Source organism: Saimiri boliviensis, chromosome 4 (genome assembly GCF_048565385.1).
Source record: "Saimiri boliviensis isolate mSaiBol1 chromosome 4, mSaiBol1.pri, whole genome shotgun sequence".
Lineage (NCBI taxonomy): Eukaryota > Metazoa > Chordata > Mammalia > Primates > Cebidae > Saimiri > Saimiri boliviensis.
This window is the reverse complement of record NC_133452.1, coordinates 128,703,679-129,191,265: the sequence shown is the minus strand read 5'-3', so window position 1 is coordinate 129,191,265 and position 487,587 is coordinate 128,703,679. Positions and strand designations below refer to the sequence as shown.

The 487,587-nt window shown below is 36.1% G+C and overlaps 2 protein-coding genes across 14 annotated transcripts; both read left to right on the top strand.

Annotated features, from left to right (window-relative positions):
- The first annotated feature begins 4,979 nt into the window (after positions 1–4,979).
- Positions 4,980–272,092, top strand: MLIP (muscular LMNA interacting protein). 12 transcript variants are annotated; one of them, XM_010337147.3, is made up of 15 exons: positions 13,188–13,470; positions 72,073–72,193; positions 129,075–129,230; positions 131,799–132,191; positions 144,823–146,397; positions 157,522–157,593; positions 172,445–172,510; positions 172,594–172,677; positions 172,819–172,878; positions 180,966–181,010; positions 200,402–200,446; positions 212,250–212,378; positions 238,496–238,699; positions 262,937–262,990; positions 271,757–272,092. In XM_010337147.3, exons 2-15 carry the CDS (start codon positions 72,146–72,148, stop codon positions 271,760–271,762), a joined length of 2,937 nt encoding a protein of 978 aa, XP_010335449.2. In that variant the 5' UTR covers positions 13,188–13,470; positions 72,073–72,145; the 3' UTR covers positions 271,763–272,092. The 12 variants fall into 12 exon arrangements, with proteins under 12 accessions (XP_074254285.1, XP_074254283.1, XP_010335449.2 ...); XM_074398184.1 differs by lacking the exons at positions 13,188–13,470; positions 72,073–72,193 and adding an exon at positions 4,980–5,034; XM_074398182.1 differs by lacking the exon at positions 72,073–72,193 and having other exon boundaries at positions 13,187–13,470.
- A 31,115-nt stretch (positions 272,093–303,207) lies between these two features.
- Positions 303,208–408,922, top strand: TINAG (tubulointerstitial nephritis antigen). 2 transcript variants are annotated; one of them, XM_003926380.4, is made up of 11 exons: positions 303,211–304,114; positions 315,323–315,386; positions 316,035–316,124; positions 327,654–327,768; positions 339,381–339,504; positions 343,442–343,592; positions 347,462–347,642; positions 349,066–349,111; positions 352,222–352,345; positions 376,463–376,508; positions 385,194–408,922. In XM_003926380.4, the coding sequence occupies exons 1-11, from the start codon at positions 303,760–303,762 to the stop codon at positions 385,326–385,328; spliced, it is 1,431 nt and encodes a 476-aa protein (XP_003926429.3). In that variant the 5' UTR covers positions 303,211–303,759; the 3' UTR covers positions 385,329–408,922. The 2 variants fall into 2 exon arrangements, with proteins under 2 accessions (XP_010335448.3, XP_003926429.3); XM_010337146.3 differs by lacking the exons at positions 315,323–315,386; positions 316,035–316,124 and having other exon boundaries at positions 303,208–304,114; positions 327,650–327,768.
- Positions 408,923–487,587: the final 78,665 nt, after the last annotated feature.

The following is a 487,587-nucleotide window of genomic DNA, read 5'->3' as shown; positions in this document are numbered from 1 at the left end:
GAAACCATGTTTATACTCATGTGGCTTTTAGAATGCCATCGAAGGCTGGCACCGTGGCTCCTGCCTGTAATCCTAGCACTTTGGGAGGCCAAGGCAGGCAGATCACTTGAGGTCAGAAGTTTGAGACCAGCCTAGCCAACATGGTGAAACCCTATCTTTACTAAAAGGACAAAAATTAGTTAGTTGTGGTGGCATACATGTGTAATCCCAGCTGAGGCATGAGAATTGCTTGAACCCAGGAGGCAAAGGTTGCAGTGAGCCAAGATTGTACCATTGCACTCCAGCCTGGGTGACAGAGTGAGATTGTCTTAAAAAAATAAAAGCCAGTAAATGTTACTTCTATCTTAAATTTCCAGTATAGGAATTTTAAAAAATGATCTTTAATTTTTATGGATACATAATAGTTGCCATATTTATTATTTATGGGGTACATGTGTTATTTTTATACAAGCATACAATGTGTAATGATCAAATCAGGGTAACTGCAGTATCCAACACTTTAAATATTTGTTATTTCTTTCTGTTAGAAACATTCCAATTCTCCTCTTTCAGTTATTTCAACAATGAATGATTGTTAACTATGACAAATTTTTAAATACAATAATATTTTATACTGCTGAGGATATGTGAAAGACACATTCATGCAGTCCTTTTGGAAAGAAATTTAGCAATATATATGGAGAACTTGGACAATTTTTGTTTTCTTTAATCTGGTAAAATTCAGCATTTGGAAATCAGTTTTAATGAAATAATTCAAAATAAAAAATTAGCTTTCTGCACACAAAGATGGTCATCTGAGATTTATATGAAACCATGGGAAATAGTCTGAGTTTTCAATGAAGTGGGAATGGTTAGTGAAATATTGCACATCGACTAATTAGAGCTTCGCTGGTTTAAAATATTTTCAAGACTTTCATATGAAAAATTCTTAGATTAAGGTGTAAAGTTTATACATCATTATCACAACTAAAATATACTATATATAGAAATGCCTAGAAGGAAATATTCTTAGATGTAAGAAGAGAAAAGAGATTGGGAGAAACTCCAGGAAAATGTTAACATTTTTCAGTTGTATCTTCGGTTTGTTTTCCCAATTTTTAGTAGATCCTTTTAATGATGCCTCCTCAACTCCCTTGTACTGAGACTATGTGACTCTGCCTGGTCTCCCCCTTCCTTCCTCCCCCACCAGCCCCCACCTCCCACTACCCATTACAGATTAAACCATGATGGACACCTGACTCATGCCAGGCAAATTGGATTTTTTCTTCTGGGAATTTAGAATTGGAAATTCAGAGAAAGCAAATCAGTTTGTATGCATGCCTTGGATTGAGAGACATGAACACTTTGGACTGGAGGTGCAGGCATCTTCTCCCACTTGCACAAATAAAGCGTATTTTCAGGAAAATAAGACAAAAGCAGATATACAAAGAAAGAAAAAGACAAGAGATCATGGGATCTGACAGAGGAACTGGTTAATCACGAGTTTCAAGTTTCTAATTTCTGGTTGTAGCCCTCATGAAACCTGGCTGAGTACTGTGAAATACTCTTGTACCTTATAATATACATTATTATTATTTATTCTCATCAGTTTTTGTTACCTGTAATCAAGTATTACTATATAAGATGGCTTTACCTTTGGGTATTTTTATAAATGTCTCTAGTGAGCATATATTACTACTAGAATATTATTATAGTATACATATGATTGATGTATTTTTTTAAGAGATATTTTGTCAAGAGCTTTTGTTGACACACTGTTTATAGCCAGTAAGAAGCATAGATTATTCATGGACATAGTATTACAGTGCTTCACTGATTTTGTTTTCTTATTTTTGGAAAATTTGATAATTTTATTTGCCTATAACATGCAGTTATTTGTTATTGTAAACAAACAATATGACCAATGTCAATTATAAAATGATAAAGGTAAGAAACTATCATTAAAGTGGGTTATGTCCAGCCTGTTCTCTGCACCTGTGCCATTATCTAGCTTCTGTCCTCTGACTCTTGGATAGACTAGAGAAAAATTATGTTTGTCACCATCCAACCATTAGGAATACTCATGGATAAAAGCATTAATGACTAAGGAAATTGTTCATAATGTATTGTTTAATAAAAAAGTCGCAAACAGGATGCACAGTACAACACTAATTATATAAAATATTAAAATATATTAAAAAGCCTGAAAGAAAATATATCTTAATGTTAACTGTGGTATATTTCAGTTGTGCTTTTACAGATAATTTAAATTTTTCTGTTTGTACCTTGTGTTTTCCAAATTTTCCATGGGGCATATAAATTTAGTTGGTAATAAAAAGTTTTTAAAAAATGTTATGGGTGTGGGTTTAGGAGTGGAAAGTTTAATAGACAAGAAAAGAAGAGAGTGAGAGAAAGCTTCCTCATGCTGAGAAAGTGGGTCGCCCAAGAGAGGGTCTCCCAAACGTTGTATTTTTAATGAAACAGTAATTACCTTAGTCACCAAAAAAAAAAGTCTTGTCAGTTTTTCCTTCTTATTCCATCAGGTGTAGGAGTTTAAGAAAGAGAGCAGGATGGAAGGAGAAGTAGGGTGTGTGCTTCCTGGGATACGCTACCTGTGGGGTTCAGGCCCTCATGTTCTTCTTTAGAGGAGTGTTGATGAGGACTGGGATTTGTTCCTGGTGGAGAAAATTCAAGGCTTAGAGTAGGTAGTGGCTGAGAGGTCTAGTTTGGAAGGAAATACTAGTTTTGAATTCTAGCTCTACTCTTTTATCTCTATGTAGACTTGGAGAATTACTTAGCCCTTGTTAGTGCTGGCTTTCTCATCTGTGAAACGATGCAGCTACCGCCTGGGGTTGTTGAGAGCAGGAAATGAGATAGCATAATCAATCATTTAGCAGACTCACTGGCTCATAGTACGTAGTTGTGGTGTTTTTTTTTTTTTTTTTTTACCATTTACATAAATCCTTTGTAGGTACTCTATTAATCCTCTATTTCTACCTGCTATAACACCTCAAACATGTGGTGCATATTCTGGGTTTCATTATTTTTGTATATACCTGGCATGCCCTTTTTTCTGTATCTCCAGCAATTCTAAAAGTAGTTAAATCAGTGCTTCTGAAACTTGAATGCCCACATGAATCTTCCGTAGATCTTATTAAAGTGCAGATTCTGTCTCTGTATGTCTGGGGTGGCATTCAAGTTTTTAATTTTTAATAAACTCTCACATGACGTAAATGTTGATGCCCAAAGATCACTTTTAGCAGCAAGGATTAGGATGGCCCAGCTCAAATCTAACATCTGTGTGAAATCATGAACAGTGTCCCCAGACAGAATTGTCTTTTCTTTCTTTGGCTCTTGAAGCACATCATTTATACTCCTAACTTAGCACTTAGCGCCCTCAGCCTGCTGTGGTGTATGGTTGTATGCGACTCTGCTCATTCCTAACTGAAGTCTTGATAGTAGAGTGTGTGTTCAGTTCCTGAAAGCTGTCAGTGTCCACACAGGGATGTCGACGTATTTGACCCATGATTACCAAGTTACTGAAGCAGATGGAAAATAATCAAATGATGTCCTAAAATAACATTGTTTTCTACATGAGCATTCACTTAGAAAACACCAACATCAATCAACTGAACTAGTGGAAATCATGAAAGAGAGTAGTGATGTGACCCACGCAATGGATGGTTTCAGCCACTTGCCAGGTGTTGACCCAATGACCACAACCAAGGAGGATTTAACAAGGGGATTTTTATTATTTGCAATGAGTAAGGAAAACTCTCGGATAGTCCCCAAAGCAGTGTGTCTCCCCGAAGGAAGGTGAGAGTGGGGCTGTCATTATGCTGGTCGACTGAGTCATTGTGTGAAAGGTAGGGCAGGCACAGTCCTGATCATGCTTCTTCACATACTGCAGGTATAGAAAATGGTGAATAAGCTCCTCCCTAGGAGGGTTTTTAGTATGGTGATAAGTAGCATTCACCAAACTTAATCTCCAACCCAGGAACCTCTGGTTTTACCTGTTTTTTGTTTTGCTGTAACTGGGCTTCTTTCTAAAACCTTTTGAAATAGCAGAAACTCAGGGTGCTGCAGTTACAAGTTACTAGGGACCCTGAGTTCCAATGTGAATGATCCCAAAAAGCAAATAAATAATTGTGATATCTTCCTTCTTTTAAAAATACACTATAAAGGCAGGATGGGATGATTTACTGAGTGGGATGACAAAGCTAATCTGGGATGATATATTTTCCACAGATAATCAAATAAATGAGCAAAGGATTGTTTTTCAAATTCTGAGTCTTTTTCCCGGCCATACTTTAAATGGGGTTTCCACGTGGGCCGGAGCCCAAAGTCAGATCCTTTTGCACAGAGGGTAGACATGGAAGTAGTGGGCTTTGGGGTAACATGGACTCACTCCTGTTGACAGTAATTAGTGAGAAAACTTTGTGGGATCTGAGGAAGGTTCATCAGAAGTCTGCCCTCTCTGGACATTTCTTGATGGCTGGGAAGCAGGGCAACTGTCCTACCTGAGTGTGAAGTTTGTTCGGCCTTATCATGAACATCTATTGCATAATTCTGACTCTCTTCTCTGGCGTAATTGACCTTTCATTTCAGAAGGACTTTTAATTCTGTTTAAAAAATCCGGTCAATATAAATAGAAGAGAAATTCAATTTTCAGTAACATTTTCCTCCGCTACCACTTATGTCCTTGGGGAAGCTTAAAGAATTTTCATCAGTACAATAAAAATTAGTTGGATATGTTGCAAAACTTTTCAACACACTTGACTCAAAATTACTACTATTGCTAAGACATTCTTATAAAGAAATCTTTTTGGGGAACTTAGCAACTACTGTTTTTGTGAAGTGGTCCCAGTGGGAATGAGGTTTATGCCTAACCCTTTTTTTAAAATTTGGTTTCTGCCTCTTGTGCCTGGTATCCAGTATTAGTTACAGAGTAAACAGTATTTTCCGAAGACTGACAGGGTCAGCTGTTCTGGAATGTGGCCGTTGACCTCCCTGATGGATTACTGTCCTGCAGGCTGCTTCCAAGTCAGTAGAAAGGTAAGCATTCTTTCTGTATAAGTGCAGATTGCTTTGGAACATGTTACAATTTCAGCTGATAAAACTGAAAGTATATTCTGGGCACAGTGTCTCAAAGGGCACAGAGCTGTTACTTCGGGGGTAAAGTGATTTGTCGTGTCCACACAACCATGGTAGTTAAGCTGCTGGGTTTAGGGGAGGGGTGAGCTAGGTGTTGAATCTGATTGTGTTGATTAAGTCATAAAGACCAATGAAAATGTAAATCCAGAACGCCTTTCCAAAGTTAGAAACACACGTTATAATTCTGTTTCTGAGTCTTTTTTCCTAAAATCTTGTCAGTTTATCTTGGCTTGTTGTCTTTACTCCTGAAATAGCAATTGTGTGTGTGTGTGTGTGTGTGTGTGTGTGTGTGTGTGTGTGAGTGAGAGAGAGAGAGAGAGAGAGAGAGAGAGAGAGAGAGAGAGACAGACAGACAGACAGAAAGTGGCTACTAGGAACTACTAGGAAGTATATCCACTGCTGAAAGGGCCTAGAAATATGTTGATTGTGAATGCAAGAGCAAAACGTGTTCAACCAAGTACCTCTGCGGATGTAACCATGAACAAAAGAAAATATATTGAAAGCCCCTTGAAAATTATACTTGCTATAATACAGTAGTTGAGAAAATGGAACATGCTGGACTTGCTTCTTAACTGATCTTAGCCAGTTTGTGTTATAAACTCTGAAGGTATGAATTTAGTTTTATATCACAATTACTGTTGTTATGTAGAAATTATCGTCATTGTTAATAGTAGTGTTTTTTTTTTTAAACCTCACATTTTACTTTGAGTAAGTTTTCAATAAAGGAATTGCATGTTTTCAGATGCAAAAATTAAAACCACTTTTCAACGTTTTTACAGTTCTCACTTGGTTAAAATATTTTCTAATGCTTCAAAAAACACTCAATCTCAGAAATAATTTTAGAAAGAACATGTTTTCTCCCCTAAATGGACTAAAATGCCTTTTTTAGTCATTCAAAAAGTGTGGTCCAGAACCAAAATAAGGGGAAAAGTAGTATCAGAAGAAGTTTAAAAAGTCACATTCTAGTAGAAATAGTTTATGTTTCATTGAAGAACAGTAATTACAAAGGTACATTTGTTAAGCTGTCATTACCATAATTATCATCTACTGATATTTTGGGGTTGGCTTTTTTATCTTCTTGGCAGCTTCAACAAACAATATTTGTTAAATAGTGACAAATTCAACTTTAAGACATCTCTCTATAGACATTATCCTTTTACAAGCTGTGAGTACCCACCACAACTCTTAGAACTCACTACCGCTTGCCTACAGGAGCCATAAGGGATGCCTTAAAATGGTTGATGATGGGAGGTTAAAAGTCTTCCAGTAGAGGAGTTGATAGTTGCTCCTCGAGAGTTTGAAGCTGCCAAAGCTGATAAATAGATTCAGGTAGGGATGCTGAGACAACCAGAAAGAGCTGGGAACCATTCTCTCGCTTGCCTACTCCCCTCTGCCTTCCCAATGCTGTGACCACCAATTGGAACACAGCTTTCCAGAGACAAAGGCATGAAGTCGGAACTAAGAGCAACACCAACAGATCAGAAATTAGATGTTTGAGATCAGTGCTCAGTGCTGGGTCTGAGCTACAATTGCATTAACCTCCTGGGTACCTGAAGCATGTGCTGAGTTTAGTATCCTGGTCCATCACTAAATGACTGTGTAAGTTACACGGGCTTCTGAATTGACCATGGCAGGAATAACTGATTCATATTCTGGATGTGTTATGTGGAATGATAAGAAACCCATTTAAAAAGCACCAATTGTCCCAGAAAAGGATCTCTGTCTTAGTAAAAAGATTTTTATCCTTGGAGCATATAATGGGGAAGATCCGGGGTTGTCTACACCATGTTTAACAGATTGTCATTCTTTCAAAAGAAAACAGCATTTGTTTTTATTCATGAATTGTCTACCTGTGGTTTCAGCAGTAGAGCATCTGTGTGTGTGTGTGTGTGTGTGTGTGTGTGTGTGTGTGTGTGTAGAAGGAAGTTTCTTAAATGGCAGGTGAGGGGAAATCACCACTATTAAAGTTAATTTACGTTTGGCTCTCTGATCCAGTAGATGAACAAGCAATTTTAATTGCTGCAAGTTCCACTTTGTCCCAGTTTTTGAATGCAGGCACAGAATCATCAGGCACTTATTCAGGAAACATGTGTATTGAATGCAAAGAAATGAAGTGAGGTGGCAATATCTTGAACCAAATATTATCTATCGGTGGTCATTTGTTTCAATTTTGAATGGAATTCTTGCTCGGCTACTGCAGTTTAAATTTTAATTTACTGTTTGGAGTGCCTTATGTGTTATATTCCTGAGAAAAGTAAATTTCCATCTTAAAAAGGAATTACAAATCTTCCTCTGTTGATTTTTTTTTAAATAGCCTTCTTAACATATAATTTATATACTATAAAATTTATCCTTTTACATTGTAAGTACACTTTAGTGATTTTTAGTGTATTTTCAAAGTTGTGCAAAATCATCGTTAATATCTAATTTCATAACATTTTCATCATCCAAAAGAGTAACTCTATTCTTGTTAGCAGTCACATCCTGTTCTGCCTTCCCTCCAACTACTGGGAACCACAAATGATCTTTCTGATTCCATGAATTTGCCTATTCTGGACGTTTGATGCAAATGAATCTTATAATATGTGGCCTTTTGTGACTGGCTTCTTTCACTTACTGTACTTTCAAGGTTCATCTATGTTCTTGCATGTATTAATACTTAACTCCCTTTTATTGCTGAATCATTTTCCCCGTATGGATATGCCATGTCTGTTTTACTATTCATATACTGATAGATACTTGTGTTTTCCCCACTTTTTGGCAATTAAAAATAATGCTGTCACGAACATTTAGGTAGAAGTTTTGTGTGGACCTATGTTGTCACTTCTCTTGTGTACATACGTAGCAGTGGAATTTCTGGGTAATACTGTAATTAGATGCATAGCATTTTGAGGAATTGCCACACTGTTGTCTAAAGTGGCTGTGCCACTTTATAATTTTGGGAGTGACATAAGAGGGTTTCAAGCATCTCACATCCTTGCCAATGCTTGTTGTTGTTTGTGTTTTATTTTAGCCATGTTAATAGGTGTGAAGTGTTACCTCCTGGTTCTGCTTTGTACTCCCTAATCCCTACGATGTTGAACATCTTTTCATGTGCTTGTTGGCCATTTGTTTTCTTTGGAGAAATGTCTATTCAAATCCTTTGTCCATTTTTTTTAACATTGGGTTATTTGTCTCTTTATTGTTGAGTTGCAAGAACTCTTTACAATTTGTATCCTGGATACAAATCTTTTATCAGATAAATACCTTGCAAATATTTTCCCTTAGTCTCTGTTTTAGTGGTCCCCAACCTTTTTGGTTTCCCGGAAGACAGTTTTTCCACAGATGGGGCCAGGGTTGAGGGTGGTTTCTGGATGAAACTGTGCCACTTCAGATCATCAGGCATTGGTTAGATTCTCCTAAGGAGCATAAACTTGGATTCCTCACATGCGCAGTTCATAATAAGGTTCACGTTCCTATGAGAATCTAATGCTGCCGCTGATCTGACAGGCTGGGGAGCTCCGGTGGTTCTGCTGGATCAGCTGCCACACCTCCTGCTGTACGGCCTGTGTCCTAAGAGGCCACAGACCAGTACTGGTCCATGGCCCAGGGGTTGGGGAACCCTGCTTTAATGGTTTTTGTCATACTTATCAGAGTTTGGATAGCATCTTTGAAGTCACATTTTTCCTACATAAATGTCATGTAGATGAGGGAAATAATGTCACACGCTTTTACTGAGAAACTGCTTAATGCCAGACATTCTGTTAAGTTCCTTACACACAAAATTTACCACACTTAATTCTTGTAATAACACACAAGGTTGGCATTATTCCTCTATTTAGGGGCCAGGGAACTGAGACTCTGATAGGTCAGTAGTTTGCTCAAAATGAGCCAACTAGAGAGTAGCAGAATCTGCAAACAAATTCAGTTGTCTCTGCTTCCTAAATCAATTTCTTTCTCCTTTAATAGTTATGTAAGATCTGTGTCTTGAACAATCAATACAGTATTCATTGTAGTAGGATTTGTGTTGGATTAATATGTATTTTATTCCTCTGTTTCCTGCCAAAAGTCTTATAAATAATTATTTATTAAATGTCTCAAAGTCTCATTCACTGGATCAATTTTCTTCCTTGCTCTCCCTCTCATGCTTCTTCCCTTCTTTGCTTTTTTCTTTCCTTCCTTTTCCTCTTGCCTTCCTTTTTCACAGGTATTTATTTAGCCCATACTACATTGTATGTGCCTGAATAATATGATAAAGCAGTTTCATGCTTATCCTCTAGCAGGGGAAGTAAACTACATAGAAGTCCATACAGATAAACTTAAAATATAATGTGACATAATTTAATACCAAAGATGAGAAAAGCTATGAAGAAGAAAACAGCAAGTGAGTGAGCAGAGTCATGGGCTTGCTATTTGTGACGGGGAAGGCCTGGATGAAGTGCGAAGGGAGGTATGTGACTATCTGAGGGGAAGGTACTCCAGGAAGACGCCTAAGGGAGGAACACGGTTGTTGGAAAGGAGACCAGAGTGGCTTGATCGCTTTTCTGTTTGACCAGCAAGTAGATGAGAGCTAGCTTTTGCCTGGCATAATTTCCTCCAAAGAAAGCTTCTGACAGGGCGCAGTGGCTCACGCCTATAATCTCAGCACTTTGGGAGGCCGAGGTGGGCGGATCACCTGAGGTGGGGAGTTTGAGACCAGGCTGACCAACATGGTGAAACCCTGTCTCTACTAAAAATACAAAAAAAAAAAAAAAAATTTTGCATGGCATGGTGGCTCATGCCTGTAATCCCAGCTACTCAGGAGGCTGAGGTAGGAGAATTGCTTGAACCTGGGAGGTGGAGGTTGTGGTGAGCTGAGATCATGCCATTGCACTCCAGTCTGGGCAACAAGAGTGAAACTCTGTCTCAAAAAAAAAAAAAAAAAAGAAAGCTTTTACACCTCAAGCATTTCTAAAATATATTCAAATATTCAAACGTATCTCTGAAAATGCATGGAAGAGAAAGCATTCACCACACAGTGCTGGCGCTATTTATCTAGTCTCCTGTTACACCTGTGATGAAGTGATTTGTTCGGAGGAGAAGCTGAAGGGCACAGGGGCTGGAGAGAAGCTTAGGCTAGGAGACTCGATTGCTGCTTATGAGCTGCGTAACTGTGTCTTGCTTTTTCAACTCTGAAACGGGTAGATTCGTTTGATTTGGCTGCCTTACCAAATATCACAGACTGGATGGTTTAAACAACAGAGGTTTGTTTGTTTCCTCAAAGTTCTGGAGGATCGATGACTGAAATCAAAGTGTCAGCACAGTTGGCTTCTCCCTTTTAAAAATATTTGTAAATTTATTTTTTATTAAAATTTTTTTTTTGCCACCTCTAACTTCTTTTTGAAGAATAGTTAGTATAGCAAATGTCATAATGCAGATGTGGACAGTTTGAAAAAATTAACTGGGGCCAACATTAACTGACAAAGAACAACTTTCACCTAAATCATCATAAAACATGTTTAAGTTAAAAAAAAGTAAAAAAGAAAAAGAAGTTAAAAAGAGAGAGAGAGAAGTAAAAAAAAAAAAAGAGAAAGGGGGACAGCAGGTGCTTCAAGTTGAACAGGTTTATCAACCAGTTATTACCCTCACATGTGTCTAATACATGCCATTCTGGCTAGAGTGTAACAAAGTGGAAACAGGAACACTGTAATCCCAAACTTCCACTGAAGCTCATTCTTTGTACACACCTGTGAAGCCCACCCTCATTCCCCTAGTGCTCCCAACTCAATTGGGCCTGGTGACCCAGGTGTGTGTAGATCTTCTCTTTAATTCTGTCTTTGTTTTAAGACTGGCATGTCTGGGTATCAGCTCGCTAAACCAGGCAGCTGAGTTCTGCCAGATTATCAATAAAATCAAACAACTGATGAAATCAATGTGACAGAGGGGCTGTTGGGATCATTCTGTTCAGATAGTCTTCACTTATTTTACAAACACCGTCCATGCATTAATTCACAGATTCGTAGTCAGCATACGTTCTGTCTTCTGGCTTTTTGGTAGGCTCTGCCAGCAAGGTGGTGTGAGATCTCCTACCAAACTCTCCTCACGGCAGCTGCTGCTCACCCTGTGGCACCAGGGTAGGTTTCTTCTAAGGCTGCTCCCTTTGACTGGTAGATGGCCATCTTCTCAGTGAGTCTTCCCAGGGTCTTCCCACTGGGAGTGTGTGTGTTCTAATTTCTTCTTAGAAGAAATCTCTCACAATGGATTAGGGCCGATCCTAATGACTCCGTTTAACTTTAATTACCTCTTTAAAGAACTATTCTTTACATACAGTCACATTCTAGGGTATTGGGGGATGAGGACTTCAACATATGAATTTTGGGGGCACAAAGTTCAGCCCATAACAATGGGGAAGATAATAATATCTACCCTCTAGAGTGATTTTGAAAGTTAATTGAAATAACACTTGGAAAGCCTGAAAGCAGTACCTAGCACATGGTGAGTGCGCTAAGGAACTGTGCGATATGAGGGTTATTCTATTACTGTCCAGTCACACCTTGGTTGTGAGTTTGTTGAGGTTCCAAATCCAGGGATTGTATCTTTTAATTATATTATTATTTTCAATTATTTTATTTAAAAATTTATCTGCCCCTAGGATAATCTTTATCTACTATAGGCACTCAGCTCATATTTGTAGAACTAAAACTTTTCATGCCTTTCGCATCTCTTCCAAATCACTATCATCTTCTCATCTGCCAACCAACTCTGCATCACGCAGAGTTTCCTCCTAACTGGATCCTGGATTTAGTCTTCAGGCATTAAACTCACACGCTGAGCACGTATTGAGTTTCCTTTTGCTGCCACGGCATAATTCTTCTTTTTTTCCTTGGGAGATTAGGAAGTTCCATTCACTTAAGATTTTAACAATTGCCTTGCTTTGGGCACATACCAATCTTGCATGTTAATCAATCCTTAAGATTTTTGTTTTCCAACTTGTTAGGACAATAACCAGCACAAATAATTCCCTTTCTGGAATTTAGATTTGATTCAAAAGAGGAAGCCGCTTTTGCCCATGAATCTAATATAGTGTTTCTGAATTTATCACCCTGAAGGATAGGTTTATTTCTGACTCTGTGTTTATTTCTTACTCAATGTTTCACTTCTCAAGTTTTCAACCCTTCCATCATGATGCAGAATAAATTCTGGAGCAACTCTGCCTGACAACAGAGGATTGACTGCAATTGCTTGAAAGGATAGAGCTTCACAACACACTTTCTAAAATGTTTTCTTATGAAGGAAAAGCTGATACAGAATTTGAGTTAAAGTAAACAAACAAATGTCACCAAAAAACAGGTGTTTAAAGGATGTTTTAAACAGGCTGAGGGATTAAATCACCATAGAGATTAGTCTTAGTTTACTATGAAATCCGTTTATATTCTTCTATGACCACCCATATATTTTGTCTTGCTGCAAAATATAGGGATAATTATTTACCATTAAGTTGCCCAATTAATTTTCTTTAAGGCATGTAACAATTTCTAAAGAATTCTGAAAAAATTTCATTGAAAAAAAATGAGTTTTATCTTCTATATCATAACTTTATTCCCTGTGAAAAAGCCAGAATAATGAAGAACAAAATCTGTTTTCGTGAAGGAAAACACTTCTACTTCATGGTATTCTTAAACATCATTTTGTCAACTCTCCATGGAATAAAGTTGATAACACCCTTTGAATGTATGTTTACATGCCATTATAGTTTTAATTAGTTATAATTTTGCTCTTTCTCTTTCAGCAACATTTAAAAAATCTGCAAAGTAATACATAAATATCTACACTACTAGGATACAAATTGGAATTTGGAAGTGGTAGACCTGCTGATTTTTTTGCAATTTGACTATTACATTTGTTCTTTTTAACTGATTTATTGGGTGTTTATTCTAGAGTTATTTTATTCTGCTGCAACAGCTATTACTGAATTCTTTGATTGTGACTTTTTGTCACGTGCATCTTTATTGGTTCAGGGAGCTTAACCTGTTGGAAGATTATCCTGAAGAGTTTGCTTTTATATCTAGGGACATTTATCATTATCTAAGGCCAGCTGCCTGACTTCTCTTCAGTGCTCTGTTTATAGGGTTTGAACATCTATAAATGGAAACACTAGCTAACCAGAAACTATCGCTAGGGCTCTCTGATAGTGTCCTAGGCTCTCACAACTTGGAATGTCCTGCAATATCTAAGATATAAGCAGGTCAAATCATTTTCTAGACAGAATCCAAACCTCTGTGTCTCTCAGTCTTTCTCTCCACGTTCTCTTTCAATATGGAACTTGAAAAGCATGAAAAAAGAAGCTTATTAAACAAGAATTTAGAGGAGAAACTGAAGGTAAGACATGAGATTTAGCACACACAGATTTATAATGAAATTTACAGGGTGGTAGAGAAACTGTCACAGATAGGAAAAGTTGCACTAGTCAGTCTCTGTTTCCATGTTTTTCTGGTCAATAACTTTAACATTAATGAGTTTCATGGGCTTTCCTGAAAACAATGTAATAAAGTTATACATAAAATGTCAGTACACAAATACTGGCAAATTTGATTTAGTTACATGATGTGGTTTACCTTCATTTTAAAAACTGGAATCCATTTATTCTGATTTCTCCTCGTGATTGCCTGGAAGATTGTTTTATTTGTGTATGTGAAGCTTAGCAAGTGTTCAAAGTCTAATTTTTCTCAGAGATACCAGGAATATGTGTTATGAAAAATAAGCATTATAGAATATTTTAATGTTTTATTAAGTTTAATGAACTTCTGGTAGGTATAAGGATAAAGTTTTTTTTTGCCATGGAATTATAAAAGTAATTTTGCCTTGATACTAAGCAATTACATGTCAATGATTAATAGTGGTCACTTATATTTGCTCAGATATAAAATATACTGTAACTTTGAGTTGAATGTGCTGTCCATGGTTCATCTGATGAGCATAGGTAGCTAATTATGTTTGTAAATTTACTGTGGCTACAGAGTTAACATTAGAACAGGCCATAACTAATTTTAATGTCAGCATAAATAACAGAAAGTAAGATTATATAGACAATAATAAGACCAAATTCGTGGGAATACATTGTTCTAGGTGTATGAAGTTGAGGTTTATGGACTATTCAAGATATTAAAAGAAGAAAAATGGAAAAAAAGAACCATACTGGGTTGAACACACCCAAAGTGTATTAGAATCTCAAGGTCTTAAAGTAATATATTGGATAAAATATAACCTTTTCTTAAAAGAATCAGGTCATCATTTTCAGTACCCCCTGTGGAGCTCTGCTCTAGTTGATTGTCCAAACATGTAGTGGCCACAGAGTATTTTGCTTTTTGACTGATTGGAAAGGCCATGTGTCCTTCTAGAGCTAATCAGGGATTTTGAATCAGAAGAGGCATGGTGCAAATTCCTGCCCACAACTACCAAACATAAGACTATGGGTTTTGTGTCATTTTTCCAAGTCTCAGTTAATTCACGTGTAAGATAGGGAACAATAATAGCTAATCTGAAGGCTTTGTGAAGAATAAAAACTGTAATGTATATGAGATCCCTAGCCAAAGCCTATTTTTAAACTGTTTTTGGCCTGACTCACTTAAAAAGCACATGGCCAAAATTTTTAATGTGTAAAGAGAAAAGTTAAAAGGCATTTAAAAGTAAAAGGAAAACCCAGATATGGTAAGCATTATGGGTTAGTGGTCATAAAACCTTTATGGAACCAGATAGGGAGTAAGTAAATACTTGAATAAACAGTTGCTATGAATTAGTGTGAAATTTGACCCTGAGCTTCCTGGCAGGCTTTTGCAGGAAGTTTTGCAATTTAGCATAGCGGACACAGGGCAAGTGCACAAAGTGAAGATGGAGGATACTTCTTATTTGAAGTGATTCAATGTATTAGCATTTCACTTTCTGGAAAGTCAGACGTTGTGCATGCCTGACTTTACCTTGCATACAGCTATAAATCTAGAAGTGAGCAAAAACCTTTCCTTAGAGGAAGTAGCTTTCTTCATGAACATTACTCTGTAGCAGAGGCCTAGGGCTAGCCTCAGATTGACTTCCAAAAATTGGGGGAAAATATGGTGGCATATCAGAGGCATAAGAACATTCACCTGCACTGAGAAGAGAGGCTGTTCTGGGGATGGGGAAACACATGAAAGCCCAGTATCTGGGGTAATTAAGTGTACAAGCAAATGGAGCTAAGGAACCTGGCACCTTTCAGATACAGGAGTTCTGATGACAGTGTTATCAAGAAAAGCTTCGCTTATGCTCAGTATTTTCTATTTAAGAGTTGGAAAATCTGTATCTTTGAGAGTTTTCAGAAAAAGTTATTTTAGTTGAACTTTTTGTTTGTTTATGTGAATAAATATCCAAAACTTCAATTCATCTAGCATTGTTTCATGTTAATACCAATGTAACACAGTATGACTGGGTAGGTTGCTGAAGACAGTTGAAAAATATGTTTTTGTGAAGTTCACTGTTTTCTGAAAATTATTCAATTTATTATAAATAGTAAAGTTTATAAAAGCCTGGTTTTTAAAAGAAGAAAATATTTTTCCAATAAAATATTTAAATATGGATACATTATAATATTATGCATTTGTTTAAAATTAAAGCTGTATTTCTCATAAGGATCTTTATTATGAACAGTGTTACTGTATGTGTCACACACTTAACATGCATTATTGGTTTTATTTGAAAAAATTTCTAAGGTAAGATCTATAGTAAATAAGTAAGAAAATCAACAGTCTGCAGCATTTTAGAATTCATCAGTTTATTCCACACAAAGATAAAAGTAGACAAAATAAGAAACAGACAAGACAAAAGTGAAACAAGATTATTTGCTATATATCTAATATAAATCTTGTCTTATCCTGGGTGAGTGAATTGCTGCTTTTAAGTATTGATTTTTGCCCTCATTTTGTTGCTGTTTACTGATTAAAATATTGGTAGGTACTTACCATTTGAAGGTGCCTCTTTTACATCTATTAATCAATACATAATCAGAAGTAAAGGAACAATATTAAAATCCTTCAAAATTTCTTAAATCTACAAATGCCAAGTGAAATTTCTCATAATTTGGTTGATATTATTCCCATATTTCAAACATGAGAAGAAAAATCAATTAACATAGGCTTAGAAGGACATTTCCACCCCTCTGAAAACCATCTATTAAGCCATGTGGAATATCTTAGTCATTGTTTCTGTGAAATCAGATTAAACTAAAGCTATTCTTGTGGGAAAAAGTAGGGAGGTGTAAAAAGGGAGGAAACTGTTTTGTAACAATATGTTTCAATTTGGTTAGTTCCACCATAATTGCTGTTGAGGCTGAATGGATACTTTGTTTTCTTGGCACATATTTTCCAAACCCTCTTCCTGGGAACTCTGATTTTCCAAGCTCTTCATAAAAAGTGGTTCTGCTTTGTGCTCAAGAATATTCAGAAAACACTGAGCAGGGAATGCATTATACAGTAAATTTCCCCTTTGAGACTCATATTTGTATTTTAACATACTAAAGACTGTGAGGCACTCTGGAGGTTAATCCAATGTTTTCTAAACTCACCTACCAATGTAATACATTTTAATGTGCGTGCAATAACAGTGAATATTCTGAAGAACTAGCAGTGTTCTCTGCAACATACTTTAGGAAATGTTGTGTTAGCATATTAATTTGTAGTCTGATTTTATTTATGAATTGCATTTTTGGAATAATGATAGACAAAGCAATACATTCAAACTGGGTGTGTTTATATTTATAACAGGAACTTACTTCTGGAATAGTTTAAGAAATAGGTACTAGTTTCTATGTACTATGTTTAATAAATAAAACTAAGACAACAAATCTTGACTATTTTCTAAACTTCTTTTAGACTATAAATGCATCAACAAAGAATTTTACTTATATTTACTTTCAACTGAAATTTCATAATGAAAAGGAAAAAAAATCATATATTAATATAGTAAAAATGATCATGTACCTCCAGGCATTCTGATATAGTAATGGTTTCTTTCTCTAAGAGATTATAAGAACAAACAGATCTCATGCATAAATTTAATAATTTATATTGCATTAACGTAATATGTCTCAAGAGAATTTTATCTTCTCAAATAATGAATGTTCAATAATATTACAAAAATAATAAGAAGAGTATATGATTCAACTTATTTTATTTTGAAACTTGGTACAATCAAGTCAACACAGTAGTCAATATCTGAATGTCATAAATATTGCTTCCTTGAGTAAAAAAGCAACTCTTTGAGAAAAAAAATAGGTCAACTGACAATTAGATTTTTTTTTTTAAACAGGATGTATCTAATATAAGGAGCTGAAAACTTGCATTTTAAATAATTTTGCTTTTTATATTTAAAATTTGATTTATTTTGAATTTGACAGTAAAAGACTTACCAAATGATATGTAAATTTACTTATAATCTCATAATAAAACATTCTTCTTGATTTCAGAAAAAAGAATTCCTACCACTTACTTATTTTTTATTTTATTTATTTATTTTCTTTTGAGACTGAGTTTTGCTCTTGTTGCTCAGGCTGGAGTGCAATGGCAAGATCTCGGCTCACTGCAACCTCCACCTCCTGGGTTCAAGTGATTGTCCTGCCTCAGCCTCCCGACTAGCTGGGCCTGCAGGCGTGCACCATCACGCCAGCTAACTTTTGTATTTTCAGTAGAGATGGGGTTTCGCCATGTTAGCCAGGCTCCTCTTGAGTTCCTGACCTCAGGTGATCCGCCTGCCTCGGCCTCACAGGTGTGAGCTGCCGTGCCCGGCCCATACCACGTATTTTTAAATACAGCAAAAAAGAAAAGAAATGAAACAAACTGTTGTTACAATGTAAAACTACAAAGAACTATACATTTCAGAAATCTGTGATAATTCAGTGGAGGATAGCTCTTTAAATAAGGCTACTTGATTGATTGATTGATGATTGATTGAGTCAGAGTTTCGCTCTTGTTACCCAGGCTGGAGTGCAATGGCACGATCTCTGCTCACCACAACCTCCACCTCCTGGGTTCAAGCGATTCTGCTGCCTCAGCTTCCAGAGTAGCGGGGATTACAGGCATGCGCCACCATGCCCAGCTAATTTTGTATTTTTAGTAGAGGTGGGGTTTCACCATGTTGGTCAGGCTGATTTCAAACCCCTTACTTCAGGCAATCTGCCCACCTCAGCATCTCAAATTGCTGGGATGCCAGGCGTGAGCCAACATGCCCAGCCAAAATAATTTATTAATTTATAACTTCATTAATACAAATAAAATTAGTTACTTTCTAAGAAGAAATCTATTAACAAACAAAAAACACGAGACCAGTGCTTGGTTGTAACTCCTGATATCATTACCTGATGACAAGTTTGCGTGGTGTTGGTGAGCATCTGCAGAGATGCAACCTAGTGCCTATTAGGTGGCAATGTACCCAGAAAAAACAAAGAAGACTTTTAAATCAGTATACATTCCTGGACACTTGTTTTGAGTAAGACAGAGTACTAAGGGCTGCAGTGGGAACATACATGATAAAGAACATCCTAACCCTCGAGGCAATTATTATACTTTGATTAAAGTATATTATGATGTAATGACCATAGGTTTCAGTAGCTCAGAAATATTCTGTGTACAAACCATTGACACACCAATTTCTCACATAGCCCTGTGGTAGCAAGTCTATAATTATTCCTCAGAATGTCCTAACAATGGGAATGATTTGAAAGCATTTTATGCTGTAACACTTTTTGTTTGTTTGTTTTGAACTAGGATACTCCGAGTTTCTGAAACCGGTGTCACTCCTGAATTTTTAGAAAAATTAATTAATTTTTTCCTTTCTTAGGGAGGTAAGACATTTCTGAGATGTCAATAAGGGTATTATAGGATTGGTCTCTCTGCACCAGATATCAGAGATTTGATAATTAAGATAATGTTCTCCAAAAAACTGAGACAACCCTCAAGTATTATAAGTAATTAAAAAATTCTGATCTTACCCCAGGTGAAGTATAGTTGTAAATAGTAACCACAAATTCTGATTATTTGGCAGACCAAAGAGAAAAACTAAACAGTTGAAAAACTTAAATCTCTTTTGCATAAGAAATAATTCCGTCTTAACTTCTTTCTCGCCTCTTCTCCTTTGAGCCAATAACAAATAAAAATTTAAAAATTCCAGAAGAATCTATAGTATAGCATTTAAAGAACAGGAGAGGAGAGGAAATATGCTAACGGTGGTGGGTGATGAGGCTCACCAGGAAATTGCCAAGCAGTGAGAATGTGCGTAATGGCAGAATGAGGAGAGGTGGAAGAATGCAAAAGTGGGTATGTACAGGTGTTTAATTGACATACCTATGAAACTCTAAATGAAGAATCTGTGTCTTCTCTCTCTCTCTCTCTCTCTCTCTCTCTCTCTCTCTGTGTGTGTGTGTGTGTGTGTGTGTGTGTGTGTGTGTTGATGGCGACAAGGGTTCTTATTCCAAAGAGGTTTCCTATCTCTCCCTGAGTGTCAACTAGTATGGTGAGGAGCATGTTTGATCTGATTCCAAGAGACTGGTATTACAGTTAAAGTTGTGCTCGTGTGGCCTTTGACATATCACTTAATCTTTGGCTTCTTTATCTACAAAGTGAAAGGTTCGATTGGATTTGAAAAGATTGCTGTGCTCGTCAGCATTTTATATGCCTGTCAAAAGTGCTGCCTGGCTATGGATTTACTAAATTCTTTCCATATCAAATGATGCTTATTTATTCAAACATTAGGAATCTTAAAATAGTTTCTATTTTTATATGATCAAATGTAAAATGGAAGTTCTTGTTACTAGACGAAACCTTCCTCTTAGAATAGAAAGTTCACAGTTCAGTATTCAAGAATTAAATTACATATTTATCTATGTTTTCACTGAGAAATAACAAAGATTCAGGAATTGGATCATGGGTAAATACTGTGGAATAGATGAAAAAAGTAGCATGTAACTGCCTTAATGTTTGTATTGAAACATCCAAAATAAAACATTTTATTTTCTTACACTTAACCTAAAATGAAGTGGATGCTGTGTTTCCATTGGGAATAAAAATTAATATACACACAGAGATATATAAAAGCTATGTGTTAAATATTATTTTGAAAATGGTTTCTTTAGCTCTTATTCACTCTCTTTTTGCCATTCTTACCATTCCCTGCAACGTACCTGACACAGATATCTTATTCCCTTTGCAACCTTAATTTTAGCCCCTCGGCATCACTGGTGGTTAAGGAAAAAGTGGACTCACAAGTATTGCCAAAGTCTAGCCACCATTTTCATTTTCTTTCTTACGTTAAGAAAAACGAGGGCTGTATCTATTGGAACCCGGGGAGGGGAGCTGAGAGTTGAGAAGTGAAACTGATAAGGATCCAGATTTCTACTTTATGGTTCAAATCAAGTTCTTGAAGCCATCCAGTCCTTTGAAATCCACTGCTAAATTAAAGCAGTGTCTGCTGATAATGTAAGTCGGAGACTCACTGTTTGAATGGATCTTTTGATATAGCTTTGTGTGATGGTGAATAACAGAAGGGAGATAGATGGACTGCAGGCTTTAACTGAGCTGTGCTTTCACAGTGACATTTATAGCATACTGTACGTGCGGCGAAATATTTTCTAGGTTCTCATTGTGAGAATTACAATTATATATCTAGTTGTTCTGTCCCAAGTGCAGCTCCCCTAAGGGAATGACAAATAGACTGTGATATTAGTGATGGAATTACATTAGAGAATCATCTGCTTTATTTTGCTACATGACCTTCATGAAAATAAGGAGATGGTTTTAAAAAAATGGTTAGAAGATGTTTGTAGTTCAGTTGCTGGTCTTTTGTAATTATTTATAACCTAAAATTTCCCAGGGATCCTTTTCTTAATTTTCTTCTCTGTTAATGGGTATTTTCTTGCATGGGTAGCTTCTGGGAAGACATGCACCCCAGCTTGTTCTTCAAAATAGGCCTAGCATCCTTATAGCTGTCACAGCATAGCAATTCAGAGACCACCTCGTGATTTTAAATACTAACTTGATGACATTCGTCTCAGGAGCAGAAGAGAAAGCCCACAGGATCGCTTTCCTGAACCTGTTATAGTTTCTCTGGGGATGTCATGTCTTAATGGGAGACTGAAGGAAGAAAATGATAGCATGAATTAATACGATTATCTCAGAGAGTGGGGCATTAATTTAGAATGTGAAGGAAATATATAGGAAATAGAACCTTTTTTTCATCCCTATTTTGTTTTTCCACTTCAACTCAGCTTTCAGTCTTGGAGCTCTGGCGTGTTTTGTTGTGCCAGTTGCTTCTGCTTATTCATTAATTCAGCCCAGGTGTCCTCTGCCTGTAGCGTGCAGACCTCCTGCCCGTCGGTCCTTCTTTGCATGGGGTGAGGAAGGAAAAGGAGGAGCTGGTCTTAGAGACCTTCAAGGAATTCCCTTTTCTTCGGCCCTGCTTTACAGTCGTGCCTTTGTGGAATTTGTCTTCCTTGACTGGCAGTCTCCAGGATTTGCAAAGGCATTTATACTAGGGTCTCTCCTTGGCAGCTCCTCTTCATCTGGCAGTGTACCTCTATCTCCTTTTCATCTTCCAGAAATTTACAATGTGCTTTCTTATACTGATTTTTCTCTATGCCAGATCTCTTATTTTTTGGGGGGTTTATTGTTCAAAATTCCTTCACTTTCATTTTAGGAGTGTTCGGAAAAGAATATGAAATAAACACCTGTGTTCCATTAGTGATCTTGACCCAGACGCCCCTCAATTTATTTTAAAAGCTTGCTCTCAATGCTGTATTTGTGTTGGAAAATATTTTCAGTAAATGATGGGTGCTGTGGAACCTCCTTATTCTTTATTGAGAGATGCTGAGAGCTGGAAGTGTCTTCCAGCATTCAGATGTGGAAACTTAATCATCAACTGATAGTATTAGCAGGTGAGGCTTTTAAGAGGCAATGAAGCCGTGAGGTCGAGTGCTGGTAGATGAGGGTAGTACTCTTATAAAAGGGCTTGCGGAAATGAGTTTGTTCTCTTCCGTTCTTCTGCCATGTGAGGACACAGTGTTCCTACCTTTTTGGCCTTCTGTCCCTTCCACTGTGTGAGGATGTCTAGGAGACACCATTTATGAGAAATGAGCCTTTACCAGACACAGAACCTGCTGATACCCTGATCTTGGACTTTCTGGTATATATTTCTGTTTTTTATAAATTATCCAGTCTCAGATATTTTGTTATAGCAGCAAAAATCAACCAAGACTAAAGGTAATTTAACTATGTGAAATCATTGCGTAAGTTATGTTATTTGGAATGCCAGAAATCGTGATCATATAACCAAAATTATGTCATTTCTTAAAGTTTGAAAATTTCAGTTTGAATGACAGGTTATAATCTTTATTTTTTTTCTTAGCACAGAAAATCATTTGCCATAGTGATTTTGGTGGTTAAATCCTAGGACTCTGGGGTAAGAATCAAATCTGGGCTCTATTTGCTTAACTTAAATGAGCCACCATTTCTCATTTGTAAAATGGGCTATGACTTGCCTCACAGAGCTATCAGATGGACTAAAACTGTGGAAATATTTGAAAAGCCTCGCACATAGTAGAAACTCAGTAAGTGATATGGTAGTCATTAGAGAAACGAGAATCACAGTGGTATACAAGTTACTTCTTGTGTCTGGAGAAACCCTGAATAGTGATTGGGGATTGTTTTCTTCAGGAAAAAAACCACGTATGATTTCCAACAGCTGTCAGACCAGAGACAATGCTTACTTTCCCACTAAGAAGTATACCATGAAAACATTTATTAATTTTTAACTGTATTTTTGTACTGTGAAGTTACAAAATTTCAAAAACAAGAATTTCTTAAAATGTTTTGTAGCAACAGGGGTTTTGTTATATTACCCAGCCTGGTCTTGAACTCCCGGGATCAAGCGAGCCACCTGCCTTGGCCTCCCAAAGTGCTGGGATTATAGGCGTGCACCACTGTGCCTGGCCTCAAAAACAAGAATGTTTAAAATATCGTGCCTATTCTGAAACATGTTATGGCCTAATCTCAGTGGAGTATAATTATATTACATGAATGCAAGTATTACATAGAAAGAAAAATAAACGTTAAATTGTGAAGAACAAATAATTAGGACCATACATAATATGTGCTTCATAAAATTATAATTTAAAAAACCCTAAAGCTGCTAGATTTGTCAAAGTGGGATATTTGTAGGAGATGAAGAATATAGGTAACAAGAAGCAGGGTTAGGGAAGGGATCCTGGTACATGCATGTGTGCACAAAATGTTCAAGGGAAGAACATAAGTACACAGTTGACAGCACAATCTGGTTTACATAAATTTTAAACCCAGCAACTATTTTTTTTTCTGTTAAGGGTATCAGACTACATGCCTCTTACCTTCATCTGATGTTTTTCTTCCTTGCACATAAGATGTTTTCCTAGGAAAGCAACACCTCCAATAGTTAATTAATTTTTTTCTTTAAGAAATTTTCTAAAAAATATGCAGTCTCATCTGTAAATTGGCATCATTTTTCTGGAGTATAATATGTATTGAGGTCTTAATTATTTACATACCTACTGGATAGATAATTTACTCTGGACATTTATATGAAGCTAAGAAATATACAAATATTTAGTTTAATGATGTTTATTGAAATATTGTTTATAGAAATAAAAATAGTGGACACAGTAGGGGAATTAGTTACTAATCTATGATAACATGATACAGGGAAATGTAAAGGCCTTGGTATAGTGGACAGTATCTTCCTTTTTCTACAAAAGTACAGATGTTTTGCAACTTGGGATTTTTTTGATAGATCCTGCATGTTGGCAGAACATTAACATGCAAACCAGTGAATATGTTTGTGTGGCTCTTCTCCATTAGTCAAACCCTAGAATCTTAACAACCCAAATAAAGGCAACAATATGATGGGTTAAATTTTATTTTTCAGTTTTACAACCATTTCAAATAGCTCAGAGTAATTTTTTTGTAAAAACTTGTACTGTAACCTCTCATTTTTGTGGATCTTGCTGACTTGATGAGATTGTGTTAGAGAGGAATGCAAGGCCATCTGATTTTGGTGCTTTATTCCTTATCCAAGAGCAGATTTATGTAAGCCTTGAGTGCTTACATCCTTCTGCCTGTACCATCTTGGCTACGAGCAGGCTGCAAGCTCCTCAAGTTTAGGAACTGTATGTTCCTGGCACCTTGTAAGCCTGATCCATGGAAAGCGGTACTCGAACCTTGTTGGAACTGCTAGGATGGGTGTTACGTGTCTGAGTGGGTGTGTGCGCGTATGATTCGTTACGACAGGGATTCCAAGCTAAGTCTAAATTAAATTTACCTTAAGATTCAGTCACATCTGGAGAGCTGGTAGTTTGGCACTTTCACAGACCATTTTCAAGAGACAATGAAGAACCTTTCAAGAAGGGACTGGTCCTGAGGGAATAGACAGGTGAGATCGTTTTTGTTCATAGAAAATGACAGACCCTGAGTATGGCAGACTGCCTCCATCTTCTATTTGACCTCCAACTCCACCTCATCAGTCATGCTGAGTAAAACTCGAGGCATTTTCCATGAAATCTTTGTATCATATGCACGGTACTAAATGCTGGCATGCTTGTTGCGGGCAGCTTCTCTGCCTATCGTGGGGCCATCAGTAGGAAGCTATGGCTTTGGTGGCAGAATTGCAACTTTTGGCGTTGAAATAGCATCGCCAGAGTGTGACAGGAGGAGAATGGCAGTCTCCTGTCACTAAGCCAGCATGCTAGTTCACAGAGCAATGACAGAATTTTGGAGACTCTGGAACTTTCTGAGAGTAGGTGAAAGTAGAACTGCAGAGTTCTATTTTTTCATACTACATTTGACGATTAATTTGGCCTTATTTTTTGCCTCAAGAATAACCCGGTATTACCCAACAAGAGGTTATATTTACTGTTCCCTTGTGAAAATTAGAGAGATGCTTATGAAATTAATAAAAATTGGGTTATCCTTTGAAGATTTTCATATTTATTTTGGAGGAATTCATATTTTGCTTAAATTTTTATTCTCATTCTACCAAAATCCTGTGCTGAGGGATAGCTTCTCCTCCATTACACTCTGCAATAACAATTGTACAGAATATGGATGAGGTAGAACAGAGCACTTCTGAACTTTTGTGCTTTTGGTTTGGGTTTGTTTTGATAACACTCAAGAAGTAAAAGGGATTTTTTTTTTTTTTTTTTTTTTTTTTTAGACAGTCTCACCTATCACCCAGGCTGGAGTGCAGCAATGCAATTTTGGCTTACTGCAACTCCTGTCTCTCAGGTTTAAGAGATCCTTCTGCCTCAGCCTCCCGAGTCGCTGAGACTGCAGGTGTGCCCCACCCTGCCAGCTAATTTTTGTATTTTTAGTAGAGACAAGGTTTTGTCATGTTGACCAGGCTTGTCTTCAACTTCTGGCCTCAAGTGATCTGCCAGCCTTGGCCTCTCAAAGAGGAATCATTTTTTGGTTTCCCATGTGTTTAAAGTTCTAGGTACAATTTTAGATTGATATCTATCAATAATTGTGAGAAGAATTAAGCTCTCTGTCATTCTGAAAAGAAGCATACTGACATTTTTCTTATTTCTCAGATTGTATTGATGTGTTATCACTAATAATAGGACCACTATTGATGTTTTGATCCAGTAACCTAAATATTTTAGGACATTACTTTTACAAAACATCTTTAATTAAATTTTTTAATGTAACATCAGAATTGAAAAACAAATCCCTGTTGATTGATAGTTTAAGATAAATGGAGCAATTTTGCCTGATGATAGTGATGATATAGATAATAGGCAGAACACGTTCCATGTTCTAAGAAGCAGGTAAAGCACTTCGTTTGCGATCATCACCACAAATCTTGGAGGTAGATGCTATTTTCCCATTTTGCAGTGGAGAAACTAAGTCTTAAGCCAGTGGCCCAGAACAAATAGTGAGCCAGTGAAGAGTTGACCTTGGGACAGCCTGAGTTCAGCTCTGCTCTCCAAACCCTCATCTATATCCTTCTCATGATAGGCCCAGAACCTCAGCTCCCCATCACCCCTTTATGATGATTTCCTATTCCTCTCAAAGGAAACACATACTTTGTATATTACCCCAAATGTGTAATAAATAATCAAAGCTGACATTTACTTCATGAGGCCTTTTTTATTCTTCATTCTTGAAAAATTGGACTAATGTTTAGCCATCATGGAATGAAATAAAATCTTACTACTATAGACCTTAAGTAATAGTACTTTAATATTCTTCTAAATGTACTTAACATCTTGTTAAGTAACTTCACTTAACAACTTGTTAAAACAATTTCTCTTTTAAATAGGGAAATATATTTGGATTACATGTGAAAATGTCACTTGAAATGTAATTGGAGGGGCAATAACTTTTATATCACATATGAAAACTGTCTTGCCAAAATGTTGACTACTTCTGGCAAGGTTTGGGGACCTCCTTTATTGGTCATCTTATTATTGTCTGGTCTTGGATACAAATGAAAAACAAACCAAAAAGAGGATATCTAACATAATTTATCTTCAATTAATGTTAAATAAATCTTTCAGATTTCTACGTTAGTGTGTAAACCCAGAGTACATGAAATCCCTGATAATCACTAATCTGTTCTTCATCTATATTCATCAACAATGTGATCAGCAAGTATAATTATATCATTTCACTAACATTAAAAAAATGAAATTTCGCAGCATAGTCATGTGCTGTATGATGATGTTTTGGTCAATGATGAACCGCGTATATGGTGGTCCTGTAAGATTATAATGTAGCTAAAAAATTCCTGTCACCTAGTGACCTCTTAATGATCCTGCTTCTCCTGTGTAGGCTGAAGCTAATGTATGTGTTTTTCACTTCGTTTATAATAAAAACATTTAAAAAGTCAAAAAAATTAAAAAAAGAAAAAAGCTTACAGATTAAGGATATGAAGAAAATATTTTTTACATAGCTGTACAGTGTATCTGTGTTTTCAGCTAAGTATTATTACAAAAGTTAAACAATTTAAAAAGTTCATAAAGTAAAAAAATTAAAGCTAAGATTTATTATTGAAGAAAGAAAAGTATTTAGCATAGCTTAAGTGCACAGTGTTTTTAAAATCTGCAGTAGTGTAAGTAATGTCCTAGGCCTTCATCTTCATTCTCCATTCATTCACTGACCCACCCAGAGCAACTTCCAGTCTTGTAAGCTCTATTCATGGTAAGTGCCCTATACAGGTATGCCGTTTTTGTCTTTTATACTATATTTTTACTGTACCTTTTCTATGTTTAGAAACACAAATATATACTGTTCTGTTACAATGCCTATAGTATTTAGTAAAGTCACGTGTTGTACAGGTTTGTAGCTTAGGAGCAATAGGCTATACCATATACTCCGGATATGGCCATATGTTATAACCTACTGCAGTTATGGTAGATTATACCATCTAGATTTGTGTTAAGTACCCTCCGTGACGTTTACATAATGACAAAATTTGCTGAGGACTCATTTCTTAGAATGAATCTGTCATTAAGTGATGCATGACTGTATAAAAACTTTTGAGGCTGGCTTTTTTGGACTTGGCATCACTTCCTTGAAGTAAGTCTAAGTTGTGAGGATCCATATTTCTTTTTGTTTCTGAGTATTATTTCATGGTAGAACTATATCACAGTTGTTTAAATAATTTGTTCAATGAGGAACATTTGGGTGGTTCCCCATATTTAGCTACTATAAATAAAATTGCTACAAATATTTGTATATATATTTCTGTGTAAAAATAGGTTTTCATTTCTCTGGGATAAGCGCTAAAAGTGCAACTGCTGAGACATACGGTTAAGTCCATTTTTTAGTTTTAAAGGGAATTACCAAACTATTTTTCAGAGTGGCTGTATGATTTTACATTCCTATCAGCAATGTATGAGTATTACAGTTTCTCTGTGTCCTTACCATCATTTGCTATTATTATTTTTTGTGTTAGCTGATTTAATAGGTGTGTGGTGGTATCTTATCATGGTTTTAATTTATATTTCCTTGATTGTTAAGGGTGTTGGACATCTTTTCATGTACTTATTTGCCATCTGTATATCTATTTTGGTGAAGTGTCTTTTCAGATCTTTTGCCTACTTTTTAATTGGGGTTTTTGTGTTCTTGTTAAGTTTTGAAAGTTTAAAAAAATATTTTAGATTCACGTTGTTTGTTGGATATGTGGTTTGCAAATATTTTCTATCAGGTCATATCTTGTCTTTCATCCTCTTAACAGAATATTTTGCAGAGCAAAGATTTTAATTTTGCTGAGGTCCAATTTACCACATTTTTTTTCTTTTATGGATCATGCTTTTGGTATCAAGCATAAGAACTCTTCCCTTAGTTCCAGGTCTTGAAGATATTCTCCTAATCTTTAAAGCTTTATTGCTTGTCACTGTATGTTTAAGTCTATGATCCAGAATCATCAGCTATGAAATGAAGATAATAATATTACCTATGTCAAAGGGTTATTATGAGAAATAACATATACAAAAGTCTTGACAGTTTATTTTCCTGCAATTCTAGTTAGTCACCAGTGTTTTAATGGGAAAAATATTGGGTTAATGGACTTGTATTTGTAGAGTAGTCTAAATTGCTCTTGTAAGTTTTCCCAAAAATATTGACAATTCAGCAAAAAACTTCTGTTTCACACCATAATTCTGAAATGGCTATTCCCAAAAAGATCAGCAATAATGAGTGTCAGTGAGAATCCAAATAGACCAGCGATAAGTGTTGGAGAGAATGTGGCAGAAGGGAACTCTTGTATACTTCTGGTGGGAATATAAATTGGTACAATCAGTATGAAAACAATATGGAGATTCCACAAGAAATTAAAAATAAAACTATCATATAACCCAGCAATCCCACTTCTGGGTATATATCCAAAGGAAATGAAATCAGTAGGTCAAAGAGATGTCTGTACTCCATATTCATTGTGATATTATTAACCATAACCAATATATGGAAGGTTCCAGGCTAGCTGTGGCATGGAGAATGAGAGAAGTGGGGTGTCTGATATGTTCTACTGAGTAAGTACAAAGTGGAAATTAATACTTCGTTACTGGGGTGTTGGGATTTGGGTAGAAATACATAGACCTTCTTGGGAACTTGTGGACAATGCCAGGACTTAAATATATTCTTGCAGTTTTACCCTTTGAGAGTCACAGAAATACAGTAGATGTTTATAATATTTATTAATCTTGTCCTTAGTCTACACATGGGACTATGACTAGTCAGAGTCTGGGCAGTCAGAAGGGGTCTCTAATCATTTGTATTACTTTTTTCCATGTCATGTGCTGCTTTTGTCTTCTTTGATGGATACTTCTGTGTAAATTTTGTGAAGGATTGTGGACAATGCTCACAGTGTCTCTACAATCCTAAGAAGCCAGGGGTCCATCATACAGCTGTAGCTCTGCATGTATCGATTCATATATCTGGCATCTGAACTCTTGCTAATCTTCCATGGCTTTCCTGAACTAACTCTGTAGTCCAGCACTATTAAGTGGTTCCATATATGGGATTGCTTCTCAAAGGATGTTCACAAAACACCAAAACTGAGTAGGTGCTTGTTTGAGTGTGTGTAGTGTGTGTAGTGTGTGTGTGTGTGTATGTGTGTGTGTGTGAGAGAGAGAGAGAGAGAGAGCGAGCGAGCCTGATGAAAGAGGCTTGATAGATATCTCCAAACAATAACGATGTTCTCCATCATGGTTTTGGGTAAAGGCATTGCTATTGTGAAGTGATGTGTATTAAAAGGGAAGGAGTACTCTTTGGGAGGTGTTTGTAAATTTGCAGAAGTTTATCAGATTTGTTGAGAAAGTAAAGGTCAGCAGCCTAGGGTTACATTTTGATAGGAGAATGATTATTCTAGACAAGAGATATATGAGCCCTCACAGGTGAGGACTGTGAGTGATGGTAAAAACGAAGTCACTAGTACAGAGTGCTTAAAGTATCATAGTCGAATTCAATCAAAGAATTAATCACAGTTCTGATGCCCTCCAGTTGTGGGGTTGTCGTTGGCAATTTTTCCTCAGTGAACCTCAAATCTGTTATTGTATTGTAAACTCAGTATTGTTAATAATATCTACTGACAATATTTTTGTGATTTAATGTGAGATTAAATAACAAAATCACCTAGATCAAAATATATGCAGTTCAGAAAATATTTGTTCACACCTCACCTCACTCCTTAATGCCCTCAGTGTTTTACCAAGGGTCGGATCAGGTCCTAACAAGTGGTATGAGTATCCATGAAAAGATCCTTAGTAAGGGGACATACTATTCAGTATGCCATCTGATAACTAAAACATCAGTAGATATTTGTTCTCTGATATGACTTTGGCCTAAATTAAAATTATTAGTTTCACAGTAAGGTTTCTGCTTATGTTTGATCAGAAGGCCTGAAACTCCTTGAAAAGAGATTTTTAAGACAGGGAAAGCAAATCTCAGAAGCACCTTGTTCATTCCTGAGTTTCTCTAGAAGGCTGATGTCAAAAATGGTTTGGATTAGTGCTTGTTTGTGATGAGGTTTTACTTACTCTGGAGTAAATGAGGAAAATAGGAACAATTGTAATTTCTTTCATAAAATAATTTATGTTTATTCAATTTATTAAAAGCTCTATTCTTGTCGAGATTATATCCTTCATCATTTTTTCTGGTTTAAAAAATTTTTCTTTATATGAAGTTATGATGATTCCTTAAAAAACAATTACTAATCCTTGAAGTCCAAATGTCTGGAAAACCACTCTTTCTGACATTTTGGCCTCTGATTTCAGATCTCCTTAAAAAGTCTCCTGAACTTTTGTCTTTATTACCAGACTAATTTTTTTAGCATGTATTATATCTCATTTTCTTTTGTTTCTTTTAGAAATCTAATTTTCTTACCCAGCAAACAAATCAGTTTTTATTATATAAAATAACTCAAAATTGGTTTCTATTTGATCATTTTATCATATGTGTAAGTAAGCACATTTACTTTTCGTATAAGGAAATTAGATTGAAAATTAGCAAAGATTTTGAGCACATACTCGCCGAAGACATCATATAAATTAATAGATGTCGAATTTACTGTTGAGAAATTTTTCTCTGGTTGGACTGGAAGTCATGTAATACCCACAGAAATCAATATAACCAATTTAAGTAACTTTTTAAGATTGACATATTTTGGATTTTTGAACAATAGAAGTTTCACTAATGAAAGGTGTGAGCCAAACTATGTAAGATCTTTGGAAATTGGAATTTCTAGTAATTTTATGTGATGTTTTATAAAAAGTTTAAGTGATTTAGGTTTGACTTTCATCTTGGTTTCCTGGGTAGTTTGCTAGAGAAAATGGAAATGTGTGATGACATTTTATGAACTTTAAATCATTGTTCTCTGAAAATCCCGCTGGGAGCTGCCATTTAAAAACAAACACAAATAAAATAACTGAAGATGAATAAGTATGTTGGATTAAAATGGGTGAATGTTATTGAAATGTGTTAATAGTCAAGGCTGATCTCAAAGCCAGAACTCTCCTGTCTTTCAAAATGTAAGGCACCATGCACCTTTGGTATAGTTCAAATGTGGGCAGTTGTGACTCTCAGATTTAAAGATGGAATGAAGTGGATATTGGCAAATAAAACACAGATCAGAAATTTTTGATATGGTGCTCATCTGTGAATTTGGTTTCAAATGAGCAAATGGGAGCTAGCTTCATGTGTAAAACTGCATGATGTTGATTTACTCTCTGACCTAAACAAGCAAGATATGAAAACTAAGAGCAGTGAAATTTGAGTTTTCCCTAAGATCACTCAATGTCTTTTTATTTTTTTTAATTCATAAAATGAAGTTGAAAAGAATAGAGGTAATGTAACATACAGAGCAAGCATCAACTATGTTCATTTCTTTGCACATTTTCTGTGTTGTACTGAGGCGTAGGCCGAAATGTTCAGCCATGCTAAAATGTTAACCATTTTTAATCAACACCAAGTAATAACTGCAGAATTCTCTACCTTCAGATAGCTAGAGAATTTAAAAACCAGAAAGTATCTTCTCAGTAGACAGTGACTATGGCTATGCAAACCCAATACATTTGGCCTGAAAGAGGATTTGTGAGCCCAGGTACTTGTTAACAGGTTATATTTTTGTGTTGAATATTGTAGAATTACAGAGGTTGAGATATGGCCTCATCATTTTTAAGCATTTGATGTGCATCACACTATTTACCTTCATTCATTAGTAATTCATTAATCTTTTAAATATCTTTTGAGCATCTACCAAGTATCAGACATTATTTTAGGTACTGAGGATAGAGTAGATCACAATCTTTAGGGGACCAGCATTAAGGTGGTAGATGGTGAGATGACTGATGATAGATAATCTATTCAACAAATCAATAAACATGTTAATTTCAGTTAGCAATAAATAGGAAAAGAAAATAAAACAGAATGAAAGAGTAGAAATTGATTGAGGTAGGAAAGTAAATGATGACTGCTCAAGAATCTTCAGGAAAGTCTCTCTCTTTGAAGCTAATATTTGACAAAAATTAGACAGGAGAGAACATTCCTTGCAGAAAAACAGGTACAAAGGTTTTTCTTTTTGAAAAACATTTCTCATTTTGCAAATGAGGGAGCAGATTGTGCAAAGTTGACTTATCCAAAGTAGCTCATTAATCGACACATTGTTTTCTTCAAGGCATGTTTGATGCAGAATCTATGTTTTTAGCTTTTATGTTATACTGCTTAATGGAGACAGGCTATTGACTAGAGTCCTACTTGACCTGGACAAACAAGCAAACAAACTTCAGTAGTGGTGACCAGAGGCCTGCTTGGGTACCCAAAATATAAAGCCATAGCTCATCACTCAAATTCCAGACCTGAAGTGTTTACATCCAGGCCCTCCAGATTAAATGGGAATCAAGTTTAAAAATATTCACTTTTCTCCATTTTATATATCCAAATCCCAGCAATCAAGAGCAACTGCAAATCAGAGTAAAAACGAGTAAAATAAAACACACACACACACACATACACACACACACACACACACACACACACACACACCATAGAAATGAGCAAAGAATATGAGCCAGATGAAAAAATAGAAAATCCCAATGATTGTATAAAAAATGTTTTGTCTTGTTAATTATCAAAAAGTGCAAATTAAAACAAGGCAACATTTTAAACTCTTATTAGCAAACATGAAAAAAACCAGTAATATCCAGAATTGGTGATGTATCTATCACAGTTTGAATGTAAATATCTTGTTATCTAGTTAAGTCACTTTTAACAAAATCTTATAGACTCTTTTCACATATATTATAAAGTGTAGTGGGTTGAATAGTGCATCCCACCCTAGAAAAGGACCTGTCTAGCCAGAACCTGTGAATGTGATCTTATTTAGAATGAAAGGTCTTTTTGATGTAATTAAGGGTCTCAAGATGAGATTTTCCTGGATTATGGTGGATTCTCAATCCAATGACAAGTGTCCTTCTAAAAGAAGATAAGTAGATAAGACACAGTGTGAGAAGGCCATTTGAACTCGGAGGCAGAGATTGGAGTTATGCTACCATAAGCCAAGGAATACCTGGATCTATCAGAAGCTGAAATAGGCAAGAAAGGATTCTTTCCTATGGACTTTCCTAGGGGAGCATGGCCCTGGAAACATCTGGACTTCAGACTTTTGGCCTCCACAACTGTGATAGAATGTCTTTTTGTTGTTTTAAACCACAAAGTTTGTGATAATTTGTTATGGAAGCCCTAGGAAACTAATACGTAAGTTAAATAAACCTTCCATTCAATAATATTTTGTAATGGAAAAAATCTAAATGCTACTCAGTGTGTGACTGGTTAACTAGATTATAAATCATTTAAAAATTAGGGTTAACCTAACTTCACTGAAAAGTCATCAATGATAGATTGTCAAGTAAAAGATGTAAAAATTATGGATCTTTCATATACCCCACTTTTATTTACAAAAAAAACCAAACATATATTTGCATATGTATTTGACATAAAGTAACCCTTAATGTGAGATGATTCTCCATTTTTCTGATAGGGATACCTTACTTTTTTTTGTATGGCTAACTTTGAATATATAAATCCTTAAGAATATTGACACAACAATCAAAATTCTAATAATAAATTATTAACTTACATACGAATGCATATTCTTGTTTTAAAGTTTTGCTGTGGTATAACTGAGAATAAAAATTGTATCTATTTAAGGTGTACAACATGATATCTTGATATACAGAGTGAAATGATTACCATAATGAAGATAATTAATTTACATACAAATGCATATTCTTGTTTTAAAGTTTTGTTGAGGTATAACAGAATAAAAATTGTACCGATTTAAGGTGTGCAACATGATATCTTGATATACAGAGTGAAATGATTACCATAATGAAGATAATTAACATATTAATCACTTTACATAGTTACCAGTTTTCATATATGTGTATTTGTGTGGTGAGAACATTTAAGATTTACATTCTTTGCAATTTTTAAGTATGTAGTACAGTCATACCATTAGTTATAGGCACTATGCTGTATAGCAGATCTCCTGAATATATTCATCTTGCATAACCGAAACTTTGGACACTTTGAACAAAATCTTTCCATTTCTCCCACCCTGTAGCCCCTGGCATCCACCATTCTACTCCCTTCTCCTACAAGTTTGAATGTTTTAGACTTCACATATAAGTGAGATCATAAAGAAGTTGTCTTTCTGTGTCTGGCTTATTTCACTTTATAAAAATGTCTTCCAGATACATGATTTCATCACAAATGACAAGATTTTCTTTTATAAAGCTGAATAGTATTCCACTGTGTGTATATACACCACATTTTCTTTGTTCATTTGTTTGCCAATGGATACTAATTTGATTCCATATCTTGGCTATTGTGAATAATGTCACAATGAACATGGAGTGCAGGCATCTCTTTGACTTACTGATTTTATTTCTTTTGGATATATACCCAAAAGTGGGATTTCCGGGTGATATGGTAGTTCTATTTTTAATTTTTTGAGGAATCACCATACTGTTTTTAATATTGACTGTACCTAGTCCCACCAACAGTGTACAAGAGTTCTCTTTTGCCACATTCTTCCCAATACTTATTGCTGGTCTTTCTGATTCTCATTAACACTTGTTATTGCTGATCTTGTTGAAAACAGCCATTCTAACGTGTGTGGTGATATCTCCTTGTGGCTTTCATTTGCTTTTCCCTGATGATTAGTAATGTTGAGCACCTTTTCATATACCTGTTGGCCTTTTGTATGTCTTTTCTTGAGAAATGTCTGTTTAGATTCTATGCTAATTGAGTTATTTGTTTTCTTAATATTAAAGTATTTGGATTATTCACATAATTTAGGTATTAACCCCTTACTATATGTATGTTTGGCAAGTATTTTCTCCAGTTCTGTAAGTTGTCTCTTCACTCTGTTGATTCTTTTCCTTTGCTATGCAGAAGCTTTTTAGTTTGATGCCATGCTATTTGCCTATTTTTGCTTTTAGAGTTATATCTAAAAAACTGTGCTTTGGAGTCATATCCAAGAAAACATCCCCCAGTCAACATAGATTCTCTCTTTTGTTTTTTTCTAGTAGTTTTACAGTTTGAGGTCATATGTTTAAGTCTTTAATCTATTTTGAGTTGAATTATATATATGTTTTAGATAGACAGAGTTCAGTTTTGTTTCTCTACATATTGACACTCAGTTTTTCCAACACCATTTGTTGTGGAGACTGTCCTTTCCCCATAGTATGCTTTCGGAATATTTGTTGACTCTAAATGCATGTATTTATTTCTGAACTCTCTATTCTGTTTCATTGGTCTATACGTCTGTTTTTATGCCAGTACTATACTGTTTTAATTACTTTAGCTTTGCAGCATATTTTGGAATATTTCAGATTTTCTACACATAAGCTCATATCATCTGCAAACAGAGCCAATTTAACTTCTTCCTTTCTGATTTGAATATCTTTTATTTCTTTTTCTTTCCTAATTGTTCTTGCTAGGTCTTATAGTACTACATAGAAGAGAAGTGGGAAGAGTTGCCATCCTTGTCTTGCTCCTGATGTTAAAAGAAAATCATTCAGTTTTTCACTATTGAGTATGATGTTAGATGTGGGTTTGTCACATAACCTTTATTATGTTGAGGTCCATTTTTTTTATACCTAATTTGTTGAGAGACTTTGTCATTAAAAGATTGACCTCTTTATTTATGACTTTTGAGAATTTAATTATAATATGTCTCAGTGAAGATCTCTTTATTATTTAATCTATTTGAATTTTTTTTGGGCATCATGGATATGAATGTTCATTTCTCTCTCCAGATTTTGGGAGTTTTCTGTCATTCTTTACATTAGCTCTTCTCTCCTTTCTCTGCCTGTGCTACTTCTGGGACTTCCATAATGCATACATTGTTTTGCTTTCTGGTGTCCCTCAAGTTTCATAGGCCTTCGCTCGTTTTTTTCTTTTTCTTTTTGTTCCTCTGACTGGGTAATTTCAAATGACCCATCTTTTGTATGGGCTCACTGATTCTTTCTCTTCCTTGATTGAATCTGTTGTTGAAGATTTTTGTGGAATTTTTCAGTTCTATCCTTGTGTTCTTCAACTTTAAAATTTCTGTTTGGTTTTTATGGTTTCCATTTTTTATTAAACTTCCCATTTTATTCACATTGTTTTCCTGATTTTGTTTAGTTATCTATCTGTATTATAGCTCATTCAGCTTCTATAGTTAGGATAATTATTTTGAATTCTTAGTCAGTCCATAGATCTCAATTTTTAAGTTTCAGTTACCTTCCTTAGGCTTGGTGCTTTTTTTTGTTCCTTTGGTGGAACAAAATGTATTTTTAATTTTTAAAATAATTCTTGTGGTTTTTCATTGGTGTTTACACATTTGAAGAAGTAGATGTCTCTTCTAGTCCTCACAGACTGGCTTTGTCAGTGCAAGTTTTTTTACCAGTCATATTGTCCAGGGATTTTGGGGTGGAACATCAAACCTGCACACAAATAGGCTTGCTACTGTAGTCTTTGTGTAGGCTGGCTTGATGCCTGGGTCAGCAGGTTAGTGCGTCTGGTGACTGAGTTTACAGAGACTGCCCTGGTACCTGAGTCCATGGGATTAGACCTGAAGCTTTGGTCCACTTGGTAGGCCTGGATTCTGTGTCCACATGAGCCATTCTAACACGAGGGTCCAATTGTATGGGACTGTTGAATGGGTCTACAGGGCTAACCTGAAGCCTGAGTCTACAGGGGCTGACCTGGAGCCTGGGGCTATGAAGGTTAGTCTGGCATCTCAGCCTGGGACTATGGGGTGGCCTAGTATTAGGTTTCACTGGGGCAATCCTGGTACTGGGGTCTGAGACAAAGTCAGCTTTTGACTTTACTGTCATTCCCCCATATAATGGATGTCTCTTTCCATACTGTGTTGCCCAGGCTTAGGGGAAGAGTGATGTAGGACATGTGAACCTGACTTTCCTAACCTCTAAATGTATCTTTTCTTTCTGTACTCTATCCAGATTCTGTAATCTCTCACTTGCATTCTTTTTTTTTTAACACTTATGAAAGTATCTTTGTGCATGGATGGTTGTTTGGATTGATATTTTTGTGAGAGGACTAGTGTGGTAAACTCCTATTTCTGCACCTTGCTAACATCACTCTAAACATGCATATTTGATGTCACATATATAAACAGTATTAACTTTGATTTATTTTTATATTCTGCATTTTATTATTCAAAACCTGATATGTTATGTATTACTTGAGATTATTTCACGCTTATAGTTCTCCCTCAAAACTATTTGATATGGTTTGGATATTTGTTTTCTTCAAATCTCATGTTGAAATGTGATTCTCAGTTTTGAAGGTGAGGCCTGGTGGGAGGTGATTTGATCATAGAGGTGGATCCATCATCAATGGTTTAGCACCAATCCCCTTGGTGATAAATGATTTCTTTGCTCAGCTGGTTTACACAAAATCTGGCTGTTTAAAGTACTATGCTTCCTGTACAGCCTACAGAAACAGCAGTCAATTAAACCTCTTCTTTTTAAAAATTACTCATCTTAAGTATTTTAGTATAGCAACGCAAAAATGGCCTGAAACTCCATTTTTCTAAATAACATAGTGAGTTAGTTTTGGTGGTTGAAAAGTGCCACAAAGCTATATAATCTCAAGATGTTTTCAAGAAGTGGCATAGAGAAATTTGAGACAGCATGGTTATAGATATCATGGCAAACTAAAATCATTTCATGTCTGTGTTCTACTAAGTTCTATCTTGTTAAAAATTGGAAAGATAAAAATCAAGCTTATATTCAAGTTGACAGTAGTTTCTCTGGGGAGTCAGAATAATTATTACTGGGTCCTGTGTATTTCATCATTTAGTTTTTTACTATTCTATTGTTGGACTGTGTTGCATGGGGCAAATGTTCATGTTTAAAAAATTCCTTGTGGAAGGAAATGAATATATCTCTACAAGGAGAACTGCAAACATGGCTGAAAGAAATCATAGTTGACATTAAAAAATAAAAAAATATTCTAAGCTGAGGAATTGGAAGAATCAATATATTAAAATGGCCATACTGTCTAAAGCAATTTACAGATTCAGAGCTATTCCTGTCAAACTACCAACATCATTTTTCACAGAATTGGAAAAAAAAATTCTAACATTTATATGGAGCCCCAAAAGAGCCTGAATAGCCAAGACAATTCTAAGCAAAAAGCATAAAGCCAGAGGAATTTCATTACCTGACTTCAAGCAGTACTATAAGGCTACAGTAACCGAAACAGCATGATACTGTTATAAAACGAGAAATGGAGATAAATGGAACAGAATAGAGAACACAGAAACAAAGCCGCATAGCTACAACCATCTTATCTTTGACAAAGTAGACCAAAATAGGAATGGGGAAAGGGATCCCTGGGACAACTGGCTAGCTATAAGTGGAAGAATGAAACTGGACCCCTACTTTTTGCCATATACAAAAATTAACTCAAGATGAATAAAAGACTTAAGTGTAAGACCTAAAACCATAAATATCCTAGAAGAAAATCTAGGAAATATCATTCTGGACATTGGCCTTGGCAAATAATTTATGACTAAGTCTGCAAAAGGAATTTCAACATAAACAAAAATTGACAAGTGAGATCTAATTAAATTAAATTCTTCTGCACAGCAAAAGAAACTATCAACAGAGTAAACAGACAACCTACAGAATGGGTGAAAATATTTGTAAACAATGCATCCAGCAAAGGTCCAATAATCAGAATCTATCAGGAACTTAAAAAAATTAATGAGCAAAAAGTGAACAACCCTGTTAAAGATGGGCAAAGAACATGAACGGACACTTCTCCAAAGAAGACCTGCAAATGGCCAATGAGCATATGAAAATAGGCTCAACATCACTAATTGTCAGAGAAATGCAAATAAAAACCACAGTAAGAAATCATTTTACACCAGTCAGAATGGCTATTGTTAAAAGTCAAAGATAATATATGTTGACAAGGCTACAGAGAAAAGGGAACACTTATACAGTGTTGATGGGAATGCAAACTATGGAAAGCAGCTTGAAGATTTCTCCAAACTTAAAACAGAACTACCTTTTGACCCAGCAATCCCACTACTGCGTGTATACACAAAGGAAAATAGATTGCTCTGCTAAAAAGACATAGGCACTCATACATTCATCACAGCATTATTTCATAATAACAAACACATAGAATCAACATAGGAGCCCATCAATGGTGTATTAGAGAACAGTTCATACATACACACCATGGAATACTATGTAGCCATAAAATGATAGAAATCATGTTCTTTGGGCAACATAGATGGAGCTGGAAGCCATTATCCTAATAGAATTAATAAAGAAATGGAAAACTAAATACTGCATGTTCTCACTCATAAGTGGGAAAGAGCAGGTTCACATGGACATAAAGACAGGAATAATAAGCACTGGGGACAATGAGAGGTGGGAGAGAAGAAGAAGGTCAAGAGCTGCAAAACTACCTATTGGGTAATAAGCTCACTTCCTGGGTGAGGGGATCAATCACACCCCAAACCTCAGCATCACTCAGTGTACACATGTAGCAAACCTGCACATGTACCACCTGAATCTACGATAAAAGCTGAAATTAAAAACAAAAATTCTGTCATGGAAACAAAATATGAAACGTCAAACTGCCCTTTTTTAGTTATATCTTTCCCTACCCTCAACTCCTGGCAACCACTGATTTGTTTTCCAAAACTATAGTTATATCTTTTCGGAAATGTCATAACAATATTGTTCCATGCCTCAATAGACCAATACTTTGTTTCTTTATTGTTGAGTAGTATTGCATTGTACCAGTTTTCCACAATTTGTTTAAACATTCACCCACTGAAGAACATTTAAATTGTTTCTGATTTTTGGCAGTTAATAAATGAAGCTATTATACATGTTAGTAACTATAGGATTTTGTGTGAATGTAAGCCTTCCATTTCTAGGGTGAATAACTAGGAGAGGGCTTTCTGAGTCATATAAGCATATGATTAACTTTACAGAAAACTGTCAAATTGGTTTTCCAGGGTGGCCAAAACATTTTGTATTTCTACCAGCAAAGAGTGTGAGTTCCAGTTGGTCTACACCCCTACCCAACTTGATATTTTCAGTACTTTTTATTATAGTCATCGTAATAGGCATGTGCTGGCATCTTATCTTGGCTTGAACTTGCATCTCTAGTGGCCAACAATGTTGAGCATCTTTTCATATGCAGACTTCCCATTTGTATATCATTGGTTAAATACCTATTCAAGGATTTTTGTCTTTGGCAAAATATTCTGCTGTTGATTAGTTTAGGCCAGTGTTTTTTTCTTTAGCCCAGTGTTGGCATTTTGGCTGGTACAATTCTGATTATATAGGCTGTTCTATACCTTGTAGCTCATTTAGCTTCCCTGGACCTCAGGTTCCAAATACTCATTATGACAACCAAAAATGTCCTCACACATGTTCACACTCCACTAGGAGGATGGTACCACTTAGTGAGAACCACTGTCTGAGAAGTTAGGAGTTTTCCCTGTTGCTGGGATCAGGTCAGTTTTTCCTAATTCATACAGGGGTTTTGAGGGTAGGGTGGATCCTTAAACAATATCAGGTTCTTCTAATAAGAAGGGAAACAAATCTTAATCCAGCAACCAGCAGTGTTTCCAAGAGTTTAACTCAAATTCTTTCCAAACAGTCTATGCAGTTTTTGGCTTTTACTCATAGCCTTTCTATGACTAAAACTGACAAGACTCTCCCTATATGTTGTCTGCACTAAGTTCTCCTATTACCTGAAGCATCTCTTGGGATTTTCTTTTTTTTTTTTTTCTTTTTTTTTTTTTTATTGCATTTTAGGTTTGGGGGTACATGTGATGAACATGCAAGATTGTTGCATAGGTACACACATGGCAGTGTGGTTTGCTGCCTTCCGTCCCCTCACCTGTATCTGTCATTTCTCCCCATGCTATTTCTTCCCACCTCCCCACCCCCCCGCCCCTCCCCCATTTCCCCCCAACGGACCCCAGTGTGTAGTGCTCCCCTCCCTGTGTCCATGTGTTCTCATTGTTCAAAACCCGCCTATGAGTGAGAATATACGGTGTTTGATTTTCTGCTCTTGTGTCAGTTTGCTGAGAATGATGGTTTCCAGGTTCATCCATGTCCCTACAAAGGACGTGAACTCATCGTTTTTGATGGCTGCGTAATATTCCATGGTGTATATGTACCACATTTTCCCTATCCAGTCTATCATCCTTGGGCATTTGGGTTGGTTCCAGGTCTTTGCTAGTATAAACAGTGCTGCAATGAACATTCTTGTGCACGTGTCCTTGTAGTAGAATGATTTATAATCCTTTGGATATATACCCAGTAATGGGATTGCTGGGTCAAATGGGATTTCTATTTTTAGGTCCTTGAGGAATCGCCACACTGTCTTCCACAATGGTTGAATTAATTTACATTCCCACCAACAGTGTAAAAGTGTTCCTATTTCTCCACATCCTCTCCAGCATGTGTTGTTTCCTGATTTTTTAATAATCGCCATTCTAACTGGCATGAGATGGTATCTCAATGTGGTTTTGATTTGCATTTCTCTGATGACCAGTGATGATGAGCATTTTTTCATATGTTTGTTGGCCTCCTGTATGTCTTCTTTTGTAAAGTATCTGTTCATATCCTTCGCCCATTTTTGAATGGGCTTGTTTGTTTTTTTCTTGTAGATCTGCTTTAGTTCTTTGTAGATTCTGGATATCAGCCCCTTGTCAGATGGGTAGGCTGCAAAAATTTTTTCCCATTCTGTTGGTTGCCGATTCACTCTACTGACTGTTTCTTTTGCCGTGCAGAAGCTGTGGAGTTTGATTAGGTCCCATTTGTCTATTTTGGCTTTTGTTGCCATTGCTTTTGGTGTTTTGGTCATAAAGTCCTTGCCTACACCTATGTCCTGAATGGTTTTGCCTAGATTTTCTTCTAGTGTTTTTATGGTGTTAGGTCTGATGTTTAAGTCTTTAACCCATCTGGAGTTAATTTTGGTGTAAGATGTCAGGAAGGGGTCCTGTTTCTGCTTTCTGCACATGGCTAGCCAGTTTTCCCAACACCATTTATTAAACAGGGAGTCCTTTCCCCATTGCTTGTTTTTGTCAGGTTTGTCGAAGATCAGATGGTTGTGGGTATGTTGTATTTCCTCTGAGGCCTCTGTTCTGTTCCATTGGTCTATATCTCTGTTTTGGTACCAGTACCATGCTGTTTTGATTACTGTAGGCTTGTAGTGTAGTTTGAAGTCCGGTAGTGTGATGCCTCCTGCTTTGTTCTTTTTGCTTAGAATTGACTTGGCTATGCAGGCTCTCTTTTGGTTCCATATGAAGTTTAAGGTGTTTTTTTCCAGTTCTGTGAAGAAGGTCATTGGTAGCTTGATGGGAATAGCGTTGAATCTGTAAATTACTTTGGGCAGTATGGCCATTTTCACTATGTTGATTCTTCCTAACCATGAACATGGAATGTTTCACTAGGACAGGTAGAAGAGGAATGTAACAGTTCTGATCTGCTTTCTTCTTCTCCTGCTCTACATTCTTCCCTTCCTTGTCCTCCTCTTCCTTCTCTCTCCTTCCACCTTTTTCTTCTTTGATTTTAATAGATATATTTACAGATTTATAACTGAATTTTCAGCTTGTTTCCCTAGCAACTGATTTTAGGGTACCAAACATATTTTTTTAAAGTCATGATTCTATGACAACAGAAGGTATATCACCAGAAAGTCACAGTCTAATTAGGATAAAATGTGAAATTACATAAGAACATTTACTGTAAACCAGTATTCTGTGACATGAGATTAGCATTTTGAGGAAACAGAGGACAGAAGAGTTGTAGAAAAAGTCTCAGAGTGAAAGGGCAGCAGATCCGGAGCCATAAGACTATCATCACCAGGGACAATGTACTTAATCTCTCCCTCAATTTGCACATGTGTAAATTAGAAATAAAGTTCCTCCTTAATAAAGGTAACATCAGCTGAATAATGTATATCACAATGTCTTAGAATTTAAAAATGTAGGAATCTATTCCTTACTACCACAACCACCGTCATTATCATTATCATCACTTAGTAATGGAATTTTTGCTGACTTGGGAGGTAGGGAAGGAAGCAGAAGTAGTAAAGAAAACATGAAATATAAAGCAAGATAATGGAACATTTGGGAAGATGTAGACACAGCTATGTCTATTTAGGATAAACTGTAGGCAAAAGTCTCAAGACTCTCAGAGATTTACTCTTCATTCTCTCTGAGATTCCTGCCAGCGCAGCACCTCATGACACTCCTGCAAATATCCTCAAGCCTTCTTTAGACCCAGTGCTGCTCCTTTTTAGCAGTTAAGTCAGAGGAGTGGGAACAAGTTTTCCCAAAGAACTTGGGTACAGCCTGATGCTGTCTTATTCCAATCTGGGAATTCTTAGAGAATGTCTGCCTTTTATACCAACAAATGAATATGAATACTGTGTTTTATTCCATGATATGTTTATAATTGTTTTAAAGTAAAAACGATGTTTTAAGTTAATAAGAGCACTGTTATCTATTCCCCTTGTGGCTAGTTAAGATGTAATGAATTGAAATAATCCATCTTGAAAAGCTGAGCTGAAATGAAGAAGCTAACACAGTATGTCATCTATGTAATTTCTCTTGGTGTTTTGATTTATCCTACATGTTTTCATTTTTGCCACCCTCAACCCTAAGGAAAGCTGCTCCACCCACAGCCTGATGATTTTGATGTTTTGTGCCAAGTATGTTCTCTACCCACTTCTATGTAAAGCTAACTGAACCAGGGTAATCAGCCTGCTCAGAATTAACACTGTGAATTAAATCTGGTACAGAAATGGGCTGGGGCATCTCTTACAATTGGGGAATATCATGCCAATTAGTGACAGGAGTTAGCATGTGAAAGAACTTGGGGGTTACATGGAGGACACAAACTTTGATCCAGTAGTGGAAGCCCACGGTCTTAACTAATTTAAGGGAATGTCAAGAGACATCTTTAGCAAAGAGGCATTACAGAAAATGTGTCATGGTGACAGCGTGTGGAACGGATGAGAATCGGGAGAAAATGCAAGCAGGGAGTGAGACAGAGGCTTTCTCAGCTCAAACATGTGAGGTTAAGGTTGACTGGAGTAGGGTGTTGGCTGTGGAACCAAGGCGAGTCAGACCTATGGGAAACCATGGTTTCCTATTTATCTTAAAGAGTACCAGAAATGATGACTTTAGTGCTTCTTTATTCCTTTGCAAATAGGATACAAGCCAAATTTCTCAGACTTTTTAAAAAGAACACTTATCATTCTGTTGCTGGTATAGACTCAGTGATTCATAGCAAACACAGTAAACGATCTGGTCATCTAAGTATTTAGTCCTTAAATTTGACAAATATGCCAATTACCATGGTCTATGGTTTCTGGTTCAAGAATTAAAAGCCACAATCCATTTTAGAAGCTGCCACAGTTCAAGAGTGAATGGAAACAGAATGTCAAGCAGCTGTCCTCCACTGATTTGCCTTGAGTTGCCATCTCTAAGCGTGATGGATTGGATGTTATTTGTGTGATGTGGCAAGACATTCCTTTTCTATATAAATCTGATTGCTCTGGCCCAAATGGGGCACTCTGTGTCCCAAGATCTCTCAAAAAAAATACGCCTGAGGTCTTTTGTCTTTTTGGTTTTGAAAGAATGCAATGTTTAGGAAATATTTCAAGCAAATAAGCCCTTGTTCATTCTTGTGCAAGCATGTAGGTAGGTCAAACACATGGCTGCTTTTGCCAATTTTTAGATATTTGAAAGCAATCTATTCCAATAGTGGCAGTGGTGGTAGGCTTTTTTCCCCCATCACCACCTTATTTCAAAAGAAGACCTTAAAGTTTACTCTAAAACCATTACTTAATTTACTTCGACTATGCCTTTATGTGGGTGTTAGGTCAATGAAATTAATGCCACATGCATTAGAAAGCAACAGCAAGGGCTGACCCATGCAAAGGACTCAGGGAACTAAGAGCTCTTTTTTGAAAATTTTATTTATAGGTTTTTCTCTAGCACTGGTTGAAGCTTATCAGTTTGCTTTCAATTTGCAGTAGGCAGAACCAGAGTAAAATTTCTGATTATTGAAATATTGACATTTGATATTTGATAGGTAGGGAATTCTATATTTTTATTTTATACATTATATTTATGTTAATCATAGTTATTTTAAACTTGTCTTCAGAGTGTTGTATGATACCTCCTCCCTCAGTAGGCATCATGAGAAATGGGCATGGCATGGTGGCTCATACTTGTAATCCAAAAATGCTGATACTTTCCTCGCACTTTGGGAGGCCAATGTGGGCAGATCACTTGAGGTCAGGAGTTTGAGATCAGCCTGGCCAACATGGCAGAACCCCGTCTCTACTAAAAACTCAAAAAATTAGCCAGGCATGTTTGTGGGCACCTGTAATCCTAATTACTCAGGAGGCTGAGGCAAGAGGATTGCTTGAACCCAGGAGGTGGAAGTTGCAGTGACCCAAGATCTGCTGTTGCACTCCAGCCTGGGTGACAGCGTGAGAGACTGTTTCAAAAAAAAGAAATTCATGAGGAATGGTGATGCACCATGCATGATCAAATTTAGAAAGCTTTACATCTCTCAATGACCATGCTAGTGGCAAAAATGTAAATTTTATTTTCTTGTGAATCATCACTACTTATTTTATAATGCTGGTAGAAATGTCATGAATGTTAAGAAAATAACAGCATATATTCAGCAGAGACCTCGATGTGGTTTGGATTTGTATCTCCTCCCAAATCTCATGTTGAATTTGAGTCCTCAGTGTTGGAAGAGGGGCCTGGTAGGAGGTGACTGGATCATGGGGGCGGATTTTCCCCTTGCTTTTCTTGTGATAGTGAGTTCTCACAAGGTCTAGTTGTTCAAAAGTATGCAGCATCTGCCCCTTCACTCTCTTCCTCCTTCTATGGCCATGTAAAGGTAACTCTTTCCTCTTCACCTTCTGCCATGATTGTAAGTTTCCTGAGGTCGCCCCAGCTATGTTTCCTGTACAGCCTGTGGAATCATGAGCCAGTTAAAACTCTTTTTTCTTTATAAATTAAACAGCCTCAGGTAGTTCTTTGTAGCAGTACAAGAATGAGAACTATGAGCCGATTAAACTTTTTTTCTTTATAAATTATTCCGTTTCGGGTAGCTCTTTATAGCAGTGTGAGAATGAACTAACACAGACCTCTAGTTTTACATTTCTTTAAGGTTAGTTGTTGGTACCATGCTCTATTTAGGTAAGAGCAAATTCAGTGGGGAAGATGATATTTTTATTCTCCCCTTCCTTTGATCAGCCCAGACACTGTTGGATATATTTCCCTGAGTTCCAGTGTCTTCAGAAACATGTATCTCTTTTCCCCAAAGAGTCCATTAAAATACGCTTTCATAAATGTTGAATAACCAACTTACATTAAATTTGACCAACAAAGGCTATCCTTAAAGGGATAGACATTACTTTTTTTTGGACTGTTATTTCTAATGATAAGAAAACTCATTTTTTTTTTTGGTAATTTAATACATATAGAAAATGAAGTTAAACATAAGAAAAATACTCCCACAGTCTCATCTGTCTAAGATTTCTTCTGCTACTCTCAATATACATTCTTCATATAAAGAAATGAAACTATCCTGTGTGCAAGTTTCAAACTGTGTCTTTTCTTAATGTTTGATGGTATTTTATACCTTTAAACATGCTGATAAGCCATATTTAATATCTTCATGGTTTTGTATTGCACAACTGTTCCCTACCTCATTTAAATAATACACTTTTATTTGACATTGAGAGTGTGTTCATTATTTCACTATTATAAATGTTTATTTCTTCAAATACTATCATGATCACAGAAGAATAAACCATGGCTGTGATACCTCATTGCCAATCAGCCAGGGACAAAGAAATTTCTTGTCCCTTGAAATCATATCTAGTCATTCAGACATTTTTCTGCTTGCTGTTGAGGATAGCCTTGTTTGTCAGAACTTACAAATGAACTAAAATTGAGCTAATTTGGCACTCACTGAGGGAGAAAAGTAATAGTAATGGCTGAAAGTTTATAAGTGCTTTATATTAGGTTAAAAGGAAAAAACTAAATTATCTGATCTATATACAATCCAAATAACTCTAATGTTTGGAAACATAATAATAAAACAGAGTTTATAGCACTTAAGATTAATTGCAGAGCCTTTCACAAGAAAGTTATTCATGACCAAGATATTCATAATCCTCGAATGATTTCTTTGAAACTGTAATTCTTGGTCAGTGTCAAAGTTACATGGTAGGTGGATTGGAAACTTCGCTTGAGACAGGTGCTTGGAAATTGAACAAAAGACATATTCAGTGAATGGAAGGGAGATGGGTGTTACAGAAACAAAATTTGTGGCTTTTGACACTTGATTGGCTACTAAGAGAGAGAGGAAGATAGAGGGATCAGAGATACAAACCTGGAATAGAAGGATGATTCTCCCATTTGTTGTGGAGGAGCAGGTTGTATGGGTATGGGACAAATTCTGTTGCAGGCACTTATCCTGAGCTTCTGCCAATTTAATTTAATCCCAGCAGGGAACCGGAAACGCAAAATTGGAGCTAGAGCAGTAAGTGCATGCAATTAATAATTTTAACTAATAGAGGGAATAAGTACCCCTATAGAAAAAGAATGGCTACATTTGAAGGTTGAAGTGAAAAACTATGATGGCAGAGAGTAAGCAGGCAGGGAAGTAGGAGAATGCAGAGTCAGGCAGAACCCAGCAAGAATGGAACTTTGGAGACAGGAGAGGATTAAGATCTGTTGATCCATTGACTTGATGACACTATTAAACTTCAACTAAGCAGCACCAAGTGATTGTGGGTGTAAAAGCCAGATAATGATGATGACTAATATCAATAAGAAGAGGCTAGAATAAGAGTTTACTGTGTGACAGTTACTGTGCTATGCACATGGATTACATTAGGTCATTTAATCCTTACAGCAGTGGCTATGAAGCAGAAGTTTTCATTGATCCCCTTTCCAGCAGTCTACAGAAATGAAATATTTTTTCCAAGATCATAAAATGTACTACATGTAGGGTATAAACTCAGGACTGGGCTCTTAACTTCTTTACTGGTTTAATTAGCTATACACCTTCCAAGGAATTATAGAGTAATTGGTTGATGAGAAAGTGGGAGTGGTGCATGGGACCCGTCTTTGAGGAAACAACTCTGTGTTAAAAAAGACCATGAGAGTGTCCTGAGAAAGGAGGTGGTACTGTGGGAGAGCTATTTCTAGATTGAGGCATTGAGAGAAGAGCTGTTCCCAGTGAGAGTCTGAGGATGGTGATGTGTGTCAGTAGGTGGCTGAAGTACAATGGAAATAAAAGTTATCTTTGCTGAAAAGATCAGGTTCTACTTTGAGGCCAGGGATCTGGAAAGGTTATCAGCACTCATACTAAAGGGATAGAGAAAGGAATGAGTTGAGAAGTAAGATGCCGAAATCATTATGGAAAATGGGTGATGGTCCTGTAGCCAAGCAATGACAGATACAGGGCTGGGAAGATGCAGTGCTTGGTGTGAATGTGCATTTTGAGAGAACAGAGGTTATTCAGAGATGGCAGAGAACAATGATTGTAAAGGGTATTGGGGGTTGGGAGGTGCTTGTATATGCACCGTTTCCAGTGGGCATGAGCTCATGAAAGAACATAATTGCAACTGGCTTCAATCTACTCTAAGAGAAAGAGGTTTATGGAAAAGGAAGCCATTGAGGGAAGGGGCAGCCATCAGTTACTGGTGAGGAACTAAAAGGAATGATCAAGACATAGGTTAAATATATGTTTCCCCTCAAGAGCAGAGTGGTTCCACACGGCACAAATAAAGGCTCTGACCTGAGCCTCTGGTGACATTATTATGTGTGAAGTGTCTGTGGGTAGAAGGTTGGGCATAGACTGGTGGCAGTTGTTAGTTATGGAGAGTATAGAACGGGGAGCAGTCTTGTGTTGGCTGAGTTTTAGATATATCCTCCTTGCTGAAATTCTGAGTAGAGTTGAATTTTTGATGTTTGCAACCTACTCCTCAACAATTAGCACTCAGTCCTGAAGGCTGGTCTTGAGAGGACATCAGAGACAGTGAGAATGGGTGGCACATGCTGATACTTTCCTAGGTCATCTGGCTACTTTTAGACGTTTCTTGAAAGTCTATGTAGTAATATCACAAAATTACAAAATTTGTCTTTAAAAAATGGTAAGACAGTAATGTCTTAAATGTGGATATACATAATCCTAACACCGAATCAGGGCTCTCAACTTTAGCTATGAGCTAGAATCCTCTGAAGATTTTCAGGAAATACCTAAAGCCCACCCAAGATCAGTGGAAAGCTAATATCTGTGGGTGGGGCCCTGTTATCAATATTTAAAGGGTATTCCTCAGGCCTTCCAACACACAGTGAAGGCCGAAAGCATCTGCTTTATATAAAGAGCAGAAAAGCAGAAACATAGCTGAACAATCTTTTTGTAAATGAGAACCCACCTGTGTGCTCACACTTCTGCGGGGTCAGTGGTCTAGTGTCATGAGTAAGTCCTGATGTCCTTTCTGCTGGTTCATTATTAAGCTGCAGAAATACTGACACACATGCTAAATTGGTGCTGCTGGTATTTATTTTATAATCAACAGTACTTACCCTTCATTACTCAGTAAGATAAATGTTAGGTGAAAGGAAGCAAATTGGGAAACACCCTATTTACTTGTAGTAAGAGGGTCAGGCATAATTAAGATACAGCTTTATAATGTAGAGATGCTTTCTTACCCTAACAGCTGGGTTCTGTATGCTCAGCTAAACACCACTATTTACCCCCAACCTTCAACTTTAAGTCTTACCTTTAATGCATTATTCACAATATATAAATTGAGCTCTTCTATAATTTACATCTTGCATATAATTAATAATTGAATGTAAATTATTTGTATTTGCAATGAAGTAATCATTACATAGGTTTGGAATGTCATGGTGAAGTAACATCCAAAGGAAATTAAAGAGTTTAATCCTTTTCTTCAGGTTATCTAAAAATATATTACATAAAATTTTATTATACTAAAGTTCAACATTGTAGGTACTCTGGTTGAAATGTTGATGACAGTTTAATAATTGTCTCAGAATTAAACAACAAATTTAAGGTTGATTACACTGCATAGAGGGTAGAGAGGGTTTTTCACATGGGAGCTCTTGTTACTGAAAAAGGTAACATTCATTCATTGATTTATTACTTTTGTTTTAAAGTAAACATCTGAAGCTCTAGTGTCTACTTTAAATTCACTTTCCCTCCTGTAAAGGATTAAGCCTTGTACATACATAAATATATACATACACATATTATTTTTACTTTGTAAGACTAATACATATTTCTATAGTAAAGGTTTAAAGCACAAGTAATCAATGGAAGGAAAACGAAAACAGATGTAGTAATTTTTACCTTACCATCTGGCAATAACCATGACTAATGCCTTGCTATATCATCTTCTTGCTTTATATAAACACTACATATTCATGTACAGATATACACATTTGCACACAATAAATTGATTCTGCATATAGTATTTAGTAATCTTTTTTGGGTCACAGCATATTTGAACATTATCATTCTCATTAAATATTCTTCACAATATTAATTTGGATAGTATTCTATGGTTTGGATATTATAATTATTTGACAGTCTGCTGCTAGACATTTGGATTGTTTATAATTTGAGTTTTTTTGTTTTTTTATTTCCATTTTTCCTAATATAATCATTGCTTGATTGAGTATCGTTACAGCTAACTTCAACGTTTTTAATGATGAAGCATTAAATAGTGGAAGAGAAAGTTGTTTTGCCCCAGTTGGTTAAAATAAAGAATTGAGTGCATTTTTTTGTATTCTGGCAAGTTGTAGAGGCATCATGGTATTATTACCCTACACTGAGGTTTTGTGAATTCTGAAAGCCTATTAGAGGCAGGAAGTTCTTCTGATATTCTTCACCTAACACTAACTATTTTTATACGTTTATCTTTCACATGAACTCACAGGCCCATTTGTGTTTACAAAACATACTCTGAACTTTCTGTGCTGGTGCTGTTTACTGCATCTGGAATGTCTTTGTCCTACAAACATATCCAATGCAGGCTTCTGAAATCCAACCCACTCATAAAACTAGCTCAAGGCACTTTGTCAAAAGGTCTCCCCAAGTCCTTTGGAAGGAATTTATTTCCATCTCTTTTGTGTTTTCTACTCCACTTTCCCTTCTCCCCACTCACAGCCTCCTTGTTGGACTGCGGGCAGTCTACTAGTATAAATATTTGTACATTATAAATATATGAGTGTTAGTATAAATATAATATTTGAAGAACTATCCTGCAGCAAGTATGTCTTAGTCATCTTCATTTCTTTATAGTACGTTGTAGAGTGCTTTTTGAGTGCTTGAAATCAATGAGTTCTTTGGATTAAATTGTTTAATAATTTTAATTTGAATATGCCACTTTAAATATTATTTTTACCTTTTATTTTTTCCTTGCAGTACAAAGGCAGGGAGTGGGTAGTTGTAACATCAATGGACAACCCAAACTTACTGATTATTACTTTAATCTTGTCTGAAAAATGTACAAAATTCCCAAATGCAAAACACCCAAGCTCAGCCTAAAGGAGACTGTTCATTTTTTCCTCTTTACCTGTGTTTGAGACTTTTGATGTCCCTCACAGGCCTTAATTAATCTTGATAGTGCCTATATTGTAGATAATTTTAGGGGACTATGACATATAAGAAAAAGAAAATCTGGATTCTGATCCCAGATGTGCAAATAAAGAGAAGTTTGATTGTAAGGAACATTTTAGCCTCTCTGGGTCCCATTTTTCTCTAGAAAATGAGGGAACAGGAATGGAAGATCTTTATGGTCTTGTCTAACCATAAAAGTTTATGATTTTTAAAAACACAGTTGTTGGACTATATAGATAGATAGATAGATAAAATTCAGAACACAGTATAAACTAGCATTATGACAAGCGTTTTATATGTTTTCTTTTGTTGTTTGCTGGTAACAAATACAGTTCAAACTGCCTTTTATAAAAGGGAATTTATTGGTTGGTATAACTGGAAGACCAAATGTATATGGACTTCAGGCACAGCTGAATTCAGAGGCTTAAATGATGTAATTAGTGTCTGATTCTCTCCATCTCACTGCTGCTCTGCTTTCTCTCTTCTTCTGTTTTCTCTATGTGGGCCTCACTCTTAGGTAGGCTCAAGGATTATGATAGAAAAGATAATGGTAACAGCACTAAGCTAGAAAATTATAGGCGATAACTCTAACTTGCCTAGTTTAGATCATAGGCATAGCCTTTTGCTCAATTACTGGATCCCAGAGGAGAGATATGATCCTCTTAGGCTCAAATGAACATCTACCTGGTTGGCTGTAGGACAACAAGATAAATTGGACCAGGACCAATGGCATCAGGAAAGCACATTAAATTCTGTCAAAATCATGGCACTCCTAGTGCAGAAGGAAACTTTTAAGTTTGTCTACCCGTTGTTCAGCCATCTACTGAGAAATCCTGGATTGTTTCTGCAACTCTGGTAATGACAGCTTTAGATAACGTTTAATAATACTGATTTTAGAGAATTAGCTTTTTTTTGTTTTGTTTTAGCTAAAGTTTGAAAAGGTAGAGATAGAGGTCTGTTTTTCTTTTACACAAAGTAACTAAAATGGTACATAATTATGCATATAAAAATGGACACACATTGTCACAACTGTTTACATAGTGTGCTAACAATCCTGAGTTGTAATAGTCTTAGCACACATTCAAGAATGCTCCTTTTTCACTGTTTCTTTGGAGAGAAATTATAAGGAAAAAATTATACTACTTATTGAAAAGGGGAGAGTGAAGGTCCAAGATAGAAATATGAGAAAACATTGTGACAAATTATAAATATAAAATTCTACAATGAGAGAATAAATTAGAGCACGGAGCTGAATCTCTATTGGTTTCTAAAGTGAATCTGAGATTTATTTAACAGAATAAAGGAACAGTGGTGAGTGAGGTCTTATATTAATATGCTGGTCTACTTTGAGGCATTGTAAGAGGAAGGTATGTGGATTGGGGGAATTGTTGGCTCAGTTCGAAAGTAAATGAGTAAGAAATATGGTGGTCATTTTGGAGCACTGTTGACTGCTAAGTGCTTTGTGCATCATCTCACGAAAGTGAGCACTTTCATTAACCCCATATTATAATGAAAGGACCTAGGACTAAGAGTGGTGAGAGTGTATCGGGATTACAGAACTAGAAAGTGGCAATAGCAGGACTGGAACCTAGGTCTTTCCGGCTTTGACACCCATTCCTTAAGCACCACTGTGTTATCTAGTGGGTTGAACCATGTGGAATTCCCATTTTGTGGGACAAGACAGTCAAATATAAGCTATTTCATAAGGTAATAGAATATGCACAGAATATAATTTTTGGATGTTAAAGGGATGATATTTATATTTTTTTACCTTTAAACTTTGTATGAGAATGAAAAGCATTTATGGTGTCTTTTCTTTCACAGTTTAGAGCAGGCGTCCCCAAAATTTTTACGCAGGGCGCCAGTTCACTGTCCCTCAGACTGTTGGAGGTTCACCACATACTGTGCTCCTCTCACTGACCACCAATGAAAGAGGTGCCCCTTCCTGACGTGCGGCGGGGGGCAGGATAAATGGCCTCAGGGGGCCGCATGTGGCCTGCGGGGCCGTAGTTTGGGGACGCCTGGTTTAGAGAAATTATCTTTTTTTCCTCCTAATTCTCATTCTGGGAAAATGCAATATAAAGTTTAAATTAATAGTCTTACTTACATAGACAGGGACTTGTGCAAATCTAAAGTTCAAGGGACATGATATTAATTTCTTGATTTCCATAGCAGTTGGTTGTGAAATTAAAATGAAAGAAAGTACTGCCAAATTGCAGAATGCTATCATGATTACTAGCTTTGTGACCATGGGCAAGTAACTGAACTTAATTTAGTCAACATAATCTAATATACCTTGTAGAGTGAGTGTACAAATTAAATTAGAAAATGCATGTAAAGGGCTTAGCACAGTGCCTAGCTGAATAAAATTTCCCTGTTGTGATTTTTATTTCATTTCCAGATTTTTAAGTGTCTACTTGAGAATTGCATCCAGTTGGGAGATTCTGAGATGTCTGACTGATAAAAGTGCACTAGTGCCTAATATAATAAATAATACAGGAATGACTTGAAATGAAGCATGCACAAGTGTTCCCAGGCTGTTTAAACCTTGGCTCTACTGTCTCAGCCTGTGGTGCTGTTTATGAGCAAAGTATAATTCAGAGTTTAGATTTTCTTTAATGGAAACCATCCAACTTTGCTATCTGAGCCACAAGGGAGAAATGTACCTATGTGCCACTCACTGGCGCTCAGGAATGTGGCCTCTCTACAAGTTTGCTTTTTTTTTTTTTCTTTTTCACAAAAACACCAAACTGGTGAAAGTTCTTAGCTATCATAGCAACCCATTAAAAAGGTTCTCTTGCTGAAAGACTCCTTTTTTTTTTATCAGCGCTCTCACAAGAATTTACATCCCACAGTGAGTCATGCAGTAAGTTTAGTGCTTCCCGGCAAGCAGCTCAGAGTCAAGTTCTGCAGCTATTCTTAGCTGCTCCACACCCTGTAATGGATGGAATATACTGGATGAACTTGCAAATGACACATTGTACTGATGACAAACAGGGTGGATTGTGTCAGATTGAGTTTTAGAGTCTCTCCTTTCTTTCATGTATTAAGGACAGTGGAGGAAAAAAGCAAACAAACAACAACAACAAAAAAGGTGGGTCTCCTTGAGATTCAGTCCGGTACTGGACATAGTACTCTGTAATGGAATGTGAACTGAAAGCAGAAATGTACATCGTTGCAATTCATTGAATTTTCATTCTGTTTCCATCCATATTCAGGGCTAGATTAAAGATATCAGAACAATAATAGTCAATATTTCACTTGCAAGATCTTATTGTGATATGAGTAATATAGAAATCATAGGTTTGCTTTTGAATGGTAAGTAGAACATTGCATCACCATGTGCAAGATAACATTTTCCCTGGCAGCTTCCTATTAATGTCAGTGTGATTGTATGAAGCATCTTTTCTCTAAGGAGATAACTGTTCCCACCTTTTCCTACCCATTTCTCAAGGAGCCAGACATCTCCTAAGGCAGAAGTAATTCACATGTTAGTTAAAAGTGATTATCACATTGTATCATCATTGTCTTTTTCATATGTCTGTTTCCTGAGTACATTCTTTCCTTCTGTGTGTCCCAAGTATGTAACATGATCCTGGGCACACAGCAGGAATTATTTATCAATATAAACATGCAAATATGTGTATATATATTGAAAATGAAGTTATATATATGTTTTGACAGTGTGACTTTCAAAAATCTAACAAACTTATGGTAGAAATTTTACATGCTAGTAAATGTAGAAATAGATATGTTCAAAATAGTATATTTTCTGGAAATATCATAATCTATTTACCTAGTCCTCTCTTATTGGACACATAATTAATTATTTGGAAAAAACTATACTGAAGTATGTTTTCATTCAATCCCTGTTCATTCATTAATTTAGTTAACAAATATTAATTGCCTTATTTGTTGTAGGCCTTGTTTAAACTCTAGGGATATCATAGCAAATCAATATTTGAGTGAGAGGAGAGAGACCATAAAATAAAAAAATTTGCATGGAACACATAATAAATGTGATTATTAAAGATTATATATATATATGTATATATATATACTATAGTCAAAGGTGATCAGTAGAGAAAAATTAAATGGGGAATGTTGGAAGGAGATTTATAATGTGATCAGGAACTGCTGAGAAGGAGACATTTCAGTAAAGACCGGAAGGAAGAGTGCCTGCTAAACTCCTTGAGGACAGAGATCATGTCTTGTTTGCTTACCCTTATGTGGCAATTCCTGTTTTCATGAAGCTTAGAATCTAAGGTCTAATGTGATGTGGGTTATCTGCAACTTATTACCATGTAGATGGTTTTTGCACTTTACATATTTATATGTATTTTTAATATTTTAAACTTTTCAACAACAACCATATGCCACTTTTAAATATTAAAAATGACATCTTTAAAATATTTGCTTGTTTTGTTAACGTCATCATACTGTGGACACATTATATTTGCAAGCATCCTACCCATCAGCTGTGTTTATGTGAATTATTTGAACTGAAACTCATCCATCATGCAGCTATGCAGTCCTTTTGTTGACCTAAGTGCATGGCTTTTGCCTTTTCATCTTTAAGTTTTAGCTCTTGACCAAGTTTGAGTAATGTAAGATTTCACGAAAAGCTGAAATAGGACACACTGTACAGCAGCTTGAACGTGAAAGGTCAAGCAGACCTTTGGGAGCAATTCATAAAGGCTTTTGCTAATCTCTTCCAGCTTCCCTTCCTCATTTTTGGGAAGATGTTGCTTTCTCCCTTTGTTGGAGGTCATTCTGTTCCCTGCACCTTTGATAGATTGTTCTGTGAATCGATGCACTAGGGAATACTTGCAGAAGTAAACAGTAGGAGACCCAGGGGTGAGAGACCTCTTCTGCTTCTGAGAGAATGCTTTCATATTTTTGTGTCATGTGTTTTTAGTTCACTCTGTGATACGCACAAAGCCCCAATATTCTATATGCAGAAAAATGCTAAAACCCATCTCTGGAAGCTTGCCAGCAAGAATGCCTTTATTTCTACAGCTATTGTCTGCATTGATGCACAATTCCTAGCTCTTTTTAGTGAAACAGTTCTCTTACAGAGTGAAGAAGAAGGTTTAAGCAGTACTGAAGGAAGGATGAAAGAAAAGAATGTTCATAGTAGTTCATAATACTAGTTTAATTTGCTTCTGTTATTTGCATAGAAGTTAAAATATTCAAAAACATTTTTACATCTCTACTGTGATTTTTACAATGCTCTAAGGTAGTAGGGGTTATTTTTGCTTTATAAATGAGAAAAGTAAGTCACAGAAAAGAAAAGAAAATTGGTTAAAGGCATAAGGTTGACATTTATGGAATGCCTTCACCTTTGTGGAACACATTCTAGGCTCTTTGTATCTATTCACTCATTTACTCCTCACAACTGCCCAGGTGATTTTGGTATTATTTTTATTCCACTTTTTCAGATCAGGAGATAAGGCACTGAGAAATTAAATGGCTTGCCCAAGGACATGCACAGCTAGTTGGAGCCAGAGACGGCATTTATCCACAAAACCCTGGTTCTAACACAGATCACCTAATTCTTCCATATGGCTGCTGCTCCGAGTAGATGGGAGGCTGGGACTGTAATCATGCAATCTGAACTCTGGAAGATTTCTCAGTTCAGTAGTTACAGTGTATGACTACTGCCCCAGGATACAAAAGTAAACTGAACTTGTCTCAGGATTTTCATAATGATTACAGTGATCTCACAACAAACTATATTGCTAGAAATTTTATTACATGTTTTGTCTATAAGGGTTAATAAATTTGTAAAATGCCTGCCAATTTGCATTCAGGGAAAATAGTCGTTGCTTTTTGTTGTAGCAGAAGCTGCATTCTTCGAAATGCTGAGAATATAGACCTTCTCAAACTTTTCTCCTTCTGCAGAAATCTCTTTGCAACATCCATGGCAGATACCAATCCATTTCTGCTAGATCATGTCCAGTCATGGCAAGTCCACTATTTTTTTTAAGGCCGTTTTTTTTGTTTGAGATAACTAGTTGTTGGGACTCCATTTTCTTTTTCTTTTCAAACATTGAATTAATATATTTTTTTTCTGAATGTAGTAAAACGTTTTGCTTTAAGAATTCCAAGATACAGTATGAAATTTCTGCCATTAAATAGAGCTCCTGTCTTATTGAAGAAATGCAAGAGACCTTTACAAACTATTTGAGACAAAGAGGCGAAAATAGAGACTAAAGGTTCAACAAATGTATCAACAGTATTTAACAGGAGAAGAAAATCAGACCTGTAATAATACACCATGTTAACTTGCACATTTTCTTCCACTTTACCCCTGAAACTTTCAATATAAGGCTAAGTTATAGTAGTCGGACTTCCTAGTAGTCGTATTAGGCAAGTAATGTTGGATTACAGGCTTGGAAGAATATAATCTATACTTTGTGTAGAGACATTATATGTATGTGTATGTGTATGTGTATTTGTATGTTTTAGGGGGGAATAGAAAGAGAAAGAGGAACATGTAGGAAAATTAATTGTCCAATTGAATAGAAAGGCTGTGTTTACAATTGGGTCTTTTTTCCATTTCAAGTATTAAAATTCAATTTGATAATTATTAAGCATCTTCCAGGTGTCAGGCTTTGCGTTAGGTACTAGGGATACAGTGGTAAAAACAAAGAGGTGCTTTCTGCCTCTTTGGACAGAGGATATTGTGTGCGGTTGTGTGTGTTTACTGCCAAGGACTTGAGTGGGAACTGAAGTGCAGGCAACATTCCACTTGATAACTGAGCACTATGGCACAGAGTTGTATCTGTCCGAAGAAAGGGTAGTCTTCATCTAAACAGCACTGATATACTCTATGGCCTTATGGCCATCTGCCTACTTTATGAGGCTTACATGCTAACAAGAAAGGCAGTCTTTAAACAAGTAGCTATCTGATTCGTGTTATAAGAGGGAGGTATAAAACACAGGCCATTTAATTCAGGTCAAAATGCTAATAAAATCCTCCTTGAGAAAGTGACATTTAATGGAAGCACCAAATAATGTGACTGCGAATTGAAGCCACATTGTTCTAGATGAAAAGAAACAGCTCTTTCTTCCATATCTCACACAAAAAATTGTTAGTGACATTGGACCCTCAAACCAATATCAGATATCAGATATTGGCTCAAATACAATTGTTGTAGTTCATGATTAGTTGGGGTAGGAACCAAATATCTGGAGGAAGATAGAGAGAGAGAGAGTGGGGAAAATAAGGTAATTCAGAGACAGATATCTAGAAATTGACTTACCTTCTCCTTTCACTGTAGTAAATTCAAGCTTAAAGCTCCAAAGTTGAACCTGGATGGTTTTAACAACGTCAATAACAAAAGAGTAAATTCTACAAGTCTATAAGGCAGATCTGCTATATGATTATTTAGAAACTGATAAGTTGGTTGTGTGTACATTTTCAAGGTAAAGAGATAGAGAGTTAAATCAGTGTATCTGGAGATCTAACGGCCTACTTAGCTTACGTGCGTTCTTTTCTTCTCTTCATTCCCTATATTGCTTTCAACACAAATTTGCTGCTTCTACTTTTTTGAATAAAATAAAAGACTATGCTTAGGCCTCAGATTAATTCAGACTTTTACTCAGCCTTTCACTGGAGAATCTGGTGCTTGGGCAGTTATTAATGACACGTTACTTTGATTTATCTTCGTGTATGTGGATCCCTCAGAACTCCTTGGAATTGAGGTGACTGGCAAGACTCGAGCATGGCTGTATGCCATGCAATAATACTATTACAACACTGCTGTTAATTTTTGTTGATACTTCATCTTTATTCTCCAAATTGAGAGGAGATTAATATATATGGAGGGGAAATATTCGAGTAAATAGGATGTGAATTAAAATTTGATGAAAATTCGTAACATTTTGGACTATTGGGATGAAAAAGAAAGAATCATCTCTCGATTTTTCTCACTTTATCAAAATAATATAGAAATGAAAGTACAAAGTCACATAATTAGTGAGTGATCTACCCTGGATTCACAAATAACTGTTGTTCTTAATTCTCTGCTGACCATAATAAATAACAAGATTAGTATTATTGCTATATCTAAAGGCTAAGATTTTTAAAAACAGCATTTGGTTATTTAGCTAATGGACATTTAAAGAGAAAAAGAGCAATGGAAAATGTCTAACTTTGTTATGTATTTCTTTGGTTTATGAATGAAATAATCACTCTGTTATACTGGCTAAATTAAGTTTTATTTTTACAATGGTTATTTCCTTTCTAGTTCTCAAAATATTTTGAGCCTTGATTGACTGAAAATGAGATCCTTTTCTCTCAGTATAGGCATGTAGTGATTTCTCCTAAAGTTTTATCCACAAAAGTAGACTTTTCATTAAAGATCTTTAAGATAGTAAATTTAATGCTCCTGTATAATACCTTTAAACTCACTTTATAAATATATATATAGAGTAGTAGAAAAGTAGAAATGACAAATTACTATGTGTCTAGAGAAATCTTATGTAGCTTCAAGTATTCTCCCTGGAACGTCTAGATACCTTTAGAGCTGCTGAAAGCTATAGTTATCTACTCTACTTTATAAAGATGACAGCATTATGTGTTAAATATATGGCATTCTTGCCAGAAGTCTAAAGTGTTTTATGCTTTAGACATTCCTGAATCCTAGTTACTTTAGCAACCCTTTCCTCATAACAAGTTCAATTGAGATATAAGAAATCTTAGTAGAGAAGTTATTTACCTGTGTTGTAATTTGGCCTTTCACTATTACAATTAGCATTCCTAAATGTCTCCAAGGGGCCAGAGGCACAGAAAACAGGAAGGAAAGCACAGCTGGGTAAGAATATGTTTCGGCTACATACTTAGTGAATATGTGTTGAGAGTGGTAAGATGTGACTCCCACTGCATATGTTCTGACCAGAACCATACTATCTCATTTACTGTCATTCAGCTAATACACATATTGGTTACATTTGGATATCTTTTGATGAAAATGAAAATCTATGGAATCGGGGTAGGAAACATTTTAAGTCAAGGGTTATATAAATAACAATTGTTATAATTTCTTATTTTTGGAACTAGATAGATATAAAATGGGACTGAGAAAAAATATTTAAATAGGACAATGAATTAGCAGAAAGGGAGTCAGAAAAGATAGAAGGAGGATCCATCACAGAATGAAGATGGAAATCAAATAGAGAAAAAATTATATACATACATTTGATAAAAAAGATACACAAAGATCAATGCACACCCCGTAACAATGCCCTAGGGAGAAATCAGATGGAGGCGAATAGGAAAGAGAGATCTTGGGAATTTGATTAGGGATATGACACAGGTTTCAGATTTTACTAATTTTTTTTGGCGGGGGGATCTAGGAATTTTAAACCTGTTTGTGTTTCACACATCTAAGTCAAAGCTGACTTGGACAATGGTGAAAAGCTTACAAAAGCTCCAAAGAGGTTGAGGTATCTAGAAGTGTCTGGGACTCTAGAAACAGTAACCAACAATTTGTTAATTTCACCCATCTGAGCCATTTCCCTGACTTGCTTTTGCTGTGCAATATCTCATCGTATTAGTAGAAACACAACTGGCTCAAGAAGGAGATGGAAGCAAGGAAATAGAGATGGCTAAGTTAACTGAGTGACTTTTCTTGAGGACAAGGACCAGATCAGCAGTAGACAAAGCTGTATCAAGAGAAAGTTGAGTGCTAGACTGTACTAACCAGCTGTGTAGTCTTGAGTTGGTTACTCAAAATGTGAGCTCGTTTCCTTATCAATAAATGCAAATAAAACCACGGCTTACTGGATCGCTTTGAAGATTAAATGCAGTAGTATATATTCTTCCCTAACTGTGAAGTGGATAAAATAAGCAAATGACCACTGTCTTTATTATTTCATTGTGCTCGAGGCTTCAAGATACCAGGTGCCAGACTCTGATGTTTGAAGAATTTATATAATTCCAGAAGTAAAATATACAAATCGAATTTAAGTGATATCCAATAAATGAGACCATTTGTGTATTAAACACTGTGCTAGTATTGGGATACACAAGTGAATATATTACATCAGGGAGTCTACACTGAAGAACTAGTATAAACCATGAGTGCAACTTGTATAGTAATGACATTAAAAATGCAGATGTAAAAGACTAAAGAAGTGATCTGAGTGTTACAGAGTTTATTAGGAAAATCTTGGCAGGGGTGGGAAGATAAAGCAAGGATTAGTTTAGAAGTCCTAGTTCAGTTATAGCTCCAGGATTGCCTAGGGATTTGTGCCAATCCCATTACTTTCTCAAGTAGGTTGTATTTTTTTTTTTAAACCATTGCCTTTTGAAAGTCTTTGCTTTGAAATGTACTTATTTTCCCTCTACACATTTTAAACGTTTCATTTTAGGAGATTTCTAAAATCATTTCCAGCTGACCTGATTTTACATTAGACACCTTCGTGATCAAAAAGGTAACAGCATACAGAAACATACATTCTACTCCTTCACCATCTGAGCGACAGGGCAAAGAAGGACCCGAACAGAGAATCATTTGTTTTCTGTATTAGCAGTATGCAATTTTTTGTTGTTGTTGTTTGTTTGTTTTTGTAGTGTTTCTTGCTTCCAATCCAAACAGTATCTATTTCGTTATTCCAAAATGACTTATTCTTCCTAACACATTTTCTGTTCATTATGTCCTGATTATCCCACTCTCAATTTTCACTTTTCCCTGTTTTCAAATTCTGACAAAGCTTTCTGTAATACACTGAATTCAATTCATCTACTCTGTTTAATGTTTTGGGATGTTTTAAGGGCTTTCTGCCGAATATCCTCTCCACCTACCATATATAATATAGCCAAGTCAATAGCCCTCAAAGCGCCTTTAAAATAAATTGGGCTATTTCCATATTTTAAAACTCTATACCTGAACCCTTTGCTGTAATCTGATTTACTAGCCTTCCATAAAGTGGGACCCTGTCATTGTCTGTTCCCAGGAGTATGGGAGGATGAAAGGGAAAGAAGAGGCTGGGAGCAGTGGCTCACGCCTGTAATCCCAACACTTTGGGAGGCCAAGGTGGGCGAATCAGGAGGTCAAGAGATCAAGACCATCCTGGCTAACACGGTGAAACCCATCTCTACTAAAAATACAAAAATTAGTTGGGCATGGTGGTGCATGCCTGTAGTCCTAGCTAGTTGGGAGGCTGAGGCAGGAGAATCTTTTGAACCTGGGAGGCAGAGGTTGCAGTGAGCCAAGATTGTGCCGCTGCATTCCAGCACCTGGCAACAGAGTGAGACATCAAAAAAACAAAAAAACAAAAAAACAAAAAAACCCAAAAAAACAAAAAACAAAAAGGGAAAGAAGAGAGGTGAGGAACAGGGAATATTGAGGTGGCACTTACTCATCCCTCAACAGAATTCTGCTCTAATCCTCTGCTAACCTTGGCTTAACTTTAATATCTATTTTTAAATTTTAAGACCATCTTTTCATATATATTTTGGACAGAGATCAGGTTGAGTGACTATCACAAAGTGGGCACTCAATAAATGTTTGTCAAACAAATCAATGAATGCGTAGGGCTAGGATTAATATGGGTCAAGTTGCGCCAGGTGTCGTCGCTCACGCCTGTAATCCCAGCACTTTGGTAGGCCAAGGTGGGTGGTGAAACCCTGTCTCTACTAAAAATACCAAAATAAATAAATAAATAAATAAATAAATAAATAAATAAATAAATAAAAATTAAGCCGGGTGTGGCAGCCTGTAATCCCAGCTACTTGGGAGGCTGAGGCAGGTTAAAAATTGCTTGAACCAGGAATGTGGAGGTTGCATGAACCAAGCTTGTGCCATTGCATTCCAGCCTGGGTGACAAGAACAATACTCTGTCTCATAAAAACCAAAAGGTCAAATTGTAAGGTCTTTTTCTTCTTACTCGTATCTCTCGGATCCCCCCTTTTCCTCTATTACCTTCTTTCTCTTTTAATCTAAGTACTCCTAATACTCTCTGCACCAATGTGTGTGTGTGTGTTGGTAGGGGTGGGGAGGATATGTGTACTTTAAAAATTAATTGGTGAAAAAAGTTCCAGTTTAAGGTTTTTTTTTTTTTTGTAATTTTGCAGGAAACACTTTACATTTGGTTAAGATGTTAGGAATCTGGCATCTTTAACAATGGTGTGTTAATTCTGTACATATGTTCAATTTTCTTGCTTTTCATTTAGGTGTCAATGTACAGCACATAGGCATTAAACAATTCAAACCATTTGGCTTTATCTGGTCAGATATTGTTACGGTAAGTAAATTTGCCCAAGGTGGATTCATTCTAAAAAGTCTAAGCTTCTAAAAAATAGACATGATTAAGTGGACTGGGGTGAGGGTAGGCAGAACTAGATCAGTGGCCTGTGTGTGGAGGCTTTCTTAGTACGTATAGTAATAAAAATCTTGTTCTAAATTTTATTGCTCAAGGCAGATGTTTGTCCTTAGAGAATTCACTGTGTGCTTTTAGAATTTTATGCTGAAATTAATTGGGACAATCTAAGAGTTAGAAAGGACACTTATGGCTTCAAATTAAATAATTTGTTTTATCAAAAACTTACAATTAGTATTTAATTGGAAACAAGTTAAACCTGCTTGAGAAATTATTCTTGTTTGGATTTTTGTTGCTTGGGGTTATAGTATTGATGATCCCTTATTTTCCAACTACTAAAAATTATTGGTTTTAGTTTGGAAAGAAGTCAGATGTGTGGGAATAATGTTGCCTTAAAATTAAGAGACTCAGAAACAATAGATTCCACTTAATTTTTACTTGTATGTTTATTTTGTGTGTTTGGCTTCATTCAATCCCCAGGGTCAAGAGTTAACAATGGGTACACACTTACTTGTCACCCAGGGCATGTGATTAGATTTAGTCAATTTTGGGAAAGGAGCATTAGAAGTGTGAACATTTAGACAACTAGTTGTTGATGGTTAAAGATTTGTCATCTTTCGGCTTGCTCCTCTGCACAATCAATGCCTATGATATGCATATTTAATTTATTGGCACAAATAAGAAGACTGTGTGATAGAAGAATCATGAGAGTCAGTCTCTTTCAAAAGCCCTTCAAACTTTGGTAACTACAAGAATAAACAGATCTCTCCTACCCTCTAAATGCCCCACTGCACCACACACCTGCCGTGAGAATCAAGGTCAGCTTGCAGCCCTGGTATTCTTAAAGGAAATTTATGAGGAAAAATATGAGTCAGGAATACCTAAAACAAAGAAGTTATTTTACAATTACGCTAAGCCAAGTAACTTTATCTTTGGTAATTGGTAACTTTTGAAGCATTAGGGAGTTAAACTGTATAGGTACACTATATTGTTACTTCTGAGTTTAGGTTTGGGAGAATCTAGAGTTAGCAAGCAGATGCCTATTCACTATATATGACTATATATATAACATAGTGAATAGTCATATATAGTGATCCTTTATATATATATATATATATATATATATATATGAAGATGAATATATATATAACATAGTCATATATAGTGAATGAGTATATATATATAATATATATATAATATATATATATAATATATATATAATATATATATATTATATATATATTATATATATATATTATATATATATATAATATATATATATAATTGTTCCTAAGACTAATGACTTTTTACAAATTTTAGTAGTTTACTGAAGTATTGGAATTTCTCAAGGATCTAGAAATAGAAATAGAAATACCAGTTGATCCAGCAATCACGTTACTGGATATATACCCAAAGGATTATAAGTCATTCCAATATATAGACACACACACGTATGTTTATTGTGGCACTGTCCACAGTAGCAAAGACTTGGAACCAACCCAAATGCCCATCAACGACAGATTGGATAAAGAAAAGGTGGCACATATACACCATAGAATACTATACAGCCATAAAAAGATGAGTTCATGTCCTTTGCAGGGACATGAATCAAACTAGAAACTATCATTCTCAGCAAACTGACACAAGAACAGAAAACCGAACACTGCATGTTCTCACTCATAAGTGGGTGTCGAACAACGAGAACACATGGACACAGGGAGAGGAACATTACACACTGGGACCTGGGAGCGTGGCTAGGGGAGGAATAGCAGGTGGTGGGGGGAATTGAAGAGGGATAGTGTTAGGAGAAATACCTAATGTAGATGACAGGGTGGTGGATGCAGCAAAGCACTACCATGGCACGTGTATACCTATGTAACAAACCTGCACAATCTGCACATGTACCCCAGAAGTTAAAGTATAATAAAAAAATAATAAGTGGGAGCTAAACATTGAATACACATGGACATGAAGACGTGAACAATAATAGACACTGGGGACTGCTTGAGGTGGGAGGGTGGGAGAGGGAGTGTGGTTGGAAAAACTACCTATAAGGTACTATGCTCACTACCTAGGTTACAGGGTCATTGGTATACCAAACCTTAGCATCATGCAATTTACCCATGTAACAAGCCTGCATATGTACCCTCTGAACCTAAAATAAATAACAGAAAGTATAGACGTACTATGCAAAATTTGCACAGCCTAAAATTCAGTAAGAACTGGGTTATTTTTAGACCTAATTAAAAAAAAAAACAGAATGTCTCTTTTTAATGCCCTGGTTTAAGAGTAACCTACCAACATACAACAACAACCACAGAAAACACAAACTGATCTCAAGGCAGAATTTTACAGTTCTTCCAGTTTTAAGACTCATAATTTTTAGTGGAGACAATATTAGATGTGGTCGATTGGCTCCTCATTTAGATTATTGGTCTAAATCCTAGGTCTGTTAGAACAAAGTTGTAAAATCTTCGACAAGAAACTTCTTCGTCCCTTGGTTTTCTTATCTGAATAGGAGAAAGAGCTGTACCTTCATCATAGGTAGACTGTGTGGCTAAAATCAATTGATCCATGCCAAACACCCAGAACAGTACCTGATAAATTCTTATGTGTTTCTTATTTTTATTACGACTAAATTATTAAGAATTATTATTTCTGATTATATTGAAGCCACCTCTAAATAAGCAGAATCAAGGAAGGATAGAGTTCTCATTCTTTTAAAAAGGATTTAGATGTGTATTTGAAGATATGACTAAATGTATAAAGGGATTTGTACCAAGGATAAATGTTAACTACATCATTATTTCTTTCCAAGGAAAAGCAATGACAAGAGTCTTAAACCACAGCATAAGGGCATTTGAGAAGATACAAGGAAAAATATACCAATGAGAATTATGAATAATTCTAAATGAGGTTATGAAATCTCTTCTAAGGAAGACCCTTGCCTCTCTGGGGTGCTTCAGGCAGGTCAATCTCAGACAGCATCTGAAGTGGTTGGGTGGATTTTGGTGCCCTTCACTCTCCTGTGTTTCCAGCTATTCTTCCCATGGGCTACCCAATTCCCCTCTGTAATATCACCCTAGCCCACCTCTGACTTTCCCAGTCAATACAAATTGTCATCACCTCTCCTGTCTTTACATCAACTTTCCGTGGATTTGATAGTTTTTACTCACTTAAATTATTTTTTCAATAACAGAAAATGGATTTCTGACTCTGTTAGCTAATATGTAGTCTTTTTTTTTGACAAATTCTTCCAGTTTTCACACATAAGAAATTTGATGCATGAACATTAAGTACATCAATATGACTATATAATTTCATATTTTATTTTTCCCATGATTGTTTTATATGTCCTTTCTACATTTATCTTAGATGTAGAATCATAATCAAATTGCTGCTTAAATCTTGTTGAACAATTTTTCTATTATTGACAATTTGAACTGTTTTTGTATTTTCATTTAAACTGCTGTTATAAATGTATGTTCATTAAAAATATTTTCAAATTATTTTCTTAGACTAAATTCCAAAATTCGAATTATTATGTCAAAGACTTAAACATTTCTATTTATCAGGATATGCATGAGCATGCATGGGCACACACACACACACACACACACACACACACACACACACAGAGCCAGGTGTCCTCAACATAATAAACACATTTTTCTTTCTATTAGCATTAAATGTGTGTTATGTATTTGGCTCATAAAACTCTTATTATCCTAATTCCTGAGGCTTTAGGAAACAAAAAAATTGATTAAACTAACTCAAATTGATGGGTAAATGGCAGATGCACTTTCCCTTTCTCATTTGAGAAAGAATTTCTAAGCAGTATGTGTGTGTATGTGTGTGCACACGTACGCACAACCATCTGAATATTTGGGACAAGTGTACTTCTTCTGTTATTTAGATTGCTCTGTATAGCACAATGCCAAATTTCCTTATTTAGGGAGGTCATCTTAAGCAGAGTGTAGGTTATATTGACTGAGGGAAGGCAATAGGCATTACTCCAAGCATTATATTATAATTTAATGAGAAATAGATTGGTTTCACAGGTGATTTGTTACTTCTGCAAACATTATGTACAAGACACTGAGTCAGGTGCTGTGGGAAGCTACAGGGATATGTAATCCACATGCACAGCCCTCAATGCCATTCCAGTGAAATGCAGAAGATAACACATGACCACAAATTAATGAAATACTAACTAGGAAGTGAGGTCTCATCCAAAAAACATGGAAGTTAAGTAAACAAAGAGATTACTTTTATGAAGTGAGGATTTAGTTTAAACCAAAATATTCAATGTGGGTAATATCCAAAGGAAAAGAAACCTACCTTCATTCCCATTTTGAGGCCATGAGAGTCATTTTCAAACTATATTACCTAAGCTTTTCTGCCTTTATAAGTGGCATTGACACATGAAAATATTTGGGAAACCTTTGAAATTCCAACGTCTGTGTGGAAAACAAATACACCATAATTTACTGAAGGCATTTATTTATCAAGGCATAGTCTCTTTTGGGGAAAAAGGGAAGTTGAGATTAATGGAAGAACTATCGTGAATTTTAAAATTCATGAGTTGGTGTTTGATCTTCAGCATGACACTAAGATTAATTCAGTATATTGTATTTATTTGCAACTGAATTAATCAAATATACTGAAATTAATATAAAGAAGACAGAAATTGACTTTGACATACTGTTTGATAGTTGCTATTAATTAAGTGCCCAACAAGTTCAACAAAATACACAGGAAGAAATAAAACAAAGGGGAAAATCCAAAATTGGTACTTTATTTAATTCTTTCTTTTAGAACTGTCCCTAATTAACCTTCCACAGCTTCTGTAGAATCCTTAATGTAGCAGATTATTTAAAAATAGAAATAAAAGTTTGACTTCTTTAGAATTATCACCTTATTCTAATTCACATTCTAGAATTAAATTTGGTCACTTTCCCCAAGTTAAGGCTAAATCTTACTGTTCTCTTCTAAACAGGCAATCAGCATTTTGAGATTCTCTTAGGTTGAAGGGCTCATAGCCTGAAGTCAATTCTGCATGTTAATATTCACAGCACAAAGGCAGGAAAGTTAAAAGCTTTCTTCTGTGTATACATTGAATACTTGTAGGTGGAGACTGAGGGAATCCAAGATGCCACAAAACTCACTTTGGTAATTAGTTTAGAGTGCAAGTGATGGGAGTCAAACGTTATATACTTAAGGCTAAAGCAGTATTTACCGACCTACGTGTCAAGCCAAGATTGAAAATCCAAGTCTCAGCCAAGCTAGGGATACACAGGCCCTCCGGAACGTCGGAAGCCGGGATTCATAGTGGCCAGGTTCTCCTCTGGGTACCCATCTCTAGTTCTTTCTTCATTCGGCCGCCTGCCCACCCGCCCGCCTGCCTCCCTCTCTCCTGCTCTCCTTCTCTTTCTTTCTCGCTTTTTTGACTGAGTCTGGCTCTATTGCCCAGGCTGGAGGGCAGTGGCACAATCTTGGCTCACTGCAACCTCTGCCTCCTGGGTTCAAGCTATTCTTCTGTGGCAGCTACCTGAGTAGCTGGGATTACAGGCACCCACCACTATGCCTGGCTAACTTTTGTATTTTTAGTAGAGATGGGGTTTCACCATGTTGATTAGACTGGTCTCGAATTCCGGACCTCAAATGATCCACTGGCCTCAGCCTCCCAAAGTGCTGGGATTACAGGTGAGCGACTGCACTGGCCCGCCACCCCAGCTTCTTTCTTTCTGACTGAAAAATGTGGTTGCCATGTAGGTGACAATAGAATACCACTAGTGGCTCTGGGATTTTATGTTTTAACACCTTGACATCCAAGGAGGATGGGTTTCAACAATCCATTTCTCAATTTAGGAAATCCAGAAAAAATGTTGTTGGTTTAGCTTAGGTCAGATGTTAATATTTTAACATTGGCTAAGAATATAATGGAGTAATTTTTGTCAGTTTAAACAGAAGTCTTAAAACACATTGAATGTATTTTTAACCTTGTTTCCCATGATAACTTATGAGATGGGATTTATACAATTTTCATTTGATAGATGATATATTTGAGACATAAAGAGTTAGGTAACTTGCCCCTTCACCAGCTAGCTAGTCAATTTCAGAGCCAGGACTTTGATCCAGGATTTGATTCCCGATCCAGCTTTTTCCAGAACTCTGCTAGCCTCCACTGTCTCTCTCTGTGATCAACCTTGTCTGGGCCATGTGTACTCTAATTCATTGCCAGGTGATGTAGCTACAAAGGACATGTCAACTCTGAGAAGTCAATGGGAAAACATTCTAGAAAAAAGGACGGTTTTACAGACATGCTCCACATTCGTACTGTCACCCACAGCTAGTGCTCATTGACCTGACTAGTACAGGGACACATCCACAGGTCACTTTGTTCATGTTCAATGGTGTTCCATGTGTCTTAAGAATCTATGCTGCATCTTCATGCCTGCAATCCAGGGTTGCAACTTCACTTAAGGTTTACTTAATTTTTATACTAGTTTATTCATTTTGTTTGTCAGATCTAGGAGATGTATTTGTTTCTTGAGATAATTTCGAGATTATTCAGAGTATGGTATTCTTTTCCACCCAATTAAATGGATTAATCTTTCTCATTAGAATGTATACAGGTAACAAACAAATACATTAACATAATACACATTCCGCTCAAGACCTTTACAATTGTTTGATGAAAATTATGCTTCTTATTTCAAAATTAAGGTACATTCTTTCTTCAACATTCAAAGGGGATTGGTTTCAGTACCTCCTGCAGATACCAAAATCTGAGAATGTTCAAGTACCTGATATAAAATGGTGTAGTATTTGTATATAACCTACGCACATCCTCCCATGTGCATTAAATCATCTCTAGATTACTTATAATACCTAATAAAATGTAAGTGTTATGTAAAGAGTTGTTATACTGTGTTGTTTAGGAAGTAATAAGAAAAAAGGCAATATAAACACATTTTTGTGAATTTTTTGATTTGTAGTTTGTGGAATCCAGAGAAGCATAACTCATCTATATGGAGGACCAACTTTACTCAAAAATTTAAGAAAAAATTTTTTCTTTAAAAAAATCAGCTGTAGTTTTAATTTGAGCATAATAGACTGCATAAGACAAGCTTAAACTATTTCCTATTTCTCTTTGGTACTGTAAAGTTTTGTCAACATAAATCTTTGGAAAGTTATAGTGAAACCTGGAAAAATGTGGAATGGTTAACTTCAAAAGCGATTCTTTTTTGGCTCACTGAACAGTCTTTTTGCTAAGGATTTTAAAATTTTTGTCACAGTGTGTCTGTTATACAGTTTCTCACTTTCTTCCATTTTTCTCCCTTCTCTGTTACTTTTAGGGATAAAGCACATCAAATAATTGTTTGCTCTCTGTCGTGTTAAGTGTTAAATGATGGGCCATTCCTGATACCCATGCACGACTGCTTTACTGTTCACTGTGACAGCTGTCCAACTTATCCCGTAAGTCAGTCTCTGTCTCACTTATCATTTTTGTCATTCTCCTTCAATTTTCAAAGAGCCTTAGAATCATGATGGTCTAGCAGTTTGATATAATTTCAGATTTTTTGTATTTTTATTTCCCCATCTGTCCCCATGATTAATATCCCAGATAACGGGTTGGTAAGAATCCACTGCTTTAAGCATGGATTCTCTGCTTACATTTTACCCACAGACACATACTAGTATATCCAGTCAATGATTTCCAAGCTGATAGCTAATGTAATGTGCCTCTAGAACCATGTCTCTGCTTTTGTTTCTGAAAAAGGCAAGGCATGTCAAATTCATTATATGCAAAAGTTGCCTTCCAATCTTGTGGAAACTTTTTCACAGGTATAATGATATCCTGGGATTTTTTTTTATTGCCCTGGTAAAACAGAAAATAAAAAGTCGACTTGTTATATAAGGCAAGGATTCTTTATCTTTATTGAGTCATGCACTCCTTTGGCAGTTTGATGGACCAATAGTCTTCTTCTTAGCATATTTTAAAAAATGTGTTTAGTATAAGTTTCAGAAATAGTTCTAAGAACTATTGTAATTTCAATGTAGTGATGAAAACAAGTGATATTTTGCTATATATACAACACATAAAATATCTATGTTGTTTATAGATATCAATGTCACAGATAGTGCTAATTCTATAGCAGTTGATTGATTGTATTCATAATTGAAGGAAAGTTAGATGATTGTATTCATAATTGAAGGAAAGTTAGAGATTAATAAAAACAAAATGTAATATATTTTCCATCATGGACCCATTGAATGCTATTCAATGACCCCTTAGATAGAATTAAGATGAACACTTTGGATAGACTGGAGAACCACATCTATAAAATGTAGGTGACTTAATGTATTGATTCTCTTCTAAGTATTTGCATTTTTAAAAAGATCTTCAGGAGGAGAGAAATGGTTTACATAAAATAATAAGTCAATAAAGTATCAGGTAATATATAGTCTTCTATTATGAGGATGCTTTGCATGCATCTGCTTTGCTATAACAGTGGTATGTGTTTTAATGAACATGACAAACTTGAATAGGCATGAATGCTGTTTCTATCAAAGGTGTTGTCTTCATAGGCTATAGTCATATTGCATAATATTGCTAATTTCAAAGCTTTCTAGAGAAGAATTCTTTCTCTGTTTCTTACTAGCCAGAATCCTAATCTTTTGAGTCTCTTTTGAGACATATGATAAATCATTGTCTTTCTTTTTTTGTGGATTTGGCAATGGTTTCTTCTTCTTTTTTTTTTTAACTATACTTTAGGTTCTGGGGTACATGTGCAGATTACGCAGGATTGTTGCATAGGTACACACATGGCAATGTGGTTTGCTGCCTCCATCCCCCTGTTACCTACATCTGACATTTCTCCCCATGTTATTCCTCCCACATCTCCCCTCCTCCCTTGGCCCCCCAACAGACCCCAGTATGTGATGCTCCCCTCCCTGTGTCCCTATGTTCTCATTGTTCAACACCCTCCTATGAGTGAGAATATGCTGTGTTTGATTTTCTGTTCTTGTGTCAGTTTGATGGTTTCCAGATTCATCCATGTCCCTACAAAGGACATGAACTCGTCACTTTTTATGGCTGCATAGTATTTCATGGTGTATATGTGACACATTTTCCTTGTCCAATCTATCGTCGACGGGCATTTGGGTTGGATCCAGGTCTTTGCTGTTGTAAACAGTGCCACAATGGACATATGTGTGCATGTGTCTTTATAATAGAATGATTTATAATCCTTTGGGTGTACACCCAGTAATGGATTGCTGGGTCAAATGGAATTTCTATTTCTAGGTCCTTGAGGAAGCTCCACACTGTCTTCCACAATGGTTGAACTAGTTTACACTCCCACCAACAGAGTAAAGTAGTTCCTATTTCTCCACATCCTCTCCAGCATCTGTTGTCTCCAGATTTTTTTAATGATCACCATTTTAACTGGCATGAGGTGGTATCTTAATGTGGTTTTGATTTACATTTCTCTAATAATCAGTGACAATGAGCATTTTTTCATAGGTTTCTTGGCCTCATATATGTCTTCTTTTGTAAAGTGTCTGTTCATATCCTTCACCCACTTTTGGATGGGTTTGTTTGATTTTTTCTTGTAAATCTGTTTTATTTCTTTGTAGATTCTGGATATTAGCCTTTTGTCAGATGGGTAGATTGCAAAAACTTTTTCCCATTCTGTTGGTTGCTGGTTCACTCTAATGATTGCTTCTTTTGTTGTACAGAAGCTCTGGAGTTCAGTTAGGTCCCATTTATCTATTTTGGCTTTCGTTGCCAATGCTTTTGGTGTTTTAGTCATGAAGTCCATGCCTATGCCTATGTCCTGAATGATTTTGCCTAGGTTTTCTTCTAGGGTTTTTATGGTGTTCCGTCTTATGTTTAAGTCTTTAATCCATCTAGAGTTTATTTTGGTGCAAGGTGTCAGGAAGGGGTCCAGTTTCTGCTTTCTGCACATTGCTAGCCAGTTTTTTCAACGTCATTTGTTAAACAAGAAATCCTTTCCCCATTGCTTGTTTTTGTGAGGTTGTCAAAGATCAGATGGTTGTAGATGTGTGGCGTTGCCTCCATGGCCTCTGTTCTGTTCCTTTGGTCTATATTTCTGTTTCGGTACCAGTACCATGCTGTTTTGATTACTGTAGCCTTGTAGTATAGTTTGAAATCAGGTAGTGTGATGCCTCTGCCTTTGTTCTTTTTGCTTAGGATTGTCTTGGCTATGTGAACTCTCTTTTGGTTCCATATGAAGTTTAAGGTGGTTTTTTTCCAGTTCTGTGAAGAAGGTCATTGTTAGCTTGATGGGGATAGCATTGAATCTATAAATTATTTTGGGCAGTATGGCCATTTTGATGATATTGATTGTTCTTAACCATGAGCATGGAATGTTTCTCCATCTGTTTTTGTCCTCCCTTATTTCCTTGAGCAGTGGTTTGTAGTTCTCCTTGAAGAGGTCCTTTACCTCCTTTGTTAGTTGTATTCCTAGGTATTTTATTTTCTTTGTAGCAATTGTTAATGGGAGTTTGCTCATGATTTGGCTCTCTGTTAGTCTATTATTGGTGTATAGAAATGCTTGTTATTTCTGCACATTGATTTTGTATCCTGAGACTTTGTTGAAGTTGCTTACCAGGTTAAGGAGATTTTGGGCTGAGATGATGGGGTCTTCTAAATATACAATCATGTCATCTACAAATAGAGACAATTTGACTTCCTCTTTTCCTAACTGAATATGCTTTATTTTTTTCTTGCATAATTCCTCTGAACTTGTAGAACTTCCAATACTATACTGAATAGGAGTGGTGAAAGAGGGCATCCTTGCCTAGTGCCAGATTTGAAAGGGAATGCTTCCAGTTTTTGCCCATTCAGTATGATATTGGCTGTAGGTTTGTCATAAATAGCTTTTATTATTTTGAGATATGTTCCTTCGATACCTAGTTTATTGAGAGTTTTTAGCATGAAGGGCTGTTGAATTTTGTCAAAGGTCTTCTCTGCATCTATTGAGATAATCATGTGGTTTGTGTGTTTGGTTCTGTTAATGTGATGCATTATGTTTATAGACTTGCAGATGTTGAACCAGCCTTCCATACCTGGGATGAAGCCTACTTGACCATGATGGATAAGCTTTTTGATGTGCTGTTGCAATCGGCTTGCCAGTATTTTATTGAAGATTTTCGCATCTACATTCATCATGGAGATTGGCTTGAAGTTTTGTTTTCTTGTTGAACCTCTGCCGGGTTTTGTTATCAGGATGATGTCGGTCTCATAAATTGATTTGGGAAGGATTCCCTCTTTTTGCATTGTTTGGAATAGTTTCAGAAGGAATGGTACCAGCTCCTCTTTGTACATCTGGTAGAATTCAGCTGTGAACCTGTCTGGACCTGAACTTTTTTTGGTTGGTAGGCTATTAATTGCTGCCTCAATTTCAGCCCTTGTTATTGGTCTGTTCAAGGTTTCAACTTCTTCCTGGTTTAGAATTGGGAGGGTGCAAGCGTTCAGGAATTTATCCATTTCTTCCAGGTTTACTGGTTTATGTGCATAGAGTTGTTTGTAGTAATCTCTGATTGTAGTTTGTATTTAAGTGGAGTCAGTGGTGATATCCAATTTATCATTTTTTATTGCATCTATTTGATTCTTCTCCCTTTTCCTTTTTGTTAATCTGGCTAGTGGTCTATTTTGTTGATCTTTTCAAAAAACAGCTCCTGGATTTATTGATTTTTTGAAGCGTTTTTCTGTGTCTCTATCTCCTTCAGTTCTGCTTTGATTTTAGTTGTTTCTTGTCTTATGCTAGCTTTTGAGTTTTTTTGATCTTCCTTCTCTAGCTCTTTCGATTTTGATGATAGGGTGTCAATTTTAGATCTTTCCTCGCTTCTCATGGGGGCATTTATTGCTACAAATATCCCTCTAGACACTGCTTTAAATGCGCCCCAGAGATTCTGGTATGTTGTGTCTTTGTTCTCATTGATTTCAAAGAACATCTTTATTTCTGCTTTCATTTCATTGTTTATCCAGTTGACATTCAGGAGCCAGTTCAGTTTCCATGAATTTGTGTAGTTCTGAGTTAGTGTCTGAATTCTGAGTTCTAAGTTGATTGCACTGTGGTCTTAGAGACTGTTTGTTATGATTTCTGTTCTTTTGCATTTACTGAGGAGTGATTTACTTCCAATTATGTGGTCAATTTTAGAGTAGGTGCCATGCTGTGCTGAGAAGAATATATGTTCTGTGGATTTGGGTTGGAGATTTCTGTAGATGTCTATTAGGTCTGTTTGGTCTAGATCTGAGCTCAAGTCCTGGATATCCTTGTTAATTTTCTGTCTTGTTTGTCTAATATTGACAGTGGAGTGTTAAAGTCTCCCACTATTATTATGTGGGAGTTGTGTCTCTTTGTAGATCATTAAGAACTTGCAGCTGAGTGCTTCTGTATTAGGTGCGTATACATTTAGTATCGTTAGTTTTTCTTGATGCATCGATCCTTTTACCATTACATAATGCCCTTCTTTGTCTGTTATGATCTTTTTTGGTTTAAAGTCCATTTTATCAGAGACTAGGATTGCAACCCCTGCTTTTTTTTTTTTTTTCCTCTCCATTTGCTTGATAAAAATCCCTTCATCCCTTTATTAGCCTATGTGTGCCCTTGCACGTAAGATGGATTTTCTGAATACAGCACACCAGTGGTTTTTGACTTTTTATCCAATTTGCCTATCTGTGTCTTTTGATTGGGGCATTTAGCCCATTTACATTTAAGGTTAATATTGTTACATGTGAATTTGATCCTGCAATTTTGATGCTAGCTGGTTGTTTTGCCCATTAGTTATGCAGTTTCTTCATTGTGTTGATGCTCTTTACCATTTGGTACATTTTTGGAGTGGCTGTTACTGGTTGTTCCTTTCTATATTTAGTGCTTCTTTCAGGAGCTCTTATAAGGCAGGTCTGTTGGTGATAAAATTTCTCAGCAATTGCTTGTTTATAATGGATTTTATTTCTCCTTCATTTATGAAGCTTAGTTTGGCTGGAAATGAAATTCTCAGTTGAAAGTTCTTTTCTTTAAGGATGTTGAATATTGGCCCCCACTCTCTTCTGGATTGTAGGGTTTCTGCCGAGAGATCCACTGAGAGTCTGATGTGCTTCCCTTTGTGGGTGACCTGTCCTTTCTCTCTGGCTGCCCTTAGCATTTTTTCCTTCATTTTAACCCTGGTGAATCTGATGATTATGTGCCTTGAGGTTGTTCCTCTTGAGGAATATCTTTGTGGTGTTCTCTGTATTTCTTGGACTTGAATATTTTCCTTTCTTGCTAGATTGGGGAAGTTCTCCTGGATAATATCCTGAAGGGTGTTTTCCAGCTTCAATTTATTCTCTCTGTCACATTCAGGCACACCTATCAAACGTAGATTAGGTCTTTTCATATAATCCCATATTTCTTGGAGCTTTGTTCATTTCTTTTCACTACTTTTTCTCTAATCTTGCCCTCTTGTTTTATTTTATTGAGTTGATCTTCAATCTCTGATACCCTGTCTTCTGCTTGGTCAATTCGGCTATTGAAACCTGTGTATGCTTCGCAAAGATCTCGTGCTGTGTTTTTCAGCTCCATCAAGTCATTTATATTCTTCTCTAAGCTATTGATTCTAGTTAGCATCTCATCTAACCTTTTTTCTAGGTTCTTAGTTTCTTTGCATTGGGTTAGCATATGTTCTTTTAGCTCTGAGAAGTTTGTTATTACTCACCTTCTGAAGCCTGTTTCTGTCAGTTCATCAGATTCATTCTCCATCCATCTTTGATCCCTAGCTCATGAGGAGTTGTGATCCCTTGGAGGAGGAGAGGCATTCTGGTTTTTGGTGTTTTCATCTTTTTGTGCTGCTTTCTTCTCACCTTACTGGCTTTATCTACCTGTGGTCTTTGTAGTTGGTGACTTTCAGATGGGGTCTCTGAGTGGATGTCCTTTTTGTTGATGTTGAAGCTATTTCTTTCTGCTTCTTAGTTTTCCTTCTAACAGTCAGGCCCCTCTGCTGCAGGACTGCTGGAGGTCCACTCCAGACCCCACTTGCCTGGGGATCACCTGTGGGGGCTGCAGAACAGCAAGGGTTGCTGCCGGTTTCTTCCTCTGCTGTCCTCCTCCCAGAAGGGTACCTGCCAGATGCTGGCCTGAGCTCTCCTTTATGATGTGTCTCTTTGGGTATACGGGGGTCAGGGAGTTGCTTAAGGAGATAGTCTGTCTCTTATAGGAGCTCAAGTGCTGTGCTGGGAGCCCCATTGTTCTGTGCAGAGCTGCTGGGCAGGTACCTTTAGGTCTGCTGCAGCTGAACTCATAACCTCCTCTTTTCCCAGGTGCTCTGTCTTAGGAAGGTCGGCTTTATTTATAAGTTCCTGTTGTGCTGCTACCTTTTTTTAATAGATACCCTGCCCTGCATGGAGTAGTCTAGTCACAGTCTGCCAGCAGAGGTGTTGCTGAGCTGCTGCAGGCCTGCCTAGCTGTTGTGTGAACTGCCTAGGTAGTGGCGGACTGCCTCAGTAGTGGGGGATGCCCTCACCCACATTGAGCTGGACCATCCTGAGTCCAGCTGCACTTGCTGCAAAACTCTCAATCCAGAGCATTTCAGATTGCTTGTTCTGTGGAGGTGATACCTGCCAAGCCAGATCACCTGGCTTCCTGTCTCAGCTCCTTCTCTTTCAGTTGAATGCGCAGCTCTGTCTCCAGGCATTCCAGGTGCCCGTGGAAACAGCCACCCAGACTTGTGTGAGTTTCTGTGCTCCAACCCAGCACCAGCTGAAACCACTGTGCTGAAAACTTGTGGCACCTTTTGGCCCAGGAATCTCCTGGTCTGTGGGCAGCAAAAACTTGTTTGGAAATGTGATGAGCACTCACCCTTTGCGCTGTTCTCGCAGGGAACTGCTCTCAGAGCTGTTCCTATTTGGCCATCTTGGATCCTCCAAATCATTGTCTTTCAATAGTGAAATTTATTTTTAGAAAGAGCTAAAAGTAATAGCGAGTTAACCTGTTTAGGATTTTTTTTAAAAGGTATAAATTTAAGGCGGAAGAACCAATTTTCTTAAAAATATAAATGAATGTTAAAGTTAATTCAAAGAGAGAAGTTTCAAAAATAATTTGAGCAATAGAAACATTAAGTAAACGTAGACTGTCCCTGATAACATCTTTGTAGGCAATATTCATACGAACATATGTTTGTTTTTTTAAAAAAAAAATCTTTCTTCATGAGCCTTCTAATTTTGAAACTGCCCATATAAACTTCATAAAATTTATCAGGAAAAAAGATAGAGGGAGAGATGAAAATAAACCAAGCTTACTGCACATGCAACATTAGTCATGAAGTCAGCTTGCTCTCTGACCTGCTTCTTCATAGTTCTTTGGTGCCTATTGCCTCACAACATGTACATCCTGTTACAGAATTATAGTTCCCCTTAACTGTTCCACAGATAACAACCTGAGCATTATAAAACATTGTTTTTCCTTTGATCATTTCAGAGAAATATGTCATCCTGATGCTTACCAGAGCAATAGGCTATAGTGGTGAAAAGGTCTTGCATACTGATCAAACTTCTAATGCCAGCTGATCCCAGTGACCCCCACTGATACCAGTTGATCTAAAAGACCTCGCTGACTCAGCTGGTCTGGAGGACCCCGTGAGGCACTGATTCACCAAAAAATGCAGTCTTCACATCATGATGATTTCATCTCCGTTTCCCTGACCAATCAATGACCCCAATTTTCCAGCTTCTCATGCTCAAGAAACCTTTGAAAAACCCACTCTAGAACTTCTCCATCCCCAGAGGAGATAGATTTGAGGATCTCCTCCCATCTCCTCACTTGGTACTTTGCAATCATTAATAACTCTTTTTTGCTGCCTTTCTGCTGTCTCAGTGTAATGAGTCTGTCACTGGGCAGTGGGCATAAATCCTGTCGGTCTTATAAAAATTTGGAGATAAAGGAATCCTCCCACTGACCTTGAAAATCCCAAGATTTGGGCATCTGTCTTCTCTGTTTCTGAATGACACTATTATAGTTGTGGCTCCTGCCATACTCTGAGTGAAATGAGGCACTGTTTATGGTGGTGCTCATTAATGTTAGTAATAGTATTCTGGAGTTTCCCGAGATTCTGCTGCTTGAAGCATACTGTGTGTGATTGACATTGAGTTGTCACTGTGATATCATTAAGCAGAGTAGAAACATCAAGTCTTTTCTGAGTCTTTCATCCAAAATAATCTTGCTGTCCTTCCCTCTGTGAATATTTTGTGTATTAAATAACTGATGAACTAAAGCTCTTAAAATTTCATTCTTCCCTGCTTACAAATGCCTGAGGAAAAAATGGTCTATAGATGCAAAGAGATATGTTTCAAGCATTCCTTTTTTCTTCTTCTGCCTCAGGGACTGCTGTTGATTTTGTCAGCTTCTTGTGGGAAGCAGTAGCTTTGAAATCCCTGCAGACTTTTGCCACCCCCTTCCCTCAACATTGTCCCACATTATCAGAGGTCCAACAGCAGCAGTCCTCACTCACTCTCTTCTGTCTGATGGGACTCATTCCCTGCAGCTCCTTCCTTGAAATATTGCCTGACTTTCAAACTGTCCTTCTCTACCAGTGGAGTTGGCCTGAAAGTGGGAGTAGGAAAGCTAGGGGGTGGAACTTGGAGTTCCTTTTTGCAGTTGCAAGCTGATCCTTCCTAACCTCAACTACCTCTTGTATTGACTTTCAGGTTTTCATACTTAACTTTTCTTAAAGGGCATTCCACTAGGATAATTATTAAATAGTATTTTTAGCATGAGAGCACTAAGTTTATAAGTTGAATTGGCTTTGTGAATTAGACTGAGAATTTTAGTGCATTCATTTAGTATATTATGGAAAAACAACAACAAAATATTTTGCAAATAAACTTTTAGTTTCTGCACGTAGAGAACTGCTGTAATTTACTTTTCTCAGTTAGTTCTAAACATGTTTTTAATCAGTTTTTGTAAACCAGATTACCTGAGTTTATGGATCGTAGAACAGTGGTTTTCAAATTTTAGAATTTTCTAAAATCTTGTTAAAATGTAGTCTCCTGAGCCCCATTTCCAGAGTTTCTGATTTAGCAAGTCTGGGGTAAGGCCTGAGAATTTGCATTTCTAACACATTCTCAGGTGGTGCCACACTGCTGACCCAGAAACAGATTTTGAGAACCACTAGCTTAGAGGACAGGTCACAAATCTCAATTACTATCAATCTTTGCAGTTCTTAATATAACTTAAATCTTAAATTTTCAAGAGAATGTGAAATTTAAATTCCTCTTTCAAAGACACAACGAAATGAAGGTATATCCACATTCAGTTCACTTATTTGTATTTAATTATTTTCAAGGCTTATCAGATCACATATTAAGTCCACAATTTATAATAAAAAATTCTTCCAAGAAGCAATGAATGGGCTAGTATTCATGAATTCACATTTTTAATCTGTGCTAAACCAATGTAAGTTTTACTTTTTTTGAGATTGATTTATCTTACGGCGATTTGTTTTGCTTTTGAGCCATATTTTGTTGGGTAACGCTTTTCAACGGTTTTAAAAGCTAAATATCTACCATGTTTGTTATCTTTTTAGTTTGATATTGATGTGTTTTTTTTTGGAAGCAGTATTGATAAATGCCTTCCAGTATGTGCCTGTGATAGGTAGAAATATGTAATTGCTTTTATAGCAGTTCTGAGTGTTCAGCCCTGGAACCTGCCTATACCTTGCAGATGTGTGAATTGAATTGGAATGGGGGAATTCTGTTGCTAATCACTACAAGCCTCCAGACTTGGTGTGGGAGGTGAGTGAGCATGGGTTTGCTTTTCTTTTCTTGAGAAGAAATTAAATCAACGTGATTATCTTTTTTTCTGTTGGCTCTCATATTCTCCTTTTAAAAAACAAATACCTTTTGATTACAGTGCAAGTATCTTAGTCCCTTTGTCTTCCTGAAAGATCAATCATCTTGATATTTTGCGGTAAGGAGGTCAGTAAATAAGGGAAAATAGCTGGGGGTTGGCTTAATTTATGCAAATTAATGGGAGTGTCTTCTTGTGCCAGTGTTTACACTGGAAACTGCTGTATGCTATAAAGTATTCACGCAGCTGCTGAAGCTGAGTGGCATCAAAAAATGACGCCAACCATGTGGACATCAGTCCTGAGTTCAAAGCCCAACTGTGTCATCTGTTAGTTATACTAACTTGGGCAAATATTCAGTTTTGCTGTCTTTAAAATGGGAGAAAATATGCCTGTGAGGGATTAGAAACACTAGATGTGAAACATCTGGTACACTGAAAACAGCCTGGACGTGATAGGGACAGAAATTCTTAAACTGGCTAATAAATTCCAAATTTTCTAACTTCTTTATTTGCAAAAGAACAGTTGCTACATTTGTTTGAGGAAAAAAAATTCCTGTCCTGGTGCAGTGGCTCATGCCTGTAATCTCAGCACTTTGGGAGGTTGTGGGGGCAGGTCATCTGAGGTTGGGAGTTCAAGACCAGCCTGGCCAACATGGAGAAAACGTGTCTCTACTAAAAATACAAAATTAGCCAGGTGTGGTGGCACATGCCTGTAATTCCAGCTACTTGGGAGGCTGAGGCAGGAGAATCACTTGAACCTGGGAGGTGGGGGTTATGGTGAGCTGAAATTGTGCTTGGGCAACAAGAACAAAACTCTGTCTCAAAAAAAAAAAAAAAAAATTCTAAAACCCTGAATAATAATCAGGGAAATCTCTATGTGCTTCTTACTGAATTTTTATTCAAGGCGACTTATGTTTATTTGTCCTTGCTTTTCTCTACTGTGTCTAGGTGGATTTGTGATTGGTTAGTTGAATTTTAATAACCCCACCAGAACTTTTACCAATGTGATCAAATTCTTCAAGGCAACGTTTAATTATGCAGTAGTTGTAAATAGGGTTGCGAATATCAGTCTGTTAAATACTGAAAATCCCTACCAACGTTGCCTAGCACCTACCACTTATTCAATAGATAATAGTGCTTATTATTAGTAATGGTATTATTTAGAGATTCTGTCATATATGTTTAAAAAAGTCAAAGTGCTGTTTTTCTAACTACCGCTTCTACGAGTCCATATTCAGGATGCAAGTTCAGATACCAGCTCAGAGGTAACTCACAAAGAGCAGTTTCCTCTTTTATTCCATATGGCCTCTTGGTCTCTTGGGTCCCCAAGGCAGTTTTCCCGGTGACTAAGTTCCCAGCCACCAAAGTTCCTACCTCTAAGAAACATCACTGGTCTACCAGGTGACACCCTTAGAGGTTGGTTCTAAACCAACCTAAGACTTCCAGTTGTGACTCAAGTTTTGCTATACTTAATAGAGGGCATTGAATATGTATATTTTATCATTACACAACCATTTTAATATTTTATGTTTGACAAATGGTACAAAAAGCATGCAGGAGTTCAATTGGATTGACACTGTTGTTCAATATTAGGGTGAATTATTTCATTGGCTTTTAACCTACTGAAACCTATTGCTCTGGTAAGCATCAGGATGATATGTTTCTTTGAAATGATCAAATAATATCTCTGAGGAAACAATTGCATATCTCTGCAACTTCCAGTCCTCTCCTTCTCCATGAGCCTGAAATCAGTAGATGTACCAAGGAGTGGATCAGAATGAGGAAACCTAAGGCCCTTTATCATAATCTCTATTCGCTTTCCCAAAGCCATCCCAAAGAAGCATACAGCTAACTCAAAGTCATACTGACTGTGCAAACATTGGCAATGTGATGACAATGTGTAAACCCAATTCAAACCAGACTGGTATCTCTGGGCTCTGTCTACACAGAGTCACATTTCGTATCTTCACTGCTCCCCCTTTCACAAATGTATTGTAGAAAAGTCTGGACCTGTACTTTGGAAAGATTACTGGACCTGTTTCTGAAGGCAAGTGCATGTAGGGCATTGCAAGTGGGGTTTAATTAATGGAAATGTAACATAATGCTCACAGTTTCTAAAATGAGGCATGTCTGTAGCCACCGTTTGCAGGATTTCCTGTTGGAAAGGGAGAGCAGCCTAATCGATTGCTCTGGGGGGCTTTTTCCAGGCTTCAAATAATAAATTTTGCATAGTGTTTTGGAGGCATCACCAAAATCGAAGGCTGAATACAATTTTATCCAAACAGACTTGTATGAAAAATACTCATATCTTGTATTCCCACAGTGAAAGTACATCATCAGCTGATCATGGGGACTGCTTGGTATTTTTTCTAGGCTTGATTTAAGTAAATGTTTTCTATGGGAGAGGGTAAGATTTGCCAGAGGCTAGATTTAAAAAAGAAAAAAAAAGAGAAGAAAATCAAAATGGATTTGGATCATTAATCTGATTCTTACAGCAACTGGGTAACTACTTCCTTTCTCCAGTCCAGGAGGCAAAGGACTGGGGTGAATGATCCACTGAGGACATGTGTTAGAATAAATACTGAGAGAGCCTTTTTCATCAAATTTACTTTGCCTGTTGCTTTGCCAGATGTTTTTACATTTGTGCAGTGTTTTAGACTTTATATCTCTCTGATATACAAAACCTAAACAATCAAGGCTGCCATACTATCTTAAAAATATGCAAACCAGCTCAGGAGAGTAATCGGTCCCCTTGACTGTTGGTAAATATTTATTTAAAGCAAAATTGACAAATCTCTTGTGTAAAGGGTCAGATAGTCAATATTTTGTTGGCTGCAATTACCCAACCCTGCTTTTGTAGCAAAAGACAACATGTAAATGGAAGAATGAGGCTGTGTTCCAATAAAACTTCATTAAAAAAAAAAAAAAAAGGTGGCCAGCCAGCATTGGTCTGTGAACCTTAGTTGCAGACCTCTGATTTAGACCATTACTGGCAAATCTATGAAACACAGACTACATTCAAAGCTTTAATATTCAAAATAATTACACATAGTTATTAATAATTACACCTAATATGTTTTTCAAGATAATTTGCTTGAAAAACGTACCAAACCCACTTTTTTCTTTAAAAAATTAAATAGGGCAAGGGGCTTTTGAAACTGCACCTTCTGCAGAAGTTGTGAACTCCATATCTTATTAACATAAAAAAAGGCAGATGCCATGTGGCCATGTGTCACTGTGTACTGGGACTGATAGCTGCATAAGCTTGAAGCATCGATTGGTCTTGGCATACCATTTATAAAGTTTGCAGGCAAGCAGATCCTTTGAAAAGCAGATGATAAAGCTTAGTCAAGAGCACTTATCTTCAAAATACATGGCTCAAGATGTGTGTTTTCTTGCCAGACATATAGTTAAATTATTTAAACTATTATTGGGGATTATGGAGCATTTTTTCATCGATGAGAAAATAGCTTTACATGCAGGTCAAAATTGAGTTTCTATATCTAGATACTACTTTGCTGTGGTTCAGGTTGTTCTCATTTTCACTCGGCAATTTAAAAGAAAAATGAAATGATGACCTGAATAGGTTGTATGCCCACAAGACCTACTGTCATTTTGGTAGAAATGTTTTAACTGGCCCAATTTACCTCTCCTGACAGGCAGGAGGTTCACCTACTGCTTCTTACTGCATTGATTAGGTTAACGGTGTTTGAAAATAGATTTGTAATTAGTTCATTTTCTCTAATTTCTACCTAAATTTTATGTTTATAAAGCATCACACAGGCATTAACAGCTTAAGCAGTTCTCTAGCACTTGCTAAGAGTTTAGAAACGTGGGTATAGAAAGAGTAATGCCAGCAGTCGGATGCAGTGGCTCACACTTGTAATCCCAGCAGCTTGGCAGGGTGAGGCAGGTAAGGTCACTTGAGGTCAAGAGTTTGAGACTAGCCTGGGCAATGTAGTGAAACCCCATCTGTGCAAAAAATTAGCCGGGCGTGGTTGTGTCCCAGCTACTTGACTGCTTCAGCCCAAGGCTGCTGTGAGCCTGTGAGCCATGATTGTGTCACTGCATTCCAGCCTGGGCAACAGAGAGAGACCCTGTCTCAAAAAAGAAAAAAGCATTGCCAGATTTAGCAAATAGAAATATAGAAAGCCCAACGGACTAAATACGAATTTCAGATATAGAACAAATAATTTTCTAGTGTTAAGTAGGTTGCACAAAATATTTGGGACATGCCTATGCTAAAATATTTATCCTAAATATTTGAAGGAACGTAATTATACTAAAAACTTATTTGGTGTTTTTCTGAAATTAAAATTTAACTAGGCATTCTAATATGCTGAAGCAGGATCTAGGAAATGGAGTTTTCACTAGATACTATATTTTCTATCAGGTATGACTAAAATTTAAAAATACAAATGCCTCTAATTAGACAGTCATCATGGGCGAATCTGTTTAGGTTGAGTGCCTACCCCTATGCCGTGTTGCTAGCTGGGTGAGTAAAGCATACTTGCAACATAGCAGAAGATGGGAAGGAACTGAACCTGGTATCCTGTTCTTAGAATTTCTTCTGGCATCCCCAGCAATAGGGCTCTTTCCCCTGGGCTCTGGCCACCCGCCATGCTTGAATTTGCCAAACCTAACACAGTTTCCCCAGAATCTTTCCACTGGGTTCCTCTTCTCTTCATTCGAGAGTCCTGACAAACTCTTTCCGGGTCACCTTTGCTTCCTTCACCTCCTCTGGATTCTAAACCTGCGAATGTACATTCCTGTATTATTCGGAGCTGTAGATACCTTGTTTAACCCCCTTTCCCTGTGCTGGACTTTCCCAGGAGTCTTAGACTTTCTCAAACAAAAGAATTATATGTTTATGTAAACATATAAACTCCATCTTCCCCCACCCCAATTTTACGACCCCCTAAACCTCCCCATCACAGAAAATGAGGCTGATAAATGATCACACCTCACTAATTTTATACTGTAAAAGCCTTTTGAATGTGCATGGCCTTATTTTTACAATCATTTCACTTTCTATTTAATATTAATGGACTGAGCTTCAAAAAATAATTGTAAATGATTATATTCAATATTATACAGTGATACAGCTTTACATTTACATATAACTATATCCATGTGATAAAAAGACATATACATTTTTTCTTTGAGAAAACATATTTTTATATATAAAATGATCACATGTAAATTTTTCTCTGTATAATACATAAATTTATATATATAATTTATATAAATGTATATTTAATATTTGATCTATAAAAACATAAATATTATATATCTGTGTATGTACATGTATATATGTGTGTGTGTATATATGTATGTATATATATACATACATACATATATATAAAAGCCAACTGCCCAAAGGACCAGAGGAAACTTTTAAAGTATAGTTATTTTTTTTTAACTTGAGCCCGACAAATTCTTGGGCAAGAATTTCTTCATCACCCATCATCTCTGTGGCTGAAAGAATATTTATTCTCCTCTTTCATGTCCTCTTCCCCTCACCATCCTCACCCTGACCCAACAGAATTTTTTTTAATGAACTGTATTTCAGCACTAATATTCATAATTTTATGATTCTGCCTAAGTGCCTTTCAAGACTCAAGCCAAGGGCTGTCTTATGTTTCAGATCAGACTTCTCACCTTTTCATCTGCCCCTAGTACCCTCTGACACTGATACCTCACTCCGCAGCGCTCTTGTTTATTCACTAGTCTCTCTGCGAACTTCTTCCTGCCATCCTGGGGGAGGCGTTACCTGCACAATCCCAAAATACCTGCAGGTCTCCATGACGGCAGTGAAGAGGAGAGTCTTCCATGCTTGTGCAAATTACATAGGATATTTGATACTAGCAACTGTGTTTAGGAGTTTCAGTGCAAGAAAATGAGGGGAAAAGCAGTGGAACCTATCAATCAATGTTGGGGTCTACATATTTTTATCAAAAAATTATAAGGCTCTGACCTCGCCCCAGCAGATTTTTTGATATCCATGATTATTAACCATCATTTTATTCACTTTCATTGTTCTTTATTTTTTAGCATGACCGATCTTTTAACGGTGCTTCTGTCACATTTTTAGCTTATTTGTATTTAAAAATATTTTAGACACATGACCCAGAGAATTAATTTTTAATATTCATTGAAACTTCTTGTGCAACTCTCCCTATCTCATTGTCCCCAGCTTTGCCTAGCATTTACTATGCTAGATTTCATGTTTCTATTTCTCATGAACATTTATACTATACTATATATTTTAGCATCTATAAAATTATATATAGCTGCTTTTGCATTTTTTGAAACATTACTCATATGATAACATTGTAGTTATCCTTTTGCGGTTTGATTATTTTTAGAATAGTAGTTTCTGAGATACAGGTATGCTCATACATATAATTTTAGGTAATTCATTTCTTTGTACTATTTCACTGAATGAATATATTTATCTATTCTCCTGTTGATGGGCATTTAGATTTTTTCTTATTTGCCTACTTCTCATGCAAAGCATCAATAAAATATTCATGTACATGATTTCTTGCGTCAAGTGCAGGAGTTTGGCCAGTGCAGAGGACCTGCCAAACACTTACAAAACTATCAGATCTTGTGAGAACTCACTCACTATCATGAGAACTGCATGGTTGAAACTGCTCCCATGATCCAGTCCCTTCCCACCAGGTCCCTCCACTGACCCGTGGGGATTACAATTCGGATTACAATTCAGAGGTGAGATTTAGGTGGGGACACAGCAAAACCATATCAGATGGTGTATCCATATTCACCTTTTCTGGAATATCGACAAATTACTCTCCAAAGTAGATTTACCAATTTAGTCTCCCTTTATCAATATGGGACATTACCTGTTGCATCACATTATCATCAGCATTTGGTATTGCCAATTTGGTGGGTAGGAAATCATATTTCATTATGATTTTGATTTGCATTTTCCTGATTACTAGGAAGATTGAATATCTATCTCCTTTTTGGCCATTCATATTTCTGTAAATTTCCTTGTTATATAATTTGCTAATTATTTTATTATTTAAAAAATTGAATTACAGAGCACTTACTATACTTTTCACTTGTAAATCCTTTCTTGATTTTTTTAATGGAAATATCTTTTCACCATTTATAAATACTATAGTTTAATTTTTTTAAATATCTCGCTAGGAAAGCGGTTAACTCACGTGTAATGGTATGTATTTGTCTATCTCTTTTTCTCGTAAGGTTATAAGTGAGAACAGAAATAGATTTTTTTCATTTTTATTTCTTCGGTTCCTGGCATATCCACCAAAATTGCTTGAATTAGTTTGAGAGGCCAGTTAATTTAGTGTAGAAGCTACTGTAAGTTTGAGTTTCTTACTTAAGGCTTTCGATTTGAAGGCATTTCTGTCAACCCGAAGTCATGTAATATATACATATTAATATGTACTAATATACATATTAAATGTGATACAGTTTTTGTAGCCAAGTCAGATTAGGCCCTTTTATTAATATTTAAAACAGAACTTCCCACAATTTTCAGGCAAAGACTTTCTCTTACAACACTGCTAAGGTCGAGATAGGTTAATATATTCAGATGGGATTGAAATAACAGATGAATTGCTATTTCCAGTCCAGAGTTTCTGGGGAAGCAGGGAGGAAGGAGGGCATAATTTGTACAGTGCTTTGTCATCTTTGCAGCTCATCAATATCAGCAGCTGACACAGGCGAGTGTTTGTCAATGAGTTCTATTGGCTGACACTGACCTTGTTGTTACAACCACTGCTTTCTTGACATCTGCTAGTTTGACACGTGGCACCGGATTCCATGTGCAGCTGGCACCTTGGATTTGAATGTTCTGTGAGTTCTATGACATTATTAGTACAATTCCTTGATATTATCACCATGTTATACATTTAACATAAAGGATAGCTGTGTACTGTCTTTGTGTTTCTTATTTCATATCGCACTAGTTGTGTTTTAGATGTCATGGCTGTTTATAATAGTATCAGACAGCAGATGTTAAATTAGCTATGGACTAATTAGCATGCTCAACTTTAGAATTGCTTCAGGAAAAGTTGATTTTATCATAACTTTATATAATGGGAAATAATTTAAATTATGGGTAGGAACGAGCATCACGAATTTGAAAATTGCTTTGCATTTAAGCTGCAACTTTTTAAGACTAAATTTCAGATTACATATTTTTTAATTAAAAACAATTTTAAGTAGAAAAAGCTTGGGAATGTAAAAATGTATCGTGATTTTAATGATTTGATCTTGAAATAGGTTTCAGAACGTAATTCTAATTTCTCCACATAGTCTCAGTTATGCTTTGTAACTATGAAACACAGAAGCCACAGTTGTACTTTTTCCCCTTTGTCATTCCTTAAACCTTTCTGTTCCCCCATCACCTCTCCTTTCCCTCTTTCTTAACCCTGCATCCCAGTATTTGTACACTCTTAAGTTAAAGCTTAGGATTCCACACATGAGGGTTCATTACTTATTTTTTCCAATAGTGTCCCTAAAACTAGGAATTATCCACAGTAGTAATTGAAGATAACAATTTTGTTTATGGTGCTGAACATGATCACATTTATGCTGGGTGTGTCAGGCCTATGACGATGGAATAATAAATGGGTACTGAACGTTCCTGCAGCTTTTATTTGCAAGGCATTGCTCTTGCAATCAGGATCACATTACCTAGATGTAAGTGAAATAAGACAAGGAGAGAGCATTTATTTAATCCACTATGAATGCATTCCAGAGTGACTTAATTGCTTTTCTATAGCTCAAGCAGGTGGTTATGTGTACATATGCAATAGTTGGGAACCTTTTTAATTTGGGTTAACAAGGAGAGAAAAGTACTTGCTGCAAATTCAGGAATTATTTTTTTTTCCTTTTGAATTCTTCAAATAGGGAAGATTAGTATATTTTCATTGCATTTTTTTTTAGCTTGTTGCACCAGTGTAGCACAGCTTTAACTGTTCCCAATACATCCCTGTTACTATAAAAGCATTTTTATCTAAGAGTCATGGGAGCAAATGAATGGTGGATAAAAGCTTCAAAAATTCAGCCATTGTGAATTTCTGCAAAATCTTCTTCATTTACTTTCTGTCTAAAAGTTATGTATGTCAAGACTCGGAGATTTTTTTGAGATGATTCCAGGAATTACTCCAGAAATGTATTCAGATTTTATAGCAAAACTCCGCTTCTTGAAGACCCTTCTTGAAGCGTGGATAAACCAGATTTGAAATCTGCTGTGTTTATCCTGCAGATAGTTTTTCGCTAGGAATTGCATCCATGAGAGACTTTTCATCTTTAGTAAGTTACAGGCTTCAACTGAGAGTTCCTTTAATGGATGACTGAGGCACAAGGCCAGGCTAAGTGACAGTTACATCTTCATCCTCCTCCTCTCTCCTGACGCCAGCTCCACCATTTCTAACTGGCGGCGGTTCCAAGTGGCACCTCTGAGAGGCACTGAGAAACACTGTGTCACAATTGTTGAGATCACAGTGCTACGGAGTCAGAAAGGCCTGTGCCTGAGTGCCAAAGCTATCACTTGCTGTATGACCTTGGGGAGGTTATGGAACCATTTTTAAGCATCAGAATTCCCACTTAGTAAATAGGGATGATGATCGTGCCTCTTTCAAAAAGCTTTTGTGAGGACTCCATGAGAAATTAGTTAGTAAATATCTGGCAGACAGTAAATTTTGTGTTTGTCATGATACCATAATTGTCTTCATCATCTCTGGTCATGTCAAAATTCTGTGGTGGATATTTGGACAGATCAGGTTTCTCATTTGTAGCTAGGATACAAGTAAACAAAAAGAGCAGTGAGATTAAAGGGTGGAAGCCCAGCAGAGTGAGTCTTAACAGTTTTACAAGTCCAGCTGCAGTGTCCTGAGAAGAGCCTTCAACTTGCCAAGCACAGATCCATTCCTTTGAAAAGGTCATTGTGTAAAGAGCTGCCTACCAGTGGCTGACTCACACAAGCATCTATTCACACCAGTTTTCCTACATGAATAGTTCTAGAGTTCCCAGAGTTCTAGCCTCATCTCAAGGCCTTCATTTATTTATTTTTTCCCAGAGCAGTCTCATCAGGCTGTGAAGCTCCAGCTTGCTTTATGTTGATGACTGCTGAGTCTACATCTGCTACTCTCACATCTTCGAATTCTGAAGAAGAAATTTCTTAAGCTGCATTCCAGGCCCTTTGTATTCTCTCCTGGACCTGCTGTGACAGCCTGAACTTCCACTGCTCAGATTTATATGTCCTGTGTCCTGGAATAACTGAACTATTGGTTATCTTCTATGAATGCTCCATATTTTTCGGCCTCCATCCTCCTCATGTTTACCACCTCTCCATGTGTGTTCATTGGTTCTTTTCCTGTACTTACGCTTTGGCTAGGTGACATGATTCAATCTCAAGGTTGAACGTGCTGTTTATATCTTTATATTTACATCTCCAGATATTACTCTATATTTAAATTCCAGGCTCATATATCTAACTCCATACTCAGCATCTTTACTTCAATGTCTAAAAGATGTCTCCACCCTAAGGTATCCACAACTGAACTGCTGTTCTTTCTCTTCTTAGCCCACCTCTTTCTGTGTGTATGTTTAATTTTTAGTATTATGTTGTGCTTTTCTTGACTCAACTCTGGAATCAGCCATTTCTGCAAGGAGACCTCGTTCATTTTAGGGGAATATGGCATAAAGAAACCAAGATTTGGTTTTTATTGTTACTGGGGAGTGAGATCATGTCACCACTTTGCTATGAATATTTCATAGCATCCCATCACACTCAGAATAAAAGCCAGAGTGCATTACAGTGGCTGACAAGGCCCCAGCAATATGACCCCTTCTTAAGAATCTTGTCACATCCCCTGTGGCTCTTCCCTAGCGTCATTTTCTCCAGCCACACCTGCCTCTTTTCTTCAGGGACGTCACCCTCCCACCTTTGGGTCTTGACATTTGCTGTTCTCTCTTCTTAGAGTATTTTCATCTACATATTTGCATAGTTTATTTCTTTACTTCTTTCAATCTTCTTCTCAAAAGTCACCTCCAAGGAAACATTCTCTGTCCAACCTATTTAAATCTATCGTGCTCTCACCTCCATCTTCTGGTACTCCCTGTTAGTTTTTTTCTCAGCACGTCCGCAATATTCTAAGACATTGTGAAGCTTGTTTTATTTATCATCGATCTCCCTCTTCTAAGATAGAGGTTACATGAGGGTGGGGATTTTTGTGTGTTTAGCTCACTGTTGTATCCCCAGGATCTAGGCTAACACCTGGCACCTAGCCAGTGCTCAGTCAAGATATTTTGAACAAACAATGAGTAAATGAATATGATAAGTATATAGAGGCAGGGAATGGTTTCCGGAGGTCTATTCCAATATGACATCAAAGCCAAAATGACATCCTGTTGCTGTGCTTCTTCTGTGACTGTGAGGGTAGAGGGCAAGGAGGGGTTACAAAATCTGCCGTAGGTAGGTATGTAAACTGTTGAAGAGGTGAAAGTTTCACATTTATAGCAGATAGCCTTGGGGTTCAGATTGTTTGTCTTTATCTCCTAATGAGTCCATTCTGATGATTCAATGACTTAATTGAAGTCGGTGGTTTCATAGACGGAAAGTGTTTCCAGAAAAAGAAATGTTATCTGATGCAAAAAAAAGAAATGTAAGAAAAACCACGGAAATCAAGGATAAAAAACAGTGGCAAAGAGGAATGAATTTAATAGAGGGGCCATGAAATTTCCGATAATTCAGGACATCTTTGAAAGCTTGGTGACTCCTCACGCACACACCTTCTCCTTCCCCTGGGGGCCACTGCCCTCAGACGTGTGAAGGGCGGTGAGAAGGAAGAGGATTCAAGCTCTGGACCTCATGGTTTGTGAGAACATTACTTCATCTAAATAAAATAAAGGAGATTTGGCTTGGATGATGCTGCCATTTACTGAACTGATTAACACAAATTTTAAAAAGCACAAGATACTTTAAGATGCTTATGGGAAAGATACTTTTTTTTTTTTTTTTTTGACTCCTCCACTGTTTGAGATTCTTGCTCTTTGCCAGAAAGTCCATCTGCCAGGCAGCAACCAAGCTTTCTGCAGAGCCTAAAGCTCTACCTGGGGAACATGTTCAGAGGGAGAACACCTGGGCAGACTGAATCTACTCATGATTTAACGCAACTTACTGGGCTGAGCAGCCTCCTTCTGGAGTCTTCAGAAAGGGCCACGGTATCATTTTCAATGTAGTTCTTGTTCTCAAAAGGAAATTTGCATATTTGCATGCTTATGTGTTTTCCAAACTTCACACATTTAGTTTATGCAAGGTGGTTTCAGAATTGAAGTAAAATAATTTGTCTTTTCTGAAGAATAACCCAAGGAAAAGAGAAACTTCTGCTCAGGTCTCTTAGGCATCAAACTTCCTGAATAAGTCAAAAGTCAGATGCTGGACTTTCAGGGAAGGAAGAAGTGAAAGTCTGACCTAAGTGGGAGCACTAGTGGACAAGGCAAGGGATACAAATATAGTAACCCGTGAAATTATGGATTTATTTTATCCTTCTTTGCTTTCCCTGGGGTCCTGTAGTAGGTGAGACAATCTTGATGCCAGAGTTGAAAGAGGTCAAAGAGCGTGGCCAGCCACAAAGACTGTGTCATTATTTAACCTTAGAAGATAAATGTCCCTCATCCCCACATCTCTCTAGCCCATTCTTTTAATTACAGAGGTGTCAAAGAACATTCCAAAGTGCATCTGTCTCTCAGATGTTAGAGCAGACCGGCTTCTCAACTTTGGTGGCCATTGTTTATCAGTTCCTAGGAAGCTCAAAAAGCTTAAGTCATAAAAACAGCTACTATGCTTGACTAGCTTATTATACCTATTACAATGATATCATAATTGGTGAGCAAATCTCAGTGGTTGTGCCAAGTAATCCATTAGGGCATGGAGAAAAACTATTAATCTGTTTTTATTTTCACCTTTTAGATTTCTATTTAGGTGTATGTTTTACGTTATATATTTGTCCAGGAGTACGTGTGCATGATAATGAATAAATAAACTAGTAGATATTTCTATAGTAGTAGTATGTGCACAGATTATTTTATTGATAAGTCCATACTCCAGAAACTTTGGAGGCCACCTTTCTCCCCGCCAAATTCAACATTTTTTGAGCCCTATAGCAAAGAATTTTCACTGTTTCTAGTGGAAGCTGAAGAAAAGGTGTGAATAAAATATTTAGACTTAAAATTCTGGTGGATTTTTAAATACTTTTTTCCCATAACAAAGTACATTAGCCTCTTTCTTTTCAAAGAAACCTGTTTTATTTTTGGCGTGGGTTTTAGTTAAATTAATAAATCGATTCAGGATTTAGAAGATCTATACAAATTTGCAGACTTTCTCTGCATATGTAGCCATGCTGGGTTATATAACATTAATCATTAAAAATGAAAAATCCCTTTACAGTAATAACATTTCAACAAGACTAAAATACCTGTTTTCAGGATATCAATTCCCTTGGGAACTACCTTAGTTAAGTTTGAATATTGGGCCACCTGATATTTTATGCTACCAGATTAGTTTTATATCCCAAGGCCACAGGATAATTTTACTCCCAGATTCAAAGCTGTATTTTTTCTTTTCAAGGAGTGCATAATGTGGCCAAATCCATATTTTGGTTTTGAGCAGTGACAGGTTAGCTGAAACACTTGGGTTTCAGGACTGTTCTGTATCTGATGGATGGCTCATATGACGTAGCTCTAACTCTGAGACTACCCCTCTTACAGAATGCTTATACTTTACCCTTTGAGCCTTTCAGAGACAAGAATCAGAATCCATCTCAAAAATAAAACAAAACAAAATCCCATAATGTCAAATATACTTGAAGAATTTGCTAAAGCCTAGTTGAGCCCAAATATTGTGTCTATTTTTTAAACTAAAATTTGTGTTGAACTTACTTCAAAATGTTTCTAAAGTACAACCTGAGCTGCTGCCAATCTTGAATATTTTCAAAAGTATGGTACTATAACAAAATTAGACCATCAATAAATCCTCTGAATGAAATTGAACTTGATTTAGCTCCTCTGTTTTAAGACCCTGAATGGAGCCGCCTCATAGCAGTAGGGTTCTCATCGTCTGCATACACCACAACCAATTTGTCCATTAATCTTTTTTGAGAGTACCTCTCCCCCAGCCACAGCTCCTAGGTTCTATTTTCATGATCCCTCTAAACCCTAGGCCTCCAGTTATAGAGCTCTTTTAATTATACTCACACCTGTTTGAGAACGTGTAAACTTTCAGCCCTTTTAAACATTTTTATTTACTGTCTCACTTTTTTGTACTTACCTGCTTTTATAATAATCATTTTAAATAATCTCGTTTCTAATTTGGAAGTGCCATCCTTAGTGAGATTAAAATAAGTTGCAGATTGATCCGTTTTTATTGATTGATTTTGTTTCTTTTGATCAGTTTTGTTCATTTTCTCATTTTTAAAATTTCTTATGTTGTTGGATATTAACAGAAGAAACATGAGCAGAAGTTCTTAAACTGCTTCTCAACCATCAGAGGGAATCTGTTGCTGTGAGATTTAGGCTTTCCTCTCAACTTTTCCACGAGTGATAATGCCCCCACCATTACTCTTACAACAGAAAATGTTCAGACAGCTGTATAGAGTACATCAGCTATCTTACCAGGATGTCTTGAGATGTAAAAGTTATATATAATAATTAAGGAAAAGGTATCTACTCTGTTATAGTCTAATAAACTTAGAAATTACTTATTTTTTCCCTGGAAGATACTCCTACCTCCATAACTAGTTAGCAAGTTTGACAGATATTCTAGGCTTTCCATTTTAACTTATTTTCACATTCTATCTAGAACAACTTCCTTTGGCCATTCAGAAATTAATCCTATTGACTTCAATACAGTCATTTTGATTCTATTTCAGCACATATTGGTGTAAGAGCCAGCCTTCATATTTTAATGAGCACTGGTTGTGTACAGGACATTCTGTGTTAACTAGTATCTGTGTGTTTGACAGAGAAAGAGAGAGGGACACACACACACAGAGTACAGTGGATTTTGGCATGTATAACTTTAACATTTATAAGCAATCCTATAGTTCCAAGCCATGGACTCATGTAGTGATTTGTAATTTTGCTTAGCATGAATTGGAATCCCACTTATTTGAGATGAATGTAGGGGACAAAGTAACATTGCTAATGAATAAGTCAGCTATACAGACCAAAATGTGTAATTGTAATCATTTTTTGTGTTTTTGTGGGAGAAATATTGTAGAGCAGTGTTTTTCAAACTTAATAATATTGACACTTGGGGCAAATGCATCTTTGTTGCCAGGAACTGTGCTGTGAATTGTAGGCTATTTAGAAACATCCCTTGCCTCTACCCACTAGCGGCCAGGAGCACCAGGAGCACCAGAAGCATACCTCTCCCACTTTGTGTGACAACCAAAAATGTCTCCAGACATTGCCAAATGTACCCTGGGTGTGGCGGAGGGACTGGGGTGGGGGATGACCCAGAATTGAGAACCACTTCTATAGAGGAAACCTTTGGTTGTGAAAGTTGAGCCATCATAAAATAAATTGTACCCATATTTCCTACCGTGTGTTGTTATACATCGAGATTTTACTTCTGAGAGTACATTCTATTCATAAAATTACAAAATTGATTTAAAATTTCCTAAGCCACTTAATTAAATATGGAAAACTAAATACTATGAAATCTATATTTATTTTAAGGGAGGCATCTGATAGCTGAGCCCTCTTAAATTCTTATCCAATGAAGTTTGAACTGAATACCATCTTTTCCTATTGAATATCAGCATATCCAATATAGGCATTTCACTTAATATTGTCTGAAAGAAATTATTTAGCAACTGAATATGGGATGAAATGGGGAGTGGGAAAATTATATTTAAGGAACATAGCCAGGAGATTGAATTAGCTTTGCCTATAAGATAGAAGGAAAGGTAGGTTTTCAAGATCACATGGGAGAAAAATCACTGAGTTCCTAAAATGATCATTATTACTGCCAAGTAAATCTAGCCATCCCCCAACTGCAGTGAAAAGCAAGCAATGACTTGATCCTCAGTGCCTGGGAACAGCTCCCCGAGTTCAGCCACAGCTCCTAGGATCTATTGTTGTGATCCTTCTAAATCCTATAGAGCTCTTTTGATTATACTCAGACTTGTTGTTTGAGAACGTGTAAACTTTCAGCCCTTTTAAACATTCTTATTTACTGTCTCACCTTTTTGTATTTAACTAATTTTATAATTTCTACTATTCATTCTTTGGTTTTCAGAGCCATTTCTCTACTGAACAAGATTGTCTCTAAACTAAGCGTGTGTTTCTGAATACCAATTCATGAAGATAGTTTTCAGAAGGGAAATTGCAGCTAAGTGAAGCACTGATAATTTGTCAACCTGGTTACTTTTTACAGCATGACTTGACTAGGATCTGGAATTAAATACCCAAGAGAGAGGATTAAAAATAGGATGGGTTTCAATATCAGAAAGTGAATGCTTGAAGTGTCTTTCCTGTCCTTTTCATTCAATTTATCACACACACTGGCACTACAATTTCTGCAAATGAGTAGTGTTTCCTCTAGGGCTTCCAGATTTAAATGGAACCAAAAGGGCTGAGTTCTTCTGGCTGGATCATTCTATATATTTGTGAATTGCAATTTCAATGCTAAATCATAATTATTGGCCTAGCAATAGCATATATTGTATCCCTCATATGAAAACAAGAACTAGAAAGTTTTGCCCCTTTTATATATCTTGGTACAAGATATATAAATCATTTCACAATGGTCCCATGTTTGACAGGCTATTAACATCTTATTTGATCTTACTGTTTTATTCATAGGTAGGCAAGCAGTACCATAAAAGTCAGGTGAGTTTTGCAGAACATATTTCTGTATTGATAATATTTTCCCAATAAAATAAATTTAAATGTAGATACGATTATATTATACTTACAATATAGCAAAAGTATCACTAGTGTTACTTAATATGTAAATGGTGGTATAAGGGTATTATTATAATGATATTAATAGCATTGTAATAGAATTCTGAATGTAATAATATTTAAATGGTTTTAATATTAAAATGGTTTATTTCAGTTAAAATGGTTTTAAATTTTCTCATCAACTGCAAGACTTTGAGTTTCTGAGAGGATTGATAAGAATTATAGTCCCATTGACTCCATCACTTTAGTGTGTGGTTTGAGTGGTTTGAGTGCAGGGAGGATGGGTTATAGTTATTGAATCTTCTTTTTTCTTTTGAGATAGAGTCTTTGCCCTTGTAGCCCATGCTGGAGTGGTGCAGCGGCACGATCTTAGCTCACTGCAACCCTGCCTTCCAGGTTCAAGCAATTCTCCTGCCTGAGCCCTCCGAATAGCTGGGATTACAGGCATGCACAACCATGCCTGGCTAATTTTTGTATTTTTAGCAAATGGGGTTTCACCATGTTGGCCAGGTTGGTCTCAAACCCTGTATCTTAGGTGATCCACCTGCCTTGGTGTGGATGAGCCACCATGCCCAGCCCAAGTTATTGAATCTTAAAGCTGCACAGAGCTCTCAGATCATCTGGTCCAGTGTCTTCCAAATTTGTGAACCACACATACTGTGTGTGTGTGTGTGTGTGTGTGTGTGTGTGTGTGTGTGCATATATATCTGAAACAATCTCTGAAGGAGTGCTTATTCATATTTTTTCTATTAAATTTGATTTTGTTCTATTCTATTCTTCATTTTTCTAATTCATTTTTTGAAATGCCAAACAGGACTCGCTAATAGTCATGACTTGTGGTTGGAGAAACACGGATCTAGGCTAGCAGCTGTGTTTTACAGGTGGGAAATCTGAAGTCTGGCAACACAAGTGTTGTCTAAGGTCAAAAAGCTCATTAGCTGCTAAAAGGAGGGGACTTTTAAAAACACATGTGGAATTTTAAATTCAAGTCATTTAGCATTTGGTGCTTACCAAATGATTTATGGCTAGTCCAGAAAGCACTTTGAATTTGCGCTGTTGGAAATCAGGAAGCAACCAGCACCCATTACTACTGCGCATGTGCACAGGCACGCTTATTCCCTCTGTTGCTGGGCCCTGTGACGCAACAGGCTAAAGGCTGAATTGGAATATAGGTACACCTATTTCTTGGCACAATTTCTTTCTGCTTTTGTCATTCAAGGGCAGAGCTGAAGAGCTGTGACAAAGGTGATATGTGCAGCTTTAAGATTCAGTAACTCGGGCTGGGCACTGTGGGTGGCTCATGCCTGTAATTTCAGCACTTTGGGACGCCGAGGCAGGCAGATCACCTAAGGTCCGGAGTTTGAGACCAGCCTGGCCAACATGGTGAAACCCTGTCTCTGCTGAAATATTTACTTTCCGGCCTTTTTTTTTTGAGACGGAGTTTCGCTCTTGTTACCCAGGCTGGAGTGCAATGGCACAATCTCGGCTCACCGCAACCTCCGCCTCCTGGGTTCAGGCAATTCTCCTGTCTCAGCCTCCTGAGTAGCTGGGATTACAGGCACACACCACCATGCCCAGCTAACTTTTTGTATTTTTAGTAGAGACGGGGTTTCACCATGTTGACCAGGATGGTCTCGATCTCTTGACCTTGTGATCCATCCGCCTCGGCCTCCCAAAGTGCTGGGATTACAGGCTTGAGCCACCGCGCCCGGCCTCTTTCTGGCCTTTTACATAAAAAATTTGCCAACTTCTGGGAATTATCTGATAATGAATGTAAAGCACTTAAAATTTATAACACATGATAAATATCCAAAGAAGAGTAGCTATTTTTATTTTAAAGTGGTAGTGGCAATTAAGAGGACAAGAATTATTTTGATTATGCTGGTTATGAGAGAAATAATAAATTGTGATGGTGTTAATGGTAATGATAATGACAATATTAACAACAACAACAATAATAATTTATTTGGCTATCAGCTTTGAATTCTTTTATCTTATTTTAGAAGCCACTCCTGATATTTCCTAGGCTTTTTCTTTTCCCTGGTATCAAAATTCATTTTCAGGAAAGAATTTGAAACTTGTTGTAAGATTTAGAAAAAAAGAAGCTCTAGATATTGAGGCTTAATTGGCAGGTATGAGAGGAATTTTGAGAGAAAACTCAGGTCTTCTCCTTGTCTGTTTTTGCATAAAGCAGCCTCAGTCTCCATAATGGTATTTTATTCTGGACAACTCCTTTGCAAATACTTGTGGAGTATTCATAAGGGATTTCTGTTTCTTCCTGAGATCATACCATCTGCACTGCCAGGTTTTACTCCTGTGGGGCTTGATGGTGAGTCCTCGTGGTTTTCCTGGATCCCACAGGTGTCCTGGGAAAATGTATTTGTCTTGTTTCTGACTTTTTCTTTTTAATTTACAAAGCTAAAAGAAGAAAGACATTCTTGTTTTGTATCTTTAATTTCTGAGCTACAATAAGGTTTCTTAAATTTCGGAGAATTTGCTATGTCTATGGCTTAAAAAATATAACTCTCATTGTGGCTACTCGCAGACCCCAAATGTGTCTTAAAGTAAATTAGACTCACTCAGAAACTTAGCATCTGTTTCTTCTCTCAGTTATAAATTCACAAATAGGATCTGTTTCTCCCTTTAAAGTGGTTTCCCTAGCAACTAAACCACCCTTATATGATCAGAGCAGTTTGTCACTTTTGAAGTTTGACTTTCTGACAAGGCCTTCTGGCTCAGGGAGGTGAAGAAAACAACCTCCAAACACAAACATTTCAAAAACACTCAAGTGATGAATTACAAATGAACTACATTGGGTGACTTTTCTGTCGATCGTGTGTCAGCCATCATCACCACCACGCTCCATAGCCAACCAGCAAAGATAGCCATCTCTTGAAGTAGCTATCTTCGTAGCAGAGAACAGATGGGAGTGATTCTTAAAGGGGCTAAATTACCATAGAGATATATTTTGGGAAGCAGTGGGCAGACAGAGATATAGAAGACTTGCAGCAGGCAGCCGCACAAAGCGAACTCACCTTGTGATTACTTCATCTTGCATATCTCGAAGCTAAAGTAAACGTATTGGTCACAACTCAGATACATCATGGGGAAGACAGACTTTGCTCCCTCTACTCAGAAAGAGTCAGGACAAAGTGAGAGGAAGGTGGGTCTCAGCTACTCAGACTGACATTTTATTTGTGTTCATTATCTTTAAAATAATCGTAACTATTGTTTATCTTTGGTGCTTTTTCCCCCCTGTTGCTGTCCTGTTTACTGATGATGAGAGTTAGGACCGCATTTCAATTTTGGATTTTCCTTTCCCTTCCCCATCCCTTTCTAAATCCTGCTGTAACTAGAGTACAGTTGGGGATGGATAGAGTGATTGGGGTAAAAAAGGATACGTGAAACAGGAAAAGTGTCTGCTTTTTCTTTTCTTTTCTTTTCTTTTTCTTTTTCTTTTTCTTTTTTTTGAGATGGAGCCTCTCTCTGTTGCCCAGGCTAGAGTGCAGTGGTGCAATCTTGGCTCACTGCAACCTCTGCCTCACAGGTTCAAGTGATTATCCTACCCCAGCCTCCTGAGTAGCTGGGGGTTACAGGAACCCGTCAACATGCCTGGCTAATTTTTGTATTTTTAGTAGAGACAGGGTTTCACCATGTTGGCCAGGCTGGTCTCGAACTCCTGACCACTTGATCCAACCACCTTGGCCTCCCAAAGTGCTGGGATTACAGGCATGAGCCACCATACCTGGCTAATTGTCTGCTTTCTAATGACGTTTTCTATTGGCCCCTTAATAAAGGGGAGAGAGAAATTATTTATGAGATCTGTAGAGATCTCATTTGAGCTTCGAGCGAAAGAGCTTATGAGAAAAGAGTGAAAACAAGAGTGAAAGCTTAAACAGAGTTTGCAGAGTCAGAGTCTCTGTTCTGAGTTTGGATTCATAAATTTGTTTGCTCATGAATTTGCTTTCGTGATCTAAAGATGGATAGCAAGTTTTCTTCCTTAGAAGATTTTTCCCCAAGAGCACGGTGTTCCTCGTAATAAGCAAGTCAAATGGGCAGGGCAGGTCCCTCCTCCTTGCTGGTACTTCAGATGGAGTGTGTCTGGAGGCCCTAGCAACATCTAGCAAGTAGGGGATATATGAAGTTAAGTAAAAAAGGCATGTGATGCACGACAAAAGACTTGTATCTTATGCAAAGTAAGTATCAATTCCAGGAAGCAAAAGGGAAATGTTTTGAAAATATTTGTTCTTACAAAGGAATTAAAAAAGTTTTTTGGTCAGATGTGGTGGTGCATGCCTGCAGTCCCCGATACTTGGAACTTTTTAATACCTTTTTTTTGGGCACAGGAAAATTTATCTCCTGAACTTTGTATAGGTTATATTTCTTATACTAAGCATGAAATACATTCAATTGAAAAGTTCTGTAACTATTTATCAAATCCTTACTATAGGTTTATTATGAAAATTGGTACTTTGGAAAGAGAAGTATAGAATGCTGACATAGTACAGTAGAGACAGAGATGTGGTGCCCAGATTCCCTTTTGAGAAATGTCTTGCTGTTGAGTCATGGAAGGTGTGGTTGGCAGGTAGCCTCCGACTGTCACCTCCTTTAGGGTCAACCTCATCTGCAGAGAGGCTCTCCACTGAGGTTACCTTCTCAGGGAAGCCTGCAGTGGGTGAAGCCTTGGCCACTTTGGCTGGATATGGGAAGTGCTTATGGGCAGCACTTCTTAATGCCAAGTGTTAGGGAGCTCCTGTGCTCCTTACCCAGTGAGCCCAGGTTTTGTTGGGTCTGCATCACCACTCACCTTCTCCCTCTGCCATTCTTGCCTCTTCCTCTTACTTCCCGCCAGTTGCTCTCTCAAAAATATCTGGCACCATTAACTTTGTCTCTGCATCTGTCTCCAGAGAATCCAACCTGCAACACCCAGTTATTAATGATTTTGCAAATAATTCAAGAGACAGGACTATTTTCTGTGGTCATTGATGCTGTGGCACAGAATGTAAGTGCTACGACGTATTCAGATGACAGGGAGAGAGCTGAGTACTTAAAAAATCAGAGATGACTTCTGGTAGATATGAACTCTTGCCCTAAGATAGTGGAGAGTTAGAAGACAGCAAGGACAGGCAAATGAAGCAACTGAGCCAAAGCAATTACTGAGACTGTGAGAAAGTTGGCCTGGCTACCAAGAAGGCTTCATGTTAGGGAAGAGTTCAAAATTGAATTGTTAATTTACTTAGGATTAGATCTGTCTGTGCAAAAGAGAGAAAACCCCAAAATGGATGTTTTCTTCTCTCAGATTAAAAAAAATTCAGAAATTTAGTTTTGATCTTGTTTGAGATCTCTTCCTGTCAATGTATTCATGATTCTGTCTACTTTAGAGTGAAGCCCTTATCATCAGGATCTAAGATGGCTGCTAGAGATCCAACCAACACATCCAAATTCCAGACAGCAGGATGGAGGATGAGATAAAGAAGGGCATGTCACATCATTTTAAAGAAACTTACTTTTAGTGACTTCTCATTGGTCACGATCCATACTTACTGGTAAAGGAGACTGAAGAGTAACCCTTCAACTAGGCAGCAACATACACAGCTTAAAATTATTGTTACTTAAAAATTGCAGTGGAGATGTAGGACCACTCAGATGATGGAAACAAGTGAGACAAAATAATAAAAAAAAATTAAATCTAGTGTCTTGAAAGTGACGGAGGCAGTAAAACATTTCTAGAAAATATAGAGATGAAGAGTTATTTTGTATATGTGTGTGAAATGTCAAAAGATTTGGGGCATACTTAGTTGGAGGTTAATATTCATAATCATCTAACGTGTTGAGGGTTTTCTATGTAACAGGCATTATTTCAAATACTTTGTATCAATCACATTATTTAATGGAGACTAGCAGGTAGGTTTTATAAATGATCTATTATATATAAGGAAATGAAGATTTTCAGGAAGCAAGACAATTGACCAAGGTCACAAAACTTGTAAGTGGCAGAACCCAGCCTCACACTCACGTTTGTCAAACTCAGTGTAGTAAGAACTCAGTGACTTGCACCATGTTTGCTCATATTAGAGCCAGCAAGTGAGACATCAAAAAGTAGAAGCTGGAACTCAGGAGAGAGTGCAGACCTGGAATTACACATGGAAATCAGCCAGTTCTCATGAGCACTGAAACCATGAGAGCAGAGAACATGAGATAAGAGAGTCAGGAAGGAGAGACCTCAGGCAGTGGAAAGAGGTGGATGCCAAGTGTTAAGTCTTGGGGATCTTTCTTTCTCTCTCTTTCTTCCTTTCATTCATTCTTTCTTTCTTTCTCTTTCTTTCTTCCTTCCATCCTTCCTTCCTTCCTTTCTTCTTTCCTTCCTTCTGTCCTTCCTTCCTTCCTTCCTTTTCTTTCTTCTCTTTCTTTCTTTCTGTTAGAGACAAGATCTCAAAATTTCACCCAGGCTGGAGTGAAGTAATATGATCATAACTCACTGCAGCCTCGGACTTCTGGGCTCAAGAGCTCCTCCACCTCCACCTCCCAAATAGCTAGGACTAATGTGTACATCAAGCCTGACTAATTTTTAAATTTTAAGTTGTGGAGACGGGGTTTCACTCTGTTGCCCGGGCTGGTCTCAAACTCCTGGTCTCTAGTGATCCTCCTGACTCAGCCTCCAAAAGTGCTGGGATTACAGGAGTGGGCCACTGTGTTTGGCTGGGTCTTTCTCTTGAAGGAGGAGGAGAAGTAGGGAAGTTGCTGGAGCAGAACCAGGGCAGGATGGTGTCAGGGAGGACCAGGAGAAAGACATTCTTGAAGATGAAAGAGTCGAATGATATCTATAACACAGAAGTTCAGGGGAAAAAAGTCAATTATTTGAGTAGTAAGAGGTCATGCATTGATTATCTTTAGAGTGTTGAAAGAGGATATGGGAATGGGTAGAGGAAGGTGGATGGAAAATAATGAACAAATTGTTTAAAACTTGTATGGCAATACTATTGCTAATAATAGCTAATAATAGGAGTTAATATTTATTGTATGCCTGCTATGTGCCAAGTACTGTTCCAAAGGCTTATGTAATTCATGTAACCACAACCCTATGAGATAGCTACTCTTATTATCCCTATTTTACAGATGAGAAAATTGAGGCAGTGAGAGAGTAAGAAATCTGTCCAAGGTCTCACTGCTATTAAGTAGGAAACCTGGGATTGAAGCTCAAGCAGTTTGGCTGCTAAGCTCATGCTTAGAAGCCTAGAAAATCTCTTTAAAAAGTAATGACTTAGCAAAAATCCATATTTATTCTTCTGTTATAAAATCTCAGATACATTTTCATAGAAAATGTTAAATGTACTTAATGATTATCTATTCTTCTTCACTTAAAAAAGTTGTTTTGGAAAGAAATTTGTTTGTTGCATATTTTCCATGTCAGCTTTGACAGGAAATATTATTATTTAAAAAATAAATTCAATTTGAAGTCTTGCAGAAAAATTTACTGCGTTTTTACTGGTAACCTTATTGAGAAAACTGAAATAATACATTATGGACCTTAGTAAATATCTTCAAAAAGAAAGAAGGCTTTGTGTCTTCACAGCAAAACATTTTAATAACTATGCACTGAAACAATGATTTTTTTTGTGTGTCTCAAATTCTTTTATGCCTACAGGCTACTCAATAGAATGTCATTAGAATATTTCGATGCTATTTTCACATAGTTTCAAGGCTCACCCATCTCCTACACAGTCACATGTTGATTTGGAAAAAACATTTATATATATAGATAGCTGTGCATCATAGAGTATGGGCAGCATATTGGAATCTAAGGCTTACAGATTACCAGCCTGCTCAGCGTCTCTAGACCTTTTCAGGTAACCAGATTTATAAATGTCAATGTGTGCTTTCAAAACACTGAGAAATGGTTCTTAAAATGTTTTCACCAGGGATACCACAGATAGGTTTTTAAATAAAACAGTAAAAGACTTCTCAAAAAGTATTTATGTTTTTAGAATTTGGTGGTAATTAGAACAGGCGGATTTGAAGGGAATAAGTGTGCTTTCCATGTAGACTTATCAGTTAACAAAATCATAACTGAGAATAGAGCTTCATTATATGGAGAGATGTCAGGGCATAAATGTAAAGGCAAGAGAAAATGATAAAAGTTGATCAGAGAAAAAAAGGAAATTAAAAACCTGATTTTAAAGAAAAGTACTTTGGAGTACATTCAGTAATCATTGTTATGAAATTTTAAAAGGATGATGTCACTGGAATGCATTGGTTTTATATACAAACTTAATATTAGATTTCCAGTTACCTTAGGAAACTCAGGATTATAATATGCTGCTATAACAATAACTAATCTCTTTTGAAAGCTTGCCACATGGTGGACATCACGTTAGAGATATCTCATGTATAATTTTATTTAATTCTTACAAAATCTCTAAGTGTTAGATAATCTGTTTTCTTTATGGAAATGAAGGAGCCATTCTTTGTTACTAAGTGTTTGGTAGTGTCATTTTAATTTGTGGGCAAGCTTGATAAGTACATCAAGTGGCTTTTTCTTTGGTAAGATGGTTGCTCTTTCAGTTTCTCTTTGGTGATATACAAAATACCTTTTTATAATGTATTATTTTTTCAACTTGAAATTTTTTTCTTCTTACATCCTATGTTATTGCTTTATTACATTCCATGAGAAGAATATTTTTAAAAATGTCTTCCTCATGTTGCTTCTTAATATCTCACCTTTGAAATAGTGCAGAAAGCTTTCTATTATCTAATGTGGTTAGTCAGCGAAGTGTCAGTGAGGGGATTATATTATATTTGCAGCTACTGACTTACCACAAACTTACCACAAACTAAAAAATGCTTTGTCCTTTGTCTTCTGTTTCTTTATACTTGACATATAGCACTGTCTTATTTTTTCTGTGGTAGGCACAAACCATTCATTCATTCAACAAATATATATTGAGCATCTGCTAAATGTTAAGCACCAGGGGTGCACTGGTGATCCAAACAGGTATTATTAATTCTTGTCTTCACGGGTGATTGTGTGGTGTTGGTCCCCAGCACACCTCCCAGTCTGTGGAAACATGTTGGAAAACCGTAGCCATCAGCTGGGTTGTTTTACCCAGGATGAAAATTACTAAGTGTCAAACATAAAATCAAGAGAAAAGTCCATCCCAGTGTAATTTGATCCACCTACAATCTAAGGCTGGTAATCTGTAAGCCTTAGATTCCAATATGCTGCCCATACTCTGTGATGCACAGCTATCTATATATATAAATATTTTTTCCAAATCAACATGTGACTGTGTAGGAGATGGGTGAGCCTTCAAACTATGTGAAAGTCTTCACCCACAAAATTAATCATTTACAAATATATATGTATCTTCATTCAAAACAACACTTTGGTCTAAATGGTGACTGGTTCCAGAGGATGTGAAGCAAATGTTTAGATCTATTAACTTGCACTGATTGTCATGTAACTTCTGATGAGTAAGATTTTTAGCTATTGTGCACAAGCCTCACAGGATTTGTAAAAGGCTTTTGGATGATGGTAGACAAGGGTCAAGATTCTTAGAACCTGCCTTTCTGTTTTATTTTGGAGTAAAAATATTAAGGGGAGAAAAAGGAGGAAACAGTGTAAGTAAACATGGTAATATTCTGATACCCATATCAGTTAGAAATTTTGTTCAGTCTCATACATTTGCTCTATCCTAAAAAGAAAGAGAGAAAGGAATATTTATTGAGTACCTACTATGTGCTAGGCCATACACCAGGGCTTTTATATGTCATCTCATTTAACTTTTGCGTCTATCCTATGAGGTTCAGATGCCTTTATTATGCCCATTTTATAAAAATAGAAACTAAAGGCCATGGAATTTAAGTAAGTTATATAGCATTATCCATTAATAAGTAGATTTATGTTTTAAAATCTGATTTTGACTCTAAATTCCATAGTTTTCATTAGTAGAATTAATAAGTAGATGGTATAAAGCATCAACTTAGAGCTCACATATTACTTTGTATATTTTGGAAGATAAATATTGTTTGCTAACTACTTGTGGTAACCATATGTAGTCATTCAACAATAATTTTCTGTGCTTATGTTGTACTATCCATATTGAAAAGTCTGTAGCTTTAGCACTCATGCCAGTGACAATATGATTGTATTTTTTGGTATTCCTTATCTCATTTCTATTTTAAAGTTATACTCCAAAATAATCATGCATTGCTTTTATAGTAAGAGAATAACAGCTGTGAACAGTGGAAAACTCAGAGTATACAGCCACATTTTGAAAATGATTACTGGAAGCTTGAGGAAAGTATTCCTCAGAGTGTAATTCTCCTGGGTAGGAACCATATTGGGAAAAAGATCCTGGCTGGATACTGTGCTGTTATATACTCTGTATTTCTGCCATTCTTATCACTGTTCTATAAGCCTGGCAGAAGCAGGGAGCAAACGAGAGGCAGCATGAACTGGGGTTCTAGCCAGGTGGACCTGAGTTCAAATCCCATTGTCTCAGGTGCTGGTTGAGCAAGTTATTTAATCTCCTTGAGTTTCATTTTTTTCCTTGTCTAGTGGACATGATAACTTCCTTTCTGGCTTGTGAGAGATATAAAAGATAATATATTAAACTCATTAAATGGTATCTATGTGTGGAATGAAATCTGCTCTTGGTTAGAGTGGGTTAAGTGTTTGAAGTAGCCACGGTGACAGTCTATGGTTGTCAACAGTAGGAGGAGTGATCTAGACCAGAGATGATTTTCTCATCTTTCTTTATGTACCCTGGCCTCTCACACACTCTTCTGATGCTGGCTTCCTTCATAGATTCCTGAAACATCCAAAGCTTTGGCATTCAGGTTGGGTTGCTATTTTTATATGTGCTGTGTTTTCAAAGTTACAAAATTCATATAGTGTTTAAATCACTCTCATTTCTCTATAGACCCTGACACTGAAATCCTTGAAACAGCAATCCCTCCTGTCCTCTCTGAATCCTCCATACATCTAACATAAAGCATGCAATCATTCATTTATTTAATAAACAAATATTGACCTCCTATGTGACAGGCACTATATTAGGTGCCGGGGGTACAGTGGGAAATAAAACAGATACATTTCCCCTCACCCTGGCACTTATGTTCTAATTGGGGAACCAGATACTAAACAATTCACTGTGTACTCATATACTAGAAAGCAGCAAATACCATGCAGAAATACAAGTGTTAAGAGAGGATACAATAGGAGATTGGTACTTAATCCATGAAGGCAGAGAAGCCCTCTTTGGGTAATGATTTTATAAAATGTGTTGTCTGTCAGAAATTTTGTTACCCTCATGGTGTAAATTAAAATATTCACCATAGAATCTCTGAGTTTCTTAGAGCTCAGAAGGGCAAACAGAATTAACTAGGGAGAGTGTTGTGGGAGAGCATTCAAAGGAGAGAGAGTAGCATGCCTTACTTAAACTTACTCCATTTAAAAAAGATAACACAATGAGTCCCTCATCTTGTCCCAACCTTTTACCAATACCCAATTTCTATGTATGAGAAGGGGGGGGAATAAATGTGATTGAACACATATATGTGTCAAACTTCTAATAAAACATATTATGTCATGCCATTTTAACCATCATGGGGTGAGATATTATCCAAATATTGCAAGTAAGTAGGCTAACTATGTCTTGGTTGCTCAAAATGGTTCTATCTCAGGGCAATAATTTATGCTGCTCTCCTTTTCACTCTTGAGAGCATTTCAGTTTGTGTGATGTATTCCATGGTCATAAATAAATGAAGCTCAGAGGGATTGCTAATTTGCCTTAGGTCACACAGCCAGTAAATGCAGAGGGTGATGTCATGCCACATTGGTGCTCTCTAATCTAAAGCCCATGCTCTCGTACTGTATCACACATACAGTTTGTTGGCTCTACTCCTGTATTCCTCTCTATGTGACTCTTCTAATAGAAGTTAGGTAGTCCAAGACAAAACTGACAAACTCTGGCTTTCTGAAATCTGCATTCACTAATTCTGCTGAGTCATGTATTTCTATAAAGTACAAATGAAAAGAAATGAAGTATTGTTGGAAATAAAATGCTCGGCACTGCAAAGTGAAAAAAGCAGTCAGGCAAAAATTTTCTCAGCAAGGCAATTTACTTCTATAGAAGGGTTCATCTCACAGATGGAGCAATGGTGAGAGCACACCAAACAAGGGAGGGAAAGGGGCTCTTAGCTGTGTCTTTCCCTTGTTGGCTGGGGTAGGACCACATAGTCTAAGCTAATTCCAATTAGCTATTTTAAAGAGAGCAAGAGTAGGGGTCGAAGTGGCAGGGTGAGTAGTTTTGGTGGGATGACTAAGGACAGAGCAGGTGATAGAGAGTAGGAGGGGTTTGTTTTTGGAAACTAGGGGCAAGGAGGCATAAAGAATGAGAAAGTTAAACTTTCAAATGGAGAATAAATAGCAGGAAAGCTGAACATACTGACATATTGGTTCTTTGAAGAGGAACTCAAACCTTTTATGTTTAAGCCATTTTAATAACACTTTCTAACACAGTTTTTATCTTGGTCAAAACTGAGTGATACAGATGAAGTTTTTTTTTCTGTAGAATATGATAAAAGCTTTGGAAAGCATTCTTTATATGTAAATATATCAGAAACATGAAGTAGGATGCTATTGATTCCTCTTTTATTTTTAACAAAAAATCAGATTATACCAGTATCATATCATAAATAAATACTACATTGTTTTGTTCCTTTATGGAATATACTGTTACTGCCAAAGATGCAGGCATCACTCTATCTGCTTAGAAACAAGATTTTATGAAGTATATCATGTGTTAGAATTTGTTTCCTTTATGACATATGTAAAATGATTCACTATGGAATTTCTGAGTTTTTTTTTTTTTTTAAATAGTATTCCCAACTGTTTGCTACATACCTTATTAGGACTTCTTTGAATACATTTTAAGGTTTTCATTCAATCTATCATTCATTTATTCAATTCCTATTCCTGTGCCACTGAATATGTTGCTTGTGAACTACTGTTAGCACAACTGAATTTATACTTGATAGACCTGATATATATACCACCTTCCTTCCCTGCTTTCTAACTCAGAGAACATCTCCTGATCTTCATGTAGCTTACTCTGCTCTCTTCCCAGTCAAGATCACAAATAGCATTTTATTTAGTAACTTTGTGAAAACTCTCTTTTTTTCCCCCCAAACTGTCTTCTTTTCATACATTCGTCAAATATTATGGCTAAATGAAGGCTCTGTGGACTGTGCGGTTCAGCACTTCAGTCACACTGTGAGTGGGATGATAGTGTGCATTATGAAAGGAAAGGGTTCTGTGGCCAAATGAATGTGGGAAACCACGGGCTAAACACAGCTGAAAAGGCAGTTTGACCATGAGCGTCCTCCAAATATAGGATATGGAATATACCAATTCCTAAATTTATTTGACCTTAAAAATCCTTGCTCGCCATTTGTCTTGCAAAGGCACATTGGGTAATGTTGATCTAGAACCTCATTTTATGAACAAATTGTTCCTGAGAAAAGAAATGACTCACCCAAGACCTCACAGCTATTTGTTGGAAAATCAGGAGACCAGAACCTATGTTGTCTGCTTCTTACCTAAGCAACTGGACATTCCACGCCTCTGTGAATCCTGCTGTCTCTTCTCGCATGCACTTGTGGGTATGATTTATAAGATGGAATCTGACTGCAGTTACTTATGTCCTGCTACTTTCTTTAGCTCCTATACATTTGACTCTTTGTAAGGGCTGTGAACGTTAGTGATTTCCTATTCCAGTTGAACTAGGAAACTTGAGGAGATTAGGTTGATTCCATTTTCTTCTGAGCAGTCAATTCAAAGTTTACCGAAATTATCCTTTTCATTAGGAAAAAAATAAATTTAAGAAATAAAGAGTTCACTTTCAGTCAAGAAGTTCACTGAACAAATATTTATTGAGCGCCTATACATGCCACATACTATTCTAGGTGTTACAGAAATAGCAGTAATCCAAGCAAAATCCTTGCCCTCATGGCATTTAAAATCCAATAAAGGAAATCAGAGAAAAAACAAGCATCAGAGGTTGGCAAATGCTCCGGAGAAAAATAACATGGGCTAATAGGGGTAGAGAGTGCTGGCAAGGGGGCAGGTGTGGGGTTGCAATTTTATATAAGGTGGTAAGGGATGTTTCACTGCTAATGTGATATTTGAGCAGAGACGTGATAATCACTTGGAGAGTGGGATAAGCATGTTCTAGAAATACATGAAGGTCACTGTGTCTAGTTGAGGGAGCAAAGGGGAGAGTGGTTGGGGTCAGATCATTGGGTTGGAGATCATTATGAGAACTGATACTCTTGATAACAAAGGAATCGAGTCGAGCGTTGCACACAGAGAAGTAACATGGCTTGACTTCTGTTTTAGAAGGTTTACTCTTGCTGTTATGTGGAAGATATGACAGATTGGGTTCCCAGGAAGCAGGTTCTGAGATGGAGATTAGCATGCAAAGTTTATTAGGGAGTGCTCCCAGGACTGTAGGAGAGGGGAAGAAGGCAGAGGGAGAGACTGGGCTACAGTGTGGTCTCAACGCCTAGCTGACCTCATGAGGAGCTCTGAAACAGATTTCTCTCTAGAGTTGTTTCAAGCTGGAGTGGGGGGCCAGGACTTTATATGGATGCATCAACTAGCTATCCAATGCCCCTAAGAAAGCAGAGTGACTTTGGGCAAGAGTTTTTTTTTCAAACGAGAAGAGCTCCTGAAGAGGACCGACAGCTGAGTAGTTACAGCACTCCCAGCAGCTGGGGAATAAGTCCTTCTGCCTTAAGGGGATATGAATGGTTCATCAGAGCATCCACTCAGGAGGCAAAGTGGAAGCAGAAAGACCAGTTAGGAGGCAATGATTCAGAAAGAGATGGCAGGTTCCGCTACTGGGGTGTTAGAAGTGGAAGTAGTGAGATATATTCATTTTCTGGATATATTCTGAAGGGACAGTCACCAGCATTTATTAATACATTGATGAGGGATTCTGAAAAACCAAAAAGAATAATATGAACTCATGATTTGTAGCCTAAGCAACTAGAAATAGGTAGAAAATATCTGAAGAAGTGAGGAAAATTTTGGGAGGTGGGGAACAACTTCAAAAGAAATGCCATTAATTCAGACTGAGATGCACTGATGTTAGATATCTATGAGGTGTTCCAATAATGATGTTAATTGTGTGAGTGAAGTCATCCAGAGAAGCCATCCAGGCTGGAGAAATACATTGAAACTCATTGGCTTATAAATATTCTTTACAGTTAAATAACTGGATGTGATCACCAAGGAGTAACTCCTGGGCTACATCAAAGCTTAGGGGTCAAAAGGCACAAAGCAGACAGAGGGGTGTCCAGGGGATAGGAGGAGGACTGAAAGGAAACGGAATGCCTGAAACCAAGCTAAGAAAGTAATTTAACAAGGAGGGAGTGAACCAAATACATGTATTCCTAATGGATAAATGTCTCCTATTGTCTCTGTTCCTCTTTCTGAATATCTTGTTAGGTCAAACAGTACTTTGAAGGTTTTGGTTTACTTTAATTTAGGACTACTAATATCTTTTTAAACTAGAAAGATATAACCCAAGGAGAAGAGTAAGCAGTATAACTATATACTTATAGCAGTATATTAGTTTTAATTTATAGCATTATCATACTATAAGCAGTAATAACAGAAGTAGACGCAATCCCTATGTCCAGTACAGATGAGGCCAAATTTAGACAGTAATGGAATTTCACATACCATTGATGAGATGTCAGGATTCACTTTAAGTAATGTACACTCAGTTCTGAGTCTGTGAATTGGGTTTGTCCTGATTAGGATCTCTGGAATCATCTATTACCTGAGAGACAAAGATCCAAATGACTAATGGTTTCCATCTTTAGAGGAAAAATGCACCAAGGGCTGAGCAGAAGTGTCCCAGTGTTTGACAGAAACAGGATATAGAAGTGCAGAAGCTAAGAGGGAAATTCCCCCCAAAACAACCTGATACCCATTGCCCATGCAGCCTGTGTTTTGTACATGACTTGTTACTCTTCTCTGACTTCATTCACTGCTCCTGTCACTAGTGAAGGCTTCTCCTTAATGAGACTATAAGCCATGCTGAGAACAGGTTCCAAGCCTTTATCATTTTATGTCTTCAGAGCTTAGAATCGTGACTGGCACTCAATAGATGTTTATTAAGATAAATAAATAGGACTTCTAGTACCTTCGGTTATCAAGCTGAAGGCATAAAAACAGACAAATGTATGTCTGAATAGCCTTGGCAGCTGGATCTGTTTAATCACTTACATGTTTCTTGGCAAACTTTCATGGACTAATCTATTTTTTTCTCAAATATGTTTCCCATATCAGGAAAAGAGATTATTTGTTCTGTATTATTTATTTTAAAAACAATGTTTTAAGAGTCTTTCAGCTGAAAGGTATTGCCATAATATCTGTTTATTAATAATGGTGAAGAATGCTTACTTCAGCCACCAATAATGCCATATGTTAAAGAGAATTTTGGATTGTTTTCATCTGTTGCAAACTTTGACAAACTGTATTTTTCTAGAAAAAAAATTCAACAGAGTAGTTTGTGTTCCTTAGTGGGAGAGAGATCACTGAAAGTTTGTATTTACAAAATGCTTAAGGGTCTTGGGCAGACCATGGATAATTCTTTTTGTTTATGGAAAAGTGGTTGCAATTAGAGGATAGACTCTTTTCTCCTCTCCATCCAGGTAATTTATATGCTCTTTTGTCATTCAAGACTAATGCCTGTTTTTTGACCAGGTGCCATCACTTTCTATTTAAATACAGAATGGTTTTTATAGAAATTATCCAAATACATGTGCTCATTGAGGCTATATGTAGTTACTATACAGATGGCTGAAGCATACTGTTATAATGCATGACCGTTTATGTGTTTTTAAGTAAAAATTATGACTTCTATTATTATAAGAAATAGTCTATAACAACAATTATTAGTTAATCAAACAAAAGAAAGAAAATGGTTACGGGAAAGTTACCAATAAGACACAGAGCAAAACGGCAAAATGTCAAAATAATGAATTGATTTAATTGGTTCTCATGTTGTAAAATGATTCAAGAAAGCATTTGAGCAGGAAGAGTAGGGGCTAAAATATTTTTCTCTTCTAAATTTGATTATGCCAACTTGAATAAATAATATTGCTTTATGTTTTGGGGAGGGAATCAGAGGAAGAAAGGATCAGAGGGGAAAGGACAGAATGAATATAGAAGAGCAGTTTGAATCCACTTGGAATAAACTGATTGACCACTGACAAAAATCTGGACTGTCACTTCTTGGGAAACCACACTAGAACTTTGAGATAAGAGTGGCTTCTTAAGGTTTATATATAAATCAAAACACCAAAGGGTAGTATCAATAAATACATATATATTTTTATACATATATATATTCCTATATGTACATATATATAAATATTTCCATTTCTGTTCTTCACTGAATAAAGCTAAAACATCTTAATCCAAGATCTTTGATTACCAATATTTAACCTACTTTTTTTTTTTTGTCTTACTTGCCTTTATTCTCATTTATGTTATTTATCAAACTGGAAAACAACAATACCAACAGGAGTAACATGTATTAAGAATCTCCCTGGCACAGAGCTAAGAATCTGTGGAATTCTTACACACTGAATTTAATTTTAATCCTCACAAGAACGCTATTAAATGAGAGCTAGTCTCATCTGCATTTCACAGATGAGAGGACTCAGTCTGTCAGAAGTCTAGTAACTTGTCTCAGTGCCCACAACTAGTGATGATCTGACTCCAGGGTCCTATGCTTTATGACTTATTTTCCTTGCTGTTTTAATAGGTGCCTTCAATCCAGCCTTCTCTCTCTGCTTCATATAAGTGATATTCCATCTAACCTTCCTATTTCCCTCTCCCCATCTTTCTAAGTGCAGCCCACATGCCACCATCTTGAATTACTGCACTCCAGGTGGCTGTAACATCACCCTCTATAATTCCCTGTCTTTGCTACTCAAAGTGTAACACACTAGCAGCGGATCTGGGGTGGGGCTCCCAGAACATCTCCTGGGAGCTCCTTGGAAATGCAGAAGCTGAGGCCATACCTCAGATCTCCACACTTGGAAAGTGCATTTTAACAAGATCCCCAGGGGAGTCATGTGTGCAGTAGTTTAAGAAGAACTGCAGTATGGGACTTTTTCTTTATGTGTGTGTGTGTGTGTGTGTATATATATATACACACACACATATATGTGTATATATATATACACACATATTTTATACACACACATACATGCATATATATATATATATATATATATATATATATATAAAACTGCACTTTAGGTTCTGGGGTACATGTGCAGAGTGTGCAGGATTGTTGCATAGGTACATACATGGCAATGTGGTTTGCTGCCTCCATCTCCCTGTCACCTATATCTGGCATTTCTCCCCATGTTATTCCTCCCCAACCTCCCTACTCCTCACTGTCCCTCCCCTAGTCCTCCCCAACAGACTCCAGTATGTGATGCTCCCCTCCCTGTGTCCATGTGTTTTCATTGTTCAACACCCGCCTGTGAGTGAGAACATGCAGTATTTGGTTTTCTCTTCTTGTGTCAGTTTGCTGAGTAATGATGGTTTCCAGATTGATCCATGTCCCTACAAAGGACACAAACTCATTGTTTTTTAAGGCTGCATAGTATTCCATTGTGTGTATGTGCCACATTTTCCTTGTCCAGTCTATCATCGATGGGCATTTGGGTTGGTTCCAGGTTTTTGCTATTGTAAACAGTGTCACAATGAACACACGTGTGCATGTGTCTTTATAACAGAATGATTTATAATCCTTTGGATATATACCCAGTAATGAATTGCTGGGTCAAATGGAATTTCTATTTCTAGGTCCTTGAGGAATGGCCACACTGTCTTCCACAATGGTTGAACAAATTTACACTCCCTCCAATAATGTAAAAGTGTTCCTATTTCTCCATATCCTCTCCAGCATCTGTTGTTTCCAGATTTTTTAATGATCGCCATTCTAACTGGCATGAGATGGTATCTTAATGTGGTTTTGATTTGCAATTCTCTAATGACCAGTGATGGTGAGCATTTTTTCATATGTTTGCTGGCCCCATGTATGTCTTCTTTTGTAAAGTGTCTGTTCATTTCCTTCACCCACTTTTGAATGGGTTTGTTTTTTTCTTGTAAAACTGTTTTAGTTCTTTGTAGATTCTGGATATTAGCCCTTTGTCAAATGGGTAGATTGCAGAAATTTTTTCCCATTCTGTTGGTTGCTGGTTTACTCTAATGATTGTTTCTTTTGCTGTGCAGAAGCTCTGGAGTTTAATTAGATCCCATTTGTCCATTTTGGCTTTTGTTACTAATGCTTTTGGTGTTTTAGTCATGAAGTCCATGCCTATGCCTATGTCCTGAATGGTTTTGCCTAGGTTTTCTTCTAGGGTTTTTATGGTGTTCGGTCTTATGTTTAAGTCTTTAATCCATCTGGAGTCAATTTTAGTGTAAGGTGTAAGGAAGGGGTCCAGTTTCTGCTTTCTGCACATGCTAGCCAGTTATCCCAACACCATTTATTAAACGGGGAATCCTTTCCCCATTACTTGTTTTTGGCAGGTTTGTCAGAGATCAGATGGTTGCAGATATGTGGTGTTGCCTCCGAGGCCTCTGTTCTGTTCCAGTTATCTATATCTCTGTTTTGATAACAGTTCCATGCTGTTCTGATTACTGTAGCCTTTTAGTATAGTTTGAAGTCAGGTAGTATGATCCTCCAGCTTTGTTCTTTTTGTTTAGGATTGTCTTTGCTATTCAGGCTCTCTTTTGGTTCCATATGAAGTTTAAGGTTTTTTTTTTTTTTTTCAGTTCTGTGAAGAGGGTGATAGGTAGCTTGACAGGGATAGTGTTGAATCTATAAATTACTTTGGGCAGTATGGCCATTTTCATGATATTGATTCTTCCTAACCATGAGCATGGAATGTTTTTCCATCTGTTTTTGTCCTCTCTTATTTCCCTGAGCAGTGGTTTGTAGTTCTCCTTAAAGAGGTCCTTTACATCCTTTGTTAGTTATATTCCTAGGTATTTTATTCTCTTTGTAGCAATTGTGAATGGAAGTTAGTTCTTGATTTGGCTTTCTTTAAGGGGACTTTTTCTTTTTTCACTTTGTATCTCTGTCATTTGTATACTTGTTTTATATTCTCAAAATATAAGCTTTTTGAAGGCAGAAGGGGATTGTATTCTCTTTTGGGTATCCATAAATATGTGTAAAAATAGAAGAAGGCACATAGTTTTTTTTTCTTTAATAACATGTCACTTATATTCAGAAATTTAAACCATATTCTAGGTCAAAGTGTGCTATGTTGTTTGGAATAGTTTCTCCCACTGTGCTAATAGAATGGCTTATAGAAATAATTTTACTCATTATTTCCATAATCTCAGGCTTTTGATAACATTGAAAATGTGAAGAGGCATAGTCTAGGTTTCTAAAATAATAATTCATTCCCATAGCCTTTGTCTATATCTAGTTCTTTAGATACAACATCTTTCACTGCCAAAGCACAAATGTAGATATTACAGATTTGGAGAAAAATCAATACTTAGAAAATAGAAATACTGAAAGCTGAAGACTCTAATCAATTCACATATGAAGTTTTAAGGTTTGTCTGCAGTCAGGATTCTCACTGTCTTCCAGGAACCTTGGAATGAAATTTTGTTTTGACAAGGATTTGATTCCAAGATTTATTTTAGAGATAATTTTGTTAATAGCGTAACTTCAGTCACTACAGATGTTCCTGTACTGTTGCTTATAATTTATATACTAAGGATTAAGTTACTGATATTTTGAAATAATTATGTGTATTCTGTTTCTTTATTTGGACACAGTGTTTGCATGTATTTATACCTCTAAATGTTCTCTATGTGTGTGACCAACTGATTATTGAGATTGGCAGATGTTAGGGCCCTTCAATCAGCTTCTTATTGCTGTACAATCTGGCTTTTCTCTTCCTTTCACAGAATATATAATTAGAATACATGCATGAAAAGAAAAGAAGGCAAACACATATCAGTGGTTCTTTTTTTTTTTTTTTTTTAACTTCTACTGATTCTATTTCAGCAGTTAGTATGACCTCTCCTGAAGTTCCAAATCTAAAAATTGTCAAAACAGAAACTACTCTTTGGAGCTGACACAATTCCTCAATTCAGGAATGATTCTGCTTTACCTCTTTTTAGAATTTCTTCTTTCTGCGTGAGTGTGTGTGTGTTGTTTTAGTATGAGGCTCCCTTCCCACCTCAGTCATTGGTTTGCTCGCTCCCTTATGTGATGAATCAATGCTTTCAGAACAGGGGCTTCTGAGTGACTGCGGGAACAATTACTTCCAAATGAACTCGTGCATCTTATCAGGGAGCGTTCAGACCACACCCCAGGTAAAAGGAAAGCCTTTGCTTAATGCGTTCAGTAACTTTAAAAAGCAGTGTATGGTGGTGGTGGTGTTTGCTGCAAGGATGTGAGGGAGAGCTACCCGCTGTAGATAAATTTGTCTGTATATTGAAATGAAATGCTATCTTCACTTAGAGAAAAGGCAAGCTAATAAAGACAAAACTGCTCATTGGGCAAAGAAAATGCTCAGGATTGCCCTTGGCACAGTGATGATGCTAAGGTACCCTGTAATGCCTTAACAGAAGGCTAGAGGCCATCTGTGAATGTGGGTGTCAACATCTGAAGGAAGAGAACTTTCAGAGAGATATAAGGAAGGAAGGCATTACAGCCCAAAACTGAGCAAAGGAGCTGTTAGCCTGCATGGCATGGGAGAAAACAGTTTCTCAAATTATTAGGCTCTCCAGTGAGAAGGTGATAGTCTTAGAGATTTTGAGCATTTCAAAGCATATTTAGAAAAAGATTTTAATCCTTTTATCTCATATTTCTATGATTAAGATAGTTTCCCGAGGATAGAAACTGAAATATTTAAATAACATTGACAACTGAAAGTGTTAATTGTCAATTAACAAGTGCAATACTGTTAACATGCATCTGTTACTGCTTTGTGGAAAATGATTTTTCATCACCATAGCAATTCATTCTCAGGCTACATTGGAACTTAGCCACAGTATGCTGTAAATAGCAAATTTTTTTTGTTCTGTCCTGTACCAGGGATTAAATAGTCTACTGGCTAACATTTGGCTCTTTATCTGAATGCTACATTACATATTCAAATTCTTTTCCAACCCAAATTCTTTGCAAATGAATATTAGATCTCTGGTAAGTTAAGGATGCTAGGTAAACGTGGTGAAGAGAACTAACATTGTACTGATAGCCTAAAAGAGGATACGAAATGATTGCCCTTTTTGTGATTATTCTTCTGAAGATATGTATGTGGACAGGAATTTATCTCTGATCTTGTTATTCCCCAACAGTAAACTAGAAAGATGAATAAGTCTTTAGTCTTCTTAGATTTCTTGTTTCTGTGTTTTCTGAAATCGTGTCATGTATTGGTTCAACTGAAAGAAAAAAAAAATGTTTTCCTACACTAGTGAAGAAATTTTACGTAGGAGATGTATGTTTCTTTAGGAAAATATAACAATAAATTAGAAAGAAATAGATTTTCTTCTTTTCGGTTGCCTTTATTGTCAGTGTGTGGTTATGCTTAGAAGTTTTTTGGACATTGCTGTTATAAAAGCATACCTTAGTCATTGAAGCATCAGTTTGCATTCATACTTCATTTCCACTTTATTCACTGAAAGTTATAGCTGTCAACTTTTAAAAAGTTCATAGTTTGTGATACACCGGTTGCAGAGCTGTATTTGTATCTCAGATACTTAAGTAGCATTTAATTATACAAATTGTGCAAGGTGTTTGAAGAAGTAAATTTTCATCATTGTATATGCTTTAGAAGATAAAGCTACTTATGCTTATAATGGTTATATGTATTTTGTAACCATGGGGTGCTTCTAATGAAGCCTTTCATATGTTATTATTTAAATTTTATTTGGATGGAACCTAAGATAGACCTATAGTCATGACATAAGAAGATAAGGGTGGGCCTAGTTGCAGAACCTGGGGACAAGGTCATAATTTCACCTTTTTACTCCTAAAGGATTATCTTTATTTCCTACTCAAATGAAATTATAGAATGGATTATTTGAACTATCTTCAGTAATTTCCTTGCCAAAACCACTCTCTTTTCTATCATGATATTGATGAGATTATTCATGTGATGAAACTGCCCTAGAAGACAATACATCTAGAAAGTCTGCTGTTATTATAGATTGCTGATCAGACGAGTAGGCCCTTCAAATCTCACAAGGGATCTAATGTTCCTTCCTACAAAATAGAGCAGTGATTTATTACTTCCTGATGGTAAGCTGCCACCCAGAAATTTTGACACAACTACAACGAGGAAATAATGACACACATCTTTAAAGGCGAAAAGAATATTGAAAAGTAAAAGCTTTTAAAACTGGCTTAGGAGGGTTTGTCTGCACATTGTTTCCATAAGGTGTGTTTTATTTACCAGGAAATTATAACCTCTAAGTAGTCCACAGTTAGTTCGTTAGGCCCTTCTATCATTTGGGTGAAATCTTCTACAAGGATATCCAAATCTGTTTGTTCAAGTTGGACAAAGAATATCTCTAATTTTAAAAAGAAGAAAATCTCTAATAGCCTAGCTTCCCATATAGTCTGTTCCCAGGATGCCTTAACCCCAGCTTCACGTTTATTTAAGATTGCACCACCAGCTATCAGCCTCTCTGTCCAGCCGGGTCTTGCCGTTGCCTAGTGCGGCTCTCCTTTTCACAGAGTTGACCCTGTCAGCATTCTTGTCTCGCATTTCCTTGATCTTCACAAGCTCAGTAGCCTTCCTTTCATCTACTCAGACTTAATGCCCAAGCCTGGAATTTAGAATCATCTAGAATTACTGTACTTCTAACAATTAAATTAGTAAACTCTTACATCGCATTATGCCCCCATCCGTTCTCTCAAACAGTCATCATTGTATCAACTGTTTCCTGAGCCACGGAGACCTCTAGTTCCTTCAGTTTGAGGGTTCTTCTTCCTTATCTATACAAACCAAATTCCATGGCCAATCATTTGCTCTATCCTCACCAGTACCCTTAATTTCCTTATACTTACCACATCCTGCCAAAACCAGCTCCAAACGTAAACTAGCAATGCACTATAATGTACTTCCTCTGTTCCCATAGTAGGCAGTTCAGCATTCCTTGAGAGACTGTCAAACAGCCAAGCAAATTGCCTCACTGTTCCTGGATTTATATTTGGACTGGGCCCTCAGTATAGACTGTTAATAATTTTGTTTCTGGTCAGCCCTCTTTCCCACTACTGTCAGTGATGTTTCAGCCTTTTAAAATATTCCTTAAAACTCCCAGGCCACCTTGGCTAGTTCTTCCTCAGCTGGTGGATCACTCAGTGTTAGAGTTTGTAGGGTTCAGCCTTAAGCCTCTTATTTTCTATTTGTGTTTACACCTTTATTCACCTCTTCTAGTCTCCTAATTTTAAATACTGTCTATGGGTTAAGAACTCTAGCAAGTTTATCCCTAGTACAGAATTTCCTCTGAACTTAACTCACATACCCACATTTCCACTTGGATGTATATTGGCATACAAAATTTGAACTTTATTTTTAAATCAGCTTCAACTATTGTCTTCTCCACTTCAGTGAATAATGTGTCATTTCTTGTGGTTATTCACTTCAAAAATTTTCTATCCATCTTGACTTTTGTTTATCCCTTATATTCCACCTTCAATTTTTCAATAAATTCTATGCTTTTTCTTTAAGATGTAGCCAGAATCTTAATATTTCTTACCACTGTTACTGTGGCAACCTGAATTCAACTCACCAGTTTTTCTCTCATGAGTTATTGCAATAGACTTATAGCAAGTCTTCATAGCACTTATGAAAATAGTACTACATATTTTGTGTATTTATTTGTCTACTGTCTGTCTGTTTCCCTTCGCGAGAATGTAAACTCCATGAGGGTAGGGATTTTTGTTAATGGCACCAACCCGTGGAATATTGCCTAGCATTTAGTAGGCATTTAGTAAGGCCTAACTGAATAAGTGAAAAAAGGTAGAAGGCAAAGTGTTAAAGTGGGGGTTGGTTTTACTGGGAGCATAGTAGTAGAACTGAAGGCCATAAAAAAGGGCAGAGATGCAGATGAGTGAGTAAATGTGGTGTTGGGGTTGGTTTTTGGAAAGATAAATTTCACAAATCTTTAGCTAGACAAATAAATAGAATCAGAGAACAGAGGGGAGACATTATAATTTATACCACAGAAATACAAAGGATCATAAAAGCCTGCTATAAATAATTACATACCAACAAACTAGATAAGCTGCCAGAAATGGATAAATTCTTGGACACATACAACCTCTCAAGAATGAAATATGAAATAGAAAATCTGAACAGAATGATCATGAGTAAGGAAGTTGAATCAGAAATAAAATATCTCTCATCTAAGAAAGGCTCAGGACCTGATGGCTTCACTGCTGAATCCTACCAAATGTTTAAAGAAGAACTAAGACTAATTCTCCTCTAACTATTCCAAAAATACTAAAGAGGAGGGAATACTTCCAACCTCATTCTATGAGACTAGCATTACCCTGATACCAAAACCAGACAAGAACACAACAAGAAAAGAAAACTACAGGTCAATATCCCTGATGAACATATATGCAAAAAGTTTCAACAAATTACTAGTAAACTGAACTCAAGAGCAAATTAAAAGGATTATTTACCAAGATCAGGTGGGGTTTATCCTAGGAATACAAGGATGGTTCAACAAAATATGCAAATCCATAAATTTGATACATCACATTTATTGAATTAAAAACATAAAATGCATGATCATTTTAGTAGCTGCAGAAAAAAATTTGACAAAATTTAATATTCTTTCATGATAAAAACTCTCAATTGCATATAGACAGAATATACTTCAACATCCTAAAGGCTCTATATGACAAATTTATAGTAAACATATTGAATGGGGAAAAGCTGAAAGCTTTTACTCTAAGATTTGGAAAAGGCAGGGATGCCCACTCTCACTATTTCTGTGCTGCATAGGACTGGAAGCCCTAGCCAGAGCAATTAGGCAAAAGAAAGAGATAAAAGTCATCCAATATGGGAAAGGAAGCAGTTAAATTGACACTGTTTGCAGGTGACAGGATCTTATATATAAAAAATTTCGGATTCCACCCAAAACGGTTAGCTCTAAGTAAGTGAACTGAGTAAAGTTTCAGGATAACAAATTAACATGCAAAAATCAGGAATGTATCTAGCAGTATCAATCTGAAAAAGAAATGAAGAAAGCAATCCCACTTACAATAGCTACAAAAAAAAAAAAAAAATAATGAGCAATAAATTTAACCGAGGAGGTGAAAGATCTCTGTACTGAAAACTATAAATCATTGATGAAAGAAATTGAGAAAGACACGAATAAATGGAGAGGTATACTGTGTTCATGAATTGGAGAATAAATGTTGTTTTATTTTGAAATAAAATTATTTTGAAAATGTTCAAATGTCTCTAACACCCGAAGTGTTCTACAGATTCAATGCAACTTCTATCAAAATACCAATGATATTCTTCACAGAATTAAAACATCGTAAAATTCTTATGGAACTACACAAGACCTTAAATAACCAAAGCAATCTGAATGGAAAGAACAATGCTGGAGGCATCACACTGCCTGAATTCACAGTATACTACTACAAAGCTATAGTAACCAAAAACCTACACATGGACCAGTGGGACAGAGCTGAAAGTCCAGAAATAAATCCACACACTTACAGCCAACTGATGTTGGATATAGGTGCCAAGAATACACAATGGGGAAAAGTCAGTCTCTTCAATAAGGAGTATTGGGCAACAGATATCCACATGTAGAAGAATGAAACTAGACTTCTGTCTTTCATCATATACAAAACTTAACATAGATTAAAGACTTCAATGTAAGACCAGAAATTTATGAAACTGCTAGAAGAAAATATAGTGGGGAAGTTCTATGACATTGGTCTGTGCAATGATTTTTTGGATATGACTTCAAAAATATAGGCAATAAAGCAAAAATATACAAATAGGATTTTAGCAAACTAAAAAGCTTCTACACAGCAAGGGACACAATCAATAGAGTGAGGAGACAACCTACAGAATGGGAGAAAATATTTGTAAATGATACGTCTGATAAAGGGTTAGTAACCAAAAAAATATAAAAAAAACTCTCAATAGCAAGAAAACAACCCAATTAAAAAAAGGAGAAAACACCTGAATAGATCTCTCTCAAAAGAAGACATATAAGAGGCCAACAAGTATATGGCCAATAGGTATGAATGAAAATGATGCTCACAATGAAAAAGATACTCATTGTTACTAATTATCAGAGAAATACAAATCAAAATGATGAGATACTACCTCCCTCCATAGAATGAATATTATGGGAAAAACAAAGCATAAGTGTTGCTGAGGATGTAGAGAAAAGAGAACACTTACACACAGTTGGTGAAAATGTCATTTGGCACATTCATTATGGAAATGGTATGGGGGTTCCTCAAAATATTAAAAATACAACTACCATATGATCCAGCAATCCCATTACTGGGCATATATTTAAAGGGAATAAAATAAGTATGTCAAAGAGATATCTGCACTTTTATGTTATTACAGCAGTATCCACAGTAGCTAAGATATGGAATTTACCTAGGTTTCTATCAATGGATGAATGGATAGAGAAAATATAGTACATATACCCAATGGAATACTATTCGGCTATTAAAAGAATAAAATTCTGTCATTTGCAACACACAGATGAACATGGTGGATGTTATGTTAAGCAGAATAAGCCAGTAGTAGAAAGACAAATACTGTGTGATCTCTCTCTTATGTGGAATCTAAAAAAGTTGATGTAATAGAAGTAAAAAGTAAAATAGTGGTTACCAGAGGCTGTGGTTGGTAGGAGGGAGGGGGCTTGAGAAGATGTTGGTCAGAAGATATATAATTACAGTTAGATAGAAGAAATGAGTTCACTAGATCTATCGTTCAGCATAGTGACTCTAGTTATTGACAATTATTAGAAAAATGCAAAGATAATAGGTGTTAAGTGTTCTCAACACAAAAACGATACTTATGTGAGGATCTGTATTTATTAACTAGATTTAACTATTTCAAAATATATGTTTCAAGAAATCTCATGTTGTACATGATAAATATATACAATTTTATCTACAAAAAAAGTGGTTCTTATCACCTTCCCACTCTTTCCATTTCCACCACTTTACCATGTCTGTGAGCTCTTCTACATCTTAGTCCTTTTTTTCCAGTCTCAAAGGAGACCATATTTGTCTTCTTGCTGCTTTAACTTATTTTACCTGCTTCCTTCCGGGTCTTGTTTCCCTTTCCTTCTCTTCCCTCACCCATCCCCCAGTCTATAGATATGTTCAGGTTTATTATAAGACAAATAAAAGTACCCTGTTGACTCTAATTCCCTCTCTAATTACTCTCAACCTCTCTTTTTACTTCTCATCCAAACTTCTTAAAAGAGAAATCTGCAGTATCATCTGTTCTTCTTCCTTCTCATTTAGTCTCCAACTTATGCTTTTGGCTTTTTATTCTTGTGTCTAGGCTTGTGACTTTTAAAACTAGATTTTATCTGTCTGCAATTCTAATATGACCATGTAATGTTTCCATCAACAATGTCAACAGAACAAAGTCCAAGATTAATACACTTTCCACTGCTGCTGCTTTCCATGCTTCCACTCATCTCCTTTTCTCAGCTTGGGATCTCCGTAGCCTCCTCTTCACCTGGACTTAACTTTCAGGTGCTGCCTATTATGAAGCTTGCTGGGTCGGGTAGGCATCCTTCATCACTGTTCCCTTAGTAGTCTGTTCATATTTTTTTTCTTCTTGTGAGTAGTCTACTGACTGTTTCCTGTTCACCACTGTTTTCCTACCTCCTGAATGCCTGTCACACAGCAAATACTTCATACAATTATTTGTGAATAAGTTAAGAATAAATGAAGGAGAAGGCATGTCCTTAAGAGTAGCATTGGTATTCTGATACTTTAAATTTGTATTTTGGCATTCTTGTTAATGATAAATGTGGAAATTTTCTTGCATGCGTATTGATCATGAGTCGATAAATTAAACCTGCAAACCCAAGGTTAAATGGATGAAAGCCAGTTTTGAAACAGACCAGATGATGAATTTGTGATAACCTCACTGAGTTAGAGATGCTCTGTGAGATTCCAGCTGATCAGCTTGCCAACCTGCTGTTTTATGCCATCCCCTCCAACAGGATCTTCCTGGGGTTGTACTATTTTGTCTGGTAAAGAGTATCATAAAAAATATTCTGATATATTATGACTATTTTTATAGATGTTTACTTTGGCAGCCATATACATGATCACAGGACACTAGGCAGTTTATCAAAATAAATGAAATAAATATCATGTTATATTGAGAATAAAGTCAAGGTAAACCTTTGACAAGGCTGAAAGTCTAATTAACTGCATGTCTCATAGGTCTCTGCTGGTGGTTCTGAAGCCAAACCTCTGATCTTCACATTTGTCCCCACTGTCAGAAGACTACCAACCCATACTCAGTTGGCTGATACCTCTAAATTCCTTGTTAAAATCCCAGAAGATCCAAGTGATAAGAGTCCAGAAACTGTAAATAGGGTAGGATTACTTTTATTCTTTTTTTCTTTCAAACAATTATATTAGATTTTCGATAATGATGACTTGGAAATTTGTATATATTTCCTGTGCTTAAGTTCCTGTGATTCTATGTTTGACTAAAAATATAATAATGCAACAGAAGCATAAATGTTATCAAATCATATGTTCTCTCTAATGCACTATCTTCAATTTTTTTCAGTTTTACATTCTATTGTTTGCTATTTACATGACAAATTCTGCCTCCTGGCACGTTTCCTTAAATGTTTCTTAAGAAAATAGTAACAAAATTTAAAAATGTTTTAATTTATGTCAAAATAGAACACAAAACAGTGAGATGTTATTATTTTCATGTGATGAATTAGCAACATTAAACAATGTAATACCCAGTGTTGGGACAGTTGTGGAAATATTGGTGTGCTTATACTTTGCTGCTAGTTTTGTAAATTCATACAACTTTGGTGCAAATTTCTTATCTACAGTTATAAAACTGTTAATAACCTGTCAATCTAACTCTTCAAAATACATCACAAGGAAACAGTACAAAAGAAGAAAAATTATGCAGGAAAATAATTAGGGGGTAAAAGAACCTAATATCTAACAATCAGAAAAATTAAGAATATAATAGTACATCACTTTGGCAAAGTTATACTTATGGTAATTAGGTAATTCCATGAAAAAATGTTAACCTTATAAATTTAGGTGATATAATATTGTGTTCATATCCTCATCATACCTATCTAAAATAAGACCTAAACTAGAAGTGAAATTAAACAAATTTTTAAAACTTGAAAATAACATGTTAGAATAATAAAATTTTGAGTAAAAATGCTTTTCTCTTTAAAATGTGTTTTAATATTGCTTAATTCTAAATAAAACGAGATTGGGGCAACTTCGTGTTGTTCTTAACGCAATTAGAAAGGGATAAAATAATCAGATTAACCTTGTCTGTAAGAAAAAATCTTATCTAGGAAGTAGTAATATTTCCATGCTTCTGGAGTTTTCAGTGCCACTATTTTCTTTCAAAGACTAATGGGCCAAATTGTTTCAGAGACATTCTGAATACTATATATGGCACTTGTAGATAGTTTCTCTCCTACAGCACTCATTTACATAATATTAATGAGATCCTTTATAATTAGGCCCTATGAGTGGTGTGAAGCTGTAGCTACATAAACCAATCTTGGTTGCAGACCTCCAGAGCTTACGAAGATGATAATATTCATCTGTTCGTTGCAATGATGTATATACAACCACATCTTAAAAAGATTAAAGATTTTTCACCCTATCTTGAATTAGTCCAACATTAAAATAATGTAATTCCTCATTGATTTATATACTTAGCAACAGTTTATTGAACATATGTTATTCTCTTGGTGATTGGATTCCAAGTGAATAAAGACAATTCATATGGCTTGCTTGTTATCAGGAAGGCAAGCAATTAAAAAAAAGAAAAGTGTGTAATAAAATCCCTTAGAGTGATAAATACGATGAAAAAAACATGTCAGAGTGGATAGAGAAAGATGGGCAGAGAAACTTTAATCAGAGGTAATTTGTGTTTTATCCTGACTATATTATCATTATCCACTGAATAATGTGGGATGGGTGTATAAAATTAATCTTTTAGTTATGTTTAATTAGTGATTTGACTTCTGTCTTCATACAACACATGCACACTTAGGACACATTAAATTAACAACCAGAGTTGAAATTGTTAGCTTATTTTTATTTCCTGGTTTAACTTTCTATTTTGAGATAATTTTAGCCTTACAGAAAAGCTGCATAGAAAAGAATAATAGTAACCATAGTGTAGTTATAAAAATAAGATAATTGACATTAGGCTGTTTAAACACAATTTTATTATACATGGCTGTCATAATTTTAGAAAAAAAGTTTGGTAGCTTGATAAATCTGTCTTGATCCTGGTCTTGAAAACATATGTATTCATAGAAAATTGGATGGGAAAAGACTGAGAATTACAAATCCAAAATAAAACAGTGAAAAATGCTTTGTACTAAAAATATCTACATCTTCTTTTTGCTGTTCTATTTATGAGTTCTTCCTAATTAACTTAGATTATTTTGTCTGACTATGCATTTTGTTCCAATTTTATTTTTCCTTTCAGACTTTTAGAGAGATTTTGTATTATTTTAGAATCTTTCAATGGGGATTTCCTTCCTCCCTTGGCTTTGAAATGATATGCAGGTTGCTTCACCATTAACTAAACCCTTAGCCAATCCCCATTTGTTTCACAGATGTCTTCATGAAAAACAATTGCTCTCTCCCTGTCTTTCCTTAAAATATCATGTCACGACTTACTTTAAAACAGTCAGGCTTGCTTGTTGATGTTGATTATTATCCCAAACTTGTTTGGGCTTAGACCAGGACAAACAGGTGGGCTAGTGGGCTAGTAAAAATAAACCATTAACATCAACTCCATCTCTCTCTTATGTCAATCTAATTTAATGTATTTTTAAAAATATAAGGAGGTTAAGCTTTTCAGTGTACATGCCAAGAAGAAGCATTTATTAAACTAATGTCAATGCTTTTATCTTTCCACATCTATTACAGTCTAAATCCAATGACTGCTTGACCTTGAATGCTGAGAGCCAGCAAGAGAGAGACCAAGGGACATTGACTTGTCCTTCAGCGGTCAGTGGAAGGATTTTACAAGAAAGGGAATTTGAAGCAAACAAACGTCAAGGAATGCAGCAAAGTGACCTTTTCAAAGCTGAATATGTCCTTATTGTGGACTCTGAAGGGGAAGATGAGGCTACAAGCAGGAAAGTTGAACAAGGGCCCCCGGCGGGGATTGGCACGACAGCTGTCCGGCCCAAGTCTCTAGCAATCTCTTCCAGTCTGGTCTCTGATGTAGTGCGTCCCAAAACACAGGGGACTGATCTCAAGGCCTCATCACGTACCGATATGCTTCATGGGATGGCCCCTCAGCAAAAGCATGGGCAGGTAGGTTTTGTCTTCTTGCTGTCCATAAGAAAAAAAAGTGTTTATGCACCCTTTGTCTTGGGCTGTCTGCAAAGGCCTTCCTGTTTAAGGCAGACAAAACTTTCAAAGAAAAACATATTTAAAAAGCCATAATCTCAGGATAATAAATCATCATAGTGTAAACAGATAATAATTCTATAAGATAAAAAGCATTAAGCAATTATGCTGTGAATTGGCTGAAAAGAAAATGTAAAACATTTAGTTGGAGTAAATTTGGGAGAACACTACCCCTTTCTTTTAAATAATTCTTGGATAAGGTTGATAATAGAAGTTTCTTTAGTCAAGAAAGTGTGCTTGGTGAGCTGAGTCCATCAAGAAGCATATTTCAGATATAAGAAAGACCTAGTGAAAAGATAGGGATTGGATATTAGAAGTAGACTCATTGATTTTAGATTAGTAAAACACTAGTAAAATGATAAACGAGGAAATAAGAGTAAGAAAAATAATTTCCCGTGTGTGTCTTAAGGAAAGCATCTTTTGTGGCCTCGAAACCTACCACAAAAGTGGGAAAACATACCACTCCAAAACTCAGCCGCAAGATTGAATGGTTCTTTTAAGGTAGAGAGAGTCTGGTGCAATAGGAGAAGCACTGCATCTGTGATGGCAGGCAGGAAAGGAAGGATGTGGACAGGGAGGCATGCTGAAGACAAAAATTACAATAATTTTGCCATTGACTGGCTATTTTGTATAATGAAAATATAAGGTGACCTTGATGAGGTGTAGTTAGAATGTTAGAAATGCAGAGGCTGGCTTTGAGAGTAGGTAGTGGATGCAGAGCTCTAACTTGGTAACAATGACTGTGAATTGGTACCAAGATGTCCTGTTTAGGATCTACTAGAGTAGGTACTTGAAATCAACCCAAAGTAGTTTAAAGGACATTTTTACTGGCATGTTGGTCTTTTTGTTTTACTAGGACAGGACCAATGTAAAATGGGAGAATAGGCATTGGAGTTTTGGTGCCGCACCATCTTTATTCCTGAAGCCTTCACTGATTTTCTGATGGTGCATTTTTATTACCTTCAAGCATCTAGTATCCTTATATTGTCTTCTGGTAATAAAAGACACACTCTGTGGTACTCACATTTTCACTGGACTAAAAGATTTATTTCATCTTGAATTTTGTTCTCAACTATGTATTGGAACAAAATATAATCATATAATTAAAGGTATTATCAATAAGCTGTGACAGGTTTAAACATTTCTTTCTTGCCTCAGAAAAGATAATGAAATAGTTGGAGATGTAGAAATATGGAAATCAGAGATGTGGAAATTTCCATTGTTAGAGTACAACAGCTATAGGTGACTTATTTGAGAAAAAAATGTAGGGGTGATGATATTAATTCAAAAAATTAACAAAGCAATTGTTGGGTCTTTGATTTACTCTTTTTGCTTACTGATTTTTTTTAACCCTTAATTGGCCATTTGTGTTTTTTTGTGTGTGTATCCAAATACAGAGAAGTGAATCTAGAGACTAAATGTATCCTTTAAAATCTTTTTTCCAAAAAGGGTTATTTAGGAGCAGGTTCATGTTAGTAGCACTCCAAATAAAAAGGCAGAGCTCAACCTCATATATTAATTGTGGCTGAAGATTATGATTACCAGTAATAGAGGAATACTAGATCCTAAAGTGTTTGACCAATTACCAATTGTTTGAATAATTACCAGCATTCTCGTTTCCATTTCCTGTAATAATCCATTTGAGTGAACAGTAGGTCATCATGAAATAAAAATAAGATGAATATTACCACAGTGTAAACTAAGGAGAAATGACCAGAGCACCAAAGAAAGCAGTCTGGAAGTTTAATATAGTGAACTGTAATGTACAAAGTCTAAACAAAAAATTACACAATTGGGCTCCTTGATGCAAACAATATCAAGTTTTCAATCAGAAATGCAGTCAAGTGAGTAAATTTCTAGTCTATCTGGTGAAAATGAATCCATATATAGAATTATCTGTAAGTTAGCTCTATTGGTTAGTCATGGATAAAGTGTTCCTAACAAATGTCTTCACTTCCTAGTCTGGCCTTTAACCCTTCCACAACCTAGCCTAGGTTTCTCTTTCAGTCTATATCTTTTACCTCTCTTCTTCAGCTCTCCTGAACTATCACCAAAGTACATAGTTCATACCTTCCCGTCTCTGAGCCCTTGATTCCTATGGTTGAATGCTTCCTTCTTCCCTAGCTCTTCTCTATTTTGACCTAGGCTACTTGATAATTTAAGCTGAGTTCAAGTGGCCCCTCTTCTTAAAGATGTTCCCTTTGGAAAAAAGTTAGTTCTTGTTCATCTTTGTGATTTTCTTTATTATTTTGTAGTTTTTGTGGGGAAAAAAATCTCCATTATAATTCCTTTACATTCTAGTGTAATAATATTCTTTTATCTTTCTTCCTCACTGACTGAAAACTACTTGAAGTCAAGTTTTGGTCTCTTGTTAATTTCTGTATTCCTAGAACTTAATGCTAGGAATATATGTGCTTTACACATAAAGGGGGTTTTATGCGCTTTACCCATAAAGGGGGTTCAATAAAGTGAGTGGAAAAAAATTAAAAAGTTCACATTTCGTTTCACCTTTGAAGTCCTTGTTCAGATATTGACACCTTCATGAAGCTGTATGTTTCCCTCAGTGAAAGCAAACTCTCTTCCAATATAATTGTGATAGCTTTTTTTTATACATATTTTATAATTATCATAGGCTGTACTATAGCTATTTAGATACATGTCTTATCTCTCCTAACAGATTGTAAAGTCTTTACAGGTAAAGCCCATGTCAAATTCAGTTTTATTGAACATTTTGTTCCCTGCAGTGGTTAGCATATTATCTTGGACATAGTCAATATAAATACTGTGCTGAATATACAAAGTCCCCAAGTGCTTTCTTTGAAATGGCATGTTTAAGTAAAAGTATCTTATGTTAAAAAAAATCACTAAATAACTTTAAAGCACATCAAAAGTAAGCATGTTATATAAAATAAGTTGTTAAAATCCTCTTAAATAAAATTCAGAAAAGAAGAGACTTAAATGTTCATATAAAAGTCTAAGAATTTTCTTAGGGATAATATTAGCGTTAAAGGAGAGGTTGAATACACATACAACACAGTGATTCATCTGAAAGACCTATGATAAAGTTTGGAGCTAAGATAGTGACAGTGGGAATCAACAGAGAGTCTCATGAGGTAGAATTAACTAAACTTGTTCATTGACAATATGTGGGAAAAATTAAGCATGAAGGAGGTTTATTTCCTAGGAAATTGGATGAATGTTGGCATCATTAATTGAAGAATGAATAACAGGTCTTGGGAGGGGATGGGAAGAGATTAGACATCCGATACTGAGTTTGAGATGCCTTGGTGACACTGCATGATGATATCTACAAAATAGCTGGAAGTATGAATCCTGGACACAAGAGAGAGAAGGAAGACTGGAGATATTTGCCACATAAGTTAAAGTGATGGGAATTTACTCGGGGAAAGAAGGTAAAATAAGACAGGATTCAAGCCAGGAAACAGGAAAATATCAAACAAGCTGTGAAAAAAGAGAAGCCAATGAGAAACCTAGATGTCTTTTTTTCTAAGAGGGGAACCAAAGAAGCCGGAGAGAGTTTTTATGCAGCGGAAGCTAACAGGACTTCCCACAAAGAGGAGTCTGTAGTGGACTATAAAACAAGGTCAAATAAAGTAGGGCCCCTGAGTCCATTAAATCTGGAAATTAGGAGGTCATTTGGTGACTTTGGTGTGAGGTTATGGGGGTAGAAATCAGGCTGAGAAATGGTTAGGAGGTAAGGAATGGGAGGTCATACATTGGAGGGGCGGTATGGGAAAACCAAAATGAGATGGGCAATGTACTGGCCATGTGCCTCTGGGTGAGTTACTTGAAGTCATAAACCTCAGTTTTCTCATTTGTAAAATGAGTTGATATATATCAACCTTCTTTGTGAAGATTAAATGAGATAATCCATGCAAAGTGCCTAGAATAGTGCCTGGCCAATAGCAGGCTCTCAATAAATGATTTTCTAGATCTGAGAAGTCTGAGATACAGACAGCGTGATTTTTGGGCACAAAGTAAGGAACGTGGAGATGGAGAGTTTTACAAGTTTTTCAAATGTGGCTCAGAATTAAGAACTGGGGAGAGGAATATGGATCATAAAAATAAGACCAGAAGAACTGACTGGGGCTAAATAATGGAGGTTCTGACATGAAGGAATTGGACATTAGCACATGTGTTTATTAAATAAGTAGATTTCATGAATTCATAGAAGAGAGATTACAGTAAGTTATTTGGATGGGGCATTAGACATAAAAACCCTTCACATACCCCCAGGCCTCAACTTTAATATGAAATACCCTATTCATACCAGCATACTGCATTACATAGCCTTCATGTGTCTCTCTTACCCCATTAGATTCCTAAACCCCTTGAACTTGACAAAAAATATTTTTCTCACTTCTGCTTACCATCACGTAATACAATGCCTGGAATACTCTGGGTTCTTAAATAGTGTCTGATGAATGAATAAATGAATGAATGATTCTTCTTTTTACATGATGTTGTGATATAAATAGAGAATAGACATTACATAAACCCTCTTAGTGAGCATTCCATGCTGAGAGAAATCGGTAATAGAGTGTGGAAGAGCACCCAGGACTCCTGCCTTACAGTTAGCGCTGTTGCTCTGCATTTTGCTTACTTAAGCAAATCATCTATAGCTTCTGACCCCAGAGATTTAGAAGTTGAAAACCTTGAAAGAAGCTGGGAGGGTCAACTTTCATGTTGGATTCCGCTTACTGCTAGGGGACTAGTTTGGAATGCCAAAGTACTTCCTGAAACACGGCATGTTTATATTAGGAAGCCGCAGGTAACGTGTTCATAGCCATCAGCTGGATGGCTCTTTGCAGAGCTGAGCCACGTGGGCCCTGATCTTGCATTGAGTAGGTGAGAGGTGATTAAGTAGTAATTCAGATTCCACACGGGCCTTCTTGGTCCTATAATTCCTTCGAGCAGTTGGGGAGGATTAAAAATTTAGGGGCCCTATTTTTTTTTTTTTTTTTAATGATTCCACCCCTTTACTTTGCCTTTGTGGACACAACTCCTGCTCCGTGGGGCTCCCGCGACCCCGGGGAGAAGCTTCGGGTACAGGGCAGTTTTTAGACGCGTGGCCTGACCGTTTGCCATTCGAGGATTACAGCAAATGATTCTATTTGTAATTTCTACCCTTCCCATTGCCTCCCTCCCCCTCCCCCCAAAAAAAACACCTGTACGTGGGTTTACAAACGTATTAACATGTAAATAATGAGACCCGTCCTGGTGGGGGCTCCTCGGTTGTCGCTGCTGGAGACGAACGCGGAGGGGCGCTGTGCCCACGCAGACTGCCTGTGACGTCGGGAGGCTCCTGGCGGCCGCCCTGGGCCCGCTGCCGGCGTTGTCAGCACCTCCAGGTCCAACCACCCGTCTGTCTCTGCTGTGCCCAGGGAAGAGCCCGAGGGCTGCGAGTGTGTGCGGCTTCCCGCCCGTCATCGCTCAGGCTCGAACTCACGCTACAAGGGACGCTTCCTCTCCCTACCGTGCATCCTGCGGGCGGACCCCGGGAGCCGCAGTGCGCGGCCAGCTGGCAGCGTCCACGGAGGCTGAACTCCCGGAGCCGCCGCTCGGTCCCCGTGCAGGGCGGGCGGTGGCACTCAGTAGGTGCCAGAATTCTCCTCTTCCAGCACATCCCCGTTGGTGACATTTAGGACAGGAAACTGTTCTTGTGTGGGGCCTGCAGGCAGCTGCTGAACTGCAAGCCAATGCAAGCTTTGCTCCTTCTGTTTGCTGGAGGTCTCCTCGGCCTTGGGCCGCTAGGCCCAAGGCACCAGCTGCAGGTTGTCCAGGCGATTGTCCTCAGTCACAGCGTTGAGGTGCACCACCTGGAAGCCTGGGGCCGCAGCACAGCCCCCCTACCCCGCCCCCGTGCCCTCCAGCAGCAGCTCACGAAGCCACGACCGCCCGCCCCACTCGGTGCCGCCCCCACAGCAGCTCACGAAGGCGTCTTCCTGAGCCCCTTCCTTGGTTCTTGGCAAAGGCATAGGAAATGGACAAATTGTTTTAGGCAATGGACAAATCCCTGACCAAGTGATTTTATTTTTTTCTACCAACTTTTCTCCAGTGATCTTCCCACTGCTACCTCTCCATTTATTTTCTTGCTTTGGGTGAGTATATGTTCTTTTCTTTTATCTTGTTACCTTTCATGGTGAATGAGACTAGAGTTACTTAGGAGAATTTTTATGAATCAGTGAGAGGCCCCAGGCTCTTCTCTCTGATGCTGGCAGAATCCCTATAGTCCCTGAATGGTAGCTTGTCATTTCCTCTGGATGGATTAATTTGTGCTATTAACCAGGTACAAAGGAAGAACATGCCTGGAAAATCGAGTTGCTTTGACAATTCCGGCAGAAAGATGATGTAGCCTTTTAAAAAGAGAGTCCTGTGATTGGTTGAGGTCAGAATTTGAGAACTTGTTGATGTCAGAACTTGGCTGGGGAGGTAGACACTGAATCACAGGTCAGAGGCAATGTTCTTCCCACCATCTTCTCATCCTCACTGCCCAGAGTCTAGAGCAGACTAAGAGGGTGCAATTGCTGAGGGAGGGGTCAGAGCCTCTTCAAGGAGACACTATGTCTCTGCTTCTGCATCCTTCTGTTCCTCCATCTACTAGACATTTAAAAAAAAAAATTCCTGCATGAAGGTAGTAGGCTAGGCACTGGACGCTAGGGGTACAAACTTTAAGTGACATATAATCTACCTTTAAGGAATTTAAAAAGTGTATGTGCCTGGAAATAATGACAACAGCGTGCTCAGAAAACAGTGGGAAGCCTATGGGGAGGATGCCAAGTCAGCCTGGACCATGAGAAAGGGTTCACAGAGGCAGTGCTGCTGAAACTTGAAGTATGAGTACATTTTTTTGGCATTCCAGAAAGGTAATAGGCAAGGAAGTGCCAGCACTTAAGAACAGGGTGGGAGATGAGCAGGAATGAAGGAATATGAAAAGGACTCATCAAAAGATTGGAAATATCCTAGGACAGGGTAATGAAATAGAGGCCCTAGATAAAAGTATTGAAAAGGAAGGATGGATTAGAAGAGTTTCACCCTGAACAGAAATCAGAAAAGGTAAGGGATTCAAGTGCCTTTTCGCTTTAGGAAAAAGAAATAATTGTAGACGTTAGTGATAACAGTTTTCCATGTAAGGGTGGACGACAAATCTGTTAAGTCAGTGGGAGGTGTATTAGTTTTCTGTTGTACAATAGATTACCACAAATATAGTGGTTTCACAAATTTACCTATTTCTCCTGGTTTCTATAGATCAGAAGTCTGGACATGGCTGAGCCAGGTTCTTTGCTCGGGATTTCTCACTAGGTTGAAATCAAGGTATCAGTCAGTTTGGTGGAATTTATTTCCTGGAGGCTGTAGAATTCATGGCAGCTTGTTTCTTAAAGCCAGTAACAGAGAAAAAGTATCTCTGCTGCTTTGAGTCTCTAATGCCAAAGACTTTATTTTTATTTTTAAGAGCTCACTTGATTAGGTCCTACCCACACAGGATTACCTCCCTTTTAATTAACTTAAAATCACCTGATTCAAAGACCTTTGCTACATTTGAAAAATAACTTCACCTGTGTCATATTCTATTAGCGGCAAGTCACCATTTCCACCCACACTTAAAAGGAAGAAATTCTACAAGACTGGGACTCTTTGGGTAGTCATTTTAGGGTGTGGTGGCTACAAGCAGTAAGAAACTCAAGGCAGTGATTATATTGTGCAGACTTGACTGAGAAGAAAACAACATGGGCCTGTAATTATGGGAAATACAGGATCAAGAAAGAGCTTGGGATAGGTATGCATGTGTTTGTTTTTGTCAGTTAGCTTTTGCTGCTTAACAAACCACGCCAATATTTAGTGTTTTAAAACACAGTCTTTTATTTAGCTCAAAAATCTGCTGGTCAATAGTTTGGGCTGTTTTCAGCTACGTGGTTCTGCAGATATGCACTAGATTCAATTAATCTTTGCTGTGCCCTACCTATGTCTGTGATTGGCTATTGGGTTAGCTGGTGGCTGGTTAGCTGTCTGGTGGCTGGGTAGTTGTCTGCTGAGATGTGGTCTTATATCTTCCAGTAAACTAGGCTGAGCTCATTCATATTATGGCAGTGTTCTGCACGAAACAAGCCAGTAAACCTCAATGCGCAAGTGTTTTTTCAAGACACTGCTTCTTGTATTGCATTTGATGATGTTGGAAGGGCCAAAACAAGTCATTTGGCTACTTAGATTAAAGGGTGGAACAAATGACTTTCTGAAAGAATGAAAAAGAATAGAGAATTGTGACTACTTTTACTATTCACCTCAATGATATTTATTATTATGCTTTTAAAAGGGTGAATTTCTGTTTTATGTCTATGTTAGGATCAGGGAACTGGGAAATAAATAAAAAGGGTAAGTACATAGGATATGGGGAATAACTGATGAAATGAGATTTCTAAGAGCAGGAGTGGCTGTGATTCAAAGTACACAGGAGAATTCACCTTTAAAAAAGTGAAAGGTTTTTAAATTCACCTTCCTTAGAAAGAGGGAGAGGGAATAAAGGTGATTCTACCAAAATTCACTTTCTTGGTAATCTTGATTTTCCTGGAGTAAAGAAATCTAGGCCATCTGTTGAACATAATGGGAGAAATAGTAGGTTAAGGTTTTGCGGAGAACGTGAAGTTTTTGGAAAAGCTGTTCATTAGAACGGTAGAGGAAGCCAAGCTCAAAATAATAACAACAAAAATAAAACACAAATCAACCAACCAAAAAAGGGAGAAGTGCAGGGCCCAGCTGAGACTATAGACGTTGAACTTGTGCTTTCACCAATCCCCAGTGACTCACCCAACCAGTATGTGAACTGAGAAAGCCTCCCCTTCTGTAGGTGAATTCCGTGCAGGGGAATTCAGTCGCACTCGACTGTTGCCCTGGTGTAGGATGCAGTTTGAAAAACAGGTGCCGTGGTCCTGCCAATTAATAAGTGGTATCAATTTTGTCTTAGAGCAACTTTAAGTAGACTAGATCTAGAAACATAATGACAATTGCTGGAATTGCTTTAAGAATGAAGGTTTGCCAAATTGATTGGCAAGAGAACATTGGTAAGAAACCTCAATAGCTAGAATGTTGACAATGCTGGCAAGAAGGTTGAGATTTAACAAAGTATTACTGAAACTTAAAAAATAGAGGATGAGGAGTATGAGACTGGATAGCAGGAGAGGGGCTTTGTCATGAAGAAAAGATCTTTAATTCATGGTAGACACAAAGAAAACACTGATGAGCTTTTAAGCATAGGTGATCAGATTTTAAAAGTTCAATCTGGTGATAGGTTAAATGGGGTACAAGTAGAAGTAAGAACACCAGAAAAAAATACTTAATCTTTTGAAGATTAGGTTTCTGCCTTGTGTTGCTGTACAAATTCAGGAGGGAGAGCACAACTATATGTAATCCGTATCTGGTGCTCTCAGAATCTCGGGAACTATTCAAGATACTACGTATCAGATCAGTCATTTCAGTTTTCATTCAAATGCTTTCAGATCTCATAGAAATATCAGGGAAAACTGAATATATACAGGAGCAGTTCATTTTAGATTTACTAAAAATACAAGGCAGTTCTACAATAGAGATTGGTTGTTAAAATAACTGATGGTCTCTATCATATAGGATCTGAGGGTGAATTTATGATTAGGATCATCTACCTAATGATAGGAGCACATTGCATCTTTTGTTACTGAGATTATTGTGAATGTTTTCCAGAGTTCTGGATACTCTTTCTAGGAGAAGAGAGTTTTGAAAATGGCAAGGAGGCTTCCAGCATAGATCTGGGGACTGGAAAAATGGTCATTGGTAGCTCTAGAGTGGTGTTTGAAGCAAAGGAATCAATACAGATGAGGTAAGAAATACATGGTAAAGAAGAACAGCCTTGAGGGAGAAGCAATGAAAGCATCAGTAGCAAACCTTGAGAACAACATAGGGGGTTATGAATGGGAGAGGAAGAAGACATGCGAATAATTTGTATTCAATAGATGCCAATAGAGAAGTTTGGCATCACTAATAAGGGATTTATAGGAAGGGGTAAAATGAAGGACTGATTCTGAGCTACTGACTGAGAATTTGACAGGTGCCCATTTTTTCTTTCTGTGTACATATTTTCCTGCCTTTACTTTCTCTTTTAAAAAATGTGTTAATTACAGGAACTCAGGAAAATAAGTCTTTTTATTAAAAAAATCCTTCACCTCTGGAAATTTTATTAAAATATGGTGTCACATTTTTATATTAGTACAAATTAGGATAACATCATGGTATTTTTGCAAGTTAAAAATGAGTATGTTGCACAGTCTTATTAATATGTTAAACAAGAAAAGAATTATATGCAGATTAATGTAAACATGGTAAACATCTTTAGACTTTGCAGAGCCTTTCTGTTAGAAGTTCCTCAATAATCAATATTTTAAATATATTAAAACATATAATAAAATTCTGAGTTATTTATATTAGGTAAAATATTATTGTAGTAGAATGTTTAGTCATTAGAAACCATCATTTTGAGGAAGTTGGAGAGGTTAGTCTTTTCCTCTAAATGAGACCCTAACAATTACAATGAACAATTATGATCTTAACACAGTGATAATTTGGTGAATATTCAGGTTAATAATTGAGTTTGTCATATACGTTAAAGTTATTTGGAAACAACAGAACTGAAAAGGTAAGATTTTTGTGACTGCTGTTATTAATTTACAGAATTATTTACCAAACAGCTATTCTAGGCTTAGTACAACACACAGACACACTACACAGCCTAGAAATGTTTATATGTTCTTTTAATTAGGAGAGATCAATCATGGGAAACAATTAGAGAAGACTTTTCATTTGTAGTTAAAAACAAATCCCTGAATATACTATTTACCCTAAGAGAAAAATCTCTTAATTACATATTTGACTACAAATGATTGTATAACTCCAAATAAGACATGGTCATTCTTGTACTGACAGAAACATTCAGCTGCCCAGCTAGTAGTGTTTGGATTTAAGTATATCTCTAACCACATGGATCAGTTACATAAACATTGGCTAGGCAGACTCGTTTCTAAGTAAAACTTACACGAGTGAATTGCTAAGCTTTCTTCCTTTATTTGATTGAATTCTGCTTGACTTTCAATTACTTCTGATTTTCCCATATTCTGGGTTATGTCAATATATTTAGGTATTATTTATGTAGCAAGAATTGTTCTGTGTTGCAAAGATACATATAAATTTACATATAAAGAAAGGAACATTTTGGGTATGTTTACTTAGAAACTTAAAAGTTGGGATGAGTTGTTTAAATTTACCAGTTTTAAATATTTCTAGAGATTAAAACTATATGGTATGAAAGCCTCTATTAGGGCTGATGGAAATCTTAGTGTTATAAGCAAAATCAAGAAATGTCTTTTACTTTATTTGTAAAGATTTTGCTAAGTTTGATTCTTATGTTTATATATATTTTCCTGCTGTGGGCTTAATGCAATATCTATATGTAAGTCTTAATATTTATTGATATTTTGAATGACTGATATTCTCTAAATTCTTTATTATACATGCATGTTTATTATATTTTTAAATATATTGTCATAAATCAATGGCTTTGAAGGGAAACCTCTGTTTAAAAGATATTCAAGTTATTTATAACTTCAGTACTTAAAGTACTAGATGATTTTTAAAATGGCACAAGACTACATACATCCAGTTGTTTCACAGGCTCTCCCTGGCTTCTCTTGTAAAATGATGAATTGTTCTTTATTTCCTTTTTATTTGGATTGGTGGGTTTTCTTGTCTCAGGTGGATTGTATTTGTAAAGTGTTCTGGCTTCTTTTTGGTATAAAAGAGAGCCTATTTCTTCCAGCATAACCCAAATAATTCGTTAAATGTTCATTATATGTTCATGTTAAATGTTTATTCTGGCAAATAGGAAAATTAAGCTAAAACTTCCTGTCTAATTTGGACTTTCCTTTTACTCTCTCAGTTTATCATTCTGTGTTGATATTGAGTGTTTCAGCTTTTGAATTCTGGGCACTTTTCCAGTTCACAGCGTGTAGGAGTTAAGTAGTAGAAACTCTTAGAATTTTAAACACTTGAAGTGTATTAAAATTTTTTTTAAGGCTTGTAATCATTATTATAATATTATGGTTTATATTCTTACAATAGAAGAAAATGATTTTCCAAAGTGAAATTTGCAATTTACACTGATGGTGATTTAAATCTTTCCAAATCACACAATTCAAAATTAAGATAAATATTTTAGATGCTGTCAATGAAATATCTTCCAACTATGCAGTACGATTTTATATTGATTTCATTCTGTGGAATAAATGAGGTATAGGATCTAATACTTCACAGCTTATTTGTATCTTACTTCAAATTCAAAGCAAGTCCTCTTTAGCAAAACGAATTTCCTTCATTTTTATGGAGGTTTAAGATGTGTTCTTTTGTGTAAGTTGCATAATCGCGCAAGTGACAAGAATATTTTAATCGTTTCACAAATAATGTCCTATTTCAATCTGTCTATTTCTCTTTCCTCTAGTTAACTTCTTCTCCCACTGCCTCTGAGCAGCTTGCCTGTAAACCACCTGCTTTCTCCTTTGTTTCTCCAACTAATCCGAACACACCACCCGACCCAGTTAACCTCGAGGGAGCCTCTGTCCTAGAGGAGTTCCACACTAGGAGGCTGGATGTCGGTGGGGCCGTGGTGGAAGAATCAGCTACGTATTTTCAAACTACCGCTCACTCTTCACCCTTTTCTGCATCGAAGGGCACCTCCTCGACGTTACTGTTTCCCCATTCCACTCAACTATCAGGTTCTAACTTACCCAGTTCAACTGCAGCAGATCCAAAGCCTGGACTAACCTCCGAAGTTCTGAAGAAGACACCTGTCACCTCATACGCCCTTAGTAGTGGAGAAAGTCTGAGCACCTCTTCTCTTCCACCGTCCTCCAGTGCTTCTCTGAAGTCGAGTTCAGCCTCCTACATACCAGTCCGCATTGTCATGCATTCACTCTCTCCGAGCCCCAAACCGTTTACCTCCTCTTTCCACGGCTCTTCCTCTACCATCTGCAGCCAAATGTCATCTAGTGGAAATCTTTCAAAGTCAGGGGAAAAATCCCCGGTGCCCTCCCGGCTTGCCCTTCTCACTGCCATTCTCAAGTCAAACCCTTCCCACCAAAGACCCTTTTCCCCTGCGTCCTGTCCCACCTTCTCTCTCAATTCCCCGGCCTCTTCCATGCTCACACTTGATCAAAAACCAAAGCAGACCCCACCCACGCCTAAAAAATCTCTCTCAAGTTGTTCCCTGAGAGCTGGGTCTCCAGATCAAGGGGAATGCCAGGTTTCCGAGTTGACCCCGCAATCTTTTCGCCTGCCTGTTTTCACCCAGTCTGCTCCCCTTTCTCAGGCGCCCTCCCTCTCTCCTACAAAACAGGCTAGTAGCAGCCTTGCTTCCCTGAATGTAGAGCTAACACCATCACCCACTTTGAAGAGCAATACAATGCCCTCCCTGCTACAAACCAGTACATCCAGTTCTGTGGGTCTTCCTCCTGTTCCTCCAAGCTCTTCTCCTCTTTCCTCTTTAAAGAGTAAACAGGATGGTGACCTCAGAGGTCCAGAAAACCCCAGAAACATTCATACATACCCTTCTACATTAGCCTCCTCTGCATTATCATCTCTATCCCCTCCTATTAATCAAAGAGCTACACTGTTTTCTTCAGAGAAGTGTTTCCATCCGTCCCCAGCTCTTTCAAGCCTGATAAACAGATCTAAAAGAGCATCATCCCAACTATCTGGCCAGGAGCTGAATCCTTCAGCTCTGCCTTCAGTCCCTACCTCCAATGCTAGCTCTGCCTCTCTTCCCAACTTGAGGTCCTCCTCTCTCCCTCGTGCCAATCTGCCCGCCCAGATGCCCCACCTCAGTCCCTCAGCACTGTACCCACGTTGCGGCAGTGGTACCCTGCCTTCAAGACTTGGGAAATCGGAAAGCACCACCCTCAACCACAGGTCACCTGTTTCAGCCCCGTCACTTCCCATATCTCTAACAAGAACTGAGGAGCTGATTTCACCTTGTGCATTGTCCATGTCAACAGGCCCAGAAAATAAGAAACCCAAGGTATTTTTTGCACGTTGCATGATGCATGCTTATTTTGAAACAGGGAAGAATCTTTATTTTTCTCCAAGGCAGAAATCGATAGTTATAGTGTTCATTCTGTGACTATAAGGAGGAAGAAAAAGTACAAGAGGGCTCCAGGACTTGGCATATTTGAATGTGTAAATGAATTATAATCCATATAGAATTATGTGTTTCAGTCACATCTTATGATTTTGAAAATCCTCTTCCTCTTCTTAACTTCTTATATCTATGACTCCTAGGGTATTATTTTCCCCCTGGCATAATATGAGTTACACCATTGGTCGTAATGACAGAATTAAAAGCAAGTAGTTGAGATTTGGGACTATGATATATTTCTGACTGTTTATTAACAGGGATCCTAGCATCCATCCAAATATCCTGTATTGATGGAATAGTAGACAGGATGGATACAAAAAGGAATATTATCTTAGATGTAAGCCTATGATATAGCCAAGCCCATTCCCCTGGCAGAAGGCAATTCTACACTAAGGCATGCTGGCTTCTCAACTATTCTCAAGTAATTCAGATTGTGGATCACCCACACTCAGAATTTGATAGGTGTTATATCAATAAAAGGAAACAATTAAAGTGCCTGCATAAGAAGGCATGGTGATTTTCAGCTCAGTACATTGAAATACTGTAGTTTTAGAGCTTTGAAATATCATGGAGAGTATATTTCACTGTCACTTTTCAGATGAAGAATGTCATGTTGAAGGGATAAAGTGATCTTCATTGCCTTGTAAATGATGTTACAATGCAATTCAAGTCAAAGCATGCATTAAATACCTACTATATGTATACCACTACTATACTAGCTTTCTTTGGAGAGAGTGTGGTTTCTTTTAAAGAGAAGTAAGAGAGAATTTTTTTTGTCTTAGAACAATTCAATTTTAATCAGTGGAAAAAATACACAATTTGGAGAAGCTATATACAGTTATTAAATTTACAATAGAATTTTACAGCTAGAAAACCAGTATAAGGCAAATTTAACTGTGTAAGTCAGATTATAAATAATCATCAACTGAATTCAATATAGCAGGAATACTGTGATGGAACATGGTTACTGAGAGAAGCTATCAAAAACGTGAGGTCTGTGGGAAATGTTTAGAATTTAACTTAATGAAGAGGAAAGGTGTTGGCATTTCAGAAATAAAAAACAACCTGACCAAATATATAGAAGATAATCCTAGAAGGCTGTGTGTGGAGACTTAAGATGATTGGCCTTATAATCTGATAGTAATAATAGCAATATCAAATGCTTTCTGTGAGTCAGAAACTATGCTAGTATATAAAATAGTTGAATAATTAATTAATGGATTACCTCAGTTAAATTTTGTAATCATATGGAGTTGGCAATGCTATTTTCCCTATTTTGTACACCAAGAAACTGAAGTTCAGTGAATAACTTGTCCGGGTCGTGGGTCTGGTACAGAGCTGGCATTTATATAATATTAAGTCTGCTGATTCTTGAAGCCATGTTCTTTATTACTATGATTTATTGCTACAAAGATATAACTCATGTTAGCAATTTAGCCTGACTTTATAATTCTCATGAAGAAAATCATCATTAAGGAATAATGGCCAGATCTCACAGTTTATATAATTTTGGGGTTATTTAAAAAATGTGTTGGAGATTAAGTCATTGTATTTTAAACATTGAAAGCAAATGAGATGGATAAAATTTAGCTTTTCTGTGATTCTCAATTGAAAATCCTACTTATTTGAGGTAAATTGACCTGTTTGTTATATTTTATATACATACATGTGATTATAAAATTCATCTGTAGAGTATTTAAAACAAACTGACAATCTGTTACTGTTTCCTGAGTGTATTTTTTAAACCATGCTGCTATATACTTAAATTATTCTTTTTGTGTGTGTGAAAAATGGTTTTACTCTAGAAGCCGTTTCAAAGTGTTTCTATGTGTGTTTCACTGCACTTTTTGTTTTCTCCTGTTTTGAATATAGTCAGACAGTTGGAAGACGGTGAGCCCCCAAAGGGCTTTTGATACATTAAAGGCCCATTTATTGAAGACCTGTTATTTTCTGGCTCTCTTCCTGCACCCAACATTGAAAAATCTTCAGCATTTGCTCTTTTCTTTTAAAAGAATTTCCAAGTAAAAAAACTCAAAAGAAATGCAAGGGTAAATTTGATGAAAAGGAAAATAAGAAGAATGATTATAATTTAACTACCAGTAAAAATATCAATTGATTTCTTTGAACAGAAAAAAAAAGCTTCTTGTGGGTAAAATTTATAATAACTTCTGCAAAAATAGACTAGCATGGACTCTGAGACCATGCTATTCTTTTTCATGTTTATTTTCTCTTTGCATCTTGCTATCTCTTTAGGTAAAAGTCAAGTTAGCTCACTTTTTTAAAAAATTACAAACTATTATTTTCAGAAATTGTAACAAGTATAAAAAATTTATTAAAATTGATGTGAAATAGATAAATCTTATCCTGATCTCTTTTGATGTTTGACTAATGTTTAAATTGGTAACCTTATTTTATAAACTGATAGGAAGAAATAGACAAAAGCTGTGTGATACTGAAGAATTTATGATGTGCTTTCATGGGTTGTTTCTTGTCTTTTTCCTTCTAGTGTGGTACTAAGCTGAGCACAGGGCTCTTTTTGAAATCAAAGAGCTTTAGATTTAGGTCAGCTTTACTCACTCCCAGATTCTGAAATAATAGAGGTCCTATGATACAGATGGCCATCTAATTAAAACATGAATGCTTGAGGGATATTAGTTTAAAGTCTGGGCCCTACTGTCCTTTGATATTAAAATGAAATGGATTAACCATAGTATGCTGAGCTAAATTCAGATATAGAGTGTGTTTGATGTTTCTTTTTCATAGACAAAATTTTAAGGTTCTGAATGTGCTTGCATTTTTATGATATAAATGCTATGATATGTTAAAGTGAGATGTAGTTTAAAATACTATTTCACATTATAATCATGGCCTTAGACAGGACGGGTGTTTGAATGCTGCTCAGCCTGCTGTTTTTTGTGTGTGTTTTTTTGAGACAAGGTCCCACTGTGTCGCCCAAGCTGTAGTGCAGTGGTGCCATCTTGGCTCACTACAACCTCTGCCTCCTGAGTTCAAATGATTCTCCTCCCTGAGCCTCCTAAGTAGCTGGGATTATAGGTGCGTGCCACCACGCCTGGCTAATTTTTATATTTTTAGTAGAGACAGGGTTTCACCATGTTTCACCAGACTGGTTTTGAACTCTGACCACAAGTAATCACCTGCCTTGGCATCTTAAAGTGCTGGGATTACAGGCGTGAGCCACCATGCCCAGCCTACTTTTTGATCAACATCTATATTGTCTGAGCCTTTTTTTTTTTTTTTTTTGAAAAAGACTGGATATTATAAAATTCACCCATGGAGTTGTGTCTGGGCCCCCAATCTGTTTTGCCTTCATTTATAAAAGAATTTAAATTTTTATCCTAGTGAGTTATCACGGGGTTCCATACGGAAATTGGGATGAACATTACATCAAAGCCTCATATCGTCTGCTGCTTACTGAAGATAGTCTGAAGATTAGTTTGAATTATAAAGAGTCTCCGTTGATGGGCCTGCCCTGGGCTTAAAGCTATTTGGACACATAGCTTGTTTAGAGAACAAGTTGAGAGCTATTTGATATTTCATAAAACTTTATAGATGGTTTTTTATTCACAGGAGTCTCCTTCCTTTAAGGCATTAAAAATCTTCCCAAATACATCACTCTGAAAACGTAGTGGCAGCAGTCTATATGTGACTTTCTCCATTTCTGCAGCACCACATGCAATTTGCAAAATGAACAATATGGAATGTGTCTGCATGAACTAAAATAGTTAATCTGGGTTCAAAAAAGTTCATTTGATAAATAATGTATTGAGTACCTAATAGGTGTGCTTTTCAAAGTTGTGAGGATTGCAACGAATCAAATATGCAATGATGCTTGTTTAAAGACAGTTCATATTCTTTGGTGGAAGAGAAACAGTCAACAATAACCCCTCCAAATAAGTAAATTATCTTGTGTGTTATATGTCATGGAGAACAGCAAAGCCCCGATTCTCAAGGGAAATAGAGAAGGGATGGTGTCACAAGTTATGTTGGGTTATTGGTATAGGTATCTTTGAGAAGGTAACACCCAAGGAGGTGATACTCCTTTAGAGAGTATAGTGAGGAAAATACTCTGAGATCACAGAGTGCTTGACAGGTACAAAGAATATATTCTCAGCTAGTGGTGAGGAAGAGGATGTGGAGGTTGTCAGAGGGAGATGTAACTGGGAGCCGGATCCTGTAGGAGGGTCTTGCGGGCCACTCTTTAATCTTTGATTTTTACTTTAAGTAAGACAGGAAGTCTTTGGAGAGTTTCAAACAGATAAGTGACACAGTTTTAACTATCTGACTGCTAGGTAAGAATAGACCATGAGAGGGTGAAAGTTTAAGTTTAAGCTGGGAGAACTTAGAAGCCTATTGCTGCAATCTAGGTGAGTGACGATGGTGACTATGGTCAAGTTATAGCAATGAAAGTGAAGATAAGATTTCCATTATGTTTTGTAGAAAGAATAACAAACATTCACCAAACATCAGAGCTATTATGTGAAATGGGGGGAAAAAACCCCAGCTGAAACTAGCCTTATGTGCCTTCTTATTTTATTTTTTTCTTTTAATCTCACTGTCATTTACTCTACTCCCTTCACAAAGTTGTTGGGAATCCTCGAGTTTCCAGGACTCTTTCATCTTTGCTGTCTGTCACTTCGACCTCTGTGCTAACCAGTTCTGTGTGCCACTCCCTGTGCTTCTCTCCAGCTTGCCTCTCCGAATCGATCCTAGAAATGGTACACACTCAGGCGTCAATGATTGACGAAAGCTGCTCTTCCCCTCCAGCCCTGTACTCCCTGGGGGGATTTGTATTTTGAGCGGAGTGTGCAGTGTAACTCAAACAACAGAATTGTCGAAGTTAAAAACAGGGATCAAGATAATGCAGCAGATGTTTTAGGTTCACATCATGAAAAAAGATGACTTCAAAAATCTGCGTTAGAAATGTTCTCAGGGTATGCTTGGAGTGGTGGAGGAGGGTCTTTAATCAGCCAGGCTTGTCTAGGACTGGAACTATAGACAAAGAACTTAACATTTGTGTTTTTTTTTTAACGTCTTTGAATCTTATTGTAATTTTTATTTAGATATTTCAAATCAGCAAATATTTGCTGAACATTTCTTCTCTGCCAGGTTTGTATTAGGTGTTGAAAATAAAAGGAGGCATAATGTAAAATCTCTCCTCTAAAAGATCTAGCAGGCAGATAGGGATGGCAAAATATAATAGAATGAAATAAAGTTATACATTTAGGGTGTTAGAGAAATGAAAAGGTAAATCAGGGATGTAAGGGTCCTGGGAAGGAAGTTGTCCTGGGAAGTTTTCTCAGTTGGTACCTTGCTCATCTGCCTTACCAGACAGTGTTTAACAGTCTGTCCTGCACCTCTAGCTTTTCCATTATCAGGATTGTTATAGATTGTGCTCTGCTGGCAATCCAGCTATAAGGAAGTGTCTGGGCAATCTTCTATGAATTGGATCAGAGCTTGGGTTGTGCTTTCATCTCAGGACTGATGTCAGGGAGATTCTGACTCAGGCAAGGCAGATATGGTCACCGAGGAGCAGAAAGTGTACATGTAGAGTGATGCACTCATATCTACTCAGGAATGCTCTGGAAGAAGTTGAACATGGTGGTAAGGAAGTTCTTCGCCAGGATTTCCTTATCCTGTTGTTTATATAATCCAAGTTTCTTTCATTTACTGCAGCAGTCTCCAACCTTTTTGGCACTGGAGGCCAGTTTCATGGAAGACAATTTTTCCATGGGTTGGGGGGTTGGGATGGTTTTGGGATGAAACTGTTCCACTTCAGATCATCAAGCATTAGATTCTCATAAGGAACACACAACCTAGATCCTTTGCCTGCGTGGTTCACAATAGGGTTTCAGTCTTATAAGAATCTAATGCTGCTGCTGGTCTCATAGGAGGTGGCGCTTAGGTGGTCACGCATGCTCACCTGCTATTCACTTCTTGCTGTTTGGCCCAATTCTTTTTTTTTTTTTTTTTTTTTTTTTGAGACGGAGTTTCGCTCTTGTTACCCAGGCTGGAGTGCAATGACGCGATCTCGGCTCACCGCAACCTCCGCCTCCTGGGTTCAAGCAATTCTCCTGCCTCAGCCTCCTGAGTAGCTGGGATTACAGGCATGTGCCACCATGCCCAGCTAATTTTTTGTATTTTTAGTAGAGACGGGGTTTCACCATGTATGGTCTCAATCTCTCGACCTCGTGATCCACCCGCCTCGGCCTCCCAAAGTGCTGGGATTACAGGCTTGAGCCACCGTGCCCGGCCTGGTCCAATTCTTGACAGGCACCAGTCTGTGGTCCAGGGATTAGGGGCCCTGATTTATTGCATTTAAAGTGTAACTATCAGTCCAAACCCCTGCTTGTCAAGGCAACTACCATAGTTCACTTTGTGACCTCATGGATCTTTATTACTAGAGCCTGGGGTGGAATTTTAGGCATCAGGAGTAGGATATATGACCATGGAGGAAAATGTTTTCTGGGGGCAGATTGTGTTTTTGCTACTCTAACCTTCAAACCCAGCATTTTATTGCAGCCAGCAACTAGCATTGCCTATAAACAGGATTAGCTCTGGTAAACATAAGTAATAAAGTGCCATTTTGTTTTCCAAGTCTAAACTTTGCCCCGCACCATGAGGAGAATATTTAAGAAATACTTATTGAATATTAGCTGAAAGCATAGATCACAAATTGGAGAGAATGAATAGGTATTATTGCATTGTTTGCCAGATTTCAGGTTTAGGCTGGTCATTTTTTACCTCCTATGATTAGCTAATGTTTGTTCTAACCCTGTAATTCCATATACTATAATTCAAGTTATCTAAAATTAGAATAATTAATAATTTTAAGCCAAAAAGGAAAATGAAATGAATTTGGTTTAGCACCTGGAACCCTTGGAATGCTTAAAAGGAACTATGTTCCAAATTAGAATAAAAAATTTATATTTAGCTTGAGTATATATTGTTAAGAGAACCCAGAGGAAGGACCGTGGACTCAAAACGTATCTTTTATGGCAACAAATGGGATTCTTAGACTGAAAAGAGAAGGGTATGTACATTTCAGAGGAATAGTGCATGTCATGTAGTAGGTACTCAATAAATATTTCTTGGCCTGGCATGGGGGCTCACGCCTGTAATCCCAGCCCTTTGGGAGGCTAAGGCAGGAGGATAGCTTAAACCTAAGAATTCAAGACAAATCTGAACACCATGGTAAGAACCCATCTCTACAAAAAGATAAAAATAAAAATAAATTAGCTGGGTATGGTGCCACATGCCTGTACTACCAGATGCTCTGGAGGCTGAGGTGGAAGAATTGCTTGAGCTCAGGAGGTAGAGCCTGCAGTAAGTCATGATTGTACCATGGCTCTCTGGCCTACGCAACAGAGAAGGACGTTGTTTCAAAAAAAAAAAAAAAAAAAAAAAAAAGAAAGAAAATATTTCTTGAATGAATACATTAGTTGAACATTTCATATTCAAATAGATTTACAGGATCAGTTAATGTCCACCAAGTTGGAAGAACCCAGTGGCAGGAGCTCCCAGTCCTTAGTATATGATTTGAGTGAAGATAAAAATGGGACACCTAACAAAATGTTTCATGAAATAATCCAAAAATTCTTATCTTTATTACTTACAATGGCAAACCCAATCTAATCAGATAAAACTTGAGAAAGATAATGCCTACAGCCCTATTTTTGGGTCTAAAAAAGTATATATAAGGATATTTATAGGATGTAGCTATCGGCAAATGTTTTGAAAAATGATGAAAGAATTAGGAATTTAGGTGATAGCCTACTCAGTATCATCCAACAATATGAAGTAACTCCAGCCTCCATTTTTGCATATTTTTAAACTCTCCACAAGAACTAACGAGATGATCCCAATTATCATCTTCATTACATTAATTGAGTTTATTGTCAGTATCGTGGAGGTGATGATTATGTTTTACTATGTGCTAAAAACACCTCTAGTTAATCACATAATTTTAAGGAATATTATCAGAGGAGAGCAATGAGGGTGGTAGAATTCTGCACTTGAGTATCAGGGAGTTGGTGAAGGCAGCAATATAATTATCATGCAGAAGGTAGCTTTTGACGTGAGTCATGATTTCAAGTGCAGGGAAGTAGGACTAATGAGATAAGTTAGCAGGAAGCATATTTTGGCTCAATGTAGGGGAGAATTTTGTACTAATTCTAACAATTAGACGTGAATGTGTTGCCTTGGGAGGCAAGCAAGAGTTCATTTGGCTACTAAACAGAACAGAGATTCATGTCTCAGATGAGGAGGTTGAACCAATGACCTTCAGTATCACTTCTTATTGCAAGATTCTGTGACATTTTGTGTGCAATAACAAGACATGTCTCTGTACAGCCTTTCCCAGCTATATTCCTTAGGGAACTTGAGGATAGGAGAACAAACATTGTAAATGATTACGCATCCTGAAGGAAGAGGCAAGGGCATTTGTAGATACATGCATAGTTGTTGGGCTAGAGTGGGTGTGTCCAGATTTCAGCTATGACTTACATGTACTAGTTGGTCACCTTCAACTGGTTATTTGACATTTCTGTACCTCAGTTTCCATTTATAAAATGGAGATAGTATAGTATCTACCTAATAGCTTTGTAGTGACGAGTGAGCTAATTCATATGAAGCTTTTAGAATGGTACCTGGCTCATAGTGATTGTTAGATACTGTTGTTATTATGATTGCAACCAAAATTAACGATTCATAAAACCATCATAGAGTGAGGTGGTGTATTTTATTCTGCATTACATGTATGCTTAGGTGTTCTTTGGAATAAAATGTTATAGAGAAAGCATGTATATTGGACACAGGCAGGCTCCTTATGGGCTGCGTGGTCTTGGACAAGTCATTTGACCTCTGCTTTTCTTAGTAACTCTCTAGTTATAGGGCTGCTGTAAAATTAAGTAATAGTAATAAATGGCAGCATAGTAATAAATGTCAGCCCATGGAAAGATAGTATTTCAATTTCAGTCCTTATTCAAATACATTGTTGTCTAGAGACCACAGCAGTGCAGGGTCGATTTAGTAACTTAGGGCTTGAAGCGACCTGAAACATCTTCCAGCAATTGCCCCTCATGTAGGAGATGGGAGTGTAGGTTCCTTCAGAGTTGAGAGACTTGCAGAAAGCTACATAGCTTCTTCCTATGAGGGAGAAGAGCTCTATGGTAGAGGGAAAGTAGAAGATAAGTAAACATTCAGAGTACATTCTTTTGGGAAAAAGTGTGTGACTTCTGAGCTCTTGTGACTGTTTTGCTCAGTGTGTGTTTGTGAATGAATGTGTGTGTATCTGTATGTGAGTACATATGTATAGATGTGTATATTCCTGTGTATGAATGAGAGTGTGTAAGTGAGCATGTGTATGTAAGTAGGAATAAGTAGGAATTGTTAGTGACTGATTATCTGGCTAGGCTTACTTTCTTTCTTTCTTTTTTTTTTTTTTTTTTTTTTTTTTTTGAGATGGAGTCTTGCTCTGTTGCCCAGACTGGAAGTGCAGTGACTTTGGCTTACTGCAAACTTTGCCTCCTGGGTTCAAGAGATTCTTCTGCCTCAACCTCTCGAGTAGCTGAAACTACAAGTGTGTGCCACCATGCCCAGCTAATTTTTGTATTTTTAGTAGAGATGGGGTTTTGCCATATTGGCTAGGCTGGTCTCAAACTCCTGACCTTGTGATCCACTTGCCTTGGCCTCCCAAAGTGCTGGGATCACAGGCGTGAGCCACTGCACCCAGCCTGCTAGTGGGACTTTCTTTGTCACTTGTTGAAATGCAGCCCTTGGGTTGCTAATTCCTTTTCATGATCTCCAATGCAAGAAAAGAAATAAAACAGTTAAAAAAAAAAAAAAAAAAAAAAAAAAGAATGTCTTCTGCTGTTAGCCAGATGTTGACTTTCTGTTGGGTCTGGCACTTTGATTCCTAGTGACTTCAACTTTTTCCTAAGGAAAATGAAGGTTCTAGCCTCTTACCTTCACAACCCCGTTTAAAGAAAGTTTCCTTCAATTACATCTTTAAGACCCAAGTTTCAATTTTATTTGATGGCACTGTCTTCTGCAGACACTTTGGTTTGCTTTCGAAGACGCTAAGATAGCCTGGAGCTCCGTGCCAATTTCCTCACTGGTTCTGGCCACTGGGGAAATTACCTGAGACAAGGGCATTCTGAAGTGACAGGAGCCTTGAATTGAGTTAAGCAACTGGAGACTCAGAGCAGTATCAAAACTGAGTTTTTGATTATGCATTTCTATCCCGATTTCTACCGCTTCCTCATGCTTGCCTCCCACCCCCAAATATTCTACAACACTGAACTATACTGTTCTGAGTCATACTTAACACTTAGGAAGTTTTATCATTTGCTTCATTGACATAATTGTTAGAAAGTGCAGATGAGATTTTAAAAAGTAGTTTAAGATCGAGCATGTGCTTTTTGTTTTTCTTTAGAGAGTTACATTGCTGATACTATTTATGTTCAAATTATTGACTACTTTGCTGCTTGTATAAAAAGTGGCTGCTAAAGTTTATGTTTTTTGATCTTTGTTTTTGTGGATGCAAGAAAATGATCAAGAGCTCAATTACACTTATTGGCATAATATTTGTTATTTGTGACACTCTAAAAAAGAAACATTCCTTTGAGGATTAAGCAGAACCACACCCTGTCCTCATGTATAGAATAGTACTCCTCTGAGGGCATGCTGCTAATGAAACATTTATGTATAACTTTGCGTAAAGGAAGTTTTTACGTTCTGAAACTGAGTAGCATGTAATTGCCTGTAATCTCTAGGCTGATATTTTACTGTGGCATTTCTTTGCTTCTCACTCTAATAAAATATTAACGTGGTAAACTAATTTTTTTCTGTCAGAAACTAGTTGTTCAGCATCATAACCCTTTTCTTCATCTGATGATGTGTCATTTAACTTGGTAGAACTGTCTGAAAATTATGTCATATTCCTTCCCATTTTCATCTCTACTCTTGCTTTCTGGTTGCCCATTCTAGCAATACAAGACCAAGTCAAGCTACAAGGCTTTTGCAGCAATCCCTACAAACACATTGCTTTTGGAACAGAAGGTCAGTGTTGGCTCAAAACAGTGAATTTTACATTTCTAATGTGATTTTAAAATGTTTTCTAAAATCTCTGTTGGGGAGATTTCTGTTTTAAAGTTCTGCCTTTACTAAAATAACGTTCTGCTCTTAGTTTAGGATGATGTGATGAAAACATTTTGGTGAATATAATTGGAGACATTCCTGGTTATCACTGGAGGCTGAATGGGAGTCTAGAGGTGTTTAGTCCACTGTCAAGCAGCTTTGGGAAGCTTGATTCAGATTTAGATAGATCCCTGTTCTTTGGAATTTAAAATAATTATTCACGAGCTTTCATATCTATCCATATTGATTGAGGTGAAATGGAATTATTTGTGAACAATTGGCCACATTGGTTGTGACTGGTCAAAACTTGGTTACTAAGCAGTAGCCTCCACCATTGTACTATACTGATACTCAGATGTTATAGCTGAGTTTTCAACTTAGCCTCATAGATTTTCACTGTGGACTAAACCTCTTCATCCATTCTTGCCAGCCAGTGATCCTTTTATGAATGGAAGGGAAGATTGAGATGACTCTCAGTGACCCAACTGCTTTCATGTGGCTCCAGGAAATTTTTGCTTTTCTATTAAGGGTCATTAATAACAAAATTACAGGTTGTTACGTAAGTAGGTACATTAAATTAAATCCTCTTGTTTAATAAATATATTATGCATGTTTAAATGAAAGTAAAATAGAACACTGATATCAGAATCAAAGTGAAAGGAGCTACCAAGACTGTGAAATTATTCACTTCATATATTATGTTGATGATTATGTATTTCGCCAATTAATTTCTCAGTGTACTAAATCCTTTTTTTCTGTGTAATTATAATGTTTCAAAGATTTACTATCATTCATCAAAAAGTTTGTCAACCAGGTGGTATTTTGGTCACTGTTTATAAATCTACGTTCTTATTCTATTAGCATGATCTGGAGAATAAAACCTTTGTATGATCTCTTGTCTAATAAGTAGGAATTGTTAGTGGAATAAGTAATGGACATTACTACTGGAGTAGTTACTACCAGTAATTGGTGGACATCAATTCCAAATTATACACAGGTGGTGTCCAATTCGTGTTCTGTATATGTAAGTGCTTCGAACTGGTGGTTCACTAGGCTGCAGGAAAATCTGCAGCTTTTTCTCTAGCATCACTTCTGAATTTCTGCACCTTATTGCCTGTTAAAAGATGAGATAGGACTAAAACATGGATTTCAGGAGACTTTAGGAAGATGTAGAAAGGGACACTTTCCCACTGTCCCTTATTCCACACCCTAGGGCCATATGGTGGGAGATGGTGGCAGGGTTCCCACACAACAGACTCTCTGCCTATTTTGGATGGCAGTTTCTGGAACCTGGTCACAAGTGTGTGCTTTCGCAGATACAGAAGAATCACTATCCATCAGCAGTGAGGCAAAGAGGAGATGAGGAGCCTGCTCTCATGTTTGTCCTTCCCTCATGCTTGTCTCGCCTTGTCCAGGCACATTCTCCTGGAACTATGTGTGGCCCCTATGTTAATTTCCTATTTAGAAAAATGGCAACTAATTCTTTCTGAAAATCTTTTATGAGATAAGACTAGATGTTAGTACTGTTTCCAGAGTCTCTGTCCATTATGATTGTTTCCAAAATTCCCTTCCAGTGAACTGAATTATAGAGTTTATAATGTATTCATTAGTCAATAAAAATGAAGAATCATTAATTTAACTTCCAATTTCATTACAACCCATTTCATAAATATGTATGGTGGTATTGATGTGTATTTAGCCTATTATACAAGTTCATATGCGAATGGCTTTATGTTTTTAATTTTAAATAAAACATTCTGTAGGAAAATTATTTCTATTTTTCATACAAAAAGTATAAATATGATATGTAAATTTAAAATAATGTTATTGTAGATGGTGCTGGATTATTGTGTTAGTACTAGCAGAGGTTATTGTTTCCTGGCCAATATAAATTGGTTTTGAACCATAAATATTTAACTCATTCAAAGGTCACAGACGTGATATGAATTTTTTTTCTTTAGGTCCTTTAAATTATTCCACATATTTTCTGCTGGCTTTCCCATATGTATTCCTCAATAAGAAATTTTACTATTTAAGAATTTTAAAATATCAAAGTCTTATCTAAAGTTTTTATGAGTTACCTCCATTTTCAATAATATTTCTTGAATGATGTTGTATTGCTTCTTTCAGTATTATAGTTTTAAAATATAAATCTGGCAATTTAGTCCTTTATTCCCATCTGTTTATACAATAGACTTTATCTTATGCCATTGATATCAAAGAGATTTATTTCTGAATTGAGTGGGAAAATTAGGACTATAATCTTCAAGAACTCATCTATTTCTGGAAGATTAAAAATATTGGAATCTTTTAAATCATAGAAGCTGTTCTGAGATCCCTTTAATATCACACAGAACACCACAATTCAGGGATTGGATAATACTGCAGACTCATTATAATACTTGGCTAGGGTCCATGCTGTGGAATGCCTTGAAGCTGGAGCTAACAAAAGTAGTTCATAGTCTTAGCTATTTCAACAATTAATTATCTCTCCAACCAGATTATACCCATGGTGGGTATCTTATGCCACATTTTGTTCTACAGCATATAGTATAATTAATGAGAAACCAGATTTACTTTTTTAAAAAATGCTATTTTTTTAAAGAAAGATTTTCTCCAAATTGAAATACAGGCATCCCTTGCAATGAGACATTAAGCTCTCATTGAATTACTGGATTGGTTTCAGCTTTAATCACCCCTGGATGAGACCCATCATTTTTAAAACAGTACACTTTGTTGGCAGGGAACATGAGGTTTTGGGTTCCTCTGTAATTTACTGTCTGAATCAAAATTTAAATTTATAGCTTATTCCACATTTTATCATTTTTGTCCTGTGAACCTTTAGGAAGAAAGCATTTGTAGCTTAGGTTTTAAATAAGAAGTTACAGGGAGAGATAAATGTAAGGTGTGATTTTTATTTTATTGGCTTCATCAAGGTCTTTGGCTTAATTTCCTGCCAATAATCATTGCCTCCAAGAATGACAGAAGGATGAAATACTAACGATTATAAAGTAATCAGATTACTTTATATTGTGACTGTCCATAGACTTTATTACAATATGTTCAACAATGTACTGAGGTCTATAGATAAAATAACGTTGATATGGACTTTATTTTGAGTCTTCGTATTAGTCTGTTTTCACTCTGCTGATAAAGAGGTTTAATTCGGCTTACAGTTCCACAGGGCTGGGGACATCAGAATCATGGTGGGAGGTGAAAGGCACTTCTTACATGGTGGCAGCAAGAGAAAATGAGGAAGAAGCAAAAGCAGAAACCCTTGATAAACCCATCAGATCTCTGAGACTTACTCAGTATCATGAGGATAACATGGGAAAGACCAGGCCCCCATGATTCAATTACCTCTCCCTGGGTCGCTACCACAACACATGGGAATTCTGGGAGATAGAACTCAAGTTGAGATTTGGGTGGGGACCATATCAGTTTTGATGTGTATATTGCTGTTTTTCTCAGAGAATGTTAAAGATTTCTCTTTCATTGACTAGTTTTTCTTCTTATCATCTGAGTCTGATAGCAATAGGCAAAAAGTTAAACAGGCACATATTAATATTCCAAGTAAATAGATTATTATTTTTATCATGCAGTTGTTCTAAGGAAGAGAGAATGAAGAAATATTTCCATAAAATCAAACAATAGGCATCTTTATTGTCTTACCAATATTTTTCCATGAAAATACAAGTTTTTTCCTTGAAAGTAGTTTAAATTTTCTGTTTCCTTCCTTGTATTTCTTAGGATAAAATTAGGGTTGGGGCTAGGTACAGTGTTCCTAACAAATGGCATTGCTATGTGCCATTCTCCATAAGAAGTGTGTACTTGACAGAAGAATTCTGGAGCAGCTCAGCTGTATATGTAGCAAAAGATAATTACAGGTTTAATCCTTTAAATGAAAAGTGATAGGATAAACTTTTTTTTCTGGTGCAGGGAATATAAAATTAGTTACTTGAACAGCTAATAAAAATGATGGCACAGAAAGAGAAAGGCAAAATTTTTATATATCCTGTCAGCTGCCAAGTCTAGTTATTCTAAGTTGCCTCTTTGATTTTTTTGTTTCACTTTTTTTTGAGATGGGGTCTTGCTATTTTGCCCAGGCTAGATTTGAACTCCTAGCCTCAAGCTCTTTAGGCTCTTTAGTAGAGCCTAACTCTTGCCTCAGCCTCTTTAATAGCTGGGACTATAGGTATGCACCACCACACCAGCTTAGCTACCTATTTAATTTTTTAAAGCATGACTTCATAGACTCCAATCTCATTAAACATATGTGCTTAGGTGAGAGTATTTTAAAATATCTTTATGTCTTGGCCAGATATGGTGGCTCATGCCTGTAATCCCAGCACTTGGGGAGGCTGAAATGGGTGGATTATCTGAGGTCAGGAGTTCGAAACCAGCCTGGCCAACATGGTGAAACCCTCTCTTTACTGGAAATACAAAAAAAAAAAAAAAAAATTATCTGGGTGTGGTGGCAGGAGCCTGTAATCCCAGCTACTCTGGAGGCTGAGGCAGGAGAATCACTTGAATCTGGGAGTCAGAGGTTGCAGTGAGCTGAGATCGTACCACTGCACTCCAGCCTGGGGGTGACAGTGAGACTCGGTCTCAAACAAACAAAAAAGCATCCTTTTATGTCTTAAAAATTTAACAAAACCTTATTACTAACTTAGCACATGATCTATATTAGAGAAACATTGCTTGATTTAGATTTTAATACAAGAGGTAAATGTGTTCCCAATTTCTTTAATAGTGGAGAAGAGTCCAGGACTCAAATCTATGGTAACTAGTTCTCAGGTAGTTGTCTAATATGTCCATAATTAAAAAAAATACTTATCAAATCGCATTTAATTATGCATATTTATTGCTTTCTTTACCTATCTTGAACTTTTTGAGGAGATAGATATACTATATTCTTCATTAGTGGTTCATTGAATAAAAGTTTAGTTTGGGGCCAGATAAGTCTCTAAAATTCCAATTTTATTCCACTGGATCTTAAGGCAAAGTTTTGCTCATAGGCATATAAAAATAAAGTAGGCTATTGTATGCCAATCAAAACAACAATAACAAAGAGTCTTTCTTTAGGACAGAATAAGCCTCATCAATTCTACTTCCATGGAAAAGCTTACAGAATGGCCTTCTGTTAGAAGGGAAGTAAGCTGCCACCTTTTGAAGATTAGACAATCCAGTCACAATGACTACCATATCGAATACTGTAGTGTATCAGACGTTGAGCTAAGTGTGCTTTCATCTCCACAACTCTGTGAAGAATTTGATCCTCAAAGAAGCCAAATAAATTCCCTAAAGCATCAGGGCTACTAAGTTCCTAAATTGGACCTCAGAAGAGATCTGATTGGCTCTCAGCCTTCCCTGTTTCCTACCCTACAGTGACAGCTAGCTACAGTGAATTATTGAGCAAGGAATGCTGATACAACACTTGTTTTCATTACTTGCTAAAATATATTTATATCTTCATTAAATGAGAGCAACAAGAACATTTTGTTTTTATGTGGAAAAATTAAAAGAAAATGGGAAATAATGTAGCTCTGAGATGATTTGAGAGAGTGATGGGTTACAGTCCAGCTCAATTTCTTGAACTACTGAAAGATATGAAGCAAATTACAGTGAAGGAGGTGCTGGCTGGAATAAAGAACACCTTTCTGACATCATTAATTAAATGAAAAAAAAAGTATAAGTTATCTTACCCTTGAGCTTTGCTGGAATGGGTTTGAAATGGGTTGTAATGGTTCGCAAAAACTCCCTTCCCTGTAGGAGGAACAAACATTTAACTTTCCAAAGCTCTTGGGAGTAAAATTACCAAGTAGAGTTCTTCACTTCTGGAAATTTTTAAACCAATCATGTGAAAATATTTTACTGGCAAATATTCCTAGATCTTTAAAGAAACCCTATTTTATATATCTGCAAGCTCCTTTGTTTTGCAGTGTACTTTTTCCAGTTTCTTCAGAGCTGAATGTTATTCAAACATGAATCCCCAACTAGACAAAGTGAGATTTGTTTTTCTACTAATATCTACATTCCTACAAATGGTTTTGTATTAGTCTGGTAAGTATTTTGAAGTCCTCAGGGGATTTATTCCACCAAAACCAGGCCATATTAGCAAAGTATAGGAGCATTTAGGCTTAACACAAATCATTTTGGGTGGCTGACTTGATCATTACTAAAATCTAATAGCTCAGGCATGAAATTTTTTGAAATTTAATCAAATAGTCTAGGCATAACAAAAAGTTTACAGATTCTGTTAAATCATTCTTCCGTTGGAGGCGGTTTACTTTCCAACTCCTGATTTTTAGAACTTAATCCTATATTTTAAGGGAGCAGATTAGATTGACTCAATATATTTGACTAAAAAGTGTTTGCAGTTTCATCAGAGACACTTATAATTGGGAATACCTATTACAGTTTATTGGCATACTTTTACGTAAGGACTTTGATCTACAATACTTTTTCATAGTTCTTGGCTCTCAATTTTAATGTAGTGCTAAGTTCATAAACTATTTTCTGCTATAAGATTTGGTGTCTTCAAAAGCTGGGCCCCAAAGTTGGCACTTTTGAGCAAACTACAAACACTTCTAATGAAAGTATTTCCGATTATTTGTATTAGTTAAGAATTTTTTAAGATGAATGAGGTCAAAGAGTATCCAATTGATGCCTCAATTTCTTTAGTCCAATTTGGTAGAAAATACACAATTTTAATAATAATTTATTAGATACTATTTTAAGAGATTTTTATCTAAAATAAAAAAATCTAGAGAAACAATATCATTGTGCTGGCTAACTTGTCAAAAAGCAACCTCTGGTCAGAATTCTTACTAATGGAGATTTAAAATATTTTTTTAAAATAAATTTTGGACAATAGAAAAAGAAGCTCCTTTTTATGATTGCTAGAAGAGTGTGTATCACAATGATACGTCTGACAAGTAACTCGCAGTCAATTACACAAAATCAATTATAGTACATTTCATGACTATTTAAGTTTAAAATAAGCCCCCAATACAATTTAAAAAAAATAGTCTGAGTATTTTGTACCATTTCAGAATTTCAGCATTACTGAGACCTAACATCAGTTATAGTCTAGTTTTCCATGGGACACGAGTAGATAGTTTTGTCAATCTCTGAGTGAATTTCGGTATCACAAGTAACTAATAAAAGTTTTATTTTTGCCAGCAGTAAGTTTTCATAGACTAATTAAAATATTAATCTTGGTTTGGGTTTTAAAACGGAAATAATCTCATTGTACTAACATTGGTTATATGCTCAAATCTTTCATGGTAAACAAATTTAACTGTAATATAGAAAAATATATCATTTATTTGTTAATTAAATACTCAAAGAGTTTAGGTCACTTATCTAGAGCATTTTACCAGGGAGTATTTAAATAACTTTATTTCTATGATTCATTTATTAATTTAACTTAACTTCCTTTATATGTTGGTTTACCCAGTGATTCATCAAAAAGATCTTTACTGAGCACCTGTCATATTCTCTATCCTGAGCCTACAAAGATAAATATATTTTCTGTAGTCTAATAGGACGAACAGTCCAGTAGGGGAGAGATATAGTTTAAAAAGTAATTATGATACAATATGCTTAAGATATGTGCAATGCGATATGGTTCCCTAAACAGGGAATGACTTACTTTGCCTAGTGTGAGGCCAAGAAAGACGTTATAAAGGAGTTTGATTTGGATCTTCAGAGTGGATTTAGGGAGAGTTAATTACATGTAGTTCAAAAGATCACCACAAGTTCAAAGAACTCAAAAGGTTCTTTTTGGGTGGGGGCAGCCTGAGAGTGAGGAGCACGTGAAAGGCATTGTTAGAATGCTGAGCAAGAGCCAGAACAAAATTCCCTCCTGAAGAGCTGGTTGTTAGTCCTGGTCTTTAATTTCTGACATTTTTCACCTCCATAATTATCAGTATAGTAGAGGTCACATGTGGTGTAAGACCTAAAATTAAGGCCCAATGTTGTGCGCTAACTTGATGTCTGCTGTATGTGAGAGAGCCTCAAATGGTGTAATTGCAAGTTCTCTTCGTTGCTCCTCTCCTGCAGATAAGGTTTCTAGCCAAACAGCCCTCCTTATCTAAATGACCAGGTGCAACTCCTGAGTATGCCTTAGCAATAGGCTCCAGTTCAAACAACCAATCATATCCTTTGGTGGAACCAGGGGTGCATTACTCTCCGGATACCCACAACCCCTGATTGTTCCTTATAGCATCTGCCATGTGGCCCTGCATGGTATGTGGTGTGCCCCTTCCCTGGACTGTGAGCATATGTGACTAATAAACTGTTGTGGCATTTATCTGTACAGTATCAGGAATTATGTAACCACCTATTTCTGTAATACAAGGAAAGGAACCTCTACCCTATGAACAAGGTGAACAGGAGGTGATTGAAACACCATCCAGGGAAATATTAAACCATCTGAACACCTGTGAAGAGTTATATTGATGAAAATTTCAGTTCCTTGCCAGTCATTTCTCATGATTAATCATAATTTTAAAGAATGAAGAAAGCAAGCATAAAATAGATTTTTGTTGTGGTAAGAAAGAAGCAATCTTAAGTGTTTTTATTAGGTTATCATAACCAGTCTTTCAAATTTTGTGATTTAATCAGAGAAGTGGATTTTGAAAACAAAAATTTCCAGACAATATATGAGTGATTAAAACATGGGGATGGTAAAATGTCATCTTTTAAAGTCACTTTTCTGAATATCCCATGCCAAAATGGCAAGTCTACCATCTGGACCTGGTACCTCTTGTCGAGGCTAATAGTTCTGGATGGAGATCCCTGATAGTTAGAAAGAGGAAAATAGATTTTGATGAGCAATGGATTCCGTGGTTTCATGGCTGGCATAACACCTTCTGTCAGGATATGTCTACCTCAGAATGGGAATAAAGAAATGAGAAATAGGAGGTAAATCTAAGAGGACAGGGTAGCCTGTAATCTAAAAAGTTATATAATACATGACAATAGAGAGCTGAGTGTTTCATTTGTCTGTTTACGAATCTACCAGAGCATGTATATTCAAGTGATGATACTTCTCTTGAAAGTAACTGCCTTGTGCCTATAATTGCTCATTGCATTTTTGGTAACTTCTTTTGTAACTGTCTTCAGAACTCATGGCATATGCTTTTTGTGTAACCTTTCTGGTGGTACATTTTCAAACTTTGAAAGTGTATTGAAACTATATTGCTTGAAAACTTCCTGTTGTAAAATGCCTAGAATCAAGGATCAATTTAAAAATTCTATTAAAAAACAGGTCAAGCCACATGAAATTGCCATCTTGGCAAGTAATTTTCAGTTGAATACTGACAATTTCTTGTGTGTTCAACCCAGTATAAAGCTGAACTTATAAAAAAAAGAAAAGAGCAGGGGAAATCTCTGAGGGTCAAATACTAAAAGACGGCTGAAATTCAGAACATTTATCATGGTGCTGGTGCTTTGGTAATATAGAGAACTGAAATTGAATCCCAATTAAAAAGTCAAGAGTTTTGAATGGTTACACTCTCTGTTGCAAGAAGAATGAGAAAAAACATTTTCAAAGGGAAATGACATTCCCCTTTTTAATTTTTTAGAGACAGGGTCTTACTCTGTTGCCCAGGCTGGAGTGCAGTGGTGTGATCAAGGCTCACTGCAGCCTTGAACTCCTGGGTTCAACCATCCTTCTATGTTAGTCTCTCAAGTTTCTGGAACTGCAGGTGTATTTCATCACATTCAGCTAATTTTTAAAATTTTTTATAGAGATGGGATCTTACTATGTTGCCCAGGCTGGCCTTGAGCTCCTGGGCTCAAGTGGTCCTCCTGCCTCAGCCTCTCAAAGTGCTAGGATTACAGGTGTGAGCCACTGTGATTGGCCATCACATGTTCTAATGTCAATCCAGGCTTAGAGTAGGAAAAAAATAACCTTTAGTCACAAGCCTACCCTGAGACAGGGTTTGAGATTGAATTTATGCAGTCTCTGTGATACAGAAAATATGTGTTGAAAATTGAAATTAGAATTAATTTTAAATTAGCTTGCCTTATTCTGCTTCTGCAAATGGAGGAATAGCTTGTATTGGACCAACTTTTTTACATATAACAACAATAAACTCTGGATAAGAATATAAAAAAGAACTGCCTGAAGGTACTGAAACATGGCCAAGGCAGGTAGAAAGTGCAATAGAGTCAATGCTCATAAGAAAAGTATGGCACTAGGTTGGTTGCTATATTTTATACTTTTTCACTTTATGGGTTGTCCCTTATCTGGTCACAATGAAGAAGTGAAAATTCAGCAACAACCCTGCACTTATTAGATGAAGAAACAGAGAACAGAATGTAAGGTTATACAGGAACTGAAAAGTGAGGGGGGAGTCCAGGAAAAGAGAGTGCCAAAAGGAGCCATAAATGCAGTAGATAAACTCTGCCCAAATTGCTGGATGACTGTTGAATGTGCCTATTAGGCCCAGCTGAGGGGAAAACAATGGAATAGAGATTTTGGCTAGTTCCTATCATTAGAGAGACAGAAAGTTTGGAGCCAAATTGACTGCATACACAAAAAGAACAAAGCTGGAGACATCATGCTACCTGACTTCAAACTGTACTCTAAGGCTACAGTAGCCAAAACAACATGATGCCAGTACCAAAACAGAAATATAGACCAATAGAACAGAACTGAGGCCTCAGAAATAACACCACACATCTACAACCATCTGATCTTTTCCAAATCTGACAAAAACAAGCAATAGGGAAGGATTTCCTATTTAATAATTGGTTTTGGGAAAACTGGCTAAAAATGTACAGAGAACTGAAATTGGACCCCTTCCTTATACCTTATGCCAAAATTACTCAAGATGAATTAAAGACTTAAACATAAGATATAAAACCCTAGAAGAAAACCTAGGCAATACTATTCAGGACATAAGCATGGGCAAAGACTTCATGACTAAAACACCAAAAGCAATGGTAACAAAAGCCAAAATTGACAAATGAGGTCGAATTAAACTAAAGACCTCGGTACAACAAAAGAAACTATGATCAGAGTGAACAGCCAACTTACAGAATGGGAGAAAAATTTTGCAATCTATCCATCTTACGAAGGTCTAATATCCAGAATCTATAAATAACTTAAATTTAAAAGAAAAAAAAAACATCAAAAAGTGAGCCAAGGATATGAAAAGGTATTTTTCAAAAGAAGACATTTATGCAGCCAACAAACATATGAAAAAAAGCTCATCATCACTGGTCATTAGAGAAATGCAAATCAAAACCACAATGAGATAACATCTCATGTCAATTAGAATGGCGACCATTAAAATGTCAGGAAACAGATGCTGGAGAGGATGTGGAGAAACAGGAACACTTTTACACTGTTGGTGGGAGTGTAAGTTCAACTACTGTGGAAGACAATGTGGAAATTACTCAAGGATCTAGAACCAGAAATACCATTTGACCCAGTAATCCCTTTACTGGGTATATACCCAAAGGATTATAAATCATTCCACTATAAAGACATATGCACACTTACATTTATTGCAGCACTGTTCATAATAGCAAAGACTTGGAACCAACCCAATGCCCATCAATGATAGATTGTATAAAGAAAATGTGGCACCTATACACCATGGAATACTAAGCAGCCATAAAAAAGGATGAGTTTATGTCCTTTGCAGGGACATGGATGAAGCTGGAAACCATTTTTCAGCAAACTAACAGAGGAACAGAAAACCAAATGCCACATGTTCTGGCTCATAAGTGAGAGTTGAACAATGAGAATACATGGACATAGGGAGGGGAACATCACGCACTGAGGCCTGTTGTGAGGTGGGGGCTAGAAGAGGGATAGTATTAGGAGAAATATCTGATATAGATGATGGGTTGATTGGTGCAGCTAACCACCATGGCACGTGTATACCTATGTAACAAACCTGCACATTCTGCACACGTGTCCCAGAACTTAAAGCATAATTTTTAAAAAAATGCCAAGACCCTATCAATAAGTTGGATTTTGCCCTAGATATTAATTAGAAATAAACATAGCTTTTAAAAACTATTGATCTTTAGATGTTAGAATTCAAATTAGAAAAGTTAAGTGAAATTATTTTTTTTAATCTTCAGATCTCCAGTGCTAGTTTAATAATTGAAAAAGATATAATACCACTGCATTCTTAAGAACAAATTCATGTATATAAATATGTATAGGGATCTTAAGAAGACACAACAGATTGCCAAGCAGAGCAGCTCTGGGTGCAGAGAGGTTAAAAGAGAAAAACAACAACAAAAAAGTAAACTATTGAAAGAAAATATTTCTTAGGAGACCATAATAGAATTCATAGTCTTCCTAACATATGATTCAAAATATTCAGGATATAGGCCGAGCACGGTGGCTCACGCCTGTAATCACAGTACTTTGGGAGGCCGAGGTGGGCAGATTACCTGAGGTCAGGAGTTCAAGACCAGCCTGACCAACATGGAGAAACCCCGTCCCTACTAAAAATACAAAAAATTACCCGGACATGGTGGTGCATGCCTGTAGTTTCAGCTACTCAGGAGGATGAGGCAGGAGAATCCCCTGAACCTGGGATTAGAGGTTATGGTGAGCCAAGATCATGCCATTGCATTCCAGCCTGGGCAACAAGAGCAAAACTCAGCTTCAAAAAACAAAAACAAAAACAAACCAGAGTGATGTAACTTATACTCAAAGGAAAATGTAGTTAATAGAGATCAACCCAAAGATGCTCCAGATGTTGTAATTGTAATTAACTGGTAAGAATTTTAAAGCAATTATTATAAATATGTTCTATATGTTTATTATGAGTATACTCATAATAAACTAACACATAGAAATTCTTAGCACAAAAATAGAAACTATAAAATGGAATCAAATGGCAATTCTAAAACTAAAAAAGATATTAGAGATAAAAAAAATTACTGGATTGGTTTAAGAAAAAGTTGGAAATAACAGGAGAGTCAGTGAAATTGAAGATGAATGGATAGAAATCACCTAAGAGTTCCAGCAACCTGTGTGATAATATAGAAATGTAACTGAAGTCTCTGAGACTTCAGGAGAGTTGAGGGAGAATGGAGTGAAACAAATACTTAAACTGATAGCCGAAGTGTTTCCAAATTTAGTGAACGATACAAATTTATTCTTTCAAGAAGCCCAGATAATCCTAAGAATGTTTAATACAAAGAAATTCCACCAAACCATGCCTAGACACCTCCAACTTGCAGCTGGGCGTGGTCACACCCATAATCCCAGCACTTTGGGAAGCTGAAGGTGGGGAGGATTGCTTGAAGTCATGAGTTCAAGACCAGCTTACACAACATAGTGAGACTCCCAGTTCTACCAAAAAATAAAAAATTAAAGAGAAGATCTTAAAGGCAGTGGAGAAAAATTACATGCTACCTACAGAAGAACAGCAAAATGATAATAACTAGCTAACTTCTTATCAGAAACAATGAAGGCCAGAAGACAATGGAATGATACATTTAACATGCTGAGAGAGAGAAAGAAACTGTACATTCTATATCCAGGCAAAATTTCTTTTAGAAAGAAAGCAAAATAAGGATATTTTTAGCTAAAAGAAAACTGAGAGAATTCCTTAATAGCAGGCTTGTGCTACGAAAAATGTTAAAAAAAAGTTTTTCAGGCTCGGGATACACTAGCAAACAGAAACAGAACGTCAGGGGGGAATGCAGAGGATGAGGATGATAAATATGTGGTCAACTGTAAAATAGGATTTTATTACAATTTTAAAAAAATGCATGTAAGCATTTAAAGTAAAAATTATAACAGCAATTAAATTTCATATGTAATTAAATACAGATTTAAATGTAATTTATATGGCAATTAGAACATAAAAGCAAGTGAAGTAAACTGTATAAATGCAATAAATTTACATAATTATGTGAAGTGTTTTAAGATTGTATTGCTTGGGTTAGGCCTTAGTATGAATGAAAAAATTCCAAGGTTAATCTGTAAAAATATAGAGCCTACAGTGCCTGGATTAGTCAATGTAAACAATGCTACAGTGTAAGCAACAGGGGTTGCTTACATAGATTTACATGGACTAGCCGCTTACATAGACAAAACCTGACATTTCAGTGGCCTAACACAATCGACATTTATTTTCTTCCCACATCATAGTTTGGTGTAGCTCAGTTTATTGATGGCTCATCCACATGGCTCTTTTCCAATAGTGACTCCGTAATGTTGTCTGCTTTTGTCTTACATCTTAGTTATCTGAAGATGAGAGAGACTATGATAAAAAATCACATCTACTTTTAACTGCCTTGTACAGGAAGTTACACATTACTTTAGAGTTCATTCAACAAGAAGTCAGTAACAAGCTTACACTGAAATTATTGAGGCCAAGGAAATATTGAATAATTGTGCTCAGGAATATGAAAGTATCCCATGAGCACCTAGTACTGTCTCTGCCGCAAGTCCAATTAGTGAATGAAAAAATTCCCACATTTAATCAATTTAAAATAAAAAGCAGAAAAAAAAATCAAAAATTAAGTAAAAAATAAAATGGAAAAAGTTGAACAGATGTAAACCCTCAACGTCCTTTTGTTATTGTTAATGCCTTATATTGGAGATACTAATTTCACAGAAGAAACTGAACAAACATGAAAAATGTTAAAGAATCGTTCTTCAAATACATTATTTGTTTTCTCAGAATATTAATACATAAAAGACTTTGTTTGAAGAGACTTTTTTACTCCATTTGTATGACTAGAAGCCTCATATAAGAACGATTTCATTTATCACTAGGCACTAGATGAACCAGTCAAGACTGAAAGTGTCTCCAAGGACAGCACATTAGAACCACCTCTTGAGGTAATAACTTCAGATTACCCCTGCTTTTGGTATGCAATCCCAAAACTTATTGCTAACCCAGTACCTGGTTTCAATTCTTCCAGTTGTATTTTCCTGCACAGCTCAGGCAGCAAACTGAAGAGGTCTGTGCTACCATTGATAAGGTCTTACAGGATTCCTTGTCTATGGTAATACCTTAGACTAGAATGTGCAATTCAAACATTTGCTTTGCTTCTCTTCATTTTCCTCTACTTTTGTATGATGCCTCACAGGCTTGTCCTTTTCTTTCCTTTTCTCTTCTTTCTTCCTTCCTGTCTTTTTTTTTTCAGCATTCTTCTGATTCTTCTTCAAGGTCCCCAAAGACATTGTTGGGTTCTGACACAGTCAAAGTATGTATGTATTTAATATAATTTACGGAACTGTAAGATTTATTAGATCAGTGATTTCCAAACTGCAAGTCAACGTCCAATAGTGAATTGGGAACTAAATTTAGTGAATTGTAATCAGTACTTTTAGTAGACTTTTAAAGATAGTAAATATTAGACTTGATTACAAATAATGTATAGCTTTTGTTGACATTTGTTTGCATGTACACATATAATGCAAGGTAAGTGTGTACAGGGTTGCAAAGTAAAACCTCTTTCTGTGGGTCAAGTTTAAAACAGTTTGAAAGCCAACATATTAGACCATGTTTTTAAAAAAATATTGACATTTAGAATGTGGCTCATTCTCATCTCAAACCATAGATTCAATGTTTATGGAATTTGTAGCCACTTAGAGAAGTAAAAAATGAAGTGGACTAAAGTAAAATTCATCTAAGAGCTTCAACAGAATTATCATTTCTGGAATTTTTTTTCTTTTTGTTGATTGAATTTATTTCATTATTCTTTGACTCAAAGGGAAATAAAAGTGGATATTTTAGATTGTTAGAGTACTACCAAACTATTAATTGTTGTAATTGAGTATGTATTTCTTTCTTATAACATAGTTATTTTCATTTGTTGGTATAAAATGCTACATTTCTCTAACTTATTTTTTTCAAACATGTAGTTAAGCTCTACTCATCCAAATTTCAAAATGCCTATAATTTTTCCTTTATTGATAATTGTTAATTATTGTGTTTTTTTGGTCAGCCATATTTATTTATTTTCTTGGAATTAGTATACCTTTTTCCTGTCCTTTCTTAAAACACGGGACACTGTGCATCTAAAGTAATTTTCAAATGTACGGAACTATACACAACTGGAAGAGTAATCCTGATTTTCAATTGGAATATTATGAACAAATATCCATTAGTAATGACATAGAAAACCCAGTAATCAATTATTGTCATATTAAATAATTATAATTTAGCAGAGGATCCACAAATGGATAATTTTGAAGTCTATTTTGTTATATATCCTTTAAGCCTTTTAATCTAAAACTTTGATTTGTCAAAGATACTATATAAATTTAAAAATATATATATATTTATTTCATTTGTTGAACATGTAAAAGACATATTAAATATAAGAATAGGCTTTAAGAAGTTATATATGAAAAATAATGTATATTACTGGTTTCTTTAACAAATATTTAATGCTTATGGTGTTAAAAAAATAATCCAGTATTTTAGGCCACTAAATTTAAGGCAATTTTTTATTCAGCAGGTATTTATTAAACACCTACCATAAGTCTGGTGCTGCAAGGCACTAGGTACCTAAGCAAGGCTGAGTAACCTAAGGTATATGCTTTAAATGTAGTGATCAAGGGTAGAATTCAAGCTGAGACCCAAAGGTGGAAAAGAGCCAGCCACTGAAATTTTGATCAGAAATAGCAGCTTTTGGGCAGAGAAACAAGCATGTGTAAATTTCCTGAAGCACAAAAGAACTTAGTGTGTACGAAGATAAAGAAGATAGCCAATGTGCTTGCTGTACACTGAGCTAGGGATGAAGAGTGCAAAACGATGTTGAGAAACTGTGTTATGCACAGTGATTTAAACACTTACTTGCTATGGTCTGAAGTTTGGATTCCAATGAAAATGGGAAGACATAAAATCATGGTGAGAGTAATATGAAACCATAGAAGATGATCAGTATGGCTGCTGTGAAGAGGCTGCTGAGAGCAGGGAAACGGTTAGTGATGGTGGTCTGGATAAGGTAGGTTCAGAAGAGGTAGAGAGAGGTATGAGGGTTTGAGGCTTGCTGAGAGTTTGGGTGTGGGTAGTGAAGGAGAGAGAAGAATCATGAATGAACTGCAGGACTCACCTTGAAGATAGACAACAGCGAAGGAAGAGCTGTATAGTGGCAGGCAGAAGGTATGCCAGTTTTAGACAAGAATGAATTTGAAGTGTTTATCACGAAAGCTTATACCTGTGTGTTCGATCAGAGGTATTTGAGGGTCATTGTTATGTAGACATTGTGAGTGTCCTGTACAGAGCTCCAAGGAACAAAAAATCAAAGGAGGTGGAGAGCCAGCAAATGAGAATGAAAAGGCTATTATGGTAGGAGCAAAATCAGAGCAGTGTGGTATCATGGAAGCTATAAGAAGAGAGTGTTTGCGAATATAATTGTGTTGATTATGGCCAAGGGTTAGAAAAAGGTAAGTCTAAAGACGTGTTTATTAGATTTGACTTGTTTATTTTGAAACCATATTGCTGGTGCTTGTGTGTTGGCATTCATTCTTGTTTAAGAAGCTTTATCAGCATATATAATCATTTTTTAATTTAAGGTTTTTCTCTTCAGTATTAAAATAGTGACTTTCTAATTTCTAATTCTTGTTTTCCTACATGTATCTTTTACCTTTATTTTACTTTTTTTCATGCCCTCTTGTCTAATTTTCTTCAGAACAGCATATTTCTGGATATCATTTTTACATTCAGTTAGATTCTATTTATCATTGACCTTAAGCCATTTATAATTATTTCAATTCTTGTTATGTTAGGGTGATTTTTTGCTATCTTATTTTACGTTTTCTATTTAAAATGTTTTTTTTTTCTCTTTCTCTGCTTTCCTCAGGCAATTTTGATGTTTACTGTCGAACATTTTGAAAATTTTACTTTATATCTTGTTACTTTTGGTAGTTACACATACATATTAAAATTATTATGCTTATTTTTCTATCACTTTTAAAACTTGCAAATTTTATAAACCCCCAATTTTATAAGTACTATAGCATTTTTCACTTTCCACTTGTTTTTAATCAACCTATATATACAAGTATACACACATACGATTTATTAGTATTGTTCTTAGCTTTATGTCTGAACACGTCTTGATCTTTCCTTTGTTTAGATACTTATTGCTAATTTAGATCCTTATTTTTGCACACATTCAAAGCTTTTTCCTGGACTTATTGTTTTCTTGTTGGAATCTTGCTTCAAGTTGTATAAAGTAAGATCTTTTTGTATAGATTTTGTAAACTTTGTCCATGATAACTTCTTTATCTTACCTTTTCATTTAAATTATAGTTTTGTCGCACATAAAATTGCAGGTCCTCTCTCTTCAACACTTTCCCCTAGGTTGTTTTTCTTGAACAACATACTTATGAGTATTTTGTCAGCATGATACTTGTTCCTCTGCTGGAGAGTGATCATTTACAGAGTTGCTTTGCAAGCTTTTAAAACTTTATGTAAGATCTTACAAAATTTTAAAATTACATACGCATGCACTTTTTACTTATTTTAATTGGTGCTCTTTATGATCTTTCATATGATATCTTCAGTCTTTTCTTCCCCTTACATTCTTGGGAATTTTTATATCATTGTTTTTGCAAATATTCCTTCCCTCATGGGACTCTTATCATACTGATTGTGTCACTTTTGATTCTGTATTTATTGTCTCTTGCTCTTCATATTTTTCTATGTATTATTTTGTAATTCCTTCAAGAGGAATTCTTGATCTGATATTCCAGTTCAAGAATGTATTCAGTATCTATTCTTTCCTTCAATTCCAGTATTCGTTGTTGTAGCTAACATAGTTTTTTCTTCTAAATCAGATTTATTGAGGTATAATTTAATCACTGTAAACTCCATCCTTTTAGTTTACAGTTCTGCGTTTTGACAAAAGAATCCAATTATATAATTACCACCACATTCCAAAGAAAACATTTCCTTCAACTGAAAAAGTTCCCTGGTTCTCCTTTTTAGTATATTCTTCCCTCCGATCCAAGTCCTGGGAAACCACTTATCTTTTCATGTGTTCCTATGCTTTTGCCTTTTCTAGAATATCATATAAATGTAATCATATAGTCTGTAGTCTCTACTTAGTAGAGGCATTTGAAATTCATATTATTGCATTGCTCAGTTTTTTTTTAGCTCAGTTTCTTAAAAATTATTGCTGAGTAATATTCCACTGTGTGGATGAACTATCCTTTATTCACCAATTTCTAGATGGTTGGGTTATTTCTAATTTGGAGCTATTACTAATAAAGCTGCCAAGAATATTTGTAAACAAGACTGTATGGATATGTGCTTTCACTTATCTTGGGTAAATACTTAGGAGTGGAATAGAGGAACCATTGTTTTCTTTTATAGTATTTAAGTTTTTCAGATGTCTTATTATATTTATAAACTCAAATTTCCCTGAGCATGTCACCTAAGTTGGGTGTATGTATGCCTGCTGCCTGGGGTGGCAGGTCCCCAAGCCCAGGTCCTAGCATTTGCCAGTTTTGGTGAAGTTTCTTTATTCATTCCTTACGAGCAGGAGGAACATGTACTTCAGAAGGGAAAAGTGCCATAGTGTCTACCAGTTCCCACCTGCCACTTCCTCTCCACTCTGGTGACCTCTACCCTCACCTCTGCCTACCTGCACCTCTGCTTATGGTATATTCTTCTCTTCCAATAGCTGTCTCAGTCATCATTGCTGAGCAAAGGATCGAGGGAAAGATTCACTAGAAGCTGGCCAGTTGTTGAAACCTGTAATTAACTATTTTCTCCCCCAAGGCTGAAGGACCACTTTGATATTATCTTCATCGTTACTTCTTTTTATTACTCTCAGATTTTAGTACTTTACTTCACCTCATTGGTCTCCTTATCTCTGATGTTTAAATGTGTTGTGGCTTGAGAAAGCAGGGATAGAATACGTAAAAACAGAAGAAAACAAAAAAATTATTTTGAAATGTTTGGCTATTAAAAGGAGAAGGAATTTAGGTAGTTAGTGAGGGCAAGAAAGAAAGTTTTGTGAAGCTGAAAATGACAAGATCAAATTTGCTTATGGTGGTGTTGGTCTCAGTAGAGAAAGTAATAATTCTGCAGGAGAAAGGGAAATAATGGTCTGAATATTTGTGCCCCACCCATCCACTCAGAATTCATATGTTGAAATATGTGAAGGTATTAGAAGGTGGGGCTATGAGGAATGATTGGGTTATAAGGATGGGGACCTTATGAATGGGATAAGTTCCATACAGAACAGTTCTGAGAGAAACCTCTTACCCCTTCCACCATGTAACGACATGGAAGATGACACCATCTCTGAACTGGAAGTGGGCCCTCACCAGACACCAAATCAACTAGTGCCTGGATTTTAGATCTCCTAGCCTCTAGAACTGTGGAAAATAAATTTCTGTTGTTTATAAGCCACCCAGTCAGTGGTGTTTTGTTATCGCGGCCCAAATGTGCTAAGACCTTTTGATAAGAAGCTGGAAATGTCCTCCATTGGAACAGGGCAGAAAATAAAGGACATGACAGGTACAGATGCAAGAATGTTTGTAGTTTGGTGGAAGAGAAATAATTTTATAACCAATATCTCTAGTTATTTCATAACTAACACCTTCAAATAAAGTAAAATTTAAGATCATATCTTAACCAAAATTAAGGAGAGAAGGTATGATGGGGATGAATTTGAAAAGTTAAAAAAAGTTTATATACTCTGCTTTCAACTTTGTTTCTCTGGTTTCCTCTTAAGTCTCCAATTTTATATTGCCAGAACCACTTTTTCCAAGGTTCCTGAAGTGCTTCACATTGCTATAAATCCAGTCCTGATTTGAGATGACAGCAACAGAATTTGAAACAGTTGCTCATACCCTCCTTTTTGATATGTTTTCTTCTAGAGTATTTTAGAACTCCATACTCTGTTTTTCTTCTGTCTCACTTATTATAGTACAAGAGTTTTGTTCCTATGCCTCTGACTCGCAATAGTTCATTCTTAACACATCAAACGCAGACAACCTTTTAAAGCGTAAGTTAGATCATGACCCTCCCCTGTTTAAGACCAGAAGTGCTTTATACATTTCCCTCAGATTATTAGCAAAGTTCTCTCAAGGTCCTGGAAGGGCCCGTATGGTCTGGTGCCCCAATACTTCCGTGATCAAATTTCCTCTAACTCTCTCCTTTACTCACTCTACCCCAGCCTTGCTAGCCTTCTTGCTGTTCCATGAATGTGTCAAGCATGCTCCTGTCTTAGCACATTTAGTTCCTTTTCACATTAGTTATACCACTGATCATTTTATAGTTTCTAGCATACTGTAAAAATTTTCCAGCTTAACTTTTATCTCCTAAATCATGGTTAAGTATGGTTATTTTCAGTCTGGTTCTGAAAAAACAAATTTCTGAATCTCTGTGGGTCTCTTCTGGCTGTTTAGCCTAATTTCTACTCATCCTCATTTCCTTTGACTTGCCTCTTTGTGTATCTGAATCTGATTGGGTGCTAGATAGCCTATGTGAAAACTTCTTAATAGAAATGGAGACTTCAGATGATACCATCTTTCCATAGAGTCTTGCCTTTGTTTCTGTCAAACATTGGGAGCACCAGCAAGAAAAAAACACCTGAATTTAATTTAAGGTTCTGAGATTATTTTTTCTAGACAGTCATCTTCACATAATTTGACACTAGGCTGGGGACCATGTGAGTCTTCTGGGTCACTCTTACTCCTAGGGGCTCAATCTGTTCTTGACAAGTCCTGGTTGACTTTTCTCTCTCGATGCCTAAGAGATAAGAAGTTTGGGTTAGCTTTTCAAGCAATTCATCATTATTTGCAAACACCCTGAGGGCAAAGGCAGTTTGAAATGCTGGGCTTCTCTCTTCAGTTCCCATCCTGTTTTAATTTGGCCCAGTAATTATTCACTCTCTTTTTACCACATTGATGTCTTTGATAAATATTTTTAAATATATTCATCAGATATTTTATTGTCCTTTATGGAAAGATTACATCCAGTTTTCTACCCACCTCTCTCAGAGGAGAAAATCCACCTTAGAAACTTTGCACTTGCTCGCTCTTCTTGGAATGCTCTTTATCTAGAATACCACATACCCAACTCCCTTACTCCTTCAAGTCTTTGAAGTCTCCTTCAAATGTCACCTTCTCTGCGTTGATCATCTGATTTAAAACTATAATCTCCCAGAGCTCTTGACCTCCTTAACAGCTAGGTGGTCCAGAAAAATACAAGGTATTTTGTAGAAGCAAAGAAAATTTTATCTGGAAGCATGTTTTTCATTGCATTTATTCCTTTTGATCATACAATTTACTTATGTATGATTTTATTCCTTATTTTGTTTCTTCTAGAATGTGAACTCCTCAGTGGTAGGACAGCTTTGTATCTTTTGTTCACCAATAAGTTCCAGGAGTGTAGAACAGTGATTGGCACACAGAATAACAATAAATATGTGCCGAGTGGACAAATGAATCAAACAGCTATTTCATCTCAGAAAGTGGGCCTACAAAAGAAAAATTTGGGGCAGTATTGGATGCACATTTGAAATTGAGAATTATTAGTTTAAAATTAATTACTTTGTTTGAAAGAGTTTCTCCAATAATGTTTTGCTTCTCCGATTCAAATATGGGGAAAAATGAATAGTAAGGCCAATCTAGGGTTGAGTTCTTTTTTTTTTTTTTTTTTTTTTTTTTCTGGAAACAAACTTGTCATAGGAAGAGAAGAAGATAAAAAACTAAAAGTATGAAAATGACTTTTAATAATAAATATATATGAGCTGAGAGGTAAAGCCGGAATAAAGCTTATGAAGGTCAGAGATTTGGAAGTCCCAGTGATGTGGCTGTTTCACTGGTGGCACTAGAGAAATAAAGATGGTGGATAGGAGGGAGAGTTCTGAGTGTGGGAGATTTGTAATTGATATTTCTGAGAGTTTCTGTTTTATTGGTTAATGTAAAGTCCAAGAACTTTCTGGGAGTGAATGATTGAAATGGAGTAGATGAAAACATCTTTGTAATTGAGGAGGTCAAAAAATGGAAAAGACTGAGGTTTCTGTATGAATTTTGAAACAGGCAAAAGTTATGGAAGAAAAATGAGGAAAGAACTATTAGGATCTGTGAGTTAACATCCTCAGTACATAAGAAGAAATTACCGGAAAGCTGATAGATAAAATGAATGAAAAATAAAATCAAGTGATACCATTTTATAAAATAATTTTCCAAAAAATGATATTGTATAGAGAGAGCAATGTTTAGAAAGTCTCAATTGAGAAGGTAAACACATTCCAGAAGTTGAATCTATTACTATTTACTTTATTATTTCAGAAGTAAAATTATTTTTATTTTCATACAGACTTCTACAACTCTTCCAAGAGCAGCTGGTCGAGAAACCAAGTATGTAAGTACCTTTATAATTATACACACTGCTTTTTAAATGGGTGCCTGTGCTTTGGAGAGAACACAATTATAAAGTAATTTAAATAGAATTAGTTGATTTTTTAAAGAAGTTGAAGGGTATGATGAGATGGTTGGCTCAGATATGAAAACTCAGGTTATGTCAGAGATAAAACATCAGGTAAGCTTATCAAATTCATTTTTAAACAAGATCTAATTTGATTAGTTAGTTAAATAAAACAGAACTGCCATACCTGGTGTCTTTCTAGTTATCAGCGCTTAGATGACATTTTCATTTTTGTAATGGTTGATTGTGCTTATAGAATAGTCAGCTCACATACTTGAAACATTAAGATTTGTTCATTTCTAATTGAATTGCCAGTTTAATCAACTTTGATTATTTTGTTGTTTTCCTGCATTTAAATTATTAAATAAACGGATTTCTACTTATGAGCAAAAATAGATTAATAGTGGATTAGACTCACATATTCAAGTCAAATAATTAGGAGTAGCTGACTCTGAGTGTGTTAGACATACACATGCATAGCCTCATCCCAACTAGTGTTGACTCATCTAATAATTGTATTTTCCATCATGTGGGCAGCTTATGCTTCTGACCAAACTTATTCTAGTTGAAACAAGATTATCTCCTTAATAAGTGTTTAGTTTTTAGTCTAGAACAAATGAGTAAAGTATTTCATTTAAACTACATATTTGTGGTTTTTATCATAATTATGAAGAGTAAATAGTTATTAAATGTTTATTTTGTGCCATGTCATCGTTGTAATTTATACAGTTCTGCCTTCATTTGAATTTCCCCAAGGCAAGTAATAAACTGAAATTACTAAATTTTACCACATCCAGAAAAATTATGTTTAGAGGATGTGGGTAGGAGCACTGCTTAGAGCATTTCCTGGAAGTCTTGCTCTTATTTTTCATTATTATTGGAAGCCATTTGGAGTAATACTTAAATAGAATGAAGGCGTTTAATAGACTAGACCCAAGTTTAAATCACAGTGTTGCTTTTAGATAACTGTCTGATTCTGGGAAAATTATTCACCATGTTACCTTTCTGTGCCTTTGTTTCTTCATCTATGAAATGCGGATACTAATAATTTTCTTGTGTAAGATTTATATTAGCTAATATACAAAAAACTCTTAATGCAATCCTGTTACAAAGTAATTGCTCAGTACCTAAATGCTTTTCCTTTCCTTTCCCGTTTTCCTTTGTTCACATCTCCTTTCTTCTCTTCCTCTTACGTATCTTTGGAAGACTAGAAGTATTTTGATTTAGTTTAATTTCTTGATTCTTGAGTGGGTACAAGAAAAAGTTTTCTAAAAGTGTTTCTATACTTTTTGTGACTAATGCATTTTATAAGAGCCAGACCATCAAAAAATACTGCAGAATTTTTGCTTTCTCATCCTCGTCTCTTATCTACTCTTGCCTTTCAGTAAAATGTCTAATTAGATTAGTTTTCAACAGGTTCAGTGGGTTGATGTCATTATCCATTTCTCTCTGGAAGTGGTTAATTTGGTAGCAATTGAAATGATTCTGAAGCCGCTTCTTCAATCTCCATAGCTAGAAATTATTTCAAATTATTCTTTTTTTCAATCAATTATCAGACTTAATGAAAGTAGATTAACTTTCATGCTCTTGATGTTGTGAGAACATGTAAGTCATTCAAAGTTAAGAATGAACCATGAAACAGGTTCAGTATAGGCTAGAACAAATATAACCTTTATTTCAGATAAGGTTCTTGACCTTAATTAAAATTCATTTCTTAAGTAAGAAGCTTGGTTTTTACTTTATTTTACAACATGGCATTTGAATTATTGTTTATGGCACCTAAAATATACACACATCTTTTGGAAGAACATAAGGGATCATTTTACAATGGAAGGTCAAAACTAGTTTTGGTGCCAGCTCGAGGATTGGTCATATTTGTACATACTCAGCTGTAGTTATTACAATTTTCTAAGTGGTACCTGATGCATTTATTGAGAGGAGAAAAGATTAAATTGTAGAACAGAAGTCCACTTTAGCTGTAAGTTTTGATCTTAGATGAACAAGAGTTTATCATGTATGTCTTAATACAATATATTGACTTTTAAAAAATATGACATTGTAATATTTTCTTCCAAAAATTAGGATTTCATATTGACTGAACTATGGGATGTCTCACTTTATGATTTTACTAGCTGTAATTTAATTAATTAATTTATCACTATATTTTCCCTCTTCTCCCGTGAAAATTAAAAAGCAACTCTGAGAAGGCTATTTCTGTAACATTTCAATATTTCTAGTCATCTTCAGAGTATATACCTGCTGGGACTCAATGCGTCATTGACTTTGTAGATATTCTTAAATTTTGGAGCAGGGATCATGCAGGTTACCAACTCCTGTACCACAGAGGAGGCTGAACAAAGGAAACACACAAATTAAAGCAAAGAAAAAAAAGTTTTGTTACACTTGAGGATATCCTGAACAAGTTAGTACTAACTACCTAAAAATTCCTATTTCAGGGGTTTCTTTAAAAGTACAATATATCTGATTACTACATATTATATGTCTCAAACACCACTTTGCATCCCATGTATATATACGATTATTATTTGCCAATAAAAAAATAAAAATTAAAAAGGTATAGTATATAATCTATGAATCAAGACTAATAGAAAAGCTAGTCACTATTTCTAGCCCTGTTATTCAGTTTCCACCTGTATTCATTGATTCACTGAACTATGGGATGTCTCACTTTATGAGTTTACTAGCTATAATTTAATTAATTATACTCAACAAATATTTATTGAGTGTCTGCCAAGTACTATTCACTGAAGAGTCACTGGGGTGAGAGGAGTGGACACAGTGATAGGGTGCCAATTTCTGAAGCATATATTCCAATGGATAAGACAGATAGTAAATAGTTAAAATAGTAAATGAACAAGATACTTTGTTGTAGAAATAAAGGAGAGGTAGCCAGAGAATCAATTGATGTTAAAACCAACTTACAAACTTGCTTGTTTTCAAAGTATTCATAGGCTTTCCAATTTTCCTGGGATAATTATAATGGTTTAATAAAAGAAAAAAAGTATAGAACTAATTCTGTTTTGTAGGCCTTTGATGTAAGGCTTTCTTTTAAAAGAAAAAAAGAGGAAGAAAATAAACTCAAAATAATATATTTTTCTTTGGGTCTTTATTGCATGTATTGTGAAATTTCACAGGGTCTGTTTTTTAGGATGAACCAGGTGCAGTAAAAGCAACACTAATTCAGACTAGTTAAAGTAAAGGTTTTCTCCAGTCCATGGTGTGCTTAAATTGTGGGCTATTTTAAAGTAATGTAATTGAGATTCTTTTAAGTGTAATAAAATTGAAAGTAGGCTAACAATATGTTGAATAGGGAGTGAGCCTTAGGTAACTTGCAGAGTTGATTAATTGATCATCAATATTTTATTTGATTCTTTTAAAAAGATGTTGAATTGAACAATAATAATAACTAATATTGTGAACTCTTAATTTGAAAATAAAGCTTAACTATCTAATTTAAATCATATACCAAACCTATGAGGTGGGTATTCTTATTTTAAAATCTCCCTTTTGCAAAGGGGAGAAAACAAGTCTCAGAAGTCACAGAGAAGGCAAAACTCAACCCAAGTTTGCTTCATGTCAAAGGTTCTGCCATTGATACTTCTATATACTTATAGATGTATAAGTCCATACTGGAAATAGGTTGTGTTCTTTAAATATTTTATCCATGCATGTTTATACTCTGGGTCCAAATTATTTCTTCATGCCCAATAACCTTCAGGCTAAACTTAGAAGGAATGATTTCACATTTGGTCATATTAACGTCTAAAATGATAGTGATTTACTGTTTCTAAGATTTTAAATCATGTGCTTAAATGTACATTAACTCATATCAGATAAGGTATAAGAGCGTTACTTCTCATGACACTCATTTTTAAAGTTTATTTCCTTCATGTAAAGAAATTTCCTTTCTAAACAAATTTTGATTTTTAAAAAATTTTTGTGGGTACGTAGTAGGTATGTATGGGGCACATGCAATATTTTGATACAGGTATGCAAAGCATAATAATTGAATCATGGAAAATAGAGTATCAGTCCCTTTAAGTTTCTATCCTTTGTGTTACAATCTCGTTATACTATTTTAATTATTTTAAAATATACAATTAAATTATTGACTATAGTCACTTGGTTGTGCTATCAAATACCAGGTCTTATTAATTCTATTTTTTTGTACCTGATAACTATCCCCAGCTCCCCAGCCCAAAGCAACCCCCACCCTTCCCAGCCTCTGGTAACCATTCTTCTACTCTCTATCTCCATGAATTTAGTTGTCTTGATATTTAGATTCCACAAATAAGAACATGCGTTGTTTGTAATTCTGTGCCTGGCTTATTTCACTTAATATAATGGCCTCCAGTTCTATACATGTTGTTGTAAATGACAGGATCTCATTCTTTATAATGGATCAATAGTACTCCATTGTATATAATAACCATATTTTATTTATTCAATCATCTATTAAAGGCTACTTAGGTTGCTTCTAAATCTTAGATATTGTGAACAGTGCTGTGGCAAACATGTGAGTGCAAATACCTCTTTGATATACTGATTTTCTTTCTTTTGTATATATAATTTGCAGTGGGATAACATGTTAGATCATACATGGTAGCTCTTTCTTTTTAGTTTTCTGTGGAACTTCCAGATTGTTGTTTATAGTGGTTGTACTAATTGGTGATGTACAGTCCCACCAACAGTGTTTAAGGGTTCCCTTTTCTCTACATCCTCGTAAGCATTTGTTATTGCTTATCTTTTGGATCAAAGCCATTTTAACTGGGGTGAGATAATATCTCATCATAATTTTGATTAGCATTTATCTGATGATCAGTGATGTTGAGCATCTTTTCATATGCCTGTTTGCCATCCGGATGTCTTCTTTTGAGAAAGGTTTATTGAAATCTTATGCACATTAAAAATACAATTATACTTTTTGTTTAGAGTTGTTTAGCTCCTTATATAGGCTGGTTATTAATTTCTTCTCAGATGGGTAGTTTGCAAATATTTTCTCCCATACTATGGATTATCCCTTCCATTTTGTTGATTGTTTCATTTGCTGGGCAGGAGCTTTTGAACATGATGTGATCCTATTTGTTCATTTTTGCTTTGGTTGCCTGTGCTTGTAGGCTACTACTGGGAAAATTTCAGCCCAGACTAATGTCCTGGCAAGTTTTTCTGATATTTTCTTGTAGAAGTTTCATAGTTTGAGGTCTTAGATTTAAGTATTTAGTTCATTCTGATTTGATTTTTGTATATGACAAGATATAGGGGTCCGGTTTTATTATTTTGCATATGGACACCCAGCTTTCCCAGCATCATTTATTAAAAAGACTATCTTTTTGTTATGTATGTTCTTGCCACCTTTGTCGAAAATGAGCTCACTGTGAGTGAGTGAATTTGTTTCTGGGTTCTCTACTCTGTTCCATTGGCCTTTGTTTCTGTTTTTACACCAGTACTATGCTGTTTTGGTTACTATAGCTCTGCAGTAGAATTCAAAGTCAAAGAATGACTCCAGCTTTGTTCCTTTTTCTCAGGATAGCTTTAGTGATTCTGGGTCTTTTGTGGTTCCCCATACATTTTAGAATTGTTTATTCTATTTTTGTGAAGAATGTCATTGGTATTTTGCAAGGAATTGCTTTGAATCTGTAGATTGCTTTTGGTAGTATAGGCATTATAACAATATTGATTCTTTCAATCCAAGAACGTGGGCTGTCTTTCAGTTTTTTTGTATCTTCTTCAATTTCTTTCATCAGTGTTTTATAGTTTTTATTGTAGAGATTTTTCATTTCTCTGGTTAAGTGAATTCCTAGGTTATTGCTTTTACTTGTGGCTATTATTGTACATGACATTACTTTTTCGACTTCTATTTTAGATTGTTCACTGTTGGCATGTAGACATGCTACTGATTTTTGTATGTTGATTTTGCATCCTGCAACTTTACTGAATTCAGTTTTCAGTTCTAATACTTTTTTGGTGGATTCGTTAGGTTTTTCCAAATATAGATCATGTCATTTGCAAACGAGGATAGTTTGACTTCTTCCTTTCCAATTTAGGTGCCCGTTATTTATTCTCTTGTCCAATTGCACTAGTTACTGCTTCCTGTTATGTGTTGAATAACAGCGGTGACAGTGAACATCCTTGACATGTTCCAGATCTTAAAAGAAAAGCTTTAGGTTTTTCCTCATTCTCTATGATTCTAGCTGTGGTTCTATCATACATGGCTGTTACTATGTTTAGATAATATTCCTTTGTATCCAGTTGTTTGAGAGTTTTTGTTTTATCATGAAAAGATGTTAAATTTTATCATATGATTTTTCAACATCAATGATCATATGGTTTTTGTTCTTTTTTTTCTGTTGATATGATATATCACATTGATTGATTTGCATATGTTAAACCGTCTTTGCATCCCTGGGATAAATTCTACTTAGTCATGATGAATGATCTTTTTAATGCATTGTTAAAGTTGTTTTGCTAGCATTTTGTTGAGGATTTTTGCATCAATATTCATCAGAGATATTGACCTATAGTTTTCTTAGTTTGATGTATCATTTTCTGGCTTTGGTATCAGGGTAATACTGGTCTCATTATAGAATGAGATTGGTAGTATTCCCTTCTCCTTTTTTTTTTTTTTTTTGATTGGTTTAAGTAGAATTGGTATTAGTTCTTCTTTAAATGTTTCATAGAATTCAACAGTGAAACCACTGAGTCCAGGGCTTCGCTTTCCTGGGAGACTTTTTATTACAGCTTTGCTTTCATTAGTTGTTATTGGTCTGTTCAGACATTGGATTTCTTCATGGTCCAGTCTTGATAGGTTGTATATATCTAAGAATTTATAAATTTCCTTTAGATTTTCCCACTCATTGGCATATGGTTGCTCATAGTAGCCACTAATAGTCCTTTAAAATCTGTGGTTTTATTTCCTGCTCCTAAATGAGAGGAATCAATTTGTGGAAATAACCGTACTGCCCAAAGTAATTTATAGATTCAATGCTATCATCATTAAACTACCATTGACATTCTTCACAGAATTAGAAAAAAAAATACTTTAAAATTCATATGGAACCAAAAAAGAGCCTGTATAGTCAAGACAATCCTAAGCAAAAAGAACAAAGCTGGAGGCATCACGCTACCTGACTTCAAACTATACTATAAGGCTACAGTAACCAAAACAGCATGGTACTGGTACAAAAACAGACACATAGACCAATGGAACAGAATAGAGATCTCAGAAATAAGACCAAACATCTACAACTATCTGATCTTCAACAAACCTGACAAAGACAAGCAATAGGGTAAAGATTTCCTATTTAATAAATGGTGCTAGAGAAACTGGCTAGCCATATGCAGAAAATTGAAACTGGACTCCTTCCTTACACCTTGTACAAAACTGAACTCAAGATTCTTAAAGACTTAAATGTAAAACCCCAAACTATAAAAACTCTAGAAGAAAATCTAGGCAATACCATTCAGGACCAGCACAGGCAAAGATTTCATGACAAAAACATCAAAAGCAATTGTAACAAAAGCAAAAATTGACAAATGGGATATAGTTAAACTAAGGAGCTTCTGCACAGCAAAAGAAATTATTATCAGAGTGAACAGACAACCTAGAGATTGGGAGAAAATGTTTGCAATCTATCCATCTGACAAAGGTTTAATATCCAGAATCTACAAGGAACTTAAAGAAATTTAAAAGAAAAAACCAAACAAACTCATTAAAATGTGGACAGAAGACATAACAGACAGTTGTAAAAAGGAAACATTTATGTAGCCAACAAACATGAAAAAAACCTCAACATCACTGATCATTAGAGAAACACAAATCAAAATCACAATAAGATACCATCTTACACCAGTCAGAATATGCAATTATTAAAAAAGTCAAGAAACAACAGATGCTGGTGAGGCTGTGGAGAAATAGAAATGCTTTTACACTGTTTGTAGGAATATAAATTATTTCAACCATTTTGGAAGACAGTGTGGTGATTCCTTAAAGACCTGAAACGAGAAATACCATTTCACTCAGTAATCCCATTATTGGGTATATACTCAAAGGAATATAAATCTTTCTATTATAAAGATATATGCATGTTCATTGTGGCACTATTCACAATAGCAAAAACATGGAATCAACTCAGATGCCCATAAATGATAGACTGGCTAAAGAAAACGTGCTACATACACACCATGGACTACTGTGCAGCCATAAAAAGGAACAAGATCATGTCTTTTGCAGGGAGATGGATGGAGCTAGAAGTCATTTGCCTCAGCAAATTAACACAGGAAGAGAAAACCAAGCACCACATATTCTCACTTATAAGTGGGAGCTGAACAATAAGAAAACATAGACATGGGCAGTATGGACAACACATACTGGGGTCTCTTGGAAGGGCAGGTGAAGGGAGAGCATCAGGATAAATAGCTAATGCATGTAGTGATTGATGTCTAAGTGATGGGTTGATAGGTGTAGCAAACCACCATGACACACTTTTACCTGTGTTTCTAACCTGCATGTCCTACACATGTATCCTGAAACCTAAAATAAAATAAAATAAAATAAAAATAAAAGTACGTGAAGAAAAGTTGTGGTTTCAGTTGTAATGTTTTCATTTTCATCTCTAATTTTATTTATTTGGGTTTCTTCCCTTTTTTTACTTCATTATTCTGCCTAAAGGCTTAGGAATTTTCTTTATTTTTTCAAAAACCACCTTTTTGTTTCATCGATCTTTTAAATTGCTTTCTTTGTTTCAAATTTATTTATTTCTGCTCTGATATTTATTATTTTTTTCCGATAATTTTGGGTTTGTTCTTCCTTTTATAGTTGTTTAAGATACATTATTAGGTTATTTGAAGTGTGTTTTTATGTAGACACTTACAGCTATAAATTTCCCTCTTAGTACTGCTTTGCTATATCCCATAGGCTTTGGTATGTTGTGTTTCCATTATCACTTGTTTAAAGAAATTTTTCAATTTCTTTCTTAATATCTTCATTGACCTACTGGTCATTCAGTAGCATATTGTTTTATTTCCATGTGTTTGTATAGTTTCCAAAATTCCTCTTAATCTCACTGTGGTCAGAGAAGATGCTTGATATTATTTTAATTTTTTGAATGTTTTAAGACTTGTTTTGTGACCTAACATATGGTCTATCTTTGAGAATGATCCACATGCTAAGGAGAAGCAGGTGTTGAAGCACTGTAGCTGTTAGGTGCAGTATTCTGTAAATATCTATTAGGTTCATTTGGTCTATAGTGCTGATTAAGTCTGATGTATCTTTGCTGATTTTCTGTATGGGAGATCTGCCTGATGCTAAAATTGGGGTGTTGAAGTCTCCAGCTATTACTGCATTGAGATCTATGTCTCTCTTTAGCTCTAATAGTATTTACTTTATGTATCTGGGTGCTCCAGTGTTGGTTGCATATAAATTTGCAACCATTTTATCCTCTTGCTGAACTGACCCTTTTATCATTATGTAATGACATTCTTTGTCTCTTCTAACAGTTTTTGTGTTGATATCTATTTTGTCTGATGTAAGTATAGTTACCTGTGCTCCTTTTTGGTTTTCATTGCCATGGAATATAGCTTTTTACATCCCTTTATTTTCAGTCTATGAGTATGTCTGTAGGCTAAATGTGTTTCCTGTAGGGTATAGGTGATTGGATCTGTTTTTCTTCTATTCAGCCACTCTATGCCTTTTGATTGGAGTTTAGTTCTCGTACATTGAATGATATTATTGGTAGGTAGGGACTTACTCCTGCCCTTTTGTGATTAGTTTTCTGGTTGTTTTGTGGTATTCTCTTTCTTCTTTCTGTTTTTCCTGTCTTTCATTTTGTGAAGGTGATCTTCTCTGGTGGTATGCTTTAATTTCTTGGTTTTTATTTTTGTGTATCTGTTGTATGCTTTTCAATTTGAGGTTACTGTGAGGCTTGTAAATACTATCTTATAACTCATTATTTTAAACTGATGACCACTTGACACTAATTGCATAAACAAACATGCAAAAAAAAAAAAAAGCTAATAAAAACTCTACACTTTAACTTCATGTCCCTGCTTTTTAGGTTTTAATTTTTTTATGTCTTATACTATGTCTTAAAAAGTTGTAGTTATTAATTTTGACTAGTTTATCATTTAGTCTTTTTACTTAAAAGTAGTTTACACACCACAATTACAGTGTTATATTCTGTGTTTTTCTATGTGAGTACTATTACTAGTGAGTTTGTATCTTCTTATTTCTTCTGGCTCGTTCACATTCTTTTCTTTCAAATTGAAGAACCCCCTATCCCTCAGCTTTTGTTTTCTGAAAAGATCTTTATGTCTGTTTCATGCTTGGGGGATATTTTCACCAGATACGAGAGCTATTCTTGGGTAAAAGTTTTTAGTTTTTTGTTTTTCCCCCTTCAGCAGTTTAAATATGTCATTTGACTATCTCCTGGTCTGTAATACCTCCACTGAAAAGTCTGCTGCCAGATACATTGGAGCTCCATTGTGTCTTATTTGTTTCTTTCCTCTTTCTGCTTTTAGAATCCTTTATCTTTTACCTTTGGTAACTTGATTATTAAATGCCTTGAGGTCATCTTCCTTAGGTTAAATCTGCTATAACTTTCCTGTATTTGAATATTGATATCTTTCTCTAGGTTTGGGAAGTTTTCTGTTATTGTAACTTGGAATAAACTTTCTACCCCTGTTTCTACCTCATCTTCAAGGCCAATAACTCTTAGATTTGCCCTTTTGAGAATATTTTCTAAATACTGAAGCTGTGCTTTATTGTTTTTTATTGTTTTTGTTTCCTCTGACTGTGCGCATTTTCAAATTTCCTGTCTTCAAGTTCATTTATTCTTTCTTCTTCTTGGTCAATTCTGCTATTAAAGGACTCTGATGCATTCTTCAGTATGCCAAATCCATTTTTTCAGCTCCAGAATTTCTGCTTTATTTTAATTATTTCAATCTCTTTGTTAAATTTATCTAATGGAATTCTAAATTCCTTCTCTGCGTTATCTTGAATTTCTTTGTGTTTCCTCAACACAGCTATTTTGAATTCTCTGTCTGAAAGGTCACATATCCCTGTTTTTCCAGAATTGGCTTCTAGAGGCTTACTTAGTTTGTTTTATGAGGTCATGTTTTCCCGGATGGTCTTGATGCTTGTGAATGTTTGCCAGTGTCTCAGCATTGAAGAGTTAGGTATTTTGTGTAGTCTACAGTCTGAGCTTGTTTATGCCTGTCTCTGAATTATTAGGCAAAGATTTTTGACTCCTTCCCTTACTTTCTCCTAGAGAAATGAAGCCTCTCTCTGTATTGAGCTGCCTGGTACTGGAGGTGAAATGCATGCCCTGCTGTGGCAAGTTCCCACAGGCCCTGCACAGGTCCACAGATGCTGTCTTGGAGACAGGGTTTACAGTAAAAAAATTTAGAAATTTATCTGATATTCTATTTCTTGGCAGCTAAGCTAGCACTCACACCACAATACAAAGTTCTTTCTGCTCTTCCCTCCACTTTCCATAGGCAGAGGAGCCTCTCCCCGTGGCCACCACCACTATCAGCAAATGGCAGGGTGGGGTGGGAGTGTCTGCTACGCCGCTACTGATGTTCACTAAATGCCAAGGTCTCTTCAGTCAGCTTGTGGCAAATGCTTCTGGGCCTGGGACTCACCCTTCAGGACATTGGGCTCCCCTCTGGCCCAGGGCTAGTCTAGAAATGGTATCTAAGAGCCTATGCCTGGATTCAGGGACCCCAAGAGCCTGTTTGTTGCTCTACCTCCCTGTGGTCAAGCTGGTACCTAAGGTGCAAGACAAAGTTCCTTTTGCTTTTCCCTCTGCTTTTCTCAGACAGAAGGGAGTCTGTCCCTATAGCTACCATAGCTGGGAATGTGATGGGTCACACCTGAAGTCAGCACATCTCGGAGCCAGAGGCCCATGGTGTACTACCTCGGTATTGCTGCTGATGATTCAGTATCTAATGGCTCTTTAGTCAGCAAGTGATGAGTCCTGCCAGGACTGGGTCTTTCCCTTCAAGGCAGCAGATTCTCTGTTAGCCCAGGAAGTGTCTAGAAACACTGTGAGCTAGGGCCTGTAATGGGGGCATCAAAGCTCTGCCTGGTGCTCTATCTAACTGTGGATGAGTTGATCTCCAAGATGTAAGACAAAGTCCTCTTTACTCTTCACTCTCCTCTCCTTAAGCAGAAACAAGGAGTGACATTTGTTGCTGCAAGCAGCAGTGCCTTGAGTTGGGGAAGAAAGAGCACAAGTACTCTTTTAGCCATGGCAGCTGGTGTCTCCCTAGGTCATGTGCCACCCTAGTCTACTGGCTCTAAGCTCAGAGTTGCTTAGGAATTGCAGCTCTTATGTCCTAGACTACCTTTCAAGTTTACCTAAAATCCCAGAGCACTTTTGCCCGTGGTGGTGAGCCTTGCCAAGAAAGTCAACTTCCAGTTGCTGGGATGGGCAGTTCCCCTCTGTGCAGGTACTTCATACTCTCTCCATGTGTGCGCATTGCCTGCGCCCAGCACAGTTTTTTTCTCTGCAATTACAAGGCAGCGGTGAGTCAATGTTACATCCCCTAGTTGCTGTGCTGTCCCTTCCCCAAGTGCACAGACTCTTTGTGCTGTATGGCCACTACTGGGGAGTTGGGAGAAGGGTAGCATCTCAGCAATTCAAGACTGTCTCTCCAATCCTTTTCAATGCCTCTTTCAGCAATATGAAGTTAAAACTAGGTACTACGATTGCTCACCTGATTTTGGTTTTTGAAAGGGTGGTATTCTGTGTCCAGAGAGTTTTTAAAATTTGGTGTTCCTGCAGGAGGTACGAACACTGTAACTTTCTGCTCTGCCATCTTGCTCCACCCTTCAGGAAAGAATTATCTATTAAAATTCTATTTCATTCTATTTTCATTCTATAAACTTTGTAGAGAGAATTTTTTTGTCTTTGCATTATATGTGCCATTGTAAATGTTTATTAATTTTTCTTAACTTCCAGTATAAATCCATCTCATTTATATAATTCAAAATCATAGTATGCTTTCTTAATAAAGAACAAACTCTAAAAATAGGGCATCAAAAAAACTCTTAGTTGGAATCACATTTTGTTGATAACAACTTATCTATAAATTTTCTGCATATTACAAATTACTTTTAAGTGCAGAGGAAATGTCTGAGATGGAGTTATTAAATATTAGATAGCATACAGGTAAGATCTCATTTTAATAAGCTTGAGAGACAGAAAAATGTTATTACAATGGAAACATATTCCTTCCAAAATATCAGAATACATTGAAAAATGTGTCAAACTTTATTAATAATATTCCCACTGTATATACACATATTCACATAAAGGTCACCTCCAATTTTAACAGCTCACACACTCTTCTTGTTGCTATGCTTGTAAAGGTTGCTATGCTGAAATGCTTCAGAATTGATGTGCAATAAGGCAGTCATAGATCTTAGGACGAGAGGGGACTTAATCCCAACCAGGTCCAGATCTGCTTCACTGTAGGATGAGGCCAGAGATTTGATGAGTTATAGGAAGAACTGAGAACTATTTAAACAAGAAATTCCACTTATTTATTTCCTTTTTTAGTTGTTCAGAAATATTTCTGCGGTGTATAAATGTGTGACAGGGGTTAAGGAAGGAATGGAAGATAGTCTTCTGCATTCTGCTAGATGAAGAGGCAGAGAAGAGATTGAATGAGGCAACCCTTCTGCCTTGTGTCCTTCTCCTTGCCATTTTAGATTTTATCAAATAGGAAGGTGCCTTATTTCAGACAAACTTCCCCTTGATCTGATCTTTTATTTCCCTATTTACACATGTAAACTATGACTTTCACTGGTCACCTATACCCACTTGTTCCATCTACCAACTATGCTCATGACAAGTTGGAATCATCCCCTATCTTAAAGAGTCAAACTTTTAAAAATTGCTAACTCTACTCTTTATATTTAGATATTATGAGGGTTATATTACTAACTTAGAAAATGGTCTTTGGTGAGAGATTTAGACAGGGTAAATTCCATAGATACTAAGAATAAACAAAGTAAGGATGATGTGTCATAATATATCTCATGGCCTTGGTGTCTAACATTCTTAACATGGATCCATTTTGTTGAGTAGTGCCTTATGTACAAATAATAGAAACACTCTCCAGGTTAAGAGTAAGACAATGTCTTTATCATTTTATATGTCCTCAATACTAAGCTTAGCATTCAGTAATAACTAGGTATCCAATTAATATTTTGAGTGTTGTCTTTCTGCTTACCTGTATATCAGTCTTGACTGGGAGAAAGAACATAATTCAGTTAGCACGTTATCACTGATTAGAGCTCTCTGAGCTTAGAGAAAGGAAGATTTAGGACAGTCAGAGTCAATAGAGGAAAAGGGAAAAAAAGCATCTTAATGGTATCAAACCTGGCGTTATACTTAGGTGGAAGGGTCATGACTGCTGAAAGGGAAAAAAGCATGCTAAAAGTAGAGTAGCAGAGTACTGAAAGAAAGGCAACTATTTAAGAGTTTTTTCTAATCCAACTTGAGTTTTGCCCCAGGCCCCCAAGAAGGTATCTGTTAGAGTGATGCCAACCAAAAGGACACCTGTCATGAATGTAAAATGCTGCAGATGGCAAGGAATGGCAAATCTAGACAATGAATCAGGGGCTTTGCTATGCTTTGTGTGCCTTTGGCTTCAGATCTTTGGGAGATAAAAATGGTTTTTCCAATGCTGGCTTGGGACAAGTGGTGCCCTGTGTAGGAATTTCTCTTTCAATGGATTTAAAATCCTTACCTTTACTTAGTCTTTAACTCTTTCAGTTTCTATATAACTTAATTCTTTAATGGATTTTTTTTTGAAACAAAACTTTTTTACCTTCATACTTTTTTGACTGCTCTATTCGCTTTTTAAGTTTTTTTTAAGAGTACAGTAATGGCTAAAGCCCATCTTTCTCTCTCTCTCTCATTATTTTTTCTATAATTAAAACAATGTCAAGTGCTGTAGAATACAGGTTATGAATTTTTATTTCATACAAGAGCCATTCTTATATTTGTCTCAAATGTTATTCTTCCCAGTTGGTGTTAACATGGAGAGATATGAATAACCAAAATTTTAATGTTGTTCAAATCCAATTTCAAATTTATTGTTAGGTATTTTAAGTTTCTTCTCCACCTTTATTCAGGTGATACAGGTGTTCAAATGTAGCAACCTTCTCCCATCACCTGCTGTTTAAATCTTAGTTCACCACACAATCTCACCTCACTTTCTGGGAAACAACTGATACAATATTGATGACATGTTTAGAGCTGTAACTTCTAATAAACAACATTAACCTGTATTGGGCATGCATAGGTAGGCTTCTCAAAGGACTGGACATCGTTGGGTTCATTGAAAAAACCTGGTCATTTTAGTTTAAAACATGTAAGACATTCTTCCTCTTTGCTAAGGAGAGATCTGTATTAATATTATACATATCCACTCCACTCTGTGGTTTGCTTTTAACTTTCCCCTTTCTCTGGGAAATTTCTGATAGCAGTGATATGGATTTCATAATACTGGATGAAATAAAAACGTCCAGGGGTGTCTGAAGTATCTTATTGTTATGTCATGATTCCCAGTGAAGGAATTTGGGGGTCTTATAAAGACTAGATAAAAAGATATTTAGATATTTTCCTACTTTAATTAATATGTTTGAGCCTTTTCTCTCTTTTCCCTATAATAATAATTTGGTATTATTTAGTACAATATACTGAAAAATGTTAGTAATGCAAACTGTGTGAATACTTCATTGTTAATATGTAACTTCTTGCCTATAATTAGTGAAGTAGAAATTTAACCATTGTTTTTCAGTTGAGATGCATTTAAATCAGCATATTTCACAGAAGCTTTTCATTTAACTTAGGGAATCTGTAGAGAATGCTTTCATTATTGCAATATGAAAAAAATTGTTAAAGAGTAAAAAACCTGAGATTTTTAGAGGAAATCATTATTATTACCTCTATTCCATTATGAGGTTAATAATGAAACCCTAGGTAAACTGACAAGAACACTGTGATGGATATTCTGAAGGGCAATTTTCCCAGAGCTCAGTGCACACTAACCTGGTCCACAGAAATTAGAGAATGGGAGCACTTAGCCAAGATACCCTGGTGCCATCAAGCAACCAGGAACAGCAGCAAGCAGTGGCAGTTCCTGTAAAGGATGGCATGAGTCAAAACTCAGAAAACAAACAATGTTAGACACTGTGTACAAAGAACTTCAGGTGCCTCATTATTGTTTGGTGATTCGTGCTCCTGTATACTTGATGGTATCATGAAACCCTGAGGCTTTCATTTTTCAGTTATTATTGATCTTTCCGAGATTAAAAACAATAATGATACATCAAAATAAGCTCTGAAATATTTGCAATTTCAAAAATAGAAATATTTTAGGAACATAACTTGACTATATTTTAACCAAGCATATTTATAATTATTCATCTGTATGCTGACCGGTTCCTGTCAAAATGGAAGACTAAGCTGCTATGAAAATTTAGCCTCTCATGTAAATGCAGAAATGCTTGCTAAAACATAACTAATCCCTGGATGCCATAAATCAAGTGGGACTTCCAAGTTTGTAGTACTCCATTTTCACACTGCTATAAAGAACTACCTGAGACTGGATAATTTATAAAGAAAAGAGACATAATTGACTCACAGTTCTGCATGTCCAGGGAAGCCTCGGCAAACTTACAATTACGGGGGAAAGTGAAGGAGAAGCAAGGACTTTCTTCACATGGCAGCAGGAGAGAGAGGTGTAGGCAAAGGGTAACTGGTCCAGAACCTGTGCAACTCCTAGGACCCCCATGAGGGCAAATGTACTAAGGGATGGTTTCCCAATCAGGGCTTCTTGAATATCTAAAGAAATCCAAATTGCCAAAATTACTCAAAATAGAAAATTTAAAAGCACACAAAATAACTAAAGAACATCATGAGGGAGATACATGAGGGAGAATCAGCAAATACAAGCAACACAATATTTAACAAGGGGCGACTATAACAACTCTGAAATATGTTAAACATTATAATGAGTTATAGACACTATAAGACAAGATTTGAAAAAGAACCAAGTAGACCTAGAAGTGAAGAGTCAGTTATTAAGATATTTACTTCAATTACTATGTTAAACATACTAATATGCATTTAAAGAAAAATAAGCTGATTGTCAGGCTTAAAGCAAAAGCAAGCCAGAATACAGTATAAAGAAACAAAAATATAAAGACAAGTTTGAGATAAATGGGAGAGGATTTGAGCGGGTCCAAAATACAGTCATACTTCACTTAACTATGGGGAGACAGTCTGAGAAACACATCACTCGGTGATTTCATCATTATGTAAGCATTAAAGTGTATATACATGAACCTAGATGGTATAGCCCACTACATACCTAGGCTATATGGTTTAGCATATTGCTGCTAGGCTACAAACCTATGTAACATGTTACTGTATTGAATACTGTAGGCAATTATAACACAATGGTATTTATGTTTCTAAACATAGAAAAGGCACAGTAAAAATGTGTTATAAATGTTAAAAAGTGGTACATCTGTATCGTACACTTGCCAAGAATGGAGCTTGCAGGACTGGAGGTTTCTCTGGGTGAATCAATGAATGAGTGATTAGTGAATGTAAAGAACTAAAGATATTACTGTATACTACTGTAGACTTTTGGCTACATTAAGTTTATATTTTTTCTTCAACAATAAATTAAGCTTACTGTAGCTTTTTTATTTTATAAGGTTTTTAATTTTGAAATTTTTTTTACTCTTTTCTAGGAAGATGTAGCTTGAAACACAAATGCATTATACAGCTATACAAAAATATTTTTTATGCCATTCTATAAGTTTTTTCTATTTCAAGTTTTTATTTTTTATTTATGATACTCGTTAAGCTTTTTATATTAAACACCAAGACACAAACACACACATTAGCTTAGGCCTACATAGAGTCAAGATCATTAAGAGATGACTAGGTGAAAGGAATGTTTTTAGCTCCATTATAATCTTATGGGACCCCTGTCATATATTTGGTTCATCATCAACTGAAACATCATTGTGTGGCACATTACTGTATATTTAATAGAAGCTCAATAATAAGAGATTAGATATATTGAGAGGCTGGGAGAAAGGCAGCATTTGAAGAGATAGTCATGTAGGGTTTTTCAGAATAGATGCATACTCAGAATAAAGGAACATACCAAGTTCCCGTCCCCCCTCCACCAAAAAAATAAAAAGAAATCTACCCTGAGGTACATCATAGTGATATTACAGAATATCATGGAGATAAACTTTCAATGTTAACCAAATTTGAAGACAGATGATCCTTCAAGTTATGGTATTTAGGCCACCACCAACAAAAGCCAGAGTCTATGGGATACCATCTGCAAAAGACAGAAATGCTATTATCCTGGAATTCTGTGTCTAGTTGAACTCTTACTGAAGAATGAGAACATGATAAAAACACTCAGACAACATCCAAGACAGTAAAGTCTGAAAAACTACCAAAACCTTTACTTTAGTAAGAAGGAAACTAGGGAGCAGGCGGAAATGGCAAGTTACTAATCAACATGAAGTTTCCGTTAAACAAGATGAATAAGTTCTAGAGATCTGCCATACAACATAGCACCTATAGCCAACAATACTGTATTGTGCACTGACAAATGTGTTAAAAGTATAGATTTCATGTTAAATGTTCTTATGACAATGAGATAAAATTTTTAAAAATAAGAGAAACTAAATCCAGATGAAAGGGTTGAAATACAAGAGCCAATGACAAAGAAACAATATTAATCTGCTCTTTACTTTAGACAATTCTGAAAACCAAGTCAGTTTTATTCTTAAATCATAAAAGCTTTGATATACGTTTATTTTTATAAAACAATACTGTAAGAAAATATCTGTTGTTTCAGTTTGCTTTAAGTAAATAGAAATAGCAACGATGCTGGCATGTTTGATTAAAATGGGAAGTATACACAGAATGAAATGTTATGTAACCATGCATAATTTTTGATGTCATGTTATAATGCTTATGTTAAGAAAATGAGAAGGAAAAGCCACATATAAAACATCATATTCACTATTATGTGGGCCGAATAAAAATACATAGGAAAAATATTGCATGACAATTTACCAAAAATATTAAAAATTATTTCTTTGGTGGCATAATGATATTTTTTCTGTTTATACTTTTCAGAATCCTATCATGGACATATGCTTCTGTAATAATAAACTTCAAGATACTTAAACATATAAATACTTTAATAAATTATGAGTTTCATTAAATAAACACCATGTTTATGTTTTGCAGGCAAATCTCTCCTCACCATCTTCTACAGTATCTGAGAGTCAACTGGTATGTATCTTCTAAGTCACAGATCTACTTCTGTAAATTCTGATCTCTCAAGAGAGCTTTGTTTGAGTAAAAGTGAAAAAAAGAATACATTTACTACATATATTTTTATTTACTTACTTGTCTAATAAAATTTTATTGATACTTTTCTAAAGCTCCATGGTGATTGTTTTGCAGGTGACAAACATACATAAAACCATACATAGACCCTACTTAACCAATAACTTACATCCAAGTAGTGGCATTAGAAGAGATGGAGTGAGGTCAGATGAAAGATACCATTGGACTTTAGAGAAGAGTTCACTCTTTAAAGGAAGAGACCCAAAAAGAGTTTAAGGAGAAGGTTGTGGTTGAATAGGATAACTTTTGGATTTGAGGAAATAAGAAATAGATACTTCACACAGGATAATCAACACACAAATGGTCTAGATCAGTGCTGAGCAATGGAAATACAACATGAATGATAAATGCAAGCCACATATGTAATTTTAAAATTTCTAGTAGTCACATTAAAAAAGTAAAACAAAACAGGTAATGTTAATTTCCACAACGTATTTTATTTAATGCTTCATAAATATTATCATTGCAATGGATAAGCAGTATAAAAATTGAGATGGTTTTACATTCCTTTTTTGGAAGAAAAGTCTTTGAACTACTGCATATTTCACATTTGTAGCAAATTTCATTTCTGCTTAATCACAAGGGCTCAACAGTGGGACTGGTGACTACATTGGGCAGCACAGACCCAGACTCTAGAATGATTTTATAAAATGAGATTTAGTGAAACAACTCATCATGAATGTAATATAAAAATTTGTATATAAAATTTGATTAAATAGGAAAATTATTTTCTCTTACAGCATTTTGTATTTCCTATTCTCACAGTGGTTAGCAAATCGAAGTCCTGAAATAAGTTTCCTAGATAACACTGGTCAAAGATTTTCTTAATATGTTTTGATGTTTATTGTTTAAAATTGTAAATTCCTGAATAATAGATATCTTCACTAAAATTAATGGAAATTTCTAGTAGAACAGTTTGAAACATTAACTCATTTTTTTTCTTTTAAAGAAATTGTTTTGGCATCCTATAGCCACAGCCAACAAATCATCTTGAAATTATCATCCCAATAAAAATAATTATATTTTTTGTAATACTAAGAAATCATAAAAAGCATTGTTTGACTTGGCAAATAGCTTGATTCAATCAATCCACTTGGGTATACTGGTGTTTATACATATATAGTTTGTATATTTGGGGTGTGTTTGAGTGTGTGTGTGTGTGATTTTAATGTCAATTGGTTTAGAACAGTGGGGGACAATATAGTATACCTAAAAGAAGGCTGGGATGAGTATCAGAAGGCCCACTTGATACTTCCTGCTCTGACATTAACTAATGGGCTGACAGTGGGTAAGTCACAAATGTGGGAGTCTGGATCTCAATTTCCTAATTGAACAATGAAAGCATTCTATTGTGTACTTTCCAAGCTCTTCCAGGGCTGTGAATTGATGGTTACTAACACAGTGAAGATGAAGAAGTTGCCATGGAAACAAGCACTGCAGTAGCATAATGAAGTTGCATGACTTCCCACTTTAGATATGGAAATATTACTACAATTATTTTAATATTTAAAATGATATATTTATTTAGAGTAACATATGGAAATCAAGAAGGTTTTAAACATTCTCATATATAGTTTCACACAGCATAGTTTATAAAATACAGATTTTAGATGTTGGTGGACTATATATACATGTGTAGGTATATATTTTATATATACATGTAAGTTCTTGGTTTAATATTTTAAGAAATTATTTCAAAGAGGCAAATGTATATGTATAGATACATTAAAAATGATTTTATAAAATGAGATATAGTAAAACAACTCATTGTGAAATGTAATAAAAAACACTTACCTTTTGCCCAATGAAACAATCCTGTGTTTGTGTTCTCTAGGGGGAAAAACTACAAAGCATTGCTTTGAAAAACTTTTATAATAATTTCTTTGCATTTACTTAAGACCTTTTCTTTAAGGAGTTTAAGGCATTTCTTAACCAAGTTTTAAATTAGGTCTTAATCTCAAAATGCCCTTGAGATATAGGTAGCTTTGTGAAGGGATTATTATTAAACAAGCATATTCCTTTAAAAAAGGAACATCTCTTGTACTGATATAATTATTTCGGTCACTTGGGTTTCTATTTCATGATGTTAACCCTGTGTTTATATTAATAGTACTTAAGAGTGAAATAAATAAATCAACAGAAAATGATTGTATGAAAGACATGTTATAGGGCATGTACTTAAGGATTTAGAATATTTTTACTCGGAAGTAACATTTATAGTTATAATTTTTTCATTTTTATGAATGAATTTTCAATATTTGCCATCATGAGATCTTTAGGTTCTAAGTAATATGAGTAAATAAGAATGCTTTGATAAACAAAACTATGAGATCTCTATAATTATATTTGTATGTATGTATATGTTTATAATATACATATACATATAGATGACATAGGTAATTCTGATTATATATATATACATCTTTGTTTATATGAGTGTATATGTATGTATGTATAAAAACACAGTTATTGGGAATGTATGATATTTTATAGTTAAATTATATAAACAAATATTTTATGTTTTATGTAAAATAAACAGTTAATATATAAAATTATTTCTCCTGTTTTAGGAGGTAAATGTAGTAAATGTGTTGAAGAGAAAATATTTGACAAATTGCTATGGTACTACAAGCTTAATACAAATCTCCAATTGTTTTTTGAGATTTGACTTTTTAAAGGTATATCATTTTTTCATGCTTTTAAATTTTCAACCTGGCTTATCTGTTTGCTTGCTTTTGTTGCAACTGTGCCAATTCAGAATTGAAAGGGAAAAAGAAGTGGAGCCATGACCCTTACTCTTAAAACGTTTCCATTCTTTACTTTGGAAGCCAAATGATTTAGAGTTGGGTGTGGGAGACTGTTTTGGAGGCCCATGTGAAGCTAGTTCACCAGTCTTAGCTACTTTTTTTTCTATTAAACAGTGTTGCAGTAGAACAGAACTGGAAATGAGCTTAGAGATGAAAATATTGGAAATTCCCACCTATTCACTGCAGGTTGGAATAACTACTCTGTCAACCTGAAGGGATTATTGTAAGGCTCATGTGTCATAAAATGTGGAGTGGTCAGTATATGCCTATAGACAGGAAGATGTTGTTTTTGCACATCAAAATCTGTGAATGATGAAGAGAATATGAGCAACCATTTTTACAAAGAAACAGAAGCTTACAGAGTTAAATAGATTATTTAGGATCACCAGCATTAGTGTTCATCCTTGCTTTGTGTAGCCTTCGGACAGGAATCATTATTATTGATTTTAGATAATTCAAGGAAAATAAGAAAAGATTAATTAAGGAGTTTGGAAATGGTGGCCTCTATGGAAGCATTACATTCACTGGGTACCTCCTTTGTCTGACTATGCCTGGTATTTGTGCACTGCCTGGAAAATATGAGTGCTTACTGAAGAGGAGACTGGGTAGGGTCAGTTAGATTACTGAAGTTTTCGCAGCTGTGAATAGTGCTTCCTGTAGTATATTAAAAGGAGCAAGAGGAAAGGAAAGATCTAGGATCTAGGTTAAACCTTCACAAAACTTTCCTAGCTGTTGAGCTGAATTATCACAAAGATCTTAACAAAGGCGAGCCGGTTCTTTTTCTCTGCGTAAGGTAACACACAAGTTAGACTCCACAAGTTGGGTAAATCCTGGTTTTCTTTGGCAGTAGGGGAGCCTGGTTTAGATGACATTTACCTTTTGCTTTTGAAATTTCATGTCCTTACAAAATGTTCACTGTTGTCCAGGATGGAATACGTAATCTAGAGAGCCCAAAACAATAGATTAAAAAAAAAAATAAGTCACATGGCTATATACAGGTAAAAGCAAGCTGCTATTTACTGGAACACTATAAAGAAGAGTGCTTAAACTTGCAAATACTTTGTTCCTAGTTCTGAGTGCCAGCTGATGCTTCCAGTTTTAGTGGGGCATGACTCATCTTTCTAAGGGCCTTAAGGTCTCTGTCATTTAGAAAATGCAGCCCTGAAAGCTTTTGTGTAGAACTGATGTCTCCTTCAAGCTCAAAGGCAGTTTCTCCTTGACTAGTTTTACCTTGACATAACATACTTAAGTGGCACAGCACTTATCAGGTATGCCTCCTCAGGTTTGAGTCATGCTATTGTCTTTTCTTTAACCATTGAAATATTTCTTTCAATCTGGCCAATCTGTATTGTGTATTTTCCATGCAATGCTTCTTGAACCATGAGATATGGCCTTTAATTATTGAGGTCTTATGTATGTTTATTTTTATACAAGTATTATAATCATTATAAAACATTTTTTTTGGAAAAATTAGGTACTTTGTGAATAGTCTAGATCATTTAGAATCAACATGTCATATTTATAAGTACAAAGCATATATTCTATTTTTCCTGTCAAATTTATTTTATGCTGTTTTTTCTTTACCAAGTTTTATCACGCATGTTATCACATTAGGTTCTCACAATCACCTTTGAGCTAGTGTGGCAGGAATTGTTATTTCCATAATTCTGATGAAAAAACAGAAGTTTAAATATCTAGAATGCCATGTCAATAGTCCCTTGGTAATAAGTTGTATAAAAATCTCTTTAGTTTTTTCCAGTCTTGAGAGCTTTACCCTCTGCCATAGTGTTTTGAGATTTAAGATATTTGTTTGAGGGGAAAACATAGCTTAAGTATTTGCTTCAAGTATATTATAATGTTTGTTTTAAAAAAGAATTAGGGTCTATGAACATGCATTATCTGAATGAGTAAATCAGGTAAATAATTTGGAGAATATTGCTTTTGTCCACAGTCTTGCTGGGTAGAATGCTATTGAGTTTGCAAACAACCATGGCACTTTCACAAACTCTTTGAGCCCATCAAATTAATAGAATTTCCAGCCAGAATCACAGAAATTGCTGTATGTTGTTTTGTTACTTTCTTGCAGTTTTGTTACATATCTTATCTCTCCAGAAAGATCAAAATAAATTCTTGAGAGCTGGCACCCTATTCTTTATTTCTTTTTTTTTTTATCACACCATCCTAGAGCTTATTACTATAGTCAAAGGCAATTTTAAAACATCAGTCTATTATTATTAGTTGAAGTTACTAGTATAAGAAAGATTTTGCTTGAAAAGCCATTATTTAAAAATATTGGTAATAGATTACCTAAATCAGTGCTAGTAGTTAATATTCAAGTTTGTTCTCCAGCCCAGAGGCTGTACCAACTTGCTGTCATAGAATTATGATTATAAGTTCCAAAGGATGGAAATGGTATCTATTTATATAGTGCCCCAAGTGACAGTGTTCAAGTCTAAGTGTCTACTTGATAGATTATAAACACTAATCAATAGCAGGCTTAGACTAGTGTTTTATAGCCCATTAAAACCTGCTACTGGGCCTCGGGGAACCCATATACTCACTTCCTTGGATTTTTTCTGCCCCCAAGACTTATGTTAGTGTCAGGTGTAATGTCCTCTGCTCCTCCCCATCCTCCACTCTTGAATTTTTTAAAAAAGGTAACATCATTGTCTTTCGGTATTAAGAGTTTTACTGCATATCACCATGAACAGGGGAGAAAAACAAGTTTCTTTTAAATGAAGAAGATTAAAATCTTGTAATGTCCCTAAAGAAGTGGCCTCTTTCCTTGACTTTCTGGAGATGATAACTCTAGCTTTCTACTCTTTCTTCTGAGGGCAGAACTCACCAACCCACTTTTCTTCTCATCCTCTATTGGAAAAGGCCATATGGCTCTTCTATCCCTCAAAGTTCCCTCTTTGTGAATTATTTTATAATCAAAAAGTTAGCCAATTCAGGAAAAATAATGGAAGACCTCAAGGAGTCAATCAGCACCTCTTTTAAAAAAAATTTATTTTAAGTTCTAGGGTACATGTGTAGGATGTACAGATTTGTTACATAGGTAAAAATATGCCCTGGTGATTTGCTGCACCCATCAAACCATCATTTACTTATTCAGCCCAGCGTGCATTACCTTTTTTTCCCAATACTTTCCCTCCCTGCCCACAACAGGCCCCAGTGTGTGTTTTTCCCTAGCGTTTGTCCATGTGTTCTCTTTGTTCAGCTCCCACTTATAGTCAGAACATACGGTGTTTGGTTTTCTATCCCTGCGTTAGTTTGCTGAGGATAATGGCTTCTGTCTCCATTTATGTCCCAGCAAATGACATAATCTCTTTCCTTTTTATGGCCTCATAGTATTCCATGGTGTATGCATACTACATTTTCTTTATCCAGTCTATCATCGATGGGCATTTGGGTTGATTCCCTGTTTTTGCTTTAGAATGAGCACCTCTTATAGACTTCATATTGAATTACAGACAGCACACTAAGCTTCTGCCTGTCAATTAACTTACTCATTCTGCAAATATTTATTGAGCATCAACCAGGTACAGACACCATTCTAGATGTTGGAGATACAAACGCGAATAAACCAAAGATCTCTGGTCTCACAGAACTTACATTCTAGTGGAGAAAGAAAGACAATAAACACAAATAGATGTCAGGTAGTGATAACTGCTGTGGGGAAAATAAAGCAGGTCAGGGAGGTGGAGATTTCTATTTTCTATGGCTCATTAGAAAGATCTGTCTGATAAGGTGATGTTTAAATGGACATTTGATAAACTGAAAAGGAAAAAGGGAGTTCCAGACAAAGGAAGAGCAAATACAAACTTCTGAAGGAGGCAGTATCATAGTGTGTAAGCTAGAGTAGAAAGAGTGAAGGGATAGAAGGGATAGCACTGGGAAATAAGACTGAAAAAAGAGAGGCTGGTTAGGGATAGGAAAGATCAGGTCAGACAGCACCCTTATAGGTATTGCTCTGTAGGCACTACAAGGGTTTTGAATACCACTCTCAGTAAGAACGTGAGGCATTAGAGAGCTCTTAGAGGTAAGTTGCCATGACTTGATGTAGAATATTGGTGGACATCATTTAGGAGATGAGTGACATGACTTGACTTGTACTATGGTTATCTTATGGCTTCCTTGACTGGATGTGAGTCCTCTGAAAACAGGGGGTATATCTTATTTATCTCTGTAGACACAATAGTTCCTGACATAGACTAGATCTCAATTGGCAAAATGTCTCCAGTGAACATCTGGTAGAGGTGTGCTTCAGAGTTGCAAAACAATTATTTTTCAGGCACTTCAAAAATGTCCATACCCAGTATAAATCAATTCTTAGTACATCCATGGATTGATATTTTCTGTTGGGAGAATCTTCTCATTTTTCTTCTTCTGCCCTTTGTACTGACTATGAGAGTCATTACCTTTTTAATTTTTCCACATAGGCTGGAAACGAAATTACAAAACTGCTTTTTCTGGCATCATTAGAGGGCCATTTGTGTCTATCAGTCATGAGTCTGACTATTCTATGGATTCTATAGCAGATAAAAATGAAAGAAGGGCCTCGTAAGGCTAGTTTAGTTGTAATATTGCTGAACAATGACAATCTTACAATAGTTAACTTTTATAGACTCTCCTAACTTGATAAATCTAATTTCCTCTGTGTTTCTTTGGACACAGATGTAACAAAATAGATTGTCCAGAATTAGAGAGGTTGTTCAAGAGAAACTTTACTTGAAGTCCAAAGCTATCAGCAAAGATGACTACAGGCAAAGATGCAATGTAGATTAGAAATTAATAAATTATAGTCTGTTTTAAAGCCTTTCCTTCAGTCTGGAGACAGAAGACAGGTCAAATGGATGTCTCTGGATTGATAGACCAAGAAAGATCTATCTCTACATGAGCAGCACATTTTAATGAATTGACTTCAAGTCTAGTTTCTTTCCACTTTTGATGTGTACATGAATCTCTTAGGGATTTGTAAAAATGCAGATTCTGATTCAGTAGATTTAGGTCGGGCTCTGAGCCTTGGCACTCATCACATGTTCTCAGATGATGCTGATAATGGTCTAAAGTCTTCATTCTAAGAGTCAAAATGCTAGCAGACAATGTCTTAATTGGATAGAACATTAATTAACTTTGTGTTGCAAATATAGATTACATGACCATTTGACATTGTTAAACAGTGTATGAGGAAGAATCGAGGGGAAGTTAACGAATATTCCAAGAGAGATATATGTGTGATGAAACAGTGTCAGTTGCTTCACATACACTGTTTTATAGGCTTTTTAAGTGGCACTTTGAGATCCTTGTTCAGATGATGGATTTGAAAATGCAGAAACAAGCCTTTTGCTACAACTCTGCATGGTATAATTCCTGAGGGGTCAAAAAGGTGAGTAGTAAAATGTGTCATTACCCATTATTAAAGGACATAGTCATGTATTCGAATTACTGCCCTTCAACAGAAGGTCTACACAGGCTGAATGGCTTTTCCAATGTAATACAGTTTGTTAACAACATTGCGAAAACTAACATCTATGTCCATGTTGCTCTTCTTCTACAATATTATGCTACTTCATGAGAGTATAGTTTTAACCAAGTTCAGAGACATCAGTGGAAATTTTGACATGTTGGCCATGCAAATTATGGATTATTTTAGGAGGTGGTGGTGGAGGGGTGTTTGTGTGTGTGTGTGTGTGTGTGTGTTTGTGTGTGTGTGTGTGTGCACGCACATGTAAACAATGTATGGGTGAATGTGTATCGTCACCAGGAACTGAAAACATTAGGTCCTAAATGTTCTGAGAATATTTAGGATGGCTAATGAAAAGAAAGTAAAATGGCATAGAATGAGTTAACAATGGGCAAAATCAAGGATGAGACAGTTGACAGTGAAAATAAAACAGAGAAACAATATATTTTAAAGGAATACAAAATATAAAAATTACAGGAGTTTTGTTGTTAATCAGGATAAATTATAGAAAGGTGGATGTTTCAGGCTTCTGTCTATTCTTGACATCTCTCTTCCTCTTTGGAATAGGCATAGAAATAATTAAAATCACAGGCTTGATGAACAGACAAAACATGGATTTAAACCTTAACTTCACATATTAACTGTATGACTTTGGCATGTGACTCATTACCTTTAAACCTCCCACAGAATTGATTAGAAATTGATGAGATGATCTATCTAAAATATTGAGTTTAGTTTTCAATTCTATATTGATAGAATATAAAACCTGTGTCTATGAGACAATGATAGTGTCATTAGCTGCAAAGGGTCCTCAAGGGGTTTGAAGCTGCTTTTGAAGCACATGAAAAGGCATGAGCAAGGTGTAGAGGCTACCACGCATATGATTTATTAATGTACGAAGGTTTGTGGAGAGTGCATGAGGATCAGAATTGGGACACTGGAGTTTTATTTTTAACTGGACCAATACTGACAGATGGTTGGGTTTGAAAGTTATGGTTAAAGATCATAGGATGAGAAGTATGAACAATGTCAAAGGCAAACTATGTGTAGTCGTCTTTTGCCTAGAGTCGGCTTCCATGTCTATGAAGTACTGAATACTGGGTAAAAATAAATTAAGATTGTAGGAGCAAAAAACAGGACCAAAGAAAAAGGGAATGTATATATAATGTGAAAATCAGGGAAACCATAAGAAGACCAAGTAAGTAAACAGAATGAGGAAGACTCAGAGACTTCACATAGACCAAACCTGGAAACACAGAGTCCAAGAAAAAACATGTGAAAAATCAAATATGTGGAGGAAATGGAGGAAAAATATTGTCTAATTGTAAGAGACAACTATCAAATCCAGGAAACTCATAAGAACTAAATATCACAAAAATTGGTAGAGAAACAAATATGAAGCATCAGTAACAGACTCTGTTACTTAATATATTTGATATCCAACCAACCAGAAGAGTCTCTCTTCAGGTGTCATCCTGGAAGGGACTGATCCCAAGACAGATGACCTAAGTGGAAGGCTCTAGGCCAGGTAAACCCAAATATCTGACTGCTTGCAATAAAGGGACTGAGGCAGTCATGTTCCTCTGGCAGAGATTATCCTACCATCCAAAGTGCTCCTGAATTTCTTCTCCCTGCTTTCATCTTTCTGCATGGTGATACCAAGCTTAGCCCCTAAGGTACCATGTTGGTTTTAGAGCCTTTTAGCATCTGAGTCCTGGAGTTGGGTTTATTTTCTGCCTCACAAGGGAGTAGAAGAGAAGGAGAAGGTGCAGGAATAGGAGAAAGAGAAAGAAGAAATGAAGCAGGAAGTCAAGTGAAAAAGAGAAGTGTGGACAACTTAGGATCATGGCCCAGATATCAGGCATCTCTGTAATTACAGGTGACTAAAAATTAGGAACTGCCGGGACTTTGTTCTTATGCGGCACTTAATGGAGGAATATTGCTCTCATGTGTATACTCTTTTGTGTATACTCCATCTCTTTTGTGTATACTCTATGGCATTGGCATGACTTCATGCACAGTTGGATGTTACTTGTTCATTTTTCCCCTTGAGAAAAAACAGAGTTTCTTAAGTGGAAGCTATTGCTCAGTCTGGACAAGACAGAGATTTGTCTCAAACTGTATTTCCCCAGTTGTCATATACATGAAAGATAACTGGAAAAATATCTGTTGAAGAAAGTATTGCAGAGTGACATTTATTCAAGTCTCAAAATATATCAAGTGCTTTCTAGAGCAGAGAGATAGATGTGGTCCCTTAAGGCTTAACATGTGAGTATCAGCATGGATTGAAAAGAGCTAATTTAGCATTTTCCGAAAGGAAATGGGGTTGAGAAGACTAATTGCAGCAAAATGGTTAAACTGAAAGAACATCACAGATTTTTATTAAATTACTGTTGGTGATGTTTTTACAAACATCAATTTTTTGTGATATTTTACAGGGTAACAAGATTTTGGTGTTTGGGAAACATCATTTTGAAATTACCCCAAGCTAGAGTTCTCCCCCTCTCTCTCTTTGTCAAATCGACATTGGATACAAACTTAAGAATCTTGAGTAACGTTTTAGCTGAAACTTTTCGATTGCAAGTTACAAAAGTAATGTTGGGTTAAAAAAAATGTTGTGAGGAGAATCTAGTGTAAAAGAAAAAAGTCTTCAAGAACCTCAGGACAGGAAATCCATGTAAACCCCGGAATGTCTGGGGACTCGATTCTGGAAAGCCCTCAGGTGTCTCTCTCCTCCACGCACTTTGCTCTGACTTCTTGCTCTCACCATGTCTGCTTTTTAGGTCATCTTAAGGCTTCCCTGTAGCTTCTACATGACATTGCTTAATTTCAGTCTCCCACAGTTTTTGCAAGAGCAGTTTAAATCTCTATGTCAGGTTATTGGAAGAGACAATCTATTTGCCACCCACCCTCCACTCTTTTAGGTCAGAAAGCCACCCCAGTACATAATATGAACATGGCATCTGTGGGTCCAGCTTTGGAGATTTTGAGACATGTAGGGTAGGCACTTTCTAGAAAAAGAAAGTTGTCATGGGCTTGGTGGATATACAGTCATCTATGCTATTGTGCCCAGAATGCTGCCTCACACAGAGAAGACTCTCAACAAATATATAGCAAATGAAGTGTTTGTTGACAATGTGCCCCAGCAATGGTAGAACATGTTTGCATTTCGAATGTTACAATAATAGATCTTTATGAAATGATTGCTATTATAGTTAAGTTTTAAATAAACATATTAGTTAAAATCATTTGACTTCAGGCTGTTTTTATGCATTTATGAAGTCATTTTAGAATTTAAAAAAGTATATTTTTTTGTGAGAACAACATTGAATGACTTAACAAGACACATATTTGTTCATTGTAATAGTGTTTTTTCCTTTTTTTTTTAAACATGTATTTGACATCTATGAAGACTAAGCCTGGAGTAATTCGCCCAGTACCTGTAAAATCCAGAATATTACTGAAAAAAGAGGAGGAAGTCTATGAACCCAACCCTTTCAGTAAATACTTGGAAGATAACAGTGACCTCTTTTCTGAACAGGTGAGTACAAACAAGAGAAAATGTTTGCTATTTTGATAAATAAGTATACAAAATATAGATATCTCTATGAATATAGTATATGTAAGAAAGTGTTCATTTGATTGGAATGTATTTGGTAATAAAAAGATGCTTGTTTAATAAATGGAAATTCTTAAATAATTCAATAGTAATATTTTGAAGCATTTCAATGTGATTTTTTTCTAAAACTTGTCTACCTAGTGCTGGTATTGTTTTGGGGATCAAGATGTTACCCTCTGTAAAGACATCATGAAATCACTGATTAGATGGGTCATATAGGTATTGCATTCTTGTTTCTAAAATCCTGCCTCAAGTGGGTATAGTGGCTCATGTTTGTAATCCCAGCACTTTGGGAAGCCAAGGCAGGAGTGTTGCTTGACCCCAGGAGTTTGAGACCAGCCTGGGCAACATGGTAGAACCCCATCTCTACAACAAATTAAAAAAAAATTAGCTGGGTGTGGTGGCTTCTGCCTGTTGTCCCAGCTACTTGGCAGGCTGAAGTGGGAGAACGTTTGAGCCCAGGAGATGGAGGCTCCAGTGAGCAAGTGTTCATGCCACTGCACTCCAGCCTGTACAACAGAGCAAGACTCTGTCTCAGAAAATAAAATAAAATCCTGCTTCCTTTTGAAGAGATGGAATATTTTAGATTTGGTATATTAAAGCTGACAAAAGCCCTGTTTAGGTTAACAATAACATTGAGATGATGCTGTCTCCCAGATTGGGCAGTAACTAACTGGGGCTCAAGTCATCGTGAGGATTTGTTGTTCATTTTGTTTATGTTTGCAAAATCTATACTACATTCCCCTTAAATATTTTATATGTTGAAGGAGATATAATGGAGAATTGTCAATGATGCTTTATATTTGTGAAAAACATGAAAACATACATTTATATAATATAAAACTGCATAATGAATAGCAGAGACTTTAAATCTTTATTTGTCTTATTAAAATGTAGCAAATAGTATAAGCTATGTATTTTATTGGGAGATTGATATATTATGAAATAAAGAAAAAACTTTCTGAATACAGTCAGGACATGTAAGATCATCATATTTTATAATCCACAATAAAATAGATTTATAAAGGAATATAAGGTGACATGCTCTTTTAAAATTTTAGTTTAAAAATGGTAACTAATAATATTGAAAATATAAATTACATCTATATTTGTAAAATGTAAAGAATCTCTTATCTGACATGTTAGTTCTGTGACCCTGGGCTAGTGGTTTCATATAACCTTCAGTTTCTTAATGCATAAAATGAGGTGTTCAGTTACGTACATTTTAAGGATCCCTTAAACTCTAAAATTTGCATTACTTAAAATCTATTGTTAACTCTAATTGAGTTTGAAATTCCTCTGTAACCTTGAAAAAGTTCATTACAAATACTTTTTATGATTAATTCTAGTTTTTATTTACAAAATTCAGGTTAAAATATTTTCTATTGATTTATATATACATTGTGAGAAGGCTATGATTTTGGTAAGTCTGAATTTTTTGTTTGTTTGAGACAGTCTTGCTCTGTCACCAGACACCAGGCTGGAGTGCAGTGGCACGATCTCGGTTCACTGCGACTTCCGCCTCCCAGGTTCAAGCAATTCTCCTGCCTCAGCCTCCTGAGTAGCCGGGACTACAGGCGTGCACCACCATGCCCAGCTAATTTTTGTATTTGTAGTAGAGTTGGGTTTTCACCATGTTGGCCAGGATGGTCTCCATCTCTTGACCTCGTGATCCGCCCGCCTCGGCCTCCCAAAGTGCTGGGATTACAGGCATGAGCCACTGCGCCCGGCCAAGTCTAAATTTTTTAGAAGGCATTGATATGATCAAAAATGATAATTAGAGGCAATTATTTTTATTTTGTAGAATAAAATATAGTCCCCAAATTAAATTAAATAGGGAAATCTTGTTAACATATAAGACTGCCTTCACTAATTCCACACGTAACAGAAACGGAAACTCCTTGGGGAAAGCATTTTTCTGTCATTGACAAAAGCATTTATGAAATATCTGTTGCTTACATGACACTAATATTTTAGCAGCTTTTAATATGAAGTTTTAGACAGTATAGGATAATGATAAAATGTTTATAAAAATAATTTACTATTTATATGAAAATCAAACCACCAACAGTTAAATTTCACATATTAGCCATGTAACATACATTGTTAACAATATGATCCAATGCTTACAAATAACTTTATTCTTCTGTGTGAGTATAATTTTAAATTTGTGCATTTTACTTCAAGCAAGACACCTTATAGAATATCGAGTTAATCTACTTGTAATTTACATGTACTGTCTACTTTTGAAAATGATAAATTCCATTTTCAAGTGCAGAAAATTCTTGTCATTAAAAATAATTGCCATTTCTTTTCATTGCTTTTTCTGACTATAAAGTAAGTTTAAAGCTCTTTTCACGTTACAACATTAATCTATTTATTTCCAAATACTAGATTGAAAATTTGACCTATTTTGCAAATCTTGTTACCATGGACCTAATCTTATTTATGTTTTTTTTTTCCCCAACCAATTTATCCTTGTTTGTATCCCCATTTGAATGTGGAACATGAGAAGTAGTAGCAGACAATGCCCTGTCAGAATTGAAAGAAGCCTAGCACACCACTTAAAAGTGAATTCCAAAGGTCCCCTGGCCTTATTCATTGACCTGGCATGAAAGGGAAAGTTACGATAGAACCTTGGTGCCACTGAACTTCTGAGAAATGGCATGTACTATCAACTGGCCTTTTTATGTTGAGCTTTAACCGTCATCTCATTGTGTCCAGAATCTACAATGGAGGCAGACATCAAAACAGCTTTCAAGGGTAGATGCTTACTTCTACTTAAAAAATAAATTGAGGCCAGGTGGGATGGCTCATTCCTGTAATCCCAGCACTTTGGGAAGCCGAGGCGGGGGGGATCACGAGGTCAGTAGATCGAGACCCTCCTGGCCAACATGGTGAAACCCTGTCTCTATTAAAATACAAAATATTAGCTGGGCATGGTGGTGAGTGCCTGTAATTCCAGCTACTCTGGAGGCTAAGGAGGGGAAACACTTGAACCAGGAAGGTGGAGATTGCAGTGAGTGGAGATTGGGCCACTGTATTGCAGCCTGGCGACAGAGTGAGACCATCTAAAAAATAAAATAATAAAAATTAATTAATAAAATGTATAATCTCACCATTGCTACTTCATCAGAACCTCAGTACAAAAAGTGTACCCAAATTCAGTTCTAGTCACTATTGTCTTCTCTTATGCTGCTGCCACAGAATAAATTGAATGGTTCTGAAGTCAATTGATCTCATCCACCCATGTAATGGAAATTTCTTTAGCCAGACACTTGGGCCAAATGGAAGCAGCTCACATTCACTAATCTGCCTTGTACGGGAGACAGTTCCACATGACAGGAGATGTTGGATGGGATTGTCAAGTCAATAAATTTTTCCTAGCAGCTTCACTGCCATAAAATATGATTTCAAAACCCTGTTACAAAATGTCAGACAATAAAGATGATAATAAGACTACACAGAGATGTATTTACTGTAGTTCAAAAAGGTGCATCTGAGCAGGCTTTTGACCTGATTATTAGCTGAAAATTTGCCTGGAAACAGCCACTGAGTACTAACAGCCAAGTTTGAAACCAAATGCATAATCAAGTAAATGAAACTTACTGGTCAGCAACTTTTACATCAAAGTGGTATAGGCCAGAAAGCATCATTGTATATTAGACGGGATTAAAAAAAAAAAAAAACTCTTCAAAATGAAGATTATGCTTTTCTGAAATTATGTTCATTCATTATTATTAATTAATGATTAATCTTCATTATTCAGTTAATTTATTATTGTCTCAATTTGTGGTGTTTTTGAGTTATTACAAAATGTCCTCACACTTTGTCATAAACGTATGGATTTAAAAACTATGGTATGTGTTTCAAGTCATATTTTTGTTGGTAATTAAAGGTAGAGTTGGAAAAAGTTAGCCCAATTGATTGGACTAGTGGGCATCTGGAATACATAGAAGCTCAAAAAAACCAATTCACTGCTGAGAATGAAGATACTAAAGAGCTGAATGGTATTTAGTTTATTCTGACTATGAGTTTGCAAAATACATTGATTGTTTTCTGATCATTTAATATGTGTAATTAGGATTTTATTGAAGATTTTCGGTTTAATACAAAAAGGCAATAATTCACCTCATTTACATATTGTGCTATATAAAAATCCTGTCTCTTTCTTTATAAACTAATAATGCAATTCATAGTATTAGATATACTGTTACTTTCTTAAAGCTCTAAGGAAATGTATAAAAAATTATGTTGGATAAGGCCGGGCGCGGTGGCTCAAGCCTGTAATCCCAGCACTTTGGGAGGCCGAGGTGGGTGGATCACAAGGTCAAGAGATCGAGACCATCCTCGTCAACATAGTGAAACCCCGTCACTACTAAAAATACAAAAAACTAGCTGGGCATGGTGGCTCGTGCCTGTAATCCCAGCTACTCAGGAGGCTGAGGCAGGAGAATTGCCTGAACCCAGGAGGTGGAGGTTGCGGTGAGCCGAGATCGCGCCATTGCACTCCAGCCTGGGTAACAAGAGCGAAACTCCTCCTCAAAAAAAAAAAAAAAAAAAAAAAAAAAAAAAAATTATGTTGGATAGAATTAAAGGGAGAATATTGTTTCATCTGATTTTCCCAGAAATATTATTCCTTGTTTTTTGTTTATGAGAAATAACACTTCCCAGCGTGTATGCCTCTTATTTTTCTTCTTTGTTTAAATGGAGGAGAGAACATATTTTGTATGAAGATGACCATTTAGAGAATTTCCTCCATGCTACCTCACAGAGAACATAAAAGGCTAATTATAGGGAATTTTCCTTATTGGAGTATTTCATTCCTGCTTTTCTTCTGACTCTTTTTAGACATCTGACTTGCCTCTCTTCCCTACCAAAATGACTGTATTTGACATTCAACTGTGATGATTATGTCAGTGACTTTCAGGTTTCTATCTAATGACTCATCAGGTTATATTTCAACTGTGACCTTCAGCTTCCCTTCTTTATGTCATCTGCATGTTAACACTACATAAGGGCAAATACCTTTGTCATAGGTGAAACTTGTCAGTATTGTCATATTGCCTTTTACTCTCTCTGAAAAACTCTGGCTTTGCCACAAATTAACTCTTATTCAACAATTGTTTCTCAATCAAGGTGACCAATCTTCTGTCATAAAATCATCTTTTATCATTGTTAACATTTTATTTATTTTTTTATTATTTTTCTTTTTTTTAAGAATTATCTCACTCAAAATAGCAGTAGTGCCGAGGTTGAACATTATATTAAGAAATATTTTGCAGTAAAATGTTTAAATGAACCTGTTTAGGTATAGAAATGACTAAGTGGCTTGCTAGATTGTTTTAACAAGAGGAAAACTGCAATTTCTTGTAGTGTTACATTTCTTTTGGAAGATTTATGAACAGAGATTTGGCTTCTCTAAGTTTTGCCATGTTGTTTTTGTTTAAGTGCTGAAATCCTTGTGATGTTTTCTCTCTTTGGCCTTGCTTCCTTCCTTTATATGAAAGAGATAATAGACAATTTAGTATAAACAGGTTATGCTCTATATATAATAAACAAATTATCAGCACAATAAATGTTTCTTAGGATATATCTTTTTAAAAAATTGTCCTTTTGAGACAATATTTGCCTTTTCCTCCGAAATATAATTAGATAGGTTCATTTCTTCATACTTAGACCTTCCATCACCTCTGCACCCCATTTTTTGACATTTTCTTTCTCTTGATTTTATGTGTACATTAAGTTTGGAAAATTGTAACCTATGCTTTAGATTATTCTACTGCAGATGTCAGTTGTTAATGGGAATTTATTTTCCATGCCCCTCTTCAGCTGCCTTATGCAGGGGTAAAAATCTGAAAGAAATTTTTATTTGCTTTTAAAATAGCAAACACCCAAAGAAGACCTATTTGCCACTTCTATCATAATGGTCTGAAGCATCATTTGCTTAACAAACAGTTGGTGAAAATGTAGTGTCTGATCATATCCCAATCTACTGGGAAACAATGACATTTTGAAAGTTTTATGCAAATGTGTTCTATGTTTTGTTAACACATGATGTTTTTATGTATATTTATTCAAGGGAGATTGGCCACTGCCATATTTAGAACCTCTCATAGAAACCACATTACAGTTTAAAAATAGGTCTTTGTTAAAATAGAATTTTTAAATTCTTTATTGGTTTTATCTGAAAAGTATTAAACAATAACATTTCAAAAGAGAGACAAGACATCTATGTAAACGTAATCTGAAATAATATCCAAAATCAATGTTATTCTGAGATTAGAAAGTTAACAATTTGTGTTTGTTGGCTGGGTGTCGTGGCTCATGCCTGTAATCCCAGATCTTTGGGAGGCTGAGGTGCAAGGATTGTTTGAGCCCAGGAGTCTGAGACCAGCCTGGAAACATAGGGAGACCACATCTCTACAAAAATTTAAAAATCAGCCAGCTGTGGTAGCATGCATTTGTAGTCTCAGCTACTTAGGAGGGTGAAGCAGGGGGATGGCTTGAGCCCCAAAATTCGAGGTGCCAGTGAGCTATAATTGTGCCATTTCCCTTCAGCCTGAGCAACAAAACAAGACCTCCATCTCTTAAAAATATTGTTTGTTTGTGAGAAAAAAAAGATGCATTAATATGTATTATTTCATAGGAGTCTGTCTCAAACCTTCTCAAATTTTGAGTCAATTCAAGGTTAGCCTGTGTATAGAACCATAGATGGTAGCAATCACATACCTTTGACATGTGAGTGAGAATCTTAAATATATTTTTATTTGCCAGTATGTACCAAATTGTCTTATAATACATAAGATATTTTTGATCGAACTAGTGCCATTCTCCAAGGACACTGTCTACAGAAATCCCCTCCCTTCCTTCCTACACAGTTTCAATTCTATAACTGCCTTAACATGTTTTGTATGATAGCTATTAATAAGTATGCTTAGGAAATGCAAAGGCATTGGCTTGTGATTTTCTTTTCTGTAGTGTACATTTGTTTTTGCTCATGAGACATGAGTTCAAAGTAGAATGCATAGAGGAGAATATAATAAAAAATTGGAGATATTCTTTGAATATGAATGCTAAGTTTAATGTGTTTAAACACATTTTACAATTTCTCAACTTTAGAGATACTGGCATATCTTTTAAATGTGTATTATAGGCAGATTTTGAATGAGGACAAACCTAAAATATGACAAAATATGTATATTTGATGGTGAGTTGTATGAAGACAGTTGGGAACCTTCTCTTCCTATGACCCAAGATAAAATATCCTAAAATAAGCAATTTAGACAGGAAAAGCAATAAATCTTAATGAGAAGAGCAACCAAAAGAAGGCATAGGAGAAGCAAAAAACTAAAGCTGGTAATCGAACTGTGTTCTGAATTCCACTAAAATAAGGCAAAAGACAGCTTGCGAAGTTTAGCCTGTGGAGAATAGAATCAAGTGAGTGATGCAAATCATTCAAATAAATGTATAGAAAGAAAACTCCAAGATTAAAAAAAAAAAAAGAAATATATTTTTGTCTATTTCAAAGACTTAATGGAAAGGGAGACCTATATTAATTTTTTTAAGTTCAAAGTTGGTGATTCTTTAGGGATAGAAATTATGGGTAGGTTTTTAGAGTTTTAAAAAATGATGTTCTAATTTTCAAATGAGGTCATCCTAAGTGAAATTTAATCTATTGCAGCTCAGGCATCCAAATATCAATTTTCCTTATGAACCTCAAGATCTTAAATTTTTTTTTTTTAACCTTACTTTCTCTTAAAAATAAAAAACTTCCTTTGGTAAGTAAATAAATAGCTTACCAGGAACTGACTTGACTAATTATTTTTATCTAATAAAGTTGGGAGGGCCGGGTGCAGTGGCTCACTCCTGTAATCACAGCACTTTGGGAGGCCAAGGTGGGTGGATTACCTGAGGTCAGGAGTTTGGGACCAGCCTGGCCAACATGATGAAACCCCATCTCTACTAAAAATACAAAACATTAGCCAGGCATGGTGACAGGTGCCTGTAATTCCAGCCACTGGGGAAGCTGAGGCAGGAGAATCACTTGAACCCTGCAGGAGGAGGTTGCAGTGAATCGAGATCACGCCATTGCACACCAACCTGAGCAACAGAGTGAGAGTCCATCTCAAAAAATAAAAATAAAAATAAAGTGGGGAGGTTTAGCATATTTTATCTGCAAAAGTAAAGCAAATATATATGATGTTTATTACCTTGGGTTAAGTTCAGAAAAATAGAGTTGTTTTTTTCCCTCTTAAATTTAGGCCTCTATGAATTACGTGCAGTTGAAGACAGGCCCATTGCAGGGCATTGTAGAGTCAAGCTAGTTTAACCTTCCCCTGTCAAAAACCATATTCAGGCAGGATCTGATGACCTGATTCATTTTTATGTATAATAGAACCAAAGGAAAGCTAGGACAGCTTGGCTTTGCAGAAACAGGTTTGAAGTGTGTATTCTGGCTGTGACATTGTGGTTAATCACCTCTACTCTGTGCATTTGTGAAACCTGAATCTTGTCAGTGAAATGAGGGGATGGGACCAGATCAGTGATTCTCAACCAGAGATGATTTTACAACTGAGGGAGTGGGGTGCTACTAGCATCTCGTAGGTGGAGGCCAAGGATACTGGCAAAAATCCTGCAATGCACAGTACATTCCCCCACAGCAAAGAATTATCCAGCCTCAAATGGTAATAATGCTGGCACTGAGAAATCCTAGACTGGAACATCTCTTGGCTCTCTCTGCTCCAGTACTCTTACTAATGAAGCTCATTACTTTATCCCTGCCAAGGGCAATTCAGTTCAACCAACATTGATTAGGTGCCTTCTTTTTGTGTTTTAACTAAGACATTTTTCCTATTTGACTTACAAGAAGAAGGTAAAACTCTATCTTTGGAATTCCTCACATTACAAATATTGTCCCATGTAGCTTCTACTCATGGTAGCCCTATTTGATAAGGAACATACATTTTCATTGATTCCAGATATATCAGCAAAGTTGTGGCTTTTTACCTTACTGGACATTTCTTCTTTCTTATTATAGTTCCCCAATTATTATCTAAGACAATCAAGTAACAGAGAAATTTGAAAGAGTCAGGCAATCTGTATGATAACTCTTTAAATCCATATTGTTGGATTAAGTCATTCCTGATGTTGGACCTTGTTATCTTCACCTGCACAATGAGTGGACTACAGTGCTCTAGTAAAGGTCCCCTTGTATCCTGAAATTCTATGTTTATGTCTTTAAATACTGTTGGAGCCCTCCTGATATTTGATGATTAGGTGATTAAAAAAAGAGGGGGGAAAACAAGTATTATTTAGGTCACATGTTTGGAGAGATGGAAAGTGTTAATCTGTTGTTTAAGTTAACATCATGTCAAATACCCACCCGTACAGGTTTTAGTATGATGTACATGTGTGTGTGCCTGTGTGTGCTCTGTGTGTGCGCACATGCATGCACTTCCCTTGGCCCTCACAACTTGGATAAAGCAATTTGGGGTAGATAATCATTTTCCCCCCTTTCTTTAAAAGTCACTTTCTGTTCACTTCCTATTCGTATTTAGAAATCATCAATATGATTTATTGCTACTATTTCCCTTTGAGTAACTATAATTTTGTTTTGCTTTGCCTTAAATTAAAAACCCTAAAAGGATAATTTATTTTCAAAATTAAATATATGTGTGTATGCACAAAGTAATTAAATGCACACACATACATATTTAGTAGTTTTTTAAAGGGTCTTGGCATTTGCTACTTAAGTTACTTTTTTTTCTTTTTCACGTTGGTGAACTTGTCAACTATTTCTGCTGCAAATATCCTGAATAAGAAGGCTAAGTAGGCAACCTAAAATTTAAATGAAGATACTTTTTATAATGGAAGTGAATATGCCTTTGCACTTCCCTGTTTCTGAATTTACTGACTCAGCGATTCGTGAAGTGCAGAAGACACCATATTTCATTCGTTTCATAATTACAAAGTCTCTGGGTTAATCCTTGCAATAAACTTTGGGGATAATTTTTGCCTTTTGAATCTCTCTCTGGGAAGTGATGTGGGACTTACACAGGCTGTGTATAAGAAAATAATTTAGTTGTAGAACATCAAGCTTTTCACTTAAATCCCTTGTTAAGACAATAATAGATTAGAAAGAACAAAACGTCAATATATTAAAAACTGTAAGATCGCTTAAAAATATCATACTCTTTAAACATAAACAATATAAATGCTTCATTTAATGTGTCTAAATATACAGATTTTGTAACACTAAGAAGTCGTAATATAATAAAAGCATATCTTAGGTTGGGCTTGGTGGCTCATGGCTATAATCCCAGCACTTTGGGAAGCTGAGGTGGGCAGATCACCTGAGGTCTAAAGTTCCAAATCAGTCTGGCCAACATGGTGAAACCCCATCTCTGCTAAAAAATACAAAAATTAGCTGGGAGGGTGGTATATGCCTGTAATCCCAGCTACTCAGGGGGCTGAGGCAGGAATTGCTTGAACCCGAGAGGTGGAGGTTGCAGTGAGTCTGCATTGTGCCACTGCACTCCAGTCTGGGCAATGGAATGAGACTTTGTCTCAAAAAAAAAAAAAAAGCCATATCTTTTATGTATATAATCTGTTCAGAATTGTGAAAGTTGTCTTTTTTAAATTCAAAGATATCTATATGCTTTTAGAATTAATAAGGTTGATTAGCTGATGTTGGTATGTAGTATATCTCCACTTGAAAATGTTACACCAAAATATTAAAACCATGGTCTCCTCTGTTTTCCTAATATGGATAAGGTACTCTGACTACCTGACTGCCATAGGAATCAAGAAGAGCATAGCCATTTATTTTTTATGTGCTTTCATAAGGATGATCTTATCTTTTTACACTAAGTCACAGATCCGCAGGCATCAGTTGAGTCACACATTTTTAAGCAACTTATCATACGTATTCACTTAGTATAATTTTCTATCATTTTCTGAAATTCAATACTCTTATGCTCAGAACAACTCTAACACTTTTATAATCCACATAGTGGTTCACAACTCTAATCCCAGCACTTTGGGAGGCCAAGGCAGGCGGATCACGAGGTCAGGAGATTGAGACCATCCTGGCCAACATGGTGAAACCCTGTCTCTACTGAAAATACAGAAATTAGCGGGGCATGGTGATGTGTGCCTGTAATCTCAGCTACTCAGGAAATGCTTGAACCAGGGAGTTGGAGGTTGAAGTGAGCTGAGGTGGCACCACCGTATTCCAGCCTGGCAACAGAACAAGACTCCATCTCAGGAAAAAAAAAAAAAAAAAAATCTAACTAGTTTTCAAAATCTCCTTTGAGATGTCTCAAAATGACATCTGTCAGAGTCTCTTCCCTTTTTTGTAAAAGGTTTTCTGTCAAGACACACCCAGCAGCCATTTCTAGTCTACGCCTTCCACACCAGACTAGCCACAGGGGAACTAGTGAAGTGGTTCATTTCTTCTAGATTTACTTGGCAATCAGTGGAAAAGTTCCCTCTAATCTCTGATTCCCCAGATTTATCAGGAATTATCTTCATCACCACCACTTCCACCCTGGGAGTCAGCTCAGTGCTGACCACGGTGCATAGGGACCTTGTCTAGTCCTATTGAGGCTTCTGATCTTGCTTTCCTCTATTCCCTCCATCCTTCTGCCCCCAGTCTAAGCACAGTTTACACATTCCTACTCTGATTAATAATGTCTGTCTTAGAGGTTTGATGTCCTAGGTCCTATGCTTTTGAAACCCCAATTTTATTTTCTTAAAACATTAACTCTGCCATGGGTTTCCAAAATCTATTTTGAAACCAAAACTCTAAAAACATGACTTTTCCATAGTGTATATGTGCCACATTTTCTTTATCCAGTCTATCGTTGAGCACACATGGACACAGGGAGGGGAACATCACATACCTGGGCCTGTCGGGGGTGGAAGGATAGGAGAGGGATAGCAGGGGGGTGGGTGGATAGGAGGGATAGCATTAGGAGAAATATCTAATGTAGGTGACAGGGTGGTGGATGCAGCAAACACCATGGCACGTGTATACCAGTGTAACAAATCTGCATGTTCTGCACATGTACCCAGAACTGAAAGCATAATAATTTAAAAAGTGGTTAAGACACAAAAAACAAAAACAAAACATGACTTTTTCCTTTCTTTTTGCAATTCTGCCTAAACATTTTAACCCAGAAACATGAGGATAGAATGAATCGTTAGCTGCCTGAGTTGGCAGAAGGAACACAAGGCTATGTATGAGAAAGACAACTCGAAAACCTTGACGAGCATGTGGTCTCCGCAGTGCTGAATAGCGAGTGCTGTGGTTCTGTGCTGAATGGTGTTGCTGCTTCTCTGTCTACTTATCCCCCTCTCCTCTATACTTAATATTCAGGCACTTAACATTTGCCCCAGGCTCTGCAATAGGCCTGGGTGATTCCGCGGGAAATAAAGCAGACGATATTCCTGCCTCACAGAGCTTAGATTCTAGTGAGTTCCCAGTATCGTGGACCCTGGTCTCTGTCTTTTTCCTCCTATTTGCAAACTTTTCTGGACCCTGTGTACTTCCTGTCTAAAAGCTGTCCACTTTACACTCGGGCTGCACATTTTGTGGCCTCTTACTGCAACGGAGGTGATATGTCTGGTCCTTGGGTCCTCTGATCATTGAGGAATCCTATTTTGGTGGCTGGTTACTGTAGCTTTTTACTTCCTACTTCCTGAAAAAGAGGAAATGATGATGATAGAATACAGTGGCAAGAATATGGGCTCTTGTGATTTTCAAAAAAAAAAAAAAAAAATCAGTCCTTACTGAACTCCAATTTTATCCTGCAAAAATGGAGATACTAATCACCATTTCTAATGGAACCCATACTAATATGTATTTGTGATTTTTTAAAAGTATAATTTCTTTAAATTTTTCCCAATTGTTTTCATCTTTAAGGCAGTATAATTGACAAAAATTGTACATATTTAAGGTATAAAATGTGATGATTGGATATATGTGTATATTATATAATGATTGCTACAATCAAATTAATCGACATGACTATTACCATACTGTTTACTCTGTGCATGTATAAGGGATGGGGACACATAAGATCTATTCTCAGCCAATTTCAAATAAAAAACAAAATATTATTAACTATAGTCACCATGCTATACATTAGCTCTCCAGAACCATTTTTCCTTTTCCCCACCTTCTAACCCCTGGTCACCACCATTCTACTCTCTGCTTCTATAATTCTGACTATTTTAGATTCCTCTAAAGTGAGATCATGCAATATTTGTCCTTTTTTGACTAGTTTATTTCACTTTACTTCACTGGCATAATATCTTTGGATTCATCCATGTCATTAAAAATGATAGGATTTCTTTCTGTTTAAGGCTGAATAATATTTCATTGTTTAATACATTTCATTTACCCATTTATCCATCAACAGACACTTAGATTGTTTCCATATCTAGTTGTTAAGAATGATACTGCAATGGTTACATGAAATACTATCAAAGGGCTCTGAATGCTTAAATGTTTCCTGTTATCATTTCCTTTAGAATCACTGCAATTTTGGAAGAAAGGGGTTGACTTCCTGTTAAAGGGTCAACTGAATACATTGTCTTCTTTCTCTCTTCCGTTATGAGAAATTGTAGAAGTCTCTTTTCTGTGTTATTTTTTGACTTCTTAAATTTTAATTTCTCCTTTCTCCTAAACACCTCCAGATGGGAAATGAAAGACCAGAATCAAACTGTATGTATAGAAAAACATAAAACTCAGCATTGTAGTCCTCCACTGCTCACTGTGATTGATTATGGAATATTTTACTTTCTTTTCCCTTGAGTGTACCTCCATCAGATACCTCCATGCTGATCCATGCCATCTGCTCTGTGTAACTTGCTGTCAGACAACCATATACTTTAAACACTAAGTTATCCAAATTCTATCTTAAAAATTATGTTGTGATTATTAAAACTGTTTTATATAGAGGATTTGAAATAGCTAAGCATACGCTAAATTTTTTCATACTTCACAAGTTCAAATTTTCTTGGTTCAAATTGGTATTCAGAATAGATGTGTTGCTTTAAATATATCTGTTCTAAAAATGAATATGGATTCTTCAAAATTTGGGTTTCTAAGCTAGGAGATATGCCATACATTCAAACCAATTTATATTGGCTTGGTCTTAGTGAAATGTAGTTAATAAAAATCTCTTATTTCTTAGTAATATGGGGTTTCTATGATGGTGTCTATAAAGCGCTGACATGCTTTTAGATAAAGGGGGTTGCTCTTTAAGAAAATATTACTGCTGTTCATTATTTTATTAACAAGGTGTTGATTTAAATTAAAATTGTAGCAAAAATGCCATGGCTCTGATTTTAAATTGTTATAAGTTCTAGAGAGCAAGGGAAAGCTGAAAATAAGTGCTGCATTTAAAAACAAATGTTGCTTTACCAAAAAGGTAGGAAGATGGGAGATAGGTTAGGACTGAGTTAAAGGCTCCAGTAATTTTACCTGTAGTACTCTGAGTTCACAAAGGTGTCTTATACTCAGACAGAAAACTTCAGTGTGAAGAGGGGACAGCATGAGTGAAGAGAAAGTGGATTTTCACCTTTCACTTCCAAACCACAGGCAAGGAAGTGACTTAAAAATGCTGGGATAGAACAAAAGCATCTCAGATGTTCAGGCTTTAATGAGAAGAGCTCAAAATGCCTTAAAATGTCCTTTGATGTTGCAATGGAAACAGCGTTTGAAGTTAAACAGTATGATTTGATGGTTGAGTAGAAAGTAGGCTTTTTCTAGAACACCAAATCCATCAGATACGGCTATAACATTGATTTTCTGATGTCTCTGTCAATTAAGCAGAGCTAAATTAATGTATTCACTGCATATTTGTCTGCTATTTTTTCTCTAATGAACAAAAATATTACTTGCTTCATAAGTTCCTGTCTTCTTGAAGTTTTGCAGGATATGATAATATCAACAAAAAAAATTAATTGTTTTAAAAACTCCAGTTCCTCAGTAATGCCTTTTTTTTTTTTTTGAAAATTAGTTCTATGTATATTTACATTGAAGGGGACAATTCTCAAGTGACTGAAAAGTGGTTTAAAGCATTTTATCAGAAATGACTGTTACCTTTGTCATTGACAGAAGCATGTCCAAGACAATTTTATGATCACTGTGCATCCCCCAAAAACTGGAACATTAAAAGATTCTTATATTGCATGCTAAAGTAGAATAGTGTGATGCTCATCTTCAAGAATCATTTAGAATAGTGATCTCTAAAATATTAGGTGCCAGTTTCAAGATAATTCACTGGGGTTGAAATAGGTCACAGGTTAGACATGATAGACATGATAGAGATTTTATTAGTGTGTTTTGAAACAAATCTAAAACAGGGATCACAAACTATGGCCTGTGGGCCAAACCTGGGCTCACCAATACTTTCATAAATAAAGTATTATTGGAACACAGCCTTGCCCATTTAGATTATTTTGTCGTTGTGTGAACATCAGAGGGAATTTACACAAATCTAGATGGTATCACCCACTACACCTAGGTTATGTGGTATAGCCTATTGCTGCAGGCTATAAACCTGTACAGCACATTACTGTACTGAATACAATACTGTAAGCAATTGTAACACAATGGTAACTATTTGCATATCTAAACATATCTGATTATAGACAGGGTACGGTGAACATACAATATAAAAGATAAAGAAACACCTATATAGTGCACTTACTATGAATGGAAGTTGCTCTGGGTGATCAGTGAAAGAATGGTGAGTAAATGTGAAGGCCTAGGACATTACTTGTATGTTACTGTAGGCTTTATAAACACTTAGATTGCACTAAATTTATTAATTTTAGACTTCAATTTGAGATGGAGTCTTGCTCTGCCACCAGGCGGGAGGGCAGTGGTGCAATCTTGGCTCGCTGCATCCTGGGTTCAAGCAGTTCTCCTGTATCAGCCTCCTGAGCTGGGACTACAGGTGTACGCCATCATACGTAATTTTGTATTTTAATAGAAATATTGTTTCACCATGTTGGCAAGGCAGGTGTTGAACTCCTGATCTCAGGTGATCTGCCCACCTCGGCCTCCCAAAGTGCTGGAATGACAGGTGTGAGCCCCCATGCCTGGTCAATTTTTGTTTTCAATAATAACCTCAACTTACTGCCAGTTTTTACTTAATAAATTTTAATTTTTTAAAGTTTTTGAATCTTAAAACACAATTTGAAATACAAACACATTGTGCAGCTGTACAAAAATATTTTTTCTTTATGTCCTTCATCTGTAAGCTTTTTCTCTATTTTAAAATTTTCTGGATTTTTTTTTCTCTTTAAACTTTTTTTTTTTTTTTTTTAAATCAAACATAAATACACACATTAGCCTAGTCAGGGTCAGGGTCACAAGACATCACTCTGCAACAGGAATTTTTCAGTTCCATGTTAATCTTATGAGACCACCAATGCGTATATTTGGTCTGCTGCCCAAAACATCGTTATAGAGTGCATGACAGTATATATCTATTGTTTAAGGCTGCTTTCATGTTACTATATTAGGATTGAGTAATTGTGACAGATTTGTGGTTTGCAAAGCCTGCAATATTTGCTAACTGGAACTTTACAGAAAACTTGCCAACTTCGAATATAAAATTATAAAAATTCTAAGCTTTGCTGATTTATATGGGTTTACATGGATCTCTTTTGTAGGTCTGAGTGCTAGATAGTTACAACTCATATACATTCTAAATGAGATTCCCTGGAAAGATGTCAGGCCTTTCTAACTTGGGATGATGGAGAGTGAGCCCGCAGTTGGCCATTCCTTAAGCATGTTGTATCGTATCACACTATATGTGCCAGTTAGCTAGACATACGATTTATCATTTTAAACTATTTTTTTTTAACTAAAATAGCCATCTTAACGTAAGCAAATGACTTTATTAAAAAAACCCTTCTGCCAAATAATCCAGTTTGACTAAATCACTGCTGATACAAGCATAAGCAACAAGAAATAGCAGAGGTAACACCATATCTATGTCTAGCAGAAGCTTGTCGTCAGCCATATGTATCATTTTAAACCCTGAAAATCTACTTGCATTTGATAAGAAGTAGGTTATTTTTTTAAATGATTAAAATAATTTAAAATCTAGTTTTATATCTGCTTGTATGAATACACCTGGCCTTAAGTTGATATTTTTGCCTTGAGTTTTAACTAATAATTGCATTATGACATCACACTTGGTAAAATAGTAACAAAACAGTCATCCAAGGTCATGAAGCTGTGCAATTTTCAGTACTGTTTAAAGAAATAAGATACACAACATTATAATGTGTAAAGCGGGGGCCAAAAAAAAAAAAGATGGAGGCTGGGGCAAAAAAAATGTGTGAAGTTTTACTGAAGTAAATGATGAAATTCTCTTTTCAAGAATTTTAATAGGGAAAAAATGAAAAACCCAGTTCAGCTGGGGATACATGCGTTCTTCCTGCTGAAGTATTTATTGTGGAATAATAACAATAGAATGATTAACTGAAATTTATTCCTTTATAATTAAATGCCATTAGAAAATGCATAGAAAACACCTTTGAAGATTTGAAAAAGAGAGTAATGAGCTAATTACTCCCAATATGGGAGTTTTATGCAGTTGGATCAAAGTATAAATTATAAAATATTCTCAGTTTGTAACATTTGTTTTCTAAATATGAAATATACAGAAAATGACAGTTGAAATATATGAAACACAAATAAAGTGACATTTTTGACTCTTAAGGGAAAAATAAATAATAAAAAACTGTTCTCTAAAGTAAGTGACTTCTTCAGTAAAAGCACTGTTTTATGAGAAAATTCTGAAGGTACAATAGCAATGGACTACATTAAAAAGTGATTGTACTATGAGGTTGCAGTTATATCGACATTTATAGATAACCTATAATGACAAAGGAGACACACACACACACACACACACACACACACACACACGTGGAAGAGTCTTTACAATAATGAAACTCTCTTCATGAGAAGGACCATGAAAATCTTTGGCATCATTCAGAGTTTCTCAAGGTACTTCATGACAAATTATTTTAAAAAGTAACAAACTTCAAGACGCATTAGGAATATTCATTTTTGAAAGATATGAGTGAGATTTCCTGGTTTAATGCTCTCTCTCTTTGTGACAGCCTAGGCACAGAAAAGTTGACATGGAAAGTGCTATATAGCTGATGATAGTCTTTATTATTTTAGAAGTAAAGCCTAAACCAACTAACATCCCAAACCCTGGGCACAGAGATAATCTCAGATAGTGTCCTTTCCCAGTATGAACCTGTTGCAAAAACATCTCTTACAAGAAATTCATTTGCTATGGAAATAAATGAAATACAAAAAGAAAAAAAAAACTCCAGATTGAATAACAAACAAAATTAATCTTTAACTTGATACCTTTAAAACAAAGTGTAGTGGACACTTAAAAAATGACAGAGTATTCCAGATACCTACCACACATTAAAAAAAAGAGAGAGAGATTATAATCTGCAAAATGGGCAGATTGAATTCAGGCTAAAAGTTCCTTAAGTAAGACACATAAAATCTCCTTATAATGTTAAAAGATGGAATTTACAAGGAAAATGCAGTCATTAGAATATCAAAACATCAAAAGGTAACAACTTTCATAAGGCAAAAGCAGGAGATAAGATTTGAAAAAAGTGAAAATATATTATTGGTAAAATACTTTGTTAACTCATTTTTCAGTTTATCATAGATTAAATGAAAAAAATAGGTAAAAGTAGATCATCTCAAGTAAATCTAATTTGCATATATTCAGACTCCATCCTGCAGACAAAGCAAAATAAAACAAAATACTACTCTTTTTTATATCTGTGGAACTCTCACAAAAAGTGACCATACATTAGGCTAAAATAGAAAACCTACTAATTGCCAAGGTAGAAATGATACACACAAGTTTATCTGATCACAAAAAAATTATAAATTAATAACAAAGTTAGAAAACAAAGTTTCTGACATCTGTAAATTGAGGATTTTGCTTTTTCATAAAACTTTGATCAAAGAAGAAATTCAGAATAACATTTCTGTGTTTTCCTTCTTTTTTCTTCAGCTTTATTGAGCTATAATTGACTATTAAAAATTGTGTATATTTTAGGTAAAAAACCTTGATGTTTTGATAGATATATATTGTGAAATGATCACCACAATCAAGCTAGCATATTTATCACCTCACCCAGTTACCATTATTATTACTATTACTGTTGTGGTAAGAACATTTAGGATCCACCCTCTTAGCAATCAAGTATACAGTACACTACTGTTACTTATATTAATATTGTTAAACATTAGATCTCCAGAAGTTATTCATCTTTGGTAACTGATACTTTGTATGTTTTGACTAACAGTGACTCATTTTTCCCCACCCTCCTGCCCCTGGTAATCACTATTCTACTCTCTGCCTTCTATGAGTTTGACTGTTTTGGATTTCACATGTAAGTGAGGTAATGCACTATATGTCTTTCTGTGTCAGGTTTATTTCACTTAGCACAATTAACCTCCAGGTTAATTCATATTGCCACAAATTGTAGGATTTCCCTGTTGTTTAAGACTGATGAATATTCCATTATGTGTATTTAAATATTATACCACATTTCCTTTATCCACTTACCTATCAGTACACATCTAGGTTATGTCCATCTCTTGGCTACAGTTCTGCAGTGTACATGAAAGTACAGCTATCTCTTCAAGATACTGATTTAATTTCGTTTGGCTATATACCCAGGAGTGGGATTGCTGGATTTTATGGTAGCCATATTTTAAATTTGGGGGGAAGCTTCATACTGTTTTCCTTGCTAACTTACCAGTTAAGATTCCCACCAACAGTGTACAAGTGTTCTCTTTTTTCTACATTCTGATCAATACTCATTCCAATTGATAATAGTCATTCTAACAGGTGTGATATAATATCTCATTGTGATTTTGATTTGCATTTTCCTGATGATTAGTGATGTTGAGCAACCTTTCATATACCGGTTGGTCTTCTCATATGCTCATTGGCCATATCTTCTTTTGAAAAATGTCTATTCAGGTCTCTTGCCCATTTTTTAATTGAGTTATTTTGTTTTCTGGTATTGAGTTGTATGAGGTTTTCTAAAATATATATCTTTTGAATGTTAATGTCTTAAACGTACAGTTTGCAGATATTTTCTTCCTATATTCTTCAGGTTGCCTTTTCACACTGTTGAATGTTTTCTTGCTATACAGAGATTTTTTTAAGTTTGTTGCAATCCCACTTACCTATTTTTGCTTTTGGTATCTGTGCCAAAAGCAAAACAAACAAAAATAATACCCACAACAATGTCAATAAAAAGCTTTTTTATTCATTGCTTCAGAAGTTATACAGTTTTGGGTCTTATGTTTATGTTTTTAATCCATTTTGAGTTGATTTTTGTATATTGTATGAAATAAGGATCCAGTTTCATTCTTCTGCATGTGGATACACAGTTTTCACTGCACCATTTATTGAGAAGACTGTGGGTAGATTTATTTTTGTTCCATTGGTCTATAGTCTGCTTCTCTGACAGTGCCATACTGTTTTGATTATTGTGGTTTTGTAATATATTTTGAAATCACAAAATGTGATCCTCTCAAAAAAGGGTGTTTGAAAACTTTCTTTGGATTCGCTAGACTGAGAGTATTTTTGATATTGTCTTTTTGGTTTGCATATCTCTTCTGATCTTTCTAAAGTAAGCTAATATTACCTTGTAATTATACTAAAACAAAGTTTTTTAAAATAATAAAAAGAAATCTAACTTGAAAAAATAGAAAATCAAATTTCTATCTGGAAAAGAAAGCTAATGAAATCATTGTTTTTCAAATTATTGTCTATTAGAACTTATAAGATATAGTTAAAATAGTCCTTGAAATGTATAATGCAAAAATGCTTAATAAATATGCAAGAAGAGTAATAAACGTCAACCAAGTAAGCATTCAATTTGGAAAATTTAAAAACACAAATAAAACAATTATTTAGGGGAAACGTTATTTAAGGAGAAAATCCTTATTCTTTGCATAAGAAAATAAAAGAAAAAGAGTTTATAGGATTAGGAAAAGATAAATAACTAGAAAGAAAAACAGCTGCAGAACTCATAAATATAATAAAATATATTCTTTGAAAAAAGGATAAAATAGCAAACTATTAGCTAAACAGATCAATAAAAAGGGAGAAAATATAAAATACAAAATAAGAAATAAACATGTAAATAACAATATAGAGGACATAAAATATGACACTGCTTCTCTCACCCTTACGCAAGTGAATTTGGAATCCACAGGAAAATAATACTTTATAGCAAAAATACAGTTTTCCTGGAAAAATTTACTCCAGTAAACCAATTGCCAGAAGAAAAACTGAAAAATAAATAAATAAAAAAGGTGAAAAGTTACCCCCAAAAAGCTCCAGGTCACAAATAGATTCATGGGGAAATTCTAACAGTCTTTTAAGGAACAAACACAGTTATGTATTGTTTAATGATGGGAATACACTCTAAGAAATCCATCCTTAGTGGAATTCTCCTATTAGTATTTGATTTTATGTTTCCATAAGTTATTGGGGTACAGGTGGTATTTGGTTACATGAGTAAGTTCTTTAGTGGTGATTTGTGAGATCCAGGTGCTCCCAATCACCTGAGCAGTATGCACTACACCATATCGTTGTCTTTTATCCCTCACTCCCCTTGCACTCTTCCCCCCAAGTCCCCACAGTCCATTTTATCATTCTTATGCCTTCGCGTCCTCATAGCTTAGCTTCCACATATCAGTGAGAACATACCATGTTTGATTTTCCATTCCTGAGTTACTTAGAATAATAGTCTCCAATGTCATCCAGATCAATGCAAATGCTGTTACTTCATTCCTTTTTATAACTGAGTGGTATTACATCATATATAGTGTATATATACCTATATACCCTATATCCACTTTATCCACTCATTGATTGATGGGCATTTGCGTTGGTTCCACGATTTTGCAGTTGTGAATTTTGCTGATATAAATATGCGTGTGCAAGAATCTTTTTTGAAAAATCACTTTTTTTCCTCAGAGTAGATACCCAGTAATGGAATTGCTGGATCAAATGGTAGTTTTACTTTTACCTCTTTAAGGAATCTTCACACTGTTTTCCATAGTGGTTGTACTAGTTAGGGTATTTCTTTTGTGTGCAAAAATCATAGACTGTACCTTACACAAACCTAGATGGTATAACCTACTCCACACCTAGGCTATAGGGTATAGTATAACCTATTGCTTCTAGACTGCAAACCTGTACAGCACAGTACTGTACTGAATACTGTAGGCAACTGTCACACAATGGTATTTCTTTAAGCATATCTAAACTTAGAAAAGATTCAGTAAAAATGTGGTATAATTTCATGGGACCACCATTGTATGAAGTTCACTGTTTCATTATGCAGTGCATGACTGCACCCCTGACAGCAGATAGTTATGACTGTAGTAATGCAAGGATATCTTCTAAATTATTTTATGTAGCAAGAGTCACATTGTTATAAAACCCAACAGAAGTTGCACGAGCAGGAAACCTCAGCCCAAACTCAGTTATAAATATTCATGGAGATATCTCAATTTTATAGGAAACAGAACTCAGTGGAACGTTAAAGAGTGCTGTGTCCTTACTAAGTGGGATTTAATGCAAGGGGATAATAATGCAATTATCTTCTTAGACTTTAAGTGCCATCTTTATTAAACAAAACAAAACTCTTAAGGACTTTCGTGTGCCATCTTTATTAAACAAAACAAAACTCTTAAGGACTTTTATTGTTCAATCCAGAACTCTACCTCGAAATATGTTCCTTCTCAATATTCCCTTAACATTATTGTAAAGATTTATTTTAAAGATATAATCTACAAGTATGGGAAGTAAGAAGAGGAGACACAGCAATAACATTTTAAAGGTAGAAAAATATCCTGATGAGGAAAAACTGATGTAGTGACCCAAGAAAGCTAAATCCTAGGCCAGCCAGGGAGAAAGCCAAGTACCGATTCAATTTCTATCTTAGAGTTCTCAGAAGGCTTAGGCTTTGGAGGTCCTTGATACCTCTGAAGGGAAGGTAAAGAAATAGTAGCTGAAAAAAGAAAGGTAAGGTAAAATCTACTTAAGAAGTACCCAGGATTGTGCTAAAGAGAATCACAGGATAATAATTTCTACAAACATAGAAGGCAACTAGCACAGATTGAAACATACATATCAAGGTTGTCACTACCAACAATCCTTTCTCCTTTGTATTGTATTACCAACTGATGATACTCAAGTTGAGCTTGGCCAAAGTTCTTAGCTGTCTTCTGCCAGTCCAAGTACTGATAAGATTCTGCTCTCCCTCCGTGCCCAGCTGCCTGGATAAAGTGAGGACAATACCTGATCCGACAGAAGCATTCAAGTTTGACCTACTCCTAAGAGCCGGAGATTGGCAAAAGTGAATTTAGAAGAACAAAACACAGAGTAGCACGCTCTCTGCAAACATTTTTCTCCTGATTGGATAGAACTTAATTCCTCCAGATAACCGCATTTGGTGAACCCGTTGCTGCCCATGGATCACCATGCGCTTGCCCCCTGACAACCTGAGAATTGATTTTTACACGTTCCAAGAAAAAAACTGAAGGCTGAATATAAACCAGAAACTGTTCAGACCACCTCGTCCTAAGCACCTTCAATTATCAATTACAACACTGTCCTCTTCTCACGTAGCTAGTCTTGTGTTTGCTGCTCAGTTGTCATGTTAATCATTTTCACACTGATTAATAATTCATATAATTACCTGGTAAAACAATGAAGTGTTTGATTTAGAAATAAAATTATAAGTCAGAATCATCTTAAATGGACAAGTACTGCATGTGTTCCATTAAAGCTATGCACTGACTTGGCTTTCATTTAATAATGTTAGAGGCATTAACCAATTAAATTAGACAAAAGGAAGAAATGAGAACTATAATAGCTGGCAAAGAGGAGGTAAGTTTATCACTGTGTTAAGTGATTTGATTTTTTTGGTGACAGACCCAGAAAGTCTAAGAGAATCAACTGAACAACAATTAAAATCAGTAAGATAACTCAGTAAACTGTCTTGGTAGAAAATAAATAGGTTTTATGGACTGATACAGAAAAATTCCAAAATTGTCAAATAAAAAAAAATCAAATGATATCATGTCATTCAATTTCCTTAAATGACAGAAGGAGAAACTGAGGCCCACAGAATATAGGCAATTTCCCACTGGTCAAATATTAATAGCTAGGGGACAATAAAGCTGGAACTAGAAAAAGAAAAAAGACACAGAATACTGTAAAGAGGATGTTATCTTTTTAATTTTTTAAATTAAACTTTTTTTCTTCAACTTTTAAGTTCCAGGGTACATGTGCAGGATGTCTGGGTTTGTTACATAGGTAAACATATGCCTCATGGTAGTTTACTGCAGCGATCAACCCCTCACCTAGGTATTAAGTCCAGCATCCATTAGCTATTCTTCCTGATGCTCTCCCTCCTCCCGTAACCCCTGACAAGCCCCAGTGGGTGTTGTTCCCTGACCACATACCATGTGTTCTTATTTTTCATCTCCCACTTATAAGGGAGAACATGTGATGTTTAGTTTTTCTGTTCCTGCATTAGTTTGCTGAGGATAACGGCTTGCAGCTCCATTCATGTCTCTGCAAAGAACATGATCTTTTCCCTTTACATGGCCACATAGTATTCAACGGTGTATATGTACCACATTTTCTTTATCTAGTCTATCACTGATAGGCATTTGGATCGATTCCATGTCTTTGCTAGATGCTGTCTTTTTAAAATAATAAATGTATGCATGTGCTGTGTGTGTAAAATAAAATATATATTTGTATTTGCTTGATTTGTAGAAGACGTATACCTGTGTGTAGGCCTTTTTTGCAACTTTTCTTTGTAGCCTCAAGACTTTTTACTTTTTTGGTTTCCTTGCTCCATTCACATAATTCATGGCCTCATGCTGTGGCTCCTCCTTCCTCAAAGTCATTCATCCTTTTTCCATGGTAAAGGCTCACTCTCGTTAAGGCCTCATAACCTCCCCTCTTTGCAGTTGAACTCTTCTGTTTGCTGTACCACCAGTGTTTCTCTAAAACAACATGTTGCCTAGAACTGAAGACCTCATTCATTCATTCCAGACTCGCCGCTCCCTGATCCCTTATCCATGACAAACTCAACTCTGAAACTTACTATGTCATGAACTAAACCTTGTACTTCTGTCTCTCCGCTCCTATGTTAATACTCTCCACAGCACCCTCCTCTTGACTTCCTGATTTCTTCCAGACCAGATCACAAGCATCTTTAAATTAATTTCCGGCTGGGCGCGGTGGCTCAAGCCTGTAATCCCAGCACTTTGGGAGGCTGAGGCAGGTGGATCACGAGGTCAAGAGATCAAGACCATCCTGGTCAACGAGGTGAAACCCCGTCTCTACTAAAAATACAAAAAATTAGCTGGGCATGGTGGCGCGTGCCTGTAATCCCAGCTACTCAGGAGGCTGAGGCAGAAGAATTGCCTGAACCCAGGAGGCGGAGGTTGCGGTGAGCCGAGATCGCGCCATTGCACTCCAGCCTGGGTAACAAGAGCGAAACTCCGTCTCAAAAAAAAAAAAAAAAAAAAAATTAATTTCCGTAACTTCCTACCTCCTCCATGAAGACCTTTCTAACCCTAGCCTACTTCCTTTGGATGTATTCTCTTCTTCCCTACACATATCTCCTCTTAATACTTTCAAAAATAAACCTGGTGCCCTTCAGGAGACTTTCGGCAGGCGCTTGTTTTGTTCCACAGAAGAGGCTGGAGTGGGGGACTGAAAGGACTTTTTGAAAGAGATACACAATACACATTGAAAGCAGGGGTCTCATGAGGGACACCTCCTAGGTAGAAGAGGTTTTCTTCTTACTGGTAAGAGATTCTGACCTATGTCTATCATAGACCTGATTCCAAGGGTGCTTGACTTTTTTACACTAACATCCTCTTATACCTTTCTTCTTCCCCCCAGGGTATGACAGTCCTTCCCAAGCCTGTCTCGCTCCATCCTTTATATCAGACTAAACTCTATCCTCCTGCTAAGTCCCTGCTGCATCCACAGACCCTCTCACATGGTGACTGTCTTGCCCCAGGACCTTTCAGTCATCTATCCTTCTCCCTGAGTGATGAACAGGAGGATTCTCACACCCTCCTCAGTCACAACGCATGCAACAAGGTGAGAACTCCCCAAAATTGGAATTATTCCGTGCTGTGATCCTTCATTACGCTTGACTTTTAAAACTTAAATGTGGAGGAAACTTATATGTTAGGAATATTTAAATATTAAATATTTGAATGTATTAAGAATAGTAAGTATTTGTATGAAAGCACATTATCTTAAAAGCAGATAATTGACCTTGGGAAATAATAAAAATTTATTATTTTTTCCAAAGTAATTCCCTGATCTGTATTCTTTATTGTTTCATGTTCTTCCCTATGGGAGAAATTCCAAGACATTTTGCAAAATCTCACAAAATGCCCTTAATTTTTATTCTAGTCTTAGTTCAGTATTCCTAAAAAGCTTCTTTAAATTGCAGTGTCTTGATGAGGAGGCACTTACAATTACAGTCAATGGGGGAAAAAAAAAGGCTTAAAATTACTGTGGGTATCTGCAAAATAATATTCACATTTTACTTTAAAATGTACCTATGCACTTCAATGTGTATAGTAATGGAATGTGTAAAAAATAATGAAGTGTTTTGCACCTGAAGTGCGTGTGTGTGTCTTTCTGTCTGTCTATGTGTGATATAAAACAAGTAAAAATATTTATAGTTGACTTTGGAATTCAATCGTAAATGTTTTCTAGGAAAAAGCAGTTAAAATAAACTACATGGAGCTTACATATAAATTCCCTTTGCTCTTCGGTGTATTATCGTAAGGGCATCTGGCTAGGACTGATGCTCAGACCCTGAAAATTTTCTAAAATAATTTACTGGTTACACTTTAATTAAATCTTTTTGTAAAATTCAAAATCCTATTTCAAAGCATTTATTCTACAAGTAATCTATATCCAATTAAATATATCTCTATACTTGGAAATCAATAAAGATTATCTTTCAGAATATAGCTGGATAATAGCCCTTAGAGCCTGAGACATTTTTTAAAGGAAAAAAATGTTAATAAACCCTGTCTAAATGCAAACAATCACTTAAAAAGCAAACACTATTATATAAGGAAAAATAGATTTTTAAATTTAATAGCTTCTAAACAACTAATGATCAATTTCAAATTAAACAAATTTTAAAATATCAATTTTTTTTGCCAATAAATGTTTTAGGGAAACATTCAATATGACATTTTTCTGACCTTTGTTTGTGTCCCACTCTTGTTCTAGAAAATAAGTATATGAGATAAACTATAATATTTAAAAAATGATTTTATATTATTTGAAACTTTTTCTGATTTAATATTTGCCAAGAGCCACGAAATCCATTTAGTTGAGTTAATAATTCTGATAATAATGTTACCATTTTCTTATAAATTGTCATCTATAATAAGGTTATGATATATAGATATCAATTACATGATATAGCTCATTTTTTGATATTTTAATGGTGTTTTCTGGACTGTTCAGCAAGGATAGACTCTATTTCATCCATATTTCAGCCTTTGCTTGGTCAGACTGAGAAGAACAAAAGCTGTGTGAAATTGGAAATTTATTTTCAGTCCATGCAATCCTCATAACAGATTTTGTCTTTCTGAGTGTGAGATTTAGTGATACTGAATAAAGAACCATTCACAACCAAAATAATAATAGTAATAATAATAAGATGGTAATACCACATTTTAAATGATTCCATTCAATTGCTTAGTCTTGAATCTGTATTGCCTTATTAAAGTATACTTGAGTTACCGATTTGATATCTATGTTGGGTCAACAGCATACTAATTTATCAGGATTTTTTCTTTTTACCTGAAATAACTTAATGCCTTTAATTGTAAGACACAATATCTACTATCTAAATTAACTTTTCTCCAATACCCTAACATCATTCCCAAGTCTGACTTTACAGCTTTGCCTACTGGCCTGTCTCCAAACTGAAATCTTCCCAACCTTCCCTCTGGAGAACATGCTGAACGTGTCTTACCAATTTTTAGAGTTCCTCTTCAACTGGGCTACAGTAGGTGTTCAACAGGTTTTATTCTTCTTTTGCTGAGTCTGCAGTGAGCACTCTTCTAAATTTTCATCAAACTCCTCATGTCCTAAATCTTCACCCTAATCCCTCCCTCACTTTTTTACTATCAAGATAGAAGTTTATAACTGTGTGCATCATATCCACCCAGTTATAAAGACGCTCAAGTACTTTCTTTATAAAGTATATTATAAAGACGCTCAAGTACTTTCTTTTCATCCTGGAATGAAACAGTAAAACTGCCTTCTTTACTTCCTTGCAGCCTCATGAAGAAATTCATTCCTGTTACTTTCTTTTCTCTCTCTTTTTTAAAAATTGTACTTTAAGTTCTGGGATACATGTGCAGAATGTGCAGGTTTGTTACATGGACACGTGCCATAGTGGTTTGCTGCACCCATCAACCGGTCATCTATATTAGCGATTTCTCCTAGTGCTGTCCTGCCCAGCCCCCCATCTCCTGACAGGCCCTAGTGTATGATGTTCCTCTCTTTGTGTCCATGTGTTTTCATTTTTCAACTCCCACTTATGAGTGAGAACATGTAGTGTTTGGTTTTCTGTTCCTGTGTTAGCTTTCTGAGAATGATGATTTCCAGATTTATCTATGTCCCTGCAAAGGACACAAATTCATCCTTTTTATGGCTGCATAATATTCCATGGTGTATATGTGCCACATTTTCTTTATCCAGTCTGTCACCGATGGCCATTTGGGTTGCTTCCAAGTCTTGCTATTGTGAACAGTGCCACAATAAACATACATGTGCATGTGTCTTTATAGCAGAATGCTTTATAATCCTTTGGGTATATACCCAGTAATGGGATTGCTGGGTCAAATGTTCTAGATCCTTCAGGAATCGCCACACTGTCTTCCACAATGGTTGAACTAATTTACACTCCCAACAGCAGTGTAAATGTGTTTCTATTTCTCCACATCCTCTCCAGCATCTGTTGTTTCCTGACTTTTTAATTATCACCATTCTAACTGGCATGAGATGATATCTCATTGTGACACTGATTTGCATTTCTCCAATGACCAGTGATGATGAGCTTTTTTTCATATGTTTTTGGCTGCATAAATGTCTTTTTTTGAGAAGTGTCTGTTCAGATCCTTCACCCACTTTTTGATTTTTTTTTCTTGTAAATTTGTTCAATTTCCTTGTAGATTTTGGATATTAGCCCTTTGTCAGATGAATAGATTGCAAAAATTCTTTAATCCTTGAAAGTGAGATAGCCCAGTGGGTAAGAGGATGGTACTCGTCTCTTTGTCTGAGTTTATTTCTTGACCCAACCCTTTTTAGGTGGTCATGTTGGGCAAGTCATTTAGCCTCTTAATGCCTCCATTTACTCATTTTTAAAATGGAAATGATAATAGTACCTCCCTTATTAGAATATTATGAAAATAAAATCGACAAATAGGTGTAAAAGTGCCTGAAGATAATAAAAACATACGAGTAAGATCTAATTACCACGAAGCTTTCTTGAATTGTCACTCCTCTTCTCCTAAATCTTCTTCCATTCTTTCTCCATTGAATGCCTCCCCTTTATATGCAGAAGCCTAAAAAACAAAATAGAGCAACACTAAAGGAGCACTTCATCCTTTTCCTTGATGATGCTGCAAATCTATCAGTTTCAAAATTTTCTTTCTCTCAAAGTGGTCAACAGCCACTTTCTCCATTCCCTTTCTATTGACTCACTTTTTAGCGCATTTTTGAAAGCTTCCGACTTTCACCTCTACCACTCTAAGGGTAAACTGGTTGTCAGCAATTCAGCCAAATCTCAGCCCTCTCTCTCTTTTATTCTTCTGTAACAATTGACACAGTTGATCATTTCTTTTTGCGTTTCTCTTACTCTGCTCTGGGGATAATATGCACATTCTGACTCCCTGACTGCTCCTTCTTCGCTTTCTTTGCGGACACTTCTTGCTTCTCTACCTCATCTTTCTAATTGCCTCACTTCAGCTATTCACCCACTCACAGGCCTTAGTGATTGTCTTCATACTGATAAGTCTCAAAATCACTCTTCCCTTTCTGCTTCTCCTCTGAGATTCAGCTTCATATCTGTAGCTGCCTGCTCATCATTTCCCCGAGGATGTTATGTTGTCACCTCAAACTCATCAAAGTAGTTCTGCACTGGTTTTCCTACTTCCGTCATTAAAACCACAGTTCTTAGTCTCCAAACTCAAAACTTGATTCATCTGTTATGCTTTATACTTTTTCTGCTGTGTCCTTATATTAAGTCATTCACCAAGTAGAATTCATTCTTAAATTTTCTCACACTAGTCTTTATTATTCTTATTTTACTTTACTTAAACTGATTTTCTTGTTTTCCCCTAGGCAGGCTTTGGGAATGCCTTACTGTTCTACTTGTTCATTTATTTTCCCATATAAAATACTCTTCTATGTTCTCCTTACTTATACTAACCGTTCTCGTACTTTAAGACCGTGTTAAATTATTCTTCTTCTTCTGTGACATTTCTCCATGCATCTATACTCAAAGTGACTGTTTTTCTCCTTTTAATTTCTATACTCTTTTCCTGTGCCAAGACATCTCATGCATATTATAGGTCATCTTGTATTTATTTGTTGTACTTGTCTTGGTGTCTATCTAGGGTGTGACGTAATATGCTATTTCCCACCTTATGCGCAAGGTAGTAAATATGTATTAATGATGAACAATTTCTACAATTACCTTTTTCACTAAGAGACCTAGATGTTTGAATTATTATGATTATTTCTCTTTCAAGTAAAGACTAATTTCCACATATCTTATGGAGTGTGTTGGCATGGGAGCATAGGTAGGGTGGTGTGGAGGCAGGGCGCATGTGTCCTTTGCCTGCGGTGTTCTCATTCCTTTCTGTTAGACAACCATGAGTTGTAGAATACATGGTAACATCCCTTTTTCTTCACTTGCGTGGCATGTCCTTATCAACTGTCAATCAGCTACTTCTGTGCCCCTACAGCTTACATGGGAGAACAGTGTTACCTGCTTGCTGGGAACAAGGTGAACTTTGTGAAGCTATCTCAGAACCATCCTCTTGGATGCTCTACGTATCTTTCTCTGTTCTTCTGTTCATGTCCTCTTTGCCATAGGGAACTCCAAAACAGTTCATATTTGTGAGTTCATCTACTCACTAAAATTTGTAACCCCAAATCAACACTCATTGTGTTTGCTCTTCTAGTCATTTGCGGACATTCACAGAACAGGGAAAAATTTGAATCCTCAATGTTCCCAGCTGAGGTTGAACAAGGCAATGCTCTGCTTTCTTGCTGTCATGCTGTAAACAATTGTCCTTTTTGTGATCTCTCTGGCGTCATGTTTTTGTTTGCATCTCTGTGTATTTTGTTGGTAATTTTGCTGTTTAAAATGGGGGAGGGACGGGGGGGTGGGGAGGTGGGAAGAGATAGCATGGGGAGAAATGACAGATACAGGCAAGGGGACGGAAGGCAGAAAACCACACTGCCATGTGTGTACCTATGCAACAATCTTGCATGTTCTTTACATGTACCCCAAAACCTAAAATGCAATAAAAAAAATAAAAATAAAAAATAAAAATAAAAAAAATAAAAAAATAAAAAAATAAAATGGCCCCTAAGCATAGTGTCAAAGGGCTTTCTAATGTTCTTAGGCACAAGAAGGCTGTGATGTATCTTAAAGAGAAAATAAGTATGGTAGGTAAGCTTGTTTTAGGCTTGAGTTATAGTGCTGTTGGCCATGAGTTTCATGTTAGCGAATTAATAATATATTAAATATGTGTCTTTAAACAAACACCCATAAAACAGGGTATTTATTGATTGTAATGACAATGTAACCAGAGACTTGAAATAACCTAATCCAGGTTTTTCCCAGGAGAAACAGTTGGGTATTCATGAATTCCATTCTCATGGGAGCTTTAAAGATATAACTGCTGTGAATAATGAGGATGATTGTACCTTTGTTTGGTTTTCTTTGAGAAGACTGCCACCTATGAGTAGTTATTTGGGGATGTGGTTCCAGAAAATGCCAATTAGGGGAATGGGGATAATAATGAGCATGTGAGCAAGCAGGTGACCGCTGTGGGGGACTGGAACTTTATATCACTGGGGATCTCTGGAAGCTGCTGTAGGGACACACAGCCCAGAGCTCTGCTCTCTGAGGGGTGGAGGAGGGAAATTTTGACAGTCAGTTGGGGAGAAGGGGTTGGGCATCATTAATCCCCGGAAAGAGCTCTGAGGCAAAGGAAAGTAAAAGCAGGTAGTTTGAAGTTCAGAGGATGATTGCTGCTAAAATGATAAGAACTAAGAGGATATATGTGGCTCAGTGATTTATCGTATATGTATATGTATGTGTATATATATATTCATGACATGTTACGTTTATGATCTAATGTTGAAGTCCAGGTTCTGTAGATCAAAATTTTGGCTGTTAAAACTTAAGCGGGTGAGTGTGATCGCTCACACCTGTTTCCCAACAATTTGGGAAGCCACGGTGGGAGGAGCGCTTGAGCCCAGGAGCCAGAGACCAGCCTGGACAATGTAGGGAGACTCTGTCTCAACAACGACAACAACAACAAATTAGCTGGGCATGGTGTCATGCACCTGTGGTCCCAGCTACTCAGGGGTTTAGGTGGGAGGATTGTTTGAGCCCGGGAAGTCGAGGCTGCATGGAGCCGTGATTGTGCCACTATACTCTGGGCTGCACAGCAGAGTGAGACTCTTGTCACAAAAAAACAAACAAAAACCAAACAAAAGTCTGAAGGGTATTCTCTAGTTTTGATGTATTATGCCTTGGGCTATGTATAGTACTGAAATAAGAAAGGGCACAGAGGAAAGATGTATCTGGGTGTTTGGGGTACTATTTTAAATTTGTGTCTAATCTACTATTGTCGTTTTGTCCATTTTTCCTCCATTTTACAATGCATTTTTTTTTTATCTTCAAAGGAAGCAAAGTACCATGAATAACACACACATTTATGTCTAGATTAAGGCCTACCGGAGTCCATTTTCTATTTTTAAAAATTCAGCTCATTTAGAAAAGTAATATTCTTCCTAGGCATCACGAATACGTGGCCACATGTGTCTCAGCTTACTTACCTGGCCCTGAGGTGGGAAAACACACACACATCACGTACCTAGAAAGCTTATCACTGTCCCTGACTTTTCTTCTTTCTCCGTTCATTCCCTGTCTCGTTTCTTCTATCTTCTACTCTCATAATTTGCAAGATATACCTCTCTCTTTAAATCACCCTAAAATTACAATTCTTCTGGCCTATTTTCAACATTCCCACTTAAGTATTCAGTTTTATGCACTTTGTTCTCTTCTCTTATCCCAGCTACATTTTCTTCCTTTTATTTAGCACAGCCATGTAGACAGGAAGATACTATCCCTTGTTTTCTCCCTTGAGTCTCTACCTTTGCCAGTTTGCACCAGCAAACAAACCAGAAACACATAGCCAATCTAAGAATAGAAATCAGAGGAGTGAGCACTAAGCCTTTACTCAGGATGTCTTTTCTGATCTGTTGGCAGAAGCAAGGCTGAGATTTCCTGAGCAAGAAGGCACTATTTACAGTGAAAGCCTGAGAAGTTTTACAAGCAAATTAGGATCTTTATAGATAGACAGCTTTAAAGCCCCAGGAGAAAATTCACAGCCATCCTTGAGGATATTTTCTCTTTCATTTAAAAACAATATATATTTTGTTGCCAAGTTTGTGACCATGCAGCCATTTTATTTCACTTTTAGTTTTCTAAAAATGCATGATTTTTTATGTTGTCTGTAACCATACACAATTTTATTTCAAGTCTGCTTTTGTCTCATGAAAGAGATAAGTATGGCGGATTTCTTCACATGTCTGTAGATTCTCCCCTTTCTTCCACTGCTATTTAATTCTGTTGTATGTTTTTATGCAAAGTCTAGTTCTACATTTCTCTAGCCTTCCCACTGGAATATTTCAGTATTTATCTCTGGAGTAGTCTCTTAAAAAAATCCCTTCTGCTATAGCTTTCACTTCATAGCCAGAGAGTCTCCTACCTCTCCATTCTTCTCATCCAGAACCCCTTAAACAGAACACTCACTTGCAGATCCCAGGCTGCTGCCATTGCTAGAGGTCTGGGCCTGACCTTTAAGATCTCTCATACAGACAGGAAAATATATATTCCTGTGTAGATGTTCATGTGTTCTGATCAGTCTGGGCCATTTAAATATATATGAATAGAAACATTATATTTTTTTTTCCTATTTTATGAAGAATTTTATTTTTTAAGTAGTGTTTTGAGACTGGGCACAGTGGCTCACGCCTGTAATCCCAGCACTTTGGGAGGCCCAGGCAGGTGGATCATTTGGTCAGGAGTTCAAGACCAGCCTGACCAACATGGTGAAACCCCGTCTCTACTAAAAATACAAAAAATTAGACGGGCATGGTGGCACATGCCTGTAGTCCCAGCTACTAGGGAGGCTGAGGCAGGAGAATCACTTGGACCCAGGAGGCGGAGGTTGCAGTGAGCCAAGGTTGCACTATTGCACTCCAGCCTGGGTGACAGAGCGAGATTCCAACTAAAAAAAAAAAAAAAAAAGGTAGTGTTTTGAAAAGAAATATTTATGTCTACCACCATAATAAACCATTCCAGTCAATAAATATTTTAAAAATTGTATGATTTCAATATGTGTAGTGCTCCCTCTTTTTATCTGAAGTATCCTGTTTGATCAGTAAGTATAAAGTCACTCTACTTATAGTGAAATGCAAATTTAAATTCATCTGCAGAGTCTATTTATAATAAGACATCAGTTGCTGAATTTATTTTGTAGTATCAATGAATTGTTTTATGCCTATATTTGAAAAAGTAATTCAAACTCTTGCTTTAACTTTCCTATCTGCGAAATGACAAACAACAACAAAATAGAATCTCTATTATAGAATTGTTACCAGGATCAAATGATATATGAAAGTAAAACGGTCACATTCCTACTTAAGTATTCAGCTTTATACATTTTTTAGCATTTAGCTATTATAGTAGAATTTTGGTGTTGGAGTGAAGAAACAATCCATCAATATAACCAGTAAGCCATTACTCTCATCTTAAATACCTTTTCCCTTTTATTACAGCCTTTGTTTTATTGCTTTCTGATTTATTCACTTATGTATTTCCTTTAATTCCCATTTCTCACTCTTCTATCCTTTCTGCCCCCAGAGAAATATTCTAAAGTATGTGATGTTTTATATGTTTGTGCATTTTCTTTCAAAAGTTGCATTGTTATTTTGTGTGCATATAACAAAATTTGTGTAAATGTTATTGTGCCGCACATTTCACTCTGTTCCTGCGGGTTTCTGTCTCTTTAGCTGTAATAGTAGGACATTTAGTTTGGTTTCAAAATCCTAACTCTATGACTCAGACTGGACTGGTTGCTTCAGAATTACCTGGGGAGCTTTAGAAAAGTGCAGATTCCTAAGCCTACTTACAACTTAAAAAATTTAGAAATCTCAAGGACTGGGTGACCTCAAGCGTTTTTACCTCATGAAAACTTTATGCTTCCTCTATAATAACAAATGTTTCCTCTTTTGCCTTTTAAATTCTTTAATGACTCGGCAAGAAAATAAATTTCCTTATAAAAAACTTTAAAAGGAAAACTATATTGATATGCTTCTAAGTACTAGATTATAATTATATTTTTCTTCATATAACTCCTAGTAAGTAAAAGGAAATACAATTGTTATTTATATATAGAGAGTATATGTATATATACTGTAACATATATAGTGCATACTGTAATATATCTAGTATATTAGCTTAGGATTTTTTGTTAGAATAAGTTATAAAATATAGGGTTTACCTGTTAATCAAAATTGTCCCCATGTGCTTGTAACATTTACAGATGGGCCTGAGGATTTACACATTCAGTATTTGTAGACTTACTGAATCAGAAGGTATATAGTTTTTTCTGGTGTGAGTCTTCAGTTATTAAAAGTCCTTTCTCTTTGAAAAAATACCATACCCACCAACATATGCTTTCTTATGATTTACTTTTTTTAAAAAAATAAATTGCCTTTTTCATAAAGAGATTTTAAATTACAGCAATTCTTTATATTATGATTATGCTTTTCCTAAAAATGATGAACTTTCATAATACATTTTATTTACTTACAGTACATTTTACCTTTATTACATGTCAACAAAGTATTCACTGATCATTTTTCTTAGCCTTTTTTTCTAAGCAGCTGCTCTTGAGATTGTAGATTAAGAATAAAGAAGGAATATAAGTTGTCTAAAATGAAAAAGGGGGAGAAGAGTGAGCAAATGGATTTATTTTCAGTCCAATTATATGCATTATTTCTGTCTTCTCTATGTAAAGAATCACTTCACTTATAATAAGGCAAGGGTGGATCATCTATTAGAATAGTGAGGAAGCCTTGCTAGCAAAATGTGTTTTGAGAGAAATTAGGGGTTGGCATACCTACTCTGGAACATCTGGTGAGTTTTCATGGTGGTCTGATGTGTGAATGAGGTAGGAGGACAGAGAAAGGAAATAAACTTTCATGTCCAGAATGGGCAGGTGGGAGAGGCCCCTTCACAAACTGTCTTTAGCCTGTTTTCTAGGCCATGAGCATTCTCTTCTTAAACTCCTTGGGTATTTCACGCTATAAAGGTTGATTTTCCTTGTTCGTTTTGTTCTTCTATTTATTTATTTTCAAATTTAGTCCAGGTGTAAAATTTATATTGTTAATATTATTGAGAGCATGCAAATGGGTATTATCATTGCATTGCTACTCAGAGAATTGACCGTGTGAATCTGCAGAAATCCAATAAAAACTAAAACATTAATATTATAGGTGTATTTTTAAGCATGGGTTGATTTTTAGTAGCTCCTTTGAAAGATTTTTTTCCTGAGGTTTCTTCTGATATTTTAACAAAGATCAAGCAACAACAGTTAATAGAGATTATGACTTATCTGGACAAAGGAAAATCTGAAATAATTCTGACCTTCCCCTACTGCTTCAAAGGCTGAGAGGGCTTTGAAATAACAATTTATTTTTCTAATATATGCTGTAAATATTTAAATCTAAAGATGTGAAAAATCTTTTATGAGTATACATTAAGAATAAAGAAACAGCTCTTTGAGATAAGCAGTTTGCAATTGTACATAGCTTCAAAATTAGAAAAATGAACACTAAGTAATTTGGTTCAAGGTTACCGAAACCTTGACTACCTAATAGCCTAATTCCTTACTAAAAACAAAAATCATAGATTTTGCAAAATTTTTGTTACAACATAAAGTATGGGAACTCAGGAGTCTGGAAGTTTGCAAAACACAATTATTTATTCATTTCATAAAGAGGTACTGAATATCTGTTAGGTGCAAAGCATTGTGTTTGTGCTGGTCATGCTGGAAAGCCAGCAGAGACATGAGGGGCCTTTGCCAGGTCCTTATTTTCTACATAGGGAAAACAGAAATTAAAGAAGAACAAAAAATCAATAAGTGATAACTGTTAGAACTGCCATGCGAAAGACATCTGGGCAGGTATGAGTATGTATGTATATATCAGAGATCCTGATCCAGTCTGATGAATCAGGAAAGACTTAATGAGAACATGGTGTTGAATCTGAGACCTGAAAAGAGGTGAAAGTTTGGGGTGGGCTGGGCATTCCAGGTAGAGGGGGCAGCAAACATAGGCAGAAAGAAAAAGAACAGGGCAAACTTGAGAAAATGAAAGCAGGCCATAGCATTGAAGAAGCAACTGGTATCAGAAATTATAATGTGAAGTTAGCAACAATTAAGGTTCCTAGATAGCGTCAGCATTCCTGAGCATAGTGAGTTATCTGAACTAGGGGCAGTGGAGGGGAGGAGGGGAGCCAGGAAGCAGGGAAATGAATGAAGGAGCCACTGAAATTTTATAAGAAATGTATTTAGAAAAGGTAGAGAACATGCCACTTACTTCACATGCAGCATTTTATTTAGATTTTAAAACAATCATAAAGTAGGATTTATTCTTTCTTTTACATATGAAGAAACTGAGGCTCAGAAACTATAAGTAATTTGTAAAAAATTTTGTAGATTAGCTTAAAAGCTGATGCTCAATTGATTTTCTTTGAGACACCTCCCTAAAATCTATCAGTAAAGCAGCATTACCACCTTCACCATCACTACCACCCAGGAATCACGTACAGGCTTCCATTTGGTCAAACACAGTACCGTATATGTAAATCAGGTCTAGAACTAACTGCTGAGGCTGTCTGACTTCCTTCAGTCTACATATAAGAAAACGGAAGCCCAGCGATGTAAAGTGACATACCCAAGGTCACGGCATGAGTTACTGGCAGAGCCTGGGTTTATGAATTTCACAATGCTTTTCACATTTCATCTCCAGGCTCCAACATTATTCTGGCAGAACTTTCCACTTTCCAAAGGTTAGTGGCTGAGAGAACCACTAAACATCTAGAAATCTGTCAAAATTGTATGGAGGAAGCCACATTTATTGAAAAAGGTCATCTTGAATTTTGGAGGAAAAAACATCCCTCTAACCTCCTCATTAATAATGTCTGTTTATGTTCTAACCATATGTATGATTAGAAATCTTTCTGTGGGCCGGGCGCAGTGGCTCAAGCCTGTAATCCCAGCACTTTGGGAGGCCGAGGCGGGTGGATCATGAGGTCGAGAGTTCGAGACCATCCTGGTCAATGTGGTGAAACCCCATCTCTACTAAAAATACAAAAAATTAGCTGGGCATGGTGGCGCGTGCCTGTAGTCCCAGCTACTCAGGAGGCTGAGGCAGGAGAATTGCTTGAACCCAGGAGGCGGAGGTTGCGGTGAGCCGAGATTGCGCCATTGCACTCCAGCCTGGGTAACAAGAGCGATACTCTGTTTCAAAAAAAAAAATCTTTCTGTGTGAATAAAGCAAGGTAATTTATTTTCATTCATCATAGAAATCAACAGGTTTGCTTTCAATTGTAAAATGTTTCTGACAGGTTGTAAAAATAATGGAGATTAGATAACTATTACGATGATTTAAAACAAAATATTTGCGATTGTTGGAACTGGAAAAAAGACTTTATCAAACTTAAAATGAATTTTAAAAACTGTTTTAATTAAGAGTTTTCAGGAAACCAAAACATGTTCACTATTTGATGATGCCAAATTGTTTTCAAAATGAATGAATTTGTTTAATACATCCACAAAGAACATTCTACTCAAAAATGACTAAATGCAAATTAATTGGAGTTCTAACATTAAAAAATGAATGTCAATGAGGAGATATTTTAAGGGAAGCGGTTTTGCAAAATGAAGTATCAATCATTTTTAGCTAGATTCTCCACTAGAGGGCAAAAAGCATTTCAACGCAATACATGTCTTAATGACATGCTGGAATTTGAAACTGGGCATGTTTCTGGTTATCTAATTGCCAGTCATTATTCTTAAAGTGTAATTGACTTAATCATAAAACAGTTGACTTTTAAATTTTTTCCAGGAAACTGAGAACAATCAATTTCTTACTTATATTTCTCTTTTTGGCTTGATCTTAGTAGCAAGAACACCTGTCCCTGAGCTCGTGCATTGTCAGGGATTCTCCATTGTAACATTTTTAAATAAAATCATTTAAAAAATCAGAAATTTGATAATAGGAAAGAGGTGTAGATAGACAGGATAACATCTTTAGTGAGGAAAAGTATATTTTGAGAAACATGATTTTTAAACCTTTTGTAAAATAACATGCTAGCCCTTGGAATTTATTGACTATGCTTGTATTTTATGGGCATAGAGAAAACAAATTGCCATCCATTTGCACTTTGTTCCGATGGATGCACTAAGGGATAATAAGCTCTCTGTATTTCACCACACACATCTGCCAACTGTTCCTTCTCCTTCATGTGCTATTTTAGATCAAGTTCCTTAAAAGCAGAGCCTGAGATGGGGGTTCAGGTATTGGTGATTTATTGAGGGAGCGTCTTTCAGAAAAGCATCCTTAAAGGAAGGAAGTGAATTCAAGTTGAGAAGGGCAGAGAGCTGAGCAAATGTGGCTTCAGGTCAAGGCCAGCCTTGGCCTATTTCACAGGGAGAAGGCTCTACAGAATAAATTGCAAAGTTATCCACACTTGATGCAAAGGAGCTACCCTTTTATGCCCTTTATCAGTCAGCCTTTGGCTGTGGGCAGTAGGATGGCAGAGAGTCAGGTAACTTAGGGTTAGGACAATAGTCTCAGCTGAGCTAATGCTCTGTAGGAGGAGGCAGCTGTGAACCATGCATTATTAACCCTGAAATATAATGAAAACCAGGACAGATGCATTTTATATTTGCAAATTGAGTTTTAAAAATATATATTTTGTCTACCTCTGAACATAGTTGCTTATCTGACCTTCTTGAAAAGCTATTACTTGTTTTTTTTTTGTTTTTTTTTTTTTTTTAAGTTTCTTTAGGTTGAACTGCATGAAATTGCCCTTATTCATTAGTTCTTTACCTACACAAATATCAAATTTATCAATTTCATATAGTTCAACCTAATTTTCTTATTGCTTTAATGTATTTTGTGATCCTTCAATTTATCCCATGCAGCAAAGTCAATTTTCACCAGGTAGTATTTGCACAGTTGAGGAATCTCTTATTTTGAAACTTCAGGTTACATTTTTTCTATGCTGCTTTATCTTGCCTGAGGTGACCATGGTTTTACTTCTTTCACTAAAATATGAACATAAAATTCTTTCAGATTACTGAATGTGTTGAGGCTTACCCATGTGTGACTGATGAAAGCACAACTCAGACTTTTAACTTGCAGCCATCAAATAATGATACCCAGTTGCCTTCATATAAGCCATATGTTCTGTAAGTTCCGTGAATTAAATGGAAGTCTCTTTAGGGGAACAAGCATATAACAGTGAGGTTGGGTCCTTCCTCGGGTTTTATAAAAATATTTATTTAGCCACCACTGAACATTAAACACTTTCTTAGCTTTATGAAGGCATTCAAATGAAGTGTCCACAAGTTGCTTTCAAAGCATTAGAAGTCAAACACTGGAAAATCTTAACACCTTGAGGCTCTATTTTTAGATATATATATTTATGATAGTCATATTTTCTGGTTTGTTGATTTTATTACCAGTACATAATATCTTTTTTTTCCTGTCCTTTATAGCATTTCTTCCTGAATTCCATTTTTAAGATAATAAAATTACTATTCAAGTTTTAGTTTGGTTCATATTGGAGAGACAAATCTTTTTCCTATTTTGATTTTCAGCTTTGTATGACTTTTACTTGTGCGTATGTCTCTTGTTGGCCAGATATTTTCTAATTTTGATTTTTTTTAATCTTAAGAGATTTCTCTTAATACCTGAGATTATCTCATTACCTAACCTCAATTCTGCCACATTATTACATTTTTGATAGCTTATCTGTTATCTCTGCTTTCCAGTTTTTTTATTGAAAAGGTGTAGTTTTAATTTACCGGTTTAAAATGTATTCAACCCTGTTTTGTTGTTGATTGTCCTTAACTTAAGGTCCAGATTCATATTTACATGCCTGTATCAATATCTGTATCTTCTTCTAGTAAGAGAAGTCCATTTGGTCCCTCCCATTACCTCCCATCATATGGATATTGTTCAATTCTAGGTGTTTATTACTGGCATATGATGGTTATAGTTTCTTTCCTTCCTTTTCATAGTAACGAATGGTTTGTTTTTATGGCAACAACATGCTTAGTCAAATTGTTCTATTACCCTTCCTTTCCATATTTCCTGTAGCATCTTCCTGTATGTCTTCCTCTTTTTATTTAAGTCCTTGATCCAAGAAAGATTTTTTTTTTTAATTGTACTTTGGGCTCTGGGGTACCTGTGCACATCCTGCATCCTGCAGGATTGTTGCATAGGTCCATACGTGCCATGGTGGTTTGCTGTCTGCATTTCCCACCCCTTTCCCCCTGCCTCCCCTACATCAGGCATTTCGCCTGGTGTTATCCAAGAAGTTTTAAAGACAGGTTTCTATTTAGCAAATATTCTAAGGCCTTGAATGCCTGAGAATATATTTTATGATTCCATATTTGAATGACCTTTTAACCGTTTATAAAATCCCAGGTGCTATCGTGGGCAAATTTGGCAGTATTGTGAATATTTTTCTTCTAATTGTCAAAAGATCTCACTCTGGGATGGCTGAAACCTACTGACAGTAGAGTTTTTTCCTGAGGGCTTTTTGGCAATCAGTAATTACCTCGCTTATTTTATCATTGGAAGTTTGAATAAAGAACCACCATAGCTGGTAGTCTGTGGTTCTAGCAAGCACATAGCTGGAAGTAAAACAAGACAGATTTTCCAGAGGGAAGATTTTGGACTTTATCAGGTGGCTCAGAAATGGCCACAATCTAAGACCAAGTTATAGTGCCTAGCAGGACCATATAGTCAGACCATGTAGGGCAAGGAGTGGAGATGTAAGGAAAACACTGACAGTTGAAAAGCATTATATATAAAGGAGATGTTAAAGGGTCGGGAAAAGCTTGCCTAATTTTGAAGTGTATTTGAAACAATGCATAGGAAACTGTGGGAATGGAGGAATGTGGCCCAGTGCTGGGAAGATGAGGCTGGCAGGCACCATATAGAAAGAAGCCCTTGTGTTACCTATAGACATGGGGTCCTTAGCTTCTCTGCCTGCCAACCAATCACATCCCCTTTCCCTCCTCAACCAACTCTCGGCCCCCACATCCTCAGTGATGCTCTTGGGGCTCTACTGTTAGGGGAAAGTGGAATGGGATCTGATAGGGGGTGTAAGTCAGAGGGGATGGCTTGACCCGATCACAGTCATACCTATTTCTTTCCTTAAAACTCTTCTAAATCCTTGCAACACACCAATTAACATCTGTTGATATTACACCTGGGACCTGGGATAGATTTCCTGCAACTTGGATGCAACTGGTGACAAATTAGGAAGACGTTGGGTGGGAATAAGGCAGGGACAGGAATCCAAAAATATTTATGCAGTTGAGAGTATTAATAGATAGCTGTTTATATTCTATTCTATATCACACTGGAATAAAAGGCACAATATGCCTAATCATAGGAGATAAAGAACAGAGAGAGAAAAAGATTCCACCAGTACTTTCTTTTGTGAAGAAACAAACATTTGATTTATGATTGTACTAGACAGCTAGGATACTGAAAACAATCGAAAATGATGTTTTGCCTGTAGTATTAAGTAATGAATTGTTCTCTTAAAGGATAGACAAAAAGAGCAACAAATATGCTTCCTTGTCGATTCCAATTTCAGTTTCAGGAAGTTGTTTTGAGTCCTGAAATGGTGTTAGGAAACCTGTTTTGCTCTGTTTTCATTATAACCTGGGAGCTGTGCACTGAAAAAAAGTGAATGGAGTAGTTAATCCCCTTAGGGAAATGGTTTTCTAGTTGAGAAAGAACAACTCTAGATGAAAAATGTAAGTCAACAAAAGGCTGTGGTATTTATTTTTAAACAGGCTGGACATATAATAATGGAGAGAAAAAAAATTCCATTACACTGTCCTCTAGAAAGTGGTCTTTAGAAGAAGAGATTCTAACATGCCCTAAGTCTTTCTTTCTTGGGATGGAAGAGGAAAGGCCAAGAATAAAGATAGTTTATAATTTGGGAGTTTTCAGCAATATTTCAGATCTATTACAAATATCAGGACAGAAAATTCCTATGTCTTCTTATTAGTGTTCTTAAAATTGAGACTCTAATATAACAATATTAATGACCAGCATTCAGCAGTGAGTGTTTGGTGGGCTTATAAAACAATTAACATGCATTTCAACAGAATATATCAATTAACATGTATTATCAAGTGAACATGTAATAACCCAGGGAATACACAAAAGAATGTTGTGAAGCTTAATAGTGTTTGTAACAGTTCATACAAGGAATAAATGAGCAGAGCTAAGAACTGATATTAAGGACTCCAGTTAAGATTGAGGAGTTCATTTTACCATCCCCACTGGCATCACTTATACCTCAGTTTGGCTCAGTGCAGGAGATGCCATAAAGGAAGGCCTATTTTTTTTTTTTTTTCCTGAGACAGGATCGTTTATCAATCAATAGATTTTTTGCTTAATCATCATAGAGCCAATGAATTATCCAAGTAAAACAGGAACTGAAACTCATCTATTTAGGGCCCAGACTTTAAAGATGAAAAAAACCAAAGCTCAGACACAAAGTGATTTTCCCCAGGTCACACAGGAAATTAATGAGACAGACAAACTTGTGAACATTTGGGCATCACCACAAATAGATGCTCTACTTTTAAATTTTAAAAATAAATATTTATACTACTGAATTTTTACAATTTCCTTTAACTATTTGGCCTAATACAGATTAAAACTTTAAGATACATAACCAATTATTTTTTTGATACAAGAAGCATGTTTCTAACTATCATTGAGAGCCGCTCTTTCCACATAGCACGTATTATGAACTGGCCTTATTAAAGAAAAAAAATCAGAGCATTGTGCATGTTTTATTCCAGGGTGTAGAATTGTGAGTAGTAAAATCAATCAACTAGTGTTTGGTGCACGACTGCTAGGATACGATGGGATCTATTCTCAACCAGCATGCAGTCTTTTGGGGAAATGAGAAAAACTTATATATACTTTTTTACTTTTATTTTAAATTCAGGGGTACATGTGAAGGTTTGTTTCATAGGTAAATGTACAGTAAGGGGATTTTTCATACAGATTATCAGCCAGGTATTAAGCCTAGTATTTACTAGTTGACTTTCCTGACCTTTTCCCTCTTCCCATGCTCTGATAGGCCCCAGTGTCTGTTTTTCTCTATCTGTCCATGTGCTCTCATCATTTAGCTCCCACTTACAAGTGAGAACATGTGGTATTTGGTTGTCTGTTCCTGTGTTATAGTTTGCGAAGGATGATGTGGCCAACAATCATATGATTTAAAAGCCCAGCATCACTGATCATTAGAGAAATGCAAATCAAAACCGCAATGAGATACCATCTCACACCAGTCGGAATGGCTATTATTAAAAAGTCAAAAAATAATAGATTCTGGTGAGGTTGTGGAGCAGAAGAAACACTTATACACTGTCGGTGGGAGTGCAAATTAGTTCAACCGTGTGGAAGACAGTGTGGAGATTCCTCAAAGAACTAGAGACAGAAATACCTTTTGACCCAGCAACCCCATTACTGGGCATATACCCAAAGGAATATAAATCATTCTGTTATAAAGACACATGCATGAGTATGTTCATTGCAGCACTATTCACAATTTCAGAGATATGGAATCAACCCAAATACCCATCAATGATAGACTGTATGAAGAAAGTTTGGTACATATATACCATGGAATACTATGTAGCCATAGGAAGGAATGAGATCCTGTCCTTTGCAGGAAAACTCATATTTAACAGTGTTCATTCATTTAATAAGCATTTTCAAGGGCTTACAGATGACTCTGAAGTGAAGTTGATGCATACAGATTCCTCACAGTAATTCTCTGTCCTTGGTTCCTGACATTTCTCTCTCACTCATTTTACCTATCCACACTGAATTTTCTCCCTCTCTTTCAATCAGCCCAATTGTGAATAATTTCTTCTGAGCAACTAGTTCCATATGCACTCACAGTGCCTCTTATTCCTATGAGGTGGCATCCCTGGGATTTCAGCCTCTTGGAAAAATATTCCTTTATCCTTTTAGTTCAGGTTAGATTCATTTATTATGAACCGTGATAGGACTCAGTACTTGTACTTCCTAACACATTATTTGTGTTTGTAACTATATGTTCCTGATTATAGAATTACTATCTGTCTCTCCTGCAAGACTGTATTCTTCAAGGCAGGGTGACCATGTCTGTTCACTGATTGTTACATCTGTAACATCTAGCCAAAGGTCAGAGGTTACCTATTATCATGATTATGTAAATCATGATAATAGGTAACCTATTTACATAATCATGATAATAGATAACCTCTGACTTTTGGTCCCTCATAGTAGGAATGGTGGGGACTATGTTCATATGGAGATCTTTAGCTTCATCTGAAAGGCACAGGCTACTGTCCAGAGTCACATAATTGCAAAATTAGTGTTGGAAGATTTGAGCAGTTGAAGAGAAACTGGAGATACACAACTGCATATATAATCTGTGGACTTAAACACTGACAACTAAACTTAATTCTTTTTAAAGCAAAAGAAATATGAGGATCAAATAGAACTCCCTTGCGTGACAGCTCTACTCCAGGGGTCTCCAGTTTGCAGAATCTCATGCAAAGGAGGATACCTTTTAGGAATTCAGTTAATACTCCTAAGGCTTTACTAATTCAGAATTTTTAAATTTTACAAGTCAAAAAACTCTTTTCTGAAGCCATCTAATTCTTCCCTTCTTTTATTAATTTATTCATTCAATACTCATTCAGTCTCTACTAAGTGCTGACTGGGTCCTAGGCCAAGTATAGACCAACTAGACCAACTAACCATGAGTTCATTTTACATGTAATCTGTGCCTTCCAACGGCTTCTAGTCTCAGAATGACAACATTATACTTAGGAAACAGTATTCTGCGTGGGCATTGCTACAATAATTTGTAATGTCTACTTTTGAGGGAGAGTCTTAAGAAGGTTATGTTCTCACTTGTAGTTCACAAATCTAAGTGGAGAGACAGAAGCAGAAGGTACAGATGACTGCAGGCAAATGGCGTAAAGGAGGTTTACAAGAGGATGTGGTTGAACATAAAAGCAATCCCAAAAAAGCAACTCTGGATGGAAAGTATGGCACTCGTGGTGATTTTAAAACGTTAAAACTTCTTGTAACACTCCCTCAGCTTCACAATTTCTGGCAGTCCAGAAAACATATTTTATCTCCACTCAAGAAAAGGGAACCGTTTCACAAAAGCTAAAGCTCTAAATTCCATTTCTTGTGTACATTAAAGACTTAATTAACTGATTTAATGACACTTTGCAATTTTTTTTTCTAGTTTGTTACATTTTCATTTCTTCAGTTGGTGTGAGGGGATTTTATCTCTTTGTGGGAATAGTTTATATTACCTTAGAAGAGGCAGTGATATATATGAGAAGTCCCCACAGTGGTAACAAACACTTCACAAGGCTTTATATTAGTTTAGTGGCAGCTGTGACCAGCAGTGTAATGAAAATCAACTGAATGTTTTATTCAAATGTGTTTACCCAACAGTGATGAGTGAACAAAGGTCTAGTTAATCTCTTACATAGTATCTAGGACTGGATTTTCTATCCAGGATAAAAGTATGTTTTGTCCCGTTTCACTTGAACTTTCTATTTCATTCATCTTTCCATGTTGAATAATGCTCTGATGCTAACATTAGTAACATTTTAGTTATTTTTTTCTTTGAAGCAACATAGTAGTTTGTTTTTCACAGTGTTTACCATCAAGTATGCCAGCTTGGATGACTCTCTCTGCCCTGTAATATTCATCTACTCTCTGCATAGCAAGCCATTCACCTATGTAGAACTTGTTTTAATGCTTAGTTTCAATGTTTCCTATCTGACTGGCAAATTTTTCATACTATGTGTTATTGTCCTCCCCATTTGACATCTCTAGTCCTCATGCATTGCAAAGTCTCTGTATTCAGCAGAGATTTTAGCATTCAGTATTTTTCTGTGTTCCCAGTTTTTCTTCATATCTACTCTTTGCTTCTGTGTTCATCCCAGAAAGTAGGAAGCCTAGAGTTATCTGGAAAACTTGAGTGTCTTCTATTCTCTGAGATGATATTTTTATTCAAATCTTCCATCCTTCCTCTCCTCTCCTCCCCTCTCTCCTCTCCTGTCCTCTCCTCCCCTCCTCTCCTTACTTTTTTCCCCTCTCCTCCCCTCCCCTCCCTTCTCCTCTTCTTCCCTCCCTACTTTCGTGCCCTACTGCCACTTCTGTCATGCTTTATTTAAATATCTTCCAATCCACATATTTCCATATTTTGTACATCAGCCACGTGACTTCTTTTGAAATGAAAATCTGACCACACATGTCCCCTACTTAAAGTACTTGAAGGACTTCTCGCTGCCTAAGAGGATTAAGCTCAAACTCCTCATCTGACATATAAGTTCCATTGTGCTATGTCTCCTTGTGGGCTTTCATGGAGACACCAGCCATCACTGAGATCTTCTGGTCTCTGAATGGGACATCCTTGACTTCAGTGTCTGGCTTTTCCCTTTGCTAAATGTCATAGTCATACTCCATTCCCTTCCGCTGTCTCTCTGTCTGTCTGTCTTCCCCACTTCCTTTTACTGCATATCTTCCCATGAGTGTATCGCCACATCACAGTTGCTTTGAGAGCACAGTCTCTTACACTCTCAGGCTAGATGCAAGCATGGCCGTTCCCTTACTACTTTTGGGCCTTGAACAAGTTATTTCTACCTCTCAGTGCTCTAGTTTCCTCATCTGTGAAACAGGGTATTACTAGTACTCACGTTACCAGGTTATTGTGAAAACTAAATGAACAAACCCATATAAAGAATTTATTATGTGAGTATGTAATAAATTATTACGATTAAATCCATAAATGTTCACATCACATTAATATCACATTTTTAGTCAGGTTAGGAATATTAAAAAGGCAAACCTGTGACAAAAGATCATAAGCAGAAGAAAGCATTCCAAAGCTAAATATAAATGATTTGAGAATTACCAATTAATTAGGATCAGTCATTTTCGGTTCTCTTTCATTGATTAGGATAATCAACAGATAGTTTTTGAAATTCAAGATTAAAATAAAACGGATTAAAATGACTGAATACCTGTATTGGAAAGGAAGAATGGACTGTAACAATAGGCATCACATAATGACTTAATTGCTTTTCTAATATCAGTTGAGTGCTTTACTGGGATATTACCAAGATTTTAAAATTTCAAGATGATTCTTTTCTGTTTTAGGAGATTAGGAGGTTGGACATTTGACATTGTACAAACTCTGATGATTCACATAAATATTGTACTACTTAACTTAGGTGTACTAATGACTATGCTATTTCCAGGATCAATCACTTGGATTTGAAGTTTGAGGCAGTACCTAGAGTCTGACCCTAAGTCATACTTAGGATCTCAGGAGACTCTGATGAACAGGTAAAAGCAGGTGCTTCCAGCTGCTTTCTGGAATGCTATTTAGATTTCTAGTTGGCTCTAGGGCCAGATCATACTTCTATTTAAAAGATCTCAGGCAGCTAGAAGGAGTCCTATTGCTATGATACCCAAAGGATTTTATAGTTGAGAACAGAGTGTAAGGGCTTGGATTTGATGAACCTATAACTTTAAGCAAAAACTGGCTTCATTCTTGAATATCTGTAGGAGTGAAGGGAAACCTGAGGAAATGTCAGGTGGAGACCTCCTTGGTCTCCCTAGCAGCCAAGGTAAGAGTCTTCCCCAAGGCAGGCTAAATTACTGGCCTCCTCCAAATTGCTCTGGAGGATTAAGGGCTGGTTTTTGTCCACAGACTATTTTGCCCAAGAAAGACCCTGTTGAAAGTGAAAGGGGTCCAATCATTTCAATAGTCAGGGTTTGCCCAGGACAATAGCAGAAATAAGAAATGTTCCTGGCAAACTGGATCTGTGGTTATTCTAAAGCTGGAGCTAGGATAAATGGTTAATACCAAAAAAGGGTAAACAGATTTCGTTACAAATGTTTGCTCTCTCCTTCTCTGTGTGTGTCTTAGTTTGTCTCTCTCTCTTTCTTGTGTATTGATGACTTTCTTCTATCTTATAAAGTTTGTGTGTAGCTCTCAGAAGACCCATGCAATAATAAAAATTCCCACATTAAGACAACTTCTCTTCTGTTAAAGTGTCACTATGATATAAATTACATTATAATAACATCACCTGCTGAGATTGCAATGTTTATGAAGTCTCTGTGTATTGAGATTATTAATAGTCACAATAAAGCACAATATTTTACATTTCCAGTAAGTACTGTCTATAGATGCATCTACGTTTACTGTGGGTCTGGACTTGATTTGTTGCTGTTGCTTTGGAGCTTTTCAATTAGAGGCCTGTATGTGAGGGGTGAAACATAAATTTAACTTTGTTTCCTCTCTGTGAAATCTATCAGTGCATTTTGACAATTCCTTCATTAAATACATAATTAATGAGGGTCTATGCTATATGCTAAGCACTGTTAGAGTTGGTGTGTGACACAAAAGTAAATAAGATGTGGTCTTATACTCAAAGTACTCACCCTCTTCCTTTGTCTTTTAGTGACAATTGAATCTTAATGTTTATACTTGGTATAATCCACTATTATCTGCAATGAAATATTTATGTTACGGTCAGTCTATTTAAATGAAATTTAAACATTTATTTTTTTCTCACTTTTACTTCTGATCATATCCTGGGCATCTTTTCTGTGAAGCTGAGTCATCCAATGGTGGTTATTCCTGAACATGAAGCTCTTGATTCCAAAGAGGTAAATGTAAGATAGGACTGGACATCTAGTTATCCATTTCCATGTGATTGTAGAAATAAAGCAATCTTATTTTTTTTAATGTTAACAAAATTGTGCTTTTTTTTTTTTAAAAAAAAGAAAGAATTATTGCTAACTGTTCCACTCTGTAGGTCGGAAGAATTTGATAGTGAAATTAAGCAAATTTGTGCTGCCTCTCAATGTAGAAGGTAGCACTAGAGTTCTTTGTGTGTGATACCTGGACCACATACCAACTCCTGCCCCAAGTGCCTGTCTTTGTGACTTCCTTTTTGGGTTCATATGTGACATCACTGTTGTCTCCTTTCTCTAGAGAGTCATTGAATGTCCCATAATCCATATAGTGTGTTTTTGGGGTCAGAGACACGGTATTTCATGGTATCTCAGTTTCAGTTCATAGGAAGATGACTGCTAGGCTCACTGAGTACTCCACCTTCCCCAAGTGAATTTTATATATGCCATGTAGCATATAGACAATGTTTATCTACTTTAATGTTTTGAGCTGACAAGTAAAAAATAAATTCAAATAACTTTCTTAAACTTTTTAAAATGCTATATCCTAGAAACAAAGATGAAACTTCTGTAAAGAAATGTACTTTTCATGGTTTACTTTTGTATTCATCAAGAGCAAGAATAACTGAACAGTATTTTCTTCTTCTACATCCCCTCAGATAAAGTTTGAAAAACTTATCTCTGAGAAGGGACTGGGTGAGCTCACACATTCATTTAAAATATTCTCACAAAAGAAGTATGCTTAATTTTGCAGCCTCCAAGTTTAGGAAGAAACAAACATAATATGAAAGAGAAGAAAGAATGATACAATTCCACTTATCATTTGAATTTTTTTTTTCTGAGCCATGTTTTCCACAATTTAGGTTATATTATCTACTTTTCCTAAATTGGCATCCTGATTTCTGCAACTTTAAAAAGCTCTGTCGTAGAAGACTGATGTGGCTTTCTGCTGTAACATTAGTTATTAAAATATAAAGCTGTGTTATGAATAGGCATGCATTTATATCCTTGACCACATCTCTGGTTACTTTTTTTTTTTTTTTTTTTTTGAGATGGAGTTTCGCTCTTGTTACCCAGGCTGGAGTGCAACGGCACGATCTCAGCTCACCGCAACCTCCACCTCCTGGGTTCAGGCAATTCTCCCGCCTCAGCCTCCTAAGTAGCTGGGATTACAGGCAGGTGCCACCATACCCAGCTAATTTTTTGTATTTTTAGTAGAGACAGGGTTTCACCATGTTGACCAGGATGGTCTCAATCTCTTGACCTCGTGATCCACCTGCCTCAGCCTCCCAAAGTGCTGGGATTACAGGCTTGAGCCACCGCGCCCGGCCTCTGGTTACTTTTTAAGATAAGATTCTAAAAATAGGATTATAGGTTTTATGAGTATGAACATATGAAAGACTCTCAACATATGTAGCCCAATTTCTGTCCTGGAAAATTGTAGTAATTTACCCTTTGAGGAACGTGTTTAGCAATATCCGTCTCTATGCAGTCTTGCCAGCATTGAGAATTGTTATAATTGCCAATGTATTGAGAGATACTATACATTAAAAACAGTGTTATGTACTTTGTTTTACTGAATCTTCATAAAATATTCTTAAGTACTATTACAATTCCTTTTAGAGGTGAGGAAACTAAGGCTGCAGGGACTCAGTCTATTGCCTAACATCAAATAGCTAGGAAGTATCTGCAAAATCAGAAATTGAATCCAAATCTGACAGCCTACAGTCTATGCCTCTTGGGGCCTCTACTATTCTCTGTCTAGTGTCTATATTCATCTAAATTAGGATGTTTAATTTAGGTAAATATATTTATCCAAATTTCTCTTTTTAAATTATATTTCTACCTATGTGATCTAATTCTTTTCCTTTGAAAATCACCTTTTAAAATACTTGCCAAATTAAAAGGGCAAGTTATGTTTTAATATTAACTTTCATGTTAAGATTCTGTTTCTTCTGTTATTTTTGTCTTTATTTTGTTTTTCACTATCTTAGGCAAAAAGATAGTGCAAAAACAAAATTTATTGGTTTGGTAATATATTTTTATTGAGTAGTAAACTCCCTTTTTATATATTAAGGTTAATAACTTTTTGTCAAATATGTTAGCTCTTTCAGTATAATGGTGGCAAATTGTATAATAGTGAAAAATTAGGCAAACATATATGTCCAAAAAGAGAAGAATGATTATATAAATTTTGCACATTTAGATGACTATAAAAAATAGTAAGCTTTGTATTTCTTTCAAATACAATCATTTTGGTTCAAGTTCACATAGGCTATAACTACACAATGAGAGTGTTTCTACACAAAAAAGAGAAAATCAATTGGTTATTTAAATTACAAAACAGCCAGTTCAGATAACAAATTGAAAACTGCTGAATGTTAGGCAATGCAAAAGACTTTGGGAACTAAAGAGAACATTATAGAAGTAGTATTTGCATTTTTTTACACCAATTATCACAACCCTCAAGACAAAACTTAAAATTAAGATAGTGAATAAGATTGCCACAGAATGATTTTGATTCAGGTTTGGAATACCTGAAAAATGTCAGTTAGAGTTTGAAGTTTAACATTTGTGAGACACAGTAACTGTTAGAAGTAAAAGAAATGTAAATAATTAAGCAAAAGGCCTTTTTGTGCTTCTAGTGTGCTGTATTTTACTTCTTAGTAATGTTGGCACATTTTGGAGCAATTTAACAACTTTTACAACTTCTTATAATATGTGGTCAGACTAATATTGACCCATATATTTTCCCCAAACCTTTTCCCTGTTATTTATTTACTTTCAACATCAACCAAGAAACATCAGTTTTATAAAGCAATTCTCTTTTTATGACTCTATGGCCTAAAGGAATAAACCATTTCAGCTTCAAACTCACTGCAAATAAAGAATTATGGAGGAGCCCTTGATGGTATCTCACTATTTTCCCCTTGGTTTTTCTTTCATTTCCTGAAGACATTAGTTTGTCTTACTTACTACCAGACTGTCATTTCTTGAATCAAATCAGAAAATTTATCGATAGTACTTTTTAAAAATTAACTCAGTAATTCATTTAAATACAAACGTGTCAGATATATCTAATTTGACTTACCCATCATTTTTATAACTCACATCCTTTCTAAAGTTTATTTAAAAGGAACTAACTCAAAAAAAAAAAAAAAAAAAAAAAAAAGAAAACAGTTCCACTTATCATCTAGCTCAGTGGTTCTCAACTCTGTCTGAACATGAGAATCACCTGTATTTGACTTTTGAAACACACCAATGACAGGGATCCACTGCAGACAAATTAATAAGTCAGGAAACTTTGCAGGTGACAAAGGTATTGGTATGTTTTAAAATCTCTTCAGGTTATTCAAATATGTACCAAGGGTTGAGATTTTCAAATTTTTGCTCCTTCATTGGCAGTCTAGGCAGGCCAATCAAATAAATCGGTCATTCAACTCTGAAAACGCAAAATAGAAAGTAAAAGTAGGAGGATCATAAAAGATTTTGTTCTAGTAAATGATTTCAATTACTAAAAACTTGGGTGACAAATTCCTGTCCAGTGGCATGAAGAAATAACATATGCTTTAATTTGCGGTAGATTAATTTTGAGAGGTCTGTTCTATGTTGAGATTCACTATAATTTCATTAGTAAAATCTAATTCTTTATTTTTATTTTCCTTGACATTCTATACAAGGTTTGAAAATTGCTTCGGATAAGGCTGGCATAGCATTTAGTGCAAGCTGAGTCTGGAGGGTTAGTGCATTCCAAACAATGTTTTATTCGTACTTTATATGACATTTAAAATACATGATCACTATCCACCTTCATGCAAGCAGAGATCCCTAGATAATTGATTTGACCATTGTGTCAGCTGATTTTCAAAGAATACTTTCATAGATTTTTACTGTTCACACCAAAGCAGTAATCTCTGAGTAGGTGAGCATTTAACATCATATAGGCAGAGCATACTCCTTGACTAAGATAAATGATTTCTGAGTTGAGTTACTTAGGAGAAAATTAAATTCTAGTAGTGACAATTATGTTTTATTGTATTTCTTGTGAGTTCAGCACCTCTTTTATCCACAACCACTCCATAACCTACTTCTTCTTCTACAGGCTTAATTGTGAAAGTCATACCACAGAATGAGATATAAACAGACTGTCCCTTTTTGTATTACCTGCTACATGCATCCCTATGACTACTGTATTTTATTTTCAAATTGAAGGTCATTTGATCACCAAAAATGTGATTAGATGCATTTGGTTCTGACCTTTCAGGTTCATTTGTTATTAACAAAACTTGAGAGCTAATCATTCACTAGCTGCTCATGAAACACACACTAGGCAAATTCTTCTGTTTTCCTTATTCCTTCTCTTTGTAGATTTTTGATAAACTTTTGACGAGATAACAATTCTGTTAGCAAGGTGACTGTGACTCATTTGCTACTTTGGTGGTATATAAGCTTTCTGAGTTTATTTTATTTTGAATTTCGGAACGTCATTGATGTCTAAGGTTCCAGTCTTATAAAGCAGGCATCCCATTTCTCTGACTATTCTTCAGATGAGAACATAGAAAAGGGAAAACAAGTTACTTGCCCGTGGAAGCCACTCTCATATTCTGGTTTGATTCAAGGGTCAAAATAAAACTATCGAGAGAAAAAGGCCCACTCTATTCTTTTCAGGCAATTTTCCAAAAGCATTATTTCTCAAGATGAAGTTTTGATATATCTTGTATTGCTGAGAGTTAAAGGTTGTAATCTCAGGGGAGAATTGGGAATCTGGATATTATTACCTGTTGTTTAAAAGAAGATTTCTATGCTTTGATAGACAAATGGCTACAGGGCCAGGGTAAATTTGTCTTATAAAAATAAAGATACCTGAGTAGATAGCCACTTTTCCCAGGCATCAGGTGGGCAGGGAAATAATAAAGGAAAGAATATTTCTATACTCAGATTTGGTAGCAATGGACCCATCAAAATGACTTTCTTGTGTTACAATCCCCCAGCCTACGTTGGGGAAATGTAATTTAAAAACAAAACAAAACAAAACCTTTCTGCTAATCCAGAAGTTCCCTTTGCAAGGGTAGTAGAGAAAGAAAACCCTTTTTGTTATTGAATAAACATTGAACCAGAATGTGATGTGCATTTTAGGCAATCTGCTAAGAGATCGCAAAGAGAAGAACTCTCACCCTTCATGTAGCCAAGAAGATAGACCCCGTTATAAACATATTCTCAAGATCAACAATAATTAAATTGGTCCTCAAGAAAAAAATGAGAGCATCATTAAATTCACCTGGAATTTGGGGTGACAATCGGTGTCTGTCTTTACACAAGGCAAAGTAAACTTCTCATATCTTTAGAACATGGGGTCATTTTATAACTTTGAGCCAGACTTGAGCTAATCTTAAGAGTCTTACCCTCCTTGGAAACTGGCCGATAGGGATGCTGTCTTCCTTGATTGGAAGGAGATAGTTTGCAAGTTCTTGAAAGAGACTTTTCTGGGCCTGACAGAAGACCCACATAGTTTTCAAAAGACTTTATATGCATTTCAAAGAGAGGAGAAAGTACTCACAATGAGTTTTCTAAAAGTAAATGCTGTAAGAAAAAGAAGTGTGAGGGAAATCTTTCCCCTTCTGTTCAGCCAAAAGAATTAAGCTTTTCATTTTGAATTTCCAATTGTCTTTACACTTGGTTGGCAAGAACCAGAATTAAAATCAGAGAGAGTCTGACTCTGAAGTACCCAATCAAAAGAAACAGGTCTCATGTATTTTTCTTTTCTAGAAACTCAGTTAAATCTGTAGAAGTGGGTGTTTGACAATTTTGAGGTTTCTTCTCAAAGTCATCTCAGTAGATGAAAATTGGGTTTGATATTGTAGTGAGTCATTGTAAAGTTGAGCAGAAGTCAGGAATTAAAAGAACCTATAACTCCTCTGTGTGGTGGCTTGGGAAGACTATTCCTGGTTTTCCAAGAGAAACAAACAAAACAATAAGATCAGGGTTAGTAATTATCTGGAACTCACATCATCCAGATGTCACATGGTTTTGACGCCAGATTCAACATTGTACTCTCTAGAGTCCATTGTACCTGCATTCCTTGTCTATGAGGCTGTCTTTATAGGACCTTAATTACTGAACGTTTTATGGTGTCTGGCTTATGGATAATAAACTCTGCTACCAGATCTTGTCTTTTTACACCAAAGTCAATAGTTACATAAATATACAAAATACATTTAAAATCTTTCAGGAAAAAGAATGGACATGCAGTATTTAATCATATTATATACATTACTTGGATATGGCTTTTTGTTCTCAATACATGCAGCCTGATTTCATATTCACAAGAACATGTATGTAGATTATTTTGCTTTCATTTTGCAGGAAAGAGTATGCATATTTGGTTTTGCATTTCAAGGGAATGAAAAACCAACTCACACAGCACATTCTTTTAAAAAATGCTTTCTGTAACATTGGCTTAACGTTTCACAAAAATATATTATCCATTACCTGAAATTAACTCTAAATTAAAAAAAAAAAAGATGTTGAGTTTGACTGTGTTCCAGAATTATGACTTTCAAAGCTTCTTAAGTTCTTTTTAAATTAAGTTTTCTTGTAGCCAAAATAAGTGTGTTGTTTCACTGGCAATATGATAAAATACTGAGCCTTAACTGCCAGGAAGCTAGTTTAAAAATAGGATTGATTTATTTGTTAATGATTCTCACTTTTCTTATATGTCCACCTTTGTTATTTTCAAATTTTTTAGCTCTTTACCTATACTGAGATTGGCAAAGAAAAGTAAAACTTCACACAGTATGTATAAAATGATGGCTCTAGCTGTCATAGCATAATACATCATTTCCAACTAGCTGCTAAATTGTGGGGCCAAACATTTCTTTGATTTGCTGGTGGGTTCGGGAAGAGCTGAGAAATAGTGCTGAGCTTGTTGGCATGGTGTCAGACGATGATCTGCCTATTGCTCTTCAATCTAAGTTAATGATTCCTATTATAATAAAATTTTATATTTGAGAGGGAACTAGGAAGGCATTTGTTCCAGTATTTTATTTAATGTTATAATCCTATCTACAACATATATGCTCATATATCTTCTGTTGAAACTCTCTGGTGACAGAGTTCACCATTTCCACAAGCCAGATTCGATACATGTTTTAGTTTGACTAAGACAGACTAAGTAATGGCTATGTGAACAACAAAAGCAAATAGAAAACACAGAATAAACTGGGGTTTAATCTGGAGCACTATGACCTTGGGTGTGATATTGAATCTTTCTGAGCTTCAATTTTATTCTTTGTAAAATGGAATCAAATGACTGTGAAGGTCTGCCTTAATGTATGTAAAGTGCTTAGTGTATAAAATACATGGCACTTAAAAAGTATTAGCCAAATGATGATCATCTCCTTAAATCTCTTGTAATATTAACTAGTAAATGCTGATACTTTCAGAAAAATCATGTTGGTGCTTTCAGAAAAAGCAAAATAATGGTAATTTTTATTTATTAGAATAATTAACAAGGAGATGTGCTTGAGTCACTTCCTCGCTTTGTTCCAGGGCTTCAGAGAATTCCAGATGATGGAAGCTACAGCTTACTCTTACTTTTTGCCTGTTGATTTTCTATGGCCAGAATAAACCAGAGCAGTCATGGAGCCACCCCGTGTTAGGGCTTTTTCTCTGTCTCCTTCTTTTAGTCTAAAATGTACTTTCTTCTAATAATGCAGAATGTAAGCACGTTTTACAATCCTGTGTAGCTGCTGGGCCATGACATACACCTTGCACATAGGGGCCAGCTCCAAGTCACCGCCACGACTACTTCACCTCATGATCTGGCTGAGGGCATAGCACAGAAAGTTGCCTACAGAAAGGCAACTGACCTCCTTTATTTTCTACTGGGAATTTTGGAGGGTTCTCTTGTTAGTCGTGAGTTAGAACCTGGAAATAGAAAGCTCTGGTCACTTCCTCCACTGGTGTTATTCCATCAGATTGTTCTATCAGAGTCCTGTCTTAGAACTAAATTTCTCAGAACTAAATTTTTCTTCTTGCTTCATCTCTGATGCTTTCTTTTTTACTCTCTTTTATGCAATCTGCCTTCACAGTACGCAATACCCATCCTCCACAGTTAAGTTTATCTTATCTGTTCCAGACAGTCCGACCTTATCACGTAGGAACAGAGATTGAATGGGTAAAGAAATTATTGGAATCACTCCTCTACCACACAGCAAAATTGTAAGGCCAAGCAAATCAATATATGAAGGAAAAGCAAGTGATTATTTGGTCTTGGTCTTTTGTAGTGTTCCCTTTTGCAAAAGCTGGAATTTAATTCAGTCCCTGTTCACTTTACCTCCTTGTTAGATGATGCATTTTGGGGAATAGTGCAGTCAATGCAAAAGTCAAGTCATCAGCCAAATAATGGAAGGGTGAAGGTGTGGGTGGGACATAGCAGTGCTGTTCCTTAAGATACCCCCAGCCCCTCAAAACTGTCATGATGCTTTGTAAGAGGACAGAACTGGTCTTCTCCAAGAGATTGGAGTCTGATGCAAAGGTACAGCTGTGTGTCTTTATTATGCCAATAATAGTGAAACAAGGAAGGATCTACTTAGGGAATAAAAATAAACTTTTCTTATCATAATATAAACCACTTTTTTTATAGGAGATGCTATGCCCAAATATTAATGTATAATTTTCAGGTGTATATTTTTAAATTGATTTATCTTAACCTGACTACTATATTCTCTTATTTTGCAGCAATGAAGTTGGAGCAGAGGCTGAAAACACAGGCTGCTGAAGTTTTTTGGAATGCTGGTGCTAACCACTTGCTAGATTTAACTTTTTTTTTTTTTTTTTCCAGAATGTGTGCTCCCTTTATAAGCTGCAGTGCAGCATAACTAAAAAAAAGTTTGCTGCAGTTATATAGCATCTCAGTGCTCTTCTAACAGCCAGCATAGGAGAGATTTACCTACAGCTTCTTGCACCACTGTTTAAGCCTTTAATGCCTTCTATCTAATATTAAGCTGACAGCAATACTAACATTCCCCTATATTTAGCAGCCAAATAAAGAAGAATCATGGGTAAATAGAAGAATGGCTGTGACTGTTTTTCAATACGAATTTTATTGAATGCATACATAACTGATTGAGTCAGGTTTTTATTCCCCCTTTGCTTCACTTTTTTTTTTAATATGAAAAAAACACTCTTCTACCAAAGTAAATCATTAGCTTTCAGAAGATGCTAATATTCAGAGGTTCACTGGTAAGATCTCGAACACCAGAAAGTTGGCTTTCCTGTTCTGTTGGGGTTCTGTGTTGCTGGGACAGACTATGTGCCAGGAGCAACCCAGTGCTGATGAACATTGTGTTACTGGAGTGTGTGGGATGCCATTGTCTCTCTGCCTGTTGCCACATGGTTCTTGTGAAGGCTACTTTTGAGTCAGTTTGTACCCCAAATCCTGAGAGCAGTAGAGACCATGCAACAAACCCATACTTGATGATAATCCTGAGAGTCCCCTAGAGGCACACTATGTGCCCACCTTGACCGTCTTCAATTTGTTTCCCAGTTGTCATCCCCAGCAGTGTGTCCTAGCCTCCAGTAAGTGATTTCCTTTTTCTGTTAATCTGAGAAGCCGAGGATAACACACATTAACAAAGAAAAACAGTCTGGACAGTGAACCCCTGATGGTAAAGGAGTCTTGGGAAAAGCTGCTTCATTCATTCTTTGCACATTATCCATGTTCCCCTTGGAGCCAGCTCTGAGCCACAGGACTCCTAAACCACGCTTCGTTACCCAATCCCATCCCCTAAACCCAAGCAGGGAGAGCGGCTTGTAGAAGAGCAACGAGGCTCCTTCATTCTCCAATAGCCATTTTAGAATGTTCCGTTTTCAGCTATTATTTGACAACTGGAAATATAAACTTATCGATATCTCCTTTGTTGGTGTTAGAGAAGCAAAGGAAGCTCTCTGCTCATCTCTCCTTCCCCCAACCAAAACCACGTATTTATCAACCTGCTAAATTGTGTGAAGCATCACTTTAGATTATTAGTAACGATCTCTAACATTCACTGTGGTCTTATCATGAGCAATGCGCCATACCAAGTGCTTTACATAAATTTAATTTAACCTCCGCAATGAGCCTGTGATGTCAGTAATATTATTATTCATATTTTATTTTTGTGAAAATAAAACTCCTCCAAATGGTTAAATTAAGCTAGTAAGTGGCAGTGGCAGAATTCAAGCCCAGGTAATCTGATTCTAAGACTAGATGGTAACGATTTACTCGATCATTTGTGTAGTCATTTATGCAGTCATTTTTGGATCTCCAGCCTAAAAGGGTGACTTGTTTACACTCCTCAGTTCATGGCAGATTTCTATCATAAGTTTGGGCAAGCTCCACTCATGTATACCTGTTGATGAATAACCATCATTTATAATAATTTCTACCTTCCCTTCCTTGCTGTAGGCACACATTCATATTTATTTAATGTATATCTTTTGCTCATATATGCTTTGAAGATGTACACTGTTTTGTCTGCATATATATTTAATAAATGTAAATAGTATTGCTTACATTTGTTATATTTTTCTCTACTCAGCTCCGTTTTTAAAGCTTTATACACATTGCTCTTTAGAAATCTAGTGTATTGTGGTCTCACAGCTGCCTGGTGGAGTCTCATCACATTTTACCTATCCACCTGCCCAGCTTTGGTCTCTCGGGTTGCTTTCTTGTATCAACTGTGGTGATGCACATTCTTGCATGTGCCCTCTTGTGGACCTCTGTGAGAATTTCTCTGGAATATATACACAGGACTAAAATTGTTTAATTCTAAAGTTCGTGGTGTGCTTAATTGATGAAATACCCCCCAGACTGCTTATTAGAATAGGTGCACCAATTTTTATTCCTATCAGCAATGCATTAGGTCTTTTATAAGCCCAAATTCCTTTTCATCTTTGAAGGTCTGAGCTTTGAAACATTAGGCACCACTGTCACTGGCGGCAACTCTTAAAATGGGAAGGTTGTTTGACATGGTGTCCTATTCATCCTATATTTTCCAATTCTCAAAGACTTTTATATCCTTTAACTCATTGCAATTTTCAGTTAAGTATTATTATCTTAATTTCACTTCTCAAACTAAATAACAGAGAGAGGCTCCTAAAAGAAAAATAAATTTATTTGGGAATAGAGTATTGGAATGGATATACATATGCTGTAGTAAACCATTCACATGCATATTAAGGGAAGTAAAGGACAACCAAGATTTTTGGAGGAAAAAATAAGGAGGATCACATGATAATTTTGAAATAATTATCCTTAGCTATGAAAATCAGTAACAAAGGTGACATCAGTCCAAGTTTGGATAGGCAGTTGCTGTCATTGTAGAAATATTTCTTTTTGGTATAAGGTTTCCATGGCTTTTGCACATGCTTGTGATTTTGTAGAGTTTTCTGTGGTAGCTTTTGTCAGGCATAATAGCAGGAGAACCCTCTCCTCATGACCATTTCTGGGTCTGTCAGATTTTTTTTTTTTAAATGTTTGTGACTCTGTTTTTATTCTGACAACTTTCACATGTTGCCGAAACACTTGAATCTGACGGGTTATTTGGCTGAGGACACCAAATTGGTGAATGGCAAACCTAGCATAAGTCATTTGATTTTCCCACTATGTTATCTCTACAAATTGCTGCATCTGAACATCATGGTCTAATTTATTGGTTCAGTTCCTCAGTAAAGAACAGAGTCTTAAGAGCATGAGCACAGGAGGGGCAGTGTTGATTGTAGGGAGAACGAAGCACATGAATCAGTGACTTTTCAGGTCGGTGAGCAGTGCGTTTGGTGCGGTAAAGAGGTTGGGGGGACTATGTATGTTTCTGAGGAGGCAGGAGATGGGGACAGATGGTGTGGAATTGCCGGGTGCTGAGATTGCATCTTTATTTGGTTTCTCCCAGAACTGAACTCTTAAGACAAAGATTTAGTATAAGTAGTTTATTTGGGAGATGATCCTTGGAAACACTGATAAAGAATTGAGGAAGTAAGCTAGGGAAGCGGGTTACTACATTGGGCAACTGTAGTTTATTTCCACTAAGAAATTTGAGGACACAGGATTGAACAGTCCTCAGAGTTCATTCAATTTAGAGGAAAGGACACTGGGGTTGTAATTCTAAAGCCTGACTATTAACCTTTACGTGACTATGGCTGTGACTTCCTTCTTTATAAAGCTTTTGTTTTTTTTCCGGACTTTTTATTATGCATCACCAGTGGAACCCATTATTTTCTTTTGAAATTTTAATTTGGTGAAAATGGAAGGTCTTTTGAATATTGTTCTTCATAGTCTCTGAAGTAAAGTACAGAAACAAAGAACCAATTGAAAAGTTAAGTAACAAGAGAATACTCTCAGAATTTTATCTATTGGGCAAGCAGAAAAATCTGCAATTAGGACTGGGAACAAAAATTCTACTTTAACTAGACTGCTGTGGATTTCCACATGTGAATTCTTTATCAACTAGACATTAAGTCAACTGTATGAGATGGTAACTTGATTTATAAGAAAGAAAGATTGTTTTGCTTAGAGTAAATCCAGAGGTCTTAGAATAATCAACTAGTAATTAGAAAACATTTCCGGATTTGTTTAAAATACATAGTACGTTTTGGGGACAGTCCATATATTCCTGTGGCAGATTGTAAAATTAAATGTTCGATTCCCCTTATACTTTGAAATATATTATTTTCAATTTATTTGACTAGAAATAGGCTTTTCTCTTCATTTTATGCTTTAATAAAAATGCTTTAATCTCTTATAAAAGCTTTCTAGTGGATGTATATGCAGTTGTTCAATATCACTTAAGCACCTGAGTCCATTTTTTCCTTAATTGAAAACTCTAGGGATAAATTCAAAAAATGAATCTCACAACAGGCAGAGGAAGATTCATAAATGCTAAAAAACAAGAAAAGGAAAAAAAGACAAATTTTCCCAGGGAGCTACAGATTATGATTTAAAATATTGAACAGAATATCTAAATTAAAACAATGAAAAACTCAATTAAAAAATATGTTTAGCCAAGAACAGATTCTGTGGAAGTACTTAGAGAGAGGCAAAATGTTCTGATAATAATGTGACTAGAACTGGATAATATATCTCACAAGGCTTAGAAGCCTTTTCAACTTTTAGCTGAGTTAAATCACTTAAGGGAGTAGAAATTCCAGAGATTTTGCCAACTCAACTTTTGATTCACCGTTCGGTCTTTGTGTTTTTCTTTTTAAATCAATATTAGTTTAGGTAAAAATAGCAGAAGTTGTAGAGAAATTAAAGTTAGCAGCTTACTTCTCTTTTCCAACGAACAGATAAAGTTTGTAAAACCTTTTAAGTTATTTAAGATTAGAGAAAGAAGTAGATTTTGAAGAATGTGTAGTAGGCTAGGCTCTGAATTTTTAAGAAGTGGTGCTTAGTTAATATTAGGTACATTCAACAGAATTTAGGAAAGTATACCAACGAGGAGTGAAGCTTTCATTCGTTATCATATACTAGGGGGAAAATTCTATTTTTCAAAATTTTGTTTTTGCATAAAACAAATAATATTTCTATAAAAGGAAGAAAACAAAAATGTATATTTTCTTCTAAGTTTCTAGTCCTATCACTGCTCACAGACTGTGTTTGCATTATTGCCTCAGTAGTAATAATAAGGGAGATTAAACATTAAAGTTAGGATAAGGCAGAATTGGATTCGAATTTTGGTCTTTCTTCCTCCAAAGGTCTTTTTCCTCTACAGGCATTTTTCCATTTCTCTTCTGCCATGAGTCAAACAGATAACGCTCCCTTGGAAAGCACAGTCTCTTCTCTAAGGGTACATCAGTAAGAGCTAGGAATGGAGTTCGTGACAGGTAGGAGCCTCTTTACAGTTGGGGCTGCAAATAGCTTCAAGTCTGATTTTTCAGATTAACAGTTCAAGTCTCGACTTGCCCAACAAGCCGAAATCTGAATAACTATGTTTGGATATTGTCTTCGAACCCCTTGCCCAAAGCCTCCTTTATGCAAGATGAAAATCCTTTTGGGGAACTAAGGTCCATTTCTCTCAGACAATATTGATGGGCACCATACTGCTCAAGCAATTCTTCCTAAATGAACAAAATCTGCTTTAAGGAGACTTGTTTCTTGAACTATGGACGTAGTTCTGTATTTCTGATTTCTCTTTTCAAACTTCTGCCTTACTTGACACTCCATCGCGGTGGAGGATTTAGAGATTGCATGCGTTTCAGTGGCATGCCAGCTGCTCTGCCCCTCTTCTCTTCTACGTGCCAGTGCTTTCCCACTCTAATGTTCAAAACTTCTATCACACAATTCTCTGAGGAATTGAGAAAACCTAGTGTGATTTGTTCACCACTTCCGAATACACTTGCTAAATCATTCTCGATAGTAATATGTAGAATGCTGCGTCTAGTTAAGACTGGCTTAACACATCCCTGCTTGCTAAGATGAATTCAGTCCCTTCTCCAAGATTTCTGTGAATTCCCAAAGACTATATTTTTCTTCACCTTCTCCAGAGCAAATTTATAGCTTCTGTGGAATATTCATGTCATACTTTGCATTTTGCTGAAACCCTCTTAGAACGCCCTCAGTGTGGGTCACATTCCCTTTACCTGAGAATCCCCACCTACAAGTCACCTCCACCAAGGTATGAGCTAGACTTTTACTGGAGATTTGTGAGCTATTGTGATCACTGAGAGACAAAGACTTATTACATGGTAACAAATGACAGACTATTTAAATTGGATTTTAGACTTTCTAGTTCTTAAAAAGGAATGAGTCATTTATGACAAATTGACATCTTCCGTTTCCACCTTGGTGTCTGGAGTCCTTCTCTCATCTCTCTCCTTAGCTTCATTCCATCCACAGATTGCATCTTAATGCTTATGCAACTGTTTTAATATCTCTTTCTTAGTTCTTTTCTCTATCCATCTAAATAGCTTATTGATTTTTTCTAAGCAAAAATTCTCTTTCCTCAGAGCCATATCAAGAAGAACAATAATGATAAGTAATGCCATGAGTCCTCAGAAGGTAGTAGCCGACATTTTCAGCTAAAAGTATACCACAGCTTTTTTCCCCTTCTTACTTTAAAGAAAGTGACAATATTACAGAACTTGAGCAAACTGGAATTATGGTAAAACAAACAAGAAAAGAACCCCCAAACCTAAATCAAAAACAGTTGTGTTGGTCCCTTCTGGAGTTGCTCCTCAGGCATTCCCTGCCCAAGATGAAACAACTAAACACAGCTCCCAAGATGGGCTACTCTTTCGCCCCTTTTACATACTCAGACCTCCTATCTTCTCAGCTACTCTTGGCTACTAACTCTCACATTACCAGGCCACTAACTCTCTCATTATCTTTCATATCAACAACTGAGTTTGGACTGCATCCTGGGTTCTGAAGTTCTGAAATGACACTCCCCTGGGGGACTGATTCCTCAGCTTGATCTTCTATCCTATTCGAGTCTCTGGTACAGCTGTGGAGATTTCAGGCCTGAGGACCAACCTATACATGAAAAAAGTAGGGGTTCACTAGACTGGAACTGTTTGGGAGTCTCAGTTGGTGGTCATGTGTTGATTAACAAGCTATGGCAAAGGTAATTAATGCTTTCTGCTCGTAGATGTAGACAGTAATATTCAGAGAAACACTGAAATGTGCAGTTCACCGAAAGTAAGCTTGGCTTTCTGAGAAAATGACCAGAAAAATTTTTAGTTTCTATTGGCTAACTATGTGAAAGTTGTAGTTACTTTAGAGGATTTAAATGGTGCAGAATATATGAGGCCAAGGTTGCATATCAGCTCTAAAACCCAAAGTCATTTTGGTTACATAAGGTATATTTTTAGGCTTACAAAAATTTTACATGTCAGGCCATTTCTTAAGTGAGGGCTTTATCTCTACAATTAATAAAAGATATAAATGGAAACCTGCAGCTGGCTGAATTGTCCTTTCAGTTCACATCGTATTTTCATTTATGCCTAGAGCCAGAATTTAACTAAAAAAAAAAAAATGCTTTGTACACCTGATAAGCTTCTGCATTTTTGTACTGCCCTGAGGAAAGAATTTCAGATATTTGTAACAAAGAGAGCTTCCTTTTGCTGTCAGGGCCAGCTAGACGCAACCTCAGTGAAAACTTTCCTGGAAAACATTCCCAGTCAACTCTCAGACATGACAGCTGATTAGGCAGTCATTTTAGACTTTTGGCTTTGGAAGTGTCACAGCCTGCTATGCCTTCCTAGTTTCAGGGCTGGGTTCTGGGCAGGGGAATAAAAGTAGATGTGTTGTCAAATCAGTCTTCCACGTTAATCTAGTCACATTTCCCCAGCCTCTGAGTTTCCCAACGTACTTTCCAATACACACACCCTCCTGGCACACACACACTTTTACATACAACACACACATCACTTTTTCTTCCTCACATACATACACCCTTACACAAACACACACACTCCTGTACCTGATGACTATATGATGTGCAAGAAAGCTGTCAAAGACCACTAGAGTCATGTCAAAGGACTCAGAAGCCAACTTGAAGAGGCTTTCACTCACCAAAGATGGAATAACTTAAGTTTCCTTAAGGATGAAACTGAAATGGATGGAAACCCACACATTTATAGTGATATTAAAAAGCACATTTATCATGTCAGAAGATGTTAGAAAACTAATTTATTATCTTGAATTAGTTTTGAATTGTGTATCTTGAAAATTGGGTAAATAAAATGAAAGAATCAGAGCTCTATTCTGGCCCTCCTACATGAATTGAACATGGATGATTAAGTAGTTGATGAAGAAAAGCTTCTCCTTATAAAATTATTTCAGGTATTACAAAAAAATAAAATAAAAGATTATCATTTTTGCAACTCCCAATGAATGGGGGGATCTAGAAATTGAGTATAATTGGAAATGAACTTCAAAATGGAAGAAAATCCAAATAAAGTCTAAAGTTTAGGCAATAGTAAAAATGAAAAAAAAAAAGGAAGAAAAATTGGACATAGTGTGCCTCCTGATTCAAGAATATACCCCAGCCCTAGAGTTTCATTGAACAGTTAGGCGCTGAGTCTGATCAAGCTTCTCCAAGCAGCTGCCAGTGTCCAAGCCAGACAGGATAGAGGAGGGAGTTGAATGGTCCCATGTGGATGCAATTAACAAAATGCAGGCTGTGGGAAACTGTATAGGACAAAAAACTTGAGCTCGTCAGCACGTTTACTGTAATAAAAAGAAACCAAGAAAGAGACGGAGAAGAAGGCTATAGATGAAAATAGTAAAAACATTTTTAAAAAGACAATAATAGGGCTTATAAATAAAAATTTGGGTGACAAAAACAGGAAGAAACACAAAGAAGCAATGACTACAGCAGTCAGGTTACTCCTGGAGGAAGAGAGGAAGCTGTTATTAGAATGGAACATGTAGAGAGGAGTTTAGTGCAGCTGCCAAAGTTTTGATTTTTGGCATAGGCGTTTATAAGGGTATTCATCTTATACTAATTCGGTAAGCTTGGAAAAAATGGAAATGTTAAACATATAAATTTTAAGTGTATCACACATTCACTAGAGTAATACTACAGTAATAATAAGAGCTAATACTAATTGAATTTTTTTATGTGCCACACTTCACTCTAAGTTACCTATTTAATTATATCATTATTTACTGTTTTTTTTTTTTTTTTTTTTTTTTTTTTTTTTTCATTTCGCAGGTGAGAAAACTAAGGCACAAAGGTGTTAAGTAACATGACTTAAGTTCACACAGATACTAAGCCACCTTGGAGTTGAATATTATTTACCTAAGAAAAATTTCCAGCTGACTCAGGTAGCAGAAGTAGCTTTCAAGGGGGATGGTGCAGAAAGAGTGTTTTGGGTTTATTAATTAATTTATTCATGGATTCATTTCACAAATTTGTTGTTGTAGTTGAGCGCCTACTCTGTGCCCAGGCACTGTGCTGCAGTGGCACTTGGGGGCATTACTATCAGTGACCCCATGTGCCTTCACACTGCTGCAAGACAGAAGGTACCACAGAAGTGGTTAGCAATGGGATGGGTGCGATTTTAGTGAGGAATGGAGTTTTAAGCTGAGACAGAAAGGCGAAGACCAGTTCTCCAGGCCGAGGAGGACGGAAGCCTTAGCAGATAGAGAACTGCAGCTGTGAAGAAGGCCTTGCAATCACTAATGAGGGGGGTGCATATCAAAAACACGGAAAAGGATTTCTGAGTTTTTCCAGTATTTAAACTTCAACTGAATCCACACATATCCTAATTAAGGATGAGTGACCTTAGAACAACCAAACCAAACCAAACCAGACAAAAACTAAATCCAAACATTTGTATCCCAAGTAAATCTAGAATGAATTCAACGTACAATGAACAAATCTCTCTCTCTCTCTCTCTCTCTCTCTCTCTCTTTCATTTTAATTGGATTACATACAGAGTTAATAAATTTAAGGAAGAATGGGTAGGTGGCTCTGAAACAATATGAACTAAAATTAAACTACATCTGGGTTTGTTCACTGTGGCACTCGAAGGCTGAATTAGTGTCAGTGTGAGAGAGTTGTTCAAGGTGTCATGTTTTAGTGCACTATTAAAAGTTTCAGAAAATAGGAGTAACAACTTTCCATCATGAGAAGGGTTTGAGAGACTAGATCACTAATGTGACAGTGACATCTGTGTTGAGGAGGAGGTTGGCCTTGGTGAACTCAAACTCTTTCTAATTTTTTTAAAATAAGAACATTAGACTATTCTCAGAACTGAACAACAGTTGAACATGACTATCTTATTAGGTCTGAGTGCATCTGGAGGCTCTGAGCTAAGTTTTGATAACTGGCTATAAACCCACAGCAGATGATATGAGGAAAGTCCTCTCTGACCGCATGACGGCCCATGGGTCCTCAGGCCCCTTGCTTGCTAGCACTGGTCTCTACTGGGGCCATGTTGGCCTTGCCTTCGGCTCAGCCCTTACTGTCTGGGGCTCAGTCAGGGCTTCATTCTCTTGATGGCTTCATTCTCTTCTCTCACAGTATCTGCCCCTCCTTGGACCTCAGTTTTCTTATCTATAAAATGAAGATTCTCCTGACCTCCTTGCTAATGATCTCTCAGAAACCCTTTTGGTATTTATACTCTGAGATTCTCTGATTAATATGTACCAACCAATATTACGATAAATAAAAACTATTGAGTGAGGTTGTTGACCCTGACATGTATGCCCAAGGAATTATAGTCAGGGCTTCAAAGTTCACTGACAAACTATTCATTAACCAAAATCTTCCAATACTGATTTATGTGATACGATTTTCTTAGGAAATGGGCAGCAGAATTTTTCAGCTGTGAAAAAGTATATTGTCTGGATTTCATCAAAGCACATAGTTACCTATGTGGTAAATCTTGTTTTTCCTGTATTGGCTCATGAGCTTTATTATCTGGAGATTTTCCCCTCTTGCTCTTGGTCCAGATACCAGTAATATGTTCTTCATTTAAAGAATTTACTATGTTGTTTGCATTTTATATTTTGCCACCAAAATTCTTCTCTGCTTGAGTAGTGTTTTATTTTTTTCTTATTCTAAAATGCTTTTCTGTGGTAAAAACAAAAGAGCTCAGGTTTTGGAATAAGACAGACTTAGCTTTAAACACTCTTTTATACTGACTAGAATTTATTTGGGGAAAGTTATCTTGTTTGTTTTCACGTCTGAGAAATGGAGATATAACACCTACTTTACAGCGTTGCAGTGAGAATTAAATTAGATAAGTGAAAAGAGCTGGTGTCACACTGTACACAATAAATACTAGTTTTCTGTGTCATCCTTTATGTTACTAACAATAAACCCCAAATGTGTCCTTAACCCTTATTTTTCTTTTAGTCTTACTCATACTCAGCCAAACTGTGGATCCAATGAAGGAAGGACTATATCATATATGCCCATTCAAGCTCAGTTCAACTGATGTTTGAGATTTTGATTTAGAATATTGTTTTTTTTTGCCTTCAAGATCTATGACATACTCAGTGTATGTTCAAAAAATTACAGCTATACTTTCTTCCGATTTGAGGTGAACATCTGATTATTTATCACATACTCACTTTTCTAGAAATTCCCCCAACTGGTCTACCTGCAAAGTGATCTACCATCTACATAGCCATTACAAGAGCTGTGATATATGTACAATTCTAATGCAGCACACAGACCACAGTGGAACTGTGCAGAAATGAAACTCCAGCTCAAAAATCTAGCCTGGTCTGCATTTGATTGGTCATGATGAGCACGTAACTCAGGCAGAACCAATAAACTATTCCCCTAAAAATTTGGATGTGAGAGAATTAATTCCATCTCTCTAAATAGGTGGCTGGATATTGAATAATCACAGAAGCTTTCAGAGCAGTTACAGGTAAACTGAGAAATGTGATTTGCAATGAGAGCCACAAATGATGGAAATGCATGGAGAGAAATACTTTAAGTTCTAGGGTACATGTGCAGAATGTGCAAGTTTGCTGCATAGGTATACACATGCCATAGTGGTGTGCTGCACCCATCTCCCCATCATCTGCAGTAGGTATTTCTCTTAATGCGATCCCTCCCCAATATCCCTACTCCCTGCTATCCCTCTCCTAGTCTCCCACCCACTGACAGGCCCCAGTGTGTGATGTACCCCTTCCTGTGTCCATATGTTTCATTGTTCAACACCCACTTATGAGTGAGAACATGCAGTATTTGGTTTTCTTTTCTTGTTCAGTTTGCTGAGAATGATGGTTTCAAGCTCATCATATTCCTGCAAAGGACGTGAACTCATCCTTTTTTATGGCTGCATAGCATTCCATGGTGTATATGTGCCACATTTTTTTTATCCAGCCTATCATTGATGGGCATTTGGGCTGGTTCCAAGTCTTTACTATTGTAGGCAGTGCCGCAAAAAACATGTGTGCATGTGTCATTATAGTAGAATGATTTGTCATCCTTTGGGTATATACCCATTAATGGGATTGCTGGGTCAAATGGAATTTCTATTTCAAGATCCTTGAGGAATTGCCACACTGTCTTCCACAATGGTTGAACTAATTCATACTTCCACCAACAGTGTAAAAGCATTCCTATTTCTCCACATCCTCTCCAGCACCTGTTGTCTCCTGATTTTTTTTTTTTTTTTTTTTTTTTGTTTATTGCATTTTAGGTTTTGGGGTACATGTGATGAACATGCAAGATTGTTGCATAGGTACACACTTGGCAGTGTGGTTTGCTGCCTTCCGTCCCCTCACCTGTATCTGTCATTTCTCCCCATGCTATCTCTTCCCACCTCCCCACCCCCCGCTCCTCCCCCATTTCCCCCCAACGGACCCCAGTGTGTAGTGCTCCCCTCCCTGTGTCCATGTGTTCTCATTGTTCAACACCCACCTATGAGTGAGAATATACGGTGTTTGATTTTCTGCTCTTGTGTCAGTTTGCTGAGAATGATGGTTTCCAGGTTCATCCATGTCCCTACAAAGGACGTGAACTCATCGTTTTTGATGGCTGTGTAATATTCCCCATTTGACCCAGCAATCCCATTACTGGGTATATATCCAAAGGATTATAAATCATTCTACTACAAGGACACGTGCACACGAATGTTCATTGCAGCACTGTTTACAATAGCAAAGACCTGGAACCAACCCAAATGCCCAACGATGATAGACTGGATAGGGAAAATGTGGTACATATACACCATGGAATATTACGCAGCCGTCTCCTGATTTTTTTGATGATCGCCATTCTAATTGGCATGAGATGGTGTCTCAATATGATTTTGATTTGCATTTCTCTAATGACCAGGGATGATGAGCTTTTTTTTTCATTTGTTTGTTGGCTGCATAAATATCTTCTTTTGAGAAGTGTATTTTCTTATATACTTCACCCACTTTTTCACATTTGTTTTTTTCTTGTAAATTTGTTTAAGTTTTTTGTAGATTCTGGATATTAGCCCTTTGTCAGATGGGTAGATTTCAAAATTTTTTTCCCATTCTGTTGGTTGTTGGTTCACTGTAATGATAATTTCTTTTGCTGTGCAGAAGCTTTTAAGTTTAATTAAGTCCCATTTGTCTATTTTGGCTATGTTGCCATTGCTTTTGGTGTTATAGCAAAGCTTTTATTGTGTCTGTGTTTCCAGCAGCATTCTTTACTCCTAATAAGTCTGTCCATGTTCTAATGATGTTTATACATGGGCTTTTCAGTTCACTTTTAGCTTGCTCAGACTTATTAAAAAGTGTAATTCATTAGAGTAATGTGGAACATTTTGTGGGAACTTCTGTCAATGCACACCATAAAAAGAGTTTGGCTAGGTTTAAAGCAGATGATTCTAGATGGGGATCAGGTATTCAACTTGTAAGATCAATTTGAACAGTCTTGGTGTGACAACCGTAACTCTTTGATCCCATTAGAAAAACTAGTATGTATGGTAGAAACAGTGTTTCTAAGCAATAACCAAAAGATTACTCAACTATTTAGAAAGTTGGAAGTACTGTCTATAAGTAAAAGTATAAATTTTAGATTAAATTCTTTTAAGTTTAAATCATGATTTCAACACTTAGCAACTGTGTGACATTGGGCAAGTTATTTAAACTCACTGTGTCTCAGTTGCAAAGCTATAAAAAGGGAACAAAATTATTGGAAACCTTGTAAGATAAAGTGAGGGGTAAATAAAGTAGTGCATATAAAATAAGTTGTCTGGCTTAGAGTAAGAGCTCAATAAAGGTTAGCTATTATTTTTATTATTATAGATATTTAGCCTTAGCCCAATTGAAAAATTCTTGTGTGTCTTAATCCCTAATTGGAATCAATATCCTGAAATTATGTATAATTCTAAAATCTCATTTTTTTACTTATAAATTTTTGCATGCTGGTTGACGGATTTTTAATTATTTGCAGAAATTTTTATATGTGGCAAAGATAGGTGATAGAAGAAAATAATTTGATTTCCTTTTTTTGTAGTTTAATGTTTAATGAAAGAGCTGGAGCAGTCCTTAAAGAAGATGAAAAATAATTAATAAACATCAAAGCAATTAGAATATATACCATACATCAGATTAACACTAAAAGTATTAGTATATTTACCATATGTATGAAGATCTAGCCTATTTTTCTTATAGTAAATATACAAATATATAGATTATTGTTGAACACAGAGAAGAAAGGTGTCTCAGGGAATAAATATTTGTTGAAACTAAAAGTGAATAGAGGTATGAGTTAAAAGAGATGAACCAGGTGGAGTTCTTTAGTAGAGGAGAAGAATCTTAAAAATCTGGAGTAGGAGGTAGAGATGTTCTGAGTGTCTTTTAACAAATAATGTTTGAGCACTTATGATGGGCTATGCACTATATTAGTCACTGAATTTGCAAAAATAAATAAAAATGCTTATTACCGACAGAAAACTCACTCTAGAGAAGCAGATATGTGAATAACTACAATGAGAGATGAAGGACAGTTCTTTGCAAATATTAAACTTACATATTTTCATGGCCTTTCTAAATGTGTTTTCTTGTAGTCTTCTCCTAGGCTAAGCCACCAGGGTTTTTTTCCCCCAAGAAGGAGAAGGATACTACTCAGAAAAGAGGCCACTAATTAGTCTTAAATATTAAAGCTGGCTTTTGTGACCTTTTTTGGGAGTTAGTAACTCTAAAAGAGGTCACGAGAAAGGAAATAATTTTCTAAATTACTTTATCTTTCCTTAGAACATGAGGAGATTTAAAAGACTGGATTGAAGAGGTAGTGCCAGGGCTATAGACATCTCAGAATATAAGGAAAGAACATGGAAAACCAGCCACTACAGCCTTGAGTTTGGTGACAGGAGAGAAAGATGTAATATAGGAGAAAATGAAGACTCCTAGAAGAATCCCAGCCTTCAGTTTTTCTGCCACACCCAAACGGACTCCCTCATGGCTGGATGAGGGTGCAGCAGAAGGAAACCAGGTAGCCCTCTGACTCCCAAGGTCCATGTTCAGAGTTCAGGTGACCCAGAGATTCTTAGGTCAATCAGAGATGCTAATGAGCTCAGAGAGCAAGCAGAGGCCTATGTTCAGAAATAAGGGGCTGAGTATTCTGGGCTTTGAGCCTGAGCCAGATCACCAGGATCACAGATTTTCATCATGGGTCCATCATATCACCCTAAATGCATTTTCATTGCATATCTGAGGATATTCGTAACCCCACTACACAGAGAGTTCTAATCTAGTTTGACAAGAAGAATGAATTGCTCTGAGTCTGAGTAGGTATGGGGGAGAGAGGATATACATGCAGTGCCTAGTATGGAACTGATAAAAGGGCTTCTTTGTTGATGTGATGTTTAAGCCCAGTCCTAAAGGGTAAGTAGAAATGACCCAAATGAAGGTAGGATTGGCCTTCCAGGCCTCAGATAATGTGTGGACAGGAACAAACACACAAACACGATTTGGGTGCTGTATTTCAAATGGCTATAGCACAGAGAGTGAGGCACCTTTTGGGTTCCCTAGGAAACAGACTCTAGGACAGAGATTTCAGTGGAGAAGTTTGTTTGGAAGTTCTGCCAAGGACAACATTCATCAGGGAGTAAAAAAGAAGACAGGCTTGGATAGTGGGAGAAGTTGGCCTGGGATGCAGTTACAACAGAGATCTCAGAAAACCCTGTAGTGAGTTCTGGAATGGCCTTTCACATTTGTCCCCAGTTGAGGTAAGAGGAAGTCCTTTTTATCCTCCACTGACCTTGGACAAAAGTTCAGGATGGAGTAATCACGGGTGAGAGAGCTTCTTCTGGTTGACGGCATTCCTCAGAAAAGGGTTTCAGCTGTGAGCCATCAGCCACTAGCAACATCCGGTGGCTGGAGAAATGCAGGCTTGACTTGGATGGAAGTCTGGGTGGCGCAGCACAGCACCCACTACAACAAGTACATTTGCAATAGATGAAGTTAGAGAAGGAAGCACATAATAGGGAATAAAAGGCCTTATAAATCACAGTTACTGGTTTTGGCATTTTTTTTAAATCAAAGGGAAGTTCCAGAAGGGTTTTGAGCTGGAGGTGAAATCAATTATGACCATATTTGTACTTTCAAAAGATCACTATGGCTGCTGTGTAGATAATTGATTCAAGGGAAAGAATATCGGATGCAGGGAGACCTGGTAAAAGGTATTGCAATCATCAAAGGGAGACGTGATGGAAGTATGAATTTAAGTGAAGGTGGGAATGAAGACAGATGGACTAATAAAGGAGATATAGAAAAAGCAGAATTAATGGTATCCACTTATCAATGGTATTCCATTGGAGGAGGATTGATAATAAAGGTGGATAAACATCACAGATTCTGAATCAGGAATCTGAAATAGGAAACTTGACCAAATACAATGCTGTGTAGTTTTTGTTTCCTATTCTTTCTTTCTGGCGCTTGGAAAACTATGCTTGGCAACACCCTGGCAGTTAGGAGAAACCACACAGTGGAAGTGGAAATGACACATGTTACTTCTGGGATGAAGCAGTGGAAACTCCTATACTATTCTTCAGTCTTTTTCTTCTTCTTTGGCAAGAAGCAGGGAGACCATATGTTCAGACTGTAGAACCACAGAATCAAAACGGCTGGGAACCCCAAGTAACCCCATGGAGCACAGCTGCTTTGAATTGTTGCCCAGTAAAACGATGACCTTGTGTGAGCTAGAAATAAACTTTATATGCTATGCTTTTGAGATTTTGGAGTTGTTTGTTCCTGTAGAATAAGGTTAGCCTATTCCAATAAATACTGGAACATAGAAGGAATTTGTGTGCATGCCTGTGTGTGTGTGTGTGTGTGTGTGTGTGTGTGTGTACAAAAAAGGGGAGTGGAAAGGGCAAATGTGAATTCAGTTTCAGAAAAGTTGAGTTTAAGATAACTGAAAAAATATTTCAGTGGACATATGCAGTACGCAGTTAAAAATGTGGGTGAAGAATTCTAAGCAAAATCTTGACCAAAGAAAGATTTTGAAAAATATCATAGTCCATAAGTGAAGCCATGTGACAGATGATTGTAAACACTTGAATGTAAAATGATTTGGAAATATTTTTTCCTGGTAATGCCTTTTTTTTTTATTTTAAAGAAAGCAATGGAATTCCAGGAAGCTTTGCCTTTTGCTTTAAAAATTGAATTTATTATACAAGTCAACTTAAATATCATCGTACATTATAAAGTTATTTTCTTTCATTCACCTCCTTAGATTGTGAGGCATTTGGGTTCCCTGCTTGAAACGTAGAGGAGCCAACTTCAACCTCATAGAAGAGCAGATAAGCCAAACAAGTATTAAAAATCTGCATCCAGCTTCTGTCTCCCTGGAAGTGATGTCTCACACTCAAATTAAGAGTTGTTTTGAAAAATTAATCTAAAGGGGTTTTTTGGTTACACAAATATAAAATAAACTAGGACATTATTGTTGATAGCTACAAAGTAATATGAATGTTGTTACTTTGCACACAGAATATCTAAAAGGTATTTGATAATGGAAATTTCATATGATTCAACCAGATTTCATATTCTGCAGATTCTATTGTTTTGGGGGGATAAAATAAGACAGAATCTAACAGGAATTCAGCTTGCACTGTGCTTGAGCTGTTGCTTATTCTTGTTCAGATAAATGTGTGTGTTACTGCTTAACAGTTAGATGTTAGATGCCTAAACTAAGACTCTGAGTTCAGCAGCACGAGGATTGCACCATGTGCGAGAGGAGCAAAAAAAGGAAGTACATTGTGCTTGGTTCAACCTAATGTTGTCTAGACTGTGGAGGTCCTTAATACAAATAATCTAAATGTGAGAAAATATACTCAGCCAGTATATAATTGTTTCACCTGTAAACTGAGTCAAAGAAAGATTAAATGACCTCTGAAAAGAGTACGTCAAAAGATAAGGCTAATGCCAGAACCCACATTCAGTTTTCTGATTCCAAATCCCAACTCTTGCTTCTTGACCACACTGTTTTAAATGAGATAATTTCAGACATGTTATTTATATTCCTCTGAGTTGTGTAAGGAACGCACTTTGCTTCCCATCCCCATTTTTTGGTCCTTGGAGCTCTGAAACATTTTAGAAAAGATATTAGTCTGTTTGCTTGCGATAATGGAAACACTTCTTTCTCTCTTCTGGTGTTCACTAGAGCAGTTGCTCAAAATGGCTCACCTTTTCCAGTCAGCTATGGTTCCTGCCTTATGGAAGGGAGGAAAGGACCCACAAAATACCATCTCTGTAACAATATGCCCAAAGATGCCTGCTTCTGGTGAGAAACACGGAGTGCCGTCCTTGTCTGGATTATCATGCTTTCCTCAACCCAGGTGCATTCGTCTCATGCAGTGTGTTACATGTCATTTTCCTCATTCTCTTCTGATTGAACATCAACAATTTTTAATGGGTTGTTATCATCATCTCTGTGAGCAAATGGGATGTGAATACCCTGAGGATTCCCACTCATGAATACAAACTATTTTTTATTCTACAAAACTAAGAAATATGATTGCTGAATATTAATAGCCCACTAGGAATTAAAATTTAAGATTACATAAGATCTGTTTAATGATCTTATTATCCAAAGGTAAATGATGGGAAAGGGAGGGGCAAATCAAGGAAATAATTTGGAGAGGGAACTAATACAGATTGAGCACCTATTATGTATCTGGCATGGAAGCTTTTCAACTCATACATTTTCAGTTTGTGAATTCTCACTGAGTAAAATTAGTTGGCAATTAATTGTGCTCATCACCAATAAATGGATTATTAATAATGTTAGGTCATTTTAGTCATTGTGTTTCTTGAGTTAGAGAAAGCTGCTCTCCATGTGTTAGTTTTAGAGTAGTTAGGTAATTTAACACAAATAACCTTAAAACTGACACATGGAGGACAGCTTCCTATGACTCAAGAAACACCTCCTGTGACTCCACGGTTGATAAGTACCAAATAAATGCCAGAAAGAAAAGGCATGGTGGGATGGAAAGTAGAGATAATTTTTATAAGTTAAAAGTGACGAGGAAATGAATAGCTATTGTATAAGTGTATGGAATAACTCATTTTTAATAAGAATAAATCCAAATGACACATCACAAATCATGAAATAATACATAAAGACCCTGTGTCTGTACTACTGAAATTAATAGAAAAGAGATGAAGAAAATGTGACCGGAACAAAGAAATTTTTGAGTAAATGCAATAGTTGCTTTTAACCTATTCCATCTTATTCTGTAAAAATGAAATCATAATTTCTTAGGATGAGATATAGAGAAGAGTTTAATTTTTATTTTTTATAATTTGACTTCCAGGTAATTATCATTTTCAGCCAGTGTGAGAAACACTGGATTAGAAGTTCTGAATTGAGATTATAGGTTTGTGAATGAAAGGGTTTTTAAGCGTTGAGAGTGTGCTGATAATATAAATATGGGATGATTCTTCCAAGCTAGTAAGGATTCCATAGGTTCAAAGCCCCTTCAAATTCTCACATTAAAACCAGTGACAAGGCAATAAATGCTGTTATCATATGCCCATGAATTCCCTTTCACTTGTGTAGAGATCATTGAGAAAGCGGTCTTATTTACACATTTTTTCTTCTTTATTCAGTTAATGTGGTGAATTACATTGATTTTCTTTTTTTTTTTTAACTTTCATTTTAGGTTCAGGGATACATGTACAGTTTTGTTATATAGGTAAATTGCATGTAACTGGGGTTTGGTATACAGATTATTCCATCATCCAGGTGGTAAGCATTGTACCTGATGGGTGGTTTTTCCATCTTCATCCTCCTCCCCACTTCCACTCTCAAGCAGGCCTCGGTGTCTGTTGTTCTCTACTTTGTGTCCTATGCACTCGATGTTATGTCCCACTTACAAGTAAGAACATGTATTATTTGGTTTTCTGTTCCTATGTTTTTTTTTTTTTTTGAATTTGCTGAGGATTATCTTACATACAATTGTGTGGTCAATTTTAGAGTATGTGCCATGTGCACATAAGAAGAATGTACATTCTGTTGTTTTTGGGTGTAGAGTTCTGCAGACATCTATTAGGTCTATTAGGTCAAGCGTTGAGTTCAAGTTATGGATATCTGCTAGTTTTCTGCCTCAATCATCTGCCTAATACTGTCAGTGGGGTATTAAAGTCTTCTCATTATTATTGTATAGTCTATCTAAGTCTCTTCACAGGTCTCTAAGAACTTGTGTTATGAATGTGAGCACTCCTGTGTTAGGCGTGTACATATTTAGGATAGTTAGGTCTTCTTGTCGAATGAAGCCCTGTACCATGATATAATGCCCTTCCTTCTCTTCTTTAATTTTTGTTGGTTTAATGTCTGTTCTGTCCAAAATTAAAATAACAATCTCTGCTTTTTTTTCTGTTTTCCATTTGCTTGGTAGATTATTCTCCATCTCTTCACTTTTAGCCTATGGGTGTCAGTGTATATGAGATAAGTCTGTTGAAGCCACTTGACTGAACCCACTTAATACCACAAGCAAACACCCAAGGAAATCAAATAAGATAAAAACTTTGATAAACCCATACAGAGAATAGCAACTTCAAAGCCTAAAAGAACATCAGCCCACAAGGATGAGAAAAAAACAGTACAAGAACTCTGGAAACGTGAAAAGCCAGTGTCTTCTTATCTCCAAACAAATTCCCCAGCATTAGTTCTGTAGCAGTCGTTCTTAACCAGGCCAAAATCAGTGACATGACAGAAATTGAATTCAGAATGTGGATAAGAAGGAAGATCAAGACTCAGGAGAAGGACAAAACACAATCCAAGAGTTCTAAGCAATAGAACAAAATGATATAGGAGCTGAAAGATGAAGTGGCCATTTTAAAAAAGAACCAAGCTGATCTGATAGAGCTGAAAAACTCACTTCAAGAATGTCACTGTATAATTCCAAGTATTAACAGCAGAATCAACCGAGCTGAGGAAAGAATCTCACCATGGGTCTTGTTTCTCTATCCAGCTTACCACTCTGTGCTTTTTAATTGGGGCATTTAGCCCATTTACACTGAAGGTTAGTATTATTGTATGTGGATTTGATTCTGCTATCATGTTGTTAGCTGGTTATTCTGCAGATTTGTTTGGGTGGTTGCTTTATAGTGTCACTGGTCTTTGCACTTCAGTGTGTTTTTGTAGTGGCTGGTAATGGTCTTTCTATATTTAGCACTCCCTTCAAGACCTTTTGTAAGGTAGATGTGGAGGTAGCAAGTTTTCGCAGTATTTACATGTCTGAAATATTTCTCCTTTGTTCGTGAAGCTTAGTTTGCTTGGATGTAAGATTATTGATTGGGACTTCTTTTCTCTAAGAATGCTGAATATAGACCCACAATCTCTTCTGGCTTTTAGGGTTACTACTGAAAGGTCCACTGTTAGCCTGATGGGGTTCCCTTTGTAGGTGACCCGGCCCTTCTCCCTAGGTGCCTTTAAATTTTTTCCCTTCATTTCAGCTTTGAAGAATCTGATGACTACATGTCTTGAAGATGGTTTCCTTGAGTAGTATTTCACAGGGTTCTCTGCATTTCCGGAATGTGAATGTTGGCCTCTCTAGCAAGGTTGGAAAAATTTTCATGACTGAAATTCTGAAATATGTTTTCCAAGCTGTCTGGTTTTTCTCCCTGTCTTTCAGGGATGCCAGTGAGTCATAGATTTGGTCTTTTTACATAGTTCCATATTTCTGGGAGGTTTCATTCATTCTTCTTTATTGATTTTTCTTTATTTTTATCTGACAGTTATTTTGAACCAGTTTTCAAGCTCCAGATTCTTTCATCAGCTTGGTTGATTCTGCTGTTAATACTTGGAATTATACAGTGACATTCTTGAAGTGAGTTTTTCAGCTCTATCAGATCAATTTGGTTCTTTTTTAAAATGGGCGCTTCATCTTTCAGCTCCTATATCATTTTGTTCTATTGCTTTGAACCCTTGGATTGTGTTTTGCCCTTCTCCTGAATCTTGATCTTCCTTCTTATCCACATTCTGAATTCTATTTCTGTCATGTCAGCAATTCTGACCTGGTTAAGAACCATTACTAGGGAACTAGTGCTGAGGAACTTGTTTGGAAATAAGAGGACACTCTGGTTTTTCATGTTTCCAGAGTTCTTGTGCTGGTTTTTTTCTCATCGTTGTGGGCTGATGTTCTTTCAGGCTTTGAAGTTGCTATCCTTTGTATGGATTTATCAAAAAGTTTTTATCTTATTTCATTTCCTTGGGGATTTGCTTGTGGTATTAAGTGGGTTCAGTCAAGTGGCTTCATTTCTAGAAGTCGTTAGGGAGAAAAGGTTCAGATCAGCACTCCTGAACTGTATACTCTAACTCTGGGGGACTGATATTGGGCCCCTGACTTTCTTCTCCAGGTCTCTTGAGTTTAGGAACCTGCTGTGGTAGAGGGCCCAAGGTGTTCTTGGACCATTGGCCACAACCCTCTGATGGGTAGGGCCAGCTGAAGTGCTTCATTGGGTGGTAGCAACAGGATCCATGCTCTTTCACACATGGCAGCAGAAGTAGCAGCAGTGGCAGTGTGGTGGGCTGCTCACTCAACTGGTGGGGCGGGGCCTAGCTGGTTCAGAGGGCACCTTCCTCCATGCTGGTGTTCACAGAGGCATTGGTGGCAACACAGGAAGGCAGGGATGCTGGCATCCATCTGTGCATTTGCACTGGCAGCAGTGTTGATGCCGGCATAGGGCATTGGTGGCCTCCATGCATGTGTTCACCCCAGCGGTGGTGGTGGTGGTGGTGCAGAGTTGAGGGGCCAGGCTGTTGCTCTCTGTGTGTGTGTCTGTACTGGTGGCAATGGCAGTGCAGGGCAGAGGCTGGGCCACTGGTCTCTGTGTGTGTGCATGCATTCATGCTGGTAATGGCAGCAAGGCTGGGAGAGAGCAAAGTGTGCACATGCTGGCAGCTGTGGCATGCTCGGTGAACATGTCCATGTGCCCTAGTAGGGAAGAGAAGGTGAGGTCCACCCATGCTCATGTGTGCTGAGAAATTGCTATGGGGGTTGGTGACTGTGGGCAAGGGTGTGCTGGCAAAGCAGCACAGGGGAGGCTTCATTTGGGGGAGGCTGTCAGTGGGCTGGTGCATACAGGCTGGGGCCCTTCTGCTGGATCTCTCCAATGGTCAGCTGTGGTCTGCCAGCACATGAGCTATAATGGGGTGGGCCTCTGGGAGGCACCCTGATTGAGCATTTGAGGCTGCACTGCAAGTAGACTCAGCCAGGCTAGGACCCCAGGAAGGGCCAGCAGACAGCAGGGACTCAGGTTGAACTGGCTGCCACCTCACGGGCAAGATCACTCTGCTCTATGCGGGTCCAACAGTTCTACTAAGACTGCTCTGCATGGTGAGCCTTGGGGGAAGGACATCCCTGGCCATTCTGCACTGTAGACGTTCCCACACCAAACCTTCTGGGCTTTGCACAGGGTGAAGTCCTGTCCCTACCACCATTCTAAGCAGCTCTCTCTGGCAGCTCATGTGTCTACAGAGGGTGTAGGGGTCTCTTGCTGCCAGGATTCCAGAAGTTGATGGTGAGAGTGGGTCCTTCCTTGCCTTTTCAACTCATTACTCTCCCCAGGAGTCATTGGGGGCCAGGAATGAGTCCCAGACATGGTAGCCCCATGCAGGGTTCCCAGTTCTCTGCCTCTTAAGCCCAGCATCTGTGTCCTCCCCATGTTCATTCTCAAGGTCTTGTCTCCAAAAATCTGTTCGGAGTACACCAGTCTTCCTGATGTCCCCATCCCTCAGTGGCAGATGCTCCTCCTGGCTGCATGTAGTCAGCCACTTTTATTTATATTTTTATATAAATAAGACTGTCATGTTTTGAAAAATATTACTGATTCCTAATTGAACACATATCAGCAAAGAGGAGAAGCTTATGTTTGGTTTTAAGTCCTTTTAGTATAAATGCATCTAGAGGTCACATGTCAAAAACCTTCCAAAGTCCCTTCAGACTTTGAAATTCATCAATTTAAAAACAACCTTTGGCAAAATACTTCTTTGCAAGTAAAGGAGCTTCTGCACGGTTCCAGTACTTTCTCATTTATTATCTTATTTTTCTCAAAGCAGCTCTCTAAGTTTGCTATTATACTTATAATTTTGATGTTTGGGTTAACCAAGTCTCTACAAATATAAGTAACTCGACCAGTGTCACCTGGCTAGGAAGGGATTTCAATCTGATTTGATTTGAATCCAAAGCTAAGAATCATTCCATTATGTCATGATGTCTCTCATAAAACAAATACATGAGGGATGTTTGGAATTTTCATATAGTTTATGAGAGAAATTATTTTTTAAAATCAAACTTCCAATAGTGCCCATAAAGTTCTAAAATAAAACTCTTTGCCAAAGACTTACCAGCGCATTTAGACTATTCATCTATCTTACTGACAGAATCATGCTTCAGTCCTGGCTGATGATGGGTAGTGTCACTCATTTCCATGGCTTTTACCATCAGCTATGTGTTGATGGCTTCCAAATCTACACTGCAGCAATGATGGAAGTCAGTTTTTCATTAGACATATTCATCCGGATAATCCACTAGAATATCAACCTTAACAGGTTTCAAACTGAGCTCATCTGTGCCTTAAACTGCTTCTCCTAAGCTAATGTTACTATATAGTCATTTATGAAAGGAAAATGAAACTCACCTTAGGTAACCCTTATTCCTTTATCCCCATAGCCAATTTGACGTATGACCCACTTAATGCTTTTCCTATTTAACTTTCTATTCCAGAACCACTTCTCAAGGGCAAGTTATCATCATCTTTTGCCTAGACTCTTGTATTGTTTCCTGACTCACTCCCAGCCTCACATCTCAGTATCATCCAATGTATCCTGTATTCCGCTAACATAATAATCTATTGAAAATGCCATTCTGACCATATCCTTGCCTTGTTATGAATTTGAAATAACTTTCTATTTCAAGGATTCTTTGCTTGCTAAAAGAAGACACAGACTCTGGTCACTTTAAACCAAAAAGAAAAGAAAAGGAACTTGTTAGAAGAACACTAATATTCATAGAAATTAAAGAAAAGTTGAATGATCAAGGATCTTGGTCTATAACTTATGATCAGTTTTGGAAGTGTTGGTGTCTGAATGACTCAGCTCTTTCTGCTTTATATACTAGTCACTCCACCAAGGATTCAAATTGTCAGGAGAGAGTGATTGGCTTAGCTTATGTCATGTGCAGACACTTCTGGGAAGTGATAAAGGTAAAGACTGATTACTGATGGTCTCACCAGGACTTTGCAAAGTGGAAAAAAAACAGATCCCCCAAAGAAGGCCATGTGCCAAAGGAATTGTTGGGAGACCAAAAACAAATAACTCACATTTTTTTTTTTCATTTTTCGAGTAAAGTCTATACTTTGTACTGTATCTTTGTCATTCAAGTGATCTGGCCCCTACCAGCTTTTCAAATATGCTATGTGTTACATTCTGTTTCTTGCCTAGAAATTCTGTCTACTTTACAAATATCCTACTTGCCATTTAAGATTGAACTGAAATGCCATTTCTTTAGCATTGTCTTCCCTAATGCTACCAGGACGCACTGGCTACTCTTTTCTTTGTGCCCGTGTTCGCCCTCTACATATGCCGGTAATAACACTCATCCAGCCTCAATGCAATGCTTTCTTTATAAGTTGGCATCTCTGGCCACACTGGTGTGATCTTTGAGGATCAGAATCAGGTTTCATTAGTCAGTATATTCCCAGAATATAGTATGCATCCTGCAATAATACATTTGGAGTTCAACATATGCTTTTGAATAAGAGAATAAGTAAATAAAATGAACTTCTTTCCTGAAAACATACTACTACAAGCACATTAAGAGAAAGAGCTAGCAGGCCTATTTCTTATTTTCAAGTGCCTCTTGTAAAATAAAGCACTAATTAAAAATTTTTATTAGCTCTAGAAGTAATGTTTTTGTATTTCCCATAATGTTTCCTGTTTAAGCATATTAAAATTAGATTTTGATGTAAAAAGAAATATTCTTACTTATATGCACATACTTTTTTCCCGTAATAACTTTTTTCTGTTAGCTTTTTCTCCATTGTACTCTATTGCTAGTCTTTTTGTCTTCATGCATTTTCCTTCATTTTTTATTCTTTACTTTTTGCTTTCTTTGGGGTTTTGTCATTAGCAAGTTTGAATGGCTCCTACACAGTCTACATGGAGGCAAAGAACTGGCAACATAATCTCTGTGGGAGGCCCTTGAACCAGAGTGGAGATTGGTCAGGTGGGCGGTGAAATGAGGCTTTTGTCAGGGCCTCTTTTTCTCTTTCTTCCATGCTCAAATAGATGCATCATCTTGGCCTATTTGAAGTTTTCTTTGGTGCTTGATGGTCTAAACCAAATGTCCTCTCCAGGCTGTCTTAATATGCAAATGCATACTACACAAATCACCATACTGTGCAGTTCTGTGTTGGGAAATAAAAAACAGAAAAAGATGTTGAAATTGCTGTTGCAAAAAAAAAGTGAAAAACAAGAAGGAAGTAGAACCCAAAGTACCTGTTTAGTTACAATGAGAGGTCAGAAGGCCTCGAGCAAAATTGCAAAAAGCCTGGATCTACTGCACAGTAACTCTTTTCCGTTTCATGAGTCTGATAAGTTCTTTATTTTTTAAAACTTTTCTCAGCAATGTATGATTAGAGCCCCAATTTGCATTAACTGGTAAACTTCCGGAGAAGAGTGGAGATTCAGTTGAGTGTATAACACACAACCAATCAGTGAAAAACTCCACAATCTTTCCCTAGATCTCTACCTTTGTCCCCCACTCTCCTTCCCATACTCCCTCTACCTGAGTAATATCTGCATTTGAAAAGGTTCTGGAAAATTTATTCATGTCATAGGCTAAGACCAGACTTCAGACAAAAGGCCAGGGTAAATATGTAGACAGAAACAATCATAGGATGGAGCAGGGAAATGCTCACTGAGCTTGCTGTCAAACACTCCATACTGGCTGTAGGATACTGTTTAAGCACTTGAGCCAGTCCTTCATCTGTAAAACCTAAAATAGGAATAGTACTCATACTGTTTGCCATCACATACTGTGGCAACAATTACATGAGATTATATACACATGCTAATACCTAGTGTGTATTGTGTATAAAATAGGCATTTATATATCTATATACAGATGTATATTGTAATTGTAATGTGTGCAATCTTCCAGTCTCCCATAACAGCTTAATTCAAAGATAAATGCATCCTATAGACAGAGACTTCTTTTATGTCTCATTAAAATTCTTTATCTAAAATTTGAATTAACTCAGTTGAATAGAAATAAGAAGGTAGCTTCAAATAATAAATGTATGGCCCCATGGGTGAGGAATGAGCACAGCATGTTCAGCAAGCATTTTCCCTACACTTTTGCGTCACTCCCACCAATCCTTCTTACCTCCTCATGAGACCATCCTAGATGTCTTGTGAAGTTGAAGAGATCAAGCCTTGACTTTCATAGGTGAGGTAATATTACTTATCTTACCAAAGAGTACTTATTACCAAATAAAATTTTTTCACACCCCATAATTTAATAAATTTCTAGTGATAGAAATTGACAATCCAATATATTGTTTTTAGCAAGCCTATCTTCCTGTTTTTTCTGTTTCTCTGTCTCTCTTTCACATACACATACACACACACACACACACACACACACACACACACAGACACACCCTGTTTTGCCCTACATTGAAAAAGGGACTGTATTATGTCCCCCAAAAAACACAGATAGGAGAAAGTGGCTTGGTAGACCGTGGTATTTCTTCTTTAAGGTTTACATTTTACATATATATATATTTTATTTATTATACTTTAAGTTCTAGGGTACATGGGCTGAACGTGCAGGTTTTTTACATAGATATACATATGTCATGGCAGTTTGCTACATCCATCACCCCGTCATCTACATTAAGTATTTCTCCTAATGCTATCCCTCCCCAGTCCCCTCACCTCCTGCTATCCCTCTCCTGGCCCCCTACGCCTCAACAGGCCCTGGTGTGTGATGTTCCCCTCCCTGTGTCCATGTTTTCTCATTGTTGAACACCCACTTATGAATGAGAACATGCAGCGTTTGGTTTTCTGTTCTTGTGTCAGTTTACATATTTAAATATACCTGAAAACCGCCGGTTATAAACATGACTGCAATTTCTACTTTTCAGTCCATTTTTGCAGCATGTAGCTAAGATCTTAGGTCAGAAGTTTATTTGATAAGCTTCATTCTTTCCCAGATAAAATCAGGAGGCTGCCGATCTCCTCCATTGTTTCTTGTGCAACGGAGGTAGCAAAAGTAATCACAAGAGGGACTGCAGCACTTTTCTTCTCCCCTAAAATGTCCCTCATCCAAGGTGAATGGTCAAGGGTGTCTGCTACTATCCTACCAACGGACTGAAGGAACTGGCTGAGAGGAAAGTTGATGATGTATAGGACCTAAGAGGTAAGGGAAGGAGTAAGGTAAACGGTGTCAGAATAAAAATCATAGATGGAAGAATTATCTGGGAACCCTGGCACCTTATCTCCAGAGTCTAGAAAAAAGGAAGGTGGCTGCAAATGTAGATAGTTTACGGGTTTTATGACAGGAAGGTGTGGGATTAACATTTACTATGTTTGTTTCCTTGGCAACTTCTGGGAGAAGGTCATCTCTAGAAAATGAGAAAGTGAGTTAGGAAGGTAAGGAGATTTGTAGTAATCACTAAGGGAAAGAGGAGACAAAGAAATGTGAGTAACACTTAAAAGCTCTGCTAAATAAATAACCCAAAATTTATGGTGTCACCAATTTTATGCTCTAGTGTATCATCTCCAGCAGCTCTCAGTAAAGAAAGTAGAGGGGGCAAATGCAAATTGCAGGATTTATTTATTTATTGAATAAATATTTATTGAGCATCTACTATGTGTTAGGCACTGTGTTAGAAGCTTGAGATAAGACCGTGACAGAATAGACAAAATTATTTGGTCTTTTAGACTTTACATTTGGAGGAGAAATGCAGAAAATAAAGCCAATGAATAATATTATAGTATATCATGATAAGTACAGAGAAGGGGATGGAGCATGTTGAGACAGAAGATGGTTTCTCATTTTGGATAGGGAGTGTGAGAAAGACCTCTCTGAGAGGTTGAAAGAGAGCTATTCAGTTTTCCGGAAAGCATGCTTCAGGCAGAGGGACAGCAAGTGCGAAGGCGCTAAGGCAGGAGTGTCCACGGGGAGTGTGAGGAATGGGCAAGAAGCCCAGTGTGAGGACAGGACCAATGTGTGCAAGGAGTAAAATGGTATAAGTTAAGTTCAGAGAGGGAAAGGTGGAAGTCTGCTTTGGATAGGGTCTTGTGGCCCATAGCTTTTAAATTGATTCAGTGTTGAAAGTTTGAGGGAATATGAGGTGTGAGGACGGGGCACGGGAGTGTTGAGAATGTCAGTGAAAGTAAATTTCAAATGATCATTGAGAAGGGAAGGAAGTGAATCCAAGAGTGGGCAGGTAAACTGGGAGCTTTGTGAAGAATGGGAAGAGAATCAGGAGAGAATGAAAGCACAGAAAGCAAGGGATGAAGAGTTTCTAGGTAGGGGGTATGCTTATTAATGAAAATTATCATTTATTTAGCATGGGTGATGTACTAAGTACTTTGTGTTATTATCACATTTAAATTTCTCACCCACCTGATGTGGTAATCAATATTATTATCCAAATGTGCAGATGAGCAAATTGCAGCATAGAGAGAATAAGCCACATACTCAAAGACATGCTGCTGGTCAGTGGCAGAACTAGGATTTGAATTCCATTAGTCTAACTTTTGTGCTCCCTTCTTCTCTTTTCCCTGCAGTTTTGCTGAGGTATAATTGACAAATAAAAATTATATGTGTTGGGCCAGGCGCAGTGGCTCAGGCCTGTAATCCCAGCACTTTGGGAGGCTGAAGCGGGTGGATGACGAGGTCAAGAGATCGAGACCATCCTGGTCAACATACTGAAACCCCGTCTCTACTAAAAATACAAAAAATTAGCTGGGCATGGTGGTGCGTGCCTGTAATCCCAGCTACTCAGGAGGCTGAGGCAGGAGAATTGCCTGAACCCAGGAGGCGGAGGTTGCGGTGAGCCGAGATCACGCCATTGCACTCCAGCCTGGGTAACAAGAGCGAAACTCCGTCCAAAAAAAAAAAAATTGTATGTGTTTAAAGTGTACAACTTGATGTTTTGATATGCTTTGCATTGTAAAATAATCACCCCCATCAAGCTCATGGTCATATTCATCACTTCAAATAGTTTCCATTTTCTTCTTTCTCCCTTTCCCTGCCCCGCCCTCTCTTTCTTATTTTTTTTCTTTCTTTTTTCTTTTCTTCTTCTTCTTTTTTTTTTTTTTTTTTTTTTTTGGTGAGTACATGTAACATCTACTCTCCTTGAATGCTCATAAGACACCTACATGACTAGGATGAATGTAGATCCCTAGGAAGTGGCCAGTAGGACGTTATTGGTGAGAGTCGATGGGAATGGAGGCAGTACTTTGTAGTAATTTAGTGACTCAGTAGATAGCAAGAAAGTGGAGGCAGCAGGTGTTGGATTGAAGAGACAGGGGCGTTATGGATAGGGACATCAAGATAATGTAGATTCTTTTTTTTTTTTTTTTTTTTTTTTTTTTTTTTTTTTTAAGAGAGACTTACATTGGTTTATAGCCTGAGAGGAAGGTGCCAGAAGAAAATGACACAATGAAGACAAAAGTGTGAGTTTAATAAAATAGAGAGCAAGGTCAAGGAACAAGTGTGTAGGGTTGGAGTTATGAAATAGCCTGGGAAAGGAATACTCTGTTTTATAGACAAATAACTGAGGACCAGAGAAATAAATGGTGAACCCAAGGTTATAGAAACAACTAAACGGTAGCTCAGGGATCAGAGTCCAGGTTTTCTGATTGCCGAGACAGGTGCTTTCCACTTGTCCACCCAGCAACTCCTGCTGAATCATCCTCTGCTGGTTACTTATCCCCATTCCAAAGGAAATTATTGTAGTTAATGAATAAATACAGTGTAGCCAAAAACCACTGTAAACGCACAGCTCTATAAAACACAAACGATACCTTGTCCTTCCAGTTTCCCTCAAAGTGCCCTCTCCTCAGCTCATTCGCACTAATGACTTTTCTTGACTATAAACTGCCTTCAAGATACTGAAGTGGGGACTCAGGTGGAGGGAACTAAAGTCACCCTCAGGGAATTTCTTGCTGAATTAGATTCCACTAAGCCTTGAAATCAAAAAGCTTCTGGTAGGTAAATGGAGTACAGGTGGGAAATCAAACTAGTGTGTGACTGGGCATGATTTAGAGCAACTGTTATTGATTTGACAGATCCTAATAAGCAACCTCATGAGAGCCTGGATTTTGGTTGCAATGCAAGCAGGTGAAATGAATAATTGCACTTTTGACTTTTGAATTTCCTGCACCTTGCCAGTGGTTATTACAGCCATAATCTGGGCCAAGTATATTCTAAGGAGGCTTTTGATTTAAGAACCTAGAATTTTTGAGAGGCATGCAATGTTCATTGTACCTCTATGCATAAGATTTTATGTAGATATATTGATAATGCAAAATTTTATATTATATGAAATTTAAGTTTTTAACTTTGGGGGAATAACAATAGTTTATTTCTAACATACGGTATCTTGGTCAAACATTGAAATTCTGGATTAATATTTAACTACAAGAAGTATACTCAGTTCAAGCAAAGAATCAGTTTCAGGTTTCAGGCTGAAGTGTCTTGATGACTGGAATTCAGGTTGCAAGCAGAAGCCCACAAGGCCAAGGGTATTGGATATAACGGAAGTGGAAGCTATACCTGACTTTTAGAGAATGTGGACTGGATATCAGATCTTAATCTTCTCTTATCTTACTACAGAAATCTGGATGGAGAAGCAGTATTTATCTCAAAGAGAAGTGGATCTAGAAGCTTATTTCACTAGGAATCACACCATTTTGGAAGGTACTCGATTCAAAAGAGCCATTTTCCAAGGACGATACTGTAGAAATTTTGGTTGTTGTGAAGACAGAGATGATGGCTGTGTCACTGAGTTCTATGAGGCAAATGCATTGTGCTACTGTGATAAATTCTGTGACAGGGAAAATTCTGATTGCTGTCCTGATTACAAGTCCTTTTGCCATGAAGAAAAAGAATGGGATCCTCACACACTGCCTTGGTATCCAGAAGGTAGGCTTTGAGAATGTGTTTCAACATTATCCTCATTCATAACAACATGATCTGACAAACTTACTCTCTTTTTCTTCTTTATTTTTTTTCCTTCTTTCAATGAAATAAAAACAACTACTGTGATTGAGAAAATAAATTTATTTGGATTGTTAACGTGCTTTGGTTTGGATGTGGGGTTCCTGTGTAATACCAGCACCTTCAGGTAAGTTCTGATTTGACGGTCCTGAGTGCTGATTGGAATCTTGATCAGTGAGTTTTGAACACTCACTCAATTTATATAAGGATTACTTACAACTCTTTCTTTTCTTCTCTTCTCTCTCTCTGCTTTGTATTGACATCAGGATTCTCAAGCCTTTTTGTGTGTAACCTCTTAGTCTCAAAAAAGTCACAAGATTTATTATCTGTAGATTTAGTTATTTCAAGGGGCTAATGGATGCACTAGCATTAGAAACTGTGGTAATAGTGATGCTATTAAAACTAGGATAAAATAAAATAAAGTCAGTCACCTAACTGTAGTAAGTGGTACTACACTGCCTAAGTAATAGCAAATATATTCTTCATGTGTATTTTTGTTTTGCTTCATTTTTTTTCCAGTCTGAGAGTTTTAAAATTATCAAAAAAGAAAGAGGATTTCATACAGAGTAGCGGAAAACATCTAAGGTTAAATGGATAAACACAATGTAAGGAGGATGATAGTATTTACTATTGATCTAATTCGAGGAGAATGACTATGGATTTTGAGCATTTGATATAACCAAGTTCTGCAACAAAACCAAACAAAATTCTACAGCTACATTTAGATGAGGCTTTATTTTTCTTTCTCTCATTGTATTAAATCTCCTCAGCAGAACTTCAGGGTTAATCAGAGGTCTCTGTCACACTATCGTAAATGGGTGATGGTGATTAGAAATCACAGTTAGAAGACACTTTGGGGTAAACTAGGGGCTTGGAATCCTTATTTCAAAAATCCTGATGTCATCTAAAAAGTCAGAGCAAGACTCTGTGCCAAAAAAAAAAAAAAATAAATAAAATCCAGATGTCATAGCCTTTATTCTCAATAATGTCATCTTGTTTGTAAAATTTAGAAAATGCCTCTTTATGTGTTTACATATGCATTATTTTATATTTTCCACCTGTTATTTATCTGAGGCCTTTACATTTTTCCAATAAATAGCTTTCCCTTCTTCCTTCCCTCCACCCCTCCATCCTTCTCTCTTTTTTTCCCCTTCCTCCCTCCACTTTGTGTGTGTGTGTGTGTGTGTGTGTGTGTGTGTGTGTGTATGTGTGTTGCTGCTCTGTCACCCAGACTGGAGTGCAGTGGCAGGATCATGGCTCACTGCAGCCTCGAACACTTGAGCTCAAACAGTCCTCCTCCCTCAGCCTCCTGAGTAACTAGGACTACAGGTATGTGCCACAATACCCCAAAGCTAATTTATTTTATTTTTTTGTAACGATGGGGTCCTGCTATGTTGCCTAAGCTGGTCTCAAAACTCCTGGTCTCAAGCGATCCTCCTGCCTTGACCTCCCAAAATGCTAGGATTACAGGAAGGAGCCATTGCATCCAGCCTTTCCTTCCTTCCTTCCTTCCTTCGTCCTTATGTCCTTTCTTACTTCTTTTCCTTCATTTTCTTCCTTCCTTCCTTTCATTCCTTTAATGTTTATGAGCCATTCCCATCTTTCTCCAATGGTAAACTCCTTTTAAAAAAATGTTGCATACCCTTTTACAGCATGTAGTCTTATCTTGTACAGAGAAAAGGCGAGAGCATGAGCTTGAATTATTAATTTATATAGACCATATTATGCTACAGACCTCATTCTGTTTCTTGATTTTCTCAGACAGCAGCATGTTTTAAAACTCTCCCCATGTCTCCATGGGCTAGTATGACTAGTCTGTGGCTTCTGCCTGATGCCTAATTCCCTATGATATCCTTTCATCTCATCTAATTCCCTGTTTCCTCCATGGTGGGTGGACACCTAGGTTGTCTACAGCTCTTTGCTATCATAACAAAGTCCATGAAGGACAGCTTCATGCGTGCCTTCTCATTGACTTGCATGATACAGGCAACACTTGGATTGCTGAGTCCCAGGTATGTATTTAATCTAAGTCTTGCCAGATGGCTCTCAGAAGTAGCTGCATGAATTTATACTCCTCTAGTACTATATGGGGACACGTCTCTAGCAGTATTATCCAGATGGGTAACCGTTACTTATATAATCAGTAAAACATGATTGCTCATTGTCATTTTAATTTGAATTTCTCTAATTTCTAGTGGGTTTGAGCTTCTCATAATATGCTCATTAATGTTTGGCTCTCTTCTTCCTGTGACTTACTTTTTCCCATCTACAGCCTTGTAATACAACTTAATATCTGGTATAGCAAGTCAACTTAGTCAACCCTCTTTTTTTGAGGATGACTTAGGTCATGTAGACATTAATCTTCCATAAACAGGTATTCAATACATTTTTCTAGTTCCTCAAAAAACTTTAGCTAAAAATTTAAATAGAATTGCATAAAATTTATAGACTTGTTTGTACACAGTTGAACTCTGTAATGTGATGACATCAAAGAGTATAGGATGTTTCTCCACTTACTCTGATTTTTAAAAATATCCTTAAATAGATTGAACACTTTTCTCCATAGTAGCTTTATAATACTTTTTTTGTTTATTCTTGGATATTTTAAGATTTATTTTGTATTGCTTTTTTTTTTTTTTTTTTTTTTTTTTGAGACAGGGTCTCACCTTGTCACCCAGGCTAAAGTACAGTGGCACCATCATGGCTCACTGCAGCCTCGACCTTCCCCAGGCTCAAGTGATTCTCCCACTTTAGACTTCCAAGTAGCTGGGACTACAAGCCTGTACCACCATTCAAGGCTATTTGTTTGTTTGTTTGTTTTTTTGCATTTTGAGTAGAGACTCAGTTTCTCCATGTTTCCTAGGCTGGTCTCAAACTTGTGAGCTCAAGCATTGTATCACTTATTTAAAAAATATATTTTATAGTTGGTTGGCTGTTGTTATGAATAAATGTTATTTATTCATGAGAGCTCATGTCCTATGTGGCAATTTTTCTCAATTCTAATACTAGAAGTGAAAACATATTTCTTTATCATGGTAAAGATGTCTACACCAAAACTCCAAAGTAAACATCATACATAACGGAGAAATTATATGTGTGTTCCCTTTAAGATTAGTAATGAATGTCTACCGTTTTTGCTACATTTAACAAAGAGATTTTTGTTATGCTCTTAGAGAAAAAATGAAGTAAAAGAATTTGAAGAAAAGAAATAAAACACTCATTATTTGTGGATAATGTGGTAATCTACATAGAAAAAATAAAACCAACAGAAAATAGCATGAATATGAGTTAGAAATATTTAAACCAGCAGTTTTTATTAAAAAATCCAGATGTTTAGCTACTCCTGTAAAGTTGAAAGATCTGACAGTTCTGGGTCCAGGTTCTTGTATGGTAACCATCAGTTAGAGATGAGTGGTGGATGACATCTTGTGGTAACATGTGTAGTTTCTATTTTCCCATATACCTCACCCCTTGCTATTTCCTCTCTGACCCACTTCTCTCATTTCTGCCAGGGGTCAATATGTCTGTTGTTTCTGTAAGTGGAGCTCCTCATTTTTGTTCAATATACAACTTGCACCACTGCACATGGTCCCTTGGGCCATTACTATTGTATGTGTTTCGAAATTGAAAGAAGGTGATTTCTTTGAAAATAGAAGGTATATTTCACTGAAAAATAGAAAATGCATGTTTAAAAATAGAAAATATTTTCTATTAAACATGTATTTCGCATGTATTGTCACATGACAAAATAGAGAAGTTCAATGAAAATACACCCTCAAAATGTGGTTTTAATGTTGAACTTCTCTATTTTGTCATGTTGGTATGATCATTAAAATAATAGGTGAAGTTAATATATGTTAATAACATGATGATAATACATAAGGCATCATAAGGAGTCCTGTGCCTAGGATTAGTTAGTGTACTTATTTAAGTATAGTTTCTAATAGTGACAAGATTAGGCAGTCAGGGAAATTCACCCCTCATAGAACCTGCGTATGGTAGATAATTAACAGACCCCTCTGTAACATACGCTGAGTAGCAAGTTTTCTACACTTGATCTTAGCCAAAAGGCCAAGAAGCGAAGCCATGAGGAGCAAGTTTTCTATTGTCTTAATGAACCCACTCTTCCTCCTCCTGTAAGCTAAGATTTATGGAATACTTACTATGGCGCCAACAATTGTTCCAAGCACTTTTCAGGTATTAATTCATTCATTATTTAATTATTCATTGTTTAATAGAATATTACTTTATTTTAATTAAATGGCAGCTTCCTGAGAGTAAACATGGTGATTTACTTACTGTATACTAATTATGGTGCCATGAGGAGGGAGGCCTAGTAAATATTGGTTGAATTTGGATTAACTGATATTTAGAGGGTTTTAATTTTCTTTCAAATTTTATGTTTGTTAAATTAAATAATAATGTACATATATGATATAAAAGAATAAAAATATTTTCATAAGTGTAGCTTTTCATGCATTAAGTAGTTTTTATAAGATATTTGGAAAGTATCAAAGTATTATTGTTTGTAGTTTAAATGTGCAATTTCTATATTATTTTGGATGTTGGAACATTAACAGGAGTAATTGATAGTGTTTAAAACTTTTCATATATCCATGATTGTGGTAAGCATTGAGGGTCATAAGAAAAGAGTATTATAAAGTTCCAGACCTTGAGAAACTTAGCATCTACATAGGTAAGGAGACTTAGGTATGTAAAACAATCAGGAAGCATTGTGTGTGACTAGTATGCCATATACAGACAAAAATATAACCCTGAAAAGTTGAGTATATTAAAATGGTTAATGTTTATTTGATAAAATGGTTAATGTTTAAGCACCATGAAGAATGTGTCCGATTGGTGACAACTCTAACTAAAATACATATTTCTAACACATGGGATATTTTGCCTGGATTCACTTTGTCATTAGAGACCAGGCTCCATGCAGCCTTTTGCTTCACCATGCTAGAAAATGGCTCTTGTAGTCATTATCTAGTTTGGCTCTTCATGCTCCAAAAATAATGTTTGAGTCCCAATTTAAAAAATGGGAAAATAAAAATATAGTTTTCACATTTTGAGAAGACATTCTAAAGCAGACCAGCACCTCTGCTTTATCTCTTTGGCCAGAACATAGTCACATGGTCATGCCAATCATCAAAGAGACGTTTTGCTTAGCTGTGTGGTAATGTGCCTAGCTATGAATGGCGTTCTGATACAAAAGAAAAAAAAGGAGAGAATGGTATTGGGAATAACTGGCAATCTCTGCCAAAAATTAAGAATGCAGAACCACATCACAACACAGTGACTATTTGGATATCTGCCTTTTGTTAATTTTTTTTAAGTCTCAGTTTAAAAGCATGAGCTGTAATGTTTTTAATGTGCTGAAATGTACTTGAGCTTTTCTTATTTGAGACATATAGCCCATACAAAAAAGTAGTTGCTATATCCAATTTTCTTCAATATCCACTTCTTCAATATCCAATTTTGCTTGAGAGCGAGAATTTTGCTAAGACTTTAATTTAGGGTTATGTTTTATGCAGAACATATGTTCCAGGTATAGATTTTGCTCCATTCACTATGAAAGGAAGTAATTAATCATTTTATTTTTCAGCAAAAAGTTCACATTAGACTATAAGCACTTCTATACAGATATTTTTTTCTTTTGTTTTATCTTCCTTTTGAAAGTAGCTACTTGAAAATAGTGCTATACAATATTGAAAAAATGTGCAAAATTAGTTAAGATAAAAATACAACATGTATTATTTACAATATTGTTTGCATGTATAAAGGAACTTTCCTCTGAGGTTCTGTGATCACTCACTGATCTCGTAGACTTTATTTTTCAGATATTTAGTTATATGGGTATTGTCTAGTTCCTCTTATTTTTTCTGTCCTAAGAGCTCTTAACATCAAGGATTTAAAACTATGTACATTATCTTCGGGATTAAAAAAATAAAAATACATCTTTTGTATAAACTGGAAGTAAAACATACTGGTAATATGTTTTACTTTCTTTGTTGTATGTTTTCTTTGCCATATCTGATGGCAATTTCCAGTAAAGGATTTCAAATGTCAGGGTGGCTGTCATGGCCCACACCTGTAAATCCAGCACTTTGAGGTCAAGGTGGGAGGATTTCTTGAGGCCAAGAGTTTAAGACCAACCTAGCAATACAATGAGACCTCATCTCTACCAAAAATATACAAAGAACAAGACTTCACCTCAAAATAAATAAAAAAATAAAAATTAGCCAGTCATGGTGGCATGCACTGTAGTCCCAGCTACATGGGAGGCTGAGGTGGGAGGATCTCTGAAGCCCAGGAGTTTGAGGCTGCAGTGAGCTATCATCCCGCCACTGCACTCTAGTCTGGATGACAGCATGAGACTCTGTCAAAGTTAAAAAAAAAAAAAAAATCAAATGTCAGTTATGGAGAACCAGTGGTAGAGTTGAAAACAGCTAGAGTGAATTTTCTAGACATAACCTTTTGCTGCAGCGGATCTTAAGGAGAAAGTCTAGTAGACCATCTGTCATGAACAGACTTAAGCTAATTTGATTATGTACAATATGTGTGTGTATAATCCTAATCAAAGAAAAAAGATAAAAAAATGTGTGTGTCACTGACATGTTTGAATCAGATAAGGATTATTTACTTCTCAGCCTCCTTAACTCTACTACACTGACAATAAATCACGGTCCATTCTTTGCCACATATGCTGACACATAAAAATATGACACAAACCAATTTATACAACCTCTGCAAGCTTCATGAAGTCTCCAGTTTCTGTCCTTTTAGGTGTTCCCACATCTACGTTGCATTAAAAATTTATTGGAGGCACATGTGATAACACTTCAGTGGCATGACTGTTACCTGTACAGTGGCTATCAGAGAATGACAATTCCTCCTACCTACTTGACTGGACACAGTACACAGGACAAACATCAATACTAGAGCACCGAGTCTAAGAGTACAGGTGTTTTGAGTTTAAGAGATACGTATAAACTATGGGATACAAAGGTGGGATGTGACTTTGACATATTTTAGGTAATCCTCATAAGTTAACCTCATAATTTAACCAATCGGAGGTAGTTATTTATCAAAACTGTGCTGATTAACAAGTCATACATTTTAACAATAAAACTCATTTCTGACATTTATTATTTGAATACTCTAGTGTTGATGAAAATGTGGATAATGGAAGCACTTGTAGCAGCTGCTCCAAGGTCTTACCTTTGAGAATGAATGCCACTGGACAACCCTTCGGGGGTGGATTCCTGATTAGAGCAAGTAACTGCCTTTCTTACAGTAAAGTTTAGACCAGCACAGATATTTATAATACACTGTGGTGAACTATTATAAAATAAATTATAGACAACATATTATTATCTTTTTGCAATTCAAGAAGTGACATTTAAACCAGCACAGATACTTATAATACACTGTGATGAACTATTTTAAAATAAATTATGGACAATGTATTATCATCTTTTCTCAATTCAAGAAGATAAATGATTTTATTCTCCAAATACATGATTTGCCTAATATTACTTTAAAGACTGTTAAAGTTGTAAAACTGCCTTAATTCCAACAGTCATTAATTTTGGCTTTGTTTTATTTTATTGGTCAATATATTGTGTGTGTAACCAATTGATTAATTATCTCACTCTGAGGTGCCCCAGACATACTTTACTGAGAAAGTGAAGCTACCAGACAGGAATTCTTTCATCTCTTCACAATCAGAGTTTTCAACCTACCTCCACCTGGGTTACTGCTTACCTTAAGTTGATTCCCTGTCTTGAGCTCTGAATCCCATCTTCTCTTGTCTTTTCAGTACTTCCATCTTTACCATTCTCTCTCCCTTCCTTCCCTTTCTTGCTGTTTCTCCTGAAGCATCATTTTTTTTTTTTCTTTTCTCCTGGTGATATGGTTTGGCTGTGTTACCACCTAAATCTCATCTTGTATTGTACTCCCATAATTCTCACCTGTTATGGGAGGGACCCAGTGAGAGGTAATTGAACCTCAGGGCAGGTTTTTTTCCCATGCTGTTCTCGTGGTAGTGAGTAAGTCTCACGAGACCTAATCATTTTATAAATAGGAGTTCCTCCGTCCAAGCTCTTTCTTGCCTGCCACCAAATAGAACTTCTCTTTGCTCTTCCTTTGTCATTTGCCATGATTGTGAGGTCTCCTCAGCCGTGTGGAACTGTGAGTCCATTAAACCTCTTTCCTTTATAAATTACTCAGTCTTGGATATGTCTTTATTAGCAGTGTGAAAACAGACTAATACACGTGGATTAACCGTTAATTTACAAAATGCCTTTTTTTCTTTCCCGACTTTAAAAAAGCTCTCCCTTAACTCATGCCTTTAACCAGGTACCATCTCATCCCCTTCTTTCCTTGCGTGGCAAAATAACTGAAAGAAAACTTTCACTTCTTATTCCAAGTCTCTCATCAACCCATTCCTACAGGAAGTCAACTCCCTGCAACTTCACTGAAATCTCTCTTGGCAGGGTTATCGGCAATTCCCACACTCCCAAGTGCAATATTCAGGTGTCTGTTTTCTGGTTCTTGGCCTCTCCATAGTACTGTATGCGGCTGACCACCTTGAGTGTATGAACCACTTTCGTAACCCTGTTTTGGATGACTCCACCCTTTCCTCAATTCCCGGTTCCTCACAGGCCACTTCTTCCCAGTTTCCTCTTCTGAATGTCTATCAAATGCAGTGTTTTGAGCTCAGTCCTGGACCACTTTCTCTTACCTACATACACTCTCTCCAAAAGACTCTTATTTAGTCTTGGGTTTTAAAAAGATATGGATGTTGATGTCTTCCAAATTCAGGCTCCAGCCTTGGCTTAACTCTCATCTTTTATAAACTGCTGTCTACTTGATATCTCTGTTAGGATGTCTAGCCTAGGTTTTATCTAAATCTAAAATATGCAATGTAGTAGTCTTGATTTCTTGACACACACCTGTTTCTTATCTTAGTGATAGCTGCACTGTTTCTCCATTACTCAAACCAAAGTCCTAATGAGATAACTTTGATTCCTCTTTTCCTTTTTTCGCCAAACTCAATCCAGGAGTGAGTCCCTTTCCATTACCTCCAAATTATATTCACCTGCTTCCCTCTAGCCTCCCTACTATTATGCTAAGGCTTCATCCCTCTGGTAACCTCCACTCCAGTCGGCTCAACAGGAGTGATAAATGCGGAGATTAGGGTGGAGACATTTTGAGTAAGGCCTCATAGGTTACAATAAGAAGTTTGGTCTTACTCTAAATTTGATGGGAAACGACTTAAATGTTTTAAGTAGGAAGTAACATGTATATTTTTGTAGATCTCTGTAGATGCCATGTGGGAAATGAGTTGGAGTTGGGGAGGATTGTAGTAAGGAGAGAGTGAACTGTGTCTGCATGTTGTGTCAGCACCTGGACTGGGGTCAGGTGTAACTGAGTATGGCTTTTGTTCAAGAGATTAATTCTCATATGCGATTAAAGCGAATGTAGTGTCTCGTAGTTATCTCTTACGTGACATTAAGGATGGATGACCAAGAAATGGAAGTTTTGTTAACATTAAATTTAGTGCTGATGATTTTGGGTGGCTTGGTAATGGCATTTTCCTGACTTCAAAATTATTAGCTGACTACAAGTCAGAGAAAGGACAGTCTTTTTTCTTTAAGGACCCTTGAGAGCTCTGTTCCATTTATCCATGGAATTCAGAAGCTGAGCACTCAAGATTCATGAAGTATGATTAAAAATCAGCTTTGTTTTTATGCCACACTCTTGATTTTTAAGAATGGTTAAGAAAGTACTTCTCTTGACTTTGAATGAAAACTTGAATTGTTGCATGAATTTTCTGTTGTTTCTAGGTGATTAAAAAATTCTAGGATCTTTTGAAATTAGAAACATATTGTGAATGCAGTTATGATGCGTGTCTAATCTTACATAGCAATTAAAACCATGAATTGGAGGTAACATTCAGTCTTCCCCCATCTTGGGCTTGCTGCATAAGGAAGACTGTGGTCAGGAGAGAGGTGGTTTCTTTTCTTACCCCATGATTGTGAACTATCAAAATTCCACGTGAAAGGGAAGCATAGATGCAAATATATAAATCACTATATGTATTAAGTAAAATATTGAATTGTAAAACATTCAGGGGATGGGCAGTTATGAAATATTTCCTATTAAAATATTTTTTGGAAAATCAAAGGATAGCTAATTCCCTAAGTGACTTTGTAACATTGTGACTAGAAGTTAAACCAGGTCTCTCAGAATGCTTTCTAATCCTATTGTTTGCCCTATGATTTTATGAATAAAAGATTAAAATTAATTTTGTTTAATTAGAGGCCATTGGCATAAAATATCAATTGTTTCTGTCAAAAACAGTTTCACTAGACAAAGTTGAGTCCCTTTTGCTAATTCAGTGTTAATTTTAAATTTGAGCAGATTATATTTTCAAAAGGAATTTAAATGTTTAACCAGAGAACTATTTTCACAATGTTACCAAAGGTTTTTATATGATAATTCATTGTTCATCATCTTTGAGTAGTTCATATATTCTCATAAAACAATAACTAGTTTCAGCTAATAGTTAAGAAACATTTGGATTTGGAAGGAAAATGGCTACAATATTATTGATTTTATGAATTGTCCCCTTATTCAGATCTTAAAAAAAATAGAATTTGTCATTGTAAGGTAAATTCCATGAAATTACTTGATATTTTGAGTCCAAAGCTATGAGCTATTTGGTCTATTCATATCCAATTAATTTTAAGCACTTATGAGACTTGATTAGTTGTTTTTTAAAATGAGAAATGCCATAAATCAATTCAAATACTATTATATTGCTACTTAAAAGCGTTATTTTTTGAGCATAGTGATTAATTCTTTGGTAATCCTGTTTTCGTGCTTTACAAATCCTCCCTGTTGGACCATAATATGCAGTTTAAAGATAAAAGCATTGAAACGGGCCCAGAAGAATTTGATACACAAACCTTGGCATAAACCAGACACGGATTTCTATCAGCTTGACACCAAACATTTCTGCATATTTGAAAAGCTAACCATGATTTTTGATTACATTTATATGAATGAACTTTATTGCTTAGTTTAGCATTTTGATTTGCTTACGTGTTACTTTGACAGGTTGCTTCAAAGATGGTCAACGTTATGAAGAGGGATCAGTAATTAAAGAAAACTGCAACTCCTGGTAATAAATTTAAGTGGCACAGAACTGAGTTCTACTGTCTGTGTATGTTTTCTTTAAATAAAAGAAATATTTGTGAAATAAAACATTTAAGTACATATAGACAGAATCATATGTCATAAGACATAACATACCTGTAACTTTTTGTAAGTATATTTAATTTTAAGGAATTTTGAAAATTTAATCATGAATATCTTTTAATGTTTGAGGTTGATGTTCTTGATAATAAATCATCATACAGCAGGTCTGCATTAATTATACCTCTTAATTATAATATTCTGATATCCGACAGGCAAATTGTGTTTTTAAAGCACAATAATTATATAAAAGCAGGCTGCTTTAAAAGGACTAGCCTGCAGAAAGCTTCCAAATACAAGTACATTGAATCTAGTGTCCAAATTGGCTTATGTTTTCAAACTTTACGAATGTGTGATCATATCATTTGTTAATTGCCTGGAGTAGAGGATAACAGCATAGTGAGTGGTAGCTAACGTATGTTTTACCATTTATTTTTGCCAAGAATCAAATAACATATGGCTAACTTTAATCAAGAAATTACGTTTTATGCCTGAACAATGTGTAATTCTTGTTACTAATTGAAATATACTTCATAAAGACCAAGCCACTTTTGTAACTGTCATGTCTTTGCAGCACATGCTCAGGACAGCAGTGGAAATGTTCCCAGCATGTATGCCTTGTTCGTCCAGAATTAATTGAACAGGTCAATAAAGGAGACTATGGGTGAGAGAAATCTTGCTTTTTATGCTTCTTGACACTCCCATTGACTCTTCAGGTTTCAATGTATTGCTTGATTTCTATGAATGGTCATTGTTTAAAAAGAAAGAGTGGGAGAGAAATAGGAAGGGAGATAGAAAACATGTAGAACTGGAATGCAAAGATAAACATTAATTAACGTTAAATAATTAAAATGAACAAATAAGAAATCCAGAGCATAGCTCTAAATTATCTGGGAGAGTAGCGTGATAGTGTAGGTAAGGGAAGTGGAGGGAAAGCTACTTTGGATAAGTATTTAGTGAAAATCAGGAAGTCAGCAAAACTGATTTATTTGTAATAACCATCTCTCCCTCTGCTGCTGCCCTGACCAAGCCAATCACATGCTTAACTATCATGGGTAGAATCTGACCTTAAAAGGATGGTAGTCGATCTTGACTCCCGAAATAACAAGCCAAACTAAATAATTTCACTGAAAGAATGGGTATCTAGCCAATGTCACTTACAGTTGAATTAAAAGACAGATTGAGCTACTTTACTTTGCTGGTGCACTAAAGATAGGCATGATTGACACTGAAACATTGGAAATAGCTGATGCTCTCATACAAACTGATAAATTAGGTGGCTTCTCCATTTACATAGAGGGAATTAAGACATAGGCACTGGCCTGGTGAGGTGTCTTACGCCTGTAATCCCAGCACTTTGGGACGCTGAGGCAGGTGGGTGGATCACTTGAGTCTAGGAGTTTAAAACCAGCCTGGACAACATAGTGAAACAGTCTCTACTAAAAACACAGAAAAACAAAACAAAACAAAACCCAAAAAAACTAGGCCTGGTGGTGCATGCCAGTAATCCCAGTTACATACCCTTGATAATATCTTCTACATTTCTGGAAAATACTTAACATAAAAAGATTTATTACTAAGCAGTTAGAAAAGTGAAATACTCTTGAGATGGATTTTTATAAAATAGAAGTGTAATCTCCTTCCACACATAACATGTTATTTCCTAGCATAATGGGAACACTGAATTTCAGTGTACTCATTTTTTTTTCTTGGAAGATACAAAATATAGAAAGTCACATTTGTTGATATTAATATTCTTAAACCATTCTCAGTTCCTGTGTGTGTGTGTGTGTGTGTGTGTGTTTGTGTTAAACCAATATTTTAGATGATAACTTGATGACATTTTAAGTATTTCCAGGGAAAACAAATTATAATTTTCTGAGGCTAAATCATATTTAAATTATTCAAAGAACATGAGAGTAGGTGTTACCTTGAGAAATTATTTGCATAGGATTCCTGAAAAGCTTCAATGCTAGATCTAATTAACATACATTTCCAAGAAACCAAAACAGAGTAGCCTAGCTTTCCACTGTTAAAAAGCATATGAGAAACCACAGTCTAAAACAATGTGGTACACTTAAGAAAGTACACTTAGGACTACAAAAGTTATTGGGAATGCTATTAGGTTGGTGCAAAAGTAATGGTGATTTTGGCCAAAACTACCATTACTTTTTGCACCAACCTAGTATCTTCCTTGGAAGGAAGAACTTTGTTTCCCTGGTTTATTTATTTGGAGCATACTGTAGGAATACTTAACAGACATGAGCTTTGCATTTTAGTAGCAAATATTAAAACATCACAGAACTTTAAAAGAGTAGAAAGTGAAAGATAATTGGAGCAAAAGGAAACATACAAAAACCAAAGGAAAAAAGTTAAGTAAAAGGAACAAGCTATAAAGACAAAAAATAAAACTAAAATTATGTACCAGGGAAAAAAAAGAGGGAAAGTCCTTAAATTTAAAAGAAAGTTCTGATTCTCAGCTATTCCCTCTTCATGATGCTCAAATTGTTTTTATGTGTGAAAATATAATCATGTCATTTAATATTTATTAAGTGCTTTTCAAAATAGTCTGTATCAAATATGCAATCTTGACTTTAAAACATTTCTTTCCCATATCTTGATAGTATTTTAGATCCAAGTCCTTACTTATTCTATGTAATGTACTTCAGTGCTTATTTATTCTCTGTATTACTTTTTAGTGCAATCAGTTGATATTAATAAACCTATGTTCCCCTGGCGGCATTGCTGAGGATACAAATAAATAATTTTGGCCTGACGAGGTGGCTTATACCTGTAATCCCAGCACTTTGGGTGGCCAATGCGAGTGGATCACTTGAGGTCAGGAGTTCGAGACCAGCGGGGCCAACATGGTGAAACCCTGTCTCTACCAGAAATACAAAAATTAGCCAAGTGTGGTGGCACGGGCCTGTAGTCCCAGCTACTCGGGAGGTGGAGGCACTAGAATTGCTTGAACCCAGAAGGTAAAAGTTGCAGTGAGCTGAGATCAGGCCACTGCACTCTAGCCTGGGCCACAGAGTGAAATTCCATCTCAGACAAAATAAAACAAAACAAAAGACAAATAATTTCTGTCTTAAAGGAATTTACCATTTAGTTGAGGAGCCAACATTGTCATTACCTTTATAAAAGGATTTCTAATAATAGGGCCGAATATAAGTGCTAAATGAGTGGCACAAGTAATAATCAGCAAGTTAGTGGAATAAAGGGAGATAGTATGTCCATTATCTGCTGGTGTATAACAAACCATACCAGGATTCAGCAATTTAAAGCAATACACTTTTCGACTTTTCACATTAGCAATTTGGAATAGATTCAACTGAGGCTCTTTGGCTGCTCTTTTCTGGAATAACTCTTGTGTCTACAGAGCCTCAATAGAGGCTGAATTGTCTAAGATGGCCTCACACTATGTCTTGTGGTTGGTGCTGGTTGTTGATTGGGCCGTGTGTCTCCAGCAGACCAGCTTTGGTGTCTCCTCATAATTATTGTTCTAATGAGGCACAAGTGGAAGGTGCACAAGTCTCCCTTGAAGCTTATGCTTGAAACTTTGACGGTATCTATTCTACCACTTTGTATTGGGTAAAGCAAGTTACTCGACCATCTTACATTCAAAGGCTAGAAAAGGACCTTCTTTCTTATGAACTCAAAATTTGGTCTACTGGATAAGTTGGCGTTGATTTTTCACTGGTTTCTCAAAACTAGCTCACCCCAAACTGCAGTGATTAACTCCTACCTATTCTTACTTACTGGCATCTTGCTCTATCTGGTTAACTTGAAAATTCGAAGTTAGTTTGATTCTTCGTTTCTTTTACTTTCAGTCAGTAGGTATTGCTAGCTGCCATACTAAAAGTTTCTCTTGGATATTTACTTCTTCCATTCTAGACTATAGTCTAATGCATTTTTTTTTTTAATCAAGCCACATCTGAAATGACCTGACTTGTCTTTGTTTCCAGAAATTCTCAATGGTACTCTGCTGCTTGTGAAATATAAGTATTGACCTTAGCATAAATAACTTGTTGGTCCAAAAGTTTTTTTTACTACCTTATCTTTTATACCATTTTCGGCCCTTGTGTCCCTATCCTCTCTCCTAGTTTAAGCATTTAACTTACCTGTCATTCCCTAAACATGCCATCGAACTTCAAACCTGTGTGCTTTGCTCCACAGTTGCCTTTACTTTAAATAAATGTTCTCCTCTTTTATATCTGGTCACCAAACTTATCCTCAGCCTTCCAGATAAAGTACTAAATTTGCTTTATGTAAAAATGTGCCAACTCCTTCAGGCAGAGTTGTTTGAATCTTTTGATCATATTTTGATCTACTGCTAATAAATGACACAGACCAAAGTCATTTCTATCTTTGTAGCCTTTCTTAAGGTATGAATTTCTTGCATGTAGAGAAATTTATTCATATCTATGTTCTCAGTGTTTATCAGAGAATATGATACATAAATTAAGAAAGTTCAATACATGCTAAATTGGATTAGGATGAAAGTTAAGAGTTTAGATGAAGAAGGATGTTACAGGTTAGTCATACCTTTCACACCTTGTGAGCATATTTCACAGTAGAACATACACTTTACTTGTGATCTAGTACACACACATGTGCACACATGTCAACACACCCAGACACACACACACAGATAACTTACCCTCACTATTTGTAATAAACTCTATTTCCTATTATTTTTCCTATCCTCCATTTTATTTTCTTAAATTATCACCCTGCTCACCAAATTTAGTGCTTAATTAAATAACCTATGAATATCTCTGACCTGATGTTTGAAACCTACTAACATAGAGCAACAAAAACATACTTTACTGATGTCACAGTTTTGCCCAAGGCAAGTCCTGTCAAGCTTTTGAATTATACAATATCTCTTATATTCAGAGGTTCCCTCATTGAGATTCCTTGGGTAATGAATATTGCATTTTAAATTGTAGGTGAGTTTCTAAAGATTTTATCAACTAACAGATCTTATACAAAAGAAAAGCATTAACTTGCCAGATATATTATTATTGTTATTATTTTTATCGTACTTTAGGTTCTGGGGTACATGTGTATATCATACAGGATTGTTGCATAGGTACATACATGGCAAGGTGGTTTGCTACCTTCATCCCCCTGATCACCTATATCTGGTATTTCTCCCTTCATTACCCCTCCCCACCCTCCCTACCACTGCTGTCCCTCCCCTAGACCTCTCCACTGACCACAATGTGTGATGCTCCCCTCCCGGTGCCCACATGTTCTAATTGTTCAACACCCACCTATGAGTGATAACATACAGTATTTGGTTTTCTGTTCTTGTATCAGTTTGATAAGAATGATGGTTTCCAAATTCATCCACATCCCTATGAAGGACACTAACTCATCTTTTTTTATGGCTGCGTAGTATTCCATCGTGTATATGTGCCACATTTTCTTTATCTATTCTATCAATGATGGACATTTGTGTTGGTTCCAGGTTTTTGCTATTGTAAACAGTGTCGCAATGAACATACATGTGCATGTGCCTTTATAACAGAACAATTTGTATTTCCTTGTGTATCTACCCAGAAATGGAATTGCCGGGTCAAATGGTATTTCTATTTCTAGGTCCCTGTGGAATTGCCACACTGTCTTCCACAATGGTTGAACTAATTTATACTCCCACCAACAGTGTAAAAATGTTCCTATATTTTTCCACATCTTCTTCAGCATCTGTTTTCTCCAGATTTTTAAATGATCGCCATTCTAACTGGTGTGAGATGATATCTCAACGTGGTTTTCATTTGCATTTCTCTAATGACCAGTGATAATGAGCATTTTTTCATAGGTTTGTTGTCCTCATAAATGTCTTCTTTTGTAAAGTGTCTGTTAATACCCTTTGCCCACTTTTGGATGGGTTTGTTTGCTTTTTTCTTGTAAATCTCTTTTAGTTCTTTGTAGATTCTGGATATTAGGCCTTTGTCAGATGTCTAGATTGCAAAAATTTTTCCCATTGTGTTGGTTGCCGGTTCACTCTAATGATTGTTTCCTTTGCTGTACAGAAGCTCTGGAGTTTAATTAGATCCCATTTGTCTATTTTGGCTTTTGTTGCCATTGCTTTTGGTGTTTCAGTCATGAAGTTCCTGCTTATGCCTGTGTCCTGAATGGTTTTGCCTAGGTTTTCTTCTAGGGTTTTTATGGTGTTAGGTCTTAGGTTTAGACCTTTAATCTTTCTGGAGTTAATTTTAGTGTAAAGCGTCAGGAAGGGATCCAGTTTCTGTTTTCTGCACATGGCTAGCCAGTTTTCCCAACACTATTTATTAAACAGGAAATCCTTTCCCCATGCTCGTTTTTGTCAGGTTTATCAAAGATCAGATGATTGTAGATGTATGGTATTGCTTCTGAGGCCTCTGTTCTGTTCCATTGTTCTATGTCTCTGTTTTGGTACCAGTACCATGCTGTTTTGATTACTGTAGCCTTGTACTATAGTTTTAAGTCAGGCAGTGTGATGCCTCCAGCTTTGTTCTTTTTGCTTAGGATTGATTTGGCTATGTGAACTCTCTTTTGGTTCCATATGAAGTTTGAAGTGGTGTTTTTCCAGTTCTGTGAAGAAGATCATTGGTAGCTTGATGGGGATAGCATTGAATCTATAAATAACTTTGGGCAGTAGGGCCATTTTCATGATGTTGATTATTCCCAGCCATGAGCATGGAACGTTTCTCCATCTGTTTTTGTCCTCTCTTATTTCATTGAGCAGTGGTTTGTAGTTCTCCTTGAGGAGGTCCTTTGCATCCTTTGTTAGTTATATTCCTAGGTATTTTATTCTCTTTGTAGCAATTGTGAATGGGAGTTCACTTTTGATTTGGCTCCCTGTCTGTTATTGGTGTATAGAAATGCCTGTGATTTCTGCACATTGATTTTGTATCCTGAGAATTTGCTGAAGTTGCTTATCAGTTTCAGGAGATTTTCGGCTGAGATGGTGGGTCTTCTAAATAAACAATCATGTCATCTGCAAATAGAGACAATTTGACTTCCTCTCTTCCTATTTGAATACACTTTATTTCTTTTTCTTGCCTGATTGCCCTGGCTAGGACTTCCAATACTATATTGAATAGGAGTGGTGAGAGAGAGTATCTTTGTCTTGTGCCAGATTTCAAAGAGAATGCTTCCAGTTTTTGCCCATTCAATATGATATTGGCTGTGGGTTTGTCACAAATAGCTATTACTATTTTGTGATACATACCATCAATACCTACTTTATTGGTTTTTTTTTTTTTAGCATAAAGCACTATTGAATTTTGTCAAAGGCCTTTTCTGCATCTATTGAGATAATCATGTGGTTTTTGTCTTTGGTTCTGTTTACGTGATGGATTACATTTATTGACTTGTGTATGTTGAACCAGCCTTGCATCCACAGGATGAAGCCTACTTGATCATGATGAATAAGCTTTTTGATTTGCTGTTGCATTCTGTTTGCCAGTATTTTATTGAAGATTTTTGCATCGATGTTCATCCTGTATATTGGCCTGAAGTTTTCTTTTTTAGTTGTGTTTCTGCCCAGTTTTGGTATTAGGATGATGTTGGTCTCATAAAATGAGTTGGGGAGGATTCCCTCCTTTTGTATTGTTTGGAATAATTTCAGAAGGAATAGTATCAGCTCCTCTTTGTATGTCTGGTAGAATATGTCTGTGAACCTGTCTGGAACTGAACTTTTTTTAGTTGGTAGGCTATTAACTGCTGCCTCAACTTCAGCCCTTGTTATTCGTCTATTCAGGGATTCACTTTCTCCCTGGTTTAGTCTTGGGAGAGTGCAAGTGTCCAGGACTTTATCCATTTCCTCCAGATTTACAGGTTTGCGTACATAGAGTTGTTTGTAGTAATCTCTGATGGTAGTTTGTATTTCTGTGGAATTGGTGATGATGTCCCCTTTATCATTTTTTATTGTATCTATTTGATTCTTCTCTCTTTTCTTTTATCAGTCTGGCTAGTGGTCTATCTATTTTATTGATGTTTCAAAAAACCAGCTCCTGGATTTATTGATTTTTTTGAATTTTTTTGTGTCTCTATCTCCTTCAGTTCTGCTCTGATCTTAGTTATTTCTTGTCTTTTGCTAGCTTTTGAGTTTTTTTGATCTTGCTCCTCTAGCTTTCAATTTTGATGATAGGGTGTCAATTTTAGACCTTGTTTTGCTCCTCATGTGGGCATTTGTTGCTATGTATTTCTCTCTAGACACTGCTTTAAATGTGTCCCAGAGATTCTGGTTTGTTGTGTCTTCATTCTCATTGGTTTGAAGAACATCTTTATTTCTGCCTTCATTTCATTATTTACCCAGTCAACATTCAGGAGCCCGTTGTTCAGTTTTTATGAAGTTGTGCAGTTCTGAGTTAGTTTCTTAATCCTGAGTTCTAATTTGATCACACTGTGGTCTGAGAGACTGTTTGTTATGATTTCCATTCTTTTGCATATGCTGAGGAGTGATTTACTTCCAATTATGTGGTCGATTTTAGAGTAAGTGTGATGTGGTGCTGAGAAGAATGTAGATTCTGTGGATTTGGGGCTAAGAGTTCTGTAAATGTCTATTAAGTTCATGTGGTTCAGATCTGCATTCAAGTCCTGGATTTCTTTGTTGATTTTCTGTCTCATTGATCTAGTATTGACAGTGGAGTGTTAAAGTCTCCCATTATTATTGTGTGGGAGTCTAAGTCTCTTTGTAGGTCATTAAGGACTTGCTTTATGTATCTAGGTGTTCCTGTATTGGGTGTGTATATATTTAGGATCGTTAGCTCTTCTTGTTGTATTGATACTTTTAGAATTATGTAATCCCCTCCTTTGTCTCTTTTGATTTTTGTTTGTTTAAGGTCTGTTTTATCAGAGACTAGGATTGCCACCCCTGCTTTTTTTTTTTTGCTCTCCATTTGCTTGGTAAATCTTCCATTGCTTTATTTTGAGTCTATGTTTGTCTTTGCACATGAGATGGTTTCCTGAATACAGTACACTGATGGTTCTTGGCTTTTTATCCAATATGCTAGTCTGTGTCTTTTGATTGGGGCATTTAGTCCATCTATGTTTAATGTTAATATTGTTATGTGTGAATTTGATCCTGCCATTGTATTACTGGTTGGGTGTTTTGCCCTTTAGACAGTGTGATTTCTTTATTGCATCATTGGTCTTTACCATTTGGTCCTTTTTTCCAGTGGTTGGTACTGGTTTTTCCTTTCTGTGTTTATTGCTTCCTTCAGGAGCTCTTGCAGGGCAGGTCTCTTAGTGACAAAATCCCTTAGCAATTGCTTATCCATAAAGGAATTTCCATCTCCTTCACTTATGAAGCTAGTTTGGCTGGATATGAAATTCTAGGTTGAAAGTTCATTTCTTTAAGCATGTTGAATATTGGCCCCCACTCTCTTCTGGCTTGTAGGGTTTCTGCTGAAAGATCTGCTGTGTGTCTGATGTACTTCCTTTTGTGGGTAACCTGACCTTTCTTTCTGGCTGCCCTTAGTATTTTTTCCTTCATTTCAACCCTGGTGATCCTTAGTATTATGTGCCTTGGGGTTGCTCTTTTAAAGGAGTATCATTGTGGTGTTGTCCGTATTTCCAGTATTTGAATGTTGGCCTGCCTTGCTAGGTTGGGGAAGTTCTCCTGGATAATATCCTGAAGAATGTTTCCCAGCTTGAATTCATTTTCTCCGTCATCTTCCAGTATACCGATCAGGCGTAGATTAGGTCTTTTCACATAATCCCATATTTCTTGAAGATTTCGTTTGTTTCTTTTCATTGTTCATTCTCTTTTCTTGCCTTCTCTTTGTATTTTATTGATTTGATCTTCAATCTCTGATATCCCTTCTTCTGCTTGATCTATTCAGCTATTGAAACTTGTGTGTGCTTCATGAAGTTCTTGTACTGTGTTTTTCAGCTCCATCAAGTTGTTTATGTTCTTCTCCAAGCTAGTTATTCGAGTTAGCATTTTGTCCAGTGTTTTTTGAAGGTTTTTACTTTCCTGGCATTGGGACAGAACGTGTTCCTTTAACTCAGAGAAGTTTGTTATTACCCACCTTCCGAAGCCTGCTTCTGTCAATTCATCAAATTTGTTCTCTGTCCTGCTTTGTTCCCTTTCTGGTGAGGAGTTGTGAACTCGTGGTTGGGGAGAGACATTGTGATTTTAGATGGTTTCATTATTCTTGCACTGGTTTCTCCTTATCCCTTGAATTTTTATAGTTTTCATCTCAGGTAGCTGCTTGGGGAAGATAGCCTTTCCTTTGTCTGCCTGCAGAGATGCTGCTGGGCTGCCACTGATTCAGTGGAGCTGCTGCATCTTTTATTCACTCAGGAAAATTAGACTGGTTTCTGCAATGGCGGTTTTCATTCCACCTGCCAAGCTGCATAGTTCCTGGTCACTCTCTAACTGACATTCTGGGTGTCTAACTCTGGAGTGGAGTGAGAGTTTTTTGGCCTGCTGGGCTTTGTGCAACAGGGAGACCCATCCTGCTGTTTGGGCTGTTTCCCTGCATTCCATTTCCCTTCTTACTGGGGGACGGGTAGCTCCATCCCACTGGCTTTTAGCTTTCTCAGCATCTGCCGGTGCTTCTGCCTAGGTCTATGCTGACCTCCCCAGCTGGCTGAAGTTGCTGTTCTGCTCTGTTCAGGCAGCTCGCTAAGGCTTTTCAGCCCAGCGAAGATCTCCTGTTCTGTGGGTTGTAGAGGGCTTGAGTAGAGCGCTGTATCCGAACCAAAGTCTTGAGGAGATCCTCCAGTCCTCTGGCTGATTGCACGCTTCTCCTAGGTGGGGCAGTGCCCCACCTTGCCACAAAATGCCCTATTTGCTTTATACCCACTGTCTGACCCGACCCACAAAATGAACATGGTACCTCGTTTGGAATTGTGGAGACCACTTGACTGCTGCAGCTCTCTCGCTGGGAGCTGCTTTCTGGAGCTGCCTCTTATTCAGCCATCTTGGGATTGCCAGGTATATTATTAAAAATTAAGTTGCAGGCCAGGTGAAGTGGCTCATGTCTGTAATCCCAGCACTTTGGGAGGCAGAGGAAAGCAGTCATCATCTGAGGTCAGAAGTTTGAGACCAGCCTGGCTAACATGTTGAAACCCGATTTCTACTAAAAATACAAAAAATTAGCTGGATGTGGTGGTGCATGCCTGTAATCCCAGCTATTTGGAAGGTTGAGGCAGGAGAGGAAATGCACTTTAATCTCGGAGGTGAGAGTTGCAGTGAGCTGAGATGGTGCCATTGCACTCTGGCTTGGGCAATGAGAGCATAACATTGTCTCAGAACAAAAAAAAAAATTACATTATATTTTCAATGTTTCATTATAGCCTATCACATTATAAACAATATTGGTGATAATCATAACAGGACAGGATTTAGATTTGACAAAAGTACTGAAAATATATTGACCTCAAGTTGTAGATAGTTCAGAATAGCGAATGATTAAGTTTCTTGCATCTTTCTAATTTTTTATCTACTATCATCTGTAAAAAATTTTTGTTGTCTTCAAATTTCAATATTTTTTTAAATTCTGAAGAGAAAGTTTTTTTCTAATTAATGACACAAAATATGTCTCTACAAAAATATACACTTTTGTTACCTAATTTCATATCAATTGATTTTTATTACTAAGATGCCTGAGCACTTAACACAAATAAATTCATTTAATATATAATATAGAATATGTCAACATCTAATTAGCACTGATGTTGTTTAAAAAATTATAACTATTTTGTCCTTCATTTTTTATGTATACTTTTTTACCTATTCAATTTCTTTTCAAATCTAAATTGTAAAGAAAATATATTAACCTATTTAATGTGTAAGTACATTTCTGTGTATTTAAGCTTCTAAGATGCATTTAATGGCATTTAAAGGAAGCTGCATATATTGGCCTTATTAACACTTAATCCTTTTGTAAGTGTTAATATGTATGTAAAAATTTCATATTCTTAGCATTAGCCTATATTAATATGGCCTTGTGTTCCTCATATGAGTCATTAAAATTCCTAAAATGGATCTTATTTAGAAAGAGTATCTCATACCCTTGATTATTAAAATAATAATGCATCATTTACGTAAAGAATATCTAGCCTTCAATAATTCTCATTATGTGAGATTTGCTGCTGTTGAATTTCAGAAATATAAATAAATGTGTGTTTATAAAAGTGATGTCACATAACCTGTATATATTTTTCTCTTTCATTTGTAAGGCAGTTGGACAGCACAGAACTACAGCCAATTTTGGGGAATGACTTTAGAAGATGGTTTCAAATTTCGCCTTGGCACCTTGCCACCTAGTCCCATGCTCCTGAGCATGAATGAAATGACAGTAAGTGTTCTTTCTGATTCATGTATGTGTATGTATTTGTATAAGTGTGTTCATGTGTACATCAAAAGCAGTTTAAAATCACTAAAATAATGAGTTTTCAGCTTTCAGAGTCATAATTTTGTCACGTAAATACAAAAATCCTTTCCCCAATGATTGTTAAATCCCTCAAAAGTTTCATGTGGGCTTTGCAAATTTACTGTTATCAATTAGACATAGTCTCCTTAAGAATGATTGAGTGGGCTGGCAAGATGGCTGAATAGGAACAGCTCCAGTTGGCAGCTCCAGGTGAGATCAGTGCAGAAGGCAGGTGATTTCTGCATTATCAACTGAGGTACCTGGTTCATCTCATTGAGAGTGGTTAGACAGTGGGTGCAGCTCACTGAGGGTGAGCAGAAACAGGGTGGGGTGTTGTCTCACTCTAAAAGAGCAAGGGGTTGGGGAACTCCTTCCCCTAGGCCAGGGAAGCCACGACTGATTGTGCCATCAGGAACCATGCTATCTGGTTCAAATACTACACTTTTCCCATGGTCTTTGCAACCCACAGACCAGGAGATTCCCTCAGATGCCTGCACCACCAGGGCCCTGGGTTTCAAGTGACCAAAACTGAGTGGCCCTTTGGGCAGACACTGAGCTATGTGCAGGAGTTTTTTTTTTTTTTTTTTTTTCTTTCATACTCTGGAATGCCAGTGACACAGAAGTGCTGACTCCCCTGAAAAGGGGATTGATGCCAGGGTGCTGAGTGGTCTTTCTTGACAGATCCAACCCCTATGGAGCCCAGCTAAGATCCACTGGCTTGAAATTCTTGCTGCCAGCACAGCAGTCTGAAGTTGACCTGGGACACGCCAGCTTAGTTGGGGGAGGGCCATCCACCATTACTGAGGCTTGAGTAGATAGCTTTCTCCTCTCAGTGTAAACAAAACCACTGGGAAGTTTGGACTGGGCAGAGCCCACTGCAGCACAGCAAAGCCGTTGTAGCCAGACTGCCTCTCTAGATTCCTTCTCTCTGGGAAGGGCATCTTTGAAAGAAAGGAAGCAGCCTCAGTCAGGGGCTTATAGATAAAACTCTTGTCTCCCTGGGACAGAGCACCTGCGGGAAGGGCAGCTATGGGCACAGCTTCAGCAGACTTAAACCTTCCTGCCTGCCAGCTCTGAAGAGAGCAGCAGATATCCCAGCAATAGTGCTCAAGCTCTGCTAAGGGACAGGCTGCTTCCTCAAGACCCCCATGCTTCCTGATGGGAAGACAGCTTTCAACAGGGGTTGACAGCTACCTCATACAGGAGAGCTCTGGCTGGCATTGGGCAGGTTTCCCTCTGGGACAAAGCTTCCAGAGGAAGGAGCAGGCAGCAATTTCTGCTGTTCTGCAGTACCCTCTGGTGATACTCAGGCAATCCCTTTAACTGGGGATATACCCAAAGGATTATAAATCATTCTACTATAAAGACACATGCACATGTATGTTTATTATAGCACTATTCACAATAGCAAAGACTTGGAACCAACCCAAATGCTTATCAGTGGTGGATTAGATAAAGAAAATGTGACACATATACACTATGGAATACTATGCAGTCATAAAAAAGGAGGAAGGATGAGTTAATGTCCTTTGCTGGGACATGGATGAACCTGGAAACCATCATCCTAAGCAAACTAACACAGGAACAGAAAACCAAACACTGCGTGTTCTTACTCATAAGTGGGATTGAACAATGAGAACATATGGGCAAAGGGAGAGAAACGTCACACACCTGGGCCTATTGAGGTGAAGGGCAAGGGGAGGGTGAACATTAGGAGAAATACAGAATATAGATGATGGGTTGATGGGTATAGCAAACCACCATAGCACATGTATACCTATGTAGCAAAACTGCACATTCTGCATGGGTGTCCCAGAAATTAAAGTGTAATAAAAAATTAAAATAGATAATCCAAAAAACCATAATTGAATGTTCATTTACATTGCCAATGACTTCACACAAATAACAATTTCAGATTATTGGTTTTTCAGTATGCCAATGCTTCAGCAAATCATAGTTCCTATTTTTATTTTTTACCTAAACATAGTCATTTTGTCCTGTCTGTAGAAATATCCATTATCAGAATAAAATAAATGTTGGTATCTTCAGACATATATGCTGTGATGATTAGTAAAAGTTGATCCTCAAAAATCCTCAATATTTTTATTAAAGAATATCTTCAAATTTTGCCTGATGACCTCACAAACTAAAATTACCTCAATTTTCCTAACATTCGTATACTTTACACTATTGTACTGGTTTTTCTCCTTTGATTTTTTAGAGGCATCATCATCTGCTAATAGGTACCTTGCACAAAGAAGTTTCTACCCACTTGTTATTACAAACCTCTTACTCTCAGAGCTGCAGTGTTATCACCCAGTGTGTGATGTTCCCCAGGCACATATATTTCCCAGTTGAGATGTCGATTGTATTCAAGGCCTGTTAACGAATGTTAAGGGCAGAGTGGTGATTCCAGGCTGCTGGAGTGTAAACTCTCCGCTCCCCAATGAACACATCTGGTCCTAGATGCCTGGAAACTCTCAGCATCTTTAGCAAGCAGGATCGTTGTTTGCTGTTGGATGAGTTATAAATGCATGAGTTTCTCTTTAAATGTTTAATGTACTTTGCTTTTCAGTGATAATCACCTGAGTTATTATTCTGATTCAAGTTCCAGTAGCAGGGCCCTCTAAATTATAACTATTATCAGAGAAGTTAATAACAGACATTTATTGAGTAGGTGTGTGTTAAAGTACTTAGCAGTTTCATACATGATTTCACTTAATTTCCCCAGCAGCATGATGTAGTGGATACTATGATTACTCACATTTTAAAGGCAGGCAAATTGAGATTGGGAAGTTAAGTCATGCTGAGATTGAGAGAGGTTATGAGCCACCCCAGAATTACTTTTATTGCATAGGCAGGACACATCTGAAAAATCTGTCCCCCTAAAAAGTTACTAGAGTTTCAGTAGAGTCAATAAGCATTGGCGAATTCAGGTTCGAAGTAGTAAAAAGACTTAATCTCTTAACCAAAGCTAGTTTTCTGAAATGTTCAGCTTTGATTATTTTTATGTCTCCCCTACAATAAGTAAGATCTTTAGAGATATGGCTCCAATTTGTGGTTTTGAGTGACCTAACTGTATGGTCAACTGAAAAAGAGTAATGTTTTTCTGTTTTATGTCTCATTTTTGTTCCTGTCCAGCAGGAAAAAAAATAATAGGCAGCAAGCATTATTTAAGAAAAAGGGACAGCCCTTTATAAGGTTTGCTTTTTCACTTGCTTTTATTGAGGGCCACAGTGGGCCACACACTCACTTATGTGTGTCTATATATTTCCTGAAAATTATTTCTAATATATCCTTTGTAAACTAATTTCTACAGCTTGGAATATTTTACGTTCTAGAGAAAATGAGTTACATTTCTTTCCCAAGTTTCCACTCACCATAGCAAAGAAAAAGAAATGTAATTCAAAATCATTTATTGGCTCCTGGGGATTTGTTTGCATAAAAATCACTGTGGTGATATTTAAATTAAAACTCTTAATTATGAATTGGGAAGAATTTAAATTACCTAGTGCTTTGAATTATTGTAATAAGTTACAACTCCTGGAATTGCCAAGTACTTCCAGGAAAGCAATAAGAAAAATTAAACTGAACCAATAAGAGTTCTATCACACTTAGCATATAAGTCAAGGAAATGCATCTTATTTCTAGGGCACAGTAGTTAAGGACTAAATGTATGAGTGTTAGAGATGTTTTAATATCTGGCCAGGTGAAAGAGAATCAGAAATAATAGCAAGTATTTCTAGGAAGAACTTCAAATATGAACTGAGTTGAACTGGAAGCTATAGGAAGCTGTAGCTACCATTTATTTCTATAGCTAGTTCTTAGCCTATTGATTAATTTAAAATAACCAATATGTGATATCAGACTACCTCCAAGTACAGTGACAATGAATTCCTTTTTGTGGGAATTCTTCTGGATAACTGGTTCCTGTGCCCCCCACCGATTTTTTCCAACTTTTAAAAAACTATTTTCAACATATATACTTTATGGAGAGCCAGGGTTAGGCAGTAGCCAACATATGATTTAAAGCATACTGAAAAATTTCTATGCACCTCTGTCCCCAAATATCTCCTTGGCCATATTGCTTAAATAACAGTTGGGATTTGGGAAATTATTATCTCTGGATGGGAAAGATGAGCCATGAGTCATCCTGAATTCTTGGGAAAGCTCTTTCCTTCCCTGGCTGCTTTTCTGGCTTCATTCCTTAGCTTAAGTCATTTTTCCCATAATGTGTCTACTGGCTCCTCCACTTACTGCCTCAGTCTCCTTCTGCACAAAATAACAATGGTGGTAGTGTCTAGCTCATAGGGTTGCATAAGTCCCATCAAATACTGGAGGAGAAATGCTTAGCACAGTACTTTAATATAGTAAAGTATTAAATGCTATTATATAATATAAAGTTGTTCTTTCTCCCTTGTATTGACCTTGGGAGAATAGCAGTGTTCTGAGATAAGTTAATGTTATAAGGACTAAGTTATTAAAACCTTCATTATTTGGAGCATTTCATTGGATAAAGAATGGTGTAGCCCCAGATTTATTGGCTCTGATAGAGTTTATATATTTCTGACAAACAGAGTTCTGTGATGCTCTCATGTCAAATCAAAATCAACTTTGTACCTGATTGTTTTGCCAGACAATGTTCAAGTGCTTCTGAATTCGGGAGATAGTGCCAGGAAGCTTCACTGTGTTACGCTTTCTTATAAATGTTAAAAATATTTTGAAAAAATACTCTTTTCACATAGAAATGTGAAAATTAAGAGTTAATTTGTATGCTTAACTCCATTAAAATTTGTTTCTTTAACAATTTTGAAATTATTTATTCCCCAAGGAGACAAATTAGGTTACTAAAGCTATTACCTGTAAGTATTTTGTCTAAGGCGGAACTATTTGGAAACGATTAAAATATTAAGAAGGCTAGTATGGCATTTAAAACCTGTTCGTATACTATATTATAGAATATCAGATTGATGTAAGTAAAACATTCTAAAATTGTTTGGGTCAATCTCATAGCTAACCAGGATGACATCTTTTCTCAGTCACCCAATATAGATGAATATACTGGCATTAGCTAACAATGAAAAATAATGTTATGCTTTCTATAGTTTGTTGGAAATTAAACTAATTATTTTATAATAAATCTTTTAAAGCTACCGATTTTTGAGATGAGAAATGGGAAATTTTTTAAAATCATCTGGGCACTTTATTCTTACACATAGCAGCTGGTTGACTAGATTTTTTTCTCTAGTCATTTGTTATAATACAAGGATTTTTTTCCTTTCAGAAATATGTTTCAATGACAGCCAAGTACTGAGGCAGGAGAAATACCTTTGAAAATCTCAAAGTGAATTTTCCAAGGTTAGTTTTTACTTTCATGGGATTTGATTTTTTTTTAAATTTTTTTAATTTTTTATTTTTTTGAGACAGAGTCTTGCTTTGGTCGCCCAGGCTGGAGTGCAGTGCTGCTATCTCTGCTCACTGCAACCTCCACCTCCTGAGTTCAAGCAGTTCTCCCTGCCTCAGCCTCCTGAGTAGCTGGGATTACAGGCACCCGCCACCAAGCCTGGCTAATCTCCATGTTTTTAGTAGAGATGTGGTTTTGCCATGTTGGCCAAGCTGTTCTCAAACTCCTGACCTCAGATGATTTGCCCGCTTTGGCCTTCCAAAGTGCTGGAATTATAGGTGTGAGCCATCGTACCCAGCTAGGATTTGAAATTTTTGTTCTAAGAATAACCCTGTCTGAAGAAATATCTCCTACTTGATTGCAGTACTGTATGTCACCCTTATAAAGAGAAGCCTCTCTAGAAACCAAAACATTGAGTATTAAAATGAAAAACACAGTTATAGAGTTATGTACTTTATATAATATTGAGCAATAATGATTATTTTCTTCACAAAATTGTTGTTTAGCTCCCACACACATGAACGTAAGGCAGATGGCATCAGGCTTCTGGAATACAGGAAGGCTGATGGTGCTGCAGAAGAGGGACGGGGCCAGATGCTATGTGGAGTCTGTGTTTGTATATGTTTCCTTCAGCTCATCTCAGAATTTTCTCATCCATGTAGGGAAAAGCTGAGGATAGAATAGGACGATAGTTCTTGCTGTCACTGAATTAAGAATTTTAAATTTCAAAGAGCATCAAACTGTCTTTCTTCTTACTATTTTCTGTCCCTCTCAGAATGGAACCACACACCCTTCGGTAAACTTTAGAAAATATACACCTGGCCTCACTCCTTATTCACCTGCAGTGTAGCAGAATGAATGTATCTCAAATCAGTTTTCAGGTTTCCAGTTTGATTTTTCTGCACTAGTCATAGTCTGATGTACAACACTGTGGTAAAATTGAGTGTGGCTTGAATAACACAGTAGGACCTAATTGACTATTGCAGAAGAAATCTTCACAAATAAATGTAAAAATTTATTAATTTATTCTCTATGAATAAATGTTTTAGGTTGTTAAAAAGTAGTTCCCTAAAGTGATTTGGTGTGTTCATAATACAGGCACCTACTGTCTGGTCTCCCCATGTCTGGGTCTGTGTCATCCTAAAGTATGTTTCATAAAACACTAGTTCATTGATCTGCTTCACAATAAAAATGATATAAAGTAAATAAACTAAAATAATATATTTTGCACTGGGCCAGATCCTAACCATTTAAAATCGTGAACATTATTACCATGTTTTAGAGCTCACATACACTAGCAGTTTATAAAAAATACTGAGTGAAGACAAAAATCTAATTTTCAAAACTGGTGTTTCTAAGAACTATTTTATTAACTCCCTTTGTAATTATGTATTAAAATGCCTCAGAACTAATGTTCTAAGGAACTCATTTACGGAAATATCACAGTTCATTCATTTTCAGATGCACATTTTTTTCACTTGTTACCACCTCTAAATTTGAGATGCTTTCTTAAATTTGATGATGTCTTAGGTTCAATGAAAATATGACATTGCCCTAGCCACTTTAAAGGCAAACATGTGTGCTGTTTTAGTTATGATTAGGCTCAGCTGAGAGTGACAAGAATTCAAAATGACAATTCCTTAAATAAGATAGGAACCAATTGCTCACCAGTAAATCTAGAAGTGGGTAGCCCTGAGCTGGCATTGTACTCTCTGGTGTTGGATACCCACACTTCTTTCTTCCTGTTGCTCCATCACCCAGCACCTTTATCTCCAAGGTCATATAATGGTTCAAGGGGACTGCTGTATGTCAATCTGTAATGCCTACTGAACAAACATGCCAGTAGTGTTTTTGCCAGCAGAAAAATACAAAAGATCAAGACAAAGGATTAAAAGTCAAGGGCCAGCTATCTCTTAAGGAAAGATCTCAGAAGCTGCCAAATGATACTTCTGTCTACCTTCCGTTAGGGTAGAGCTCAGTGATAGCAGCCTGGGTAGGGAGGTTGATGGGGGCGTGTGGGGTGGGGCTGGGAAACATGGTTACTTTTCTGAACCTGAATGTGCTAGATAAAAGTTCTATTCCTACGAAGAAAAGGCAGAACTGGGGATGAGCTAACACTACCTGCCGTAGGGCAGTCACCGTACATGTTGATCTTTACCGGAAAAAGATCGTTCAAAAATTAATCTATTACAAAAAACTAGAGACGTATTAAAGGATACCTCTTTTAAAGGCAAGACATAAAGACAAATATTGTTGAAGATGAGAAATTCATTTAGCCATTAGCAACTAGAAAATTAGCCCTTTCATCCCCGGTATCAAATAGTTCTGAAATCTCTTGGTATTCATGGTCCCTGAGCTTAGATTGTAAAGGTCATACCAGAATCACATTCTCTGTTGCTTCATTTGCTTCTCAGGTCACCATGAGCATCCAAGTTTAAGTGCGTAGGGGAAATACAACTAAAGATAGAGGGGCTGATTGATACAGGGGATATTATACAGACAGAGACTCAATTGTAAGAATGTCTAGAATTTATTGTGAGGTTCCTGAGAAAATTGATCAGTTTGTCTCCAGCTACTCTGTGATTGCATTTCTACCATGCTTTTAGAGATTTTAATTTAATTAAATGCAAAAGTTATACAGGTCTCCAGTGTGTGTCATATTTAATCCTCATTTTTTCCCACAGTACCTTTAATTTCTAATTTTTAAATGGAAATACTGAAACAGGAGACTATTCACATTGAACCTCAAATTTGGCTAATATTGATTTGAAAATATAATTAGATCCTGATTAAAACATTTTAAAACATTACAATGAAAAGAATTAAGCATGTCTATATGAAATTCATCTCTTAAAAATGAATTTCTATCTACTTAAGCCAGTGCCATTTCGGAATTTCTGTCACTATCAGCTGATCTTCTTGATTCTTTTGCTTTATTAACCAAAAAATATTGATTAAAAACAAATGTGTCAGTTTTTAAGGTCACATTTCTATTACCAGTTTCTAACAGCTGTTATTCTGTGATGCTTACATTTATTTATAAACTCTAAAACACTTAACAGAGGAAAACAGTATTTTTGAAATAATGAGATAGAAAATTTTCTGTGTTTTTATAATATCAGATTCGCTGATAACATGAGGTAAATAAAAAAAAAAATATGTATCTGCTGGGCCTCAAATCCTAGGAGCTTATTTTTAGGAAAAGCAGTAATAAATGTAAAAATCTTGAAAATCCAACAGATGAACTTCATAAATTGATCTGGATTAGTGGATTGGTAAATATGTTTTGAATAAAAATGTCGTTTTGTTTGCTGTTTCTCTATTGCCTTGTCTTAATGAGAAGGATTAGCCATTTTTTTTAATTTTTAAAGAAAAAATAATAAAAGCTACAAGTGCATGCCAGCATTATAATTTAACTTAATGTGACTATGGAGAAAAACATACTTTTACCTGATAGATACGTATTTTATTATTATTATTAAATATGTATTGACTATTTCCCATATGCGAAGCACTCTGGTAGGCTTTCAAATGTGGAGGTCAAATTCTAAATAACCAACCCTGCTGAATTAATTGTATTTAAAGTAATAGTTATATGTTCATTGTATCAATAGAGCAGAAGGAACATGTCCTAGCTTTGCCATTAAATTGAAATTTTAAAGTGATAAAATAACAACTGGTACTCCATCTATTTCTCTGAAAACACGAGGCAACCTAGTATTATAAATGCTTAAAGGCACACTGATAAATGAATAATATAAAATTGGAAGGTATGAGTTTTAAGATATGTATATTTCTGTCCCAGCTAGAAAGGTACCTTTCCAAAGTGCGTCTATATCTCTCAAATTATCTACCCAGAGCAATAAATATGTTTTGCCTCAACTCTAAGATTCTGCAATGCAGTTCATCTAATGGCATCAAAACTTCCATATCACTTGGTTTTCTATAATACTATCTTTCAAGTTATCATGCAACCACGTCACAATGATTTGCTTCATGTTTTTGGCATTTTCTTACATCATCTAAATAGTAGTAATGGAACTCAGGATATAGTAATTTTTTGATCAGGTGGTAATAGTTCCCTAAATCAAAACTGAACTCCCCTCTTAAAATACAAATTGATGGCCGGGCGCAGTGGCTCACGCCTGTAATCCCAGCACTTTGGGAGGCCAAGGCGGGTGGATCACGAGGTCAAGAGATCGAGACCATTCTGGTCAACATGGTGAAACCCCGTCTCTACTGAAAATATAAAAAAAAAAATTAGCTGGGCATGGTGGCGTGTGCCTGTAATCCCAGCTACTCCGGTGGCTGAGGCAGGAGAATTGCCTGAACCCAGGAGGCGGAGGTTGCAGTGAGCCTAGATCGCGCCATTGCACTCCAGTCTTGGTAATAAGAGCGAAACTCCGTCTCAAAAAATAAAATAAAATAAAATAAAATACAAATTGATAAATTATTTTGGATGAAACTCTTTTCAAGCAGACGTGTAAATTCTAAATGTTCGTTGTTTTGGTCTTGGAAACTATTATATACTTATACTAGAAGTACTTTTTTTTGCAAGATACCAAGCAGATCAATAATATGACTGGTTCAAGGCACAATCATAAAAGTTTTAAGTTGGTAAAATTTTATCTTTTACAGACATTTTACTTCTGCAAATTATCCATTTACTTTGATAAAGTAGGGAAACAATAGAAATGAAAGTTAAGAATTTTGAAACTTGGGTGTAGTCCTAGTCCAGTCTCATTTAGCTGAGGGACTTAACATGTCTTTTAACTGTTAAAAGTTAGTTTTCTCATTCATTAATAGAGCTAATAATATTTGTCCCTGATTATATTACATAGGAATATTAAGAACATGAAATAATCAGTATGAAAACATTAAATCACTTTCAAGACTTTAAAGAACTCTCAGAAATGATTGGTGTGTGTGTGTATGTGGGTGAGAACATGTATACGCAACTGATAAAAAATTAATAAATTGTTTATAAGCCTGATTATTTTTGAAAGTAAAAGTCATCTCTTTAGAAAAGTTTGGGAAATAACAGGTTATTGTGTTCTAGATTTTCTTTGAATGAAATGACCAGAACAAGTTTCATGCAATTTAATTGCCTTCTTGGAAAGATGGTGGCCAAAACTGACTTTGTCAGGGCTTTAACCTGGGCCCTTAAGACAGCATGGTTTTGCACAGTTGCTCTTAGACACTTTCTGAAGTCCTTTTTTTTTTTTTTTTTCCTGAGATGAAGTCTCACACTCTTACCCTGACCGGAAAGCAGTGGGGCAATCTTGGCTCACTGCAGCCTTCGCCTCCCAGGTTCAAGCGATTCTCTTGCCTTCTTGCGTCAGTCTTTCAGGTAGCTGGGGTTACACGTGCCCACCACCACACCTTGCTAATTTTTTGTTTGTTTGTTTGGATTTTTAGTAGAGATGAGTTTTCACCATGTTGGTGAGGCTGGTCTTGAACTCTTGACCTTGTGATCCACCCACCTCGGCCTCCCAAAGTCCTGGGATTACAGGTGTGAGCCACCATGCCTGGGCCTGAAGTCCTTTTTAGTATTCAAGAATTTTATAAATATTATTCCAGTGTTGATATCTGTGCTGCTGAAGTAAGCACAGATTTTATAAATATCCACCAATTCATCCCAGTTTTATTTCCTAATAGCTGGTGCAAAATTGATGTGGTCCTTGGGGCTCTATACACATATAATACATAATTGTCAGAAATGCACCCTTTCAAAATTAATTTCATCTCAGAATCACATACACTCTTTAAAATAGGAGAGAAAAGTAAACATTCTTTATGAGGACAGATTTGAAAAATACTATGTAGTCTTCCTACGGATGAGCAAAACTCTGATTCAAGGTGACAGAAACATTGGCTGATAGTATTGCACTGTGCAGTAACCCAGAAAAACCATTCTATTTATTGTTCTCATGACTTTGTATTAGATTATGAGTCCCCACATTGAATTGTCATTTTTAACCATAAAGTGAAATAGAAATCCCACATAGCTAGAGTTCATCTGGAAACTTGGATGTATTTTAAAAATAATTGTAACTTTATTAAAAGGCATGACATTTTCCTATTGAGATGTATTTGAGAAAATCTCATACATGTACCTCTTCTTTTTCTTTAGCCTTCTTTACCTGCAACAACTGATCTTCCAGAATTTTTTGTTGCTTCTTATAAATGGCCTGGATGGACTCATGGCCCATTGGATCAAAAAAATTGTGCTGCATCCTGGGCATTTTCCACTGCAAGTAATAAAGTCATTTTAATTCCTTCCTTATAAACTACCCCTTTTGGCTCTAGAGACTGAGAGAATAATTAAACAATTAGAATATTTAAATATTAGCATATGATCACATAAAATCTCATTGTGACTGAAGAAAGTAACCTAAGATTATATAAAAAATCCATTTTCCATCTAAAAGTTGTATTTTGGTTTTAGAGTGCAATTTTAAATAGAGTGAATCAAAAGAGTGACAAAGTAAAGTTGCTAAAATGCATTTGCCTATTCAGAGTTAAGGCCAGATAATAAAAAGAGGATTAAGGTTCTTCTTCATTCATATATTATTTATGATTCTAACATACATATAGATATACCCACATAAACCTCATTTTCTTTTTTCTTTATATAGTTTGCAAAACTGTAATTAATCTAATTTGGTATAAAGTAAGACTTTAAAACTAAATAATAATGGATCAAATGGATTTTATTTCATTTTAAATAAATATAAGCAAATATATAGGTTCTTACTCAAAAGTAATATAACTGATCTTCTAATCAGATTAGTTTCCAAATTAAGTCTGCTGTTACTCAAAAAGTATAAACAATGACTCTTTTATAGTTACTTTTATATAAGTTCACAAGTCCGGTAAATTAGTTACAGGCTAACCCTCAAATTTGGTCTCCAAAATTATCCTCAAAGGAGTGCTGAATATATTTCAGCAATTAAGTGAAAGCTAACATGATGATGATTGGCCGTCATTAAATTATTTTCATAAAACTAAGCTCTAGGTCTTGCAGGTAACTTTTAACAGTGCAAAAACAGTTTAAAGTCATGGAAGTATTGTGAATAAGCACACAGGCTCTTCGAGAAGAAGCCAGCTCTGAAAGGTAGCATATGCTGGGACAGAGAAATGCTGATATCTTTGTCTAAATATCATTGCTCCATGGTATCAATCAGACAATTCCAGAAATACCTTTGTTAGTGCCATAATGGTAGCCAAGCTCACCCCAAGTGGCTACATTTGTCAATTCACTGCCGCCCACACCCCCTCTCTGGCTGTCTTATGCTGTCCTTGATGTGTTAGGGACACACATGGAGACCTTACTAAGCCAAAATTTGTCTTTTGATAGTTAAGGCAAGATAATAAAAAGAAGATTAAGTTTGTTTCAGATGGGTGGAGAGAGATTTAATGTAATAAACCATCTGCCATTTTTTGTTCATGTGGTTAATGTGTTACACCTAGCAGGTGATCAATAAGAATTTTGTCTAAAATTTACATTATGCCAATATTTCTGAAGATTTCTAAAGAAAAATGTTAGTGAAATACTGAAAGCAACTTGCTAGGCTGGAGAATTTATTTTGGTGTCTCAGGTCACAACCCCACAGATAGCCTCGGCACTGTGCCAAGTCAGGACTGTTCCCCTTCCTAATTCATGGAACATCAGAGAGAAGTTTCCTTCTATGATTCCAGAGGACATAGTTTTGTATCCTGTGTATTCAGTATGATAAATTAGGGCCTTTTTTTTCTTAAAGTAAATTATAAAGCTCTAAAAAATTATGTTAGAAAGTATTAGTTACAAAAGAGGATTATCTCTCAGAGAAACTAAAAGCTATAAAATGGAATAAATAAGACTCTTGACAATGTGCACGTATATTTTAAAAAGTTATTAATGAAATCAAATTCAAGCTGTTTGTCAGAAGCTGAAGAGATAAAGGTGTTTGTTGTAGTGGGAGTAATACGTGTTACATACATTTGAAGACAATAAAATGCGCAGGGGAAAGAATGGAGCATGTCTCAGAGATAATGTCCAGTGAAAGTTTTTAAGAAGAGGGTGGGAAACAATTGGTTGAAATGAGTCATTCTTAAATCTTCTGACCTTTTCTAAATATTTCAAGTGAATTTTGACTAAACCACCACTGAAATTCAGAAATGTCGGTATAAGAGCAACTTATTGCATAACATTAGGATTTAAAACACTTATCCTTTAGATGAAATCTACTGATTCATGAGGCTGGGAGAGATTTTAAAGGTCACTCTTTTCAAGCCTGTAGTATTATAAAGGAGGCCCAAGTAAGTAAAGTGGCTTACCTGAAGCCAAAAGATGAGAAATATCAGAGATATCCCTGGAAACCAGGCTTCCAACTTTTGGGCTACTATTTTCTCTACACTATAAAAAGTATTTTCTAAATGAAAACACAGTGACACCAACATTTTTAAAAATTTTAATTTTATTCTAAATCTTTGTGCTGAATGTCAAAGCATCACAAAATTTCTCCTTTCTTTGATGAAATAGGGAATTATTTTCTTGACACTATCAGAAGTTGTATAATGCCATTTGCTCCTATGAAATATATCCTAGTACAATAGTAGACAGAAATCGACTAGGGAGTTGGAGGTTAAAAATTGAACACATATTGAACATCTAAAGAATGCTAGCAATTGCCCTACAGCATTGTAATATGCTGTAGTTACATTAAAACCATGTGTGTACAAATATACATATGTAAATGAATTAAATGAATTATTTTAGAAAATTTTAAATTAGCACCTTGAGGGATTTCAGTACACTGACAATTTTAATGAGAGAAGTACTGTAACTTTCACTAAGAAAAGTGAATGAATGGAAGAAAGGTTATTATTTTGTTGCCTTTAATTAAAAGTGAGTAGGAAACTAAGCACCAAGAACAAGACTGTACCAGATATTCAACAAAAATAAAGTCTGTACTGAAGTAGTACCCACTCCAATTTTTTCGTGATCTCATCACTCACATTAGTTTATTTTGGTCCCATGATCAAAATGATGACATGTGTAGGATTTTGCTATTGGTTGATTAGTTTCCCTGGTCTATTATTCTACGAAGGAAGAAGTGTCTCTCTTGTTTCTTGTTCATCATTGTAATTTCCAGTGCTACGATGCCTGTCAGCTAGTAGGTGTTTAATAAACATGTCGAGGAAAGGAATGAACCAATAACAATTGCAATTCTAGGGAATCATTTAAACAAAAGAAGTTTTTTTTAAAAAAAGTGTGTGTGTGTGTGTGTGTGTGTGTGTGTGTATAAAACTAATGATATGACTCATAACTATATTACTAGTTGTATATAGCATTACATATAATCAGTTACATATATAGCTATTTGATAGTATATATATAATTACATATATAGCTGTATGTGATAAATCATATTATATGTAACTAATATTAGTTAATAATAGTTACAACCATTAGTAATTGTAACTAAATAAATATATTCAGCTTGTTTTATATATAGATATAAATAAGCTGAATTCCATGTCTACTGAAACAAGATTAAGATAATAATTTTCATTTATGTTATGAGCACAAAAGTGTACAATGTAGCTTTTAGATATTGTAGAAAATAAATTCATATTAGTCTTGATTAGCTTAAGTATGGTCTTCTGGGTAGCTAAATTAGACACCAGTTTAAAAACAAAGGATTCAATTTTATTCTAATATATCAGATAACTGTGGATGAATTTCCAGTTAATATTTCTATGGTTAGTTTTCTTGATTACCGCAGTTCCAGTTTAGTTACACTCATTTAGAAAACATATATTGCCCATGAATACATGCAAGATACTGTTCTCGGTGCAGGAAATAGAAATATAAGGAAGTTACGGCTCTTGCCCTCCAAGAGTTTCCCTTGACAGATTCCTTGATGAGGAGTTCAGAAGTATATAGAACATCAAAGGAACAAGAAACCAGAAAAACCTTTGAAGTCAATAGGACAATGGAGTAATAGCAAAATAGGACAAAAATTATGACTGAAAGTATGACACAGTTCAACTGGTTGGAATCCATAAATATATTAATGCTATTTGGCTTTAATTATTAATTATACACAGTTTTAAAGACTAGCTTAGGGTTCAAACAAAAAGGATTATGTATGTTATTAGGAATGCCATGTACTATTTGAATGTTAATTGCTACTCTGTTTGGAACAGGTGTGGCTGCTGACAGAATAGCAATTCAGTCTAAGGGAAGATACACAGCCAATCTATCCCCTCAGAATTTGATCTCTTGCTGTGCCAAGAACCGTCATGGATGCAACAGTGGAAGCATCGATAGGGCTTGGTGGTACCTGAGAAAACGTGGGTAAATAGCTGCCTAACATGTGTTTCTAGGATTTTTATGAGTGGTACATTGTGTTAGAACAAGGGAAAGAACCTCGGTATTTTAACAAAAAAAAATTTAAATACACACACACACACACACACACACACACACACACACACACTACATCTATATGAATATAAATATGCTATTTAAATATACACTGTATTTGTTGTCTCTTGAAATTAGAAGCTATTAGAGACACTTCTTAAGAATGTATGCATTTCTAGCTAAATTAATATGAATTTTACTTTTGAAGATGCAAGTAAACATTTCTTGTTTCTCTGATCCAAGTGAGTCCCCACAGTCAGAATAAAGTAACTGGGGGTGCAGATCTCTCTGTCATGCTTTTCAGTTACCCAGGTTGATGAATAGATAATGCCAGGTAAAACTAGGCTGAACATAAGAAGAATAATGTAAAGAAATAATTTACAGTTCTTTTAATTCATCAGTATGGTTCATTAATCGTCTCCAAACCATTTGATGAAAAAAATGGGAGGTTACATTTCTGTAGTCTCATGTAGCCTGATACCCATATAACATCCTTGTGTCTGCTCTAAGAGCTGATCCACTAAAAAGCTGAATTATTTAGCTATGGAAGTTGCTGCTGATAAGGAGTGGTGTATATATGTACTGCTCACTTGCTCTTCATCATTCACTCAGTGCTCTGGGTCTGCTACAGGACCAGTTAGATGCTATAGAAGATAGTGGATATCATGTTTTGTTGGGTTGCAATAATTTGCTTTAAATCTTTTCATGTTTTGCCTAAAATGTGATGCTTTGAATGAACAACTTAGGCTGATACTTTCTGGTGTACTAGTGCTTGGTTGGTTTCTGTTTTGTATTATGACAAAAAATAAAAGCCCTTTAAGAGCTTAAAAATGTAAATTATCATTGAGACCCAACTAAATCTCATTGTATTGGACTGCTTGGGGTGCTGTAACAAAATTCCGTAGACTGAGTGACTTAAACAGCAAACACTGATGTTTTGGAGGCTGCAAAATCCAGGACCAGGTTGCTGGCTGATTAGGTTTTTGGTAAGGGCCCTCTTTCTGGCTTTCAGATGGACACCTTCTCGCAGTGTCCTCACATGATGAAAGAGAGCTCTGGTTTCTTCCTTTTCTTATAAAGGCACTAATGGCATCTTATGATGGCCCTACCCTCAAAACATCCTTTAAAGTGAATTATCTCTCAAAAGCCTACCACCAAATATCATTACATTGGGTATAAGTGCTTCAACATACAATTTTTTTCTTTCTTTTCTTTTCTTTTTTTTAATATTATACTTTAAGTTCTGAAGTACAGGTGCAGATTGTGCAGGATTGTTACATAGGTATACACATGCCATGGTGGTTTGCTGCCTCCATCCCCGCGTCATCTGCATTAGGTATTTCTACTAGTTTTATCCTTCCCCCATCCCTCCTCCCCCTGCTATCTCTCCCGTCGCTCTCCCATCCCCCAACAGGCCCTCATATGTGATGTTCCCCTCCCTGTGTCCATGTGTTCTTTTTATTCAACACCCACTTATGAGTGAGAACATGCAGTATTTGGTTTTCTGTTTTTGAGTCAGTTTGTTGAGAATGATGGTTTCCAGCTTCATCCATGTCCCTGCAAAGGACATGAACTCATCCTTTTTTAAGGCTGCATAGTATTCCATGCTGTATATGTGCCACATTTTCTTTATCCAGTCTATCGTTGATGGGCATGTGGGATGGTTCCAGGTCTTTCCTATTGTAAACAGTGCCCCAGTAAACATACATGTGCGTATGTCTTCATAATAGAACGATTTATGAGTATATACCCAGAAATAGAATTGCTGGGTCAAATGGTATTTCTATTTCTAGGTCCTTGAGGAATTGCCATACTGTCTTGCACAATGGTTGAACTAATTTATGCTTCCACCAACAGTGTAAAAGCATTCCTGTGTCTCCACATCCTCTCCAGCATCTGTTGATGCATGGAATGGCATCTCAAAGTGGTTTTGATTTGCATTTCTCCAATGACCAGTGGTAATGAGCTTTTTTTCATGTTTGTTGGCTGCCTAAATGTCTTCTTTTAACAAGTGCCTTTCATATCCTTTGCCCACTTTTTGATGGAGTTGTTTATTTTTTTCTTGTAACTTTGTTTAATTTCTTTGTAGATTCTGGATATTAGACCTTTGTCAGATGGGTAGATTACAAAAATTTTTCCCATTCTGTTGGTTGCTGGTTTACTCTAATGGTAGGTTCTGTTGCTGTGCAGAAGCTCATAAGTTTAATTACATCCCATTTGTCTATTTTGGCTTTTATTGACATTGCTTTTGATGTTTTAGTCATGAAGTCTTTACCTATGCCTATGTCTTAAATGGTATTGCCTAGATTTTCTTCTAGGGTTTTTATGATGTTAGGTCTTATATTTAAATCTTTAATCCATCTGGAGTTAATTTTTGTATAAGGTGTAAGGAAAGGGTCCAGCTTCAACTTTCTGCACATGACTAGCCAGTTTTCTCAACACCATTTATTAAACAGGGAATCCTTTCCCCATTGCTTGTTTTTGTCAGGTTTGTCAAAGATCACATGGTTGTAGAATGCAGCCTTACTTCCGAGGCCTCTGTTCTGTTCCATTGGTCTATATATCTGTTTTGGTGCCATTATCATGCTGTTTTGATTACTGTAGCCTTATAGTATAGTTCGAAGTCAGGTAACGTGATGCCTCTGGCTTTGTTTTGTTTTTGCTTAGGATTGTCTTGGCTATGTGGCCTCTTTTTCAGTTCCATATGAAGTTTAAAGTGGTTTTTTCCAGTTCTGTGAGAAAGGTCAATGGTAGCTTGATGGGGATAGCATTGAATCTATAAATTACTTTAGGCAGTATGGCCATTTTCATGGTGCTTTTTAAATTTACACAGTTCAGTCCACAGCACTCATCATTTAATACAAATGTAATGCATTTAATGCAATATATTTTAGGTTGTTTGAGTGTTTTCAATGGTTTTGCTTTTGTCATATTCTTTCCTCAGCTACTCATACTGTGTTGGACACTATTACATTTTCAAGAGCTAATCCTAGTGAATACTTCTATGGCCATTTCAGCACAGAATATTGACAATATCATTTCTATGATTTTATTTTCCTTCCATTTACCTTTTTATTCAATATTATTAAGTTGGAATCGGTGCTAAATAATTTGTACTTTGCTATGTTTAGTTTCGAAATCAGAAGTGAAAATCATTTTCTCTGTCTTTTAGATCATGCACACATCTGATAGTTTTCTACTTTATTAACTTTAAATATTATATTAATGTTATGCTGTTGCTCCCAAAGTATGAAGAACCACCGATATATAATAGTTTGTATTATGTGAGCATATCTATACCTTAATAAAAATATAAAAACATGAAAATAAAACAAAATAAAAACTTTAATGCTACAGCTTAAATAATTTTAATATCCCATCTAGGAATAGTCAGATTCATTTTCTTATTTATATTAAATTTAGCTCTTCCAAATCATAATTACATATACGGGTTGAGTGCTACTTCTCCTATTAGTATTACCACAGACTTAATATTGACAGCCATTTTTTATCTTCAGAAAATTCTATACTACAGATGCAATTATTTATTAAAAATTGATTGAAGCAAGATTTTAAAATTATAATGAAGAAATAGGGTAGGGAAGAGTGTAATGTCATTGAGCTTCTGTCACTGTTTTAGTCATTATTAGTTACTATAATCAGTCACTATTTTGAAAATTATGCATGTAAGTAATCAGAATAATTTATGAATGTTTAATTCAGTAAAATTATATATAAACACGATATTATGGCATTTTCCCAAATATTACCTTTGTTTCTTTTTTGCTTTTTCCTCATAGGCTGGTATCCCATGCATGCTATCCACTTTTCAAGGACCAAAATGCTACCAACAGTGGATGTGCCATGGCAAGCAGGTCTGATGGACGAGGAAAACGGCATGCCACAAAGCCGTGTCCCAACAACATAGAAAAATCGAACAGGATCTACCAATGTTCTCCTCCATACAGAGTCTCTTCCAGTGTAAGTCTAAATGCTAAGAATCAAGAATAGTTGACTTTCTCAAACATATGTAGCTCTGCTGTAACTACAACAATGTAAAACTATTATATTCTAAAATAAATATATTGTTTTCATGTATCATTTTTGATATTTTTAAGTACTTTCAGTTTTGGTATAATGTCTTATCTTTGTAATATTAGCAGTGTAAAAATTGACTTCGATTAAAAAAATGTCCAAGGAAATAGGGTTTTAAATTATGTTTCATAATATGTATATATAAATATATTTGAACTTGACAAGTAAAACTTAGTTAAACACTTTTCATTGACTTTTTTGGTGGAGTTAGCTCATTTTTTCAATCCTTTGCCTCACTCAACAAGATAATTTAAGAGGACCTGGGTCTAATAGGAAAAATACTCCTTTGGATTCTAGGTTGTCTGTTAAAAGCCTCGGCAAATTTACTTCATCATATCAGTGTTACCCAAGCCTTCTCATTTTTGGAATTTGCGAACCTCCAGTGCCTCCCAGTTGTCTCCAGAATACAATTCAGTATTTAACCGTGGCATACTGGCCCTTCATGAGTTGGTTTTGACTTACTGCTTTTGTTCACTCATGTCCTGCCAGCATCTGCCACTCTACTGGGACGTAGTTTTCCTTATATATAGAACTAGTCTTTGTTGCCTAGGTACACAATACTGTGTTATACTTTTCCACTTACCTAGGTGATAATTCCTCGGATGCAAATGGTTATTAAACCTTTCCATCTAGAATGCCAAACAAATGTTAAGGCCCAGGTGAAAACTTAATCTTCTCTGTGAAGTTTTCCTTGATTTCTAGGCAGAATTAATTTCCTTTTTTTGTTTGCAACCGTAACACTGTGCTTGTCTCTACAATTGATCTCATTATATAATAATGGAATTACTAGTGTCATTCAACCAAAATGTAAATACCTTGAGTATAGGTGCAGGGTTAATACTTGTTCCTGTCATAGTTTCTGGCATGTACTTTGTGCTCGGTGTGCACAGAATGAATGAATGAGTGCCCTGCCGCCCTAGAGGGCTGCATTATACATTTGGAGACATCATAGACATAATTGTAAAACTACTGTAACAACTAAACAATCATTTGGGATAGCTCTTGTGAGAAAAAGACTAGAGGTACTATTAATCTCCACTAATTAAATATTGTTTCAACTTACCTTATTTATTGTTTTAACCATAAAAAGTTAATGTATTTTCTCTCCACTACAAAGTTACTGTTTAGTGATAAATGTCATTGAAATAAATGAATGCTTCCTGTCTTTAACAATTTCATTAATGCAGCATAATAACGAGTTTTTCAAAGTACAATTGAGAGTGAATTGCAAACACTTAACATTGTACACCAATCAATAGGTTTAGTATGCTCTGATAATGATATTGCTCATTCATATTTTTCCATCCAGGAAACTGAGATAATGAAAGAAATCATGCAAAATGGGCCAGTTCAAGGTAAGCCTGGATGAAATATAGTTTTCTCTTATTCATTCTTTTAATAAGCAACATTACATTGAGCTCACGTAATAGGCGTTTAATAAAAGAAAGAAAATGTTCGCTTTTAGAGTATTCAAAAGTGTTCAACAGTTATAAAATTAGTGCAGTTTTGAGAGATATGCTTAACTATATCTTAATTAGCTGCCATTTTATTTTCAGAAGATAGAGTAATTTAAAAATTGAACGCTTAAATATTACATATTTGATGAATGTCTCCAAAGTCTTTCCAGAGTGATCATGGACCAACAGAAAGTCAAACATGAAATGCCAACTGATTAATTTGTAATGAAGCTTATTCAGTCATATTTAAGAATCATACATGCTGTTTTCTTGTCTTCAGTTTAAATGGATTACATAGTGGATTAAAACAAATTGAGGATTCATATTTTCCTTCTATTAGCTCAAAGTAAATAAAGTATACCAGTATAATTTTGCATTTTACAAAAGACTATTGAATTTGATCAATTTTGTAAATGTTTTATGTGGAGTAAACTAACAGTAAATAATAAAATAACACAGTTACTTATTGTACATTGCCTTTGATTTATATTATCTCTGATAATAATTTATTCTGCTTACCTGTTGAGTTTTATCTTGCACCAATGGCCTGGATAAGGGTAAATTCACAGGTTGTATTCCCTGTATAAACACTGGCTTGAAGTGCATGGAAAAATACATCCAATGAGGCCAAAAATGAAAATTTAGGTTGTGAATACTAAAGGGCCTGGAATATATTCTACTTTATTAATAAAGTGGAATAAAAAATAGGCCATAAATGTAAAAACATTTGGTGCATACTTAAGGAACTAGTGCCAATTTTAATTTTTCTGAACACTGATTTAATATTGGTTACATATATAGAGACAGGAATCATAAATGTTATAATTGTGTGGGATGAATTTTTATTGATCATTTTTGCCACTTGGCATTTATTGGAAACCATAGCTTACATAAACATGTCTTGAATTTAATTTTTAAAAATTGTGGGACATTACATAAAACCTGAAACAAATGAAGAGAAGTTTTCTGTTCCCCTTTACAGCTTTGTAAGCTGTGTATTTGTTGGTCATTTTAAGAGCGAGGGGAAAAATCTTTAATTTCAAGGCATGCTCCACTAAGTGGGGCTTGTGTGACAAATGTAAAGGCTCACAGGCATTCGAACTCAAGGTTACACTAAAAAAATCCCGACTTTGGCATTTGCTATTTAAATAACTGGGCAATTTACTTAACCTTTCAGGATCTTCAAGTCATTGTGTTATTGTTTCAAGCATTTTTTTTTTTTCCCTCTCTCCCTCTTTTTTTAAATCAGTCAAACAATTTTGAATTGTAATTCTTTCAAATCGAGAAGATGTAAGTACATTAGGTTTATTTTATGGCCATGTACTGAAATGCTCATAAATTTCAAAGAATGAATAAAAAATAAAGAATAACATTTAAAAGCAATAAAACAAAAATGCAAGTTATTCAACACCCAATTTACAAAGGTTTCTTGAGAACCTGTTTCCCACCCACCTAAGTCAGGAGCAAGAGATGAGCAACCACTAAGGCTCTCACTCATGTTAAAATTCTGTATCATGAGTTTGCTGTAATTTTCCAAAAGTAAAATTGCGTGATCATAACTTATATAGTCACATATTTGTGAATTTATCAAGTGGGTTTGGTATCAGAAACTGCAGAAAGAAGCCGTCTTTCAGGTAATTATAATGGCTTCTCATCCTTTTTCTTTAGTTGGCAGTGTTTTTCAGGAATAATGAATGTATTTTATTTATGATGCTTAGAGAAACGTTGAATCATAAGACCTAAGAGAGTGAATGGTTCTATAGAAAAGAAAAACCACTAGCAATATCTTTACATTTTTATAAATGGATAGAATGCTGGTTGACTCTTCTTGCTATCGATGTTACGGGATGGCCTGCTTGTTATTGTCTGGCCTTGCATACAGCATTTCCCCTGTCTCAGTACAAAAGAGTGTGAAAGTCAATAGAACCCTGAATGAATAACATTGTGTACATTCTTCTAAAATCTGTAGGATTAAAAATAAGCATACGGGATGGAAAGAGAACAAAAGCAGAGATCTGCATAGAGTATAGTTACATAAATTCTTAAAATCCTATAGGAATGTGTTTTAGAGTAGATAAGAAGTTCTAACCTTTTGTGACTATTTGCACAGCATCAGAAAAGGCATGGAACATTAAACAATGAAACAAAAAGTGGAACATTAGAAAAGTTATATTTAACTTTGGAGTGTAAGTTTTTGTTTTAAGGATCTGTCAAACACTAGTTACGTTAGTTCCTATTTTCTTTAAAATGCTTGTCTAATTAAGACAAGCATTTTACACAGTTATCAAGATATACATATCTAATCCCAACTAAAAATTTTTAAGTTCATATGTTCTAGAAGAGAAGTTTAAAGTTTTCATCCTGAATTGCCACAGCCCTTCCACAAAGCAGCACACAATAGAGAAATGAAGTAATCTAGGTGAGGGAAGGAAGGGCAGGTGTCTGTAAGTGTAAACTCTAGTTTTCCAAGTATACAGCATTGCTTATCTCTCCAGAGCTGGGAGGATGAAATCCTGTCAACGTTTTCTTTTGCCGGGAGTTTGCTTTTTTTTAATTCCAGCTCACCAAAGAAAGATTCATATTTACTTATGAGGATTAAGGACAATTGCTTTAAGCCCAGTTTGCTAGGCTCTGCTAGCTTAATTGGAGTTTTAAGAGGCTTGTGATAAAGCACAAGGTTAATGGAGAAATAGCAATCGCAGACCAAGTACAGTGTGCTTTTGCTGCAAGTGCTTAATTTTTGGTAGTAGAGTCTCTGCTGATTAGACTAGATGGTGTTTTAAAAGCATAATGCGTACTTAATAATTCTAAATAGTTAAAAGTTGTTTTTATAAGATAACAAAAGATATTTCAACTAATTAAATTAAGTAGGAAAGAAAATTAGGCTGAATTGCACAACCCCTTCTTAGATCCAACTCCTTGCAATTTACCCATTGATTGTTCTGTGAAATTTTCTGGTGGTTTTTTAACGATATTTTAATGTTGTGTTCTGTTGGATTTTATTTTAGCCATAATGAAAGTCCATGAGGATTTCTTCCATTATAAGACAGGAATATATAGACATGTTACCAGCACAAATAAAGAATCAGAAAAATTTCGAAAGCTTCAGACACATGCAGTCAAACTCACTGGGTAAGGCAATTAAAAAAATACTCCTGTAATGCTTTTGGAAAATGAAACTGAAAATAAGAATATGTAGTGTTCTAAAATGCTAGAATTCCTTTTGTAGGAGAGATTGTGATACAAACAAACGAAAAATGATCTAAACCTTGCTACTATTTAGTCATTATTTTAAAGTCCAGTGAAAGGCTAACTCTGCATTCTGGGGACAAAATGATCATTTTCTAGCGCTCACTTCTTGCCACTATGTCCTTAAGAATCTGTCCTAAGGGCAAGGAAAATATATTATTGAAATAACTTCTACATATGGTATAACCAAAGAAAGAGAGCAAATCCAAGTTGTATTATGGTTTGGGGAAATGGTTTTGAATAGAATTGCAAATAGCAAAGATTAAGCAGGAAGAGAAGTAAGGTCACCTATGATTCAATGGAAGGTTACTTTATGTGAGAACTGTAGAAATTAGATTGATCAAATTTGTAAGTAAAATATGTTAATCTATGCAAGAGCAAGAAAGAAGTTCAGAATTTGGTGGTGGGATTACAGGAGTGAGTAATTTTAAAAATAGGCCCTACTCTGAAAGACAGTGTGGTTGTGAGACCACTTTCCCAGCACCTTCTCAATTTGTTCTAACTGAAACATCTCATAATGTCTCACTTTAATTCAAATGAAATGCTATAAAGTTTTCTTGTCCATCTAAAACCCTCACTCTTCTCATCTTGCATATTATGGTAAAAAACTTCATTCCTATTGAACATGTCCTTAATGACTTAATTTTATTGAGCCTACACAAAACAACCTCACCTGCAATCAAATTATCTTCTCCTTACTGATCTTTGAAACACTTTTAAATCACTTCTAAGCTATGTAGGCAAACTATCCTGTGTGATGTTTCTTTAATCGTTGTCCCTCTTTTGTTTTAAATACTTGAATATTTCAATTAAAAAATTATCATTTTTTTTTAATCTAAGATAATACATATTTTATGACTTGTGTTGATTTCCGGAATGTGAAAATACATGTATTTCAGGATCAGAGACTATGTTTCAAATTAATGTAGGATACTAAATCTACAAGTTGGAAAAATGAAATGCATGTGTGTATGTGTGTATTTATAAATATTTTCACCATTCAGAGTTAATAACTTCTGTTGAAATTTCTGAGTAAACTGACACAAGAGCAGAAAATCAAACACCATATATTCTCACTCATAGGCGGATGTTGAACAATGAGAACACATGGACACAGGGAGGGGAGCACTACACACTGGGGTCCGTTGGGGGGGAATTGGGGGAGGGACAGGGGGTGGGGAGGTGGGAAGAGATAGCATGGGGAGAAATGACAGATACAGGTGAGGGGACGGAAGGCAGCAAACCACACTGCCATGTGTGTACCTATGCAACAATCTTGCATGTTCTTCACATGTACCCCAAAACCTAAAATGCAATAAAAAAAGAAAAAAAGAAAAAAAGAAATAACTAAGATCAGAGCCGAACTGAAGAAGATAGAGACACAAAAAAACCTTCAAAAAATCAATAAATTTAGGAGCTGGTTTTTTGAAAAGATCAACAAAATAGAAAGACCGTTAGATTAATGAAAAAGAAAAGACAGAAGAATCAAATAGATGCAATAAAAAAACGATAAAGGGGATATCACCAACAATTCCACAGAAATACAAATTACCATCAGAGATTACTACAAACAATTCTATGTACATAAACCAGTAAGCCTGGAAGAAATGGATAAATTCCTGGACACTTGCTCCCTCCTAAGCCTAAACCAGGAAAAAGCTGAATCCCTGAACAGACCAAAAACAAGGGCTGAAGCTGAGGCAGCAATTAATAGGTTACTCACCAAAAAAAGTCCAGGTCCAGATGGTTCACAGCCGAATTCTACCAGACATACAAAGAGGAGCTGGTACCACTCCTTCTGAAACTATTCCAAACAATACAAAAAGAGGAAATCATTTCCAAGTCATTTTATGAGACCAACATTATTCTGATATCAAAACCCGGTAGAGGATCAACAAAAAAGAAAAGTTCAGGCCAATATCCATGATGAACATAGATGCAAAAATCTTCAATAAAATACTGACAAACCGATTGTAACAGCACATCTAAAAGCTTATCCATCACAATCAAGTAGGCTTCATCCTGTGCATGCAAGGCTGGTTCAACATACACAAGTCTGTAAACATAATCCACCATGTAAACAGAACCAAAGAAAAAAAACACATGATTATCTCAGTAGAGGCAGAGAAAGTCTTCAATAAAATTCAACAGCACTTTATGCTAAAACCTCTCAATAAACTAGGTATCTAGGGAACCTGTCTCAAAATAATAAAAGCTATTTACAACAAACCCACAGCCAATATCATACTGAATGGGCAAAAACTGGAAGCATTCCCTTTGAAATCTGGCACAGACAAGGATGCCCACTCTCACGACTCCTGTTCAATATAGTATTGGAAGTTCTAGCCAGAGAATCGAACAAGAAAAAGAAATAAAGAGTATTCAATTAGGAAAGGAGGAAATCAAATTGTCCCTATTTGCAGACAACATAATTTTGTATTTAGTAGACCCCATCATCTCAGCCCCAAATCCCCTTAAAATGATAAGCAACTTCAGCAAAGTCTCAGGATACAAAATCGATGTGCAGAAATCACAAGTTTTCCTATACACCAATAACAGATTAACAGAGAGCCAAATCAAGAGCTAACTTCCATTCACAATTGCTACAAAGAAAATAAAATACCTAGGAATACAACTAATAAAGGATGTAAAGGACCTCTTCAAGGAGAACTACAAACCACTGCTGAAGGGAATAAGAGAGGACACAAACAGATGGAAAAACATTCCATGCTGGTGGTTAGGAAGAATCAATATTGTGAAAATGGCTATACTGCCCAAAGTAACTTATGGATTCAACACTATCCCCATCAAGCTACCAATGACCCTCCTCATGGAACTGGAAAAAAACACCTTAAACTTCATATGGAACCAAAAGAGAGCCCGCATAGCCAAGGCAATCCTAAGCAAAGAGAACAAAGCCAGAGGCATCACGCTACCTGATTGCAAACTATACTACAAGGCTATAGTAATCTAAACAGCCTGATATTGGTACCAAAACAGCGATACAGACCAGTGGAACAGAACAGAGGCCTCAGAGGCAACGCCACGCATCTACAACCGTCTGATCTTTGACAAACCTGACAAAAACAAACAATGCAGAAAGGATTCCCTGTTTAATAAATGGTGTTGGGAAAACTGGCTAACCATGTGCAGAAAGCAGAAACTGAACCCCTTCCTGGCACCTTACCCTAAAATTAACTCCAGATGGATTAAAGACTTAAACATAAGACCTAACACCCTAAAAACCCTAGAAGAAAACCTAGGCAAAACCTTTCAGGACATAGACACAGGCAAGAACTTCATCACTAACAAACCAAAAGCATTGGCAACAAAAGCAAAACATACACATGGGATCTAATTAAACTTCAGAGCTTCTGTACAGCAAAAGAAACAATCATTAGAGTGAACTAGCAGCCAACAGAATGGGAAAAAACTTTTGCAATCTACCAATCTGACAAAGGGCTAATATCCAGAATCTACTAAGAACTAAAACAAAATTACAAGAAAAAAATAAACCCATCCAAAAGTGGGTGAAGGATATGAACAGACACTTCAAAGGAATACATATATGAATCCAACAAACATGAAAAAATGCTCATCATCACTGGTCATTAGAGAAATGCAATTCAAAACCACATTGAGATAACCATCTCACTCCAGTTAAAATGGCAATCATTAAAAATCTGGAGACAACAGATGCTGAAGAGGATGTGGAGAAAAAGGAACACTTTTATACTGTTGGTGGGAATGTGGAAGACAGTGTGGCAATTCCTCAAGGATCTAGAAATAGAAATTCCATTCGACCCAGCAATCCCATTACTGGGTATATACCCAGAGGATTATGAATTGTTCTGTTACAAAGACACATGCACATATATGTTCATTGTGGCACTGTTTACAATAGCAAAGACCTGGAAGCAACCCAAATGCCCATCGATGATAGACTAGACAAGGAAAATGCGGCACATATATACCATGGAATACTATGCAGCCATAAAAAAGGATGAGTTCATGACCTTTGTAGGGACATGGATGAATCTGGAAACCATAATTCTCTGCAAACTGACACAGGAATAGAAAATCAAACATTGCATGTTTTCACTCATAGGTGGGTATTGAACCATGAGAACACATGGATACAGGGAGGGGAGCATTACACACTGGGGTCTGTTGTGGGGGCTAGGGGAGGGACAGTGGGGAGTATGGAGATTGGGGAGGGATAACATGTGGAGAAATACCAGATATAGGTGACGGGGGTTGGAGGCAGCAAACCACATTGCCATGTACGTACCTATGCAAGAATCTGCATGGTCTGGACATGTACCCCAGAAGCTAAAATATAATTTAAAAAAATTAATTAAATGCTAAAGTTAACATTTTCAATAAAAAATATACAAAAATTAGCTGAGCGTGGTGGTTCCAGATGCCTGTAATCCTGGCTACTGAGGAGGCGAAGGCACGAGAATTGCTTGAACTTTGGAGGCAGAGGTTGCAGTGAGCTTAGATCTACACACCTGTCTGGGTAACAGAGTAAGACTCTGTCCAAAAAAAAAAAAAAAAAAAAAAAAAATCCCAAATTATGTCACATTAATGCTCAAAGATTATTTTTATCACATTTTTTTTTTAAAACCATTTTAGGTAAGTCTTATCTTTCTATTAGTGAAAAGTTAGACAAACAAAAATAGACAATACAGGATATAGCATTTAAAAATATTGCTATTGAGGCTAACTTTACTTGAATTAATAAAATTTAATGAAATTTAATGAAATGAGATAATTTTAATTCTTCAACAAAGGAGATGTTCTTGTCTAAATCTCTCTTCATTTAGTGTAGTATCTAGGCCTCTTAGCTCTTCAAGGACATGAAGAAGCAATTTCTCCTTTTTCTTCTCTGTAATCAATTTTATTTCTACCACCATGCAAATAGCGCTGTTATATCTCAGATTAAAAAAAAAAAAAAAAACAAAACTCAACACTTTCTTTGGACTCTGCTTCCTCCACACCCCATTTATGCTCTTTATAGCAAAATCCTTGCAAGATTTGCCTGAAATAACTTTTAATTCTCTTTCCAATCTTTCTTAAACTGTACCAATTATGTTTTCATTATCCCCTTTCTCTTCACAAAAATATTTATTTCAAGGTTATCTAAGGCCCCCACATTTCAAATTCATTGGTCAGATCCCAGAACTTCCTCATCTTCTTCATCTAATTTTTTTTTTCTTATTGGCCAAAACTTGCAGTGTACTTTGCTGTATTCTTCCCCTGTACTTTTACACTTCTTAACTTTGAAATGTCCCAGTCTCAGGTCTTGGTTCTTCTCATGCTTCTAGTCTCACTCATTCTCTGGTGAGCTCATCATTCTGAGTCATCCTGGCTTTAAATATCATCTAAAAGCTGACATCAACTGAATTGATATCTCAGCCCACATCTCTTTGCTGAACTCCAGACTCATACCTTCCATGGCCTATTTGACATCCTCACCTGGATACCTTATTAGGGAGGTAAATGCTTGAAATTCAGTACTTCCAAAACCGAACCCGTGATCTTCTCTCTTCTCTCTTTATTTTTGCTAAAGGGCACCAGTCTTTTCTATCTTAATTAAAGACAGCTCTGTTTTTCCATATTCTCTGCTGGAAAACTTAGAGTCATCCTTTATTCCTTTACTTCACAATTTACTTTCAATATGTCACAGCCTCTTTTGGCCCTTTCACCTTACATCCAGAACCCAACCACTGTTCACTATCTGAACTACCATCACGCTGGCCTGAGCCACCATTACGTACTATTTTGCACTTGGATTACTGAAGTAGCTTCTAACAGATTTTCCTGCATTGATCTCTGCTCCTCAGCGGACTAGTCTCAACATAGAAAACAGCGTTTTCCCTTGGAACCTTAGATCTCGTCATTCTTTGCTCAGAACCAATAGAGAATTGCTAGTATAGGGGTTCTTAGAAAGCTGGAAGCCTGGAAGTGTTGGAATTCAAAGGACATGCACAGAGACTGGTCTTAGAGAGGGGACCAAGTGGTAACTCTTGTATCAGGAGAGAAAATGAGGTTAGTTGAAAATGTTTTGGCATTTAGAGTAGTGGTAAGTTTAGAAGAGTTTCTGTTGGATTGCCTCTTTTATCGCCAGGAACTAGAAGATTAGGTTATCTATAGAAAGAAGATGTGGTTGGAGGAGAGGAATGTATTGTTAGAAATGAGAAGAAAATAGAGATGGTTTATGGTGGTCATCAAGGTCGTTTAGGAGGGGAAGATGACCAGGGAACCCAAAGGGAATCATTCAGCCTTGGTAATGTCATCATTCTGCCCTCTTGTGTGTGCTCCCTGCACACTAGGTTGATTCATTACTAAAATGACAGAAAGACTGATAAATGACATAAGACTGATAAAAGGAGAGAATTGAGGAATTTGGAGAAGATAGAAAAAATTATTTAGTCAAAATAGGCTCAAAGTATTTAATTCAAATATATTAATAGAAGTTTATTTCTTGTTCACATAATACTTTGTCATGATAATTCTGATCTCAATGATTTTAGGATTCTTTAGTTTCTTTTTTATTTGTTAGATTTATAAAACCATGAGAAAAAAAGCAGTTATATAATAATAAAGAAATAATATTTTACAGGTTAAGAATATAGTGTTATAAAGTAATTAAACGTCATGATTTTCTATATTAGGTGCCTCCTTATGTTGCCATACTTTCGTAGTCATAAACCACTGATATCTCTATATCTATCTAACTGTCTGTCTGTCTACCTACCTACCTACCTACCTAACATCTGTCTATCTAGCTTTGGTTAAAGACATTTGTCCTTTAAGAGAGCATAAAAATAATGCTTCAGGATTGAATTTTAATGTATTTTTTACCACATTTTTCATACAAATAAATTTTTAAAAATCCAAGATCATAAAATTATTATTTAGGGTATTTACAGATTATTTGACACAGTTTTATTGGGGCCACCACTTGTTTTTCTCCATTTATCTTTTCTTTTTCCTCTGCATTTTTGAGTAACAACTAAATGCTAAGTCTGAATTTTCATGCTATGTTACATTTAACCACTGGCAAATTGATCAATTCTGAGCAGATGTTTTAATTAGAGGTTCTTAATGGATGGGGAAGTCTAAGACAGTTGAATGAACATTTCTACTGTGCTTATTTGGCAAATGCAAATAAATGTGAGATAATTAGTATAGACTTTGCAAAAGCATTTAATTTGGATGTTAGAATGTCTTTCAATTGCAAAAGACTTCTCTCTTCCTTGCACTTTTCTTTTTTGGTGGGGTGCACTGGTTTGAATAACAGTAGCCACTACAACAAATAGACTCAAAATATTTAATAATTCAAATGTATTAACAGAAGTTTATTTCTTGTTCACATAACAGTTTAAGATGGGTGATTTTAGTTGTTGCGTGACTCATTTATATGGTTTCAGGGCTTCAGCTCTTTCTATTTTGTTGATCTGTCCTCTGTGATGGTCACATGTTGTGATCTCATCCAGCCTAGGGACAATAAAGATGAGCATGAGGAAAGCATTCTTAAATGTACTTCTTCATCTTCTTTTTTTGTTTCGGAGATGGAGTTTCACTCTTTTTGCCCAGGCTGGAGTGTGGAGTGCAATGTTGTGATCTTGGCCCACCACAACCTCTGCCTCCCAGGTTCAAGCAATTCTCATGTCTCAACCTCCCAAGTAGCTGGGATTACAGGCATGTGCAACCACACACAGCTAATTTTGTATTTTTAATAGAGACAGGGTTTCTCCATGTTGGTCAGACTGGTCTCAAACTCCTGATCTCAGGTGATCTGCTGGCCTTGGCCTCCCAAAATGCCGGGATTACAGGCGTGAGCCGTTGTACCTGGCCTTAAATGTGTTTCTTAGAGCCTTAGCTCAGAAACAGTCCGTAACTCCATTCATACTTCTTTGGCTAGAACTTAGTCAATGGCTCCACTCAAATGCAAGGGTGACTAGAAAATGGAAAGACTTGCCAGGAACATTTTAATAGAGTTATATTTTGGAGTAGAATTCCAAATTTGCATAAATTTTAAAGGAAAAAACCATTAGAGATTCAAATTTTGAGTTTCTAGAGAGCTACCTTGGTCTATGTCTCTCAGGGTTTCTGAGATAATATGTTGTCTTTTTAGAGAGTCTTCACTGATGAATTTAGAGAATCTCTGCTTTATAAGCTTGAATAGCCAGGTACAATGGTGTGTCTATAGTACCAGCAACTCAGGAAGCTGAGGCAAAAGTCTTGTTTGAGCCTAGGAGTTCAAGAACAGGCTGGACAACATAGAGACCTTGTCTCAAAAATATGAATAAAGTAATACATGTTCTTGATACCAAGGATATCCATAATCACTGTAGTGGAGCTATCTCTAAACTACTGTAGAAGAACTGTCATGAAATACAATCCTCATACTTTAAAAATCCTTATGAGATGGGAATTATTGTATTTTTCCAGAAATAAAAGACTGAGTATATTAAGAAAATTCTTTAGGTTATCTGACTTCAAAATTAATGGTCTATGAATAATATATATATATATATATATATATATATATATATATACATATATATATACACACACACATACATATATATGTATATGTGTGTGTGTGTGTGTGTGTGTGTGTGTGTGTAAACAAGAAAGATTCAGTGTCAATATTCCTCAAAGTCTGATCACCTCTTAGGTTTGCTCGAGCAATTTCTATATTCCCTCTTTTACTAAAAAATTCTTTAGAATAAAACAAATGCAGGGTTTTTCATACTTGTTCTGTTCTTACTTGTTTTGAATAACATGTTTAATATATAGATTAGGAACATTTGCTTAATTTTTCAACAAGAAACTCTTTAAAAACACGTAATATGTGTCAAGTGCCATGGTAGGCATTAAGAATACAAACATCAATAAGATAGTGCCTCTGTCCTCTCAATGTCATGAGAGAGAGAGAGAGTGAGAAGAAAGAGGAAGAGGAGAGAGAGAGAGGAAAGAGGAGAAACAAATGCCAACGTCCAATGTCTTAAGTGCGTAGATGGAGATAGGATAGGAATATATATTGAGTAATAAAGATGTCCATTATCTAGGGAGGCACATAATTCCAAATCTGGGGACCAGGGAAGGTTGCCAGGAAAAAGTGGCACCTTCTATGGATCTAGTAGGATAAGTAGAAAGTATTAAGGATATATGAAAACAGAAGCCTGCTCCAAGAAATATGAGCAGGAAATGCCTAATCTCACAGTGAAATAGAATATGACATATTAAAGGAATCTGAAAGAACTTATGGGTAGAGTGTGAAGCAGGGAGGAATCCAGTGAAAAATGATACTAAGAGGTAGCCAAGTCAGGGGACATTCTTCTACGTAATGATGACTATTTATTGATCTTGGAGCCTATCCTGGCTTTCTTCACTGTCTCTGAGTTTTCTTCAGATTCTTCCATAATTTCTATATTAACTTGCATGCCTTTGTAGCAACATTTGTTTGGTTTACAGTGTAAGTTCTAAAAAGTGTTCATGTGACATCTCTTTTCCTTGTATCCTGTGAAATGATGTTTCTGAAAAAGAGACCAATATGTCTTTCACACTTGCAAGCAGTTCAGTTCAGCATCCTAGTTCTCAGTGATTCTACTTTGAGATAAATCTGAGTTCAGAAACTGTTACCAAAGAAAATAAAGAGGATTTCAGTAAACTACAAGGTACATAGCAGAAGCTGAATAACATTAAAAAGTAAAAGGAATGTTTTCTTGATGCCCTTTGGCAGAGATGACCTCCGGGAAATACATACATAAATTTGCCTGACCTTGAAGTGCATATAGTCTAATAGTGGAGACAGCTGTAGAGACACATGTAATATTGTGAATTAATTGGTTTAGAAATGAATGGCATAAAAGTGTATCGAAGCAAAGGGAAGGTGAACACTACCTGAACATGTGCAGGTGCTAGAGAGATGGTACAAGTGAAAACTAGAGTACAAAATGGCCCTAGAATTAAAGGTGAATATGTTAATTATTCATTTGAGCATCCTCTACTGTGAACTCTTTATTGTTGTTCCTCATTCATTTTTCTAGTAGAGTACTAGTTTTTAAAACTTGTGTATGAGCTCATTATGCATTGGAAGCTGTCTTAGTTCCTTCAGACTGCTGTAACAAAAATATCATAGACTGGGTGACCTACACATTTATTTCTCACAGTGTTGGAGGATGGATAGTCTGAGACTGTGGTACCAGCATATTTGGTGTTTGATGGAGGGCCTACTTTTTTGTTCATAGATAACTGTCTTCTTGCTGTGTCCTCACATGGCAAAAGGAGCAGGGGAGGTCTCTGTGATGTCCTTTATAGGGGCTAATCCTATTCATGAGGATTCCAGCTTCCTCACTTAATCACCTCCCAAAGGCCCCACCTCCTAATACCATTACATTGGGAGGTAAGACTTCAACATATGAATTTTGAGGGGACGCAAACATTGAGCATATAGAGAAGAAATATTCCCTTATAATACTGACTAAACCCCATTATTGTTGGTTTTTGTAATTTTATCTGATGGTTTTGACCTGTATAATATTGTAAATTTTATTCTGTTTAAAAATTATATAATACATATTACAAGTCACATATATATTATACATATTATATATAATATAATGTATTATATATAACATAAATATATTTATATTGTATTAAAGTAATTATTAAATTAGTAGTAATCAAACAATAAAAATAGTAACTAGTTATTAAATTATTATAAATTAGTATATTAATTATTATTATACATTATTAAATTATTAAAGTAATTACATCAAAAGTATGCCTGAAAAATATTTGGGCATATAATAAGTGATAAAGATCTAATTTTTTCTTCAAACTCTAAAACAAAAAGCTTATATACTACATAATTAATAATGTACCTTTTCCTCTTTTAATATATTTTATTGTTTAATAATTCTTTTATAAAATTATTAGGGTTTGATTCTGGGTGTCTTTTTTAAAATACTTACTATTAAAATTCAACTTCTTCCATTTCGTTTTACTACCAGGTATTGTACGCATTGCTTTATTGCTTTTTTTCTCAATATTTATGTATTTTCTTGTTTATTTTTCCCAGTGAGATTAAAAAACAAAACAAAAACCTCAGAACAACTTAAATTGAATATCGTTTCTTTAAATTTATAAAGAAGATAACTTTTTTTTTTTACTTTTAAAAGCGATGATTAAGGACCCTGCATTTTGTTTTCTTTAGAGAAATGCTATTTTTCAAGGATTCTTAAATTGAAATTTTCAAGGCTTGTACATTTTTATTACACATTTGAAGCCTACATGTAGATATATATTATATATGATATACGAAATACATTCAGATATATTTTTAAATAATGTTTACTGTTTTCTGATCACAAAAGTAATAAAGTAGATATTTGACATTTTTGAATTGAACTTCTTCTTTTCATTTCTTTTCTTTTCTTTCACGGAGTCTTGCTCTGTTACCAGACTGGAGTGCAGTGGCCCGATTTTGGCTTACTGCAACCTTTGCCTCCGAAGTTCAAGTGATTCCCCTGCCTCAGCCTCCTGAGTAGCTGGGACTACAAGTGTATGCCACCACACCCGGCTGGGTTTTTGTATTTTAGTAGAGATGAGGTTTCACCACTTTGGCCAGCATAGTCTCCATCTCCTGACCTTGTGTTCTACCTGCCTCGGCCTTCCAAAGTGCTGGGATTACAGGCGTGAGCCACCACACCCAGCCACAATGTATAATGTTTCTAAGACAAATTTGAAACATGAGCTGTAAGGCTGGTGTTTGAAAGTAGGTCACTTAATAAGCTTGCTCTTCATGAGCTTACTTATCTTCCCATGTGCAGTAACTCACACAATTTTTAGAAAATCACTTTGGCTTATTAAAAAAATAAAATTCAGTGATAGAGGAAATTAGTGAAATTTAGAAAGAAAAAGAAATTTGGTCTATCGATCTGGAAAGAAAGATAACATACATTAAAACAATTCAAAAGAAAACCAAAAGCTTGTTTCATGCTTGTTAAATTCTTCATGACTTTTAGAATGCAGAAACACACATATGTATGATCCTCTTTATATGTATACTATATAAATAAACATAAATTTAAGAACCCAAATATAATCCAGGATTTTTGAGCTAAAATATTAGAATCTTGTTGTTAAAGTACGTTTCTATTTTTGGCTGTATTAGGATTAGGAGTATGTTGTTGAGCTAATGTATAGAAAGCTCTTAGAACCATGTTAATTAATTGAAGCGCTATACACAGAGTTAGCAACAACTATTTCCATTTTTAATATCATCATAATTATTGCCATCATGATATTATTACAACTAGCCCACCAATCTTTATGATTTAATTTTCTGAAAACACATAAATTTAATCTGAGTTGAAAATTAGATTAAGTAAGTGATTATAGGGTAAACCATTGAGGAAATAAAATAATATTACCCCATATAGCTTTAGGGCCAGATAGTTTAATGTGAATTTTTTCAATGAAAAGTTACCTTCTAATTATCTCCAGAAATTTTAAAATTACTGAAATTTATCAGGAGACTGAAGAGAAATGGCCAAACGGGAGAGAAAACCGGGAGGATTTGATGTCACACAGACCTAGGGGAGAGAGAGTTCCAAGAAGGCAGGGACAGTCTGTAGTGTGGAATATTGCTGAGTTGTCAAATAAAATCAGGCCTAAAAAAGTACCCATTGAAGTCTGAACAAAAAGAAAAAGTAAATTACAATTGGTTCTTGCTGAATCTTTGAGTTTGTGTCTGCTATTATAATTGTAGGCACAATTTACATTATAATATTACTTTATGCCCATCTTAAGTCCTGACAAATATGATTTCTATTACGTGAGTTTACTTGGCATTAATACATTCCTATATTGTGTGTGTACTAAAGGTGATGAAAAGATTATACAAAGGCTAAAAAAATCCTTTGACTGCTATGTTGAATGACTTTCAAAAATACTTGAACCTTACTAGAAAGTGAAAAAGGCAACCACTATAAATTATAAAATATTAATTATGAAATATATAATATGAAATAGAAATTATTTCGTTTCTATACCCTCAAGTTTATTCTTAATTCAAACTTTCAACAAATTTTGTTGAGTGATGATTGTGTACCAGGCATCCTGTTAGTGCTGGAGATACATAGATGAATAACATGGAGAGCCTCGATAAATAAAATAAAGTAAATTATGACCCTCGGATTTGTTGCCGCTATCCATCAGTCACTCAAGGAGCCACTGAGAGGGCCCACAGGACTGTTGAGATCTTTCGAGCTGAACTCACTGACAGAAGAGTAGAGGTGCAGGGGACCCTGGGGATGTCGAAACTGATAGATGGGCTTTATATTTGTTCTGTTTTCAGTGCTGATTGAATCATGTTGTCTTCTCTGTCAGTACTGAATCAACTTGACAGGACAGTTTGTGCTCCATTTGTTTCATCTTGTTGGTCACTGATCCTTCATTGATTCATCATCTCAAACACTGACCAGGTCTGTTTCACTCTGTAAAGTGCTATTGCTATAAACTGGCCTATTATAAAACAAAGCAAGACAAGGCAAAAAACAACGGTAAGAAAGAAAAGCTTTCCTTTTATTCAGGCAAAGGCATAGTAGTAGTGTTGTTTTTAAAAGAATTCTTAGAAAGCTGTTTTCACATACCAAAAAAATGTCACTTACAAAACCTATGTGTTTGTATCAAAGAGAGACAGACAGATAGGCAGACACACACACACACACACAGATCTTTTTGGCTTGAGGTCAAGTGTAGGAGTGGTCTTGATTGTGAAGGAATGCTTTATAGCATAAAGAATGAGGGTACTGGAGTCAAGCTTAGATTCAAATGCTGGTTTTGTCCTGGCAGGGTGATCTCAGGCAGGCTGTATGATCTCTCTACATCATGGTTTTCTAATATGTTCTACTGGGATAATAAGTTACCCTCTGTCTTATTGTGAGGATTAAGTGAGACAGTGTGTCTGCCCTCTTATGCTCACTTTAAGCTTTCTTTAATTTTTAAAATTCAGACTCTCTTCAACTTTATTACTCTGAATGTATTTTCAGAATTATTAAAAAAATAGAATTTAGAGTGATTCTAATTATATTAATGAGTACTTACCTATGTGATACAATTTTACATTTGTTTTAAAAATTATTTTATTTTAATCTACCTTACTTTGATTACACAGGTAGATAAATAAAGATAGTAAAAAAAGAGCAATGTAATGATAGGAATAAACAATTTCTTTTGTAAAGGTGATACAATTTTTTATAATCCTAGGTAATATGATTCTATTTGTGCTAAGAAAGCCAGATAAGCAGTTGGAATTTGTTCATTTATACTTAACCTCTAGTGAATTGTGTTAAATCACTGTGGAAACAAAACTTTTTTTTTTTTTTTTTTTTTTTTTGAGACAGAGTTTCACCCTTGTTACCCAGGCTGGAGTGCAATGGCGCGATAGCGGCTTACTGCAACCTCCGCCTCCTGGGTTCAGGCAATTCTCCTGCCTCAGCCTCCTGAGTAGCTGGGATTACAGGCACACGCCACCATGCCCAGCTAATTTTTTGTATTTTTAGTAGAGACAGGATTTCACCATGTTGACCAGGATGGTCTCAATCTCTTGACCTCGTGATCCACCCACCTCGGCCTCCCAAAGTGCTGGGATTACAGGCTTGAGCCACCGCGCCCGGCCTGGAAACAAAACTTTTTTAGCTGGGAAATATCGAGGACAGATGTGCATGAACCAACAGTTCAATTAAGGAAAGTGATTACAGGCAGGTCTTTAGATTTATAGAGATCTAGGAGCAATGGCTTATATGAAGTTTGAGATTTTGTTTTAGCAGATTTATGGAATGGCTTTCAACTTGCTCTTGTTGTTGTTGTTGTTGTTGTTGTTTTTGAGATGGAGTTTCGCTCTTGTTACCCAGGCTGGAGTGCAATGGCGCGATCTCGGCTCCCTGCAACCTCTGCTTCCTGGGTTCAAGCAATTCTCCTGCCTCAGCCTCCTGAGTAGCTGGGATTACAGGCACCTGCCACCACACCAGGCTAATTTTTGTATTTTTAGTAGCGTCAGGGTTTCACCATGTTGGCCAGGCTGGTCTCGAACTCCTGACCTCAGATGATCTGCCCACCTTGACCTCCCAGAGTGTTGGGATTACAGGTGTGAGCCACAATACCTGGCCTCAACTAGTTTTAATGTCCATAGACACTTCAGATTTTGGGAGGCCTGTGAAATAAAATGTTATTAGCCCCTGGTACAGTGCTGCCTTCCAAAGTTAGCTTATTAAATCGATAGTTTTTGGTGATTTTATTGTATAATCTAATACCTCTGTCATAGGTGTTGCTCTCATATTTTCAAAAATAATTGAATTCACATAGCGATTTAGAAAGTTTGTGAATTTCAAAAGATTTGCTGATGGAGGGAGAGGACATCAGGGCTAAGAAGTAAGGTAGCTTCTGACTTCTCTCTGTCAACTGAAGTATGGATTGATTATCCCATGAAAAAGAGAGCATTTGCCGGGTTATTACAATACATCTATATATCCCACGTGATATTAGGTTACCATTGCAGAATCTAGGATTAGATTTTATCCTATGCTCCAAGAATATAATTGTGTGTGTGTGTGTGTGTGTGTGTGTATGAATGACAATTCTGATAAGTTTTGTTAAAAGGCATATGTTGCTACAGCAATTTGCAATGTTGTCTCTGCACAGAAATATCTAGGATATTACTGATTCCTTCAATAAGGCCAAAGAGAAAGTCAGCCCAAGTCTGTAATATAATGAAAAGGAAAGGGTTTTAGAAAAAACAAAATTTTCACATGATTAATGAAAAATGTGGTATTAAATGACAACTTTGATTTATTTTGATCCTTAAAATAAGTGCTTTGAATATTACTCTTTTCCATCCCCATCATTGTAACAATTGTGTTCATTACATTTCTTGTTACAAATGAGACTTGGATGTGATAAATGTAACTGTGGTTAGAATATTTCTATGATGACCTAACTGTTTCCTCTACTTCCAACCCCACACTTTTCCATTTATTAATGTATCTTGTTCACCATCACTAGTTTTATCTTCCTATGGCTGTCTACAATCCCTCTTTCTTCCAAAACTTTCATGATTTCTCTGTGAATGCATGAAAGCCAGCTCCTTACATTATGTGATGCTCTTCTTTCTCAGATACGTGTTCCTTTCCCCTGGCATCTTCTACAAATTATCAAAGGCCTATTATGCCTTTCCTCTTCACCAGGGCTAGACATGATTCTACTCTTTTCTGCCTTTTTCTAGTTCTAATTTTTATTGCTGTGTCATTATCTGCTGCTAAGACACTAGTGACAATTTAGCCATTTAATCATATAATCTTGAAATGTTATTGAACGTTTTCGGGTCTTAGTCCCTTTATCTGTGAAATACATACATTGAATTAGAGTCAGACTGGTTTTGTTGTAAACCATGTGGTCTTGGCTACTCAACTCTATCATTAGCTGACATGGACAATATGCAAAAAATGAACATGGATATTTCATGAAATTTATTAACAAAAACAGGCATCACAGGCTTGATTTTGCCTATAACCATAGCTGGCCAACTCTTAGAGTATGCTATAATTTGAGTCTCTTTCCATGCTAAGATTCCATGTGAAGGTGAAAAGACATTTGTATTTCTAACATCAAAGGGATAAAGTTTTCCCTTAAAGTTTCTCTTTATAAGGTATTACCTTAGTCTGTTATCACTGATAGTGATATGTGATTTTGGCCTTTGCTCTCTCTTTGCTCAGCACATGTCACATGGTTGTAGATGTTTTCATGCATATTCTCTCAGCATAGTAAATACAGGAGGACAGTTCTCTCAGTTCTACAGCTGGTCATTCTGACCAGAGCATGAGCTGGGCACACACATTTATCAATTTTCTCCATACTTCTTTTCATAGGTCAAATTACATGTGATACTACACTTGCAATCTTTTTGGTTTCTGATACATCAGGATATAAGGAATTTGGTTGGCACAGTATGGCGTTGTTTAAATAATTAACGTTAGGTACACAGGATCATGTGTGATATTAATATTTTTTCATGCAAAAAATTATCTTTCATGAACTGTCATCTGTTCCTTTATCTGTGATAAAATTTGTAGCTTCCTGGCAGAACATATCAATAAAAATACCTGATCTTAGATATATTGAACCTTAGCTTGATTAACATTTTTCTCAAGTAAAAAATTAAGGGGTGGTGGAGAATGCTCACATTTCATTTTGCTTTCTCATAGAGTCTATTTTTATCCATGTTTGATCTAGCATTAATTAGCACTTTTTCATATTCAATGCTACTTCATTTACTAGGAATTAGCTTTTCTTAAAAATGGAGTTCCTAAGCATCTCAGGTAGAACATTTATAAGAAAATAAAAGCCTCCATATCTTTGCCTTATTCTTCCTGCAGTTATCTTTCAAATCTTTGTGTAATGGGAGCTAAGACTCTATCTGCAGTCTTACCTCTAAGAGCAAAATCCTATACCCAGTGCAGTTATATCATTGTTATTGACTTGAAGCCGATCTAGTGGTTTCTTTATCCTGGTAGCCTATCTGACTTTCATTTCCTTAATAAGAAGGGTTGGAGTTCCATATCAGGGTATATGATATATTTGCTCCTTGTTTTTCTCCAAAATTTCCTGTTCAAGGATGGTGTACTGCATAAAATGTCTTTACATGTCCACTCTTTCAAAACTGTCTTTTTTATCTGTCTGGATCTATATTTACTAATACAGAATTTGTCTGCCCAGAAAATATGAATTTGAATCCCTGTTATCAGTCTATTGGGAACATGCAGTGACCCCAGAAAGAGCAAATCTTCAAAAATATTGCAACTTTTTTTTGTCTGGGTGATTCTGCTACAGTGTAATATACCTACCATCTTAATAAAATAAAGTCATTTTTTCTTATCCCTCTAACTCCAGATTCTTAGATGATTGTGAAACTGCCTTTAAGGAATCCAATCCCTAAGCAAATGTAATCTTTAATGTATGAGTTAGGAAATAGTTATTCTCATCACAGAAGAATTCCTGTAGAGAAAGGTTGTTTCAGAATTTCTTTTGACAATGAATTTTTCCTGGTTCTTAGGCTTATTGTTTGTCAGAAACACAGAAAAGCCATTAATTTAAAGGTTTATGTGTAGCACCACTACCAGCAGAGAAAACCCAAAAGAAGGTGAAACAATTTTGTAACCAGTCTTTGGGAATAATAAACTAACCAGATAATCGGAATCACATCTCTGTATAATATGAAGTGTGCCTCAAGTAGTACACATTTGATGTACCTGTTCATTCAACTTTGAAATGCTGTTGATAACCTTGACTATTTCTCATTTCTTTCTTTCCATATAAATTGGCCAACAAATTCCATCACTGTACCTTCTAAGTTGTTGTCAGATTGATTCCCTCTTCTTCATTTCCTCTGCCAATGTACTTCAATGCACCAGCTCAACACACATCTACTTAGGATCAACTAGTGAAAGTCATTGCCCTAGATGTTGAGGATACAACTGTTAAAAGAACAAACAACATGACTTTACGGGTCTTAAATTCTTATCCAGAATTTCATTGTTTCTTGCTTGAACTACAACATTAATCTTTTGCTTCTGGCCTACTCTTGCTGGTGACTACACCCTTCTGTAACACCAGAGCCATCTTTCTAAAAGATTATCTGGATCATGTCACATTTCATATATATTCAAATGGCTCTTTATCACCAACCTTGTAAACGCCACGTGTGGTAACCATGAGTACTTTTGGAGGCTTGAGCCACACCTGCCTAACTTCATGCCCCATCACTCTGAGGCTTTCATGGTTCTTGTGACTTTGCACCTGCTGATTTTTCCAACAATTCTACACTCCCATGCCAAGAAGAAATGTCTAAAGTCATCTTTGACTTTGGCAGAGAGTTAATATTTTCATCTGGTAACTTGTAGAAATTTTCAAAACATGCTTCTTTTTTAAAGTGACAGTTATAGAATTCTGTTTAGTTATATACTTGTTTTTCATTCCCCAACATCACTCCCATTAGACTGACAGCTTCTTGAAGGAAAAAGATGTATCTTCTTTGGGCTAACCTATAATTTGCTGAAAAAAGTAGAAATTAACAGGTGTAGTATGCAGGAAACATCCTGTGCTTACCTTAAAACTATAGTTATGAGAATATAAATATTTCTTTAATAAAGTTATGTTTTCAACCCTTTCTTATTTACAACATCTTATCTGACTTCACTGGGTGTATGGGCCTCAATGGCAAACTCTACCAAAACCAACGAAAAGAAAAAAAGTGATCATTAAAAATCATATGCAAATTATTTGGTTCCAATAATTTTACTATCTAGACATAACTTAAAATAGGGTTTACAGAAGTTTAGTAGTTAACACAGTTATCTAAAAAGAACACTATACAGCCATAAAAAATGATGAGTTTGTGTCTTTTGTAGGGACATGGATGAATCTAGAAACCATCATTCTCAGCAAACTGACACAAGAACAGAAAACCAAACACCACGTGTTCTCACTCATAGGCTGGTGTTGAACAGTGATAACCCATGGGCACAAGGAGGGGAACATCACACACTGGGGTCTGTTGGGGGGTGGGCGGTTTGGGGAGGGACAGTGGGGGACGGGGAGGTTGGGGAGGGATAACACTGGGAAAAATGTCTGATGTAGGTGACGGAGGGGATGGAGACAGCAAACCACCTTGCCTTGTATGTACCTATGCAACAATCTTGCAAGATCTGCACATGTACTCCAGAACTTAAAGTACGATTTTTTAAGAAAGAATAATATCCCTTTTAAAAGGAATATGCATGAAAATATTAATAACCTTAGAAGTACAGGATCTTAAATCAGTCTTTTATGGGTTTTAATACCTGACTCTGCAGGAACTTTATGGTCCTTCCATAAAGATTTCTCATATTATATAAAAAAGTAGGGTTTTCTAGAACTCATGAAAAATGGGCATATAAAATGAATCCTGAAGGAACAGCTTAAATAATTATGTGCATTGAGTGAGAGATGGAAACATAGTCTCAATGTAGGGAGACAGAAGGGCTCAGGCAGCACTCCGGCATCCTTAGGGAGTATGGTAGATGGGCTAACAGCTGCCCAGATTTTTTCAAAACTAGCGTATTTCCAGGTACTACTAAATTTTGAGGGAAAAAGGTGTTAGTGGATCTTAACAAATAATTGAAACAATTTAATTTAATGAAGTAGAAAATTTCAAAAGTACCATATTAAGTAGATTTCCTTGAAGAGAGAGAGAGAGAAAAAAAGCCTGTATTAAGATCCCTCAAGCGTGTGAACCCACTGTACTCACAAGGGTATAGAAATAACCTCAGTAGGCCAGCTGCAGTGGCTCACACCTGTAATCCCAGCATTTTGGGAGGCCAAGGCAGAAGGTCAAGAGTTCAAGACCAGCCTGGCCAACATGATGGAACTCTGTCTCTACTAAAAATACAAAAATTACCTGGGCTCAGTGGCATGTGCATGTAATTCCAGCTACTTGGGAGGCTGAGGCAGGAGAATCACTTGAATCTGGGAGGTGGAGGTTGCCATGAGCTGAGATCGTGCTACTACATTCCAGCCTGGAGACAGAATAAATAAATAAATTTCAAAAATAAATAAGAAATAACCTCAATAAAGTAAGGTTCTGGTCTGTCTAAACAAATGTTTGTAAATAATCTTAAAATGAAAAGGTATATATAAAAGGAAATATAAAAGAAATATAAAAGGTATATATAAAAGGAAATGGAGTATACGTAATTATATTTAGAACAAATATAAATATAATGAAGGTCCTGATGTCCTCAGTGACAGCCACTGACTTACAAGAGAACATTTGTGAAAATATATACATATTTCTAGAATTTCCAGCCTGTTGCTATAATAGTGAGCAAAGGAATAGGACCACCATTTAGGAACGTACATATATTAGGAAAAAAATGCCCTCAGGAAGACAGGAACTCCTTCTGGTAAGTGAATAAAATGAGTAGCCTTCTAGATTTGCACTAGTTAATCTTTATTTTAGTTTGAATAAAGATTTTAACCACAGGAATTTGCTATAATATCATTGGGGAAACAACCCACAGATCTATTTTTTTTTTTACAACATCCCACTGAAACTCTATGAAATGTTTGATTACCATCTTAGAAACTGTCTAGGGAAGATAGAGGAGGGAAGAGATAGCTAAAGGTTGCAGTGCAAATGTTAAATCCTGTGATGAATGGATTTTGCTTGTCATCTGACACAGAGGCTGTAACACAGGTGAACTAACTGCATAGTAGTTTCTGTGGTGATGCTTTTCCTTGTGTGATATTTTCTTTTCATTTGAATTTTGCATAAAGGTTAACACCTTTTGTTATTATTATTTTTTTTAACCAGCGTCTTAGTCTCTGAAAGTATTAGATTCAGTTGCCTTACTTTCTTTTTCCTCTCTCATCTCTAGTTAATGACTGGGATAATTGGTTTGGCTGCCTGTTTTAAGAAAGCATGTAACAGTCTGAATGCTGCTCTTCTCTCTGGGTTTAGAATGACAGGTGTTTAAAATGAGCATCTTAAAATTATATATAATAAACATGTTTATTGAAAATAAACTTACAGCAACTCTGAAGAGCTGATAGATTTGCAAGAATTATTGTCTTTTACATCATTGATATTATTGTTTGGAAAATCGTAGCAAAATATGTAGAAACATCAAAAATATTGGCAGTTGAACAAAAGTGAAAGTAATAGTTTGTATTTCTTAAAAGTTTCCAGACTAAGGGAGTTTATTTCACTTTTAATTTATTCAGTAATACTAAAATAATAAAAAGTATTCACTATATTCCAAAGTGCCTCTTCTCCTTTGCATGTCTTTTTTATTCCCACTTCTTCCCATGCACTATCCTCAATGCAGTGGAGCTCAAGAAGTTTGAAAGATCTTACAAAGAGCAAAGGAAACCTTTATCACTTTGGTTTTATCCTCTTTTTGAGTACTGTTAAAGTATTATAGAATATACAAACTTTTTATAAAATAGCTCTTTTAGATTTTAATAACAAGCTTGACTTGTCCCTTTCCCAACTCCAAATTCAGCTGAGTCCAGTGTGGTAGTTGAGCTTGGACAGACCCAAGGGAGAAAGAACAAATTATACTCAATTGCTACTCGTCTGTTTTGTTCAAGGCTTCGTTACTGACTCTAGATTGTCATGCCTGAACACTTCTTTCTTGATTGGGAATTCTTTTGTAGGAGTCTCCATGGTGGCTTTAAGAAGGACTGTCTCTACCTTCTCACCATACCTTGAGGGATCTCAGGTATTGGGTCCCTCCCCTGCTGTATTAGAGTTAAATGGTCCCTTAGATTCTTCTGATTTAGTCTTGGATTTTGTATTTTGCACAAGTAGCTAACGTAACTGATAGCCAGACCACCTGAAAGGAAGTTTGATTGGTGAAGTCTTTTTGAAATTGTTATGACAGCTTTTATAAATAAGTAGAAATGAGTACTTGAAGATTTCTGATGTGATCTACTACTTGAAGAAGGTAATGGAGTTTGAATGTTTTACAGTACTTATATTGATTGGTAAATCTTTTCAATGGTGATGGCTATTTAAAGAAAAGTTACAAGAACATAAATGCAATTAAAAAACTGCAAAATGTCTTTGGAAGTTGAAGCAGTTTCAACTTTCACATTTAACTACCCAGAACATTTGTAGCAGGATACCCTTGTATGCAGCAGAGAACAAAATGTGATGGCAGTCAGTGCAATTACCTCTGCTAGTCTCTGTCAGGAACAGGAGAAAGCAAAATTGTTCTTTAGTGTTTTCTCAAACCCGAAATCACTTTTTATTCCCTTACTCTCATGCCAAAGGATCCAAATAGATTTTATATATAAACTCTCTATAGAATCTATATAAAAATATATATTTTGAGTGTCCCAAGAGCCCTACCACAAGCTTGTTACCTTTAGGCACTATCTCTGTGCTGAGGTGCCATCACTCTATTCTGTGCCCTACTAAAAATAGCCTTCTGCAAACTGATATGTTGGAAATTCTTATCTCTCCTAGGAATGTTTGTTCTGTAATGGCAGACCATAATTTAGCTTAAAGGAGCCCTGCTGTTGGAAGTTTAAACATTAGGTTTAGGTTGATGGGGTAATATGTGGGCAGAATTAATTGTAGTCTCATAATTCACCAAATTACATGAAAGTAAAGACACACTGCAAGTGGGGACTATGTGTCTGTAAAAGAAAAGCAATATAATATATTAAGAGGAACGTGAGACTTGGAGTCCTGGTTCAACACTTACCAATGTATGATGTTGGACAAGTCTCCATTATCTCAGTAAATATAAAAATAGAACAGGTTAATAATACCTACCTCACTGGATTTAATAATGAGAAAAAAGTGAAATCATATAGGTTTAGGTTTTTTATCAGCTGTTATGTGCTACATTCAAAATGGACCAGCAGTGGGAACATAAGTTTCTATATCCATCCATACATGTATTTACAAAAATTCTGCTTTAGGCACAAAGCCACTATTTAAAATAATATGTATGAATAAATACTTTTACATAAACTCCCTCATCTACAGAATTTTCTGTTTCCATTATGGTTTATATCAGTAGTCTCGGAAATGTTTAATTTATGCAATTTAAGGTAGAGTTTCAGCATTTTTAAGTCCTTTTAAAAACCTTTCTCCCTAAGTTGCCTTAGTTTTTCTCTCCTTTGGTAAATGAGTTTGATTTCAAGCCATTTATATAGATGAGTCTGTTCTGTGCATATAAATAATGTTATAGTAAAGAAGAAAACTATAGGAGCACATTTTTGTAGGGCAATGGTGACAGTTTCATTGTGAAACAGAATGGGACAAAGAAAAAACACAAAAGATGTAGTAATGAGAATAATCTGCATTCTCTCAAGAGGCAAACCAAACATATCAACCATACCAATCTTTCTTATTGTTATTTATTGCAGATGGGGCACACTGAGAGGAGCACAAGGGCGGAAGGAAAAATTTTGGGTATGTAACTCTTCCCAGTTGAATCCCTGTTGTGAAGTGAATATGTTTGAATCTTCTGTTCCTCTACCTGCTTGCTATTATTTAGTCACAACCTCAGTTGTGTAATATTTGTTGATAACATTGGCTTTTTCTCCAGCATAAAACTGATTATAAATATTTATAGTTTTCCTCAACTCCTATTTGAAACTGTAAAAAAAAAAGTCAGTGTTTATTTTTTTCCCTAAGTTGAGAATCAACAGGACAACTTTTTGTTCTATTATCTTTTATATTAAAGTAATGATTAAAATTCCTCCATATATATCTATATGACAATGAACTTTATGCTTTTGTTATGTTAGTGTCTCATATATATGGTATATTACATGTATGTATCCTCTAGGTTAAGGCTTTTTTTTTTCTTTTTGCCAATTATAACATACACATGTGTCTTTACTCAGAAAGAACCAATGTTTAGTCTCTAAATAACAGAAAGTTTCAGGTAAGAAACAATTTGCAGAAGATTGAAACATATTACCTCAAATATTCGATTTACTACAAGCTGGTCAATTGTCCTAAGTTCTTATATATTTTTTATATAAATATAATAAAGCTAGGTGGTAATACCATAGAATTTAAATTTGAATGTACACAGTAGAGGGCATATTTTAGCTTACAAAACACTGGATGCTAGAAATTGTACTCATCAGAATAATGCTTGGTATATTTCTTCATGAGGCACTCACAAAATTCAAACACCCAATTATGGGGTCATATCTTATTTTTGTGTTGTTGATATGTGGAGGTGTTATGCTTTTAAGTAGAAGGGTTCTCCTTTAAACTGAGCTTTTAAAAATCTAATTTTTCTCGTTAAAATAAAACTTACATTAGTAGTCAACAATTAACATTAATGTCCAACAGTTAAAATAAATAAGTTATAAACTAGAATACATTATTTGAATACCTACAATTATGTTTCTGCATAGGATTTTTATTAAATAAATTTGAACAGTTATTTAATCTCATAACAATGTAATATTTAGAGACAAAACCAAGTCCTTTTATTAATGTATTTAACTCACAACAGTTCTTGGCATATAGCACTTGAGGGATATTTGTTGAGTGAATATGAATGAATGTGCAGAGAAAAACATTTTTTGATTCTTTCATCCTCAACCTAATCATTCCCACCTTAGATCCCTACCTCTAGGTAGTGTACATGTACACACACACACACTGAGTATGATTAGGTAGTCACTCATTTTCATATAGTTAACACATACATGCACACTATCCTTTTTCAACTAGTTGTATTTACTATATCAGTTTGGAACTTACTACTTATCAAATATCTTCAAAGAAAATTTTATTTCATGGGGCTAGGGATAGGATTTCTTTCTGCTATGAATTTGTTTGAATAAATTGTTGAATGTAAGCAGTATGAATATAAGAATCAGACTAAAATTTATAATATTTTACACAATATTGGAGGCTTTTTTCTCTACTAAACTGTGTTCTCCTCATCAGTCAGGATTACATTTGATTTATTTACTAATGTATCTCAAGGGTCAAGTATTGTGATTGGTTCATAGTGAGAATATAAACAAAACTCATGGAATGAACAAATGAATAACTTTAGCCTCCACATTCAGGAGTCATTTGTCAAGTAATTAAAATAATTTTTTAATAAAATATACTAGTGGTTTAATTAAAATACGGAATATTTAAGTACTGTTATACTATTTTGTAAAGAATTGTGAAGGGTCTGAGATACTATCTCACTGATACAGATGATATAGATATAGGTATAGATATAGGAGATACAGCACCTGGGCCAGAAGTAAGGAGTCCTTAACTAGATCAACAAGCAGTGTAACATGGCAGCATGTGTCCTCCACACCTTAGTCTTGCATCGATGTGATAAGAGTCAACTTAGGTGTTTACATCTCCTAAATGAAGAACAAAGAACAATTTCTCCATTTGTTTACTGGAGAGAGACAAGCAGATTTCTCCTTCCCCCCAAAAAAGGAAAAAAAAAAACCATTCCATTATGAGATGAAGAAGATCCTGTGTTCTCACTGCAAACTTTAGAAATATAAACATGTCTTTCCAAGGGCCAGATAAGCAGCAGGTAAATCTCCAGATGATGGGCTGTATCTCTTTTGCCATGTAAATACCAAAGGAGATAATGCCTCCATAGTTCTGATAACTTACAGCTTAATTTAGGACCTTGTCTCTGGTTTTTCTGAGCCTCTTGAGGAGACGAGAAGTTTTGTTATCCTTCAGATCACATCATTAACTGGATGACTGGCTACAAAAGAATATTTTTGGGAGAAGTGAAAGGAAACATTCCCTATCTTTTAATTATATGCAATGTTTTGTGGGTCAGGAAAGCCAAAACTTTATTCAAGAGCACTGAGAAACCTAGGGAAATTTTATTTCTTCACAATTATGTATGGATGTTTCAAAGTATTTACAAATAGTCCTATGACATACACCTATTTTTATTATAAAAATATTGGATGGCTTTCACTATTGAGTAAAATGTAATAGATAGCAGCAAGCCATAAATTCTACTAAATAAGTTGAAAATAACAGAATTTTTCCAAAATTGTGTTTTTTAAAAATGAGTGCTGAATCTGGAGAACATTTTTTGGCCTAGGAGCATTTGGCAAGTTTGCACACAAGGTTTATAACAGGCATGCTATGGTTTGTTTGGATTAAATTATAAGAGAAGTGAAGCAGAAAGGTGTGACCAGCAACAAAGGGAAAAATACTATCAACAGAAGCAATAGCTAATACTTTAGATATAGGCTTTAAAACAACTATTATTTTAAAAAATTAAGAAAAATCTAGATGAAAAGATGGAGAATTTATGTGTGTGTGTGTGTGTGTGTGTGTGCACACGCATGTATATATATGAGTTCCTGAATTTATGAATGCAAATATTGCAAGAAAATCATACTCAAACATTTTATGATCAAACAGCTGAAGATAAAAAATAAACAGAAATTTAAAAATACCCTATTTAAAATGGCACATTATTATTATTATTATTTAAAAAGCAGCACTGACTGACAGCTGGTATTTCAACAACAATAAAAAAGGAAAGTATAAGTCTACAAAATGACATTGTTAAAGTGCTTAATAAAATAATAATATTGATGATGTTGAAGATAACAAGACAACATAGAATTTTATACACGATGACATTTTTCCTCAAAATAAACACAAAGTTAAGACTTTTTAGACAAACAGAAGCTGAAATAACACAGTTGCAAAAGACATACACTAAAAGTCACAGAAAAAAGTAGACAAATATTTAAACATGTCTCAGTATCTCACAGAAGCTAAAAATAAGAAAATGCATGAGAGATTGAAAAAAAAAAAAACTATTAGCCAGCTTTATGTCATTGAAATTCATAGGATATAAAACATAAATATTGATTAAAAAATTTTCTTTAAATGTACGTGAAGTATTTGCCAATATTGACCACATGCTGGGCCATAAGACATGTTCAATAAATTTAAAAAATGGAAATTGTACAGAATATACCTTGATGAAAATTTTGTTATTTAGCTAAAGCAGTACTGAATGTAATAAAAAAATGCATGCATTAAGAAAGAAGAAAGGTTAAAATTGATGCACATATTTTTTAAAAGGTTGAAAAGAATAATTCCGCAAGCTAAAAAATTTAAACTGAAGATAAAATGAAGGAAATAATAAACAGAAGAGCAAAACGAAAAAAAAGAAAAAGAAAAGAAAGCAGATGTATTATAACAGATGAAAATCAACAAAGCAAAGAGTGGATTTTTTGCAAAGATTAAATGTCTAGGAAGACTGAAAAAGAAACAAGGCGAGACAAATTACCGCAGAAGTAAAAAAAGAGAACATTGCTGCAGATTCAATAGATATTAAGTAGGTAATAAGAGGATATTATTAAAAAGTTATATCAATATAATTGAAAATATCGATGAAATGGGTAAATTTATTGGAAAACAAAACTTATCGGAAACCCACACAAAATGAAAATTGACTAAACAGTTATGGAACAATTTGAAAAAAAAAATGAGTTTATTTAAGTTACTCTCACAGAGGAACTCAGGCTCAAAAGGCTTCACTGGTGATTTTTTCCAAACATTTAGGGAATAAATAAAACAACTTTTCCATCAAAAATTTTCAGGGAATAGGAAATAAGAAACAGTTCCAAACTCATTTTATGAAGCACTAATACCAATACCAAAACTTGACAATACAAAAAAGAAAAATTATAGCCCAATAGCTCTCATGAGCATAAAATTCCAAACAAAATATTACAATTAAGAAATATATAAAAGGATAATACTCCATAAATTTCACTTATGTCAGGAATGCAAGGTTGGTTTCAAATATTAAAATCAGTCAATATAGTTCATCAATATACGAGAGTCAAGGAGAAAAAAACACCATGAATATCTTTTTTGTTTGTTTGTTTGTTTTTGATAGAGTCTTACTCTGTTGCCCAGACTGGAGTACAATGGCATGATCTTGGCTTACTGTATCCTCTACTTCCTGGTGTCAAGTAATTCTCCCTACTTCAGCCTCCAGAGTAGCTGGGATTACAGATCCTTGCCACCATGCCTGGCTAATTTTTGTATTTTTAGTAGAGACAGGGATCACTTTGTTGGCCAGGCTGGTCTTGAACTCATAACCTTAGGTAATCCACCCACTTCAGTCTCCCAGAGTGCTGGGATTACAGGCATGAGCCACTGCACCTGACCTGAATATCTTAATTGGTGCAGAAAATGCATCAATAAAATTCAGCACTTAGTGTTCTATTGTGTAACAAACTATCACAGATTTAGCAGATTGAAACAACATAAATTTATTACCCCAGTGTTTTTCTGGGTCAGAAGTCCAGCGAACCCAGCTGGATTCTCTGCTCATGATCTCACAAAGATTCCATACAAGTGTTGTTTGGGTTGTGTTTCTTTCTGGAGCTCATGATCCTCTTCTAAGCTCATGTGGTTGTTGGTAGACTTTTGTTTTTCTGGTTTTAGGTCCACATCCTCATTTTTTTTGCTGCCTGAGGATATTCTCAGCTCTTAGAGGATGCCTGAAATTCCTTCCATGTGGCTCCCTCACACAGATTTTTACAGAACCTCTCTCAACGCGGTAGCTAACATCTTCTAGACCATTAGGAAAAACAAAATTTCTGACTTCTATATCCTATTTTAAGGCACTCTGTGAGTCATATTTGGTCCATAAGCCATAGTTTGCCAATGCATAGGTCATAGAAATTTTATATACATACGAAAAAAATAACCTAGATCCCTTCCTCACTAAATACAGACAAAAACAATTTGATAAGAAGCATAGACCTGAATGTGATTGCAAAATAATAAAGTTTCTCAAAGAAAACATAGGCAAATAAGTTTGTGATAGCTATTAGTGACAGCTTTCTTAAATCAGGCACAAAATAAATAACCTTTTTAAAAATAAATTATCAGCTACATTAAAATAAAAACAACTATTTAAAAGACAGTATTATAAGAAAAAGTAAGCCACAGAATGAAAAAAAAATTATCTATCTGTCTGGAAAGATATCTGATAAGTCCTCACATACAGAATACATACACATTCTTACACATATGTAGGAAGACCAAGATAACTCAATAAAATAAAATTCTTAAACAGAAACATCAGAAAAGGGGGAAATCCAAATGGCCCTTTGAAAAGGTGGTCAATGTTGTTAGTTATCAAGAAAATAAAATATCACTTCGTATACACTAGACTGGCTAAAATTAAGAGGATTGATAATACTCAGCATAGATAAAGATTTGGAGTAAATAGAATCTTATACTACTGATGCGTGTGTAAATGGAGTTATGGTCATCATGTTTAGCACCAGGAGAATGGGTAAACTATGGTATAGTCACACAATGAAAATACACAGTAATAAGATGAATTAATTGCTTACATATGCCAAAACATAGATGAATCCCAGAAACATTATTTTAAGCTAAAGAAGTCACCCTCAGTATATTTTGCATTATTCCATTGTTGTAAAGATCGATTATAGAAAAACCTGATGGGGAGGAGAAGGTGGATGTTGACAGGAAGGCAACATGTTAGACCTTCTGGGGTGCTATAAATGATTAATAGCTGGATCTAGGTGGAGATTACACAAACAAATTTCATAAACACATGTATAAATGTATTAAGTTGTATACTTAAGATTAATACACTTTGTACATATGACTGTATCATATATCATATATCTTTTTATCTTAAAATTAAAAAATTGTCTTTAGAATTTTTCTCTCCTGCATTGCCATCATTTTCTTTATAATTAAATACAAAAAGCTGTAGGCATTTGGAAGAAACAAAATAAGTGCTGAAATAGAATAAATGAGAGGAGGAAGAATAAGATTAATAAACAAGACATGTCCTGAGGTATATTTTATTAGCACTCATTTTTACAATGCCCACTCTTTATAATTGTATGGCCTTTCTTGTGAGTCTATGGTTAGCTCTCATTAGCACATAAATTCACATTTGCTTATACAATCTTTATATGCCTTTCCCATATTTACCAAGAATCAAATTATGAAATTCTGAATGGTAATATTCTTCAGACATCCAAATGAGAAAAGGTACGGTGTTACATATTATATTTGCAAGAATTTACAAGTATTACTATTTGTAACCATTTGATATTTTGTGACTGTTTTTATGTGATACACAGATATAGATATATGAACTGACTAGAAAATATGAAAACTGGCATTTAGTTTACTTCCTCGTTGCTAGAATTCCAACACACATTGATGCTGTTTCCTTCTCAGATATTCAAAGTCCATTTCATCTTTGAAGTGATAAACTGAATTTATAATTTTAGACATAGTTTTGAGAGAGCTCCTTTAAAGTGTCAGCATTGATTAAGGAGGCAAAAAGCCAAATCTTAAAAAGAAATGCTAATGAAAATGGGCTATTTATTAAAACTAGTGTCATGACAATTTCTGTTGCTCAGTCAGTCTGCCCCTCTCTTACGTGGTAGAAAAGAAAGAAAGCTCAATTCAACACCTTAGGCCTTGAGAATATCAGTGTAGATAACATCCAGGAAAATTTTCTGTCTTAGTCCCAGTGGAGGGTAAATGGGAAGCAAGTGTGAGAGCTAATTTATTGTGTTTTTCTGCTGCATTTAGTTGCAGACCTAACTCCTGTCTGTGTGTCCTTTGGCCTTCAAGATAATCTCCATATACTCCACTGATGTTTTTGCTCTATCACACGCTTATTCATTCAAGCTTTTAACCCAGGAGTCATTTTGGACTTAATCCAACTGCCTAACCATTTTTGCATTTTAAAAAGAATTTTTAAAAAACCTAATTCCTGTTTATTTCACTTTCTGAAGATTTCTCAAATACTTTATTTTCTCTTATCCAACTTTATTTTCTCTTAGACAATTATTACACAAGTCTACTAGCCAGTCACCCTGCTTCTTGTCTTTACCCTGTTAAATCCATCCACTTCTTTTCATATAGGATAATGTAATCTAATCACAGTATGAATTTGCCCACCTTTCTTTCCTGCTGGAATGAGCTCAATGGCCTGTCATCATCTTTCCCATTATTTTCTCATTATGGATGTTCTTACCTCCCCTTCCAGCCTCATAACCTACCATTCTGCTTCCATCTCATGATCTAATTATAACAATTTTATTGCTTCATTTCACTACTTCATCCTATTTCATGCTTTGGTATTTATGCTTTTACTGTTTCTTTTTATGCGAATCTTTTTCTTCCTTTTTTATCTGGTGAATTAATCGTCAGACTTTAATATGCATCCCATGTGGCACTTCTTCAACAATGTCTTTCCTGAGGCATCCAAGTAAGTGATATGCCTTTTCTCTGACCTCAGAAATTCTACTGTGCATGTTTCCATCTTAGCATTTGCCTTATGTTGGTCATTCTTTCTTTGACTATAAACTTCCTGAGCATAAGATAATTTATTATTTATTTTTGGTCTTCCAGTCCTTAATACAGGCTGTTGTTCACATAGTAGACACTCTATAACTGCAGCTTACATGCCATCTTCTGATGGGCCATTTCAAACACTCATGCATATGTTACCTTTGCACTCTGGAAAACTCAGAGAGTCATACCAATTCTGGCTATTGCCAACACACATACACACATGTATATTAATATACCTGATACATAATACAACCATTAATTAAAAATATGTAAGTTTTTGATAATTATAGTCTATAATAAATCAAAGGCATTTAAAGTTACAAATGAGGCTGGGCATGGTGGCTCACGCCTGTAATCCCAGCACTTTGGGAGGCCGAGGCAGGTGGATCACAAGGTCAAGAGATTGAGACCATCCTGACCAACATGGTGGAACCCTGTCTCTACTGAAAGTACAAAAATTAGCCGGGCGTGGTGGCGCATGCCTGTAGTCCCAGCTACTTGGGAGGCTGTGTCAGGAGAATCACTTGAACATGGGAGATGGAGGTTGCAGTGAGCCAAGATTTCACCACTGTACTACAGCCTGGTGATAAGAGTGAGACTCCATCACAAAAAAACAAAACAAAACAAAACAAAACAAAATAAAACAAAAAAGTTACAAATTAGTTCCCCATTTTTTTAATACCAAAGTTTGTTACTCAACTTTTTCTTTTTCTTTTCTTTTCTTTTTTTCTTTTTTTTTTTTTGTTTCTTCAGATTGCTGCCAATTCCTGGGGAAAGTCATGGGGAGAGAATGGCTATTTCAGAATTCTTCGAGGAGTAAATGAGTCTGACATTGAAAAGTTGATTATTGCAGCTTGGGGCCAACTGGCAAGTTCTGATGAACCATAACATATCATTAAATTTCCATAAAGCCATGCCTTTAAATAATCCCCTAAATTTGAAGTTGAGCAATGTGAAGTTCTTGGTGACAGTGGAATCTTTGTCTCTTCACCGTGTTAACATAATATATCTGTTTTCTCCTTGTAGCCCCAGTCTGTGCTTCTGCTTTCTTCATATTACTGAGCATAAAAAACACAAATAAAGGACAGCAGAGTGCCTAAATGCCTTTAAAGTTCCCAGGTGGTCTTATTTTTCTGTCATGATCCTATCCCTTTTGCCTTTAATTGTTCACAAACAGTGTGACGGCATCTGTCTTAACAGTTTTTAGCATTTATTCGTAGAAATGGTGTGGTTTCTCTCTTTGACCAATGAGGACCTTAGAGAGCAAAAAACAAATTAGAAATTCAGTGATTTGCCATCTTTATAACTTTCTTTTCATCCAAATAACACTTTCTTAGTTCAAACCTTGCTTATGTTTTGCTTAAGCAGTGGAAATACGTTATAAGTTGTTTATCTTGATAACTTAACATTTTGTTTCTTCTCATTTGACTAAATCTGCCTTGTAATCTGGTAATAAAAAGAAAAGCAACACTCCACAGGAAAGAACTACTCTCTATTGTACTCTGCAATGGCCTGTAATGTGGAGATGACAAGAATCGGAAAAGCTTGGAGGCTAACAATAAAAGTACCGTTCTGACATACACAGAGTCCTATTTTTGGAAGCTGGTATATTTTATGTAGCGTCTATTAAAATCAGCTGCAAAACTATATTTGGAAAGATAACAAAACAGTTACTACCCCAAAACAGCAACATGATGCCATGATTCAAAAAGAAAATACACACACTTTTATCACAAATACTCTTTTATCACAGTTCACTGCTTGAAATTCTAAAAAGTAAGCTAAATTGGCACTCATTTGCATGTAAATTTTAGTTCTCTATAGTCAGAGAAACAAAAATAGCATCATAGCAATGGTTGAGAAAGGACATAATCTTTTAATATCTAATTGGCATTTTTATTTATTTATTTATTTTGAGATGGAGTTTCACTTTTGTTACCCAGGCTGGAGTGCAATGGCGCGATCTCGGCTCACCAAAACCTCCGCCTCCTGGGTTCAGGCAATTCTCCTGCCTCAGCCTCCTGAGTAGCTGGGATTACAGGCACGCGCCACCATGCCCAGCTAATTTTTTGTATTTTTAGTAGAGAAGGGGTTTCACCGTGTTGACCAGGATGGTCTCGATCTCTTGACCTCGTGACCCACCTGCCTTGGCCTCCCAAAGTGCTGGGATTACAGGCCTAACTGGGCATCTTAAATGGAAACTAGTAAACACAGAAACAAATCTGATCAGTAAGTGAACACAAATGATCATAAATACAACAGTGGGATCTCCATGGCCTGAATTTCTGATCACTATCATCCTAATTTTGATCTTTGGTATTTTTTTCTGTGATTGTGTCCAAAGATGTCCTGATTAGAGAAGCTAGACATGATGAAAATGTGATGGAACAGAGCACAGACAGGTGAAGTGTTGCAGTTGCTGATTTCTTCATTAATCACTGTAGCTTTATCAGAAGCAGCATTTATTCACTTTGTTCTCCCTTAGAAAATATATGTGACGGTGAGTCACCTTGTTGGGTTTGGCTGACGTTTCCTCAAAGGGTTGAGAAATAATTTGTTTTTTTCTCTCTTTGGGGTCCTCTAGAAGTAGCCCACAAGACAAAGTTTTGAGCGCGAGCAATTTGGTTAGGCCATGAAAAGAGCACTGAGAAGGGAGTGAGGGGTGACATGAGCTGGTGATGGTGGACAGTAAAAGGTGCATTGACCTAATTCTTATCCCACTGGGGACTCTTGCTACATTCTTGAGATATATACCACCTGAGGAAAGAAGTGTGTGTTCCTTGGTTGAAGACTGTTCCTGGGGTCTGTGGATTCCTTGTTTTTTCCAGTCTGGCAAAAGAGTCAGAGAAAATAGGTTCCAGTATCAGAAAAAACTCAGAAGCAAAGAAAGGCAGTTTCTGGTAGTTGGAGGTCCACTGCAATGGTACAGATGAGGTAATGTGGGCAGGGCACCAATAGTGTCTGCGGTGGGTGTTAAAATACTTTTAAAATGCTTTTTAAATGCTGAAGACTGCTGAAGCAATAAATTCTAATGCACTAAAGTGCCCGATGAATAACATGCCTATAAAAAACATGGGATTACGTTGATCCACTTTTGCCTCGATTATGCAAATGGATGAAAGATACTGGAATTAATTTTTCCCATTGTGGTTTGTGAGCTTAGGTTCTGCTGTTTTAAAAGGTCCTACCTTTCTAATGATACCAAATGATGAGGAAACTGAACCCAAAGTGAAAAAAAAAAAAAAAGAAAAGAAAATACCACGTTATAAGACCCATAGGAAAGCACAGTGTTCATGTAACAATTACAGGCCTGAAGAAGAGACAGAAACTATTTGGGACACAAGTGTACCGATGGGATAGGGAAAATATTGTTACTGAGGTTTGTTGAATCAGTGTCTTCCCTTGAATAGTGTTGTTTATCATTTTTACAACTTTAAAGAGCTTGTTTAGTTTTACTTATTATTCAAGGGCTCTGAGTCAACTTTCAAAAACTAATGATTAGTATATTCCTTACCTTACTCTAGGGATTGAGTAACTATTTGCAGAATTAATTTGACTGATGCCTAGATGGTTTCCTCCCACAAATTAAAGGAGGAAAAACAATGAAGATAAGGGTGTATGGCCTCCTCTATTTCATGATGTTTGTATTATCTCATTTTATTCTAAATAACAAATAAACTTCCCCAGTTTTTTTAAATGCATGTTCAAAAAATTTCCTAAAAATACATAAAGTGGAATGACATTTATTAGTTGGGGTTCAACCATTAAAAAGGAAACCTCTGTAAGTCTTTTGAACAGAAGGAATGTAGTGAAAGAAATTGCTTACCGAGGCAGTGAGGAATCTGGAAGGCAACGGGGGATGGTGAGACAGCCCAGAGCTGAGCAACAGTAGAAAGCTGCCATCAGCTCCAGACTGAGGGACAAAGAAAAGACAAAGGGAGGAAAAAGAGAGTAGTACCTCACAAACTACCGTTTTATGAAATATGTCAAGAGAGAAGAGCATTAATACATCAGGTATCATTGTATCAAAAAGAGGACTTTCTAAAGAACACACAGACATTTCTTTCCCAGAGATGTCAATGAGAAAGGAAAAAAGTATCAGCTCAGCACTGTCAAGAATGGAAGACTGAATGAAGGGAAAAGACTTCTCCATTTCTAGCCATGAATACTATTACACATTATTTTGATACTATATCTGATAGAAATGTTTAAAAAGTAATTGATAGGTAAATCTAATAGAGTGAGATTTCTCCTCAAGCACCAGTAAGAGCCCCATTAGTTAGAAAAAACTCTCGCCTCTGTATATCATCTCCACTCTATAACCTCTGCCCTCTGGCAAGAGTTTAGCTTTATGCTTCTCAAGTTATTCCATGAGAGACTTGTTGATGTAGTTAGTCTTTGTGTCCGCACACAAATCTCATCTTGAATTTTAACCCCCATTACCCTCATGTGTCAAGGGTGAGAGCAGCTGGAGGTAACTGAATCATGGGGGGTGGTTTCTGCCATGCTGTTCTCATAGTAGTGAGTTCTCATTAGATCTGATGGTTTTATAGGGAGTTTCCCTACTTTGGTTGACACTTCTTGCCATCTTGTGAGGAAAGTGCCTTGCTTTCCCTTCACCTTCTGCCATGATTGTAAGTTTCCTGAGGCCTCCCCAGCCACGTGGAACTGCGAGTCAATTAAAACTATTTCCTCTATAAATTTCCCAGTCCCTGCCAGTTCTTTATAGCAGTATGAAAACTAATACACTTGTCTTCTGAGATCATAAGGGAAAAATGTCTAGTTATATTGAATTTAAGCTATATGTTGTACTCTGTACTTGAAATATGCACAGTTCACAGGTAAGCTGTTGAGAAATCCAGCAGCAAGTCTAGCACCAGCTGGATTTCAGTACTCTCTCACATCAACCATGCATCCTTTGTAGTGGTCAACATGTTCAATTATATACAATAGCGCCACATATGACCACAGACTCTTTTCTCCTAAAAATTCCCATTAAATCACACACTATCCAGTCAATATTTATTGTAAGCCTGCAGGCTGTTAGTTACTGTGCTGGGAGTTTAAATTATAACAGGGGACCCCCAATGCAGACAATCCCTGTCCTCTGTTAACTCACAAATTACTCTTTTGTGAAACACATTTTAGGAGATAACTGGCCTAGATACAGTTTTAAATAGAAAGTTATGTAACAAGCTTACATGCATAGAAGCTGGAATACTCTGAGTTTTGATATAGCAGTGAGCGTTTATCTTTATCTGTAAATCACCTTTGATGCCACTATCAAATGTAACCTTAGGCTAGCTATACCTTAGATCTGAGCCAGTCTGAAATTTCTTGTGACAGTGCACTTTTTAAAGTTTATAAAGTCAAATGCTGTGCCATGTTAATGCCATGAAAGTATGTGAGAGAACATTTTCCACTTTGTCCCAGGACTCATTTATGTAAATAAGTTATCTCAAGTTTTCAGTCTTTGTTCAACAGAAGCTATTGCGAGTGATGATCCCTGACTTGCCAGCTTTTAGTGAGCCACAGCAGATAGATAAGCCAGCTACAGTTCCATGGATGATCATTTCCACTGGGTCCAATGTCCCTGCTCATTAAATAAGAGGGCAGGAGGAAATTTTGGAGGTGATTGATAAGTTTATGGTGATGATTTTAGGGATATATACTTATCTCCAAACTTACCAAGTTGCATACATTATATATGTACAGATTTTGTATGTCAATCATACCTCAACAAAGTGGTTTGAAAGGAAAATTCACTTTATCTGTAAAAACTTGTCTTATAATATCAGTGACTGACTGGGAGATCCTCATACTGGCCAATATTAAGTATTTCATAGTATCTTCTGTAGCAGTCTTCTAAAATAGAATATTTATAACAAATGCATGCCTAATGAAACATAATAATAAAAGGAACACTTGGCAAATAAAAGATAAAACATTATAGATATAATTTTATCTACCTGGGTACTCTTTACCAATACCAATACCATTGCTTTGCTTCAGCTCCAGAGAGAACCACTATCCAAAATTTGTGTATGTCATTCTAAGTAGACTTATTATATACCTAAACAATCTATTGTTTAACTTTACTTGGCTTTACTTCTTCCAAATTGCAATCATTCTGCATATGATACTCTTTACTTGTCCAAGATTTACCCATTTAGTTTGTTGCTAGATTTATTTGCTATTATGAACAATGCTGTTATGAACATTCATATATGTCTCTTGCCAAATGAGTATGTTTCTTGAGTGTGGTGGGTCTATAAGTATGGTTCTGGGATCAGAAGCATGATTCCAACCACTCATGAGCTGTTAGAAATGCAAATCCATGGGTCCCAACCTAAGCTAATAAATAAAAATCTTCGAAGGGGGTGCAGAAAACTTTAATAAGCCCTCTGAGTGATTTTGATGCATGATAATATTTGACAATCATTACTGTATGGCATATACATGTATATATTGATATGTATGGTGTATATATATATCCATATAATAAAATTATTGTTATACCATATCTAAATTTTGAATTTTTTAAAATAATGACATATTGCTTACCAATTTATATGGGTATCAGTAATATATTCCCATTAATGGTCATTCTCACTAACAATAGATATTTTCTAATCTTTAATGTTTTCTATTCTCCTAGGTATAAAATGATATTTTATTATGCTTTTAGTGGGGAGAGACAGAACAAGACACACACACACACACACACACACAGAGCGAGAGAGAGAGAAAGAGAGACAAGAAATCAAGCATTATTTTGGAAGATCCTACTGTACATTTTTGTAATCTATTATTTTTTACTTAACAATCCCTATCTTATATCAATAATCTTTTATATTATAATTAGTTCATATTTAAATTTTCCTAATTGTCCCCAATATATTCTTTATTTTTTATTTTTTAAACTTTTTTGTTGATATATAATATTTATACATACTTACAAAGTACACGTGGTATTTTCTTACATGCATAGAATGTGTAATGATCAAGTCAGGGTATTCAGAGTATCATCCTTGAGCGTTTGTCATTTCTGTGTACTGTAAATGTTTCAAACCCTCTCTTCTAGGTGCTTTAATCAAATCCAGATCAAAACCGGAATGATACATTTCACTGATAGTTATATCACTTTAGGGCACTTTTAAAAAGGACATTAACTGTTAAAAGACAAAACCAGTCATCCCATGGCTAGGGACTTTTTTCCTTCTTCTTTTCAAAAATAATTAATGGGTGTTCAATTTTACCAAGTAAGTTTTTCTTGACTCAAATAGTTAGTTATGCACTTTTTATAAAGATTTTCTTTTTTCCTTATCCTTTCCTTGCCAGATTTTAATAGTAAGATTATTTGAAGGAGTTGGGGGAATTTTACCTCTTTTGCTAATTTTGGAGAGATTGTGTGAGGTTATAATAATTTGTTTGTTGATAGCGTACTCAATAAGCCCATTAAACCACCAAGACATGGTATTTCCTGAAAGTAAAAATCTTAATTAATGATTGAATATCTTTATATAAGTTTTGCCAGGCTATCTTTTCTTCTTTAATGAGGACATACATATATATGTGTGTGTGTATATATACAGCTATTTACACACATGTAAATATGTATATTATATATATAAATTTGCTCATTTCATGTAAGTTTTCCTATTATTAGACTATATTAACATCAGCTATTGCATATAATTATATCAGTATTATTAATATTGTTTTAATTTTGCTGGATCTAAATTTGTTTCTCACCTTTACTTCTAATGTTATTTATTCTTTAATTTGGGAATTCTCTCTCTTTTTCTTACTTTCTGAACAAGCTCATCAGAGATTTATCCATTCATTTCTCTTTTCAATGAAATAAGTTGTGGTTTTATTGATACTCTCTACTGTATCTTTGTTTTCAGTTTAATTAATGACATTTTTATCATCTTTCAAATTCCTTAGAATCTATTATGATAATTTTTTCAAGCTTCATATGTTGGCCCCTTGGCTTATAAATCTTTAGCTTTTCTCATTTACTAGTCTAGACATTTACATAGGTTGCTCTGTAAATGATGCCACTCAGTTTAATCATTGCTTCCTTTAACTATTTATAATTATCATTACTCATTTTTTTTTAAAAGAAAGCACATTTTCTGAATAGCTGAGCCTGGAGTAAAGTTGTGTCAGTTCCATTTATATTTGATTTCTTATGTACTCTCTCTGCTCAGTAAGTTTCCAAATGCAATGTAGAAATAATTTAATAGCATAATACGCAAACTACATGATTTGAATACCTAACTACACTGATTTACTTTGTGTTGCAAGAAACATGTTTTTTATTTATTTAGGTCTCTGATATATATTTGAAACTGGAAAATTCACAATAGGCTAATTCGTGGGCTAGCTGACTCATACAAGCCATGTTTTAAACGAGGGGCCATGCTCTGTGTCCAGACCTCTAAGTGGTAATGCATTAATTTTGATAAAAGCATTCTTTTTTTTCCCCAAGAACTGAGAGATATAGATGTTTTTTCTTAGCAAACTAGGTTTCCACAGAGACAAAGAAAATAGAGTAGTAAAAACTTAGCCGACGTGTAAATGACTTCGGTATTTAAAATTATGTTTCAGATTCTGTATCATGTTGTATTTCTCTTTAAGGTTTTTTAGTATTTTGGTATGTTAATTTACAAGTATGTTACTGGTAAAGAGATGTTTGTCTAAAAAAGTAAAGTTTATTCATATCGTTGCAATAATATGAGCAATTTCCCATTTACAATCTTTTTAGCATTTAACTGACTCAATCGAGGTTATACTTTTGGTTTATGGTTTAATATGATATGAGGCATCTTTCTTAGGATATAAATATTAGTTTAGATTTGAAAAAGTTTCACAGGTAGACAAGATCTCATTTTTATTATTTGATAGAATGTTTTATATATTGACATGCAAACAATGCTTTAAAGGATCATATGCTTAAAATGATTAATGTGTGAGATGATGACATAGTTGTAATAAGAACAACATTTTTTCTATTTTAACACAGTGATAAAAGACACTTGTGAAACAGTAAAACTAGGCTACAATCTTCCTTATGAATATTAAATTACCAGGTACAATAGCTTTGAGACCTTATGGAAGTTGCTAAATCTCTATGCTTTATTCATTCATATGCAGCTAAATTATCATAATAATCATAATAACATTTAGAACTTTTGCTGTACACTGACCTATATGTTAAGAGCTGTTCATACAGTCTCTCACTTAATGTAGGAGGCATCCATACAGCTGAATTAAATATGACTTAAAAGGGACTCCGGCTCTAGGTTCTTTACTAACCTAGAACTTTTCTCCTCATCCTAACATGATGCCAAATGCAGTGAAGGCAGAAGGAAGAGGACAAAGATGTTTCAGACAAGTCTTGGAAGCAGTTCTCTCACCCTCTACAATCACATCCTGCAGGTGGCTTAAGAGCAGACAACTTGCCCTCAAAGACATTCTGTGTGAGGCCAGCATCCACATTTTCTGAACCAACCATCAGGATGCCTGACTGACATGTACAAATGTACTTACGGAGATAGGAAATTATTCTAGTTACATTACAACTCTCTGGAAAATCTAGGACCCCCGAATCCTGTGTCCGTAGAGGTCTCTAAATAGACAGAAATCTACTTTTCCCTAGTTTTCAAGTAATTCACCAAGGAATGCCAGTGGCAGGGAGGTGGGGTGGGGAATGAGAGTTTCCAATTGCCAGACGAAATCTGGAAGTAATTATTTATGATTTTATTTTAGGAGATGGCAATGGAAGTGTCTGTCTTCCAGGATTCTCAGGCTTGCTGCAGTGAGCAGGAGGGACTCAGCTTTAATTTGCTGCCAATAGTTTTAATAATCCAGTATATTTTATGGTGAGAACACACATACACATGTGCACACATGTGCACACATATGTGTACCCATGGTCACACATAGTCTTTTTGGGGAACTTTGGAGGTAGAAGTCTCTCTTATGTGTATGTTTGGAGTTTTATTTAAATTGGAATTTATCAAGGGCCTGCTCTGAGTTAGACTCTCTGCTAGGTACTGGGGATATTTTGGACAAAAAGTCAGATTTTAGCCCTACTCTTAAGGAGCTTTTAGTCCGGCATAAGAAAAATAGATATCAAATAATTATAATAAATTTTAAGGGATACTCTGATGGAAGAAGTTCACAGGTTATACAAAGCTGTAGCAGGAGGAATTGCTATGATTCAGAAAGTTGGTGAAGGCCCTTTTAGGAAAAATGCTTAGATTGATAACTGAAAGAAAAGTAGGAGTAGGCCAGATAAAGCAAGGCATAGATGGCCTTAATAATAATCTTTTGGGGAGGTCTGGATGGAGGAGTTACCCGAAAGAAGTCAAATAGAGATTCACTCATAAGTGAGTCAGAGAGAGAGTGGCAGGGATGAAACTAGAAATGTGGGCAACAGGCCGATTGTAGAGGACTGTATTAACTGTGTTAAGAAGTTTTGTCTTTATCCTAAAAGAAATGGGAGACAACTAAGTGGAGGATAATTGGGTGAAGTAGGGTGTGATAGGGTAGGAGGAGGAAAGGACGAAGGTAAGTTTGGAGACGTGGCAGAGGACAGGTCCATGCAGACCAGAAAGGCCGTGGTAAGGAACTTGGTCTTCATTCCCAGGCAATGGGAAGCCATTGAACGACTATTATCTTAGTGACTGCTGTGTGAAAAATAGGTTGGAGGGGACTAAAGAGAAGGCAAAAGCCAGTATGCAAGCTGTTTCAGTAGTCCAAATAAGAGGTAATGGGCTCAGATCAGGGCAGTAACTAAGGAAAGAGAGAGAAAGAAACTGGGAAGAACAGGGAGTTGAACACATAATTAAGGAAGATTTTAGGTTTTTCCCTTGACCAAATAGGCTGAAGATGCTGTCATTTATGGAGCTAGAAAAGAATGAGAAAAATCAGTTAATAAGGATGAAACTAAGAGATCACATTTGGACCTGCTAAGTTTATATGATTTCAAGTTTTCCGCAGTCCTAAAGTAACATAAGAGATTGAAAGGCTGCTATTTACCAAACACAGACAAATAAACGGTAAGAGTGGCCTCTACGTTTGAATAAATTTCACATAGTAGAATAGACTAGAGATTGACAATTGCAATGGATTAAGGATGGTTCTGCCCTAAACCAGACAGGAAAAGTAACATCATGTCCACAGATGCCAGTGTGGGTGGGTATAGATAATGAGCTCCCACTGGCCTGCTAGGATTCAACGAACACTAAGTCCTAGGAGTTAGCCACCTCCCAGAATGCAACCAGAAAAGAAATAAAACTTCAGTTAACTAATTTTGAAATAGAAATGACTATGTTTAACCAACAATTATCTAATATTACATTTAGGCTCATAATACTGAGTAGGCAATTAAAATAGAAATTAAGTCATATTATAAAAATACTAAAACATACATTGTATGCATGTGTTTCTGTATATCGGTATAAATACACATCTATATCTACATATACCTACACACATACACAAATACATGTATGTATATGTATCAGCATTGTTGATTGAGATATTCTGAGAGGATACTTGCATCCTCAATAATGCTTAATGCAGTGATTGTTCTCAACAGATACTTAATATATGCTTGCTGATGAAGAACAAATATTTGTTTTCTTTTTCTTTTTCTTTTTTTTTACTGTACTTTAGGTTCTGAGGTACATGTGTAGATCATGCAAGATTGTTGCATAGGTACACACATGGTAATGTGGTTTGCTGCCTCCATCCCCCCGTCACCTACATCTGGCATTTCTCCCCATGTTATCCTTCTCTTACCTCCCCAACCCACACTGCCCCTCCCTGGCCTTCCTGTAACAGACCCCAGTGTGTGACACTCCCCTCCCTGTGTCCCTGTGTTCTCATTGTTCAACATCCTGCTATGAGTGAGAACATGCAGTGTTTGATTTTCTGTTCTTTTATCAGTTTGCTGAGAATGATGGTTTCCAGATTTATCCATGTCTCTATAAAGGACACGAACTCATTCTTTTTTATGAATGCATAGTATTCCATGGTGTATACGTGCCACATTTTCTTTGTCCAGTCTATTGTCAATGGGCATTTCGGTTGGTTCAAGGTCTTTGCTATTGTAAACAGTGCTGCTATGAACATACGTGTGCATGTGTCTTTATAATAGAACAATTTATAATCCTTTCGGTATATATCCAGTAATGGGATTGTTGGGTCAAATGGAATTTCTATTTCTAGGTCCTTGAGGCAGTGCCACAATTGTCTTCAACAATGGTTGAACTTGTTTACACTCACACCAACAGTGTAAAAGTGTTCCTTTTTCTCCGCATCCTCTCCAGCATCCGTTGTCTCCAGATTTTTTAATGATCATCATTCTAACTGGTGTCAGGTGGTATCTCAATGTAGTTTTGATTTGCATTTCTCTAACAATCGGTGATGATGAGCATTTTTTCATGTGTTTGTTGGCCTCATATATGTCTTCTTTTGCAAAGTGTCTGTTCATATCCTTTGCCCACTTTTGGATGGGTTTGTTTGTTTGCTTTCTTGTAAATCTCTCTTAGTTCTTTGTGAATTGTTGATATTAGCCCTTTGTCAGATAAGTAGATTGCAAAATTTTTTTCCATTTTGTTGGTTGTTGGTTCACTCTAACGATTGTTTCTTTTGCTGTGCAGAAGCTCTGGAGTTTAATTAGATCCCATTTGTCTCTTTTGGCTTTTGTTGCCAATGCTATTGATGTTTTAGTCATGAAGTCCTTGCCTATGCCTATGTCCTGAATGGTTTTGCCTGTTTTCTTCTAGGTTTTTTCTGGTGTTAGGTCTTATGTTTAAGTCTTCTTTAATCCATCTGGAGTTAATTTTAGTGTTAGGTTTCAGGAAGGGGTACAGTTTCTGCTTTCTGCATACTGCTAGCCAGTTTTCCCAACACCATTTATTAAACAGGGAATCTTTTTCCCATTATTTGTTTTTGTCAGGTTTGTCAAAGATCAGATGGTTGTAGATGTGTGGTGTTGCCTCCGAAGCCTCTGTTCTGTTCCATTGGTCTACATTTCTGTTTTGGTACCAGTACCATGCTATTCTGATTACTGTACCCTTGTAGTATAGTTTGAAATCAGGTAGCGTGATGCCTCTGGCTTTGTTCTTTTTGCTTAGGATTATCTTGGCTATGTGGGTTCTCTTTTGGTTCCGTATGAAGTTTAAGGTAGTTTTTTCCAGTTCTGTGAAGAAGGTCATTGGTAGCTTGATGGGGAAAGCATTGAAACTACAAATTACTTTGGGCAGTACGGCCATTTTCACAATATTGACTCTTCCTAACCATGAGCATGGAATGTTTCTCCATCTGTTTGTGTCCTCTCTTATTTTGTTGACCAGTGGTTTGTAGTTCTCCTTGAAGATGTCCTTCACATCCTTTGTTAGTTGTATTCCTAGGTATTTTATTTTTTTTGTAGCAATTTTGAATGGCAGTTCATTCTTGATTTAGTTATCTGCTAGTGTGTTATTGGTGTATAGAAATGCTTGTGATTTCTGCACATTGAATTTTTTTTTTTTTAATCTTGAGACTTTGCTGAAGTTGCTTATCAGTTTAGGGAGATTTTGGGCTGAGATGATAGGGTCTTCTAAAGATACAATCATGTCATCTGTAAATAGAGACAATTTGGTTTCCTCCTTTCCTAATTGAACCCCACCCCCCTTTTTTTTTCTTGCCTAATTCCTCTGGCTAGAACTTCCAATACCATATTGAATAGGAGTGGTGAGAGAGGGCATCCTTGTCTAGTGCCAGATTTCAAAGGGAGTGCTTCAATTTTTGCATATTCTGTATGACATCGGTTAGTTGTAAATAGCTTTTATTATTTTGAGGTATGTTCCTTCGATACCTAGTTTATTGAGAGTTTTTAGCATAAAGGGCTGTTGAATTTTGTTCAAGGCCTTCTCTGCATCTATTAAGATAATCATGTGGTTTTTGTCTTTGGTTCTGTTTATATGGTAGATTACATTTTGAAATTAATGTGTGTTAAACCAGCCTTGCATCCCCAGGATGAAGCCTACTAGATTGTGATGGATAAGCTTTTTGATTTGCTGTTGCAATCTGTTTGCCAGTATTTTATTCAAGATTTTTGCACCAATGTGCATCATGGATATTGGCCTCAAGTTTTCTTTTCTTGTTGAGTCTCTGCTGGGTTTTGGTATCAGGATGATGTTGGTCTCATAAAATGATTTGGGAAGGATTCCCTCTTTTCATATTGTTTGCAATAGTTTCAGAAGAAATGGTACCAGCTCCTCTTTGTATGTCTGGTAGAATTCAGCTGTGAACCCATCTGGCCCTGGGCTTTTTTTGGTTGGTAGGCTATTAATTTCTGCCTCAACTTCAGCCTTTGTTACTGGTCTGTTGAAGGTTTCAGCTTCTTCCTGGTTTAGGCCTCGGAAGGTGTAAGTGTCCAGGAATTTATCCATTTCTTCCAGGTTTACTGGTTTATGTGCATAGAGTTGTTTGCAGTAATCTCTGATGGTACTTTGTATTTCTGTGGAATCGGCGATATCACTTTTTTTGTTTTTTATTTCATTGGCTTGATTCTTCTCACTTTTCTTTTTTATTAATCTGTCTAGTGGTCTATTTTGTTGATCTTTTTTTAAAAAAAGCAGCTCCTGGATTTACTGATTTTTGAAGGGTGTCTTTTTTTTCCATATTTCTATCTTCTTCAGTTCTGCTCTGATTTTAGTTATTTCTTGTCTTCTAGCTTTTGAGCATTTTTGATTTTCCTCCTCTAGCTCTTTCAATTTTGACAATAGGGTGTCAATTTTATATCTTTCCTCACTTCTCATGTGGGCATTTATTGCTATAAATTTCCCTCTAGACACTCCTTTAAATGTGTCCCAGAGATTCTGGTACATTGTGTTTTTATTCTTGTTCGTTTCAAAGAACACCTTTATTTCTGCCTTCATTTCATTGTTTATCCAGTTGACATTCAGGAGCAGATTCAGTTTTCATGAAGTTGTGCAGTTCTGAGTTAGTTTCTTAATTCTGAGATCTAATCTGATTGTCTTGTTTTCTGAGAGACCGTTATGATTTCCATTCTTTTGCATTTGCTGAGGAGTGATTTGCTTTCAATTATGTGGTCAATTTTAGAGTAGGTGCACTGTGGTGCTGAGAAGAATGTATAGTCTGTGGATTTGGGGTGGAGATTTCTGTAGCTATCTTTTAGGTCTACTTGGTCCAGTTCTTAGTTCAAGTCCTGGATATCCTTGTTAATTTTCTGTCTTATTGATCTGTTTAATATTGACAGTGGAATGTTAAAGTCTCCCACTATTTTTGTGTTGGAGTCCAAGTGTCTTTGTAGGTCATTAAGAACTTGTTTTATGCACCTGGGTGCTCCTGTATTGGGTGTGTATATATTTAGGATCGTTAGCTCTTTGATGCATTGATCCTTTTACATTATGTAATGCCCTTCTTTGTCTCTTTTAATCTTTGTTGGTTTAAAGTCCATTTTATCAGAGACTAGGATTGCAACTCCTGCTTTTTTTTTGCTCTCCATTTGCTTGATATATCTTCCTCCATCCCTTTATTTTGAGCCTATGTGTTTCCTTGAACGTAAGATGGGTTTCCTGAATACAGCACATCATTGGGTCTTGACCTTTTATCCAATTTGCCAGTCTGTGTTTTTTGATTGGAGCATTTAGCCCATTTACATTTAAGGTTAATATTGTTATATGTAAATTTGATCCTGCCATCATTTTGCTAGCTGGATGTTTGCCCATTAGTTGACGCATTTTCTTCATTGGGTTGATGGTCTTTACTATTTAGTATGTTTTTGGAGTGGTTGGTACTGGTTGTTCCTTTTATGTTTAGTGCTTCTTTTAGGAGCTCTTGTAAGGCAGTCCTTATGGTGATGAAATCTCTCAGCAATTGCTTGTTCTTAAATTATTTTATTTCTCCTTTGCTTATGATACTTAGTTTGGTTGGATATGAAATTCTAGGTTGAAAGTTCTTTTCGTTAAGGATGTTGAATATTGGTCCCCACTCTCTTCTGGCTTGTAGGGTTTCTGCCGAGAGATCTTCTGTGAGTCTGATGGGCTTCCCTTTGTGGGTAACCCAAACTTTATCTCTGGCTGCCCTTAGCATTTTTTCCTTCATTTCAACCCTGGTGAATCTGACAATTATGTGCCTTGGAGTTGCTCTTCTTCAGGAATATTGTTATGGTGTTCTCTGTATTTCCTGGACTTGTATGATGGCCTGCCTTCTAGGTTGGGGAAATTCTGGATAATATCCTGAAGAGTGTTTTCCAGCTTGGATTCATTCTCTCGATCACATTCAGGTATACCTATTAAATGTAGATTAGGTCTTTTCACATAATCTCATATTTCTTGGAGCCTTTGTTCAATTCTTTTCACTCTTTTTTCTCTGTTCTTGCCTTCTCATTTTATTTCATTGAGTTGATCTTCAATCTCTAATATCCTTTCTTCTGCTTAGTCAATTCGGCCATTGAAACTTGTGTGTGCTTCAAGAAGTTCTCATGCTGTGTTTTTCAGCTTCATCAAGTCGTTTATATTCTTCTCTAAGCTGTTTATTTTAGTTAGTTCTCATCTAACCTTTTTTCTAGGTTCTTAGTTTCTTTGCATTGGGTTAGCACATGTTCTTTTATCTCTGACAAGTTTGTTATTACCCACCTTCTAAAGCCTGTTTCTGTCAATTCATCAGACTTATTTTCCATCTGTCTTTGATCCCTAGCTGGTGAGGGGTTATGATCCCTTGGAGGAGGAGAGGCCTTCTGGTTTTTGGTGTTTTCAACCTTTTTGCACTGGATTCTTTCCATCTTCATGGCTTTATCTACCTGTGGTCTTTGTAGTTGGTGACTTTCAGATGAGGTGTCTGAGTGGACATCCTTTTTGTTGACATTGATGCTATTTCTTTCTGTTTCTCAGTTTTCCTTCTAACAGTCAGGCCCCTTTGTTGCAGTACTGCTGGAGGTCTACTCCAGACCCTGCTTGCCTGAGGATCACCCTTGGGGGCTACAAAACAGTAAGAGTTGCTGCCAGTTTCTTCTTCTGTTATCTTAGTGCCAGAAGGGTATCTACCAGATGTTGGCCTGAGCTCTCCTGTATGAGGTGTCTCTTTGGGTATATGGGGGTTGAGGAGCTGCTTAAGGAGACAGTCTGTCCCTCATAGGAGCTCAAGTGTGGTGCTAGGAGCTCTGTTGTTCTGTGCAGAGCTGCTGAGCACATACCTTTAAGTCTGCTGCAGTGGAACTCGTAACCATCTCTTTTCCCAGGTGCTCTGTCCTAGGAAGGTCGGCTTCATTTATAAGTTCCTGTCATGCTGCTGCCTTTTTTCATAGATGCTCTGCTTGGCATGGAGTAGTCTAGTCATGGTCTGCCAGTAGAGGCATTGCTGAGTTGCCACAGGCTTTGCCCAGCTGCTGTGTGAACTGCCTCAGTATTGGTGGACTGCCTCGGTTATGGCATATGCCCTTCCCCCCACTGAGCTGGACAGTCCTGGGTCCAGCTGTACTTGCTATGAAACTTTCAATCCAGAGCGTTTCAGATTGTTTTGTGGGGTTAGGACCCACCAAGCCAGATCACCTGGCTCCCTGTCTCAGCCCTCTTTCTTTCAGTTGAATAGGTGGCTCTGTCTCCCAGGTGTTTCAGGCACCAGTTGAAATGGCATCCCAGATTTGTGTGTTTCTGTGCACCAACCGGCAGCACCAGCCATGCTGAAAACTTATTGTGCTTTTTGGCCCGAGAATCTCCTGGTCTGTGAGCAGTGAACACTTGTTTGGAAATCCAGTGAGCACTCACCCTCTGCATTGTTCTTGCTGGGAACTGCACTCCTGAGCTGCTCCTATTCTGCCATCTTGGATCCTCTGGATTGAGGAAGCAATATTTTTAAGCATGGACAAGATAAATGAGCGGCTGCAAGGTTTTGGTGAGCTCCCAGGGTTTGGCCAGTTTAGTGTCAGTAACATCTGTAGAATAAAATAATTATAATTACTAAAGATACCAAGAAAAAAATGGGTTTTAATACACCAGGAATTTAAGCCTAATATAATGCAAATAAATACACAGACAATTCTTACTAAAATTTAGATGGTCCATTCCTTGGCTACATATGCAAACATTTCATGTTGATGAAATTGTATGTATTCTTTTGAAATTTATACAATAATAAAATATCTAATGATAGAAATAAAAAAACTCATCACTTACGCTATTTTTGGTCTAACAAATGCTAAGTCAACTACAAAAGTTTGATTTTAAAAGACAAAAGAAGAAAAAAATGAAACTTCTGAAACATCATGCTTCTTCATTTATATAAACACTAAGTAAAATAGCAGAACAGCGTGAGCTCTACCTTTTGACTTTGTAATGCTCTGTATGAAACCTAATTTAGACTTGGGAAAAATTATATCATCACCAGAACTAGCTTTGTACTTAAAGCATTAATGAAAAATGAAGGACTTTTCAGTGAAGTGTAAAGAAAGGATCCTTAGAAATGGGAGCAAAACAGAAGATGAAAAGACTTTGATTTTGGCTCTGTGGGGGAATTGAGAGCTCATGTGAAGAAGGCATTACTTATTGTGTTAATTACCTAGCAGGATCATCAGAATTCTTCTCCTGCACCTTCTCAGCATTACTGTCTAAATTCTTCCTACTTTGTTTTCTGGAAATGAATTTAAACCTCTGAATAGATTCTGTGGTGGAGTCACTCAATAGTTAGTAAAATAAATAGTACAAACACAAAAATGACAGTTTTTCCCCAGTATGGGTATTTCCCAAGCAAGAGTGCTGGCAGTATGTTTATAAGTAAGTGAGATATTATGCTGTCCATATGTTATTATAATTTGAACTCTGTTGATGAGCTATTTCAAAGCTCAGTTCAGAGAGATATGCAGAGAAAAAGCTGTGCTGCAATTAAAATGCCATCTTTAATGGTAATTCAAAATAATTATGAGTATTTATTAAGAAACCCATCACCAGTGAAGTGATACTCTGTACTAATATTCTAGATGTGACATATGAAAATGATGAACTTATTTGAAAAATGACAAACGACTTTGGTACAATATATTGCATATATGTATAATATTGTTTTATATAAATATAAAATACTGTTATAACTATATGTTTTATATATAAAACAGTATTTTACATTTATATTAAATAATATTTTAGATAGATAGATGGATAGATAAGTAGGTAGGTAGGTAGATAAATAGATAGTTAGATATGCCTGAATATCATCTTCCTGAAGAATCAAATGCGCCAAGTGTCATGCATTATTTCTGGGACCTTTCTTAAACAAAATTTGGATCATTAAATGATACTGTTTTGAAATTAAATTTCCCTTTTCTTTTGAAAACTGGTTGAAAGTAATTTTTTTGAGGAAAAAAACCCAGAAAGCTATATCCAATTAAGGTAAGCTAGATAGACAGTTATTGATTCATATAACTGGGAAAAATAGAGGTAGAGCTAGGCCTGTGTCTGGGTTAATTGGATGAAGAGCCTAAATGGTGACATCACCACACTCTCTCTATCTCTTTTCTTTATTGCTCTCTTTCTCTGCAACTCTTTGAGCTTCGACCTCATTACGGACCATAAATAATGATAATGATGATGATGATGAAAATAATAATAAGCAGGCTTTATACATACTGCAGGGGAATTAGTCACTCATGGCTTTAGGCTTTCAGCCTTCTAACTTAGTGATCACAGGGAGTGATTCTCAAAGTGTGGTCCTTGCAACTAGCAGCAACAGCAACCTAGAAACTTATTAGAAAGAGTAGATCACAACCGATCTACTCTGAAACTCTAGATCTGGGGCACCTCACTTAAAGTCTGTGTCTTCACATACCTTCCAGGTGATTCAGAAGGATTCTAAAATTTGAGAAACATTGCCCTAGAGAGAAGAATGAGTATCTCTTCTTTCAGCATACAACAGTCTCAGAGTGGGATTCTTATTGGTGTGGCTTCTATCATGTTCACACTTTTGAATGAACGACTACATTCAGAAAAGTAGAAAATGGTAACAGTGTTGGCCCAAATCATATGTTCACAACTATGAATAGGGGAATGACATGCTGTGTTTAGAAACCCCTTTAGAGTCACATGGGTAAAGCAAGAGTAGAAACTATCCTCAAAGACAGTGTTGATACCTAATAAAGAGAAAAACTGTGCAGTACTGACTAAAGCACAGTAGACCTTCTCTAACTCGAAAATGACCATGTTTTAATATTTATCGCATAACATTTCTTGAAAGAAACACAGAACAGGTACAGATGCTACCAATTATGTATTACTAACATTCTTGGGAAACAAGAGTCATGTATTATTAGCATTGCCTTTTACCACTGTGGAAAATTACAACAAATGAATCAAGGTTCAAGGTTATTCATTGAATTATAAAGGCAAAACTAGACTACAAATGTACAACTGGGCAAGCTGGGAAATGTACTCTGTTGCTCAATATTTTGCTAGTATATAGTTTTGTAATTTTATTGAAACAGAGTTTTGCTAGTGGTTTTACTAGTGTGATCCTATGGTTAACAATATCTGGATGATAACATTCTTTCCTTCACCTGGTTATTTAACTTAATGTAACTCAAACAAAATATGTAGCAAAGAAAATAGATTCTAGATTAGATTAACTAGCTAAGGCAAAAGAGTATGTCTTTACTGATCAAGAATATCTCCTAAAACTTGAAACTATAAAAGCTACCTGGCAATAGCATCCCTTGAAAAAATTGTATCATTAAAAATCCCAAAAGCTAGAAAGCCTAAATTAAAAGAAAACAAATAATGTTTATAATTGTACCTTAAGTCTAACAAAAGTTCAACTCTGAAAGCACAGAGAGCAGCAGGCTTCATTAATCTTGTCACTGTCAAACAGATGTATTTCAGCTAATTCCAGTGATACTTTTTAACTCTTTGAAGAATATAATTTCAGAATCTACCTTGATTACCTTTTCAAACAACTATAACTAAGATATATAAACACTTTTAACTTTATAATTAAAAAATAAAGCATATCTGAGAACTTCTTTTCAGGGAAGTACCTAAAAAATCAATAAGCTATGGGATATCTCCATGCAAAAAATACGTAGAGGATGGTTAGGATTTATTTTTTTCTCCTGGCTTGTTCCATAGATGTCTACAAATAAGAGTAATGTTTTTGCAAAGTTGTAGTAAGCATCCATCATCCAGAGATGTCCAAAATATTTTGAAAATTCCCTTTACATTTTGAGAACTCTCTACATATGGACCTATGTTATTGAATGCTGCATTCATTCAATAAGGTAGAATTAATAAAATTGTATTCCACAACTTCCCTTCCAAGACAGATGCTCTAGGTTCCTTCAATGAGATGCAATCTCCTTGAACTTTGATTTGTAATTTATCTACGTGAAGAAACAGGCTCAACATGGAAAATGTACTTGGCTGGGTTGGGTAGAATCAGAGACTCCTGTTTGTATGGCTGACAGCAGTGACAAATTCCTAATCAAACCAGTTCAGTGTGATGTTTCTGGGGCTGGTAGTGGTAATGGGACAGTTTCTTGAATTAGGAATCTCAACTGTGGCAGAGCCAAAGTTGTTCTGATGCCATTAGGATCAGGAGAAGCCTTTTCAGGCCAGTTCTGTGGTAAGAAATGCTTCTGGCAATGGAGTTTGAAGCTCAGTGATTCTGTGAGCATTCAATATGGCTTAATCAGTTCTTTTCTGCTGAAAGTAGCTAAGGGTCCCAAAACTAAGGACCCTGAACAATATGAAAAAGTAAGGCATTCTAAAACATAGTTGCAGATGTAAGTGTATTGGAATTAATTTTTACCTTCTCCAATACTCTGTAAGTGAATATTTTGAGATTAATTGGATTGAACATCAGCAGGGATACCAAGGTGACTCATGTTTTTCAATGTATCCTACCAGGAGAAACTTTACGAAGAAGAAATATACTGTGTATTTTTCTTTCTTCTTTTATTGGACTGGTGTAATATCTCTTAATACTTATTTTATCACAGGTATGAATAGAAAAGAATCATGATGAAGGAAAAAACACAGTATTACAGTGGTATATGTTTAACGTTGCCTTTAAGAGTTAAAAAAATGAGATATCATAAAATGTTTGCTTAGGAATTATGAAATTCTATGTCCTATTCCCTACTACATGCTTTTGGTGGGGTCACTTTATTCCCTGGGAGTTGGGTGTGCTCTTCTATAAGATAAGGAAAATAACTCATTTTTCTATCTCATTGGAACATTATGATAAAAAATATCTTTCAAAATATTTCGTGTTGAAATGAAATATGACTTATCCTTGTGTTCAAGCAATGTATCCTCCATAAAACAAAAGTCTCTTTCTCAAAAACAAGTAAGTGTATGGTTCAGAAAGAAAACTGCAGGCCAATAACCCATGTCGTGTTTTGAAAAGTAAATATTTTTTATAAAGCAGAAGAATATAATCTATTTCTAATGGGAAAAAATAAACATTATTTTGAGATGCACTTGAATGTAAGAACTGATTAGAGCAAAATCATTTAGACTATGAGAAAAAATGGAGAGTTTTTTGAATGCTTTTATTTGATTTCAATTTTGAAATCTTGAGCTAATATAAACATGCCAGCCAATAATCTTCCATTGATTTATTTATTCTTTTTCCATAAGGATTAAAATCTTCAGAATTATACATGGCTTTAGATAATTTCTGTTTAGGGATACAATTCGTCTACAAGGAATGATAATTTCTCAGAATCAATTGAGAGAATATGTAAATCCAGCTTGGGAAGATGGATCATGCCTGTAAAGCCAGCACTTTGGGAAACTGAGGTGCATGGATTACTCAAGGTCAGGAGTTCAAGACCAGCCTGGACAACATGGCGAAACCCTATCTCTACTAAAAATACAAAAATTAGCCAGATATGGTGGTGTATACCTGTGGTCCAAGCTACTCAGGAGGCTGAGCAGGAGAATCACTTGAACCTGGGAGGGAGAGGTTGCAGTGGGCCAAGATCACACTGAACTCTAGCCTGGGTAACAGAGTGAGTGAGACTCAGTCTCAAAAAAAAAAAAAAAAAAGAAAAAAAAGTATACATAGATCCCAGGAATAGGTATTCTTACACACCAACCATAAGAAATCTGTTTTCTATTGACGGCCACTTATGAATAAATATTAAATAAAATAGTTAACAGAAAATGGAAAACCTGAGTTACACTTTAAGTTTTGGGATTCTGGGACTGGTCAGGAAAAGTGGGAAGAGAGAAAAATATTAAACATTCATTTTCTATGTTATTTAAATATTCAAGAAGAAAGAGAAGAGAAAACTGTTACAATATCCAAATATTGAAGGTTTCTAATATATCATAAAATATGTAAAACTCCAATAAAAAGCAGAATAAAATAGAGAAAAAAATGACAAATAATAAGGATGAAAAAAGAAGGAAGAAAAGAAAGGAATAAGAGTGAAGAAAAGGGAACTGAGTGGGAGTGAAATGGAAAAGAAATATGGTGACGGGGAATGGCTCAAATTTTCTGCTGCTCAACTGTCCTTCCACTGATTTTTATCCAGCCTGTTTAGCAAACATTGATTGAGTGAGAACTCTAAATATTGCCTATACAATGACTCAGTGAAAGTGAAGACGGGAGAATAATTACCCAAATAAGTGGTCAGAACAAATCATTTGGCTCCACAAAGGAAAAAATGATTATCATTTAGGGTGGAAGGGAGATTGTCAAGGACAGTGTCACTATGGAGAAGACATGCAAACTAGGCATTGATAAAGAAGTTGGAATTCTACAGATTGAGAAATAGAATGGAGAAGGACTGACAAATGAAGAATGTGGCAGAAAGATAAATTAAAAGAACAATAAATAAACTATTTGACTCTTCTCACCTCTATCTAATCCACCTGATTTCTGTGTCTATGTTGCATTCTACTACATTTTGCCAAGTCAGATAGACATACCTAAGGAGACTACAGATTAAATCTTTGAAATTGAGCCTTTTTCAAAAAACTCTGAGTTGATCCTCAAAATGTTTTAATTCTCATCACTCCTTAGCCCCTAAGGATCTCGTTTTGATATTTAAATACATCATTTTTGGACAAGCCATGTAGGTATGCAGAGATAGGAAATCTTTCAACAACCAATGCAGATTTAATTTTAGCAAATATTCATGGCACAGGTGAAATTAATCTGGGTTGTTCTCATAAAAATGTTTCGATATAGTCGTATGCCATAGTATCATTAGGTATTCTTCATAACTATGTTATGTATTATCAAATGCAACTCTATTGGTTACTAAGATTACCCGTGTTAATATTCAGGCCATACAAAGTGTCACCTATTCCCACTTTGCATTTCCTGTTTGTTCACACTAAGGTGAATATTTAATGGAAGAGCAGGTGAACAGATAGATGAACTCACATTACTTCTCATATTTTTAAAATTTTATTTCCTATCTGTCCTGTGCCTTGACTAATAACTGATTTCTTCATTTTTAGGAGACAGGCAAATTTCTTCCCACATTCTCTATCATCCATCTCTCAAATCATGTTCTGGATCTCTGTAATCTACATTCCTCTTCAAACAGGTATTTATTGGATGTAGAGATGCTTACTGGACTAGAAAAAAATTTCAGCCTTGTTTCTGTGGGGAAAATGTGTAGATGTCTCTCCCTTCAGATACACTGTGAACAAGGAACAGCTGGCTGCCTGCAGAGGTCTTCATTTACCATCAAATGTATTTTCTTTCCTATCTTTCATATATTCTACACATCAACTCTGAGATTTTTTGAGGACTTGACACACTTAAACTGTATTTATTTAGGCATATAGGAATTTTATGTGTTTTTGATATGAAAAAGATTTTATTTATTAGATTATAATTTTTTTCACTTTCTGTGTTTAAAGATTGCCTTTCTGACTTTCAGAAACCAGAAAGAGTTCAATAAATGTTATTAACATACAAAATATCCTTCATTTTATGCAACTAGGTGGACACCTTGCATTAGAGAACACAACTAAATGGACATCGATTACCCATAAATGTGAGGAGAGAGAACAGCATGGGCTTCTGTTTGCCCTTTGATCAAGTTCTGTTTCTCACAGGATTCAGGATTTATATGGAGCTAAAAAGTCCACTGTTGAAAAGGCCTTCAGCACAAAAGAACAAAGTGAACACTGTTAGCTCCCTGTGAACCAAAGAAATCTCAATCAGGGCTGCAAATATTAATCATTATGACTTTTGCATTCACTAACTCTGAAATAAAAAAGACGGCTGAGTCTCAGTTAAAATTCACACAGCAGTGTTGAAGTCAGTGATAGGTTTTGGACAGTACCTTATCAAAGCACAATCCACTCACTGAATTAAGTAATTGTTTCATTTAATAGTCTTGAAAATGTTTCAACATTTTTCTGATATAATTTTAAGATAGGTGATTAATGGAAATAATTTATACATTTTCCCAAGGTAGGCATAAAAAAATAATGAATGGTACAATCAACTCCCTTTCACAATTTAGAATAAAATCTGTGTACATGTGCCATGGATTGCATTAATCTGACTTTTTTTTTTTTTTTTTTTTTTTTTTTTTTTTTTTGCAAAGTACATAATGGGCTTTTTTTTCTTTTGATCTCATTGAAATACAGATGTTTCAGATGGCTTAGATTTTACCTCTTGAACACAGCTGAGAAGAACTGGGAAGAGAGTAAGTTACAAAATTTCATTTGACTTTGAAGATTATCAGGTGGCTTAACAAGTTCTCCAAGTTGAAGTGGAAGAAAATCTTAGGTTAGTGCCCAGCACATTTATCATCTTCAAGTAATTTGGTTATTATTATTTAGTTTTAACGATTGCCATGGCAAGTATTAAAAGAAGGTTATTATTATATGTTTTGGTAATGTAGCCAGCACTATGTTAAGTAAGGTAAGGGACTTGATATGTACTCTACCTTTCTATTAATTCTCACAATATGTCTCCCTTAATAATAACTATTTTACTGATGAGAAACATGGGGCTAAGTAACTTAGCACATTTGATGTGGCTTGTATGTGATGGGCTAGGATTTGCACCTGGGTTTGCTTTATTTTAAATCTGATATGTCTAATCACTTTGATATACTATATCAAAAAGTAGGGAACTCTAGATCTTTTGGATTATGAGGGCTTCGTATGATTATACATCTTTGTTATTTCTCCTGATAGCTTTCTATACATATTTACCATTTAAGTATGTTAACTTAGGCGATGTTAACACTGAAGAGCTCATCCAGACCACATTACTGGCCTGTGATTCACTTGGACTTTGACCATCTCACAAACCAGTACTGACTCAGATCACACGAATCAAACATACATGTACAGAACATGCAATACTGCAAAATCTGCTCTCATTCTTTATCCATTCGCCCTTTCCTTCATTTTCCCCTCAAGAAATATTGTGTGCAAGGTACCTTTCTATGCAGAGAGGAACTTATGTGTTGCAAAGTCCCCGACTGTCCTCAAGGAGCTGGGACTGTGTCGCCAGAGCTGGCCCACCAAGTAACTGTTATGCAAGCACTACAGAGGAATACTTTATTTAAAATCAAAACTTACCCTACCACTTTCTGCCTTCTGAGATGAGTAGCAGGATTTATGTCAGCAAAAACCCACATCTACTTGTTGCTTTTTTTCTCATCCAGAAGCTGAGGGAAGAAAGAGATACAGAAATGTATCTGCTAGTCATTCTTGGCTGATAAAAAAATGGGTCCTTTACTAGAGAAGCCATTAATGAGTCTTTGCCTCCACAAAAGTGAACCCTGCACCCATTTGTTGATAAAGAACTAAATTCCTCAGCCTTATAACATGGAAAGGAATTGAGTTTTCTAGCAGAGTCCGAGGGTGTTAAGGCCTGGGCAAACAGAGATATGAGGAGAAGACTGCTAAGAAGTGGGGGTTATGCAACATGTACGTATGGAACTCCTTTATTGTCCTAAAGCATCAGCCAGTGTGCCTATAAAATGCTCTGAATGTAGTTGGTATCCCTTTTTGGGAAGGGTAGACAAAAGAACAGGATCACAAAAAAGCAAATTGCTCACTGAAGTCAGCACTGAAAGGAAGGAAAGTAGGTGGGATGCACATGAAGCCAAAACTTCACCTAAAACAGAAACTCGGCAGAAGTAGCCGTGAGAGTTTAGGCCCTAGGAAAACACACAGGAGTGTCTGAGGTGGGGTTATTAGAATACACGCTGAATGTGGAATGACAAACATATCAACTATTTACATTGTAGAGTACAAGCTGATCTTAAATGACAAATACATGTTATAGACGATATGTGCCAAAGGAGAAATATAAATAAGGTACTATATCCGGGAGCACAAAAGTAAGTAATGCTCTTTAGACCATAGCTGAGACAGTTGTAAAGGTAGGTGTGGTCTGTATCAGAATGAGATTCTAGAAGTTCTGGTGGACTCCTAGTCCCAGGAGTCAGCTTCACCAGGAGAAGCTAGAGGAGAACCACTGCTAGGTGACAAGGTGACAGGCTCTTTATAGCCCTGCTAGAAGATCGTTTGTATTCACAGGAAGGTGGGCTGAAAATTTAAGCAACATTTTTAGAGTTTGGGACAAGGTAACTTGTATATCTTGGATTAAATGCTGATTATAAAATGCCTTTTTTTCAAAAGATGTTTTGCTTTCCCAGCAGTTGTGATGTACAAATGTTTAATTTTTATACCATGAAAATATGCAAACAAGGGCTCTTGCCTGAGTGCATAGAGATAATTAATGGAGTCCAGGAACTTAAATAAGAGGAACAAATTGCATCTTCATTTTTACTAACATCTACCTCAAATTTAGCCACTTCATTAATTTTGAATATAAAACCAAACTTGTTTAAAATTAAGCAATGCTTGTGACTTTGTCACCCAAAGGAGTGTACATATCCTGATAGCTCATTAAAGTTATTGCAGTACTTTAAAATATCATTTGTGCTCATTGCTACTTTGAAAATATGGCATTATTAGATCTCTCACTAGATATGCCATTTAATATGTTAATGAACAAACACATATATTTTTATTTCAATAATAGAATTTCAATATAAATAGCTTCTTTGTCATACTCAGAATTATATGCATTTAAAACCTCATCCTGAGAAGAGGTCCGTGGTCTTTACTAGAATACTAAAGGCGTCCATTGCACAAAAAGTTGAATTCATGGGCAAAGACATTTATTTTATTCAATTTTCTAATTCTTTTTTCTTTTTTTTTTTTTTTTTTTTTGAGATGGGGTGAATAACTCATTAGGAGAGTGAAGGCTGCATAGCAATTCTCATTAGCCATTTCTCCTTGTAGGGAAAAAGAGAAAGCATGGGGAGGGGGGAATGTTGAGTCTTGAGGTAGGAGCCTAGATTCATTAACCTGATGAAAAATTGAGGGACCTGGAGCCAGGGCTGGTCTGCATGGGACCAGTGCTGCATCCCAGTATTGAGTGGGGACAGGCATGCTCCAGTTTCAGAAGGTACTAAGAGAATTGTGGAGAGATTTCAGAACTACACTAGCTCATGTTCCATATTAGGCCTAGAAATTGTGCCGGATACTTTTTTATTTTTCTTTAATGTCAAAGTGTATGTGAATATTTATTTCACTATACACATAGGCTGCAATAGTTGATTCTTGATAATCAAGATAAATATTCGATTTATGTAGTCTGAAGACCCAATGTATTGTGATTCATCTTAATTTGTTATCGATAAAGTTGATGCTTTCATTGAAATGCTTCTACTCTGATCACATTTATAAGGAAATTGAAAGCTTTCACAGTTTGAAATACTTTATATGTCTGTTAGGAATGTGAGTCTAGTAGAAAGACAGTGATTTGACACATCTGATTGCATATTCATAAAGCATCAATACTTAGCCATGTTGTATATTAGTAAAACTTTATAATTAAAATTGTAATTGCATTTTTCAAACACATTTAATTTCCCTGCTAGCAAAATTTGGGTCAGGATTTTTAAGTTAGTAAAACTTACCACAAAATCATATTTTTAAAGGTGAATCATATGTTTTAATAAATTATTACATGTGAACACACCCAGAATGCTAACAAACAATTTTATCATCACATATGTTGGAGTAAATTTATTACCTCCTTAAGACCTGTCCAGGCAATATTATGATGATCCTTCACCAAAAATGCCTGTTCTCCCAGGTACTTGAGGTCATATTTTAAAAATGTTATTCTCCCAATTCACTTATTTTTACTAGTAAAATCTGCTTATCTTGCAAGACTCGGCTTATATGTCACTTCCCTCAGCAAGACCTCCCTGATGACTGTGCAAGAAATCTCTACTTATACTGTTCATCACCTCTAATTTTATCTTATTGCATGGTAATTAATATATATATTGACAAGTCTCTTACTCTTTTCGAAATTCTTTTGAAGCCAGGAGAACACCCTATACATCTTTGACTCTTTTACAGTCTGTTCAATATAATTGACCTAAAAATATTATGTAAATGAATAAATTATAAGGTTATTTTAAGAATTAAATAATGAATAAATGGTTATTAAATATATTTTATGGTATTTAATTTAAATTAATACATCAAATCATGTGTCTGGAATAGGCTGTATTTTTCAAAGAAAAACTCCTTTTGCTTGGTTGGCTATTTCTGAGAAAGTAGGCTCACAGATTCAGTTATAACTAGGTGGGTTCTTCCAACTCACTCCCAAGGATATTAGAAAACAACTGGTGGACTGGGTTCAAAAAACCCAGTTATGCTGGACAGATTTTGTTAAATCATCTTTTAAAAGATAGTTTTGAAATGCATTCAGGACTTTGTTGTACAAGTTATTAACTTTAAGTAGAAGAAACTAGTAATATTTTCTCTGTATACCTTACATATAACAGAGCTATTTCCATCTAGTAGCCCTTCTATAGAGAAAGGCCACTGCTATCGTGTGTCTTCTTAATGTGTGTCAGTGTCTTTACAAACACTGAAAAATTCTTACTTCTGTAGCTTCAGAGTTCACAGCAGTTAGAAAGTAACGTACTACCCAAAACTCAAGTTGAAAACTTGGCTCAAAATGTCAGAAATAAAGTAGTGAACCAGACATTATCTTCCATGAGACATTTTGTAGATATTAGAGCTGTGAACAGAAATTTGCCCTTTCCCTGAGTGCTGAGACTTTCGTCGTAGCTGTGTCTCTGCCATGGGTTCTGAGGAGTGTGTGTTAGTTACATGACCATGTTCCTTTCCTGAGGCTTTACTTCATGTTCAGTGTTTGAAATGTAAATTACAAGCCCTCTACAACCATACCTAGATTTATTTATCTTACTGGAAAAGACAATCTTGAGAAATTTTTGCATCAAATTAAAAGACAGTAAGCATACACAGCTGTATAAAAAATTTAATAAAAATTTTAAATTCAAAAAGACTGAGCTGTGCTGTACTTCCTAAGAAGGAATATGATCTTTGTCAAGTCTCTGTTTTTTTTTTCTTTTTTTTTTTTTTTAAGCAAACAGATACCAAGCTCACAAAGCTAGGTGTCAAATAACATAATATGCATAGAAACACACTATGAATTGCATTTGTTTTACAAAGGTAATTTTTCCCCCACATCCTCATTATTCATGGGTGTAGGTGATGTGCTAAGATTTATGTTGACATATTGAGGACATAGGATAAGTCTCACACTTCGGATAATCTTTACTTTTTGATTGAAATTTTGACTTTGTATTAAAATTTCAGAATCAATAGTAATAAAACAAAACTACCAACTGTAAATGTCATAGCCAGATGGCCAGAAGGAATTATTGAATGGAGTAGATGAGCTAATTGCTCTTTAAGTTTTTCTCCAACTCTAGTTTCTATTATTCTTGCCAAGAATTGGTTAAGAGTTTGGAGAAAAAGACCAAGTTTTGCTCTTAAAAATGTTGTAATCCTTTAATTTTTTAAAAAACTTATAACTAAAATTAGACATGCTAGTATTTACAGCTGAAATAAAATATGTTTAAGGAATTCCTATCACTTATATAGCTAATCAAAACAATTATCCTGTAAAGTGTATCAAGATGCTAGATAGTTTTAGAAATAGTAATTTTATAGGATATCAAATCTGGAATCTGATAGGAATTAGAAATCACACCTGATAGAATATGGACAGTTGCTTAGCAGCTGAGGAGTTTACTAATTAATAGCATGGACTGTTTGAGTCTTAGCCCCAACTTTGCCAGTTACTAGCTGTGTGACCTTGGGTAAGTTACTCTAAGTCATAGTTTTTTTTTAAATCATTAAATTGGGCATAATAACAATAAGAAGTATTGAGAAAATGTGTGATATATTATAGTGATTTTGTATGTTTTTGAAATCAGGGTAACACTTGATACATAAAATAAATTGAGAAGTATTCCTTCCTTCTCTATTTTCTGAGAGTTTGTTAGTTATTATAACTTTCCGAGATTTTTGGAAGAATAAATAGTGAGATCATCTAGGCCTTGTTTTCTTTTGAGAAGAAGCTGGATTATAAGTCAATTTTTCAGCGATATAGGGCAATTCAGATGTTCTATTTTTTAATGTCAGTTTTGGAAATTTGTGTCTTTGAAATGATTTATTGGTTTTAACTAAATTATTATATCAATTTTATTGGTACAAGTTGTTAGTGACATATTCTTTTATCATTGTAATATTTTTAGTTTTTATATCCCAGTTGCTTTGCTTCACTTATGCTTCATTGCTGTGATATGAACACATAGCATAAAATCTACTTTCTTAGCAAATTTTTAATGTTTAATACATTATTGTTAACTATAGATACAATGTTGTATAGTAGATCTCTAGAGGTTATTCAACTTGCTTGACTAAAATATTAATTTCTGTTCTAATCTTTATATTTCCTTTTTCCTGCTAACTTTGAGCTTAGTTTAATATTTCCTTCTAGTTCTGTAAGGTTTAGAATTGGGCTGTGTATTCGTGATCTTTCTTTTTTTAATTGTTCTTTAAGTTTTGGGGTAAATGGGCAGATCTTGCAGGATTGTTGCAAAGGTACACACATGCCATGGTGGTTTGCTGCCTCCTTCCCCCCATCACTTACATCAGGGATTTCTCCCAATGTTAACCTTTCCCAGCCTCCCTAAAGCCTGCTGTCCCTCCCCAAGTCCCCCACCCCACAATTCACCCCAGTGCATGACATTCCCCTCCCTGTGTCCACCTATTTTTATTGTTCAACACCTACCTATGAGTGAGAACATGCAGTGTTTGGTTTTCTGTTCCTCTGTCAGTTTGCTGAGAATGATGGCTTCCAGGTTCATCCATGTCCCTACAAAGGAAAGGAACTCATCCTTTTTTAAGGCTGCAAAGTATTCCATGGTGTATATGTGCCACTTTTTTTGGGTCCAATCTATCATTGATGGGCATTTGGGTTGGTACCAGGTCTTTGCTATTGTAAAGAGTGCCACAATGAACATACCAGTGCATGTGTCTTTATAGTAGAATGATTTATAGTCCTTTGTGTATATACCCAGTAATGGGATCGCTATTCTAAATGATATATCTATTTCTAGATCCTTGAGAAATTGCCACAGTCTTCCACAATGGTTAAACTAATTTATACTTCCGACAACAGTGTAAGTGTGTTCCTATTTCTCCACATCCTCTCCAGCATCTGTTGTCCCCAGATTTTTTAATGATCACCATTCTAACTGGAGTGAGGTGATATCTCAATGTTTTACATTTCTTTTTTGTTTTACATTTCTCTAATGACCAGTGATGACAAGCATTTTTTCGTATGTTTGTTGGTTTCATGTATGTGTTCTTTTGAAAAGTGTCTGTTCATATCCTTTGCCCACTTTTTGATGGGGCTGCTTATTTTTTTCTTGTAAATTTGTTTAAGTTCTTTGTAGATTCTGGTTATTAGCCCTTTGTCAGATGGGTAGATCACAAAAATTTTTTCCCATTCTGTTGGTTGCCAGTTCACTCTAATGATTGTATCTTGTGCTGTGCAGAAACTCTTAAGTTTAATTAGATCCATGCCTATGTTCTGAATGGTATTACCTAGGTTTTCTTCTAAGGTTATTATGGTGTTAGGTATTATGTTTAAATCTTTAATCCATCTGGAGTTAATTTTAGTGTGAGGTGTTAGAAGGTGGTCCAGTTTCAGCTTTCTGCACATGGCTAGCCAGTTTTCCCAACACCATTTATTAAGCAGGGAATCCTTTCCCCATTGCTTGTTTTTATCAGGTGTGTCAAAGATCAGATGGTTGTAGATGTGTGACATTACTTCCGAGGGCTCTATTCTGTTCCATTGGTCTATATCTCTGTTTTGGTACCAATACCATGCTGTTTTGATTACTATACCCTTGTAGTATAGTTTGAAATCAGGTAGCGTGATGCCTCCAGCTTTGTTCTTTTTGCTTAGGATTGTCTTTGCTATGTGAGCTCCTTTTTACTTCCATATGAAGTTTAAGGTGGTTCTTTCTAGGTCTGTGAAGAAGGTCATTGGTAGTTTGATGGGGATAACATTGGATCTATAAATTACTTTGGACAGTGTGGCCATTTTCATGATACTGATTTTTGCTAACCATGAGCATGAAATGTTTTTCCATCTGTTTGTGTCCTCTCTTATTTTGTTGAGCAGTGGTTCTCCTTGAAGAGGTCCTTTGCATCCTTTGTTAGTTATATTCCTAAGTATTTTATTTTCTTTGTAACAATTGTGAATGGGAGTTTGCTCATGATTTGGTTCTCTGTTTGTTTGTTATTAGTGTATAGGAATGCTTGTGATTTCTGCATATTGATTTTGTATCCTGAGACTTTGCTGAAGTTGCTTGTCAGCTTACAAAGATTTTGGACTGAGATGATGGAGTCTTCTTAATATACAATCATATTGCCTGCAAATAGAGACCATTTGACTTTCTCTTTATCTAACTGAATATCTTTTATTTCTTTTTCTTGCCTGATTGCTCTGGCTAGAACTTCCAATACTATATTGAATAGGAATGGTGAGAGAGGGCATCCCTGTTTAGTGCCAATTTTCAGTGGCACTGCTTCCAGTTTTTGCCCATTCAGTATGATATTGGCTGTGGATTTCTTGTAAATAGCTTGGATTATTTTCTGGTACATTCCATCTGTACCTAGGTTATTGAGAGTTTTTAGCATAAAGAGATGTTAAATTTTGTTGGAGGCCTTCTCTGCATCTATTGAAATGATCATGTGGTTTTTGTCTTTTGTTCTGTTTATTTGATGGATTATGTTTACAGATTTGCATATGTTGAAATAGCCTTGCATCCCCAGGTTGAAGCCTACTTGTTTGTGATAGATAAGCTTCTTGATTTGCTGTTGCAGTCAGTTTGTCATTATTTTATTGAAGATTTTTGCATCGATGTTCATCATGGATATTCGCCTGAAGTTTTCTTTTTTAGTTGTGTCTCTGCCAGGTTTTGGTATCAGAATGATGTCAGTACCATTAAATGAGTTAGGAAGGATTCCCTCTTTTTGTATTGCTTGGAGTTGTTTCAGAAGAAATGGTACCAGGTTCTCTTTGTACATCTAGTAGAATTCAGCTATGAACATGTCTGGACCTGGATTTTTGTTTGCTTAGTAGGCTATCAATTGCTGCCCCAACTTCAGACCTTGTTATTGATCTCTTCAGGGATTCAACTTCTTCCTGGTTTATTCTTGGGAGGGTGTAAGTGTGCAGGAGTTTATCCATTTCTTCCAGATTTACTGGTTTAAGTACATAGAGTTGTTTGTATTAATCTCTAGTGGTAGTTTGTATTTCTGTGGAAGCTGTGGTGATATCCCCTTTATCATTTTTTATTGCATCGATTTAATTTTTCCCTCCTTTCTTTTTTATTAATCTGGCTAGTGGTTTATCTATTTTGTTGATCTTTTCAAAAAACCAGCTCCTGGATTTATGTTTTGTTTTGCTTTGTTTTGCAGGATTTTTTGTGTCTCTATCTCCTTCAGTACTGCTCTGATCTTAGTTATTTCTTATCTTCTGCTAGCTTTTGAGTTTTTTTTTTTTTAATCTTCTCTAGCTCTTTCAATTTTGATGATAGGGTGTTGATTTTAGATCTTTCCTTGCTTCTCATGTGGGCATTTATTGCTGTTCATTTCCCTCTAGACACTGATTTAAATGTATCCCAAAGATTTTGGTATGTTGTGTCTTCATTCTCATTGGTTTCAAAGAACATCTTTATTTTTGCCTTCATTTCATTGTTTATCTAGTTGTCATTCAGGAGCCAGTTGTTCAGTTTCCATGTCATTGTGCAGTTTAGAGTGAGTTTCTTGATCCTCAGTTCTAATTTGATTGCACTGTGTTCTGAGAGACCATTTGTTATGTTTTTTGTTCTTTTGCATTTGCTGAGGAGTAATTTACTTCCAATTACGTGGTCAATTTTAGAATAACTGAGTTGTGGTGCTGAGAAGAATGTATATTCTTTGGATTTGGGGTGGAGAGTTCTGTAGATGTCTTTTAGGTCCGCTTGGTCCAGATCTTCATTAAAGTCCTCGATATTCTTGTTGATTTTCTGTCTAGTTGATCTGTCTAATATTGACAGTGGAGTGTTAAAGTCTCCTACTGTTATTGTGCAGGAGTCTAAGTCTCTTTGTAGGCTGTTAAGAACTTGCTTTATGTGTTTGGGTGCATATATATTTAGGATAGTTACTCTTCTTGTTGCATTGATCCTTTTACCATTATGTAATGTCCTTCTTTGTCTCTTTTGATCTTCGTTGGTTTAAAGTCCATTTTATCAGAGACTAGGACTGCAACCCCTGCTTTTTTTTTGCTCTCCATTTGCTTGGTGAATCTTCTTCCATCTCTTTTTTTTAGTCTATCTGTGTCTTTGCATGTGAGATGGATCTCCTGAATACAGCACACTGTTGAGTGTTGACTTTTTATCCAGTTTGCCAGTCTGTTTCTTTTGATTGGGGCATTTAGGCCGTTTACATTTAATGTTAATATTGTTATGTGTGAATTTGATCCTGCCAGTTTGTTACTGCCTGGTTGTTTTGCCCATTAGTTGATGAACTTTCTTCATTGTGTCATTGGTCTTTACCATTTGGTATGCTTTTGCAGTGGCTGGTACTTGTTCTTCCTTTCCGTGTTTAGTGCTTCCTTCAGGAGCTCCTGTAAGGCAGGTCTGGTGGTGAAAATTCTCAGCAATTACTTGTTTGTAAAGGATTTTATTTCTTCCTCACTTATGAAGCTTAGTTTGGCTGGATATGAAATTCTAGGTTGAAAGTTCTTTCCTTGGGCCAGGCGTGGTGGCTGACACCTGTAATCCCAGCACTTTGGGAGGCTGGGGCAGGTGGATCATGAGGTCAAGAGATTGAGACCATTCTGGTGAAACCCCATCTCTACTAAAAATACAAATATTAGCTGGGCATGGTGGTGCGTGCCTGTAATCCCAGCTACTCAGGAGGCTGAGGCAGGAGAATTGCCTGAACCCAGGAGGCAGAGGTTATGGTGAGCCTATATCATACCATTGCACTCCAGCCTAGGTAACAAGAGTGAAACTCCATCTGAAAAAAAAAAAAAAAAAAAAAAAAGAAGGTTCTTTCCTTTATTGATGTTGAATAATATTGGTCCCTACTCTCTTCTGGCTTGTAGGGTTTCTGCTGAGAGGTCTGCAGTGAGTCTGTTGGGCTTCCCTTTGTGGTGACCTGGCCTTTCTCTCTGGCTACTGTTTGCATTTTTTCCTTCATTTCAGCCTTGGTGAATCTGATGATTATGTGACTTAGGGTTGCTCTTCTTGAAGAACATCTTTGTGGTGTTCTCTGTATTTGCTGGACGTGAATATTGCTTTCCTTTCTAGGTTGGGGAAGTTCTCCTGGATTATATCCTGAAGAATGTTTTCCAGCTTCGATTATTTCTCCCTGTCACGTACAGCTAAACTGATCAAATGTAGATTAGGTCTTTTCACATAATCCCATATTTCTCGGAGGTTTTGTTTATTTATTTTCACTCTTTTTTCTCTAATTTTGTCTTCTTGTTTTATTTCATTGATTTGATCTTCAATCTCTGATATCCTTTCTTCTGCCTGATTGATTTGGCTATTCAAATTTGTGTATGCTTTGTGAAGTTCTCGTACTGTGTTTTTTAGCTCCATCAAGTCGTTCTTCTCTAAGCTGGTTGTTCTAGTCAGCATTTCATCTAATCTTTTTTCAACATTCTTAGTTTCTTTGCACTGGGTTAGAACATGTTTTTTGTTTTTTGTTTTTTTTTTTTTAGCTCAGAGAAGTTTGTTATTACCCACCTTCTGAAGGCTGCTTCTGTCAATTCATCAAACTCATTCATTCTCCATCCTGTTTTGTTCTCTTGCTGGTGAGGAGTTGTGATCCCTTGGAGGAGGAGAGAGATTCTGGTCTTTGGTGATCTCATCCTTTTTGTACTGGTTTCTTCCCATTTTTGTGGATTTATCTATCTCTAATCTTTGAAGTTGGTGATTTTGGAAGGGGTCTCTGAGTGGACATCCTTTCTGTTGATGCTAAGCTATTTCTTTTGGTTTTTTAGTTTTCATTCTAACAGTCAGGCCCCTCTGCTGTAGGGCTGCTGGAGGTCCATTCCAGACCTTGCTTGCCTGAGAATCACCCACCAGGGTTGCAGAACAGCAAGGTTGGCTGCCTAATCTTTCCTCTGGTAGCTTCATTCTGGAAGGATACCCACCAGATGTCAGCCAGAGCTCTCCTGTATGAGGCATCTTTTTGGTTATGCAGGGGTCAGGGAGTTGCTTGAGGAGGCAGTCTGTCCTTTGTCTGCCTGCAGAGATGCTGCTGGGCTGCCACAGGCTCAGTCCAGCTGCTGTGAAAACTTCCTCTAGCTTTTGTTTACGCAGGTGAGATTAGAACCACCTCAGCAATAGTGGATGTCCTTCCCTCCACCAAGCTCAATCATCCTGGGTTGATAGCCACCTTACCTCTCTTTTGGTTCCAATTTAAATGAAATGTCTTTTCTTACCCATTCCCTTTCAGTATACTTGTGTACTTACAGCTAAAGTGAATTTCCTATAGACAGCATATAGTTGTGTCTTTTTTTTCTAATCCATTTAGCAACTCTATGACTTTCTATTGGGAATTTATTCCATTTACCTTTAAAGTAAATAATGATAAAAAAATTAACTATTGCCACTTTGTGAGTTGTTTTCCATTAGTCTTGTAGTTCTTTTGTTTGTCTTTTCCTCTCTTTCTGTCTCTCTTTGTGTTTTGTTTATTTTTTTTCTATCTGAAATGCTTTGATTTCTGTGTGTGTTTGTGTGTGTGTGTGTGTGTGTGTGTGTGCATTCTATAGGTTTTTTTATGGTTACCTTGGCACTTAAGTAAAATATTTTGTAATAGTCTATATTAAGCAAATAGCAGCTTATGTTCAATTGTATCCAGTAACTGTAACTTGTATTTGTCCATATATTTATATTTACCAATGAGTTTCATACTTTTCTATATATTGTGTTGCTGTCTAGCATTTTTGTATTTCAGGTGATAAACAGCCTTTAACATTTTTAAAGGCAGGTCCAGGGATGATGAACTTCTCAGCTTTTGTTTGATTGGGAAAACTTTCATCTATCATTCATTTTTGAAGGACAGTTTGCCTAATATTGTATTAATATAGTATTCTTACACTTTCTTCATAATCAAATTTCATGAAAGACAGCTGTATTTTTGGTTTCTGCTCTATTAAACCATTCAGTCTTCAGTTTGCTGCAGTCTGACATCCACTCTGACAAGTCCACAATTAGCCAGAGATTTAACTCTCTGCACAAGAAGTCTTGACATAAAAGATATGCATGCAAAACCCCCACGGTGTCTTGTAAAAGCTTCCAAAACAGACAGAAAAAGAAAAAATAAAAACTACCTGCAGTTCTCTATGCTTATACCCATAGGTTTTAAAACAAGCTTTTCAAATATTCATAAAATTTAAAGACCTTTTAGAGAAAATTTAATCAACAGAATATGGTCTAACTTCTCTTTACAGGTAAAGATCCACATTCTATAGGGGTAAAAAAACTGTTTAGTCATACAGTGAAAAAATTGGGGCCACAATTTTTATTTCTTGGTATCTGGATAAAATGTGTTCCTACTCTTTCAATCCAGACATGTTTGTCAGAAACATTCATAACATATCATTCTTGACAACCTAACAAATTTATAACATATACTGCACTTACATAGGCAGTAAGGCAGATAAATCTATTATAAAAAAATTTAAATAACATGCAATCAGAACACTTCAGAAGAGTTTTAAGTTAAAATGTCTGCCTTTTGCCCTTACTATCCTCACACACCAATGTATAGATACACAAAAGAAATTAACTCTTAAAGGTAATGAGAAAAAGATAAGTGGTTGGTTTCAAATGTAACTCCTTGGCCACTGTTGTATTTTAGAAATCCATAGTCTGATAGTCAACTTCCTGTCCTGTTATTCTATAGTAATGCCTGATAATGTTGACATGCCTTTCAATGTTGGCTTTCATGACTCCTTAAAGATGTAAACAGGTCATTAAACAGAAATGATGGCCTGATCAAGAGGAAATGATGGTGGAAACACTTTTACTCTTGGTGTTTAGCATGCCAAGGATTTGAGATTTTTCAGATATTTACTTGAGGAGGGTAAATAGTGTAAAATAGGTGAATGTGGATTCGCTTGTATGTACTCAATCTTAGATAAGCAGTTATCTAGCAAGAGAGACCCAGCATCAATGAGCTGTCTAATCCTAGCTCAGAAGGAAACTGATATGAACCTATTTCCTATCCAAAACAAATAAAACATTGGACAAAATACACGAAATAATTGTTTAAAGACATTGAGACAACAGACAGTATAAGAGTATTTCCCCTTGAATAGGAAAATAAACAAAAATTGATTATGTTATCACTTTAATTTTCTGTCTAAAGGCAATTTCTTGAAGAGAGAGAGAGAGAGTAAGAGAGAAAGAGAAACTGTATGTGTGTGTGTGTGTGTGTGTGTGTGTGTGTGTGTACGTGTGTGTGTGTTAGGGAAAATCCAAGCAGAGCATGAGGCTGTTGCTGAAGTAAGGAGACAGAGAGTAAAGTTGAAGAGGCTGGAGCAGCTAGAGTTTACAAGGTAGAGAAACAGAAATGAGGGAGTTATATATAGTAAGACCTCCAGAAATCTACATGCTAGCCTTCCTGAATCTTTGGCTGAACACTAATCTGTGCATATCTAGGGTAGAACTTCAGGAGACTAGGCAAGAACAAATGTCAGGAAGTTATAAGATGATCAGTTTCTCAAGTTTATACAGAATTAGGAGATACTTAAATTTAATCCAATCAAAATGGATAAAGGTTATTGAAAACTTGGACAATCAGTATAAGTCATACAAGGGTCCTGTTTTAGTAGGTGTAAATTTTCCCTAGAATAAAGACTACTCAGACTACAGTACTTAAAAAACAAGTCTTTTTTTAAAAAAAACTTTTAAGTTCAGGGGTACACGTGCAGGTTTGTACTATAGGTAAATTATGTGTCAAAAAGGATGTTGTGCAGATTATTTTGTCACCTCGGTATCAAACTAAGTATCTATTAGTTATTTTTCTGATCCTCTCCCTCCTCCTACCATTCACCCTTCAATAGGCCCAAGTGTGTGTTATTCCCCTCTATGCATCCATGTGGTTTCATCATTTAGGTCCTGTCTATAAGTGAGGACATGTGGTATTTGGTTTTCTGCTCCTGCATTATTTTGCTACAGATATGGCGTGTAGCTTCATCATGTTCACGCAGAGGACCGGATCTCATTCTTATTGATGGCTGTGTAGTATTCCATGGTGGAAATATATGTACCACATTTTTAAAATCCAGTCTAGCACTGATGGGTGTTTAGCTTGATTCTATGTCTTCGCTATTGTGAATACTGCTGCATTTAACAAATGGGTGCATGTGCTTCTATGATAGAATAATTTATATTTCTTTGGATATATACCTAGTAATGGGTAGCTGGGTTGAATGGTAGTTCTATTTTTAGGTGTTTGAGGAATCTCCACACTGTTTTCCACAATAGTTGAATTAATTTTCACTCCAACCAACGGTGCATAGGCATTCCTTTTTCTCTACAACCTTGCCTGTACCCATTATTTTTCAACTTTTTAATAACATCTATTCTGACTGGTGTGAGATGGTATTTCATTGTGGCTTTGATTTGCATTTATCTAATGAATAGTGATGTTGAGCTTCTTTTCATATGTTTTTGGCCACATGTATGTCTTCTTTTGGGAAGCGTCTGTTCGTGTCCTTTGCCCACATTTTAATGGGATTGAAAACACGATACTCTTAAAGATTAATATTATCTAAAATAACTTTCTGCCAAAACAAACTTCTATACTCTTTAAAGAAACACAAAAATATGTAAACACTAAACAAGGTAGTATGTGCTATGTTTTATATTCAATAAATACTTTCTAAATATATTAAGAGGTAGTAAACAGACTCGAAACTGAGAAAAAAATTAATATAAACCAACCTAGAAATGACAGAGAGGGTGGTATTAATAGACATGGCCTTTAACATAGTTATTATTAATGTCATCCATAAGTTGAAGCATTTAAAGAAAAATGTAAACATAATGAAGAAATAAATGGATGATAATAAAAACAATCACACAGAACTTTTGGAGATGAAAGTTAAAATATATAAAGAAAAAATCGCTGGATGATTTTTAACTGCAAATTAGACTCTACAGAATAAAAGATCAGTGGACATGAGAAGAGTCTATTCAAAATTAAGCAGGTAAATGAGAATGAAAAAAAATAGTGCCTCAGTGACTTGATATGAAGTGGTCCAATGTCCGTGGAATTTGAATTATAGAATGGGCAGAGAAAAGGTTAGGAGCCAAAAAAGCTGAAGAAATACTGGCTGGGAATTTTCTGAATTTAATGAATAATACAAATTCATCATGCCAAGAAGACTAACAAACTCCAAGCAAAATAAACACAAAGAAAATCACATAATAACATATAATAATAAAATTGCTAAAACCCCACAGTACCTCTCTCAGGTATCTGTGCTCAACCAGCAGGTCATCTGTGGCTTATCTTGCTCATCTTGGCTGTGTTCTCTCAGATATCTGAAGCTTGGCTAGCAAAAATTCACTACTCAGATCCATGTGGTTGTTCATCCTTCAGCAAGCTAGCTCAGGATTCTTTACATGGTAGTTTTTGGAGTCCAAGAAAGAAAGTAGAGATGAACAATGCCTCATGAGGCTAAAGCTCATAACTGGAACATTGGCTCTTTGTTTTCTATTGATCAAACTATGTAGAAAAAAATACATATATTTGTATGTATGTGCATATATATATATATATATATATATATATATATATATACACACACACACACACGTATATACACACACAGGTAAAACACATTTTTAGAAAAATTATGTTTAGAAAAAAATCTCAACTGGTGAGAGAGTATGGGAAATACTTGGAGGTTTAAAACAAAGAGAAAACTTAAACCCAGAGAGGTAACCTAGCGCCAAGAGCATATACAAACCTAATGATGTGTCTGTTGGGTTGGAGACAGGTGGCAAACTCCAATGTGCAGGAAACATCTCTGACATTGTATCATGCCTGACCCATAGAAGGTAACAATTGTAGTGGCTTAAAAAGCTGCTTTTCAGAGGACAGTGATGAGACTGCTCGTTTGTCCTTGTTTTTGAATAGGAGAAAATATATATATATATATATATATATATATATATATATATATATATATGAAGAACTCCTTAGAATTCTTTTTTTTTCCTTTAAAAATTTTAGGTTAAGTTCAAGGGTACAGGTGCATCTTTTTTACATAGGTAAACTTGCATCATGGAGGTTTGTTGTACAGATTATTTTATCACCCATGTATTAGGCTTAAGAACCATTAATTATTTTTCTTGATCCTCTCCCTCCTCCCAACCTCCACCCTCCAAAAGGCCTCAGTGTGTGTTCTTACCCTCTCTTTATCTATGTATTCTCATATGTAACTTCCACTTTTAAGTAAAAAAAATCAGTATTTGGTTTTCTGATCCTGTGTTAGTTTGCTAATGATAATAGCCTTCATCTCTAACCATGTCCCTGAAAAGAACATGACCTCATTCTTTTTCATGGCTTCATAGTATTCCATGGTGTATATGTACACAAGCCACACAAATGCAAATGAACAAGAGACATCAAAAACATTAAACGACAGAATCAAACCCTAACCATAGCAGTTTAAAAATCTAAAATAAAAACAAACAAATAACTTATAAAAATCAGATAATATTAAGATAATTATCAGAAGAAACAAGATAGCCCCAAATAAAGGTTAATATTGAACATATGATGCAAATAAGAAGTTATCAAAGTTGCCCTGATAATTATAAAAAATGGTTAAAATATTAAACCTACAATTATGATATAATAGAGAACAGTGTATAAGTTAAACCACAAGTTAGACAAAACTGAAGGGATTAATAAATTGGATGAAAGATCTAAAATGAAATCCAGAAAAGTTAGAAAAAGAGATGGGAAATATCAAAAAGAAGTTAAATCACATGGATAATAGAATCACAAATTTTGGTAATTATTTAATCTAAATTCCAGAAGAAGCAAATAGAGAGATGTGGAGGAAATAATATCTGGCTGCAGAGAGAAAAAGACCGGCTGTCTACAAAGGAAAAGCAATTGGATTGATGGAGGAGGTATCTTTTTAACAAAGTATTAGAAGCTAACAAATGATGCAGTTATGAAATGATAACTTCAAAACCTTCTGGAAGAACCACTTATAATCTAGAAATGTTAGAGTTCTATAACCAATGAGACTATGTTAAAAATGGAGGTAGAATAAAGATACTTTCAGACAAAAATGACTTTGTCACCTACATATGTACACTAAAGTAAATGCTAAAGGATGTACCTCAGAAAAAATAAAAATAATCCCAGAAGGAATGGTGAACAAAAACTGGAATCTCTATGAGTAAATATAAATAACCAATAATTGTATACATTAGTAGTTGTTCCTAATTTCTGGAGTTAAGACAAAAAATTTAAATCTAAAATATTAGTTATTGGGATATAATGGAGAATGGATGATAAGAGCTAACGCATTCTAATGTCCATGTATTGTTTGCACTTTTGGTAAGACTGTTGACTAATTTTACACTTTGTTATATTAAATGTACATTTAAAATTTTAAGATAACACTAAAATATAGTAATGTACTTTATAATTTACAAACCTATAAAAGGAAAAAATAAGAAATACCAATATAGGAAAACAAAAATAAGAATAAAAAAGCATAGTAAAAATAGAAAGTGCAATATAGCACAACATAACAACACCAAATGTATTTTTTATCTAATAAATGTAAATGGTCAAAACTCTTTAATTAGGAAGAAAAATTTGACAGGCTAATCATTTACAGAGCCCCTACAATGTGCAAGAGAATATGGAGCATAAAACAAGCCTGGTTGGGGTAGATATATAAAATACAAACCCTACATTCAGCATGAAAATATTCTATTCATAATTAACTATCTCTTTGCATGAGTAGGATCTATACTGATTCTTATGCACATTAGCTAGAAAAAGTTTCAAAGCATAACAATGAATTATTCCTGCAGGTTCATGGGCCATGACAATTCATATAATGTATTATTTGTAAAATAGGGTAAAGCTAACATCTGGAGGTTTCTTTGAAGCAGAAAGGAAATTGCTATGGGGCAGCCTGAAAGATGGACATGGTTGTTGCTTCAACCATATCCTATAGAACTATATATCTGTTCACTGCCTCTTTTTCTCCCCTGTCTTCCATGGCACACAATAAGTATAGTTGGGAGATAAAGGGTTTAGAGGAGGAGAGTTAAAGTTGGAAGACATAACCATATTCACATTTATTGGGGCCTCTATAAAATACAGTGTCTTAAACTTCTTGGAAAAAAGTCTTATATCTAAAATAGAAAAAAGTCTTATATCTAAAATTGAAGTATAGTTCTACATGGAATTTTAGCTCCAGCTGAAAACACAGCAAGTATGACAACTTGTTTTGTAAGTTTTTACTTTCGTCTGATGCAACAAATATTTGACTCATGCTGGAATCAGCATTGCACATGTAATAGAGCAATGTTCTAATCCAGCATGACAAATCCTATTTTCCTATGTGGAGGTGATTTCAACAGAAAATGCAGGTCATCCTGGGTAAAAATATAGATAGGTGATTTTTAATAAGAATTCTGCTTTTTATCTTCCTTCTATCATTTTAAAGTACACAGAGTGTATCTTCCTGTAATAACGTACTCACTAGAGCTTTCAGTCATATCCAGTGAACACTTACCAGTATAATGAAGTCTGCTTTAAACAACACATTCTCAACTTTCATTATAACATAACACAACTGTATTCTATAAATTACTTTTATTTTCTTTTAATTTTATTACTCTCACTTATGTACTTTGCTTTCTCTAAACCTTTTCTTTACCAAATGTTTCTGGTTTAAACCAAATGCTGGTACAAAGTTTAAAATTTTATCAGGTTTGAGTTGAAGTATACTTCCTAAGAGACATCTTCCTCAATAACTTTATTCACAGAGCCCTTTACTCTCAGATCTACTTCCTATCCATACTGCTATCCATTTTTATATCCTTCTTAGACCTTATCACAATCTAAAATTTTTTTGTTAATTTATTTTATTGAATTTTTCTCCCACAAGAATATCAATTTTTTGAGATAAAAATCATTCTTTCTTGGTCATTCTGTACCCTCAGAACCATAAACATTGCCTTATATACATTAGATTTTCTATAAATATTTATGAAATCAATAAAATTATTAAATCAATTTTATTTATTGTATATATATGCTATTATTGTTTAACAACTTTTTAGTAATTTTTTTCAGCTCAAGCCTCCTAAGACCCTAAGGTAATATATCTCAATTAGATCAACTGAATTTATAGAAATATAAATTCCTAGCATTTATAGAAATATAGCTTGCTTATAGGATGTCAGTATTTGATCTTTGAGTAGTCTAGTTTAATAGTCCTACATAGCTGGGCGCGGTGGCTCAAGCCTGTAATCCCAGCACTTTGGGAGGCCTAGGTGGGTGGATCACAAGGTCAAGAGATTGAGACCATCCTGGCCAACATGGTGAAACCCTGTCTCTACTAAAAACACAAAAAGTTAGCTGGGCATGGTGGTGCGTGCCTGTAATCCCAGCTACTCAGGAGGCTGAGACAGGAGAATTGCCTGAACCCAGAAGGCAGAGGTTGCGGTGAGCCGAGATCATGCCATTGCACTCCAGCCTGGGTAACAAGAGTGAAACTCCATCTCAAAAAATAAAATAAAATAAATGAATAAATAAAATAGTCCTACATTAGAAGATTTTCACCAGAATAGGCCTTGATGTGAAGTGTTAATGGTCCACCTTGTAGGAGCACATAATCCAGCTGGGGGTTGAAATTTAAAATTCTCAGCCTCTGTCCTTAGCATTCTCAGAATGGATTTTAAAAACTTAAAAAAAAAAAATAAAAAATAAAAAGCTGTTATGCAGCTCTTAACGTTTAAATAACTTCAAGTATAAAGTTATTTTAAGATTTTGCCTAAAATATTTTGACTTAGAATCCTACATTAAATAAATTGTTGATGTATCTGGAGGAAGTGAGAGGGGAATTCAGAAAAGAAGGCACTAATGCAAGAGGAGAAAGTAGAAAGATTCAGAAATGTCTGATAATTTTGAAGAAAAAGAGAAACATCAAGCAAAAATTAAAAGCTTGTATATCTAAAAGTCCAGCACAAAAGCTGGAGGTGTTTGGGGTGGTGGTGGTTGATGGTTTTTTTTTTTTGTTTGTTTAATAGGATACTAAAGTAAAAAACAAGTACAGAGGTGTCTCTATATTCTAAAGTCTTATACTTTGTTATCCAAATGATGTTCAGCCATACCATAGGAATACATTTTACTATAAATAAATTCACAGAAACTTAAAACTTACCAAGACTCAAGCATGAAGAAATAGAAAATCTGAAGGGACAAATAACAAGTAAGGAAATTATATCAGCAGTCAAATATCTTCCATCAAAGAAAAGTCCAGACTGGGTGGCTTTATGAGTCAATTATACCAGAAGTTTTAAGAAGAATTAATGTGAATCCCTCTCAAATTTTTTCAAAAAATTGATGAGAAGGAAACACTTCTAACTCATTTTAAGAGTATGGAATTACCCTGATACCAAAACCAGGTAATGACACTAAAATAATAATAATAATAATAATATAATAATAATAATAATAAAAGTACAGGCCTATATGCTTGAAATAATTGAAGCTTTTCCTCCAAGATTAGAAGAAAGACAAGGATGATCACACTCACCACTTCTAGTCAACATTGTACTGGAAGTCCTAGCCAGAGGAATTAGGCACAATGAAGAAATAAAGCAATCCAAATAGAAAATAAAGAGGTAAATTTGTCCCTGTTTGAAGATGAAAGAATCTTAAATTTAGATCATAGATTATATATAGAAAATTTTAAAGACTCCACCAAAGAACTCCTAGAACTAATGAACAAGCAAAGTTGCAGGATACAAAATACACATACAAAAATCAATTGTTTTTCTGTACAATCACTAGGAACTATTTGAAAAAGAAACTAATAAAATAATTCCATTTACAATAGCATTTAAAAGAATAAAATATTTAGAAATAAACTTAACCAAGGAGGTAAAAGTTCCATATACTGAAAACAATGGAACATTGACGAATAATATTGAAAAAGACACAAATAAATAAAAAAGTATCCTATGTTTATGGATCAGAAGAATTAATATTGTCAAAATGCCCATACTACCCAAAATGATCCACAGTATTAAAGTAATCACTGTTGAAGTTCTATTGTCATTTTACATGGAAATAGAAATAAGTAATTCTAAGATTTATATAGAACTACAAAATACCCCAAGTAGCTAAAGCAAGAACAAAACTATAGATATTACACTGCCTACATTAAAAATATACTACAAATCTTAGTACACAAAACACTATGGTCCTGGCATTAAAACAGCCACACAGGCAGGTGGTTAGAATAGAAAGCCCAGAAATAAACCCACAGGCACATGGTCATCTAATCTTTGACAAAATAACTTAGAAAACATAATACGGAAGGAATAGATCCATGAGTAAATGGAGCTGGGTAAACTGGTTATCTACATGCAACACACATACACACACACAAGCAAAAACACAAGGATGTTTATTTTATACCATACACAAAATCAACTTAAAATGTATTGACGACTTAAATGTAAGATCTAAAATTATAAAACTCCTGAACAAAAACATAGGGGAAATATTTCATGACATTGGTCTTGGCAATGAGTCTTTTTGTTATGACACAAAATGCGTAGACAATAAAAACAAAAATAAACACGTTGTACTACATCAATCTAAAAAAGTTTCTGCACAGCAGAGAACATAGTAAAAAGGCAACTCATGGAATGTCAGAAAATATTTGCAAACCATGTATCTAATTTGGGGTTAATATCTACAATATGTGTGGAACTCATGCAACTCAATAGCAAACAAAAACAATCCTGATTTAAAAATGGGCAAAGGACCTGAACTGGCATTTCTCAAAAGAAGATGTACAAATGGTTAGCAGATATTGCATATGAAAAATTGTTCAACATCACTAATCATCAGGAAAATGCAGATTAAAACCACAATGAGATATCACCTTATAACCGTTAGCAGGGCTATTATAAAATGGTCAAAAGATTCATAAATATTGGCAAGGATATTGAGAAAAGGGAACCTTTATGTATTGTTGATAGAAATGTAAATTGGTACAGTCATTATAAAAAGAATATGCTAGTTCCTTAAAAAAAAGTTAAAAACATAACTATCATATTATCCAAAATTCCATTTCTGTGTATATTTCCAAAGAAAATGAAATCAGTATATAGAATACATATCTGCAATCCCATTTCTTGCAGAATTATTCACAATAGCCAAGATACGAAATCAACATATGTGTTTCTGAGAAGAAGAATTGATAAACAAAATGTGGTATGCAATGGAATACTATTTAGCCTTAATAAAATAAAAAAATCCTGCCTTTGCAATCACATGTATGTATCTGGAGGATATTGTGCTAAGTAAAATAAACCAGATGCAAAAAGACAAATATTGAATGATTTCACATGTTTATATGTGGAATCTAAAAAAGTTGAACTGATAGAAACAGAAAAGTAGAAAGATGGCTTCCAGGAGTCAAGTGATGGAGGAAATGGGGAGATGTTAGTCAAAGTGGGTAAACTTGCAATTTCAAGATAAGTTCTAGAGATCCCATGAACACCTTTGTGACTATAGTTAATAATAATATACTGTATACTTAAACTTGAAATTTGCTAAAAGAATATATCTTAATACTCTTACCATACAAAAAGGGTAACTTTGTGAGATAATTGATATGTTAATTAACTCAATTATAATTATTTCACAATGTATACATATATAAAAACACATTGTACACATTGAATATATACAATTTTTGTCAACTATACCTCTTTTTTAAAAAAAATAAGAGGAAAGAGAAAGAAAAGGAAAATTTTAAAAAAAGAATGAAGGAGAGGAAGAAAGAAGAAAGAGGAAGAGGAAGAGGGAGAGAGAACAGAGATGTGGCTTTATTGCCCAGGCTAGAATGCAGTCTAAAAATGAGTATGCCTATAATTGTGCTTAATAATAGAGACATAAAAAAAATGAGGGAAGAAAATAACAAGCAGCCAACCAATATTTCATTTAAACCTGTAAATAGGTGTGATGTGATAAGAGTGTATATTTTGTGTATTTAAAGTGGAGAGTTATATAAATGTTAATTAAGTCTACTTGTTCCAGATCTGAGTTCAAGTCCTGGATATTGTTGTTAACTTTCTGTCTCATTGATCTGTCTAATATTGATGTTGAAGTTGCCCACTATTATTGTGTGGGAGTCTAAGTCTCTTTATAAGTCTTATATATCTGGGTATTCCTGTATTGGGTATATATATATTTAGGATCTTTAGCTCTTCTTGTTACATTGATCCTTTTATCATTATGTAATATTGTTCTTTGCTTCTTTTGATCTTTGTTGCTTTAAAGTCTATTTTATCAGCAAAAATGGCAACTCCTGCTTTCTATTTATTTATTTATTTTTGCTCTCCATTTGGTTGGTAAATCTTTCTCCATCCCTTTGTTTTGAGTCTTTATGTATCCTTGTAGGTGAGATGGGTCTTGATGCAGCATACCAGTGGGTCTTGGCTTTTCTTTTTTTTTTTTTTTTTTGCCTTTCTGTGTCTTTGGATTGGGGAATTTAGTCTATTTAAATTTAGAATTAACAATAATATATGTGAGTTTAATACTGGCATTTAGTGTTAGCTGGCTGTTTTGCCCATTAGTTGATGTAAATTCTTGATTATGTTGATGCTCCTTATTTTTTGGTATTTTTTAGAAAGGCTGATACTGGTTGTGTAGTGGTTCTTTCAGAAGCTCTTGTAAAGCAGGCCTGGTGGTGATGAAATCTGAGTACTTGCTTGTTCACAAAAGATTTTATTTTTCCTTCGCTTATGAAGCTTAGTTTGGCTGGAAGTAAAATTCCGGGTTGAAAGTTCTTTTCTTTAAGGATGTTGAATATTGGCCCCCACTCTCTTCTGGATTGTAGGGTTTCTGCTGAGAGATCTGCTGTGAGTCTGATAGGCTTCCCTTTGTGGGTAACCTGACCTTTCTCTCTGGCTGCCCTCAGTATTTTCTCTTTCATTTCACCCCTGGTGAATCTGGCGATTATGTGCCTTGAGGTTGGTCTTCCTGAGGAATATCTTTGTGGTGTTCTCTGTATTACCTGGAGTTGAATATTATCCTGCCTTGCTAGGTTGGGAAAGTTTTCCTGAATAATATCGTGAAGAGTATTTTCCAGCTTGGATTGATTCTCTTCGTCACATTCAGGTACACCTATCAAACATAGATTAGGTCTTTTCACATAGTCCCATATTTCTTGGAGACTTTGCTCGTTCCTTTTTATCCTTTTTTCTCTAATCTTGTCTTCACTATATCTCAATAAATCTGAAAAACAAACAAAATATCCTCACAAATCCCCAAACAAGCAAAATAATAGATTTTACTGTTTCAAGGCTAATTCAAGGAAATAATATTTTACTAAGAATCTTAGACATCATCTCCATCCTATATAAATATTCTCTATGTTCTCTGCCATTGTTATAAATCATAATATTCCAAAATATGAGTAGATTTATTGGGACAAAAAGCCATAAAGGAAGTTCTAATGTTGTCATTTGGAGGCCTTGCCTGCTTTTTGACATTTCAGAACTACAGCATTACAGAGAAATTATGTGGATAGCAGATGCCTCCCAATAGTTCAAGCTTCCCATACTTTATATTTTAATTTTATGTATGTCCTCCCCAGCAGCTAGCAGCCATTCATCAAAATTACTAAAGAAAATCTAGGTTCTTTCTCCAGAGAGCAATAAACATTGTAGATAAGAAAAAATGTAGAATGTGGTAGAACCAAAGAAGGTCATTATGCAAATGATGGCTCACCATGGTCCATTCTGTTTTTTGTAGATTCCTGACTAAGACACAGAAATTAGAAAACTATTTTAGGGGAAGAAGGTAAAATCTTTTGCCGATCAAAATAAACAATTTCTAATATCTTTAAATATCAGGACTCCAGGTAGTAATATTATTCTACTATAATATTAATAATTTTCACAGTGATGACCTGAGTCATTAAAAAAAAGTTTCCTTGTAAGCCAATCTTTTTGGATAGTAGTTCTGTGTCATTTTTGTCCTTGAACTCTTCATGGTTTAATTTTGGTAAAAGAGTGTCATTGTACCTGTTTAGTTATTGTTTTCCCATTGGCTGTCATGGATTACTTTGACTCACGAAAGATCAGAGACCTAATGTAAAATATCTAATGATATTAATTAAAATAGTTGGAGGAAAAAAAATTGTCAGAAAAAATCCCCATCCTTTGCTTCTCCTGGGAATTGTGTTTGCCGTTATACCTACTATCAAATTACCTTGGCTATGTCTGTGCCAGTTTTAGTTCATTTTTAACAACAGAAGAAGTTTCCAAAATTTCCAGAACAGGTAAAAGACAGCATTAATTTTTAATTGTAGTTTCTGTGTCATTTTATACACTGTCACTGTGTGCTACTGTCCTGGTAGCATTTATGTGATGAGGTTCATTTTAGAGATTGCTATACATGGAACCTCTACACATCTCCGATTCATTAGGAGATTAGTTGATGCATTAAAATCTCTTATGAGCAATAATTAAATCAGGTGTCATAAAATCTTTCCATGGGCCAGTGAAAGATCGGAGCTTGCTCAGGATGGAACCAACTGGAAAGGTGCTCCAAACAAACAGGGGCAGCACAGCTGATGGTTGCTAGGAGGAGATGCTGGTTTGGTTTCATAGACCTTCTGTTTTCTTAAGACAATATAGAAATTCAAAAAATTTTAAATGTGAAAATTTCCAATTTTAAATGCTTGTGACTACTAAAACTCTTCTAATAGATAAAGCACCCTTGTTGACCAGGAAAAAAAAAAAGCGATTTCCATTTCTTTTGGTAGCCTCTATTTAATTCGGCTGCACTATGTCAGTATAAAGTTCTTGATTTATTAATAAGCAGCTCTGAACTGCTAAGATATACCAGTGATTGCTCCACAAAATACAACCACTATGCCGCATCACCTCTCCTCCTGTACACTCTGGCCCTTAGGTTGAGGGCCAGACTTACTCTCATTCCAGTGCATCATTGGTGTCTTTCTGTACCAGCAGACTTGGCCAGGAGCCATGAGGGCAGGGACATTGTTTCCTGCTGTGTTCCTAGCACATAGATTTTGTTTGGCCCTTAATGGGTAGTTGAATGAATGAATGAATGAATGAATGAATGAATTCACCCAGTTAGCCCTCTGATATTGGATCTCATGGAGAGTGACTGGAAGTCTTGGACCTTTTCTTTTCCAGAATTCCTTAAGCAAATTGGTTTAGCACTTCCTCCAAGATTAGCTTTACATACCAAAGTGATTGTAGTATTTCAGGCTATAAAAGTTAACATTTCCTTCTTCCTATTGGACAAAAATGCCCCTTACTCTAATGAAATAGACATTATTTATTAATAAGACCACTCAATGTATTTTTATCAAGAAGGAGAAATTCTGCTTTAAAGTGATGGCTTGTCCTTGTTTTTCTGGGGAGGCAGCTAGCAGTTTATCTCACCTTCACAGGGCAGGCTGTTTTTTTGCTGACTTAGCAGACATGCTGTTTCAAAGTCATATTTATGACTATTACATTATTCAGAAAGAGTGCCACTAAAATAGTTAAGTTTTATTATCAATAAGGGAGATTATCATTTATCTGGAGTAATACACAAATAATATTTTATATTTCATGATGCTGGATGAATACTGAACTAAAATATGGAAAGAGAATGTTAGTTTCAAGGTATTTGTTAAGGCTTTTAAAATAACAGCAACCCTCAGATAGCCACATATACATCCCAAAGTTATGGCCATTTATGACTGAATTGCATGAAAATAAAATGAATCATAGCAATAAAGATATGCAAACAGAATACTTCTTTTAATTCTATGTATCACCTTATAGGACAGTCAGCTTATGACCAAACTGTAAGAGGTATCTAAAATGGGAATATTATTGACAAAATGATATAGCAAGGCATTTTATCAGCCTAAAGTAAAACAAAATTTTCTAATGATTCATATTACTAAAAAGAAGTCAAATGGCCTCTTCTGCCTATGTTCAACCACAGGCTTTGGGATCACTTACCATAGATGCTGGAAGAGGCGTCTCTGCATTGGCGAGAAGATTTGAATCTATGACCATTAATATCCTTCACAAAACAAGTCTGTGATGACTCTTGTGCTTTTCAGTGTAGTTAGTATTGTTTCTAGTTTAAATCTCTAATATGTTTCCAACATATACTGCTGCTTAGAATTAAAAATAAATAAAAAGTTTTAACACATGCACATCTGACTCTTTACACAATGCAGACAGTTACATACGTATCAACCACACTGCCAAATATTTTTGTGGTTGGTTGTCGTTAATGTTTGTTTTTTATGAAAATAAAATATACCCAAGAAGAAACTTAATTTCAATTTTCTTATCTCTTCCTTGAAGATTCTTTCTTTTCTTAGCAAACTCTTGTCTTTTTCTTTTTCTTGCTTTTTCATTTGTTAACCTTTTGAATTTTTTTTTTTTTTGCCTGAGGGCGTTTGCTATAATCACAAGAGGTTTCTCTCTCTTTCAGCCTGAATCATTTGTTTTTTCCATGAGTGCATTTTGTTGTTTTGTAAATCTGAAATACAGAAACAGGTATAAATATTTCAATAAATATATGTGGCATAATGAACTATCTTAAGTATTTTGGATGAATCAAAATTTACCTTTTGGAGGTGTTTTGGACCCTATCATCTATTGTTTTGTTATGTTTCTGGCATAGTGAGGTGGTGCTCTTATAGGTACTTTATATTGTTAGTTATTCTCTAGGTGTGTAGAACATAGCCTAGTGAAACTAAGTTTTAATATATCAACGAACTTCTATGCAGTAGTCCAGTTTTATAAAATTTGTATCAATACTGTATTTATTTACTTGCCTATTTTTACCTGCCTTGTTCTAAGGGACAATCATGTAGACAGGTTGGTGTTGCAGCAAGTCAGTGGATTTATGAAGCTAAAAATAGCTGAAAACTTACTAAAGCATGTTTTAGTTTGGGGCTACTACTATCCTCTTCACTGGGGTTATCATGTGCTCAGAAAATGGTTATGGTTGAGTTGTCAGAGGAAGGCTTCATTGACTCCTGCTGAGCTTGGGCAAAGGCAGTAGGTGGCAAACTTTAATATAACTCAGAGTCATCTGAGGGCCTTGTTAAACCACCAAAGTGCTGAGCCTTCTCCCTGGAGTTTCTAATTTGGTAGTTCTGCCTCATAAGTTCCCTGGTAATATTGACGCTGCTGGTCCAAGCATGCACCATGAGAATGACTTTGCGAAGCATCTTCATCTCACAATTGTGTCTGAGTCTAGCTTTAACCTGTATCTGTGGTTCTTTCTACAGCTTCGAGCTTCTTTCTCTGTAGCAATACCTTCTGAATATTCGCCTTTTTCCTTAATCACACTTAGAGTAAATTTAGTTTGTGTCTTCATTTTTCATTGTGAACCAGTCAATGCCAAACACATTTATGTTAAGGTGGGAAGGGATAAGTGGGAGAGAAGCAGAGAAATACAACTTTCATCTTGTACTTTGATGGCGCTCATTGATTCAGTTGCAAGTCATTGAGAATTACCATGTCATTAATAGGGAATGTTTTTCTACATGAAAATATTTCTCCTTTCAAAGTCATGTTGCCTTAGGAATTTGAAGGTCTACTGAATTCTGAATATTTTACTTGGCCTGGATGCATAACTGAATATTTTATTTTGTGAAGTATATTCTTGTCTATTCAGTGAATTCACTAACTTCCTCTCCACTTATGCTGACTCCAAAGGTTACCTATGAAAAGCACTTCAGCTAATCCCCAAGTCTCTGGGCACCTTTTTCAAGTCTGGTCCTTTTAATACAAGTTTTAAATGTTCTCATACTGGTTTAGGAGTCTATTTGGTCTTTTGCATCTTGTTTATATTCTGACTTACTGTTGTCTATAACTTGATGCTTTTTGGACTTCCTGATTAGCTTGAAAATTTCAGTTTCCCCTTTTCTCTGTTCCATGGAGCCCATATCAATCCCATTTCACCTCTTCCTGCTCCCTTCTCAGTACTCCACCATAAGTCTAGGTCTCTAAGTTCTTATTTCTCTCCATATTTAGATAAATCTTAGAATATTTCTTCCATTTGCTAGATAAAAAGACATGTAATATTAACGGAAAAAATTCTAATATCTAGTGTTATGTATTATTGATTTAATTATTCACATTCAAGGTTATTTGAGGTTAATATATATCCATTACCATAGTTTCAGTTTCAAGTGACAGAAAACCTAGCCCAGTATAGCTTCAAGAATATGTATTTTATGAGTCACATAAAGTAAGATGCTGAGAAGACTGCCTTTAGGTGTAGCTCAAAGCAAAGGTTCAAATAATAATACCAAGGTTTGATTTCTCTCTTTCAGTTTTTCAGTTCCACTTCTAGGTTCGTTCTTTTTTTATAAGGTTTTGCCTTACTGCAGCAGCTCTAGTCATACCAATTTATATGTTTGTGTTCAGTGGAAACAGAGACACACTTTCTCTCAGCTGTCCATAATTCCTGAGATCGGCTTTGACTGTCCTTGTTTATGTGACTTCCTCTGAACCAATCACTGTGGCCAGTAGAATGCTAAGGCTAATAGATTCAGACTTGTGTTTTATGATCCATCCCAGGAACTGAGCTTTAAGAATTTTGGTCAGACCATCTGATGAACTGGTTGTTGAAGAGCAGACCCATGCACAAATGATAGAGGTGTCCCTACAATGTATACTGAAGCTTTTAGAAAGTATCTCTTCTTTATCTATTAATCTGTTATTCTTCCCCTTTCAGATCACAAGCTGGCAATATTTCTGATGCCTTTTCTTAGTTGAATGCAAAGAAAAATACTTTTGTTGCATCAAGATTTATAAGAGACATATAGTATTTAGAGGGAATGTATTCATACAACAAAATTTTGTGGTTATTTTGTCCATTAACTTATTTAAAAACAGATTAGGTCTAGAATTCAAACACAACAATTTTGGGAGAATAAAAAATAATTACATCAATGATAGTTTGGAAACAAAGAAGCTACTTCGCTTTATTGTTGGCATCAACAGAACATCATGTAAGCTTTACAATCCCTCATGCCAAAAATGTGCAAAAGGGAAGATCGACAAAATTAATTAAAGAGAAATAATGATAACTAACTAGCAAATAATAGCATTGTTTTACAGGAATATTCTTACATCTTAGGGGCTCTTTCGCATCTTTGCACAGAAGTCACAGAGTGGTGCCTTTTAAAAGAAATTCAGATTCTGTTGCTTGTCTGTTGAAACTCCACTGTCATACTTTCCATTTCACTTAGAATGAGTCCCAAGTCCTTACTGTGTTTACACAGCCCAGAATGCTCTAGCCTTGTTACATTCATAGGTAAGATGTCTGCCTCCTCTTGCTCACTCACTCTGCTAGAGCTACACCAGATGGCTCTCAATATGTACCAGTATCACATGTACCAAAGGTGTGTGTGCTACAGTGTGTTCACATGGCCTTCTCTCTCCATCCCATTAAAACGATTGTTTGGCTCCCTGGCTTCCTCCTTCATTTCACAAGTCTCTGCTCTAGAGTCATCTCTGAGATACCTTCTCTTTCCTCCTTATCTAATGCGGCACCTTCAACTCATGCCTCCTCATTAAAAGTCTGCTTTATATTTTTCTCCATTTATTGTTAGCTCTGGAAAGCAAAGGCTTGGTCAGTATCATTAGTGCTGTACACTCAGCCAGAACAGTTCCTAGCCTGTAGTTGGCTCTCTATAATTAATTGTTTAACAAATTAATGCATTCACTTTATATTTTACCTTGTTTTTAGTATCTTATAAAGGTTTTCAAAGTAGTATTTTACCACAGGTGAAAATTTGTGTGCTGTATAGAACTATCTTCAGCAGTTAAAAAGTGATGATAATTCTGGCTCAGGCAGGTTTCCTAGGAGACTTATATTTTCTTCTGTGACGAGGTTTAGTCACAGTTTGAGACTTTGCTGTTATTTTGACATCTGGACCTGAGAAACACTTATTTTTTCTTTTGGAAGGGTTTGGTTGTTTTGTAAAGGTAAGAACTTTCGTAAGATCAATCTTGAAAAGAAGAATGGTGAAAGACTGCCTTTCAGAAATCCATTTGTAAATTGAGCTGCTTCAAAGTTGGAATGCTTTTCCCCATATAGACAAGGTATCTGTACTAGTCAGGGTTCCCTAGAAGGACAGAACTAATAAGGTATATATATATATATATATATATATATATATATGTGTGTGTGTGTGTGTGTGTGTGTGTGTGTGTGTGTGTGCGCGTGTGTGTGTGTGTGTAAACTCCCCTTGATATCAAGGTGAGTTTATTAAGTATTCACTGACATGGTCATAAGGTCCCACAATAGGTTATCTGCAAGCTTTAGGAGTAAGAAGAGCCAGTCTGAGTCTCAAAACTGAAGAACTTGGAGTCTGATGTTTGAGGACAGGAAACATCCAGCACGGGAGAAAGATGTAGGCTGGGAGCCTAGGCCAATCTTGCCTTTTTACTTTTTTCTGCCTGCTTTATATTCATTGGCAGCTGATTAGATGATGCCATACAGATTAAGGGTGGGTCTGCCTTCCCCAGCCCACTGACTCTAATGTTAATCTCCTTGGCAACACCCTCACAGACACACCTAGGATTGATACTTTGCATTCTTCAATCCAACCAAGTTGACACTCAGTATCACAGTATCCATGCTGGTTAGGCTCATAGTCCAGTCTCCAGAGGCTACTCACCCCTTAAGCATTTGAAGTATTATTACTATGTCTAAGTCTGTACTTGACCTTCCTTTATTATATCATTATTTTGTGAGATACTTCATTACTAATTATGGACTTCAGCATCTAGACCTTCAGCTTCCCTCTGTGTTGCAGGGGACTGGGATTAGAAACCTTGCACACAACATTTAAGTGTTAATATCTCTTATACCTGTGTAAAGGAGCCTGAATGTTCTGAAGCGATTAACCAATGGCACTTTTCTTTCCGGCTGGGGGATTGGATGAAGGATGACTGAGAGTTTCTCCCACCGGAAGCTCTAGAGTTGAACCTAAGTAGATAAGGATCAGTTTGTAGAGTATTTGATAATTTGCCTTTACATATAAAATAAGAACTAAAAAATGGTTGAATATTCAAAAGAAATACTTCTGGCTGGTTCAAATTTTAATCATATCATATAAGTTAAACAGAGGCTACTCGCGCCTTATGGATTTAGGATAGGATTTACATGAGACGTGGAGCCAGGAGTCAAGGGGGCTAAGCTTGTTTTAAGCGTCAAGCTGAGAAATTAAGTGTCTGCTTTTTAGGCTTTCCAAACTTTTAGGTCTTATCCCTTATTAGATAATGTCTCAAACCCTGAAGTTTACCCCAATTTTTAGGAAACATGGACTTCAGAAAATCAGTCATTTGTTTGGAGATTGAATCTTTGCAAACACTGTTTCATAGCAGATTGGAAAATAAGCTTCAGGCAATAATATGTCCAAAACTTCCTATCATTGTCATTCTACAAGTCGATGAGGACAGCGATTTTGGTTTATTTTGTTCACTACTGTATCTTAGTGCTGAGAAATGGTGCTCAGTGTATGTTCAATAGGTACTTGTTGAATAATTTAATAGGACACAGTGCCCTCCTTTTGCTAAGGAAGTCAAAGAGGGCTAGTCATCTCTATTTCCATACCTGACATCAATGACAAAAATATGTGGCCTAGGCATAGCCACGACAAACACCTGTCAGGCATTTGGACCTGGAGGGGAAGATGAGAGTCAGTTTAGATAGTATTCCCAGAGCAGTATTGGCATCAGCCCCCTGGAGTGGAGTTTCCAAGTCTTTGCCAGAAGCTGCAGTGTTCTGCAGCATCATGACAGCAGCAGGACAAAAGCTGATTTCTAATCAACCCTTTATTAGCCATGGGGTATGGTTCTCACTGCACAGACTTTGACCCTTTTGTAAGTCCGATTTTGTGGCTTTCCTACTTAGTCTTTGTAATTCCCATTATTATGATGTTACTAAATACGATATGGTAGCTCAAGTTGGCTTTCATTGCTTACATCCAAGAATCTTAACTGATACTGGTCAGGAGATAACAAGAGATCCATAAAAATGAGGAGTTAGAATTAGGAGATTGTCTTGGTCCATTTAAGCTGCTATAAGAAAACATCCTAGACTGGGGTAGCTTCTGAACAACAAAAATCTATTTCTCACCGTTCTAGAGCCTGGGAAGCCAAAGACCAAGTCACTGGCAGATTTGTTGTTAGGTGAGGCCCATTTGATGGTATTTTTTACTGTGTCCTCACATGTGAAAGGGGCAAACAAGCTCTCCCAGGCCTCTTTATAAGGGCAATAATCCCACTCATGAGGGCAGATTCCCCTAATCACCTCCCAAAGCCCACCTCTTAATACTCTCACCTTAATACTATCACTATATTTTTGTTGTTTAAGCCTATCACTTTAGAGGTTAGGAATTCAACATATAAATTTCAGGGAAACACACAACACTCAGACCATAGCGGAGATTAACAGGCAGCATGTTTTCAATGAACTCTGAAGATTAGAGGAAGCATCTTAATCTTCAGAATTAGAGAAAAGTCTAATGGGTACTTACTAATAGGATCAGTTGGGTAAAGGTCTAGTTACTGAATCCAGTTACTAGGTCAGGGGAGGACTAGAGGAAAATTTTAAGTTAAGATTGATTCATTACTTTACTAGCCTCTATTTGAAACTCTAAGGTGAAGTGCTGGTTCCTGAGATACTTCCAATCAACATATGAACAAACATTATTTTTTGCTATCATTTTCTATGATAATTAATGCCATTATCATCCTCCAGTTAACTAAGATAGAAATCCCAACATCATTTTAGACAGCCTCACATCTCCACCTTCTTTGGACTCTTACCCAATTAATCATCTCTCAATGCCCACTCGAACAGCCTTAGGTCAAGCAATTACCATCCCTCCTTTAAACTATCACAATCACTACTTAGCAAGAATTGCCACACCCTCCAAAATCAGTTCTCAAATGTACTATGTATACTCATTAGTTCCAGAATCATTATTCTAAAACAACAATAAGATCTTTTCCCCACTTGCTGAAATATTTTCAGATTTTTTTTTTAAAGCCAACAGGAACACTTTAATATGAAATTTAAAATTAAAGCTCCCATTACTTTTTGGTGGGAGTTGGGGGAGTGTGTGAACTATCATGGACACTTTTAAGTTTTTGATATTTCTAGAGAAATACATGGTCAAATATCTTTAATTAGTATTCTTAAGACTTTCTAAAATAAAAATCAGAATTGAAAATTACAAGATGGCAAGACCACTAAAAAAATGCACTAAATTGAAGAATAGAGGTGGCCTGACTAATATTAAAGTTGAATTCAGTGTACAATGATTTAAAAAGGACAAAAAGAATATGTAATTAAAAAGCCAAGGTACAACAAACCATGAAGAAATGATAGATAAAACTTTATCTAACAAAGAAAATAGGATCAAAACAGTCAAGGCAAAACTGTCAGATACACAAAGAAACTAGCAACATGAAAATCCTAGAGAAAATCTTTTACATGCCTCCCAGAATTTACAATTCAGGTAGAAAATAAAGAATATCTTGTTCAATTTTCTTTAAGCTTCTGATGTTGCTGAGAAATTGTGTTATTCTGTTGGAAAGCATTTTAAATGTGAACTCATTTTTTTTTTCTCTCTGGAAGGGTTCTAGTTCTATTTCTCTTTAGTTCTGTGAATTTTAGTGATAATGTGTATTAATGTGAGTCTCTTTTCACTATGCTGGTCACTCAGTGGGCCCTATTCATTTTAGAAGCATATCCATCAGTTCTGAAAAATTCTTAAATTATTTATTTGATAATTTCTGGCAATACTAACGCATTGAGTGTTCTAATCTTGTAATAATATTAATTTTTTGTTATTTTTATTTCTATATTTATGTTATTATTTATTTGTTCTACTTCTCTTAGTGAACTTGTTCTCTCATATTTTTATTTCCTGGAAGCTAGTTCCTGTGATATGGATAGCCCTCTTTAAAACATTAACATTCTGTTTGTGTTTCACAGATAAAGCATCTTTTCTTACTTTCCCAGTATAGTAATTATTGATACTTAAAAATTTTTCCTCACTCACTGTTTTTAAAATATATTTTTTAATTTTTAGTTTATGTTGGTACATAGTAGGTATATATAATTATGGGGTACATGAGATGTTTTGATACAGGCATGCAATGTGAAATAAGCACAGCATGGAGAATGGATTATCCATCCCCTCAAGCATTTATCCTTTGTGTTACAAACAATCCAATTACATTGCTTTAGCTATTTTAAAATGTATGATTAAGTTATTAAGGACTAAAGTCACTCTGCTGTGCTATCGAATAGTAGGCCTTATTATTCTGTGTTTTTTAATATCTATTTTATTGCACTTTAGGTTCAGGGTACACGTGCGAAACATGCGGGATTGTTGCATAGGTACATGCATGGCAATGTGATTTGCTGCCTCCAACCCCCGTCTCCTATATCTGGCATTTCTCCCCATGTTATCCCTCCCCAACCTCCCTACCTCACACTGTCCCTCCCATAGTCTCCCCTCAACAGACCCCAGTGTGTGATGCTCTCCTCCCTGTGTCCATGTGTTCTCATTGTTCAACACCTGCCTATGAGTGAGAACATATCGTGTTTGATTTTCTGTTCTTGTGTCAGTTTGCTGAAAATGATGATTTCCAGATTCAACCATGTCCCTGCAAAGGACATGAACTCATCATTTTTTAAGGCTGCTTAGTATTCCATGGTGTATATGTGCCACATTTTCCTTATCCAGTCTGTCAACCATGGACATTTGGGTTGGTTCCAAGTCTTTGCTATTATAAACAGTGCCTCAATGAACATATGTGTGCATATGTCCTTATAATAGAACAATTTATAGTCCTTTGGATATATACCTAGTAATGGGATTGCTGGGCCAAATGGAATTTCTATTTCTAGGTCCTTGAGGAATCGCCACACTGTCTTCCACAATGGTTGAACTAATTTACACTCCCACCAACAGTGTAAAAATGCTCCTCTTTCTCCCCATCCTCTCCAGCATCTGTTGTCTCCATATTTTTTAATGATTGCCATGCTAACTGGTGTGAGATGGTATCTCAATGTGGTTTTGATTTGCATTTCTCTGATGACTAGTGTTGATGAGCATTTTTTCATGTATTTGTTGGCCTCATATATGTCTTCTTTTGAAAGGTGTCCATTCATTTTTATACCGATTAACAATCCCTGTCTCCCACCCAACCCCAACTACCCTTTCCCAACTCTGGTAACCATTGTTTTCTCTACATCCATGAGTTAAATTGTTTTAATTTTCAGATCCCACAAATAAGTGAGAAACATGTGATGTTTGTCTTTCTGTGCCAGGTTTATTTCACTTAACATAATGATTTCCAGTTCCATCTATGTTGTTGAAAATGACTGAATCTCATTTCTTTTTATGGCTTAATAGTACTCCATTGTCTGTATGTACTATATTTCTTTATCCATTCATCTGTTGATGGACACTTAAGTCACTTCCCAATCTTAGCTATTGTGAACAGTGCTTCAACAAACATGGGAGTATCTCTTCAACATACTGATTTCCTTGCTTTGGGATATATACCCAGCAGTGGGATCATTGGATCATATGATACCACTCTTTTAGTTTTTTTTTTTTTTTTTTAAAGAAAACTCCAAACTGTTCTCCATAGTATTTATACTAATTTACATTCCTGGCAACAGTATACAAGTGTTTTCTTCCTCTACATCTTTGTCAGTATTTGTTATTGCTTGTCTTTTAGATATAAGCCATTTTAACTGGGGTGAGATGATAACTTATTGTCATTCTGGCTTGCATTCGTCTGTTGAGTATCTTTTCATATGCCTGTTTGCCATTTGTATGTCTTCCTTTGAGAAGTGTCTATTCAAATCTTTTGCCCATTTTTGATCAGATTATTATATTATTTTCCTATAGAGTTGTTTACATTCTTTATATATTCTGGTTATTAATCCCTTGCCAGATGAGTAGTTTGCAAATATTTTCTCCCATTCTATGGGTTGTCTCTTCACTTTGTTGATTGTATCCTGTGCTGTGCAGAAGCTTTTTAACTTTGAGATCCTATGTGTCCGTTTTTGCTTTGGCTGCCTGTGCTTTTGGGGTCTGGCTTAATATATTTTTTGCCCAGACAAATGTTCTGGAGAATTTCTCCAATGTTTTCTTATAGTAGCTTCAGAGTTTGAGGTCTTAAGTCATTGATCTATTTTGATATTATTTTTGTATAAGGTGAGTGATAAGGGTCTAGTTTTATTCTTCTGTATATGGATATCCAGTTTTCCCAGTACCACTTATTGAAGAGACTATCTTTTCTCCAGTATATGTTATTGGCATCATTGTCAAAAATGAGTTCATTATAGGTGTGTGGATTTGTTTCTTGGTTCTCCATTCTCTTTCACTGGTTTATATGTCTGATTTTGTGTCAGTACTATTTTGTGTGGTTTACTATAGATCTATAGTATAATCTGATGTCAGGTAATCTGATTTTTTTTTCCGTTTTGTTCTTTTTGCTTAGGATAGCTTTGGCTATTCTGGGTCTTCTGTGCTTTCATACGAATTTTATGATTCTTTTTTCTATTTCTATGAAGAATGTCCTTGGTGTTTTGATAAGGATTGCATTGAATCTTGCTTTGGGTAAATTGCTTTCAGTAGTATGGACATTTTAATAATAATGATTCTTCCAATCTATGAACATAAAATATTTTTCCATTTCTTTGTGTCTTCTTTAATTTCTTTAATCAGTATTTTATAGTTTTTAATTATAGAAAATTTTCACTTATTTGATTGATTAATCCCTAGAAATTTAGTTTTATGTGTGGCTATCATAAATGAGATTACTTTTCCAATTTATTTTTCACACTATTCACTGTTGGTATATAGAAAAATGTGGTTGATTTTTTTAGAGTTCATTTTGTATCCTGCAACTTTTTGAATTTGCTTATCACTTCTAATAGCTTTTTGGTGGACTCTAGGTTTTTCCAATATAAGATCATACTATCTTCAAATGAGAATAATTTGACTTCTTCCATTCCAATGTGGATGTTTTTTGTTTTTTGTTTTTCTCTTTTGTTTGATTGCTCTAGCTGGGACTTCCAGTTCTATATTGAATGGTGGTAAAAGTGGGCATCCTTGTTGTGTTCCAGATTTTAGAGAAAAGGACTTCATCTTTTCCCCAATCAGAATGATAGTAGCTATGGATCTGTCATATACAGCTTTCATCATGTTGAGGTATATTCCATGTATAGCCAGGGTTTTGAAGAGTTCTTTTGTCTTGAAGTAATGTTGAATTTTATGAAATGGTTTTTCAGCATCAATTGAAATGATCTTATAGTTTTTATCCTTTGCTATCTTGATATGATGTATCAAACTGATTGATTTCTGTATGTTGAACCATGCTTGCATCCCTGGGATAAATCCCAGTTGGCCATGATGAATGATCTTTTTAATGTATTGTGGAATTCAGTTTGCTGGCATTTTTTGAGGATTTTTGCATCGATATTCATCAGAGATGTTGGCCTGTAGTTTTCTTTCTTTGATGTGGCTTTGGTTTTGGTATCAGTGTAATAGTGACCTTGTAAGATGAGTTTAGAAATCTTCCTTCCTCCTCTATTTTTCTGAATAGTTTGAATAGGATTGGTATAAGTTCTTTTTCAAATGTTGGGTAGAATTCAGCAGTGAAGCCATCAGGTCTGGGCTTTTCTTGCTGGGGACAATTTTTATTATAGCTTTGATCTCATTAGCTGATGTTGGTCAGCTTGGGTTTTGGATTTCTTCTGGTTCAATCTTGGTAGGTTGTATGTGTCTAGGAATCGGTTTATTTATTCCAGATTTTCCAGTTTATTGACATATAGTTGCTCACAGTAGCCACAAATAATCCTTTGAATTTCTGCAGTATCAGTTGAAATGTCTGCTTCTTCATCTCTGATTTTATTTATTTGGATCTTTTTTCTTTTTTCTTAGTCTGGATAAAAGTTTGTCAAGTTTGTTTAATGTTTCAAAGAACTGACTTTTTGTTTCACTGATCTTTTGCATTGTTGGCTTCACTTCTATTTTATGGATTTCTGCTCTGATCTTTATTTTTCTACTAATTTTGAATTTGGTTTACTCTTGCTTTTCTAGTTCTTTAAGATGCATTGTTAGTTTGTTTAATTGAAGTTTTTCTTCTTTTTGATGAAAGCACATTATTGCTATAAACTTTCTCTAGTATTCCTTTTGCTGTATCCCATAGGTTTTGGTATGTTGTGTTTCCATTATTATGTGTTTCAAAAATTTTTCAATGTCCTTCTTGATTTTTTCATTGATTTATTGGCCATTCAGGAGCATATTGTTTTATTTCCATGTTGTTTGTATAATTTCCAAAATTCCTCGTGTTATTAACTTCTAGCTTTATTTGGTGGTAGCCAGAGAATAGGCTTGATATTATTTCAATTTTTTGAAAGTTTTAAGACTTTTTCGAGACCTAACATATGATCTATCCTTAAGAATAATTCATGTGCTGAGGAAAAGCATATGTATTCTGCAGCTCTTAGATAAAATCTTCTGTAAATATTTATTAGGTCTTTTTGTTCTATAGTGCAGATTAAGTCTGATGTTTCTTTGTTTATTTTCTGTATGAAAGATATGTCCAATGCTGAAAGTGGGGTGTCAAAATCTCTAGCTATTATTGTGTTGAAGCTTAGCTTTCTCTTTAGCTCTAGTAATATTTTCTTTCTATATCTGAGTGCTCCATTTTGGGTTCATATATATTTAAAATTGTTATGTCCTCTTGCTAAATTGGCCCTTTATTATTACATAATGACCTTCTTTGTCTCTCCTCATAATTTCAGTATTGAAATAATATATTGTATTATTGTAATATATATAATAGATTTATATATAATATATAATATATTTTGTCTGATATAAATATAGCTACTCTTGTTATTTTTGTGGTTTCTATTGGCCTGGAATATGCTTTTTCATCCCTTTATTTTTAGTCTATGTGCGCCTTTTTAGGTGCAAGATGTTTCTTGTAGAAAATGGACAATGTGTTTTGTTTTTCATTAATTTAGCCACTCTACGTCTTTTGATTGGAGAGTTTAGTCCGTTTACATTCAATGTTATTACTGATAAGTACTGACTTACTCCTGACATTTTGTTATTTGTTTTCTCATTGTTTTGTGGTCTTTCTGTCTTCCTTTAATGAAGGTTATTTTCTCTGGTTATGTGATTTAGTTTCTTGCTTTTTATTTTTTGTATATCCATTGTATTTTGGTTTCAGGTTACCATGAGAGTTGCAAATACTATCTCCTAATCCATTTTTTAACCTGATAACTACTTAATACTGTTTGAATAAATAACCAACCAAAAAGAAAACTAATTAAAAAATTGATGCCTTAATATTGCCCCCTGCTTTATAACTTTTTGCTGTTTCCATTTATATGTTATCATACTACCTGTCTTGAAAAGTTGTTGTAGTTATTATTTTTGATCGATTCATCATTCAGTCTTTCTACTTAGGAAATGAGTTGTTTATACACCACAGTTACAATGTTAAAATGTTTCTGTGTTTTTCTGGGAACTTACTGTTAACTAGTGAGTTTTGTACCTTCAGGTGATTACTAATTGCTCATTAACATTCTTTTCTTTCTGATTGAAGTACTGTCTTAAGTATTTCTCGAAGGACAGGTTTGGTGTTAATGAAATCCCTCAGCTTTTCTTTTCTTTATGTGGGAAACTATTTATTTATCTTTCATGTTTGAAGGAATTTTGTTGGATATACATTCTAAAGTAATTTTTTTCTTTCTTACAGCACTTTAAATATGACACGCTATTTCTCCTGGATTGTAAGATTTCCACTGAAAAGTCTCCTGCTAGACATATTGAAATTCTATTGTATGCTATTTGTTTCTCTTCTCTTGTTGCTTTTAGGATTCTGTCCTTATGCTTGATTTTGGGAGACCGATTATTAAGTGTCTTGAAGTAATCTTCTTTGGGTTAAATCTTCTTGGTGTTCTATAACCTTCTTGTATTTGGATATTGATATCTTTATCTAGGTTTGGGAAGTTCTCTATTATTATTTCTTTGAATAAACTTTGTACTCCTATCTTTTTATCTACCTTCTCCTTCTCTTTAAGACCAGTAACTCAGATTTGCCCCTTTGAAGTGATTTTCTAGATCCTGTAGGTGTGTATTGCTGTTTTTTATTCCTTTGTCTTTTGTCTCCTCTGACTGTATTTTCAAATAGCCCGTCTTCAAGCTCACTAATTCTTTCTTCTGCTTGATCAGTTCTTCTATTAAAGGACTCTGATGCATCTTCAGCATGCCAATTGCATTTTTCAGCTCCAGATTTTCTGCTTGAGTCTTTTTAATTATTTCAATATTGTTATTTTTTTCTGATAGAATTCCAAATTCCTTCTGTGTGTTATCTTGAATTTTTTGAGTTTTCTTGACACAGATATTTTGAATTCTCTATTCAAAAGATTACATATTTCTGTTTCTCCAGGATTGGTTCCTAGTGGCTTATTTATTTCATGTGGTGAGGTCATTTTCCTGGGATGGTGTTGATGCTAGTAGATGTTCTTTGGTGAATGGACATTGACAAGTTAGAGATTTACTGTAGTCTTGGCTATTTGGGCTTACTTGTACCTGTTTCTCTTGGGAATGCTTTCCATATATTCTAAACAAAACAAAACAAAACAACAACAACAACAAAAACTTGGGTGTTGTGATGTAAGCTGCATCTGCTTTAGGGAGTACCACAAGCCTGTTAACACTGGTTCTCACAGACTTGTAGAGGCTCTGTTTTGACAGTCTTGGACAAGATTCGGGAGTATTCTCTGGGTTATTAGACAGAGACTCTTGTTCTCTTCCCTCTGCTTTCTTCCAAGCAAATGGAGTCTTTTTCTGTTCTGAGCCACCTAAAGCTGGGGATGGAGTTTCACAAACATCCCTGTGGCCACCACCGCTTTGACCTTGTTGAGTCATACCTCAAGCCAGTACAGCACTGGGTCTCACTCAAGGCCTCCTTTTACTACTCCCTGGCTACTGCCTATGTTTGCTCAAGGCCATGGGGCTCTGCAATCAGCAGGTGCCAAAACTGTGAACTGTCCTTCCCTTCAGGGTGGCAAGTTCCCATAGGACCCAGGTGGGTCCAAGGTCCAAGGTGCCATTTGGAAGACAGGGACTAGGGTCAAAAATCTTAGAAGTCTATTTGGTGTTCTATTGCACTGTGGCTGAGCTGGCACCCAATCCACAAGACACAGTCCTTCACACTTTTCTCCATCCTTTCCAAAGGCAAAGGAGACTCACTTTGTAGCCACTGCCACTCAGGCCACAGTGAGTACTGTCACACTACTGCTGATGTTTTCTTAAGGTCCAAGGGCAGTGAGCTCCCTTCTAGCCCAGGACACATCTCAAGATGCTTACCAAGGTCTCTGAAGTAAACTTGTGGTGAATATTGTCTGGTCTGGCACTCATTCTTCAGGGCAGTGGGCTCCCTTCTGGCCCAGGACAGATCCAAAGATGCTGTACTAAATTCAGGTCCTGAAATCAGGGACCCCAAGAGCGACTTGGTGCTCTACTCCCCTGTGGCCATGCTTGAATTGAAATGGGAAAATTTCCCTTGTCCCACTTGCAGGGCATGCAATAAAGGTGTGACTCACTTCTTCAGTGCCTCACTGCTCAAACCTCTAGGGGAGCATACAGATGGGCAGGCTGTGGGGTCTGACCTCATGGCAGTGTCTAGGGATGAATATTTATTTATAGGTGAAGCCCCCATGGGCGTGTGTTACAGGGTGCTCTTTTAGTTTAGCTGTCCATCAGCAGCTTGTGTTAGTCCACTCAATTAGATCCCTGTCTTATTGCAAGGACATAGGGCTTTCTCTATCCCGGCATTCTTGCCTTGGTATACTAGAAGAATTGGATCACATGTGGGCTTCAAGAATGACTGTAAGGTTTTATTGAGTGGAAGTAGCTCTCAGCAAAAGGCGGAGCCGGAAGAGACTTGGTTTTCCCCTGGAGTCAGGCCGCTTGGAAGCTTGGGCTCTCCTCCGACTGCCCCAGTCAAACTCCACATTGTTTCACCTGTCAGTGGCCTGCCAGTGTGCTGCTGGTGTGTTCCTGTGCCAAGTGTGCTCCTATGCCAGTGCATTCCTCTCCTCGTCCAGCTGCCTGTGTGTTCCTCCACTGATGTGCTCCTCTTGATGTCCAGCCACCTGTGTGTTTGCCTGCTAGGGTCTTGGGGGTTTTGTAGGCATAGAACAGGGGCATGGCAGGCCAGGGTGGCCTTGGGAAATGCAACATTTGGGCACCAAGTTAGGAGTGTCTGTCTTCACCTAGGTCCATGGGCAAAGGCCCGGGGGTTGGGCCCTTGCCAGGGACTTGCCCTTCTCCTCCCAACACCTCACTGCCCTCCTTCTGTATCAGTAGCCAAGGTGCAAAACAAAGCCCCCTTTACTTTGCTTTCTACTTTTCTGAAGCAGAGAACTTTTGCCTCATAGCCACCACAGCTGGAAATGTGCTAAGTCTTACCTGAAGTCAGCAAGTCTCAGAGGCTCACCCAAGGCCCTCAGCTTTATTACCTGGTAATCACTGCTAGTTATTTAGGGCCCAAGGGCTCTTTAGCTAGTAGGTGATGCCAGCACTGGGCCTTTTCAAAATTCAAGGCAATGGCCCAGAGTGTGTCTAGAAATGCCATTCAGGATCTGGATCTGGATTGTGAGCCTCAGAACTCTGATTGCTGCCCTATCCTGCTGTGGCTGAGGTGGTATCCAATGTGCAAGACTAGTTATCTCCAGTCTCCCCTCTCCTCTCCTCAAGCAGAAGGAAGGGTTCTCTTTTGGAGTCATCAGCTGTGCCAGCCGGGACAAGGCAAGGGTGATGCTAGCACTCTCTTAGCCACCCCAAGTGATATCTTAGCAGGTCATACGACCCGCCAGGTCCACTGTCTCTGAGGCTAGTTTAGCACTAGGACTTTCCCAAGAGTTACAGTACTTATGGGCTAGCCTGCCTTTCCAGTTTATTTAGAGCACAAAGCACTTAGCCAATGATAGTAAGGTTTCCAGGAACTCAAGTTTGGTTCTCTGGGATCAGCGATCCCCTCTGGCTAGGGCTGGTTTAAATGCTTTCTCCATAGGCAGGCAGCAACAGAGTATGGCTTACTTTTCCTTTCTGCTCTAATAGGACAGCAGCACTGAGTCCAATGCCTCACAATTACTGTGCCCTCCCCCAGTACCCAGAGATGCTCTGCACACCACGCTGCCACTGCCATCAGGGTGGGGGAGTGGCGGTGTTGGCGATTCAGAACTGTTTTTTCTGTCTTTTCAGTGCCTCTTTCAGTGATACAGAGTTAAAACCAGGCACTCACATGAATTTTGCTGATGAACGCTCACCTGATTTCTGGTTCTTATGAAGGTATTTTTCTCTTTGTAGATAATCGTTAACTTGGTGTGCTTGTGGGGACGGAAGACAATCAGTGGAGCCATCTATTCCACCATCTTGCTGCCTCAGTCTCGTTGATTACTTCCTTTTTGTTGCTTGTTTTCATGTTAGAATATTTTCTTAATGTCTACTGCATCTTAGATATCTGCTCATATTTATGAGTGAAAGACTTAATAGTTGTTTAAAGCCTTGGTTGTGTAGGTATTGTTTATTGACTAATGGGTAGAACACTATAGAGTAATTTAACAGAGGACCTGTTGTTATTTTCTTTGTGACCTTCAAAGAGTGACCTAACCTTTTCTCTTTTTATTTGCAAAAGTGGTGGATAATGGAGCACAGTTCAGAGGTTGATTTGGAAATTACATAGAACAATAAATTTACAATGCCTCAAGTGCTTCCCAGAGTCAATGTATGATGCTGTGCCGAACCCTGTTAACCTCAATAAGGAAGGCATCAGGTTCAAGACACCCAGGAAGAGTCCCAAAGCCAGCTAATGAGACATGGGGCTTTATTAGGGGATTACATACAGGGAAGAGAGTCCAATAGCAGAGGGCTGGATAGAAGAACTGCGTTACATACAGAAACAGTCCAGTGGCAGCAGGCTGGACAACATATACACCTTACGTACAGTCCATTGGTGGTGGGTCTTATGTATCTGCCTTCCTACAGTCCAGCAGTAGGAGGCTGTACAAAGTAACAGCACAGCCAAGTGGCAGTGGACTGGACAGAAGAATGACCACCACTTACAAACAGCATGCATTTTATGTAGCATTTTCAACTATTACCTTCCCCTTAATGACCTCCACGTGACAGCCTTCGTTTAATCCAAAACTCAGGGCCCAAATCCCCTGTATGATCTGTGTTACACAGGATGGGATGAAGGCTCAGATGCTCCTCATGGACAAGGAACAATCTCCAGGTTAGCCATTCCTGATTCCCTACCTCAGAACACATATTCAGGTGCATATATCATACACGGTTATTTTATTTATTTATTTATTTATTTATTTATTTATTTATTTATCTTGAGACAGAGTTTTGTTCTTGTTACCCAGGCTGGAGTGCCATGGCATGATATTGGCTCACTACCACCTTCTCCTCCTGGGTTCAAGCAATTCTCCTGCCTCAGCCTCCCGAGTAGCTGGGACTACAGGTGTGCACCACCATGCTGAGCTAATTTTTGTATTTTTAGTAGAGACAGGGTTTCACCATGTTTACCAGGATGGTCTCGCTTTCTTTACCTCATGATCCACCCGCCTCGGCCTCCCAAAGTGCTGGGATTATAGGCATGAGCCACTGTGCCTGGCCCATACAGGGTTATTTTAAGTGTATGCTTAAGTTACTGTTTTCAGATATGCTTACTCTCCACATGTATTTCTTTTGTTTAGACAGCTTATTGCAGGATCAGTCAGAAACTGAGTTTTCTCTATTCCTTTATTTCTCTCCCAGTTTGTAGGGTTGTCTGCTGAATATAGGGTATAGAATATAAATTTTAGATTTGAATAGATAAGGATTTTGACTCCTGCCCTACCTGTTCCTTAGTGCATAACTCTGGGCAAGTTACTTTAGCTCTTTGCTCTTCAGTTTCATCATTTCAAAAATTAACATTATAATACAGAATATGTTGCAAAGTTTTTTGTGTATAATACATGAGATACTGCATATAAGGTACTTGGCACATAATACAGGCTTAACAAATTTGACCAATAATAATAATACTCGAAATTACAATAGTAGCCATGTACACTTGATAAGGATTACTAGTTAATTCATTACAAATGCACATTTTCAGTCCCATTGTCCTTTTCATTGATTCTCCAAATCCCTTGATAAGGATAAAGATGGCATGCATTCATCAGGTAAACCCCAGATTAAGAATTTTACATAATATATTTTGAGAGTTTGGTAAACCTTTTGTATAAAGGGCCAGATAGTAAATATTTCAGATATTGCTGTCTCTGTTGTACTACTCAGCTCTGCTTCTGTATTGTGAAAATGGCTATAGACAATAAATAAATGAATGGACGTGTCTATGTTCCAATACAACTACTTACAAAAACAGGTGAGAAAGAGGAGTTTGGTTCATGGGCTATAGTTGGCCAACCCCTACTTTGTACAATGTGGTTCTAGATAAGAATAACAACAGATTTGACATAGTCCTGCTACTATTGCAAACAAAGAAGTCGATGTTGACATTTTTCTGCAACAGCCATTATTGGCTAGATAGTTCTTTATTAGCTAGATAATTCATTATTGGCTAGATAACTCTTTCCTTTCTAATAAGTTCTAAAGTGTTTTTCTATAAATGGGCATCTTTAGAAGCTGTTTACATTAAGACCCATGTGGTGTTAAGCTAATAAATGCAGAGCAAGACCATTAGCACACAAAAGTTTGTTTCATTTTCTTCCCTTGATCCTTCTGTCTCTAAGGTTGATGTCAAACCCACATATCTCAACAACCACTTTGAATCTATTTACAATTGATGGGAAATGCACAAAAGTGTTTTTCCCCTCAAAATTGTCCTTATAAAAGGGATTCTGATTTTAAGGGACTCTGTAAGAGATTATGAATCATTATGAAAAGATGACTAACCTAGGAAAAAAGCAAATCTCTGTAATAGTGCAATTTGGTAAAATATTTTTTTTAAAGTAAAATCCACATATATAAAACTTAAGTTTCTGGCATATTTGTAAGGAAAATAATTTATATCACATTAGTGAAATATTTTACCCATTTAAGATATATTTTGAAGGCCGGGCGTGGTGGCTCAAGCCTGTAATCCCAGCACTTTGGGAGGCTGAGGCGGGTGGATCACGAGGTCAAGAGATCGAGACCATCCTGGTCAACATGGCGAAACCCTGTCTCTACTAAAAATACAAAAAATTAGCTGGGCATGGTGGCGCATGCCTGTAATCCCAGCTTCTCAGGAGGCTGAGGCAGGAGAATTGCCTGAACCCAGGAGGCGGAGGTTGCGGTGAGCCGAGATCGCGCCATTGCACTCCAGCCTGGGTAACAAGAGCGAAACTCTGTCTCAAAAAAAAAAAAAAAAAAAAAAAAAAAAAAAAGATATATTTTGACTTAACATCTTTTAAGAAATAATTATATATTAATTTGACATCCTTATGAGGAAAAGGGTGTGTTACTCCTACTAATCATAGGCCTAGAACATAGTCTTCTCTCTCTGACTCCTTTTTATAGTAATAATGGTGTACATGTTGTTAGGCTACACTTTTATAAAATAAAAATATGAGAAAATAAAAAAATATTTTTAAATAAACCAATAAATATTCATCATTAAGTCTTAGAGTGTCAAACACCACACAAGATTCAGAAGTACATGCCATGGCCCTTGTAGTGAACATGTAATAATGGTAACTGTAGGATTTTATAGGAGAAAGAATATGGGGATTGAAATATTTGAGTAAACGTCATGGAGAAGATGAGACGTGAAAGGAACAGTTCAAATGAATACAGAAGGAAGGACATTGTAGGAATATCATGACCAAATATGTAAGTATGTCATGGCAGGTTTACTGAAAAGACTATAATGACTGGAGCATTTGGGGCATGTAGGAACAAGTGCCAGTTAGCCAGATAATTGTTCTGTTCTAAAGAACAGAAGAAAATAAAGAGAAGACACATTTCCTTCTGCCTTCAAGAAGCTTAGACTCTAGGTAGAGAGACAAATTGCATACTCTGGAACCATTTGTAACAAAGCACGGGATACAGATTATACCTTTATCTGTTAAATGATTACAGAGGAGGAATAGCTCATTCACTGCAAAATGGATAAGGCTTTAAGGAGGAGGCATAGTAAGATCATTACTTTGAAGAATAATTAGAATTTGATTATTTAAGGAGACTGTAAGAGGTCGTGGGGGACATTATGTAGGGGAAAGTCACCAAAGCCTAAGTGTGCAGGCAAATTTATAAGACAGTGAATAGACCTGACTGCTGAAGTAGAAACTGCATTTTAAAAACTAAAAATAGTTTATTTATTGTGCATTTATTATGAGTCAGGAATCTATTTTATATCACTTAATCTAGTCTTTCATCTCAGGAATTGGAGTATATTACTCCCTTCCTTCACAGATAAAAACACTGACACTTTCAGGAATGAAGAAATGTGGATGTAAACATGTACAAACTGATAACCATTGAAGGTTATAAAAAGGGGAGTAATAATTTATCTAGCATGAGTTGTCTGTCAGCAGTTTCTCAGAATGTTATACAATGTAGCGTTGTAGGATTCAAAAGACCAGACTCAAAGAGGTTAGGGCATAAACAAGTGCTATGTGTCATATGCAGATCACAATCAAGAGTAGAATATTGACAAGTATAGTAAAGAGGTATGGTTACTGGTAGAATGGAAGATGAATAAAATGACAGAATTAAGGGGTTTCAGTTGACAATAGCATATTCAAGTAAATTATATTTTCAATATAATTTTGAAATGAGGTATTATTTGAAATATAAATGGGGAAATTGTCATGAAATATCTAGTTTAAGCCTTGAGATGAGATGAAAGCAACATGCGTATTGAGTTTTGGAAAAGGCTTACAAGTTAAGTAAGAGGTATTAAACGGTAAGAGAGGAAGGAGGTGGTTGGATTGGTGAAAGAAGTACTAATCTTAATGCCACAGAAAAATAGTATTTCCGGAAGGAATGTCAATAATAATCAGAGTTAAACTGAATTCAATGAAAAACACAAGCAGGTATCAACAACAGCAATAACAACAACACACATACATACACACATGCATATAACCACTAGACAACTTAGCACAGGTGTTAACAAAATGGTAAAGATGAAATTCAAAAAAATAGAAGTTGCAATGAAACTTTTGGAAAATTCTAATGATAAATTTGAGAATGTTTGAGAATAAACAAACAATAAAATATAACATCGAAGAATATCAAGGTCAAGAACATATCCTCTTCCTACCTCCAACTTACTTTAATTATAGGGGCCCCTAACTTGCTTACGTGCAAGGGAAAATAAGTTGGTTGATGTAAAATAGAATATTAATAGCAATAATAACAATAGAGACTATGATACAAATAAACTGAGGCAGGATCCACCTTTCTATGTATGGAATGAAGAGCATCTATTTAAAACTGGCTTTCTAATTTATAAGCTGTGAGATATTGAATAACCCCCTGATTGATTTTGTCTTAATTCCCTAAATCTATAAGATGAAAATAATATGCACTCATTCATTTGTCCAAGATATATTAATTAAGCAGTCATAATGTTTCAGACACTGTGCTAAGGTTCAAACACTGTAGTAAGGATATAGGCTTCAGGAGATTAATAGTTTAGGGAATGAGATGATGAGTAAATAAACAATTAGATTACACGGGTAAGAGCAACAATATATATTTGAACAAGGTGCTGTGAGAACCCAAAGCAAGACATTTAAATTTAACTAGTGTAATTAAGTGAAGAAAAAATAGAGAGGTTAGTTAAGTGATCAGATTAGGGGGCTACTCAAGGCAGAATTCAAGTTTACAAAGACACAAAGGTTTGATATAACATGATCCATTTTTTAAAAACACAAATGTGTACTTTGCATGATTACACTGAAAATCACGTTACAGATGTGGTGAGAATTTAGAAAAGTGTGATAGGTAGTTTTTAAGAGGCCCTAAATAATCCTACCTCCTGGGATTCATGCATTCATATAATGTTCTCTCCATGAGTATAACCTGATTTAATAACTTGCTTCTAATTTATACAATACAGCAAAAGTGATGAGATGCCACTTTCATTATTCAATTCCAGGAAATTTTAACTTCTATCTTGCTAGCAGAGTATCTTTCTAGGTTTCATGAAGCAAGTAGCCAAGTTGGAGAGGTCCACATAGTAATAATAACAATAGGGACTATGATACGAAAAATTGAGTGGCCTCCGGGCAACCACAAGTGAAGAACTGAGACCTTTAATGCTACAATCCACATTGAACTGAATCCTGCCTAAAATGAATACTCTTGGAAGAAAATTTTGCCCCAGTTGAACTTTGATTTCAGCCTTGTGAGAGATCCTGAAGCACAGTATTCAGCTAAACATTGCCAAAATCCTAATAGAAAGTTTTACCATTTCTATTTTACATGATGTGTAAAACATACATAACAAAATTTACCATCTTAACCATTTTAAGTATGCAGATCAGTGGTATTAAATATTTTCATAATGCTGTGCAACCATCAGTATCATCCATTTCTCTAACACTTTCATCTTGTAAAAGTGATACTCTGTACCCATTAAACAATTAGTCTACGTTCTACCCCCTCCACCCAACCCTGGACAATCATTATACTTTCTATTTTTTATGGTTTTGACTATTCTAAATACCTCACATAAGTGGAATCACAGTTTTTTTTTTTGTTTGTTTTTTTTTTTTTTTTTTTTTTTTTTGTTTGTTTTCCTTTTCTCTGTGACTGGTTTGTTTTACTTAGCATAATATCCTTAAGGTTCATCCATGTTGTGGCATATGTTTGAATTTTCTTGCAATTTAAGGTTGAACAGTATATACTACATTTTGATTATTTAAGGTTGAACAGTATATACTACATTTTGATTAGCAATATATCTGTTGATAGTGACTTGGGTGGCTTCCATGTTTTAGCTATTGTAAAACTTGCTACTATAAACATGGGTATACAGACATCACTTTCCAGAAGTGAAATTGCTGCATCATATGATAGTTCTATTTTTAATTTCTTGAGGAATCACCATATTGTTTTCCAAGCAGTGGTACAATTTTACTTTTTTTTTTTTTCTCAGAAGGATTTTATTGCATTTCAGGTTCTGGGGTACATGTGAAGAACATTCAGGAAGTGCTTCTGACTTCTTATTCTTGCAAACATTAGTTGTTTTCTTTCTTACATTTTTTTTTTTTTTTGTTAGCCATTCTGATGAGGCTATTATCATTAGTCTCATTAACATAATGTGAGGTGCTATCTTACCATAGTTTTTATTTGCATTTTTCTAATGATTGGTGATGCTAAGTATCTTTTCATGTGCTAATTAGCCATTTGTATATCTTTTTTGAAGAAATGACTACATAGTCCTTCGTCTATTTTTGAATTAGTTTGTTTGTTCTTTTTGTTGTCGTTGAGTTTTAGGAGTTCTCTATCTGCTCTAGTTATCTATCCCTTATCACATATATGATTAGCAAATATTTTCTCCCAATATGTGGATCACTTTTTTTTCTGGCGATAGTGTCTTTGATATATAATTTTTAAAAATGTTCGTGAAGTTCAATTTGTTTATTTTTTCTTTTGTTGCCTGTGTCTTTGGTAACATATCCAAGAAATCATGGCCACGTACAATCTCATGAAGCTTTTACTGTATGTTTTAGATATTACATTTAGGCCTTTGATGCATTTTCAGTTAATTTTTGTATATGATTTTAGGCAAGGGCCCAATTTGATTATTTTGCATGTGAATATCTAGTTTCTCTAGCACCATTTGTTGACAATACTGTCCTTTTCCCATTGAATGGTTTTGGAACCCTTGTCAAAAATTATTTGAAGAAAACTGAACAGAGTCTAAGGGACCTGTGGAATAACATCTAACAGACTTAATAGAACAATATATATATATATATATATATATAGTAGGAATTCCAGAGGGAGAAGGGAGAAGGGGGCAGAAAGAATATTTGAAGAAATAATGACTGAAAACTCCCCAAATTTGATAGAAGACATTGATATAATCATCCAATAAGCTTAACAACCTCCAAGTAAGATGAGCTCAAAAAAAGAAAACCCACACAAAGACATATCGTAATCAAATATTTGAAATCAAAGGCAAAGAAAGAGTCTTAAAAACAAAGAGAGAAGCAACTCATCACATACAAGGGTTTCTTAATGGGATTATGTACATATTTCTCATCAGAAACTTCAAAGGTCAGGAAATCAGTGGGTTAATTTATTCAAAGTGCAAAAATAAAAAGAAAGTACCAACCAAAACCCTATATATAGTAAGACTGTCCTTCAAACGTGGGAGAGAAATTAAAGTATTTGCAGATAAACAAATCTTAGAGAGTTTATTACCACTAGACCTGTCCATAAGAAATGCTTAAGGGAGCCCAGCAATTTGAATGGAAAGGACACTAGACAGTAACTACATGTCATATAAAGAAATAATGATCTCAATAAAAGTAAATCTGTTAACAATTATAAAAGCAAGTAGTATTGTAATAATGGTTTATAACTTCACTTTTCATTTTCTATGTGATTTTCAAATGAACTAACCCGACGCCATCTTAGAAATAAGTCTGACAAGCTCCATCTTAGCTTCACCCTCCCTGCCCTGGCCCCTTCAGGTGACTTACTGGGTCACACTGTACTCAGAGCTTTGAACCGTTGAGGTTTGGGTCATGCTGTTCTTAGTACCTGTAACTGTTGTAACTGCATCCTGCTTGGCAAATCTACCTGCTATTGTGAAATTACCTGCCTTGATCATTGTATGGAAATGCTCTTAGTAACCAGTAACTATGGGAAACTCCTGCCTCCTGGTTACCAGCTTCCTCCTACTAACTTGCTTGTTCTGCTTCTGTAAAATTCTGCTTCAGCTAGACTCCCCATCCCCATCTTCTAGGTTAGGTATAAAAGGAAATCACATCCTTCTCTTGGGGGCCAAGAGATTTTGAGTGCGAGCTGACTCTTGGTTACTGGCAATAAAGGACTCTCAATTGGAACTCAGAGTGTGGCACTTTCCTTCTAACTCTCTTGGGTATAACATTTGGAGGCTCCAGCAAGAAAATTGCCACTAGGCACGGCAGAGCACCAGGCATGGACCGGACTCTGTCCGGGCTCCCCCAGATAAAGGGTAGACTATGGGAGAGGTGTCCCCTGAGATGTTCCAGGAACCCATAGGTTGCCCCTTTCCAGAGGAAAGCAAATTGACTCCCAGTATGCCCCACCAAATTATTCTTCTGAGTCCTCAGTGCTGCTCCACAGAAAAGGTAAGTCAGGCCTGAATCTGGTTTTGAAACGGGGTGGGGCATTGGCTCTGACAAGTGACACCCCTCAGTACTCTGTCAACACTTCAGGATGCTGGAGGACAGAGTCCCCAGTTCTGTTCTGCTCTCTGAATCTGATCTGGGTCTATTTGCTGGGATGCCAGGAATGACTCCTGTATTCTGACTCTTGACTGGTTTGAGAAATTTCTGAGGGAAAGGAAATTTCTCTGGGATCCTGATTGGTTTACAGACAGTGCAAAAAATGTCATAAGCTCTGATTGCATGTGTGCATGCATGTGTGAGTGCTTGAGGACCTTAGAGGCTTGTGTCTAAGGATCCAGTTTGTGGCTCCACGGCAAAAGCTCTGGAGTCCGAGTGGGCCCTAACCTGTGGTTCCATGGCAGCCTCATATGGCTTAAAGACAGCATTGGGCTAGGCCCCATCTGAGTTGGGGGTTTATACTGACCTGTTTATGCAAAGAGGTGCCTAAGTCCTCACAAGGGGCATGGCCAGGTGGGCATCTGAGTGATCCTAATACAGGACTCCCTTTCCCTTGTTTGCTCTTGATAAACTGCCATAATAATTTATCTACCTTGGTGTCTTATCTACCTCAGTGTCTGTTGTCCTGTTTGTTTTTAACGTCTGGATTTGTATGTCTCGTGTCTGTTGTCCTGTTTGTCTCTAGCGTTTGAATTTGTATGTCCTGTTGTCCTTATTGCCTGAGACGATTGGGTGAAAACTTTTTCAAGGTCCTTAGTGCAGACTTCCTATCTCAGGAAGTCAAATCCCTCATTAGCCATTTGGGCTGGCCATCTCAGTCCTGTATTTTCTGTCAGAAAAACAGATCAGGTGTTGTTATGGGGAAAATTGTGCTAAACATCCACCAGTCTGGAATTTCTGGAACCAAAGAGGTTGTTGGTGCCTGGACTGTCATACCCCATGCCCCATTGACTGGTCTGACCCCTCCTTGGCTGAGCAGGACTTCTTTGCTCCAATCCTCAGCTTCCTGCTCCCCTGTGAACCCCCTTGATCTCCTCATCCTTGTCTCCTGTGACCTATCTGCCTGTCCCCTCCCGACTGTATCCTTGGCCAGAGGAGGCTGCCCCACTCCTCCCTTTAAGGGAGGCACCACCCCCGCCAGGTAGTAGGCAAGCTGTCCTGCATCAAGAAGGCCAACCAGACCCAACAAGAAATATGGATCCCCAAGCCTGGACCAGGTCCCTTAAAGTTGCATCTAAGTTGGGTGAAATCCCCCAATTGATTCTTATTATCCATCTCTGTTTTTGTCTGTTTTTTCAAGTTATGCTCTCTGCCCCTATCTACTCTTTTCTCCTCACTGACTTCAAAACAGGATATGTGCTTGCAAATACCTCCTGGAAAGCAGGTACTTCCAACCAGGTCTCTCTTGTGTTCAATTTATGTGTGCTGTTCCAAAGTTCCTACTCCCCTAATTGAGATTTGGAAGCTGTTTAGATTGGAGCAGCCGGCATTGACCTTGCTAGCAGATTTGGACATACTGCAGGCCAAGTCAGATGCAGATAATCAGATGTCACTGAACAAAGGCTTCAGTCTGTTGACTTTTACCTCTGTCCAGGAGATGACCCTGATAATGTCAGAAAACTTATTCACGGTTCCTCCCCTACCGGTCTTGTGTGACCCTGGCCACTTATTCTGGAGGACCAACCCAATCCTCAACTCTTTTCATAGCTTGCACTTCTCACCCTGAATTTTGTTATAAGGGATCTTGCAATCTTATTACCATAACTGTCCATAACCCTAGTTTAGCTCATTGGTACTACAGTATGTCATGGGGATTTAGGCTTTATGTCACAGGGTTTGACCCTGGAACAATGTTCACTATCCAAAAGAAACTTTGGGTCCCCTGGAGCCCTCCTAAGCCAATCAGACCTTTAGCTGATTTAGGTGACCCCATGTTCCGCCCGCACCCAAACAGGGTTGGCTCTACTCTTCCATCACCCATCCCAGCTCCTCCCTATCAGTTTATATTGGACTGGGAGCTGAAGCCCTTCTCAACATTGGTCCTCTTTCTTGCCAGACACTCCCCTGTTCCCTTACATTAGGGGATGTTGCAGGAAACGCCACCTGCCTAATCAGCAATGGGTATAATTTATCTGCTTCTCCTTTTCACGCTAATTGTAATGAGGCTCTGCTTACTTCCCTGAACCCCTCAGTCTCCTACTAGGCACCCAACAACACCTGGCTGGCCTGAACCTCAGGCCTCACACACTGTATCAAAGGGACTGAACCTGGATCTGTCTTGTGTGTACTGGTTCACGTACTTCCTCAGGTCTACATGTACAGCGGTCCAGGATGCTGTCTTATCACTCCCTCTGAACTACGCTCCAGGTTCCCTGAGCTGTTCCCCTCTTTGTGCCTCTTCTGGCTGGCCTTAGCATAGCCAGGTTGGCCGGCCCTAGTCCAGGGAGAAACTGTGCTGATGTCCCTAGCTCAACAAGTAGATGCCAATTTAGGAAACCTCCAGTCAGCTATAAATATGTTACATGCGCAAGTAGAGTCCCTAGCCGAAGCTGCTCCCCAAAACCGCCAAGTCCTAGATCTAGCGTTCCTCTCCCAAGGGGGTTTGTGTGCAGCATTGGGAGAAAGCTGTTGTTTTTATGCTAACAAATCTAGAGTCATAAAAGACACCCTCCAAAGGGTTCAAGAAAATCTAGATAAACGCCAACAGAAGTGGGAGAAGAATACCCCATGGTACCAAAGCATGTTTAACGGGAGCCCTTGGCTATCTACTTTAATAAGTGGGTTAGTAGGACCTCTTCTTCTTCTATTAGGCTTAATCTTTGGACCCTGTATACTAAACTGGCTCCTTACTTTCATAAGGCAGTGCATAAATTCTGTCAAACTTATGTATCTCAGAACCCAATATAACCCCCTTGACTCTCAGAAACACAAGGGAATGAAATGAACTAACCTGACTCATCTTAGAAATAAGCCTGACAAGCTCCAGCTTAGCTTCTCCCTCACTGCCTCGGCCAATTCAGGTGTATTACTGGGTCACGCTGTACTCAGAACCTTGACTGTTGAGGTTTGGGTCATGCTGTTCTCAGTACCTGTAACTGTTGTAACCACACCCTGCTTGGCAAGTCTACCTGCCTGCTATTGTGAAAATACCCCCCTTGATGATTGTATGGAAATGCTCTTAGTAACCAGCAACTATGGGAACCTCCTGCCTCCTGGTTTCCAGCTTCCTCCTACTAACTTGCTTGTTATGCTTCTGTAAAATTCTGCTTCAGTTAGACTCCCCCTCCCCTCTCTTCTAGGTTAGGTATAAAAGGAAATCACATCCCCCTCTTTGGGGTCTAGAGATTTTGAGCATGAGCTGACTCTTGGTCTCTGGCAATAAAGGACTCTCAATTGGAACTCAGAGTGTGGTGCTTTCCTTCTAACTCACTCAGGTATAACAATTTAAAAGATTAAAACATTTAAAAAACACTTATTTATCTAAAAGCTGTTACTATTGTAACTAGTTCATGAATCCACATTTTATTTTTTATATAATATAAGTGGCCAATGCATTTCAAATAAATATTAGTTTGAGGCATATAACATATAAAGACATAATTTTGTAATATTCACCAGCAAAAGGGTCAGGACAGAGCTTTTAAACTAGCAGAGTTTTGTATTTTGTTGAAGTTAAGCTGCTATAAATTCAAGTTACAGTGTTATAACTCTAGGATGTTAAATGTAATCTCCATGGTAACTACAAAGAAAATAGCTATAAAATATTTACAAAAGTAAGCGAGAAAGGAATTTAAATGTTTTATTACCAAAAAAAAAAAAAAAAAAAAAAAAAAAGAACTAAACACAAAATGGGCCAGTAATGTGGGGGACAAAGAGCTGTTTAAGTCAGATAGGAAACAAATAGCAAAATGACAAAAGTAAGTCTTTTTTTGCCCAAGGGTTGTTTGTTTGTTTTTTCCTAATCACATGTTTACCCTACACACATCACAATCCAAGAGCAATTATCAACTTCTACATCCTTTGGTAGGAAGAATTCTACCTCTTACTTTTTCTATTCCCTTACTCTGCTTTCAGGAATAACTTGCCCATAAACTATTTGCACCTATATCCTTGTCTCCAGGCTGGAGTGCAGTGACACAATCTCAGCTTGCTGCATCTTCTGCCTCCTGGGTTCAAGCGATTGTTCCACCTAAGCCTCCCAAGTACCTGGGACCACAGGCGTGTGCCACCATGACAGGCTAATTTTTGTATTTTTAGTAAAGACGGGGTTTCACCATATTGTCCAGGATGGTCTCGATATCTTGACCTCATGATCTACCCACCTCGGCCTCCCAAAGTGCTGGGATTATAGGTGTGAGCCACCGTGCCCAGCCAGATTTAGACCTTTTACAACCTCATACTGAAAGTAATTAAAAGATGATTGAGCAAAAGCTGGCAAAACTATCGAAATTAGAGTAATCAGAGTGAAAAATGATGAGTCTGGAATAATACAGGAGCAGAAGAAATACAAGGAAGGGATTAATTTAAATCTATCAAGGAGGTAAGGAGAGAAATTGTGAAATATTGGAGTGAAATACTAACAAGGAAGAATCAAGGATAATTCTAGTTCTGTGGCTTAGGCAATTAGTTGGATGAGTAATGGAACTACAACAGGAACAGGTATGTGTGCTTATTATTTGGAGATCACATAATGAATATTTTTCAGATACCTATGGAAATTTCACAAGGCAATCTTAAGTAGACTATTGACCATCTAGTCTGGTGCTGGAAAATTTTCAGAAATATCTATTAGGGAGCTGATGTCTGTGGGACCACCTTTGACCAACAGGAGATGGAAGTTGATAGAGAAATACTTTTAAATTTTGTCCCCTTGGTGGACAGGTTTTGTGTTTCTCAAAGCTTCTGAGAAGATTACACATGCACAAGAAACAGTTGCTTGTTGGGGTGGCCAATTTAAAATTTTATCTTTGCACTTGTTTTCCCTTATTCTCTGTTTCATCCTTCTGTTTCTCATGCCCTCTCTCTCTCTGGGTACAATCCTAAGAAACTATTTGCACAAAATCCTTTATTTCAAGCTCTGCTTTTGTGAGAATCCAGGTTAAGACAATAAGTTAATGCAGAGATGGGATTGGGAGTATAGATGGGATAATTAGCTTGGAGCAGGAGCAGAGGAGACATCCTCCAATACATAGGTGAAAATGATGGGTATAGCCATAGGTGATTTTGTAAGTGTATTAATTTGTTTTTACACTGCTAATAAAGACATACCCAAGACTGGGCAATTTACAAAAAAAGAGGTTTAATGGACTTACAGTTCCACATGGCTGGGGAGGCTTCACAATCCTGGTGAAAGGCAAGGAGGAGCAAGTCACGTCTTACGTGGATGACAGCAGGCAAAAAGAGAAAGCTTGTGCAGGGAAAAATCCCATTTTTAAAACCATCAGATCATTATCATGTGAACAGAATGGGAAAGACCCACCCCCATGATTTAATTTCCACCTACCGGGTTCCTCCCATGACAAGTGGGAATGGTAGATGAGATTTGGGTGGGGATATAGCCAAACCATATCAGTAAGGGATAAAATACTTTTTGTTTCTGCCTAAACATTTTTGGTAAAATAGAATGCAGTTTCACTTACTGAGGTTAAGGGAGGATGTGGCTGTGTAAAGATTTCCTGAGAAATGTGAAAATCTGGAACAGCAGCTGGAGGGAATGGAGTAGATACCACCTAAAGATGTATAGAGTGTTTCCCAGGAGGCTTTTAAAACCTAGTTATGATTTATTTATTATTATTTTGGATAGTAACAATCTTCCCCAATAGGTGCTTTTCTCCAGAAGAAACTTTAATCACTAGAAAGTAGTCATCTCTGTGGATTACAAGGTTAGTGTGGTGGGTAGAAAATGAAGAATAGGGTTGCGAAGCTTGATGAGCTTGGTCTTGGGCCAAAGCTGCATGGGGAAGGAAGTGAACACAGAACATGACTAGATTTGTAGCAGATGATAGAGCTCTGATGCTGCTGTTGGTAGAATGACTGAGAAAGAGAAGAGGCTATATGGAAAAAAGTATATTTCTGTGAAAAATTTCAGGAGTGTAGCAGATTTGAGTTGTGATAAGTTCCAGGGTATGGCTGTGGAAGCGAATTTAGGAAAAGTCACTGGACATAAAGATAGGCTGCTGAATAAGCCCTGATCATAGACTTTGACATCACCCAAAACACTTATGAATCTAGAGATGGAAGAGATGACTCTAGGCCATATGTAGACAATAAGTCCCTGTGGTTGGCAGATAATAGTGCAAAAAGAAAAAAAAAAGGAGGAAATAGTAGTGATTCTACCAGATAAGAACCCCAAAGTGGGGTTGGAAATGATAATAAGCAACAAGAAAAAAACTGAATTTCCTCTTTATGGGTTTCTAGTATGCAAAGAGCTGGGATGATAGGAATGGTACAGTTAAGCCTGATTTTGAATATAGGGGGCTAGTATTATTTCTAACTTTAGGATTATTGTGAGGACTCAGTATATGTGAAAGCATTTCGCCAGGAGTGAATTACTACTCTTCTATAAATTAATAAAATACAGAGAGAAAGCAATTAAGAAAACAAGGTCAAAAAGGGCATTGGATGACATCAAGGAATATAAATAGAAGTTGAGAGCAGCATTGCAAAGAAGGATGACTATTTTCTCTGGGATTGGAGTGTAATTTGAGAATGTAGGAGTAGAAATGGAGACATTGCTACCCTCATCCATTCTAGAGAACATTTCAGGTTCATTATGTGGAACTGGAATATACCTGTCAAAGTGACTGGGTTATAAAATCATTAATTCAGGAGACTAGTTTACATTTTAAAGCCATTTTGTTTTTAAATTTATCTTTAATAGCATATTTCTACTTTTGGAGGTAATGAAATAGTTTTGTTGTGCAGCAGTCCAGATATTTAGGAAACATTTAAGCATACTTTCTAGTTATCCATCATTATCCAAGTCCTGAGTGAGTTTTGTAGCTGATGATCATTAAATGCCAGTAGGACATTAACAATAAGATGGAAACCTGTGTCTATGGTGAATGCTGCAAGGCAGGACAGAACTGATTATTTCCAGAACTGTCATCTTGATTCATTGCAGCCTCCTCTTCAACTTGTTTGCAACTGTAAAAATACAAATAAATGAAGAAAGTTAAACTCTGGAAACAATATTAAATGATTCAGAACAACTATGTCTCTGTGTTTCTTGATATTCCAAATAAAGATAAAAATATTTTAATGTTTTGAAATGATTTTAAACTTAAAATATTGCCTACTTTATACATTATTAATGTCATTTAAAATATGAATTATAGGATTGGGCAAACACATTTTCTTCAGAGACTTTCTTTAAAAAATTTGAATTTTAAGTGATGTCTTGCTTTATTCTTTTCAATAGAGTTAAGGGGTGATCTACTAAAGAGAACATAAAGCTCATTTGTCACTAATGTAAATGCCCTGTTTTGATATAGACCGAAAAAAGGTGCACCATGCATAAATTCAACTTTGCAGAGAAGAATTCAAGCTTAAATATAACAGTGAACCAGTACAGCTCATTACATGCAGTGTAACTAGTGGAGACCATTGGTGAAGTCCAGGAACAAGTGAAGCCTGGGATTACATGATGTGTAACCTAGGACAAATTACCTAATTTGTTGTGCTGGAGTTTCCTCATCTATAAAATACAACACTCTAAAACTCATAGAACTGTTATAAGGATAAGGATAAACATGAGAAGTCACCAAAAACAGTACCTGCCACATCTAAGTATTAACTTTAATGTCCACTAGGCTCTTATGAATGGTGGGATATATTTGAAACTATTTTTACTTAATGCTCAATGGCTTAGTATTATATAGCTGTTAAATAATATTCTTTTGATGCTTACATTCATAGAAAAACATATATCAAAAGTTGTAAAAAGCAAAATTATCCAGTTATTTAAATATAACGCTTGTTTAATCAGATGTCTCAAACATGTAATTGAAATCATAAGTATATTACATCACATTTAAGACTTCCAGAAACTTAAAAAAGGGAAAACATTTGAAAGTATCTCAAAAATTTTAAAGATTTATACTTAACCTGGTTACAAAATTATCAATACAGTGGATATAAACTTGTTTTCATTATATTTTTATTATTATTCTCATTCTTGATAACATATTCACTCTTAAATTCTTCTTGGGCCTTCTTGGGGTTACAATAACTTCATCCATCATATGGTTTATTTCCTAAGGATATAGCCATCTTCTAAGCCAAAAATAAAAGATTATTGTCTCACTGCAGCTGAAGTTGCAAGTTCTGGATGATCAATTGATTCTTCATTGGCATATGGACTTAGTTATATTTTCCAAACCTTGGCAGAAATGCTCCAGGCTGGGCATCTTTTTAATTTCTCAACTTTGCTTGCTACATCCACAGAACTCTCTGAGCCTAAACATTTCCACTGAGCTTTAGCTTTGTAGATCCTGTTCCCTTTCCCAAAATTGTTTAGATAAATTTTACTTTGCCAATATTACATTCCCACTGTTCGCTCCTCTTCTATTAACCCAGAGTGTTAGGATAACCAAATATTAATGTTTGACCTTTTAATATGTCATTATCAATAATTTAGGCTGATACAAAGGATTTAGTCTGGATAATTACTTCTTCTCTTGAGAAGAGTTTTAATCCATAATTTTGGAACACATTGCTAACTCCTTTTTGTTTGGTCTTTGCATGTACAATGACATGTTCTTCATAGAGTTCTTAAATTTCTCAGGAGTATTTAGCATAAAGTTTCCTGTTATTCTTTATTTATTCAATTGGTAGAGAAAGGTTTCTATTTGATGAGTGAAAATGTACTTAATTGTAGAAACAGAATACTCAAATACTCCCATACTAATTAAAATCAATGAGTATAATTATATATTATTTGAGCTGCCATTCTTTTGCATTATAAATAATTGTTTAAATGCTTTACATTATTTTCCTATTTTAGACGTTTGGGTTTTCATAGATTCAACTTGTTCTATTTAATTTTTTTTTCATTGTGGCTGGACATTTCGCAGTTTGCTATAGCTCCTTTACCATTTTCAGCAATATCCTCTAAAACTCATGACATAATTCTTTCTTTTTCCTAAGCTAGTTTAGCCTGCCTTGAATGTTCCTTGCTATGAGACGCAGAATCAGCTTCTTTCCTTGTTCTCCTTCTTTTAGAGGTGTTAGGGTACACATAAGATGGTCTTTGTCACATTGTTGGCAGTCAAAATGATGCCGTGCTAGGGTAGGTTAGTGAGAGGGGTGCAAAAGAGATTTTTTTCCCTAAAATCATTAATGCACAATGTTTCTAAGTTAGTAATGATCTGCCCCCTGTATCTCTCATTGTTCCAATATGTCTTTTATTTGCATTTTTTAACAAAATATCTATTTACTTGATTAACTCCTCAACAAGCTTTAATTACATTTTCCTCTTTTTTTTATACTCTTCTGAGGTCTCATTGACAATTATTTTTGGTTATTGTATTTGCTGCTGAAATTCCATCTTCTATAATTTTGGGTTCCATTTTGTATTACTTTTGTTAGAGAATCAAGGTGTTTCAATGAGGTGTTATAAAATATGAAATTATATTGTTAATTTTAGTAGATTTATCAAATATGTAATTAAAATCTTAAGTATATCGTATTTGCTGTGATATATAAATGTTTTCATTACTGTGTATATGAATGTATTCTTTTATAAGTGCATTCCCCAAAGGGACTGAAATTTCTTTTGTACTATGCATGCATTTTACAGATCAAAGGACTTTTATTATCAAAGGACTTTTATTATTGAATAACCCCCATGTATTTTGTTAAACGGATTTCATGTAGTATTAACTGAATATTCTACATCTGTGAGTGAATGAATAAAACGTGTACCTGCTCTACACTGTAATTTAGCAGAAATTTGGAACAATTTGGGATTGAAATTGTGTAATTGGTTTGGCTTCAGCACAAACACGTTTTAGATATGAAAGAACAGAGCTCACCAAGAGTAATAACAAGCTCACGATGGGCCTATCAGTTGGACAGATGGTGATAATTCTGGTTAAGTGTCCTCTTCTGGACTGCTTGGAAGCACAGCAGGTATAATATTCAAAACTAGAATGAAACAAAAAAAAATCTCAAAACTATGTGGGTGTTAAAAATAATGGAATAAGGCTCTACAATAACATCGAGTCTAATATATAGATAATTTTTAAGTATTCTGAATGACAAATGATTGTTTTGAAATCGTGATTGGAAATTTGATTTGATTTGATTTGAAATCATGATTTGGAAATTCAATATGAGTGGTTATATTTGCAAATATAACTTCTTAGCATTTTGTTTATAATCCTTTTATTTTGAGTTTAAATGTCTTTTTTAATCTGAAAACCTAAAATGAGAAGATCCTGACATTTGTCTTTATTTTATTTACTGAGAAATATTTAATTAGGAATTTTATTTTGCTTTGAAATATGGTGTTTCATTAAGCCCTGTATCTGAGAGGATGACTTCCTGTTCTCTCTTTCCTTCCTCTCACTTCCTCCCCTTCGTTCCTTAAAACAGGAAGACCTATCACTGGAGATAATGAAATACCTCTCCTCTACCTTCATTTGTGATCTAGAGAATTGTTGCTAGCACTACTAATAAATCAGTGATTGTAAAGAGAATGTCTATAATCGAAGAGAGAAACTAGCAGCTCTGCACATAGTTTAGTCATAACAGTAGCAAGAATGCATCAGTGTCTTTAGGCAAACGATAAGTTGTATAATTGATGTTGACTGTTTGAGTTTGCTTTGACAATGTTTTGGTAATTTTTCTGATAGAGTTACTTTTACTGATATATATATATATATATATATATATATATATATATATATACATATACATATTCTACCCCATTTTTTTTTCCATCACACAGCTATTCAATAAAAGCAAACAAACTACAAAGCATGAGTGATTTGTCTTGAAATGAATTCATCTACATCACATAAAGAGCCATGCTTTTTCTCAGTAACACAAAGCACATAGTTATCCTTTTGGTTTTGGTCTTTTAAAGAAACAATTCTTTCTTTTTTCTTTGAGCAGGCAGTGTGCTGAGACTAAGTGGGTTTTCTCACTTCTCCTGCATGGCCTCTCTTGCAGCATGGCAGTCAGTCACTTTGCAGTTATTTGTGAAAGGAAATCTGTGCTTTTCCCTACAGATTCAGAGAAGAGACTGTATGCTTTTTTAGACTATTTGAGACAACATGCATTTTCCATGGCTTTCTGAGAAGTCCTAGATTAAGGAGGGAGACAAAGGAACATATTTTTCTTGTAAGACGAGGTAATTTTCTGATAGCTGGGGTTAGAAAATTGGTCTAATTAATACACTCAGCTGAGTAGGAGGAGGCCATGGTTTTCAAATGTTTCTGTGCATCAGAATCACCTGGAGGGCTGTTAAAATACAGTCAACTGGGCCATCCTTAAAATTTCTGATTCAGTGGTTCTAAGGTGAAGCTCAAGAATTTGCATTTGTAACAAGCACCAAGTGATTCTGATTGTGGTGATCTGGAGACCCATACTTTAGGAACCACTGCATTAAAAAATAATGCTCTGTGAATCCACTAGATGTTAGGTTGTGGGTCCTCACAGAGCATTAACTCTCTCATCACTCCTCCTCTCACCTCCTACACTGCATTGAACACGATAAATTCTCAGCAAATCAATAGCGAATAAACATTTAACTCAGGTGTTATAATGATGGCCCCTAGATTCCTATCAAATTCCAATTTCCCCCATTTTGCCTCTTGTATTAACCGTTTTTATTTCCTTATAGAATTTATCAATATATAAAATTATTCTCACTATTTGCTTATCTTTATTATTTGTCCCCCACTCACACACTTATACTAGCATTTGAAATATGTATCTATATTGTGTAATATTGTACTCCAGTGCCAAATAGTAGGTATTAAACAAATGCCTGGGGAATAAGTGAATGAATGAATGAACTGTGAAATCTCTTTAACAGTCCATTCATTCAGTTATTCATGGATATTTATTTATGAAATACATTTATTTCAAAAATGTCAATTTGGCAGTGGTTGCATTTTTACATTGTTTTGACTTACAGAAAAATCAAGTCGGCCTGAAGCAAAATTGAAAAGTATTTAATAGCAATTAGCTCAATCATGTTTGAAAGAACACAAAGAAAAATGTCTCTGGGGGATGTGGTTGCAGTAAATATGAAAATAGTTATTATTTTCATTCCCGATCCCTTTTCCTACTTTATAGAAACTTTCTGTGGCTTAATGTCCTTTTCTCCCTTCTAGTCACCTTCCTCACTATTACCCTACCTCGGCCCTTATTAATTCCATTTGTTTCTTCATTCTCACTGGGATATAAAGCAGCTGATTGCAGATTGCTTGGATTTTAAAATCAAGGTTTATTCATTCTTAATATAAAGTTAACACATGTTCATGAAGGAAACAAGTGTAACAAAACAGATTAAAAGAAAGAAAAAAATCACTTTATACAACCATAGTTGACTACTGTTAACACTGGTGCCTTTTCTATCAAGTCTCTTGTGATGTATTTTCTACCTAATAATAATAAAATAGTATCTATAAAATTATACCACTTATAAGCCCTTTCAACTGAACATAAATGCAGTGATAATCACAGAGTATAAAAATTCAAAAATTTGTAAAGGGGAAAAACACAAATAATCTTGTCATTCAGCAGTTACACTAACTGAATGTATGAAATACATTTTTTTGACTTACAGAAAAGTCAAAGGCTTTTTGATGACACATAGACTGTAACACAGAATAATTTATAAGTCTTCCTAGGTTGAAATGAAAATAACTTTGTGTTTGAAGCCATTCAAAAACAATGAAAATTATCACTTAAATTTTTAGGTAGTGAAAATTGCCATTACAGAGGTCTATCAATCTCTTCTTTAAGTGGAGAAAGAAGAAAGAGAGAAACAGTGATTTTATTCCCCTCCCCAGTGTTGCAATGGCAAAAATAGTTCGAGTTTGGAACTATATACAAACACTTATTGTTTTAATTGTCTGTCATGGTTGGCAATATATTGCATTTGAACATCAAGTTTGTATAATGAGAAATTCCTGGTTGCAAAAGAAGTTGCAGAGAAAGATAAAATAGTGAGAAAAGTACTTTGGTACATATTTTGGGAAACCATAAAATGTACCTAACAACATGTAGTTCAGCAGGGCTTCTGAAGTTAAAAAATCAAAACCATGTAAGTCTTTTATTTTTAGGTTCTGATTTTTTATTCATTCATCTTATTATTTTCTTTTTAATTTAAAGAGAAATCGTGGGAACCTTCCTGAGCCATTATATATGTGAGAGTTTCTTTTAGTAGCCTTGATGCATTAAAGAAAATTAAGCTCATTGTAAATGCCTTAAAACACCACCATTTCTTTTCACAGTCTATAGTGTTCCACAGTTGTTGGGCTCCTGTTGCAGTTGAAAAGACCGAGAAAAGCCTGTCTTTATTCTTTGCTGATCTTTCTCTTTTGTTTCTCTTTCTCTTTCTTTTTTCTCTTTCTTTCTTCTTTCTTTCTTTCTTTTTCTTTCTTACTCTTTCTCTTTCTTCTTTCTTGCTTTCTCTTCTTTTTCTTCTTTCTTCTCTATCTTCTTTCTTTCTCTCTTTCTCTTTCTTTCTTGAGCACTTTAAGTCTGAATATTCAAATTATTTTTCAACTCTGGAGAGTTTTCTTAACCATACACCTATATTTATTTATGGTTTGTATTCTACTTTCTCTGATCTCTTTAAGCAGCAATCACTAAATACCAGGCACTGTTTTAGCTGTCAGAGATTAAGAGACGCCACAGTGAGTGGATAGAAAGGTCCTCATTTTCATGGATCTTAAATTTTAGCAGGGAGAGATGAATAAGAAACAAGTAAAAAGAAAAAATGATAAGTTGATAGAAACCGCTGGTGACAGGAGAGAGCTGGTCAATTTTAAATAGAGTGATGACAAAGGGCTTCTGTGAAGAGATAACATTTGATTGGAGGCCTGGAGACTATTCAGATAAATGAGAAACAGAATGTTGAGAGCATAGCAAATGTGGCAAAAAGTGGTAGGAGCTGAAGTCAAAGAGGTAGGATTGAAAGGTTTTACAAAGTGAAAAGATGTGATTTGGCCTCTATTTGTAAAATGTTTCCCTTGTTATTATTTCACAAATAATTATAAGAAGTAAGAGTAGAAGCAGGAAATCCAGTTAAAGATCTCATACGGCACTTCCAGTGACAGCCAACGGTTGCTTAAACCAGGGTAGTGATAGGCAGAGAGAGGGAAATGGATGGACTGGGGGCATGTTTTGGAGGTAGAATTGACAATATTTGCTGATAGATTGATTATGATGGTGGAGGAAAGGACTTTTAAAAAGTGATTCTTGGTTGTTTGTAGAAAGGCATGGGTAATAGAGGCTAGCGGATGTAAAAAGTTTGGGTAAGTAGAGAAACAACAATTCTGGAATCTAAGCAAGAGATGGAACAGAGTGATGAGAGAAGATGAAAGAATGACTAATATTGAAAATGCAGTTGGGTTAATGAGCCCTTAAGGGAATGATGGCATGGGGGTTCTAGGTTAGGCGAACTGGAAGAATTAGCGGTGATCATTAGAAGAAAGGATACTTGTTACTGTGAGTTTGAATGTGGGCCGCTTGTTGCTGAAACAAAATCAATGATATAACTATCTGCTTGTGAAAGAAATGATCACTGGAGTTTGGAAGGTCAAAGAACTGAGAGGCCAGAGGAATTATCCAAATAAGTGTTGGTGCCATCAGGAACGGCTGCGAAAGTACAGGTAAAGAGGAAGTCACTGTGCCTTTTGCAAAATATATATGGATCGCAGATAAGTGAGGGTAGGAAATGGCAGAGTCTCAGAGCCTGACTTTCCAGGAGACTGAGATTTGTTGTGGGGGGACGACAAAAAGACCAAAAATGGTTTGAAAATAGCAGAGAGAAACCAAGAGAACCTTGTCTCATCTTTACAAACTGGTTGACACAGTGAATAAAATAAAAAGCAGCTTTGACCTAAGAAAGTTGGAAAGAAAGTGTCACTCTTGCAAGATAACAACAACAACTACAAAAAATAGAAACAGACCAATGGAACAGAACAGAGAACTCAAAAATAAGACCACGTGCCTACAACGATCTATTCTCTGACAAACCTGACAAGAACAAGCAAAGGGGAAAGCTCAACATCACTGATCATTTGAGAAATGCAAATCAAAACCACAATGCAATACATCTCACACCAGTCAGAATGGCTGTTGTAAAGAAGTAAAAAAATAACAGTTGCTGATAAGGTTGGGAAGAAAAAGGAATAGTGTATGATAGGGTTTAGCTGTGTCCTTACCCAAATCTCAACTTGAATTGTATCTCCCCAAATTCCCATGCATTGTGGGGGGGTGCTGGGGAGGCAACTGAATCACGGGGGCTGGTCTTTTCTGTGCTATTCTCATGATAGTGAATAAGTCCCATGAAATCAGATGGGTTTATCAGAAGTTTTGGCTTTTGCTTCTTTCTCGTTTTCTCTTGCTGTCACCATGTAAGAAATGCCTTTCACTTCCAGCCATGATTCTGAGGCTTTCCCAGCCATGTAGAACTGTAAGTCCAATTAAACCTCTTTTCCTTCTCAGTCTCAGGTATGTCTTTATCATCAGTGTGAAAACAGACTAACACAGTTTATATACTGCTGGTGGGAATGTAGATTAATTCAATCACCGTGGAAAGCAGTTTGGACAGTCTGCAAAAAATTTCAAATAGAACTACTATTCAATCTAGCAATTCTAGTACTGAATGTATCCCCAAAGGAGGATTAATTTTTCTCCCATAAAGGCACATGTAGATATATTTATCACAGCACTATTCTCAATAGCAAAGACATGAAATCAAGCTAAATTGCCATCAATGATAGACTGGATAAAGCAAATGTGGTACATATACATCATGAAATACTATGTAGCCATAAAAAAGAATGATTTCATGTCCTTTGCAGGGACATGGATGGAGCTGGAGGCCATTATCCTCAGCAAACTAATGCAGGAACAGAAAACCAAATACCACATGTTCGCACTCATACATAGGAGCTAAAGGATCATGGACACATAGAGGGGAACAACACACACTGGGGCCTTTCGGAGGGTGGAGGGTGGGATGAGGAAGAGGAAAAGGAAAAATAGCTAATGGGTTATCATCCAGACTTAATACCTGGACGATAAAATAATTGGTATAACAAACCCCCATAACACAAGTTTACCTATAAAACAAAACTGCACATGTAACCCTGACCTTAAAATAAAAGTTAAAAGAAATACAATAAACAGATACCTGCCCTGCCTATTGAAAATGAAAAAAAGTGTCGCCCTCAGGACATATTTAAGTAAAGACTAAATACAGGGAAGATGCTGGTGACAGAGCATGAATCCCAGAGGGCGTACTGAGAAGGTCTGAGAGAACTTGGGCTTGAGCCAGTGTTTTCTACTTTATCCCAATACCATCTTTTTCTGTTTTTATTATTTTGAAGTTTGATCTTCACATCAATGTTTAAATTTCTGTGGCATTAATTCTTCTTTTTATTCATTGCAAAGTATCTTTGAATCCTGTTATTGTATGTGTTACAGTACGTTAAAATGGAGACCAGACCTGAAGAATCTCTGAGCAGACAGAACTACTTAGGCTTCATAAGTGACCCCAACCTTGCTTAATTTGCAAATATAAATGATACTTAACTTTGGCTATTTCTTGTAAATGTCTATATTAATGAAAAATAGAACTTAAGCTAAACCAATCAGAAGTAGCCAACAAATTTATATTATATAATTAGGATTTTCTAATGGGATACACCAAATAAGATACTGTATAATAGCAATCAATCAAATATGTCTTTATTTTGTTTCTGTACTTATACCATAAATACCTGTCCCTGACAATATGTCATCAGAACTGATTTGTCACTAAAATCCTTTAAGTCTGATGTTCCCCAATTCATGAATTAGTTCTTACTCAAATAAGTTCTTTAAAATGTTACTGTGTCTTAGAATTTTTTAAACATTTACTTTTACTCTTTGATACAATCTCTTTTCATTTGATTCTGCTTTTCCCTCGTTCAGACAGTTTTACTTCTTAAAGGTGTATGTTTTTATCTACAGGCTATGTCTTCTGGAATTGTATAAAGATTTTTAAATATTTTAATCATCCTGTGCTTATTGCAGAAGGCTATTTTCAGTTATTTGTTTATTTTCTGTATTTCCTCAATGATGTTTATTTTTTACCTTAATTCTGTAATTTTATTTCCTAAGTGTGAAATGATCAGTCGGGGTTTTGGTCATGTTGTTTTCTTTTCCAATAGCCCTTACGTCAGAAAACATAAAAGGCCAAGGTACACTCTTACTGGACCTTGGGTAGTCCCTGGGCAAAGGGTGACTCCATCCAGTTGTCAGAGACACGTGACTTGGCAAGGTGCTAAGACCTCAGTACAATATGACGGGATTCTAATTAGTCAAGCTATACATACTGGCGCTTCTCAAATTTAGATCAGAAAATAAAGAAGATCAAGATGCCTGTTGGGGTGGGGTTAGCTAGTTACTAGTGAAAGGGGAGATGGGTAATTAAGAAAGATACTATCAACTCTACTAAAGAAAGTTGTTGTTCCCAGTTCTGCTTCATTGACCAAAGCCTTGCCCATTTCATTTCCTTTCATTTATTCATGCAAGAGATCTTTATTTTTAAGGAGTTTAATTTGTAGAGTTTCTCAGATGTGCAGATTAAGGGTGTGTGACATATGCAGTTTCCAAATAATTGTATTCTCTGTTGGGACTACTCAGCCCTCAAAATGTCCAGGGCAGTAGGTGATGCAGTTTATGGTAAACATTTTTTGGTAAATGCTGCAAACTATGCAGCTTGCTGTCCCCATAATCCTAATTAAAATGCATATTCGCATAATAAAAATTATGAGAAATCTTATTAAGAAAATTGCTTTTAAAAAATAACTTTGAGTCACTTGAGCACAAGATCCTGTATCTTACTCATTTTTGTGCATTACATAATATCTATGGTAGTTATTTGGAACATGAATACTTGGAAAAATATTGACTCGGTCAATTCCCTGTATCCAGAAGGCTTTCTCTTTTGGCATCTATGTTAAAATGGGCTTTCACTTTGACTCATTTTCTGGAGCCATGAAAGATTCAAGTAAAGGAAAGAAATACATGAATAACTTCAATTCCCAGAATGCCCCCACATTTGAGAACTCTTCCTCTTTCTGCCAAGTCTACTTTGCACTGTAAGAAATATTATTCCCATGAAGCAATGTGCCAATTCCAATCTGCTCCCCACCAAGTTCAATAAAGTTGTTTTATTGTTTTGGTTTTTTTTTTTTTTTGAAGCATTTCTGCCTCTCCTTGGCATAGGAAAAGATCGATTGGAGGAAGGAAGATGGATATACTAGCTGCCTTAAACAAGTGGCCACAAAGTAAAATAATAGAGGTCTTTCCTTCTGGTTTATCCAAACCTGAGTACAAAAGAATGAGAGAGGCTTACAGGATCTTTCAGTATATTTGAAGGCAATAATAGATTTACTGGCATTATATCACAGTTTCTACTGATTGGGCTTTCTAATCCATTTCTCTCTCTTTTTTTTCCCCTTAATTTAGTGGAAATGGTGCCATGATTCTGTGAGTAAATGAATAATCACTCTCACTTTATATAGGGATGTGTTTTCAAATTGTGTGTGTGTGTGTGTGTGTGTGTGTGTGTGCAGTGTAACTTCCTAATTATTTCAGAGAAACATTAGCTGCCTGCCAAACAAATATCAAACTGCAATTCTCTTGAAGTTTCCATAAAACATTTTGTAAATTAAGCTAAAATGTCAATGAGTTATAACAAGAAAGAAAAATACCTTCTCTCTCGAATTACATTTTGGAATCATTAAACATTTTACAATTTGTTTTTAAGAATTACCTTTTTCCACTGGATTTTCTAAGAATTAGAAAAAACTGTGACATTCTTGTGGTGACTATTATTGAAAAATAATAGGGACTGTGTTTTGGTGTACTCCTGTCTTCCTCTGAGTTCTCTAGGGATTCAAGTAGAGAACTGGATAAAGTGCACATAAATAACTATGAGCTTTGTTTTCAGGCACATCCAGAGAAGGGTTTAAAAAAAAAAATTTACTCTTAATTCATTTAACATGAGAATGTGACATTCACTCCCCTTCTACCTGAATCTCACCTGTCTGTGGCCTCAAGTGAAACAAAAACACTTTCCTTTTGTTCAAAGCAAAAACTAACATGACCATAGATTGTTTATTCTGTGCCAGTTAAATGATGCATTTGTGTAAATAGAAGATTTTTCCGGGGAATATGTAGGAGAAAAAGCAAGCTAATCAGAAATAGTATTGTTGCTTTTAGTACACTTTCTTTAATAAAATATTGTTTAATATTCATATTATCAGCAGTTATTTGCTTAGAAATATTTTCTGAATCCCACATAAAAGCAATGAGAAGCATATAGATGTGAAGAATATAGAATAACCCATATTATAACCTACCTATTCTCAACTTTCACTTAATGTCTCAATATCTGGAGGTAAAATATTTATAATGTTCAAGATGTGACAGACATGGAACATTACGGGGTTTGGCAGCAATGCTATGGGAACTTGATACTTGTTTCTATTACTTCTACATGCAAACTAACAGAACACACTTACCATCAAGATATAAATGGAGTACAATGAATATTGGATGCTCTCTTACAACCTATAATTTCCACTCAGCTTATATTATCCCCTATAACATCACCATTTTAGTCACTCAAAGCTTCTGCAAAAATGACTACCAAACTAAAAAGAAATAAGTAAAATTTATTATCAATCATGCATGCACTATTCTACCTACTTTACACAAATAAGCTTTTAATAAAGTCAACCCAAAGAGGTATGTATTGTTGTTATTCCACAGTGATAGGCAGAATTATAAGATGCCCCCTGTGATTTCTGCTTTCTGGTACCCACACTTTTGTGTAGCCCCTTCTAATTGATTGCAGGTAGAAGCCGTAATTTTTTTTTTTTTTTTTTTTTTTTTTTTTTTTTTTTTTGTGAGACAGAGTCTTGCTCTGTCACCCAGGATTGCGTGCAGTGGTGTGATATTGGCTCACTGCAGCCTCCACTTCCTGGGTTCCAGTAATTCTCCTGCCTCAGCCTCCTGGGTAGCTGGGATTACAGGCACATGCCACCATGTCCAGCTGATTTTTTTTATTTTTAGTAGAGACAGGGTTTCACCATGCTCCCAGGCTGGTCTCGAACTCCTGACCTCAGGTGATCTGCCTGCCTTGGCCTCCCAAAGTGCTAAAATTATAGGCATGAGCACCTGGCCTAGAACCTGTAACTTCTAACCAGTAAACCAAAAATAAAATTCTAATTTCCCCACAACCATTCGAATTAACTCCTCCTCTTGGCCAAGGCATTCTGAAGTTAATCTGAAAAACTGGTTCAGGTCATGAAAGGAGGGTCAGATACGGCCCATTTATACTGTCCTCCCTTTTGGAGTTTATGAAAAGCTGACCAACATTAATACAGACCTTAATTCTGAAGAGAAACATTTACAATCTATTATCTCTGCAGCCTGTGATTTGGAGGCTTCAGTTGCATAATAAAACTTTGGTCTCCATATCCATTTACCATCCCAGACATTCCTTTCTATTGATTCCAGGTCTTCAATAACAGCTTAGCTCAACCAATTGCCAGTGAGAAAACTGTTTAAATCTACCTGTAACCTGGAAGCCCCTGCTTCAAGCTGTCCTGGCCTTCCAGACCAAACCAATGTACAGCTTACATGATTGGTGTCTCATGTTTTCTGAAACTGTATTAAACTAGGCTGTGCCCCAACCACCTCGGGCACATGTTCTTAGGGTTTCCTGAGGGCTGTGTCATGGGCCATGGTCTCAAATTTGGCTCAGAATAAATCTCTTCAAATATTTTACAGAGTTTGACTTTTTGTTGACAAACCAATAAAATGTGGCAAAGGTGAAAGGATTTTCAGGAGGTAATTAATGTCTCGAATCAATTGACTCTGAGTTAATAAAAAAGAATACCTTGAGTAGTCCTGACTTTATCAGGTGATCCCTTTAAAAGATGACAGGCTGTTTCTGAGAGAACAAATTCAAAGTAGGAGAGATGTTCTCGTGCTGGCCTTGAAACAAATAGCCACTGTGTACTGCCTATGAAGAGGGGCAGTCTATAGGTGCTGAAGATTTCAGTCCTACAACCTCTGATACGGTGTGGCTGTGTCCGCATCCCAGATCTCGCCTTGACTTGTTATCCTCATTAACCGCATAATCATAATCTCCACGTGTCAAGCGGGAGACCTGGTGGAGGTCATTGAATCATGATGGCAGTTTCTCCCTTGCTGTTCTCCTGACAGTGAGTTCTCACGAGATCTGATGGTTTCGTTAGTTTGGGAGTTGCTCCTTGTCTTCATTCTTTCTCCTGCCACCTTGTGAAGAAGATGTCTTCCTCCAAGATTCTAAGTTTCCTGAGGCCTGCCCCGAGCCATGCATAACTGTGAGTCAATTAAACTTCTTTCCTTTGTAAATTACCCAGTCTTAGGTAGTATCTTTATAGCAGAGTGGAAACAAACTAATATAACTTCCAAAAACTAAAGTCTGCCAATAACTTCAGTAAGCTGCAAAGAGGGCTCTGAGCTCAGGAAGAAAATGACGCCTGGCCAATACCTTATTTTTAGCCTAATAGGACCCTGAGCCAGAAGGTCTTAGTAAACCATGCCCAGACTACTGATACATTGAAACTGTGAGATAACAAATGTGCATTGTTTTAAGCCACTGTGTTTATGGTAACTTGTTATATATGTCCCTATTTTACGATAAAGAAACTAAAGAAATAACCTGCAGTCTATTGTAGCTAGTTCACTGGGGAAAAAAACATGATTCAGTCCCAGGCGGCCTGAATCCAGAGCTGCATGGATAGTCACGTTACTATTACCTATTGGAAAATTGGTTGAGGACTCACAGGCAACATCAGCAGCAAAATGAAACATACAATATTGAATATATAATGCATATTTAAAATTTTGATATCAAAGGGTAAAGCCTCCATAGGAAATTATTTTGAGGAATAAGAGATCATCTAAAAAGTCCAATTTGAGCACTATAATCAAGGTTTTCCTGATTGCAAATTATTGTGACTTAGAATATTCTGTAAATTACCTGTTGCTAATTAAATCATATTCTTAGACCTTCAGTTTCTCAAAATACTTTAACTTTTTACATATAAAATCTCATTTGGACGTTTTAACAAAATTATTTCATGCTTTTGTTTAAAACTATGTTTTATATAATGAAATAAAATTTATGTTTTAAAATAGAAATATTTGTGGCAAAAACTTCAAGGTAAGAAACAAAGAGGTTTCTTTGGGAATGAGTTAGTTACCACTGAAATATTTTTAAATGGTAAAGTTTTCAAAGGAAGTTGAGTTTCACAAAGGATTGTTCTTGGCATTTAAGATTCCCTCATATTTAAAAATTGAAAGACCCATTTTTATGTCCTTTGATACATTACTGAAAGTCTTATTTAAAATTAAATGATTTTAAAATGATTGGCTGTGAGAAGTTTTACTTCCACTATAAATTGCTTTCTTGTGAGAGTTTAACATTTTTGTGTTGTTAATCAAAGCAAAGCATTTTGATTTATGTGTGATATTTATGGTTAGTAAATTTTACTTTAAAAATCCAACTGATTTTTTAACCACTGGACTTTAGAATTAGAATGATTAGGATGATAAACCCATAGCATGACAAAGTAACTCCAAGCTTCTGGTACAAATGTCTTAATATAATTCACATGTGTTTAAAGCCATAATCTATTTTTGATTAACTACTG

Coding starts and splice junctions, on each gene's coding strand:
- MLIP (XM_074398181.1), top strand. CDS start 120,878: ATGCTTTCAGAACAGGGGCTTCTGAGTGACTGCGGGAACAATTACTTC. Junction 146,398..157,521: donor CAGAAAATAAGAAACCCAAG/GTATTTTTTGCA, acceptor TGCCCATTCTAG/CAATACAAGACCAAGTCAAG. Junction 238,700..262,936: donor GTCACAACGCATGCAACAAG/GTGAGAACTCCC, acceptor TTTTCTGTGAAG/CTGAGTCATCCAATGGTGGT.
- TINAG (XM_003926380.4), top strand. CDS start 303,760: ATGTGGACTGGATATCAGATCTTAATCTTCTCTTATCTTACTACAGAA. Junction 343,593..347,461: donor TGGTACCTGAGAAAACGTGG/GTAAATAGCTGC, acceptor TTTTCCTCATAG/GCTGGTATCCCATGCATGCT. Junction 352,346..376,462: donor CATGCAGTCAAACTCACTGG/GTAAGGCAATTA, acceptor TATTTATTGCAG/ATGGGGCACACTGAGAGGAG.